Raw genomic sequence first — 576,716 nt, 5'->3', positions numbered from 1 at the left:
AGAATTTTATACCAAGCATATAGCACTGAAACTTCAGAATAGCCACAATATCATATCACATTGGAAAAAGAAGTTTTAAAGAAATGTAAGTTGTGAGCTGAGTCACAGATGATTTCCAAGACTCATAAAAAGCTCAAAGGGGGCTGGAGAGATGGCTTAGCAGTTAAGCGCTTGCCTGTGAAGCCTAAGGACGCCGGTTCGAGGCTCGGTTCCCCAGGTCCCACGTTAGCCAGATGCACAAGGGGGCGCACGCGTCTGGAGTTCGTTTGCAGAGGCTGGAAGCCCTGGTGTGCCCATTCTCTCTCTCTCCCTCTATCTGTCTTTCTCTCTGTGTCTGTAGCTCTCAAATAAATAAATTTTAAAAAAAAAAGCTCAAAGAGGGGAAATATTTTATACTTAGAAAATTTAACAGTGAAAATATTTACCAAAAAATAAAAACCAATGCTGGGGGCCTGAAGAGAGCAGTTAAGTCATCTGGCTACATAGCCTAATGACCTGGGTTTGATTCCCCAGAACCCACGTAAAGCCAGAGGCACAAGTGGCACATGTATCTGGAGTTCATTTGCAGTGGCTAGAGGCCCTGGAGTGCCCATTCTCTCCTCTTCCCCCCCCCCCTCTCCTTGAAAATAAATAAATATTTTTTGAAAAAAGAAAGATGGTTGAATTCTTTTTCATTTTTTTTTCTTCTTTTTTTTTTGAGGTAGGGTTATACTGTAGCCCAGGCTAACTGAGAACTTACTATGGTTGAGGCTGGCCTCAAACTCACAGCGATCCTCCTGCCTCTGCCTCCAGAGTGCTGGGATTAAAGACGTGTATTACCATGCCCAGCAACGGTTAAATTTTGATTTGAAAATTTTCATTCTTACCACAAGGAACATCGTGAAAAAGGCAAGATATATGAAATAAGACTTGCTGAATGGTGAGACTTCTCTGACAGACCCAAACTTTAAAACAGTATGTTCCAAATCTTAGTTTTATAAGCTTACAAACTGTACACAAGGTCACTCGGTGTGTGCCTGCTCAGTCAGGTTCATTCCTTGCCTTACTCCGCAGTGGTCTCGGATTTTCGATGAGGTTGTGACCCTATGACAGGCTCTTTGACAAGCTGAAGAAAAGTAATGAATTTGCCTAGCCTTGTATTTCACTGTTAGAAAGGGAGAGACATTCAAGCTCTTTACATCCCTGAGTAGAAACTCGGATAATATTTGTTAAATTAACATTTTTATGCAAACAATCTCTTCTCAAAGCAGTTGACCACTCATTGTTTTGTATTTTTTTAATTCATTGACAATTTTTAGACATGGATATAATGTATTTTGATCACACTCCCTTCCCCTCACCTTCTCTTGGCCTCTTCCTGACCTTCTTCCACTGAGCTCCTCCCAGCTAGTCCCTCTCCTGCTTTTATGTCTCTTTTCTGCCCTTCTGTATGGGTGTGACTCACTGACTTCAGTTAGGATTATATATCAATTTGTATCACATACTCTCTCATTATATCTGCACTGATGAATTATGAGTTTGTGAAGATTACGGGTTTTAATCAACTAGTGAGAAGAATATGAATTTAAGAGATCCAACCAAAAAAAAAAAAAAACTCAAAAATATTTCAGTGACCTTTGTAAGTCATGGGCAAATTGTACGTGAGCCTTGGTTTCTACTTCAATAAAACGTAGATAGGAATACTGGCTAAAATTTTATCTTGGTGGATGTTACATATAAGGTACCTGGGACAGAAAGACTTTCTGAAGATGTTAGTTTTATTCACTTTCCATTTCCTCTCTGCATTTAACATGAGTATTTCACAAAAAGTAATGGATGTGGAGTATCAGCAAAACTTAATTCAGTTGTGGTTTGAATGAAATGTTCCCCATAGGTTCACATGTTTTGAATACTTAATCACCACCTGGTGGCATCCTGGGAAAGTTGTTAAAGGTTTAGGAGGTGGAGCCTTGCTGGAGGAGGGGAGTCACTGGGGGCTGGCTATGGGGTACTATAGCCCAGTCCCGGCCCAGAACACCGACTGCTTCCTTCCTGCTAACATGGATGTGACTCAGGCTTCCTGTTCCTGCCTGCTGTGCTTTCCCCGTCATCATGAAACCTCCTCTTGAAACCGTAAGCCAATAACAAACCCGCTCCTTCCATAAACTGTTCCCAATCCCATGTTTTATCCCAGCCACAAGGTTAACTGCTGTGATAGCCAACGGAAGTATTCCAGTTGAATCTTATTTTTCTTCTCACAATATGTTTCAAATGAACTTTCAGGGCTCCAAGTTAAATTTAGTATCAATTTATGGAAAACTATAAAGCTCAGATTGGAAAAAAAAATACCTTGACATTTTTCCCCTCAAGAAAAATGTTTCTTGGTCGGGACTGGAGGGATGACTTAGCAGTTAAGGCGTTTGCCTGCAAAGCCAAAGAACCCAGGTTTGATTTCCCAAGACCCATGTTAGCCAGATCCACAAGGGGACGCAAGCATCTGGAGTTTGTTTACAGTGGCTGGAGGCCCTGGCAGACCCATTCTTTCACTTTCTCTCTCTCTCTTTCTCTGTCAAATCAACCAATAAATAAGTAAAAATAAAATATACATGAAAAAATGTTTCTTGGTGATGGACTAATTCCTGAGAAGGCATTTAGGACTTCTTAAAGTCATGAATCCTTGATGTAGACTCAGCAGCTTGGTACTGACTTTGTCACAGGTAACTGTAATTTAGGGCAGTGGCAGAGCCACTTAAGGTGAAAAATATTCCCAGAAATCTCCTCCTTAAATCATTCCTATCTTCGGAAAACTTCTGGAGACATTATTTTTAATTCTGAGACACTGTAACACTGCATGCTTTGGGAGGAAAATAAAACAGTCAAGGCCAACACATAGGAAACAGACCTTATAAACTGAGTCACTACAGAAGGCTACATCCAAAGAGGAGAGGTCCCTATCTCTAGACAGCTAGGGGATTTAATGAGGCACAGTTATCTGTAGGAGAGGGTGCCGAACACAAGCATGCACTGCTGAGTTCCCGGCTGTTATTGTTGGACCCCAAATAACTCATGCACTATGGGAAAGTGCCATGTTTAATGTTACGTTTTCTGAATAACAAAGATAAACCTAAATTCCCTGGTATTGTGTAGAACAGGGGTAAAACCAGTGAAGAACAGGACTTCCAGTTTTGATTTGGGTCAGATTCATGGCTTCTGGAGACCACACAAATCAGTTGATGAGAATGGCTAAGCTCTTGGTTTAGAAGGAGAGCTGTGTAACATTAACTGCTCACTTACTTGAAATGTAATTGTGGACAATGAATGTGACACACTTTTGGAGTTCTGACATCACGTTGTAATCTTTTCTTTTCTCCTGAAAGAACTGGAGAAAGCTCTTCATCCAGGATGAATAAGAGAAGGTGTGCTCAGCTGCTTCACAGAAGTTTACCTTCTTACCTTCGCTGTCCTCAATCTTATTTTCACAGCACATCATTCCCATGGTTTTATTCCATACCAGCCAACACTTAAAACTTTACGTTTCCATCCGTGCACATGAAAAGCCCTCCAGCCTGTGCTCATTCACAGGACTGAGATATAATGAACAATGTTGGTAAGTAGAAGTATAATTTCAACAGACTGAAAAATGCTTGCTTCTGGTTACTGTGGAACACAAGAATATTTTTTCCCAAGTGTCTAGCCCTGTAGCCTTCTCCCTCTCCCTCCCTCTCTCTCTCTTTCTGAATAACATCTCATCTTTCCAAATTCTAGTCAGCTAATATGGAGTTAGTAATAAGCAATATATGCACTATGTCATTTGTTTTGGTCAGAGGAATAACTCTCTGATTAGTTTTAAGTGAAAATAGAGTTGTTGGGCTGGACAGATGGCTTAGCGGTTAAGTGCTTGCCTGTGAAGCCTAAGGACCCCGGTTCAAGGCTCCATTCCCCAGGACCCACGTTAGCCAGATGCACAAGGGGGCGCTCGCGTCTGGAGTTTGTTTGCAGTGGCTGGAAGCCCTGCCATGCCCATTCTCTCTCTCTCATTCTCTTTCTCTCTCTCTCTGCCTCTTTCTCTCTGTCACTCTCAAATAAATAAGTAAAAATAAACAAAAAATCTTAAAAAAGAAAATAGAGTTGTTGTGGGTGTAAAAAACCATTACCCAGATTCCAAAACACTACTGAACACCCTCAATGCACTCCTACACATAATTGGCTCACATCTCATAGCCATAGAGATGGCTGTTTAGAGCAATGATCTTGTCTCCAAAGAGTCTGTGGAAATCTTCACCAGCCCTCAGTCATCCCTGAGCAATTAGGTAAGGCTTCAAAACTTCATAGTTTGAGTAGCATCAGGTTCACAATGGTGAAATGCCAGGAAAAATAGGTATTGATCAAGTGTTCTATAGCAGTGCCTTTCAAGTTATAGGTTTGAGCCAAAACATTGGTGAATTTGAAATTGATGTAATATGTTACAAGTGGGATGGGAGAGAAGAAGAGGAGAAAAGAGAAAAAAAAGTTCATCTAAAGATAGGTGTTATTTAATGAAGCTTTTGACTCGGGTATAAAGAATAGCTAAATGCTTCCTTCTTTTCTTGAATTAGTATATTTTAAATGACTCAATGCACATATTGTATAAATATTGTGAATTCTGCATGTTTTTGTTGTTTCTTTTAATAACTTATTTATTTGAGAGAGAAAGAGGCAGAGAGAGATAGATAGAAAGAGAGAGAGAATGGGCACTCCAGGGCCTCCAGCCACTGCAAACAAACTCCAGACGAATGCGCCACCTTGTACATCTGGCTTATATGGGTCCTGGGGAATCGAACTGAGGTCCTTTCACTTTGCAAGCAATCGCCTTAACTGCTAAGCCATCTCTCCATCCCCTAAATGTTGTGAGTTCTAAGGCTCTGGAAAACTCAGGCTGCACCACATAATTAGATCCAAACCCAAGGTCGAGTTGCCCAAGGCAGTTAAATCTTTTGAAGCATTGGCCTTAGCTCAGGGCTGGAGGTTTACTGAATAAACAAAGAAAACAAAGGCAGAACACAGAGGCTGGGTAGTAAGAGATAACAAGCACTTTATGGCACTGGGAAAATCATTTTTTCCACTTCTGTTTAAAAATATCTTAGCTTCTCCTCTAGACCAGGATGTGGGGGAGACAGGACAAGGAGAGACGAGGAGTCCAGAGAGAGAAAGCAAGAGCACCATGAGGAGGAGGAGGAGGGGAGCTAAAACGGTTGAACAGAAGTGATCTTCGCATATCTCTGTCCCAGAGGAGGGTCAGGGCTGCAAAGCAACTGTTCTTTAAGAAATGTTTGCCGGACAACACTGGAAATCAGCAGAGAAATGATGAGAGCCCTCAAGAAAATGGAGAGCCAGACGGAGACTACAGAAAAGCTCAACGCGGCTTGCAATTCTCGCCCGGCCCCTAGCTAGTGCCGAGGAGCCTGTCAGGATAAAATGTGAAAGTTCCGGCCACAGGCTGCACAGCACAAGACCAGCAATCCCACAGCGAGAGAGTCTGCGGCAGAGAGGGGACTGGTCCACAGTGACTCCTCGCCTCCAAAAACAAAGTATTCACCTTGGACGTCCCTGATCCCTGCAGCCCACACTACCACAGCAGGACTTACCCCAAAACGGCATCCCAGAAGCCCCGAGCCTGTCTGTGCCTCACCAGGCAGAAGACAGCTCACGCACTGCCACCTAGATTCATGACCAGGGCCCGTAGTGGCCACAAGCCTGGATCCAACCTGGCTTGCCCCGTGACACTTGAAGCAGGTCTCCTCAACAACCTACAACTTGACGGTGGCAGATATGATTGTAACAGCCTGGTTGCTTGGTGTCTGTCATTTCAACTCTGAGAAACGTCCCAATGACACCTATAGCTCTAGCAACACTGCTAAGGAAGTCAATGGTATGCTAGGGAACTGGGAGAAACAACATGAAAATGCTTTCAAAAAATATATGAACAAGGGCTGGAGAGATGGCTTAGCAGTTAAGCGCTTGCCTGTGAAGCCTAAGGACCCCGGTTCGAGGCTCGGTTCCCCAGGTCCCACGTTAGCCAGATGCACAAGGGGGCACACGCATCTGGAGTTCGTTTGCAGAGGCTGGAAGCCCTGGCGCGCCCACTCCCTCTCTCTCCTCTATCTGTCTTTCTCTCTGTGTCTGTCGCTCTCAAATAAATAAATTTTAAAAAAAAATTTTAAAAATTAAAAAAATATATATATATATACATATATACATATATGAACAAGTAATTAATCCAAAGACTTAGAAAGCAACGTAATAAAAAAAAAATGGATAAATTAGCAAGGTTAGAATAAGCCAAGCATGGTGGCACACACTGTTAATCCTAGCACTCGGGAGACTGACACAGCAGGATTGCTGTGAGTAAGAGGTCAGCCTAGAGAGCTAAGTATGGAGTAAAACCCTCTCTCTCTCTCTCTCTCTCCATACACACACACACACACACACACACACACACACACACACACACATCCTATATATATAAATGTTCTTGCATGATCTAAAAATTCAACAACTCGCATATACAAAGAATCAACCCAAAATATTAAAACCTATATAGAACAGCCCCTTGGCCAATACCATAATGAATGGAGAAAAGCCAAAATATTTATTCTAAAACTGTAAGTGAGTGCTGGAGGGATTGCTTAGTGGTTAAGGCATTTCCCTGCAAAGCCAAAGGACCCAGCTTTGATTCCTCAGGACCCATGTTAGCCAGATGCACAAAGGGGCACACACATCTGGAATTTGCAGTGGCTGGAGGCCCTGGTGTGTCCATTATCCCTCTCTCTCTCTCTCTCTCTCTCTTTCTTTCTCTGTCAAATAATTAAATAATTATAAATAAAATTTTTTTTTAAGTATCAGTGGGACAAAGATATCCATGTTCACTAATCTTATTTAATACAATACTGGAAGCCTTAAAGCAATTAGACAATAGGAAAAATTAAAATAAACCTAAATTAGAAAACATAAAGTTAAATTAACTGTTTGCAGAAACCATGTTTTATATATAGAAAAAAAATCCAAGTATTCCAGCAAAAACTTGTTGTGAGCTGGGCATGGGGGTATATGCCCGTAGGTCAGCACCTGGGAGAATGAAGCTAAAGAATAGTTACAGGGCCAGCTGAGGTGGCAGGATGGGATCTTTTTGCAAAAAGAAAAGTACATTGGAAGTTTAAAAAGGACCCATCCCCAACATACAAAAGGTAGCATCTTTTATAAATGAATAACGAATTCGCTGAAGAATTAAGAAAGTAATCCCAGTCATAGTAGTTACAAAAATATAGATATAAGACAGTTAAGAATAGATCTAACCAAGTAATTGGAAGACCTCTACAAGAACTATAAAATACTGATAAAATCCATTATAGAGGACATTACAATTCAAAAGTCACCCCACATTCACGTATCAGTAGAGACAACATCACTGAAATGATATGCTACCCAAAATGACCTAGAGATTCAATGCAACCCCTGTCAAAATTCACAGAAACAGGAAGAAAATTCGATCCCCAAATTACACACATACAAATAAAAACAAAGCAAGCCACAACAATTGGAGGGGAAAGTGGGAGGTTGAAAGCAACACCCTATTTAGCTTCAAACAAACTTCACAATTCCACAGCAACTAAAACAACATGGTTTCTGGAACAGAGGACAGAACCTAGAAACCAATCTATATTCATGCAGCCGACTTTCTGACACTGGCACTAAGAATGTACAGCGGGGGAAGAGATGGTCTCTTCAGTAACTGGCAGAGGTAAAATTATAGAGGCGCATGGAGAAGAATGAGGCTGCCTTTCTTCCTCGTTCCCTATGCAAAAATCAACTTCAAATATCATCAAAGCCCTGTTATGTTAAACTTAAAACTGTGAAATTACTATACGAAAGCATAGGACAATACTTTAAGATGTTGACTGTGGGTCAGGATAGAATTGACATTTCCATTGCTTCAGAATTTATTCGGTAGCTAGAACCAGATCGCAAAAACTAAAACACTACCTAAAATGGTGACTCCCTAATTCTCCCCCAACACTGGCATACTGAACCAAGACCTTCATCACAAAAACCAACCAAGAGTGAAGAAACAGGATTTGGAATTCATTCACTGATACCAAAAGTACTCACCAACTAAGGCATCCTATTTCTTTTTTGTCAAAGTGAAATTATGTACTGAAAGTGCGATGGTCGGGCCAAATGCACAGTTTAAGCTCACGTACAAGCTAAGGCGATGGCTAGTGGCAGATGAGCCACAGGAGAGTTTTGATGGCACTCACCTTCTGCCTGGCTCTCAAAATTATTACCAAATCAGGCTCCCTTTTCACCACAGACAGCATGCCAATTACAACAATGAGTTTTGCCAATGAGAGCTCTTTCATGGGTTGGCCAAGCCTGTAGAGATGAGAGAACAAGTCTCAAATGTGCCTTCCCGGGGACAAGGTGAGATGTTTCTAGGCTGAGGCAAGGGGAAAGATGAAGTAGTTTAAGCCTAGAGATTTTATGCACCAGCTAAAAAGCAGGTGAAACCATTTAAATCTCAAGGGTTTATTCATAAGTACGCAATGAACTTTGCACCATGACCAAAACGGTTTACCCAGGGTCACGGGAAACCTTTTCCTCCCAGGTGACGTGAAGATATCTTCTCCCCAGATAGGGCACAGACAACAGACCAAAGGATGATGATACCAAAACCAGCTCGAGTGAACCAATGAGAGTCTTGGGGTTACTAACAACGCAGGATGAGGGTTTGCTTACAGGAGCAGTAGATGACCTAAAGACAACCATGACACCAGAAGTCTCATCCTATCCTGGATGGCACACCATCTCCAGGTAGCTGCTTTGAATCAAAGGCAGCTGCTTCACAGGAAAGTCCACCCCGGCACAGGCGATAAAGCTTCCCACAGGCGGCCCAGCAGCTGGGAGAGTCTCGTGCCCACTACATGCCTTGCAAGGAGCCTCATTGGAAGAGACTCGCCCCTAGTCAGTTGGTTCACCTTCGTATAGCCTTAGGGCAGGGTCTTGTAAGAGTAACCCTTTCCCAGACTTCTTGACTTCCTGAGTCAATAACTTCCTTCCAACCCTCCCTCCAAGGAAGGAATGTTCTAGTTTCTAATTAACATGACCTTGGGCAGTGGTTAGGTAACATGTAAGTTTCAGGTCTCCCAGACTTCCTGAGTCAGAGCTGCCTTCCCTGACTTCAGGAGAGAATATTTTTATTTGGAGAAATCTGCTACAGAGGGGCATATAACATTCCGAAATATACGAAGTTGCCTACTTACCTATTAAGTTAAAGTAGAATAAAATGTTTGCATATATCTATTAATAAAAGTATAATTTTATTGTTTTTGGTTTGTTTGTTTGTTTTTGATTTTTCGAGGTAGGGTCTCACTCTAGCCCAGGCTGACCTAGAAATCACTCTGTAGTCTCAGGGTGGCCTCAAACTCACAGCGATCCTCATACCTCTGCTTCCCAAGTGCTGGGATTAAAGGCATACACCACCATGCCCTGCTAATTTGATTGTTAACTATCATAATTCTTTTTGTCATTTTATTAACAATAAATTGCATTTATTTGGGGAATACATTACGATAATTCAATACATGTGTACATTGTGTGTCTTTAAGATAAGAACAAATAAATAAAGCAACACCAAAATCCAAAGGAAGCAAAATATAAAATAAGCACAAAGGATTTGGAGCTAGGTAGAGTGTGGAAGAGACTGGCATCAGAACATGTCAAGGACAGAATTCATGGCCTCCCAGGGGGTGGGGTGCTGGCTTTCAGGCAAGGATAATTAACACCCATGGGCCCCTGTGAGCTCAGCATCTTCCTGGCTGCCTCACAGACCTCTACACAGAGAGCTGCCTTTTCATCCAGCCAACAAAATCAGGGCAAGGAAGTGTCTACCCAAGAATCGGTGACCCCTGAAAATCTGGTCATGTCACGTCTTTATTTAAAGACTTCAGTGTCTCTTGTATGCTCTGAGGGAAAAATCTGAATTCCTTAGCATGACGTACAGGCTTCACTCACTCTGTGCCTAGAAGTCTTCTGTCTCATACCTTCCACTTCTCTCTAAGCTCTTCTGTCAGCACCAGTGAACTTAGTTGCTAGACATTTTTGTATTATTAGTTACGTCTACAGTGTGTATATAGTCATGATGATACCATTGTTTGCCTCCTCCCTGTCCTCCTCCCTCCTCAGGGACCCTCCTTGTTTGGGAATATGGGTCATACGTTGTGAGGTTAGCCGTCATTTATGGATAAAAGGCAGTGTCTCTGTGTATCATGACCCAAAGTGTGGCTCTGACATTCTTTTCACCCCCTCTTTTTGCGAATTTCTCTGAGCCATATTGGGTTCATTTTATGTCTGCTTCAGTGATGAGGTCTTGGGAGCCTCTGTGTCTCTGGATCTCTGGTTTGGAAGGAGCTGAGTGTTCTCTGCAGTTATCTCCTTCACCCTTGTGCTGGTATCACATTCACCAAAAATGAGCCCACTCTACATTATCAGGCTCCCACAAATTGTGGGATACAAGAGAGACTACAACTATTAAACTCTCTCTGAAATAACAATAGTTATCCCATTTATCTGGAGCTAACTTCACTCTCTGTTGGAGAATTTGCTTCTCTTTTTCAGATGGTCACAGATCCTAAGGAGAGATCCATCCCATTGCACCTCAACAGGGCCCCAGCTGAAACTAAGAGTAATGGAGGAAATAAGCAAGAGTACTGCTTTCTTGGTGAACCATATTTGTACCTAAGAGCTGGAATCAACTCAGATGTCCATCATTAGACGAATGCATAGTCAAGATGTGGTATATCTACACGATGGAATTCTCCACAGCAGTAAGGAAAAATGACACAATTAAATGTGAATAAAAATGGCCAAACCTGGAACAGATCATCCTCAGTGAACTCACCCAATCACAGAAAGACAATTGTGATATGATGTCACTCATCTGCAGCTCCTAACCGGAATCTACCCAAGATGCTGACATACCTAATAAGCATCTTGACACCAAACTTCTTTTAACAGCGGTTCTTTGCATATGGTTCTCACTCTACCCAAGATCCATCTCCCTCCCACTTCAGATGCTTCCCCCTTGCCATCCTTGGGCTCTTCTGGCATTCCTCTGATAAGGCTTCCCCACTATATGCTTTCTCCTGCCTCTGTTGCGTACCCTGTCCTGTGCTCCCGGGTTCCCTGTCTTTATAGCTCATAACTCTTCTGAAACTACACTTGAGTCACCATGCTTTTATTACACCCTCAGCTCATGTCGCCCCACGCATAAACACAACATCAGCGACCATGTCTTTCCAGCTCACGGTGCTTATTTCTTTGTGTTTCTTGTTTATCCTCGGGACCTGCCTCTGTGGTGCACACACATGGAAGTGCTTGGGGATCCCTGTGACCACGGGTACCAAGTTTCCAGTGTGGACTGCTGTTGGGGTCTCTACTGGGGCTTTTCTTCCTTTTCTCCATGGATGAAACCTTTCTTCACTTTCATTTGTTCACCCATGAAATGAAGGCCGTGGTTAGGATTTTATGAAACAACGAACCTCGTTTCCCTTAGTGAGAGATTCCTGGCTCCTAAGCACTCAATGTGTGGCAATTATTTCCTCCCGGTGTCTGTCCCTGCATGCTAGTGAAGGGACAACTGTTATGTAATTGCTACCATTCCCTTATCCATCTCCTACACTGGTCTTTGGAGGACAACTGGGGCCCAGAGAACTACAGACTCTCAACCACAACCCCGCTGGTATCCTCATTAACTGAAGTAAAATTCTGGAAGTCAGCTTTAGCCAGGATGCTTGGGAAAATGCTCAGAAATGTATGAATTTTCTAGATATTATGTATCTCCAGCCTTGTTACTGAGACCCTTCATAGAGCTTCAAATAATTTGACTAGAGTTGTTGTATTTTTATATGAAATCTCACTCCTTGCCAACCTCAGCAATATCAGTCAGTCCTGGCTGATGGAATCCGGAAGAAAGCCAGACCCCAGGCAGTCAGCCTGCCTAGTAGTGCTGGAAAGCACTGCATGCCCTACTCGGGGAAAGTGGGCAGCAGCAGTTTGAGCAACCAGAGGTCTAAGCTACTCAGAAGCAAAGACCCTGACAGGATGTGCAGCCAGTGCAATAATGGCACACAGACTCGGCGGGTAACCAATCGCTTTCTGATTAGCTAAGAGATCCGCTGGTAGTAAAGGAACCCATTTCTGAAATCGGGGACCAGATCAGACTCCTAGGGAGACAAAGATTAAGCTCTCCAGTGTCAAGCTCTCACGGGTCTTTGGCTAAAAGAGGGGTTACACACATCAACTTCTCCCTAAAGCAATAATGCTTATCCCATTTAAACTATGCTGAATTCACTCTCCATTGGAGAATCTGTTCTTTTTCAGAAGGTAGCTAGGCCTGAAGAGATAAACTACCCCTCACACTTCTGCCAAACCACAGCTGAATCCACAGAGGAATTGGGGAGATGAGCAAGAGCGCTGCTTCCATGCTAAACCTGATAATCAGCACCAGGGTGTAGGAGGCAGACCCTGAGGATACTCAACTCCTACCAAAGCAGAGATCCAGAGGCTCCTAAGAGTGGAAGAGGGGGCAGAAAGATTATAAGAGCCACAAGTTGAGACATCAGCCCAGAGGCATTCCCTTCCCCTAAAATAACTGACTGCTGCTCCCACAGTGCATAAATAGCAACCCCATAGGGAATCCATGCGGTCCCACTGTGAGGAGAGTCCCCAAAGGAATGGTGGCAGAGATGAGGGAAAAGAGGGTACCAATACACGATGTATCCATACAAAACTTCCTTTTACTACTACTAATAATGTTTTAAAAGGAGCCCAAATCCCAAATGTGAGTACTATGCAACCTGGTGCACACCTAATAGGAAGGAGGATTGGATCGCTGTGAGGTTGAGGCCACCCTGAGACTACACAGTGAATTCCAGGTCAGTGTCAGCTAGAGCGAGACCCTACCTTGAACAAAACAAACCAAAAAAAAAAAAAAAAAAAAAAAGAGCTATTTGCAAAGATGTGTACAGGACATATGGAAGCCACAGAGGATCACGTAGAACCTCAGGCTTAGTAATAGCAGAAAACTGCATCCACCAGCTAAGTTTCTGCAAGCCCCACAGGCATGCAGAGCAATCACTTACCAGTAACTGTGGTCTTTGCTGTAGAAATCCTACAGCGAGGGACCTGAGGGCATATTCCCCACCCACCATCTCTGGCCCTGTTCCTCAGTAGCCAACTGGCATGGACCCAAAGGACAAAGGAGCTCACTTGTACAACCTGTGCCGGTCAGCCCCAAGGGATCTGGAGGAAAAAACGAGAGGATCTGGAAAGGAAAGCGGAATAAGACTACCGCCCGGGGCTTTTGATTAGACTTAGGTAGACTCTGAGTCCAGAGAGCCTTTTGTACCTGATGGGTTGTGGTGACCCGAAAACAATCACTTCTCTTGTCTAACAGAGCTTTGTTCTTCCCTTGACGTTCTGGTTAAGTGGTGCAAATTATCTACAATCCCTATAAGAAATGTCATTGTTACCTCTAGCTACATTAAATAAGCCACAGGTTAACAAAATACAAAATACAAAAAAAAAAAAAAAGTGTTTCATACTATTAGACTTTTGTAGAAAGTAACTTATGGCCACTTAAAATGTTTAATGTCACCTAATAACCTATGCATCTTATTTTTAAAATTCTTTTTATTGGATGATCTGCAGAGTACCCTTTCGAGAGCAGTCTAAATTATTATTGCCCAATTCTCATGTAGATTTATAATTAATCTAACAACTATGATCTGACCATGAAGATGCCTTTGCCATCTGTTGTCTTTGCCCTGAGTTGGATCATGAATAATGCATAACCTTCTGACAGCTGAGTCCAATCCATAACACAGGCACACAGGATGCAGAGCCATCCATGGCGTGCTCATTTGCATTCCCCATCATTTCCCTCTGGTTCCTACCAGGGCCTTTTCATTCTGTTTCCGCCATCAGGAGAACAATCCACCTACAGATTTGGCCATATGGGATGCAGTGCATATTCTCCAGTGTCCCGGGTCTAATCCTAATTGTCACCGGCAACGCCAAAATGTGTCACTCCAAGCATGGGCAGGAGTGCTCTTGGGCATTCATAAGATGTTTAATGGGACTTTTCAGTATGGTGTTGCTGATGGTGTGTGTTTTAATTAGACTTCTAAGTGTGCATTGATTTTCCCACTAGACCAGCCCTACATGCAAGTAAAGAGACTCACAGGACCCTAGGTGTCTAACAGAGGTGGGTAAAGTAAGGCCACCTTTAAAACAGTGGAGGGTAAGTATTTAAAATTATGTCAAACAGAATGCCTCCCACCTGACTTTGGCTCCATCACCTGGTATTTCTCCACTACTAAACCTGCACGTTCGTGTCCTAGGCGCCAGCGTCCACCTATGGCTTGTTAATCACTCGGGCCCCATCGACTGCAGAAGAAAACTGCCTTCTGCATTCATGTGTCTCATCTGCCTATTTACGTTATAACCGAAATGTTTACAAAACTTTTCTTTTCAAAATTAAAGAAAAAATAAAAACATTTAAGGGTCCATTTGGATGACCAGCCAGTATCCTATACACTTTGTTTAACGTGGTTATTACTGTATTTCTTTCCATCAGTCATGCCCGAAAGTCATTATAACAAGTGTGATAGTTCATAGCCATGACGTGTCTCCCTTAAGTTGGTCCTATTATTTCCAATCACTTGTGTGGGTAAAAATAAAATCTTTTACTATGGGTAAAAAAAAAAAAAAAATGTTAAGGTTAGGGCTGGAGAGATAACTTAGTGCTCAAGATACTGGCTTACAAAAGCGTAAGGACCCAGGTTCGATTCCCCAGAACCCACATAAGCCAGATGCACAAGGTGGCACATGTGCTTGTAGTTCATTTGCAGTGGCTAGAGGTCCTGGGATGCCTGTTCTCTCTCCCTCTCTCTCACTCTCTCTCTCTGTCTCTCTCTCTTTCTCTCTCTCTCTCATAAATAAATAACAAAGATTGGAGGTAATTTAGCATGGGGAAAAGTCAGAGTTAAGTTTTGTAACTGAATCTGAAGAGAGAATAGGCCCGACAACCTTTTATCTTTCAAAATAATGCCCTCTGAACTTAAAAGTGACCACAGCTCATGTGTCTAAACGTGGGGGAAAGAGCTCTGGATTGTTAGCTTATTCCACACTGTGCGCCCAGCAGCACGGCCCCTGACTTCTTCTTCTGGGGGACCTGTGAGGGGCGGTCCCTAAAGCCTGCTTCACCTGGATCTCCTCATTTCAGCCTAGAAAGCAGCACTGTTGAAAAGCTACGACGTCCGTGGCCCAGTTTGTTTTGCATCGCTTCACTTTCACTGTGCGTATGAGCACACCATTCTACCCACGCCTAACTAATGCAGGGACGAGCTAAGTCAGGACTATCAGAGGAGCACCTACAAGTCAGCCAGGGACCATGCGGCAGGTTACCACCAGGCTTTTGCCTATTCTCAAAGGGAGCCCAAGGGCTGAACGGATCAGGTGACAGTCTTGAGCAGACTCAGTGTGAGATGCAGAGTGGCATTGGAGAGGAGAGGAGCTGAGACTCTCGGGGAAGAAAGAAGAGAGAAACCAAGTGAGGATGGAGCTGCGCTGTAAGGAGAGCAACTGCGGCAGAGATGGAGTTAGGTTCACCCCATCAGAGGTAGTTAGACCATAGACGCTGGAGAACCCTGCCTGGTGAGACAACAAAATGGCCAGGATCCTAAGCTACACCGTATCTCAAATGATCTTGCAGCCTCGGGTTCTGGTTAAGACAGTTTGTACCCTCATGTTCAGTTCCTCTCATTAAAGTAAATCTCATCTATGACCAAGGTTGATATGTATATATTCTCCTTACATTTGTTTTGCTCTCAGCATCTGGAATCTGCTCCTGATACCCTCTTCTTATCTGGTTAATGCTGCTAAATCAGAGCTTTTGTAGATTTTGAGAACAGTGCATCTTTGAGTTAACTCAGGTGCATTGCAAAGCATGCAGCGTCCCTACCCCAAAGAACATCTAAAGTGACTCTCCCTCCTCCCCACTTGTGGTGTTTAAGTCTGAGTCTAGTTCTCTCCATTTTCCAACAAATGAAATAATGTCATTCTTAAAACTTCGCAGTATATCTACAACACATTTTCTCTATAGACACGTCTCTTGATGAACATCTAGAATGACTCTATAAGTTGTCTATTCTGGGAAGTGCTACAGTAACGATGGACATAAGTGTACATTTATAACATGTTGGGTATATGTCCAGAAGTGGCACACCAGTATCATAGGGAAGCCCTGTTTTTAGTGTTTTGAAACCTCTATACTGATCTTAGTAGTAGCTGGACCAATACGTCAGATGCAGAAAGAAAAATAGCATACGTTTTCCTCATTTGTGACTTCTAAAATTTTTATAGATTCATAGGTGCATTTATTCATATATATATATATATATATATATATATATATATATATTATACATACACACACACACACATATATATATAAATATATAAACTATGTGGACACAAGCACAACGCAGAGGGGACTGGGAGGGAGGAAGACAATGGGAGGGCCTCTATACCAAGGAGATAGGAGGGAAGAAATATGGTAAAAGTACATGTGACATACTTGAAAGAAGTCTTTGTGAAACCCAGCACTGTCCACACATCTCCACCTGCCTATTTACTATGAGTCTCAGTTATGAGCTATTGATCCAAGCCTCTGCATTCTTCAAGGGACACCTCAAGTCTTCCTCTTTAACTCTTTGATCATTCCAGATTATATTGATTTCTGGGCATTCTTTGCATTCCACCTTCACTTAGATCCAGGGATGCACCACTGGCCTCCTAATTGTCCTCTACTTGCTTTGCATTTGTTCGTGTCCCTTTTCAGCGTGGTCTCAATCCTTCAAGAGTGGCAACGGCGCCCATGAGTGTCTTGCTTCACACTTATAATCTACCACGGTGTGGAGCACTTAACGAGTTCTAAGTGGCTCTTCACAATGTACCTTCTGCTTCACTCTTGAGCAATGCTTCCTACCACGCCACACCTGGCCATTGACCCACCAACAACGAGGAGACACTCTCTAAAGTTCCCCAAATATACCCCACTGGTTCACTATAATGCCTTCACATAGGTCATGCGCAGTAGGACACACCAGTTGACTGTCTTCTGGGTGAAATCTTATCCGTTCTCCAAAGTTCAGCCTCTCTGATGAATAACTCACTTCTCTCTGCTTTGTATGAACTTCTATTGATGTATACTTTCACCATTTACCTGGTTCTTAGACAGGAAGTGTCCCTAGGCCATCACTCCAACTCCTTGTGTGATGTGACGACTGACGTGCAGAAGACACTGGATACATGTTAAATTAGGCTCCATTTTCATATTCATAACCATGAACCACACTTAGTAACATAAGAAAGAAAATCCACCACATAGAGACAGCCGTTGTCTATTACCATTTTTGGCTTAAAAAAAAAATTTGAGAGTTTGAATATACACTTCCCTCTACTGTTCAGAGCTTGAATCCAACTGACATATATTAGACAGTTTCATTAAAGCACCTGAGACAGTCAACTTGATTGTGCCTTTTTTAATTTCTTCCATTTTGTTTGCTCTCCCTCTCACAGTCATGCCAAGGAAATACTCAAGACACTTCATCAACTGTTATCAGTAAGAAATTAACTCAAGCTGCACACTCAAATGAGAGGCAAAAAGGAAAAGGAAAAAAAAAAAACAGGCTACCTTATTTTAGAAGATATTTTCCTCGGTTCCATTTTGCACTGGACTTGGAGAGGATTCCTCAATTAATCCCAACATGGTGGATAACAGTATATTCCATATGAGTATATTAAGAAAATTTATGGGGTGGGAGAGATGGCTTAGCAGGTAAGGCGCCTGCCTATGAAGCCCAAGAACTCATGTTCAATGCTCCAGGTCCCACGTAAGCCAGACTCACGCACAGTGACACAAGCGTGCAATGTCACCCGTGCCCGCAAGAGAGCACACACAGTTGGAGTTCTTTTGTAAGTGGCGGAAGGCCCTGGCGTGCTCATTCTCTCTTTCTCTCTCTCAGATAAATTTTTTAAAAAATCAAGGAGGTAAACATGTATGTTCGTATTATACTATGCATATGTTACATATGTTTACCTCCCTGATATATATGTAATTATACTGTGGTAGTTTGAATGTATGTCCCCGTGGACTCAGGGTTTTTATGAAAATTGAGAGGCAGTTTCAGCCCCCAGCAGGAAGACTCCTACAACAGAGGGGCATGTCACTGGGAGCAGATGTGGCTTCCAGCCCACAGGTGTGCAGAGAGGGTTGAATTGTAGGTGTCCTGCTTGCTGCTAGCCTGTGCTTGCTGCTTTGGGGTTTTGCTGCCTGTTTGGCTATTTCTCTCTGTGTGGACGTATGGGAGCAGCATCTTCCACCATTGATGGAACTACCTCCACACCCGGATTTGTAAGCTTAAAATAAACCCCTTCCTCCCTGCGTCTGGGTTGGATTTTCACAGCAGCACCATGAAGCGGAGGATTATATACATCAATCTTATAAGACTTCTGGCTCAGAGCACCTTTTAGCAATCCACCACTAGTAAAGAGAGCTTGGAGGTCAGCTGTGGCCTCTCTTTAGCTTCTGGTTGGTTTTGAGGACAGCCTCACTGCTGATGTATGTAGTTCTAACTCAATGTGCCTGGGGTCATGCCCAAAGGGTGACGAGACCCAGCTCTGGCATTGCTGAAGTTTGCTCATCCCACCAGGGACCGCTGAACTGGAGGAGGTGAACATCTACACAAACAGAGAACCAAGAAATCATAGCTTCATCATGAAGAGGGACTGAATAAGGAATGCAGGGGGAGAAAACTCTCACAGGATGGGCTGGAGAGATGGCTGCAAAGTCAAAGGACCCAGGTTCAGTCCCCCATGACCTATGTAAGCCGGATGCACAAGGGGGAGCATGCATCTGGAATCTGTTTGCAGTGGCTGGAGGCCCTGATGTGCCCATTCTCTATCTGCCTCTTTCTCTCTCCTTCTCTCTCTCCCTCAAATTAAAATGAAAAAATTTTTTTAAAAAAGAAAATCTCACAGGATGAATTGCACTACACTGATTTCACGTTCCTTGAAACTCTACTTCCACAAACTAAGGCACCAGTAATCAAACTGGTTGTTGAATAGATCCCTGGCTTAATACTGATTTCGTTATATAATACCCAGAAATGGCTACAAATTTCATAGAATGGATTAGTGGTAGAACTCAATTAGAAATGCCTGTCTTTGGTAATACTCTAATATATATGGTGTTTATATTAACATCTCTGTATGAATTGTTTTAGTTTTGACATGCTGAGAAGGACAGGTAAAAGGGTATGCTTGTCTTTTGACAAAAGGAAAACAGTATTGCCCTTTCAGTGTTTTGATATGAGCTAGAAACAGTGGGTGTAATATATCACAGTACCACACAGAGGAAAGGTTAATATTATTAAGTATAACAATGAATAAAGGACAGAGTAACAGGATCTCACCAGATGAACAAAATATTAAGCCAGAGATTTTATGCATACTAAAAGATATTCAAAGGGCTCATATAAGCCATTTGAATTCTTTTTGCCATAGGGAAACCATTAAAATTATAAGCCACCAGGCCATTTTCCCTCAGGCTCTCTTCACTGCAGCTTTTCAGAAATGGAGGGGAGTAACCTACAATTCTGCTCACAATGAATATGTAAAAATGAGATATTGCCGCCCACTCATCCACTCCCAAGCGTTTCTTCCCAGAGCTCCTGCCAGTGAGGGAGGCACTGTGGTATTGTAGTAAGGGCTTGGCCTTTGGTGTCAGATAAGTGAATATTCCAATCCAGTTACTTGTCATGAAATTTTATTAATTTCTTAATTTGATTGAATCTTTCTCCATATCTATAAACAAGGAAAAATAAAATTTACTTTGTAGAATTATAAATATTATGTTGGGTGGAGGTGTACTAATATAAATGACGGTCCATGGTGGGTAAGGAATGAACCAGAAAAAGAAAATCTAGATGAGTAGTCCTAGTATGGTGCAAAAAAAAATGATGAATTCTGTTCAATGACATGTTATAACTATCTCTGTATGTCTATACCAGCATGGGCTAATGGTTATAAATCATTCATTTTGAAGCAGGTACCATTTATTGCCTATGAAATCTTCGGCGGTTTGCTTTGACTCTCTGGGCTTTCTTTTCTAATTGTGTAAAATGAACTGGCAATTGAGGATGATGTAAAAGACCTCTATTGCTTTTGTTGTGTATCTTTTATTCCTCAGGCAAATCGCTACCTTTACACTTGCTGTTTTTTGTTTTGATTTGGACTATTAACACTGAAAGAATTAGTTGTACATGCAACTTTTGAAAATATTTTTAATACATCCCACCCTGATAGCTTCTCAGCTTAACATTTTACACGTGCATAATAAATTTAATCACATCTACCCAATAACATTGATTGAATGCTGGGAACTAATCTCTAGGTTTCCTTCAGTGTGGGAAATGGTCAAGTTTGAGTATCAAGCTGGCTTAGGCTAAGAGCTGCTGAAGCGAAGCACAGGGTCTGAGAATGTCAGAGAGGGTGCATCTAGAAGCGATCAGCATTTCCTTGAGAAGGCTGTAATGCCTACCACCCTCATCAGCGTGAGCAGGTGTCACCCACACTGCTCCAGAAAGGATTCTGACTTCCGGTGGGGCTGCCATCTCTTCTGTCTTTTCTCTAAGCTTTCCGATCTTTGCGCTCACCTTCACTGGGACTGTCTTGCCACACGCCTCAGACCTGGATTTACTCCGTCCACTCCGTGGTTGTCAACTTTTAGTGTCCAGCTGAGTTATACCAACAGCTTTTCACGTTTTCTAGCTTGTAAGACATCGGATTGTTGGGACTTCCCTGGTCCTCAAAATCATATGAAGCAAATTAAAAAATATAGTTCATTTATTTATTTGCAGAGAGATACAGAGAGAGAGAGAGAGAGAGAGAGAGAGAGAGAGAGAGAGAGAGAGAGAGATTTAGTGGATGCACCGGGGCCTCTAGCTAACTGCAAAAGAACTTCAGATGCGTGCACCACTTTGTGTGCCTGGCTTCATGTGGGTAGTGGGAATTGAAACCTGGTTGTTAGGCTTTGCAGGCAAGCACCTAAACAGCTTAGCCATCGCTCCAGTCCCCGTAAGAAGCGATTTTCCTTTTAGGTATATCAATGCATTTACTGTGCGTCTCTAGAAAATTTCCAGTAATGCATTTAGGTATCTCCACTTTCCTCCTCCGCTTTTGTCGCTGTTCTGCCCAGGACGCGTGGTACATTGAGCCATCATGTCTTTTTATTTCAACTCTCTTTCCATCTCTGATAGTTTCTTTTATTTCTTCAACTCTCATAACTTTGACACTTCGGGTTTTGTACACTATCCCTCAGTTGGAGTTGTCTACCGTTTCTCAAGATTTCACTACTGTTGTGTGTTTGGAGGAAGAATATTGCACAAGGGGTATGTACTTTCCAAGATATTACGTCAGGAAATATGATGACATCACGATGAACTTTCCTACTGATGTTGCTACCTTGAACACTTGACTTAGATGGTACGACTTGGATTTCTCCACTAAAAAAAAAATGCTATTATTTTTCTGCGTACATTTTATTCCCTAAAGGCAAGTCAGTAAATCTAGCCCAAAGAAAGGCAAAAAATCCCCACCTCCCAGACAAAATGGTATCAGAGAACCTGTAATCGCCCATGTTAAGCTGTTTGAAGCTTTCAGTTGTCATCCAAATACATTAAAGACCTTTTCACCCACCTAGACAAAATAAATGTTGAGATTGAAATAATACCACCTACAGATAGTCATACTTGACCACATCTCAGGTGTGCCATATGCCACCAGTAAGAGGTTAGGACCAATAATGAGCCCAGACAGAAATAATTAGTTCAAGTATTTTTTTTTGAAACTAAATGATTATATATATAAATCTCAGCATTCTATGATCTTAACTCGGTTGGATCCCCAAAGGCCCCTGTGTGGCAAAGGATTGTGTCAATCTTCTGGCATTACTGAGAAATGGAAGAAGCTTCAGGAGACAGGCCTTCAGGAGAAGTCTTATATCCCTGGGGGCATGCTCTCTGAGGTGACTATGGGCCCCCCCATTCTCTCCCTCTTCACCTCACTTCCTGGCCAAGAGGTGAGCTATTTGCTGGGCCTGGCACTCCCTGGCATGGTGTCTTGCCTAAGTACAGACCTACATACAACAGAGCCAACCAGTGATGGTCTGTCAGCTCCCCAGTCGTGAGCCAAAGGAAAGCTTATCTCTTCATAAAAAGCTCAATTGTCTCAGGTTTTTATTAACATAACAGATTAATACATAGGACCAATGGTGTAGTCTCCAGACCAAAAAAAAGTAAAAAAAAAAAAAAGGAAATAATATACAAAGCTGTGGGGTGGCTTTTTTGTTTACGATATTGCTGATGATATCTGACATGCAGAAAAACAGGTATCTTCCTCCAACCCCACATTCAACATGGGGTTTAATTTTTCCTCCCTGTTTGGCAGATAAAATAAGCTTAAGAGCCCATTTTAGTTGGAAGAAATCATGAATTTCTGAGCTTCCATCTAGAAACTGCCTGGGTTTCACTTGTCTGCTTCTTCTCTTTTCCTTCTGACCAGAATTGGGAGTCACATGGATGCCTCTGAGCTCCTAGGACATGGTTGCATGGGCCACAGCCCCTACAGATCCTTTCTAAGCTAGCAAGTGAATGAATGGAAAAGAAATTGTGAAGGTATTAAGCCACTAATATTGGATGCTTGTCACCAGATTCTTCCTTAGGACAACAGAGAACATCTGCAACGGGCAGAATTGTTCACCTTAAAGTACTTGTGTAAGGTCTAGCTAGCCTACACTGCGGATGGAACAAAAATTCCTTTGTAGATGAAAAAAATAGAATAACTGGCGTGTGGTTCCAGAGAGGCATTTGGCTGGTAAGAACAATTCAGTGATACTCTCACCTGGTGTTCTACAAAGTCACAAAGATTACCTGCAAAGCCACAAAAATATGAGGTGATACAATAACAGAATCCTACTAGAAGCAATAGACTTGAAAATATAAGCCAAGTGAAAGTTCCTCAGAGGTTTCTGGTCCATAATTTTGAGCCAATATAGGAGCAATTAGTTCAAGTATTCTAAACTACGGTACACATTAATAGCACAAAAAAAATCCTTTTACTTCATCTCCAAAATAGAAAAGAAATAAAACATAAACTTAGGGAAAGCGAATAAGAGTACTTGACCAGGTTTCTGCAGCTTTCTGAGAAATTTCCTACCTGGTAATTGTAAAGGAATGAATTCTAACAGGCCCGCCACTTACAGAGAGCTGGTGCCTTTCCACTGCAATATAACCCAGAAAAAGCCCCATTCTGCTGCATTAACACTAGGAGCCTAATTTTTGTGATCAATCTCAATACTTTATATCTTACTAAGTGTATTATTTTTCAGGCTTTCAATATATATGGGAAATTATTTACAGAAAATCTACTTGGGTGAAGTGTCATGTGCAGACAGCAGAGATGATGGCCCCACTTCCCTCTCTTCTTATCTTCTCAGGGTTATCCCAAGGTCACAATTTCCTGGCTTGGCCTTAAGATATAAAGAGCGTTAATTTTGCCAAATAACAATAATGATGATGATGATATAAATAAATAACAATTATAAAAATCTGCGCTAACTACAATTCTCACATCTAGCATATCTCCACATCTTACAAGCACTGAGTGATGAAATTTCAATGGCCTTTCAGGGAACTGTTGCCACGTTCACTAAGGCAAGTCATAGGCAGGAGTTTATGACTTCTTGCTGCCTCTAATCTATCATCTAGGCAATTGGATTGGAAAGGTTCAACTCTGCACATGATGACATGGCTCAATCACATTGAAAGGAGAATTAGGTCTTCAAGAATCCTCAATTTATCCCATTTTAAAAAATACATATTTAATTTAATTTTTAATTTGAGACAGAGAGAAAAAGCAGAGAGAGAACGAGAGAAAACAGGCCTCAAGCTACTGCAAAGGAACTTCAGATGCATGCACCATCTTGTGCACCTGGCTTTACGTGGGTAGAGGGGAATCAAACCTGGGTCCTTTGCCCTTTGGCTTTTCAACCTTAACTACTAAGCCAGCTCTCCAGCCCTCATTTTTTTTTTAATTTTAATTTCAATTTTTTTATTTATTAGAGACAGAGAAGGGGGAGAGAGAGAGAGAATGGGCCTCTACCCACTGCAGATGAACTCCAGATGCATGCACCATCTTGTGCACCTGGATCACATGGGACCTGGAGAATAGAATCTGGGTCCTTAGGTTTCGTAGGCAAGTGCCTCTCTCCAGCCCTATTTTTTTTTTTTTTTTTTTTGAGACAGGTTCTCATACAGTTGAACTTGGCCTTGAATTCTCGATCCTCCTGTCAGCACCTCCAAACTACTGGGATGACAGGTGTGCACCATCATGGCCACCCCACACACTTGTTTTAAGTAGAAGACCACAAATCCCAACATATATTCCATGAAAAACCCAGAGTCCCGATGGAACCTTAGAGAAGCAAACTAATCATCACTTCATGAATTTAGTGGTTGCTATGTATGTATGCATGTATGACCAACCCTACAGGTAGATTCCCTCTGACAGTTAACATACTGGTCTTGGCAAAAATGAATTCAGGGGCTGGGGAGATGGCTTAGTGGTTAAGGTGCATGCCTGCGAAGCCTAAGTACCTGGGTTTGATTCTCCAGGTCCCAGATAAGCCAGATGCACAAAGTGGATGCATCTGGAGTTTGTTTGCAGTGGGTAGAGGCCCCAGCACACTCATGCCCCACCCCCCCATAAATAAACAAACAAATATTTAAAAAATGAACTCAGGGGCTGGAGAGGTGGCTTAGTAGTTAAGGTGCTTGCTTGCAAAGTCTAAGCACTCATGTTCGACTCTCCAGGCTCCACACAAGCCAGATGCACACTGACTCATACACACAAGGTCACATCCGCGCACAGGGAGATCATACGTCTGGAGTTTGATTGCAGTGGCTGAAGCCCTGGTGTGCCAATTCTCTTGCTCCCTCACTCTCTATCTCTTTCTCATTTAAAAAAAAAATGAAAAATTGAACTTGGGTTCACTACAATAAGCTGTGAACAAATTCTAATAAGTTCACTTCATGTCCCCTGATTCCTAATACTTAAGGCTAGGTCCTAACCCCTGGCTGAATATTAGAAGAACCAACAAATGTTAGGAACTCACCTTAGAGTCTCTCTGAGGAAAATCAGTCTTTTATCTTAGCTGTTTCTTTGGCAGAAAAAGCTCAATGAAAATGCCCTCATTGGAGTAGCTTTTTTTTTTTCTTCTAAACCTAGTTATTCTGCCTAGTTTGTGGTTTTCCTGTTTTGTTTTGGTTTTAGCCCAGTGTGGACAGTGTGACTGCCTTACCATTCCTACTAAGGGACAAGTGTCCCTCACTGCCATCCATCTCTCATGGGATACAAGATGATTAGCATAGCACTTCGGGTGGGTTAGTATCACCCAGGGAGTAACCATGTGGCTGTCTATGCAGGGTGACGATGCGCTTTATCTTTCAAATTGGGACACTTTTCAGAGTGTTATTATTGATTATTCCTTGACAGCAGGCGTAAACCAGGACTGTCTGGGACAGGGCGTGTGAGCACACTGTCGGGAATTCAGAGCAGAGCTGCCTGCGCCTGTGTCTCTCGTGTTATAAAGTCTTGCACTTCTTCCAGGGCACTTTCAAAAGAGGCCCACTTGCACTTCAGCAGCTGGAGCCCATGTGGCACATGTAAGCAAAATGGCTCCGGATTTCCAGACCTTCTCGTCAGCTTCGAATGTTGGCTTCCCACTTCCCAGCTATGAACCAAGTCATGATGTGTAATTTTGAGAAATCATTTAACCTGTTGTGTCTCAGTTTCTCCTTCCATAAATAATATTTGAGAATCCTATAAAATAACTGAGATAAGAGTTACAAACAAATGATCACGGGGTCTGGCACGGCATATGCATGCAATTAAATAACAACTGCTCTTTACTTAGTGAGAACAGATCACCAAGACCTCTAAAGTCCAGCCTTGCCTCCTTGTCATTTCTCAGCCATCAGACCTGCCCAAGACACTTTTCTGTCTAAGTACTCTGAATTGATGTGATTAATTATTTGGAGCTCTGGTTACTGTCTTGGCATTTTTATCTGGCCATTATTCTTCATATACTGATTTCTTTTTATTGTCATCATTTTCATATGTTGCCTCCAGCCAAATACATTGAGTACCCTTTCAGTATTCAGGGTCACTTTCATGCAATAACGTGCTAAGGAGCATGCCAAAATGAAGCTGTGGGCTGGAGAGATGGCTTAGCGGTTAAGCGCCTGCCTGTGGAGCCTAAGAACCCTGGTTCAAGGCTCGATTCCCCAGGACCCACATTAGCCAGATGCACAAGGGGGCGCACGAGTCTGGAGTTCGTCTGCAGTGGCTGGAGTCCATGGCCCATTCTCTCTCCCTCTCTCTCTCTGCTTCTTTCTCTCTGACTGTCATTCTCAAATAAAATAAAATAAAATGCTAAAAAATATGAATCTGTGACCTGAGTGACACATTACTCTGTCTCCTTATCTTTTGGAGAGTTGCATGTAAGGCACTAGTTTCTGGACTATTACAGCTTGGAGGTAATAAGGGTATTCATTTTCAGGGTTATCATTAGTGCCTTCTGTTAGAATGGGCATGGCTGTGTGTGATAATATGATAAACTCTCTGTAAAGGCTACCATGGAGCAACCAAGGAGATCGTGGAGAATAGGGCGCTTTCCAGATCTCGTAAGAAACACAACCTTGGGCTGGAGAGATGGCTTAGCCGTTAAGCCCTTGCCTGTGAAGCCTGAGGACCCCAGTTCTAGGCTTGATTCCCCAAGACCCATATTAGCCAGATGCACAAGGGGGCGCACGCATCTGGAATTCGGTTTGCAGTGGCTGGAGGCCCTGGCGCGCCCATTCCCTGTCTCTCTCTATCTGCCTCTTTCTCTCTTTCTCTGTCGCACTCAAATAAGTAAAAATAAACAAAAAAAAAGAAAGAAAGAAACACAACCTTCTGTCTTTCCACAATCGTGTGCTTGAGTATCTCACCCCCTCTAGGAGTACAGAGAATGCCTTCTCTCGTCTCTTAGTTGAGTGAAATTGAAAACTATTTCTTATTGTTCGAATGTGAACTGCCTCCAGTTACTTGTGCTCTTTGGGAAGGTTGTGGAACCTTTAGGAGGCGTCGTGAATGGTGGGCCTTGAGGTATCCTAGACTGGCTTCATAACAGTCCATCCTATGCCTCCTGACTGTGGCTGCGGTGAGGCCACCTGGCTGCATGCTTCTGTTCCCCTGTCTTCCCCTCCATGGTGAAATGTGTCCCCTCAAAACCATAAACAAGAGGGCTGGGAAGATGGTTTAGCAGTTAAGGCACTTGCCTGCAAAGCCTAAGAACCTAGGTTCAATTCCTCAGGACCCATGTAAACCAGACTCACAAGGTGGCACATGCATCTGGAGTTCATAAGCAACGGTTAGAGGTCTTGATGCATTCATTCTCTCTCTGTGCTTCTCTCTATCTAGCTAGCTATCTACCTCTCAAATAAACAAATAAAAATATTTTTTAAAACTATAAACCAGAATACATTACTTCCTTATGCTGCCTCCTGTCTAGTATTTGGTCAGAGTAACAAGTAGAGAAATTAACATGGTATTTTTGTGAACCACTTTCACAGTTGAGGAAAGAAAAACCTATATTGTTCCTATGGATCTGGCTTATTCGCATTACTTTATTAAGATATGTCATCTTAGATTTAATACCTGATTCTTAACTTTGCAGGAATAGAAGGACACACAGAGAAGTGTACTGCAATAAGAAGCCTCATTCTGCCTCCACCTCATGGCCACCATTATCAGCATCTTAAATGCAATTAATATTTACAACTACACAGCAGGCATTTTTACATGCCTAATCTCTTTTTGTTTGTTTGTTGTTGTTTTGAAGTAGGGTTTCACTCTAGCTCAGGCTGACCTGGAATTCACTATGTAGTCTCAGGGTGGCCTCAAACTCACAGAGATCCTCCTGCCTCGGCCTCCCAAGTGCAGGGATTAAAAGAGTGTGCTATCACTCCCAGCTTACCTAATCTTATTTAATGCTCAAAAATGATACAGTGAGGGCTGGGGAGATGACTTAGTGGTTAAGGCATTTGCCTGCAAAGCCAAAGGATGCCTGTTCACTTCTCCAGGACAAAGGGGCTCATGCATCTGGAGTTTATTTGCAGTGGTTGGTGGCCCTGACATGACCATTCTCCCTCTCTCTCTCTCTCTCTCTCTCTCTCTCTCTCTCTCTCTCTCTCTCTCTTGCCCCCTCCCTCTTTCTCTCTCCTAAATAAATAAATTAATTAATTAAATGTTTAAAAACTGATACAATGAAATATGTTCTGTCACTAGCATTACAGTATAGAACACAATATAACGAAAGAGGTATATTCAAGTAGCATGGCCAATCAACAAACTAGAACATAAAACCAGGTCAAGCCACATTAGCTGCATTCACGTTAGCTACCGGGCTTTATCCTGCAGGAAAGTGGGAATTAACTACTTCTGTTCACTGATGGCGAGTCATTATGTACATTTTAAAAATACTTTTTTTTAAATTTGACAGAAAGGGAGAGAGAGAAAAAAGAGGCAGATAGGGAGAATAGGCCTACCAGGGCCTCCAGCCACTGCAAATGAGCTCCCGATGCATGCACCACATTGTGCATCTGATTTACATGGGTCCTGGGGAATCGAACCTGAGTCCTTTGGCTTTGCAAACAAGTGCCTTAACCACTAGGCAGTCTCTCTAGCCTACTAGGTACATGTTTTTTTATGCATGAGGAGCAGCATGCATATAACCAGACGCACACAATGTCATTCCACTGAAGTGAACCATTGAGAACCCTGGCAATTGTCTGTGTGCAAGACAGAGTTCTTGGGATTTCTAAGTAAACCAGCAGGTAGTCATCTTTCTGAAAGCAATCTTGTTCTTCTGTCCAACACAGCACTTGCAAAAGTTCAAGAGCAGGAATGTTCGCGCACACAAGCAGAACTCCACTTCCTCCTGTGGGGAATGACCTCCCCGGCAGAGGGACTTCTCCAAGGGAGCTCCACGAGGCTCGCCGCCCTGTACCTTACACGCTCTAGCACTGCTTGCATTGGTATCGTAACCACTTTGAGGGGATTTTTCTAAGGAGAGAATAGTGTGTTCTATAAGCCTCCACCTAAGATTAAACATAAAAATTTACTCTAGTAAATAACTTTCAAAACACTTATAGGTCCTAAGCATTTCCTGTATAGTAACTTACTTAGTCTTCATAATGACAAGGAAATATTGACACTTTTAATTCCATAATATAATTAAGGGATCCAAGAAGCAGACATCTTAGTGCAGTAGAGACAGATCATCTTGAAAGGAAAACATTACCTATAATCTCAGTGTCCTTGGAACTCAACATGGGGCAGTGTAGTTAGCACCAAGAACATGAATCTAAGCAGAACCACTTATTTATTGAGGATTTTCTATTTCCTAACATTATACTAAGCCCAATAAGATAGCATCTTATTTCACACTCACTTAAACCCTTCATGCGACATAGGTTGCCATTTTAGTCATAAAACTATAAGCCCAAAATTTCCATGGAATTGTTATCACACAATGATATTTAGACCCAGTGATCTTTATTTTGAAGTCTGTGTTTTAGACTTCATGTCAGCACAGACTCTTGTTTAGCCACTTGAATATTGCATATTTTCCTATATTTTCCCTGGATATTTTATTCATTAAGATATATTATCTTGAGCTGGAGAGACAGCTCAGCATTTATGGAGCTTGCCTGCAAAGCCCAACAACCTGGGCTCAATTCCCCAGTACCCACGTAAAGCCAGGGGTGATTTCATGTCCAGGAAATTGGCAGGTCCATTTGTATTAACAAGTAAAGGAGCAAGACTATGTCTTTGCAGTCTTATAATCTTTCCATCAGTTTAGGATATCATGCCTCTACCCAGGGCCAGAGGTGTAAGTAAGATCCCATTCTTTTGGACCAAAATCATGTAACAGAACAGACTAAAAAGAGTCAAAGAAAATATTTTTTCTAATCTTTGACCTCATGACCCACTTAGCAGCAACCTAATCTAATTGATGTAGGATAATTATGTTTTGCCATAAATCAGGAGAAACCCATAATAGTATTAAAAATCACAGGTGGGGGGGCTGGGCATGATGGCACATGCCTTTAATCCCAGCACTCAGAGGGCAGAGGTAGGAGGATCACCATGAGTTCAAGGCCACCCTGAGACTACACAGTGAATTCCTGGTCAGCCTGTGCTAGAGTAAGACCTACCTTCAACAATAAAAAAAAAAAAAAATCACAAGGGGAGGAGGGGTCAGACTGGAGAGATGACTTGACTTAACGGTTATGACTTGCCTACAAAGCCAAAGGACTCAAGTTCGATTCCCCAGGTCCCATGTAAGCCAGAGGCACAATGTGGTGCATGCATCTGGAGTTCATTTGCAGTAGCTGAAGGCCTTAGCATGCCCATTCTCTATCTGTCTATCTGTCTGTCTGTCTGTCTGTCTGTCTACCTATCTGCCTTTTCTTTCAAATATATAAAGAAATATTTTTTAAATCACTGGGACAATATTGTGCAAGTATGGTTCCATTGTTCCCAGCACAAGGATGCCATTTGACTTCATATAACTTTTGTTGGTGTCTTCCACATATATTCATCCCACATGGAAACAATGACCCTGATATCTGTGCTTCATTTCTATGATGGGTTAGTAGAGAAAAGAGAAAGGTTAACATCTCTCTGTGGAGCTGTACCTGTTTCCTCCTTTGAAAAGTTCCTTCCAAGTTCCTTTCGACTCCTAGTTGAGTTAATAAGACATTGGGAAACATTCCTCCCTGTAACCCGGGGCTAGCTCTGGTCTGATTGACGTTCTGTAATAACTGATTCCTGTCATCCACATAAAGTCAAGACCCACAGCAGAAGTACAGAAATACTGTAAGTGGGCAGGATCTTGTCCGCGGGCCAAAGAGTCTCTTGTTTATTGTCTCCAGCATATTTCGGGGACCATAAATGGCCTGAATTTTCAATTGGGGCACAGAAAGGCAGATAGAAAAGGTGGCCATAGCCCGGGACAGACGGAAGACTGGGCTTTGTAACAAGAGGGGAGCTTCTTGGCACAGGTATTTAAACGGGTTGACCTGCCCAGTGGTGCCTGGGTAGAGATCTTTCTTCCTTGGGAAGGTCTCATTGCCAAGGTTTAATTCAGAGTTGAGAAATCTAGCTGGAAATCCTCATTTCCCTGAAATCTGAAGAAGACAGAAGGACCAAAGAAGACTTTTCTTTAAAAAAAAAAAATGTTGTCATACAGAGATATAGGTACTATTTGTTGTGGCATTTCCAATATAATTTATTTTTGTTGATTCCTATCCCAGCCCCAACCCCCACCCCCCTTCCCTCCTCAATTCCACCCCTCCTAGTATCTCCGCCCATCTGTTCTTTTTTTTTAAATATTTTTTAATTCATTTTTATTTATTCGAGAGCAACAGACAGAGAGAGAAAGAGGCAGACAGAGAGAGAGTGGGCACACAAGGCCCTCCAGCCACTGCAAACGAACTCCAGACACGCGTGCCCCTTGTGCATCTGGCTAACGTGGGACCTGGGGAATCGAGCCTCGAACCGGGGTCCTTAGGCTTCACAGGCAAGCACTTAACCGCTAAGCCATCTCTCCAGCCCTGCCCTTCCGTTCTTTATACTCACCTGGTCACAGTTCTACCTTTGCTGGATTTGCCTACATTTGCCTCCACTATGCGTCCGTACTTACAGATACTATAAGCTGAGACCGCATATCAGACAGAGCATGCAGTTTGGTCTCTGTGAGCTTAAGGACTTTTCCAAAGAGCTGACTGCTGGTCCTAGAGGCTCTCCCTGTGCGGTCTAACGAGCACCTGTTCCCCCGCTTGCACAAGAGGCTTTATCTTGCTTCCCCAGTGGGTCAGGCAGTCTCTGTGAGTGATATTCTTTGACAGTCCCTTGGAATTCCTTCAGGACAGCGGCAAATTGGACAAATCGCAAGCTTCACCATTCAGTGACAGACGTGAATATAGAAAAGGGTACCGTGAGGCGCCTCAAAAGAGCTTGAGCTGAGAGCTGTGCCAGCCCTATCTGTGCTCTCGGGGGGGGGGGGGGGCTAGGGTAACAGTGCCCTTCAGGGAAGATGGGTCTCCTGGCACAGCTTTGTGATTGGTCACTTCACCATCTGATTAGCATGGGCTACTTTGCCAGAGGACTGAGGCCTCTGAGGAACAGTTGCATTCACCTTCTAGAGATTCAGTGACACACTGGGTGATCTGAGAAGTAATAGAAGGACCATGATAGCTTTGAAGGGATCTTAGGAGACCAAATCAAGAGACGGTTTTAACAGCCAACACTGAGATGCTACAGGATGATTGGCAGGAAGTTAAGCCTCTCATGGGTGAAGTTATTGATTAGGGGTTTGTCGTGAGCATTCCATACCAGAAGCATAGATAAGCATGTATGTATCTATCCACACTGCCAGAACGTATTAACAATAAGTTCACCAGGTACATTGGTTTAATGGGCTGCATTTTTTTCAAGCAGTCCTGAAGTAGCCCTTGACATCTAGCAAATGCAGGTTCTTTTATTTAAATCCTAATTACTAATATTAACTCTCAGACCACCATCACAGTAATTATCTCCCAGCCTCTCTCTCTCTCTCTCTCTCTCTCTCTCTCTCTCCATATATATATATATATATATATATATATATATATATATGTATATATGTGTAGCAAATATATATATATGCGTGTGTGTATATATATATATACATATATATATATGTTAACATATATATATATATATATATATATATACATATATAAAAGGGTTACTACAAAGAGTTAGCAGAAGAGGCAGCAGCAGAGTCTGGGTTCTATGAGGCCTTACTGGAGGCAAAGGCAGAGAACTAATGCAGATGCAAAGAAAATCTTGGCCGCATTGGATAAAACATTAACAAACCAAGCTGGAGAGCTGATGGAGGCACAAAGTCAAGCCCAGGTTTCTGGGTTGAGCTGTGCACCACAGGGGAGTCAAGCTGTAGTGACGAGGGGAGTACCAAGTCCAGGCAGATAAATGGACGGGGGGATGGGCAGATGCAGGGCATGGTGGCACGTGCCTGTAGTGCCAGCCACTCGGGAGGCTGAGACAGGAGGATGGCTTCAGTCCAGGAGCTCTGGGCTGCAGTGAGCTATGCCAATCGGGTGTCCGCACTAAGTTCAGCATCAATAGGGTGACCTCCAGGGAGTGGGGGGACCACCAGGTTGCCTAAGGAGGGGTCAGAAGTTACCTAATTTGAGTAGTCCTTCTCAGCTATGGAGACTGAGCTGAGCTAAACTCCCAAGGACAGTCAGGGGACCACGTCCTGGTCATTCCTTAACACACATGCTGGATGGAGAGATGATAGGTCAGGGGGTGTCTGTCACCATGAAAGTGATAAGTCTCCTCCCTTTCGTGGGGTCCGAGTGAGGGTGTTGCCCCCTTTGCGATTCTGTTGTCTTTGATAAGTTCTTGGGTTTGGACGTTCTGATATGGTTTTACTATAGCCATGTGCTCCTCTGGTCCAAATCAATCCTTGGTAAGTTTGTAGCTGAAGCCTTTTTACTCTTAGGAATAAGTTATTCATCAATAGGCACTTCATGAGCAATGCTGGCCAGGCGGTGATGTCTATGTGCACATAAAAATACAGAGTTACCGTGCCTGTGCATTTGCACTCAAAATGCTGCTTGGAAAATTGAGTCGGCCAGGTCAAAGCCTAGCCTGAAAGAAACACTGTGTAGTAACTCAGAGGAGGGTCCAGGCTGGCATCAACAGGGCTGAAGACCCACTTGCACTTGAGGCCAAACAAAATAATGTTTATAGCTAGGAGAAGCATGAGAGTCCATAATCTGATTGTAGAAGGTTAGGTATGACTGGCCTACCTGGTGTATCAATAGTCTATACTGAATCGTGGCTTGTAGTTTTCAGGAGAGGTGATCGTGGTAGCTATTACAGGAGTCTGTAAGGTGTTGAAGACATGTGGTTCCCATTTTTATTAATTTTTATTTATTTGTTTGAGAGTGACAGAGAGAAAGAGGCAGAGAGAGAGTGAGAGAGAGAGAATGGGCACACCAGGGCCTTCAGCCACTACAAACAAACTCCAGATGTGTATGCCCTCTTGTGCACCTGGCTTACATGGGCCCTGGGGAATCGAGCCTTGAACTGGGATCCTTAGGCTTCACAGGCAAGTGCTTAACAGCTAAGCCACCTCTCCAGCCCATGGTTCCCATTTTTTGTTAGAAGGTCTCTGCCCAATAAAGGGTAAGAGAAGACATTCAGTCATCACTAGAAAAAAATATTAATAAAGATTAAATTATTCCATACGCAATGTGAAGGTTAAATGAAGAGAAGAAAGTTTCCTTCTGGTAAAACAAGGCCATTTAATACGTTATTTTTAATTGTTTTCTTTCTTTAATTCTTTTTAATATATTCTGTTACTTTTTGTGGGGGGTCTAAAGAATAAGATGAGTCACACCTCTGCCCAGGCATGACATCCTAAACTTCACAAACACCCCAAGTCTAGCATGTAACAAGGCTTTCTGGAAACTAAAAGAAAGACATACTATTTTCTCCATTAATTGTTAATCCACGGCTGGAGTGATTGCTTAATGGCTAAGGCACTTGCCTGCAAAGCCTAAGCACCTTGTTCTGCTCTCCAGGTCCCCCATGAGCCAGGTGCACACAGGTGAGGCAAACACGCAATGTCGCATGTTCCCACTAGGTGGCGGAAGCATCTAGAGTTCAATTACAGGGACTGAGGTCCAATTTTCTCTCACCCTCCTTCCCCACCCGCCGTCTCTGTCACATAAAAAAAAAAAAAACAATAGATTTAACCCAAATGGACCTGTCAATCACCTGGACATGAAAATAGCCCCTGGGAAAGCTCTATATTCCAGAAATATTAAGAAATATTATAAACTCTACTTCACCGTGTGAAGGGTAACTTGAAACTGCTGGGCGTGTTGGCGATAAAGCTTCTAGACTGGGTTAACTACGGTGGGAAAGCTCACTGTAAAGGTGGACAGCCTCGGCGCATGCTGTAAACCGAGTGGAAGGAGACAGAAAGCCAGGCGCCGGCATCGGTGTCTCTGCTTCACGCCTGCACGCGTGATGTGTCCAGCTGCCTCACGCTCCCGCTGCCACGCCTGCTCCGGCATAAAGGGCTGTACCCTCAAACCGTGAGCAAAATAATCTCTTTCTCCCTTTAGCTGCTTTTTGCCAGGCACTTTTGTCGCAGCAATAAGGAAAAGGTAATCCACTCAGGTAGACTGGCGGGACGCTTCAACCGCCGTTGTCCACGTTCACTCTGTGACAGCGCTTATGACTGTCTCTCGAGCCATCACCTCCTTGAAGCCATTAAGAATGGCGCCCTCCACAATGGTACCTTTGACACTGTTCTCCTGCCTTGAGAGGTTTCCTCTGTGATGGGCCACTGCCCACTCCAACCCCTTATGACTCTGTAAGAAGCCTTGCCGTCTTCTATACTGAACCCTGTGCCTCATCTGAACTCACTCCATGGGGAACATAAGAACCAAGAGCCAAGGGGAAGGCCAGAGAGAAGTCGTGCTAACACAGGACTTCAGGAAATAGCAACAAGCAAAGACCGAGCTACTCCTTATAGCAATGGCCTCACCTCTGCACCCTTGAACTCCTAGCTACTGTGCACCTTGGTGCTGGGAACTGCAGTTGTTTGCTTAGCGTTGCTGGGACAAAACACCCAACTAAAGGCAGCAGATGGTAGGAAAGAATTAATTTCGGCTTGCAGTCCTGAAGGGAAGCTTCATGATGGACGGAGGAAGATGGCAGAGCGGAGGCTGGACATTGCTTCCTTGCCACAGCAGGTGGAAAACAGCAATAAGAAAGTAAGCTGAGCTCTGACAAGGGGGAGCCGTAGCATTGCTATGCCTTCCCCCAGCAACGTGTGTCCTCCAGCAAGACTCTACCTCCACAATCGCCACCAGCTAAAGACCAAGCATTAAAACACATGTGTTTACGCGGGACATCTCATTCAAACCACCACAGGATTGAAGAAACATTTGCTGAATGAAACGACATTGAATGTTGCCTTACACCAGTCATATGTCAAAAGCTGACTTTCTTATTCCTGTGAAAAGCACAGCTGGGCACGGTCTAATGGTTTCTAGCCCCGGCTGAACGTGAGAGCCCTCTGGGAAGCTTGTGAGAAGAGCTTGCAATCATAGCTCTATCTCAGAGATTCTGCCCTAAGGTTGGTCATAGATTTTGCTACCCTTTTTCTTTTAAGATCCCAGAGACTGGACTGTGAAGCTAGAGTTAAAAGCATACACCGGGCTTTCTCAAAAGTTTGTCTTCTAAGCATGCAGCGTTTATTTCTGCACCACTCACGAACACGCTCAGAACAGCTCTCCTCTGTCTCACAGGGATGTCGACAAAGGAGGAAGACACGCTCCTGTAACAATTGCCTAATCAATTAGCACATTAAACGTGTCACCCCTCAACACAGACAGGCAGTCAGCTCAGTAGTTTCTGCCTAGCGGCAACCCCTGTTCTAGTTTCCCAAACCCTTCATCACAGCCAGGTCTCCTGGGCGGTGAGTTGGTCCTTAAGCTGGAACTGAGCTATTTGTACAGCAGCTGTTGGCTCTCTCTTCCCACCTTTGCTTGCCAGAAGTTCTTTCAGCAGCATCGTTGCCGTCAGCTTAGAAGATGCTTATGCAAGGGACATTTTTAGAAAAGAAAGCTTCTGGTTGGAGCAAGTGGAAGACAACTGAATTTTCCTGTCATCTGCTCAGATACTCAGATTTGGAGATCTATATAAGTCTCCAGGTCTGCATGCTCCAAAAGACTTCTTACGGGTCATTGACGTAGTCCTGTAGGGTGTGCTATGTGGGTAGTGGATCGAAGGCATGGTCCTTACCCCTCTTGCTTTCATCCCATCTGGACAGTGCTTTCGTGGCATGTTCTGGGAGCTGACGGACACTTTTCCATGAACCTGAAGCAGTGCTGGAAACGTTATTTTTGTTTTCCTCTATGGAATTCAGATATTAATTCAAAGATTGTGCAACCACGTTTTTTGTTCTGAAGCAATTTATTTGGGGCCAAAGTTCTCTGTCTTGGGTTAAGTAGTTTCCTTTGCATCTATTTTGCTAGCAAGAAATCATAAAGGTTTCCAAGAACAAAGCACATCTTTTGGAACACCATGCCTTTACGGTGAACTGACGCAGATGGGATCTTTGGCCTCGTCTCTGAAATGGCCCCTAAGGATTGTTTTAATATTTCCAAGAACAAACAAATCTCTCATGTGCTATTTGTATGTATCACATTGTTGCATTGTGTGATGATAATATTAGTGCACCAGTGAGGGAAACATATTGTAAACTTCTGCATATGTATGAATATGAACCAGCCTCTGTGTGTATTATATGCTGCTGGCACACCGTATGGGTCTTACCGTTAAAATCTGAGGAACCTGCTCACAGTTGGGGTTCTGTCACTTTCATGTGTTTCAACCTCTCACCATTTTATTTCTTCTTCTACAAAAGCAGTGGTGTCGTGATAGCTTCATGAGCCTTCATCATGTTCCGTCCTCAGTACTGTACCTGAGAGTCAAGTTTGTTAAGAAGACGGTGGCAGTGGCTGCGCCAGGTGAGGCTGGCACACACTGTCATGGTATCGTGCGCCACTATGTGCCACGGCATGCCTCCACTTATAATGGATGGTGGTCATAATCTTGACTTCCTACGTATGCTTTGTCTATCCTGCACTGCTAAACACTTATCAATACCCAAGGAAAAAAAAAATCTTGGTAATTAAAGGAGAGAGAAAACCTCTTTGTAGAATTGCTGTGGTATACATCATCCCTCCATGGCCAACTTCAAGCTGTAAATGCAAAGTGACATGACTGTACAGGCTGGAAAGAGATGCCCATGACTCTTTCTCTCTCTCTCTCTCTCTCTCTCTCTCTCTCTCTCTCTCTCTCTCTCTCTCTCTGTCTCTCGGGCATTAACTTCAGCACACTGTTGGGCATACCCAGCAGCTCTTGGTTCCTGTAGGCCAGGATAGCTCATGGAACTGCCAATTCCAATCCATCAGGACAAGCTAAATATTTCACTGGGACTAAAAGTTAACATTATACATGAAATAGCTGAGTAATGTGTTTGATAACTGTGGATAATTTTGGAGGGTACTGGTCATCAAAAGAACTTTAGGATGTTGGAGCAGGAAGAGTTACAGATATGTTCTAGCCCTGGGGACAATCCCTAATTCTGAACACCAAACATTATGAAATTTTGAGGACAAGTCCATGCCCTTTGGTACAGAATTCAACAATAGAAGAACTTGAACATATTGTCCACAGCTCAGCCTTCCATTTATTTGGAAGTAACACAGTGATGTTTTTAAATTTAAATAAATTTAAAATCATGAAGATTACTTTCTCAGAGACCTAGGGATGAGCTAAGTAATAGAGTTCCTCCCTAGTATGCACACAAAGCCCTAAATCCAATACCCAGCATCACAAAAAAAAGGGGGGGTTTCTTTTTTTCCAAAATGCCCACATATATATTTAGTTTTTACACTGGCTGTATTTTCAATTCTTTCTCTCCCATTTTCTATGAAATTCTCTGAGCTTTGGAGGGAGGAAGGAGTGGCTAATTTTTTTTTTTTTTTTTTGAGGGTAAGTTGCCCACTTTACAGTAAATAACCTTCCACCCAGGATCGTGCATGCAACCCAAATTTAAATCGGTATCAAAATTTAAAACAAACAAACAAACAAAAATCTTGAGGGCTAGAGAGACGGCTTAGCAGTTAAGGCACTTGCCTGCAAAGCCTAATGACTCATGTTCAGCTCACCCGGTCCCATGTAAGCCATGTGCAAGAACACAATGTCACCATGCACACAATGGGGCGCAAATGCCTGGAGTCCAATTACAGTGGCCCTGGCATGCCAATTCTATCATCTATCTATCTAGCATCTATCTCTTTCTCATTAAAAAAAAAAAAGGCCAGTCTGTTGGGCTTGCCTCAAAAAAAATGCATGAAGGTACAATGGGGATTGGTGGTGAAGAAGGACGTGAGTTGGAGGGGAAGGTGGTTAAGAGCAGGTGATTGTGAGGGAATAAGTCTGAAATACATGTAGTAAAACGTTAAAAATTATTTTTGTCATTTTTTTTTTAAAAAGAATGACTACACTTTCAATAAGGTAGACTTAATGTGTTTTTGTTGTTGCTGTTGTTGTTGTTTTGGATTTTCGAGGTAGGGTCTCACTCTAGCCCAGGCTGATCTGGAATTCACTATGGAGTCTCAGGGTGGCCTTGATCCTCCTAACCGCTGCCTCCCCCGAGCACTGGGATTAAAGGCGTGCGCCACCACACCCAGCTTAATGAGATTTTTAAATTTCAAATGTCTTATCCATATGTAAAGAATGTCAGCAACATAGCATCGAATGATTTTCCATTTACTTCTCAGCTTTTTGATTCATTCTTTGCCTGCCTTTGTATCATGAAAAAGATCCCAAATACCTAGAAGACCCATCTTTGATCAAGTACTGAGTTCATTTTCAGTTGGGGGGTGAGGGGGATTGCGGAGCACTATGAAGAGAGACTGCGCTGCTCCCACAGAAGACCACTCAGAACCCAGCTAGGGTTTTGATCCCCACATTCATCCTTTTCATAGACACGACTTGGCGTGAAGACAAGAGGACACAGGGTGCTGCAGCCACGACATGATGGGATCAGCCGCCATTCGTGACTAATTAACACATGCAAGGTCAAATAGGTTCTGACCAGCACTGTGTTTAATAAAAGATTTTTAAGTGAACTTAAGATTGCCAAGATGCACTAAATGAAATGGGAGCAAATTTTTGAGGAAAATTGAGTTTTTGTGAGGACTATATATAAAATATATGTGGATACATTGTGAAACTATCCATTTATAAGTATATGGGTATGCACAATGAGTCAAGATGGAAAATGCATTTCTGAGTATGAGTCAGTCAGCAATGTTTGAGAGCAACTGTCTGTCCACTCCAACAACTACTGAATTCCAGCTTCTGAAAAGAAACAGGTTGTGGAAAGGATCTCCTCTTCTTTGGATTTCTCCCTTCATATCCTGATCTGCCCATGAATATCCCACCAGCTGCTAAAAGTCATGTTACTTAAAACAACTACCACCTTCACTTCAACCCAGAGCTCCTCCTCAATATGACCGTACCTCAGATAATTCATGCAGACACAAGCAAACGTTGTAAGTTAGCTGTCAGCACTTTCAGACTCCTCACCCACATCGGTTCCTATTTTGTTCCTTTAAATGCATTTATCCACTTGCACTTATCCCAGTACCACTATCGTACTGTATTAAGACACTGAGGCTGTCTTTGCAAAAGCACTGGCTCTTCACTTAAGCCTAGAGCTGCCAATGGGTAATTCAGCATTGCGGAACTGTCTACAACAGGCGACTAACTCAAAGCAGGGTCAGAGCGTGGCGACTCGGACTCCGTTCTGCACTGTCTTCTTCACGCCAGCAGTCACCTTATTCCTGAAACAACATGGCTGGTGGGTAAGCATCAGTCTTAGGAGTCCAGAATACCCTGGGGAGACAACGTTGCCCAGAGTGACAAATCCTGAGAGGACCACAGTGTGAGCAAGAACAGTGAACAGAGCAGGCTGTACCTGCCCTGTCTTTATAATCTGAGAGCTTGCGTCAGCACCCATGAAGACAAGGCTAACGGTACTGGCCCATCGGTCTTCCCAGAACAGCCGTACGGATTAAAGTTCCCTTCTTGCCTTCGTCATCACTTTTTCTGTTTATTTTTGGGAGGAGGGGGCAAATAGTTGGACTTGTTTGTGTTTTTATGGAGGGGGGACCACAGAGTTGGGCCAGAGGTCTAAAACTGTTAGGAGTGTCCTGGTGGCCAGCCTATGATCTTCTAAACTGTAACCATCATATACCATAGCCACTTATCTCCTCTACGCCACCATATTTATTTGAAATACCCTAATCAAAAGTATTCCTTAATTCCAAAAAAATGTATCAAATAATGCCCAAACATATTCTATAGACTGTTGAATTATTGGTATTAAAACCTTGGAGGCCTTGTATTAGATCTCAGTATCATTCTACCTACCCAACTGTGTGATTAGATATAGCAGGCACATAACAAATGTTTGAGGAATAAATAATGAAAAGAAAACAACATTCTTAAACCATCAGTGTAAAAATTAATGCAGAGAATTCTCTTTATCAGCGAATAATATCCGAATTTTTTATGTGATCCAAAACTTCAAATTTTTAAGAAGGCTATGAAAAGAGCAGTTGACATTATATTCCTAGATGCCTTCAGTTAATGTAATAGGCATAGGAGCAAAGCATTAAAAATAAATGGACAGTCATTTGTATAGACAAATGAAATGGCTTTTGGCCCATACAACATTAGTACTCTATAGATTTTCACTAAATTATTTAACTTAAGTCATGATCTGTTCTAACAAAGGGTGCAAAATCAAGACTTTCATGTAGGCAGGTAAGTTTTTTTAGGCTGACATGGCTGGCTCACGCCACATCCTCTACATATCTCATATGTAGGTCCAAATCATGAGGAAATGATTGACAGGATGGCCCCAAATTACTTCTACTCCCTCTGTGAAAAGCGCATATTAGACAATAATGGGAAAATAATCTCAATGCACCAACTCCACATGAAAACGAGGCCGAAATCAAAACTGACAGTGAATTCAGTCCCCAAATGCACATTCAATGGAAATGGGAAAGAGCGTCAACAGAAAATAATTACCCATTACTCTCACACCTTTTCAGCAAAATTAACATGAAAATGTTTCAGGTTGTTGTTAGAGGACATCTCAACACACAGGTTAATCTTATCTATAATTATAAAAAAGCAGCGCACACGTTTTTAACATGCAAATTCAATTGTGTATTAACGTAGGGGAGGGTTTCCCATCATAGAGAAAATATCTTCCTTTCAGAACAATGGCACCAGGTGCCAACAAATGAATTTCTATTTTTAGTTGTAATTTAATTCTCCTCACAAAGGAATGTGCAAGACAGAAACAAAGATAAGAGAACAGAACATCTGAGCTTTTTAGTTTTTGCATGGAATAACTATATGGTATATATGAATCGTGGTGTCAAAAGAATTCTAATTTTAAAAACATGTTTGAAAAGAATGCTTCTTATTTGTCTAGCATTTGTACAATATGTAGATCATGTTAAAGGTGTCTTGGTCTGGCAACATGGGAACAAGAAGTCTTGTTACATTAAAACAATGCAATATAACGATGAAAGAAAAAAAAATGTTGTAGAAACCTATTTGTGACAGATGCTGAAGTTATATCAATCACAAATGAGTTTAATATGAAAGAGAAGGAATGGCACATTAGCGTTTCAGGGAACTTTCTAATTAACTCTTCCCTACATGTCCTGCCTCACATGGATGGCTGCAAGCCCAGCGTCTGGGTGGCACAGGCATACTGTTGTCCCACGATAGCGGATTCCCGTAGGTACGTGACTTCTCCCCATGCCCCCTGCTCTAGGTAATTAATTCTCAGAAGACAACTCAGTACATAGATCAAGGGTTCTGAGTCAGGACAGGCTGCAGGGGTTGAAACCTCACTCTGTCACTTACTAACAATGTGTCTTTAGGCAAGGGACTTAACCTCTTCCTATAAATGTCAGAAATGGGCCAAGACCATATGCTGCCTTAGAGGATTGTCTGAGGACTTAATAAGATAATGCACATCAAACACGTAGCAGTTGACAAGTCATCTGGGCTGTTTTCCTTCAAAGTTACAGTGTCAAGTCTACTGACAGCACCAGAAGTCATGAAATCATAACAGAGGACCGTGCTTGTGCACAGAAGTACTGGGAATCATTTGTTGTCCCTCTGGTTCACTTTTAAGGACCAGTTGTATTGGATCCAGTTGTATAAATCCAGAATAAATTCCCTGACACCACAACAGTTGATTTTTTTTTTTTAATATCTATAGAGTTACTTCACACTGCCATGTTATAACTTGGGTGAGACAGAGAGAGAAAAGGTTCTGGGGACATGGGGCATCTTTAGTGATTGGGTGAGGGGCTGGGGTAAGGTGAAGAGACATCATCTGCCTTTGTAAACTCTCCTGTAACCAGCAGCTTTCTTTTGTTCTGCATATTCAAAGTGCCCCCCAATTCCACTAACCCCACCCAACGTTCTTCCCCGTCCAGTTACATGTCACATGTGTCCTGTCATCCTTCCTTTGCTCCTCTCCCTCCTCATTCTTTTGCATTCTGTCTTGGTTCCCATTCTACCTTTATAGGGTTTATTCATACCTTCTTCCCCTATAGATACATGTTACAGACACTACATGCTGGGCCCACGTATCAGACAGAGCACGTGGCTGTGGTCCATTTGAGTTTGCGTCACTTCAATTAATATAAGTCTTTCCAGGTCTATCCATTTTCCTATAGATTTCATCATTTCATTTTTCTATACTGCTGAATGCAAATTGCACTGTGTACATGCACGCATTCTCATGATCCGTTCATCTGTCAGTCGCCATGTAGGCTGACTCTAATTCTCCGCTGTTGTAAATGGAGCCACGATAAACGTGGACGCGCCAGTATCTCGTAGAGTGTGGAGACCGTACCGCATATGCCCAGGAGCCGTCCTGGGGAAAGGAACTGGGGAAAACAAGAATCAACTAAAACAAACCGTCTTTGGAAATGCCAGAATGAATGATACCAACATCTCTGCATGCAAACTAACAATATAAAGTTGAATTGAAATTAAAAAAAAAAAAAAGAGGAAGCCTTTCCTCAGTAGCCTTTAGTGGAATGGCCTTTGTGTAGTCTCCTCATGCATGAACTATACTGGCATATTCAAAGAAGTGCCCCCCAATTCCACTAACCCCACCCAACGTTCTTCCCCATCCAGTTACATGTCACATGTGTCCTGTCATCCTTCCTAAGACCTGTTTTGCCACAAACAACCAGGCCCGCTCCTGGGAGGCAGGTCTTTCTAGCCCAGAGAGAAGTTTCGCACAGCAACTTATTTGATGCTTACAATACCCTACTAGGCGAGGAATCCTCTCCTAGCTAATTTAAGTGAGACTTCAAGTAATTTTTCCGATGTTATATAGCCGATTAAGTGTCAGAATTTGTGTTATTGATAAAAACTAAAACAAAGGACAAAAAAAGTAGGATGACAAGTACTGCCAAGAATGCAAGGAACTTTTCACACTGTCGATGGGAATCAAAAATGGTACGGCTAGTAGGCAAAGTGATGCAGACGGACTGAAAAGGGGGGCTTCTGTAAAGTGAAGCGATTTCACTTGGTGTATTCAAGTCAGGTTCCCTGCAATGTAGCTGCACTCCTATGTTCATAGAAGCATGGTTTTTTTTTTTGTTTACTTTCATTTATTTATCTGAGAGCGACAGGCAGAAAGAAAGAAGGAGAGAGAGAGTGAAAAAATGGGCGCTCCAGGGCCTCCAGCCACTGCAGACGAACTCCAGACACGTGTGCCCCCTTGTGCATCTGGCTAACGTGGGTCCTGGGGAATCGAGCCTTGAACCGGGGTCCTTAGGCTTCACAGGCAAGCACTTAACCGCTAAGCCATCTCTCCAGCCCCAAATCAGCACTTTTTTTAATAATAGCTAAGAAACAACTCAAACGTCCTTTAAATACACAAATGAATGGGTAAAGGGCCACATGAATGGGTTCAGAATTTTGCATATATACGCAACAAAGGAGAGACTCCTTGATGAACTTGTAGGACATTATGCTAAGTTGAAATATGCTAATGCTCTAGCTTTAATGCTTTATTTCTTTATGCTTTAATTCTTCTGTCTTTAGGCAGAAGAAGAACACATTTTATTATTCCACATGTTAGGTCCTGCAGGAGGCACCTTATCTAACTCAAACAAAGCAGAGAATGGAATGGCTGTCTCCAGAAGCCAGGGGAAAGGGTACTGTTACTCGATTAGGACTAAATTTCCAGTAAGCAGGCTAGATCCTTCCTAGTCTGCCGCACTGCACAGCGCCTTCTGCTGATGGTCTGCGTCATGCACGGAGCCGTCTCTACCCTGTTGGCGTCACTTTATTGGCGCTGCCCCTGTGGTGGCGGGGGGGGGGGGGGCGTACAGGAGGGCTTATATCACGGAAAGGGAGTCGACAAACCAAAGGGCGTACAAGGAAAGTTTTGGAGATTAAGATGATAGATGTTCGTTTTCAACTCTACTGGACTTAGAATTACTCTGTAGATACATCTTTGGGTGTTGTAGCAGGGTGCTCGGGGTCCAGGAAAGAAAGGCCTTGAACCCCAAAGCTTAAGTTTGTTTCTAATTTTAATCAGAGAATTGAATAAAAGACTGAGAAGGATAATTATTAAGCTATTATATGTATTGAGGGAAGGGCAGAGGCAAGGAAAGGCACCCACGTGGCTAAGATCCCACCTGGAGGACCTGGGAAAACCATGGCAAGGAGTTCGTGCCATGGGGGAGCTGGAGAGGAACAAGAGCCCATGTGGAGAGTAAGGGCTACGGGGCCCTACCCTTGGCTCAACCCAAGCAAACACCCACAGCTGGAAGCTCCCAAGTGGTCGGAGATCCTGCCCTCCCCCTGCCAAGGTATCTATAACCTTACAGGGGTGGCCGCCTTCTGTCTCATGTGAACAGAGGGCCAGCCGGACGGTTAGGACTGAGGGCTCTCTCAGGAGGAGCAAAGCCTGACACCAAATTCCTGGGGCTGAACAACGTTTAAATCCTATGAAAGACCTGCCTCCCAGGAGCGGGCCTGGTTGTTTGTGGCAAAACAGGTCTAGGGATCTAGGCAAGAGATAAGTAGTCAGATCGTCTTTGATTTTTAGCAAGTGCAGACTTTCCTGCATTTGTTACTTTCAGGGGTCAAGTCATCCTAACTGTGCCCCCCAGCTTCCCCCAAGTGTTCCTGGGGAGGTGTTTTCAAAGAGGTTTGACTGAAGAAAAACCCACCCTGAATGGAATAGCCCTCTCACATGCCCTGGAGTCCCGAGATAAATAGATAGGGAAAAGGAGAAAGTTATTTGAATATGAACATTAGCCTCTGCTTTCAGACCACAGATGCAATGTGACAGTCCACCTCACAGTCCCCTATGTTTCCCCTGCTATGAAAGGCTGTATCCCTTCAAACCATGAGCCAAAGTAAATGCATCCTCAGGTGGCTTTGGTCAGGTGTTTGACCACAGCAATGAGAAAGGTAACTAATGCAGACATGGTAAGCACGTCTCTTCCCTTGACTTGTGATGATTCCCTGGGTGTGTGCATAGGCCCAAGCTCATCAAACAGCACATGTTAGCTGGGTGTGGTGGTGCATGCCTTTAATACCAGCACTTGGAAGGGTGAGGTAGGAGGATAGCTGTAAGTTTGAGGCCAGCCTGAGACTAGTGAATTCCAGTTCAACCCAGGATAGACAGAGATCCTACCTCAGAAAAGAAAGAGAAACAAAAAGACCCTGCACAATAGGTGCATCCAGGTTTTGTATCTCAATCATTCCGAAAACAAAGGTATTTTCACAAAATGCCTTAAGCCGGAAGTTTCCTTGTATAGTGGCACCAACAGCCACCCCCCTCTGCTTCCCAAAGGAAAAGCAAAAACAACAGCCACTGGGTCTCCTATAAATAGAGTGGGAATGGAGGATCAAGAACTCCTGGTCTTTTCATTAAACAAAGAGTCATATCATCTATCTTGTCACAGCACCTTACCACCTCCAGTCTTGGAGTTTTCTTAAAATGAACATTATTTTTCTATTCCATTAATAGTAGTTATTTTTAAAATTGTCCAACATATCAACTTGATAGGAAATTATGGAAGCCATTGATATATAAGTATAAGAACTGTTTATCATGTACAATTTAAATGAAAAACAATAGAGCATATGTTCCATGATTGTAACTAAAAATATAAATTTGTGTAGAAATATGTCACATTTTCCTAATTCGAGAAGCAGATTTTGGCATGTCAACAGTTATGAAATTGGGATGCATCTTGTAATAAGTATAACCTCATATTTTTAATTGCAAGCCCAGTTCTCAATGATAGATAAAATCATGATACAGATTAAATAAAATATACTATAAGACAGACTGTGAAAATATGAAACTGTTGTGTTAAAGTTGAGAAATTCTGTTCATTTTGTGACTCTGCTCAAAACGGAACACCTTTCATTAATAACTTTAAAAGGATAATAAGCGAATGTCTTTGATAAGAAACAGAAGATACTAGAGGTCTATGCATCTGTAAAGAATTGTCAAGTTCGGTGATCAAGCCTTCTTTTAATATGAGGTAGAGTGAGGAAGAAATTCTGAAGAAAGAATTTTCAGCCAAAAAGAGGAACAAAGGGCAGAGCTTCCAAAATGTTTTTAATCTTCCTTGTGATTTTTAGAATGCAGTTTTCTTTCATGTCTAAATTGAGAAAAATTAAGAATGCTATACCCTGGAACAAAATCTAAAAACTAATGATTCAGTTAGGTGGAGATTTTTGTGTTGTTGTTGATTTTTTTATCCTCTTTTGTTAAAAGACAGTTCAAGTTAAGGTATAATTAAATTTGGCACAAGAGATTTGAAAGCAAGTATCCTTAATCTTGTACAAAAATCTTGCCAAAAAACAAGAAAACAGTGCTATAGATTGACATGGGATCAGAAAAGCAAAATTCCTTAGTTTTCAAAATACAAGCAAACGGTGAAGACTCTAAATGCAAAAAGGAGGCAGTACTCCAAAAGCAGCTCGTCAGCACTTTAAAGTTTTCATAAGCACTTTGAAAATCCTTAATGTATTGTAGCGTGAACAAAAGTAATTATGCCAGTCATTTCTTTTCATTTTTCTTTAAAACAGAGAAATGAGATATATTTTGATCTGAGGTCAAGAGTAGAAGCAGCAAAGAATGGGCTATAAGTGGGAAAACTATGACAATGGGTTGGAAAACAAAATCCCCTAAACCTGTGATCAACAGAATCTATAAATCCTAGCTAGAATTGTGCACCCCATGTCACTTGCAGAAGGATTGCTCCGAGCCTCACCTCTCCTCCCCTTTCTTCCTCAGTAACACTGCCCCACTGCGGAGTACACGATCACCACGAACCATCTAGATTTCTCAGCGTCCTATGCAGCCTTAGGGCTCAGCTCAAAGCAGTGTGACCTCATTCTCTTTCCTTTCCGCAGGGCTGGGAATTGAATGCAGGGCCTCACACAACCGCACACGTACTAGGTAAGTACCTTACCATTGAGCCACACTCCCACCCAGTGTGAACTAAATCAAAGTGACCCATCTGAATCCTTCTTTATCTTCCTCTTAAAAGGGAGACAGGCTGGGCATGGTGGGGCACACCTTTAATCCCAACACTTGGGAGGCAGAAGTAGGAGGATTGCTGTGACTGAGGCCAGCCTGGAACTACAGGGTGAGTCCTAGGTCAGCCTGGGCTAGAGTGACACCTTACCTCAAAAAGAAAAACAAACAGAAAAGAAAGGGAGACAGACAGATGTGAGCAGTGTTTTGCTGTCCTTTCCCTTTGCTCTGCGGCTACCTGCACTGGAAGTGTGTAATTAGTGTAAACTGGGGGCGATCTCAGTTTGTGGGGCGAGATACTCTCTGGTTGCCAGGATGTCCCTGGAAAAGCAGGATGCATGCGGGCACATGGTGACGCCACGCATCTGTCTATCTTCTCTGCCCGTTGGGATGTTTCACACCTACCTAGATACTCACTGCATGTGAGAATTGACTCCTCTCTCAAGTTAAGCCATGACTAGGTTAATCCGATTCCAGTCATATGTGCATTATTTTGTTTTTATTTGGCCAAGAACGGTTACCATACTCTTCCCTCACTTCCAAAATTTCAGACTCAATCCGCGAATGTCTACTGAGTGGATGTGCCTTCCTCTGCTGGGTTGTTGACGGGCCAAAGGGAAGGGGCCTCGAAACAATGGAGATGGGGGGAGATAGCAGTAGGCAGGGAGAGAGCTGTAAAAACGTAGGATTTTCTCTTTCTTGCCTAGTTTTCACCAAATTCAAAGTGTGTCTTTAGCAAATCTGAAGTCAGAAAATGTTCTCCTCTCCCCTCTCCCAGCGGCCCTTGGGTTTCCCAGGTCTTCTCAAAGAACTGTCCAGTGTATGAACACGTGAGATCATACCTTCAGGATAAGATGCAATAATCTTTCAGAACATGCCCACTTTATCATCTCTGTGGGTCTAGATCTCCTGAAATAAGGAGATTGAAAAAAAAGAAAAAAAAAGAACTTTGATAAAATTTCCCAAACATTGGTCTTGGTCTAGAATGTGCTTTCTAACCATCTCTTTTATTTTATTTTATTTTTCCATCATATAACTTTTTGAGGGGCTGGAGAGATGGCTCAATGAAAGCCATAGTTCAAACGTACCTGTCTACCACACAAATGCCAAGACAGAAGTCTGCCTGCAATACTGTCAAGGGAAGCCCAGGATAAACTGGCTAGCTATCCTAGCTAAATTGGCATGCTCTTGGTCCAAGTTAGAGACTCTGCTTCAGTAACTAAAGTGGAGAGAAACTGAGGCAGATACCTGGCAATATCCCCACACTGCCCATGTGTGTATGACCATGCACATAGGCATGCACATGCATGCATGCATGCATCAATACATTCTAAAGTGTCACTGCGTGGGTACAGTTCTTACAACTGTTTTCCTCCCAGATTGCAATGTAGGTATTTCATGTCAATTCTTTGATTATAAAAAGTTCTCTCCTCTGAATACATGCTTCATGTTTACAAAATATTCATTTATCAAAAAATATTAACTTGGGGTTTTCTTAGCACCACCCATTAAAACTAATATCCACTGCTAACCAACGATATGCTTATCACTTAAGACGTTATATGCTCTGATGGTGGGGGTGAGGCTGATGGACGCAATGAAGATAATGATGGCTCGCTGTAAACCCAAGAGTCAATTAATACTAATGAACCTGTCACTAATAGACTCATAACAATGCAGGCATGAACTTTCTTTCTTTATTTTTTTCTCTATATCCAAAGTCTGCTTTAAGAAGGAGCTGTGTATGAAGGATCTGTTGATAAGCAGTGTTTTTTTTTTTTTCCATTTTCTTAGCATTTTTGGGTTTGAAGCTCAAAACAATCTAATCCCTCAGAAGAGTGTAAATTTGCCTTGAGTGATATCAGCCCTTGAGGTGGAGCTTGTCTAGGCTAACGACTCTGTCACTCATGAGACTCGGTGCTGGAGTCACACAGCTGCGTGTGGCAATGCTGAGAACATCGTTTGCTGCTCATAGGGAAATTTCCATGTGAATAATTTAGCTTCGTTTCCATCTAGTGAAACATTTGTTTCTCACCAAAATGGGTATGATGGCTCTCCCTGGACATCCAAACTATGTTCCAGACCAATTTTTGGTTGTCGTGCTGGCTGCCAGGAACCACAGCTCAAGTCCTTGTTCATATCTAATCACGACAGCGACCCATTCGGCGTGAATGTTGTGGCTTCCATTCCCTTCCCATCTCTCATCTCCAGACGTCACACCTGTCGGACTCACACGTACAGTCCACCCAGTCATAGGGAGCTTTGTCTTCTCTTACTTCCATCACAAGCAACTACCAAACAGAGCTAAGAAGAGAGGAGTAAATTCACAAGTTCAACTTACATGTAGTTCAGGCAAAGAGGGCTGTCTAGAATTGCTCTGAGGCCATGACGCTTGAAGGTATTTTATCCTGTCTGCCAGAGAGTCCTGAAGCCCTGTGTTAAGAAAAATACTCACTGGGGTGTCCTTGAATCTACCGAGTGGGAAACTTGAACTAGGAGAGGAAACCCTTTACTCCCACGGGAGTTGGTAGAGTCCTATACAACGGTAACTCCTGGAGGTCGTTCACCAGCCTGTGGATCTGGTCCACATGTGCTGGTGGAAACATTAATCAGTACACTTTGGTACCTGAGCCTATTGTTATCACCTAAAACATAAATCTCAGATTTTATACATACATACATACATATATATGTGTTTATATATTTTTAATTTTTTGCTTATTTTTATTTTATTTATTTGAGAGAGACAGAGCGACACAGAGAGGAAGAGAGAGAGAGAATAGGCACACCAGGGCCTCCAGCCACTGCAAACAAAGTCCAGATGCATGCGCCACCTTGTGTATCTGGTTTTATGTGGATCCTGGGGAATCAAGCCTCGAACCAGGGTCCTTAGGCTTCACAGGCTTAACAGCTAAGCCATGAGTTTTCAGTTTGGCAAGCGAAGTGAAAAGTTGACAACAGAATTCAGGTCACTTAATAACTGACTGTTATAACAACTCAGGTGATAATAACTTATTACACATTAATTAATCATGATTGATAAGCTTCTGTATGAGAGAGTACATGAATAAGTTGTAAGCCCAAAATCTGAGAGGCTTATAACAGGGAAGGAACACTAAACTAATGGTCAAAAGTCCACAGCTGGCATAGAGAAGTCACTCTTCAAGTGCTATGCAAGAAGTACAGTCTTCTTCCAGAAGGTAAAATTAAGAAGGGCGTCATAGAGACCATGAATTCTGAGCTAATCTTTGTCTTGTCTAGAGTATATTGACAGGTAAGTTGAAGCCATGAAGGATGACAGTCAAGGAAGAAAATGTGCACAATGATGTCAAAGGTGAATCGCTTGGTTTAGCATGCTGTAAAATGGTAGGGAATAGCTTTAGGAAAGAAACCTGGCCTAGAATGATAAAGCTTCATGTTACTTCAATGGCATTAGACTACAGTTTCAAAAGTTTCCAGCAAACAAACAAAAGTGTAGGGAGGGAATCTGATGCCTTGAGAGGTCTTATCTGGAACAGAATTGGAATGAATTGGTTCTGGGAAAAAATAGGGACTGAGGAAATGGATAAGAAGCTGGGTTTGTTTCCTGGGTGTGATGTATTTAATGCCCTACTGTACAGCAAATGTTGATTTCAGCACCAGTTACGTACATCACACACATAATCACATGAAAGTTAATACACATAGCCCTTGGGACACTTTCCTAATAAAACAGCTTCAGTGATGCTCAGCCCAGAGTTTCCAAGTTTTCGGGAACCTGTGATCACATGGTGGTTTGTCCCAATCATCTCAAATTTGAAATAAATAAGAGGCCATTTCCAGCAGTCTCTTTGGAGATACTTTTCTTTTATTCTGGCCATCAAAGCTGCAAGGAGTCTGGTTCTCTGAACATTGCTGGATGGAGATGTTTACATCTGCAAATCATGGCTGTGCCTTCTAAACTACAGGTGTATTTGTTCCCCTATAACTCACTGCTTTTGCTCTGTGATGACACATCTGAACAGCAGGAAAAAAAAATGCAATAAGGAGATTTCTGTCACAATCAAGACAAACCTGAAATTCAAAACTCATGTTGAAAATGTGATTTCTACCCTCCTTTTCAACTTCTCCTAAGACAGCAAAGAACAATTCTACTAAAAATAAATTTGGGAGGACTAGAGAGTTGGCTTGGTTGTTAAAGGTACTGGTTTGAAAAGCCTGATGGCCCAGCTTCAGTTGCCCAGTGAGCCAGATGCACAAAGTGCTACATGCATCTAGAGGTTGTTTGCAGTAGTAAGAGGCCCTGTTGTATCCATTCTCTTTCTCTCTCTCTCTCTCCTCTTCTTATAAATGAACAAATAAAAAATATTTTAAAAATTTAAACTAAATAAATGAATAAGATTTGGCTGGGGAGATGGGTTTATTATTAAGAACACATGCCACTTGAGCATGAGGTCCTCTCTGACCAGAGACCACCACGTTTGACTCCCTAGACCCACCTAGACAGCCGGGCACTGCCCTCCATGTCTGTAACCCACTGTAACAAAATCAAATTGAATGTGATCAATGGGCCTCTTCAACTCAGTGAGTTCTTATTTCTTATTTGAAAGTATCTCTGAGTGGCTTGCTTTAAAATACTTTGCATGGGTTGGGGACATGCCACAGCAGTTAAGAGACCTTGCCATCCATGAGGGTCTGAGAGGGCCCAAGATTTCCCAGGCTTGGTTCCCTGTGTCATTCCTTATGCTGTTCCAACACTAGTCCCCATAAAGCCATGCCCATCCGTGATGTAAAATGCAATGCATTCAGCCCAACTTTCAAAATTCTCATAGTTTTCATCAAACGCGACACTGTTCAAACATCCTCATAATACAAGGTCTCTTAACTGTGACTTATAAAATCAAAATCACATAATTGCACAGGCATCCACACTGCAAACAATGGTGTTACAAAGAAAGATTGGACCAATACAAGATCTAAAGCAGATAGTTAACTATAAAACCCTGTAGCATTGAGTACAATATCTATAAGCAGTGGTGGAGTCTCTGAGATTCCAATTCTGCCCCTCCAGATGGGCTGCTTAAATCCCAGGAAAACTTTCATCCCAAGACAGCATCTCTCTGGGGCAGCCATTCCACAGTCCTGCTATTTCTAAAATACTCTGGGGTCTCCACTACAAAACATGATTCGTCCCCATGATTCCACTGGACCTAGTTGCAATCACCTTCTTGTTGCTGGCAGAAAACACCTGACCAAGAGTAGCTTGTAGGGGCTGGAGCGATGGCTTAGCGGTTAAGTGCTTGCCTGTGAAGCCTAAGGACCCCGGTTTGAGGCTTGATTCTCCAGGACCCACATTAGCCAGATGCACAAGGGGGTGCACAGGAGTTCATTTGCAGTGGCTGGAAGCCCAGGCGAGCCCATTCTCTCTCTCTCTCTATCTGCCTCTTTCTCTCTCTGTCACTCTCAAATAAATAAATAAATAATGAACAAAAAAAGAGTAGCTTGTAGGAAGAAATGTTTTATTTTGGTTTACAGACTTGAGGGGAAGCTCCATGATGGCAGAGAAAAATAATGGCATGAATAGAGGGTGGACATCACCTCCTGGTCAACATTGGGTGGACGACAGCGGCAGAAGACTGTGCTGAACACTGGCAAGAGGAAGTTGGATGGGACACCCATAAGCCTGCCTCCAACAAGACACAGCTTCTAGGAGGCTCTGATTCCCAACTTGCCATCGGTTGGGGACCTAGCATTCAGACATAAATTTATAGGAGACGCCTGAATCAAATCCCTGCATGCAGGGATTCCAGCAACCCTGCCTCACATTATCTAGTGGCCATTTCTAAAAAAACAAACTACATTACAAATCCAATGACCCTGTCCTTCTGGAATTTGTTATACTCCCATAGTACCAGGTGGGCTATAAAAGTTATTAGTCCATAAAAGAAAAAAAAAGTTATTAGTCTAGGGAGCAAGAAAGCCACCTTTGAAGATCAGGGCACTCCTTCAGCATTCAGTCCCCCTAACATTCAAAAGAGGCAGCATTCTTTCTGCTGTCCCAATGCAGAAAGCTGGCCCAATCTCAATGTGGTAATCTCTCAATTGCAAGCTGTTTCCTCCTGCCTAAAGCTTTCATTTCATTTTCTTTTCTTTTCTTTTTTTCTTTTTTCTTTTTTTGCATGCCATACCTTTCTACTCAAACCAGTCAGTATGTTCTAAACTCAATCCTGCCCAAGTTTTCATGATACAGACAAAATGCAGCAAGTATCACACAAACTGCTTGATCCCAGTCAAGACAGAGCTCTTTTTTCCTCTCATAAGTACAAGCCTACACAGTGCACAGTTCTTTCTGCACTTAGGTCTTCCAACTCTGACCCGAACAGTACATTGAACTCTGCTTGTAGTACTGCAAGGCATCTCTTAGGCCAAGGTTTTGAATCTTTACACCTTCCTCCAGCAAACCAGTTCCAAAAGGCCAAAAGCCACATAGTCAGGCTTCAAACATCAACAACTGCAATCCTCTGGTATCAGTTTTCTCCTGTAGTTGCCTTCTTGTCGCTGGGATAAGGCACCCAACAAAAAACATATAATAGGAGGATTTTTTTTTAATATTAGCTTACCGTCTCGAAGGGAAGCTTCATGATAACAGGGAAAGTATGACATGACCAGGGGGTGGACATCATTTCCTTGCCAACACCAGGTGGACAACAAAAGCAGGAGAGTGGGCTGCATTCTGGCAAGGGGGAGCTGGCTATAACATGCCTAAGCCCATCCTCAACAACACACCTCCTCCAGCAAGGCTCCACCTCCCAAACTGCCACACACTAGGAACCAAGCCTTCAGAACATGTGAGTTTATGACCCCCATGCAGCCACATGAGAAGCTCGTCATGGCCACGCATGACTGTGACTCTCGTCCACACGAGAGTGGAGGTTGGACCAGAAAGAGAGCATCTCCAGGTTACTGAGAGACTCCACCTCACCGAAGCAGGTGGATGCACACACCAAAGACACCAGCCGCTCTCCTCTGGACTTCACATGTATGTGCACTGCGCATATCTTCTTCATACATATGTGGATGCCCCACACACAAACCACACATCACACCACACAGACTCTATACATGAAAAGAAATATTTTTGCCAGTTCAAATATTTAAAATGTGTTTCTAAAGGAATCACTTGAGATATTATCACCAGTTGGAGAGATGGCTTAGTGTTTAAGGCGCTTGCCTACAAAGCCTAGGAACCCACGCTTGACTCTGCAGATCTCACGTAACCCAGATGCGCAAGGTGGCGCAAGCACACACGGTTACGCACGTGCACAAGGTGGTGCACGCAGCTGGAGTTCAGTTACAGTGGCTGGGGGATCCGGGATACCAGTTCTCCCTCGCTTGCTCTCACTCCCTTGCATAAAATAAAGGCCAGTCTGTTGGGTTTGCCTCCAACAAAAGTTTTGAAAAGGTATTATTTCCTATTTATAGACTCATGTTATATTCCCTTGCATGTCTTATTCTAAATTTATAGTCATTTGCTATATTTTATGCATGCCTTTTCCCATACCTGTTGAAACTAGCCTTCTGAAACCAGGTTGGTCAGACTGTCCTTTACTGTGTTACATGCAGAATAGTGGATTTACATTACAAATTCCTCCAGTCGACAAGTAATGGCAGTTTACTTTATTACTGATATGTTTGGAAACTAAAATAATTAAACACTATAATCAAAAATCTCCTCCCTCTCACTTTCTCTCTCTTAGTTCCTCCCTCCTTCTCAGAAACAAACTTACAACTGTTATTATTTGACCATCTCATCCATTTTGACACATATATATCCATCAATAGTGCATTGTTATTTTTCTTTTGCTTTTCACATTAAATAACTTGCATATAAATTCATAGTTTTGTTCAATATTTTCACTTAACATCATGTTTTTGAGCTCTACCCATGTTTATGTAGATGGTTGATTTCATTTCTTGTTAACACTGGAAGGTGTTGCATTGTCTGAAGAAACACCATTATATTTATTCTTTGTGGATGTCTCATTATTTTTTTTTTCATGTAGATTGTTTCAAAATTTTTACTGTCACAAACAACACCAAATAAAAAGCACCTTGGTGCTGGTTTGCAGGTTGAGTTTCCCTGGAAATTTATCAAATGAACACAAAATCTGAAGAATTTCTTCATGACATAGAAATATACTATATAGTATATAGAAATGAACTGTATGAGCACTTCGAGGATTTTCTTGGAAGTGGAAAAACGGCCTCTCACGTAGCCACGTCGCTCGTCGTTTCAGTCTTTTCCTTTCCTTGCTCCTCTGGTGGTTGAAAATTAGAGCTGATTGTGTTTCTATGTGCGTCCCCAAGGTTGCTCGTAAGGAAGCCTGAGTGGAGCACTCCCCGTGGTATCCCGAAGAGCCACCTTGGCGACACCGAGAGCTGGCATGCTGCTCAGCTTCCTTGCTTCGGCGGGACTTCGTGGGGTGGTCACCTGCCACCTGCCACCATCTCAGAAGGATGTACAGTAAGACCTCCAGCCTCCCGGCCGGTGCTGCACCGTCACGACGGCGGCCTCCCGGCCTCCCGGGTGCGGGGAGGCTCGCGTGGTTGAGCTGCTGACCGGGAGTCGCGTGCAAAACCAACGGAACGGAACGGACGCTCTCTGTTCAAAGCGGAAGGCCAGACTGATTCATCAGTCGGAGTCTTGTAACGTTTCCCTCTTTTCCTTCCCTCTTGGGGCATCCTGAACTCCCCCTCCGTGGCCCAGCAGTCCGTAGTGAAGGATTACAGCAAGCAGAAGGGAGCCCCGAGATTCGCCCTGCTCAACAGAGGCCTGACGTTCCCTGGGCGAACCAATCTCTGCCGGCTCTCGTGCCATGGAAACAAACACACAAACAAGAGGACATCTGACGCCTCTCAGGCTCGGGGTCTCCTCTGCGTTGTTGCAGCTTGGACCTGAGACGCCCCTCAAAGTCTCATCTGTTGAAGGCTTGTCCCTCCCCCCCCGTGCAGAAGTGGTCAGAGATGGACTTTTTGAGAAGGTGACTGGATCATGACTTCGTTCGTGAGCTATTCAACACACCATCAACAGTGGGTTCATGACTTGATGGCATTATTAGTAGGTGGCAAAAGCTTTAGAAGGTAGGGCCGAGTTGTGGAAAGGAGACACTGAGGGCTTGCCCAGGTAGTATATTATGTTGTACCAGGTCACTTCCTCCCTCTCACCACGCCCTCCACCCTCTCTACCTCCTGCTCACTGACTGACATACCACCCTCCGCCTAAGCATAAAATTTGACTCAGGCTTTGTAGGACCTCAGTGCCTCCCCCCCCCCCACACACACACACATACACACACACACACATACCCACTCATTTATATATAACCATCATCTGGCCCAGGTTGCTTTCTTCATTTCACCAACATATCACATAGGAAGAGGATTTCCACAAAAAGCCACCGAGCCAGGTCTTAGAGTCAACCACTGAGCTTTCTTGTCTCAAACTTGGCCTCTCCTGTCTTTGGAGCCCAGCATCCTGCTCCTCCTTTGGTGTCCGTTTACTCATCTAATTGTTGACCCCCCTACGGGAAGCATGGTGAGAACATTCCATTCCTTCGTCACCTACAGAAGCAGGTAATCCATCTGTATGACGCACACTACAGTGAACTAGCTAGGTCCTTGAGGTAACAAGACCAAAAGGACAAAGAAATACACATGTTCCACTACAGAAGCAACAACAACAACAAAAAAAACTCACAAGTACTTATGTATTTATGTACTTATATATTTTTCTTTATCTATATGTTTATTTATTTGAGAGAGAGAGAGAGGCAGAGAAGAGAATGGGGCACTAGGGCCTTCAGTATTGCAAATGAACTCTGGACACATGCGCCACCTTGTGCATCTGGCTTATGTGGGTCCTGGGGAATCAAACCTGGGTCCTTTGGCTCTGCAGGCAAGTGTCTTTACCATTAAGCCATCTCTCCAGCCCATATACTTATATATTTTTAACTGGTGCAAGTTTCCATGATGAGCTGGTAAGACAGTATGTCTATAGCACCATACATATGCAAAAGCGTGACTTTCCACGGGAAGAAGAGGGTCTATCACTCGGGAAGGAAAGGAGACGCACAGAAGGGGTTGCATATGCTGAGGCATGAGCAGGAGACACGCGACCTATTAGAAAAATGTCATTTGCGCTGCTGAAGAACAGGCTACCAGAAGAAAAACGGCGAGATTGCGCTCCATCAGTGATTCCGTTCAAACAATTCCATTCCAAGTAGGCACAGAGAGGGAGGCACCAGCTAATGAAAGCTTTGCAAAGCAGTCTTCCCTAAGGGGCACGGAAGGTTGTGTGTGAGTCGTGCCTGAGTATTCAGCACCAGAGACAGAGCTGCTTAGACCTACCCAGGACTCCCGAGAGCACTCTACAAAAGGCGTATGAGCTCACATTGAATCTGCCTAGTCAAAAAATTTAGATGCGGAGCAATTAGCTGCAGCCCTTGGTCCCGTTTTCTATAATAGGTGAAGGGTGAATTCATGCCAAACGGAACTCTATCAGTTACTCTTCCCAAGCAGCAGACAGTAAATGATCACCACACAGTAAGTAGGCTGGTATTCAGAAAATCTCTCCAGCTGCCCCTTGTTATGCGCCTCACAATGCTGTTTACTCAACAAGCGGTGGGTATTGATAGGGCGTGGGATCATGCATTGCCTTACCCACTAAAGATAACTGGAAGCCATCATTCCCTCACTAGTTATCCAAGGGAAGTAAATACATACACTCCCACACAAAACCTCTATACAAACGCAAATGCCCCATGATTGAGAATTATCCCAACCTACAAATGCCCCCCCACAGACTGCTTGAGGGTGGTATGCTTATAAAAATTTTGTAGTATTTAACAAGTAATGGGGACAAGATGCTGGCATGGATACAAATTAGACAGTTCATGGAGGTATTGTGCTGAGGAGGAAAGGCAGGGCTTGAATCCCATGATGTGATCCCATAGATGACCTGTGAGAAAAGAACCATCATGCTGCTGCATGCCGTGAGTCTGCCTGGCCCTGGCACCAGGGCAGTACTGCTGCCCCACGGATAGGGAGCGAGCAAGAGGTTGCCTGATTGTCCAGGACTAGGGAGGTGGTCACCCAGTGACATGGTGGTAAGATGTTGCCTAGATAATACTTAAGGAAAAGCCAATGGAGCTAGGGTACCTGTTGCAAGAGAGAGAGAGAGGAGACCCAGGCAATTTGTAGGTTTTTCTGGTGAGAGGCTAAGTGTTCAGCCAGCGTATAAGGCTGTTCATATCGGAGGTAAGCACTGAGGAGCACAAGAAGTCAGGGAGGGAGGCAGGAGATGCTGAACCAGGGGAGTCCCTGACCCACACATCTCCACACACTGTGGGGCTTTCACGCTGCTCTCAGTGGGAACCAGACCATACTTAGAGTGTCTCTGGCATGATGAGTTTGGGTCCTACAGACTTCACATGGGGTGCTCCTTGTTGCATCTGCAAAGTTGTGCCATGAATGGTGCAGCAGAGTGCCAGCTGGGGGCATAGCCTGGTACTCTTCCCTACCATTTGTGTGAGGGCATAACATGTGACTAGAAAAAGAATATGACAAAAGTGATAAGATGTCACTTCTGTGACTGTATCACATTATTCATAACCTTGTCTTGTGGGCCAGTTTGCAGGAGGGTGGTACTTTCCTTGCTGGCTTTGTAAGTCTCACAGCTACAAGAAAGTAAATTAGGGCTGGAGAGATGGCTTAGCGGTTAAGCGCTTGCCTGTGAAGCTTAAGGAGCCCGTTCAAGGCTCAATTCCCCAGGACCCACATCAGCCAGATGCACAAGGGGGCACATGCTTCTGGAGTTCGTTTGCAGTGGCTGGAGGCCCTGGCGCCCATTCCCTTCTTTCTCTCTCTCTCTCTCTCTCTCCCTCTGTCACTCTCAAATGAATAAATAAAAATGATTTAAGTTTTTTTAAAAAAACAGAAAGTAAATTATTCCAGTATCAGGAGTGAACTAAGAAGTGAGATTTTCTCCAGTTAGGCCTCCATATGAGAAGGGCTGACACCTCGGTGCAAGCTTTGTAGCGAACCCTATTAAGCCTTGTGTGGATTTCTGGCCCAGAGAAGCGGTCAGATGATGAGTATGATTCTAAAACTACTAACTGAATACTAATTTGGTACACAGCACAGGAAACCGATGCAGCCCGGTGCCCTCAAATGTGACAACTTCCGGTATGTTTGAATCCCGTGTATGGGAAGAGGAAGGTCTCTACTACACCTATCCTTTAGCCAATATGCCATCATGTGACCTCTGTTTAGGAGACTCAAAGACTGGGCATCTGGGCCCACAGCAGAAAAATCCAGACTGAGCCAATGGTAAAACCACAGGGCTTCTCAGCAGCTACCTTTCCCAGAAGACGAAGTAGACTCGCCTGAGGTTATTTAAAGGATCAAAGCTTGCCTCCATGCCCCACCCTGGGAGCACTCCATCCGCTAGTTCGACTTCCTGGTCCAGTTCGGCTGCAGCTCATTCAAAGTCAGGCTCCAGGGCTAGCGCTCAGGTTGCTTCCTGCAGCCAGGGGGAACTCGCACATGCTGGCCTCTGACACAGTGGCTATTGCCTCTGGTTTGCACACTGGCTAGCTCCTCTTCAGATCCCAACGCAGGCGACTCTGCTCCAGGGAAGTCCGCTGTTACACCTCTGCAGCTAGACCTCCTGCCTAATGACCGGCCTTTAGGGAGCGGTCGATCTCACCTACTCAGTACTCCATCACAGCTTGGCTGGGCTTTGGCCTTTAGTTTGGGGCTCAGCGTGAGCCCCTTGCGGAAGCAGGTGGGCTGAAACTCTCCCATCGTGATTTCCTGCGGACTTGCCACCACTGAGCCATACAGCTGTGCAGTAAAGAGCTGCTTAAAAGATGTACGCCTACAGTAAATGGAGAAAAGATGAACCCTGACCTTAACGCCAGGAGAGCTAGCTATCAGCCAGCTAGCCACTCACTGTGAACAGGACAGAGAGCCACTTAAGCTTTTGAACCTCACATACTTACTTCCCATGCCTTGAGAGTCTTCTTTTAAAGTTTTTTTTTTTTTTTTTTTTTTTTTTTTGCCTGCATGTGCAATGTGTGTATGTGCATGTGTGTGCACAGGTGTCCTTAGGTATGCATGCATTCTGTGCACGTGCATGGGGACGCCGGAGGTGTCTTCCTTGGCCCCTCTACATCCTACTTTTTAAGGCAGTGTGGGACAAACAAGGTACCCAGTGAGCCTTTCTTAAGTTCTAATATAACTATATGTTTGTTTATATATCTATGGGATGTGGTGTCATAATTTGATACACAGATATAATGTATAATGTCCAAATTAGGGTAGTTAGTATTTCTTCCTTATTTTTGAATTTTTTGTTTATATATTTATTTGAGAGTCAGAGGGAGAGAGAAAGAGAGAAGGGGAGCACCAGGGCCTCTAGCCACTGCAAAGAACTCCAGACGCATGCGCCACCTTGTGCATTTGGTTAACGTGGGCCCTGGGGAATCAAACATGGGTCCTTTGGCTTCGCATGCAAATGCCTCAACTGCTAAGCCATCTCTCCAGCCCTCTTGTTTTTTAGTGTGTGTGTCTATGTGTGTGTGCACGCACACACACACACACACACACACTCACCATGGTACACACATGGAAATCAGAGGACAACCTGAGTATCCTCTTTCTGTCTTCTTTTGGGGACAGGGTTTCTCTGCCGCTCAGTCTCCCGTCTTTGCCGCTGATACATGGGCAGCAGTCTAGGTGGCCAAAGAGCTTCCCGATTCTGCCGGCTCCACCCATTGCTGAAGACATGTTGGGATCACAACCACATGGGCTAACTCTGCAGCTAGCACACGGGTGCAAGGCAACGGAATTTGGCCCAGCATGCTTGTAAGCAAGCGCCTTTAACCCCTCAGCTGTCTCCCTGGTTCAGTAGTTAGTGTGCCTGTTCTCTCAGACATTTTTAAACTGTCGATTAGCATGCAATAGCTGCAGTATTACTTATTCTGTGTCACATCCAAGTAATCGATATTTCTCTCTCCTTATCATTTCCTTTTTTGTGGAGCCCTCGGGCTCCTTCCTTCATGTTACTACTAGACATATGAGAGGGGTTGTGCACAGCGGTTACCTCACTATGCTGTAGCCAACGGCCAGCCCTGTGAGCCTCCAACTCAGACAGAACTGCGGGCGTTGAGTTCTTGCTAACGACGCTGCCCATTGTACTTTCTCCACTTGTCCCCTTCAAGGAGGCAGTGCCTTGAAGCTGTTTGAAATTTCACTTCATTTCCTCGGATATCTACAATTTTCAAGTAAAAACTTCTCCAAATGACTATGGACTGTGTGTAAACCACTTTAGAGCTCATCGGGGCCTAAAGCTAAAGGTCATACTGTGCAGAACGGGCCTCATATTCATCTGGGAACAATAACTAAAACATATAAATTACACAACCGTGATGGCCGGCTGCCGTAGCCATGGAAACAGATGTTGGCTTGGCCAAAGTGCTTTCTAATGATGATGATTAATCACCCTTGAAATCACTGTTATTTATTGGTGTGTAACTGATGGAGCCATGTTGGAAGGGCTGCATTGTACACTTTTACAAATTTCAGTTGTTAGAGTTAGTATCCTGGCTATAAAATAGCAAAAATGTTCTTTAAAATCTACTCATTAAACGTCAGTCAAAAAGAGCAGAAAAATATAAAAGCTATAGCTTGAAATAATGGTCAATAAAAACATTGTGCCAACACAAGTCACCATGTTCAAAATGCATTTTCTTTCATGTTCATCTAAACTTAGTGCTTAAAGAAGACGCAAATGCAGGAAACCTTTCTTTGCAAGTTGGTTCAAAATCTTTGATACAAGTCTGCCTTAAGTGTATTTAACCCAGAGCCACAGGCCCGGAGAAAGCCATGGGATCATTTAATGTCGATCCTGCCGTTAGCCAATCCTCCTGTCGCTGACATTTTCCACCCATATGAAATAGCAGGCACTCAGAATTTGGGTCCTTTTGTACCTAGCGACATGAGTGTGATTTATTCTAATTTGATCATATATGCGATTGGAGTGTAGCGGGTTTCATTTCGGGTCTTGTTTTTGGTAACTTCACACATGTCTAAAATGCATCTTGATCATGTCACTCCTCCCTCTCTTGCCCCTTCCCACTCACACTAAACCTCATCTTCTTCCCTTCCCATGTTCATCTTGTTTCTGTGCCTCGCTGAAGTTAAATCTGGGTGGTTTCCCTGACTTGCGTTTTAACGGGTCAAGAGGCCACTTCATGGATTCAGGGCATGCCCTCTTCTTTGTCTCTCGATCCCCGCCCTAACCCTGGAACCCCAGCGTGCATCCAGCGAGGCAAACACGACCTGATTCTTTCTCCCGTGTGCAGTGACGTATGCCCAAAACAGGGCACTGCGAAGACACGCGCTGAGAGGCTGAGAGACGCTGAGCTTGGGTGCGTTCTGCAGGCCCGTCGTCCCAAAACATGCCCACGCTTCTCAAATACTTGTGGCACTGTTTTCTGTGGCAGAGGGCTCGGAGGAAGGGCCAGGGCCCTGGAGGTTGCTGGTACTAGCCTTCCGTAAGTGCATCCATAAAGCTACTGCCATATCGCTCTCGATCTGGTGCCACAAGGAAACAGCGGCCTTTGGGCCCTGGGCTTTTGAGTTATCCTCTTCGAGTAACTCTGGGATTGTTCTCGACAGGACTCTGATTGTCGGTGGGGTGGGGCAGATGGAGGAAGATGGAGTGGGTGCTGATGGCCGGCTACATCAGCCACGCTGGGATGGATATTTTCCAAGTATCATGTACACCAGCTGCTACTGATGTGCAGAGAGGCCTTGAGACATGCATATGGCTACAGTCGCTCCAAACTTCTGACCCTACCATACTCAGTACATCTAAAAATGATGTGGGCCGCTTTATGCCACAAGGATACACACGGGAGCCTGGGAAAAACTGGAAACTAATCAAACCAACACAAATATTTTAACTCTCAGAAACTGTCACCAATAGGCCCTATACAGCACAGCATGGATGTCTCCACGCAGAAGCCGAGGAAATTGCTAAACTTCCTGCACAAGATGCCCTCACATAGCCAAGAATTGCCAAGCCCAAGATGTCAGTGTTTGCCAAGGTTGAAAAACACTGATACAGACAATCAAGGTGACATTTTGACGTAGTTAAGCAGGTACGAAAGCTCCCCCGTTTCGATAACTGAATTGCTCATGAGCAGAGTCTGTGGGTGCAGTGGTGGAGTCCCAGAAGGCTACATGAGCTGCTTGAAAGGATGGAAGAGACCAAGCATGAAGGAAAACTAAACAAGCACTCTTAAAGTAGCTGCCATGCAGGGAGACCCTGTCTTTAAAGAGTTAATATCTGAGAGATGAGAGAGTCAGGCGTTTCAAAGAAGCAACCTTCTCTGCCCTGGGTGGGCAGGGAAAGGTTTCCTTTGGAAGATGGCTTTGAGCTCTCAGCCTACTTTTTGCTCTGTTTTCGTGTAACAAGGCATGGCCTTATTTGACGAGTTCGGGTTAGATAGTAGGAAGCCCTCTTCTAAATATGTTGTGCTCATTATTTCATCCTGTGATTCACATAGCACAGTGGAGAAAGAACTATTATCATCTTATGCCTGAGCCAGGGTTCCAGTGGGAATCACCGATGTGTGCGGTGGGTGTGTATTGTCACCAGCAAGCCTCTACGGAAATGTTCGGAGTGGCTGCCGTGCATGGAGATCACCACTGGATCACTGGGGATAATGGTTTTTTAATCCCCCGAAACCAGAATTCACTAGTTTCACAACAAAGGGAGGATAGCATGCTCACAAGACAGTTGGTCATCTTGGGACAGGCTCCACATTGTGGAAGGCAATTCAAACTGTAGAAATAACACTGATTTTTTTTTTTTTGACCTATTGAGTATAAAAAGCATTTCACGTTATTTAGTCTATACTGTCCATATGGGGCATAACAGGAGACCCCATCATTACATCCTTAAAGTCAAATCAACTGGTCTTGATTGCAGAAATACAGTCCACACCTGAAATTTATTTTATTCATTCATTCAACATACATACACTGGCTCTTTGTTATGATTTGGAATAGCAGTGATCCACTGGCCCTTAACCTCTTTTCCTTGCAAATGGTCAATGAAAATGGAACCTGGTGGTTTAAAGATTTCCAGGTAAAAGAAACAGGCATAATGCTTCTTTATCTCTGAGCTATTTAAATAACTGTAATAAGTATTTCCCCGAATTTCTAGTTCATACCTCATCTTGCAAAGCAACACTGTGTTTCCTTGCATCATTCTGTAAAACAGACACATGATCTCTGGAAGGCAGGAATAAAATTGAAGCGATGTCTTTCTGGAGTGTTTAAACAGCATGCAAAAATATATTAAACACCAAGATTCTGCTAAGCCTTTCTTATCTCAATGACTTTCTTCTTTTTCCTAACAATCATCTAGATCTCCTTCCAACATATAACAAAAGCATTTTCACACATTTATATATAAAATAAAATAGATCAGGCTGAGAGACACTGAAAACAATTACATTTTTGCATGATGCCTCTCTTCCCATAGTGTAGTTTCAAGATCTTAGCTGGGCAGATTTCCTACAACACATCACCTTAACTGTGATGAGGAAGCTTTTTTATCCAATCCCCTGTCAAAATCATTCTCTATGTTTGTGCTGTTCTCTGCATGGAAAAGCCCCATTTTCCCCTCACCAAACCCTGCAGCTCTGTTTGAAATGGTTCGATTCATGTGTACTTGTTTGTTTTTATTCTTTAATCTATTCCTGAAAATATTTGTAGCAGTTTGTAATAAATCACATAGAAAATGACCCAATAACATCAGTTAAAAGTAGAGTAAGGGGGAAAAATAGGACAAGAATGGAGAGGAAACAGGCCCAAGAATGAGTCCAGGAACACAAACCACACTTAGCCATGGAAGTGATGAGTTGGGCCATAAGCCTGGCCCTACACGTCCTGTCAGCCAACAAGAAAAGACAAACCTTATCAGTTAACAATTCACAGTGACCATGAAACCTTAACAATTTAGATTTCCTGGGGAAATCTAATTTCTATTATACTCACACCAGACAGGAACCTTCTCCAGAACCCCCATAAAGAGGTGGTGAAATTAACAACTAAGGCCTCTTTACAACTTGTATAATCTCCATGGGATCTTATGGTAAGCGATCCCACACAGGCACCATGCAGGGAAGGTGCTCCTCAGAATGAGAAAGAGATATCAGGAATGGCCACTAACCGCACCCCCCCACCCCGCAAAAAAAATCAACATTCCAGTCATCAGTGATCAGCTTTTCTCAGACACACCATTTAGAATAGCTGGAGGCAGATAAAATTAAAAGTCCTTTCCCAATATTCCAGCATTGTTCCCTCAGGCTTTCAGTTAACACTGGCGTGACAAGCTTGAGTCCATGCAGGGCATGCAGAAGATCAGCGATGCCCCCCCCCCCCCCCCCCCGCACCTGAGCTCACTTTCAGTGCGCAGGCAGATCCCAGAGCCCAGCTAACAGTCAGGTCATTTTGCAGAAGCGGAGGAGCCTAGAAAAAGCACATGTCTAATGGACAGGGAGTTCATAGTTAACAGTGGAAAGAATACTGGTGAGACATGCCAGGTTTGTTCTGAGAATGATTATTTTGAACACAGATCGTTATGACCCCAAATAGCACTAGCCTCCATTAACGGAGACAAGACACCGCCTGGCTTAGCCGTAATAAAACTAGGAACCTACCAGTGACAGCCTCACCAGGTTTAAGAAGAGTGTTCCTGGTGTGTAACCCAAGATAAAACCCTAGGAACTCTGCCCATCAAGGAAACCGCGGTGGGTTGTATGCAATTGCTGGTTATTTACGAGAGCGCTGGAAGATGAGAGCGTCCATAAACCACAATGACCTGTTTGGAAAACAAAAGAAGAAGGAAAGGCTAAAGGACATACTGGTTGCTTTTCTCTCGGAGAATAATTGGCCAGTGGGGTCAGATGCCTATTCAAGCCCCTTCTTATTTGAAAATAAAAAGAGCTGTGTGCCAGGAAGGAGAATGGACAGATGTCAGCTCACCTCCACCACTAAGAGCCAAGTTTAAAAGTAAGGAAGCGTGCATACAGTCCTTCGTCACCCCGGAGGCCAGGCTCTGCTGTGTCAAGAGACTGTTCCCACGGGCTCTGCTCCACGCAGGCTCAGCGCTATGTGCACCAATTTGCACCCGCAGCTCCCTCTCCTGTGAGCTCCCTCTCTTCAAGCAGCCAGACCTTGTACGTAAGGATCAGCACCGAGGAATTACCCATAAATGCAGCAAAAGAACATGTGCCTCCCCTTACTACAAGAGCCCGGAGGACAGACGTTAAGCTGGGGAAAGAGAAGCTCTGCTCCTCGCGGAAGAGCTGCCCGGTGAAGCTCAACCTGTGACTGACTGTCAGATACCTGATGCATGTTTTCGAGTCATTGTTCGATAAAGGACGGCTGTCACTTGGAACTGGGTGGGTTGATCATTTTACAGAATGAAATCATGGACACTATCTATCTAATCAGAGAAGTTCTGACTGCTGGGTCAGTGACTGTGGGAAAGCTGACGAGGGAGACCTTGAAAAGTTGTGGAGAGGGTAAATAAAAAAATCTCTCGAGCCTAACTACATTGCCTAAAACAGTGGCCTAACTTACACTTGAATACGGATTAAGTTTGGGGAAAGGTTTGGTTTTTTGTCTTTTTTTTTCTTCATGTACGTTTTTGATGAAAATGTTTCCTAGTGGCCACGCAAAGCTTTATTTCACGTGCTACTTCATTAACCACACTGCAGAGGTTTTAAGTTTGTTGGCTCCGTGCCTACATGCGGAAATGAGGTGGCCTCTTAAGAGTTCAATCATCCACTGATAAGAGGCCACTTCAGCCACTTGAAAACCACTTTGAACCTGTTCTGGTTCCCCAGGACTTCCATCAAGAAGCAACTTGATCATCTCTGGAGAGACTATAAATAAAGTCATAATCTGAGGTGCTGAGGCCTGGGACTTTTGCATGGCTCTTTTTTTTTAAATATTTTTTTTGTCATTTTTATTTCTTTATTTGAGAGTGACAGAGAGAGAGGGAGAGAAAGAGACAGATAGAAAGGGAATGGGCACGCCAGGGCTTCCAGCCACTGCAAATGAACTCCAGATGCGTGCGCCCCCTTGTGCATCTGGCTAATGTGGGTCCTGGGGAATCAAGCCTCGAACCGGGGTCCTTAGGCGTCACAGGCAAGCGCTTAACCGCTAAGCCATCTCTCCAGCCCATGCATGCTCTTTTGAAGACTCAGTTCAGCTCAGAACACAGTGGTCACCAGCTCCTCCTGAAGGGCTACGGGAGCTGCGTCAGAGCTGGGCACAGCAATGAAGGGACCCGATCTGTGTGATAGCAAACCATCCTGAACCTAAAGAATGAGGACCCTCTGCCCCCACCACAGGACAGGTCAGCTCTCTCACTCCTTCGGGAGCCAAGATAAATAATGACGCCTCCACTCTTTTATTCTCTGCAGGAAAGAGCCCACCTGGGGTCGTGATGGATGGCACAAAACTTGGATATATGAGGCCTGGCTACAAATTCCAGCACTGCTACCTATGAGCCTGATCACAGCTCAGCAGGAATCCCAGTCCTGCTACCTGTGACCTGAAAGCTACGCAATGAATCTTTCCTCTCTAACCTGCAGTTAACTCATCTGAGAAAGAGAGACAATAACAGAATTGGCTTCAAGTGAGATCACAATAATTATTTATTTATTATTTTTATTTGTTTATTTGAGAGAGAGAAAGAGAGAATGGGGTGCCAGGGCCTCCAGCCACTGAGAACAAGCTCCAGACGCATGAGCCACCTTGTGCACCTGGCTTACGTGGGTCCTGGGGAATTGAACTTAGGTCCTTTGGCTTTGCAGGTAAACGCTTTAACTGCTAAGCCATCTCTCCAGCCCAAGATATCATGAGATTTAAATGCTTACAGATAGGTAAGGAACTTAGACCAGGGCTGGCACATCCTCACACTAAGCTACATATTTTAAATTTTGATATTTTATTTTATCTTACAGAAATAGAGAGAGAGAGAGAATTGGTGCACCAGGGACTCCTCCACTGAATTCACACCTCAGGCACTTTCATCACCTAATGGGCATGTGCAACCTTGCACTTGCCTCTCCTTTGTGCATCTGGCTTACCTGGGATCTGAAGAGTCAAACATGGGTCCTTAGGCTTGGCAGGCAAGCACCTTAACGGCTAAGCCACCTCTCCAGCCCTAACATTTGATATTTTGAATAAAGATTTTGTGTCTAAGAATGAAGTATATGGTGTTCACCCTGTCAACAGGGAGCTGATCATCAGGAAAGGTATAGTTCCACCAGGACACTCCTTAATGATTATTTCATATCTCCTCACTTTGTAACTCTGTAATTCCTTCTTTCTACTACTCTTCTCAGCCTCTCGGCTCCTGTCAGTTCACTCTGGCCACCACCTCCTTCTGCCCTGGGTGAGCAACGCACCAAGATCAGAAGGGAATTTCTTCCTTTGCCTCTAGACAACAAACTCTCTACAGGTTGCCATAAACAAGTTTAACAAGGCAAGCAAGCAAAGCTGGGTATGGTGGTGCATGCCTTTAATCCCAGCACTTGGGCGGCAGAGGTAGGAGGATCACCACGAGGTCAAGGCCACCCTGAGACTACACAGTGAATTCCAGGTCAGCCTGGGCCAGAGTGAGACCCTACCTCGGGGGAAAAAAAAAGTAAGCAAGGCTGGGGAGATGGTTTAGCACTTAAAAGCATTTGCTTGTGAAGCCTTAGGACCCTGATTCGATTCCCCAGGACCCACATAAGCCAGATGCACAAGGTAGAGCACGCATCTGGATTTCCTTTGCAGTAGCTGGAGACCCTGGTGCGCCCATTCTCTCTACCTCTTCCTCTCTCTCAAACAAATAAATAAATGAAATATTTTTCAAAAAGACACAATTAAAAACAATAAAAATATAAGTAACATGTCCCAGCTCTTCCATGTTCTGGAAAGTTTGGAGCAGTGTGTGGTGTGACAGCAGGTGTTGGATAAATCCCAAACAACCGGCACCTAACTAGGAGCTGAATTCTGAGCACGATCCAGATACAGAAGACCTCTGTTGTGAAGATATTTGCATATCTAAGAATCTAGTTTTCTTTTGAACCATTATTGTTCTCAAATATTCAGGAAAACCCAAGCAAGGGCGCAGAATAGGAAACCCAAAGGAACACAGTGGCTGAGAAGGATTGGCTTTGGGCCTCACATTGCTTTATCATGGTTCTGGCCAATAATCAATGGGAAATTCTGTTGCATGGACATAAATCATAATTGAGTTTTCATCAGGCTAGTGCCAAATCTGTGCCTGTATGAAATCCAGGATGTGGGCGCCAAGGTGCCTTCGCAGAGCACATGCAAATACACCTTTTGGTGAAATCAATGAACAGTGGAATTCAGATGAGAATGCAGCCCCATGCCACCAAAGGCAGATAGACATTTAATTCTGCTGTCAGCCAACAGGTGAGGAATGGAAAGCATTCCCACACGATGCTTGTCCAGAAGTGTTCAAGGGAACAGCTTCAACCACACTGTCTTCCTAACAAGCTGTGCACAAGGACCTGTTCCCAAGTCCTTCGAAACGGTGTCTAAACTAGATCAAAATGGCACCAGCTAACTGTAAAGAAAAGCTATATGTGTATAGTATTCTCAAGGAAAAAGGGAAAAAATAAAATTAAAGACTGTCTCCTAGAAACATTAGCAAAAAGGACAAAACTTTTCAGGCACAGAAAACACATCAGAAGTTCCTACTCAATTTCAATTGAACAATTTAATTCTATCCTTACTTAATTGTAAGGTCCATTACTGAGTTAGAGCCATCATTCACTCTAAAGATAGGTTTATAATAATCTATCTTCTTGCCAGGTGTGGTGGCACATATCTTTAATCCCAGTACTGAGGTAGAAGGATCACCGTGAGTTCAAGGCCAGCCTGGGCTAAGGAGTGAGTTCCAGTCCAGCCTAGAGTGAGACCCCGCTTAAAGCTCCGCACTCCCTCAAAACAGTAACAACCAAGACTCTTAAAAATGCCTTTTAATGCTGGAGAGATGGCTTAGTGGTTGAGCGCTTGTCTGTGAAGCCTAAGGACCCTGGTTCGAGGCTCGAATCCCCAGGACCAACGTTAGCCAGATGCACAAGGGGGGGCACGCGTCTGGAGTTCGTTTGCAGTGGCTGGAAGCCCTGGCGCACCTATTCTCTCTCTATCTGTCTCTCTCTCTCCCTCTCTCTGTCACTCTCAAATAAATAAATAAAAATGAACAAAAAATATGTTTAAAAATTGCCTTTTAATAGTTATTTTTAAATATGTTGTCTTTTAAGATACAACTTTAAGACAAGTTTTAGGAGACTGCCTTATATGGAAAAATAATTTTTTATATTTTATTTTTATTTACTTATTTGAGAGAAAGAAAAGGAGGCAGAGAGAGAGAGAGAGAGAGAGGGAGAGAGGATGGGCATGGCAGGACCTCCAGCCACTGCAAACAAAGTCCAGATGCATGCACACCCTTGTGCACCTGGCATATATGGGTCCTGGGGAATAGAAACAGAGTCCTTAGGCTGCACAGGCAAACACCGTAATCACTAACCCATCTCTCTAGCCCAGAAAATTGTATCTAACTAATTTGATCAACAGTCTCCATGTCCTCCACCATGTAGCATACACACAAAGAATAAGCATCGATCTAGTTTGTCACTTGCTGTAGCTGAGATCTTACGTGTCTACCAAAGGCCTATGCATTAGAGGTTTGGTCTACACAGAGGTGCCATTACTCACTGTAGAAACCTTAAGATGCAGGGCCTAATGGGAGGTCTTTAGGTGATTGGGAGTGTGTGTACTGGGAAACTGAATCCATTGCAACGTCTGCTTTTCTTTTCATTTTTTTGTTCATTTTGATTTATTTATTTGAAAACGACAGACAGAGAGAGAGAATGGGTGCACCAGGGCCTCCAGCCACTACAAATGAACTCCAGATGCATGCACGCCCTTGTGCATCTGGCTAACGTGGGACCTGGGGAACCGAGCCTCGAGCCGGCGTCCTTAGGCTTCACAGGCAAGCGCTTAACTGCTAAGCCATCTCTCCAGCCCTCACCATCTTCTTTTGCCTCCTGCCCATTAGGTGACCCATTTCATTTCACCATGCACTCTTGCCCATCTCAAGCCCAAAAGCAACTGGGCCGACACATCAGCCTTTACAGCTAGCTGGTGCTATTTTGATACAGTTTTGAAGGACTTGGGAACAGGTCCTTGTGCACAGCTTGTTAGGAAGACACTGGGCTGAGGCTGTTCCCTTGAACACTTCTGGAGGAACATTATAGGAATACTTCCCTGGGCACTCATTCCTCACCCACTGGCTGATGGCAGAGCTAAATGTCTATCTGGCTTTGGTGGCATGGGGCTGCATTCTCATCTGAATTTTACTGTTCTTTGATTTCACCAGAAGTGTTGAAACCAGGAGCTAAACTAAACCCTACCTTCCTATAAGTTATCCTACACACGTATTGTAGTAGTAGAAAGCTAACAATCCACTCGACCGGTGTGTCTGTTTAAATTCAAATTATCCAAGCCGGGCGTGGTGGCGCATGCCTTTAATCCCAGCACTCAGGAGGCAGAGGTAGGAGGATTGCCAGGAGTTCAAGGCCACCCTGAGATGACAGAGTTAATTCCAGGTCAGCCTGGACCAGAGTGAGACCCTACCTCGAAAAACCAAAAAAAAAAAAAAAAAATTTCAAATTATCCAGACGTAACTAAAAGTTACTAACTCGGTTCCTCCCCATTCTTGCTACACTTCACTGGTTCCGTACAACATGTGGCCACTGGCCACAGTGTCATGCAGCACATTTCTCACGGCATCATTCCTTTCGCTTCCAGAAAGCTCTAGCCTTGTACTATCTCAAGCATGGACCCCTCCTTGCCAGTGCCTTCTCCAAATAATCTCTGCCTCATGATGGCTATTCCTTAGCAAATAGTGTCCACAGAAAGGACTGCGGGTTTCCTCCCCTGAGGCTAAATACTTGAGGAAATAACTAATGGGCTTTGATTAGTCCAGCAATTCTCAAATAGAATGAAGAAGAAACATATACGCTGAGCATGATGGTGGACGCCTTTAATCCCAGCACTCGTGAGGCAGAGGTAGGAGGATCACCTTGAGTTCAAGGCCACCCTGAGACTACAGAGTGAATTCTAGATCAGCCTGAGTTAGAGCAAGACCCTACCTCAAAAAAAAAGGGGGGGCTGGAGAGATGGGTTAGTGGTTAAGGTGCATGCCTGCAAAGTACCCAGGTTCGATTCTCCAAGTCCCACGTAAGCCAGATGCACATGGTGGCACATGTATCTGGAGTTCGTTTGCAGTGTCTAGAGGCTCTGGCATGCCCATTCTCTCTCACTCTCCCCCTCTTTCTCTCTCTATTAATAAATAAATAAAAATTAATCTTTTAAAGAAAGAAACATATAAAATGTTTTCCCATACACAGACACATTTGGGAATTTCTATGTATTATAAGTCATTTAATATTAGAGATTCATTGTACTCATGAAACTTGTGAAAGCAATTTAAAAATTATAAATTGATGATTTATATGTAACAGCAGATCTTTATTGGAATTTAGTTTTCCTTAAATTGTGCCAATGATTTTTTCATGTTTTGTCACAGTAACCTTTGATGTAATTATTATTGTTTTCTTTATTGCACAGAGGAAAGGCACTGCCAAAGCCACACATCGCACACAGTGTCTGCATGGTTCTAAAGCCATGCTCTCGTTTATTCGTCGTCCTTCATGTACAAACCATGGACCACAGTCCATGGACAGCTCAGCTCTTTCTGCAGTCTGCCCATCTTCTAAGACCAGAAATCTTTAGTCTTCCTAAGGGAGAAGTCTAGGTCCATAAATAGTCTAACTGAAACACCTTTATTCCTGCTCATAAACACTTCCTTTCTCTTCTCTATATTGACACACCGACACATCAGACATTTTTCTAGTTGGAACTTCAGATTCTCTGTCCACTGAGACTGGATCTAAAGCATTGGTTCCTGGACCAGTCATAGCATTAGTAATATGTATGAACTCAATGAATATGCTTGTAAAGATCATATGCTCTTGTAACAAATACAACTATAATGAAGCAGAAAATGTTGATGGAACTAGGGTTTGTTTGTTTTTTTTCAAATAAATGGTCCTGTAATGTTGTGGTATATCAATCATACTGTATCTTTAATGATTTCTAGTGGGGTAAATAGTTTTAAAGAATGTAAATTAGATTATTGGAGGATAATGTACATTTTGTAGATGAGTGCCTTAGAGAGTATTTTTTTTAATATTTGAGGTTTTCAAAACTATCTTGTTTGGAGCTGGAGAGATGGCTTAGTAGTTAAGGCTCTTGTGTGCAAAGCTTAAGGACCCAGGTTCTACTCCCCAGTACCCACATAAGCTAGAGGCACAAGGTGGTGCATGTGTCTTGAGTTCGTTTGCAGTGGCTGGAAGCCCTGGCATGCCTATTCTCTCTCTCGCTCCCTCCCTCCCTCCCTCCCTCTTTCTCTCTCACTCTTTCAAATAATTAAAAATTAAAACAAAAATATCTTGTTCAATGACAAAAACTACAATTACATTCCATAGAGTGTATAGTCACAGAGTTTCTGAAATTTCAACCCAGAAATGAAGTTTTCAAGACTAAGAAAATAATTAACCACTGTTTCAAATATTGTATTCTCTAAAAGACAACTTATAAACCATTATATATATGTATGTATATATATATATGCCTATGTGTAGTCTTGTGCCAATAAAATTATATAAAAATTATATATATATATATATATACATACATATATATATATATATATATATATATATATATGAGATAACAGTGAAGCGAGTCCAAAGAGATAAAAATGGAAACAGTGAGCGATGCCTAGTTATTATTACAGAGTACAAAAGACGGTCCTCACTAAATACTATTGACTTGCTTTTGATAAAGGAATTGAAGCAGTACTTGTGAAGCCAAAACCATGTGAAAGCAAAGTGTGTAAAAACAAAGGTTTGTGCCAGCTGCTGGGCGAGCAGAAGAGATGCTGAGAGGTCACACTGTTCTAGTTAACTTCAAGATGTTTGATGACAAGGAACTGCAAACCAAAATGCCTACAGGGATGAGGCAGGTAATTTAATGAGTAGAGAATATTGATAGTACAAAAAATAACAATTCATTTGAAATGATGGGCAAAAAAAAAAAAGATTGTGTAGGAGGGTGTCTTATATAGCTTAGCAAGCTTTTCCAAGCCTACCGAACATCCCACTACTGTGAGATTTTATTGTTTTCAAAATTGGCACAATAAATAACCACCAACACTCCGTTCCAGCTTTTTATCTCCCAGGGCCAATGGCGCTGCCTGGTTTATCTTGAAGTTAGGAACCACAGGGTCTTCGTCTACGACCTGTCTCCTTCCAGTGAAACAATTAGTAAAAATTCTTTCGGTTCTTAAATCTTCTTGAAATAATTCAAAGGCTACACAGCACATGGAGACGCTTGTTTTCAGAAAAATCGACGGTTTCTGCATGAACAGTGAGCCCGTAACATCAGAGCCCCGGCGAGCGTGGTAGAAATCGGCAGATGTGGCGACGGACGCAGGAGTCATTCTCTATCCCTCGCCCGCGTCTAAGGCAACACAATGGCCCCCGGAAGGGGGCAGGACCCCATTTTTGGCAACTTTTACATCTGTATGTAATGTATTCCATTTATCATCCTCTCCCATCACTCTTTCTTATTCCCCTCCCTCCCCCTTTCCACTTAACCCTTTCCTCCCTCCAACGAGTCCCTCTTCAGTGTTGATGCTTTTCTTTAATTTTATTTTGCCTTCTTTCCCCATCCATGACGACTTTTTGATGGGCCTGATCCTGCGCAAAGAACGAACAGCAGCACCGTCTGGAATACAACACTGCAAAGCGCTCCCCAGATCCTCTGGTTCTCATGTTTGTTCTGCCACCTCTTCCTCCTTGTTGCCTGAACTTTTGCAGTGTGTGTGGGGGGGGGGGGGGCAGGGGGGAAGTGTGATAAAGATATCTTATTTTGTGCTAAGCATTGAGGATTTCTCCATCACTTCTCAGCATTTTGATGAGTTTTGAGTCTCCCAATAGTGACGGTTATCTGCAAAAAGAAGCTTCTCTAATTTAAAACAACATGAGAGCAGAACTACTCTATGAGCATAAACGTAGGTGTTTAAAGGACAGTTTAACAAAACCTCCACGTAGCACACAATAGTACTAGCTTCCCCCTTAGCACCTAGGACCTTACAAGCCTTAGAGTTTTGACTAGGTTGTCAATACCAGTCATGAATTCCCCCCTGCGGAGCCTCAGGGCCAATCAGAGAGCAGTTCGTGCCGCTCTTGCACTGGTGGGCTCTCCTGCCTGGCTGGCGGGTTATTTAGTTTGCGGGGTCCATGGCTGGTTTAGACGGTGGATGACTTTTCTCCTCCAGTAGCCTGCACAGCCTTCTCCAAGACCACGGCAGCTAGTCATCAGAGAAGAAGCTTCCAGCTCAGTTCCAGCTTGATTTCTCAGGGGCTAGCAACTGGTGCATGTGACACCAACTTTTTAATATCCTGTGACTCTACGTGGCAAAAGCTCTTGTCCAAGCAAGAGAAGCTAAGCCATCTCTAGCGCTTCCATTCAGTCCCTGGGAGAAGCAACCCTGTCAGAGGCATAATGAAAACAGTAAGTGCCGATCACCTTCACTACATAAGCCCCTTGACAGAGCAAACTTTCCTCACCAAAACCAGACATCACCAAGCCAGTCCAGCGCCCCTTTTGTAAAGTGAGGTATCACCAGACAAGACCAAGCCACATGTTAACATCTCTGTGTCTAAAGCAATGATGCAGACATTTTCCCCACAGAGATAGAAAGTCCTCAAAAAGAAACAACTTTGTACATAACAATACTTGGGACAATATTTGCAACAGAACATGGAGAAATTCAAGACTAAAAACAATGTCAAAAACACTGGAGATTCTAACTGCGAGGGATTAACAGGGGAAGGGTATTTTATAGTAGCAATTAGCTAAATATTGTAGCCAGTAGAACTTGAATAGATTAGATTTAAAAAAAAAAAAAAAAGAGCCTTCATGAAGTCAAAACAAGCCTCAAAACTGTCCACAAAGCGGGGTGTGGTGGTGCACGTCTTTAATCTCAGCACTCGGGTGGCAGAGGTAGGAGGATGGCTGTGAGTTCGAGGCCACCCTGAGTCTACAGAGTGAATTCCAGGGCAGCCTGAGCTAGAGAGAGACTCTACCGCAAAAAGCAAAACAACAACAAAAAAAGTGTACAAAGACCACCCTGTGAAGGACACAAACTCGAATTGCATCTGATGATGGAATAATCCATGATCCAGGTCGTTAGCAAACATAGTACAGCCGGGCTGGAGAGATGACTCAGCATTAAGGCGATTTCCTGCAACAGCCCGAGTAAGATTCCCCAGCACCCACATAAAGCCAGATGCATGGGGTGGCACATGCATCTGGAGTTCACTGGCAGCAGCTAGAAAGCTTATTGTGCCCATTCTCTCTATCTGTCTCCCCCCACTCTCTCTTTCTCTCTCTCTCTCTCTTCTTGCAAATAAATAAATAAAAATATTTTTAGAAAAAAAAAATTTTTTAAGGGCTGAAGAGATGGCTTAACTCTTAAAATGCTAGCCTGCAGAGCCTAATGATCTGAGCTTGATTCCCCAGTACACATGTAAAGCCAGATACACAAAGAGGTGCATGCATTGGAGTTCATTTTCAGTAGCTAAAGGCCCTGGTACAGCCATTCTCTCTGTCTCTCTTCTATCTCTCTCTGCTTTAAAATAAATAACTAAAAATATTTTCTTTAAATACAGCAATGCATTGGGAAACAGTTCAACAAAATAGTTGTATGTGATGGAAATAAACAGAACAAACCGAAACTTAATGGCATGATCATGAAAACAGGCAGAGAAAGAGAGTGTTAAAAGATTTTTTCTTCCCAAACACCAAGACCAGAAGTTATACACTAAGAGTAAACATGGTTGACTAAAATAGTCTAGGAAACTAACAAAGCATATAAACAACAAAATAATTATAATGAAAATAAGTCCTGAGTGAGGAGACAGAATCAGAATGCAGACTCATTACAATATGTTATCTGAAATGTCTAGTTTTCAGGCTGAAGAGATGGCTTGGAGGTTTGATTGCCTGCAAAGCCAAAGGACCCATGTTTGAACCCCAGGACCCACGTAAGCCAGATGCACACAAGGTGGTGCATATATCTGGAATTCATTTACAGCAGTTGGAGACCCTGGCATGCCCATTCTCTCTCTCTCAAATAAAAAATTATTAAAATATCGAGTTTTCAATTTTAAAAAAATGTGTAAGTTTGAGAGGAAAATGAAAATATAAGCCATAAACAAGAAAATAAAGAGGATCACACAAATTGCTTTCTATAAAGTACGAATGTTCAATAAAGCGTACAGCACTTACAAAATGCTATGTCAAATACATGTTCAGAGGATTGTAAAACGTCATACCTAAATAAGCAAAAGAAACAATGATGTTATTTGATTAAAATATTAATGGAGATAAAAAATTCATGTTAACAGAAGAGTCAAATAGATGCCCTGGAGATCCACACCTAGCCAGATAACCTTCTCCAGGAATATGCAGAAATCGTCAACAAGATTCAATGCTCATCAGAGCCAAGGTAAGAGGCTGCTGAGAGCTCAACATTAAAATATACTTATTTTTTAATATTATTTATTTGAGATAAAGAGAGAGAGTCAGATAGAAAGAATGGGTGCACCAGGGCCTCTAGCCGTTGCAAACCAACTCCAGATACATGTGCCACCTTATGCATATATGGACTCAAATCTGGGTCCTTTGGCTTTGCTGGCAAGCCCCTAAACTGATAAGCCATATCTCTAGGCCTAAAATAGACTTCTAGTACACCCTCCAAAAGTTAGGGAACATTGCAAAAGAGACAGCAGAAAGAATGCAAGAGCCACAGGTTGGGAAGGTGTTATCATCCCACCAGGAAGTGACTGGAACAACCATGACCCCACAGTGACCTGTAATGCCCACTGACGATGGCCCTCAGGGGGTGGGAACAGGAGAGAGGGGACACAGCAGAGTAACCAAATGGGAAGATGACCAGCTCACAATATGTTCATTTATTAAAGCTCTCAATAAAATTTAAAGTTAAAAAAAAAGAAAGCCTGAAGAGAAAAAGTATAAAAATCAAACTTAAAATTTTACTAGAAGTTCTCCACAGGAGGCCTTGGATTGAAAATCACCTTTTTTCCAAAGATAAGTCAGTAGAATCAGTCTGCAAAAATAGAGGAAAAGTTTTTTAAAAGCCCATATACTTTCAGAGGAATATAGGACATCGCCAGACCCACTCACTCATGGGTACTGGGGTTGCCGGAGCATAAGGACACAGACAATGGGCCAAGATACTATCTTTTTAAACAATGGCTGATACATTTATGAACTGGATGGAAAACTTTAATCTACATATGTAGAAAACTCCATCAAATATAAGTAGGATGATTTCACAGAGTTGCATAACCAGATACATCATGGTCTCAATTATTAGAGTCAAAGACAAAGAGAAAATACTGAAGGCAGCAAAAGAAAGGAGACTGAATATGTTCAAGGGAATCCCAGGATGTGTAAAAGCTCACTTTCTCTTTAGGTGCCCTATAAAAGTATATGAAATATCTAATGTACAAAACAAAATAAGAATTTGGTCAAGATTCCATGTCTGTGGAAAGCAAAACTATTTCATACCAGAATGATTACAGTAAAAAGGAAGATAATGAGCATTGATGAGGACATGGGAAAATTGCAACCTCACCCATAGCTGGTGGGTTCGAAAATGGTATTATTGCTGCTTTGAGAAACAGCTGGGCAAAACCAGTGTATTAAACATAGATTTATCATGGGATCCAGAAATTCTAATTCTAGAAACACACTCAAGGGGAATGAAAATGTATACCATGCCAACTCAAAAACTTGTACATAAATATCCATAAAGCATTACTCATCATGTTGCAAAACTTCCAGTTTACCAATTGACAAATGGATGAATAAAGCTCAGTACACCCATAAGCTACAACACTATTGTAAAATAAAAAAGTAACGAAGTATGAAAGCTTGCTGCAACATGAACGAACCTCCAGGCTCGGACTGCAAGGACCGGTCAGCTGTCCTTGCTACCTACAGCTCTCAGAACTTCTGAGCCTCCTTAACTGTGTGAGCCAATTTCTTATAATAAGTCTGCTTCTCTGGGAAATACTATTACACATTTATCATTTTGTCTGTTCTCTTAGACCACAATCCTTATAATACCCCTTGGATAACTATTTAATCACATTAATAATGTAATTATGTCATGTTGTATGTGTTAAAAATATTTTGCATTAAAGTAACATTTATAATATCCCATACCTCTTGTAACATTATTTTGGATATTATAAAAGTTTTTATCTCTAGGGGTTTTATGTAATAGTAATGGTTCAATTTCTTTTCTCAAGCTTTGGAGAACTTGGATAGGAAAAATATATATATACTGAACTACAAATCCAAACACTTAGCTTCCCATTAATTTGTATGCATTCGGTTGATCTTTTCCTCTACTGGTGCCCTGAAGTAATCAAATAAATATGTAGATGGTGATTTTCCTTTTTTCTTTACTAACAAGATTATTTTAATGATGATCAAATCAAATGAGACATGTGGAAATGCTTTTAAAGAAAAACTGCATATATATAGGGATATAATTTTACTATGCTTAAGTACTTGTATGCTATAAACATTTTGGTGTTAACAAAAATCTCTTCAGCAACAATACAATATATAATAAAACAATGCTAGCTGAACTAGAATGCATTCAACACATTAGAATAAAATTTGAAAGTTTATAATGCAAAAAAAATCACTAGATCATTTTCTGCATCTTTGCACATTATAGTGTAGTGTGGAATGGGAATTAAACTTATTATGTTCATGGAGCAGAGGAGCTATTAAATTAACTTAATGTAACCAAACCTGATAAAAGGTAGCATCATTTATTGACATGGAAAGCTACTCCACTCCTATATAATAGACTACAGTTCAGATGTTCATGTAATTCCACTAAAGAAAAGCCTGTCTCACAGAGTGCTGGGTGTAAGTGCCTACTTAATATTTGTAGACTGACTGGGAGAAAAGACATGCATGTACAAATAAGAATACTGAATATGGGAACCTAAAGATAATTATTTTGTTCAATATTATAATGCCGTGACTTTTCAAGGCTGCAGCATAAAGGAATGGCAAATTTGGAGAAGTTCCAGAGAAAAGCAATGAAAGTGATTAGAGCTGGAAAATACTGTCTGTAAGTCATGACAAGAGGAACTGGAAGTTACTTAGCATGAAAGTAGAAGCAACGTAGATGCATGAGACTCATATGCCTGAAACTTAGAGATGGTGAAATTTGCCATGACCCATCCGTACAGCCATAAGAGCAAGAAAGAGTCCTGAAGCCACAAATACACTTTCACAAATGGCTGTGGCTTATCTAAATTTATCTTGCTCTCAGAGTGACCGACAGCATCCCTGGGACAAGCAGGGTCTGCGCCAGCTCAACAACACACCGGCGTTCCTTCAAGAGACAGGGAAAGCAGGGAACCTTGCTGGTACCGTGAAGAGAGAAGAACAGAGCACGAGCTCTGGTCTCCGGGATTGCAATGGTTAAGCAACATGGAAGGAGACTCACAGGGTGTGCACTTGTGTACCACACCAAGCCCCTCAGTGACCCCAAGGGTGTCTGACACAGGCCAGTGTACTAGAGAGGCTCGGCTGTTGATCCGGGACCCCACATCACAGTCGTCCTAGTACTGTGAGTGTTCCAGGACAGTACCATTCCACAGATACGAAATAACCAGTGCAGAGACTCCAGGTATGATAGCTTGAGGTTAAGTCTGAGCAGTTGTCACCTGCTGTGGTTTGTCAACCAAACACATTGTTTTTTCCCATTAGACCTGAAGCTATTATCAATAGAAACTCCATGGTAATGATCAATTTGGTTATGTGTGAAGAAGATGAAGTCACTATACTCACACATGCACAAATAATGTTTACTTTGTCCCATCATTTAATAAATAATAAGGAATTTAATAGCCTCCTGTCTCATGCCTCCCCAGCATGAGGATTACAAGCACATGCTAGCACACCAAGCTTTACATGGGTGCTGAAGATCTGAACTCAGGGCCTCATGCTTGCGTCATGAAGATCTGAACTCAGGGCCTCATGCTTGCGTCGTAAAGATCTGAACTCAGGGCCTCATGCTTGCGTCGTAAAGATCTGAACTCAGGGCCTCATGCTTGTGTCGTGAGCACTTTACCCACCGCGTCACCTCCCAAGTCTATATCACGTCTCTTTCATGTGTTTTAAGTGATAGTGCTTCACTGACCTTAAGTTACTTCTGCAATCATTGCTTTTTATTTTTAATTTATTTATTTATTTGAGAGCAACAGACACAGAGAGAAAGACAGATAGAGGGAAAGAGAGAGAATGGACGCGCCAGGGCTTCCAGCCTCTGCAAACGAACTCCAGACGCATGCGCCCCCTTGTGCATCTGGCTAACGTGGGACCTGGGGAACCGAGCCTCGAACCGGGGTCCTTAGGCTTCGCAGGCAAGCGCTTAACCGCTAAGCCATCTCTCCAGCCCCATTGTTTTTAATCTTATATCAACATACACAAAATTTTGGGTGAGAAATAGCTCAGTACAGTTAAGGTAAGTATCAGTATCAAATGGGAGTCAGTGTTGCATGAAGACGGAGAGGTTGATAGATTTCGTTATTTAACTCTATTTTGTTTCTCTATAATCTGAGCCTGCCTAGCAAAATTACTTCTTAATTTGTAGATTTTAACACAGCCCAGGTTTGGTTCCCCAGTGCCCATTTAAAACAAAATGCACAACAAGGCACATATATATGGACTTCATTTGCAATGGCCAGAGGCCCTGGCATGCCCATTCATTTTCTCTCCTCTCTCTCTCCCTCTTTATTCTCTCTCTCCTTTGCAAATAAATAACAAATAAAAATGTTTTTTAAATAATCTAAAATTACTTAACTCTTAATTTTCTGTCTCAATAATAGACTGAAATAGAGAAAAAATGTATTTCTCTCTCTTTTTATTTTTGTTTTGAAGGTGCAGTGAGAAAACATCACAGAAAATCACAATTGGGGGGAAAAAAGATATCTCTTCAAAGCACCTTGCTATATTTTAGGTTTCCAGGCAATCTACTAGTTAAGGAGGTTATTCTAGAAAACTCCAGACCTTTATTACCATCTGGTCACATTTTCCAAATGTCCTTCTTTCCTACCATGTGTGTGCAAATCACCTTCAAATTCAATATCAGAAGATGGATGCTCCTAGTTCAATCCCCCCCCCCATGGGTCCTAATTGTAATTACATCCAATTTGTCAGTAGCCGCGTGAGAACAGAGGCTACCCTTTGATCCTGCCCACTCACCTCCTCTCCTTGCACAGCCCTCGGTAATAAATGAAGAGTGTGCAGTTGTGCCTGGGGGGGGGGGTCCCATCTGCTTGTGATTATCTCTATACACTTGCCCACAGGAAGACACTGGAAAGCCACTAAACAAACAGGGGAATTTCTCAGCCATCAGCTTAGGAGAACTCTGTCTGCCCCAGTATGATTTACAACGAGAGAACCATGACCTCAAAGGTGTTACTCTCACTCCTACGCCCCCACCGGCCCCGCACCCACTTCAGAAACTTCACGGTTATTTTTCAAATATAGAGTAGATGCATCTCAAACCTAATAACTTCAAGACATAGCCTTTAGCATATGTCTGAACGGTTCAATGCAGGGCACGCTAACCTAAGGGGGAAAAAAAATGAGAAATTCAATCTCATCATGCTAGTGAACACTGATCACTTCTGACACCACTGAGGAGAGCCTGTGAGTCCAGAGATGGTGACAGACTGCTGTTGGTCCCGGAAGGGGACTCGCAAGAGCTGGTCTCTGCAAGGCAGGGTCTCTCGCAGAGAAGCCGTCCCCACTCACAGCCCAAGGAAGATGGCTCAAGTCAAGATGAAAGTGATGCATCTGAGCAGGTCGTCTGGGCAAGTGGATCTTGAGATAAGAGACGGGATTCTGGAGGGAAGAACAAGCAATACAACAGGAGCGGCCTTTGGAAAAGAAAATTGCATCACCAGGGTTACATGTACCCTTGGTGATGTCTTACGTGGGAAGACTGGATTTACTTTAAAATAAATTGATGAACGGGACCAACATCATCCCCGGAGAGAGCCTCCCCAAGCAAAGCTGAGTCTGAGTCCATCTGTGCCAAAATACACGCCTAAGGCAGAGGCATGCCCCATGATTGTTCCACACTTGGCACTCTTTCCAGCTAATTCCACATTGCGGTTAATAATGCTGAATATTGGACTTTTCCGGCTTAAATTACTACATCGTTTCTCTTTCCTGATCGGGCCCTGGCTGCTACAATGGGGAAGGTCTCTTCTTGATAAAGATCCTGACAAGACAAACCCATTCTCTTTTACCCACTTAACAATTACATTTCTAAGGAATTCAGTTATTGGAAAATGTGGCATAGACAAAAATCCTGCCATAAACTCAGGAAACCATGCTTTTTACTTCCATGCATTGGTGTCACTTAAAGCTACACGGTTTGTATGGAACATACCTGGGAACGGTATCCCTGCCAACGGTGGATCCGAGCATTGCGACGCCATAGCCAGCCTGAGTATGATCACACACAGCATCTCGACACATCACAAGCTCCCACCAGCGAGGCGCAAGCTCCTTGAGGGCTGCTCTGCCCACCGCAGCATACCCAGCACCTCTGGCCTCCACTCACTCCGGATCACTCTGACAGCCCAGAGTGCACTGTAGCCTCACAGACTGGCTCACTGAGAGCAGTCTAGTCACCTGTGACTTCTCTGATCGCACCGTTATCACTGGTATTGTGAAAATAGACACTTGGGGTGAGATCTTCCTTCCTGGCAAGTTTTGCAAGCGCCATGACGGCATTGTTACTTAAACACAAGGCTGCACAGCAGGTCTCCACACAAGTTCATCTAATCACATGTCTGTCCTGCCTCACCTCGCTCTGGGCCCAGTCGTTGTAATAAGCTCGCTGCTCCTTAAACAGCTGTGCTGTCCTCTTCCTCAGAGGCCGTTACAACCTTTGATTGCAACACACGGAACACTTGTAGCCTTACCACCTCTAAGCCATCCTTTATTTTCTTCAGACCTCTCCTGTTCGCTTGTCACCTTAGGAGAGTCCTTCTCTGGCCATGCATATAAGAACGACTCCTGCACCCACTCCAGGACTCCTTAGCGCTATTATTTTACCTCGGTTTTCTTAAGGTCGTGATCACTCTCTGCAGTTACATGTGCCTTACCTATTTGTTCTCTGGGTCCCCTCAGTAGTATCAGCTACACAAGGAGGGGACTCAAACTGCTCAGTGTGGTACGCTGAGCTCCCAAAACAGTGCCTTTATTACTAAGAACTTAATAATAACCCTCTGTGTAATGAATGGTCACAACTTCACACGTGACACATGCTTACTAACACATCTTTGCCCACTGATCATGTAATTAAATTCAATCACGTCACTTCCCCGATAAGGTGTGAGTTTCCATTAATTTCATTTAAGCAAAACATACAGGTTTAGAAATCAAAAATAGGGATAGAAAGTGGTCTGCCAGGACAGACAGCACTTGACCTACATTCCTGTATTTAATCTGTAACATCATGTTGAGAAATAGAGAAAATTAGAGCTATTTTATTTGAGTAGACAAAAGCTTCAATGATATTAAGTAAATGGAGTGGAATTCAAAACCATGTCTGTCTGACTCCTAAATCTACAGCCCTTTTACCACATTGCTATACTGAAACAATGAAAAACGTTGAACACAAATGTGATTTCCCAGAATTTGGGCATTCTGCTGAGGCTCCCAGTTTCTAGAGAAATAGCCTAATTCATTTCCCAGAATGTTTATCCCATGACAGTCTAAGTAATATCCAGAAACCCTTCAAGAATCAAATCAACTTTCCCTTATCTTTATACAAATTATGCTTGATTTTGGCTTACTTGTGGTAAACTTTGGTCTGAAGTCAGTTTATGAACAAAGAGAATCTACTCTGGCTTAATGAATCACTTTGCTGATATTATTGACAGTTTATAATCTGCCTACTTAATTACCACATCCTAAAACAATCAATCTATTTTGCCTTACCAAGGCTAAGGTAAAAACAATGAGACAGTCTTCTATTTCCCATTATAGCTTGTTAGGATTTGTCTAGAAGAGGGCAGAAAAAAACTGCCTAATGGTGGTCTGGCCCTTAGTCAATCACCAGACTCCAATTGGGCCAATCTCCCTTCTAACAGCCAGTGTTGAGCTGACTTTGGGCCAGTGTTTTCATCTATATGAGGTGAGGAATTGCTTAACCACATCTGCTTGCACCATATTGTTTGTTTCCTATATTACTATTTAATTTTCACAGCATGGGGATTTACTGTCACCATCAATTTGCAAGGACAATGTTGAGAACCTTTACCAAATTCCGACTCAAAGGATCTGGAATCAGCTCAGGTCCATATGACCCCTGGATGTCATGCTTTCAGCCACCACTTTTCAGGTTCAAGACAAGGACCCTGCAAATTGGAGCAGGAAGTAACATCTCAAAACTGCATAGTCAGGCTATAGAAACAAACGCTTAGTAATCGTCTGGGCAGAAAGGCCAGAATCTGTATTCCTCCTGAACATCAAAGTTCAAACAACCATTCCCAGCCCCCAGCTAACAGTGGCAGGGTCCAAGGTCCAATCCAAATTTCGCCAGGAGCTGAATACTAAATCAAGAAACAAAGACTGTGGGCAAAAAAAAAAAAAAAGAAGAAGGTGTGAAAGTGTAATAATGGTCAGAGCAGGATGAAGGAATGAATGTCAGGTACATGCGGGTGGCTCATCCCAGGCACAGAACTCTCAATCTGTGATCCTCAGATGCCTCACTTAATGTGAGGAAGCCCAAGAGTTCCTACGTGGAGCTTCTCACTAGGGCCTCAGTGCAGATGGAAGCTATGGAAGCTATCTCAATCCAACAAAAATTAGCCAGACCAGGCTGGAGAGATGGCTTAGTGGTTAAGGCACTTTCCTGAGAAGCCTAAGGACTCATGTTCAGCTCTCCAGATCCCACGTAAGCCTGATGCACAGTGACACAAGGGCGCAAGGTCGCACATGTGCACAAGTCTGGAATTTGATTGCAATGGCTAGATGCCCTGGTGGGCCAATTCTCTCTCTCTCTCTCTCTCTCTCTCTCTCTCTCTCTCTCTCTCTCTCTCTGTGTGTGTGTGTGTGTGTGTGTGTGTGTCTGTCTCATAAAGAAAAGGTCAGTCTGTTGGACTTGCCTCAAAAAATATTAGCAAGACCTTTAAACATATGCATTACAGAGTCATTCACTCACTAACATTCCTAGTATATAATATGTACATATCTGACACTTTGTCAGGTTTAGACATTTGATAGTCTGGCCAAATTATAATAATTAAGTTATACTTTTTCTTCACCTCTCCAGAGTTCTACCATTTATCCCCTAGTAGTGGAGACTTTGGGCCTGCTAAACAAGTGCTCTACCTCTGAGCTGTACCCTAGCACCAAATTCGTACCTATTACCAGCTACCTACTTTCCTGAAATACAGTTATTGAACCTTGATTGAAAGTAAGAGTTTTTCAATTAAAAAGAGAGGGCAGCACCAGAAATCAGTTATAGCCCACATTGACCTACAGATCAGAGAGACTTACGAGGTCCCCAAAGCAAGACAGACTTCCGTCAAAGCACGTGATTGCCCACCTGAGGAAAAAGTTAAGACCCGATGGCTAAAGACACCGCATGCTGCCAACACGGAACATTGAGAGATCCAGCTGGAATCTGGAAGGAAGCCAGTGCCCAGATGGTCTGCCCGTAGAGGGCTGGGAAACACTCCATGAGCTGCTGGGGGAAAGTGGGCAACAACCTTGTGTGCTTCCGGGGGACTCTGCTATAGGAAAGCAACCAGCCTGACAAAAGATACATCCCTGTTCAGTAGTGGCAACCAGCCTAGGTGGGTAACCAGTGGAACTGTGATTGACTAAGAGATCTGCCTAGTGGAAAGGAACCCACAGCTGGAACTGGGACCTGAGTAAGAATCCTATGGAGACCAGGATCACGGACTCCAACTCAAAGCTCCTACTAGTCTTTGGCCAAAAGAGAGGCTATAAACCCTTCTCTTAATTAACAATGCTTACCCCATTTAACCTACGCTGACCTCATTCTCTGCTGGAGAATCTGTTTTTCTTTTTCAGAAAGCATGCAAGAGCCAAGGAGATAAACCACTCCTTACCCATCAGCCAGGGCCCGGGCAAAACCATAGAGAAGATGGCAGGGTGAGCAAGAGCGCTACTTCCAGGGTGAGCCCAACAACTGTGCCAGGGTGATGGAGGCAGACCCTGAGGGCACTCAAAATGCACCAAAGCGGAAATCCAGAAGCTGCTGAGAGCTCAACACTGAAGTAGACTTAAAACTTAAAACACCCATGGCTCAAGGGATTTTGCGGAAGAGGAGGTCGCAAAGATTCTAAGTGCCTTAGGGTGGAAGGCAACACCCAGAGGTATTTCTCCTCCCATCTACCATGAGTGACTGCTGCCGTCACAGCCCATAACCCACAACTCCATGGTGAGTACCAGCAACCACCCCCCTCAGGGGAGTGGGGCCAGGGAGGAGGGAAATGATGGTACCAACACACGATGTGTCCATACAACGTTTCTACTTTAGAAGAAAAAGGAGGAGGAGGAGAGGAGGGAATTCCAGGCCAGGAAATAAGTGACATGAACAAGTACCATCAAACACAGAGGATCTCTAGCTGCCAGAAGAAAGAAGGGAAGTCTGACCTGGGCGGGGTATAAAGCCGAGGAGCTGATGGGTGAGGGTGACCAAGTTGCCATCTTTATTTTCTTCTTGGGGAAAACGAATGAAGGAGCTGGACTCAGGCGGGATCCGTATTCAGCTTTACATTCCACTCATTCACTTCAGCTTCACGGCCCGTCTCAGTCCCGGAAGGAATGTGCTTTGAAATCCAAACTTGTATTTAGCTCCAAAGAAGGTTTGAGTTCTGGGTGAAAAGACCCGGATCGGTTCCCATCCTTTCCCTAGCCAGACTTTCACTCATGACACACCTTCCTCCTTCCCTTTGATATGAATTTTCAGAATGGTGGTTGCAGCCATTATTCAAACATAAGTGAAATCAAGCCATCCAAAGTCAAGCTCAAGGGTTGTCATAATCTTCCTCAGACTGGGCCATGTCCTAAACTCATCCACTCAGAGAGTGTTCTCTTTCTGGCCATCAGAGCCACCATAGTTTCTGTGGGTTGGCTTGCCCAAAACACTTCTCTAAGGGGACCAATACCAGCCAAATTTCCAAAGCACCTCTGCTCATGTAGCTGTGCATCCCAAACAGAAACCACACTGATTGCAATATCCAGAAACTACTTAGGCTATTACAGGTCTTTGGACCCATCAGGGAAAAAAAAAAAAAAAAAGACTATATGACATAGTACCATCTCATTCACAAATACAGATTTCTCCACAAGAAAAGGAGCAATATCTAACACCATGACAAACTGTGGCTTTTATGAAATCTATGCAGGTGAGTGTGTAGCATTTAGGGAGCAGAACAATGGGCCTTTCTGTATACTACTGTTTTCAGAGAATTGGGAGTTCTTCACATAATTGACTTTCAAAATATTTTAAAAAATGGATCCACATGTCTATCTGCCGTTATTTCACTGTAAATTGGATGCCATGGATATAATCAATGAAAGAGTATTTAAATCCATCGTGACTTTTTAAAAGTTTGGTTGGAGTGTCCTAAATGTTAACCGAAGCAGGTGGAAAGATACTCAACAATTACACAATACTTGATAATTTTCAGGAGGCTCGAAATGTTTCGTAATTTAACTAATGGACAAATATTGAAATTCCCACTAATGGAAAAGGAAGCCTTGGTCCTGGCACTGAGGAGGGCGCTGGCGCTAAGTCACAGGGCTCAGAGCCCGTCTTACTTGCCTCCTTTGCAACCTTGAGCTGCTCAATTTACTGCCTCTCTGACCAAGGATTTCCTCACCTGTAAAATATAAGAATTGGACTTGATGATCTCTCCGATTCTTTATTCTCAAATTTTATGGCCACGTCTCCCTTTCTGACAGCTAAAAAAAGATGGGGCTAATTTTAATGCATATTGTCTGTCTGCATATCTAACCTATAATGGATTGCGGATGCCTAGAAGCTAAAATGAAGGGTCACAGAAGCACCATCTGCTTCAATTATTGATTATACTGGGAAGCTGCCTCCATTTTTTTAAACATTTAGTGAAAAATAGAAGTTGGCAGAAAATGTGTTGTAAACAGAATTACCCACCCCCCCCCCACACACACTCATATTTATTGAATAATTCATAAAGAGTATGTGGTGAAGGCTGTTGAAACAGCCTTTCCCCAAATAAATATCCACATATTCCAACATCAGGTAAAATGATTTGGTAGACATTACTTTGATAATTATAGTGCTTAATCACTGATGTCTCAGATTCAACTTTATTGTATTTTTATCAATTCCTTTGAATTAATTTTCTGGCATTGTATTGGAAAGAAATAGTTATCATCATTGAGTATTCTCAGGATTACTTTTTAAGATATATTTAAAATTTTTGTTAATTCATTTATTTGCAAGCAGAGAGAGAGAATGGGCGTGCCGGGGCCTCAAGCCACTGCAAATGCCAGAGGCATGAGCCATTTTCTGCATCTGGATTTACAGGGTACTGGGGAATTGAACTCGGGCTGTTTTGCTTTGGAGGCACTTGATAAGCCTTCTCTGCAGCCCCTCAGTATTACTTTTTAATATTTTCAGATTTCTTGGTTATCATTAATAAATATAAATTGTATACATTTAAGGTACATGACATGATGTCTGGATGTATATACACATTATGGAAGGATCACTACAATAGATATAAGAATCTAATGTCCCTGTGTTCACATGCTATTACTGTGTGACTGGGGGTTAAGGACCTGGTGTTGTGTGTTCACATGCCATCACTGTGTGACTGGGGGTTAAGGACCTGGTGTCCATGTGGTCACATGCTATTACTGTGTGACTGGGGTTAAGGACCTGATGTCGTGTGTTCACATGTTATTACTGTGTGACTGGGGGTTAAGGACCTGGTGTCCATGTGGTCACATGCTATTACTGTGTGACTGGGGGTTAAGGACCTGGTGTCCATGTGGTCACATGCTATTACTGTGTGACTGGGGGTTAAGGACCTGGTGTCCATGTGTTCACATGCCATCACTGTGTGACTGGGGGTTAAGGACCTGGTGTCCATGTGGTCACATGCTATCACTGTGTGACTGGGGGTTAAGGACCTGGTGTCCATGTGTTCACATGTTATTACTGTGTGACTGGGGGTTAAGGACCTGGTGTCCATGTGGTCACATGCTATCACTGTGTGACTGGGGGTTAAGGACCTGGTGTCCATGTGGTCACATGCTATCACTGTGTGACTGGGGGCTAAGGACCTGGTGTCCATGTGGTCACATGCCATCACTGTGTGACTGGGGGTTAAGGACCTGGTGTCCATGTGGTCACATGCCATCACTGTGTGACTGGGGGTTAAGGACCTGGTGTCCATGTGGTCACATGCTATCACTGTGTGACTGGGGGTTAAGGACCTGGTGTCCATGTGGTCACATGCCATCACTGTGTGACTGGGGGTTAAGGACCTGGTGTCCATGTGGTCACATGCTATTACTGTGTGACTGGGGGTTAAGGACCTGGTGTCCATGTGGTCACATGCTATCACTGTGTGACTGGGGGTTAAGGACCTGGTGTCCATGTGGTCACATGCCATCACTGTGTGACTGGGGGTTAAGGACCTGGTGTCCATGTGGTCACATGCCATCACTGTGTGACGGGGGGTTAAGGACCTGGTGTCCATGTGGTCACATGCCATCACTGTGTGACGGGGGGTTAAGGACCTGGTGTCCATGTGGTCACATGCCATCACTGTGTGACGGGGGGTTAAGGACCTGGTGTCCATGTGGTCACATGCCATCACTGTGTAACTGGGGTTTTGGCACAGTTAGAAGGTGCTTACTGAGCAAATTTCAACTACCCTGTGCCGCTGTTCACTGCAGACCTGCAGAGCGCTCACCCGGGGCAAGTGGAGCCTTACACGCTTCAGTCCACACCTTCCTGCTCCTCCTACCCTCCCCACCCCTTACCGGCCCCCATTGTGTTCTCTGCTCTCATGAATTCTATACTTTTTCTGATTTCATGTGTAAATGAGATCAAGTGTATTTGCCTGCTTTTGAATGACTTTATTTGGCTTGTTCAATAGTATAATACACTGCATTCTTAAAACTTTTATTCATTCAAACAAATATTTATTGAAAGTCTGCTACTGTGAATCGGGTATTGTTCCAAGTATTTTGCAAGTACTTGAAATTGAATATATAATAAAAAATAATAAAACTTGTAGCAATGTCCATGAATTTGAATGTGAGGCTTTTCTATTTTAACTGTGATTACAGTATTCTTTAAATTATTTCTAAAGAGTAGGTAAAAAGAAAAAAAAAAAAAAAAAGGGTGGGGTAGGGAGAGCCAGGCATGCTGGAGCACGGCTTTAATCCCAGGACTAGGGAGGCAGAGGTAGGAGGGTCGCCATGAGTTCGAGGCCACCCTGAGACTGCATAGTGAATTCCAGGTCAGCCTGGGCCAGTGTGAGACCCTACCTCGAAAAACCAAGAAAGAAAGAAAGAAAGAAAGAAAGAAAGAAAGAAAGAAAGAAAGAAAGAAAGAAAGAGGGAGGGAGGGAGGGAGGGAGGGAGGGAGGGAGGGAGGGAGGGAGGGAGGGAGGGAGGGAGGGAGGGAGGGAGGGAGGGAGGAACAAAGGAAGGAAGGAATGAACGAAGGAAGGAAGGAAGGAACAAAGGAAGGAAGGGAGGGAGGGAGGGAGGGAGGGAGGAAGGAAGGAAGGGAGGGAGGAAGGAAGGAAGGAACAAAGGAAGGAAGGAACGAAGGAAGGGAGGAAGAAGGAGTAAGGAAAAGGCTCAGGGGAAAGAGTGTGGGAGACACAGTGTGGGAGTCTGAGAGGGCCTGAGTTCAACCCCTAGGCCCCCATTAAAACGTCAGGCATGGTCATGCCTACCTGTAACCCCAGGCCTAAGGGGGATTCAGCCCTGAGAATTTCTGGGGCTTACTGGTGAGCCAGGCTGACTGAACACAAGAACTCCCAGTTCAGTGAGAGACACCACTTAAGGAAACAAGCGAGAGGAGTGACACGGGGGGGGGGGGGGGGGGGGGGGGGGGGGGCACCCGCGTTGTCTGGCCTGCACATGCACACACATGGGGCCTAGGTATCCGCGCACACGTGTATGCATGTGCCACACCACACCACACACACTACGCATATGCTACACACACACCAAAGCAAATAATCAAATGTAAATAGAGGTCTACATGCCACACCCACAGATAAAGAGACTGGAAGGCTATCTGAGTTTCTCAATGAGTGCCCCACACCACGTACGTGCTCATGCCTTCCGACTCCTCGTCGCCCCTCCTCCGTCTGCCATATTCCTAAGAGTCCCCCCGTTCATTCACACTCCCCATTCTACACTTAATGATCAGACACCTCTCACCAGTGAGCACATGGGTCACCAGAGATGACGAACACACCGTCGATTAATGCCACTATCTGCCTGAGTAGATCACTTCACTAGTTACAGCATCATTTAGGTCCTGTGGAAAGTGGATACTGACATGGATCTTAGGAGTGCAAGAGGTGATGACACTGTGACTGTTGGTAGGAACGGGACAAACAGTAAGTGTGTAAGGCAAGAAGGGAGCAAAGGCAGGTGGGCAGAGTGGGCTACCATGAAGAGCTGGTCGCTTTTGCCAATCCCATGGAGAGCTAAGGAGTTTGCTAGGCAGAAATGGAATGGCCAGGTCCTAGTACCTCTAGGCATGGGCTGGTCATCCTCTAGAAGTATGCCTCTGCTGTAAAACTGAAGAAATGCCCAAACGTTTGCACGAACAGCTGGAGAAAATTAGCTAATTTAGTCGTCCGTAACTGTTCAGTGGCTTCCTTGCAGAGAGAAACCTGAGACTAGGACTCCTAAGGAGAACACAGTGTTTTCGAGAATGAAGCCAAAAAAAAAAAAAAAGAGATAATAAAATGCTCCTAAAATTTAGTATTTAGGGGCTGGAGAAATAGGTTAGCAACTAAGGTGCTGGCCTGAAAAGCTTAAGGACCCATATTCAACTCTCCAGATCCCACGTAAACCAGATACACAAGGAGATGTAAGCATGCAAGCTCTCACGCGTGCACGAGATGGTGCATCATGCATCTGGAGTTCAACTGCAGTGCCTGGAGGCCCTGGTGCACCAATTCTCTCTCTCTTCTGTGTGCGTGTGTGTGTGTGTGTGTGTGTGTGTGTGTGTGTGTGTGTGTGTGTGTTTGTGTGTTGTTCGGCTTCTCCCTCATAAAGATATTAGTACGTAGGTGTGCACTTTGGCAGCACATACACTAAAACTGAAACAATACCGAGAAGATTAACATGGCCCCTGCACAAGGATGACACAAATTCGTGAACCATGCCATACTTTAAGAAAAAAAAAAAAATGGTAGTGTTGAGGACTGAAACGATGTCTCAGTGGTTAAGGTACTTTTCTACAAAGCCTAACAACCTGAGGTTGATTCCCCAGTTCCCACATAAAGCCAGATGCACCAAATGGCACATGTATCTAGAGACCATTTTCAGAAGCTAGAGGCCCTGGTGTGTCCATTCTCTCTGTCAGTCTCTATTCTCTCTCTCTCTCTCTCTCTCTCTCTCTTTCCTTGCAAATAAATAATAAAAAATTTAAAATGATTTAAATGAAGTCATCAAAAGAGCTTTCTAAAAGAAATGCAGGAGGGCAGAGAAGAGTGAGTAAAGGAGGAACCCTGGACATCCTGTGGGTACCCAGGCCATAAAGACTCCCTAAAGACTGGTGAGGCCTGCGGGGGGATAACAAGGCAAGGGAAAAGGCATCAAGTGTTTGGACAATCCAATCTGGCCTGCACGTAACTCCTTACTTCATTCCACATGAAATGTGGAATGTTGGTCATTCTGTAATTCATCTCTCTATATTGCAGCCACCCCACCCTGTGTAATGTACTAAAACAATGCGGTTCTGAAAATTCAAAAATAAGTAAATAAAAATGAAATTCCAACAATATATTTGATCCCAAAATGTACCAGTCAAAATTGTCATTTTTGCAGCTAGGCATGATGGCTCATGCCTTTAATCTCAGCAGTCACGAGGCTGTGGTAGGAAGATTGTCCTGACTTTGAGGCCAACCTGGGCTATGGAGATCCAGGTCATGCTGGGCTGGAGTGAAACCCTGCTTCAAAGCAACTTGTCATTGTTGTTGCTGTTCTAATATTATTAACCTATTTCACTTTTTGCCCCCAAGTCCTCAGGGCAGGGCTGTTGGAAGGGAAACAATCTAGCTAAATGAATGAGGAAGGCCCTAGCTTCAAATGTCAACACTGCCAATTATGTGCCATGAAATCCTGAGTGAGTTGTTGAACACCTCATGCCTTGGTTTTTCTAACCTATAAAAAAGTAGTAACAGTATCTAGTTAAGTGGATTCCGAGGGACAGGTACTATCTTTATTCTGTCAGCCACCATGCAGGCATTCAGTAAACATAGCCCTTCATGCTTACAATTATTCTTCGTTATTACAAAACTAATAGAAACTTATTTTTAAACATCCCAAAGATTTCATAACCTATAACCAGAACAGTGCAAAATGTTGTAGTTATTTGGTACAGAACGATTCGCCACTAACCGGTTTGCCACCAGCATCCAATAAGTGGTCTAAAAGCCAGTCAATGTTCTATGTAGCAGTCCACTAACATCCCTTGTGTGCCTGACCTACTCTCTGAATGATAGGCAGCCACTCTCATCACTTCTCAGTCTTTTGGCTCAAATCAAGTGTAATGAGAATTAATCACTCTTAAATGATGGCCTCATAGATGGCTGTAAAGAGAGAATCTCCATCACCTGCACAAATTCCAAACTCTCCTCTTGTTCTTAAAGAGCAATTTTCATGTTACATATTCAAATGCAAAGCTGATCATACATTCTTTCCTTTTTTTCCATTTTTTTTTAAATCACGCCTCACTATGTAGCCATGGCTTATGACCTCCTGATTCGCCCCACCTCCTCCGTGGTGCCGGGATGGCAAATCTGTACCACCACACCTGGGTCTAGTCTGTGCCCCTAGTCTGGACTTCAGTTACATACGCAGAATGCGGGTCTGATTAGAACAACATCTGATTAGAATCTTCTCCAACAATCTACGTCTTTAGTAATATGTTGGTGTGTGAGTGTTGACAAAAATGGATAACGAATCAGTGTCAATGCTATTTTTTTTTTTCATCCAGATGTATGGATCTCCTGGAGAACCAGCCCAAGTGCTGTTCTTGGAAAGATGTCACAGCAGAAGCATCTCAAAACTCAGAATCTCGTCTAATAAACCTACTCAGCAAGGTGTCCCAAGCACTCAATAGCATAACTCTCCCTGGTTTGTCATTCAGCCCCGTTGTTCATTAAAAGGGGATTCAGAGATTTTACAGGTGCTATGCTCAAGAAGTATATTATCGACATAGCACTAAAATGAATAAATAAATAGCAATAATGCAGTTAGTTAGGTACAGCCTCCAAAAATTAGACACATTTCATGGCCTGAAATGGAAGTGGCAATTTAACCACTTGACTTCATCCTAGGGGTGATAATCTTATTAACATCCTGTTTGTTATCAAAATTAACTTACCCATTAGCAAAATGTTATTAAAGATGATAAAATATTACAGTCCACAGAACTCTATTTAACTTGCAATGGAAAAATCAAAGCCGGGGTAGGGGGATACTAATGATGGTAATGGGAGAGGATTATATATGATTAATATTATATAATATATAGTATATCACAATATAATACAACATTATATAGTATATAGTATGCTTATGTAATCACATCCTCAATGAAAAAAAAAAAAAAAAGAAAAGTATGCCTAGTGTGGTGGTGCACACCGTTAATCCCAGCACTTGTGAGACAGAGGTAGGAGAATCACTGTGAATTGGAGGCCAGCCTGAAAATACATAGTGAATTAACCAAAACAAGAGAGAGAGAAAAAAAAAGAAGAAAAATGACTTTACAAAAAAAAAAACATCTTATGAGATAGGTATTACTGCTATCAGTTTAGGGGGACAAAATGGGAACTAATATTCAGGTGACAAGAATTGCAAAGCCCATAGCTTGCCATTAGTTCCCATTGGTTAAGGGAGCTGTTGGCATCAAAAGATGTCACTGCTTTCTACAATAAAACATCTTTATTCTCTCTTATGGACAAGTAATCAAAAATCAGTGAGATTTTCAATTGTCTCAGATATTACACTTAAGACTCTATTCAGGAGCACATCCCTTTATTGATGTTCACGTGATCTCAACCGGGTAGATTCAACATAACTACTGAGATGTAGGACACTATGAAGGATATAATAGGACCTTCAGCTCAAAACGGCACAAGCTTGTTTCTTACAAAAACCGGGCTTTTGCGAACTGTTGAAAGGACCTGGTGATGATGTGAAAATCCCTCCAGCCCTTGTGGACAGCATCATCCTGAAGAAGTATTGTCTACACATGAAAACAACACCACACACTTTCTCTGTGGGAGAATCTGGAATCATTAAATGACAACCATTTATTTAATGGGAGTACAAAAGGGCAAAAATGTAGAGCTCATACATCTCCAAATTTAAAAAAAGAAAAGGATATATGATCATCAGATCAAATTTCAGGCCCAAGGTGCCCTGATCCAGAGAATAATGAAGTTAACAAAGGACGAGGCGTTGCATCCGAACAAAGGAAGAATCTCAGGGGAGTTGGAAAGGGACTCGAAGATATACGGTGAAAACATGGGCTTCCAGTTAATCCCTTGATCCACACCACAAGGCTCCAAGTTGGCATTAAAGTCAGAGACACCTGGAAAATTAAGGTAAAACTCAAAGCAGGTCTTGTAGGTAAGAGGAAACCGAGCATGTTTTTGGCCAAGGAAGGAAGGACGTTCTGGATGGCTGCCTGACCCGGAAGTCGCTCCCATGGTGTCTGAGGTCAGACTAAGCTTGTCTGCCTCCCGAAGTCCATTAGATCATCATCGTTGGAGCAGCTAGTTGTTCTTCATCTCCAGCCGTCAGCAGGACAGTGTCCTCCACTGGGAAGGACATAGAAGAATCCATGTCTTCAGATGGTGAAGGGACCTCATCCAAATAAGATCTTCCCCTGACAAGAGTAACCAGTGTGGGTAAGATCTTTCCCTGAAAAGAGTAACCAGTGTGGGTAAGATCTTACCCTGACAAGAGTGACCAGTGTGTGTAAATCTTACCCTGACAAGAGTGACCAGTGTGCGTAAGATCTTACCCTGACAAGAGGGACCAGTGTGTGTAAGATCTTACCCTGACAAGAGGAACCAGGAATACGACTCAATAAAATAAGTTAAAAAAAAAATCCATCCATTGCCCAAAATTTGACTTTTTGCTTTGTTTTCTTTTTTGGTTATCACAGTTTTATTTAAGACTGGGTCTCACTCCAGCTCATGTTGGCCTGGAACTGACTGCATAGCCCAGACTAACCTGAAATTCATGCGTGAGCCTTCTGTCTCAGCCTCCCAAGGTTTGGGGTTGCAGGTATAAACCACTGTGCTTTATTTCAAATTTGATTCTTTAGTAAAGAGAAAGATTTTTCCATTAATCCTACAGTAAAAGTACATGTTTCCCTCCCTATCTCCTTTTCTCTCTTTATTATTTTTTCTACGTTTTATAAGAGATCACAAGTTGAAGGAAATTGTGCCCAGCATTATGTCGATATATCCGTAGCCCCACAAATTCAAGCAGTACAAGCTCTGTGAGCAATGAGAAGAAACAACAGAAAGACACCAAAAACTTTCAAGGAGATGCGTATTTTCTAAAACTTCCTGAGGTCTTTAGTATGTGATGCTAAGTGCTACATGGACTGTGACAGGGAGAACTTTCTTACTTGCATATAATAGCAACCCCATTATGTCTATCAAGGGAGTCCACTGGAAGAAGTCTAAAGGAGTGCCCCACACTAAATGAAGGTTTCAGCCTCCCTTCAGAATGCAGCATGTCTTCTCAGGCCATTCCAGCTTTGAACAGCTTGTAGCAATCACAAACTTTTGTTGTTTTGTTTTGTTTTGTTTTGTTTTGTTTTGTTTTGTTTTGTTTTGTTGTTTTGTTTTGTTTTGTTTTGTTTTGTTTTGTTTTGTTTTGTTTTGTTTTGTTTTGTTTTGTTTTGTTTTGTTTTGTTTTGTTTTGAGGTACGGTCTCACTCTAGCTCAGGCTGACCTGTAATTCATTCTGGAGTCTCAGGGTGGCCTTGAATCACAGCGATCCTCCTACCTCTGCCTCCCGAGTGCTGGGATTAAAGGCGTGCGCCACCACACCCCGGCAGCAATCCCAAACCTTTTTAGAATCATCCCCCACTCCCACTTGTCCTTTGCTCTAGTGTGAAGCCCCCTCACCACTCTGACCCTTCACTGAATTTCTCATTCTGCTTCTAAGATCAGAACAGATTGATCCATTACAGAATAAAGCCAGTCTGACATCAAAACTAGGGGTGGGGATATGTATGGTGGGGCAACAAACATAAAAATACCATTTGCTGTCATTTAAAACAACAAAAAAAAAAAAACCTAAAAGACCATAGCAGCATCCCAGAAAGTATCAAACTGCCTTCTTCCATGGTTAGCAGACATTAATACTAGAGAAGCTTTCCTAAAAGTACTGTGCTATATGGAGTTAGGCAGTGTTTTTAAAAGTGAGACCATTCCTTATAAACCACATGTGTGTTTTGACCTCTAGGACATGACATCTAGCTTGTCTAGCCACACAACTGAGTTATTCATTCTTGTCTTCAAAAAAATAAGGGAGTAGTCAGTTAAAAGACACTCCACACAATAATAGGAGAAAAAAGTAATAGGAGAGAAAAATGATGACATCAAAATAGAAGAGAGGCCAGTTGTGAAGAAGGGACTCAGTAAAAGAAGTTTGGGGAGGGAGAAAAGTAAGGATGGTAGGAGGGGATTTTGATTATGGTATATTGTTCATATTTATGCAAGTTCTCATTAAAAAATACATAACCAGGGTCAATCTACCTCAATATTTTTCATATGTAGCTAGAAGATGCCATACAAACTCCTAAGGACCATTGGCCAGTAGGGTTGGTAGATTGGAAAAGTGAGCAATGAGTACCAAATCATAGCTAGAAAGGAGTAAGAAGCTCTTGTTGCTACTAAATAATGGTGTACCTACAGATAATAATAAAGTATTATATATTTTAAAAACATTTATCTTTTTTTTACATGGGAAAAGAAAAGGAACTGAAATTAAAGTAAAATTTCCTACAACCCACTTGAGGTACAAAAATGTTGATACACATTAGACTGATACAGTAAGTATGCATATTCTAAGACATATAGTAATCAATAAAATAACTATACCAAGAGATACACTCAAAGCACAATACATAAAAATGTATTTCTAAAAAATTCTAAAAAATTGCTCATTATTCACAAGAGATTTTAAACGGGTGCGACAAAGAAATACAAATAAAACAAAGAGGACTTGGGAGATGGCTCACTCGGTCAAGTGCCTGCAAGCATGAAGACGGTGAACCCCCAGTGACAAGGTGAAATCCAGGTACAGTGGCATGTCCCTGTGATCTGAGAGCTCAGGAAGAGGAGGCAGAGTATCGCTGAGGCTAGATGTCAGTCAGTGAGAACCTGGCTCACTGTTCAAAAGATAACATAGAGAGCCATTAAGGAAGGCACTTCTGGCCTTCACACACACACACACACACACACACACACACACACGTACACACACCCATGTGAATACATGCACCTGCATGAATTCATGCACCCACACACACATGCATGCACTCACACCACACGCCAGGTGCACATATTCAAACAAACAGAAAGGTAGCCAATATTTAATGGCAGACTTAAGCCCCAATATGCCAATAACTACTTCAAGAGTGGAAGGGAAATTCTCAAAGAAACATAAGGCTAAGTAGAATCAAAAATGAAGATGTCAAAATGTGCAGAATAAAGCTGAAACAGAGCAGGGCCATTTTTTTTTTTTTTCCGAGGTAGGGTCTCCCTCTAGTCCAGGCTGACCTGGAATTCACTATGTAGCCTCAGGGTGGCCTCGAACTCACAATGATCCACCTACCTCTGCCTCCCTAGTGCTGGGATTAAAGGAACCACCACACCCAGCTCAAGGCCAAATTTATAGCAATAAGTATCAGTTTCTTGAAAGAGGAATTTAAAAAAAAGAGGAAAAGTTCTAAATTGATAATCTAGAGTTATATCTCAAGAAAGTTGAAGACCAAAATAATGAAACAGGTGGAAGGAAGTGATAAGGATAAGAGTAGAAATCAGAGGAGTTAGCAACAGGAAAACCATAGAAAAACCAGTAAAACAATTCTTCAAAACCCATTTAGTGGGTGAATCTTTAAGTCTCTTAGAGGTAAGAAGGAAGGCCCAAGCCACCAATATGAGGAGTCATACAGAGCCCTGTGGATCACTTAACTCCTAAAAATTTGAAAATGTGACAGAAACGAGCAAATTCCTTTAAAAACTACAAACCACTGAAGTGTGACTGAGGTGACGTCGATAATCCATATAATCCCACAGCCACTGAAATACTTAATGTAGATAAAGCTCTCTCCAAAGAGGAACTCTCCAGACGCGGATGATTCCAGTGGAAAAATCTACTAAATGAGTAAAGGACCATTTTTACACTTTCTTCCAGAAAAAAAACATATATGACAGAACATTCCCCAACCAATTTTATAGAACCTCACTATTAGCCAATAACATGCTCAAAGGGGATGCAAAGTTGGAACCCAGAATATATTTGCATGACCTTAATCAGAAAAAATCCCCAACAAAACATTACCAAGTCAAATCCACAAATGCAAAATTAATTGTGCCCTACAACCCAAAGGGTTTATTCCAGTTATGTAAAGCATGGTTAACATTCGAAAGTCAACCACTCCATCACGTCAGACTAAAGAAAAACCATGTACCCGTGTCAACGGATACAGTAAAAGCATTTGACAAAATCCAATACCTGCTGACAATTCTCTATATAAAAAAAAAAAATCTCTGAGCACATAAAAATAGAAGAATGCCCACAAGTTGGTAATCATCATGACTTTAAAAACAAAAAAAGCCCTACAGCTAATGTCACACTTGGAAGTAAACAGTTTGGGAGCAAAGCAAAGATATCTTCTCTCACTGCTCTGAGCCAACCCATCACTAAGATTTCGATCTATTGTTTATATTTTTACACTGAGGCAAGAATAAAATAAAACTTTTAAAAGGCAGATACATTGAGAAGGGAAAACACAAGTCTGTTCCTATTTACATATGATGTAATTGCCTGTAATGCAAAGGACCAGCCCATCTGTAACAACCATATTAGATCTAAGTGAGTTTTTAAGTGTCACAGATAACAGAAAATACATGGGAATCTAGCACAGCAAGTAAAGGCACTGCATGCTGCCAATTACAAAACACTCATGGAAGTCATTAAAGCCCAAGTGACAGACAGACATGCTCTTTTTCTGGTTTGGTTTGGTTTTTGTTTTCAAGTTGCAGAGCTGGAGTTAAAAGCCATGGCCTTTCACAGGCCAGGCAAGCTTTCTTCCACTTAGCAAGATTTCCACCTTCATACTGTGTTTGTTGATTGTAAGACCCCCCCCCCCCCACATATTCTAAAGATACCGATTTCCCCAAATGGGCTATAAGTTCAATGTACTTTCTATCACAATATCAGCCAGATTTGTGGGGTAACACACATGCATATTCTGAGTTCTATGTGAAAATTTAAAACCTTAGAAAAGCTCAAATTGATTTTTCAAAGAAGAATAAAGTGGCAGGAATCATTCATATGCTGTTAAGTCTTACAATATAGCTGGGGAGTTCAGAACTAGAATATTGACAGGCTGACAGACAGATCAATTGAACAAGAATAAGGACCTTGCAGAACACACTTAGACAAATATCCCCAACAGATTTCTGACAAAGGTTCCAAAGCAATGCAATAAATGGCACCGGAACCCTTCTAAAATCATTGACAAAAAAAATAATAATAATAAATGAACAGAACCACCTTGACATAAACTTGATATTTTGCTCAAAATTTAACTCAGAATATATCATAGACTTAAAAGTGAAATGTTAAATTATAAGCCTAAAAAATTTGGTAAATATAAACAAAAATAAGAAAAGTTTTGTAGCTGGAGCTAAGAATTCTTAGATCTGACAAAAAAAAAAAAATCAATCCATAAAGGAAAAATTGATAAATTAAACTTCATCAATTTAAAAACTTTGGTTCCGTAAAACTCCTGTTATAAGGATGAACTTACAATCACAGATTGTGAAAGTATGCTCTCCAACCACATATCTAATAAATGGTCTGTACCCAGATTATATAAAGATATCTCATAATTCTAAAGAAAAAAATCAGTTTATTTTACTATGGGCACATGATATGAACAGATGTGCCCCTGAAAAGGATGTGAATGTGACAAATAGTGCGTGAGCTTAGGGGTGTGCCTATCAAAACCACAACAACACGTCGTGACACGCCTCTGAGAATGACGGAAGTAAAATGAAAACGTGAACACCAAGCAACGAGGTAAGGCAGAGAAGTGGACCACTTTATTTTTTTCCTGAGGTTTTGTCTATTTTTTTTTTTTTGGTTCCTTTTTCCTTTCTAAATTAAAAATACTGGGCTGGAGAGATGGCTTAGTGGTTAAGTGCTTGCCTGTGAAGCCTACGGACCCCGGTTTGAGGCTCAGTTCCTCAGGTCCCACGTTAGCCAGATGCACAAGGGGGTGCACGCATCTGGAGTTCGTTTGCAGTGGCTGGAAGCCCTGGTGCACCCATTCTCTCTCTCTCCCTCTATCTGTCTTTCTCTCTGTGTCTGTCGCTCTCAAATAAATAAATTTTAATAAAACTTTAAATTAAAAATACTAAAATATGACTTTAAAAGACCAAAGACTCCACCAAAACATTATTCGAATGACTAAATTCAGCAAAGTTTCAGAATAAATCAATCAACATGGGGGAAATAAATACTATGCCAAGTGAAATAAACCAGACATAAAAGGCAGATCTCTTACATAAAGGATCTAAAAAGGCTGATCTCATAGAAATTGATTAGTGATTACCAGAGACTACAGACAGTATTGGGGAGGGGAGAATGGGGGAAAGTTTGAACAATGGGTAATAAGCCACAGTTAGAAGAGTAAGTTCGGATGTATTATTGCTTGGTAAGGTGACTATATAGTTGATAGAAATAGATAGGTCTAACTTGATTAAAACGTTATAAAATATATACATGTATCAAAACAACATATGGAACCCCATCAATCTCTACAACTGTAATGCTTCATTACTGGTTAAAAGTTAAGTTAAATTTAGAAAAAAGAGCTTAAACTATATCCTTATCTCTAAAACTAAAACTAGATAAATGATTTGATATCATCATACCCTCCTAAGTACACACTAACATATGTGTGTTTGTATGTAAGTATGTATGTATGTATATATATATATTCTCTGTGTTTATCATCTTTATTATTCTGGTTTTGTTGGTTTTTTTTTTTAAGTTGGGTGGCCTTGACCTCACAGTGATCCACCTACCTCTGCCACCAAGTGCTGGGATTAAAGGCACGCACCACCATGCCTATCATCTTTAATTTAGTATAAACAAATAAGGATTCCATTATGCCTTTCCTGCTTATTTTTTCTACTGTTCAGCATTATTTATATATTTACTTTTCCTTTAATTAAAATAAATCTGATATCAGTTCCATTAAACCTATTATTTTCTAATCTCTTGAGATCTTTTCCAATCTTGTATCTTACAAAGAGATCATTACCTAAATTCAGGGTAGTACTTAGAGAGAGTTTTGCCCAAAGGGAAATGAGCTTGCTACGGAAAGCCCTTTTACTCCCTTAAGAAAATTTTAAGCTATATGTAACACTGTTCAAAAATCATGAATCAAATGGTACAATTAGACTAAGGGCATCATCATATCAATTTTTATGTCATACTCTGTTCTGCTATTTCAACTTCTGCGCTCTCTCAAGTGGGTTTTAAGACTTAAAAGCTCATCGTGAAAGATTTCTATCCTAATTTTCCGGACTCTGACGCTGCCCGGAACTTTAAAGTTCCTTCTTTTATTCCTGCTGGGGGAGTATAAGAGTTATACTATTCCTGGTGAGTTTTCATGACATTAGCATTCCATTTCAGTCAATCCTGGTAAAACATCTTTGCACTATATCTGCGCTGAAAACCAGACACTTAATTTTCAGGTCACCATATTTTAATCAGTCATCAGGGGACTCTTACCTGACCAGTCTGGCTGACTCTGAGGCACGTGACATTAACAGAGCATGGGATGACTCTCATCTCAAAAGTAGCTAATTTGCATATTAAAATGACCTTGAGTGTATAACCTGAAAACACACTGCTGAGACACAGGTTTACAGGCTTATAGAAGGAGCCCTTTAGGCTTACTAGAGATAGAAAAAAGTCACCTTTCACATAAAAAAAACCAACAGATAGGTCATCGATATTTGTTATTTAATCACTGATTCTAAGTTTCTACCCTACATCATTGTCAGAACCATCAATGAAATAATAGCACCTAATCCATGTTTCTTAGCTTTATAATGCAGACACCTATCAAGAGCTAAGTCTCCTGTAGAAAAAGAGAGTTCCTGGTACATCCGTAGGATGTTCAGCCAACATGGCAAATCAACTCACAAACTTGACTTGACGCTGAGTTTTTATGCTGTGGGAAAGTGGAAGAAAACCAGTATGTCAATAGATGGTACTAGCTGATGAGAAGAACTACAAATTGCCCCGATAGGAGGCGACAAAAGGGTTACCTTGGGAATGCAAAATAATAAAACGCCCCAGCACAGGCAGATGGACTGTGGATCCAAGGCTGAAGGGCTGGGAAGAGTTCAAGAACTGGAGTGGGGGGAAGAGAATCAGGGAAGGGAGAGGCATCCGTCATTTTTAGCATTTGTTCTTTTTTGATGAAATCCTCCCACTGTGGCCAATTTTAGCCTTCCAATATCGCGTCACTAAACGTGACATAAGGAAACGTTGCTCACAAAACCTTCTCACTCCTCAAGTGAACTGGTCCCAGCACAGACAGGAAGCATCCTGAGGGCCTGTCAGGTTCCAGGCTTTACCTTGACCATAATGAGTGATGCAGGCAAAAGAGGCATCTTAAATTACCTCCATACTCCATCAGAAGACCAACTAAAGCTTCCACTACGTAGAACAAGCTAGAAGAACATCTGCAACCCACTCTATTTTTATCTTCTGGCTGCCTTGTCAGTTAATAGAGCTCTTCTGAATTATCACTCCTTGAGTCTCCCCTTCCAGGTTCATTTCACTTCCGACCACCCCCTCCCCATTTCCCAGCCCCCTGGGGCTTTTCTGACTTCCTTTCCCTCCGCACTCCCATGGGTAGGGTGTACCCAGGTGTCAGCGTAAGATCACTAAAACCTGCAATCAATCTGTCTCTTAACCTTCGTGACTTTTAATCTTGTTTTCTGGGTCACTTTCCCGTTGGGACGAGTCAGATTGATCGCCCCTTTTGATTCTAGACTCTAACCTTCAGTCTCATTCCCCAAGGCTCTTCCTGCTCCTAACCACGGCTTCTTAGAACCTCTAAAGTTCCCTGAGTGCTTCTGGGCTCCACAGGTGAATGTGCTTTTTAATCAGCATCTGGCTGCCTGACTCATAAAAATTCCTTTTAATTAGTCATGTTTGAACCTAACTTTGTGTGACTGCTCCCTGAGGTGTGGAACGGATAGCCTTCTTTTCCATAACCCAGATGAATAAAATGCCACTAACTTGATCTGTGTACACTACTTAGTGACTCGCCCTTGAAAGCAGGCTCCATGAGCCGGGTGTGGCCCTGCATGTCTTTAATCCCAGCACTTGGGAAGTAGAAGGATTGCTGTGAGTTCTAGGCCACTCTGAGACTTCGTAGTGAATCCTATGTCAGCCTGGGCTAGAGTGAGACCCTACCTCAAAAGAAAAAAATTAAAAAACTAAAAAAAAAAAAAAAAAAATCACATAGTGAAATCAGGCTCCAATCAAAGCCACATAGCTTTACATCACTGGGTTACCTCACAGTAAGTACTGTTTTCTGTTGGTTTTGACTCAACCTGTCCCCAAAAACACGAGATGAAAGAATGTTTTACTACACTCTGAAAGCTAAATCCCAAAAGGGGAGAGAGTGTAGCTCACTTTGAGTAAACCTACTGGAACTATTAAAACTGAACTAAAGAAAGTATGTAGTTGTCAAATTGTTCTAACATTTTCACCTGAATTCCTCTGGAATCTCTATGTACTTATTGCCACACTTGTTTTTTTTTTTTTTTTCTTTCTTTCTTTTTTTTTTCTGAGCCTGCTCAATTGCTGCTGCAAAATGGTTGGACCTTGCTCTCCTGAAGCTTAACGAAGCTAGAACAGGGATCACATCCAAACTCCAAGCTGAATCAGGGTTGGTAAAGCATAAAGCATTCAGGTCAAGTCACGGCTCTCCGGGACCTGAGAGGACAGCCTGTGCAGAGCTCTGTGGCTCCGGAACACACGTCTAAGTACAAGCTTATATCAGAAGCACAAAGGTGAAGTCATGGACTACAGGGAAAACCCTAAATTCAGCAGAAGATAAAACTGGAGAATCAAACCAACAAGGGGGATGTCTCAAGGACTTCCCTAACCTGAGTCTGGTATGATTGGCACAAAGAAAGCTCATGCTTTCAACTGCATTAACACCTGTTACTGAAACACCTGTTTTCCAGACAGTCCTTGCACAAACATAATTTTTTTTTGAGGTGTAATATCTTAATATTCTGGAAGTTTAAAACATAGGTCTGTTCTTTGTAGTTCCATGTGTGAATTTACTTTAACATTTACGAATGAATTGATACTATGGGATAAAGGCTGAGATGAAATGCCATGATCAGATGGATTTTACAATTCTCCCTGTGGTGGTTTGATTCAGGTGTCCACCATAAACTTTGGTGTTCTGAATGCTAGGTTCCCAGCTGATAGAGATTTGGGAATTAACGCCTCCTGGAGGCAGTGTATTGTTGGGGGCAGGCTTATGGGCATTCAAGCCAGTTTCCCCTTGCCAGTGTTTGGCACGCACTCCTGTTGCTGTTGTCCACCTTATGTTGGCCAGGGGGTGATGTCCACCCTCTGCTCATGCCATCGTTTTCCCCTGCCATAGTGGAGCTTCCCCTTGAGCCTGTAAGCCAAAATAAATCTTTTTCTCAGAAGCTGCTCTTGGTTGGGTGATTTCTACCAGCAATGCGAACCAGACTGCAACACTCCCTAACAGTGGATCACAGAGATGAGCTCATGGATTAAAGGAGCTGTATTTGACAGTGCTCCCTAACAGTGGATCAGTCGTTCATAAGGCCTGCTTATGAAGTCAGTGTTCTTGGTTGTTTCAGTATACTATTAGTTTATAAGGTTGTAATACTATATTCTTAAGACCCTAATTAGAAAATTGTGAATTTTAGTTTCTGTCTCTCCATAGGCTCACAGTGTCCCTCCCAAAAGGTCGGCATTTTACAGGGAAGCATAGAGCACCAAACAATTAAAAGAGTAAAAGTCACTAGTCTTTGTGATATGAAAACTGGAAAACAAACCTTTACCCTCCTAGAGTGTACTGCAAGCGTGGTATGTCATATCTAACATTTCCCATGGGCCTTAGAACCAGCCTTTTTTATTTTTCATGCAAAGACAGAATCTGCCTGCCTTGACTGTCGTGGGAAGAGCCCTGAATTGTGGTGGTAAGTGGAAAAGCTGGAAAGCTAGTCCTCCAAGCTCAGCCATGGACAATCAGAGAGCCGAACCAAGGGTGATTCGTGATGCCTCTATCTCCTCCCGCGCCCACTCAAACCGTGCAGCAAACGCCTAAGTCCCTAGGACAATAGCAAATCCTATCAGGTAATGGGGGTCCCTTAGGCCACCCTAGACAAACTGAAGGAACACAAAATGAACTAATTACCTGCACTGAAGAGAAGCTATGATATCTCGGACCCTCCCGGGCACTTACGGAGGAGTGTGGCCTGGTACGTAAAGCCGTGGCAGTTGTATGGAGTGGGTTTGCTTCCCGACATGAGCTCTGCTTCTTGCCTGTGGCCCCTTGCTTATCAGCTCTTGTTGACTACGAAGTGCTAAACTAATAACGGTTTAGGGCTACAGCAAGTCTTCCCAAACCCCAGTGGGCATCTATGATAGCTTGACTCCCAGTTCTATTTACTCTCAATCCCAAATCTGGTTAGAAGCATCTGTACTTTTGAAACAGCTCCAGACTGGGCCCATGTTACCACAGAGCACACATGAACTCTGTCTCCAAACCCTCCTGTTTTCAGTTCAACTTCAAAGGAACATCATTTTTAAGCAATTCACATATTTTGGAAAAGATTTCACTTACTGCTTTCTGAAAAGTTAATGAGTTTCCATAGCTTAAAAAGTAGTTGAAGACATTAGGTATTGAAAAAGGGCATAGTTCATTTACTTCAGCCCGGATTTGGTTTGTATCTCACTGGCCCTCCTTTTACCTTGCTACAACAGGGCCATGAACCCAGTTCCCATGAGAGAGCTTCATGGAACCAAAAATTAGGTAGGCATGAAAAGCAGGAAGTTCCTGTCAACTTCATTTAGCAAGACAATTTCCCTAAACCATGCTAAAAATTTGGAGCCCATAGAGATCTAAAGGGACTTGTTGACCTCAAGTCCTTTCTAATCTTGTTGCAGCGTCTCATAAATCAGCTGGTAAACAATGCAGAAATAGAATGATTCATATAATGAAGAAGTTCCTCTGTGCACGCACGCACATTTTACACATCTGGAATGTGAAAGAATTCCAAGGCTATGAGTTCCACCTTCCGTTTCTTCTTCCAAAAACGGCCCTCTGCTTTCACAGTACTGTTTGAACCTTCAAACTTTAAAGGAAAAGACTGTTTCACATTCCCAAGAATTATCAAGTCTTTTCTTTCATACCTTGGGTCAGTTGTCATTTGTCTTCCTGTACAGGGGCCAGGAGATAGAAACGAGAAATAAGGCATTATGAAAGTCAAGTGGGAAGAGCTGTAAAAGTGTCAGAATGTGTTACATGAATGTCCATGTGCAGGAAAAAAAGGCCAACATCAGGAGGTTCGTTTCCCTGCTCAAAAGAAACTATCATAGGAGCCCCTGCCTAAGCCTCACATGGAAAATTGGTCTGTGGAGTTACATGATTGGCTACCCAATTTGATTTTGTGTGTGTGTGTGTGTGGTAGGGTCTCACTCTAGCCAAGGCTGACCTGGAATTCACTCTGCATTCTCAGGGTAGCCTTGAACTCATGGCAATCCTTCTACGTCAGCCTCCCAAGTGCTGGGATTAAAGGCGTGTGCCACCACACCCGGTGGCCCAATTTGATATGGTAAAATAATTCTAAATTAACTTTATTAACCATCCTATGTGAAGTATATCCAGTAAAAATCAGAGTGAATGCCACCTTGTTAAGCAAAAACAAATCAAACAAAATCATTTAATCTGTAAAACTATTCTTTAATTTAACTAAAATGCATGATGCCTATATACATGAACAGAAAAATCACCACCTAAAATTATTACGTAATTAACTAGACCAGGGAACATAATATCCACAAGTGCAATATTTTTTTAATAGAAAAATGTATCCACATAAAATGTTCCTCTTGAGTTGCATAAACCATTACCTGAATTGAGGGGAACCAAGCAAAAGACCCCAAAAGCAGAATTTAGTTAAAGTAATCTATTCAGACTAACTTACCAAGATAACTTTGCACCTATATTGTTAATTTAACAAGTATCCCATGCTAGCTCCATAACTTCATTTAGTAACAGAAAGGATATGGATGAGAGAGTAGAAAAGAAAACAATTAACACACAATAGCAGTTTCCAAAAGCTTAACTCCTTTGTATCCACACAGGATCTCACACCCATCCATTCAGCACACATCACAGGAAATGGGATTGCACATACATCATCAAATCCATTACCTAAAATGTCAATGTATTAGTCAAGGTCATCTACAGGAACAAAAACAATAGAATGGATATGAATTATAAAGTCTGCTTATTGGATTAATTTATAGAATATGGGCTAGGCAGTCCAACAATGTCTGCCAATAGGCTGGTGAGTCAGAGAACCTGGTAGATGCCCAGTCCATGAGTTGGGATGCCCCAGTATTCCCAGTCTGGCACCCAGTCTGTCCTGAAGAGTCTCTGGTCTTCCACTGGAAGGCTAATGAAGCTGGGTCCCTGTGTCTGCAAAGTAACAGTGGCAGTAACAGAAAAGAAGCTTGCTTCAGAGGGTTGCACAGCAGCCAAAAGAATAAAATAGCCCGTGTATTCTCTTGGAAGCTCTTTATATAGGGTTCGTGATAGGAAGGGCCACCCATGTTGACAGAATGTCTTCCTCCCTCCATCACGACTTCCTGGAAACACCCTCACAGACTTGCCCAGCAGACATGTCTCTTACTTGATTCCTAAGCAGATCAAGTTGACAATGGGACTCACCTGTCACCATCAGAAACCACCGGGGTTGGGCACACCCTGCTTAGTTCATCGACACGAAACCTGGCAGCAGTTCGGTGGCACAGGCTTCAAAGTTGTGCCACCTAACCCATAAGGTCACAGAATCATAAGTGCTAACTATTGCTCAAAGTCAGATGCCCAGTAAATGACCAAGTCCGGTCTGGGTACAGGTCTTGCATAGAGTTTGTCGTGTGCTGGAGAACAGAGGAGGCCAGAGTGAAAAGCTATGACTTGTCACCCACTGGACACTGGTCTTCAACTACAAGCTACCAGAGGGCAGGACATGATTCATCCCTCTGTGGTTCCAGGTACCTGCTTATCTGTCAGGTCAAGATGATGCCTCCACTTGGTTAGGAGTCCAATGGAGAAACAGTAATGCAGAAGACAGGATCCTCCGCCTAACTCCGTACTTTGCCTCTGGATTTATAATACAATGTAGGCACTGAGTGAGAGGAAAGAGCTTAGGTTACCACATACACCTCAAAATACACACTGTCAATCAGCAAGGGAAGGGTAGGCAGCCAAAGGGGGCCCTAAGCCCCTGCTGGAGACCTGGCAGTCCCATTTTCACTGGCTGCAGAAGAAGCAGCAGGACTCAATTTCAGGCAGTTCGACTTTCATCCAAACCCTGGCACACATTTTTCCACACCTCCCCGAGCCCCCTTGCCCAGCTCACACTCCACAGCAGCTCAGGTCTGAGATTTTCATGTGCAGGGGTGAAAAAAAGCAAAATGAATGCCAAACAGCTATGGCTGCCATTGCTTTCTCTGCAGTCATTTCACTACTAGCTGTTGGCAGAGCGACCGCGGGGGATGAAGAGATCTGAGGCTGGATGAGGAATGAGATGTCAAGGCAGCGAATGGCGCTGCCTGAGCGAGGCAGCTCTGACGTGCGCTGCACACAGCACCCACCTGCCGGGATGGACACAAGCAAACCCAAAGGCTGTCACAGAGAAGCAGAAAGAGGAGCGAGAGACGACTGGCTTACTCAGCCTGCCAATCAGCACCCTCCTTCTCCAACCCCCACCCACAAACCCAAGTTCCTTAATCGTTACGGTACTGGACATTGGAACAATGGGCGTGGCGCCGGCTGGAGATGGACCATTACTCTGCAAGTGTGAGCCTGCTGTGCAAGCACACCACGCCTCCCTCAGGGTCTCCCAGTAGGACCAGCAGTGTCTTAACCTCAGGAGAGGGGCCGGGCATTGCTGGCCTCCTAGTAAAGCCATCACACATTATTGGGCTGTTCAAAGCAAACACACACACACATCAAAAGAGATAACTAGGTCTGGTGGATGGTTAATTAAAGACACCTGCTACCTAAACCCCAAACTTCACCTAGCCTTCCCCTTCCAGTCCCATTACCATCAAGTTCTGTTGCTGACTTGATCAAAGCAGGTAAGAGACACCCTTCTTGAGCAGGTCCTATGAGAGCATCTCCAGGAAGGGGTGATGGAGGGAGGAAGACCTTCACCCAGACCCTTCCATCATGGACTGTAAAGAGGTCCCAAGAGAACACGGGGCCTTTTTGCCTGGCTTCATGTGCTACTCACAGCTGTGGGGATCTACCCTGTGGCTACCAGCCTTCCCAGAAACGAGAACTGGGCTTCAGGAGCCTTGCCACATGGACTGAAGATCAGTAGCTGTAGAGGAATTCTCGGGGTCTTCCCTGCCGGATTAGGACTGCTGAGCATGCAGCCTCGTGGGCTCAGCAACCACCAGGTTCTCTGACTCTCCAGCCCGCAGACAGCTATCACTGGACTTCCCAGCCATATCCTGTAAGGTACGCTAGTGAATCCCCTCCATAACTACAGGCTCATTCTATTGGTTCTGATCCTCTGATGAACCCTGACTACGATGCCCTCCATGAAGGTGCATTTAATATCATCATTATGTCCTTGATGTCAGCATTACTTCTGTGATCAGAGGACAATGTATCCAGAAGTAGCTTGGCCTGTGTTGAATTCTCAACCTGTTTTTTTTTTGTTTTTTTTTTGTTGTTTTTTTTTTTTGTGAAACCTCTTTTTTTATTTTATTTTATTTATTTTTTTTTTTTTTTTTTTTTTTTTTTGGTCCGTAGGACATCCCTCAGCTCATCTTTGAAGCGATGTGGCCAGTGCCCACACCATTCCAGTCCTCCAGGAACCACTGAAACATCTCACCATCTTCTCTTCAGGAAGTATAAATTAACAATTGTGTTTAGCGCTGGAGAAATGGCTTAGTGGTTAAAGTGCTTGCCTGCAAAGCCAAAGGTTTGATTCCCCAGTACCCACATAAGCCAGATGCACAAGGGGGAGCATACGTCTGGAGTTCATTTGTAGTGGCTAGAGGCCCTGGCATACCTGTTCCCTCCCCCGCCCCAAATAAATAAAAGAAAATTAAAAAAAAAAAAAGAATTGTGTATAAAGGTTGACCACTCTTGACTTTGAAGTACAAAGAAATAAATATTTCACTAAAAGTTGGTCCTCAATCTAATCTATTCAGTCCTTCCCAAACACCTTCAAAGGGTAAAATGGGTAAAAGAAAGAAATAATGTTTTCAAATCTGTAGGCAGAATCGCAAGGAAACAAGTGAGGAATAGCAGCTGAGACTCTAGACTCCAACACCTCAGTCACTGATCTGATTCTGCAGTACCCAGGCCCTGCGTTGGAGCACTAGATCCAGGGAGAACAGGCCACAAGAGGACTGAAAAGAGAACAGATGCGAATAAAACCATGTCAGTGTTCAGAACAGTTCAGAACTCTGGCTAATCAGTAAGAGGTATGTGGACTTCACATGAACAGAAACTTGACACACCTGAGCCACAGGGTGGTTAGAATTTTCCTCCAGCAGACTAGAAAAAGGCTCCATAGTAAGGTACCACTCTGGGATAAGAGATTTGCTGGAATGATCTACAGGAGGTGTCCAAGAGAAATCAGGGCCCTTGTGGGGAAAAATGAAAGTGGCCTTGTGTTGGGATACAGCAAGTGGAGGCCGAGGCTCAGTGCTGTGACCACTGTCGCTGTCGTGATTCTTCCCAGCTTGTAGCCTTAAAAATGCTCCTTCCACTCCATGGTGCCGTTAACATGGAAAAAACACAAGCCATTCCTGAGACACTTGACTTGCAGCTTGAACAAGTTCATGGGCTGCTGACCATGTGGGTCCAAGGATTACACCGTGTGAGCTGTTTGTCTAATGAAACCCCATGTTTCCTTTCTTTCTTTTTCTTTTCTTTTTTGAAATGAGACAATTTTTAAAATATTTATTGACCACAATGAATAAGATTTTAGGGTCAAAAAAAGAATTTTAGGCTAAAATAAATTCCAAATTGATTAAAGATTTAGATGTTTTTCAAACAACAAGAAGTTCTGTCAAGAATGGGGATGAAAGGGAACCCTTATACAATATTGCTAGGAGCGTAAATTTGTCAATTTATGGAAGTCAGGATGAAGGTGTTTCAGAAAGTTAACAGGATCTCTTCTAGATGACCCAGCTACAACTTAACTCCCCCCACCCCCCGGGAATTGACCTAATTTCTCCAAGTGAGCCAATTTCAATCTCAAAAAGACAAATACTGCATTTTCTTTCATTTGTGGTTTCTAGATTTTTATACAGATACACAAAATCACATGAAAACAGAAGAAAAATTGTCTACAGGTACAAAGGCTACTAACAGGATGAGATGAGGCAAGAGAAGGGAGGTTGGGGGAGTGAGGGAGGAATATGCTTAAAACATAAAATATACATGCACAAGCACTTAAACTAAGTCTTTGCAATTAACATTTTTAATTTACATGGCAAACAAATGCAAAGAATCAACACTAAGAGGCTAGAGAGGTGGCTTCATGGGTAAATATAAGAGGGCCTGAGTTCAGATCCCCGACATCCTATAAAAAGTGGCTGTGGGGGAGTGTACCTGCAATCCCAGTGCTGGGGAGGCGGGAGAGGGAGAATCCTACGGCTCACTGGCCAGCTAGTGGCTCAACTGGTGAGCTCTAGGCTCAATATGAGACCCGGCCTCAAAAAAGAAGGTAGACGGCTGGGGAAATGGCTTAGAAGTTAAACGCCTGCATGTGACACCTAAGGGTGATTGCTGGAGAGGGGGAACGGACAGAGAGAGTGGATAAAGTCTAACCCTAAAACTTGTAATTCTCAGTGCCAGAACTGGTGTATGCCCTATAGCGAGATGTTGGTCAGGGAGAACTTTGAACATCCCAAAACAATCCAAATTACTGCCAGAGCACTGGCTTACCTGCCAGAGCTAAATGGTAAGACTCTTACTGAAGACAACCACACAACACAGACACGAGATAGCAAGAGATCACACTGTTGCTGGCGCTGAGAAGGAAGTCAGCTCCCACTGGCTGGGCCCCCTAGTGCTGAAGAGGGCCATGCAAGCTGCTGGGGAATGACGGTCACCAACAGCGTGAACAGGGAACGGATCCTGCAAGCCACGAACCAACCAGCCAGACAAGGTGTGCACACCTGTGCAATAGTGGCACACAGCCTGTGCAGGTCACCCACAATCTCTGACTGGATGAGACCCGTTCAGCGGGAGAGAACTCAAACTGGGCACCAAGTCCTAGGCATACAACGGCCATGGATTTCCAGAGAGAAGCTCTCACTCATCTCTGGCCAAAAAGAGCAGCCACACCCATCAAACTTCCTCTCAATGAACTATGCTTATATCCTTTAATCCATGCTGCTCTTGCCTGCCCTTGGTTGGAGAATCTGGTTTATTTTTGTTTGTTTGTTTGTTTCTTTGTTTGTTTTATCTGTCTTTTTCAGACGGCATCAAAAACCAGGACAAACCAATATACACCAATATGACAAGAAAAGGAAGCCCAGCTGCCTTACATGACATGAGACAACTCTAGCGCGTCTGCCAGGACCTAGGAGACATCACTGAGGAAGTGGTGACTTGAACAGGAGTGCTGCTCTCACTGATAGACTGACAACCTGCTCCACAGAGATGGCGATAGACACTCATAACTTGTCAAAGCACAAATCCAGGTTGCAAAAAGCTCAGCTCTGGTCTAATACACCCACCAGGACTCAGGGAACAATGTGGAAGAGGAGGCAGATTGATGATAAGAGCTACAGCCTAGGAAGGAGTAACCTCAGGCATTTTCCCACCCTTTCCCAGAGACTGACTGATGCATTCACGACCCCACGGTGAGTAACAATAGCCTCACTGAGGAAGGCCCTCAGTGGAATGGAAGTCAGGGAGAGGGGATATAAGAGAATAGCAAGAGGGAAAATGGTACCAGCGGATGATTTGTCTATGCAGTAAAGTTCCTAATAAATATTTTTTTTAAAGCCTCCTGAGTTCTGCAATGAAAAGGAGCAAATAAAACATTACAGTACCAAGGAATGAAGAAGGCAAATGAATAATTTTCTTACAAGAGGTTTGATGATGTGTTCGGTGACATAACACCTGACTCTGTCACAATGCCTTATTAGAGCTTTGGGGGATGAAACACTGTACAGAAATAGAGTTATTTTTCCTGAGAAGAATTTTACTCCAAAATCTTAGCAAATCAGAGAATTCCGTAAGGATAAAAATTTGATGCGGTATTATGCTTTCAATCTGAAATGCCCCTCCAGAATTTATGGGATATCCCACAAGAACTCATGTGTTAGGAGATTGTTTGCTAGTTTATAGACTTTTGGAAAGTGATTGAATATGGAGGCTCTGGCCTGATGAATGAATTATCCCCCTTGGTGGACTTGTAACATGATGGCATCATTGGGAGGTGGGAAATAGGAGGTGGGGCCTCTCTGGAGGAAGTGGGTTACTGAGGGTGTGTCCTGGAAAGGTGGATCGTGTGGCCTTTCCTTTTCTCTCTGCTTACTGACCACTGTGAGGTGAGCAGCTCTGCTGTACTATGTTCCTTCCACCGCAACATTCTACCTCTCCTCTGGCCCCAGGCAACAGAGCCAGTCACTCCTGGCCAGAAACCTCTGAAGCAGAGAGCCAAAGTCAATCCTTCCCTCTTTCCAGTGTTTTTCTCAGGTGTTTGTCACAGCAACATAAAACTGACTAGTAGTACATCCAGAGGTAGTTTGACAAATTCTTAGAAGCTTCTTAGTAATATAACTGCTATGAGCTCTTCTAAATTAAAGGGGCTGAAATGTGCCAAGATAGCGGAGGAAATAACATTTGACAGAAAACATCATGTGAAAGATAATGAAGAAAGGTTGAAGAGCTGATTTTTTTTTTTCATGCCATCCAAATCCCTGTAGTATCATGTAGATGACAGGCAAGGACGTTGGGATGCAACAAATGTTATATTTCATCAGTCTTTTTTCTCTTGACCGAGCTCACATTATCGAGTGGTGACCAAATGGCCTCAGCTGGGAGATGAATGCATTGTTCTTTAGTTATCTTAATCCTGCAAATATTTTCTTTTCCTTTTCTAATAAAAAGTCTGACTCATTCTTTGAAATATTTCCCACAATAGATGTTTGTGTTTCATCACAAGTCATCAAGAATGTCACTCAGAAAAGTCAATAAACTTAATAGCTTATACAAAGCTCAACATTTTTTTTTTTTCATTTGTGCTCAGTCCTGTGTATTTTACTCAAAACACTATATACACAATGCAATAATCTCTGGAAATATATGTATTGATCTGGGCTCTTTCAATACAATTCATGAAACATAAAAGTTGCTAGTACATATTAAACATTTACTGTCCAATTGATTTAATCAGTCCAAAGTAGTAGAGAAGACAGTCCTGAAGGGAAGAAAGACAGGCAGATTACAGGTCCAACAGGGAGACTTCAGCCATAGATCAACACGATTAGTGAGTGATGAAAGCCTCTCTGCCTTCTAAGAGGTGCTTGGCTATAAGTTCTTGGTGGTCAGAGGGGTAGCTGATAACAATGGAATATAAAACACTAGACTAAGCCAGGGAAACCTTACCTTGAGACAGCTTGAACATCGCATCACTGAATGTCTGCTTGAAAGTAAAAGGGGACTTTCAGGGAAGAACGCTATTCTGAATCTACATGACCAACACTCCAGATGGACTTCCTTCCAACAGAAACTGATCCTGGCAGTAAACTTACAATATCCAAAGCAGCAAAAAAAAGATGGAGCACATTTTTGCCTGATGTCAGTATTCAAAGTTTACAATCTGGTTGGGACTCAAAGAACAAGCCCAGAGGAAAAAAATCCATAAAACTAAGTCATGATGGCACAAAAGGTTTTACAATGGCTACTATGGGGATACTCAGTCTTAAATAGGATTGCAGGGGCTGGGGAGATGGCTTAGCTGTTGCGGTGCTGGCCTGCGAAGCCCAAGGACCAGGTTAGACTCCCCACAACCCACGTAAGCCAGACACACAAGGTGGCACATGAGTCTAGAGTTCATTTTCAGTGGCTGCCCATCCCCCCTCTTTCTCTCTGCCTCTTTCTCTCTCTCTCTCATAATTAAATAGATAGATAGATAAGTGAATAAATAGGGTTGCATCCAAGAGCTAGTGGTAAGGAAGGGTCCATTTGTGAGAATAAGGTTTAGTTTCTATATATGGGCTGGCAAACCCTTGGAGATGAGCAATGTCCTATCAAACAAGATGCATTCAGGAGAAAACTCCAAAGAACGAGCTCATTCATCAGTTGGGAACAGAGTGATCTCATCAGGAGCACTTAAGTAATTGAGATATAAAGTCAAGTACAGGAAACACAAGGGTCAGGGTTGCAAGGCATCATAGATGTTTCCAATAATTATTCGCTCGTGCATGAGGCTGTGACTCGGGACCTACTATATTCCAGGCACTGTGGCAGTTGTGGGTAACTCAATGATAAATGGAATATGTAGTCCAAACAGTCAGTCAATGTCCCATAATGTCAGCAAGGAATTCTTCTTAAACAGAATAATTCTCTTTGGGGACTTAGGAGGGTGTAGGTATTGACAATAATTATGAACTCATAATTGTTTTTCTTCTCTATTTCCCTAAAACCTTCCATAATACAAATATGCTTCTGGGATAGAGAGATGGCTTAGTGGTTAAGGCATTTGCCTGCAAAGCCAAAAGATCCTGGTTCGATTCTCCAGGACCCACATAAGCCGGATGCACAAGGGGACGCATGCACCTAGAGTTTGTTTGCAGAGGCTGGAGACCCTGGGGTGCCCATTCTCTCTCTCTCTCTCTCTCTCTCTCTCTCTCTCTCTCTCTCTCTCTGCCTCTTTCTATCTCTCTCAAATAAATAGATAAAATATGTACAAATTTCAAAATATATGCTTCTCCATTTAAAAATCAGAGGACCAGGGCTGGAGAGATGGCTTAGCGGTTAAGCGCTTGCCTGTGAAGCCTAAGGACCCCGGTTCGAGGCTCAGTTCCCCAGGTCCCACATTAGCCAGATGCACAAGGGGGCGCACGCGTCTGGAGTTCGTTTGCAGAGGCTGGAAGCCCTGGCGCACCCATTCTCTCTCTCTCCCTCTATCTGTCTTTCTCTCTGTGTGTCTGTCTCTCTCAAATAAATAAATAAATAAATAATTTCTAAAAAAAAAAAAATCAGAGGACTGGGCTGGAAAGATGGTTTAGCATTTAAGGCTCTTGTTTGTGAAGCCTAAGGACCCAGGTTCAATTCCCCAGTACCCATGTAAGCCAGATGCACAAGGTGGAACTTGCATCTGGAGTTCATTTGCAGTGGTTAGAGGCCCAAACATACCCATTCTCTCTCTCCCTGTCTTTCTCTCTCTCTCTCTCTCTCAAGTAAATAAATAAAAATATAATATTTTAAAAATCAGAGGTCTTTCAAAGAAGGGTACACTGGTTATTTTATACAGTCATACATTAAACCTTTTGAAACAAAGGTTGTCACAAACACAGGAAACCATCTGTATTTATCTCTCATCCATTAGTCCATGACAGCTCTGTTTCTATGGCTCCAAAACAGCAAGTTGATTCTGTCATGTCACTCAGATACAAAGATAGATGATTTTCAAAAGACACAGATTAATATGGTTAAGATCTTTATCTTGCATGAACATAGTTTAAAGCATAATATTTATTCTCTTCATTGGCTATTTGTTTTCGTACTGATACCCAAATCCCTTTTCTCTACTATTTTATGAAATGTACAGCTTGGCTGGAGTTAAATTGCATATGATATCTCAGTACGACATCTTCCAATCACTAGTTTTCATCAGAGAGTGTCAGCAGGGAATTATGTCAGATTACCTGGACCTGATTTCTTCTTATGGACCCATCCTAACCTCCTTAGGCCTTTCCATTCAATCAGATATTTTCCATCTCACTTGAAAGCTTCTCACATTTTTTTTCTTGAAATTAAAGTTAAACTTATCTAAACTATTCCTGCCTTTCTTTTTTTTAAAAAAAAAATGTTTACAGCATTTCTCTTACTTGAAAGGAACTGAAAAAAAAAATGTAGAGAATTGAGGACAAATGTCATTTCTGACTTATAGGCAAAGTGGGATTCCCACCCCCCCCCCATGTTTTCCAACCTCTCCCTGTAGTACTTGCTGAGAGGCACAGAGCAGAATTTGCACCAACTGTTCAGTCCCCATCAGTTCCCAATGCACAAATGCAGAAGGGCAAGGAGCCAAATGAGGCAGGTACTAAGGTGTTTGTGAAAGATAAACAAAGGAGCCCTGGGGAGATGGCTCAGCAGCAGTTAAAGGCGCTCATGGCCTTGGTTTCATTTCCCAGTGCCCACATCACATCCAGGTGCACAAAGTGGTGCATATGTCTGGAGTTCGTTTTCAGTGCAGAAGTGCCTGGCACACCAATATTCATTCTCTCTCTTTCTCTTTCTGTGTGTGTTCTCTCAAATAAATATATAAATAAAACATTTTTTTTTTTAAAGAAAGCAAAGGAATAAAGGAGAGCTCCCTTCCTGGAAGCCAAGAATCCTTCTTTCTATTTTCTCGGTAATTTCATCATCATCATTGTTACTACGAATTCTGCTGCATGGACATATTGCGAGTTGGTCATGTTCCTGTCAAGCTACGTTCTTCGATACCCCCTCCCCCATTCCAGCTCCACTGAGGGGACTCTTCAGTGGGGTTGCTTGTATTCACCGTAGGGTCATGAATCAGTATCTGGAGGAGGGTAATACCTCCAGGTACGACCTTCCATCCTGTGGTTCTTGCAATCTTTCCATGCACTCTTCCACAATGTTCCCTAAATACCAAGAAGCGCTAAGAACAGGGATCCCAAGGAAACAGAATTCTTGACAACTAGCTAGATGTTTGAGACTCTGCTAGCAATGCCCTCCTCCCCCTGGGGGATGGAGGCTTGCTAAGGGATTCTCAATAGAGAGCTTTGGAACCCCAAAGACATGCTGTGTTATTGGTTGTTCATCTGTTTTTGCTTTTAATTTAATTTAATTTAATTTAATTTTTTTTTGTTTGTTTTGGTTTTGGTTTTGGTTTTCCGAGATAGGGTCTCGCTCTAGCTCAGGCTGACCTGGAATTCACTATGTAGTCTCAGGATGGCCTTGAACTCACGGGGATCCTCCTACCTCTGCCTCTCTAGTGCTGGGATTAAAACCATGAGCCACCAAGCCCAGTTTGTTTTATTGTTTTTGAGAGAGAGACACACACACACAGAGAATGGGTGTGCCAGGGCCTTCCAGCGGTTGCCAACAAACTCCAGACGCTAGCGCCCTCTTGTGTGCATGCACAGCATAACAAGTTTGTGTCACTGAGAGTCTGGCTACATGGGACCTGGAGATTCCAACATGAGTTCTTAGGCTTTGCAGGCAAGCACCTTAACCGCTAAGCCTGTTTTAGCATCTGTTTTAACCACTGTAAAGGAGGAGGAGGGGTTTCACAAATGTATGTTTAAGGTAGTCTTGAGACAGGGACTCAAGTCTCCCAGGCCAGCCTCAAACTCTCTACATAACTAAACGTGATGGATTGCTGATCCTCCTGCCTCTGCCAACTGGTTTCTGGGGATGACAGGCCGCAACACCATGTCCAGTGCATGGGGCGCCAGGGACTGAACACTAGCTTTGTATGTGCCAAAAAAACACTGTACCAGCCTAGCTCGATCCCCAGATCCCAAAGTTCATATATGTTTATGAATGTGCACAGTGATGTCTGTTTCTGGCTTAGAAATTTAGGAAGAAAAGTCGGGTGTGGAGGCACACATCTTATTCACGACACTCACACACTTGGGAGGTGAGGTAGGAGGATTGCTGTGAATTTGAGGCCAGACTAGGGCTACAGAGTGAATTCTGGGTCAGCCTGGGCTAGAGCGAGATGCTGCCTTGAGAAAAAAAAAAAAAGAGAAACAAAAATTAAAAAAGAAGGAATTTAGGAAGGACTGAAAGTATTGGAGTAACCTGTGGCAAATAACCTTTGCGGATTCATACCGCATCCTAGCTCCCCACAGACACCATAGCATTAGCAAAGCACATTCCCTCTTCAGAGGATGGGATGCGGAGATAGTCTGATGATGGGCTGTTTGAACCACAGATGGGGTATCTACTCCAAAGAATCGCTGCTGGACAAAGAAAGGAAGATAGGTAGGTTCTGTGAAGGGTTGCCTCCACAGGAAAGAGAACTGGAAGAAAGATAAATGACACCCCAGGAAAATCAAGCACAACTTATGAGTAGACACCTTCATTCCAGTAGACCCTGCCAGACTCAGCCAGGACCATACTGGCATCAAGGAAAACATGGATCTAGGGCAGGAAGGTCACGTAAAAAACTGGCATTCACTTCCATCCTGGCTACAAAACCAGGTGGATTGGTACCTGGGAAAGGATTCAGGTGAGTGGACTGCAAGCTAGACCTCAGTTCTCACCGCCTTTGCATGCCACTGTGGCCATCATAGCTGGAGAGATGCGATCGGTGGAAGAGCAAGCCTTTGAAATAAGGACATTTAAGGCTCCAGTGGAAATACCAATATTCTACAGAATAAAGCAACTTTGGACTGGAGAGATGGCTTAGAGGTTAAAGCGCTTGACTGCAAAGCCTAAGGACACAAGTTCAATTCCCCAATACCCACATAAGCCAGAGCCACAAGGTAGCACATGCATCTGGAGTTCGTTTGCAGTGGCTGGAGGGCCTGGTATGCCTATTCTCTCCCCCACTCTTTCTCTCTCTCTCTCCCTGCCTATCTATTTATCTGCCTCTTTTTCTCTCTGTCTCTCTCAAATAAATGAATAAGTAAAATAAAAATATATTTTCTAAAAATTTCTTGGACTGGAGAGATGGCTTAGTGGTTAAGGCGCTTGCCTGTGGAGCCCAAGAACCCATGTTCAATCTCTCTCCAGATCCCACGTAAGCCACAGGTGCAGAGGTGAGGCAAGTACAAGGTTGCACATGCCCACTCTGCCCACATAAGCCAGAGGCACAAGGCAGCACATGCATCTGGAGTTCAAGTGCAGTGGCTGGGACCCTGGCACGCCAATTCTCTCTCTCTCTTTCTCACTCTTGCTCTTTCTCTAACCAAAAAAAAAATCTTGTAAAGTCATTAAGGAGCTATTACACACATAAATTTCAAAGTTCAAGATTTCAAATGTCTGGTTATTCCTCCACACTTTCACACTTTACTGATTGTCATTTCCCTTCTCATCAAGCTGCTTAGTATCATTTCTCTGTAAATCATTGAATATGGCTTGTTGTAACTCAGAAAGGAACATATGAAATTATTGGGGTTACAAAAATAAAATTTATTTTAGGGGCTGGAGAGATGGCTTAGTGGTTAAGCGCTTGCCTGTGAAGCCTAAGGACCCCAGTTTGAGGCTCGATTCCCCAGGACCCACGTAAGCTAGATGCACAAAGTGGCACATGCATCTGGAGTTCATTTGCAGTGGCTGGAGGCCCTGGCATGCCCATTCTCTCCCTCTCTCTCTCTCTCTCTCTCTCTCTCTCTCTCTCTCTCTCTCTCTCTGTTGCTCTCAAATAAATAAATAAAAATAAACAAAAAAATAAAATTTATTTTAGTCTGTGGGTTTGAATCAAAATATTAAAATGCCTTATTTTCTGTGTTTCAGAAATGTGTGACACAGCATATAACCTTTGAATGCCACATTAATAATGGATATCACATTTAAAACTGAAATGAATTTACTGAAAAAGGAAAATGAAACAAGGAATAAAGAATGTGAAAACACTGCCTTTTGATCACAGCCTCACAGAACTCATTTGTGCTTATTTAGGTTTAACTGAAGAGAGCAGCTGAGACATAACTAGAGAGGGTAGCTAGCTTGGCTGCAAAGTGACCAAGCAGAATCACAAATAAGATGGAGTGTAAGTAAGAACACTATAAACCCCTTAAGTCTTAGGACTGGTGGTATATTTTCAAGAGGTTTCCAGAGACTAGACACAAGGAAGCCCTATAATCTCTCTCCTGGGGCATCTCAATTTCCCTCCAAATTGTTGTTCCATTCTTGGCTCTCTATTGAAGAGAATTCTAATCTTCTATGGTTTACGTTGGCTCACAAGCTCGCTAAACTTTTAGCACACTGGCTCCTTGACTGTCTGACCTCAGGTTCCAGGGCTAACTGGCAATTTTTCTTCATGCTTCTTGGTGCAAATAAACACATGAGATAATCATATTGGTTCATGTTTCTGTTTCAAACCATGTGATAATAATCAAAGAATTGACTGACTGCCCTGGAGTCTTTATCTCATGCCATTTCCTGCTAACTTGGGACATGGAGTACTTGAAGAAATTAATTTCTCTGAGAACCCCAGTCCTGTCTCCACAGTGGAGAATCATATGTCTGCGATAGACTGAACCTTTTATTTATGCTATGCATAGTATAGCATTTCTCAAACTTACTTACAAATAAATTAGTCTCTAATAGTTTCTGTATTTTAGTCGATAGGGTTATTGGGGGTATCAAAGGTCCCCTATCCCATTAGTTCTCACTTGATAGTCCCTGAAATTTCAGTAGGATTTGAAATGTTTTAAATGGAAAGCTAATTATTTATACATAGTTGAATGCAAAATGCCTTTTCAGACCAGGGAGGAAAGAGCTTTTAGACCACCTGAAGAGAGAACGTGGCTGCCACTATGCTCTGGAAACCACTTCCCCATGGCATAGAGAGCTTGTGACCGCAGAAGAAACTTAAACCAGAAGAGAACCCTTTCTGTCATCTATCCTAACCACATCCCTCTTGCTCTGTGCGCAGCAAAGGTGCAAACCATCTTTCCTGAATGAGCCAATAAAAAGACAGTCCTTTCTCAATGGCAGCCGCTGGGTGGGACTACGAAGTTAAAGAGTCCCCGTTTGATAAGTGTTGCTGGATTTGACCCAGAGCCAGAGGTCTTCCCTCGTGAGCTCACGGCACCCTCTCCTTAGCAGGTGCACCAGATCAGCTGCTGGAGTCCTAAGAAGCAAATCCCAATGGCCTTGGCCTTTGGGGTCCAGCACTGTGCTTCATTTACTACCTTTAACCTCTAAGTGTATAAGACAAAGACTCACAAAGCAGAAATTAGTATCTTTAGATACCAAATAATTCTAATTCAACATTCTAACTAAAAATCTAAGAATGTATGCTTTAAAAATATTTGTATGTGTATGGTGTGCGTGTGTATCTATGTTCACGTGTGTCAGAACACACATGCGTATAGGTATATTGCACCTATGTGTTTTTGTTTGTTTGTTTGTTTTTGTTTTTGACGTCTTGAAGCCTTTGACTAATTCTCCTGCTTCTAGAACTTTACTCAATGTAGAAACCTTCTGCTTGTGACAGTTACCTCGGAGCTCTTTACCTGTTCTCCGCTCATCTCCTGTGATGACCTCACATCTCCCGTCAGCGCAGCCTTTCAATCTCATATTAATGAAATGGTTTCTCTAAGTTGGAACAATGCTGCCAACCAGCTCTCTCCACCTCAAAAACTGAGAATAGATTGTTCTTCATGCCAGGTGTTGGCCTGCATTTTATTCAGAAACAATCATAACCTTAAAAACATGGAGTACAGGGCTGGAGAGATGGCTTCGCGGTTAAGGCTCATGCCTGCAAAGCCTAAGGAACCAAGTCCAATTCTCCAGATCCCACGTAAGCCAGATGTACGTGGTGGCGCAAGCGTCTGGAGTTCATTTGCAGTGGCTAGAGGCCCTGGAGTGCCCATTCTCTCTCTCTCTCTCTCTCTCTCTCTCTTTCTCCCTTTCTCTCTCTCTCTCCCTCCCCTTTGTGTCTCTGATAAATAAATATTTTTTTTTAAACATGGAGTTCAGACACAATGTCGCTGTGATTTCAAACACTATATTATAATGCAGGGATAAAGTGTATTCGCACACCGTAGTCCTCTCTAGCTAAAGCACAGCCTACCTCCTGTGTCTCAGGATACTCACCAGAAGCCCTTTATCAGCAATTCCCAGGGCCTCCATCTGGAAAACCAGTGAATCAAGCAAAAAGCAAGGCCCTTAATAGGCAAGCACATAGAAGATTGCTTAGTACATCCACACAGTGATGTACTGAACGAACAGCAGTAACAAAGAAATAATTACAATTTTGGGGCTGGGGAGTGGCTCAGTGGATAAAGTATTCACCACCTAAGTGTGAGGACCAGAGTTCAGATCCCCACAGTTCATGTAGCTGCTGGGTAAGCATGGACGTCTGCCTGTACTCCCCAGCACTTAGGTGGCAAAGGTAGTGGGTCCATGGAACAAGCTAACTAGCTGGACCAATTAGCCCTAGGTTCAAATGAGAGACCCTGCCTCAATAAATGAAGCAGAGGGTGTTAGAGGCACACAGCCAATGTCAACCTCTAGCCTCCACATGCATACCCATTTACACACACACATACACACATGCGCATAAACATGCAGGAAAAAAAAACTATATAGACAGGGTGATCATTTCAAACAAACACTAAATGAAAACATAGCTTTAAAAACTATATGAAATAAGCTTCATTTTAAGTTAAATCATAAAACGGTGTATCTAACTTTTGAAAAATAAAAATGAGAGGGCTGGAGAGATAGTTTAGTGTTGGGGCACTTGCCAGTAAAGCCAAAGGAACCAGTTATAATTCCCCAATGCCCATGTAAAGCCAGATGCACAAGGTGCTGCATGCATCTGGAGTTCATTTGTAGTGGCTGGAAGCCCTGACATACTCATTCTTCCACTCCTTTCTCTGTCTCTTTCTCCCTCTCAGGTAAATAAATAAAATATATTTTTAAAAAATAACATGCACTTACAGTTCTATTCCTCTTAACTTTGGCATTTGGAAATAATTTTCGAAATAATGAGTTGCTTTCTATAAATAAACAACTCATGAAATGATAGGCCAAAGTTCTATATTACTACTAAAAAAGCCAAAGTTTATGACTTAAAATAAGTGGGATGAGTGAAAACTAAGGACTACAAATGACAAAGTAAAGTTTTACATCATATTCATAAATATGATGTAAACACTAAAAATTTCAAATGTTTTATTATTTATTTATTAAAGAGAGAGAGAGAATGAGTGTGCCAGGGTCTCTAACCACTGTAAACAGACTCCAAATACTTGCACCACCTTGTGCATGTGGCTTATGTGGGTACTGGGGACTTGAACCTGTGTGCCTTAACCACTAAGCCATCTCTCCAGCCCCAGTATTTACTTTTTAATAAATATGGACACCCTTCTGAAGAAAATTGTTCCAGATAAACACTGAGTCTGGCTGAAGCAGAAAATATCTGACCAATCTTACTATTAATTTAGACTTATTTAGTCTAATTTGCAAGCAGTAGGAAAACTCACCTCACCATTTGTCCATCAGCTTGTAATCACTGATGGCTCTCTATCAATTAGGTACTCCACCACATAACTTAACAACTATCCAGCTTGGTGATAGGTGATAGTGTTTCCAAATAATAGAAGCCAAGTGACATAGTTTCAGTGATATATATATATATATATATATATATATATATATATATATATACATACATATATGATATATATATATCATACAGGCAAGGAAAGTTCCCAAGACCTTATCTGCCAGAAGGCGCTTCCTTTCTTCTTCTCAGAACTGTTCACCTGTCCACAGGCATGCTAATAGAGCCAGCCCATTAAAGGGGTGTCTTGTCAGAAATGGGAGTCAGAACTCCTGACATTGCCCCTTGAATGCAGGACCAGTATTACAATTTCAGCCGCTCTTTATTACTAAGGCCTCAGTTTTGGAATCTTCCTTGGTTCAAAAGCATCCCTCTGTGCTCACCCTTCAAAGCCACCTCATTCCATGCAGGCCTTTGGTTTCCACGTTTCTGCCACTTCATGGTTCTGCTTCTGTGACTACCTTCAGTCTGGGTCTACCTACCTGTCTATACACAGTGCTACCAAAGGCTTTCAAATGCTCTTTCCAGCCCCTGATCTGCACATGCCCAGCCAAGCCAAGTAGCAGGCTTTCAAGTTACTTTTTGTTAATTGAAAACTAAATGCATCAAAAAGTCAGGGCAAACCAGGAGTGATGGCACACACCTTAATCCCAGCACTAGAGAGGCAGAGGTAGGAGGATTGCCATGAGTTAGAGGCCACCCTGAGACTCCATAGAGAATTCTAGGTCAGCCTGGATCAGAGTAAGACCCTACCCCAAAAAGGCAAAAACGAAAAAAGAAGTCAGGGCAGAGGCTGGAGAGATGGCTCAGCAGTTAAGGTGCATGTCTGAAAAGCCTAAGGACCCAGGTTCGATCCTCCAGGTCCCACATAAGCCAGGGCCTCTAGCCACTACAAATGAACTCCAGATGCATGCAGCATCATGGAGCATGCATCTGGAGTTTGTTTGCAGTGGCTGGAGGCCCTGGCATGCCCATTTTCTCCCTCTCTCTCTCTCTCTCTCTCTCTCTCTCTCTCTCTCTCTCTCAATCTCCCCCTCTCTCTGTCTCTAATAAATAAATTAAAAATAAAGTCTTTTTAAAAAAAAGTCAGCGCAGATGTGACTGTGCCATTATATCTGTTTGAAGTATAAAATGGAGGTAAGGAGCAATCTTTTGTCCTCACTGCTCATAATTAACTCTTTTTCAAAATTTATTTTTAGTTTATAAGCCATGTTTTGGCAGAAAAACAAACACTATATGTTTTGTGGCATTCCATGTGGTATTTTGATATATGTTTGCATCGCCAAATGATTAAAACAAATTAGCATATCCATCACCTTACAAACTTAAAAAATATACTCTCTTCACAATTTTTTAAAAATTAGTTATTTGAAAGAGAAAAAGAAGCAAAGAGAGAGAGAGAGAGACAGAGAGAATGGGCATGCCAGGGCCTCCAGCCACTGCAAGCGAACTCCAGATGCATGTGCCCCTTGTGCATCTGGCTTATGTGGGTCCTGGAGAACCGAATCTGGATCCTTTGGCTTTGCAGGCAAATGCCTTAACCACTAAGCCATCCCTCCAGCCCCCTTTCTTCACAATTTTTAAATAGACAATTCCTTATCATTAACTATAGTCAGCACACTGTGTGGTAGATCTCCAGAGCACATTCATCCCACCTAACTGAAACTTTTTACCCTTTAATAAAACTCTGAAAGTGAGGCCAGTCCAAAAAGGAGGTCATGTTGGACTCAAGTGGCAAGGCTATAGAGGGTGGGTTTCCCAATCTCTTAGGAACTCACGTCCCACCAACCTGGCCCAATACTACCAGACATGGAACTGCAGAACTAGGGGCTGTTTTCCCCCCTATTGAATTTAGATCTTGCTTTCATTCAGTCCTTCCATTCTGTTCTTCATTTTGGGAATGTGAAGTTTTACTCTGTGCCTCTGCATGTTGGGAGTATATAACTTGCTTTTCTTTTTCACCCGATCAACCTTACAGTTAAGAACTGCTTTAACGTCTTAGAAGAAATCCTGGATTTAGGGTTTTGAACAATTCTGAAACCGTTATGACTTTAAGGACTATGCAGACAGACTGAGTATGTTTTGAATTGTGAAGTGAGAATGAGCCTTTGAGGGAAGAGGTGGAATATGCTATGGCTTAAACTTAAAAAAAAAAAAAAAAACGTAGAGATGCATTTAGTACCAAATAGACAAGAGGCGGTCTTGTGATGTTCACCCTGATTATTGACTTGAACATGTGGAGAAATACCTCGACTAGGAAAGCACCCCTCTGGGCGTGTCTGTGAGGACACTTCCAGAAAGAATTAGGTTCCAAGGATGCTGAACAAATGAATGGATTGAGTCAATGATGGATTCAAACTCTGAATACACAGCTGAGAATTGCCATGACTACGGACCTGTTAGAGAAAATAGGTCCGGGGACATATGCTTAGGAGCGTGTCTTCCCTTGCCCTCTTCCTGGCTCTCCTTTGTGCTCATCCTGAGAAATAGCCTTCTCCCTCCATGTGTCCCTAGGGACCTGAGGTCACAGGTGCATGGGACCATGCAACCACAGACTGAACCCCTGTAGCTACGAGCCAAAAGAAATCCTTCCTCTTTGAAGCTGTTTCTTGGACAGTTTGGTGGCAACTGCACGAATGCTGACTGGCTCTTTTTTACGTTAAACTACTTCAGCTTTCCAACACCTGCCTGTAAACAGGGCCTGCGCACAGTCGGCTTCATCTTCTTCCCTTTGTGGTGTTCACTGGGCGTGTATTGGGCGTGTAATTATTCTATTCTGATCCATTAGTCAGGACCAGGTGCCCAGAAGTAGCAGCAGTACGCCCTTCCACCCCAGGCTCTAGGCCTCAGATATTCTGCACCTTCACGCCCACACATCATCATTTACAGCTGCCCGTTCACCTTTTCTGGGGGCTCCTCAGACAGCCCCCCCAAAAGTCTGCTTCCTTCTATGTCTCCAACCAGCTTCCCACTGTCTTACATTCTCAACATTCCTGACTCAAAGTACTTTTGCCTGGAGCTAGAGCCGCTCTCGGGCCAGGACAACCTGAATGAGGGGATGATGCCTGCTTTAAGTGTCTGGGAATATTACCCTGTGGGGACCTTTGATTGTCAATGTCAGACACAGATAGGAGCCTCCCAGACTAGCTTCCCATCACTTCACTACACCCAAATAACCAAAGAAGAGGGAACTTTCCCAGTGCCCATGTGACAGACATGCAGACTCTAGGAGCCGTGGCTGCTTAGACTGCTTTCTACCTGATATTGAGTCCAGGCTCCATTTCGGTTTGTTGAGTCTATGCTCCGTGTCCTTTGTCTCAGCCTTACTCTTCACCTCACTACCTCTAGAGATCTGTACACTGGAGATTTTTGTCTCCCTCCATCCTTCTCTCTACATCCTCTGGGTTTCCTTTGGCTTTCAATTTTTTTAAGTTTTGTTTTTCCTAATTTTTTTTTATGTATTTATAAGAGAGAGAGAGAGAGGAGAGAATGGGTGTTCCAGGGCCTCCAGCCACTGCAAATGAACTCCAGATGCATGTGCCACCTTGTGCATCTGGCTTATGTGGGACCTGGAGAATCGCACCTGGGTCCTTAGGCTACCCAGGCAAGTGCCTTTACTGCGAAGCCATCTCTCCAGGCCTTCTTTGATGTTTATTATGAGCTTCTGTGTGTTCACGACGGCAGCTGCGATGCTTGCTTGCTGAGTCTCTCCAGTATTTCGCTTGAGCCCTGGTCTTGCTACAGCTCTACCATCTGCATGCTAGAGAGGTTCCTCTGTTCCAGTTTCCAAATTCTCTAGGAATTCTCAAGGTTAAGACTCTGCTCACTACTGAAATTTCAATGCCTTCCCTCCCTCAACAAAGCAGCTAATCTGCTGTTCCAACCCTAGCCCCTAGAGGTCCTAGCTATGCTTTTTTGGACTGCCACTTTCCACTATCCCATATTTTTATTTCCTTCCATTATGTATATATACTACCTAGTTTCTTCAGTTCATCCATCCATACAGACATTGATTCCATTTTTTGGCTATTGGTGAATAGAGCTACAACATATATGGGAATGTAGCTATTTCTTGAATATGCTAATCCATTTCCTTTGGACATACACATAGTAGTATTGCTGGATCATATGCCATTTCAATTTTTAGTTTATATTTTGAGAGCCTCCATACTGCTTTCCATAATGGCTAATGTGGCAAGACTGAGCTTTTAGTTTTTGCTTTTATTTTCAGGAAGATTTAAAGGTTCATAGTAGCTCTCACTTAACAACTCACCATTGCACAATTTGTTTGAATTGAAAATTTCAAAATTTCACTGCAACTTAAGCATACTTATACGTTTCATACGTTATAATATGTTGACAAATATATAGCTATGTTAACCAAAAAGACAAGTGGTTAAAATGTGGTGCAAAAAAAAAAAAATTGGAGCATGCTAATTAGACTCTTGCATCCAAAATTTAGGGCTTAAAACTATGGAACAGCTTCTGAAGTGGTAGCAATATTTATAATGAATTTTGCTCTCTTGCAAGAATAATTCTTAAAATATATCAAACAAAAAGAATATATATTATTCAAGAGACTCCTGTGTGGAAGACGCTATCCTAGCTTATGCTTGTTGATTTGAAAGGCTGTTTGAGAGGGAATGGGAAAATGAGCCCAGGAGATCAATATTCTGAACAATTAACCTATAAACAATAAATAACCCAGTATATGGGCTACTTAATGTTGCATCTCCACAGCCCAACAACAAGATTATCAGTGAGGCTGACATGATGGATACATCAGTGACATATTTTGCCTGATTCAGAAGCAAAACCATAAAGGGCTGTCTTTCATTGCCCAGCCTGGTCAGGCATGCCCTCTGCTTTCCCACTCTTTAATCCTCTCACTTTGGTATTTATCAATAATTTAGACATTTATATTTGTCCTCAAGGGGATGGCATATAATAGCTTTTCCAAAGAAAGGCAGAGACAAACTTAACCATCATGCAGCCACAAATTCGAGCATTTTTTCAGGACACCAAGATAAATATCAACTCAAAAGGACACACGGCACGAAGCTATAGCGGGCTTAGTTCCTTAAGGAGAGCGCTGGGGTGCATGTTCATCTACGTCTGCTCAACTTGACTATAATTAATGGATTGCAACGCTGAACATCTGAATCAGCTCAGCGGGGCTTTTCAAGCACTCGGTTCTTGCCCCTTCTTTGCCACGGTCAACTGAAGAGGAATCACTGGAGGCCAGGCTCAAGCACTCGCAGTTACTGAAACTTGTCCAGGTAACTGAGACACAGGAGAAGTGAGCCTCTCTGAGTTAAGAAAGCTCCTCTGGGGCTGGAGAGATGGCTTAGCGGTTAAGTGCTTGCCTGTGAAGCCTAAGGACCTGGTTCGAGGCTCGGTTCCCCAGGACCCACGTTAGCCAGATGCACAAGGGGGCGCACGCGTCTGGAGTTCGTTTGTAGTGGCTGGAAGCCCTGGCGTGCCCATTCTCTCTCTCTATCTGCTTCTTTCTCTATCTGTCTGTTGCTCTCAAATAAATAAAAATAAACAAAAAGAAAATTAAAAAAAAAAAAAAAAAGAAAGCTCCTCTGTTCAGTCATCACGCCAAATCAACAAGCCCACAGCTCTACACGCCACCATGTTAATTTCTCCTGCCTGCTACAGGTCTCAACCAAATTAACAGAGGGATGCTTTGATTCCATCCTGTAAAGCCATGGGCTAGAAAAGTTATCTACTTACGCCAAAAATAAAAAGGGTTAAAGTTAGGGCTGGAGAGATGGCTTAGCAGTTAAGGAGCACGACCACCAAGCCTGAGGACTCGTGGCTGACACTCCGAGTCCCAGGCTCAAGGTGAAGCACATACGCAAGGCTGCACATGCGCACAAGGTGGAGCTCGCACCTGGAGTTTGGTTACAATGGCTAGAGGCCCTGGTGCACCAATTCTCTCTCTCTCCACCTCTTACTCTTGCACTCTCACATGAAAAAAGAAAAGAAAGAAAAAAGTAAAAGACCAGTCTGTTGGGCTTGCCTCCCAAACAAAGTGTTAAAATTAGAATTAAGAAATCCATCCAGGTGTGGTGGTGAACACCTTTAATCCCAGCACTTTGGTTGGTTGGTGGGGGCGGTCAGAGGTAGGAGGACTGTTCTGAGTTTGAGGCTAGCCGGGGACTACATAGCCAGAATTTTCAGACAATATGTGGAGCATCTATTTCCTAGAAATAAATTTCTGTAAATTTTTTTAAATGTACATTTTTTTTAATTTTAGGATGCTTTTTATTTATATTTTAAATTTCATAAAGGCTCTGCATTGTATTAGTGTGGGATTCAGAAATTTATATCAACTTTAAACCCTGACACAAAATTGTCCTAAAGAAAAGGGAAGACGCAGGTTGCTAGAGGGGGAAAGTCATCAATGCTCTTAAACAGCTGTGGACTCTGCAAGCGGCACGGCTAGCCAGCCGCGCAAGATGCGCCCACAAGTGCAATGACTGAGGCCCACTCCACTGGAGGTAATGCATGATTGGTACTGTCAAAAAGACTTGGGCTGGAGAGATGGCTTAGCGGTTAAGGCACTTGCCTGCAAAGGCTAAGGACCCAGGTTCAATTCCCCAGGACCCATATGAAGCCAGATGAACAAGGTGGTTCATGTGTCTAGAGTTCATTTGCAGTGCCTAGAGGCCCTGACATGCCCATTCTCTCTCTGTCTCTCTTTCTCTCTCCCTCTCTCTCATAAATAACTAAATAAATAAATAAAATATTTTTAAATGCTATGGCTAAGAAGTTCATAGTCCCTACATGTAGAAACTACCATGTGTTGTTTGGCTAAGCGGCTATGCTGTGCCTTCTAAATATTTATGTTTTTGCCCATAGATAGTGCTTCTCTCACCTTTGGTCAGAGAATCTTCTTTCCGCACCTGGTGATGACTAATGGGGTGACTCTCGAGGATGTTGAGAATGAGGAACTATTAAGTGCTCGTCACTAGACAAGACATCTCTATTATGCCCTCCAGGGCTCAGGGACTATTTTGGAGGAGGGGTAGAGGGAATATGGAAGCCAGAGGATGGGAAGAAGTGCTTTGAAATGCTGTCTTCTAAATGTCCACATGAAGTGGCCATTGCATTTATGACCCCGTAGTGACTGCTGCTGCCTGCACAGGCCCTGCATAATATTAGGAGCATTAACATTTCATCATGGACTAGTTGGAGGGAAGATGGGATTCAGTGGAAGTGGGAAGGAAGACAGGAGAGGATAGTGGAGGAGAGGTGTGATCAGAATGCCTTGTGTACATGTATAAAGGCTATCCATAGAAAAGTGAAAACCAAAAGTAAATATTTACAAAAAACCACACATACAAAAAGTACCATATGCATGCATGCAGCTCCATGATCCATACTGTATCAGTGATCACATCCAAGGCGCCTCTCTGAGGAGAGGGGCTGGGTCTAGGGATAGGAAGGAAGGAAGGAAGGAAGGAAGGAAGGAAAGAAGGAAGGAAGGAAGGAAGGAAGGAAGGAAGGAAGGAAGGAAGGAAGGAAGGAAGGAAGGAAGGGGGAGGGAGAGAGGGAGGCAGGTTGAAGAGAGAGGAGAAAGAAAGAAAGAAAGAAAGAAAGAAAGAAAGAAAGAAAGAAAGAAAGAAAGAAAGAAAGAAAGAAAGAAAGAAAGACAGGAGACAGAGAGAAAAGAAGGAGAAACACAATGGACAAAATGCTGTTGGTTTCCTCCCTTTTGCTCTTTCTCCACAACTTGTGACGTTTTCCTTTCCTATATGCATGATATGAGAATTCACAGAATAATTCTTTAAAGCAGGGTGGCACTGCTTTCTAAACAACTGAGACAAGATTAATTATTCACGTGAAATGCAGCTGTTCCCTCTTCACAAGAAAGCAGAGCTATAGCCTAGTCTTATTAGTAGCTCGTTTGCTGAGGTAAAATAAAGGTGAGAGCTCTGACAGCATTTATGTGAGCAGAATGGAATGACATAGACAATGTCAGCTGCCAAGGAGATTAGATCCACGGAACAAAAAACTATCATGAAGAAGGCCCGGGGAAGTAAGGCATTAAAAATTAAAAGCCAGACAATGACCGCAAAAGAGAATTTTACATCTGAAAGGATTTCTGAACTATTATATAACAATGAAAGACGTGTCTGGGGAAAGTAAAAGAGTAAGAAAGAAAACAGTCAAATAAAAGTTGCTTCATTCAGTTTTATCAACTTCATGAAGATAAGCCAGAGAGTAAGTTCACAGAGATTTATTTCTTCTCAATCCTTCTGCAGGTTCCTGAGTCAACAAACATTTGCGCAGAGAAAAAAAAAAAACAATCTTTAAAGCAGGAAATGGAAATGGGCAGCATAGCTTTGCGCGTGTGTTACTGTCAGCATATTTAACCTTTGCTCTCTGATATTTCATAATATTTGCCTCTGGCATCATGCGTCCCAGGCTGTATTTTGACTCAGTAGTTAATAGGCCAAATTTTTGTTGGGTCTTATCTTCAATTTCTTCAGTTCCACCTGGCAAGGAGAACTTTCACAGTCAGGCTGCCTCATGGGGGAGGAAGGTCAAAGAACAGCAGGGTGCAGCTTTGCAGCGGGCCTCGGGGTGGGTGGAGGGAGTGTGGCTGAGGAGGGACAAGGGGAGGCTGAGGGACCACAGCGTGTGCGAAGCAACACCGCAGGACAGTGCTCCCCTCGAAAGAAATGAAATTGCCTCTGCTCAGGGAAGGGGTATTCTCCTTCGTCCTCTCAATCCCCAATTTTTTCTAAACATAGAAGCGCACTGAGGGATTTTTGTTAGATCGGTTGGTTTTGTTTTGTTAATGATTCATGTGATTTTTTTTTTTTCCTTTTTGAGGGTGTGTGGCTGGTGGCCTTGTAGAAACCTAGTGTCGTTTGTGTAACTAAGTCATCTGTACAACTGTTTGTTCATATCTCCTCGGGACACTCTAGATCACCACCCCTGAGAACTAATGAAATAGGTTTTAACCGCTGGCATCAAGAACACTAATACACATACAGTCTAAGAGATGCTATTACATATACATCCAACTCAAGGCAAAGATAAAACTGATAACTATGTGAAGTGTTTCTGAAATGTCTTTTCAAAGGACATTTACTACTAAGAATGTATTTCTCCTAGTCTTAAAAGAAAAGAAAGCATGAACTTAAAACTCACTTTGAGGGCTGGAGGGATGGCTTAGCACTTAAGGCCTTTTTGCCTGCAATGCCAAAGGGCCCAGGTTCGATTCCCCAGGACCCACGTTAGCCAGATGCACAAGGGAGTGCACACATCTGGAGGCCCTGGCACACCCATTCTCTCTCTCCCCCGATCTTTTTCTGTCAAATAAATAAATAATATTTAAAAAACTGACTTTGACCTCGGCTAGTGATTGATCAATAATGAATAAGAAGAAGAAAATTTCCTATATAGGTATTCCAGGTTTTACATTAGTGATCAATAACTTTTTAAATGGAGGCTGAGGGTGGGGTAACTCTCTATATGCCTGAGGAAGACTGTGAACTCCGCCCAATCCTGCTCCCTCGACTGCCCCAGTACTGGGATCCCTGGATGTATCCCAAAGCCAAGCCAGCCTTTGAAATGTTAGCCTCCCAGAAAATAGCTGTGACTACCAGAGGAATAAAATGTGGTGGCGCACGCCTTTAATTCCAGCACTCGGGAGGCAGAGGTAGGAGGATTGCCATGAGTTCAAGGCCACCCTGAGACTCCATAGTGAATTCCAGGTCAGCCTGGGCTAGAGTGAGACCCTACCTCAAACCCCCCCCAAAAAAAAAGTCGCTTACAAGTATAAACGCTGTGAGGTTTATGCAATCAAAACAGAAACATTGAAGGTAAGCATCGAGAGCAGATCTCATGTCCAATCCCCTACTGACCCTCATCCGACCCTTATCTTCCATTATAATCAGGTGATACATGTTTTCTTTCCTGAGTTTCATGACTAGCCAGAGGGCCTGGGGGCAGCCACCCGCTCCATCCTGTCCGCTGTGGAATGTGCCAGAAACTGCATATGGACAAAGTATCAGAAACTGTTCATGGGCAACCTAATCAGCGACAAAAGATAGCCTGAGAAAAGTGTATTTGTGCTAAAGATGTGCAGAACTGAAAAACAACTTGTGGCTATGTGATTAGGATCTCATGTGTGTCATCCGGCCACAGGCCTTCACCTGTGAGAAGGTATCCCCAACAGTATGAGGTCACCCACCTCCAGCATAAGCTGTCTCTAAATCAGCCTCTTGGCAAGAATGCCTTTACTGGGAAATGATCCTCTACCATCCAATCAGCTAGCATATAGCCATTTTCTCCCCACTGCCTTGCCTCTTGACGAACTGGCTTCTATTCTACAACATGGAGACGGAACCTGCGCCAAGTAACCCTACGGATTAAAGCTCCTTGTATGTGCCGTCAGCCCCTATTTATTCCGCATCTACTATGCGCTGGGTACATTTCCCCTTTAGAGAAATTAACATGCAAGTGAATTTTATCCGCTTCCAATAAACTGGTATAGCATTAAAGAAATTAAAAGGTTAAATCATAGTCATATCAGTGGTCCTCAAAGAGTGACCCCAGATCAGCAACCTTGCAGTACCTGGGACCCAATGAAACATGCAGGTTCTTGCCCCTGATCCCAGTTCCTCTCAATCAGTCATCTGAGGGTACGACCCACCAATCTGCAATTTAGCTAGTACTTCGGATGACTAAGGGATGCAAAATTTGAGAAGTGCCTGAGGCAGCTACCATAGCATGGGTAGCTGGTGGTGAGCTTTGAACTGCTCTCTGGAAGCTTGCTCAAAAAATGCATGTCTAGGGCTGGAGAGATGGCTTAGTGGTTAAGCACATGCCTGTGAAGCCTAAGGACCCCGGTTCGAGGCTCAATTCCCCAGGACGCACGTTAGCCAGGTGCACAAGGGGGCGCATGCATCTGTAGTTCGTTTGCAGTGGCTGGAAGCCCTGGCGCACCCATGGGGGGGGGGGTCACATACTGAAAGCAATATTCAACCCAAACTGAGGTCAATGCTGAATATCTCATAACTGATTCTGATTCTGGAATTTCATAATTAATCTTAAATTTAACACAAAAGAAATTATTTCATTTTATCCATCAGTAGTAGTTTGAGTAATTTTGTTTTGTTTTGTTTTGTTTTTCAAATAGGGTCCCACTCTAGCTCAGGCTAACCTGGAATTCACTATGCAATCTCAGGGTGGCCTCCAACTCACGGCAATCCTCCTACCTCTACCTACCCAGTGCTGGGATTAAAGGTGTGCGTCACCACACCTGGCTTGAGTCAAATTTTAAATGCTTGACATGGTATATGATCAATCACTTCTTAGTCTTGTCAAATGTTGAAATGCTCCCAGGGTGGCTGAAATGTGATTTTGTGATCCGAGTAGACACTTATTTCAATTGAGGTAGTGAACATGGTAGTTAATCTCATTGTTAACTTGACTGCACTTGGAGTCATATAGGAGCCATATTTCTCTGTGTGTGTGTGTGTGTGTGTGTGTGTGTATGTGTGTGTGTGTGTATGTGTGCATGCATGCATGTCTTTGAGGAGGTTTCCAGAGACACTTAACAAAGGAGAGAAGACTCACCTTGAATGTGGGAGGCACTACCCCATGAGCTGGGCTCCCAGACAGAATAACAAATGGAAAAGGAGGTGAGCCAAGCACCAGCTTCCTCTCTCTCTGTTACCTGTCTGCAGGTGCACTTGAGGCTCCTGTTACCATGTCTTCCCTGCCACGATACAGCCACTAAAACTATAAACCAAAATGAGCTCTTCATTCCGTAAGTTGCTTTTCTCAGGAATTTTGCCACACCAACAAGGAAAGTAACCAATACAGTGGGAGCTTAGATACCACTTAGGTTTCCCTTTCTTTTCTCCAGAATCTCCTTCTTTTTTTCCTCCTACATTCTTTACTATTATGTACCAAGGGTAATTTTATTATAGAAAATGTTACAGATGATTTTCAGGACTTTTATTGTTTGTTTGTTTTGAGGTAGAGTCTCACTCTAGCCCAGGCTGACCTAGAAATCACTATGTAGTCTCAGGGTGGCTTTGAACTCACAGCGATCCCCCTACCTCTGCCTTCCATGTGCTGGGATTAAAGACATGTGCCACCACCCCTGGCTGATTTTTAAGACTTTTGTTTTGTTTTGTCTTGTTTTGTTTTGTTTTTTTGAGGTAGGATCCCTGGCCCAGGCTGACCTGGAATTCACTATGTAGTTTCAGGGTGACCTTGAACTCACTACCTCTGCCTCCCAAGTGCTGGGATTAAAGGCATGCACCACCATGCCTGGCTTCAAAACTTTTTATACCAAAATATTGATATTTAAAAAACAGGTGTTTTGCTTTAATTCAATCAATTTCAGATGAAGAACAATCACATAGAGTATTTTCTTGAAAGACTTGAAACCGATGTTTGTGGCTAAATTTACAAGCACAAAGAATCATGTTCTAGACATCAATGTTTCCAGATGCAGAGAAAAGTGTTAGTCTACACCAGGTCTCAGTGAGTGCCAAATTAATAAATTTATTTAAATGACTACAAACTATGAACAGCTTTAAGTTCATTTTAATATAATAAGTACAAGTATGCCAAATGAACCTAAAAGTAGTCCAATCTTTTTTCAATGTGTTATTTATTTATTTATTTGAGAGAGAGAAAGAGGCAGAGAGAGAGAATGGTCGTGCCAGGGCCTCCAGCCATTGCAAACGAACTCCAGACACATGCGCCCCCTTGTTCATCTGGCTTATGTGAGTCCTGGGGAATCGAGCTGTGATCCTTAGCCTTCACAGGCAAATGCCTTAACCGCTAAGCCATTACCCTAGCCCACTATTCCAGTCTTGATGAAGTGAACTTCTTAATAAATGGTTTGGAACCCTCTGGGATGCCATATAGAAAAAGATCAAATTGTTTCCACACTAAACACAGGGAAAACCCAAATAAATCAAAAATGTACTAGAAGAAAATAAATACAATCCACTTATGATCTTGGAACTGATCTTCTGAAGTTGACCTAAAGCGAACCCAACATGGCTCAGGGAAATTCACTGAAGAAGGGGCAGAAAGATTGTTAGAGCCACATGTTGGGACATTATGCACAGAGACATTGCCTCTTACCCATAACTGATGGCTACCCCCACAATGCATGACCCACATTCCCCAACGAGGAGGGTCCCTGTGGTGGGGGGACAGGGAGGAGGCTAACAATGGTACCAACATGACTGTATACACACTGTGTACATAACTAATAGAGGAAAAAAGATAAAGTGTGAAAAATAAAAGTGCAAATAAAACAAATAATAGAATGAACTGACAAAAAAAAAAAAATCTATGAGGGGCTGGAGAGATGGCTTAGCAGTTAAGACACTTGCCTGTTAAGCCAAAAGACCCAGGTTCGATTCCTCAGAACCTGTGTAAACTAGCTACACAATGCAGTACATGCATCTAGAGTTCATTAGCAGTGGCTAGAGGCCCTGCTACACCCATTCTATCTCTCTACCTGCCTCTCTCTCTCTCTCTCTCTCTCTCTCTCTCTCTCTCTCTCCCTCTCCCTCTCAAATAAATAATTAAAATATGTTTTAAAAATCTATGAGCTGGCTGGGCATGGTGGTGCACACCTTTAATCCTAGCACTCGGGAGGCAGAGGTAAGAGAATCACCTTGAGTTCGAGGCCACCCTGAGACTACATAGTGAATTCCAGGTCAGCCTGGGCTAGAATGAAACTCTACCTCAAACAAACAAACAAAAGTCTACGAGCTGGCTGGATATGATGTTACACACTCGAAATCCCAGCACTTAGGAAGTGGAGGCATGAGAACCAAAAGCTAGCGGTAAAAAGCCTGAGTTACGTGATTCTGGGTCAATCTCAGATACATAGAAAGATCCCATCCCCCCCCCAAAAAAAATGACAAGATAAAAAATATAAATGCAAATGCATAATTATATTAGCAACCAAAATTGCATGTGGCCCAAACATTAAAAAGCCTAAACTAAAAGGTAAATGACAAAAAACTACATACTTACAACTCATATCAGAGACAAGAATCCAAGCTCTAGACTCAACCTCTGTTCTGATCTCCAGATTTAGGCTTCCAGCTGCCTACGTTGAGTGTTCTTCAGGCTATCTCCCAGTTGTCTCAAGGAATCCCAAACAGCATCTCACTTTTCTTCCCAGTCTGCTCCATCAAGTTTTCCTCATTTTAGTTGATGGAGTTACTGTGTTTTTTATTCCTTGTTTTCTAATTCTACCTTTTCCCTCTGAGGAAGTGCAGCCTGCTCCATGCTTGGCCCGGTGTCCTTGCCACCTTCACTGGGATTCTCATTTCAGTCACCACCATCTCTCTGATCTGCAATTTCCTGAGTAGATTTCTTCCCACAACATCGTCCCAACACAGCCTCCCCTGAACATACAAATTAGTTTTTAACCTTTCCCCTGCTCAAAATCTCCAGTGGTAGAGCCTACGTTGCCTGGAAGGCCACAGCAATGGGGAAGAACTATGTAAATGGGAAGACTTTCCTTGAGAAAAGATATAATGAAGATTTGGAGCTAGAAGATGCCATCCGTACAGCCATCTTAACCCGGAAGGAAAGCTTTGAAGGGCAAATGACAGAAGATAACATAGAAGTTGGGATCTGCAATGAAGCTGGCTTTAGGAGGCTTACTCCAACTGAAGTTAAGGATTACTTGGCAGCCATAGCATAATAAGGAAGTGACTAGATACTCCAAATTTCAAGTCATCTGTCTACTTACACATGCTTAAATTATGTTATTTTTGCGAACTTTTTGCATACTTATTTCTACATGGTTTAAGGGACTGATGTTTTCTAAAATGACACAAATCTTAATAAACTGTTAAATCTACAAAACAAAAATCTCCAGCGGTGCCCTAGCTCATGCAGGAGCCAAAATCCTTAGAATGTTCTAGGAGGTCCAGAGGACCTGGCTTTCCCTTACTCACCTGGCTTTGACGCCTCTGACTTTCCCCTGTTCTTTAGCCCAGGGCTCTAGCTACCTGTTCAAGTTAGTCACTCTCGCCTTTAACTCTGAAAATCAAATCTACCCTAAGGATCCTAGTTAAAATTACAGATCCAGACAAGATGGTACAGTAATCCCACTACTTGGGAAACTGAAACAGAAATATCACAAGGCCCAGGACAATTTAGGCTACACAAAGAAACGCTATCTTAAAAAAAAAAAAAGCAATGTGCTGCTAACCTCCAGAATTCCAAACACTTTATCTCATTCATTTATTTTCAAACTGCTTATTATCTTCGATAATTTCCATAGTTTTGTGTGTTTGTTGTTGATTTTGCTGTATGTTTTTCCACATAATGTAAGATCCAAGAAGGAAAGGTTTCTCTGCACCTTACCTACTATATATTAAATGCTCAAAGCCATACTTGTTGAGTGGATATATGAGTTTGTGTTAAAAATAGAGCATAAAGTATGATATCTGGGAAAAAATATTCAATGACACAGTATAAAAAAGTATAAGTTATTTGACTATTTGAATTAATACATGAAATAATATTAAAGGGAGAAAATGAAGGAAATATTTAAAATGAGTTTGAAAAAGATTTTTAAAAAAGCATAGGTAACAATTTTAAGTAGACTTCTATTGGCATTTAGTTTAACATTTCTTTACCCATCTTTATTCATACGTCTTTTTACTCTACATGCCAGAATGAATTACTACTGGTAGATTCAGTGGGTCATAAAAGATAAATGCATTTTAAATTACCTCCTAAGTATGCATCATTTATACTCATTCCACCCAAGTATATATGGGCCTGCATATTAGGAATTTTCTATGTTATCATTTTTATAATAATAAAAGAATGCATTCATGTAAAAAAATCTTGTCATTCTAATTTCTAGTGGTTCTATAAAACATTTCCATGAGGTATAAATACAGTAATAGTCAAGTGACAAGTGATGACTAATTGACTCAATGCATCAATGAAGGGATGGATGGATAATCATATAGAGGAACAGTGAGTCAGTAGATGTTTGAATAAAGATGAAAATTGCAAGAGGAACAAATGGGAAAAGAGGTCACTACAGAGTGACATATAAATGTCACAAAAATAATTCAGCTTTGATTTTAAAAAATAAAAAGCAAAAATCTAATTGAGGGGAACAAGTAAAAAATCCTGATTTGTTTCTTTTCTAATTAATTCCAAGAGAATAAAATGAGGCATCAATAAAAATTTCCCATCCTGTAAAATAAGGCTTTCATGCCTGCTTGCATAAACAGGTGTTTGTGTTGGGTTCCTTGGGAACAAGAGTTTAAGTGTCTGAACTTAAATTGTAAATACGATCTAATCTCTCAACTCCTAGCATAGCTGTGACTTCAGAAAGGTAGTGACTCAGAAGCTTTGGAAAATGGAAAGCAATATTGACCTTTGACTTAACGAATTCCCCTTAAGGACAAGGCGTTTTCATAGACACGGGGGTGTTTCAAAGCCATGATTGTGCCCAGGAGAGCCCCCTTATACTGCCCGGTTACCCCCACAAGCACGTTGAAGATTCCTTTTCCTTCACAGGAAATTGGCCCAGGTCCCACTGAATACTACTTTCCCAAGGATGCAAGGTAAATAAAATCCTCTTGGTCTCTATGCCCTCTGTTTGAGCCCCAAGTTTTATTTTTCCTAATCAATAGTACCTACATTTACTAGCACCTACTTCCGAAAGTCCCTTCAACAACACACCTCTTCAGAGAATCGTGAATCGTGAGAGAACATATTTTATGTTTCCACTGTGAGATGTGCAAAGAACTGTGCCTGGCCAAAAGAGCACATGGGCAGAGACAAACATGTTCAGAAGTCGGTCCGAGGGCTGCGGTGGTAGCCCCAGAGTTTTCAAGATGCTCATTTCAAAGCCAGCCAGGGCTGGATCTGAATCTTGACTGCTGCTTCTAGCTGCGTGAATGGGTCTTTCGAGTTCCTGGTTCTTAAAGAACTTGTCCTTTTGGGTATGTTCTAAATTAGTTTATTGACACACCAACAAATAACTGCTTTCCCTTTTTGGAATAACTGTTCTCAAGATAAAACACAAAGACGAAAACAGATATACCTTTGTCATCTACCATTATATGCTAGTTACCTGCAAAGTTAAACAAGTGGAATTTATTCTAAGAAAACGCCATGGTCAAGAAAGCAAGGCATTGTATTGATATCCGTCATTGTATATGCATAGAACGCTGAGGTGCTCTTCCACTGATGAGGTTCGGGACATCTTCTAAATTCATGAAACACCTGTGAAAGCAGCCTGCTTCTTCGTTAAATAAAAATAAAAATGTTTTCATTGCCATTGCTGATAAATGGGAACAGGTGACAGTCCCAGAAGTGATTATGATTGTAAATGAACCCACTGAAATTCATCTGTATTTTATAAATGAGTGAAATCAAAAAAAAAAAGTATAAAAGTGAAAATTAAGAAGTCATGGAGCCACTAAAAACATACTGGGACCGCTTGGGGATGGCTCACCGATATGCCCTTCTCAACTTGGATTCCACATTCTAAAATTAAAATATACTGGGGACCACTGGGGAATGGCTCATATATGCCCCTCTCAACTTGGATTCCATATCCTAAAGGCAGAGGAACAAAATTGATGTCCATTCTGGGTAACCTTCTAAATTTACCAAAAAAAAAAAAAAAGACTCAAATTCCAATCATACTATGTCTAGAAAAAAAGGCAACATTCTACGAGAATCATGTCAAACTATCTTTCTTTCCTAACTGAGGACCAAGCAATAAATTGTTTCCTCCTCACACATCAGATGTGATTCTAATCATTTGACAAGCAAGAAGACAGGGATTAATTGATTTGCAAATACAGAATTTAACTCCCCCCCCCCTAAATCTATACTGTTCTGATTGTATTTAGCCAGAAACCCAAGATTCAACTGTCAGGTTCCATTAAACATTGTCAGTGTCTTTTTCTTAGAAAAATGATTAGAAACCCAACCAAGTTACCTGAACTTGGCAATGGGAGAGCTGGGAGATGGTTTCCTGTGTTTCTCCTTATTCCTCACCTTACCCAAAGCACACCACTTTCTGGGAACAGATTCCCACCATAATCATAGAGGCAGAACATCCTAAAGACCAGGGGGGAAAACAAGGTTAAGAAAACACTCTCTTTGTGAGCCTGACTCAGTGCAGCTGCTTTTAGAATTTCGGAATGAGACATGCTCAACTGCGTAAGTTGCTATGATGGTGCATGATTAAATGGTGATTTAACACAGACCTGAAAAAGTAAAAATGACAGTAATCATGGGTGGAGAATAAAATGCCAAAGAAAGCAGTGAAATGACAGAGGTGCCTGGCATTTTTTGTGACGTGTATCTGTTAGCAATTTGTCAAACTGTTAACAATAGAGGTAATTTCACAAATAACAGGAGTTCATCAATTCACAATAGCACTCACTGGTATTTAAGATTGAAGAAAAGGAATTATATTTGGCTTACTAACTCAAAAAAAAATGGTTGTAAAACTTGGGCTTAGCCTACATGCTTGCAAAGTGAAATAGAGAACAGATGGTTAATCAGGAAAAGTTGAAGCTGTCCAAATCTGTCTTTCAAGGCACACAATTGGTTGGGGAAATTTTCGGAAAATCAGAAGAGGTTAATGACAGTTTTTCATGGGTAGATGACAGTTTTTCATGGGTAGAGCATAAAGAAGGATTTCTGTTGCCTTTGGGATCATTTCCTGGCTGCTGGATTTCTCCCCAGGTTCGCCTGCACGTCTGGGAGGCATGTGGAGGTCTAACCATGCCACAGCTCTGCCCTGCAACAAGCTTAGCATTTTCGTTCCTATACGCATGCTTCCTCCTAATAGACTATTCTTGATTGTTTAATAATTTATTTATTTATTTGAGGGAGGAAGAGGGAAAGAGAGAATGGGCTTGCCATGGCCACTAGCCACTGCATACCATCTCTCAAGCCCAATTCTATCCTTTCTCTTCATTCACTTTAATTTCATTTCACACAGATAGCCGCTCCTCTCCCAATGTTATGTTCCAGGGACACTTCTCGACTCTTGCCTTCATATGCCCCCAACTGCCTGTATATTGCACTCATGTCATAAATCACTCAATATTGTAGTAATCGGTTTGTACTGCTTTCTGTCCTACTGACTGGAAGTCCTATGGCAGCATTTCCCCATGCTTCCCCCATCATTGAAAAGCTTTATATATATATTTGAATTAAAATATTAACAGTGAAAATCTGTGTTGAATCTCTCCCTCTCCTCTCACCATTATCATTCTCTTCTTGGTATATCTAGAAGACACCTAATCGGTGTAAGGTTCGCCAGTGACCAAAGTCCACACAGGACCACCCTGAGGCAGGGCAAAAGCTGTTTATTGGGGCCCGAGCTGCCAGGCTGTCTCACGGGAAGAGAGAGAGAGAGAACAGCCAGCGTGACTCTGGATAGTTTGGGTTTTTATAGAGTTTTTCCTTTTGGGAGGGAGACACAGAGACAAAGTATGGGGGATGCAGGGACCAGAGAAGCTAGGTAGTCAGAGGGACAGAGATCAAATGGCGAAGGAGATGTCAGCAGGAAAGGAGCCCGGATGTCTCTGAGATAAGATCAGCAGAAAGCTATGAGTGAGGGCATCGTGAAGTCAGGGGAGTGGGGGCTAGGCAATATAAACACCTAAAGGTACAGCAATCAGGCTGCTGTTCTCTTCCTTCATTTCCACTCCATCTTGGGATTCTGGTCCTACCTAAGATTCCAGCATTAACTAGATAAAGGAGTGTGGTCTCTCTCATTGCTGCTTCCTGCCATGAGGGGGTGTGGTCAGGCATTTCAAGGCATGCTGCTTTAGGCAGCTGCTGCTAAGTCCCCTCTGAGCAGGTGGCAGGGAGCAGAGTCTGAGAATAAAGGTATAGAGTGGAAGAGAGATAGGTTAATAAGAGCTGGTTGAACAAGTGATATGTGAAATTTTGTGGCTGGTTTTGGATGTATTTCTAAAGACAGGGGCTGGTAAGAGTCAAAGCATAGACTCTGTCAGCCAGCATTTGGAGTTTTTTGTATCTAATTTTACTTTACCTAGTTGGTTCATATGATGACAACGTTTCTTGTTTACAAAGAAACAGTTTCCTCTCTTCTCAGCTGTGATGAGGTTGACGCCCATCTAGTGCTGGAAGACGCTACGTGAGCTACCAGGGGAAAGTGGCCAACATCTGCCCAAGCAACTCAAAGTCCAAGTGACTCCGAAGCAAACAGCCTGATGTGATGTTCACACACAGCCATGTTGGGTAACCAACTGCTCTTGGCTTGGCTAACAGATCCGCTCAGTGGAAAGGAAACCATATCTGGAACTGGGAAACAAGTCAGAATCATATCCAGATAATGATTCTGCTTCCCATTGTCAATCTCCCACTAATCTTAGACTATAAGAGTGTCTAAACCCTTTTAATTCTCTCTAAATTAATGACAGTTATCCCATTTAAGTGGCACTGACTTCACTCTCCATTGGAAAATATGCTTCTCTTTTTCAGATGGGAACTGGACCTAAAGAGATAGATGACCCAGTGCACTCCACTGTGGCCCAAAGCTGAAATGGCAGAGGAATTGGGGAAATGAGCAAGAATGCTGCTTTGTTAATTAAGCTGATATCAGCACAAGGGTGAAGGAGAAAGATACTGAGGACACTCAACACCTACCAAACCAGAGATCCAGATGCTCCTAAGTGCCCATTGCTGAAGTAGACTTAAAATGCTCCCAGCATGGCTCAGAGAATTTTGCAGAAGAGGGTGCAGATCGTTAGAGCCACAAGTTGGGACGTATTTCACAGAGACATTGCCTCTCCCCCATTAGTGACTGCTGCCCCCATAATGCATGACCCACAATTCCCATGGGGTTGACCTGCATCCCCAATGAGGAAGGCCTCTTCAGAAAAGACACAAGGAGGAGGGAAGGGATAGTATTACATACATAATATGTCCATATCTAATAATAAAAATTAATTAATTAAAACATTTTAGAGCCAGGAGTGGTGGCACACGCCTTTAATCCCAGCACTTGGGAGACAGAGGTAGGAGGATCGCTGTGAGCTCGAGGCCACCCTGAGACTACATAGTGAATTCCAGGTCAGCCTGGACTAGAGTGAAACCCTACCTTAAAAAACAAAACAAAAAAAATAATTAGAAGCTTTTCTTTTTCCTTACTGGTAATATTCAAAGAACGTTTATGTTTAGAAAGAGATGCCACTTTATTACTGGTAACTGGAATATTTTAAATTAACTAAAATCAGATTATACATCTTTTTATATCTCACAGACAAACAAGTTCTTGGCCATAAATTAACTTTGAGATTGTTAATCTGCACGATAGACTTGTTAACATCAGCACTTTTTGTCTTTGAGGGAATGCAGAAGACTGGATACTAAACATTTGGAAGGAGGTGGATTTGGTTGATTTTATTCTGATAAGTTTTATCTCTAGCTCCAAGCACACAAGGACTGAGTGAAAGGACTGGGATGGGACTTGGATACCTACCTTGCTTTCCAAGAATCAGACACCCCTATATTAAAATTGCTACTTTACTTCCAGTTACTAAAGTGTCACACATTTGCCTTTGATTTAATAAGCAGGCATTTAACGAGTTCAACCCATATTCATTATATTGTGATCCTAAGGTATATTCAAAGATATCTGAGATCAAACCTATGCCTCGGTATTTATCAGGTAAATAAATAATATTTATGCACAAGAACATGTTAGCAATCCTGGAGATAATTTTTATTAATGAAAATATAAATATTAACTCTGAATTTTATTTTTGGTGAGAGTCAATTTTGTTTTTACATTGGAGGATCTGAACTTGAATATGAGATAAAAATCTATTAACAAACTCAAGCAATCTGTCAGAAATTAAGTTAAATTTTGACCTTTTAATTGAGGTTGTCAGTCTAAAATCAGAGTTGAATTTTTTATTTTTATTTATTTTTTGTACCTAAAATCCTCTGGCTATTGTTGTGTCGATATCAACAAGAACTCTGGTTGAAAACCTAGAAGTCTGCCTTTAGTAACTTAGAGCCACCTTTACATATATCTATGTACAGATGTATAGTTTAGGGGCTTCAATCTTTTTGTCTAAACAGGATTAGAGATCAATTTAGATGATGAGAAATCTATAACAATGAATCTGATGTACCTTGTTGAGAGTTAACTTGATTGACATAAACCAATCTTATGTCTCATTATTTTTGTTGCCCATGACTATCAAATAAAGCTTTGATCAGATATTTGATGGTTTGTTTAAGTTACAGTTTGTAAATGACAGATTTTAGCATTACAACTCATTTTGGCCCAAGAATCATGAATGAAGCTCCTCAAAAGTTGAGAAATCACATAGTTTATATAGTTATCAGAATATGGGGAGACTTCCTTATCTCCCTAAGAACAAAAGTTACAATGAATGAAGTTCAATTATATTATTCAGAAAATTTGAGTTATAAACACAATGACTATTTAATAGAATTAGTTTAATAAAAGAAAAATCAGTAACTAATAAATAAATATTAGTCTTGTTAAGACAGATTTTGTAGTTAAAACTTTAACATAGAAGTATTATTAACATAATTAAACATTTCAAGGCAATTTTTATAACTGTCACCATGAGCAAAATAGTATCAGTGAATCAAATTTTAGACTTTAATTGAGACTTTTTTATCCTATGAAGCACATTTTTATTCATTTATTTTTTATTTTGTTGTTTTGGTTTTTCAGAGTAAGGTCTCACTCTAGCCCAGGCTGACCTGGAATTCACTATGTAGTCTCAGGGTGGCCTCAAACTCATGGTGATCTTCCTACCTCTGCCTCCAAAGTGCTGGGATTAAAGGTGTGCGCCACCACATCCAGCCCTATTAAATGTAGGTAAATCTTGATCATTTGCCCTGTAGATAATATAACACACTTGGAAACTGATAAACAAATGACAAATCTGAACTACAGGTATGACATAACAAATTAAGATTATTTGTTTACAGTGATGGTACACAAGAGAGAAACTGAAAGAGAATCAATTTATATACTGCTTGTCATTTTCCCTTTCCTGTCCAGAGGCAATAGGCCAATTTTCCTAAGGACAAGGTGTGGATAACACATGGTTTTAAATGTGCTTGGGTCCTGAGTTAGGGGAGGCCAACCCATTTCTCAGAATCCAGCTCACCATGAATTTAAATAGCATATCACAATTAATGTAAGTTACATTACAGTGAAGTAGAAACAATCATCAACAAAGATCACTAAACATCGAGCAAACATACCAGTTCCTATATGTCTGGCTTTTAGCCTTTACTGACAGACTTGAGGATCTAATTTGCTTTTGGAGTCTGTGTGTCTGGCTGTGGCATGGGGTCTGTCACCATCCTGTTGTTGGCCATCTAGTGTGGGTCACAGCCTTGTTACGATTGTGCATCCCATACACAGCGTGCCCCCACGTGCACAGTCGCATTCCTGTGACTGTGTGTGTTGTTTGAATCTACGTCTCAACGCACTGCTGCAGACACAAACCAGCCTCTTCCACAGAGTAGCACTGGTCATTAGTATCTGAAATTTAGGTCAATGCTTAATCTCACATTCATGTACAATCATTTAAAGTTTAAAATAGTTGCTTTTTGGTTTCTTTTACTCATTTTTGTTATTTTTATCTAAATGTTGGTTATTCTCACCAGCATGGACAGCAAAAGATGTTTGCATGTGGGGAATCTGGGACACATTGCCAGGGCTGGGGCAAGTTCATTTAAATCAGTAAGAATCTGGAAATCAAAAGATATGGATCTATTGTCTAACGTATATTGAGCCCAGTCCATGTTGTAATAAAAGATTAAACGGCGAGGTCTGATATCATCTTGGAGCCTTAATTTCTTTAAGTTTTGAAGTAGACGAGAGGGTGGGGGTGGCCCAGGGACAGTTTTGGACATTTTGTTTCCCAGCTAAGATGAGAGGGTTAACGAAAGAGTACAGAAGGAGATTCTTGTAAGGAAGAGAGGAGGAAAGTGAGGTGTGCTTTTGAAGGAGCGATTATTACTCTTGACGAATGGGATCTCACGAGGAGGGGGAGAGAGGGGGAGGGAGGGAGAGTGCGGGCGGGCGGCAGGGGGGTGCACAGATCGGGGGTTCAACCCGGCAGGCGCAAGTGTACCACAGTGGCTCAGTGCTTCGTGCCTGAGGCAGCCCGGGGTGCAGTGGCAGCGGACAAGGAAGCTAGGAACGTTGCCCGAGCGCCGGGAGTGGTGAGGGAAGCCAGCGGAGAGGAGGACAGAAAGGTAAGAAAGCACAGGGGGAGGAGGTCCCTCCTTACCTGTCCGCATTAGGAAGTTATAAATTGTAAAGCCGTCCCTCTTTGAGCTTGACGGATCAAGTTCAGCAGTGGGAAGAGCAGAAGTTGTCTTCGGGGGGGGGGGGGGGAGGGAAAGGGCTGGAGGGATGGCTTAGAGGCTAAGGCGTTTGCCTGCAAAGCCAAAGGATCCAGGTTCGATTCCCCAGGACCCACGTAAGCCAGATGCACGAGGGGGTGCATGTGTCTGGGGTTTGTTTGCAGTGTTGGAGGCCCTGGTGTGCCCATTCTCCCTCTGTGTGTGTGTGCGTGTGTGTGTGTGTGTGTGTCTGTCTGTCTATCTCCCTCTCTCCTCTAGGGAGGGTTGAGTTGGTCCCTCTTTGTGCTTGGTCGATGGAGTTTCCATGGGAGTGAGGGAGGGAGTATGCCTCCGAGAGCATGAGAGCAGGCCAGACAGTCCCAGGGGGGAAAAGCTGAGAGAAGGTTTAGAGGAGAGAATGGGGGAGGGGAGAGTACTTGTGAGAGCAAGCCAATTTGTAGAAGACACTTACTGAGGGTAGAAAACAAGGAAAGAGGACTGAAGCCGAATCATGGTGGGTGGGCGGGCCTGCATCTGGCAGATGATCCAGGGCCATCAGAGGGCCAGCGGCAGCTCAGTGGTCCGGTGTGAGAGGGGAGGTCTGTATGCCCAAGCAGGCAACTGAGAGCCTCCTTATCTGAGTCATGGCATCAGATGTAAGGTTCCCCAACGACCAATGACCACACAGGACCACTCTGAGGCAGGGGAAAAAGCTGTTTATTGCATATGTATCTCCTTGGTTCTAAAAATTGCTTCTAACTCAGAAGAGACTTCCAAAAACTTCAGTAGGATATTGGCTTGTATCCCTTCAAATAAAGTAAGTGAAAACTGGAGTAATAGATACACAGCACACGTGTCTTATGACCTGCGACATGGTGTGGGCTATACCATGATAAAATGATAGAAGCACATTAATCCTCACTCGTGGCTTTTCCTTTGTTCTCTGGTTGTTACAACAATATATCATGCACAGGTATAGTTAGGAGCTTTTATATTTTAGAAACCATCCAAATGTTTCTCAGATCTCAAATATGAGCCTTCTGTGGCTCTGTTTTTCTAAACCGTAAGATATTTTTCTCTCTTTAATTTCAATATCCCTCTATGTGAAATCAGCACCTTGATTTTCCCAGAGAAAACATAATGTGGCAGAAAGATGAGCGAAGGGTATAATTAAACCTCCAAGTACATGATGTTACAAGGAACTCTCTATGCCTTCTAAAATGGCATAAAACGTCGTGTGCACTCAAAGAAAAGAGGGTATTTTATGTATGGTGCTATAAGAGGAAGTAATACAATTTATAACTTTCTAATATGTACATGTAAAGAGAAAGAAACAATCCTATCCTGATACAAAATAATTATGCAAATGGAAAAGCTTTCAAACTTAGTGCCTATAATCTTCCAACACAGAATAATTGGCTTTTCCCCTTTGTCCAAGTCAAAACAATTGTGTTTTAATTTTTTCCTTCTTAGTCACAAGCAATTTACTTTTCCACTTCCCCTCATAGGAATCACCACAATCTTTCTACTCATTTAACCCCAGTGGTAAGATTAACCAAGTGAATCTGTTCTAAATCAAAGAAATCATTTAACATTTCCAGAAATAAAATGAATGATGCTAGAGGATGTCATAGGAAGGCTGCAGAATACTGGGATAAGAGGCTAATGTATCAGAGGATTCTCATGAAACCCAATTGGAAATATTGAAACTTCATATTTTGATAGAACAGACTGATCATTTCTTGCAAGATAACAGTGTGGCAAGGTAATGTCATTTTTCTACATTTACTACAACCAACTGTTGAGGAGGGTGCCAATTTTGTTCATTGGAGCATTGCTGAAGGAAATGCGTAACACAGTAAAGTAAATGTCCCTGTGCCTTAACTCAGGAAAGTACAATTCATTCCAGACTTCAGCTCCCCACAAAGTGAATGTTTTATAGAAAGTACCATGGATGCTTGTGTTACACCTAAAACCAGATCAGGCGAGCATCCCTGAACCATCTTTGGCCTAGGGAAAGTAACTTGCTTTTTATTTTGTCTTGTTTTGTTTAGTTTTCCAACACGGATATTGTGAATACTGAGTGTGGAATATGCCCACAGTCCCCTAATTCTACTGATTGGGTCAATGCAAATCTCCCATGGGGGTAGGTGAGTTCTTGCACGGTCTCATCCACCTCACTGCTACTGATTTTTCCACAGAGAGCTACCTGAGCAGGTTGGAACAACGAATTCATTTCCTGGATGTTGGGACTTGAAACCAGGAAGTGAGCCAAGGTACTCTCCTAGGGAGATAAAGACTGCCAGCACCCTATCTTTAGAGATGTGGCTCACAGATTTTTGCCTAAGGGAAGACCAGGAAGCAAAACATAGCTGCTAACCTCTCTCTAAAGGAACTGACTTCATCGGCAACAGAATATGGAAAAGTTGGAGCCCGAGGGCACCCTCTGAAGTTGTGGTAAAAGGCCACTGGGACCAGATTAGAAAACTCACTGGATCCACGGGCTATAATATGGGCTCGATGGTTTGCCCAAGGGAGCCAAGAAGAGAGACAGCTGGAAGGAAGCCATGCAGTTGAAAAATAATAATAACAACATAAAGCAATCTCACACACTGATCAGGAACTATTCCTGCAAAGGTGACCAAATGTGCTTAGTAAATCTGAGGAAGAATCTACACCCTGGAGCATTGCAAGAGTCACCAGCCTCCAGAAATATTGTCATCTCAGGGTGGCTGTGGATACCCTCAATCTTGTGCCCCTAAGAGCAACGTAATCTTCAGGCTGTGGGATGAATAAATTTTACTGTGCTAATATAGTTAGTCATTAAATAGTCATCTAATAAAATAACCACAAGCTCCATTAGAAGGTGGGCAGGGTTGAACAGCAAATCATTCGAAACTCCAGGCCCCAAGAAAGTGATATGAGACATGCAAAGAACTAGGGAAAATGATAAATATGTTGAGTGTGGTAAAAAGCAGTTAACATAAATCATTTTTGAGAGTAACTAGGTAAAACAGATGAAGCTCTAAAATGAGCCATTATGAACATCTTCAAAGAACTAAAGGAAAATCACGTATAATAAGCAAAGTTCTTTTTTTTTTTTTTTCTGGCTTTTTGAGGTAGGGTCTCACTCTAGCTGAGGCTGACCTGGAATTCACTCTGTAGTCTCAGGGTGGCGTCAAACTCACGGCGCTCCCCTACCTCTGCCTCCCGAGTGCTGGGAATAAAGGCTTGTGCCACCATGACCAGCTAAGCAAAGTTCTTTATAATGAAATATTATGCAAAAAAACAGTGAAAAGATTAAAACTACCTAGAAAAAGAAAGAAGCTTGAGAATCTGAAGTTGAAAAGTGTAAGTGAAAAATTCATGGAAGTGCTCAACAGTTGACTTAAATTGGAGAAAGAATTAGAAAATTTGAAGATAGGCTGATAAAAATTAAGCAATCCAAAAAATGATGAAAAAACTATAAAGAAAGGTAAACAGGCATGCAAAGAAATATGAACACCCTAAGCACACCAACACAGACATAATGGTAATAGCTCACTTGGATTTCACTATGTAGTCTCAGGATGGCCTCAAACTCACGGTGATCCAAGCGTGGTGGCCCATGCCTTTAATGCCAGCCTGGAAATGTGATGCAGAATTTTTTTTTGAGCTGATAAAATTTGCTAAAATTAAGTAGTCATAATATTTGCACAACTCTATGAATGCTCTGCAACTGTTGAATCATATGTTCAGAAGGATGAATTTTATAACAAATGAATTTTATCCTAATATAACTAAATTAAAAGACATGCATTGTGGCTGGACAGATAACTTAATAGTTAAAGCACTTTCTGGAAAAGCCAAAGGACCCAGGTTCAATTCCACAGGACCCATGTAAAGCCAGATGCATAAGGTGACACATGCACCTGGAGTTTGTTTGCAGTGACTAAAAGTCCTGAGCCACTGGTGTTCTCTCTCTCTCTCTCTCTCTCTCTCTCTCTCTCTCTCTCTCTCTCAAATAAATAAATAAATAAATAAATAAATATTTTTAAAACATACATATATTTATGGGACTATAGTGAAATATAAAAAACAACAGTTAAAATAGAAATATAAAAATAAAATACAATAATTTTGAGTCATTGAAGGTTTTTGCCATGAAAGATTTGAATTCAACTGCCTATTCTAGTGTTCATGTTGGAAGAAGGATTAACAGGTATTTATGGTAGTAAGGGGCTGGAATTGCAGCTCAGAAGCACTTAACTATTAGGCACAAGGTTCTGGGTTTGATCTCCAAGATGGCAAATATTAAAAATAAAATACATGGGATGGAGAATGACAATATATAAGAAAAGAGCCATGTGTGAAATATTGATAAATCTTTCCAGTGAGCTAAGAATTAGAATGAATTGTGTGCACTTAGCAATAAAAAATGTTAAACATATTATATTATATATTGACTTTTCTATCAAAATAGCGATGTAGATATCCCAATCAACTCTCTCAATAGAAATGATTTTTTAAAAAGTGGATAAAATGTCAAAGTTACTCATTGTAAATTACTCTTAAGTTGGCAAGAAAATAAAATTCCTTTGAGTCCTTTTAAGAAGTAGGAGAGACCAGAAACCTAAAAAGGTGAGTAAAATATTAAATGCTGAAATCAAATGGTGCTAAAGGGCATTTTTTGGCTCTAAGGGCAGTCAGGCCTTGCTTATTCCAAAATTTCCCAGAGCTAAGAGGAGAGAAATGCACCAAAAGAAGAAAGATGCTCTAAGTGGAGACCCGAAAGATGAATATGAGCAAAACACAATGACACACAAGCACAAAAATATTGTAATGAAATCCATTATTTATCACAGTAACTTTAAAAGTTAGTAATACAGATATTAACTCATTGGATTCTGAAAACTATCCTTGGAGTTCATGATTATAATTTAAATCATGTGCTAATAGTAAGTTGGATATAATTATCAGATACTTTTATATTCATAATCAGCAGTTAGAAGGCTATCCTTCTAGACAGAACAAAATTTAAGTGGAATGCATACATCTCTCTGACCATTTAAACCATTAAATCCTAAGCCACATCACGATCATTACATTACCAGGCAGGACAGTGTGCATGTTTACACTTTGCCTATACATTTGTTTTATTTTACTCAGGCTCCAAACAGCATCTGGGAAATAAAACCAATACTGTTAGTATGCCACATAAATAGATCAAGACCAATAGAAGAGAATTCAATGGTAGTAAATGATCTAGTCTCTGGAGAGAAGGGGAAACCTCCAGGCTCCTCAGAAGGGCTCCTTGGTGCAGGGCCACGGCGGGCTGTCAGCGGGCACACGAGAGGAGTCAATGGGGGCTCACAATACGAAACCTCATCCTGGTTGTGTGTGCCGGAGTGACTTCGGAGTTTGCTTGTTAGAGTTTTCATCTAGAGAATTTTCTGAATCTCGCTGATGCAACTTCTCAGCTGTTCCTCATTGGTTGCTGGTAGCTAGATGCACCATTTTAAGCTCCATCCTGATTGTATCAATTGTACTTTTGTGAGAGTGATTTTTTTTTTATGGAACCAATTATGATGCTATCATTTCTCTGATTTAATACTCTTCTCAAAATATGTTTTTTTTCCTACATTTTAGTACATTTTCCCACTGTTTATTATCACGGGGAAAATGAATGTGAAGGACATTTTTTCACAAAACTATCTGGTTTCTGGAACTCAATACATTTTATAGTGCTTGAAACATTTCATTTCATTGTCTGTGCTGGTCATTTTGCTTTCCTCAAAAATAAACTTGTATTGATTCATGATGTGCCATACTCCTTTTCCATTACTACTGCTGGGCATACTTTCTGACTCCTTTTTCCAAAGTTTACTCTTTACAAAAGCATTAAATATCACATGAGGTAGTTTCTTTGTGTGTGACTTCATAAAAAAAAAAAAAAGATAGCAATTTCAAACTAAGGATGTAGTTTCAGTGTTTATTATAGTACACTTTCTGACAATGATATTTGTGGATTTGTATCTGTAGGTATTTTTTAAGAAGGATGTTTCAATCATGTTGACAACTTTATAAAGTGCAAAAAACAAGTTTCTGGAGAAAGTAAATATGTATGTACCTTAAGCCATCCTTAGATAGACATGATGGTGGAACTATGCACATGTTAGTGAATAAAAATTTAAGCCTGAAGCTACAGAGCAAGGTGAGAAAAGAAAGAAACAGTATTTCCTGGGAAACAGAATACCTGGACTCTGGGTCAGCCTTTTGGAATGCAGTCAGGAAAACCAAAATAAGAAATGAGATGCCAGTGGCAGAAAGTCAGAAAAGCCGGGGGGGGGGGGGGGGGAAATGGCTCGGCGACTCCAGATTAAGAAGAGGATGAGGGAACACATTGCCCTTTATTATGTGGTGAGAAAAGCAATAATAGTGGATGCCAAAAAATGTCACTGGTTTACAATTGTTTTGTTGAAGATATTTTTTTTTCCCCAAGCTGAGTCATAGTCTTGTAGGTGAGATGAAAGAATTAGGAAAATAACCAGACACTGAAGAAACTATTCAAAATGATAGTGATATTGTAACTTCCTACTGGGCTCAGTGTCATGACCAAGTTATTATCTAACTGTCTTATATGCACACTCATACATACAATCTTATACTAGTATATTCTAATTAGATGGCGAATGACGTGAACTGGAGAAACCATTTTCTATGCATTTTACATATATCACCTTTCACCTCAGAAGTACATAGGAGATAGTTTAAGAAATTTGTTCAGCTGAATTACTGCAACATCATGAGAAACTTATCAAAAGTAACTTTTGGGAGATGAGTCTTTCAGAAAAGTAAGGTACTATATACTCTAGCAGCTTGAATTTAGTCTTGATTATTCAGACGTTATCTTATAGGTGCAGTTTTATAAGTTTCAGTTTCTAATTCTTAGTTGTCAATGTGAGAGAAAAATGCAGAAATATTTTAGCAAGAGAAATACTTGTAATTGTAAAATTGAAGACTACCAATTTTGAGAGTATGCATTTTTTAGTATAGAGGGGTTTTTTTTTTATTTTATTTATTTGCAAGGAGAGAGAGAGAGATGGTGAAGAGACAGAGGGAGAATGGGTGAACCAGGGCCACTGCAAACGAACTCTGGACTCATGCGCCCCTTTGTGCATCTGGCTTACGTGGGTCCTGGGGAATCATATCTGGGTCCTTTGACTTCACAGACAAGCGCCTTAACAGCTAACCCATCTCTCCAGCCCTAAGAGTCTCCATTTTTTAAAATTAGCATTCACTGTGGAGCCCACACAGCTAGTGAGCAGAAAATAACAATTAAAAAAAAAAAAAGCCAGGCATGGTGGCACATGCCTTTAATCCTAGCACTAGGTAAAAGGATCACCGTTGAGTTCGAGGCCAGCCTGAAACTATATAATGAATTCCAGTCAGCCTGAGACAGAGTGAGACCCTACCTTGAAAACAAACAAACAAACAAACAAAAAATCTAGAGACCTCCAGACACGGATTTTAACTGCATTTACCAAGAAAGTATAATGACAACTACTTTTTCAGCTCTGACCCAACTTAGCCATCCTGGCCAGACCCTTAGGCAGCAGAACACTGGCAGGAAGCTCCTGAAAGATCCTCAGCCTGAGTCCCCACACCTAAGTGGCTGGCAGGTTTCACATATCTGGAGGCCAGCAGAATACAGGAGGACAGCATGGGAGGCAAGCTCTGTCCCCAGGTTTATGAGCAGTGTGTGGATAAGGGGGGATTTCAAGACACTGGAAACAAAGCAGGGTCCCGCTGCACAGAAGGGCGTGTCCCCACGAAAGACGGTACAGACCATGATGGCCCTGAGACACCTGGAACACAATCCCAGGCCAGGGTCAGGTAAACAGGCCCGCACTGGATAGGAGACAAAAACACTCTCACAATGATGTCACCGTTCGCGGAGGGCGAGCGGCCTGCAGAGGCTTTGCACAGAGACCCCAGTGTGAGCCGAGCTCAGCTGTTGATCCAGGGAGCTGGAAACCAATGGCGGTGTAGGGTGGCCCGGCAGCAAAGCTCGAGGCCTCTGCTCTGGGCAACAGGTTGCAAAAGACCTGGGCAGCTCCTGCTTTCCTCACGTGGCTCTGGCTGCGCTGTCGAGTGTTTCCCTGGAGACAGGCAGTGTGAGGCTGCTTGTCCCCGCACCCCGCAGGGTCTCTCAGATGATGATTAGGGTCATCAATCCGGTTGGGAATGCTCCTCTGGTCAAAATGAGTTTGGAGATGGCCTACTTAGCAAGCCAGTGTGGGTCAAGGGTGCTAGAGAGGATTGTGGCAAAGGTCTCATCGCTGCTTTCAGCCTTTGTCTCAATAATTCTAAGGATTCAGGAAGGGGGTGGTAATGGCTTGAAGGGAGATTGCAAAAGGACGCCTCTTACTATCACTTTTAGATCCAAGAACAGGGGACAGGAGGGTGGCGGAAATGCTCCTTGGAGAGGGTTCAATATAAAATAGGTCACAATACTTGCCCTCTTAATACCAATGCAGAAATGACACAGATCAAATTAGACGCAACATGAGATTTTTTTTTTCTTTTAGACAAAATTAACTAAAGCAAAATTCCAGACATTATTGAGAAAACTACACTATGAATTTACAACAAAACGTGTAAGATTAGAAAGTATTTTTTAGGTGTTGGTAATTAAACCTGGGGCCCTCTGCCTGCAGGGTAGAGAAGCTTGCTTCCAGCGAGCTAGTTTTGACCTTCTCAAGGCTCTCACTGGAAACCATCTCGTACCGTCGTAAATGAAGTTTCATAAACCCTGCAATGCATCCTGATCTTGCGCTAAGACCAGAATCAGTTCGTGGTCACCGCCACTGAGCATGTGCTATTCACTTCTTCAGTGGCCTGCTGTGTTGCTGTGTTGTTTGAGACAAGATTTCATCATATTGTCCACATCGCCCCCAACTCCTGTTCTTAAGCAATCCCCCTGCCTCAGCTTCCTCACTGGAGCCACCACACCAGGTATGCATTACTCACTTTATGACAGAAGGGAAACCAGAGCATCTGGAGCAGCGATGGCGAACATCAGTGGGAACCACTTGGGAACCCGTGTCTGTCTCCACCTGCTTCCACCCACTGTCTTCTTCCAGGAAGGAGCAACGATGCTTCGGAGACTCACTTGGGCTCAGGGTGGCACAGCCCTGATGTCCTGGAAGACGTTTTGGGCCGGCATGTCCAGCAAGAGCAAGCTAGGGGCTGCAGAGTCGGCTCGGTGGGTAAAGCCCTTCCACACAAATGTGAAGACCTGGTTTTTGACCTCCGGCCCTCACGTAAGTGTTGAGTGAGCATGAAAGGCCACCTGCACATCCCCGCACCCGGGAGGCAGAGCCAGGGGGTCCCTGGGGCAAGCTGCCTAGGTAGATTAGCCGAACAGGCAAGCTCTGGGGCCAAGGGAACTGCCCATCTCAATAAATAACATGGAAAGCAATGAAGGAAGACACCTGGCATCAACCCCTGGTCTCCACGTGCACATACAAACATAGGCACACGCACACATATGTGCCCACACGCACGCAAACATGCATGCAGGCACACGACACACATGCACACAAAAAGTAAAATAAAACAAGACAAGACAAAAATAACAATATATGGTGCTAGAACACCATATGTTGGGATATGTGTGTGTGAGTCACAATATATGGCGCTAGGATGCAGCTATCCTAGGGAAGAATTCTCTGTGCATGTGTGGGTTTACTGGTGATTTCACCATTCTATATTATTTTTTTGCTTCTTCTGTATTACCATCAGGTTCTTCTCCTTTTTTTCCCCTTTTCCACTGCCCCCATTCCACTGAGGACCCTCCTCAGTAGGAGTATCAGTAGAGCGAACAAACAGTGCATCCTACATGTTACAAAATCAACCAGACAAGAAAGATGTGCCCACCACAGCAACAACACATAAGTTACGGGTGTGATCACCTGTTCTCTGACCACGTGTGAGGCTCACTTGGTGGGAAGAAATTCATGCCTGGAACTGAGAATCAAGTCAAAAGCCTGTGGTATAGAAGGTCTTGGGGAAGGCTTCTACTATTCTTTGGATAAATGGAAATGTGATTCCCATCAAAGAACCTTCTAGATGCATGTTCATCCCTTTTGATCAATGCTATTCTCATGCTTGGTTAGAGAACTTGCTATTTACAGATGTCAGCAAATACTTGGGAAACCCAAGACCCATCACATGATGAAGAGAGGGCCAAGCACCTAGCACTGTTCTCTCTTTACATGCTGTTGGGTTATAGTCTCACAAGTATTCTGGGCTCAAATATGCTTACCCATAAAAGCATGTTCGCAGGAGAGCGAGGGACGTGGTCCCATGGCAGAGCCCATAATTAGCATGCTCGGGGCCTGGGTTCCACCCTCGAAACAACCAGCATGCACATATATGTATCCCGATTTAATTTGTGTTAACTTTTAATAAGCTCTTCTCAAAATGATCACCTTTTCTGACCAGTTAGTTATATTTTTAGACACACAACACAAGACCAACTTTATGCTCCTAAAAATGGAGATGGTGTCATTGGTGATTTGTTGAAATATATAAATTTACCAAAAAAAAAAAAAAAAACAAGCATGATTTTTACTATGTCTGTTGTGATTTTGCAAAAAATAAAATAAAGTAAAATTTTAACACGTGGCTTCAGAATTTCTTAAATTTACCAAAGACTCCATAAAGTAACGGTACCTTAAGAACAAAATTTGGTATATATGGAAACAAATAACTGAAATAGCTTATTTCCACTGATTTTTGCAGGGGTTAGAACTAGAAAGTGTTTTACCTGATAACTGTTCGTTTGAGAAAGTTTGAAAACTTGGGTGAAATGACTGACAGATTGTGACCTTCAAAGTAAGTGATGTTACAAGTAGCTCAGTGTCTCTCCCATGGAAGGCCTTTCGGTAAACGGCTGCTGGTGGGTGTGTGCTGAGGTGCGGACTGTTAGGGGCCCAGATCCCCTCTCTTTGCGTCATCATGCTGCACTTACACATGAAGCGTCGGGGTTCTACAAATGTCACTCAGGCTCAGTCAGCCAGTCACCTGCTACTCACCTATTCATTCAAGGCATGGCTCACGCCCAGCACTAGTCTTAGCTTTGGAGATTCAACAGTGGACCCAACAGACAGTTTCCATTTCCACCTCGGTCCTCTGCTGGCCAGTGGAAGGCAGAGAAAGAAGACACCAAGACAAGAATCAAACGAATATGTTCTTAAAACTACTCAAGTGGTACTAAGTGCATAAAAGGGGATCAGGTAAGGTTTGACTAGAAGGGAAAGAGGACCTGAGATTTCGTTCAGAAGGAAAGTCTCTGAGAGCCTGCTGCTGAAACCCATTCATATTCCTGCAGAAGTTCTGGGTACAAAGGCAGGAGAGATTTGAGCTCTGTCGAGGAACAGAAGACCAGTAGAACATTGTGGAAGACGGGGCTGGAGAACGGTAAGAGCCACAGCGTGAGTAGCCACACCCTGAGGAACAGTCCCCCTCTGCCTAAGACAAACACTGTCTAAAGAAGTTGAGCTCAGGGCTGAGAGATGGCTCTGCAGGTAAAGGCACTTGCTTGCAAAGCCTAGTGGTCTGCCACGTAGATCCAGATGCACAAAGTCGCCCATGTGTCTGGCAGGAGATCTGGTGAACCTATACTTCCTCCCTCCCACCTCCACTCTCTGTCTTTCCTTTCTCCCCCTCTCTCTCTCAGCTTGCAAGTAAATAAATAAAAATAATTTAAAAAAAAAAGAAAGAAGCTGAGCTCAAATAAACAGAGGAGAATAGCAGTGACTAGAGTTGGGGTGGAGGACATGAAGGCATTATCAAATATATAGATTTCTCTATAATTATTCTTCAGTAAAACATCAAGAGACTATATACAGTTTAGAACTCGGGAAAAAGATCAAGCCTAGAAAAAAAAAATCTAAAGTCTCAATATCTAGATAGTATTTAAAACTATGGGATTAGATGAGTTCATCAAGACAGTAGATCAACATAAAGGCTCTGCAAGTGCTAAAGAAAGGTAAGGGAACTTATTGAGAAGACACCCAGTAGAAAACAAAAAAGAAAAGATAATAATAAGCCAAAATGAAGAGACATTTCCAAAAGAAGAGAATGGCCCACTATGCCAAACAAACGGGATAAAAATCTCATTAATGACTTGTCAAGCTGGAAATTGTCAATTACCTTGATAAGTACTTCAAGAGCTCTGTACGAAACACTGAAAAATGCCTGGATAAACAATGCAGACATGATAAACACAACAGCAGTTGCCAAGGATGAGAAGAAGAGAAGGCCAGTAAGGGGAGTGCACAGGATTTTAGGACTTGCCACCCCTCAAAAACACTATAATGTCATTTTATCCTTGGCTAAATCCATGTAACACTGACTGAACTCTAATATAAACAGATGTTGGAGGATACAGATGCATCCACAGAGGTTCAAGGAAAGCAATTAATGGTGACAGAGGGGTTTACAAAAGATGTCTATACCTTCCTCTCAATTTTGCATCTATCTCTACTCCAAAAATGCTTTAATTAAAAGAAAAAAGTTCTTGGAACATTACAGTGAATAAAGCAGACAGGGTTAATACTCATCCTGTTGAGAGCTTAACACGTATGTCTTGCATTTGCTTCTTTAATGGCAGACAAATATTGGGAACTGAACATGTAGCCATTCAACAACAGAGTTTAGGACTTCAACGAAAATTGGAATTGACATTTCCCCCCAGTAAAATTTTAATACAATTACATTAAAGAAAAAAAAATAAGTGCTATTCTAATGCTAACCCTGGTAGAAGATTGGTGAGTGACCATTTCCCTATCTTATACTTAAAGAGAGATGTTAACTTTATTAATAATTGAGAATATACTTGGAGACACAACCAACTAGCTGAGAATAATTTGTATTTTTATGGTTTTTCATTAGTTTCCTAAATTCTTTTCCACTATTTCCACAATAAAACGGTTATCTTTTAAGGGTGAGTAGCTTTCTGTTGTATTTGCTTGGGAATGGGCTTTCTTTAAATATCAGTTGGCCGCTTTTATACATTTCAAAAGAAATGCAATTGTTAGCATTAAAAGGCTAACAAACCCAAAGCCAAGATTCTCTACAGAGTAAAACCAGTAGGGTATGTATTGTTAAAAGGTTGATTATAGGAAACCGTCCCCATGATGCAGAGGCCAGAGAGCACTCAGATCCGCACATGGGTCAACAAACTGGAGGCCCAAGGGAACCAACAGTGCAGTTCCAGTCTGACTCTAAAAGCCTGAGAACTAAGAAAGCCCGTGCTACGGTTCTCAAGAACAAGAGGCTTAAGACCCAAGAAGCACCGAGGCTTCAATTTGAGTTTGAAGGTAGGAGAGACATTGACATCTTGCTCTGGAGTAAACAGGTGAAGAACCATCTTTTACATATGGGCAGTTTGGTCCTTTTGTTCAATTCAGACCTTCATGCCCATCCAGTACAGGGAGGACAACACATTTTGCCGGGTCCAGCAATTTAAATGGGGATCTTACCAAAACACTCCATAGAAACACCAAAATAACGCTTGCGCAAGAATATGCACATCTCGTGCCTGAATTGACCCATTAACCATCACTTCACACAATTTTAAGTTTTATGTGCTCAGCGCCAATTTTTTTCAATTAAAAATGGATTGGGGGCTAGAGGGATGGCTTAGTGGTTAAGACATTTGTCTGCAAAGCCAAAGGACCCAGGTTCGATTCCCCAGGACCCACATTAGCCAGATGAATAAGGGAGTGCATACATTTAGAGTTCATTTGCAGTGGCTGGAGGCCCAGCATGCCCATTCTCTCTCTTTCTCCCCTCTCCCTCTCCCTTTTTCTCTGTCAAATGAATAAATAAATATTTTTTAAAAAAATGGGTTGACTCTCTCTGTCTCATAAATAAAATAAAATAAAATTTTTTAAAAGATTAAGGGCTGGCGAGATAGCTTAGCAGTTAAGGCATTTACCTACAAAGCCAAAGGACCCAGGTTTGATTCCCCAGAGCCCATGTAAATCAGATGCACAAGGTGGCGCATGCATCTGGAGTTAGTTTACAGTGGCTGAAGGTCCTGGCATACCTACATTCTCTCTCGCTGTCTCTCTCTCTCTCTCTCTTTCTGTGTCTCTCTCTCTCTCTCTTCCCCTCTTTCTCTCTTTCTAAAATAAATAAAATAAAATATTAAAAGTGCGTTTGGTTAGTTGTGTGTTTCTGCATTACATTACTGTTACTACTTATTTTACTGATTCTTCTGAACATTTACATTCATGGAACACATACCAATAGTCACAAAGCATCAGCTATGGACTCCACAAAGTGTGTCATACGTCACATTTAATCCAAACTGCAAAGGCCCGTTCTCCCAGGTCATTTCAGCAAGAAAAATGCCAAATGAGCATAAGAGGCCAAACAGGCAAAACTCTGTGTCATACTAATTTATCTTCCACCAAAAACACAGAAATTTTAATTCTCATACCTGTCTGTATTAGCCAGCGTTCTCTAGAGGAACAGAACTGCTAGAATGAATTATTTGAAGAGGGGAATGTACTGGATGAGCTTACGGGAGTCCAGTAGCAGCTGCAGGCCCGAGAATCCGGGAAGCGGCGGCCGCGCGGTCCACGTGGCCAGAGGCCTGCGGTCCGACCCGGCGCTGCACGTGGCGCCGGAGGCCTGGAAGCTTCCTGAGGAGCCGGTGCCAGCCGCGGGCGCAGTGGACGCCGTCTCCAGTCCGCGCTGGAAGGCCGGGGCAGCTCCGGGCCCAGTGGGAGGCGGGAAGGGGCTCTCCTCGCCCCCAGCCTCCTCTATCAAGTCCCCTGGGAGAGGGGCGCGCTGGGGGCGGGACTTCCTCCTGCAGTGAAGCCTGCCTGGAGCCATGCGCAAGGGGATTCTGCGCATTACTAAACAGATCGAGTTGGCAGCGCCTGAGCTATCACAAGTCCACTGCTGGTCAACTTGACACCAAATCGCATCTCCTTACATCATGCTTAATTTTCAAATGAAAACAGTAACAAGCTCATAATTCCACCTAACATGGCATAACTATCCCACGTACAACCAGAACCACAAAATCTGCCCCCCAACACAAAGCAAGGCTCCTTGAGGAATGCGTAGCCTCTAACATAATAGGTCTAAAATAAAGTCAACAGTTAGCTAGTGATAGAATCTAAATATTGGTGTAGATAGGTGCAAACACTCTGCGTCAAGGTAGGACAGAAACATTCCAGTTACTGTCCTCGTTTCTGTAACTGGTCACGTGGCCTTAGCTGGTATTTGTAACTGCCTTCTTCTGCTGCCCGTGCTGTATTTCCTCCACCTCCACAAGCACCTCAGCAGGTCTTGGTTCTTTACCTGGAGGGGTAACCCATACCTTCTTCATTCCTTAAGGATCTGGGCCATTTTTCACACTACTTCTATTGGGTTGTTGCAGTCGTCCATTGACTTTGACAACAGGGCATGGTAACACCAAGAGATGCCCTAAAGGATCTCCTGCACTCCAGACATACTCTTCCTTACCTCCGTTGGGAGGAGCAGTCTGAGTTCCCCCTGGTAGTCTGGATCAATCACCCCTGCTATCACTGTAACTCCTTTCTCAGCCTGTTCATTCAAGGGCAGGAGGAGCCCAAAGTGGCCAGGGGGAAGTCTTTACGGTTGCAGTTAGGTTCACATTGCTGGTAGAAATTACCCAACCAAGAGCAGCTTGTGGGGGAAAAAAAGAGGTTTATTTTGGCTTATAGGCTCCAAGGGGAAGCTCCACAATGGCAAGGGAAATAATGGCATAAGCAGAAGTTGGACATCAGTCCTTCGCCAACGTCAGATAGACAGCAGCAACAGGAGAGTGTGCCAAATACTGGCAAGGAGACGCTGGCTATAATACCCATAAGCCCGCCCCCAACAATACACTGCTTCCTGGAGGTGTCAATTCCCAGCTCTCCATCAGCTGGGAACCTTGCATTCAGAGCTCCTAAGTTTATAGAGGACACCTAACTCAAACCACCACACTGTCCTACCGAGGGCAAAGGAGCCAAAACAGGGATGTGTGGAGTATATTATAAATTTAACTGATAATTTTCAAAAGCATGAATCCATTATTATATTATCCATTATTATAACTCTTATAGTAAAGTACACTGGAAACCCCATTAGCCAGCTATAGTTTAATTGTTAATTGCCTAGCAAGCAAATTTTCACTCTAAGTGACATCTTTAAACAACTTAGGGACTTCTTATAATCACATGGCTGATAAACTAGAGAAAGCTCATTGCAAAAATTTATAAACTTATATCTATAAATTCCATGATTCTTTACAGCAGCATGAAGGAAAACAAGAGAAACAATGTGTGAGCCAAAGCAAAAAAAATGGGAAAAAATACATTCTTTACAAAATATTAGTTCAAAAGGGTCATATACAGCTTAAAGTGTAAACTGAGAGCTGTAAAACTCCTAGAAAGGAACAGGAGCACAAACTTGTACAAAGGATCTAGTGATGACTTTTTAGATGCAACAGCAGCTTCATTTAAATCAGAAATGTGGGCTGGAAAGATGTCATAGCAGTTAAGACACTTGCCTGTAAAGCCTAAGGACCCAGGTTTGATTTCCCCAGAACCCAAGTTACCCAGATACACATGGTGGCACATGCATCTGGAGTTTGCTTGCAGTGGCTGGAGGATCTAGTGCATCAATTCATTCTCTGTCTCTCTCTCTCATAAAACAAAATAATAAATCAGAAATGTCTGCTCTGTAGTAAATAATGGAATCAAGGGAAGAAGTCACCATTAACTGGGCATGTTTGGATGGGAAATAAGCATATGAAAAGACGGTCCAAAGCAGGTGACATCAGGAACATGCAATGAAAGGAAGATGCTAACGAACACCAAGTAAAATAACCAAAATCCAAGACAATGATAACACAAAATGAGATCTATGATGTGTAGCTGTGAGAAATCGCACTCACTTCTTGTGAATATGGAAACAAGACCGCCATGCCAGTGTGGTTTCCCCAAATCTTAGAAGAAAGTAAGATTTCACCAGAAGCAAAATGGAGAGATAAATTACCACATGTAGAAAATGAAGCATTAATTGGTGCTAAAAAGAAATAGGCAACAGGCTGGAAAAATAGCTCAGTCAGTAACGTGCCTGCCTTGCAAGGGTGAAGAGCTGAGTTTGCTCGCCAGTATGCACTGACTACAGAGTATGGTGATGCTCAACTGCAAATGAAGCCCTGAGGAGGCAGAGACAGGGAGATCCCTAGGACTCTCTAGCTAGCCAACCTGGCAGAGTTGGTGAGATCCAGGTTAATGAAAGAACCTGTCTGTTTAAAAGGTCTTGTTTTTAATAAATAGAATGTCTGTATGGACACAACATATGTTGCTATCATCATTTCCATCCTCCCTGCCCCCATTCCACTGAGGGTCCTCCTCAGTGAGCTACTGGTATTCACCATGGGGTTATGAGTTATGAAAGCACCAGTCATTGTTGGGGGGGGGGTGCCCCTGGATATTCCCTCCTACTCTATGGCCCTTACAATCTTTCCACACCCTCTTCTGCAAAGTTCCCTGAGCCATGGTGGGTGTGTTTTAAGTCTACCTTAGTACTGAGCTATTAACAGCTTCTAGATTTCTGCTTCAGTACATTTCAAGTAATCTCAGTGTCTGTCTCCATCACCCTGGGCAGGTTATCAGGCTCACCATGGAAGAAGCACTCTTTTTTGTTGTTGTTGTTGTTTATTTTTACTTATTTGAGAATGACCGAGAGAGAGAGAAAGAGGCAGATAGAGAGAATGGGCGCACCAGGGCTTCCAGCCACTGCAAATGAACTCCAGACGCATGTGCCCCCTTGTGCATCTGGCTAACGTGGGTCCTGGAGAATCGAGCCTCGAACCGGGGTCCTCAGGCTTCACAGGCAAGTGCTTAACCACTAAGCCCTGAAGCAGCACTCTTGATCATCTTGCCAGTTCCTCTGTGGTTTCACCTAGGCAACTGTGCAAGGGGTGGCTCATCTCATTCTAGGGAGTCAGCTATCTTTTTTGTCTTGTTGGTAGAATTTGGTTGTCCTCTGTTCTCCCTGCTTTCTGAAAAAAAGAAACAGATTCTCCAATGAAGAGTAAGATAAGCATAGATTGAAGGGGGAAAGCATTGTTAATTCAGAAAAATTCCTATGGGTATAGCCTCACTTTGGGCCAAAAACTCGTGGGAGCTTCTCATTGTAGTAGATAAACTTGGTCTCCATAGGATTCTGACTAGATTCCTACTTCCAGCCATGGACTCCTTTCCACAGAGTGGATCTCTTAGCCAATCAGAAAGATACTGATTACTCACCTAGTCTGGGTGTCACCTTTGCACAGGTGTGAGTGTCTTCTCGGGATGGTGGCTTTCATATAGCAGTGTCCTCTGCTTGCTCACAACATTGTTGGCCATTTTCCTCCAGCAACTCATATAGTGCTTTCCAGCATTATATCTGCTAACCCTCTGGGAACTGGCTTCCTTCCAGATTCCAGCCAAATCTGTCCATATTCTGTGTCAGCAACGTGCGGTGTATTCAGCAATTCAGTCTTACATTTTACATCAAATGGATAATAAAGAGCTTTGACAGCCAGACATCATGGCACATGCCTTTAATCTCAGCACTTGGGAGGCAGAGGTAGGAGGATCCCCATGGGTTTGAGGTCATGCTGAGATTGCATACTGAATTCCAGGTCAATATGGGCTATAGCAAGACCCTACTTAAAAAAAAAAAAAAAGGAAGAAAGAAAGAAAGAAAAGAAAAGAAAGAGAGGAGAAAAGAAAGAAATGAAAAGAAAAAAAAGAGAAAAGAGCTTTGACAGAAGCCTATGTGGTTTTGGGAACTTCATAGATCTCTGTGAACTCATTTTGGATTTATTTGTGTACATCTCCCCCTGACCTCCTATTTCCTTCCCCTAAACCCTGCCATCCTCAATATCTGTCATTCGACTTGCCTGTAAGTCATGCCTGCAACTCAAGCTATTCCAGGTTAGGAACATGTGATGCTTGTCTTTCTGTGTTCATGTGAGTTTTCTTTGTATAATCTGTTCGAAGCCTGTTCGTTTTCTTATAAATTTCATTCAGAACACATGAGTTTACAGGGGATGCCTAATTCGAACCACTATATTCCACCCCTGACCCCCACATCCTGATAGCCATACATTATATAAGATGCAATGCACTCAATCCAACTTTAAAAGTCCCCATAGTTTTTCTTAATCCCAATACCATTAAAACATCCCCATAGTCCAAGGCCTCTTAACTTTTAGCTGTAAAACCAAAAATTAATAATAATATTAATGGCACAGAATAAACATACGCACTGCAATAGATAGCACTGGGCATAGCAAAGAAAGATTGAACCAACATAACATCTAAAGCATACAGAGCCAAACATCAAGTCCCATAGCTCCAAGTCCAGCATCTGTAACCAGTGACAAGGTCTGGATTTCCAATTCTGCCCCTCCAGCTCAGCTCAGCTGCTTACAGACTGGCAACAATCATCCCAAGCCTGCAGCTCTCCTTTGTGGCCATTCCATAGTCCTGATATTTCAAAAACCCAAGGGTCTCCATTGTAGCCCACAGTTCATCCTCATGGCTCTGTTGGGGCTCCACACAGGTAATCCAGCAAATCTGCTTCACATTGCCTGTGATCATTTCCAAAACACATAACCAAGTTGCAAATTGAAAAACTCTCCTTTTCTTGAATTTGTTATGTTCCATAGTACCAGGTGAGCTACCAACTTGTTAATCCATGGGGGAATAAACCTGACTTTGAAGAATAGGACACTCCTTCAGCATTCGGGCCCCCTAGGTTAAAAAGATTCTAAGTTCTTACTGCTACCCCAGTGTGGAACAGCTGGCCCACTCTCAATGGTTGTAGTCTCTCAATTAATTGCTGGTGAAGTGAGCTGTTGCCATTAGTCCAAAGCTTTCATTTCTTTCTATACCATATCCTTCTGCTCATACCAGTCCATTTCTATGCAATGCAACTCTGCACAAGGCAGACAGAACACAGCAAGCCTCTCACACAAACTGCTTCAAGACCAGTCTCTACAAAGTAATTTTTTCCCATCATAAGCCAAGTTTCACAGTTCATAGTTCTTACTGAGTCATTTCTTTCAACTCTGACCAGAATGGCCCATGAAACTCTGCTTTTAACATTGCAAGGCATCTCTTAGACCAAGGTTTCATATCCTTCCACATTCCTCCCACAAATCAGTTCCAAGAGGTCAAAAGCTACACAGATTTTTAGCAGCAACAACCCCATCCAACTGTTACCAATTTTACTTTTGTATTTACCTTCTCATTGCAGGCACAAAGTACCCAACCAAATACAACTTGAGAGAGGAAAAGGGATTTTTGGCTTTGTGACTTGAGGGGAAGCTCCATGATGGCAGGGGAAACTGTGGAATGAACAGAAGCCATACATCACCTTCAGGCCAACATCAGGTAGACAACAGTAGCAGGGGAGTATGCCAAATGCTGGCAAAGGGAATCTGGCTATAATATTCACAAACCTTCCCCCAACCACACACCTCCATGAGACTCCAGTTCCAAAATTGCCACAAGCTGGAGACCAAGCATTTGAAACCAACAAACTCCAGATGCATGTGCCACTTTGTGCATCTGACTTTATGTGGATACTGGTGAATCATACCATCAGGCCTTGCAAGCAAGTGCCTCTAACCCCTGAGCCATCATCAGCCCCTCTTACTGCCATTTCTCTGCTTGTTCTGCTAGCTATGTGGGAAGTCTGCTTGCCACCACCTCCAGGGCACAGCCTGGTGGGGTACAGAGCTGTGTGGTTAAAGAGCCAGTCTGCAGACCCAAAGTCCAGGGCATTCTCCGGCAAGCTAATGAATCCCTTTAAGCTGTGATTTTCTTCTGTGGAAACTAAGAAAGAGGATGAAGGTACAAAAAAACAGCAGCTGCCTTACATTGTTTCTGCGAGAGTTTGTACATACGATGGCAGAAGCCTGCAACTTGGCTAGCAACTCATAGAGGTTGACTCTTTTTTTTTTTTTTTAATTTTTTATTTATTTATTTGAGAGCGACAGACACAGAGAGAAAGACAGATAGAGGAGAGAGAGAGAATGGGCGTGCCAGGGCTTCAAGCCTCTGCAAACGAACTCCAGACGCGTGCGCCCCCTTGTGCATCTGGCTTACATGGGACCTGGGGAACCGAGCCTCGAACCGGGGTCCTTAGGCTTCACAGACAAGCGCTTAACCACTACGCCATCTCTCCAGCCCGAGGTTGACTCTTGCTAGTAACTATTCCTGCCCTATAACTTTTCCTGGTCTCTTCAATGGAAATAACTTCTTCATCCTGTGAGATAATACAGTGGTTTTGTTCTATGGTTTATTTATCCCTTCTATCATGGGCTATATATTTACATTTGTATTTATATTTATAGGCAGGTCTATAGTCTCTAAAGAATATAAGCTTCAATTAATGATTGCATAACCCTACTCCACAAAGTTGATATATTGGGCATTACAATGAATGAATGAATGAATTTTTGGTTGTCACGTTAAATTCAACAGACATAAGAAGCACAGGCTTCCGCCTATTCTGGTTGTTAGAGGTTGTCCTCCTTGTCACATCCTGGAGAAATGTCAGCAAAATCAGAAAGCATTTGCTTGCCCCATCCCTGCTTGGATCCTTTTACATTGATTCTTACTTATCGCCGAAAGATAAGCTGTTTGCACCAAAAGCAGTGATAGTGAGCCATTAAAACATATTCATCAACAAACAAGCCAAAGATCGATTAAGACACATGGGGGAGATGCTGCTGTCATCAGCTTTTTCTGTTTTGTAAATTCCTATCATTAGTTGTATCTCAATAATGGTGTTTTCATTCTGTCTCATACTGTAGACATCTGTGTCCAGGTTTTATGCCTACTCCTTTGCCATTAAGATAGAAGTTCCCAGGATTGTTAGCAACAGTTAGTTATCTTTTGTTTTGTTTTAGGTTTTTTTTTTTTCGTTACTTTTCTTTATTTATTTGAGAGTGACAGATAGATAGAAAGAGGCAGAAGAGAGAGAGAGAATGGGAGCGCCAGGGCCTCCAGCCACTGCAAACAAACTCCAGATGCGTGCGCACCTTGTGCATCTGGCTAATGTGGGTCCTGGGGAATCGAGCCTCCAACCGGGATCCTTAGGCTTCACGGGCAAATGCTTAACCAGTAAGCCATCTCTCCAGCCCAACAGTTAGTTATCTTTATATATGCCTTGCACTGTACTGAAAACATTTGGAACATAGAGAACCTTGAGCTGTACAGAGGCTAAACAACGTTAAAGTTGAATGAGATTATAGATAATGCAATATTATGCAGGAAAAGTAAGTAATACAAACCAAGTGTTGGGGGCTGGAGAGATTGCTTAACGGTTAAGGCACTTGCCTGCAAAACCTAAGGACCCAAGTTCGATTCCCCACGACCCATGTAAGCCAGATGCATACAGTGGTGCATGTGTCTGGAGTTCGTTTGCAGTGGCTGGAGACTCTGGTGTGCCCATTCTCTCTCTCTCTCTCTCTGTCTCTCTCTGTCTCTCCCTCTCTCTCTCCCTCTCCCTCTCTCTCTCTCTCTCTACCTCTTTTTCTCTCTCAAGTAAACAAATTATTAATAAAGTGTTGGGTTAGTTACAGAAACTTTTAAATATTGATGTAATGTAGCACTCAAAGGCTAAGTTCTCATTCGCCCTAACCTAATGAGGAACATGGACTTTGAGCTGAACTTCATTAGTTTTGAATATCTACCATTTGCTAGATGTGTAAGTGTTAACACAGTAGCATGTGTCTGTGTTGTGTGCATGGGTTCACATGTGTATGGGCACAGCTGCATGGATAGGTGTACACACAGGTGTGTGGGCATGGGTACTGAGGAGTGTGAACATGGAGAGGCCACAATCACTTCCAGTGTCATCCTCAGAAATACCATCCATCTCTTTTTAAGAGAGGTCCTTTCACCACTTAAGTGATGTTGAGCTACCCAGCAATCCCAGGGATTTATCCATCTTGCCCTCCCAGTACAGAGATTCCAGGACCATGCCACCATCCCTACCATTTTATGTGGATCCTGGGGCTGGAGCTCCGGTCTTCAGGCTTGCAAGGCAAGCACCTTACGAAGGGAGTGATCTTCCCAGCCATTGCACGTAGGGTTGAACCTTTCCAAGTTTCAGCTTCTCTTAATGTTAGCAAAAGGAATGCTTAAATCAGTGGCAAGAGACTTAAGTGAGGAAACTCACAGAATGAATCGGCCTTGGTGCAATAGGAGCAATATATATAGTATGTGTTTGTTAATAACAGATCTGTTTAACATGACTCGATAATGCCGGTACACGAAGAAAGTAAGCAGCGAGCCCCACATGCCTTTGCAGTATTAACCAAAAGAAACGACACTGGCAGGGCTGGATAGATGGCTTAGCGGTTAAGCGCTTGCCTGTGAAGCCTAAGGACCCTGGTTCAAGGCTCGATTCCCCAGGACCCACGTTAGCCAGACACACAAGAGGGCGCACGCGTCTGGAGATAGTTTGCAGTGGTTGGAGGCCCTGGCGCCCCCATTCTCTGTCCTTCTCTCTCTCTATCTGCCTCTTTCTCTCTCTCTCTCTCTCTCTCTCTCTCTCTCTATCTCTCTCTCTATCTCTATCTGCCTCCTTCTCCCTCTCTTTCTATCTCTCTATCTCTCTCTCTGTCACTCACAAATAAATAAAAATGAACAAAAAATTTAAAAAAAGGAAGTGACACTGGCAATCAATTAATCAAAGGAAACAAGAAGTGCCAATACAAGACATAATATAAACGTAACCTTGGTGGGGACATCTCAGCCCTGTGTGTTGTGTGTAGAACAATGTTTTCAGCCTGAGTCAGTGTATAACAGGGAGTTAACAGTAACATTCAATATTATTGCTAAGTTCCATTAGGTAGCCAATACACTCTCTACTTTTGTGCAATAATTACACTGTTACAAGAGACTTTTCAAGGCATAGCCAAGGACAGGGTCGAAGTTTTGTCTGATTCTGTTCAGTTTCTAGCTGATACGTACCAAGTGTTGAGGATGTAAAGCGCTTGGTGTGTAATATCTCATCTAAGGCTGGAACCATTCCTCTGGGATTGGCAATACAATTCCCCCCAGTGACAAAAGCTGGGACACCGGAGTAGCTTTCCAAGCCAAGAGCTGAATAAAGGCAGATTGCAGAGTCCCATTCCCCACTCCCCTGTGTGCTCCAGTGCATGGTGTCAGGAAAGATGGGCTGCCCACAGGTAAGGAGAGCTCAGTGAAATCATGTGTTTCGCCTAAAACAGATTGTCGTCTTTATATTAAAACATTAAATGAGTTGTGAGCTACTCAGATATATTTGTGAAACTCAGACTGTCTCACTTATTAATAACTTAATGGCTTGCAAATAAAGCACAATCTGTTAAGCCAAACAAATAAACAAAACAATTAGCTTATTGGTTTGGAGTGACAAGAAGAAACTAATTACAGAGCTACTGTGTTTCCCTGCTGCTATATTTGGTCTTTAGCAACCACATCGAGGATAAAGGGAAGATCAGCTCTCCGCAAAAGAAAACATCCAAAATCCTTCCGCTTTGACTATTATCGAAATCCTCCAAATCTCAGCTTGCCCCATCTGTGGCGAGGTGATGTGGCCGCACATGTTGCCTGATACAGAAAGCACAGCACTGGTGGCATTGAGAAAAATGGCTTGCTCCGCCTCGGCAGTGGGAGTCTGGCCCCTTGCCTTGACCACAGAAAACGCCAGAAAGTCCTGGCTATCCCCTTTACAGATGCCTGCTATTGATTACCAGTATGGTCAGGCAAGCGCCTACCACTGACTTTGCCCAGATTCGGTTGGCTCTAGTGGAAAGCGCTCACAATGCATGCCCCTTCAAATGGCGGAAGGTTTAGGAATAACATTTTCACACATAAACAACAGGCTCATTTATTATTCAACTTTCCGCTCATTGCTAAATTCTTACGGGAAGCCACTACAGAGGGCCCTAACGTGTGAAAATAAATATTTATTCTCTGCTACAGTCATTTCTTCTCAGTTTCAAATGCATCCTCTTCTAACATCTGTTTCTCAAAGAAGGGCATATTTTAGAATAATAATACAAATATTTAACAGGATTCCATTCTTCAAAGGAAAACAAAAATGAAGCCTGGGGGTTCCAATTAGCTCTGTTAGGGTTCCTGGAAATAAGACTATATTTGAAAGGAAAGAACTGTGTTGTGCTAAATACTCACTCCATAGTCTGTGGAGGCTTGAGAGGCCCAGGCTTTGCATCCGCATGGTGACGTTGGTTTGCATGTTCTAAAAGAGCACTCAGTTTGGAAATGTCCAGAAAGAGAAGACAAACAAACCCTTAGAGGTGGAACTCTCGCTAAACTTAAGGCTCATAAGATTGTTCGCTAGTTGGACTAGAGAGATGGCTTTACAGTTTAGTGCTTGCCTGTGAAGCCTAAGGACCCTGGTTCGAGGCTCAGTTCCCCAGGACCCATGTTAGCCAGATGCACAAGAGGGTGCACCCATCTGGAGTTCCTTTGTAGTGTCTGGAGGCCCTGGTGAACCCATCCTCCCTCTTTCTCTATCTGCCTCTTTCTTTCTCTGTCTGTCACTCTCAAATAAATAAATAAATAAATAGCTTTTTTTAAAAAAAAAATAAAAGATGGTTCGTGGGCTGGAGAGATGGCTTCACAGTTAAGCGCTTGCCTATGAAGCCTAAGGACCCCGGTTCGAGGCTCGGTTCCCCAGGACCCACATTAGCCAGATGCACAAGGGGGCACAAGCATCTGGAGTTCTTTTGCAGTGGCTGGAGGCCCTGAAGTGCCCATTCTCTTTCTCTCTCTCTCCCTCTTTCTCTCTCTATGCTCTTAAATAAATAAAAATAAGGAACAAAAATATTTTTTAAAAAAAGATGGTTCTCTAGTTGATCATTTCATTGTTATCTATAGTTATTTATAGTCAGTGTCTAAAAAAGCTGATACTGTTGTTAAGAAAAGTACTTTTAGCAGGAAAAAAATGAAATCTGGGCCTAAGGAAAAGGAGGAGGAGGAGTAAGAGAGGAAAAAGACAGAGAGGGAGAGAGAGAAAGGGGAAGGAGAGAAGAGAAAGAAGGAAGAACAAGAGGAGAAAAAGAAGGGAGACCATGGAAAATGAGCCTGGGAGATTCCAAGCGGGAAATCCTTCCATTTCCCTTCAGAAGCGCAGATGTAGCTCTTCCCAGCCCGCAGCTCCCTCTCCTGTCCAGAGGGAGGGTCAGCTCTTCTAACAGTGGGGTAGGGGTTGGGAAAGGGGGCCATGACCGGTGCCTCAGTCTAGCCACAATCCATTTGAAGCAACCTGATGAGAGAATGCTGAAGAGTGTATGTGAAATGCATCCACGTCTCTCCTTTTCTCACCCCTCTCTTCCCAGCAGGCTGACGTGCATCAAGCCCTGCTCCCTCCTCCCACTAGGTAGAGCCATCCTGAGTGCAAGGGCAGAGTTTGTTCACTCCTCTGCTCTTTGCTTGGGTAGGAGAATGCCCTGTTGCTCCCTGGTTAAGGGCACGGGCTCCTAGGCTTGCGTTTTCTCTCTATCAAATGTAGATATAACAATATGGTGATAGTTTCGAGTATTGCTGTGAGAATTAAAGAATGAGTGCATTTAAAGATTAAAACAAAGGGGCTGGAGAGATGGCTTAGTGGTTAGCTTGCCTGCAAAGCCTAAGGACCCATGCTCAACTCTCCAGGTCCCACACAAGCATGTAAGGTCACACATGCACACGAGATGACACACAGGTCTGCATTTGATTGCAGTGGCTGAGGCCCTAGTGCGCCAAGTCTCTCTCTCTCTTATTAAAAAAAAGAAGGGGCTGGAGAGATGGCTTAGCGGTTAAGCACTTGCCTGTGAAGCCTAAGGACCCCGGTTCGAGGCTCGGTTCCCCAGGTCCCACGTTAGCCAGATGCACAAGGGGGCGCAAGCGTCTGGAGTTAGTTTGCAGAAGCTGGAAGCCCTGGTGGGCCCATTCTCTCTCTCCCTCTATCTGTCTTTCTCTCTGTGTCTGTCGCTCTCAGATAAATAAATAAATAAATAATTTTTTTTTTAAAAAAAGAAGAAGAATACCAGTATGTTGGGCTTGACTCAAAAAGCAAAGAAAAAAGAAAAGGGCTGGAGGGATGCTTAGCAGCTAAGTCACTTGCTTGCAAAGCCAAAAGACCCAGGATTGACTCCCCAGGATCCACATAAGCCAGATGCACAAGGGGGCGCACACATCTGGAGTTCATTTGCAGTGGCTGGAAGCCCTGGCATGCCCATTCTCTCTCTCTCTCTCACTACCTGCCTATTTCTGTATCTCTCTCTCAAATAAATAAATATATTAAAAACTTAAAAAAAAAAAAGATTAAAATAGGGCTGGGAAAGAAGTCATTGGTAGAGTGCTTGCCTGATGTAGTGAAGCCCTGGATTCTATATACAGCACTGCAAAAAGAAAAATAAATGTTGGGGCTGGAGAGATGGCTTAGCAGTTAAGGCACTTGCCTACAAAGCCAAAGGAACAAGATTTGGTTCCTCAGATAAGCCAGATGGACAAGGTGACACATGCATCTGGAGTTTGTTTGCAGTGGCTGGAGGTCTTGGCATGCTCATTGTCTCTCTCTCTCTCCCTCTTTCTCTCACTCTCAGTGTCTCTCTCCCAGATACATAAATTAAAAAACAAAATTTTAAAAAAGAAATGTTTACACCAATACCTGGCTCAGTAATTGTTATTACGTTATTATATTATGTTACCGTTATTGTGGCTGATTATTTATTATCACTGTTAGTTGTTCCTTAGACTAAGTGTTTGGATTGGAAGGAAGAAAAGAATGACCTGTCATTATAGAAATAAAACACTAGTTCTCTGGGCTATATTTGCCCAGTTATGCTTTCTAAGAATCAGCTTGGAAACTTATGATGTGGAGAGATTCTGGGTCTCCACTCCACAGGTCTGACTGGGCAGGCATGGTGTGAAGCCTTGGAACCTGTATCTGTGACAAGCCCTCCAGCAGCAGCGTTTGACCAACCATGTCTGAGGCTTAGAAACAGCTGTCCTGAAAGAGAGCGCTCCTTTCAAGCCACAGGTGATTGCTGTTTCCCCAAGTGACTCGTTCTTCCATCCCATCAGTTCCCTCCTTCCGCTTCAAATAACTGTGAAAAGTTGATTGACGTAAAGTGTGGAGTGATCTTAGGAGACTCGCAGCTCCAGTGATGTCCGGAGAGGCCGCTTTACCATAGCGATACATGGGTAATAACAATAGCTATGTGAACCGTGCCTACCAGGCAGTTTCGCTTTCTAGGGAAATGGGATTATTTTCCTTTTACAGATGAGGAAACTGGAACACCAAGAAGTTAATAGTTTTGCCCAAGATCACGCTGTTAGGAAATGACAGGGCCAGGATTCTATTCTGATTCTATTTGTCAAGTACAGGAGCTCTGAAAATAGCAAAGGGGATGGGGTGACCTGGAAAGCCTTCTAAAACCCCAGTGCCTCACCCCCAAACAGATTCTGGTTCAAGAGGCTTCCCTGGAGACCATAAAACTTCACTGTTGGCCGGCAGCCCATGCAAGTCTGATGCAGGTGGTCTGAGCCCACGTTGGGAAGGGACACCGAACACGGTTTGTCGCACTTTCTTTTTAAACCTCTTCAACCCCGGTGACTATCAAGAGGTTTAAATAATTCCTGAGTATGCCCCACAATGATGGCTTCGTGTTGATTTTTCAAGGGTTCAGAGAGTTGTGTGATCAGCACTTGCTCTGAGGAAATCTTGCCTGGTTATCACCACAAATGACAGCTAGAGAACAGGCCAGGTTCTTCCAGGGTTATATCTGCAACAGAGATAGCAGAAGATGATTAATGGGGTTAAGAGGGTGGTGGTTGGTGCTTTTTGTTTTCTAGCTGTGGCGCGCGAATGAAATATATATTTTTTACGTTATCTTGAAAGTGAAAATGATATTCAGGTTCGTGAGGGGAAGACACAGACTTTCCCATTTTTCTTTATTTTTCCAAAAGAGCTACGAAACTGGGTTCTAAACATCTGCAGTGCAGATGGACAGAAGATTACCAACATTTTCAGCACGTGCATATGATGAGATCAGTGAAGAGCCCTCTGTGTGGAACCAGAGCCATGACTTTATGTAACCCGCAAAATCCAGATCTGACCTGGATGTGTGTCTGCACGTGGGCCATGAGCAGTAGCTGGTCTCACAGTTCCAGGATGGCAGAGGAGGGCCCCCCCCAGCAACCGCCCCCCCATCACACATCAACTGAGTGATGAAAGAACTCAGAAGGGTCCTGTTCTGAGTTAAATGCCAAGAGACGGCCTCATCCTGCACCTTGCCCTCTAACATGCCGAAACTGGCAGGCAGGCAATACAAGTGAAGAAAAGCCGGGATGAGTGAAATCTCTGAATCTTTCCAAGACTCAGTTTCCTCATCTGTCAGTCTGGTTCCTAATATTGGCTTGTCAGGAGATGAGGGTCTTACCACAGTGCCTGGGCAAAGCCTCAGAAAACATTGCCACCCCCAACAACGACTAGAAGTGATGCCAACGCTGAGGAAGCAGGTAGTGAAAAGGAAAGGGGTGCTGTGAAGGAGTGCTCTCCATTCACAGTCTTTGAACTCTCTCACATCAGCAAAGTGTCTGCATGGAAAACCAACGGCTGCACAATATAAAACCAGTAGTCATTTACAGAGGAGCCAGCCTGGGAAGCAAGCCTTTCAGTAATGTCTCAGGCAACAAATTTTTCCCATCTATAAATGAGCTCACACCAGGCTGCTCCAAAATGTCAACGCTCCCTGCTACAGGAAATCCGTTTATGTCCCTAACAAACACCGGCCAGTCGAAGGTAAGAGACTCGCTGAGGCCCTACTTCCCAGGTACAAAGCAGTATTTCCCCGATTAATGATCCGGGACTCTGCAAAGCCAACCCTGTGTCGTCCTGACGGAGTTGGCCCCCTTTGCCCAGGCGCTGAGCCGATGCGCCCATCCTGGGGGTGTTCAGTCATTAGCAGGGTCAGCAGGTGTTGGAATTTGCTGCCTTCCCGGTGGTTACACATCTGTGTCAGGTCCCTGTTGGGGGGAGAAAGAGGGTGAAACAAATGACTCTCCCAAACTTCAGCACAGTCAGATCCTTCCAGAAAGAAAGGGCCGATTGCATCAAGCACTGACTTGATCGGCCTCTTCAAGTCCTCCGGGGATTCTGAACTTGGCTCGGTCGCTCCTTCCTGCTCAGTTTAGCACTGTCTTCTCGTAATGACTCTTTCTGAAGGCTTCCTTGAAATTCGCTGCGCGCCAAGCCTTTCTGGCCCGACTTTTCTGCAGCCGCAATCCCTCCGTCTAGACTCACCACATTCTCTCAGCCCCTACCCTGGCTTCCAAGGCAATGAGTGATCAGCCAGGCTGATAAAACCACGCTGCCCAGGTGTAATGAGTGCCCACATATCACTGGAAAGAGGGGGCATCCCACATTAACGCTCTTCTCACAGAACATGTTCCAGGCTCTGCCGCTACACTGGCCTTACTGGGTCTTACTGTCAGCCCCCAGGGTCTAGATTCTTCTCTCACAGCCAATATCAAACCTCTGGTGTAGCAGGTAGGAAGAGATGCACAGGACTGGCTGGGAACGAGTGAGTTCCAAAGACCCTCAGTACTCCAAGACTCATACGGGCTTCCTGATGACCATATCATTGCTCCTAGCTAGTGAGAGCATGTTTAATAGGGTTTTGTTTTGTTTTTTTTTTTTTTTTGTCTAAGAAACATTTTAAAGCCAACAGCTTTCATATAATGCTTAAGATGACATTCAGAATTTCTCTAAGACAGACAAATGAACCTGCATCCTAATTCTTCTCCCTCCAGGGAACCCTTTAAAAAACACTAACATGGGGGCTGGAGGGGATGGCTTAGTGGTTAAGATACCTGCCTGCCAAGTCCAAGGACCTGGATTTGACTCCCCAGAACCCACATAAGCCAGATGCACATGGTGACCCATGAATCTAAAGTTTGTTTGCAGTGGCTAGAGGCCCTAGCATGCCCATTCTTTCTCTCTCTCTCTCTCTATCTATCTATCTCTCTCATAAAGAAACAAAAGTGTAAAAAGAAAAAACACTAAATTACTTAAAATGTATAAATCTACAGCCAGAAACAAGGGTGTGAAAGCCATCAGAGGACGGTAGAGGCTAGCATATTTCTGTGATTCAGAGAGGAGGTGGATAAGCAGTGTTAGGGGCCACAAGCAGATATAGCTGGCCCAGGGGGTGGAAACCCAACCCAGCCTACCCAGCACGTTCCTCCAAAGGCTCCTTCATACTCTAGAAAGAAAATGGTATGACTTGCCTGGGCGTGGTGGCGCACGCCTTTAATCCCAGCACTTGGGAGGCAGAGGTAGGAGGATCGTTGTGAGTTCAAGGCTACCCTGAGACTCCATAGTGAATTCCAGGTCAGCCCAGACTAGAGAGAGAGAAACACTACCTCAAAAAAAAAAAAAAAGTGATGATTGTGGGAAGGATCTGAAAGCTATAAACAATGGAGAGAAAGTCGAATGGCTCATGCTTGGTCCTGGCAAACAATGGGGTAGAGAAAAGACGCAATTCTAGTGAAATTTGGGTTAAGTGACCCTTAAAGACCCTGCGATTCCAATCAAATGCCTCAGAGATCCTCCCCTAGGGATTCTGCATCATCCACTGGGCATCAGGTTTCCTTGGTACACCGAGATGGATTTGGGTCCATCAGTGAGCAGCTGAGCTGCTGTGAGGTGTGAGCGAGACCAGTCCAACGTGGTATGAGCACAGCTTATGTACCAAAGGAAAGGATGCTGGGAGACGACCAAGACCTTAGAAGGCTGCCGAGTCTTTCGTCATAGATATGCAGACTTTAGGTGGCAGAAGATTCTGCTCTCGGGGGTAGAAGGCCCTGAAGAACTTGGCCACTTATCAAATATGTTCATCTGAAAGTTCACGTAAGTGGCTTGTGCATCCATTAAGCAAATACAGGCGCACCTCGCAAGTACCAGTTCTTGGCTACATGTTGGGGGAATAAAGTGGTGCAACCTGTGACGCTTGATGGCTCCAGTGTGCTTTAGTCAACCAGAGATGACAAAACTCTCTTTCCATGCAACTGGGAGGCTGCAAGGGAACACGATGTTTTGCCAGAAAAGGGGTATCCTTAGCATGACAATTCATAAGATTTCAATTCATAAGATTTCCAGTGGGGGCAGGCATTGGGTGCTATGGTTACCAGATAGAACTCAGGACACCCAGTTAATTTTCATTTCAAATCAACCATAAATACTTCCTTTCATATATATTTTTATTTGTTTATTTGAGAGAGAAGGAGGCAGACAGAGAGAGAGAGAATGGGTGCGCCAGGGCCTCCAACCACTACAAACAAACTCCAGACACATGTGCCACCTTGTGCATTGGGCTTATGTGGGTCCAGGTGAATCGAACCTGTGTCCTTTGGCCTTCCAGGCAAGCATCTTAACTGCTAAGCCATCCCTGTGGCCCCCATCAGCACTTCTTTTAGCGTAAGCCTGGGTCTGATAACCACAGGACCTTCATTTTGTGGGACAGGTAGGGGATGAACTAACCTGGAGCTCAGAACCAAAGCGTTCCAGGCAAAATGGGAAATATACTGTTAGTCTATTTTTTGAACTGAGATATAGTATTTTTCTCTGTAGCATTTCTTACCACATGGCATGGTGTGCTTATTTATTATCATTCCCCTTCTAAAATATTATACAGCATGACAAGTTGTCTATTTTTATGCACTGCTATATTCTTATGCCTCCAACAATGCATAGCATAAAGCATGTCCTGGTAAATATTTATTGACTGGATGAATGACAAACGATGGAGTAAATGACTAAGGAAAATGGCAGAGGTAGGTTTTACTTTCTTCTTTCGTGACTGACACTTGGTAGCTGCTTAGTCAGTAGCTGCTGAAATGTAAAAGCAGGGACAATCCCAGAGCAGACAGTGTTCAAACTAAACGGGGACAGAAAAGCACAGTCACAAAAGAAACATATGGTCACAAGTTCATTCCAGCCTAACAGAGACTCACAAGCAGCGTAAGCAAAGCCCATTTCATGTCTGCAAAGCCACTGGCCGCAGAGGGGTTATCACACTCAAGCACAGGGGGAACACAACAGGACAAGAGTGATATTGCAGGCAAGGAAGGAAGAACAGCCTTCTGGGCCTCCAGAATGTTCTAATTCTTGGCCCACCGGACTGATGCCTCTTCTAGCCACATCTCCACAGAAGGCAAATCTCACCGCCTGGCCTTCTACGGCTAGCTCCTTCCAAAGTGATTGTCCAGCCTGCAGACATAAGGCAGAAGTAATAAAGGAATCAAGAAGAAATAGAAAGAGAGAGAGAGAGAGAGAGAGAGAGAGCACTGATGGACGAGGACAAAAATTAGGGGCTAGAGAGATGGATCAGCAGTTCACGCACTTACCTGAACACCCTAAAGACCTGGCTTCGATTCCCCAGTACCCACGTAAATCCGTATGCACAAAGGGGCTCGTGTATCTGGAATTTATCTGCAGCAGGTAGAGGCGTGCCTATTTTCTCTCCCTCTCTCTCCCTCTCTCTCTCTCTCTCTCCTTGCAAATAAGTAAAAATATTCTTAAAAATTAGGAAAATATTTTTTGCATACTACCTGAAAAAGTCAGGGACTGCCGTGGGGGCTGGTCTCACAGTCAGTAGATGCTGGACATTGTAGCGCCGCCCCCTTCCCCACCTCAGGAGATGTCTGCCCAGAAGCCATGCTCCGACAAAGAAAGCTGATCCTGTCAACCTGTCTCCGGCATAACGTGTTTGCTGTCAAGACAGATGCATGTGTCGGTAGATGTTCATGGAAAGACAGATTTAAGGTTGGAGAAGCTCAGCAAGGAAGACTCTGAAGGGCCTTCCACTAAACTACTGTGTCACAGCTTGACCACTCCGCTAATCTAGTAAGCGCATCCTTAATGCCCGCTGAATGGAAAGGTCACACCAGCAGCTACCAAAAGAACAAAGCCACTGACAAGGTGAAAAAGACAAAGATGTCTGTCCTGGTGCTTCTGTGGCTATTACTTCTTGCTTTTCTACTTCCTAGTGACGTTTCATGACTCTTTCTGCTACTACATTTAGTTACATCTTGATCTACTTGTGACACTTAGATAGACTAACTACTGGAAAGGAAAAGAAGGAAGGAAGGAAGGGATAAGGGGGAAAAAGGAAAGAAGGAGACAAGGTAGGAAAGAAAGAAGGAAGACAAGGAAAGGAAAAGGGAAGGAGGAAGAAAGAGAAGAGGAAGGCAAAATAGGCAGGGCAAAAACAATACGTAAGCTGTAATTCCATCAAAATCAGCTGAGAACGAGGAACAGAAAGATGGGAAATGATTTATTGTAATCCAGAAACCTTGCCATGGGAGACTTGTAAAGTTCGTCATTCACGTTTCATTTCCCTTTTTCCTGAGAAAATAATTTTATTTGAATGTTCACTTTACATGTACTCTGACCTATGATGGTCATGAAGTCAAATAAAACATAATTCAACAAATATTTCTTGCATATTTCCTCTGTACCTCACTTGTGTATCCACCTAAAATACAGACATGAGTAAGCCACAGCCCCTGACCTCCTGGAGCACCCCAGATTCATATGAGCTCAGCGCTGTGGATTTTCCTTTCAGGGCTCACACACACACACACACACACACACACACACACACACACACACGCTAAATTCACAATGTTTCTGCAATAATTTGCAGTACCTCTTGTCCAAAATGTCTTTCTACCTAGAAGTTTGGAAGACAATTAGGTACGGTTAAAATGTTGCTTGGCTTTATTGACTGAAGGTTGCTAACAAATGACCTAGCAAGGTATTTAAAAAGAAGAAGAGGGCTGGAGGGATGGCTTAGCAGTTAAGGTGTTTGCCTGCAAAGCCAAAGGACCCAGGTTCAATTCTCCAGGACCCACGTTAGCCAGATGCACAAGGGGGTGCATGCATCTGGAGTTCATTTGCAGTGGCTGGAGGCCCTGGCATGCCCATTCTCTCTCTCTCTCTACCTCTTTCTCTGTCGTATAAATAAATAAAATATTTAAAAACAAACAAATAAATAAAATAATAATAAGAAGAAGAAGCAGCTGACCGCAGCACTCAGGAGGCTGAAGTTGGAGGATCACTGTGAGTTTGAGGCCAGCTTGAGACTTGTCAATGAATTCCAGGTCAGTCTGAGCTAGACTGAGACCCTACCTCAACAATCCCCCCCCCCAAAAAAAAGTATAAAAACAAATCTTCCTGATAGCAGTGTAGCCGATTTTTTTTTTTTTTTTTTTTTTTGAGGTAGAGTCTCACCCTAGCCCAAGCTGACCTGGAATTCACTATGTAGTCTCAGGGTGGCCTCGAACTCATAGTGATCCTCCACTTCTGCCTCCCAAGTGCTAAGATTAAAGGCATGTACCACCACGCCCAGCTAGCCGATGTATTTTTATGAAGGTGTAGGTTCAGATACTGTCACTGACTCAGAAAGAACGCCCAGTTGATTGACTTTTCATCCTGCCTACTTGGCAAAACAATGTGCCTTGGAATAGACCATTCGTCCTTAAGGGACTCTGGCCACATTTTTCTCTTATTTCTGCCTCTTGATAGCTATCCTGTGACCAATACAGCTCTTCTCTTGAGAACATTCATGTCTGTGACATACTTACCCTCCTAAAGATGCCAGCCCCTACGGTGATTAAAAAAAAACAACAACAACAAAAAAAAAAAGAAAACCTCTGAGAGCAATGAAGTGACTTTCACTTATGTCATACACTATGCATGTCCCATATCTCACCCAGCCCTCATGGAAGCGAGTTTCTCAGTTCCTGCACACGGCTAAATGAGTCTGAACTCGAAGGCTCCAGAGCAAAGTGGAATGCTTGACGGCAGGCTGAATTTGGGGCTTCTGTCCAAGAGCAAATAACTGTTAAATTAACCTATTTATTCTTCAAAAAAAAATTAAAGTACCTCGTAAATATTGGATTCTGTAAATATATTGATAATTCTTAAGAGGCATAGTCCCCCTGCTTACAAGCAAATATATAGTCACTAATTAAGACAAAACGCCTAGTGTGTGGTGGCACCTGTTTAAAATCCTGGCACTCCTGAGGCTGAGGAAGGGAGATGGCAAGTTCCAGACAGTAAGACCCTGACTGAAAAGGAGAAGCGCTATGAAAGAGATGAGACCTCCATAGACAAAGCAAACAGAGCCTCACGGGCAGCAGGGAGAGCGCAGCTTCGAAGTCCTGACGCCTCTTTCTGGGTTCGCTAATGCGAAGGTGTTGAGTGGGAACAAAACATCACTCAGGTGGTTCCTACGACTCAACAAGTTCGGCAGAAGGTAACGTCCTGTGCTTTCTCGTTTTAATGATAAGCCACAGACTGTTAGGTCATTAAAGAGGATTTGGAACTGCTCTCAGCTTCTTAGCTCGAAAGATTACGCAGTGCTCCTTGTGTGTGAGCCATGAGGTGTTAAGTCCTTCCATCTTGGTGCGGTCTGCAAACCTGATAATGCCCATAATTGCATTATCCAGGTCAGAGATAAAAAAAAAAAAAAAAATACAAATCCAGCATTATCCACTGAGAGCGTTAGCCCAGGTGGATAGAGGATTAAGTCAATAGCACTATAAAGACCTCTTATTATTGATGTGAGTACCATGTGAATGAAGTAAAATGCACTAAAATCAAAATACTTTGTCTGTATTGTTTTCCCCTTTGGCACACTGCCCAAAGAACTTTATAATCAATTGATACGATCAGCTCTTCTCAGAAGACCCGGATGACCATGAAGTAGCCTCAGATCTTCCCTGTATTTGCCAACTATGGTTTTTGTTCCTTTGTGATTCCATATCAGAAGAATCAAGTTTCCCTAGTGACTTTTTCCTGTCAAACTCAGGGTAAACTGAATTACTAAAGGCTGTTAACATTTCAACATAACTGGGGCTTTGGTTTTGTGGCCATTACTGAGATTTTTAAAAGTTATTTAATTATTTATTTATTTATTTAACAGAGACAGAGTGAGAGAATGAGTGTGCCAGGACCTCCCACCATGAACTCCAGACACGTGTGCCCCTTTGTGCATCTGGCTAACACGGGTTGTGGGGAATCCAACCTGGGTCCTTTGACTTTGCAGGCAAATGCCTTAACCACTAAGCCATCCCTCCAGCCCTTACTGAGATTTTTTTTTTATGTAAATAAATTTCAACAGCAATGACCCGTGAGCTGGATTGGTCGAGTCCTTCCCTGGCACGCACAAAGCTCTAGGTTTAATCCCTAGCATCCAAAAGAATCACATCAAACCAAATCAAAATTCAAAGAATGTCTCATGAGAGCCTGAGTGAACTCCCCAGCGCCACTTCTTGTCTGAGAGGTGATCCTGGAAGAGACGCTCAGCTCATGCGGCAGACTAGTAGTGAGAATGTCACTCATGTTATATGTTTGCGTCGCCTACCTAACATAATACTTACTAATGAAATACTTATTGGGGTAAGAAAATAATAAATGTAGCCACAAATATAATGGCTGCTTTATCAAATTAGGTTGTCACAATGGGAACTGTCCCCCCTATTCAAATAGCAAGAGGACAAAGTAATCAAAGTACAAGTCTAAACACATAGGCAGGCACACATCTGCTTCTAGATGAGCGAGACAGGAGTTCAAAGCAGGAAGGTGTACGGCAGCATAGTTAGAACTATTCGCCTCCCAGAGCTACTCAACCTCCTCCTCCAGCCCACGTGTATTCAAAACAAAACAAAACAAAACAAAAAATAACATGGGTTCATGCAATGGAGAAGCAATTAGCTCCAAAAATTCCAAACCTGTAGGAACAAAGGAATGAAGCATTGACTCTGATCATGCTAAATCCATGTCTACCTAATGAATTCTTACTTGTCCTTAATGCCTCAGCCCAGTCATGACCGCCTTTCCTGATGCTTTTAGTGTTGCTTTATTTTCACACACACACACACAAACACACGCACGTGTGCATGCACACACACACGTCACAGAGCAAAATGGGCATGTCAGGTCAGGGCTGGAGAGATGGCTTAGCAGTTAAGTACTTGCCTGTGAAGCCTAAGGACCCTGGTTCAAGGCTAAGTTCTCCAGGACCCATGTTAGACAGATGCCCAAGGGGACGCACACGTCTGGAGTTTGTTTCCAGTAGTTGGAGGCCCTGGCACGCCCATTCTCTCTCTCTCTCTCTCTCTCTCTCTCTCTCTCTCTCTCTCTCTCTCTCTCTCTTTCTCTCTCTGTCAATCTCAAATAAATAAATAAAAATGAACAAAAAATTTTTAAATGGGCATGTCATACACATTTTAGTTGAGCTCTTATTTCACCCTACATATCTCACATCTTCCTTAATACCTGAATTCTGGGATTGTTGATAAGCGTGTCTCCCTCTGGTTCTTGAGTTTATTTCGGGGTATCAACTGTATCCACCGCTTATCAACGTGTCCAATGCCAAGCACAATAACTGGCATGGAACAGGCAAGGATTCAATAAGTATCTGTAAAATTTGTTAAATAATTAAATCAAATTAAATTAAAATTGATGATAGCCTCGTTTCTCATCTGTTACAGAGAAATTGGATGGAATTGATCTTATACTTTCACACCTGACTTCATCACGTCAGTCTATAGACTTCCATTTCATACTTCTCAATTTACTTTTGGACACTTGACATCACTTTGACCTAACCGTGTATATTTTTAAGGAAGTGATTACCTCTCATTTGTATGGATGAGTGGAGTGCAATGAAGAAAGGAGGAGCCCGTCGTTAGAGAGCAGGAAGTGTGCAAACCGTAGCCCAGGAGCCTCATCCAGACCCTGACACTTGAATATTCATAAGCAGGCCCTTTATGCTCCCTGAACTTCAGCTTTCTGGTTTGCAAATGGAGGATGAAATGCTTTCCTCTGGGTAGGATTGTGGGGATCAGCTTTTATACACAAAGCCTCAGCAGGACATGTATGCCCAGTAGGTGCCGCCTAAATCACAGCACCAGCCTGTTACTTCTGAGTGAAAGTACTCGGTAAGCTTCATGGCACCACGTTAATGTTAGCGATAGCATTACCCTCCCCCCCCCCGGGGCAGCCCTTCCTTTCTAGACTTATAATAGTAACCTGGAGGAAAACGCCAAGGAAGAAGCTATCATAAACCTGACACAGTAACTGCAGAAAGAAATACAGGGAAGGACTACAAAGTATATCTGATCGCTTTTGCTTAGACGTATAATCTTTGAGAATGAATACAAGTTTCGTCTTCATTAGCACCTTATGGAGGAGTCCTGTCATGATTTAAGGCACTCTGTACTTACAGATGACTCAAGTAATTGCCCTTTTTTTTTTTCCTTTTTGCACCATGACTGTCACTTTCAAGGCTGTGACATCAATTGCGACCTCCACAAGTCTCCTAGGGGCCTACTTACTCTCTTCACGCTTCAGACCTCCTATGCCCTGGTCTGCTAAAATTTCTAGAACAAAATTCCCATACACTGAATAGCTTATAACTAACAAAATATAATGAATCATCCTAGAGGCTAGGAAATCAAAGATCAATGCCCAGCAGATTTGGAGTCGGGTGAGAACCCGCTATCCTGTGTCCTGACTCTAATTCTCTCGCTAGAATCTCTTTCTTAAGGAAAACAGCCCTGTTCATTAGGCCTAGTCGCCTCTCAGCCTCTTAACCTATCACAGAGAGAATTAGGTTTCAATGAGCCAACGTGACAGAGGACAAAAGCCTTCTGACCATAGCATCCTCCAAGACTCAGATGCAATGAAAGCTTCACTTAGGAAACTTCAGGATGCCAATTGCTAAACCAAACTCCAGCTGGTTTGTCAGGAGAATGTTAGGCCCCAGAGAGAAGTGAACCCACCAACTGGAGCTACATGCACCGTCCACAAGGGATGCTCTCTGTATCTGTCATCTTTACATCTCTCTGCTTGCCTGATTCACTCATCCTTCATTGCCAACTATCTGTTTTTGCCATTTCTCAATTTGCAATCTCCACCTTCAACCCCCTCATCTCCCCCATTCCCATCCATGCTCGGTTTTCACACTCCTCACTTCTAACCACCTGTAGAAATGAACTGAATTGATTCCGCACCGTTTTCAGCAGCACTGGATGAGGATGAGAGTGTCCTGTGGCGTACAGGTCGGAGCCCGGCTGGCTGCCGCGGGGGAATGGGCAGTTCTCATGAGCCGTGGTGAACACAGGGCTAATTCTGCACACAGTACAAGTTTGCACGAGAAAATGTGTTTGAGGGTCTGAATCCCTCTGTCTGCTGTTAGGCTGCCTTGCTGGATCCACTTGTAACCATCACAGGAAGACTGTTTCGCAGGATGAGCAGACTTATGCTTGACTTTTGATTCCATAACCCTGGGCGAGTCTTTCTATTCCTCAAAGCTTCCAGGTCCACAGGAGGGGATGATCACGTCTGCTCCTCCTGATCACAGCCCTACTGGGATCACGTCGGCAAATAGATGTCACGCACGCTCTGAAAATTATAACACATCTTACAAGTCGTGATAATTACTGTGGTCAAGAGCTCTGACTCTAAGGTCTGTCTGATCTGAACTTAAGCCTTTCCCTGTCATTTACTAGTGTGTCATTCTGAGCAAGTTACTTAATCCATTTGTACCTCACAGTCTTTTATCTGTTTGTGCGTGTATGTACGCTGTGTAAGTGTAGAGTGTGCCCGTGCCGCAGCAGGTTCGTGGAGGTGAGAAGGCAATCTTGGGGTGCTCCTCCTCTCCTTCCACCTTGTTTGAGAGAGATCCCTCTTTTTGTTTGTCACTGGAAAGGCCAGAGTTCAGGGTCTCTCTGAGTCTGCCTCCCCTTGCTGCACATTGGGGTCACAGACACATGCCCCACTTTGCATCCAGCTTTACATGGGTGCTGGTAAAACAACCAGCTTTAATCACTGAGCCATCTCTCCAGCCCCACCTTCAAATCCTTTACGCATAAAAATCACATAATAATACTACCTGATGGGTTATTATGAAAACTCAGCACAATAAAGTACACATTTACATAGCATTTGGATTCAAAAGTTTTTAATATGGAGCATATGAATATCTGTTGGGATGATAGATTAATCTTTTGGTTTCTATCTAAAAGTAACTTAACTTTTTAAAGATTTTATTTATTTATTTATTTATTTATTTACTAGAGACAGAGAGAGAGAGAGTGAGAGAGTGAGAATGGGCACACCAGGGCCTCTAGCCATTGCAAACAAACCCAGATGTATGTGCCACCTTGTGCATCTGGAGTTGTGATGCCTGGCGAATTGAACCTGGATGCTTAGGCTTCACAGCCATGTGTCTTAACCCCTAAGCCATCTCTCCAGCCCCGTAACTTAAAATTTTAATCCCCTCTTTTACTGGAAAATTAATATGGCCTTCGACCCTTAGAGTAGCCTCTTCTCCTGTTTCCGCTGTCTTCTGTATGGTTGGATACACTCATTTTCCTTTCCGCACTCGACGCATATCTCTACTTTTGCTGTCTGTCCTTCCTGGTCTGGGGTGGGAGGGATGTAGCTCTGATTATGAGTATTTCGTTCTAGGTCACTTATTTCAAAATAGTAATGTGGGCTCTCGTGGATACGTGAGTAGCTCTCTCCTGTGAGTAGCTTTATTACTCCATATATCTCATCTTTCAGTTATTCACCTGTTCATTCAACAGCTAGAGCTGAGGTCCTACTACGTGTCAGTCACTGGGCACCCTCTCTGAGTTAGGCTCACATCTGACGCTGATGACACAGCACCATGTGAAAACAGATCATCTTTTGCGTTGGGACAAAGCATGTTACTGAGTGATTCTTTGGCATAACAGCTAATGCGATTGTTACTCACCATGTCCTTTTCCTCTGTGACCTTCCTTCATTTGGGCAGTTAGATATAGACATTAACTACCTTGGGGAAGTACTTTCACAACAGAACTGAAGATCAGAATAATCGCGTTATTACTCCTATTTAAAAAGCGGAGATAGCCAGGCATGGTGGCTCATGCCTTTAATCCCAGCACTTGGGAGGCAAAGGTAGGAGGATCGCCATGAGTTCAAGGCCACCCTGAGACTACATAGTGAATTCCAGGTCAGCCTGGGCTAGAATGAGACTCTACCTCAAAAGTAAAAAAAAAAAGAGATAATAGTGCAAGATTTTTTATGTAATTAAATATATTTTCTAACATTTATTCCCCTGTCAACTAATCCCCACAAGCTGAAGCTAAGAGACTGGGAAGAAATATGAAAGGGAAGGAGGGAATGGGAAAGGGATCATGAGGAAGGAAACGTGAGAGTCTGGAGCTGGAGAAGAGCAAGTGGGAGCTCATAGACAAGAGAAGACAGAAGACCTCAATTCTACCTGCCTTCCGGGCTAGTGAAGTACCATCTACACCCAGAACCAGGCGTCTGAGTGGAACATGAGTCCTTTCTCTGTGCCAAAAGCACAGACTTATCACCATCTAAAGACAAACTTCAGTCTGCTTCCAGCCATCCAGTGAGCAGATGAGTCAACACGTGCCTATCAGACGCAAAGTGAGATCCTCAAGATGTAGAAAGTGTGGAAGGGAAGATTCGTCCATGGCCAAGCTTAATGAGATGCTCCCTCAAGTCAGAGCAGTGACTAAACATACCCCTATTGGGCTGGAGAGACAGCTTAGCTGTAAGGCACTTGCCTGCGAAGCCTAAGGACCCAGGTTCAATTCCTCAGTGCCCATGTAAGCCAGATGCACAAGGTGACACATGCATCTGGGCTTCATCTGCAGTGGCTGGAAGACCTGGCTTGTCTATTCTCTATATATCTGCCTTTCTCTCTGTAATACTGTAATAAATAAACGTCCCCCCATTATATTGATAACCACTTAATAATCATGCTAATGGACAATTAAAAAGTGAGGGAAGGGCTCTGAAATGAGGAAACAAGTGAACGGCCCTAAGAAAAGACCCAGACCTAGAGGGAAGAGGCAGGGATAATTCCCTGGGGAAGTGAGTTTTCCAGTGATAAATAAAGTTAAGTAGAAGAGAAAGCAAAAGCAAATGGCAGTGGGAATGTGGGGGGTGGGGGGGGAATGATGTGGTCCGAGAGCTGAACAAGGGTGACAGTGGCTACAGAGGCAAGGAAAGGGGTGCAGGGGAGGCCAGCAGCAGTAATACGCAGGTCATGTAGGAGCTGGGGAATATGTAAACAATGCTGCCACTGGCTCAAGAAAAGCAGGAGGTCATGAAGGGAATCGAAGGAAAGATGCGAAAGGACCCCGTGTTGTACGTGTTGTACCGGGAAGGGCAGATAAAGAGAGCCAGAAGAATGCAAGGCGGCTATGTCGGGACCCAGTCAAGAGACACCAGGCAGAGAGTAATGGATTCCTTCTAGTTTCTCTACCTTGTTTTGACCCTACATGTGGCGTTAGGTGGAGGGAAGCCTCAATGCTATGGATGACCTTATTCGTACTCTCCAAAGTCCTGTCTTTGCTTCCATGTGTTCTATGAACTGGGCATTTTAATTCTGTCCCATAGTACTTTCCCTTTAAAATATCATCTCATTTTATCTGAACACTTGTAATGACCACATTGGACCTTAAATTCTACACTAGAAGTATTTAAACCTCTATACTGAAACGCTCACCTATATCCTGACATTGCTTTCTATCTGTTTCTATGTTATGTTACGTTGATGCCATGACGTGCCGTGCCGTGCCGTGTTGTGTTGTGTTATGTTTTTCCCTGTTTTATTCTGGGAGATTCCTCCTTAGTTTCTTTTTTGGGGTGCTATCCTTGGTTCAGAATACTGCTATACATTGAGGTTCATTAGAAGATGAGGTACCCAGAAGAAAATAACCAAGATGATGAGATCAACGTCAACCCCAGGTGACAGCGAAAACTGCAAATGTTGGAGGACCCTTTGAGGTTAAAATGGCAGATGCCTTCCAAACGCTATCACTTTGGAAATAAGTAATAATCCGTTTCCTCCTGTCATCCAAGAGGTCAGAAGTAGGAGTAATAGGAAGGTACCAAGTAGGTGCAGATTTCTGCTTACATTGCATCTCTCTATTGCCTGAAAAGTAGAAGAGACTACTTTAAGGATGTAGCGATCTTTGAATCTGTAGAGACACTGGGACAGCCACATGACAGGAGGCTGGAACTGACCGGTCTTGAGGGTCCACGTTCAATGTGCCCTGCTAGTTCCCCTAATGTTCCATTAGCAATGATAATGGAGGGGAGGGTAGAGTTGGGCCTTATATTCAGGTCCCTGATAATTTACAGGAGACCACATCCTTGAGAGATACAATATGCAGTAACCAACATAAGTTGGTTGTAGGGGGACAGGAGGCTAAGGAAGCACATTTCCAAAAGGAGGGGGTTGCTTTTGTTTGGTTTTTCTTGCTTAGCCATTGGTTCTAGTTATCTAAATCTTGGTCCTTCCATTAGAAAAGATTATCATTTCACGATGCATACGCCTCGTTGCTGATTTGTTTTAGACAGCTACATTTAAATCTGCCATCAAGAGATTTGTGAAGATATAATGATATTTTAAATGCAGTTTTTCAACAATTTTTTTTTCTGGAAAACCCACATAGACCTTCATTTTTCATTTAATAGCTCAGATTTTAAGTGATTTAGATGGACAGATTTGGTGTCGCTATTTAAACTTGGCACACCTAAGCAATTAAAACAATATTTGATGATGAAGAGATTTTGGTTACAAGTTTCTTTCCCAACACCTGGGCAATTTAGCTTTAAAGGAAAACAGCAAAGGAGGAATTGGTCATGCTGACATGACCCTAGTGCTTAACTCAGCCATTATAGCCTCCCTTTCAGCTCATCTCCGAGACACACAAGAACAGAGCTAATGATCGCTCTTCAGATGCATCTCCCCATGCGTGGGGTCAGTGTGAGCCACCTGACAGAAGAGATGCCGCACAGTGCCCTGCCCCACACTCAGTCCACACACTCCCCACACCCTCCTGTGCACGTCGCTGAGACTTCCATACCAATGTACCTATGAACACATTTAATTACATGTGTGTATATTGAACACATCGGAGATAAGAAAACAGGAACATTTTACAATGATAAAATCCTTACCATGAATTGAAAAGTGTGACTCAGTTATGTTTAGTTGAGGTTCAATAACTTTCTAAACTATATCCTTTTAAAAAAATTTTTTGGTTTGTTTATTTATTTATTTATTTGAGAGAGAGAGAGAGAGAGAGAGAGAGAGAGAGAGAGGCAGGTAGATAGAGAAAGAATGGGCATGCCAGGGCTTTCAGCCACTGCAAACGAACTCCAAACGCATGCATCCCCCTTGGGCATCTGGCTAATGTGGGCCCTGGGGAATTGAGCCTCGAACCGGAGTCCTTAGACTTCAAAGGCAAGCGCTTAACCGCTAAGCCATCTCTCCAGCCCCTAAACTATATTCTTATGTAATGAAACAAAAATAGTGCATGCACACCACATTTTAAAACTCATGAGCATATAAAGTAATCACTTCTTATATAGACAGGGAAGGTTGTTTAATTTTTTATTGCTGGGTAACAAATTACAGCAGTCTTAGGGACTTAAAACTACATGCATTTGGGGCTGGAAGGGTGGCTTAGTGGTTAAGGCGTTTGCCTGCAAAGCCAAAGGACCCAGGTTCAACTCCCCCAGTACCCATGTAAGCCAGATGCACAAGGGGGCACACACGTCTGGAGTTCGTTTGCAGTGGCTGGAGGCCCTGGCTTGCACATTCTTTCTCTCTTTCCCTCTCTCTCTCTCTCTCTCCCTCTTTCTCTGTCAGATAAATTATAAATAAATAAATATTTTTTTAAAAAACAACATGCACTTATGTTCTAACAGTTTCTGTGTCTCAAGAGCCCAAGCTTGGTACAGCTCAGTCCTGTGTTTAGGTCTCCCTGGGTAGCAGTCAGTATGTCAGCCCAGTACACTGTCATCCACTGAGGAACGAAAAGGAACACTTCCAAGCTCATTCAGGATCCCTGAGGGATTCACTTCCTGTGATCATATGACCAAAAACCAAGCTGGTGCTGGAGACCAACTCAGGTTCGCGAAATCACTTGAATTTCCAGAATCTGCTTCTGGTGCCATACTGCATGGATCACTTCAACATGGCCACTCACTCTGTCAGACCTGCCAAGTTCCAGCAGAGTTTTATATAACACAACTAATCAAATCTAAGGAAGGTGACATCTATTGATTGGACACAAGTCCCAGTGATTTTCATGGAGATGAGAATATCAGCATATGGAGATCATAAATGACTACCTCAGGACCTGATAGGCAATGTTCGAGACAATGATAGTGCATAAATAAACAAAAGAGAAAGGGAAAAGCGTTTAAGAAATGAAAGTATGGGTGCATACATACAGAAGATCGGAAAGCTTAAGCAAGAGTTTTGACTCTGAGTGACATGATTAAGACCCTATCTCAAAATGAAACAATGAATATACATATATATATGATCATATATATTCTAATGATATATTATATGCAATCTTTCCATAGCCTATCCTGGATAATTGTCCTTTCAAGTACCTATACAATTAACTATGCATATAATACTTATAATAGCTTCATAAAATATTGAACTGTTTTTCTCTTCATGGACCCAAGTTTCTTCCAGTTTTGTCACCTGACGGTGCTATGTAACAAACAAGATTATCCGGTATTGATCATGCATGTGTCATTGAATTCCTGTTGGGCTTATGCAGATGGCTTATCACCTTCAAGTCACATAAAGGTGAGACTGTCTTCACCGGGCTCTGCTTCTTTTCAGTTATCATGAAAACGGTCAAGTTGGTCAAGCCTGATTTCATTCCAAATGAAAATGGAAGCAAGTGGGGGTTCGAAACTGCACAAAATTAGTGACTGGAGTGTGGTAAGAAACATTCTTCACATGTCAGTCTTCCCATGTTGGCCCATTTCTGAGCTACTTCACAGGGTGCTTTCCAAATAGTTGTCATCTGGATTTCCCAAATCAGACAAGAAGAAAAAGGTTGCCTGTGAAAGGTGATGGATAACTCTGAGCAGTGAGAAGTCAAAATGTGGCTCTTTGTCCCCTGATGACCTAGGCCTTTTGACATCTCCTATGGCCTAATCCTGCCCAATTTTATTCCCTTTCTTTGGTATAGCTATGTAGTTCGGGCTGGTCCCAAGCCCATCAGTGCTTTGCCACTGGCCTCAGAGAGGTAGTATGTGCTACCATGACTGGCTCAATTTGATTTTCTTCATCAACACCTGTCTTTCCTCCTTTTTTTTTTTAATTAACTAAAACATATACCCTTGGGCTGGAGAGATGGCTTACTGGTTAAGGCACTTGCCTGAAAAACCAGAGGACCCAGGTTCAATTCCTCAGTACCCACTTAAGCCAGCTGCATAACAAGGTTCATAATCTGGAGTTTGTTTGCAGTGGCTAGAAGCCCTGGCACGCCCATTCTCTCTCTCTTTCTTTCTCTCTCTCTCCCTCTTTGCCCCTTTCTCTCAAATAAATAATAATAATAGCTAAATATATATATATATATATATATATATATATATATATATATATATACTCTTAAAGCCATACTATCTTTGAAAGAGACATACAGATAATATAACTTTAACTTGATATACTTATGTAACTCAAATTCATGCTATTATGCTACCAAGGAGCACCATGCAACATATACCTCTAAGGAAACAGCGTGCTTTCTTACATAACTGAACTTGCAGCAAGATTTCACTGTAAAACCTTCACCCCTGGTGGGAAGGAGGAATGCTCGAAGTCATAGCTTCAAATCATACCATAGAAGCCGTGCCCTAGCTGTCTTACAGATGGCTCTACCAAGAGGGGTTCAGGAATCTGAGAAGATGCTAGGCTTGATAGGGTGTGACTCCCAGGGAGAGACCCCCACCCCACCCCGCCCAGCCCACCAAAATTCAAAAAGTATCTTTCCTCATCAAGAAACAGCTTTTCCTTGGTTGTGAAATCTAGAGAAAGGAAGATGAACAGGAGAGGTTGAAGCCCAAGAGATGTTTTTTTAAGTAAGATTCAAAGAAAAGATAAAGACCCTCTCTGGTGAAGAGAGGACCCTCGCTGAACAGGGCATCTTTTCCTGGCCTCTCTCAGCAGAGAGCAGCTCTGCCAAGGGACCTAGGAGCAGAGGGCTCTGCGCACAGCGACACCTCGTGGTCTCCAGAGCTCCTTCAGTAGCAGCAGGAATTAATGCGCACGTTCTTGGAACATTTTTATTTAAAGGAGCCTTTTTTACTTCCAGCACACTCCTAATCTATGGACTAGCCAAATCGTTAATTGATCTGTATTCCGATGCCACATTATTCTGAACTCAAATTCACTCACCATAGAGGAAATTAATATTTGATATTTGAGCAGCCTAGGGAAGCCACTGAATGGAAAGGATTAATGACTATGTGTCCAAGAATCTAGCATGTCATAGTGTACTGGAGGTGGGGGAAGAGGATATGAGAGCATAACGTGAAGGGAATAAGACCAGTACCCAATAGGGTCACGCAATAACATTTATAACCAATTAAAATAATAGAGGGATTGGTTGCCAGGAGGAAAGAGGCAGAGGGATGGGGATTGGCAGGCAAAAGATAGAGGGAGTCCAGGTGGCTATGATCAAAATACTTTCTGCACATACATAAAAATTGTCAAAATTAGCCGGGCATGGTGGCGCACGCCTTTAATCCCAGCACTTGGGAGAACGTGGTAGGAGGATCGCCATGAGTTCGAGGCCACCCTGAGACTACATAGTGAATTCCAGGTCAGCCTGGACTAGAGTGAGACCCTACTTGGAAAAAAAAAATGTCAAAAATAGGAGGGGGTGCTGGAGAGATGTCTTAGTGGTTAAGCGCTTGCCTGTGAAGTCTAAGGACCCTGGTTTGAGGCTCAACTCCCCAGAACCCATGTTAGCCAGATGCACAAGGGGATGCACACGTCTGGGGTTCATTTGCAGTGGCTGGAGGCCCTGGTGCGTCCATTCTCTCTCTCTTTCTCTCTCTCCCTCCCTCTCCCTCTCTCTCTCTCTCTCTCTCTCTCTCTCTCAATATATATATGCCTCTTTGTCACTTTCAAATAAATAAATAAAAATAAAAAACAAAAAATATTTTTAAAAAAAGAAAATAAAAATAAAATCTTAAAAAAATAGGAAGGGGAGGCTGGAGAAATTGCTTAGTGGTTGTGACACATGCCTGTGAAGCCTAAGGACCCAGGTTCGTTTCTCCAGGTGCCACATAAGCCAGATGCACATGGTGGTACATGTGTCTGGAGTTCATTTGCAGTGGCTGGAGGCCCTGGTTCACCCATTCTCTCTTTCTCTCTATCTCTCTCTCTCCCCCTCTCTCTGTCTCTAATAAATAAAAATAAATCTTAAAAAAAAAAAAGAAGGAGAGAGGCTACTGGAAATAAGGGACTCAGTAGAGGGGACATAGGAGGAGGGAAGGGAGGTTGGTCTCTGAGAGAGAACTATGATCATGAAATATTGTATAGATGTATGGATGTTGCCAACAGAAAGTTTTGAATAAAAGTAAAAACAGAATCTAGAATGTCCAAAAAACTAAATTCTGACCAATGTAACATTAAACAAAAATGTGACCAAATGAGTTGGGTCTCCTTTGGGAAAGGGGCAGCGATGAGGGAAAGGATGATACCGACATATGCTGTTAACATACTAAGTATGTCCATAACTAATAAAAATAATAATAAGCCAGGCATGGTGGTAGACGCCTTTAATTCCAGCACTTGGGAGGCAGAGGTAGGAGGATCACTGTGAGTTCGAGGCCATCCTGAGTCTACATAATGAATTCCAGGTCAGCCTGAGCTAAAGTGAGACCCTACCTTGAAAATATACAATATAAAGAAGTGCGACTTCTAGCTTAATAATGTTCAAAGAACCAGTAGTTCTTATAGATGGATGCTTCTGGTTTCTTGATAAGAATTCAAGCCCAAGAACTGGTCCTCTGCCTTTAACACCGAGGCAGACCTTCCCAGTTGCTCATCTCTATTCCAAGACACTTAGAATTCACTGAGGAAATGTTGGCTTATTCTTCTCACTTATTTCTACCCAGGAACCATTTGAAAGTTCTCTGTAACCTAGCACGGTGGTGCATGCCTTCAGTCCCAACACTTGAAAGGCTGAGGTAGGAGGATCAATCTAAGTTTGAGGCCAGCCTGGGGCTACAGGTCAGCCTGAGCTAGAGTGAGACCCTGCATAAAAAAAAAAAAAAAAAAAAAACTAACAAAACTCCTCTCTGGTGCCGTAGAGAGATGCATGTATATCCTGCCATGAGTATATCATGTTCTGGCACGGGCTCAGAAAATTGTGCAGTTCGCTTCTTAAGGTCTGAGTGGACTTCTTAGAAAATATGAAAAATAAAAAAGGGGCTAAGCCAGCCTTCTGGGATGCATCAAATTTAAATCTTCCTATAAATTCCAGAATTGAGTTTGGCCACAAAAACATAATGAGCATGGGTCCTGGAAAATAGTGACCAGATAAAAAAGTTGGAGGAAGAATTTGAACTATTCCATAGTCTAGTACAAATCTATTAGAATTGGTTTTCCTGTCCTTATAAGCTAACCATTAACCACTGAGTTTCACAAGTCTCAGCCCTATTTAATGAGTGACCTGATTAAAAAAAAGTTTAGTGTATTCTATATATTTGTGGAGTTTTTTTATTTTTTATTTTTTATTTTTTGTAGTGCTAGGGAATTGGACCCAGGGTCTCATTTCTGCTAGGAAAATTCCCTCCCTCCCTCTCTCTCTCCCCCTCTCTCATTTTACTCTTATCCTCAAAGTCTAGGCTTTTAAAATTGAACCTAAATGGGGCCCAGAGAATATTTCCCATCACAAACTTTAATAGTAAACACTGATTATTCTCCAATGTGTTTGTCCTTGACATCTCTGCAGGCATGAATCCCTGTGATTTCATTTAGAATATACATCTCCTAACCCATTAGTTTATCAGTTGTTGAACCCCAAAGATTGTGGTCTATGGAGGCCACAACCCTGTTCAACCCAAAGAGAAAACAAAATTTAGGCATACATCTTTCTTCTCTGCTCTCTATAGTCTTATAGTTTTTTTTATTTGTTTGCTTGTTTGTTTTTTGGTTTGGTTCTTTTGAGGTAGGGTCTCCTCCAGCCCAGGCTGACCTGGAACTCACTATGCAGTCTCAGTGTGGCCTCAAGCTCATGGTGATCCTCCTACTTCTGCCTCTCGGGTGATGGGATTAAAGGTGTGTGTTCCCCATGCCCAGCTTATTCTTATGGTTTTTGTCATCACCTTAAAGCAAAATCTGTTATCATTATGGCATATAACTTTGCTCTTTATGGAAGTTTTGACTTTTTGACAAGCCAGTCATGACCTACATTGCATTAGCTCATCCCATTTTTAAAATGAATACCAAACGTGCATTTTGCCATGTAGTTAGGAATATAGGTGTCAACAGGATGTCTAAGATACTATTTTAAGGACCTTTTTTTTTAATTGTTTCAAATGGGGTAAATAGGGACATGTCTACAATTCATGTTTTTGTCTCATGCAGCCCAGGCTGACCTCAACTTGGCTACGTAGCTGAGGATGATACAGAACTTCTGATCTTGATTTCACCTTCCAAGTACTGAGATTACAGGCACGTGCCACAACTCATGTTTTATGCCATGCTGGGGACTGAACCTAAAGCTTTGTGTAGGCTTAGGCAAGCATTCTACCTCACTGAGCGCCATTCTCGGCACCTGAAATTCTTTTAAATCAATATTTTTCTAATAAGGGTTGGTTTGCGCTCAGCAGTTTTTTTTCTTTTAGTGAACTGGGTTAAAAAAAAAAAAAAAAACTTTAGGGCTGGAGAGATGGCTTAGCAGTTAAGCACTTGCCTGTGCAGCCTAAGGACCTTTTTCTAGGCTGAATTCCCCAGGACCCACGTTAGCCAGATGAACAAGGGGGCGCATGCATTTGGAGTTCATTTGCAGTGGCTGGAGGCCCTGGTGAACCCATTTTCTCTCTCTCTCTCTGCCTTTCTCTCTGTGTCTGTCGTTCTTAAATAAATAAATAAATAATGAACAAAAAATTTTTTTTTAAACTTTAATTCCTCTTAACATCATTTCTGCAAGACATCCCAGCACAAGCGCCCACTCTCTATGAGTTAATGGGAGATGATCATGGTAGAAGGACATGATATGCTTGAATGAAAGAATCTAAGGAAACCTAACTTGGCACAAAGAATATGAAAGAAAAACCTTTATCAAGGTAATCCATTCAAGTACTTAGGAGAGGTAAGTCTTACATTGCCCAAGGTAATAAACACATTCTATTGGTGTTGATCACATCATTTTATATACCACATGGGCATTTGGCCATAACTCTTACAAAATATTTCTGGCATCACAATACTATGGCCACAAGTAGCCACCAAGGTTTGGGGATCTTGACTATCATTGTGGAGTGCACTGAATGAATCCAAACACCATGTCATGAGGAACGCTTGGCTCAGCCCATGGCTACCATCTCTCTTCAACATCTTAGGTAGAGTCCCAGGGAGGTGGTCACTTATCTGGTATGTGTCCTTCTCCCGTTCCTCAGCTTCCATCAAGGATAAACCCTATCCTCAGCTCTGCTAAGTACTCGCCTCCCTTCTCTAAAAATATGTGCAAAGGGGCCTGGAGGGATAGCATAGTCAGCAAGAAACTTGCCTCACAAGCACGCAGACTGGATCTCAATCCGAGCACCGGGCAGGTGGAGACGGGCTCACTGGCCAGCCAGCCCAGCCTGAGTTTCAAGCCAGTGAGAAATCTTGTCTCACAAAAGAAAAAAGTCCAAGCTGTCTGAGGAGGAATAGCATCCAACATGGTCCTTTGGCCTCCGCATACATGTACACACATGTACACCCACACAGCATACGTATGGGTGCTCCCCACACCATCATGAACACAAACATGCACACACATAAACAAACACACTCTGTGACATAAGGTATCTATTCAAAGGCTTTTTTTTTTTTTTTACCCATGCTTTTCACTTCAGAGGTGAGTGTTTTGAACTCAAAGTCACTCAATGTTTACCAGAAGATGAATTGAGGATGGAAACACAGAAAATCTTCCCTAAACCTGATCACTTCTTTTTTTCGAGAAAGAAAATTGGTCTGGAGATGTGGCTCAGTGAGTTGAATGCCCACTTAGCATGCGCAAAGCCCTGAGTTTGATGCCCAGCACCACAAAGAATGGGCGTGGTGGCGCGTGTTTGTGATCCCACCACTCAAGAGCAGGGGTTGCAGGCAGGAGGATCACATATTCAAGGCCATCCTCAGCTATATAGAAAGTTTCAGACCAGGGCTGGAGAGATGGCTTAGCAGTTAAGGCACTTGCCTGCAAAGCCTAAAGACCCAGGTTCGATTCTCCAGGTCCCACGTATGCCAGACGCACATGGTGGCGAATGCATCTTGGGGTTCGTTTGCAGTGGCTGGAGGCCCTGGCATGCCCATTCTCACTCACTCTCTGTCTCTCTCTCCCTCTCTGTGTCTGTAATAAAAAATTAAACAAAAATAAATATTTTTTTAATCTTAAAAAAAGAAAATTTCAGACCAGACTAAGCTACATGAGACACTGTCTCCAACAAAAGGAGGAGGAAAAGTTAAGAAAAATAAAATACTAATTTAGGAGACTCATCTTCCCAAGAGAAAGTGGCAAATCAATTTAAGGAAATCTTTAGATATCCCTGGAATTGTTTTTAACCAGAAATGTTTAGAATATATCTCCGTTCTACTGAATAAAATATCTATATTACTGGGCATCAATGAGTATATGAATCTAAGACAATCTGTGTAATATGTGTGCATATAACTCAGGTGTGACTGCAAAGTGTCAGATCCTAGAAGATAACTTCTCTTCTTTCCATTGACATCCATTGGCTTCTTTACGTATTTATGTTCAAGGTCTCAAAATAACAAGTTCAAACAGCTTCTATATTTTGAGACCACTGAGGTAATACTTTCTTCCCTTACCATGGAGGCCACAATGCAATTTTCCATGTAACAGAAAGAGAATATAATTGCCTTCCACTCCACCCACCTTCCCGATCCTCTGCTCCAACCTGTCTAAGTCAAACAGAAAATTACTTTGTGCTAAGCTGTCAGCTTGTTGAACCATTGCCTACTTGTCTCCTGAATGTTTCTTGGGGAAACACAGGAAGCAGAACAGGCTGCTTAAAAGAGCCTGAGGATGGTTATGGGAGTGCACACACGCGCACACGCACACACACACACACACACAATCCCTTTAAGTACCTGCCTGGGAGAACTCACGTTACCCAGGGATGCACTCCTTGAAGAATTCCCAACTCAAACTGGACACGGTTTGGATATGGTGAATGCCTATCACCCAGCACGTGGGAGGCTGAGGCCAGAGGATCACCAGTTCAAGGGCATCCCATCCACCTACTGAGACTCTCTATATGAATGAATGACTGGATGAATGGATGATAAATAAATAAATAAATATCTCAAATCATGGAGTCCAAATATATATGGAACCAAAACTAACTGAATTGAATGGAAAATAGACCATCCTGGCTGGAGAGATGGCTTAGTGGTTGAGGCGCTTGCCTGCGAAGCCTAAGGACTCATGTCCGACTCTCCAGAGCCCACGTAAGCCAGACGCACAAAGTGACACAAGCGTGCAAGCTCACCCACATGCATAGGGGGCGCACGCATCTGGAGCTCGTTTGCAGCAGCTGGAGGCCCTGGCACACCCATCCTCTCTCTCTCTCTCTTCCTATTTCTCACTCTCAAATAAATAAAGAAAAATAAAATACTTTTTTTTAAAAAAAGTAGACCATTCAATAAGACTATCTGGAAACTTCAACCTCACTGCCAACAGCGGAGAGAACACAACAGAAGATCATCAAGGGACCATAAGGCTTTAAAACAACACTATAAACCAATAAAACCTAACTGACATCCACAGAACGCTCCAGCCAACAATAGCGAAACCTACTTTCTTTCAAGTGCATGAGAGCATTCGCCAAGTAGACCACATGCAAAGACATGCAATAAGCCTTAATAAATTTAAATGAAAGCAATAATGCAAAGTATATGCCCCCCAACTACAATGAAGTAAAATTAGAAATCCACATCAGTAACAGTGGACCTTTGAGACGTGCACATACATGGGAAAGAAAGAGCTTTGCCACCATTCTTACAGAATAACAAGAGGTTATAAGCTACAAGGGGATTTTTAAAAATTATATGCCAACAAAGCAGATGATCTAGATGATAAAATGGACAAATATCAAGACAGGCACGTGTCATCAAAATTGGATCAAGAAATAAAGTGTCTGACTAGACTTATAGCAAGTAAAAACATGAAATCAATAACTGAATTTTTTTAATCTTCCTAGGATAAGAGAGTTTCACTGGTGAATTCTACAAAATGTGTTAAGAAGAATGAATATTTTCCTAAAATTTATAAGAGAGAATATTTCCCAAATTAATCTGTGAGGCCAGTATTACCTGATTCTAAAATAGAAAAGTCTTTACTAGAAAGGAAAGCCATAGACTAATATCCTTGATGAATATGTATGAAAATTTTCTCAATGAAATATTAGCAAAATAAATCCAGCAACATACAATGGTAAGAATGTGAAATGCATCCTCGGCTGGTGATACTGCCTGGGAAGGTTCTGGAAGTTTTAGGAGGTGGATTTTTGCTGGAAGAGACTAACCACTGAGGGTGGGCTTTGAGGTTTTACAGACCAGCCCCACTTCCCACATCCAGTTCACCCTCTGCTTCCTGCCTGACAATGTGACCAGCTCTGTTCCCACTTCTGCCATCACCTTCTCCCCTCCATGGCACCACCCCTCCAATCCACAGGCTGAATTAAACCCTTTCCTTGTAAATTGCTTATGGTAAGGTTTTTTTTTTTTTTTTCCAAACCATGAGAAAGTAACTAATACACCCAGTGAGATTTATCCCAGAAATGTAAGATAGACTCAGTACGTTAAAATCAGCCACACTAGACTAGGGAGATTGCTTTGTGGTTAAGGCACTTGCCTGCAAAGCCAAAGGACCCAGGTTCAACTCCCCAGTACCCATTTAAGCCAGATGCACAAGGGAATGCACACATCAGGAGTTCGTTATTATTGGCTGGAGGCCCTGGCACACCCATTCTGTCTTTCTCAATCTTTCTCTCTCTTCCTGCCTATTTCTCTCTCTATCAAATAAATAAAGTAAAACAAAATATTAAATATATATGTATGTGCTTGTGGCTGGCTTCTGTGGCCCAAGTGCACCTGTTCTATTGCTAAAAGGAAGCTGGAAACAGGAGAATTTCTCAGAAAGCTCCAATAGAATGACGCACAACAAGGGACCCTGCCTGTCAATATAGTGGAAGATGAGATTGTCTTTGAGCTCCACACACATGCTGTGGCTCATGCACACCTGCACTTATGTGTGCCTTAAATACATACATAAATCAATATCAAATAAATAATTCAGACAGTAAACGTAAAATTGCTATGTGACTCAGAGGTATCATTTTAGGATATATACTACAGAGATATTCATGCCTATGGTTGTATACTTAAAACAACTGAGTTATGGAAGCATCCTGGGTGTCCATCAATAGATGAATAGATACAGGAAATATAGATGAAATGCAGTTTTAGTCATCCATAAAGAATGAAATTTGCTGGGCTGGAGAGATGGCTTAGCGGTTAAGCGCTTGCCTGTGAAGCCTAAGGACCTCGGTTCGAGGCTCGGTTCCCCAGGTCCCACGTTAGCCAGATGCACAAGGGGGCGCATGCGTCTGGAGTTCGTTTGCAGAGGCTGGAAGCCCTGGCGTGCCCATTCTCTCTCTCTCTCCCTCTGTCTTTCTCTCTGTGTCTGTCGCTCTCAAATAAATAAATAAAAATTTTAAAAAAAAAATGAAATTTGCAAGAAAAATAAATGGAACTAAAGATCATCATGTTAAGTGTAATAAGCCAGGATAATCCAGCATCACAAAGACAAGTATCACATGTTTAGTCTCATATATGGAATCCTTCCATGGGAAGGGGCATGAAAGTAAAAGGAGGACTTATTGGGGATGAAAGGAATGAGAAAGAGGATAAAAGAGAGTCGTGGGGGAGGGAAAAATCTGGTCAAAATACATTATATACATGCATGGAAATGTCATGATGCACACTACTTGATACAATTAACATATGATAATAAATTTGTTTTCTTGTATAATTATCTCTATTCTCCCTGTGTAGGTTATATGAAGATGATGAGCATGAATTACACATCATTCACCTTTATATGCATCAAAATTTTTGTGCCTGGGAGGAGATCAATAAAACCATGTTGAATAAATGGGTCCTCCCAACACTTCAAGCTTTCCAACACATGTATGCTTCCTTCGGAGTCTTCAAGATGGCTTGAGTAGACTCCAAAACCACAGATCCCACCTCGCCCACTCAGCTTCTTTGAGATTCACAGATTTGCTTGCCAAATAACTAGAACCAAGAGCTTGTTTGTGCCGAATCTGACTTTATTCCACTCATGTCTGGCAAGGTACTTTGCCGGAGTGGTCCCCCTCAGCTCATCTGTTCAGCTCTGCGCGGTGCTCCTGTTTCTTTCCTTTCTTTTCTTTTTCTTTTCTTTTTTGTTTTGTTTTGTTTTGGTGTTTTGAGATAGGGTCTTGCTCTAGCCCAAACTGACCTGGAATTCACTATGGAGTCTCAGGGTGGCCTTGAACTCAAGGCGATCCTTCCACCTCCACCTCCCGAGTGCTGGGATTAAAAGCGTGCGCCACCGCGCCCGGCCCATCTCCTGTCTTCTCAATTTCCAGCTCTGTTCAAGCAGTGAACAGCATGTTGTTATCCTCATGTGGTGCTCATGATTACATCTACCTGCTACGTTCGTTGGCTTGCTTCTCTCTTTGTTTCTCTGCTTTTCTTTCTTCCTTTCCTTTCAATAAATGCACATTAAGTACCTGCACAGGCCCTATACTCTAAAGGTGTTCCTTTGCCCTGACTGCTTTCCATGTTTACTTGTTGATGCGGAAATGGAGCATTTGTTTGCTTATGTAACTAAAGGAATGCACATTGCTGAGGTAATCATGTTAGAGGTCTTTGATGTTTGCAAGTGTTAAAACCTAGTGGTAACCTAGCAGACTCACTGATTAATAGTTTCCATATTTGAAGGGTCTCAAAATGAATCTACTCCTTTTATCTGCTATAACCCTCGGTATTTTAATCAATTCCAATTTCAAATCCATCTTGCCATTTAAGCAAGCTGCCATCTGTTGCCTGGGTTGTGCTGGTTAAGGCCTCCGTGCAACTGTTACCTTCACAGCTTACATCAAAAAAAGAAGAAGAAGAAGAAAGAAAGAAAGAGAGAGAGAGAGAGAGAGAGAGAGAGAGAGAGAGAGAGAGAAAGAAAGAAAGAAAGAGAGAGAGAGAGAGAGAGAGAAAGAAAGAAGAAAAATTGTTGAACATTAACATCATGCTTGTGTATGCATTTATTCTCTATGATTACTGGCAGCTCTCCAGAAAATGTGGCCTAGTTTCTGGCAGCCTCTTCAGTCTGTCATATTAAAAAAAAAAAAGACATGATAACTTAATCAGTTCACAAATTTGATTACCTGCACCTATATGTTTTTTTTCTTTTATTTTCTTTTTTTCTTTTTGCTAGCTAACAATGCAACAAAATCTTTCAGTCTCATTTTAAGAGGACCCGGAAAAATGGTTTGGCACAGCTACCTGAGCAGTGAAAGACAGACAGGTTTTCAGAAGACAGTTCCTAAACAACATGTTTACTTGGGCTTGCCCCTCTCTCTCCACATCTCCTCCAATGCCATTAGTTCCATTTCGAAGCCATTGTTTGTGGAAAATAGGAACTGAAAAAAAAAAAAAGCAAAAAAAAACTTATGTCATATGTCCATTGATTTTTTATGGACAGTTACCTATGTTTTACAAAGTATTTATTTACTTAACAGAGAAAGAGGCAGCTAGAGAGAGATAGTGGGCACACCAGGGCCTCTAGCCACTGCAAACTAACTCCAGATACATGTGCCACCATGTGCAGTTGCCTTACGTGGGGCCTGGGGAATCAAAGCTGGGTCCTTAGGCTTCACAGGTCCTACATTTGTTTTTTTTTTTTTTGCCTGCTTGCATGTGCGTAGGCATGTGATGTGTGTGCATGCATGTGCGCAGGCATAGGAAGGCCAGAGGACAACCTCGGGTGTCATCCTGAGGAATGTGACCCACTTCTCTGAGGCGGCATCTCTCTTTGGCCAGGCTGACCAGCAAGCTCCAGGGCCCTGCTTTAGCTCACTTCCCAAGTGCTAGGAACAAGCCTCTCCACCCAGCATCGTAGTGGGTACTGGGGATTGCCTTCAGGTCCTCAGGCTTGCAGAGCAAGCATTTTACTGCCTGAGTTCCCTCCCCAGACCACAGCCATCTACTTTTGTGGGCTGCCTCTTAAGCTGTGGATTCTGTCAAGAACTGACCTGCTTCATCTCTCTTAGACAAGCCTGTTAGCGGACTATCCACATGAGAAATTTCAAAAGAGTTTTAATCAAGTAACCCAATTCAGGTTATTCTAAGGCCGTGGTGTGCTTAAAACCTGATGACTCTAAAGTCAGTCTGGGGACAGACCAGCATTCCTGGAACACAGTGGGAAAGCAACTGAGAGTCCCTTCCCCTGACCTGGTGGAATATTAGAATCTTGGGGATTGTGTATTGAAAAGCTCTCCACCCAATTGTGATGCTAAATAAAGCAGGAGATGCCTAACATGTTTACTTGCTGGGGTCATTCTTTTGTGTGTGTGTATACTGGAGAGATGGCTTAGCGGTTGAAGCACTTGCCTGTAAAGCCATGGGACCCAAGTTTGATTCCCCAGGACCCATGTAAGCCAGATGTACAAAAAGGCACCCACATCTGTAGTTCATTTACAGTGGCTGGAGGCCCTGGAATGCTCATTCTCTCTCTCTCTCTCTCTCTCTCTCTCTCTCTCTCTCTCTTTCTCTCTCTCTCTCAAATAAACAAGTAAAAAAAGAACTATCAATGGCTTAAAGAACATATCATGTTTTGATTATAATTCTCTCCCTCTTTTCTTTCTTTTCCTTTCTTTTGTCTTCCTACCCATCCTGCTTTTGCTGAACCCCTCTTTCCAACTAATCCTTCTTCTATTTTGTTATTTTTTTTTATTTTGCCCTCTATCATCCTTGTCAAAATATTGATGACCTTAACATTGTGCAAGTCTCCTGCAGGTAAAGACAGTCCTTGTGAGGTCATACATGCAATGGCCACTTCACGTTCAGAAGGCAGCATTCAAAGCAGTCTGTCCTCAGGCTCTTAGACTTTTATTTTTAGGCTCTTAGATTTTTTTCCACACTCTTCCACTGTGGTCCGTGAGCCTTGGAGGACATGGTAGAGGGTCTCAGTTCACACTGAGCACTCAACAGTCACTTATTCTCAAGGATGCTTAGTCTGACAACTATCCAGAGCTTGGTCATCTCTTTCCCACATCCTATGGCCTGGATTTCCAGTCCATTGTTTCTCATGCCTGTTGCCTCGTTTCTCCTCAGTTAGGTTCTTGGTTCCAGCCTCTACTGGCCACTGCAGACCTGATCTCCTGTCTGCAGACTCATGCTGCCACCTTACTTGCTGATCTAGGCTCAGTCCCCACCCTGGCTACTTGCGATGGCCGCCTCTCATGCTTCATTTCCAACCCACCTTCCTGCCTCTGACCTGCTCAACACATAAAACTCACCAGGGGACAGTACCCATTAACCCAGATCTCCAACCTGTTCCCTCTTGCCATTGATTTTTCCCTCTGACGTCCAGCTTGCAAGCAGCTGTCAGTAATTTCCCCAAGGAACAAAATTAATGTTATTTTTGGCCTAAGATATATAGATTTCTAGTTTTCTGCAAGATCAAGTCCAAATGGCCTCTACAAAGTCTTCCACAGCCTGAGACCAGTCTATATCCTGAGCTTCATTCCCGTTGCTCCTCTCACTCCCAGAACTCCATTCTACCCCACAGATTCTCCGGTCAGCCTCACGTAGCTGACAAGACACTTGTCAAGCCTCAGCGCCTTTGCTCCCGTCATTCCTTCTGCCTGGATTCCTTTTCTCCTGACTCTGCCAGCAGACAAGTGTCCACAAGATGTTTAAGACTCAATTAAACTTCCCTCCTTTTGGCAAAGCCCTGGCCACCTCCTCTGAGATGAATTTCATGAACTGCCCTCTGGGGCTCTTTGGTCATACCTCCTAGTTTGAATTGTTGATTGATAACATTTACACAAACTGGAAGCTGTTTATGGACAGAGGGTCTTGTCATTTTTATTTTTGCAATAGTTCTGATTTATTTTGTAACTTTTTTATTGACAATGTTCACGCACATATATTTTTCAGTACCAAGCAAGAATTGTTTCTCATGGAGAGGGCCTCAAATCCACTCAGAGAGCAAATGATTACCCACTATAGCAGGGCCCTTTCCACTGCTGGAACAAAACACGCAACAAAGAATGGACTGTGGGAGGAAAGGGTTTATTTCAAGGCGGTGAAGGTGTGGCAGGAGCAGCCAGCCTGGCGTCACATGCCCACATCACCAAGGACAGTGGAAGCCAAGTGCAGCAGACAGGCATGGACTACAGCATGCCAAGGCCTGCCCTCCCACGACCCACCTCCTCCAGCAAGGCTCCACCAGCCGGGGGTGAAGTATGAAGCTTAATCACGAGCACGTGAGGCCATGAGGAACATTTTACGTTCAAGCCACCTTCCCATAACAGTCACATCACTGCTGCACCCCAGGGCACATCTTGCGTAAATGGATTGTTATGGAGTTCCCCCGGGATCTGCCACTGGGTAAAACTCTCGATGACTTTTCTCCCCCAGTAGCCTGCTCAGCCTGTTTCTTCTTCTTTTTTTAATATTTCATTTATTTATTTGACAGAGAGAGAAAGACAGAGTGAAGAAAGAGAGAACAGGTCACTGCAACCAACCTCCAGACACATGTGCCTCCTTGTGCATCTGGCTTATAAGGGTCCTGGGGAATCGAACCTGGGTACTTTCGCTTCTCAGGCACGCGCCTTAACTGCTAAACCATCTCTCCAGCCCTCAGCCTGTTTCCTGACTACGGCAGCTATCCAGTGGAGAAGAAACTTCCAACTCATGCTCCGCTTAATTTCTAAGTGCCTTACCACGGAAGCATGTGGTTTCTTCAGCATTGCGGTCTTGCCATGATGGGCAGCCAAGAGCTATGTCAATTGCCTGTATTGTTTGGAGGATCCCAGAGCTACCTTGACCAACAGCTCATGGGAGGTATCCCACCCTGGCCTGGGTTAATTCACAGTGTAGAATTTACCACACCCATCTATTTTCCTACAAATTTCACAATTTCATTTTCTTTACAGCTGAATAAAATGCCACATATTCATAATGCATTCACCAGTCATCCACATCTAGGCTGATCCTACGTCCTAGCTATTAGGAATAGAGCTCCAGTCTCTGAAGTTGAGTGTGGAATAACCCCGGGGGTTATATGCTCAGGAGTGAGATAGCTGGGTCATAACATAGTTATTAGCTTTATCTGTTGTTAGCTTTATTTATTTATTCGAGAGAGAGAATGAGGCAGGGAGAGAGAGAGAATGGGCGTACTAGGGCCTCCAGCCACTGCAAACAAACTCCAGACATGTGCACCTTCACGTGCATCTGGCTTACATGGGTCCTGGAGAGTCAAACCAGGATCCTTTGGCTTTGCAGGCAAGTGCCCTAACCACTAAGCAATCTCTCCAGCCCCCTGTTTTTAGCATTTTGAGAGGCTTCCATATCAATATTCACAACGGCCACACCAATTTACACTCACACCGACATTGGGTGAAGGTTCCTCTTCACCCTCCTCAGTATTCATGATCATTTGTATGACTGTTGCTCGCCATTCAGAGCAGAGGTGGACTCTCAAGGTAATTTCAGTTTGCCTTCTCCTGGTAGCTAAGTATGTTGAACCTTGTCAGATATCTTTATTTGTTATTTGTATTTCTTTTGGGGGGAGCAGGTTTCAAGATAGGGTCTCACCCAGAACTCATTATGTCATCTCAGGATGGCTCTGAACTCACAGTGATTCTCCCATCTCTGCCTCCATGCCCAGCTCATCATTTATATTTTTCGTTTTGAGACTTCTCATAGGCCATTTTTATTGGGTTGTTTAATTTCTTATTTTTTAGCTTTTTTGAGTTGTTTTTATGTTCTAGATTTTAATCCTCTGTCAGATGTATAGGTAGCAGATATTTTTCCCATTGTATAGGCTGCCTTTTCACTCAACTAATAGTCTTATCATAATTGAAATACTCAAAAGCCAACATATAGTGGAGAGTACATTATAAAATTTCAGTATTTTCAAGTGAATATTGAGTGTGTCCCAAGGAACATATTGTAGATTGAGTCACTCTATCACTAAAGTAGATAATCCAGATCTTCATTCATTTTTAAACAATTATTTCTCTAATGTAAAATAACTGATACTAATATCTCTATATAATATTTTCATATCAATGATTATTGCAAAATAACAGCAAGCCTATTATTTCTTCAACAGAATCTGCTATTGCAAATCATTTTTCTCATTCAGGAAGTTTCTTGTTTAAGCTGAATGCCTAAAGTTTGTTTTATTCCAACTCTAATAAAATAAGTTTTGCTATTGCTGAGGAGATGGCTCAGCAGTTAAAGGTGCTTGCTTGCAAAGCCTGCCATGCCAGGTCCGATTCCCCAGTAATCACGTTAGCCAGGTGCTCAGCATGGCAGGTGCATGTGGAGTTCATTTGCAGCCACAAGAGGCCCTGTAGCACCTATGCTCATTCCCCCTCTCTCTTTGTCTCTCTCATAAATAAATAAAATAAGTTTTCATGGAAAATTAAAAGGGATAATATATGAGTTGTGAAATGTGGGGATATGTGATTTTTAGTGTTATAAAATGTAATTTAATATATAATATGAATATTGCAAGCTTCTGTAAAATGATACATGCCAAAAAAGTTTAAATCAAAGTTGTTTAAAGAAAAATTCCATGTTATCTACAGCAAGAATATATTGTCTTTTTAATTCTTTTCACCTTTTTAGGGTGTCTCTAGATAACCCAGGCTAGCTTTAAATTTTATATCTTCCTGCCTCAGTCTCCCAAGTACTGGAATTACATGTGTACATTGCCACACTTAGCTTGGATATGATATTTTCAAATGTAATTTCCTGTCACGCAGCAAATAACCTTATGGTTTCTTTGATAGAGAATTTCCCATGGCCGCTGTGATAAGATCTTTTAAGGCTCTGTAGTGCACAACCATTCTGGAGGGTCTGAATATAAAGTTAAGGGTCTGTCCTTCATCACACAGTTAAGGATCTCCTGACTCTTGGATGGGCTTTCCCTATACCCACGACTTAAATTAGGCTTTATATCCAACCAGTTAAAATAGACTCTCTGGGGGTAACCCACATTTCAGTGTTTCAAAATTCATGGAGAAGCTTTTGTGGCTCCAGTGACAATAAGAAAGTGGGGTGCCCATCATGGACAGGGCTCAGAGAGGATGCGCTTCCCACAGCAGATGAGGAATTGCCTTAAGCAAACAACGGGCTTATGCTTTGCATCACCATTTAATATCACGTTGGAGTTTTCCATGTACCTAAAAAGAACAGTTTACATTATTTCAACCTAAAACCTAATTCTGTTCTACTTGGAAACACACAGTATTATTGCAGTTTTACTATCTACTGGATTCCTCAGGAATGCAACTATCAAGTACATAGAACATTGTTCTTTTGAAAGCTCAGAACGTTCCCGAGTTCCTAGTTAACTGACTCCCATTTTAGAAAAACAAAATGTATTATATGTAACCTCATTCAAAGCAATGCTATTCCTGTAACGTGAGCCACCAAGAAAACATAACCTGTACCAGCCTGAATGTATAGCTGTTAAGCTCACAGGAGGTGCCATGCATTGGTGTAAGCATATGTTTTCTTTCCTGTGATGTCTAAGATCATTGTGTCTAGGCTATTACATAGGAAAATACATAGCTCTTCATTCTATATAATTTTCTAAGCTTCAGCTTAATTCCTGTAATCCTAGCTCTTGAAATGTGGAAGCAAGAGGATCAGGAGGAGTTCAAAGCCAGCATCAGCTATATAAATGAGAACAAGGTTGGCCTAGGCTATGTGAAACCATGTCTCAAAAAAAAAAACTTTCGGGCTGGAGAGATGGCTTAGCGGTTAAGCGCTCGCCTGTGAAGCCTAAGGACCCCGGTTTGAGGCTCAGTTCCCCAGGTCCCACGTTAGCCAGATGCACAAGGGGGCGTACGCATCTGGAGTTCGTCTGCAGTGGCTGGAAGCCCTGGAGCGCCCATTCTCTCTCTCTCCCTCTGTCTCTCTCTCTCCCTCTATCTGTCGCTCTCAAATAAATAAATAAATAATGAACAAAAAATATTAAAAAAAAACAACTTTCATTTCTCCTATTGTTAGAGAACTATGTCAATTTTTAAATTATGTAGATAATGTATGTCTGCAATAAATCATATCTAAATAAACCATAAAGAACTTTACAAATTATTTGTTTTGCAAAGGGGCCTTGGGCTGGGTGTGGTGGCGTTCACCTGTAAGTTCAGTGTTGAGGAGTAGGTGACAGGTTGCTGAGAAGACCCTGTCTCAAGGAGGTGGACAGTGCTCCTGAGGACATCTGAGGTTGTCCTGTGGCCTCTACTTACACACACACCTGTACCTACACCTGTGCACACACAGGCAGCAGCCCATACACTTACATGCCACACACCTACTTTAAAAAACACAGGAGGAGCCCTGGGATCTGAAATGACTGGGACTGACTGCCGCCAAGTTATACTTCCTCTCAACAAATTGTCACTTACTGGAAAAAATTATAATTATGCCTTAACTAATTCCAACTCAGATCCTTTCCCCCCTAATTTTTGAACTGAACATAAATCAAAAACCTCATTCTGAATGCTTTTGTTTTTGTTTTCCAATGCTAGGGATCCAACTCAGAGCCTACACCACTTGCCTTTATTCTCGATTCTTATTTGAGTCGAAACTACACATGTCCTGCAGACAGTATGTGCAGATTTAAAGGAGAACTTGTCTGCAATCTGGCAGGATAGTAAATGCCATTGTGCCATTTAAAAATATCGCTTAGAAATTTTCAATTGACTCTAATCAAGGGGTTTTTTTTTTTTTTGCTTATTTTTCATAATTATTTTCTTAATGAATTTTGGCCAGTCAATACCACTGTAACAAAACCTTTTTGCATCAAATGGTCTATTCTTCCATTCCACTTCCCCCGCTCACTGTCATGTGCATAGACTTGACCTTGTCACTACCAATAACTGCAGCTCCTCCGAGCGCTCACTTTCCTGCATTCTGTTCTCACTCATGCCTTTGTATTCTTACAGCTCACCTACTCTGGAATTTCCTTTGCAGCAGCATTTCATTGAAACTTCCACCCCATTAACTTTGCCCCTTCCACGCTATTCTGCGTGCCCCATATTCCTCCCCGGGTTTCTGCCGGGTCGTCCCATCTCTAAGCTTGTTCCCAGCCTGCGACCAGGCACCGGCTGCTCCCGGTATCAGGAATATCCTTCCATGTCACACTGAATGAATCACTTCTACTCATTCACATTTCGCCTTAAATCTGTGTTGAAACTAGGCTTAGTGGAACATACCTCTAACCCCAGACCTCAGTAGGCTGAAGCAGGAGGATTATAAGACCCAAACCAGCAAGATGACATAGCAAGTGCAAGGTCATCCTGGGCTACCTAGTGAGACCCTGTCTAAAATGATAATCATCATCATCATCATCATCTAATCAAACAAACCAGCAAACCCCTCTAACCTCATACTGCTACATCTAGCAACCACAATCATCTATCTGGGGTGACCACCCACTTTCATTCTATGTAAAGCATTTCTTTTCAATAAGTATTTTTTTCCCTTTACTAATTCACATACCAATCATTTCAGTATAATCTCTCTAGAAACTGAGATATTGCTTCACAATGAAGTAGTTATTCAATGAATAACTGAGAAGGCGGATGAGGAAATTGTGTCCGACAACAAAGTAATTAGTAAATGTCTGCCAAAGCAGGAAGGGAGGGAAGGAGGCAAAAAGAGATGGATGGAAGGAAGGAGAGATGAGGCTTGAGTTCGATCCCTAGCACCCACATAAAAAGATGGGTGTGGCTAGGCACAACTGTGAACTAAGGGAGGCAGAGAGAGGGAGATGGGGTACGGGGGCTTGCTGGCTAGCTAGTGTACCCAGAAATGCCGTGAGTGCCACGTTCTAGGAGAAACCCTTTGTCACGAAAATAATGTGGGGCTGGAGAGATGACTTAGTGGTTAAGCACTTGCCTGTGAAGCCTAAGGACCCCGGTTCAAGGCTCCATTCCCCAGGACCCACGTTAGCCAGATGCACAAGGGGGTGCACATGTCTGGAGTTCGTTTGCAGTGGCTGGAAGCCCTGGAGCACCCATTCTCTCCCTCCCTCTCTCTCTCTCTCTATCTATCTATCTATCTATCTTTCTCTCTCTGTCACTCTCAAATAAATTAATTAATTAATTAAATAAACCAAAAAAAATTTAAAAAAGAAAATAATGTGGAAGAGTATTGAGGAGGACAATCAACATTCTCCTCAAGCCTTACATATGCTTACATGCATCCGGCTTACGTGGGTCCTGGAGAGTCGAACCTGGATCCTTTGGTTTTGCACACAAATGCCTTAACCGCTCAGCCATCTGTCCAGCCCAGTGAAAATATTTTTTAAAATTTCTTTCTCCTTCCTTTTCTTCTCACCTCCCTCCCCTTCTCTTTCTTCCTCTTCCATCCCTCCTCTTAACTGCTTCTCTATGACAGAAATGTATCAAGAGTATTATCTTCCTTGAACATTGTGAATGTTTTATATTATTATTTTATTTTAAAACTTAATTTTTATTTATTTATTTGAGAGAGAGAGAGAGAAAGAGGGAGAGAGAGAGAAAAAAAGAAGGAGAGAGAGAATGGATACACTACAAATGAACTCCAGATGCATGCGCCCCCTTTTACATCTGGCTAACATGGGTCCTGGGGAATCGAACCTGGGTCCTTTGGCTTTGCAGGCAAAGGCCTTAACTGTTAAGCAATTTCTCCAGCCACCCCTTTTTTATGTGAATGGTTTTTATTATAGAGTATATCGTCTTCCTTTGAAATCATTTGTAGGAACGGTGGTGTGCCTAGTTCATAATAACCATTCTGTTAAGATGTTGGTAGCTCTCGGGACCAGAGACCAGCTTCCCTCCAGGGTCACTAAGACTGGAACATTCTGTGCTAGCTCCTTTGGAAAGAGGCTGACCCGTTCAGCTTTAGAGAAGTGTGTAAGTATCTGGGTGATGTCAGAGATTTCTGGAGAGCAGATACAGTACTCAAAGACAACTCCTTTTTCTTTTCTTTTTCTTTTCCTTTTTCCTTTTTTTTTTTTTTTTTTTCTCTTTTGGCCTCACCAGCTTTAGTCATGATAAATATTAGCCCCTTGTCATTTTCTCAAAGTTTCTCATTACTCACATTGAGGGGAACAAGTTCACTAAGCAAATAAAATAAGGTGGGCGCCATGCAAGAGTCCCAAGAGCATTTAAGGGAAGAGCTCTTCTTACTTGGATAGAGCTGGGAAAACCAGCCAAATGTGGAATATTCGATATTAATTCCTCATTCCTGTTTACATTTATGTGATTACACACCCCACTGAACAGTGAACTGGTAGAGGAGGTTTCATTCTTGCAGATGGATGGTTTCTGGTTCTTCCATGAATAGGTTCTCTCTATATTTAAAAGCAAAACAGATACAAAATATTGATCTTAGAATAAAACCCTGCCTTAATTTTTTTAAGTAGCGGTTATTGCTAAATTGTGCTTATATGGTTGTTGGGGGGGGGGGTCTTAACAGAGTCATAAAATTACCCAACTCTGAATCACCTCCACAGGGGTGTGTGTATGTGTGAATACATGCTTGTTTGCCCATGGTCCAGACTGCTGCATTCTTAGCTTTTATTCCAGCCCCCTCCCCCAATCACCACTGATCACTTCAGGCCAATTTGTATCATTTCCCCCGGCGCCCTCAGCATTTGTGACATTTCCAATCCCATCTGCAGATTTAATTAAGGTGCTGCTTAGCCAGTCTTCCGCAGCCCTGATGGCTGGAGACGAGGCGAAGAGCCGGCCGCCACGCCGCCGACCCAGCACCTCCGCACCTCGGCTCTGCTTCCCCAGCGCTCAAGCCAGGCTGATCGAAACGGATTCTGCAAGTAAAATTCACTCAGACATTGCACCCAGTGATTTATGAAGTCCACACAGCCCGTGTGCTGTCCCATTAATCACAGACACTACAATAATCTATTTGTGTGCAGTGGTCCTCATAAATCGGAATAAAACACATTCCACAAGAGCATCTTCTGCAATGGGGAGCATTGTATTATTTGGGGCACCATCCACATAATGCCATGTTTAGCAGGCTTGCAGATTCCTGAGCTTGGTCAAGCACATCAAAAATATGCGTTCATTTGCCAAGACATGCCAAAGCTAGAGAAATCACTCCCTGTTCATCCACAGGGTGAGAGAATTTCTTTAGGGCTCGGCTCTCAATTTTTTGATGAAAGCTGACGTAAATAATCAACAATTGAGGTACAACAATTGAACAGCAAAGATGGTTTTGTTGACAAACCATCCTAAATTACACTTTCACGTAAAATATTGAGCACTTAAAAGCATTCACCATGTGGAGACTCTTAGTTCCAACTATGTAAACTCTTCTGCAGCCTCGCCTGTGTTTCTCGCCACAAAGATATGGCCCTGCATTTAATTTGTGAATATATTTTATTTCTTAAAATCAGTCTAAAGTAATAATAGTAATAATGTGTCCAGTAAAGGCTGTGGGGAAAGAAAAAAATCCTTACTATCTAGGTAGATGAGTTTTCTTCCAAAATGTAAACAGAATTACGGTTTTGTCCCACTAATAAAGGGAAGACTATTATAAAGTCTTAACAATCTAAAAAATACACAGGAAACAATATAAATTTATGAGCTCAATGCAGAAAAATAATAACTTTGCATATTGGTGAATTTCTAGAACTTTATATGTGTGTTTTCACTTGGAGAGACATACAAAGACAAATAAAGTGAGATAAAGTAAAATTCTACTATGATTATCACGTTTGTCATGCTTTTTAAAATTCAACAATGTCTTGCAGATATCCTTCCAAATACAGTAAATATGGATACTCATAATTTTAATAGCTATCATTTTTCATCCAGGGGACTTATTTGATCAACAATCTGTGACTGGGTATTTAGTGTGTTTTCAATTTTTCCACTATGCTGAACGCAGCCTGCTGGCTGGTATCTGGGCACGTGTCCTCATTCCTTTCTTAGAAAAACTGTTCTTAGAAGAAATTAAGATAATTTAATAATAATTTAAGATAGAATAGATTTTTCTAGAATACATTCTTTACATTTGTGATATCTGGCTCAGGAATGTGTCCAGCTGATATTTGGCTGAATACATATTTGGCATATATTGCCAAACTAGTTTGCAGGGAAAAAAATGTACTGGAGTAGTACATGAAATTAGTTCTTGCCAATCTCGGATCTAGCCAGCCTTTGAAAATTTTTATCAACCTGATAGATAAAAAAAGGTTTTCTTGTTATTTTAATTTGCACGTCTTGACTGTATTTGGTTAAATATTTTCTTCACAAGATGATGGTGCTTTTTCATCAAAATAAAGCTAAGAAATCACCAAGTCCACTTTTCTTGTACATTTGGTCAAAAGTCAATTCCAAATGTATACCAATATTGCCAATATTATTAGAAATAGATGCGTTTTTCCAATATAATAATATTGTTGATTGAAAAAGCAATATGCTTCTACCTGGTTCTTGAAGGCTTGTTTAAATAAAGCATGAGAAGGTTTTAGGTTAGATCAAGAGCTGTACACTTGACTCAGGTAGGCCCTCTTCAGATCCTGACTTTGCCATGTATAATCTATAATCTGACTGAAGACTTGTAAATGTTCGTGGCTCATTTCCTCATCTGTATGACAAAGACAGTAGTTGCCCCGTCATACAGAGCTGGTGGAGTGTTAAATGAGAGGATTCACATAAAGCAATGAGAACAGAATCAGAAACAATACAAAACAAAACTATTAACTGCAATGTTATTTGGATTTATGACCTGCTCAAACCCACATCACCAGGTTTACTTTTAGGCCTTTTAAGTGTTTGTTTTCTGCTCTGCTTACATACAAGCTGCCCTAATAATATGTTTAAACTTGGCAAGTTCTATCTTAAGAACTTAATTTTTTAATTAGCATACAAATAGGTTTTGTTGTGGCATTTTCATACATCTATGTCAAAATATGTTGCTCATTTTGTCCAGCTTCCCCTTCCACACCCCTCTCATTGCTAGACCTCTTTCTTTGTTAATAAAACAAGAAAAAGAAAAGAATTTTTTATTTAGATTCAGAAAGGGAACTCTCCCTTCATTCCTCTGATGCCTTTGAGAACACAGCAACCAGAGAATGAAGATGCTCACACATGTCTGGGCAGGGAAACATGCAGTTTCCTCCATTCCTAAATAGGAATTAGCAAAGGAGCAAGAGGGCATCTGACCGGATGAACAGGAGAGACTTGGGAGTCCTGTGAGTCAGGATGATTTGGGCAAACTTGTGGTTCTGACTAGGTAAATGGCCATTTTCTTCATTAGCAAGTGGCGACAGAGCAGCCCTTCACAGCCTTGCAGAGTAGTTCGGATGAAGAATAAAATAAGCAAGGCAGACTTGATGTCCACTGAGCTGATCGGGGATAGAAAGCAGCTCAGTGTCATTCTGAGGTCACCAAGACTTGGTCTGGATCCTGACAGACACATAGCGTATGTCCTCTGGGATATGCATGTGATTCCTATGAGCTCAGTTCCTCTTCTGTGAAAACATGGCTGGTCATGACTTGTGATGAGATTACAAGGAGGCTTACAAGAGATCAGATACTCAAAATATTTAGTTTATGCTTAGCTTTATGTATGAAGTTAATGTTTGCCATGGTGCAGAGGAGACATTAAAATGTATAATAACTAAACTGCACAGGTAATAGTCAGTCAGTACAAATGCCTGACCAACAGGTTCAATTAGAAGGAAACCCAATGAATAGAAAAGTTGGCCCAACCAATGAGAAGGGTTGCAACCCCAAACAGCATACTGGTTCATATGGTTTCTTAGAGAAAAGAGAGAAGTTTTCATGTTGTTAAAGGCCCAGAGTTTGGACTTAGAAAAAGGAATAAATTTTCACAGAGATCTACCCTAAGGTGCTACATATAGATGAAGGTAACAAAATGAAAATGCAGACCTCAGTTGTATGGAAACTGCTTCTCTGGTGCCAGGTGAGGTGGCTTGGGGTGACACAGTAGTATCTGATGTCCAGAAAAACAAAATCATACCTCAGAACTCTGTACACCAAGGACCCAGGTGACAGATCCCAGTGCTGGACATCATTGTCTAATCAGCAGGGTTAGGGTTTAGGTAAGCAAGTATCTGGGGGGATAGAATAAGGTTCCTGGACTTACTCAGAAAAAGAAGGTGGGTGAGAGCTGGGAACAAAGTAGCTGAACTTGTGGCAAGGACGACAGAAGACCCTTCTGCGCTGTCTTCTGAGGACCGGAGCTGGAGACCTAGGTGACCTTTCTGCAAAGAAACAGGCAAGCTGCTGTTACAGGAGAGCGCAGGTGAGGTTCCTGGAGGGTGAAACCCGTGGGGTATGAGGCTGTCAGAATCAGCACATTGAAAGTGACCTGTAAAATTAAGGTGTTGGACCTATGGGTGTTTTTTGTTTTGTTTGGTTTGGTTTTGAGACAGGGTCTCATGTTGCCCACACTGGCCTGTCTCAAACTTATTATCTAGCCAAGGATGACCTAGAACTTTCTATCCTTCTGCCCCCTCCTCCCTAGGACTAGAACTATAGGGGTGCACAATACGTCTAGTTTATATAGTGCTGGGGATCAAACCTGGGGTTTCATGCATGCTGGGTGAGCATTCTACCCACTTAGCTGCATCTCAAACCCTTACATTTTCTAAATTTTTTATAAGAATCCTCAAAGAGCAGACAGCTTGGGTAGAGTGTTATCCCTTAGGAACCATCCAACTTGGTTAAGATAAGGTTCCTCCCTCCCTCTCTCTCTCTCTCTCTCTCTCTCTCTCTCTCTCTCTCTCTCTCTCCCCATATATATATATATATATATATACACATATATATATATGTTTATTTTTATTTATTTGAGAGCCACAGACAGAGAAAGAGGCAGAGAGAGAGAGAGAGAGAGAGAATGGGCGCACCAGGGCCTCCAGCCACTGCAAACGAACTCCAGACACGTGTGGCCCCTTGTGCATCTGGCTAATGTGGGTCCTGGGGAATCGAGCCTCGAACTGGGGTCCTTAGGCTTCACAGGCAAGCACTTAACGGCTAAGCCATCTCTCTAGCCCAAGATAAGGTTTTTCATTGGCCGGGAGTTTCCCAATAGTCTAGACTGGCTGGCCAGTGAGCCCTAGGGATTGGCTTGTCTCCACCTCCCCAGCTCTGGGATTACAGACATCCACCACTCCCCTGAGTACTTTTTCTTTTTGGAACGTAGGTGTCTGAGGATTGACCTCAGATCCTCTTCCTTATACAACCACCACTTTGCATCTGAGCTCTCTCCTCATCCCCTATAATCTTGGTATAAACTACAAAAGGCTTCTACGTCCCTCACAAAATTGTGATGTTTAATAGACACTAATAATACTTAAGGCAGTTGTCTGAGGAAATATCATTGTGGTGAAAGTCAACAGCTTTGCTTTTATTTTTTCTTCAGGTTTTCACTGTACAGCAACTAAAGCAAACAACAAAGTGGAACACCAAAAGCCAGCTTTAACCCACTGAACTCAGAACTCCTGACATGTTTTGGATTTTCCAACTGAGCTCTAGCACATTTGATTCTGCGCCACAGCTCGTTACCCCACGGTCTGGTTATTTGATGAGTCTCCCAAAGGGCTTCTTTGCTTCGTTTCATTGTCCCTCTGCTACCCACCTGCCAGAATTTCAATTTTTCACGAGGTCGAAAGGGCCATCATTTGTAAACAAAAACACATTAGTTTACATACCACTGAGAAGGAAAACAAACAACTGTCAGTTCCGTGATGACATGTTAACAATTGTAAGGTGCATCTCACGTTCAGAGTTATTAAAATACTTTAAAATGGTGTCTAGAGGTCTGGAGAGATGGCTTAGCGGTTAAGCACTTGCCTGTGAAGCTTAAGGACCCCAGGTAAAGGCTCGATTCCCCAGGACCCACGTTAGCCAGATGCACAAGGGGCTGCACGCATCTGGAGTTCGTTTGCAGTGGCTGGAGTTCGTTTGCAGTGGGGCCCATTCTCTCTCTCTATCTGCCTCTTTCTTTCTATGCCTGTCACTCTCAAATAAATAAACAAAAATGAAATAAAATAAATATATACAAATAAAATGGTGTCTAGAATCTTCATCATGTGGTTGTTTGGCTCTAAAACTGACAAATATTGAGCTGGAGAGATGGCTTAGCGGTTAAGCGCTCGCCTGTGAAGCCTAAGGACGCCAGTTCGAGGCTCGGTTCCTCAGGTCCCACGTTAGCCAGATGCACAAGGGGGCGCACGTGTCTGGAGTTCGTTTGCAGAGGCTGGAAGCCCTGGCGTGACCATTCTCTCTCTCTCTCCCTCTACCTGTCTTTCTCCCTGTGTCTGTCGCTCTCAAATAAATAAATAAATAAATTTTAAAAAAAGTTTAAAAAAAACTGACAAATATTTTCATATGTGATAATGCCTAAGTTGTTATTATAGATGTTGGGGCTTGGCCATCCAGTCCAGCCTTACTAGCCTCATGTCCTAACGTGTACCATTGAGTACCCATGTGCCACAAAGTTACTTTTCCTTCTGTTGCTAAACTACATGATCTATTCCTTCCTTGAACAGCATTTACTGAGTACTCACTATTTGCCTGTCCCTGTCCTAGGCACCACACCCTCTGCTTTATAAAAGAAATCTTTCCCAGGGACTGGAGAGATGTTTAAGTGGTTAAGGCACTTGCCTGCAAAGCCTAATGACTCAGGTTCAGATGCACAAAGTGGCACATACATCTGGAATCCATTTGCAGTGGCTGGCAGCCCCTGAATACCCATTCTCATCCTCTCTCTCCCCACCTCTCTCTCTACAGATAAATATTTTTTAAAAAAATCTTTCCCCTTCCTCCATTTTATCAACCACTGTAATTTTTGTTTTCCTTCAGGATTCAATCCACTATTTTTGTGTATGTGAAAAAATGTTTGTAAAAAATTCTCCATTTTTCTCATGTTATCTTAACTTGATAAACATTATACTATGTTGAAACTGATATCAGTTGCCCATATTCAGCAGTGGGCCCTTCAAGCTCAAGGAAAGTAACATTTAATTTTGCAGTGAGAGCACTGGTTAGGAAAGTAGAATCAAAAGTCCTTTTCCTTCCTCATAGGACATCATACACCCTGACTGGAGCATAGGGTAAGGGACATGAGAAGTGACATTATAAAGGGAAATGTTGACAGCAGAGAGCACGGGAACTGTAAGATGAAGTTCTTGAGTTTAATTCTCACATAGACCGGAAGTACTCTGAAATGTTAAAGCTGCAGGCTGGACTCCATCTCCCAGGCTTCTCAAGTAGCAAACCTCCAGCCTGACCCTATTTTACTTTCAACATCCACCGTGGAAACCCCATCATTAAAGGCGGCTTACTGAACATCCAGTGAGTTCATTTCCCGAGTGACAATAGAAAAATAAAACCCAGATGAAACAACTTATGCTAACACACAGTGATGAACGGTCAGGATTTGATGCTGACAAACTGTTCTTTCCATGAAGGCATTGTGTGGCACAGAGCCTCACTTTCCTTGAGGACAGTCCTGACTGAATCAATGATTTGTCGAGGAAAACATGAATCCATCCTCTTCTTCAAACACCTATGTTAGCATTGCTGACTACTTCTCCCGGGCAAAATCTAAATAGGAACCATGGGAATATGATCTTTGCCAAAAAAGCAGCTCATGGTAGAAACACTTGCGGAATCTATTCCCTGTACTTCCTTCCAAATGCTCTCGTGCTTATAAGCTCGCTCTTCCCTTTTTTCTCTTCTCGACACTCTCAGGGAAATATTTATTTGTATGGACATGGTCCCCTGGTAACTACCTTTTGGTTAATTATCTTGATTTGATTATCAACTCCAACTTAAGGTTGGAAAATCTGGTGAAGTACGGCAGATACAGGCTGTAAGGTGACTAAGACGCATTAAGCTGTAAAGATAATTAATGATAAAGAATATAGTTAGGATGCTCTAAAAACTCAACATCAGAATATTAAAACATTTCTTGTTTTCAAATGATAAATGGAAGGAGATGTTGACTTCCAGTTCACAATCACTCTGTCCATCCTGATGAGATGAGAAGTAATTCCAGTGGTCAAGGTGTTGACAAGGATCTCACATGAAAGAATTTTCAAAGGAGGCCTGGAGAAGAAGGGAGAATCTCTGAAGGACTTGGATAATGGAGGAAAAGGAGGGTTTGAAGAGTTTCGCTGTCCTCTGAACACACAGGACTTAGTTACTCACAGTGAAGCCATGGGCACAGGTGGACTGTGGGAGGCTCAGGAAGAGCAAACTTCCCGAGTAGCATCGTAGAAATGGACATCCTCTCCCTTAAGTGGAAAGTTTTGATATTACAGATTTTAATTGCAACTTGTCAGTATCAACAAACTGCTAAGGTCTTCTTGAAATATTATAATCTTGAAAATGCAACAAATGGAAATATTGGTGATCTAAGTATTACTGTGTCACATAGCCAACAAACAAAATGCAAGTTACCTGTAAGTGCATGTCCAATTACGCTTTGTCTGAGAACATACAACAAGAGTTACAGCATGAATCAATACTCATTTCTGCTTAAGCAAAAAATGTTAGGATAGGATATCTACTATTAAAAAAAAAGCTTAAAATTTCAGGGACTTATCATAGTAGAAATTTATTTCTCACTCAAACTGGAATCTACTGAGAGTAATGAGGTGTGTGTATGTGAATGCATGTATAAACATGGCAGGTCTGCCTCATGCAGCCATGCAAGGATTGGGAATTCATCACCCATTTAGTGCATCAAGAACCTTCTACTGTCTCAGAGTCCCCCTGTGGAAAGTTCTGCAGCTGGCCACCAGACAAGGACTTAAATAATACACAGGACGGTGGACAGGTTGTTAAGTGCCAGGCATGCAGAAGGTCCCAAACCATTTCCACTCATATTTCTCGTGAGGAAGCTGGTAAGTGTTGGGCAGCTGTATATCCAAAATGAAGAGAAGGAACAGAGAGATATAGGTGAGCATTACACAACCAAAAGAAAAAAAAAACCCAGGTAATTAATTTTCATTTCAGTGAGCAAGTTGTCAGGTGATATAAATAAGATGAATTTTTAAAAATCCACCAGTATTCTAAAGAACCAAAATTTACAGTCAAGTGAGTAAGATTTTCCAGTTATCAGTCACTTGGGGAAGCTATGCATTTGTTAGGTGGATTCTACCAGTGTGCCCACCATTGTGGAATTTCAACTCTTTTTTTTTTTTATTAACATTTTCCATGATTATAAAATATATCCCATGGTAATTCCCTCCCTCCCCACCCCCACACTTTCCCATTTGAAATTCCATTCTCCATCATATTACCTCCCCGTTACAATCATTGTAATTACATATATACAATATCAACCTATTAAGTATCCTCCTCCCTTCCTTTCTCCACCCTTAATTTCAACTCTTTTGCTTTTGAGATTTTTCTCTAGAACAACTTCTGAGTCTTTCCAGTACCGCTAACAGCAACATGTCTTCTTCTGGAAGTGAACTCGGCAGAGATGATAAAAAAGCAAGTTAGAAGCCGGGTGTGGTGGCACACGCCTTTAATCCCAGCACTCGGGAGGCAGAGGTAGGAGGATCACCATGAGTTCAAGGCCACCCTGGGACTACAGAGTGAATTCCAGGTCAGCCTGGAGCAGAGTGAAACCCTACCTCGAAAAACAAAACAAAACAAAAAAAAGCAAGTTAGAGCCATGTCTGGGGGAAGAATTCTGTCTGCTTGAGCTGAACCATGCTGGGTTTCATACTTCAGACAATGAGGCCTCATCTTCTCAAGGGACCATACAAGACTCTTCCCAAGTAAGCACTGGGGGAGTGTTTAGGCAAGGACATAATTGTTGACACAAAATGGACTGTATCTCTTAACAAAGGTAGCATATAGATTTAGGGACGAAAGGCTGCAATTTACATGTACGGGTTTTCAGGTTATTGGAACTAGGCATTAGAGAAAGAGATGGATGAGGGAGACCTAGGGGTGTGTAACACTGCAGAAGGCACAAATTCTCTTTCCTCACCTGATTATTTTTTAAATGTTTTGTTGACAGTTTTCATACAGGCACACAATGTATTTTGATCATAATCCTCTCCCATGACTTCTTTTGCGCTCCATCGTTCCCCTTCATCTGAGCCCTTTCTGCCTGCACCTAGTCCCTCTTCTACATCGCTGTTTTTCTCCTCCTCCACCATCCCTGACAGAATGTGGGCAGGCCCAATATTGTGCAGATCTTGTGCAGGTGACAACAGCCACTGTGGAGTCACGAACGTGATTATCACTTTATGTTCAGAAGATAGTCTTCCAAAGAACTCCTCCCCGTCCTCTGGACCCGATAATTCTTTCCAAACCCTCTTCCACAGTGTGCCCTCAGGTCTGGAATGGAGTCTCACTGAGCACCGAGCACTAAGCAGTCACTTCTCCTCAGGACTTTGATGAATATTGAGTCAACATGGCCTGTAGAAAGAAGCATCTCTGATCAAAGGTGAGAGCAGCGCTAGTCTCTGGCCATACTAAGCGTTGAGAGAGCAATTTGAAGGGCACAGTATCCATTCAACCAAATAGTAGCTTCCTTCCTGGGGTCTATGGCCTTGCCAGCTATAAGCTTCTGATTGGGTTTTTATACCAGGCATGAATTTCCTCCATGCAGCAGGCCTACATGCAATCAGAGCCGTTGATTACTTCCATAATAGACATGCCAGCATTGTGCCAATGGGTACATCTTGCCTGGCTGGTCAATTGTGTAGCTCTCAGGCTCGATGGCTGGGTAAGACCATTGAGGAGTTTCCTCTCTCAGCAACCCTCACAGCGCTGTCCAGCTGCGACAGCGAGCGGCGGGGAGAACACGTGTGCTTTAGCTGCATTTCTCAGCGCCGTGACTAACTGTACCGTACGGGGCCTTCAGCACTACGATCTGACCATCTAATTCTGCTGGGTATCAAAGAGCAGTGGCAAGGGCTGGAGAGGTGGCTCAGCCGTTAAGCGCTTGCCTGTGAAGCCTAAGGACCCCAGTTTGAGGCTCGATTCCCCAGGACCCACGTTAGCCAGATGCACAAGGGGGCGCACGCATCTGGAGTTCATTTGCAGTGGCTGGAGGCCCTGGCGCGCCCATTCTCTCCCTCCCTCTCTTGCGCGCTCTCTCTCTTTCTGTCAGTCTTAAATAAATAGATAAAAATTAACAAAGAAAAAACTTAAAAAAAAAAAAAAGCAGTGGCAAGCCGGGTGTGATGGTGCACGCCTTAAATCCCAGCACTTGGGAAGCAGAAGTAGGAGGATCAGCATGAGTTGGAGGCCACCCTGAGAATACAGAGTGAATTCCAGGTCAGCCTGGGCTGGAGTGAGACCCTATCTCCAAATAACAAAACAAAAAAACAAACAAACCATGCAAGAGCCTGTATTGTTTTGGGGGTCTCACGGGCCTCCCTGCAAGCAACTCACCGGGAGGTATCCCACCCCTAGCACGGGGACTTTCCTGTAGTAGCCTGTGGCTCCTGAGAGCAGCATTACCCACCCCAGATACTTCTGCCCAAACTATTTTTTTTTTTTTTAATTTGACAGCGGCAGACATAGAGAGAAAGACAGATAGAGGGAGAGAGAGAGAATGGGCGCGCCAGGGCTTCCAGCCTCTGCATGCAAACGAACTCCAGACGCGTGCGCCCCCTTGTGCATCTGGCTAACGTGGGACCTGGGGAACCGAGCCTGGAACCGGGGTCCTTAGGCTTCACAGGAAAGCGCTTAAACGCTAAGCCATCTCTCCAGCCCTGCCCAAACTATTTTTTAAACCTATGTTTTAAAGCAACTAACAAAAGGAAGTAGCTTTCCATTCGGCTTTTTCCTGTCTTTTGTTTTGATGACCCTTCCCCTCTCCCTCTTCTTTGGCCTTGCTCCCTATTTCTCACCTTACTATGGTATTGAGAACTTGCCTCTAGTTTTTTTTTAAATTTTTTTTAAAGTATGATTTATTTATTTATTGCAAGCACAGTGAAATAGAGCAAAGAGAGACAGAGAGATAGAGAGACTGGGCGCTGCACCAGGGGCCTCCAGCCACTGCAAATGAACTTCAGATGCATGCGCCAAGGTGCATTGTACTTTCCATGGGTACTTGGGGAATTGAACTAGGGTCATTAGGCTTTGTAAGGCAAATACTTTAGCCACTGAGCCATGTCTAGTTTTTGTCCTGCCCCCCATCTCCCCCCTCCACGCTTTTTTCCTTTTGAGAAAGATTCTTACCCTTGTAGCCCCAGCTGCCCTTGAACTCACCATTTAGCCCAGCCATGCTTCTACCTCATGATTGCGCTGCCTCTGATTTCCAAGTGCTAGCTAGCACTGCAGGTGTGGGCGACCAGGCCTGGCTCCTGCATGTTCTTTCCCTACCCACCCAGAAGGATGGCTGTGAGCCCATATCACCTCAACTAACCTTGCCATATTTTCTTTCTCTTTTTATGGTGGGGTGGCTGGGAGGGAATCTCAATAATGTATCCAATTTAGTTCGGTTTTAAAAAGCATTCCTTCCTGGGAGCAAAATTTAATTGAGTACATAATAGTTTCCTTGAAAAACCACACGACATACAATTTGCCAGGTCACTTTATTTGGTAATTGTTAAAGTTGAAACATTTGGTGATCTCTTAATATTGAAAAAAAATTTTATTGACAACTTTTATACATGTACATAATGTATGCTGATTACAATCCCTTCTCATTACCTTCTTTTGACCTTCCTCTCTCTTTCCTTCTCCTTTAAAGGATATAATTGGATAATGAATGTGAAAACAAGTTCTTAACATTAAAAACAAAGACAATGCGTGATACTTTGAGAGCAATAGGTAAAGGTCTTCAATGTGCAGCAGCCCACACCGGGAAATAAATCTTTACTGTTTGAGTGAAGCCCTGTGGATAAAGTCTTCCGGAGACTGATCTAGCAATGTGTGTCAAGGTGGGCATAAATTTTGACTCACCCATAATTCTACCTAAGGAATTTACCAATGAAAAGTATTTGCAGATTTGATGGAGGCACATCACAGCTTTGTTTATTCCCATGGAAATGTAAAACAAACAAGCCCCTCTAGGTAAGCTGCCGTGGCATGGCGTCAGCTTGGTATGTGTTACCCCTTCAATGTAGTAATAGTGGTGAAAGGAAAGCGTTATGCCATATCCACGGGAATGAGCAATTATGAACTGAGATATGTATCTCGTTTTATATTTCACACCTTAAGGGGAAAAGGAAGCCTTCACCGAAGTACAGCAAATGTTGTCAGTGGTTATGTTTCAATGGTGGGATAAATGGTGTTTCCATTCCTTTCCTTCCTTCCTCTATCACTCTTCTTCCCTCCCTCTCTCGTTCTTTCCTTTTACCCCTTCATTTAACTTCCTCTTTATCAAGTTTCTCCCAACGAGCAGACAGAGGTCTGGGCAAAGAATGTATACCCGTAGTATTGCAAAGCAGGGATTCTGGAGCCAACCTGCCTAAGTCTGAATTTTCAATCTTTGCCTTGTGAAAATCTGTGACATCGCATGTGCCACTTAACATGTTTTTGTGAAAGCTTCCCTCACATTTGAATGCAGGTAATTATAGTTCCTAACTCCACCATCAGCTTACATGAGGGATTAAATGGTAGTGGGGGGGGTAATGTACTAAGGTAACTAGTATGTATTTGCACAAGGCAAATGTTACTAAATATTTACAATTCAACAATTGGGAACATGATAGAGCTGTTTCCATTTTGTGGAAAACATTCATCATTTTAACTTTTACATGCAAATTCGCAAGAAGAGATGGTATTGTCATAGATTAATCCAGTTTTAAATTAGGTCCCCCAGAAACAATAAAACTGGAAAAAAACACAACTTACCATTGCCCCATTTACTGCAGGAAGCAGTTAAATAGACAGGCTTTTAATGCAGAACAGATCTGCAGCCCCAACGTGACACCCATAAACACAACCTTCTATGCCCACGATTCCTCAACTGTAAAATGAAGACATCATAAGACACTGGAGATAATGTCAGGCATTGGACGCACAGGAGGATTCCGTAGACCAGTGAAAATAAGCCATATGAAATGCTTAGCATGCTGACTTCTGCAAGTTACTTATCACCATCGTTATTAACGACGACCCCTTAAAGTAAACCTGAGGCTGCAAGGTGACTGAAAAACTATCTTAGAGGCTAAAGTTCCAAGATTAGATGCAGACATCCAAAAAAAGCTCCAAGATTAAATGCAGACGTCCAAAGCAGGTCAATGGGAAGACCCTTAAAAAAGGAGGAAAAAAAAAAGTTATCAGGCATATGTTAAATAGTAATGGATACTAAAATATCAGACTACAGGGATTCCATCTCAAACATAAAACTTGAAGAGACACACTGGAAATAAGAATAAAATAGGGGCTGGACAGATGGCTCAGCGGTTAATCACTTGCCTGTGAAGCCTGAGGACCCCGGTTCGAGGCTCGAATTCCCAGGACCCACGTTAGCCAGATGCACGGGGGAGGGGGGCACATGCGTCTGGAGTTTGTTTGTAGTGGCTGGAGGCCCTGGCAAGCCCATTATCTCTGTCTCTCTCTCTCTCTCTCTCTCTGCCTCTTTCTTTCTTTCTCTGTCTGTCACTTACAAATAAAAAAATAAAAATAAACAAAAATTTTTTTTTTAAAAAAAGAATAGAATAGGAGGGGCTGGAGAGATGGCTCAGTAGTTAAGGCGTTTGCCTGCAAAGCCCAGTGACCTGGGTTTGATTCCCCAGAACCCACATAAAGCCAGATGCACAAAAACTGGGACGTGTGTCTGGAGTTCATTTGCAGTGGCAGGAGGCCCTGGCATACCCATTCTCTCTATCTTACAAATAAATAAAAATATTTTTTAAAATAGAATAGGAAAATAAAGCATTTTCTCCACACAATGCCCTGTGAAGTTGATTTTCTTGTCTCCGCATGACAGAGGCGAGAGCGGATTCATAACGCCCAAGCATCTGTTTAAACTTGAGCTGGGAGAGGAAGAGTGCAGATCCTAGACTGAATCTCAAAGAGACGCTATGTTCTGAGCAAAGGTCCTGCTACCCATGGAACGAATCCATTTGTAGGTAATAGTCTCCAGGGAGCAGGGAGATCGAGGGGAGAGGCTGAAAGACACCTAACCTGTTGTCATGGCTTCTTGTACTGCGCATTCAACATTTTAACAAAATACTAAAACCCTTTCTCTTGTGCAGCAATATTCTAATAACGCATGCGTCGTACTCAAAAAGCAATGTCTGTAATTTCATTTCAGGAAGATACAAGTAGCATGCGTTTCCCAGGGATGGTGACTCAGTGGGGAAGCTGGGCTACACACTGTACCAAGCAGAAAGGCTCTACTGTTGTTATTCTGTCTCCAGTGCTCCCCATTTCCACTTTTTCTGCTAGGCCCCCAACTGGGCACTTTGATTTTTCACAATCTGTCAGTCCCCTCCCATGCAACCTGCCCAGTGGCCAATAGAGGGCAGACTGTCTCTGCCCTCCACTCCCTGCAGACCATCAGCAACACACCCTTGCAGACTTTTCCCCCATCCTTTGGAAGAATCTTTGCAGCCTTAACTACCCCTCTCGGTACTTATTTTAGAGGTGTTACTAAAACCAAGACAGAAAAAGGTCAAACAAAATATTTAAGTCTCTTTTGGCTTGCGATTCTCATGTTTTCCACTTACACATGCATGCTGTTAGAAGTTCTTCCTACTCTCTACCATGGGCTCACAGTCTAATTGGGTTCAGAGCTACTTAATAAACATTTTATAACATGATAAATCCCGTGATCTGTGGTACTTATACCGTTCAAGGCTTCCTAGAGAAAGCGGCATTAACTCATATTCCATGTAAGCTCTGATTCTTATGTGTGTACATGTCTTCCAGGTTCATGCAGTTGTTCCCAGGCTTAATCTAACTGTCATGGTAGGCTCACCCTCCCTCTTTCTGGATCCTTAGCGTGGTCTCTAAAGATGTTGGGATCTTTTTTGTTTGACCTTCAATGTCATCACCTCAGCTTCTGGCCACCTTCTAGTCTTGCTTGATCCCAGAGAAGAACTGAGAGGTGTAACTGAGCTCAAACACTGGCTTCAGATAAACTGCCAGTTCCTTTGAGATTTCTCACTTGCCACCAGTAACTGGCTTCGGGAAATCCTGTTTACATCTATGAGTATTAATTCTAAGGCAAAGAACCACATGTAACTTGAGTCTTCGCAGCTGACAGAACTATCTACCATACTCTGAGCCTTCTAGTCCTTTCTGACCCCAATTTGAATTCCTGAAACAAGTCAGTCTTTTTTTTGGGGGGGGGGTTTCGAGGTAGGGTCTCAGTCTAGCCCAGGCTGACCTAGAATTCACTATGTAGTTTCAGGGTGGCCTCGAACTCACGGTGATCCTCCTACCTTTGCCTCCTGAGTGCTGGAATTAAAGGCGTGCACCACCATGCCCTGCTCAGGTCAGCCTTTCTTGCTTGGTATCTATCTACCCACCTTCCAGGCGTCTCTACCTTTGAGTTCTCTAGACTGATGCATACCATCTATATTTTCCTTTGTCTGAGCCCAAATCTGTGGTGTTTCCCAATCATTAACATGTTGCCATTAAAAAGGAAAGAAAATTATAAACAAAAAAGGTGGGGGGGGCAACACTCCGGACGATTACCACTTCTTTTCCCAACTATAGTGGCTTTTTAAATTTCTGTTTTCTTTTTCTCTCCCATTACTTGACCTTGGCTCCCCCCCCCCCAGTCCTACAATGTTATCTGCTACATTTTAATAATGTCTTTATTCTTTCATTTGAATAGAAATACAGATAACCTCCTTCAGTGGGAGTGGAAGAGGCTGGAAGGGGCGTTTTAGCACAGTTCAATGATGACAGCTTGTTGGCAAATCCCACTGTGAAGCACTGTGTCCCGTGGAGTAACAAGAAGTAACCATATTTAAGAGTGATGCGGTTTCTTCTGTTGTTTTGCTAATAGAAACCTAGCACGTTTTAAATGATTTTTTTTTTTAACCACCGTTTACTTATTACAGAGGACTCCAGGGTGTGAAGACCTCCAAAACTGTGGTAGGGACGGTTTCCACATCTCCCTGGAAGACCCTTTTAAGAGGGGTGCTCACTCTCTTTTGCAATGGGAACAACTTCCCCAGCTCCCCCCTCAGTGATCATCAAGAAGTGTTTTCAGGACAAAGAACTTGTGACTGGAGAAATGTTTGTCGTTTCCTGATGCCAGTGATAGGGGAATATTCCACTGGTAACTTTGGCTTTTTTGGTTGAGGCTAATTAGCATGGCTCAACCAAAATATTCATCAGAAGTACAAATTTGTTCCACAAACAAGATTTCAAAGGCATCTTTGTTTCCTGTCTCTTTACACTGCTGCTATTAACGTTTGGTCCATTAGTCATGATGGCCCTGATCCAAGTGGCCGCCACACCTTTCCGCAGCAAGACCATCTTGGACAGCCAAGCCCACTGCCCACTTCACACCTGCCCCAGGACCAGGCTTGTTTTTCATAACGACCCAAGTTACTTTAGCCAATCATCCATTTTATTTATGCTCCAGTGAGTGGCGGGCCGTTATTGATACAATGAAATGACCATGGGTTCTCTCTTGATTAATCATCAAAAGGCATCATTGGGACAACCTTTGCTGAAAGCCCCCAGAAGAGAAACAATCTCCACAAGACGCACTCTGCATCCCTTCGGTAGCTTCCTGGTTCATCACAAAGCATAGTTCACCATACAGCTTTTATTTTTTATTAGCACATTCACGATAAAAAAGAAAAGAAAAGAGAAGAAAAAGGGCGCGCGGGGGTGGGTGGTATGAAAGCCCACATCCTTTTGCCCGTGAGCTTGAAACACAAAATGGCAATGTCACATGGCATTAAGGATTCATGAGCACTACCGGTGCGGCATCATGTCAAGACTTGTAGTAAGCCAACATTCAGCCTTACTCCAGAGAGAAGGGTTCAGCTCCGTGACTTTCCAGTCACTCCCTCCTATAATACGGCACCTCGGCACAGACAGGGCCACAAAACGTACAGAACGTGGACAGTTACTATTCAACTCAAGCTACAATCGTCCCCAACAGTATACAACAGAATATTGTACCCAGCACCATTTAAAGCAGTTTCGCTGGAGATCTCCCAAGAGCTCCCGAGACTCCATTACATAATATCTTTATTTATTTTTATTTTATTTTATTTATTTTTTTTCCACAAAGTCTTATTCCCCAGCTCGAGTGGACGGTGGATTCTCGTCCAGTTTGCGGAGGTTCGACGCATTTGCTTCCCCTTCGCTGGGGCCCAGCTGAGGTCGCAGCCATCTCCCCAACCCAGGATCTTCCGGGGGCGACTGGGGAGGGCGCGATGTCCCTCGACCTTCTCCAAACTCAATCCTCCCCCTCCTCTGCCCGGGGAGGTGCATCGGCCTGGGCCCTCGGCGCTTTCCAGGTTGGCCGCTCGGTGCAGACGTGCGCTCGGGACTCCGCTGCCCTCTCGCTGGTGCGTCCGGAGCCGGAGCCGCAGCGCGTCCGTGGAGCCCGGGAGCGGAGGAGCTGCGCGGCCGCCGTGGCTGGCTCGGTGAGCCCAGGGCTGCTGGAGGAAGGAGAGGGGGAGGAGGGGGAGGGGGAGGAGGAGGAGGAGGAGGAGGAGGAGGCGTGGAGGGAGGAAGGGCCAGGCCGCCGGGAGGCGAGGCGAGGCGAGGGGGAGGGATGGGGTGCTCAGCCAATGGGCTGCGCGCGGCGCGGAAGGGGGTGGGCGAGGGCTGGAGCAGGAGGAGGAGGAGGAGGAGGGGGGGGGGATGAGGTAGGATGGGGGAGGGCGCTACCCGAGCGGCGGAGGCTCGAGCCATAAACTAGCGCCCCGAGGATCGGCGCAGGAGTGGGGCGAGCCGGGCGCACAGAGCGGACGCCTTGGAGCTCGTCGCTGCGCCACCGCGCCCACTCGGCGGCTGGGGAGGCGGGCACCGGCCCCCGAGGCTGCGCCGCTCGGTCTCCACCGGCCGATCGGAGCAGGCGGCGGCGGCGGAGGAGGAGGAGAAGGAGGAGAGAGGACCAGGACCCGGAGGCGCCGCCAGTTCGGGCGGGAGACCAGCGCAGCCGCCACCACCGCCAGAAGTTTTGGGTTGAACCGGAGCTGCCGGGAGGAAACTTTTTTTTTTCTTTTCTTTCTTTCTTTCTTTTTTTTTTTTTTTTTTAAATTCCCCTCCCTCCCGGGAGGAGGAGGAGGAGGAGGAGGGGGAGCCACCGCTGCCGCTGGCGCCAGCGCTCGTGAGCTCCGGGTGCGCGCGGCCCGCAGGGGCGGCGGCGGCGGGGACGGCGGGGGGCCTGGCCCCGCGAGGGGAAGCGCACCCCCGGGGAGGCCCCCGAGGAGGGGCGGCGGCCGGGACCTCGCTCGGGGCTGCGGGGTGCGCGGCGACGGCGGCGGCGCGTGTGCCCCGCGCAGGGGAGGGCGCCCGCCGCGCTCCCGGCCCGGCTGCTTAAAGGCGGCGGCGGCCCAGGAGGATGTACTTGGTGACGGGGGGTAGGGGGCTGGCCGGCTGCGGGCACCTCCTGGTCTCGCTGCTGGCACTGTTGCTGCTGCTGGCGCGCTCGGGGACCCGGGCGCTGGTCTGCCTGCCCTGCGACGAGTCCAAGTGCGAGGAACCCCGCAGCTGCCCGGGGAGCATCGTGCAGGGAGTGTGCGGTTGCTGCTACATGTGTGCCCGCCAGAGGAACGAGAGCTGCGGCGGAGCCTACGGGCTCCACGGGGCTTGCGACCGGGGGCTTCGCTGTGTCATCCGCCCCCCGCTCAATGGCGACTCCATCACCGAGTACGAAGTGGGCGTCTGCGAAGGTACGGTGTGCCCGCCCCCACGCGTGCCGCCCCCGTCCCCCTGGGAGCGGGCTGGCTCCAACAAAGTTTCACGGAGACTCTCACCCTCCCTCCCTATCCCCCGGGGCTGAGGGAGACGGGGCACCCCGGGAAGAGACGGGACCACGGCTCCCCACCCCTCCGGGGAGGATGCCTTCCCTGGCGCCCATGCCGAAGCCGCGGTGCGCGCAATTGCACGTCGCGGGTGTGTGTGTGGGGGGGGGGGCTGCGGGGTGCCGGATCGCCCCCTGCCACACACTCGGTTCCGCAGACACACGCACACGTGTGGCGGTCCCGGCTTGGGCTGGGTGGCCGTCCCGAGCTGGGGGTCCCCCGCGCGCGGCTCTGGGGAGGGGGAGGTTGGGCACTGCGGAGGCCGGCGCGCTGGAGCCCCCGGGGCGGGCGGTCAGGGTAGGAGCCCGCCCAGCCCGCATCATAGCGCAGTGTGGCTCGGGGATTCTGCACGCAGCAGTCCGCTTCCCGGGGTGGAGACCATTCTCCACTCCAGCTCACACACACCCCAACCTCCCCGGGGGGGGGGGAACTCTAGGGATTTTTTTTTTCTTTGCGCTCTTCCTCTGCCTCCTTCCTCCCTCCTCCTCCGCGTAATAAATCAATTTCAGCTCCGGAATATGTCAGCCCAGGCAAAGTTACGCACGGTGGTGGTTACTCATTTATTTCCCTATTGAAAACGGTCAAAGGCTTTCTGTCCAGAAGAGGGGGGGAGGGTTGGGGGCGTGGGGTGGGGGGGAGGTTGCACCTGGGGATGAAAAGTTGCTGCTCTCCACCCGAGGAGATCCGACACCCGTTTGTTCCCAAGTGGTGTCGCCAGTGTCTTCGTTTTTGTTTTGTTTGACAGCGTGGTGGTGGCGGCGGCGGAGGAGGAGGTAGTCTGGCATCTCCATGCCCCCCCTCTTCTCCCCCCAGTGGAGCGTGACGGAGGGAGAGGTTTGGTAGCGGAACCTCCGTCCTTGGGGAAGCTCCATCCGTGGGGTGCGTGTGGGCTTCCGTCTGTGTGTCAGGCCAGAGGGGTGGGGGTGCTGGGTCTGGTGGCTCTTTTTTATTTAGGAGCTGATAGGCAGGACTCAAGTGAGCGCCAGTTAAAAGTGAGATTCCCTACTCGGGCTGCTGCTGGGGCCCCACGGTGCTCCCGGGGCGTCCTGTGCGCGCGTGCACATCTCCTACAGCCGTATTTCTGGAGGCGTGGTGGGATAAGAGACTGACGGGGCACATGCCCTTTGCTAGGGGCCTGCTGGGGAGCTGGGAAGGGTTTGTAACTGAAGCACCCTTGTGTGGGTGTGCGCGCGCGTGCGTGCGCCTTAAGGATAAAAATGGGCCTATTAAAACGCTATGCTTTGAAAACACGTATTTATTTTTACCCGTTTTTTTTTTAAAGGGTTATTACAGTTGTGGAAAATCGGGGAGGCCTTCCAGGTGTGGAAGCTAGTGGGCAGTAATGAGTGAAGGGAACTCTTGGGGTGGAGGGAGGTGGTGCTCCTCTGCACCTGTAGGATATTGCTTGCTTGCAAGATCTCATTTGCCCAAAATACCGGAGGGAGTGAGGGAGGAAGGGGGGGGGGCACGCTCTTGGTTCCCCTTTATCATATGGCTTGTTTCCTACCTCTGGGAGAAAATAATAATAATAAAAAAACCTGGCCATCAGATGGACTGATACAGTTTCAATGTTTGATTTTTTTTTTTTTTTTTTTTTTTTTGGAGGGGTGTTGGTGGTGGTTCTGAATGACTTAGGTTGAAAGATGCGTCTTTGAACCCTGCTGCTTGGAATGCAAAACTTGACCCAGCCTGTCTTGCAGAGAACGCACAGCTTGGTGGAGTGTGGCGGGACTGGGAAGGACTGTGGGAGGCTCTGAGGATGCTGCTAACCATAGCTCTTGCTTCATGCGTTTCTGGTGAAGGCAGCGCTCGCCCAGCACCTCCAGTAATCAGGGGCTTGGGCCGCGGTGGTGAGCCTTTCAGTCCTTGGTGGTGCGTCCCTCTTGCCCCTCCTTTCTTCTGGTGACACCCCATGCACTTCGTGGTTGCCTTCAAAATGCCTCGACGTGTTTCTTGACAGGATTGTGTTTCACTTAGGGTTCTCTAGAAACACATTTCACTTAGCAGGTCTGTTTTCAGCTACCAAAATCGTGTGCTCAGGGAGGGCTCTTCCAACGCCTCCCCCCCCCCAAAAAAAAGCAGCAGTCAAGTTGCATTCTCAATTCATGAAGCCAAGGTAAAAAATGACAAGTGTCTTCCGACATGATGTCGTGGTTGGATTTAGGCAGATATTTTAAACTGCATGCCTAAGTAATTCCAGACATTTTCACAAACTATAAGATGCATAGAAAGCATAGGTTAACTGAGAAATCTTTTCTTTCTTTAAGAATTAGAGGCATCTTTACCTGTCACTAATTATCTAGAAGGTGCCACCGTTTTGTTTTCTGCTACGTTGTACGAAATTTCTCAATGGCCAGTGTTTCCATTTTTATTCAGAGGCCCACGTGTGTGATTATCATAACTCACATGAATAGCAATCGATCCATTTTATTCATGTTGTCTCTAGTGCTGCAATTTTTGCACTAAAATGACCCCTACTGGTTGTATCTGTTAATGAAACAGTCTTTTGAAAGCTTACTTAGTTGGAGACTGAGAAAAAGTATTTCTTGGTATGGAAATTTTACTGTGACGAATGTACCTGCTTTTGATGGTATGATTTATATACATACTATGTTGTTATTTGCAATAATTTTTGTCATTCCTGCATTAGCCTTGCAAGAAAAAAAGAAAACATGCTTTTAACTGCAGTTCACAAGTGAGTTAGATAGGCCATGGGCCAAGGTGGACACCTTTGAACTTCTTGCTCTCCGCCTTAGGTTTTTAAGGCACCCTGACTCCCTAGTGAGCTCTTAGGATTGTTTGGGGACTTTTTATTATCTGTAGGAAGAACCATGAAGAAAAAACTTCTCTGCAAGACTAGATAATGTGATAAGTTGTGTCCTGTGAATCACATGAGAGTTACACTTGAATTTCTTCTCAGCAGAGTTGAAATTGTTATTACATAAACCCTGATCTAATCTTCTTCCTTTTGACTAAGTGCATTTAAAAACTTGAGCATGGAGCCAGCTACCCAAAGCTTTCTGTGTTGTATCCTCTCCGTTTTGAAACAGTGTCTTGTGGCCCTTGGGAGGGGGCCATTCCCTTTCCTGTCTCATTCAACTGGTGAGCTTCCTGTTGCCCATTGCAGAATCCTAGCTGGGTTGTTTTCTTGGCTGGGCTGCTGTCTCCAGGGAAATCACCTACAAGCCAAAGAAGCAACTTTGCCTTCTAACCCCCTCCCCCTTGGGAAAGAAGTCTGGATGGGAGATCTCTTTGGAGGATCAGAGCTTTGAAAACTAATGAAGTGAGATGGTGTAGAAAGAATGTTTTGATTGGACAGTGAGAACAGTATTTTGAACCAAGGGAATGAGGGCCATTTTTTTTTTTCTTCTGGGAGGATGAATACATTATTCTAAGGGTGGGACAAGGGGAAGCAGCCGAGTGCCCATTTGTCTGGGAGATAATCAAGGAAGAGGATAGCTTGAATTTGACATTGGGCAGACAGAGTGGTGAGGACCCAAGTGGACATTCCTGAGAGGCTGTGCTTTGAGGACCCTGTTGTGATAGACGCAGGTACCTGCCTGCAGGGAAGCACACGTTCTTTTTCTGAAGTGAATAGTTATTTACTCACTGGTCTCAGTCTTGATGGAACTTAATTTTCCATTTTTTTTTTAAACCACCTTCATTTAAGAGCTGCTTCATTCAGGACGCAATTCTCCCAGCTGTCCTAGCTCTTCCTCCACCAGCCCCGTGTCCGCCCCCCCCAAGTTCGGTGTGTCCCCCCCCCCCCCAGTGAAGATAACTTGGTGTGTATAATGGCCACATACAGCAAAAACAGGATTGTGTTCCTGGACTGTTTCCATGGAGTTTCTTTACTTGTCACCTGGAGACAATCGGACAGTGGTGGTGATGGACACTTTTGGAAGGAAGTGAGTGGGGAGCTAAGGTGAGTCCCCAGATACCAGCTGGACCAGCCAACCTACCACAGCTGGTGGCTAGGCACCGGCCCTGTGTGCAGGCCGCTCACCCTTGCGCTCTGTGACTTGTAAGTTAAGAGCCCGTGGATTTTAATTTCAACCAGTTAAATAAAGGACAAGGAGGGGCGAAGTTAATACTTTATACTGAAGTTAGAAAAAGGTAATGGGTTTCATTTTTTTGCATCTCAGAAAGTCCGCAAGGCCCGGTCAGCTCTTTGATGCCCGAGGCCAGCAGAAGGGTATAGAAAGTCCTGCTCACAGGGGATGGGAAGAGGAACCTGTCCAAGTAAACAAGGAAGTAATTAGTTCCTTCCCAAAGTAAATATTGACAAAACTTGCAGGCCCGACTATTCCCTGCACATACACAAATGACAGGACTCAGTGACCTTCACTTTGACTGTTGGGCTTACGGAATTGTCACTGTTACTGAGGAGTCTTGCTCTTCATTCCTGCTTCGCAGTGACCAGGAAGATCTGTAAGCGACAATATGTGTGTAGGTCAGTTGTGAGTAGACAGGATAATTGATGAAGAAGAGTGTGTGATCCTAAACCTGCGGGCATTGCATCCGTTTTCAGGTACTGTGTGGAGATCTGCAGCATGTCTCTCTGTCTTCCGTGGCTTGGTTCGTAGCCAGGGCTCTGGATGAAATGCTGGGGGATGCAGGGAACAGGCATTATGAAGTGGGGCGGGGGTAGTTAAGACCGTGACCTTAGAAAGATGTTAGGTGGAAGGACTAAAGAGTGACAGATGAAGAGGAGGACAAAAAATACTGAATCCATCTTAAGCACAACTCAACTATATTGTCCTTTGAAGAATAATCCAAAACACATTCCAGAGATTAATTGTGAAATTCCTGAAAAATGTGGGTGTGTTTAACATCTCTCTGGAAATGGTGCCAGCAAGAGAGATGACAGGGCAGTCTTAGCATGTAAATGCCCAAAGTGCGAGGTGGTGAAATGGAGTGGAAGGGAGATATATGGCCCAGCAGGCCTTAATACCCTGTGATCTGGGTGGCACGCTAGTTTTGGGATTTCGGAGACACCCAGTATAGCTCATTTAATTATTTGTGGAAAAAAAAAAAAGGTAGACTAGCCAAGTAGCTATGAATAACACATCAAAAGCCCGCCATCCGAGGCCTAACTCTCCAAAGCTGCATTTTCAAAGCTTGACTTACTTTCGCATAGAAATCAATCACTCCTTCATTGATTTTTTTTTTTTTTTCTACTGTGCGCAAGGCCTTCTGCTGGGGCAGAGGGCAGATGGGAAGCCTGGGGACCACTCAGTGGTATTTTCTATTCTGTACACTCTTTCAATCAAGATAAACAATAAGATAGCAAGACCAAGGAAAGAAAAAATGTGGACATTCTCATGAAAGTCCAAGCTGAGCAAAAGGGATTTGTGAATCGGTATATGATTACTTGGTAAAGTTTCTCCTAAGAATAAACGGGCTTGAGGGGAACACTTCGGGCCCTAGCGGCTAGGTAAAAAAAAAGGTGAATCCGAGTTTGGAGGAGCTCCCTTTTCTGGGCGTGAGGGAAAAGGAACCTAACTTTTCTTTACGTAGAGCCTGTGTAGTCTGGTGCCTATCAGCACGTGTTGCCCAGCATCTAAGAAGGAGCCTGCATTCTTCCCGTTTTACTAGCTGTGATTCACAGTGGCAGGCTTCCTTTCCAGAGTGCTTTTCTCTTTGTTCTGGCATGTTCCAGTAGGCACAGAAATGTGGGCAGTGAGCTGGGAGGTGTCTTTGATGAACAGCTCTCCCTTGCCCGCCCGCTCTGCTGCGGCTTCCACTGGCCTGTTGGTTTGGTCAGGTCACGGAGGCCTCGGTGCTTGCCACAGGACCCCCTCCACTGGATGGAGAGACAGGGTGCTTGGCCACACCGACATTTAAGAAGGCGCTCAGGTAAAAAAAAAAAAACAAAAAAAAAAAAAAACAAAAACTCTTTGTAAGTTTTGGGGTCCAAGTGGAAAAGTTTTGTTTTGTCCTCCTCCCCACCTCCCCCCAAAAGATCCTATTTTCTTTTCTTAGTTGCAAAGGCCCTTGTGACTTCTCCAGCCACAATGGATTACCTTTGTTTTGGTGGAAGAGTGGAACAGCCCAAGGTTAAGTCACACTGTCCGCCTAACCCTCATGGTCCTGAGTCAGGGCTGCTTAGGAGTAAGGAGTTTGTACTCTTAGAAAAGGAGACGGTTGTTGCCACGTTCAAGTCCCTTGTCCGCCTACAGTCTTCCAACTGCACAAATACAGTGAATTAAGCTAATGGCCTCTGAAGCTGTTTGCTGTCTCTCTTCCTAATGCCTGCTTGTTATATCTCGTCCAAATCATTACTACAGCATTTGCATAGTTGGGGTAAATTTGGGGGGATCTAACATTCTTTGTGTTGCATCATGGGGAACTGTAAACTTTGCCATTTTTCTGTGGGCTGCTATTTCATCTTAGGCATGGAGGGGGACCTAAACTGACCCTAATTAGTAATGTGCTCCCCCCCCCCATGTTACGTTGGGAAAGATTTCACTGGTAGCTCTTGGAGAGGTCACACTGATGGTCAGCACAGGTTTAGGTCTTGTCTTGAGCCAAGGGAATAAGCTGTTTGCACAGCACCCCGCCCCCTTTGGAACCCCAAGCCCACCTGCTGCTGAACTGCATTCAGGCTAGGCAAAACCAGAGGGTTAACCCATCCATTCCCTTCTAGTTGAGCCGTTTAATCTCTTTATAAGTCACCCCATTTCTCCGTTAAGTTAGGACTATCCCTCCTGCCCACAAATATTTATTGGGCATGTGCTGTGGGTCTGGTCTGTGTGCTATAAAGTGGTGACACCCGTTTGTAAAACTGGGCTTCTGAAATTTTAACGCGCACACGGTCACCTGGGGAGCTTATTAAAAGTGCAGGTTCTTGGGCTGGGGGGGGGGGGGCACCAGTTAGTGGGGAAGCACATGCCTGGCATGTGCGGAGCTCTGATCCCCACACCTAAGCCAGCAGAACGCAGGCTCTGACTCAGCAGGCCAGGGAGGGGCTCGGGGGGAGCCTGAGGTTCCGCAAGTCTAACAGACTCTCCAGACTCTCCGGTGATGCCAGCCGCGGAGGCCCCAGGACCACACTCTCCGTAGCAAAGTTGCCGGCCCCTGGGTACCGCTCTTGTAGGGCCAGGGTATTTATAACACAAGACCCGAAAACTGTTACTTGCTTTTAGAATGATTATTTTCCAGCCCAAATAGGATGAGATAGGAAGCCTGTTTTCACAGGTGGATGGGCAAAGCCGGGATCATTTACCGCAGTCTGTAGTAGGGGCTGAGCAGGTTGGAGGAAGGGGAGGGCGGCCCAATGGCACTCTGACCACTGGGGAGAAATACAGAGGATGGTGTCGCATTCATATCTAGCGTCTCTCCTTTCTTCTTTTTTTTAAATTTTTTTTTTTTTTGTTCATTCTTATTTATTTGAGAGTGACAGAGAGAGAGGGAGAGAGAACGGGCGCGCCAGGGCTTCCAGCCACCACTGCAAACAAACTCCAGATGCGCGTCCCATTGTGCATCTGGCTAATGTGGGTCCTGGGGAACTGAGCCTTGAACTGGGGTCCTTAGGCCTCACAGGCAAGCACTTAGCCACTAAGCCATCTCTCCAGCCCTCTCCTCTTTTCTTCTTTTTTTTTTTTAAATATTTTTTGTTTATTTATTTGAGAGTGACAGAGAGAGAAAGAGGCAGAGAGAGGGAGAGAGAATGGGCACGCCAGGGTTTCCAGCCACTGTAAGCAAACTCCAGACGAATGCGCCCCCTTGTGCATCTGGCTAACATGGGTCCTGGGGAATCAAGCCTTGAACCAGGGTCCTTTGGCTTTGCAGGCAAGTGCTTAACCACTAAGCCATCTCTCCAGCCCATCCTCTCTTCTTTATGCCAATCCTCTAATTATTATTTTAAGGAAAAGAAAATAGACTTTGAGGCTAGACAAATAGACAAACCAGTGTTCACATCTTAACTCAGGTTTTTAAAAGAAAATTACACACACACACACACACACACACACACACACACACACACACACACACAGAGAGAATGAGAGAGAGAGAAAGAAGGGGGGGGGGAATGGGGCCTCTAGCCACTGCTGCAAATGAGCTCCAGACGCATGCACCACCTTGTGCATCTGGCTTTACGGATACTGGGGAATCGAACTTGGGTCCTTTGGCTTTTGCCAGCAAGCACCTTAACTGCTAAGCCATCTCTCCAGCCCTTAGCTCAAGCTTTTAACTGTGAGATAACCTTGCTTGGGGTTCAGTTTTCTCAGCTGTGAAGATGGAATCAGTAGCTTACTTTCAAGTGACATTGTAGTGAGTATTAAAGGCAATGAATTTATATTACATGTGATTACAGAGATCTTTCTACATATATGTGAGGTTATAGGTGTATACTTACCTTTGAGCTAATGCTCTCCTTGGTATCAACTATTTTTTTTTCTAAAATAACTAATATTAATTCGAGTTTGCATCCTTTCTCATTATCTTTCACTTTCTCTGTATATAAATTCAGAAGTCTGCCTTGAGGACTTCTCCTTTACAAAGGAGGGACAGGTTTCTGGTCTTAGATGTTTGTCCCAGAGAAAAGGACCTTAGGGTACACACTAAGTGCAGCTGTCTTATGAGGTGCACCCCAACATCCCAGCCCCTTCGGAGCTTCTCCAGATGTAACATTTGCATGATTTCATGATTTGAGTTCTTATTTTCAAAAGCTATTTCAAATTCATATTTTTAACATTTTTGCACATGCCCATGTGAGGGGTGTGTGTGTGTGTGTTGTATACGTGTGCATGGGCACACACGTATGTAGGTGCACGAAAACACACGTACCACGTATGTTTGGAAGCCAGAGGTTGACATCGGATGTCATCCTCCATTGCTCTCCACCCTATTTTCTGAGTCAGGCTCTCTCCCTTGAACCCAGGGCGTGTGGGTCCAGCCAGTCTTGGCTACCCAGCTGGCACCTGGGATCCCCTTGTCTCTGCCCTCCTTAGTGCTGGGATTACAAGCAGGCCACCCACAGCCGACCAGCATTTATGGGTATGGGGGGCCAAAGCCAGATCCTTACATTTGCACAGCAAGCCCTGAGCCATCTCCCCAGACCCTCAAGTTCATAATTTTAAAAAGAGACATGTGATTTCCTGACACCAAGGGCCAAGGCCTCCCCCGACTACACGTCACCATCCCTGGCATCCTGCCTTTCCCCTGCGTGTGTGTGTGTCACAGGGTTGCCATGGGCTGGCATCTTGGGGACCCCGAGTCTGCTGCAGGGATAGGAAGAACACCTCCATCCTCCTTAGTTCCTAGTGTGGGTGTGGACCCACAACCCCACTTGTTCTTCACCCTGACTCTTTCATGCCTGGAAGTGAGCATCCTTTTTATTCAGTAGTTACTGGCTAAGAATTCTCAAGAATGGGTACTTCGTGGAAAAAGGAGAAAGCTCTTGATGGGAGAAAAGAAAAAAATCCTTGGAATCTAAGCTATAACTCATCTTTCTTCTTGACAGCCAAGCCTTATTATAACTGGAAATTTTTTTTTTAGTCACTCTTAGAACCTATCATTATTGGACTGTCTGCTGTCTTTTATCCAAGGTGTTGTATTCAAAAATGTAACGTGTAGGCAAAAGGAGAAAAACTGCGACTCGACTTTCAAGTCCACATTAGTCACATCCAACCATAACATCCCCATCCGATACACGCTGAGAATATTTGTCTTAAGAATAGTTAAGAAAGAAAATTTTAACTGGTAATTATATTTTAGGATGTTGTCATTTTACACGTCCTAAGTTTAAGTTCCTGGGAATTTGAAGCATCTTAAAACTGGCAGTTTTAGCAACCTTTAGTAACCAACCATTTTGGCCATCCCAAAGTTAAGTAATAATAATAATAACAACAACAACAGAAATAAAAAAATTGTAAGCAGTAACTGAAACCATGCCCATCTTATTTAGCATGTCAAAACAAAAAGCATAAACAAATATCTCGGATTCAAAACAGAAAGGAATTTCTGGCCGGGCAGGATGAAACCTGATCCCGCAGAGCCAGTCTTTCCGAGGTAAGTTACTTGCCTCTTACAAAGGCCACAGCAAAACGGTTCACAGCTGTGATCAAACAGGGGGTATTGAAGCCTTGGAGGATTATAACACCTCTTTTTTGAGATTGCAAAAGACCTGACAGAAAGAGGCGAGAGGAGTCTGCCTTGAGGGCGTTCCGTCTGAACTAGTTAGTAAGAATTATTTGGACCCCCTTCAGACCTCATCAAGAGTGAAGAATCTTACATGTGAGCAGTGCCTTCTCCCCTTAGAGTGGGTGTTTATCTATCATTCTGCAGAGACAGATCTTTAAAAAAAAATCTCACTTATTCTAGTTGGAGTGTGACATTTTATTATTTTGTTTGTTTGTTTTTTGTTTTTCGAGGTTGGGTCTCACTCTAGCCCAGGCTTACCTGGAATTCACTATGGAGTCTCAGGGTGGCCTCAAACTCACAGCGATCCTCCTACCTCTGCTTCCCGAGTACTGAGATTAAAGGCGTGCACCACCACACCTGGCTTATTGTAATATTTTTTAAAGGTATGAGTGAGGTAAGGTTTTAGACAGTTCTTAATCTCTGGAAATCAAAGTAGAAGGATCTCTAAATGGATTGAAAAAGTGGGAATAATAATATGTTTTCCAAAATCACCACTACCTGTGACATAAAAATGAAAGAGCAAATAAATTTTCATGTGTTTTTAAACATGTTTTTTATTTATTTTTTTTTGAGGGAAGCCCAACAGACTGCCATTTAAAAATATATTTTTATTTATTTGAGAGAGAGAGAATGGGTGCGCCAGGGCCTTAGCCACTGCAAAGGAACTCCAATGTGCCACCTTGTGCATCTGGTTTACATGGGTCCTGGGGGATTGAACCTGGATCCTTCGGCTTTGCAGGCCTTAACTGCTAAGCCATCCAGCCAGCCTCAGACTGCCCTTTTTCATGCGTGTGTGAGGTGGGGAGAGAATGGGTGCACCAGGGCCTCTAGCCACTGAAATTGAACTCCAGCTGTCTGCGTCTGGCTTATGTGGAATATGGAGAGTCGAACCTGGGACCTTAGGCTTTGCAGGCAAGTGCCTTAACCAGTAAGCCATCTCTACAGCCCAGATTTCCATATCTTAATGAAAGGAGTGCGAATATATTTGTTTATGTCCTGGCTTGTCTCAGAAAGGACTTGAGGTTGCTCAGAAAGGTCAACACCAGCAGATTCTTACCTGTGAGGGAGGCATAGTAAGGAGGAGAAAAACATGGGGATTTCTGGATCTTAGTCACTTAAATCACCACAACTACCCTTTTGCTTCATTTCACCTTAATATGTCAAAAGGGAGTTAGAGTCATGTACCTGAGGGAACAGGAACTGAAACGGATAGGCTCTTCAGGCCATTCTTTGGTCATGAGGTCCGCTTTTATGACCCCGAAGTGCTGGTCAGAGATCAAATACTACCTTGTGCTTGCTGAGCCAGGGAAGGAAAGGTAGTGTCTTACCTGGTGCTCTGCCAGGTGCTGTAGGCCGAAGGGCTGAGCTGGAAAAGCCCAAGAAGTCTGCCCTGGTTGTGTTCCTTGGGACGCATTAGAGACGCCCAAGACATCATCATTGGAATGTCAGTGGCATCTATGAAATATCCGCAATCTTAACTGTGACCTGGCCTGCGCCCAAGGTAGACCCAACCTCTGAGGCGGCCTGCGTGCCTTCCTGATTCCTTCCCCCTTTCTCATTTGCTTCAGTGATTCTTACAGCAGCCTCCCGCGGGTCTGAGGTGGGTGAGTGGGTGGGTGGGTGACACAGCGCGAAGAGAGAAGCAGCCCGAGCCCAGGCAGGACCGAACTCGCCCGGATCCACTCGCTGCCGTCTGCCTGTGACGCGGGAGGCTGAGTAATTGCTGCCCTTCCTAATGCTGCCGGCCGCAGCCGCATTCTCCGCATTCTTCTACCTTTGCTGCTGTTTTCACTTGCCAGGGAGTTTCCTTAAGGAGAAGGCCGAGTTTAAAGAAACACAGCCAACCGTGCACGCAGACAGTCACCGGCCACATGGGACCCGTGGGTGCCCAAGTTGGGAGGATGAAAGGATTCGTCCTTGCAGAGGCCGAGCTGCACGCCGCACACGCTCCTGAATGTCCGCATGTCACCCACCGAGGAGCCTTTTGACTGTTGGTGACAAAACATGAGCTACCCTCTTGGGGGGTCTGGAAGCTGCTTCTTTGCGCTGAAGTTCACGGGCAGGGCTTGGAGTGAGGCTCCTTGGCATGAGCCTGCAGCCCTGGAACTAAATACCTGTTATTCTAAAGAATGGGGAGGGCTTCCCACAGCCTGCAGCAGCTCCCACCCATCAGCTTGCTCTGCCTGCGCAGCCTTCCAGAATGAGGCACTGGCTGATTAATTCCAATCAGGACTTCTTCATTAATAAAACGAGGCGAATGTCACGTGGTCCTCAGTGTAGGACCTGAGAAATCGCAACAATTAATTACCACGTAGCTGACTTCCCTCACTCTCGTTGACAGTTCCGTTTCCTCAGCACCAATCCCTACAAAGTTATTTGATTCTTACTTTTCTGTAATGCCTTGCTTGGTGTCCCCAAATAAATATTTTTTTTCCCCCTCCAGTCTATAAAACTCTTAAGTTTACTAATGACTGCGGGCTGGGGAGATGGCTTGGCTGCTTCTGGTGCTTGTCTGTGAACCCTTAAGACCCAGGGTTCCATTCCCTTCCCCAGTACCCGTGCAAGGCAGATGCACGAGGTGGCACATGCATCTGGAGTTTTATTTTCAGTGGCTGGAGGCCCGTGAGTGCCTATTCTCTCTCTCCTCCTTCAAAATACGTAAATATATGTTTTTAAAACGTTTGCTAATGACTGGGTGAGCATTTTATGTTGCACTGTGGCTGGCACTGGCTTTCCGTTTGTTTTCTCCTTTAAAAGATGGTATCAGAGGTTAAATCCTGTTCCCGGCTCTTACAGGGTCTCATCCGGTCTAGATTTCTAGATAGCTAATGGGTAGTGCCCATTTGAAACAGCATTGAAGGGGTGGATATGGTATTCCTCTCCGAACCCGAGCTCTTGCCTAGGGTAGGTTTTCCGGCATTCTTCCCCAGGTGTATGAATAGGTCTTTATTTCGCCTGCCTTCCTGCTTGCTGGGGGATTCTTACGGGAGCACTTTGATGAGATTCTAGAGACAGCCAGGGAGTGGAGTAGTGTGGATGCAGGTGCCCGGTGAGTTTGTGCCAAGAGGTCTGTTGGTACCTTGCCGTGCCTGCTTCTCTGTGCTGTGGGTTGGCCTTCCTTCTCCAGCAGCTTCTTGCCAGGAACCTAGTTCGAGCTGGATCTTGAGAGCCCGTGGAAAAAATGTTCACCCTGCAATCTTTCCATTTGCCTCCACATTCTTCCCAGCACGCTGCACGCAGCTCTCCAGCTATGGGCGGGCAGGCTGGGCACAGAAGTTGATGCCAAGAGTCCTGTCCTCTGTGAGGATCCCTTCCAGTCCCCGTATCTGCACTCAGGGCCAAAGCATTCTGTGGAAATTTTGGCAGGGGGAACATAAGCCAGGGCACATCAGCTTTATTTGACACTGGGGGATATGGTAACATGAGCCCTAGAGGGATAAAACGTTGCACACGTAAAGCAAAGTTCTTTTTTTTTATATTCTTTGTTCATTTATTTATTTGAGAGTGACAGAGAGAGAGGGAGAGAAATAGGCAGATACAGAGGGAATGGGCGCGCCAGGGTCCCCAGCCACTGCAAAGGAACTCCAGATGCATGCGCCCCTTTGTGCATCTGGCTAACGTAGGTCCTGGGGAGTCGAGCTCAGGCTTCACAGGCAAGCACTTAACCGCTAAGCCATCTCTCCACCCCAACAGCAAAATTCTTTACAAGGTTAGGGTAGCCATGCTGGCCTAAAATGAAGTGCCCAGGACAGGAAAATCTTTCCTCAAACCTGTGCGTGTCCAGTTACTGAAGCCCCCCCCCCCCCAGAGGCAGGATGCTAGAACGATGTTCTTGCACTTTTTAGTTCACTTTGTGCCTGTGTGTGTGTGTGTATGCCTGTGTGTGTCTGTTTCGTCTCTGAGGTCACAGCACATCACAACGTGGAGAGAACACCCCACGCTGTTCTACCAGTGTATGCAACTCCTAGGTCCTCAGCAAGCTAAGCGTCGTCTCCACTCTGTAGAAATCAGCAAAGCGAAAGTGCTCTTCTTGGGCTGGAGTGATGGCTTGGTGGTTAAGGTGCTTGCCTGCAAAGCCTAAGGACCCAGGTTTGATTCCCCAGTGCCCATATTAGCCAGATGTACAGGGTGGGGCATGTGTTTATAGTTCATTTGCAGTGGTTAGAGAATCTGGTGTTCCCGTTCTCGCCCTCTCTCTCAAATTAAAAAAAAAAAATTTTTTTTTGGAAAAGAAAATGTACTTCTTAATAAAGATTACAGCACCTTGTTTTATTATTTATATTTGAAAAGAAGCATAGTTCTAATTAAAATGGTGTTGTCTTTAAAACTGCCTACTTTATTAGAATATCTATAAGTAGACAAGTGGAGCTCAGAACTGTTACTGACATTTATTTCTTGGTGATTGAGACAAGTTTTATTACCCTTTATAGCAGTGTAGGGTGATTGATAGCAGGCCATCATTCACCATCATATTTTGACCTCATTTAGGAAATTTAGATGTGAGAGCCAAAAGAAAAAAGCAGAAATGTAAGGTGAAAATTAGAAGATCCCTGCAGGGAAATAAGCAAACTCAATGAAGACAAAGTTTTTTTGTTTTTGTTTAGTTTTGTTTTTAAACTGGAATGAGATTAAGTTCTTTCAAAGGCCATGCTGGGAAAAGGTGAGTCTTCTGCAGCCAAGTTTATTGACTATCTGTTCAGGAAATTAGATGCTTTAGAAAGAGAAAGGAAAAAGAGAAGGCTACCAGCAGAGAGCTGGAAAACTTGAGGTAGATACAGTATTTACGTGTTTTAATAACATAAACCATGCCCAGGAGAAATCTATAATTGCAGCTGCATTTGGCACTGAGAATAGCCCATGTATTATATTTTTCAAATTGTGTGTAACTATGTAACCATATGACCTTGAGTCAGAAATGCCTGGGTGATAATGTTTCTTGAGAGAACGGACAAGTAGAAAGAATAAGGAAGTAGAAGAGAACAGGCATAAAGGAAGAACAGTGAACTCCTTTATTTCTGGATGTGCATTTTATATCCATAATTATTCCAACCACTGCTAATATTAGTGTAACAAGCATGTAACTTCCCATAGGGCCATAGTAATTTGCACATTCATACTAAAAGCCTATAAGTAAGGGAAAATTAGATTCCTAAATGCAAGATCTGACTATCTTGTTCCCCAAATTTTAGGTCTTCCAGCCTTAATTTGCATTTGTCTTGGACAAAGACCCTTGGAGAATTCAGAAAACTCAGGCTAGCAACTGGGAAACGGGAGTGGCGCTGGCTTTCATAGTCTCCACAACCTTTCAATCGTGCTCCTACCCTTTGGGCTGCTGCTTTGTAACCCTCCCAGGAAAAAGTAATGCCATCCTTGCCCTGGTTGCCCGTAAATAGCACTTTCCCCTTCCCTTGTTCTAGGCTTTTCCTAGTGTGTCAGAGTTCACATTTCTGGCTCCCTCTCTTGTTGTGACCCCCGAGGGCCAGGATTGTGTGTTATTCTAGTGCTTGGCACACAGAAAGAACTCAATGAGCATTTGTTGACTAAATCTAGACTCAAGGTCATCCAAGATATTATACAAAAACGTTTCCATCGGAACTGTTGCGTTTGCATTATGGAAACCAAAACAAGTGGCCCTTACCTGTTCCGAGAATCCCAGTGTGAAGTCCTGTGACTGCAGAGCGAAGGCCAGGCTGGTGTTAACTGTATCAGCCCCAGTCAGTCTTGGCGATTTCTGTAATGTTTCCATCATGGGTTCCTCTCGGCTGCGTTTGTTGTGGGTGAGGTTTAGAGGTGACGTTCACTGCTGAGGACTTTTCCTCCCTCCAGGTTGTCATCAAGATGTCACCTTTTATTTAATACAAATTTTATTTTTTAATTTTATTGATTTAATGTGAGAGAAGCAGAGAGGCGGGGGAGGGGGGTGCACATCCGGGCCTCCAGCTACTGCAAAAGAACTCCAGACATGTGCGCCCCCTTGTGCATCTGACTAACGTGGGTCCTGGGGAATCGAACCTGGGTCCTTTGGCTGTGCAGGCAAACGCCTTAACCGCTAAGCCATCTGTCCAGCCCCAAGGTGTCATCTTTTATTCACAGCCCCTCAATTTGCCTGTAAGAACGTTCCGCGTGTGTGGTCGCTGTTAACCGTCTCCTGGTTGCCAGGGCTCTGTGCCCTGAGCAGGTGTGGTCATTGGTTGCTGGTAAACAGTTGCTAAATGGTTATGAATTGCTTTGTAAACACACGTCAGATGGCCACAGGAATAGTGAAACAGACTTCGGGATTCTTGGCAAACCCAGAGTGGTGTCTTAAACATGTATGTTCACTAAGCAGGGGGACTTTAGTGCAACAAAGATGTGTTGAATGTTTAGTCCGTGTTGAGAGCAGTGAGTAAAACCGCCTATTTACCACTTCAGGTGATCTCCAACTGTCCTGAGGAATTAGACTGGCTCCTCAGAGGAAGGAAGTATTAGGCAACAACAGGAGGATGCAAGTGTGTGACTTCGAATAATGAAAATGCCTCACAATGGCTTGAGCAGGAAGTCCACAGGAATGCAGCATAAGGAATTTAGGTGCGCACATCCCACTCGGATTTACTGCAATCCCTGTGCTTTCAGGGACTGGGGAATTTTTGATGAGTGGCTGGAGCCTCGTTCTTTATTTGGTAGTGAGGCGTTTGTTTTCCCGTCGCCGTCAGTCCTGAACTTTTTGTTTGTTTGTTTTTCTGAAAGTCTTTAAGGTGATTGACAAATTAAGACAGACCATGACCAAAAGCACTTCAAGGTATCGGGGTAAATTGGACCTTTGGGTCACACATCAACATGAAGCTTTTCAGTTGCTAAGGAAGAAAGATACAAACAGGATTAAGACGGACACACACCCAGGGCCCCACTTACCCTGGTACAAGCTGCAGTACCTGTGCAAGTTTCGTTTGTTTGTTTTGCTTTGTTCTTTGCCTGGTGCAAAGGGACCAAGCACAGGACCACCACTGAGCTGAACGTACCCCGCCCAACCCCCTGGGCAGCCCTTCATCCTGTGGTGAATGTGCCCCAGAGCCCAGCTTTCCCCTCCCACCCCATGGCTGGAATTCTGACTTCTCTGCAGTGCCGTTTTCCTCGCCCTCCCCGCATTTAAGATGTACATCTCACCCTTGATGGAAACGAATGTGAGTGTCACGGTCTGTGGCTTTCCCAGGTACCCACTTTAGGTCCTTCTGCTGACCATCTCTAGTTGTTGTAAAGATTTGCAGAAGGGGGCTGGAGAGATGGCTTAGCGGCTAAGCGCTTGCCTGTGAAGCCTAAGGACCCCAGTTCGAGGCTCGATTTCCCCAGGACCCACGATAGCCAGATGCACAAGGGGTCGCACGCGTCTGGAGTTCGTTTGCAGTGGCTGGAAGCCCTGGTGTGCCCATTCTCTCTCTCTCTCTGTCCCTCTCTCTCTGTTTCTTTCTCTCTCTGTTGCTCTAATATACATAAATAAAACATATTTGGAGAAGGGAAGGGCAGCTTTGTTGGACCAGAAGGCTTACAGCCATAAACCTGTAGGTAATGTAGGGAATGTGTAGTTGACAATGAAATGTGAAGATTTCTAAGCAAAGTCATTTTTTTTGTTGTTCCACTGGTCAGTTTCTTCTGTGTAGAAGTGATTTTTTTAAAACTTTTGTTTTTGTGCGTGTGTGTCTGTGGCTTCATTATCACTGCAAGTTTAAAAATCGTGTCCTGGGCCTTGGTCAGGTCTATCCTGAGTGTTGCCTTTTCTAAGACTTTTTCAGCAGAAGGAACGTTTGACCCGATGGGGGAAATTCTGCCTGAACAGGGAGGGGTGTGTTTCTCAAACCCATGGTTCCGTGGCTGACTTGGGGGCTAGGGGGATGGACCCCCAGGCTGTTCTTGCATGGTCTGAGCACACTTAACCCTCAGACTTCAGCCAAAGAAATGAATGGAGGCAGAGAGCTGGGAACAGAGGTGAAGGAGGGAGTGTCCGCCAGTCTGCAAGCCAAGGTAAACAGTGCTTGTAACTGAGCAGTGGACTTCCTGGAAGAAGAGAGCTGGAGAGAAGTGGGTGGGAAGTCCGCCCAGCAAGTACCATTCTTAGCACTGGATAGCTGGGCCGCCCTGAGTCCTGAAGGGAACCTCTTGAAGCCGTTGGTGGGATGTCCTTGCGCGAACTGGCCTTTGACGGTCTGCCTACCGTGCCTTCAGTTGGACTCTTGAGGAGGGAAAAACAGAAGTCCTGTGTGGGATGGAGAAAGCAAACAGACAGGCCTTTCTGAGGAGGGAGACGTGAAGTCACTTGTGACACAGGGATGGAGCCTTGCAGAAGAAACAGGATGGTGGAGGGACGGCGTCCCCGAGTCTGCGTGTGTGGGAACAGACTTTCTCTGTCAGTCTTCCCTTACCGGGGGAGAAAGGTGTCATGATTAGTGGACAGCTGTACCTGTGTTACCGACTATGTGATGTGGGCATATTCTAATTAGAGCAAATGTACGCTTGCAGAAGAGACCGCCCGCTGTGCCCTGTGCTTATCCTGGCACCGGCTTCCTGTCCAGACTGTGCGTAGCAGTTTTGTAAGTTTCTGCTAAGCCCCAGAGCAGAAGAAGGAAAACCATCTGAGATGTGGACAGGAAACTCACTGAGCAAAGAGCTTGCCACACCAGCATGACGGCCCGAGTTCAGATCCGAGCTCCCACACAGGACGCCGGGTGTGATAGCACACACCTGTCATCCCAGAACTGGGGAGCCGGACACAAGGAGATCCCTAAATCTAGCTAATCTAGCCAAATCGGAGAGCTGTGGGTTCAGTTCAGGAAGAGATCCTGTCTCAGGGAGGAAGGTGGGAAGGAGTTCAGGCAGACACCCCGTGTCACCCTCTGGCCTTCACACACGCCCGCGTGCCTACACATGGGCAAGCTCGCATAGACCCACGCGTGCGTACCGGGCACTTGCAGAAGATCTGCCTGCGTCTGACCATCATTAATGAGTGCGTTGAGATGCATCCCACGCTCAAGGAGTCTTGGAGCGTATAGTTGCAGATAAAGAGCTTTTCCTTAGATAGAGAGGCACAAGGGCTGGAGAGATGGCTTAGCGGTTAAGCACTTGCCTGTGAAGCCTAAGGACCCCAGTTCGAGGCTCGACTCCCCAGGACCCACGTTAGCCAGATGCACAAGGGGGTGCAAGCATCTGGAGTTCGTTTGCAGTGGCTGGAAGCCCTGGCGCGCCCATTCTCTCTGTCTACCTACCTATTTCTGTATCTCTCTCTCTCTCTCAAATAAATAATTAAAATAATTAAAAAAAAAAGATAGAGAGGCACAAGCCCTTTGAAAGGCTCCTTAGAAAGGTGTTATCTGAATTCCCTTTGACTTAAATTTTTGATTATTTGTTTGCCATCACTAGCTATGTTTGACATCAGGTGTACTGCCATCTTCTATCTGGTTTTTGTTTTTTTTTGAGGCAAGCCCAAAAGACTCGCCTTTTTTGAAAGAGAGAGAATTGGTATGAGAGAGGCAGAAAGAAAGAGAGAATTAGGTGTGCCAGAGCCTCCAGCCACTGTAATAAAACTTGGAATGCATGTGCCACCTTGTGTCCATGTGCGACCTTGCGCGTGGGTCACCTTGTGTGTCAGGCTTACGTGGGATCTGGTGAGTTGAACGAGGGACCTTAGGCAAGTGCCTTAACTGCTAAGCCATATCTCCATCCCTTGCTGCCATCTTTTAAATGAAAACTATTATCAAGGTAATAGCACTTGACAATTTGGAAACTAAGAGAAGAAGTTATCCCAAACCACTCTTGTTCTCAACACAAAACTACAAAAATCCGTATTCCCGTTTAATCTTCAAAAGCGCGTCTCATACCCTGATTTCTTCAGGTCAACATCGGATGTGTTTTCCCGGGCTGCTGCATGATCTCCCTAACTGTACTTTAAGCTGAATCATTGAGATGTGTGTGTCAGCTTCAGGGTTCCATTTCTTCACCCTCCTTTCCTTTTTGAGATACATAAAAGAGATATGAAGGGAAAAAATAGTCATTCCAGGTGAACTTCATAGAACGTTGTGTGCAGTCTTAATAGAGTTTGGTTTTTTTCTCAATGTCTAGGCTCTGCAAGCAGATCACTGGGGTTGTCATTCCAGCTAGGACATGCTCCTGTGTATCTTGGCCTAGGGCAGGACTGTCACTCTTGTTTTGTTATGTACTTTCCTGCCACCAGGACTGCATAGGTGGTATAAACACTGACAAGCTAACTGTGAAGTTAGCTAGTGATTTGCACGCTTTGTGCAAATAGCCTATTGGTTAGAGGCATTTTAATTCCGTTGTTTTTTTCTTTTTAAAAAATGCATCATTTGTTTCAGACAGAGAAGGAGGGAAAGAGAGAGAGAATATGAATGGGCGCACCAGGGCCTCCAGCCACTGCAAATGAACTGCAGATGCATGCGTCCCCTTGTGCATCTGGCTTACCTGGGTCCTGGAGAGTTGCAGACAAACGCCTTACTGCCAAGCCATCTCTCCAGCCCTTGCTTGTTTTTTTTCTAATAGCATATTTAAGATTAGACATGTTTGTTTAGTATGAAAAATGAATATAAGATATTCACTTTACAAGATGCTCACTTCATGATGAATGTAACAAACTTTATGCTTTGCAATTCACTCTGTGTTCTTGTTACCAAGGAGTTTGAGGATTCAAAACAGTTTATTTCTATCATTTTATACATTAAAACCCTGAGGCCTAGAAATTGACCAGCAGGGATATAGTGTGGACAAATTCAGCTCATTGTCAGGATTAAGTTTGTTGAGATCCTGTCAGGCACACTATCTTTTATCACTGACTTTACCGTAGTTTTTGTAGCTCAGACACTAGTTTTATATTCAATAAATACATGACATTTGTTGTTGTATTTCTGATTCATTTCTGCACTATATAAAAATACCAGTTCTCAAAAAGATAAAAATTTAAAAAAAAAAATCTTACTCAAAACCATTTGCACAAACAGCATGAAGTTCCGTGTTACAAATCTGAGAACGTAACTTGTGGCTGATAAATGTCAGTTAACACAATCAGTTCATAAGACACGAGCCTTCCCAGGCTGCTTGTTATTTGGAAAATACCTAATGAGGCTCTTTAAGCCATAGCATGCCACCAGGGTAAGCATAGGCGCAGTTAGAATTGAGCAGATGCTTTTTTAAACAACATACTTAGTACTAAAAAAACTAATCCAGAGGTAAAATAGCATCCACTTTCAGGTTTGTTACAGTTATCTTCTGTTGCCAGGAGAAACACCCAGCCAACAGCAACTTACGGAGGAAAAGGGTTTATGTCGGCTTACAGGCCTGTGAGGAAGTTTCATCACAGCAAGGCAGAGCGGAGGCTGGTTATCCCATCTTGCCACAGCAGCTGGCAGAAAGAGAGAGCTGGCTCTGGCAAGGGGTCAAGGGGCCCTTAACACCCCAAACGACACACCTCCTCCAGCAAGACTCTCACCTCCCAAATTTCCATCAGCTGGGGATTGAGTATGAAGCTTAATTCCAGACATGTGAGGCTACAGGGGACATTTCTTATTCAAGCAACCCCACATTTCAATCTTGGGAATTTATGGGATTTTAATTACATTATGAGTTAATATTAAAGTTAGTATACAACATTCACAATTTGAAGTGTAAAGTTTAATACCTTCTACAACAACAAATGTTTGCCATTCACCCTCCCCCTGCCAAAATGTACACGCTGAAATTGTGTCTCCAAGGTGAATAAAGGGAGAAAGTTAGTGACAATTTCAGAGTTTGAAAAAGCAGAGGGAACCTGAGATTTTCCTAAGTTTTAGTCTAAGGTGGGGCTTGTAGTGCCATTGAAATCAATTTAGGTGAAAACATGTAAAGATGAGACTTGAGAGATTGTCTCCAGTACTGTAGTGGGATCTTTAATCGGTTAACTTTTTGTTATTAACCAAAACATAAGTTCAGAATCTTCTTCTATTGTTTTGATTTTTTCAGGTAGGGTCTCACTCTAGCCCAGGCTGACCTGGAATTCACTATGGAGTCTCAGGGTGGCCTCGAACTCACGGCAGTCCTCCTACCTCTGCCTCCTGAGTGCTGGGATTAAAGGCGTGCGCCACCACGCCAGGCAGAATCGTCTTAATAATATGCTTATAAATGTTTGAGTCAGTTTGTAGAGGTCGATAGGCCTCATCCTTGTATGGCAGGTCGGTAGCACGATTTGGTAGCAGTGTGCGCTGAAGGACAGGTTTAGCTGCAGCTGAGTGTATTTTCTCACAGAGCCCTGCAGCTTAGCCAGCTTAGGTGAGGGGCCGGCAGGAGCTGGGTTTTGAGATCCCTGGGTTTATTTCTGGCCGTTGGGATGTATGACTGTTAGAGAGGGCGTAAATATAGTTTGAGGTTCTGGATAAGACTAGATTCTGGATGGATTTTGTTTATAGCTGTTTCTCGCTTCTATTGGAAGTGGTGCGTACAAGGGGACACCTCAGTGTCCCAATCTCCTATGGTGGACACTGCTCTCCTGCAGAGCGCTAGCCCCGGCCGCCAGCCGTGTCCCTTTTTATATTCCGTGACTCAGCTTCCCTGCCTGCTTGTGAGAGCTGGGTTTTCTTTTAAATAATGAAGACCAAGTTTCTTGGGGAAAGACAGTTACACAGTACTGCAAGATAGAGCCGCACACAGCTCTGTGGGGCCCTGTGTCCTTTTGCCTCCTGTCCGGTGCAGAGCTAAGCGGTTTCTTTCCCTCTCAGGATTAGTCACTGAGTGGCCCTGCGCAGGGTGTTAATTCCTGTCCCTTGCCTCCACGCCTGGGGTTCAAGGAGGCCCACATCCTGCAACTGTCCTTCCCTTAGTCATGCTCGGGGGCGGGTGGGTTTGTTCTGGTTAAGAACTTAAGAACCAGTCAGTTCTCTCTGCCTTCCATGATGGCACTGGTGTGACACCCAATGCTGTCCTTTTAGTCTCCAGTGAATCAGTTTTCTCTTGGGACACGTTTCCCACCTGTACAATTAGCACCGGGAGTGTTAGGGTTTCAGTTTCAAGAAAACCTAGCTAGAGCCAGTGACTTCCTGGGGGAACAGGCTAGATGACACATTTCCTTAGGGAGGAACCATGTTTTATTAATGAGAGGCAAAACAGTGTGGAGGTAGAAGGATGGGTCAGAAAGTCACTTCGCAGCCCAGCCGGTGGGACTTGACACGCCCCTGTTCATGCGTCCCACCTGGAAGTGGGAATATTCATTCATGGTGTCTTCTCACTTGGGTGATAATGGGAATTGGTTAAGTTAATCAATTCGTGCAGAGCATGTAGACTAGAACCTTGTACGTGGTGAACACACAGTGGATGTTAGTTGTCAGTGTATGGCCGTGGCTCAGCATAGAACAGCATGGCTTTTGCATGCTAGAGCTTGCTGAATGTCTTGTTAGGCAATATTCAGAAGGTACAGTGTGATTCCTCTCCTCTCTCACTGTAAAATAAAAGCGTCATTTGTCTGCACTGAGGCACCGTAGGCCCGCAGTTAGTGCCTAGGATGTGCTCAGCAGATCGAACGAATAGAGTCTGTTAGAAGCTGTGTTGCTCTCTACCGGCTCCCGAGGTCATTTGGAAAAGTTGAAAGAGCTTAATCAAGCGACTCACTTCTACTAAACAGTAGTATTGGGACATTGCAAACTTCCAAAGTAGGCAGTGGGGATATTAAGAAAGCCTCGCGCTTTCATTATAGGCCTTTTGTTATCTGAAGTCATGTTAGCTTTTCGGGTGGTGGGGGGTCTGCTGGGTTGAGGCTCTGTGATTGAATGACCCCCCCCCCCCAGCTTCTTTGTGACCTCCCCCAGTGCTTGGTATGGCGTCATGTAAGTAGTAGTTGTTCAGTGATTTTTTTTTGTACCTTAATGAATAGTTGATGGGCTATTTTAATTCACATCAATGGCAGAAGGTGCTCGGGAGGAAGTTCTGTTGATATTTTGTTCTCTGAGGGAAGCACCTCCAGACGTCACCGTTGGGGGTATCAGATCTGAAGGTGGCTCTCGGCACTCCTGCCATGTCAGAGCTCCAAACTGTCTCCAGTGGTCCAGAGGAGGTGGTGAGGGTGGTGGGGTGCCACCAGGTATCCGACAGGTCTAGACCAAGCTCCTGATGAAGATTACAGCTCTCACAAAAGGAAGGTGAGTTTTTTTTTTTTTTTTTTAAAGTACGAAAATCTAACTTAAAAGTTTTTGCTGACAGCATTTCATGTAGTGAGGGCTAAAGGCACACATCCTGTGTTCTCTTAGAAGAAGCTGTGATCTTGAGCACAAGGATTTTTGATCCAGGATGTGATGGTTTGTGAAAGATGACTTAGAAAAAAGTCATCATATTTATAAAGATGAGAAGAATGTGAACCCAAAGTCCTGTGTCAGTGTTTTGTAAGTGCTTTAAGCCGAAAACATTTTAAAACTACGTAGATTAAAAAGAAAAAAAAAAAAGACTTATGTAACAGGATTGCAACAATTCCTTTTTCTTTGTGGAGAAATATGCAGTTTTAAACAAAATAAGTACACGTGTATTCATCCAAACAAAAATAGCCACTCTGTTGTTTTAAGTTTTAATAACTTTTTGTTTTTTTGCCAGTTAGGGTCTCACTCTAGCTCAGGCTGACCTAGAATTCACTAGGTAGTCGCAGGGTGGCCTCGAACTCTCAGGGATCCTCCTACCTCTGCTTCCCAAGTGCTGGGATTGAAGGCGTGTGTCACCATGCCCAGCTCTTTTCTTTTTAGATCTCACTGTATTCCAGAATTTTTTTTTTTTTTTTGAGCCTTTAAATTCTCCTCTGGTACTCAACTCTTTGAAATAATAAATACATTTTGATGCAAATGGCTGCAGTGTGATCCTTGTGTGTGGCAGGATTGTTTTGCCTCACAGGAGGTTTGAAAGACTCGTAATGAAAGGGACGGGAGCGTGTGCAGTTGCTTTCTCTGTTGCTCAGGAGTCTCACCCACACCGGAGCTGTCCATTTAAAGTGGGATCTTTGTAAAAGGAAGGCCTGTCACTGGCTTGCTTTATTGGCCATCTAATTGCTTCTGCTATAGTTCCGCTCTGCTTGTGTGCAAAACTCAGGCACCTTTATTTCAGTGCTGACAAAAGTACAGTCTTCCGACAGTCCTGGGGGAACAGCTCCTGGTGGTAATGTGCAGATTTTTTTCTGAACAGAACACTGAGCCATTTTCTTATGACGTAAAAATATGGGAGTTCTAGTCGATTCCTGACAACTTCTGTAGAGAAAGCGTATTCTTATACAGGGGTTTGGGTCTTTTTTTTTATATATATTTATTTCTGAAGACAACACACAAGTTAATAAAACTTAAAACCTTTCAATGCCATTTTAACTGTTTTTCCAAGATCTAAATTATACTAATTCAATAGTCACAATGTGGCTAAGAAATAGAATACCATTAAGTGCACCCTAGTCACCTAGTATGTCAATCTTACAATTCCCTTTTTAATCATGGGTGCCATTCTAAGTTTCTCAACCTCAGTATTAGTTTTGGGATCTGGGTTTTTTTCTTCCCCTGAATGACAGCTGCCACTGGTACAGTATCAGGGTAAGGATGTACTCAAGGGACTTCTCTCAGCACCAGCTACCAAATCCTGCCCCCACTGCCTAAGGGAGGACCTGTGAAAGTGCTTTTGAGTCTTAATTAATAGGTGATTCTGTGTGGAATCCTTGCTTGATAGGAAAGAAAGTGATAATTGGTTGAAAGTTTTTTTTTTTTTTGAACAAAAGCAGTTGCTTATGGTATTATGGCTCTTATCAGGATGTCTTAGGCTGGAGAGATGGCTCAGTGGTTAAGGGCACTTCCTTGGAAAGCCTGATGACCCAGGTTCAATTTCCCAGTATCCACGTAAAGCCATTTCCACAGAGTGGCGTATGCATGTGGAAGTTCATTTGCAGTAGTGGGAGTCTCTGGCATGCCCATTCTTTCTCCCTCTTCCCCACCTCTTTCTGTCTGTCTCTTAAATAAATAAATAAGATATTTCTAAAAAAAATGAAAAGGATATCTTTTTACTGGGTCATATTAATTCTTAACACACTTAATCTTTGCTTTTAAGCTTTCCCCATAAGGATTCATTTAAAACAACGATTGGCTTTGAAAAGAGGAAAGAAGACATTTAGCTGCAATGTGGTTGGAAGAATTTGACCACTTGGGGACTTTTAGCATTCTACCTTGAGGCAGAATTCAGCAGTTTCTTTTCTTTTTTTTCTTTTTGTGTTTTTTTCTGAGGTAGGCTCTTGCTCTGGCCCAGGTGCTGACCTGGAATTCACTGTGCAGTCCATTGGCTGGCCTTGAATTCACAGCGATCCTCTCACCTTTACCTCCCAAGTGCTGGGATTAAAGGCGTGCGCCACCACACCTGGCAGCAGCGGTTTTGGTGGCTTTGATTCACACATGTGTGGCAGTGCCATGTGGCTGGCTCCTCTTCACTTACTCCATCTCCGTCAGAGTCCATTTGAATGAGTCCAGCCACGACGTTCTGCTCACCTCCCCCCTCCTCCACCAGAGGTCCTGACTGTCTGGGGAGGGAGTCGATGTGAGCCCAGACTGCAGTCTGCACATCCCGCTCTCGTTATTCTTTTGGTCTCAGACTCTTCACTGCTCTGTAGCTTTCCCCTTTCCCAGTGACGTGGGAGGAACAACCATGAGGGATTCAGCCCTGGGCACCCTGGGGTGGTGTTTCATCTGCTCCCCGGGGTGCAGCTGGGGGTCAGGGGTGTCAGTTCTCGTCCTGCTGTGACCCTCTGTCCAAGAGGGAGACCATGATAGTCTGTGCGTTCTGGAAACAAATTTCACAGGTCTCGGAGCCTGCAGAAGTACAAGGTCCTTGTGGCTGGCGCCTGGGCATTTAAGCCTGGACCTCAGAGGGCCAGATCGATAGCCTTTTGGCGAGGCTGGGTCTGAGAGGCAGAGAAATTCATGATTGTAAGAATAAGCAGTTTTGCGAGGAACTTGTGAAGAAGTTTGGACGTTGTTTCTGAGTGGAAGTGGAATCTGCTAGTCGAAACTACATCAGTCTTTCAAAATAATGGAGGCCAGGGAACTGATCCTTTTCCAAGTCAGAATCATGGGGTTGGATGGTACCTCAGAAAAGCCTCTCTAGGTCAGCACCCTCACTTTACAGAGGAGGGAACTGAGACCTTGGAACATTTTCTCAGATGCTGTTACTTTTTGTTCTTAATTTTTTTGTTTTAGTCTTATTTATTTTTTAATATTTTATTTATTTAACAGAGAAAGAGGGAGAGAATGGGCGTGTCAGGGTCTCCAACCACTGCAAACGAACTCCAAATGCATGCGCCACCTTGTGTATCTGGCGTATGTGGGTCCTGGGGAATCGAACTTGGGTCCTTTGGCTTTGTAGGCAAATGCCTTAATCACTAAGCCATCCCTTCAGTCCTATTTATTTGAGAGTGACAGACAGAGAGAGAAAGAGGCAGATAGAGAGAATGGGTGCGTCAGGGCCTACAGCCTCTGCAAACGAACTCTATACGCTTGCGCCCCTTTGTGTATCTGGTTAACGCGGGTCCTGGGGAATCAAGCCTTGAACCGGGGTCCTTAGGCTTCACAGGCAAGCGCTTAACCGCTAAGCCATTTCTCCAGCCTTTTTTTTTTTTTAACCTCACCCACAGAGGTTAAGGAGCTTCTCCCACTCTGGGTGGAGATTCGCGGGGCTACTGTTGCCCTCCCTGTCCCCAGAACATGGAGCACAGTGGGCAGAATTGGCCCCTGGTGAACTTGCCTCCAGGCTCCGCCCCACTCCCCAGGCAAGAATCTGAATTCCTGCCCTGTGGTGGTGTGAAGCCACTGGAATGTGGCACTCTGACCCTTGGCAGTTGAGTGTCCTGGATGGACCTGGCCTGGGAAACAGGAAGGACTTGGGAGGGGGAAGGCATGGCCCATGGCCTTGAGGTGGAATGTAGGGAAAGGAAATGCTGGACACTGTGTTTCCAGCCCCACCCCCCAGCCCAGCTTGTCCTAGGGGCTTCCACACGGTGGGTGCTGGACTGGTAGATACTGACAGTAAGTAGGTTTCTTCAGGCCAGGTTGGAAGTGGGTTACCTCCGCAGAGCTGGGCTCACGCAGGTGAGCTGCTGGAGAAGTCAGGTGAGGTTGAAGGGATGTGAGGGGAGAGGGAGGCAGAGACAATACAGAGGCGGAAAGGGATGATGGATGAAGAAATACCCAGTGACTAGGAACTAGGCACATTTCTCACTTTAGAAACCAACTATATCAGAAGACAGGAAAGACCCTCCTCAAAACTGCACCGTTTTCACTTTAGAGGAGACGTCTTTGGGCGAGTATGGAGTTAGTGAAGTGGATGGATACACTCTGAAATGCGAGACTGTGATTACCCCTTTCTGTTTTCTGTCCCTGGCGGACAACACTGGGATCAGTTTAACTCCCTCAAAGGGGTGTTCAGGACCAGCCTCGGGATTCATGGTACTTCCCATCTGTATAGATAACTGCCTTCCAACTGACGAGGCTTCATGCAGATTCGACAAGAGCCACAGGCAGGCAGATCACACGGCTTCTAAACAGCAGTGCGATTTGCTAGGGTGGCAAGCCAGCTTCTTGTTAGAGCTCCTGAAAACAGGATCCTGCACCCTGGGGAAAGCGGTAGATGGAAGGCAGAGTCTGTTTCTGAAACACCTGTTTCAGAGGAGAGCCAACCCATCTGCCCCAAAGTTGAGCCGGCTTGTGTTTCCTTTGCCGCTGGGGTCTCTTTGCTTTGGAAATTAACTCTCCCCTAATCAGGGTCGACCTGAGTGTGACGGATGCTCATAAGTGATGCCAGATCTATCGGAAGCAAGGGTGCTGATCTCATTTGCCCTCTTCTGTAGGATCTTGTGTAAAGTGCTCAGGCCAGTGACCCCGAAACATTGCTACCTAGACAGGCCTTGGTTGCCGCACTCCCTTGTTGCATGTACAAGCTAGCTGGGTGGCACCTCTTCCTCAAGTGTACACCAAAAACCTACCCAGCGGAATCTAGCTGGGAGTGCCACAGCTAAGCAAGCCAGGCTCCCCGTGTAAGGTGGGCATTTTCCCACCTGCCCTGAGAACTTAGCAGCACCCTTCCCATAAATTTGGAAGTTCAGAACAACTGAATTACTAAAGAGCACTTCAAATGCGAATGCATAAGTTTAAAGCCGCATATTCCTTTCTGTGTGAATCCTTTGAAAACCAGTGGTCCTTACAGGTAGATAACTAAATAGGTTTGATTATAATATAGGGAATGTTTGTTGGGATTTAATATTTCTTTTTATATCCTAAAAACAATTCTTGAAATATGTAATAAGATAATATTTGATTATAATATAGGGAATTTTTGTTGGGATTTAACATTTCTTTTTATATCCTACCAACAATTCTTGAAATATGTAATAAGATAATATTAATATAGTAATAATAAATAAAATACTTGGTGATTTTCAGCCTTCAGGCGGAAGCTGGGCTAGAAGAGATGTACTTCCACTGCACGGGCAGGGGAGAACCTGTGTGGGCGTTGGGTCTGGTTTGGGATCCCCATACTGAGGAACCCCCTATTTGGAGCTGGGTATCTGTGAGGTTTATGATTCCACCAGTCTCCCTGTGATTTCTTCTGCACTCTGAAGAGCAGCTTTAAATAGAGGATCATCACAAGTCACTTTGCAGCACCTGCCTACCTAAGCGCGTACGGGAATACTATGTTATCGCAGGCGTATGTGGAAAACATCAGGGTGGTTCACTTACTTTATATACATCAGTGTTTTTGTAACAGACTAGTTATTCTTCACATGTTTATGCACGCATGTGCTCTCAATTTGAAATACAGAACTATGTGAGCCTTTCTCTTTGACACCGCTGTGTTTTAAAGTACCCCAAAAGTTAGCCAGCTTGTCCCCAGAAGGCCTGAGAATCATGAAGGCAGAGCGCAGCCTGACCTGCAGAGCCCGGTCTCTGAGCGGCTGCTTTTCTTTCGGTGTGGCGGCACCTGCAGAGAATGTTCCATCCTGAGAGACGCCTGCTCGGGTGTAGCGTTCTCTTACTGCAGCCAGCACGTGGGTGTGGGTTCTGCAGGGTGCAGGGAGAGAACTGAGCCGAGCAGCGCTGGCTATGAGAAGCCCAGAGTCCAGCTGTAAACCAGCAGCTGTAATGGGGGGTATGAGGGAATGGTTGTAGGTGGGAGTGCTGGTAGGAAAGGGAAGTAAAATCAAACCTCTTTTGTTTATTTTTATTTATTTACTTGAAAGTGGCAGAGAAAGAGGCAGAGAGACAGAGAGAGAGGGAATGGGCGCGCCAGGGCCTCCAGCCCCTGCAAATGAACTCCAGATGTGTGCGCCCCCTTGTGCATCTGGCTAACGAACGTGGGTCCTGGGGAATCGAACCTCGAACCGGGGTCCTTAGGCTTCACAGGCAAGCGCTTAACCGCTAAGCCATCTCTCCAGCCCAGGAAAATCAAACTTTGGAGAAAACGTTTCCAGGCTGTGTAGGATCACTGCAGCCTTCCCCGGTGGTCAGGAGGAGAAAGCCTTCCTTGGCCGAGGGGAAGGGATCCGCAGAGGCCTGTTCCAAGTAAGATGTTCTTGCACTCAGGGAATTGCCTGATTCAGTGAACATTTCTAGAGGACCTACTATGTGCTGGGCCCTATTGATGGTAGAGAAGATGAAGGAATGAAGTCAGCCCCCTGCAAAAAAAAAAAAAAAAAGAAAAGAAAAAAAAATATCCCTCCCAACCTGGAGCTTTCTGAGGGAGGCAGGCAAAGCAAACCAAATAGACCTCCTAGCATGTCAGCCGAGGTAAGGTTTAGAGAGAAAAATAGAAGTGGCGGGTGGGGGGCAGAGGTGGAGATGAACACGGTCTCTTCAGTGTTCAGTAGGATGAACGGGAAAAGCTGCGCCGCAGAGTTGAAGCTGGCCACAGACCCGAGGGAGTGTGGCGTGAGCTGAGGGTGCACCTGGAGGCTGGGCTCCGAGTCGCTGGCGCAAGTGCCCGGGCCCTGGCATGCTCCGAAAGAAGAGGTACAGGCTGCACCGTAGACACAGGGCACAGGCTTCATTTGTCAACCTGCGTGGGCTTTGGGTCTGGTTTGGGATCCCCATACTGAGTACCCCCGATTTGGAGCTGGGTCTCTCTTAGGTTTAGAGTTAGGACGCTACACAAAGGAAACTGTGTGTTCTTGAGAAATGTGAAAATAAAGTCTTTCAAACTGTACTTTAGAATTTTTTTTTTAACTTTGTTTTTTAACTTTATTTGAGAGCGACAGACACAGAGAGAAAGACAGGTAGAGGGAGAGAGAGAGAATGGGCGCGCCAGGGCTTCCAGCCTCTGCAAACGAACTCCAGACGCATGCACCCCCTTGTGCATCTGGCTAACGTGGGACCTGGGGAACCGAGCCTCGAACCAGGGTCCTTAGGCTTCACAGGCAAGCGCTTAACCACTAAGCCATCTCTCCAGCCCTAGAATTTTTTAACCTTGCTGCGTTGCTGTATTTGGGTGGTAATTCCACTTGCATCTGGGGGAGAGGGTGAATGTAACGTTGTGTAAATTGCAGTCTTCCTGAGGTGATAATAGGCATTTCTTGATAGACCCTCAGAGTCCTTGCATTTCTCCATTTCTTTTTTTTAAAGAGATTCTTTCAGGGCAAATTCTGGGGATTTGATGCCTTTAAAATCAGTGTATCAGAGTCATCCCTTGTTGAGTTTTCTTAGCTATTTTCATTGCTCTGGTTTTTGTTGTGAATTCATAGCACCACTGCCCACATGAAAATATGGTAGCCAGAGTGGATCTTTATCATATTTTAAAAATAAAGATATATATCACATTTTTCACTTACGGCGAAATTGGTTATAAGAGTAGGGAATTGTATATAGTACACAAAAAATTGTGTTCGTTGAATATCACCGGCAATCTGTGCTTTGTTGCCGGGGCCAGAGAGCAAGAGATTCCTCTGGTATGTAGACATCCTTGAGACCAAACACCACCCATTGCCACTGCCTCCCCCCACAAACACAGAGAAGTTGAATCATTCATTCTTTTTTTGCAATGAAGAGAGTTGAGCCCTGGGCCTTACACACCCACACGACAACCCCCCAAATTTGGGTTTTAAAGCAAGCTACTTAGTGATGATATATGCTCAGGGTAAGAGTTAGTCAGAAATACCCTCACTGGAACCTCACTCTTTGTTATCATCTTCCACCTGGTGTATCATGAAGAACGCAGATAAATTTTGAAGGGAACAGTTGCAGCAGGCTTAAGCTGACTTGTGAAAACATTTCCTTACAAAATAGTTGCTAACTGATTTCACATGGTTATTATCCTGAGAGGATTCCTTAATGCTACTTACACATCATTAGACCTTTAAAAAAAAATCATTATTTGCCCTTGAGGAGCCTTGCTCTATAGGAAGGCATTGTTTGCCCTCACAAAGAAACCCTTGTTTCCTGGAGGGGAGGATAGTTGACATCATGTGTGTACGTTTGGGTTTTGGCTCCAAAGGTGTGCCTGCAGCTCCTTTGTCCTGGGTGTAAGGTCCATCTACCTGTCTCCCAGCTAAGGGACCCTCAGCTGCGGCCTCAAAGCCATGTGTTCTGAAGCTGGGTGTCACCAGAACGAAAGGTCAGGGCGCCTCTTCCCTTCCTTATCCTTAGATAGGCCTTCTGCGTTAACCAGCCTGACTTCTTGCCCAGCCTTTGCCCAACTCGCTCCCCTGTGCCTTTCGGTACCCCCCGGACCTCCCCTTGTCCTCCACGGTGATGGTTTTCATCCGCTGCTCAGTGCTCAGCCACGTGAGCGAACTTGGGAGGCACACTTAGCCCAACCTCTGGCATGCAGAAGGCGCTTGCTGGGTATTGGCTGATGTTGGGAAACTTGGGAGGGAAATATGCTAATCCCTGCTAACTGTTCGGCTACTATGATGAAAACAACGTCCTCCAGAGGGCTCATTTTCAGAGTGTCTGGTTCATTTTGTTGTTTGAAGGTCTGGCTGCACTTTTCACTGTAGTGGTTCACACTTTGGGATGAGTGCCATTTCCATTCCTACTTTTTCGGTTTTGCTCTTGGTTATTTGACTAACAGATTTTAGGTTAGAGCACGTATTAATATTTATAAAGCAGCACCATGCATTATTCATGGTCATAAGTACCTTGCTGGCAAAAACATGAACTTGTGTCACATTATCTAATGTCACGGTATGCAGAAGTGGCAAACAGTAGAGATAAAAGAGTTTATTTTTTTGTTATTATTTACCTAACATGGTCGAGGCATATTACATTAATTCACTCATTCGACATGTCATAAATATTGATATATGGAAGTGTTGATAAGTACAGTGTTGAGTAAAAGAAAACTCAACTTTATATTAATATTTTAAAAGTAAGACTACTGAGATCCAAAGATGTTTCTCACTTATTTCCAAATGACTTTATTCTCCTGGTACCAGACTCACTTTCTAAAAAAAAAAGTTTGGCTCTTACGTATTTACATGACTTTGCTTACTTTCAAGCTCTCTAGTCTCCTCTCCTCCTGCCCCTGTCCATTCGGCAGATAATGACTCTGGAAAGCTGCTTTTTCTGAGTCCTAAGATAGCTCAATGATGAAGAGTAAAATTTAGTGTCACAAATTTAGTGCCACTTTTCAGTACAGGAAGTGAGATGAGTAATTTCATTTAGCTGCCATAAGTGAAATAATTCTAATAGATGTTATTCAGTAGACGTCCTCCAAAGGAAATCAATGATTCAGTACTTACAGGGTGACCGAAACCCAGAGACATACAAAGACCTGAAGAGGCATTGCCAGGGCAGACAAAAAAAAAAGAGCAGCTCTTTAGGCAGAGAGCGCAGCTGCACAGAGCCATGGAGTCATGACCCAACCTGGCTCGTTTAAGGAGCACACGGCGCTGACTATTGCTGGAGGAGGCTGATGTATGCTCGGATTAGATCTAAGTGGGGTCTGTGTTCCACCTGCATCGTTTCTTTTCTCACTGTGGTGATGAAATACCTGAGAGTTTACATCAAGTAAACAGTCCCTAACAGCGGGGAAGCCATGGTGACAGGAATGGGAGAGAAAGCTGGTCCTGTTGCATCCAGGGTCAGGAAGCAGAGAGGGAACAGGAAGTAGGGCTAGGCTGTAATTAATACTCCAGGCCCACTCACAGTGACTGCTTCCTCCAGCTGGTGTCGGCGTCCTAAAGCTCCACAGCCTTCTCCAAGCTGGGGACCAGGTGTTCAAACACGCGAACTTGTGGGGGGCTTTTCATGTTCAAACCACCACGATATGCCAAAAACTTGAATGTTGCTATTTAATTTCATAGACCTCACTGCTTTGTAAGCCATGACCTCCAGCATGCGACTGTTCTCCTAAGACTTTTCACCTCTGTAGGAGGATCAAACACTGGGAATCACACACAGATGCCAGAGATAGCTGGGGGCCAGGGGGACTCTTAGAGACAAGACAGAAAACATTGGATGTTTCCCCATAATTAGTTTTTGTTTAACCAAGATTTACTGAGTTTAAGTGGCTGCACATTTAATGATTGATAACCTCTGAGACTGGATAAACACAGTTACATATTTTTTGTTGTTGTTGTTTTTTTTTGTTTGTTTTTGTTTTTCAAGGTAGGATCTCACTGTGGCTCAGGCTGACCTGGAATTCACTCTGTAGTCTCAGGGTGGCCTCAAACTCACTGTGATCCTCTTACCTCTGCCTTCTAAGTGCTGGGATTAAAGGCGTGCGCCACCGCGCCTGGCTCAGTTACATGTTTTAATGGACGATCAAGTTCACAGAAGGCTGCACTGCTTGACATTGGTCTGTGGATGGAGAGAAGGCCAGTCCAGCCCTCGCAGACAGGGGCAAGAGGTCTTGCTTTAACAATGCTGGAACCACTGTCAAGACAGAGGAAATAAGACTCAATTTTAGCGCCACAGAGTACAGTAAAACACACTGTAGCTGGGAAAAATACTTAAATGAGCATTCAAATGCCTGTCTTGGTATCTTGTTTTGTTTTTTTTTTTTTGTTAAGTTCAGATATGTAACCATTTAATTTCTCACTTTCAGTAACTTCCTGGTAAAGCCACTATGGAGATACTGATTGAAAAACTATTTGCAAAATAATTTGGATGGGGGTTAGAGAGATGGCTTAGCAGTTAAGCACTTGCCTGTGAAGCCTAAGGACCCCGGTTCGAGGCTCTATTCCCCAAGACCCATGTTAGCCAGATGCACAAGGGGTCGCATGGGTCTGGAGTTCGTTTGCAGTGGCCGGAGGCCCTGGCGTGCCCATTCTCTCTCTCTCTCTCTCTCTCTCTCTCTCTCTCTCTCTCTCTCTTCCTCTCTCTGTCTGTCGCTCTGAAATAAATAAATAAATAAATAAATAAATAAATAAATAAATAAATAAATAAAATAATAATTTGGATGGGTTAACAGTCCTGACGGATTGTCAGTCATTAGCCATTTGTGACATCTCAATCTTTTTTCAAGGATCGGCTTTTAAAAGTTTGTGAACCAACTCTTTCTCTCCTCATTTCTTCAGACTTGCTGTGCTGTTCGCTTCACAGTTTTTTCGTGGAATACGTAGCTCGTTGACTTCCTCGCTGTAGGTCCTGTGACATTTCTCTTTAAACATTGGATTGCCTTGGTTGGGTCCTCTCGAAGTTGACATGTGATAATTCCATTATGTTTCCATTTTAAGTATTTGATGCATTTTCCTGCCATTTAAAATATTTTATTATAATAACTTCCAGATACGCACACAGCAGCAGCAATGATGGTTGGGTGGCAGAATGCTTCCATAGTTGTCAGCTCTTGGCCAATCCTGTCTCATTAAATCAGAAGAATTTTTTTTTTTTTAATTTTTGGAGGCTTCATCTCATGACTTTTCTAGGAATTAACATGCCAGAAAGGTCCTGGAAAGTAAGGAATGTTTATTGCATTAAAACATCCATGGATGCTTTACTTATGCAAGTGACTCAGTTTTCAAGCCACAAACTTGTCTGATAATAGGAAACTTTTAAATTTAAACTGTGACTATCATAGTGCATACTTCTGGCATTATCCTCAATAAATTATATTACACAGTTTCAGCAGTGTTGCCAGAACGAATGTGAGGGTAAGGTCTAAAGGGACCTCATGGGCTGTCCATCCCACTTCCATTTAGTGATTAAAATGTTGGAGCTCAAAGGACTAAACGCCGAAAGGTCCTGGTAGAAACCAGCGTCAGAGCCAAGGTTGTGGTCTCCGGGACTGGGTCCTTCTCTGTGACATCATCCCATTCTTGGATTCATCCTTGTCCATGTGCAGTTTAAGACAATCCCTAATTTAGGCAGAGTTGTGAAGTGGAAGCATATGTTTTGTGGCCTCAAGCTTTCCTCTCTTTGGGTCTTAAGAAATCCTTGCTTCTAGAAGCAAAGCTTATCATCTCTTCTTTCCTATTCCCAGCTAGGATCCTTGGTCCAAAAGGAAGTTGGCAGCTGCCTTTAATCCCAGAACTCAGGAGGCAGAGGTAGGAGGACTGCCGTGTGTTCAGGCCACCCTGAAGCTACCACATAGTGAATTCCAGGTCAGCCTGAGCTAGTGAGACCCTACTTGAAAAAAACAAAAACAAAAAAAAAAAAGAAGAAGAAGAAAAAGGAAATTGGCTGTCCCATAGCCATTCCCAGGAGTGTTGCATTCATGGGTACGAGGTTGTTAAGGCATTAGCACCTTGCTCAGATTGTGTCACAGAAAGATAACCCGTTTCTGTTTCAAGAATGTATGAAAGAAAGAAAGTGAGGAGAGAAAGGAGGAGGAAGGAAGGAGGGAAGGAGACTTAACGAGGGCTGTAGAGATTGCTCGATGGTTAAAGGCGCTTGGTTGCAAAGTCCGATGGCCCGTGTTCAGTTCCCCACTACCCACATGAAAGCAGATGCACAGAGTGTTGCATGTGTCTGGATTTCGTTTGCAGTGGCAGATCTTGCTGGGCCCATACTCTCTGCCTGCCTTTCTCTCTCTTTCTCAAATAAATACTAATTTTAAAATAATGAACGGATGAATTTACATTATATATTTCGTGTCTGGTCCTCCTCTAATAGTAACACTGCTGAAAGTGTCTGATGAAAAGTGGAGAGATGGAACATACACTTGTGAATCATTGTTTCGTTGTAAATTGGATTAATTTCAGTGAATTCCTCACGGGAGCATAGTCTGTGTGTGTCACTGTTCTTTTTAATCCGTTACATATTTAGAAGCTTGCATTCCTTTAAGTCTTGAACAGATATGTGGATGCATTTTAGATACCGTGGTGTTGGGCTGGAGGGATGGTTTAGCGGTTAAGGCATTTGCCTACAAAGCCAAAGGACCCAGGATTGATTCCCCAGGACCCACTCAAGCCAGATGCACAAGGGGGCACATGTGTCTAGAGTTCGTTTGCAGTGGCTGGAGGCCCTGGTGTGCCCATTCTCTCTCCCCCCACCTTTCTCTGTCAAATAAATAAATAAATAACATTTTTTGAAGATCTCATTAGATACCATGGTGGGTCACGGTGTACAGTCAACTCCTGTACACACTGACATACACCTCACGTGGTTTTAATTCATGAAAATGCCTGCAGAGCAAAGCTCTGTAACATAACCCACTTCAGCCGATGACCGTAAACTTGCCCGTCCTGCTTTGCACTGATTATAGAGCACGTGGAGGAGAGGGAGCTAGAAGTACCAGTTTTTGAAACGTAGGCCCGAGACCCAAAGCACAGCGAGGGGAAGCTCACTGCCTTAGATTCCTCCCGGAGCAGAACCGAACCGAACGCCTGATAACAGCCAGCTGGGAGCCCCGGGGAGCACAGAGCCGCGATTTTATATTACGCCGGAGTTTCTAGGCTGGTATGGAAAGCGATACAGCATTAGCTGTTTGCGTTTTACTGTAGCCACAGGGATATGTGAACAGCTGAAGGAATTAATTTGATATATATTCCCAGAAGCCTCTCTTCTGCCAACAGAATTCCATTACAGTGAGCCTTTGAGTGTGCATGTGAATTTGTTTCTTGCTTTTTAACATCTGCTCGAACGTATTTCTGGTAAGTGGATTGCTACGTAATGGGATGCAGCCATCTCCTTGGTTTGGAGTCGGCGCCATTCACCTGAGCAGGTACAAGGTAGAAGAGGCGAGGCTGTGATTGTACAGGTGCCTACCACCTTAGGGAGGTGGAAATTTCAGAACCATGCAGACATCTGTACAGTCATGTGTGAAATGTTCCCTTTTGTGGCTGATCATAGTTCACATACCAGCAGATAGATGGAAGGATGCTTGCGTGGATGGAGAGGCTGAATCCTGGACCAGTCATGGTGGCAAGTCCTTGGGCATGGCGTGGAGAGGAGACTCACTTGCTCTACAGCTGCCGTGGATGGGTGTCCTGAACATCTGGTACAGGTTCTCTTCCTTCACATCCTTTTGCTCCGTGATCCCTCTCTGAGCGTCAGGATAGAAGTTTCTTTGTCACTTGCCTTTGCACTTCACATCTTGCGTAGCCAGTGTAGAGAGGGAGGAATTTCTAGGCGTCGAGAATGGCTGGAGCACTTCAGTGGCGCAGAAAGGTGGTTCAGCACAGGTGAATGCCGTGCAGTGTGTTTGCTGCGTTGTGTGTGTTGTTATGTGAGGAAAGCGTTCACATTGTGTCTCGTTGCTCACTACGCTAAACACTCCAGAGCTGTTGAGAAAACAGGGTTAGAGGAGGTCAGTTAAAATGTGTGGAACCATGTATATACGGCATAAATATGAACCATAAGAACCTAAATCATAATAGTGACACTGGTAAGCTACTTACGGTTCTTACCCCTGAGCCCATAGCAGCCCATCCTTTCTTTGCAACTGCCAAGCTCGTGTTTTCTTCCTTTAGCACCTGGCGCCTGACAACCATGATGGAGACCAGTTTTGTCAGAATTAAATGCAAGATCCAAGAGGCATTTCTTCTTTCTGTCCCCCGACCCCATGAATACATGGGGAAAAAAAAAAAGATCCCTACCTTTTGTATTTGTGCCTGGGACCTCCCTACATTGCTTAATGTAGTAGAAATTTAGTGAAAAAAGATGCTTCTCTTTTTTGTCCTAAGTGATGGGATTTAAACAAGATGATGTGTCTCGGGTCTTCATCTATTGCTATGACTCTTTCCTATAATTTAAAAAAGAACTTGCTTCTGAGTTTTTATTTTCGAGGTAGTGTCTCGCTCTAGTCCAGGCTGAACTGGAATTCACTATGTAGTCTCAGGGGGGCCTTGAACTCAAGGCCATCCTCCTACCTCTGCCTCCCAAGTGCTGGGATTAAAGGCGTGCACCACCACGCCCGGCTTTCAGTTTTTCATAATAGCAGTTTTGTAGGGGGGAAAAAAAATCTCATGAGCCAATATTTTTGTTTTACGTATGGCCCCTCCTGACTCCTGTGCTATTTATTACATGTTAGCTAAATCACATTAAAGAAACGGGGTTTCTCATGTGTATATGACATGCATGCCACACATAGGCACACATTTGTGTGTGCTCCTGGGGTCCGGAGAGTAACGTCAGTGTCTTCCTGGGTTGCCCTCTTATTCTGCTGAGCTGGGTCTCTCACTTGAGCCCAGGGCTCCCCAGTTCAGCTAGTCAGCTTACCCCTCGGTTCCCCATCCCCACCTCCCATGCTTTGGGGGGGGCTGCCACATCCACTCAGGATTTATGTGGGTTCTGGGGATCAGAACGCTGCTCCTTGCACTTGTTGTGGCAAGCGCTCTACTTACTGAGGCATCTCCCTTGCCCCGGAAACATGCATTTTTAGGGTGTCTGTGAGACGAGGTAGCCTGTAACCTTTGCTGTCAGGCAGACCTGGAGCTTGTACCTCTGTGCCTCCGGGACCTGCTGGACCGGCTCTTGCTGTCCAGAACATCAGTTGCCAAAGTGTGGGCTGCAGCTAGGTTTCTGAGAACACCTTCTCAGGTGGTATGTGTGGTAATAACGATTTCCATGATAGTCCGGTTGTCGTTGCCCCTTTTCTCCGTGTCCATTGGACACCCATGTTACAACAATGGCAATCGGAACTGGTGACGTCTTAGTCCACGTAGTGACTGTGACACACCATATTGTGTTAGTGAGCCCTCGCTTGCATTCCTACACTGGATTACGATATGAGAAATGAGCAGCCTTGATGGTTAAGTCAGCTTTCCTTAAGGACGCCCTTGATTGAAAGCAGTGTATGTTACTAACTTTATTAAGTTTCAGCCTTATTAACTTACACACTACACATCTTAGTGTTCTGGAATAGCATAAGACGTGCTTGTGCAAAAGAATCACACACTGTAGTGGGTATCTGCAGGAGAAGTTTTGTGTTTCAGGTGCAGATGCCAGGCTAGCAGTTGGGATGTATTCCTGCACTTGGACATATTCACACATTGGTATTATTAGACATCTCTAATCCCAGCACTCAAGGGGCAGAAGTAGGAGGATCGCTGTGAGTTCAAGGCCAGCCTAGGACTGTAGAGTAAGTGTCAGGTCAGCCTGGACTAGAATAAAATCTTACCCGCCAAAGCAAACAAACAAAAAGATTTCTCTCATTCTACATATAAAGAAAATCCTTTCCTTTTAGCCGGGCGTGGTGGTGTACACGTTTAATCCCAGCACTTGGGAGGCAGAGGTAGGAGGATCACCATGAGTTCGAGGCCATCCTGAGACTACATAGTGAGTTCCAGGTCAGCCTGGACTAGAGTGAGACCCTACCTCAAACTCCCCCCCCCCAAAAAAAAAGAAAGAAAAAAGAAAATCAACTGTTTAACATCTTGATGGATATAGTCTTGTAGACGTTATAAACTTTTGTACACATTTGCAGAGCTACATCAGTTGTCTTGACCTTTCTGATTAGGAGACTGTATCTTCTCACATGTGGAGTACCAGGAAGAAAATATCACTTTCTGTAAATAAGGGATATTACACAGGGGTACTCAACTTTTATTTTTTTTTCAATTCCTGACCAGATCAAGGAAAAGCCATGAACTATGTTAGAAACGTAGGCCCTTGATGCTTTGCATATAGACGTTTGGATATGTTGTGTATAGCAAGGCAGGTCCACCGTCCCACTTACGTGTTCTGATGTGTAAAGTTTTCTGAGCACTGATGTAACACAATACCGAGTCAGATGTTTCATAATAGCAAAAGTTCTGAAATTTGAAATCTTTTTTGGTCCCCAGCATTAGGGTAAGAGATAGTCGAATTGTATTTGATTCAAATTTGCTCACATCTGAACTGCTTACCACCCGTGAGTTAATCAGATTTCATTCAATTTTTGCTTTCTATCCCTGTAGGTTGTTAAATTACTTTAAAGTGTAATGTTCTATAAGAGAAATCTATAAAAGCATTCGTGAAACATGTTGCTCTTGGTCCTATAAAACAGCTGTTTGCTAAATAGGCGTGACTAACCAAGAAGAAAAACCAAAGTAATGGTGTGAACAGTACAGAGAATTGAAAGGTCTCCTTTCAACTTTGAAGCGACATGCTTCCTAGACATGGTTGACTTCAGACAGATGCCTGCTGGCTGGGCGTCAGGGTACCTGTGACGTCCAGAGGGAATGTCACTCCTACCTGTGCATCTGGGGCGTGACCCTTGCTGCAGCCAAGAAACAAACGCCTATGGGGAAAGAAGCAGAGAAACCCTGAGCCAGCGAGCTCACGAGGGCCGTAGCCGTGATTCCAGATTCCTCATTTGGAGGGGATGGTCTTCCTGTGGGTGGACAGGGAGAAGCATCTGGCGCTGAGAATGGCTTGGCTATGAAGATGGGCTTCTTGGAAGGACTGTTGTTGCCTCCCAGGTGACGAGAGGTAGTGGTCTTCGAGCTGAACCAGGGAAGAAATTGATGATGGGATGATGCCTACAGAAAATGCATGGGTGACCGGGTGTGGTGGCGTGCGCCTTTAATCCTAGCACTTGGGAAGCAGAGGTAGGAAGATTGCTGAGAGTTCGAGGCCACCCTGAGACTCCATAGTTAATTCCAGGTCATCCTGGACCAGTGTGAGACCCTACCTTGAAAAACCAAAAAAACCCACAAAAAACAAAAAAAACTCACAAAAAACAAAATGCATGGGTGCAGCCATGCACTTCAAAATGTGTGCTTACGTGGTGCTTTTCATGGCAAACCTTTAAAATACTTGCTTGAACATGTTCATTATGTTATCTTAAAATGCATGATTCCTTATGAATTTTTTGCATGTATACACACACACACATATACATGTATATGTACACATTTACATACATACAAACATGTATTCTACTTTATGGACTGGGGCTGAGGCAGCGGCTCAGTGAGTTAAAAGTGCTTGCTGTGCAAACGTCAGCACCCGAGTTCAGATTCCCAGCACCCATGTAACAGCTAGGTGCAGTGGCCCATGACGGTAATCCCAGCACTCGGCAGGTAAAGACAGAAAGGCCTCCAGGACTTGCTGGCTGACAAGTCCAGCTGAGCCGGCAAGCTCTAGGTTCAGTGAGAGACCCTCAAAAATTAAGGTGGGCGTCCCCAGTACAGTCATCGAAAGTGTGCCATCATGCCCGACCTTTGTACATGAATTCTGGGGAATGAACTCAGGTCCTCATGCTTACTGACTGAGCTGTCTTCCACATGTATGTATGTATGTATATACGTACAAACGTACGTACGCGTGTACAGTGTTAGCCCAGGTTGACGGACCTCAAACTCACTATGTAGCCAAGGATGACTTTGAACTTTAGTCAACTCTGCTCTGCATCTGGAGTTCGGGGATTCATGGGCTACACCACATGCTTATGTTTACGTGGGGATGGAATCTAGGTCCTTATGCATGCTAGGCGAGCACTCTACCAACTGAATGATACCCCTAGTTCTCAGTGCATAGTTGTTGAGTCTATCAGCTAATTTTATGGTTGCTGTGACCAAATACCTGACCAAAGTTGCTTAAGGAAGGAAGGGTTTATTTTGGCTTATTGTTTGAGAAGGGGTCCAGCCCCTCTTGGGAAGAAGTTGTGGCTGCAGGAGGCTGCCCATGCCTGTGTCTTCCCAGTACAGAAGTTCACCTTGAGACTCTCATCGCGCCTCCAGCCTGGCGAGGTTGGACAATTCTCTGGTAGTCACGTTTACTCCCTGGTCTCTTTGACCTTCCAGAAGATAGCCACAGCCCGGCATTCCTATTGAAAGCAGTAGCAGTCAGCGGCATTACTACTCTGGCCTCAGAGGCTAAGCACAGAAGATAGTGTGGATTCATTAAAGCCACAAAAGCAGTAGGTGCCAGCTCATGGTCCTCTGCCCCTGCTCCTCACATCCATAAAGGTGGATAAAAGAAAAAAAGAATTAAGGTGGAAGGTGACCGAGGAAAACATCCAGCATTAACCACTGGTTTGCGCGCGCACACACACACACACACACACACACACACACACACACACATACACGCACGCACGCACGCACGCACGCCCCCTGGCCCAGGTTCAGTTTCCCAGAACCCAGCTAGAGCCAGATGTACAATATGGTGCATGCATCTGGAGTGAGTTTGTAGCTGCAAGAGACTCTGGTGTGCCCATACCCTCTCTCTTTCTCTGTCTCTCTCAAATAAATGAGTAAAAATATTTTTTAAAATGCCAGGCGTGGTGGTGCACGCCTTTAATCCCAGCACTTGGGAGGCAGAGGTAGGTGGATCACCATGAGTTTGATCTGAAATTCACTATGTAGTCTCAGGGTGGCCCCAAACTCAGCCTGGACTAGAGTGAGACCATATCTGGGGGAAGTGTTCTTAGGTTAAGCTCTCTTTGAATTGCAGATTTACATATGCAGTCACCAAAAGCCCTTCAGGGCAAATTTCACTAAACTGATAGACCACTTTGTTATAACTAAAGACAGCTAATGTCTTTTTTTTTTTCTTTTTTGCCTTAAGTCTCTCAGTATATTTTGTTTTAGCTTTCTCTAGTACTAGAATTTTCTAGCATTTTCACTGTTACCTTGAAGATAAGAGTGTGTCTTTGTATCTGTGGATATATTATGTGTATGTTATGTATGAGGACCTTGTATGAGCTGACCAGGAAACATTTTAAACACATTGCTTGGGTCTCCGCGTAAACTTCCAAACTAAGATAATCCTTTCACTGAGAGCCGAGAACAGGTGTTTATCCCCTCATTTCTCAGAGTCGCCCCAAAGCTCTTTATATTGTAAGTGGCATCCTTCCCAAGATTGCTTCGTGAGAAAGTTATTCCAGTAAGAGAGAGCAGTTTTGTCTAGTTTGTACATTGAGTGATGATACCAGAAAGTAAGTGTGAGTGTTATAAAGACCATGATAGCGCGTTTACATGTTCTGTGAAATCGTTTTGTTTTTCCCGTGTTCTGCGTTCAGCTCAGGGCCTCACGCACGCTGGGCACACGCCGAGCCAGGTGGCAGTTACTTGCCGCCTTAGCGCAAGCCACAAGGCTAAGGTTTCTTGAACTTAAGAACTTTAAAGAATTTTCTCTAGATACGGTTGTCAGAAACGCATAGACTAGTTACAGTCAGTTTCAGTTCGGGTGCACTAAAGTATCTTTTCAAGATGATGCCAAGTGGGAGATGGGGAGAGCCCACGTCGTGTTCTGGGACCCAGAGTTGTTCTGTGAAGTTCCCAATAAGCGATGTTTGAATTATGAGTAATATTGACATGAATGAAGCCGGCCTGGGGTTTCTCGTGTTTGTTGTATTTTATTTTATTTTATTTTTTTCTGAGCTGGGTCCCAGGAAGACTGATTTTAAAGCCTACTTGTTAGTTTGTAAACATCTACTCCATCCCATGACAAGTCCCTGAATTGATCTTAGCTTCTGAACGCCTACACCTCCGCCTCTCGCTGTGGTCATTGCTGTGGTCTCGCTGTGGTCATTGCTAGCTGTTATAGGTGGTGTGCCTGGGGCTGGAGGCTAGCAGTCTGTCCCAAAATGTGGTTGAGGTGATCTCCTCCCCTGGATCTCATTCCTTTTTTTTTTTTTCACATTTTAAAAAATTTAATTAATTTTTTTATTTTTTTATTGACAACTTCCATGACTGTAAACAATATCCCATGGTAATGCCCTCCTCTCCCACTTTCCCCTTTGAAACTCCACACTCCATCATATCCTCTCCCCCTCAATCAGTCTCTTTTATTTATTTTTAAAATATTTTATTTTTTTGAGAGAGGAAGAGAGAGGCAGATAGAGAGAAGGAGAATGGGCATGCCAAGACGTCTAGCTGCTGCAAACAAACTCCAGACGCATGCGTCCCCTTGTCCATCTGGCTTACGTAGGGCTTACGTAGGTCCTACGTAGATCCAGGGGAATTGAACTGGGGTCCTGAGGGTTCACAGGCAAATGCCTTAACTGCTACGCCATTTCTCCAGCCTTCTTTTATTTTGATGTCATCATCTTTTCCTCTTGCTATGACGGTCTTGTGTAGGTAGTGTCAGGCACTGTGAGTTATGGATATCCAGGCCATTTTGAGTCTGGAGGATCACACTGTAAGGAGTCCTGCCCTTCTTTTGGCTCTTACATTCTTTCTGCCACCTCTTCCACAATGGACCCTGAGCCTTGGAAGGTGTGATAGAGATACTGCAGTGTTGAGCACTCCTCTGTCACTTCTTCTCAGCACCATGGTGCCTTCTGAGTCATCCCAAGGTCACTGCCATCTGACCAAAAGTGAGAGTAGCATTAATATATGGGTATGAACATTAAAAGAAGTGCTTACCGGGCAGTCTGATGAGCATAGTATATACATTTAGCCAGACAGCAGCAGACGTTATACCCCTAGGGCTCATGACTACCCCTGTTGTAGGTTTTCAGTATCAGGGATGTATTCCCTCCCATGGAGCAGGACTGAATCTCAGTCTTGATTCTCCAGTGGTGTCTGATGTTTAGTAGCCGCTTTGGTGCATTAAGTTAGAGCTGTTTTAAATCTGACAGATGTATAATCCTTGTAATTTTACTGATCATGGAAAAAGTTGAGGAAACTGCTTAAAAATTGAAGTCTTTTTAAGGAATCTCAGTTTCTGTTTTAACCCGTGGGAGTCACAGAATTCTCACAGGATGTTTGTATATACAGCTACGTGATGTCCACATGGCTGCTGTCATCCATTGCTCTCGGTTTCTAGGAGGTGTCTGGGTTTCATTCCCGTGTACAATTACAGCCAAATTGCCCTTCACAAATTAAGGTGTCAAATCAGATGCTCACTTGGGCATCCCTGGGTGTGTTTGATCTCCAGCAGCCCTTTGAATGCAGTGGCAAGCAAACCTGCTTTCGTGATTGTTTTGCAGATGAGAACTGGGATGATGACCAGCTGCTAGGCTTTGAACCCTGCAACGAAAACCTTATCTCGGGCTGCAATATAATCAACGGCAAATGTGAATGCGACACCATTCGAACCTGCAACAATCCCTTTGAGTTCCCAAGGAAGGATATGTGCCTGTCAGCTTTAAAGAGGATTGAAGGTAAGAGCTCTTGTTTTTGTTTTTGTTTTTCTTTTCCACTGTTAATTTGCAAGCCTTATTAGCATCCTGTAAGTCTGAGCATTGATAGTACTTGAGTGTGGAAAGCCAGGCGTACTCACAGAGTTTTGGTGAAGTGTTATCTTGTGCTGATGTGACGTAGGCTGTTGTGCATTGGTTGGCCAGAAGCTTGGGATGGCAGGCGGTGGTGGTCAGCAGGGTCGTTTGTGCCAGCTGCTCTGGGTGGCCTCTGCATCATGGATGATTTCGTGAGTGGTGTGCTTGGGATCAGCATGTGTTGTCACCGGATCCCTTCTGCTTGACTGACTCTTAAGATGGTGTTCTGTGGGAGGTGTGTTAATGAGAGAGGTGACTTGTCTGGCAGAAGAGATGCTCTCTGGAAGAGATGGACGTGTATCTGTACGTGGAAGGCTTGGCTCGACTCAGCAAGAATCATACAGGTGTGGATGGATTGTGAGGTGCTTTGCCACTGCAGAGAAGTCAGAAATTACATTATTGTATGAATATGGCCCGTAACGTTTTTCCATTCATTCATACAAGCTAAGATGAAAGAGTGAGAACTTGCAAATATAATTTGTAAACTGGGCTTGATGATGCATGCCTTTAATCCCAGCACTCAGGAGGCAGAGGTAGGAGGCTCACTGTGAGTTTGAGGCCACCCTGAAACTACATAGTGAATTCCAGGTCAGCCTGAGCTAGAGTGAGATCCTACCTTGGGAAAAAAAAAAAAAAAGAAAATATAATTTGTAACTATAGAAAGAAGTGCCAAGTATTTGGTGTTTAGCTCTCTTAACCAGAATGAACAAGGGAGCGACCTGATTTGGGTCCGGGCCTCAGCCTCTCCTGCACTCTGCTGGTCCCTAACCCCAGTTTCTTCTTGAGGGGAACAAATGAGAGAAAAAGAGTTCTGACCAAAGACATCCTGAAATATAAGTTTTTCCTTTAAGGTGATGGTATTCTGAGATGGAAAGGTTGGTAGTCCAGTCTGGGATGTCAAGGATTGGTAAGGTCCAAAAATCAAGTATTTAGGTCAGTAGAACAGGCCTTATATCACTGGAATATATTAAGTTTACAGGTTATATTAAACTGTAATAAAGAATAAGATGTTCATGAAAGTCTACAAAACAGCATTGACCTTTGAATTTACCAGTGCTGCTGAATCATAAAAATAAGATATAGTAGGAAATAATGTAAGTAAAGTTGTATTTATTATTTTTTTAAATTTAATTTTGAGGTGCTGGGAACTGAACCCCAGGCCTCAGGCACGCTGGGCAGGTACTCTGCCACTGAGCTCCACCCCCAGCCTGACGTACAGTTTTAGAACTGCAGACTTTTAGGACACATTTATTCTGGTCCTTGAGTTTGAACATTGGAACTTTGAGCTTCCACTCCAGGTTGAGTCTCAGGCCCAGCACTCGGCAGGTCAGGTATTCTGCCTGTCACATTTGAGTCTAAAGTTGATCAGTTGTTAGAGTCAGATTCCCAATTCATTTCTGTCACCCAGGTGCCCTTTGCTCTCCTGTGTCCCTCTCTGCTAAAGAGTATTTTGCAACCTAACGCATCACTCACAACCCCATGGGGAATACCTGCAACCCCACTGAGGAAGGTCCCCAGCACAGTGGGGGCAGGGACAAAGGAAAAGAGAGTATGATGTATTGGTACAAAATATGTTTCTAATATGATATTAATAATAAAGTAAAAAGAAAAAAATCTTAAGCTTATAGATGATGTGGTCACATAACTAGTTATTTTTACTTAAGATCACATTATATAAAACTATATAGAGGGCTGTAGAGATGGCTTACCGGCTAAGGCTCTTGCCTGTGAAGCCTAAGGATCCGGGTTCAATTCTCCAGGTCCCACATAAGCCACATGTACATAGTGGCACGTCTTGAGTTCATTTGCAGTGGCTAGAGGCCCTGGCGCATCCCTTCTCACTCTCTCTCTTGCCCTCTGTCTCTTAATAAATAAGTAAAAATAAATCTTAAAAAAAAACAACGATATAGCAATTTAGCTTCACTACTTAACTGCTATTCTTGTATTTCACAAAGTCGTTTCATTCAAACATTTTCAGTATGGCTGTCATTGCCTGGATTCAATCCGCTTGCCAGTCATCTTGGCATCCCGTTCCCGAGCCCGCCCCCTGCACAGCCTTCCAAGGTGTTCTAATACCAGCGAGGGTTCAGGGTCAAGCAAGTGTGCTCTGAGAGTGTATCATACATAAGGTGTTCTGGAGACAGAGTCTGGAGAACGGTGGGTTTTAGGACTGGGAACACTTGGAACGAAAAGACGAAACGTGGGAATGAGAATTTGCATGACTTAGGTGTAAGACACTTGCAAAACTGGCCTAAAAGGACAGGGTTTTTTTTTTTTATGTTGGCCGGTCATGGGAAATTAAAGATGGAGAGGCGGGATGGAGCTAGGTTGTGAAATGTCTTAAACATCCTGCAAGCGGCTGAACGCCTGTAATACGAGCTATCAGAAAGCATTATAAGGTTACGGGGAGAGAAGCAGGGTGGTGAAGTCGGGGTTGGGCCTCTGGGGGGGTGCAGAATGTATTAGCAGAGGGAGATACCCCACCAGGAAGACTGCCGGAGAGCCGTTTCTGCTACGTACACGTGGTGCCCTGAACATGTGGGCCAGACCTGACAGAAGCTGCTGGCAGTGGGCAGAGAGGGATGAGCGGGCACACAGATGTGAGGAGGCAGGATTTCTAGCCTGAAGGAGTCGAATGATTGGCAGTGGAGTGGAAGAAATAGGAAAACCCTTTGCGGATGTTAATATGATAGAATGGGTAGCTGCTCTGCGGACTGTAAGGTGAAGAGTGGCTTAAAATTATATGGGCAAGGGCTGGAGACATGGCTTAGTGGTTAAGGCACTTACCTGTGAAGCCTAAGAACCCAGGTTCGCGTCCCCAGGACCCACGTAAGCCAGGTGCATGGGTGGCATAGGCATCTGGAGTTCCTTTGCAGTGGTTAGAGGCCCTGACACGCCTATTCTCTCTCTCTCTCAAACATATAAACTTAAAAAAATACACAGGCAGCATTACAGCATGTAAATGATGGTGACAATATTCCAATAAAGGGGAAGACATCAGTGAGGTAAGAAAGACAGTAGTTGTAGTAGAAATGCCCTTGGGCACCATGATGAGCAAAATGCTCACTGAGCCGGGCGTGGTGGCGCACGCCTTTAATCCCAGCCCCCGGGAGGCAGAGGTAGCAGGATCGCTGTGAGTTCGAGGCCACCCTGAGACTACATAGTGAATTCCAGGTCCACCTGGGCTAGAGTGAGACCTTCAAAAAAAAAGCTTTCTGCTTCCCAGCGAAGTAGAAAAGAAGGGAGAAAGGGTGTGGAGCATTGAAGAAGAAGGTAGAAACTGGTAAAGTTAACATCTCCGAAGAAGGGGTGAATGAGGTAATTAGGGAGATGTGAAAGGGCCACCTACAATGAGGCCAGTTTACTGGAGGTCAGCAGTCATTTTGAAGAGAGACCAGCCAGCATGCGTGCGTGCGTGTCTTTGGCCAGCTCTGCTACAGGAGTAACATAGGTACAGATTGGTAATCAGGGTTGATTTTTTTTTTTTTTTTCAGTATAGCTGAAATAAAGAAAGGGACCTCAGAGAATTGAGGCGTATGCCCGAGAATATCTGTGGCGATTGACTATTCAGTCTGCCCTTGGAAAGAAAGAACAACCGCGCTAAGGGGTCCCGGAGAGGTTGAGGATTTCTGGAGGCTGAGAGCTGAGAGATGTGCAGAATTTGTATAGTGCGCACTTGATGTCCGGATTATCACCGGCTGTTACTGTGGCCTAAGTGACCGTGGGTGGCCTACTTAGCTGAGGGAGGGGCAAAGAACAAGATCCCTCGTGGGGGGTGGGAGATCACCCTGGCACTGGCTGGGCTGTCCCCTGCAGATGATGGCGATGTGATGTCAAGTGGTTGGGAAGAGATCGTAAGCAGAGGCGCGTGCAGTGACTCCGGCGGAGCAGTTCTGACCGCACGCGCGTCAAGGGCACCGGCTCCTGTGTTAGTCACACGCTGGACATCTCCCTGTCGTGTGTAGACCGGACAGAGAAGAGCTGTTTGCCACCAATACGTCAGCCGGTTTTGTGGTGGAAGCGGGGATTGAGGAACTCTGAGAAACTTGTTGGGAGGTTCCACAGAAGCAGAGTGAGAGTGCATAAACAGCCTTGGGATGATGGGCAGGGGACGCTGAGCGGAGAAAATGACCCTGGAGCAGACGTGGAGCTCCGTTGCCCCAGGCTGGGGAAGAAAAAAAGAGGAAGACTCTCGATTGAGGGGGCTGGATTGTCGGAGTGACTGGTTGGTGGCTGCCAGTCAGGACAGGCTTTGGGGGTGCGGGGGGAGCAGCTGCTGGTCAGGTTGTCAGAAAGAAGGGTCATGTTCTAAGTGTGGAACACAAGGAGAGCGTCTTCGTGGGAGGTGTACCCCCTGGGTTTGTTTGGCTGTGTTTGAGGTATCTATGGAGAACCGAGGCAAGTTGACAGTGATGGGCCTGGAATCCGGAGAGATGGGAGCTGGAGATAAGGGCTGGAGTCTCCTCCAGGGAGAACGAGTGCCCGGCCCTAATGACTTCTCACTTACATCAGTGATGCCTGGAGTCGGAGGAGCATTTTTTTTTAGGAAGACTAATGTGATAGGAATGTGCATAACGGAGGGAGAGAAAAAGTGACTGGCGATGTCAGCACAGCAAAAGCGACTTACAAAGAAAGGCCTGCGCCATGAGCCCTCAGCCAGCGGAGTTAGAGCTGAAAGGGGGGATGCCCTTGGCCTCAGGCACGGTGAGACTCCCTTGATACCAGAAGTATAAATTAGAATATACATTTTATTTTATTTTATTTATTTGACAGAGAAAGAGGGGGAGAGAGAGAGAGAAGGGGGGGGAGAGAATGGGTGCGCCAGGGCCTCCAGCCACCGCAAACAAACTCCAGACACGTGCGCCACCTTGTGCATCTGGCTTATGTGGGTCCTGGAGAATCGAACCTGGGTCCTTTGGCTTTGCAGGCAAACGCCTTAACTGCTAAGCCATCCCTTCAGCCCAGAATATACATTTATAACTGATTGCTAATGAATGGATTGATTGGCTTGTCTGTGCTTTCTTCTTCACAAAAGCCTTGACTCGTGTTTGAGTCTGTTATAACTGATAAGCCCCGGCCATCCCTGGGTTGGCAGCTGGCTCAGGCAGGCCACTAAAATTCCTGACTGACTGGCAGACTGACTGAAGACAGGATGCTAGCCAAGAGTCTCTGGGTCCAGAAGACCCTGCCCCCAGGATTGATCCATTCATGCCTTTCTTCATCTGAGGACAGGCCACGTCCTCAAACCCAAACACCTCTTGACTCTCCAGGTCGAGTTTGGTTTACCTGTAACGGAAGGACCCTTTTACGAATGGCTTTTTGTGGGTGCTCCTAATCCATCCCACTGAGGAAGCCCGACCTTAATTCTTTCAGAAATGTCTTAGTATTTGAAAACATCTATTCTAAAAGTTTGGATTGCATAAAACATACATCCCTGGTCAGAAAGCAAAGATTAGGTATAAGAAAGACTACGTTTAAATGTAGTTTTATATCTGTATTTCTGTGGCCGCTGCTTAAAAGAAGTACAAGTTTGATTCTGTGTGGAGTGGCGGTATTCTGTGGAGCTAAACAGACTCGGACCTAGATACAAATGCCTTCTGTCCTATAGACCTTTTTCTTTTAGATTTTAAGAACCCCAGGGCTTTGAACTTTAATTATCCTGCTCTGTAAATTTATTATTTCTGCTCTACCTAAGAAAGCTTATTTCATACTTAGAGTTTGCATTTACTTATTTTATGTATTTTGGAGCTTTCAAGGTAGGGCTTCACTCTAGCCCAGGCTGACCTGGAATTCACTATGGAGTCTCAGGGTGGCCTTGAACTCACGGTGACCCTCCTACCTCTGCCTCTCAAGTGCTGAGATGAATGGCGTGCACCACCACGCCCCGCTGGTTTTTCTTTTCATGCAAATAGCTTGTGAAGACTGAAGTTTTCTCTTGATTGTTATCTTTTACTTGGTCTATAGGCTGAGCACATCCTGTGGTCTGTGGCCTCCTGGGGGCCTCTAACCCTTGATGGCGTCTCTAAGGTGCGTCAGTAAACCAAAGCCTGGCTAAAAAGGAGTACTATACTATAAGCTTTCATAGAACTTTTTCCTCAAAAGACTTTTTGTTTGTTTGTTTTTCAAGGTAGGGTCTTACTCTAGCACAGACTGACCTGGAATTAGTCACAGGCTGGCCACGAGCTCAGAGATCTTCCTAACTCAGCCTCCTGAGTACTGGGATTTAAAGGTGTGTGCCACCACGCCTGGCCCTCAAAAGAATTTTATTTATTTATTTGAGAGAGAGCGAGAGGAAGAGGCAGATATATAGAGAGAATGGGCACACCAGGGTATCCAGCCACTGCAAATGAACTCCAGATGCATGCGACCTTGTGCATCTGGCTAACATGGGTCCTGGGGAATTGAACCAGGTTCCGTTGGCTTTGCAGGCAAGCACCTAAAACTCCTAAGCCATTTCCCCAACCCAAGAAGTTTTTTTTAATGTGTGTATGAGATAGAAGTAGGGGTTACTCAAAGAAAACATCCCAAGAAAAAGTAGTAATCTGAGACTGGGCACAGTATTAACTTCAGACCCGCCACGGAGGCAGCGCGCAGAATTTCCTCCTAACACTCTTACTGGAGAAATGGCTTAGTGGTTAAGTGCTTGCCTGTGAAGCCTAAAGACCCCGTTTTGAGGCTCGATTCCCCAGGACCCACGTTAGCCAGATGCACAAGGGGGCACATGCATCTGGAGTTCGTTTGCAGTGGCTGGAGGCCCTGGTGTGCCCATTTTCTCTCTCTCTGTCTGCCACTTTCTCTCTGCCTCTTTCTGTCTCTGTCACTCTCACATAAATAAATAAAAATAAAAAAAATTCAAAAGTCATTTAAGTGCAGTGGAGGCATTTAATTTTTATCTTGTAAGTGCATGAGCACACTCTTAAGGGACAAAACACACACTGACCCTTGGACGCTGGAGACATAATTTGTTTATATAAGAGATGACCTTTTAATATAAACTGACCTGTTAGATCGTCATTAAACTTTAAAGATAGATCTAAAACACGTGTCTATAGACTATTTTGTGATTATGTTAATCTCCTCTGTGGTATTAAATGTCATTATCCTCAAGCCTTTTCTAACAGCATTGAGTGTAGTAGAATTATGTAACGATATTGTTACTTCACAGGATCAGAGATACTGAGAATTAGTGTTTGCTATTGAATTTTGATTTGGCTTTTATACTTTATCATGAGTAATGATTCCATAGCAGTGAGGAGACACTGGGGTGGTTACCAAACATCTAATGAGGTTACTGAAGTTTAAGGGAAGCTCTTGGCCTTTTCAGACTGTTGCTAATGTAATCATTGATCGTAGAATATATGTGCTTAATTACCCCCCTTTCCCTGAAAAAAAAAAAAAAAAAGAATAGTTAGCTGTGCTGTGAAAGTATTTATTACTTGAGCTCACAGAAATTGTTTAAAATATGTTAAAGGTATAGGTAATACTGCTTAGCAGGTTTGGGAGCTCTAGCCCTTCCAGTGACCAAATGAAACAAAATATCAACCTTACCTTCCAGATGGCGCAAGGACCTTATCACCTTCAGCGTCCAGGTGATTTCTCCTTTGGCTCCCCAAGTGCCATTTAAAAATGCCTGTTATGCTTATTGAACTGAGGCAGCCAGGCCATTGTGTGGCTTTAAGCCTGTGCTGTTTTCCCACTCATCAATTGATAACAAAGTATGCCTTTCTGGGAGAAAATAAATGTTTATATATGTATATATAAAACACACATATGTATGTGATACATATATATGTATGTGTGTGTCTTTAATGTGACTCAGAAATGTACATATTTCATTTTATGAGACTGATGTACTGCCTATTTTTTAAAAAAATTTTAAATATTTTATTTACTTACTTGAGAAAGGGAAAGAGAGAGAGAGAAAGAGAGAGGGGAGACATGGGTCTTGGGGAATCGAACTGAGGTCCTTTGTCTTTGCAGGCAAGTGCCTTAACCATTAAGCCACATCACCAGACCCCGTATTTCATTTTAAATCCAAGTAGTATTATGGAGAAACAAAGTTAGAAAGACACAGTTGTTTTTATACATGGTAGACTTTTAGCTTGGTTAATGGTTAAAGCAATATTTAAAATGTTACATTATAGTTACAGACTTTCAGGAAAATTGTTATTGAAAAACATGTTTTAAAATCGTTGCTGTTTCAATGTCCTGATAACTGGTACAAGAAAAATAAAAAGGGCTACCAAAAGGCGGAAACCGGTGTCAAATATCTGGGAAATAAAAACAGGAAACTCAAGGAACTTGGCCTAAGACCAGTTGGAGAGGAGCAGTTGACTGAATGCCTACATTTTAGCTGTGGGAAGTCACTGGGTGACCTCCTGGTGGTTGTACCCATCCAGAGAGAAGAAAAATGTCATAATCGGTCTTACATCTATTGTCAAGAGAACTGTGAGAGGGTAGATAGAGAAGAAAATTGTGTTTAGTCTCATCAGCACTACCAAGAAGGGTTGGTGTAGAAAACAAGATTTCAAGTGGACATTTAGAGCACTGCTTTCTATATACTCTCTCCAGGCAAAACACTGTGTGGTTGTTCTCTATCATTCATTGACTCCCCCACTTCTCTGCTTTAGGGGTTTTAAAAAAATTTTATTTTGGTTTTTTAGGTAAGGTCTCACTGTGGCCCAGGTTGACCTGGAATTCACTATGCAGTCTCAGGGTGGCCTAGAACTCATGGCAATCCTCCTACCTCTGCCTCCCAAGTGCTGGGATTAGAGGCGTGCGCCACCACGCCCGGCTTTAGCCTGTGTTTATTTTTTCAGCTCTTCACTCTTACACGTTCAGGCCATCTCTCTTGTCCCAGGCTGAGCACAGGCCAAACCCCCGGATGTCCATCCTCCGTGCCTTCTCCGAGTGAGAGGAGTCTCTGGCGATGTAGACTTGTAGTGTTGTCATGCGTCACGTGTTTTATCTTTAGATGTTCTCAATATGCATTTAAAAAAAAAAAAACAACACATTTTTGGGCTGGGGGGATGGCTCAGCGGTTAAGGCGTTTTTCTGCGAAGCCTAAGGAACCAGGTTCGATTCTCCAGGACCCATGTAAGCCAGATAGATGTACAAGGTGGTGCACGCATCTGGAGTTTGTTTGCAGTGTGGCTGGAGGCCCTGGCGCCCCCATTCTCTCTCTCCTCCTCTTTTTCAAATAAATAAATAATATTTTTTTTAAAAAAAAAACACATTTTTTGTTATGGCTCAAAGGACAACAAGAAACCCCAATCCCTCCGCCCCCAAAATGGCATGCTTCCACAGCCATTCGTAGAACTTTGTTTCCACCTACGGGGCTGCTGAGCAGATGTTGGGGTGCAGCTGACTTTAGCAGGTGGAGGCTGGCTGCCGGTTAGCCCTGGCCCCGGGGCCGCGGCTCCCTCGTGTGTTTGCGGGTTGTGACTCCTCTGTTCCCCGCGGGGCGCAGTCTGTGCTCCATCACGCAGAGCTGCTGGCCGCCTGGGCCAGCTGTGTCCGGCTGAGCCCTGGCCCCACAAAGGATTTTCCTGATGGGAGCAAAGGGTGTGGAATTCCAGACCTCTGAGCTCCAGCTCTGAATGGGGAACTGGGTGGTGAGGGGAGACCACTCCCCCGGGGCTGGGCCGCGTGCCTCCCGGGGTGTGTGTGTGTGGGTGGCGTGGGAGCGGTCCTTGGGGTGTCTGGGGGCTCTCCTCCACTTCCTGTGCAGCAGGCCAGCTGCCCCAAGCCAGGTCTCCAGCAGCCAGTGGGTATGCACCACCTGGAGTTTCCTGAGCTGGTTTTTCATGTGGGCCTCTCAGGCCATCCAAACTCATTAATTAGTATTCCCCAGCCATTATCTGGGGTTGTGGACAATTCATCCAAGCTAGACAGTTTATGTTTGTTCTTACAGAAAAGGTAAAAAAAAAAAAAAAAAGAAAAACGGAAAGTCTGTGAAGGGAAGTTCGAAGAGAACACAGCGACTTCAGCAGGCACTTAATTTCATCAGAAATTAACCACTGAAGATACCCTTACAATAAATTAAGCCTCCTTGGTAGTTACGATGTTTATCTGCATCTTGGTCTTGCTAGTATTGTGTTTAAAGAATACTTTGACTAAGAAATCATCTGAAGTAAAAGGTCTTTGAATAAATACAGATTGGTTTCTTTTTCATTGTAGAAGAGATAAAACGGGAAAAATCTTTATTCATGAAAGGAGACAGGGCTGAGAATATACAATTACTCATACACATGCCTCGAGGCAAAGCTAGTCTCTTGCACCTTTCAGTTAAGGTCAACTGGACTAGCCTTACGTGAAAGTGTTAAGACTGCCACATTTGTTGCCCCTCACCCCTGCATATAGTCACCCCATTCTGTTCCTTTAGGGTTTTTTTTTTCACCTCAAAAGCCCAGCCCCATTTAGCTTTCTTTACAATCTTTCCTACACTCTCAGAAAATAGTCAAATTGCTTACTTTTACTGATTGATTACACCCTAGAACGTTCCTTAAGCCAGCTTTTACATTTCTTAATCTTTTCTGTGAAATCCGTAATGATGACATTGATGGCTCTTTAGGACGCAGCAAGTGTCCTCATGAGTGGTCCTGTCCGTTCCTGACTCTGTCCTGCTCCCTGGGGGAGGGCGGCCCTGGTGCTGGCCCTCAGCACGGGGGTGTGAGAGGGGACTATGGGGCATTTGCCCCCTCCTCGCTGGAGGGGCACAGGATAGAAGAACTGTGTACTCCTGGGTTAGTGTGGTGCGTGCTGTAGGCAGGCTGGAAGAGCCGCATAAATAAAGATAAATAAATAAATTGAAGCTGATCTGAATGAGTTTAAAAGGTCTTCTGTGATTCATAAACATGCCATATTTCCTTTTAGACTGCACACCACTTCTTCGTGAAATGTCTAACTTTCTCAAGAAAGGGCTTTAAAAGCAGCATTAAAATTCAATATTTGGTCTCTGAAAAGCATTCAGACATGTTCTAATAATAAAATTTGACTCATTCCCTAGTGCATATTGACCTCCACTAAGTATACTGGCCCAAGGCACTTGAATAAGTATCCCGAAGCCGCCGGCTAGGCCAAGCTTTGCATAGTGTATAATCTCAGATAAGAACAGTAGGCTCGCGTTGGTTGTTGACGCATCCTAAGTCCTGGATGTTCTCTTGAACTGGGTGCCTTCCTGCTTTTGATTCGTGGTCTCTGTTGCTAAATGTTTTTTGCATCAGGAGGAAGTGACAGCAGTAAATGGTGCCTGTAAAGTTGGAAGAGGGAAGGGATTAACACAAGATGAATTGATGTTTGTGCGGGCTTTAAGGGACTGGAATGTTCCTCCAAATGGAGCATGTATTCTTTGTTTCTGCTTGACAACTTCCTACTTTTCCAAGTGTAGGGAAACTTTTTATTCTTTTCTCTGTCACTGGAAGTTTGCTTTTTTTTTTTTTTTTTTTTAATTTCCTGCAAAGCAAGTACAGTGCTTTCTCCTTATCAGTGGCCTTTCTTTTCCTGTTCCAATAACAAGAGAACAATACAGGAATTTAGTAATGCTAAAAAATTGATATGTCTTTTGCTTAATGTGTCCATATATTTATATGCAGATAACATTCAAGTTTTATGACCATGGAAGAAAAAAAACTATTGGTAAAACGAGCTAATAATACAAGATCCCATACTTGGCAGGGATTTTACCCCCTTCCCAGTTTAGAGCATGAAATAAAACTTTCATTTTTCTCTTAAAATGTGTTCCCCTGTTATGTTGTTTAAAGTTTGGAAAACTAGAAAGATTAGAAGAACCCGGGCTTGACCCTGCCAGCACATTTTAAAGGTGTCGGAAAGACAAGGCAGTCTTGTTTGTGTATTTATATTGTGAAGTCGTGTTTACTGTTCACCTGCTTTGGCAAAAGAAAAAGCAAGTTTAGTCTGCCTCACAGTGCTTTTATAAACACCAGAAGTGTGTTTTTGCAACCGTGGACCTGAAGGGAGACGGATTCGGTGTGTTGATGCAGTTTGTGTTTATGTGGGGCGGGGAGGGAGACTTGAAAGTGGCTCCTGCAAGTGTCCTTGGAACCATAGCAAAGAGAACTGGTGACCTGTCTCATGGTGGTCATGCTGTGACCTCAAACCACCTAGCTTAATCACTTTCCTAAGGCATGAGAGACAGTCTCACATTCTCAGTTGGTTGTGTGATCGGATCAGGTAACTAGTCAGGTTTTTAAACTGCCTGAATGCCTTGCATGTAACATTCAAAGTAGTGCTTATCTCAGTGTTAGTGAAGAGAAAAATCCAATATTCCATTTACGTGCCCCTGTTGCCCGTTGGTGTTCTGATTACTAATCATGGTGGAATCCCCTGAATGCTTTCCAAGTGAGAGCCAGCTTGCTCCTGCCCCGTCAGGAATTTTTCAGATGAAATTAGGCTGTGGTGGTGTTACACCTTAGTGCAACAGGGGACTCTGAAAAATGCTATCTATGTGTCCTTTCGTGCCTCAGGCTGCCTCCACGGCTGCTGGAGTACGAGGCAGAGAATGTTATCTCTGGGAGTCCTTTGAATATGTCTAGGACTAAACATGCATGCAAGCACTTATGTATATATTCCCAGTGACTAGTAGGGAGTTCTTGTAAATAGATGTGACCATCTGATTGTTCCTGTCCCCACATGTCAGTGTCTGCTTATAAGCTGACAATGGTGTAGCATTCTTGTCTGGTGAAGAGTTTTTGGACAAGTCTGTTCTTCTTTGAGGGTGAAAATTAGTCCTAGACTCTGTCCCCTGGCCATATATATATATATATACACATTCTAGCAATTCTTTGTAAGACTTAGTGTGATGTTTAGTGTGCTTTGTAAACAGCCTATAGAAAGAGAACAAGTCATGACTCTTCAAATAAATATTATTCAAACCCCTTCCACGTTCATATCCCTTATCACCAGGACAACCACACCCAAGTTTGCTATTCAGCTGGGTTGTCTATCTGCTTCCCCCACACCAGGGAGGCTGAGCCTGTTGAGCAGAAGGAAATCTGAGAGATAACGCTGAGCTGAGCGCCGCAGCAGCTCGCGGGGAAGCCCTCCTCTCCCAGGTAGACGGGAGCTGCGGCTCGTGGTTAGACGGTATGCCCGTTAGGACCACGATGACTCCCCACAGAATTATTTCAAACATTCCAGCGAATAACCCAGAACTCCCGGTAAATAATAGGAGAGTGGCTGTTCACTCGCCAGCTGCTGCATTTTCCATATATGGAGGGGAAGCCCTGGGACAGAGGTAAAGTGGTGCAGAATGTAGGTCTCCAGGTTTCTCAGTTGAAGCCTTTCCTGAGTACAGTCTTGCCTTGGAGAAGCTTCCATAGCTGGCCATCTTAGCCCTGTGATGGGACATCTTCCCTGCATTTTACTACATCCTGGGCTCATCACTGTTTTCAGTTTAGAGGGATTTTAACAAATTTGCATACTAATTGTTATGCTTTATGCATTCATGCTGTCTATTAACCTTTTCAGTAAGAATATTACTATTATTATTTTTTTTTTGCCATAGCTTAAAACTTCTTTCGGTTTCAAATATGTTTGTTTTCCCAGCAAGGTTCTTGCTACCTCTTAAAAGTTCTTTTTGTTCCAAATATGTTTTTGAAAACTTCAATACAAGTCATAGCACCAAATTTGCTTGATGTTGGTTATACTTCCTACAGACCGAGATCCTGTTTTCCATGATCAGACATTTTTGTACATCTTATGTGAAGCACCTCCTGTGAAGAGAAATATAGTCACTGTATCTCATGTTACTCATTATTTGTAGCATCAAAATTAAATAAATGAGGATGGCTTAGTGGTTAAGGCACTTAACTGCGAAGCCTAAAGACCCTGGTTCGATCCTCCAGTACCCATATAAGCCAGATGCACAAGATGGTACATGCGTCTGGAGTTTGTTTGTAGTGGTTAGGAGCCCTGGCGTGCCAGTTCTCTCTCTCTCTCTCTCTCTCTCTCTCTCTCTCTCTTTCTCTCTCTTTATTTGCCTCTCTCTCTCCTATAAATAAATAAAATAAATAAATAAATGTTCCCGGGGGGAGACACATTATAAATCACAGCACATAAATTCACTGAGGGATTAGGTGGTAGTGAGTGAGACGTGGACTTAAGAATAACTTCATTCAGGCTGGAGAGATGGCTCAACCATTAAGGCACTTGTCTGCAAAGCCTAATGACCTGAGTTTGATTCCCCAGTACCCATGTAAAGCCAGATGCACAAAGTGGCACATGCATCTAAAGTTTGTTTGTAGTGGCTGGAGGCTCTGGCTCCCCTGTTCTGTCTGTCTGAATCTCTTCTATCTCTCTCTTTTTGCAAATAATAATTAAAAAAGGAATGATATCACCTACTCACTGGCTTGATGAGAGGACTCAGGCTTTCAGGAAGATGGAGCTATCTTCATCAATAAAAAAAGCACTAGGGGTCTGGGCGTGGTGGTGCTTGCCTTTAATCCCAGCAGAGGGAGGAGGATCATGGTGAGTTCAAGGCCACCCTGAGACTACATAGTGAATTCCAGGTCAGCCTGGGCTAGAATGAAACCCTACTTTGAAAAAGTAAAAATAAAAAAATAAAAATAAAGCACTAGGGGGCTAGAGAGATGGCTCAGCAGTGAAAGCTCGTGTCTGCAGAGCCCAGTGACCCTGGTTCAATTCCTCAAGACCCATGTGAAGCCACTTGGACAAAGTGGCATATTTAGAGTGGTTAAAGGCCCTGGCTATTCATTCTCTATGCCTTCCTCTCCCTCCTTACAAATAAATAAGTAATTTTTTTTTAACATAAAGCACCAGATATTTAAATTTAAATAAATCGTATTTAAAAAACGATAAAGAGTATTCCTTAAATACCACTGAATAAATTCTGCTGTGTTAAATGCCAGTTCCATGTGTATTAATGACAGGCCCGATAAACTGATAGGGTGACAAAAATATCCACTCATGGCTTTAAAAATCTTTAAGCCCTTTAATGTTCTTTTGACCTTCAGTTAAAGGACATAGTCACAGAGAGAGGAAATGCCTCAAATTCTAGCTTGTGGGTTTGTTTCTTTATACTTTTCTGGCATGGTTACAACAGTAGGGCTTTTCTTTCCTTTTTTTAAATTTTTTTTCACAGTACAGTCAACACAGACTCTTAACACAAGCAGGAAAAGTACACTGTGGGGCCAAAAGCAATGTGCTTCTGCTGAGCCTGTGTGTTAGAGCCTTGTTGAATGGCTTGTTGTTTTGGAGTAAGCCTAGAACCAAAAGGCAAACAAACAGAAGCCCACAGAAATACAAATTCGGTATGAAATTAAATGCCTGCGTGTGTGCACATGCATGTGTTTATGTGCTTCTCAGAGTGGACGCTCTGTCACACGGAACCGGTGGGATTGTGGTCAGCTGTGGCCCGCTTGTTTCATCCGCGTGTGGGTTTTGGATCCGCATCTGAATTTCCAGCTATTTGAAGATGTTTCTCTAAGAGTTGAGAAAATAACCTTGTTTAATGGAAGCACTTGTAAAAAAAAAAAAAAATGTGTGTAACCTGACAGGACTGCTTTATTCATCGCAGTATTTCAGTCAGATTTCTCATTTATCCTTAGTGAAAGGTCACTGAAAACTTTAGAGAATGAAGCAGTGAGATCTGGTCCTCCCCCCCGCCCACCCCTTTAATAAAAAATACTCAAAACAGAAAGCTGGAGACACCATCCTATCTTCGTGTTTCCCCAACTTTGTATCCAGTGGGTTTGGTGTGTTGAACTCTTTATCCCATGAATGACATGATTCAGCACCTTCAAGCTCCTTGGCCCTCTGTTTGGTAGCATGTGTGTCTCTCTTCCCAAGATCCTCATGATCCTGGGGTCCCTGCTATCTTAGTTACTAAACAGTCCTGTTGTGCACGTAGACTGAAGATTAAAAGCAATTCTTTTTTTTTTATTTTCACAATTTTTATTAACATTTTCCATAATTATAAAAAATATCCCATGGTAATACCTCCCCCCCCCCCGACACTTTCCCCTTTGAAATTCCATTCTTCATTATATTACCTCACCATCTCAATCATTGTACTTAAATATATACAATACCAACCTATTAAGTACCCTCCTCCTTTCCTTTCTCTTCCCTTTATATCTCCTAAAAGCAATTCTTTTTTTTTAAAGCATCCTTTCTTTTTTTTTTATTTTAAATTTATTTATTTATTTGAGAGCGACAGACACAAAGAGAAAGACAGATAGAGGGAGAGAGAGAATGGGCGCGCCAGGGCTTCCAGCCTCTGCAAACGAACTCCAGACGCGTGCGCCCCCTTGTGCATCCGGCTAACGTGGGACCTGGGGAACCGAGCCTCGAACCGGGGTCCTTAGGCTTCACAGGCAAGCGCTTAACCGCTAAGCCATCTCTCCAGCCCCTAAAAGCAATTCTTAACATTAGCCTTAAAATTTATTTTCCAAATCTTAACTGTCTGACTGACTCACCAAAGTTTGTTATATCTGATGTGTGTGTGAGAATTCTGTTTGGTGACATTCAGAAGGATAAGGTTCTGCTCTTAGCAGCTGCCTCATATACAGTTAGATATCGTCGTCCACAGTTTGTTCGTTCATTCCCGCACACTTTCTTTCTTTCACTCGCTAGTGATGTAGCTCACTGGTAGAGCCCATGCCTAGCATTCATTCACCATATATTCATGGAGCGTCAAGGATTCAAGGTGAGGAAGACAGACAACGTTCTGGCCTTCCCAAACCTGGGGCTTGTTAAATAAGAGTCGTGTCGCTGCTGTTCACTCACAGACTTGCTAAGACTAAGGGCCGGTTGAAGCGGGCCTCTCCCTGCAGAGGTGCTGTTTCGGTTGGACTGAAAGGCAGACAGAAGCTAGCTTTGCCAAGAGCCCAGAGAAGTACATTCTAGGCAGGGGAAACCAGATGCTTGTCAGTGTGGGCCATGCGGGATGCTAGGGGTGGTGTGGCTGTCGTGTATTGAAAGGCGAGGAGAGGCAAGGTAAGCAGTGAAGAACTGATACAGGAACACAGGCTGTAAGTTAGCAAGCTTGGATATGACCCACAATATACCGGGGATCGGTCACAGGTGGTTAAGCTTCAGGTAGAGGGCACAGGATGCACTTTTTAAGAGACCAGCTCTGGGCTGGAGAGATGGCTTAGCGGTTAAGCGCTTGCCTGTGAAGCCTAAGGACCCTGGTTCAAGGCTCGATTCCCCAGGACCCATGTTAGCCAGATGCACAAGGGCGCACACGTGTCTCTGGAGTTCGTTTGCAGTGGCTAGAGGCCCTGGCACGCCATTCTCTCTCTCTCTCTCTCTCTCTCTCCCTCCCTCCCTCCCTCCCCCTCATTCTCTGTCTGTCACTTTCAAATAAACAAATAAGAATAAACACAAAAATTTAGAAAAAAGAGATCAGCTCTGACTACTCTGTGGAGAATGGACTTAGCTAAAGTCTGCAATGCGGGTAGGGGGATTCCTTGGGATACCACAGGAGGGCCGGGAGAATGCCAGGTGAGCAACGTACATTTATGAGCAAAGTGTTTCCTCAATAGTGAATAATCCATAGAGGCGATATAAGCACATTGCCAGAAGAAAACTAAAATATAAAACCCATTCAGAATTTTGAAATATCCCCAAGATGATGGTCATGAATATTAACTACCACAAGCCAATATGGAGAAATGCATGTGGTTATTGGAGATTTCCCATTAGTAGCAAATAGGTCACTTTCCTACTGGAATACTCGATCCTCAGAAAAGCAGAGACATAACAAGTTTAATATTTTTTTTGACCCGTATTTTGGTTTTAGCTGTGCCTCATTTTATTTAAGCTTACCATTTTGGCCCTGGTCATACTTCTTTTCTTATTATTGCTGCCAATTTTTTTTTTTAGATACAAAAGGAAAATCATATTTGCTGTATTCAGTTGGAAGAAACCCTGGCACAGATTCCTCCAGAAACCTAAGAGAGAAATTATTAGCCATATCCAGACCAGTAGCTGACTGGCTCACATTCCTCCTCCCATGAGCCGGCCTGATTAATGGGGGAATCGGCTCTGGAGTTGAAAAGCCTCTTTCCTGAGCCCAGGCTGTCCTGGCTGCAGACCGTGGCCAGCTGCGGCTGCAGCCAGTGCCAGGGCCCCCAGAGCGGTCCAGGACCAAGCCCGCTCCCACCAGAGCCCCTTTGTCCAGAGCCTCAGTGCTCAGAAACCCGGGCCCCTGCCCGGTGGAGAAGTGACTCTTCGCTCCTTCCTCCTAGCATTTTATCCAGGCCACTCAGCTCCTAGGTCTGCGGAGTAGTCTGTTCCACAGCTTTTCCTGGCACCCTTCTCTCACCTCCTTTCTCCTATCTTCCAGCACTTCTGCTTGCCTTTTGTCAAGTCTCTACCACCGTGTTCTCCACTACCCTGCTTGTTACACTGAAAGAGTTTCATCTGTTGGTTTGTTTCCAGCAGTAATAGCCAACCTTAGTTTTATTCACTTACTTACTTATTTGTCTATTTATTTCTTTATTTTTGGTTTTTTGAGGTAGGGTCTTGATCTGGCCCAGGCTGACCTGGAAATCCTCCTACTTCTGCCTCCCACGTGCCAGATTAAAGGCATGCGCCACCATGCCTGGCTGTCCACCTTGGTTTTTCACCACCCTAAAGACTTCCCACTTTCACCGTGCTCTTGGAGCTTAGGTCACAATGGTGACCTAAAATTATAAAACAGTATCATAGCAGATCACAGATAGATGCATAATTTTTGATCCCTTTTTCCTGTACCTTTTTCAATCTATTTTTATTTCAAAGGCCTCTTACATAAGTGGTTGCTGTCCTCTAGGTTCTCAAAGTGAGGGAACGATCTCTACTACATCTGTGAGATCTTCCAAACAGGACTGCAAAGATCTGGAGTAAATTGCTGACAGTTAAACCCTACCCAAAGAAATTTGACTGTGGTGAAAATTCAAGGGTATAGTAGTAAGATGCCCCTATAAGAAGTGTCTATGTTTCTTGGGAAGACAACCATAAAAATCATTCTTTGGAGTAAAAAGTAGAATGAAATAAGTACTTTCTAAATTCAAAGACCACAGGAGCACTGAAAAAGGAGTCTTATTCTGACTGGGAAACATGGAGACTGGACTTTCCTTCTAGAGAAGGGGACATTTTATTTAACCTTTGAAGGTGAACAGGATGTCAACTGATGGTGAACAAGTGATGGACAGACCGGAGGGAGCAATGGTGACCTCAGTGTGGGGAGGAAGGGAGGTCTTGCCCTGGGAGTGGACCTGACCTCCAGGATTGCAGAGCAGCAGAGAGTGAGGTGAACATGGCCTGTGCTGTGAAGACGGTTGTAGTGGATGGGTCAGGTGTCAGAGCAAACTGTAGCCCACAGGCAAAGTGAGAGGCCTTGTACTCCCTCGTGTTAGGACCCTCAGCTTGCTTTCGGCAGGGAGGGGTCTGCGAGGGAGGAGGGTGAGGCTGCAGACTTCCTTCAGTCCTTGTTGCTCAGCCCTTCGGATTCCAGCTCGGGCTTCTTCATGTCCCGGGGCCTCCTTCCCTGAGCGGCGCAAAGGTGAGGTCAAGCCGCTAAAACCAGGCTCTGACCCAGAGCTGAGATGAGGTGAAGATGCCCTCGGTCCGTAGCACATCGCTGCTGCCAGTCTCTACCTTTTGGGCTTTGCGCAGGAGTCAGATGGCTGCTGGATTCAGTTGTGATTTCCTGGGGTCTCAGTTCTGAGATCTGCCTGGATTGGCGGTGGGCTTATTGCTTAACCTCCAGGAGCCCTCCCCTGTCTTGATGATGAAAATGAGCAGGTGATTTGGCTGTAGGACCCTCGCTATATAAAGTTGCTTAAAGTCTAAGCTCCATTCCTCCCATTTCTGACCCTGTCCTCCCCTCACGGCCCTCCTCATTTTTCTTCTGCGGTACGTATTTGGCTTCATTTGGCCCCACTGTACATGTGATAAGTGTACGTGGATGTTGCTAATTTAACAGAAGCATGTTTAAAGAAGTTTTCTGAGTAAAGAAGCTGAGTGGTATGCAAACTCCATGTCCTAGAAACAAAAGTGTCCTAAAGTCATAAGAAAGGCTTGTTGCTATTGGGATAGCAGAGAAGTTTTATTGAGGGAGGACTTCACCCTTGTTGGTATTAAAATGTACATGGGGCTAGAGAGATGGCTTAGTGGTTAAGGTGTTTGCCTGTGAAGCCTAAGGACGCAGGTTCAGTCCCCCAGTACCCATGTAAGCCAGATGCACTAGGGGCCGCATGTGTCAGGAGTTCATTTGTAGTGGCTAGAGGCCCTGGCGTGCCCATTCTCTATCTGCCCCCCATACATAAAATAAAATAAAGTAAAATGAAATAAAATAAAATGTACATGCACTTTAACCAGTTTTGTTGACAATGTTGGACAGTTGTGGTGAATGTGAAGATGAGAGTCTGGGTCATGAGAAACTGTGGCTGCTTCATGAAAGCATTTATGTTTCCATCATGATCTCCTCTTTGTATTTTTAAAAATATTCTACTTTTATTTATTTATTTGAGAGAGAAAATGAGGCAGAGCGAGAGAGAGAGTGAGAGCGAGAGCGAGAGCGAGCGAGAGCAAGAGAGAGAGAGAGAGAGAGAATGAGAATATGGGCAGGCCAGGGCCTACAGCCACTGCAAACGAACTCCAGACACATGTGCCCCTTGTGCATCTGGCTTACGTGGGTCCTGGGGAATCGAACCTGGGTCCTTTGGCTTTGGAGGCAAGAGCCTTAACCTCTAAGCCATCTCTGTAGCCCCTGTTTGCATTTTTAATAAGAGTACAACACTTTGACATTTGAAAAGGATCCACTGACATCACAGAATAGACACTTTTTGAGTGTCAGCTTGTTAAGGCTCTGCCCAGACTGTTCATATGTTGCCATGTTTAATAGAGGCATGTTCTTGATCCACATACCTTATTTGCCATATTGAGTAGACTGAACGCAGTCATGTTAATGAAGGTCTCATGCCTGGAGAGCTAGCCTTTTAATATTGTTTTTCTTATTCAGAAATTTATGCTAAGCATAAAGCTTCATGTTATTTAAAAAAAAGAAATGCATTAATAAATAAATAATGAGGAGTTTTTGAAACATTCTGACACAATTGTCGTGTCTAGCATGTCTAAAATACCTGGGCTATAGTTGTATGCCTTCAGTGCTGGGATTAAGAAACAAGAGCAGTTCATAATTTAATATTAATGCAAACTCGTGACATGAGTGTTTTCTTTGTTCTACTGACCTTGTAAATTGCAAAGGCCATTCCATGTTGTGCTCCTTTTAAACATGGTATCACTTCTCATTCTTTTGTTTCCTATCTTTGAGCCCCTGATTTACACACACGCACACACACTCACACACTCTCTCTAACTTCTTTCTTCATTTCATATTTTCCCATTCAGGGCTTTCTCTGTAGGCTTAAAATGTTCTCTTGTCTCCTAGCCATATTACTTGGACTCATTTGTTTAAAAACCCATCTTCCAGGCTGGAGAGATGGCTTAGCAGTTAAGGCTCTTGCCTGTGAAGACTAAGGACCCACTTTCGACTCCCTAGAACCCACATAAGCCAGATGCACAAGGTGGCACATGAGTCTGGAGGCTGTTTGCAGTGGCTAGAAGCTCTGGTGTGCCCATTCTCTCTCTCTCTTTCTCTCTGTCTAAAATAAAAAGAAATGAATAAAAATTTTAAGCCGGGCATGGTGGCACATGCCTTTAATCCCAGCACCCGGGAGGCAGAGGTAGGAGGATCTCTGTGAGTTCGAAGCCACCCTGAGAATACATAGAATTCCTGGTCAGCCTGAGCTAGAGTGCGACCCTGCCTCAAAAATCCCATCTTCCACTGGGAGTGTAGCTCAGTGGCAGATCATTGGCTTAACATTCATGAGGCTCTTGGTTCGAGCCCAGCACTGCAGACAAACAAAAATAAATAAAACTTTCAAAAACTCGCATATTTCTGAGAACATGGTGTGATGATATTTACAATATGCTTGTCACCTACCAAACGTCACCAGGTACTCAAAGCAGATTATTTTGTCTAGTACTCACAAGAAACTTGGGGGACAAGCTAAAGGAATGGAGGCCCTTGCCCCAGCATGGGGTCACAGCCAGGTGGAAGCAGGGTCATGATTGGAGCTGGGACATGCGCCCTTGTTCCGCACCTCCTCACGCCATGACCAGCAGCTTTAGCGTTTCGTGTGCTCAGCTCATCGTACCTTAGTGCGCACCAGCGATGTCCTAAGCGTGGTGCAGACATACAGCCACTAGAACTGTACCCAAGGGGCCGAGGAGCCCATTGAGAAATGCGATTTGACAGATACCCCCACAGTGCCTGTGGCCGAGACTCGCTGCAGAAGCCAAGCACGTCTTCTCTGTAACGACAGCATCCTGTTTCCCTCCTGCCCGAGTCACCCCATCCCGTGGAGGTCAGCTGGCGGTTTAGAAGCCCGTGGAGTCTGGTGTCAGGAGCTGAGAGCAGTAACTGATCACCTAAGGGGATACTTCGTTGCCATAGCATTGTAAAAACTGGCATTCCCATACAGTCTTTTGATCCTTGGAACTACATGACTACTATTAAATTAAATCCAAAATCATAAACAGACCTTTAATTTCAGTACTTATATATTCTGACCTCATAAAATTAATACAGAGCTATTTTCCAAAGAGGTTTTTACTTAAAGTATAAATTGTATGACTTTTTATGCAATCATGGTTTGTTTTTTTCCTGATTAAATTCCTTCTGGAGAAATTAAGCATTTAAGTGGTACTATGAAGAGGCATTTGGACATTGTTGAAAGCCTATAATTAGTGCTGTTTAATGCTTATTTACTTTTGCTAAGAACTGTTGAAATTAACCTTCATAGAGAAAACAACATGTTTCTTGATGAATTTTCTTTCAAAGCTGTTTTCACTAGTTGGTTTTCTGGTCTTAACAAGATAGCTTAATTTCAGTTTTAAGCCTATTCATTCTTTCCTACTTTGAGTCCAAAAAAATAAAAAGTGCTAACATTTTGATGAAATTGGAAGGATAATGCTCTAGCATACTTAGAGAGGGAATTACCAACTGGCAAAAATAATACATCATAGGGAACGTGTTACATTGAGATTCTTAGGCACAAATATGTTAGTTACTTACCACTGTAACAAATGACCCAAACAGCTTACAAAAAGGAAAGATGTATTCTGACCCACAGCGTGGGAGTTTCCACTGTGTGGTGGTTGGTTCTGTGTCAACATAGCATGCCTTGGTAGAGGAAAATAGCTCACCTCATGATTAGAGCAGAGTCTGCCTTGGTAGAGGAGAATAGCTCACCTCCTGATTAAAGCAGAGTCCCACCTTCCCAGCTGGGCCTGGTGGCGCACACCTTTAATCCCAGCACGTGGGAGGCAGAGGTAGGAGGATCATTGGGGTTTCGAGGCCACCCTGACCTGAGAATACATAGTGAATTCCAGGTCAGCCTAGGCTAGAGCAAGACCTTACCTCAAGAAACCAAAAACCAACCGAACAAAAAACCCCAGAGTCCTAAAATCCCTATCAGGGCCACATCTCCTAAGAACTTCCCACAGACCCCCACCTTTGAAAGACTCCATTGCCTAGTACCACTTTGAGGCCCATCTTTTACACATCATTCTTTGAGGAACATTTAAGATCCTGGCTATAACTGGTAGACTTGTGACGATTTGTAAAAATGTCAATGCAGAGGAGATTCTCCTTGTGGTGGGAGTGCCCTTGTGAATAAGATAAAAGGTTCTCCTGCTTCCTCCTTTCTTTGTTTTCCCCTTTTACTTGTCTGCATTGTTGGTAGCACTTGCTTTTTGAATATCTTTTGAAGTTGGGTTTTCATGTTGGGAAGTAGCCAAAAGGCAAATGGAGTCATACCTGATTAATGACATAGGTAAGCACTTTGGAGAATTCTATTTTTGCTAAAACATAACCTCAAACTATTAGGCACCAAGAGTGATTTTATTGTACATCTCACGAACTGCTATAAAGGAAAATGTCAAAAGGAACATTACAGAAAAGTGTTGAGAAATGGTGGAATTGGAATAACTATGTAACTTCCCAAGGTGACTTTGAAGAACATTGTGATTTGAATGTACACATTCTCTTTATAGTTTTTGCTTCTTAAAAGCTTTAATTATTTAGTTTATTATTATCTCTTATACTTTAAATACACTTAATAGTCACTAAATCAAGAATGACTTTAGAATACTTTAATAGCTCTCAGCCTTTAATTTGAATATTAGTGGGTTACTGTGTATGTTGGAATGTCGCAGTGCTAGATAGCTTAAATTCCCATGAACAGATGATGGCAGACTAAACCTTTGCCCCCAGTGAAACTGAATAGTTTTAAATGCTAATCTAAGAGTTATTTCACTATTGCTTGGATTCAACATTAGTTCAGTTAGTAAATGTACCATTGCAAAAATGTATATTAGAGGGAGCCAGGATTATCGTGGAAGAGTGTTATGATGCTAAGGTTTTGTTTTGTAAGTGATGTGTTTTAGTTGAGATTTAAAAAAATAATGTGGCAGCGAGCTGGAGAGGTGGCTTAGCGGTTAAGGCATACCCACATAAAGTCAGACGCACAAAGTGGCGCATGTGTCTGGAGTTCATAGGTAGTGGCTGGAGGCCCTGGTGTGCCCATTTTCTCTCTGTCTTTCTGTGCTTGTAAATAAATAAGTTTTAAGAAGAATGTGGCAGGGCTGGAGAGATGGCTTAGCGGTTACGTGCTTGCCTGTGAAGCCTAAGGACCCCAGTTCAAGGCTCGGTTCCCCAGGTCCCACGTTAGCCAGATGCACAAGGGGGCGCACGCGTCTGGAGTTCGTTTGCAGAGGCTGGAAGCCCTGGCACGCCCATTCTCTCTCTCTCTCCCTCTATCTGCCTTTCTCTCTGTGTCTGTCGCTCTCAAATAAATGAATAAAAATTAAAAAAAAAAAAAGAAGAATGTGGCAGAAATCAGCATCATGAATTAAGTGAACCAAGCTTAATGATGCCCATCTTATTCCTGTTTACTGAGTTCTTCATGGAATACTCTGGAAATAGTTGTTCACCTTAGGACCTGTTTCTGCTGAGGCAGAATTGGTTCCAGAGTTGTATTGTTACATTGACTCTAGTCCGTTGTCTTTTGCCATCTTCTTCCTCAGTCTCTTTTCATTAAACCAGACTACAGACTGCAGAAACACACTGCGGTGCATTATCCAACCTAAGATGATTTACTTTCTTTCCCACAAGCTTCTAGGCATAAAAAGGTCTATCCGAGTTCCCATTCTGAGTGCCCACGTGGCTGCTGGGCAGGCATGGCAGTCGTCCTATAATCCCAGCATTTGGGAGGTGGTGACGGGATCCCCAAGGTAAGCTGTGGGCATAAACTAGCCACAGTGACAAAGGCTGAGTTTAAGTGAGACCCTGTCTTAATTATTAAGGTGGAGAGCCATCTAGTAAGACACCCAACATCAACCTGTAGCCTCCCACACACATGCACACTGGAGAAGGAGAGAGACACAGACAGAGAGAATGGATAGATATGTGGGACGTATGGGAAAGAAAAGAATGGTTTCCATTGTAGTCTTTTTAATTTCGTGGGATTCCTTTAATCGTCAGATTTGTAGATACTTTAGAATTAATTTTCATGCATCATGTAGGCGTTTTTACTTTTTACTCTATTTTTATTTTTTATTTTAGAGAGAGAGAGAGAGAGAGAGAGAGAGAGAGAGAGAGAGAGAGAAGTGATACACCAGGGCCTCAGCCACTGTAATCGAACTCCAGATGCTTGCGCCACCTAGTGGCCACGTGTGACCTTGCGCTTGTCTCACCTTTGTGCATCTGGCTTACGTGGGATCCGGAGAGTCAAACATGGGTCCTTAGGCTTCACAGGCAAACACCTTAACTGCTAAGCCTTCTCTCCAGCCCCATATAGTGCTTTTCAATGTGACAAATAAACTTAGTTAACTATTTCCAAATCTGATCATCTCACTGTACCTGAGGTAGATAGGGCCATGCTGGAGGTTCTGAGCCAATCACCAAGTCTCCTTGAGCCACGTGACCACTTTAGACTTTCAGTGGAGCATGCTTTTAGCTCTTGAAAATTATTACAGCGCTGGACCTGGAAACCCGGGACAAGTCCATAAAGTTAATTACACCCCCAGTCACATCCTCTCCTCAGTTGGTGAAGCCCTATGTCAATTTTCCACTGTCCCTTTGTTAACAAAACCAGTGTAGTTTCAGGGCAGTGCTAGACTAAGGTATAGTTCATAGTGCACAGACATTTCTAGAGGGAGAGAGTGAGAGTGGGCACGCAGCCGCTGAAGAGCCCGGGTCTTTTGCCGTTGTTATATAGCCAGCCAGGCTAGTGGGCTTTGTGAACTTGGCATTGTTTCCATGTTTTGGCTCCATGGCTATTGAGCTAAATCATTTGAGTCCTTTCCCCACCCAGCATTTGAGTTTCAGAGTTTGCATTGTTGGTGGGGTTCCATGACACAAAAGGGTCCCTGTTTTGTTTTTTTTTTTCTGGTTAAGTATTGAAAAATAAATAACTGTAGCTAACAGTAGTTATTTGTGTGCTAGGTAAGAAACCTTCCAACAAACTAATAAATTGCAGATGATTTTGATTCTCTCTCCACGTGAGAAAACTGAGGCTAGGAAATGCCACTCCTAGGCCACCGTGCTCAACACAGTGCCCGACACGTCTCAAGCACTCGATCTTGCGTTGAAAGGGGGGATGGATTTATGGACGGTAGAAAAGGATATAGCACCTGATTAGCTACCTGTTGAGACGTAGGCGTTTTGTTACGCTCTGGAGAAGCAAACATGTAAGAGACTGTGGTCTGGGCCTTGTGGGAAAAGATCACTTTAACACAGGTTGCCATGGTATAAGTATAAACAGTGACACAGTATGCATTTTAAGATAGGAGCGTTGCAGTCTGTGAAATCGGGCTTGTGGGATGCAGAAAGGTAGACAAGAGATGCAGGGGCATGTCACACCAGAAATGGCTTCTGCTTGAAGATGACCCGTGATCCCTTCAAGGGCAAGGGCCATCCACGTATGTGTCATGTTGCATCTTCAGATTCCTCCCCGGGTAGCCAGAGTGCTTTCAGGGTTCAGGGGGTATTGGATCATTTGAGAGTTACAGTCTGGGTACGGTGCATGTGGGTGGGTAGGGGCCACACCTCAGGCACTGAGGCCACTGCTCTCTGAGTGTGTCTAATCAAACGACATAGAGGAGTGTGTGGCCAGTTAACTGTATCACAAACTATTCCTTTCATTCATACCATCTCTTCCAGCACATTCTCCATAGTTGCTTTAAATATTATGCATATTTCAAGGGACTGATAACAACTTCTCCTCTTCGGGAGGGCTCAGTGGTTAAAGGTGGCTGGCTTGGGGTTCCAGTTCCCAGGCCGTTCACTTAAGCTGGACGCCGAAAGTGGCTCAAGGGCCTGGGGTTCATCTGCAGAGGCAAGAGGCACTAGTATCCTCCAGCCCCAAAACAAACACAAACACACACAAATCTGTATGCCTGAATTCCCTTCTCCCTCCAGGCCTTCTCTCGGCCTCTGAGCTCACACGTCTGCCAAGGACAGACTGCTCTGATTCACTTCTTTGGTGACTTTTGGCTTGCCACCTCGTCCTGTTCTTGGGTGCTTCATGGAGTATGCAGAGCCTTAGGATCCAGTTGCTAACCATGCCAGCCAAGAGACAGGAAGAAGCCAGAGAGGCAGAATAAACCCTATGAAGCACAGGAGCAGTTAATGGCCAGGCTCAGGAGGGAGGCCCTGGCCTGAGATCAGCCCGTGCTGGCTCAGAGCCCTCCTGGTTTCTTGATCTCACCGGAGGGTGTACAGGTGAGAGAGGCTGTATGCTATACTCGCTGTGGGTCAGGTAGCTGCTGAGAAACATTTTGAAAACGGAAGACCAACCACCACTTGGGTGCTCAGAGTCATACAAGACAGTGTGGCTCCCAGGCTCAAAAGATGCCATCTCAGGGATGAAACATGGAGAGTGAGTTCGCCATTGCTAGAGGTATTTGCTCAGAAATATCACAAGAGTTTTTCCTGTCAACCATGTGTTGGGAATTCGAGAAAGGCAGTTGTTCGGTTCACCTGTTTCCTCTCGACTTGACCAGCTGAACGTATTCCTGGCGGGTTAAACTTGGACTTCTTGTTTGAAATAAGTCGTGGTTAGAAGTGAATCTGTTATTTTTCCAATATAAAAATCATTTTCTTAATTATTTTGTTTCACTGTGCCATACTTTAGGATGGAAAATAGAACAGAATCCACAGTGCCCATGGAATTGCTGATTGACTAGTGATGGTGTTATGGCATGGGCTGCATTCTCTTTATTTATTTATTTAGTTTTAAATTTTATTTATTTATTTATTTGCAAACAAAGAGAGAGAGAGAGACAAAGAGAGAGAATGGGCTTGCTAGGGCCTCTAGCCACTGCAAATGAACTCCAGATACATGTGCTACCTTGTGCAACTGGCTTTGTATCTGGGTACTGGGGAATAGAACCTGGGTCCTTAGGCTTCGTGGGCAAGAGCCTTAACCGCTAAGCTGTCTCTCCAGCCCCCCCCCCCCAGGTTGCATTCTTAAGTAGGTAGTGGGTATGGTGGTTAGTGGTGGGTTATTGCAGAGTATGAACAGCCATGATTTACTCACTCATCATTACACAGAAAACAGCAGTGTGGACCCTTGCTACTCATTGATTTAGCACTTACTAACTCAGTTACTCATGACACAGTGACCCAAGAGGTCATGGCATGCAGTAATTATCAATTAAATCTAACTTGCTCTGAAGCCTAAGGAAGTCATGAACTGCTCAAAACAGTTGTGTCTGTGAAAGGAAGCTGGGTCCTTAGGTCTGCTGATGGGAGTGAAGAGGAAGAACACGGTCCTAGGAAATGATTCCTACCCCCACCTCAAAAACTCAAATTTGGAACAAAGTAAAAAACTGTTACAGTTGGATTTGGCAGTCGGTTTTGTCACTAAGATACATACATATATGCAGCAAATCAAGAGAAATGATTTCTGGAAATACCTCAATGAACACTGGGGCCGGTATGAAATGGAACTTTCTGGGGCAGTTGTAATCTGTGGCATGGCACACCAATTAGAGCATTTGCAAAGACCTTGAGATTTCTGGATCTTTGGAAATCTCAGTCCACCGTAATGCTATCATTTTTATACGTAGCCCAGTAATGATGTGAATCTTTTTGAGTACACTAACCAGGACAATTGACAAATCTCAAATCTCTTGTCTGAGGCTTTTGAAGGTCAGGTAAAATTCCTAGTATATATTTAGTCGCTTATATCAAAAGGGGTGGGTGTTTTCTCAAATGAGTGTCTGTGTGATGGGATACTCTGTTCCTAGAAGGAAGCATCTTGATGAGGGAAGTCTGAAAACCTGCTCTCTCCAAGCAGAACTCGGAGACAGAGCATTAGTCAGTGTAAATCCTATAGCTCTTGACACTGGGCACTGAGTCAAGGAGGAAGGTAGCTTCTTAATCTGTTGTGGGGGGGGGGGAAGCAAAAACAGCGTACTTAGCTCCCAGTGCCACTGGAGAAATGCGCTGGGATTACCTCCTCCTTGTCTGGGTCCACGGGCTTTAAGGATGCTATTTATCTTCCTCCTCCTTCTGTATCTGTCTGTCTGCCTCTCCCCTCCCTCCCCTCTCCTCCAAGGCAAATTCTTCTGATCATGGTCACAACAGAGACAAAACATTCATATCAAACCTCAGTTTCAAAATGCTGTCCTCCTAAAGGCGAGAGTAGCTGTGGCCCGAGGACAGGATAATAGTAGGGAAAAGGGACAGTAAATGAAGGAATAGAGATGCAAGGTTGGCTTTAAAGTCCTGGTTTGCCAGGTCGGAAATCTATACCGCCCCACAGGAATGGCCGTGCAGAAGCGTACACCCAGAGTCTTGATAGCCTTGTAGCCCTCCCCCGACGTTCCCAGGAGCAGAACAAGGAGAAAGCAGCTCTGCTCATTGGCTGTGAGAAAGCCACAGGAGATGAATGAGCTCTGCATGTGGAAGTGCTTTCAGAAGGGGAAGCCAGGCCTGGAGAGATGGCTGAGCGGTTAAGGCCTTTGCCTGCAAAGCCAAAGAATGCAGGTTCGATTCCCCGGGACTCATGTTAGCCAGACACACAAGGTGGCAGACGCATCTGGAGTTTGTTTGCAGCAGCTGGAGGCCCTGGTGCACCCATTCTCTGTCTGTCTCTCTCTCTAGCTCTTTCACTGTCAAATAAGTAATTTTTTTTTTTTTTTCCCAGAAACAAAAGAATTAGGAGCCATACTAGGCCTGGGAAGCAGAGACCCAACTTCCCTACTGACCATTATGCGGAGGGACCCTTTCTAATCTAATCAGCTTCTCTGGTCCCAGAATTTCCACTCGCCTCTGCCCAGGCTTCTTGTTCTAGAGGAAAACTGGGAAAGCTGCCACAGAGTCCAGGGTACCTGGGAATTTGATGGTTGTGGAGACCCAGTGGTGAGGAGTGGAGGAGTCGGTTCTTCTCCAGAGCTGTCTCCTCTGGGCCCGAGTCCCAGAGCCTGTGGTGTGGAGGCAGACTGCCCTGGGGTTCCATCTCGGCAGCCCTGCCTTCACTCCCAGTCCTAGCCTGTGTGGTCACGGGTCTCACCAGATGGGGCTTGGCAAGCCTGGGTGGGCAGCCCGTCAGCACCTGACTGGTGGACAGCACCACAGCCGGCCACGACTGGAGGTCGCTCTCTTGACCTTCCTCAGCCTTGCCACGTATATGTAAATTATTAGTTTGTTTTGGTCCAGTGTGTATATTAGCTGACTTCATGATAAAGGGGCTTTGTTATCAGGTCATGTTTAAGCTAGGTTCTAAGTGGTTAAATATTAAATAAGAGACTTGAATATCAGGGAACGATGCCGGCTAAGGCTGGGCTATGGTACAACCAGTGCAGGATTCCCCAGGAGACCTGGCTTCGGGCCGTCAGTTGAGTGACCTTTGGGTAGGTCATCGGCTTGTCTAAATCACAGTTCTCTTCAAAATTATCTAAGAATTTCTGACCGTCAGTGGTTTTCTTCTCTTTCAACAATTAAGTCCCGTAGATAAAATCATCCCCACAGTTTCATCCATAAACATGTAATTTAGCTACACTCAAATCTTCAAACTTCTAGTTCATCCTTTTTTATATATATACCTTAACTGTAGGATTCGATTGATGTGTTAAAAATTCTGATTCATAGACTATTTTAAAGAAACTGAGACTTTCTGTGTTGTGTATGGAAAAGTCCAGGCTTACTGATAATAAGGATTCCCTGTTTGACATCATTTTTATTGGAATGTTCAACTTCACCGTGGTGTCTCTTACATAGTAGTTGATGATTCAGTACTGGCAAAGTGAGTGAGAGGGAGAGAATCTTCCACATTAAGACATGGTGATCTGATAAGCTCGTGTACTGCCCGAGTGACTTCTCAGGAGGCGTTGATGTACTTGCGCTCTTAAAACGACCAGACACCTCCACTGTCCAGACGATTAATTTCTGAAGGTTGCTGAGGAACCTCATTGTCCTTTCGCCTGTGTATCCATTCTCTGTCAAGCGTAGATGCCAAGTTTTAGCCAGAGGTTCAGCCACCCAGATTAGTCCTAGTCTGTGAGTGAACAGAAGTCACAGGTAGCTTTTCCTACCCTGCTGCGTAGCGTGATGCCTCCCCTTCTACCTGTCCACCTGGTTGGAATATAATACGGCCCAGAGCTACCAGTAGGGGTTGAGAATCCCCAAAATAAAAGGAACTTGGGTCCCCTAACACCTCTGTGCAGCCCAGTTCCCATAACTGTGTGAAATTAGATTTCAGCGACACCGCTAAGAAAACGAATACAAATTCCCAGTTACTGAGTTATGAATTTATAAGAGTTATTCCGTTATAAATTATTTTGTTCCCTTTGAGTCCCTGCTGGCTACACTTTGGATCACTATGTCTTGTGACTCATTTGACAGCAGAAGTGAAGGTGCAGTTTACTAATCGTGGCGGGGAAGGTATGGTGGAGGAGCAGGAGGTGATGCCTGGCTAACTTGTGCCCACACTCAGGAAGCAGAGAACAGTGGGTGCCCCTTCTATTTAGTCTGGGACCCCTGGCCCATGGAATGGTGCTGCCCACGCGTAAGGTGAGTCTTCTACCCTTGGTTAGCCTCATCTAACCCACTTGTTTCTAAATCTCATCAGATTGATAGCCAAGGGGAACATTAGGCCTGGGAAGCCAGAACCTTTGCCTTCTCTTTATTTGTTTTAAGTTTTATTTATTTGAAAGTGACAGAGAGAGAGAGAGAGAGAATGGGCTCGCCAGGGCCTCTGGCCACTGCAAACGAACTCCAGACGCGTGCGCCCCCTTGTGCATCTGGCTAACGTGGGTCTTGGGGAATCGAGCCTCGAACTGGGGTCCTTAGGCTTCACAGGCAAGCGCTTAACCGCTAAGCCATCTCTCCAGCCCACGTCTGCCTTCTCTCGACGCCGTTGTTCTCCTCAGAGTTCTATCTCAGGGAGAGCGTGGTGATGTGGTGCGCTCCACGTGGGCTGCTGTTCTGTTTGGAGGAGGAAGAAATCGGTTGGAACCTCTGTTCAGGTTCATCAAGCACATCAACATCTTTCTGTGCCCAGAGCCAGCTCTGCTCTTTAGCTGTAGGAAAGACGGGCACACAGGCAGGAGGAGGAGGGAGGGAGGAGGGTAGCGCTTACAGGAGGGCTGAAGTTCTCTGGCAGGTCTGGTATAAAGTCCCAGTTTTCAAAACATGATGTGTGGACAGCAGCTCTGTGGCCTGCTCAGGCCTCCCTGCAGGCCACCCACACGAGCACCTGGGACAGAAGTCAGCAGCCTGTGCATCAGAAAGCTTCCTGGATATGAAGGTTTGAGAAGCAGGGTTGGGGCTGGAGAGATGGCTTAGTGGTTAAGCACTTGCCTGTGAAGCCTAAGGACCCCGGTTCGAGGCTCGGTTCCCCAGGTCCCACGTTAGCCAGATGCACAAGGGGGAGCACGCGTCTGGAGTTCGTTTGCAGAGGCTGGAAGCCCTGGCGTGCCCATTCTCTCTCTCTCTCCCTCTACCTGTCTTTCTCTCTGTGTCTGTCGCTCTCAAATAAATAAATAAAAAATTAAAAAAAATAAAAGAGAAGCAGGGGTGAGAGAAAGCCAGACAGTTGGGGTGTTGGTGTGGACGTGTCCTGATGAGAAGTCTGGGTCCAGAACTGTGGCCATAGCTAACACACCAGGTGAGGAAACAGAGGGGTTACAAAATAGTCAGGGGTTCTTGGGCTGTGCCTAACAGGAGCGCAGACAATTGGTACTGGGGTGTGTCTGGCATCCGATTCCCTCCAGGCAGGTCTCATTAGCCAGATGTGTAAAAGTCCCTTCTTGCAACCCATGTACAAATTGTAATTTTTGAATTTAAAATTTTTTAATTGTGGTAAGTTTCCAGAGGGAAAGGGGGTCATAAAGCCGTGCTTCCAACAATGAACAGGGCTCCTATTTCCCCCACCTCACTCCACAGTACAGCATTGAGTCGGAAGCCAAACCTTATAATGGCCATGAAGGGGAAAAAAAAATGTGTAATTTCCATCTAAGGGTTACCAGGAGTATAAGTACCTATTTAATAAATTATTTTTGAAGGGCCTTTTCCATTTTGGTAGTTGAAGTTTGGGGAAAAAAAAAATGTTTGGAGTACTATAATTATCATTTCTGGGGAAAAATACACATTGCAGTATTTTTTGTTTTCGCTACAGGCCAAGTTGTAGTTCAGGATGGAAAGTCAACACGTCGCTTTGCTCAGCTGCAGCTCGCATATTTGTAGTCTCCGGTGTCCTCTGGTGGACCAGCGTAGGTTTTACGCACTGGGTACACAAAAGACACAAAGACGCCATAGAAACGTGGGGCCCGCGCAGGGGCTTGCCCAGAGCAAGTCTGATTAGGAAGTTTGCGCTAGAGCTGAAGGAACTGTCCAGAAGGGTTAGAGAGGCCTTCAGAGAAAGAGGCGAAAATGAGGCTACACTCAGGCCCTGGCCACCTCCTCACACGCCGGGGCTCTGGCGGGGCACGTGTACACCTTGAGCAGCCTTGGTTCTTCGAGTGACTCTGCCCTTCCATACCATCTTGTCAGTGGGAAATATTTGTCAAGGGGCTGGAGAGATGGCTTAGTGGTTAAGGCACTTGCCTGCAAAGCCCAAGGACCTTGGTTCGATTCCCCAGGACCCATGTGGCTGGAGTGCAGTAGCTGGAGGTACTGGCGTGCCCATTCTTTCTCTCTCTCTCCTTTATTTTTTTTCATTTTTTGGTTTATTTTTATTCTTTATTTGAGAGCGTGAGAGAGAGAGGGAGAGAGAGAGAGAGAGAGAGAGAGAGAGAGAGAGAGAGAGAGAGAGAGAGAGAGAGAATGGGCATGCCAGGGCCTCCAGCCACTGCAAATGAACTCCAGATGCGTGCACCCCCTCGTGCATCTGGCTAACATGGGTCCTGGGGAATCGAGCCTCGAACTGGGGTCCTTAGGCTTCACAGGCAAGCGCTTATCCTCTAAGCCATCTCTCCAGCCCTTTTTTTCTCTCTCTGCCTCTTTCCTTTTCTTAAATAAATAAATTTAGAAAAAGAAATATTTGTCAAGTGAGCCCACCAACACACCTAGAATATAGAAATAACTGGTGAGGTCTCAAGGGGAAACTACCTGTTTAAGCAATCCCTCTCTCTAGATGGAGTAGAGACTGGCCCTTCAGATAACTTATTTTCTCAAAAGGAACTACTAAAGTCATGGGAGTTGACGCAAGTGAAGTCTTTGGCTTGCTGAGACAACGGTGTGGAACGTGCTGTGTAGGTCTTTAGCAATGTCAATAATAGCAAATTTCAGTGGTAGCAGCTGCATTTTGGGATATCCCATGAGGCATTGGGGTTAAGACAACTAGGAAAGAGACAGTGTGGCAGCTTAAGAATGCTCTCTGTATATGTGTCTGTGTGTGGGCACGTGCTCACACACATGCGTACATACAACATGTACATGTAAAATGATTTTAAATGAACATATAAGTAGATATGTCATGTATCTGTGTAATGTAAAATAATCTACTTTTACCTTTCAGAACAATTATTTTGCAGGCTAGGTGTTTCTAGGTTCTAACACATCAGTGGTTTGAGGGCCTATAAAGTTAGGCACCGTACAGACTAAAAGGTATCTTTTGGCCCAACCGCCCCGTAGAGTCATTCTCGTAGCTGCTGGTGGTAACAAAGATGGCATTGTTCAGAGTTCTTCACTGTTGAGCACTTTTGCTGTGTCACATATTTTGCCTTCCTGATAACAGCCCTGAAGTCACTCCAACTCAGAAAGGTCAAAAAATTTGCCCAAGTGCAAACAACTCGTTGTAGGAAAGCCAAGATCTGAGCCTAGTTCCTCTTACTTACCTTTGTGGTAAACCGGTGACTGCATTGACTCTTATATGAAAGAGATAACAAGTAGGTTTTTTTTTAAAGGCTCTATTAGCTGTTAAATAAATGGTTTGAACATGTAGATTATCTTGAGTGAGGCTGAAATTTAAAAGAGAGAGAGGGAGAAGAAGGCCAAAAACAAACATCTAAATGACCAAAATATTTTTCCAAACATGTAAGTATAATTTTAGCCACATGGTTGTTTTTAGCATGGGCAAACCCGCGTGAGAACTGCCCGTTAACCAGCCTGCTGTTTATTCTCCACTGCTGTCGTCAGCAAGGGTGGAATAGCGAGGACATGGTCTGCTCCCTCCCTCCTGTCCTGTCCCTGCTCCTCTGAAGATCTCAGATCAGCATAAAATGGCTCTTAATGAACTTCCGAAGACTTGTGAAATCCACATATCACCTCCTGGGACTTGCAAACTTGTTGAAAATATTAGTGATAATACCTTCATTTTGATGTCCGGTTAGTGCCATTTTGATCATGAAAGATCACACTTTTCTCCCATATGATGTATGCTGGAGTACTGACCCATCCTGGCGCGTTGAAGGAACAGGGCCGGCCTCTCCTTTACCTCAGCAAGCATTTACTGGTCCCTCTGGAGTGAGCCCGGGCCAGGTGCCCTTGGGACCTGAGTGAGGAGGAAGTGCTCTTGGAAACTGGGCGCATCGTGCGCATTGGGGGTATCGGCAGCGCCAGCCCTCCGTTTTAGAGTCGAGGAACACCAAACAGACCCCCTTCCTAACATATTTAAAAACTCTGACGTTCCATTGTGTTCCTTTCAAAATCAGTGTCACCATCACAGGGGAGAACTGAGTTCCAACATCTGTCCACCTTGAAGGAAAAGCAGCACTCAGAAGGTGCTCTGCCCAAAGTCACAGGCTTGCCTCTCTTGGAGCTCAGTGTGGATGTAGCCTTGAACATCTTAAATGCTACTGAGCAGACTGCTTAGGTTCAGTTCATTTAGGATTTCTTCACTCATCATTTGTCCTGTTTCTTAGTAATTATGATTCCTTTTTATCCCCGTGGGTTAATATTGATAGCAAACAGGCATGAGGTATTCAGGGAAGATTACAGCATTAGATAAAATAAGTCCTTTTGAAATCAATCCTCAGTTCTTTTGAGGTTCTTTATCTCAATTATACTTACACCTTATTTTATGGCCAAAACTTTTTTTAAAAAAGTGAATAGATTTTGAAATTTGTTACACAAATTAATATATAACTATAGTTATCTGAGGACTCCATATCCCTGGGAGTAAACTGAATGTGTTTTCTTGGTGTGAATTAACCAACAATGAATTAACATGTCCCTGCACTCAAAATTCTACTACCCAGTTGAAAACTATTTAGTACTCCACAGGTTGCATACAAGCCACATTTGGGATTTTGGGTCCTTTAAAAAAAATTATTATTATTGTCATTATTATTAACAAGATGTTTTGTATGGCTATATCATGTGTTGGTACCCCCTTTTCCCTCGTTCCTGCCCCCATTCCATTGGGGACTCTCCTAGTGGGGTTACATGTATTCCCTATGGGGTTGTGGGTTATGCATTGTGGGATCAGCAGTCAGTTAATTTTGGGTGGAGGCAATGTCTCTGGGCATGATGTCTCAACCTGTGGCTCTTACAATCTTTCCACATCCCTCTCCCACAAAATTCCCTGAGCTGTGGTGGGTGAGTTTTAAGTCTACTTCAGTGATGAGCTCTTAGGAGCCTCTGCATCTCTGCTTTGGTAGATGTTGAGTACCCAGGGTCTGTCTCCTTCACCCTGGCGCTGACTGTCAGGTTCAGCATGGAAGCAGCGCTCTTGCTCATCTCCCCAATTCCTTGGTTTCACCTGGGCCTTGGCTGAAGCGTGAGGATGCTGGTGCTGCCTCTCCCGAGATCACTGAGGCCCACTTTTGTAGAATAGCCTGTCTGGAACTCTACAAGTGCTGAAAACATGCAGATTCGCTCTGTAGACCTGCTTCGGCTCTAAACTTATGCCTTTCCAGCCAGCTCCGCGGAGGGGCTGTGGCTGCCGGTCCAGGGGCCACGGCTCAGTCACAGAGCTCTGCTGTAAAGCAGCATTATCCATCCAGTTTTAGTAATATCCCGATGTAGAAGAGATGCGTGGTTCGGGACATCCTAGGTGTTTCTCGGGGCTCAGGGTACAGCTTGGCGCTCTCGGCAGACAGAGATCTGGAGGGCACAGTGGTGGTCTTTGGCCTTGGCCACCCATGGTTTGCCAGGGTGTTTGAAGGTACCTTTGGTCAAGTTCCGTACCCATCGTGAACTTCCTTGTAAGGAATTTGTTTACTGGAAGGAATAAGGCAGCGGTGGTCAGTCTGAACAACACAATGAGATCACCAGGGAACTGTTGAAATAGATACTAATGCCCAGGCCCTTCCCCAGCATTTGGATTTAATTGGTTTGAGGTGGGATACAGACAAAATGTGTTTTTAAATGCTTTGTAAGTGTTTTTCATGTGCAGCCAGGGTTAAGAACCAATAATTAAAGTATTACATGTTGCAGTCATACAGATCCTATGATGTTTCCTTCCTTGATTTTTTTGGCGAAGTTGTGTTCTGCTGTGATGCAGATGAACTTTATTAGGTAATTGAAAGCACTTTAATATGGCATCTTTAATAAACCGTCAAGAAAAGGCTCTATGTAGATTCTGTGGCCGTTAAAACCATACTTCAGAGTAAAAGAAAGTGCTGGGAAAGTGCAATGGGTGTTTCTGAAGGAGCTGAAATATGAAATATTTCTGGGACTGTATCAACAAGCCTCATTTTCTCCCCTTGGGGTTATGATTGCGTGGAACAAGTCTTCACAGTGAAGCTTGCCAAAAAAGGTTATGATAAAATCATGGAATGTGAATGAAAAGAATTCACAGTGCAACTTTTAAAGGAGTCAGTCCCTAAATTCAAAAATGTAAGGATGACATATGTACTGCCTTTGTACTGGAAGTTTCCAGAACACAATGATGCTGTATTCGAGAAAGCTCCTTTTACCCCAGATTTCTGTGTCTAAGGCAAAGGAGCAAATGAAACAGGACAGCCAACAGGAAGGCCTCCAGGAGTTCCCAGAGACCATAAAGCTCTTCATCGTTGCAAATTAATTTATATTGTGTACTTGAGCAAAAAAAATAGCCATTGACTAACCATCCAGTACTAGACAGCGGCTGACTAGGAAAGTTGGAACTGCTTTTGGCATTGCAGACTTGGGGGAAAATTGTGGACTTTGACAGTTCTGCCACTTACTTTGGGGCCAACTGCCTTGTCTCTCTGGGTCTGTCTTGTCTGTCAAGTGGAGATGAAAATGTCTTCGCTTCTGCCTCCAGGAGCAGAAAAGTGGGTTCGGACAAGTGCAGATGTCCATCAGGAGAAGGTTTTCTTTCATTTCTCTAGGGTGACTGTGGAAAGTGAAGCCTTAGTCAGAAACACTTATCCAGCAAAATGTTACCTTTGTAAGTTTTTATTGGTATTTCCTACCTACCAGTTACAACTAAGTCTAGATTTCTTCCTTGTAATTGTGAAGTGGGTATTTCTACTTAGAGGCTTTGTCTCCTTGGGTAGAGAGAGGGTGGTGGTGGTGGGGTTTCTTGCCTTAAGACCCTTCTTTTTCCCTTACTGGTTCCCTGACTATAAGCATTCTCGCTCATCACTGTGTGCTTTTGTTTTGTCTTTGCATGTGTGTACCATAGGGTGTGTGTGTGGTATGTGTGGTGTGTACATGTGTGTGTTTGTGCTGATGCAACACCCTGTGGATGTACCTGGGGAGGCCAGAGGGGGGCACCATGCGCCCCTCTCCGTCATTCATCTGTCTGCTTTTCTGTGAGACAGAATCTCTTCTTGATTTTCCGGACTTGTCCATTTTTCTGTGAGCCCCGACGATTCTCTGCTCTCCATGGGGCTGGGGTTAGAGATGTCCATCGCTAAGCCCAGCTGTCCACGTGGGTATTGGGAGATTCAGATTCGGGGAGTTGCAGGTCCCCATGCTTGCACAGGACGTGGACTTAACTCTCTGCTATTACGTCAACCCCTCCCCTTAATTTTGAGACCATGTCTCACTGTGTAGCCCCGGGCTGCTCTCCCACACTCACCTTTTAGCCTGGGCTGGCCTCAGATTTACAGGCATCCTTCTTCTGCGTGTGCCTCCTAAGTGCTGCAATTGCAGACACGCACCACCACGCCTGCCTTCCTCTTTCTTTTATTCAAGGCTCTGACCAGAACCTGCAGGAGAACTTGTTTCTTGGCCAGCGCTGAGCCCTGACATCGCTGAGCATGCGTCAGATCCTGAATTGCTACCTGGCCTGTGCTGAGCAGCTCTCTCTGTTGGCTGTCTTCCCCAGAGCTGTAAACTTGGGAGAGCAAGGACTTTGATTTATTCCCACTGCTTCTCAGTCCTACACCCCAAACCTTTGTCATGTGGAAGTCATTCAGTTAATGTTTGCCAACTGAATGAATGAAAGAAGGACACAGAGACCTTCCCAGTCTGCTCTGATTCCACAGGGCGATGTTGTGCCATATCCTACCAAGTGGCCAAGGTCCCCTGGAATTCCCTAGACTGATGCCACAGCTGTCTCTGGTCTTTAGAATCCAACGTCCACCTCAGCGAGGCTGGGGACAGCAAGGTTCACAAGAGCCCCCCTCTTGACTTTGTATGTATGTTTTCCTTTCCAAGTCCTGTGACACCAAATCTAATGCATATTAGGATCCTTGGAGTCACCCCAGAAGTAGTTGTGACACCCAAGAAAATGGCTCGAGAGTGCAGTGTACCTGCACATGAGGCAGGCAGGAGTAATGGATTCTGGCTGGTTTTGGAAAGGGACCCAGTAGCATCAGCTTTGTAGTTCGCTTGAAATATTACTGGTCCGCTTTATGCTGCCTGTTTTCCACTGACTGGGGCGTAGCATCTGTGCTGTTACTGTGAGAGACCATCGCAAGATATTTTGAAATAGAAAGAAGGCGTCAATGGCAGATGTGTGGGACTCAACAAAATTTAAGTAGAAATAACAAGAATTTGGCAGTGTAATTCTGAGCACTCTTTAAAAAAATTTTATTTATTTATTTATTTATTTATTTATTTATTTATTAGAGACACACACAGAGAGAGAATGGGCACGCCAGGGCCTCCAGCCACTATAAATGAACTCCAGACATGTGCACCCCCTTGTGCATCTGGCTTACATGGGACCTGGAGAACCGAACCGGGGTCCTTAGGCTTTTCAGGCAAATGCCTTAGTGCCTTAAATGCTAAGCCATCTCTCCAGCCCTTAGCTCTTTCTTTTTAAGACCCTGTGTTTCCTCCTTCCATCTAGTAGTTTTTCATTTGCCTTTTACTTTTACATCTAGACCTAAGCAGAAAACTCTTGAGTGCATTGGCTCTTGATTAACCTTTGTTGAAATATGGATTGGAGAAGGTCTAGAAACAACCACAATCTAGTCCCATGGGTTAAAGTGACCAGGTTAGATTGATAACTTGCTTCATTATTATAAAATCAAAATGGCATACTACATGACCCTATTAATATTTTTAAAGGCTGACCCCTCAAAGGTTAATAAATATGGTAAAATTTTCTCATAATCACTTCTGTTGTAAATTTTCTTGACATGTTAAGTTTCTCTGTGTACAGGAAAAAAAAAATTATAAGATGCCATTTGCAATGTTGTCAGGGCAACTAGACATAGAAGTTTATTGATTCACATAAGTATTATGTATAGATTTGTTATATACCATAGAAAATATGGATAGACTCTTTTTTTTCCAAATAATGTTTTTCTCATTGATGGAAAACTCATAATATGGCCATAGTTTCCTTTTTATTTTTCTCCATGGAAGAAAGAGGAAGTAGGGACATACACAGATGGATGAATAAAACTTTTTTTAAAAAATATTTTATTTATTTATTTGAGAGTGACAGACACAGGGAGAAAGACAGATAGAGGGAGAGAGAGAGAATGGGCGCACCAGGGCCTCCAGCCTCTGCAAACGAACTCCAGACACATGCGCCCCCTTGTGCATCTGGCTAACGTGGGACCTGGGGAACCGAGCCTCGAACCGGGGTCCTTAGGCTTCACAGGCAAGCACTTAACCGCTAAGCCATCTCTCCAGCCCCAAACTTTTCAGGAGATGTCCGTGTTGACAGCTGGCTGAGAAAGAAGACATCAGGGCGACAGTTCCTAATGCCACGGCAACATGTTGAGTTTCCGCGAGGGGCTAGTAATAGTAACTGAGGGCACAGTGAGCGGAAGCCTCAAGGTAATAAAGTAAAGAGGGCTACTAGTAAGAAAACAGCAAAAGAAAAAGAAAAAAGAGAGAGAGAGAGCTGTATATTTTAGAACTCTAAGTTCTTTAAAAGTGTACTATCGCAATTTGCCAAGTCAGTGTATAACTAGGAGACTTACAGCTTCTGTCTGCCGGTCATGAAGTTGACGGCACAGGTTTGAAAAGTCACAGCAGAAAATGTTAGAGATATGAGATGTTACTGGCTCATGGGAGGTTTTTATGGACCCTTTTTGGAAATCAGATCAAAAGTGTAAGGTACAAGTGATCCACATATCAAATTAAGAAGCTTGAGTTCGTGATTATGCATTTGTATCCAGTAAATACAGAAGACATGTTCTTTAAAAAAAAAAACAAAAAACTCACGTATTCAAAACTTGGCTGTAAGACCACCTGTACACATACATGTGCCGAAAACCAGAACCATAAAAAGCTCAAGAAATTAATGAGAGTAAAAGTCTGCATAGCCTGGACTCACTAGCAACTCACCAACAAAATTAAAATAGGAAGGTAAGCCTCCAAAATTTACCTATGCAGAAATTGAATAGAATTCTTCTATAAAGACTTCAGATAGGAAATCAGAGTTTAATTACAGATTTAAAAATAAATCATAGCTGGCAATGGTGGCTCACACCTAAAGTTCCAGTATTTGAGGAGGCTCAGATAGGAGAATCACTGTAAGTTCAAGGCCAGCCTGAACTACAGAGTAAATTCTAGGTCATTCTGGGGAAAAGAGACCTTGCCTCAAAAAAAATAAATAAAAGTCACATTGGGTACAATTCAACTATAATTTGAATGTAGCAGTTAAGAGTATAACAAAATCAATATTTGACTGACATATTAAATTCATATTTTTTGTGTTTTAAAGAAAGTAAAAGAAATTCAACTGAATTTAAGGTCTATTTTAAGCTAAAAAAAAATAATAATAATCTGGAAGACAAGGAAGAGTTTTAATAAAACTTAACTGAATTTACTATGCAAAAACCAAAGGTTGGTTCATAAAGTCTGAAATGAAGTTCTGGATAATTTACATGCCTTCTACTAAATCATAAGTTAATAAAAATGTTTTGAAATGAGTTAGAGCATTTGAATAATAACCAAAGAAGGAATCTGTCCCATTCCTCTTTAAGCCCTGTAATGACTTCAGATCTTTTTATAGAAGGTTTGTATATAAACATTGAATAGATTTGGAAGAGGTAGAGGGCTAAACATCTCATTGAAAGAGCTCATGTAACTGAAACTTAAGACTGAATAAGTCCACACATACCATTGTACCAGAGAGCAACAGACAGAGAGGTGAAGAGAAAACATGAGTGGTGAATATTATTGAAGTTTATAAGTTTAAAAATCTTGAGATATTAGGAAGCCAAAGCCAGCAGGATCTTTAAAAATGAGTTTAGTTCTAAGACTACAAGGCTACTTTAACATCTACAAATTGAGTACATTAAGAGAAAGCTAGTGTGATCCTCTTGAAAACATTCATTAAGATTAAGCCTTTATTTTTAACATTCGTTTGTTCTAAAGTTCTCATTCACTTACGGATTAAACTGCCTAGGATAGCCTGCCTTTTCTACATGTGTGTGTAGCTAAAGCAATTCTTGAAAAAAGGAATTTCTCCAGGCTTGAACTGCAAAACACAGTTGGAGAATTTGGCACTGTTAAAGGTACTTAAAAGGGAGGGGGCAAGAACATGAAAATCAAAGCTAATAGGTTGGGTTTTAGTAGGAAATGTTGAAGCATAGATTTGAAAAGATATTTGTAGAATAAAAATATAATGTGGGGCAGGCGATGTAGCTCAGTTGGTAGAATGTTTAACTAACATGCATAGGCCCTGGGTTCAGTCTCCAGCACCCCATAAAACAGGTACAGATCTATAATCCCAGCAGTTGGGAATTAGAGCTGGGAGGTTCAGAAGTTCAAGGTCATCCTTGACTACGTAGAAAATTTGACTCTAGCCTGAGCTATATATGACCCTGCCTCATACAATAATAAAATTAATAATGATGATGATGATGATAAGATGATGACAGAATGTGGTGCAGGATAAATTAAGGTGTTTTTAATTAATTGAACAATAATAAATTAAGATGTTTTAATTGAATAATAAGAATAAGGTGTTCGTAATTGAAGTTCGAGCTTTTCTATAAGTAAGTATGTTTGCATTTGCCGTACAAGCCATCTACTAAAGGTATAAACTGTTTAGGTTACTCCCCACAGTCAAGGCTCACCATCTCCCTCAGCTCTTTGAGGATTCCCACATGATGGGGAGAACAGTAGAATTCCTCATTGCTTTTCCATGACCTCTTCTCAAGGAAGTTCCTCAGCACTGTGATAGGAAAGTGGATGTCTGAATCCGCAATTAACTTGACCCGTGTGAACCTTTATCCCATAATCTGTAAAATGGGGGCATATACTTTAGACGATCGTGCGTGTGTGTGTGTGTGTGTGCGTGTGTGTGTGTGTGTGTGTGTGTGAGTGATCAAAGTCTGCTCTTGGGACAGGGGCCGTTTGACTTTCCACTTTTGCTATAAGCTACTTATTCAATCTTGGCTTAATACTGTGACTGGAAAGGGCAGAGGCCCGCCATAGTGCATTTCCTTGACTGGAGCATAGGTGTACTGAGGTAGCATTCTGTCCAACAAGAAGGGCAGCGGAAAGTCATAACTTAGGTGGCAGAAAGCAGTCACATGAGCCTGAGCAGTCCAGCCACCTTATCTGAGCTCCACTCCCAGTGGTGGTCAGCCCGGGCCCGGGTCTGACTCTTCCTTGCTGTCCTCAGATGATGTCTCCACCTCCACCCACAGCTGCTCCCTCCCCAGACTTTCTCTGAAGATGCCTGCAATCCTATAGCCCTGCTCTTCCAAGAAAGAACCAATCCCCTGAAGCATGTCATTTTCTCCTACATCACCATCACAGCTCTAACTTGCCGTAGAAAGCTACAGACTTTCCTGGTTGTGTCCACGACACAGGCACGGGCTAGCTCTTCGCTCCGTGGGTCTCCGTGGCATGCGCCTCTCTCCACATCCATCCTGCTTCTCCGTCCCGCCCATTCTGACCAAATTGTAGCCACGCCCTCTTCTCCTTACTCTGTTCTAGATAAGTGATCTAAAGTAATTAACCACTCTTACCAACGTTTCCACGCTGCCCTGTAGACTGCTTTTCTCTCTGTTGATATATCCTGGGCTGCGGGGGTTAGCTAAGGCTTGATACATGTCTCTAATGAATTTCCTCGATGTTAGTAGTGTGAGTGATCTCCTCCTCTCTGCTTTAACTAGGCAGGAAATAGCTAATCAAGATGGATGGCCAGTGAAGTGAGAGATAGGCCATGGAGTTAGAAAATAACCAAAGGGAGAGCCAAGCCTGATGGCACATGCCTATAATCACAGCATTTAGAAGGCGAAAGCCGGAGGATCAGGAGTTCAAGGCCAGCCTGTGCTACATGAACCTCTGTTGACAAAGAAAGGGAGGGAGGGAGGGAGGAAGAGAGGAAAGGAAGGAAGGGAGGGAGGAGAGAGGTTGAGGGAGAAAAAGAAGAAAAAAAGGAGAGGAAAAGAACCAGGAACATGAGTGTCCAAAGCTGAAAGACATGAAAGTGTGGTTCCTGAATTCTTATCGTCACATGACCACCGGGCTTCAGCAGGTCGCTTGAGTCTTGTGCCTCGCGTTCTGTCTCTGCGAAATTAGGAGGCTAGGTGCCCTCTTGACTCCAACCCAGCTCTCTGGGTCTGTCTCTGGATTTTACCGTTAGAGTTTCTGGGAATGCTCTCTGCAGTACGGCGTGGTATGTCTCGCCAGCGTCTTCTGAGCGCCCCAGCACCCCGCTCCATGGTGTGCAATAACGCAGCTCTAGCTAGCTTCCTCTTTTCCTCGAGGACCTCGTGTTAGAATAGGTCTCTTCAAAGCTTAAGCCAAGGAAATGTCCGGAGGGAGTGGGTTTGTTAGCTAGCGCTTGGCTACCCAGTCTGAGATTGCGTGCACTTCCCACCGTCCCACCTTTGCCATCTCCAAAGCTGAGGTGCCTCCGAAGGTCAGCGGAGAGTCCCAAAGGACAACGAGCCCCCCCGCGCAGTGACTCTGCCAGAGACAGAAACGTACTGCGCGTCACGTAGGGAGTTACGTGGAACCCCCCCCCCCCAGCCGTTATCTGCCTTGTCAAGCTGCCTCCTTGCAGAATTGCACGGTCTTAATGAGCCCCACCTCCTCAAAGCCCTGTTTGAAGGTAGAGTTCTTCCATGCACATTGTCCCCTGACTTGGAAGAAGCCAGGCCTTACTTGTGTTTCTGGTGTGGGGTTTTTAGTATATTGTCAAAGAACAATTGGACTGGAGAGGTGGTTTAGCGGTTAAGCGCTTGCCTGTGAAGCCTAAGGACCCCGGTTCGAGGCTCGGTTCCCCAGGTCCCATGTTAGCCAGATGCACAAGGGGGCGCACGCGTCCGGAGTTCGTTTGCAGAGGCTGGAGGCCCTGGTGCGCCCATTCTCTCTCTCTCCCTCTATCTATCTTTCTCTCTGTGTCTGTCGCTCTCAAATAAATAAATAAATTTTTTTTAAAAAAAGAACAATCCTTAAGACTCTTGTATTCAGACACAGTTCAGTCCAAAGTCTGTACCACGCAAGATCTTCTCTTCACCTTCCTTCACGTCGGGCCTTGCATTGGACACTGATAGCTCACTCTGAATGAACAAAATGATGGGGAAAGAGGAAACTCCAATTCAGGATCTTGGAAGAGACCTTCATGGTTAGCTACACTAAGTTTGAGGGTTTCCACCCAGTTTCTTTTGCTGTCCTCCTCTTTGGGTGAGAGAGATGGCTTAGCGGTTAAGCACTTGCCTGTGAAGCCTAAGGACCCCGGTTCGAGGCTTGATTTCCCCAGGACCCATATTAGCCAGATGTACAAAGGGGCGCACGCCTGGAGTTAGTTCGCAGTGGCTGGAGGCCCTGGTGCGCCCATTCTCTCTCTCTCTCTCTCACTCTCTCTCTCTCTCTCTCTCTATCTGCCTCTTTTTTCTCTGTCTGTTGCTCTCAAATCAATAAATAATTTTTTTTAAATAAAAAGCCTTTCAGGACCCTCCCTCTGTCCTTTTCTGACAAAGGTGCCCCCCCCCCGCACTGCCCTGGGCATGCGCTAAATTCTTTCTCTCCCATTTAGAAGAGAAGCCCGATTGCTCCAAGGCCCGCTGTGAAGTCCAGTTCTCTCCACGCTGCCCTGAAGATTCCGTTCTGATTGAGGGCTACGCTCCTCCCGGGGAGTGCTGCCCCTTACCCAGCCGCTGCGTGTGCGACCCTGCGGGCTGCCTGCGCAAAGTCTGCCAGCCGGGATACCTGAACATAGTGGTGTCCAAAGCCTCAGGGAAGCCGGGAGAGTGCTGTGACCTCTATGAGTGCAAACCAGGTACGCCCGAGCCGCCTCGCCTCCGCAGCCTCGCCTCCGCAGCTCCTCAGCTCCCGCCGGGATGAGCATTCTCGCCTCTGCAGAGAGCGCCTGTCGCCGTGCGTTCGTGGCCGTCTGGCTTGGGGACTTCTGTTCAGAGAACCAGAGGGATATATAGCTCGCTGGTGCTAGGTACCTTCAGGGAGCAGTTTATTTTTCTCTCTCTTTTCGTTTTAAATTTTATTTCCCCTTCTCATGGATGCTTTGTGGGGATAGTAGGAGCAGAGTGTGTGGTACGACAGCTGCCCACCTCATGCCCTCAGAGAGGGCCAGAGCCCTCGTTGGTAGGTGGATATGCCGCTTGGGAGTGTCACACTTGAAAACGCTCTTACCTAAAGCAGGTACTCTTAGGTAAACACATGCATCCAAACGCCAGCTTCTAAGGGAATCGTCAGCCTTGATCTGACTTGGCGGCTCTTCACCGTCCATCCGCTTGGGTTTGCAGCATGTGCGCAGTCCCCTGACCGGTGACTCACCTTCCTCGCCAGCGCTGTGCGTCTTGTCCTGTCTCGGCTGACCCTTGCTTTTGTATCACTTCTAACTTCCTTGCTCTTGTGACAGCGCTTCTAATGTAGTCTGCGATAGGTCTAGGCTGTAATCATGGCCTCTCTGCAAGTCGCCAATGACCGCTGAGGGTTTTTTTTTTTTCTTTTAATTATTCCTTTTTTTCCTCTTTTATTTTTACTGAGAGGTAAATGCTTCCGGTAAAGCAGTCCCACGCCCGTCTCTCGAACGGCTCTCTCTGAACCTGCCCCGGCGGATCCTCGCCACCCACGTGGCTCCCGAGGGTCCCGTGCTGCTCTCATCTCAACTCTGAGACATCTTCTCCTCACCTCTTACACAGTGCACCGGGCACATTCTGTGGCATTGACAGAGAGGGAAATGCCAGCGGGGGTCCTGGGTGGCAAGGACACTCTGGACATTTATCTAGAAGCCCGTGTTTCATTTTGGGGACTCAAAATGCAAGTAAATGTCGCAGTAAACGGTGCCTTCTCTGTTTGCCCCCTTTCAGTTTTCAGCGTGGACTGCAGCACCGTCGAGTGCCCCCCTGTCCAGCAGGCCGTGTGCCCCCTGGACAGCCATGAAACTCAAGTACGGCTCACGGCGGACGGCTGCTGTACCCTCCCAGCAAGGTTGGTTTGTCATCCATCCGCTCCTCGAGTCTCTCCTCTCTCTTATAAGTTAGCACCACCTAAGGTACAGTGTCAAGCGTGCAGCCGGTTTTCCCTCGGGAAACCTAACACCTTCCTGGTTCTCTGGTGAAACCACTCAGCCGTTACAAGTACGCGGTGTTTACATATGTCTCTCCTCAGATCAAAGCCAGGTGTCATCAGGTTAAGTCATGAATCCTTATAGAGTCTTCCCGCAAGGATGCTTATGTGCTTCGTGGGGCTGGGAACCAGGCAAGCAAGTCTTCCCCTCCGGATGCAGGTAGGGAAGCAGGCAGTGAGGGAGTGCTCAGGACTATGATTCGAGCCTGGAACGGGAGTCTTCTAGGGGCCTAAGCTGTGGGCCCAGTGCTTCCCAGAGCTATGCTCTCCAGGGAGTCTGGCATTCGGAGTCATACATCCGCCCAGACCCACCTCTTACTGAGGCCAAGGGGTGTCTGGATTCTTGCCAGTAATCCTGGAGGGACACATGCATTTCTCTGTGGACGGGTAGGAGAAAAGCCCCTGTCATTTTAGTTCTAGCAGCAGCACACGTACTCAGTCCTGCAGAATGAGGCTTCTCAGAACACAAGGGTCCCCGAATCTGTCCTTGATAGCCTACGAATTGCCACCATGAGGCTTGCCCCGTAGTACTTTGCTTTGAGGGAAACTAGGCCTGGAAACATGGGGTTTATTTACATCTGCTTTCCCTCCCCCTCATTGCCACGACTCCCTGCCCCGCTCTGCGATAGTCATTTCATTTCTTTCCACTCCGGTTCTGCACGTGGCATTAAGAGGCCGAGCTGTGTCTTGTTCATTTCCATTTCTTCTCACCCCTTGTTCATCCGGTTCCAGTGCCAGGCACTTAGCAAGCAGGTCCATGACGTGAGTAGATGCGGTTATAGAAATGGTATGGTAAATTAGGAATACACGTGGTGGTTCATAGTTAATGTAAAGCGCTTGTCTGGCTTTTGATACTGTGTCAAAATACTTGAGCAAAGCTACTTAAGGGAGTAAAGATTTCTTTTGGTTCACGGACTCAGGTTTCAGCCCATCCTGGTGTGATGTGGTAGACAGCAACCTGCGTCGTGGCTCCCAGGAGGCAAACAGAAAGAGGATGCCTCTCTTAGCTGACTGTCTCACTTCACCCTTCTATATCCCTTTGTCCAGCCTATGGGCTTGTGCCATCCACCTTCAGAGCAGTTTCCTGCACCTAGTTAACCCTCCCTGTGAATATCCTCACAGACTCTCCCAGAGGCACGCCTTACTAATCTGTATATACTTGACTGTGCAGTCAAGTTGACAACCAGAATTAACCACAACTGTGTCAAAGTTATTTTGTCTGTGATTGGAGTAGACACCCCACATTTATTCTGATGATTACTTCTTCTTCCTTTCCTCTTTTTTTTTATAATTTTTATTTATTTATTTATTTGAGAGCGACAGACACAGAGAGAAAGACAGATAGAGGGAGAGAGAGAGAATGGGTGCGCCAGGGCTTCCAGCCTCTGCAAACGAACTCCAGATGCGTGCGCCCCCTTGTGCATCTGGCTAACATGGGACCTGGGGAACCGAGCCTCGAACCGGGGTCCTTAGGCTTCACAGGCAAGCGCTTAACTGCTAAGCCATCTCTCCAGCCCCCTTTCCTCTTTTCAAAAGCAGACCTTTAGTGTTCTTGCCCTGGTCCTGTCCGAAACCTAGGATTCTGTCAGCATGTCCGCTATCCTGAGTCATAAAACAGACACAGAGGTTTTTGCGAAGATCGCACGTCAAAGTAGCATGGCGGCCTGCTTGGGATGTTAGATGATGTCATATGATGCTTGGTGTGAGGATGCTTGCAGAGGGCTGAAATGCTGACATACATGCACACGAGTTGCTGCTCCTAATTGCTGGGTGAGAAGAGCGGAGCATTACCAATAGCGACAGATGTCTGTCTGCGAAGAAGAAGGTGGTACATTGTATTGGAGAACCTTACCAGTCAAAGCTAACTAACGCCCACTGTGAACTAAGAAGTTCTTGCATGACGGAAAGGGACAGCTCTGAGCTCACTTTCATAAATGTGATTTAGTACGCTGTGCACATAGGAGGAACAGTGGACCATTTTTGGAGGTGGAAATTGGTAGGAGTTATCGGAAGGCACTCTGGATGGCAGGTTCAGGAGCCTTGTCACAACTAGCGATGCTCACTAGGGAGTGGGGCCACGTCCGGAAGCTTACCGAAGTTTCTTCCTGTCTGGGTGGCCACCTGTCTTCTGTTTCATCCCCCAAGATTCTGTGAATCCAGCAAAGCGGAAACCTTGGGGTGTTCGTTATTATATTTAACTAACTTTGACTTTGGCATTCAACTGAAGAGTAGTCAAAGGTAAATGTGCCCCCTAATGATGGAACTGAAAACACGGGGAAGGAAGTCATTCGAAGCCCCACTGTCAATCATTTGCAAAGAAGGGCTCCGTTCTCACAGCTCTTGTTTTCCTGTGTGTGAGATAGGCGGTGACCCATCCTGGTCCTCTGCCCTGCTCACATGCATCCTTGCTTCCTGCCTGACCTGGAGCCTTCCCCAGCTTTCTCATGCTCCACGCCTCACATCCTCCCCCTTCCCAGGTAGCTTCCCCTTAACGTGGGTGGCATCTGCCCTCTTTGGGGACTGCATTTTCTTCTCTTTGAAGTATGTTCGGTCTTCAGCCCCTAAAGAAGTCTTAGGTATCCCTTTCTGCTCCTTGGTAATTTCCCATTTATCTAATATATTGAAGGCATTGATTTTTTTTTTTGGGGGGTCTCTATATGAATCTCAAGGAGATGAAATGTTTGTACACCTGGTACCTAAGCCGTAACACGATCAGCCTGTGTATATTGATGAATGAGTGAACAGTCAGGGCCGTTCTCATTCAAGAGGGTATGTTGAGAGAAAGAAAGAATATTTGCAGTTTCTTGGTCTTCCTTCCACTAGTGGTAATACTCCTCCTCACTTTAAACCCCACGTGCGTCCCCCAGCCCCCTTCTTTCTGGTTTAATACTGCTGAAATCCTCCGTTCCCAGCACAGCACTCCCTTCCTGCAGCTGGAGTCACCTCTCTCTCTCTCCATTTCACCTGTTCTCTTACCACTCATCCTGTAGGGGTCCAGTTAAGTTCTCCTGTGTCCACCAAGTCATCGGGCTTCATTTAATGTGTCCCCCAGCCCCCTGGGAACTCCCAGTGTATCCTTTTGCATGCTGTCAATTAATCGCTCACCTCCTTGCACTGTTATTTAATTGCCGCATAAAGTTTTCCCCTCTCCAGCTAAAGGATATTTCTAGAGGTCAGCAAGTACCTCTTCATTTCCTTTGTGTTTCCATCAATCTTGACTCCGTTGGTAAATGTATGCTATATATGTTTGGGCTACAGCTCAACTTTACTCAAGGCTATTTTAGCATATTAAGTGGGTTCTCATTTATTAAGGAAGTTGCTAGACAAATCATAATTTTGACGAGAGAACAAAAGTCCAAATAAGCATATAAATATAGAAAGAAAAAGGAACATATCTAACTTACTATAATAGCAGTACGATTTTTAGTATCTTTTTTTCTGTTGAGTGAGAATAACTCTTTTTAAATTTACTTTTATTAGCATACAAAGAATTAGATTTCCTTATAATATTTTTAAATGATTTTTTTGTTTCTGTTCTCCTCCTTTCCCCCACATCCCCCACTTTTGCTGGTGTGCCTTCCCTCTCAATTTATCCCTCTTTCTTCTTTCATACTGCATGTTCCTTTTTGTCATTCCCACCTCTCATTGCCTCTAGCTCCCCTCTCATGGTCTGTTCCAGGCAGCTCATCACACCTTTCAGCCTCATATCCCCTTATTTACATGCACACATACAAACAAATACTTGGATTCACATACAAGTGTTAACATGATATAATTGTCTTTTGGAGCATGGGTTATATTACTCAGTACAAGTTTTTCCAATTTCATCTTCCTGCAATCATATTTTTTAAAAAAACTATATAACTTCATTCTTCAAGTGAAATCCATGTGTGATGTTTTCTCTTCAAGAATGTGATTTTTAGCATAAAGAAAAACAGAATTTGTAAAATCCTACTGTGATTATTTGGCATTCAGTTCCATATTTATAACAATCATTGCTAGGAACTTTTCATCCATTTGAGAGCAAAGGTGAATTTTACATAATTTTAGGAGGAGAATCCTGTTTAGGACAGAAGAGAAGCTTTAGCTAAAAACTTACCTTTGGTGAGAGCAATAGTCTGTTACGTATGGAATTGCCATGATTTCTCCTAGAAAAATGATCTTGGAAATGTTCTCTCTGTTGTCATAAAGAACCAGTTCCTCCCATTCCCAGGGAGGCTCTGACCGCTGCAGGCCCCCAACTGCCTTTCTGTGTGAGCTCTTGCTCAGCTTCTGGCTTTTCCCTTGCATTTTTACACCGCTGGTCACGTCTTCTAAGATCTTCCTTCGCTCAACGTGAATGGAGTCCTGGCAGGTGCAGACCATGCTCGGGATGTTCTTGTCATGCCCGGGTATCGTTGGCTTTGCTTCCGCCCCTGGCAAGGCCTGGCGGCTCCTCTTCCCTCTGGCCTTGCGCACAGTAGGGTCCACTCTCTTGGCAGCACCGCCCCTTTTTCTTCATGGCCCATCTTTTATTCTTTTGTCTCCTTTGTGTTTGTTCCACTGAAGCTGATGGTATGTAGACATAATTATGTGTGACATAATTAATGTTTAACTATTATGTTAATTCTTTTTCTCTTTGTCCTTTTCTGTTGGCACCAGTATGGGAGAGGTCAGTTCCAGGCAGCTCATCACACCTTTCAAAAGGGGGTGGCAGGGCTGGAGAGATGGCTTACTGGTTAAGGCGCTCGCCTGCAAAGCCTAAGGACCCATGTTTGACTCTCCAGATCCCATGTAAGCCAGCCACACAAAGGTGAGGCAAGCGCAAGGTCGCACACGCCCGCTAGGTGGCCCAAGCATCTGGAGTTCAATTTCAGTGGCTGAGATCCTGGCACACCAATTCTCTCTCTCTCTCTGTGTCTCTAAAAGAAGTTTCGGGGGAGAGGAGTGGGCAAAGAATAAGAATTAGGAGCTCCATGCCTTCTTCTTGGGTTAAACATCACTACACAGTAACAGAAAGGAACCCCTGTGTATTTATAGTGTCTCTCTGTGTATACAAGTGCCACGAGACGTGAAAGAATATGCAACAGAGAAACTTACAGGTCATGTGTGTGGATGTACATGGTGTCTTTGCAGGGACAGCGAACGTCTTTAAACACTGTATGGAGGTAACAATAAGCAGGCGGTTTTTAACGGCAACATACCTTGCTAATTAAAGCATTTTCACTTTTGTTTTTCTTCTTTTATCATCACTCTCAACTCTAAGAAGAATTTATGGATATGTAATTTGGGAGAATAAGTTATTTGTGCAAAATCACAGATATTCCTTGGTATAAAAGAACGTGAATACCAGAAATCCCACTAAGTGGGGCCCTCAGTGAAGTGGGGGCACAGAGGAGGGCAGTGATGGTGCAACCACACGATATAGTCATACAGAGTTTCAACTTAATAATAAAAAGAGAGAGAGAGAGAAAGACAGAGCAGGTGTTTTGAATCCAGCTTTTTTTTTTTTTAATTTTTATTTATTTATTCGAGAGCGACAGACACAGAGAGAAAGACAGATAGAGGGAGAGAGAGAGAATGGGCGCGCCAGGGCTTCCAGCCTCTGCAAACAAACTCCAGACGCGTGCGCCCCCTTGTGCATCTGGCTAACGTGGGACCTGGGGAACCGAGCCTCGAACCGGGGTCCTTAGGCTTCACAGGCAAGCGCTTAACCGCTAAGCCATCTCTCCAGCCCCAGCTTTTTTTTTTAATCCCTGTGCTCTTTCCAGTGTAATATTTTATCCTGTTTTGTTCTAAATGGGTGAATACGCCTTTACATCTCACCTACATATTTATTTATATCATCACGGCGCAGTTTAGCAGAGTGTGGGTGTTTCCATTATTTGTCAGTGTAAGTAGCCCTCCCCTGATACTAGTACTAGAAAGCAGATTTTTTTTTAATTTCTCACAGTTTTGTGTGCTGGCTAGGCAGTCCTTTTGTGGTGAGCTGGCTGGTCAGGCAAGGGCTGGGCACCATACGTGTGTCTGGGAACTCTGCAGGGGTGGCTGGCGGGGTTTCTCCCCCCACGTGGCCTTGCATCCGGGCTCCTGCGCATGGTGACAAAAGTATGAAGTAGCAGCAAGGCCTCTGCAAGGGACCAAGGCATGCACGTCTCATGCCCCTTCATTCTCTGGGTGGCAGAGAGTTACAGGATGAGCCACTCTCCAGGTGGTAAAGCAGTAGATTCTGGGCCTGGAGAGATGGCTTACTGGCCAAGTCGCTTTGTCTGTGAAGCCTAAGGACTCACGTTCAACTCTCCAGGTCCCACGTAAGCCAGGCGCACAGTGATGTGAGCACCCAAGGGGGTGCATGGGCCTGGACTTCGATTGCAGTGGCTGGAGACCCTGGCGTGCCAACTCTGTCTTTCTCTCTGTCTCGCTCACTCACTTTTTAAATTTGTTTCTTTTTACTTATTTGAGAGCAAACAGAGAGAGAAAGAGGCAGAGAGAGAGAGAGAGAATGAGCGCGCCAGGGCCTTCAGCCACTGCAAACGAACTCCAGACGCATGCACCCCCTTGTGCATCTGGCTAATGTGGGTCCTGGGGGAATCGAGCCTCGAACCGGGGTCCTCAGGCTTCACAGGCAAGCATTTCACCTCTAAGCTATCTCTCAGCCCGCTCCCACATTTAAAAAGCAAGCAAACATCAAAACAACAACAAAAATACAGAGCAGTCTGTTGGGCTTGTCTAAAAAAAGAAAAAAGATTCTGCTTCTTTACAGGAGAAGTTACCAAGAACTGAACATTTTTAATCCACTACAGTGCACATTTAACTCACATAGGTTCCCCTTGTTTAGGCTTTATTTTCTGGATGCAGAAAGGTATTGGAGCACTATAGACAAGTGAATGTGGGCCAAAAACGATTGTTTGCCTCGTGGATTCAGGCAGGCTTACGTGGCTTGAGCCCACAGGGACCTGAACACCTCCTCTCTGCCTTTCTCTCCCCACTTGGCAGTTCATCCTGGAGTAGACCTTCGAGGTAAGGGCCGCTGAGCAGCGCTTCAGCTGTAAGCAGCATTTACCCCTTCATTATTTTTACCTGCACTCCTTTACACATACTGTGAGCACCTAGTTAAACTGGCCTTTCTCCTCACACAACAGGAAATGTGGATTTTTTTTGAGGAAGCCAGAAGATTTGCCTTAATGAAACTAGGTCATATTTGAGAAAAAAAACCTGAAACTTTGAAGGATGTGACCCAGAAATTCTCTTTGTCAGGCTTCGGCTTGTCAGGGAGAAGTGGACCCAGCAGATTCAGGCGGAGAGAGGGACATGCAGGCTGTGGTTTGAGCCCATGTGTCTGTCCCCCGTCTCTAGGCCAAACCGTAGCCCAGCCACGCTGTTTTCAAGACAGCACCCAGGTCCCATGTTTTCACTCCGATGACACTTTTGCCATCTGCAGTGTATGAGCCTCATCTTACAGTCTTCCCTTGGTCATTTGTCACCAGTCTTTCAGAGACAGGCTTACAGGTCAGACATTAAATAGTTTAAAACAACTGGACAGTGATACTTCTCCGTTGCTGCAAATCAGATGAATTGTTAAAAACACTCAGTGCCTTTTGATTTCTTTAAAAATGTTTTTATTAAGATGGATGAACTTAGCGTATTAAAGTCATTCATTCTAAATTTAATGAGATTTTTCCTAAGCTTTTTGTTTCTAACACGTTCTGTCAGTTTCTGCCTATAAACAATGATTTTTTTTCTAAATGTTATAAAGAAAAAATATCTAAGCTGATTTATTTTGAGATAGAAATAAATTAAGTCATTGTTTATGATATTCCAAAGCTTAAAAATAGCTATCTTTTCCCCCTGATTCTGTGTGCTCCAGAAAGCCAGGTTCCCAAGCTCATTCTTGGCTCCTGCTTCTCTCATGACCAAGGGACCTGATCCTAATCCAGACCCTTGAACCAAAATGGTTATATATCTTGCTTTATAAGATACTGTAGCAAAAATCCTTTTTTAGGGCTTGAGAGATGGCTTAGCAGTTAAGGCGTTTGCCTGCAAAGCCAAAGGATCTCAGTTCGATTCTCCAGGTCCCATGTAAGCCAGATGCACAAGAGGGCACATGCGTCTGGAGTTCCTCTACAGTGGCTGGAGGCCCTGGCAACAACCCATTCTCTCTGTCTCTCACATAAATAAATAAAATATGTATTAAATTTCAAAAATATCCTTTTTTACTTTTAAATCAAAATTCATAAGTTTTTTAAAATTTCCACAACTCTAAGACAATTAAAATTTGTAGGTTATCTCTTCACTAAAACATGTGACTTCTGTTTTCACCCAACAGTATAGTAGACTAATGAGGATCTGCAGTTTCCATGGAAATGTTGAGGCTGAGCTATGGTGCTCAAGCAGGGAGGCAGGTTCTCCCCCTCCCTTTCATAGTTCAAGGCCGTCGAGCCCCTCGGGTGAGCATAGACCGATAGGCTACACTGTTCCTTCCGCCCTGCCTCCTCTGGTGAGGCCACTCACGAGACCTGGCATTACGTGTTCTACCCTTCCTTTGATGGTGCTGTAAGTAAACTGTACCTGTGTGCCACCTATTCTGTTGGGTACCCGAAGGACACTTTACCCACAAACTGAATGTTCAGAGCGCTGGAATCTAGGCCTACGTCTGCGTCAGTTTTAAACAAGCCCCTCAGCTTATCTGAGTGCAGGCTGTGATACCAGGGAACACAAAAAAAGGTGGCAAGGAGAGATGGCATGATCTTAAAATAACTTCCACCTCTGAATTCCTTCACTTTCCCAAACCTTCTGGGGGGGGCAGTTGGGGGGGGTGAGAGGGGAGGGAAGAGAACCTAAAATGCTGGCATTAGGAGATTCTTGGGAAATAAAATGGAATTCTTGGTAAAAATAGAATACATAATCTGCTAATAATATGATTTGAGCCATGCCTCTGGGAACTGGTTGGATTATGAAGGCTGAGTGGCAGACCAGTGAAGTGGATTGTGTGTTTGGAGGATGGCTGCTTGACTGTTGCTAGTACTTTTTAAAAAAAACTATCAATAGGGCTGGGGAGATGGCTTAGCGGTTAAGCGCTTGCCTGTGAAGCCTAAGGACCCCGGTTCGAGGCTCCATTCCCCAGGACCCACTTTAGCCAGATGCCCAAGGAGGCACATGCATCTGGAGTTCGTTTGCAGTGACTGGAGGCCCTGGTGCGCCCATTTTCTCCCTCCCTCCCTCTCTCTCTCTCTCTCTCTCTCTCTCTCCTATCTGCCTCTTTCTCTCTCTCTCAAATAAATAAGTTAATTAATTAAAAAAGAGTTGTTCTTACTTAAAAAATATTATTATTATTAACATATTTTGTATGGATGTACTGTGTGTTGGTCCTCTCTCTTCCTCTCTCTCTCTCTCTCTCTCTCTTAAACATTACTGAGGAAATAGTTCCTATGGAGAAGGAGCAGACACTGGCCAGAATCTGGACCCACAAGGTGGAGTTTTACCCTGTTAAATGGCTCTCTAATAGGATGTGGATATTTCTGCCTGTCGCCTGCCCTGGGATGTGAGCTTTGGGAAGATCGTGGGCATGAGCACCCGTGCCCTTCGTGAGCCACGCCCACCCCACGTGTCTGTGCTGGGCCGCTCGTTGCTTCCTCGACTCACGATCACATTTGCCTACCACTGATCGTCACATCATTTTCCCTAAATGCTTGTGTCTTCCCTGTCGCGATCTTCCCTGTCTCCATCTGGCTGTATCTTCTCCTACTTAATTGTGCAGGCACACGTTCTATATGGAGCTTCTGCTTCTCTGTTTCTAACTTTGTGGTTAGACCATTTCATCACTTAAACTGAAAAAAACAAGGTTACTTTCTATTCCTTTTTTGAGTCTCGGTCTTACTTCGCTCCTATAAGACATTGGCCTCTTAAAAGACAACTTCCCAGTCATATCCTATCATGTTACAACAGTTCCAAACACTGTAACTCCAAGCAGGGAGGTTAGATGAAAAGAAAGCTTGAGACTCCGCTGTGACTGGATGATGGGTCACATATATGGCTGTGACCAGAGTGACGGTCCCGGTCCTGAAATGCCTTTACTCACACCAGATCTCATAGTCACCCTCTGCCGCTGCGGTTCACTAATCCAAGGCACTTAGTCCCGCTCCTCAGTGCTGAGTTCTTTGCCCTTGGAAGAAAACTTATCTTGCCAGTGCTCCGTTCTGTTATGAAAATGGAATCCTAGCAGATTGGAGGCACACCGTGTGTGTGTGTGTGTGTGTGTGTGTGTGTGTGTGTAAATGTGGAAAATTTTTTTCTAGAGTTTCAGAATTCATAGCCTGAAATGGTCTCATCCCAGATGGGACCAACAGAGTCTTGTCCATCCACTTCTAAAGATTTATTTTATTTTATTTTATTTTATTTTATTTTATTTTATTTTATTTTATTTGAGAGCAACAGAAAAAGAGGCAGAGAGAGAGAGAGAGAGAATGGGCATGCCAGGGCCTCCAGCCACTGCAAACGAACTCCAGATGTATGTGCCCCCTTGTGCATCTGGCTTATGTGGGTATTGGGGCATTGAGCCTCGAACCAGGGTCATTAGGCTTCACAGGCAAGCACTTACCCACTGAGCCATCTCTCCAGTCCATGTCTGTCCACTTCTGAACAGTGGGTGGTCAGTAAGCGTAACGTTATTGGCTCAAGTACTTGCACACGAGTGGTCATGTGTTCTGGAGCCCCTTGGGAAACTCTTCCATTCCGAGTCCCAGCCTCTCACTTGGTGTTTGAAGTCTTTGGGAGTCGTGGGTCAGGGACTGTCAACACAGGGCCCTTTTCCTTGACTAGGTAAGTGCGTCAGAGCCAGACCCTCATCAGCGTGGTTCGGAGCCATTACCCGTGACGTTCGTGCTCAGAGCTTGGAGGTCGCTCCTCTGCTGTCTCTGTGAGTGTTTAGGTCTTTAGATCACCAGGTCGTATTTGTTGCAGACCTCATGGCTTTTAGCACTGGATAATTGAGCTACATGCTGTATCATGTCTACTCAAGCTACCCGGTCAAGATTACCCCTGCATCTGAAGTTTCAAAAGGACTTGATCAGATTAGGAGCCTTGTAGTTAATTGTCATGTCCATCTTTCCAACGTTCCTCTCTCAGCAAAGATGGCACGATATTAACAGAGTGGTTTTAAAAGTGGTCTGTTCAACAAATTTCTTTTAAATCAGTTCCTTTTTTGTGGGGGGGGGGTTGTTGTTCCCTTTAATTTGAATAACTTACCAGCTTTTTTTTGGGAGGATAAATAAAATTAAAATTTACAATATGTGAAATATGCTCTAGTACAGCACAGATTTAAAACATTCCTGACTCTTGATGTGCTATCACGGTGGCATTCTCTTTGTTTTTAAACACCGGCAGAAAAAAAAGAAAATTGGAAATATTTTTGAAGTTCTTCTTTCTCAACTAAGAAAAGAACATGTATTCTGCTGCCCTCTGTCATAGTCATTTTTGGCCCAAAAGAGCAAATCAACTCATGACTAAAAAAGCCAGAGTCTATATTAAACTCTTATGTTTCTGAATCAAAATAATTGCAGGAATTCCATGTTATTATTGGACCCATCCCCAGAATGAAGAAAACATGTTTTCCTAGAAGTAAAACTCTCACCCACTAGAAGTGAACTGTCTCCCCAGTTGAGCGCTTGGTGTGCCCGCAATGGGCTTCAGGTGCAGGAGTCCTGTGCTTCCCTGTGCCAGTGCCCGTGCCAACGTGGCTCCCCCCACCGCGCCCCACCCGCAGTGAACTGGGCCGGTGTCTGGTCTCCTTTAATATTGCCATGACTTTCGGACACAAGCAACAGTGTGACTCAGTGGCTTCCGGTTTGGTCTGAGTGGTTGTGGGCATCAGGCGACACCGTACAATGCCCTGCAACTCAGACTGAGAGACCGAGTCCTGTGCAGCCTTGACTCCACAGCACAGAGCACACCGAAGCGGGGGGCCTTCTCCCCTCACCCTCTTTTATCATCAACCATGTGCAGGGAAAAAAAATAAAACAACAGAACTGCTTTGGACAAGACTGCAAGAAGAACGTGGTGAAGTTGTTTAGAGAGCTGAAGAGCGCATCAAAAATGCTGAGAAAAAAAATAAAACCCTACAGTTGTAGGGAATGTGTTTTCCTTTTAGTTGCACCCCTTACTTAGGATCTAGGTGACAGATTGCGGAGGTTCGGGAATTTAACAGCTTTACTGGAACCCGAGCGTCGAAGATGCCTGGCTTCTCTTGTCTGTCTGTCTGTGAACAGAGCGCATAGACAAAGCCGTTTAAAGTTAAACCCTAGCATTGAAGATGCCTGGCTTCTCTTGTCTGTCTGTCTGTGAACAGAGCGCATAGACAAAGCCGTTTAAAGTTAAACCCTAGCATTGAAGATGCCTGGCTTCTCTTGTCTGTCTGTCTGTGAACAGAGCGCATAGACAAAGCCGTTTAAAGTTAAGCCCTAGCGTCGAAGATGCCTGGCTTCTCTTGTCTGTCTGTCTGTGAACAGAGCGCATAGACAAAACCGTTTAAAGTTAAACCCTAGCATTGAAGATGCCTGGCTTCTCTTGTCTGTCTGTCTGTCTGTGAACAGAGCGCATAGACAAAACCATTTAAAGTTATCTTTTCTTGGCTCAGTGTTAAAAAGGTAAGACTTGCTTGTTGTAGCCCCGTCATGGATTCTTCGTAAGCAGTCTTACGATGATCCTATAACATTAATTACACTTATCCCGTCGTACCCTTGCTAGGAATGTTCTAGAGCCTTCATAGATGCCTAAAACCACACATACTAAGCCCAGTACATACTGTGGTTGTTCCTATGTGTACAGATCTATGATAACGGTGCAGGAAGAGATTGATAATAAAATACAGCAATTGTAATAACGTACTGTGATCAAAGTTATTTGTGCTGGGCATGTTAGATTACACTTGCAATCTCAGCACTTGGGAAGCTGAGGCAGGAGGATCACCACAAGTTCAAGACCAACCTGGGCCATAGGATAAGACCCTGTCTGAAACCTTTCCTCCCACACAAAGAAGGTTGTTACTTATGATTGTTTATTGCTGGAATTTTCGGGCAGTGGGCATCTTCCACTGCAGATGGAGCAGGAGAGACTAATGTAAAGGGTGTGCGCTTTCGGTTTTTTGAGGTAGGATCTCACTCTAGCTCAGGCTGACCTGGAATTCACTATGGAGTCTCAGGGTGGCCTCGAACTCACGGTGATCCTCCTACCTCTGCCTCCCGAGTGCTGGGATTCAAGGTGTGCACCACCGTTCCCGGCAAGGGTGTAGTCTTTGAGCACAGACTCCCCTTCCGTGTTTGTCTCTCATAAGTGTGTAGTATGGGCAGATAGCTAGTTTAGCTGTATTTTACGCAATCTGTGTTCTGCCCCAGCATCAGAAAACCTTACATCTTTGATCCAGGAAGCACATACGAGTGTCGTGTACCAGGTTTTGGGCTATCTAGCAGGAATGAAATGTACTCATGGTGTGCGGGCGACTTTGGTGTAAGGATTGTAAGTGTGGATATGCTTGTAGATTGAGTGTTAATGTATTTTGGAAGTCAGAGTGTGCAAAATAACAAAAAAACATTCGCGGAGCAGAGAGATACCAAGTCCTACTTGGAAAAGTGTCAGATTTGACGCGTGCACTGAGTCTTTCGTCGTGAGTCAGAGTTCACCAGATGGGGAAAGACGAAAGGGCTTTCTAGGCCATTGTAGTGATCAGCTTTTCAACTTTTAACGTGTCTCAGAGCTTGAAATATTAGCACTAATCCCATTTATCTTTATGATGCAAGAAAAATGGAATGTCTTTCCCCCCCCCCCCCCAAATACCCATCCCATTACAAGACTACATCACTTGTGTAAGATGTTTTATTACCTTCAAGGAAAGACGCTTTGTGGGTGGCAGGCCGCGCCTCTTGTTACTCAGCTATGACATGGGATAGCCTTCCCCTGGGCGCGCTCCCCGCTGAACACACATAGGCTCTTCCTCCTTGGTGAGTTTTGCAGGTTCTCCCTATCTTAGAAGGGTACCCCTGCGTCTGCTCCCTTAACACCTGGTAGTCCGTGTGCCCACAGCTTGCCCACTCCTGCCTCTGCCCAGCAGCCACTTACTACAGTGTCTTCAGCGTCGTGGTAGAAGTGGCCCTTGGGGGACGAATGGACCTCTTTTAGGCATGCTGGGGCATTTTAGTTTGAAGGTGGAATGGCTCCTGCCAGGAGTACACTCTTCTCAGAAGCCTTCAGCACAGAGGAAAAGGTAGTGCAAATTTGTCCTAGGCATCCTTGATTTACCACAAGATATGCCCCTTCCTTCCTTCCCTCCTTCCTTCCTTCCTTCCTTCTTTACCTCCCTCCCTTCCTCCCTCCCTCCCTCCCTCCCTCCTTTCTTTCTTCTTTCCTCCTTCCCTTTTTAATTTTTTTTTTTTAAGTTTTTCAAGGCAGGTTCTCACTCTAGCCCAGGCTGACCTGGAATTCACTATACAATCTCAGGGTAGCCTTGAACTCACGGCGATCCTCGTACCTCGGCCTCCTGAGTGCTGAGAATAAAGGGGTGCGCCACCCTGCCCAGCTTTTATTTTTATTAAGTTTTTTATTTATTTGAGAGAGAGAGAGAGAATGGGCACCCAGGGACTCCACTATAATCGAACTCCAGATGCATGCACCACCTTGTGCATCTGGCTTATGTGGGTCTGGGGATATCGAACCAGGGTCCTTTGGCTTTGCAGGCAAATGCCTTAACCACTAACCCATCCCTCCAGTCCTTTCCCTTTTTTTTCTAAGACAACTTCTGCTCTCCCTACTGCTGAACTTGATTGGCCAAGCTCAAAGAGGGACCAACTCGCTCCTCTATGCTTTTTTTTTTTTTTTTACAAATTCTTTAAACCTGGTGCTTTGAAATAAAACCGCCTTTACTGAACAACTTGAAGGCAGGGCTGTTTGAATTTAAGTTTTCTATATGGAACAAGTAATGGTACCCCTCAGGCGTCAGACCCTCCTGAGTTGTCTGTAAGTCATTCCCTTCTGTTCTTTTTTGGGTTTCCACTGGATTTCTGCAAATTGACAGCGCAGACTTGAGATACCAGACACGAGGGGAGGGCAAAGCAGCAGTCCACTCAAGGATAGTAGAGAGGGGGTGAGTTCAGGTGGAACACTGCAGATTTGGAGCTCTGTTCTTGAGGAAGCAGCACCATCGTGCAGCTTGGGGAAGGGAGAGAGGGAAGAAGTCTGGGAGGAGAGAACCGCACGGTCTTGGAGAGTCAGTGTGCAGGGGTCCTGGGTAGGACCAGAAGGCTGGACCACTGTGATCGGCAGGCAGGACATGGGACTTTAAAGATTTGTCTCCAGGGTTCACTTTAAGTAGAACGGGGTTGTCAGCTAGGGACCCTGGATTCGGAAAGGTTAAGTGAGGCCAGAACGCTGGAAATGCTTTGTTCACCTCATGTGAAAATGTAAACCAAGTGCTTCCATGTCTCAGCCGCCATTCCACTGTGAGGTGTTTCTCACGCAGCAGGTCATTTAATCCACACAGCCGTCATATGACAGGCGGATACCTTAACCACCCCTAGTCATTTGAGACTTGGATTATATAACGTGGCCAAACTCCCACCGTCACGTAGCTCCTAAGTGGCCAGAACTCAAACCTGAGACTTTTCTTGTGTCACTGGACATTCGGTCCCCCGAGCCTCTGCTCCTTGGGTAGAAAAGCAGAAAGCTGTAACATGGGGACTGTTAGCCTCCCTCCCATCCATCAAGAGGAAAGAGCAGCTGTGAGTCTGGAGGGCTCCCATGCTCACTAGAAATGAGACAAGCGCTTTAGGGTGGGCGAGGTAGGAGATAGAAGATGCGTGGTTTGTTCTGCACTGATACATGGGATGGCTTTGGCACAGAGGTGGCATTGGAGGGGAGGTGGGTGTAGGAGGCCAGTCCTTGGGAACAGAGCGATGCTTTGGGCACACGCGTACCCTGGAGGACCAGAGACCCAACAGTACTGCATTTCAAGCTGACGACAAGGATGACAGGCTGGGAAGTGACTCTCCAAGTGGCTCTGCGTCACCTGCTTCATTGACAGCTCAGGCCACCCACCAAAGGCTCTGCAAGCCCGAGGACTGTGCGTAGGGCCCAGGCAGTGGCAGCCGAGCTTAGGGTTGCAAACAGCAGACTTGGTTGGTGTCTTCCATGTTTGTTCTTCAGTGGTCTGGGGAGGGGGCTGAGCAGCGTGCATGCCCTAACAGTGTCATAGCCGTGCCTTCCTACACTGAAGCGTGGACGTGACTTTCCTAAGCCTCAAGTATGCTGGTGCCTGATGCATCCATATTCTCCACAAGTCATTACGAAACAGCTCCGTGTTTGTAAACAAGCTGACTCCGTGTTCCGTAGCATCCACTGCTGATGCAGCGGGCGATTTCCAGGCTGTGGAAGGGAAATAGTTTATGTTGCTGTATTAAATAAAGCGTAATCTCTGGGCTGGAGAGATGGCTTAGCGGTTAAGCGCTTGCCTGTAAAGCCTAAGGACCCCAGTTCGAGGCTCAGTTCCCTAGGACCCACGTTAGCCAGATGCACAAGGGGGCGCACGCGTCTGGAGTTCGTTTGCAGTGGTTGGAAGCCCTGGCGCGCACGTTTTCTCTCTCTCTCTCTGTCTGTCACGTAAAAAAAAAAAAAAAAGCTTATTCTCATGCCCAAGCCCAGACTTCCACCTTCCCAGAATGTGATGTGATATGCCAGTCTCTCTGCTTCCTTGTCCTAACTAGTCCTTTGAGCATCCCTTCCTCACGTGCTGCCAGCCATGGAAACAAACGCCAGAGCCTCCTCCCAAACCCGAGGACACAGGCCGAGAACCTCTCTTCCCGGAACCTTCCCGGAACCAGTCAGCTCTTCATGTCCGTGCCACACTGGGGTGCCTAGGGGTGCCTGTGAGGGGTCCCTTCCTAACAACATTTTCACCAGGACAACCAGGGATTCTCTGCAGCTGTTTCCAGGCCTCTGCTTAGCCTCAGAAGTTCAGCCGCTTCAAGGCTGCCCACGTTCTTTTCCTAGCCAGTCCCATCCACAGCAAGCACTAACTGCAGTATCCTCTCACACCGAGTGTCTGTGGGGCACAGCTCGAGAAGATGCCTACAGAAACCATGCAGACTTAAAATTTGCGCTTTCCTAACATTTTCTTTCAGCCAAGCACGCTAGGCTTCCTGAGCAAGTTTGGGAGGGAGAAACCATCATGACTGCAATGGCCTTCCTTATTATTTAACTAGGCATGAGGAATGCGGGCAAATGGTAACTGATTGTCCTTGGTTTGTACTTTCCCTGCGCAGTAGCAATTGTCTAAAGCCCCCTCCTGGAAAAAAAAAGGAAGGAAGTAAGGAAGGAAGGAAGGGAAAAAGCACCCAACACAACACTGAGTGAGTGACTTCACTCTCTGCAGGCAGGCAAAGTGGTAAAGAACATGGGACCGAACGCGTTGCTCTCTGTACCAGGGGAGGTTGCAGTGTGTGGTCCTCCTGGAGTGGCTGTGGCTGTGGCTCTGGGGGCGAAGACGCAAAGGTGAAGGAGGGCCAGTAGTCCTCCGTGGAAAGTTAAATCTAGGGAGATACCAGAGGGAAATTGGAGGGGAAGAGCTTCCATTGGAAGCTGTGCTGTTTTTCCAAGCGGTCGCTGTACCCTTCTTCAATGGGAAACCTATTCTTTGGGATATTTTATTTGTGGTCCTTAAAAACAAAACAAACAACTTACACCTTGCTGGAAAGAGGTAAGGCAACTGAGTCAGTAGAAAGATCGAATTAAAGTTGACGCTACTTTTTATAAACCAGGGTTCTGTTTATGTCATCATTTTCATTCCTGACAAGGTATTTTATTAATATCCTTGGGGATCCTATATTACAAGCGCTTTAAAGTTTCATTTCTCTTTGTTTCCCGTCTCAAGGGAAAACTTTCTCACCTGTAAAGAGGAGGTTTTTGTTTTCACAGTGATGGCTCGCCTTCTGAAGTCTTGGGCGCTTCATTCAGATGCAGGATAAAGCTAGGGTTAGCAGAGATCTCTTCCCCAGGGGCTGGCTCACTTGGACTTGCTGTCCCTTCAGGACAGGGGTAGAGGTGGGCATCTGTTGAGGAGTGAATAGTTTGCAGCCCGAAAAGTTCCTCCTCTGAAAAGAGACATGACTCCAGGGGCCTGGCTCCTGCCCCAGGGCACATGTGTGGGCACCCGTGGGCTTTGTGGGAAGGGCTGTGGGGTTGGCTCCTCTGGCAGCCCTCCTGGTTTAGAAGGCTTTAAAGTCTCTCTCCTTGCTGTGGTAAAAGAAATCATTGACTCTTTAGTTTTGAAGGGTCTCAGACTTGCCTCATGATGCAGGGGCCTCTCCATCTAAGATGCTGTTTCTTCTCATGCATTGTCTGGAATATTTTTTTTCCATTGGGAAGAAGTTGCAAGCATGCAATTGTTACATTCCCCCAAAGACAAGAATTTCAGTGAATGGAGAGCATATTGAGCCAGGAGGCCAGAGGTTAAAGTGCTTGGGGTGGTGGTGGGTGGGCCAATGGGGAAGAGGAGCAGTGGGTCAGAAGTGACAGGCTTCAAGGCCTGCTTACCTGTGGATGCTCCGCAGAAGAGGAGAGCCTGGGTCGGATGGTGGCATTGGCAGGGGTGGCGGAGTGGCAGTGAGCTCGTGGGATTTTCTCATTGGGACCGTCTTTATCATGATCCCCTTGTATATCCCCCATGGAGGAGAAAACCAATCCTCTGAGAATTGATGAGGATGCCCGGTGGCCCGCAGTTTGCTGGTGAGTGACGGGATGGCATAAATAAGTAACTTGGTCTTTCCTTCCCTTCTCGGAAAGCGTATTCAGATCATAAGGGGTCTTTGTAACTGGCCCAGAGTGCGTACCGACAAGCATCAGTCCCGTGGCAATGTGAGGAATGGGCAGGACTTGGTTTTCTCAAGGGGAAAGCACACAGTTCAAACTGTGGCGATCCTAACCCTGTCCATGCAGGCACAAGGGTCTTGGAAAAGGGGTCCCTGGAGAGCTCATGGCACACATTCTGTAGGTTCTCCCCAGATTAGTACTCAGGGGTGTACCCCACAATCAGCATTGTAAATTGTGTTGTCTTTTCTTCCACATACTGACTTTGTAAAAACACTGTACCTATAAGCTCTGAGCTCCAGTGTATAAAATTGAAAAGTAAAAATCAATAACACACCCTCATCCCTAATAGCCATGAAAACTTAATAGCCATGTGGGGGGGGGGGGGAACAGTGTTGGTTTCAGATTTTGGTGGAGGGGGGGGTTGAGGTAGGGTTTCACTCTAGCCCAGGCTGACCTGGAATTCACTATGTAGTCTCAGGTGGCTTCAAGCTCACGGCAATCCTCCTACCTCTGCCTCCCGAGTGCTGGGATTAAAGGCGTGCGCCACCATGCCCGGCTTGGTTTCAGATTTTTGTTTGGATGTCTATTGTTCATTCTCTTCATTTATAGGACAGAAGAGATAAGACTTCAGCACTCAGAGCTCACAGGAGAACTCTGGGATTTCATTTTAGCTAATGGGCAGGTGCTCTGTAATTGACATAGGGGGCCCTGAATGTTGTTAAATATCAGAAAAGGGAACATTAATCCCGCATACTTTCTGACCAGAGTAAACTTCATGGGGGTGTGATCTGAAGGTCTGGGGCATTCACCAGAGACAAGGCAAAGGCAAGAGATTTGAGGCCCAATGGGCATCTGAGCTATGGCTTGTGCTGACAGCACTGGGGGCCTTTGGATCCAGTGAAGGTCAGATTGCCCTGGGTGCTAGAGTGGGTGGGGAACGTACGGAGCACCAAGCAAAGGTAGAAACTTACAGATATGCAGGTCACACCCTGCTAAACTGTGGCCAGGAGCTTCTGGCCAGCCTGGGACCATGTGTCTCTCAGGAAGCAAAGTCTGTGAAGGGACAAAAGTGTGCATTGGCTGCCTTGCAGGCAGCAGACCCCGCAGTTTGAGCCTCCTAGGGGTTTCCACAGTTGCCAAGAGCTGTGCATTGCACTCCCAAGATGCCCACTGCGCCAACTCCATTACCTCCCAGGCTGGGGGGGGGGGGCATGCGGGGAGACTGCTTAACCCAGTCCCACCCGGGTGCCGCTGTGATTATGCAAAAATTTATTCATGTGGTGCTTTGATTGACCATTGCCTTAATACTGAGGGTAACATTAAGAGACTTGATTTTTTTTTTTTCTGGAAAATTGCAGATACAGGTTGCTTCTTGTTTGAAGTTTTAAGAAGCTCTTAGGCCCCCTATTTTATGATTCCATTAATAGGCATTGTCCAGAACAGGCAAGCCCAAAGGCAGAGTGCACATTAGCAGCTGCCAGGGGCTGGAGGCAAGAGAAGGGGGAAGGGGCTATGAGGGGGAGAGGGGTGCAAAGTTGATTGAGGTGGCGGAAATGTTCTGAAATCCGGTACCAGAAGTGCTTGCGCAACCCTGAGAATGTAAAACCACTGAGTCACACATTTTAAAGTGGGTAGGTGTCATGTACCGGAGTTATATCTCAATAGAGCACTTTGGCTCAAGGTGTCTTTACCCAGCTCTGTCTCTAGAGGTCAAGGTGAGGTCCCCGCCTTGCAGAATCTCCACCTCTGCTTCTCTTTTTCATTTTTTTTTTTTTACAAATACTATTTTATTTTCCTTATTTGAGAGGGAGAAAGAGGAAGAGACAGAGAGGGAAAGAATGGGCGTGCCAGGGTCTCTAGCCACTGCAAATGAACTCTAAACACCTGCGCCACCTTGTGCATTTGGCTTATGTGGGTCCTGGGGAATCGAACCTGGGTCCTTTGGCTTTGCAGGCAAGTGCCTTAACTGCTAAGCCATCCCTCTAGCCGTACTTTTCTCTTGTATCTCGGTTGATATTATTTCTCCTTCTTTCCTTCCCAGCTCTATCCCACTTAAGAAATGTTTGTACAGCAACTGCCAAAAGAACGGGTGGCCAGTAAGTGAAGGGCTTGTAGGCAGGTATGGTGTGTTTGGGCATTCGGAGAGGAGCTGTCGGACGGCTGACTCGGGGCTGGACTGGTCGAGAAATGCTCAAGAGGCAGGTCAGACACGCAGCGTGATGCACTAAAGTTAGCGCCCGTCTGGAGGCAGATGGTGACTAGATGGGAAATTGAAGGGAATTACTGGCAGAGAGGATTGGAAAGGAAAGGTATGTGTATTTCAGGGTGTTGAGTGCTAGGCTGAGCCCCTGATAAATGGAAGAGGAAAAAGATAGCTGAGTGTGGGAGGGCGTACAGGAGTGGAGCCTTGCCTGGGCGTGGTAGGGATTGAGTGAGGAAAACCGCAGGAAACTGGGGAGAGGTAAGTGATGACATCAAGAGCGTCTGTCTCGTGTTAGCTTCTTTTGCTCCTAATCCATCTGGTTTCTCTTGTGCTCTGCTTGCTCCGTATCCAGGGATTGGCAGAAAGGGGGTGGGGGAGAGTGAGTGAAAACGAGGAGGAACGAAGGTGGTGAGGTCAGAGTACAGCTTATATGCTTCGGTTGTTCTGTAATTAGCATTTCCTCTTCATGACTCAGAGGAAAACACAGAGAACAAGAAACCAAATTCAATGTTGCCTCTGTCTCACTCTTCCCATCCACGAAGGGAAAAATACCTACCACCAGTGTGGATAAACCAGGGGGTCTAAAATAATTGCTGTCTGGCAGAGTGAACCTAGATCTATCCCGTCAGCAGCTAATTCATGCGAATTGTGTCAAATTATGTGACACTGCTTTTTGACCTTTTTCAACCTGCAGAAATGGCATCTTAAGATCTCATCCTTGCAGATAGCCAACCAAGAGAGATCTGGCCTGAACAGAATTTTTTTCATCTTTCATGGTTCTTTCTTTATTTCCTTCATTAAAGCGCAAAGTTTGGGTTCAGAAGAAGCCGTCAGAAGTTAAAATATGGCAATAGTTAGGAAAGGTTTGTGGGGGGCCGGGAAAGTAGACCAAAGGCCAGGAGCACCAACTAGCAGAAATCATGGCTCTTGGCCAGTCACTCGTTCTAGGTCTAGAAGTAAAAATCAGTTGAACAAGGGTTTTCCTTCTCTTAAGTGGGTCAGTAGGAATTTGCAAGTAATCTAGATCACCTGCAAGGATTTGGTATGGGTCTCGAAGGAAAACAATCGGGGTGTTTCAATGTTGGGCAATAGGTCAGACAGAGGGCAGACTTAGTCATGGTTTTCAGTGCCACGTGAATTTCAGCGGCCCAGCAGTGCACATGGGCGTTCAGGGAAGAACGCTCAGGGGTCTCCACCTCTGAAGGGGGGTTTTCTTGTTCAAATGTAAACTCTTTGATGTTTAAATCATGATGATTTCTTGCAATACTTCAGCAGGCAAATTGTGAATCTAGAAGATGTGTAAGGAAGGTTAGTCAGCTATTCGCGTAGGATGCTGTCAGTTGTAACCACGTGGATTCTAGAAGCAGGGTGCGGCCTCTCAGGACTCTCCAGTTGTGGGTAAATGCTAAGAGCTGAAAGTCGCACATTGTCAAGTGTAGTAGCGTGAGCATACTGTGCTCTTAACGCGATACGACCGGGTGCTTGGAGCCGCAGTGGCTGGGCTCTTCACTATGAAGAAGTATGAGATCATCTTACCAGATGCTAAAAAGCCAGCTCCTGGGATTCAGGATGAAGGGGCTTGTCCTGTAGGAAGACACACTTAGGTTTTGAGAGCTCCTAGCCCAGCTCACACGACACACAGAGACATTCATCTTAAACTATAGGCAGAAATTCGATTACAGCCGAAGCTTAACAAGCTAGCGCCCTCTCTTCTGGGGTCTACAATGTAGCCATCTCCTCACTTGTAGGAACTGAAAGGGGGTAGAGGTGGGTGGTGATTCACACCTTCCCAGTGGTGTTTAATGCTCTTTGGTGCAAACTCTAACTGCCTTTGCTTTCTAGTTCCACAATTCATTCATTAAATTTCTGACCCTGATTATTGACATACTTGAAGACTATAAGCAAACTTTAATTTATTGAGGATTATAAATTTAATATTTTATTTTTACTAATAATATACTAATTGAATTTGTTAAAAAGATTCAAAGAATAATAGGAGAATAAATAAATCACTTTGATAAGATAGTAAACACAGAATGGATGCATGCATAGTGGTAATGAAGATTCCCCAGATCTCGGTCCCTTCTATACAGGATTGCCCACACACTTCCCGCCAGCATGTGTCTTTGGGGTGCCTTCCTTTCACTCCTGCTACCCTGGGATCTCCCTTATCATCCTCTCTACCCTCTGACCCCTGCGTCCCCGGGGAATCCCAGAACACGTGTCCCAGCTCCTTCCTTGTTTCTGCATTTGTTCACTGACACCGCACCACCCTGAGCATCGCATTTCCAAACTCCTTTTCCATTTGGCAGATGAACCATTTTTAGTTTGTATTTGCCTATAGTCACCAGGTTCCTGTGTCAAGGCAGATTTTACCGCAGAATTAAAAGTTAAGGGTGACTGGGGCTTACAGCCTCTGAATCATTTCGTCCATACATTTAGTAGCTTGGCAAGTCCAAAAAACATTGGGAAAGATGGGTGTGCTCCTGGAAGAAAAGACTGAAGGAACGACAGAAGCTAATGCCTAATCACTGAAAATAAAAAGATTAATAAAACATCTATCACTATTAGTGTCAAAACTAATTAGTGTCCGATTATTATCATTATTATTAGTGTCAGGAAAGTGGCCTGGGGCCATTTACTGGAGGGAGTGCTCATTCCCAGTGAGTATCACTGACTGACAGATTGACAGACTACTCAGGGCCAACTGAGAAGCGCTCGGTCCAGTGTGGCCCTGGTTAAGTAGGAAATGAGGTAATGCATTTTAGAAATCCATCTTCCCAAATGGGCAAAGTTAGAATCGGGGTCTCCATGAAGTGCATGAGCCATGGTTATCTGGAAAACAGCTTAGGCTAGAATCCTTCCCTTTTCCCTGTGGTCACAGATCAACTAGGCTGTGTCGTACAGACCAGGTACTGTGTTTGGGGGGTCCCCCCCCGACTTCTGTGTTGTTGTTTATTCATGGGGTTTTCCTTCCCTTTTCTTTGGTTTCAGATGCGAGTGTCTCTCTGGCTTATGTGGTTTCCCCATGTGTGAGGCGGGATCCACTCCCCGCGTAGTCTCTCGTGGAGATGGGACACCCGGAAAGTGCTGTGATGTCTTTGAATGTGTTAATGGTACGTGGGGTTTCTCTTCTTCTCCGAGAGTGTACATTTGTGCAGCAGCAGCAGCAGCAGCATCATTAGGAGGAGGAGGAGGAGGAGGAGGGAGGGTCAGCCTAGCTGCTTCTCCCCTGTGCAGAGCAGGGGACAGGCCTCAAAGTCCTACCAGACCTGAGTGTCACTCTCAAAAGGAGGTTTGTTTAAGATCCCACGGTGAAGTGAAAAGGAAAAACAAGAAAAAGTGAGGTGGGGAGGCATGTGTTGTTGAAAGGAGCCTCAAATGTGCAGTAGCAGATTTCCTGAACCGCTGGGTTTTACACTTTTAAGAAGTTTGAGGGTTTAGGGGGGGAAAAAGGATCGTGGGACTTGTTACGTATATTCTTCTTAGGTCACTCGGTGACTTGTCTCCGTTGCCATCAGGAGACGCTCTAACTACAATCATGTGGGAGCAGACACGGCTTAGAACCGAGAAGACCTTGTTTAGCCTCCCTGCCATTGTCTTCCTGCTTACAGACCAGCATTGACCAGTGTTCGGTATTGGTATTGGCCAACCTCAGTCTTGACCCTCGGGGCCCAGAGAAAGGATTCCCCCGCCTCCCATTCCTGCAATAGAACCTGCCTCTCTCTTTCACCCTCCACAAGAGAGCTTGGTGCCTCGGTGTGTGTTAAACTCGGGAAGGAGGAAAGCCTGAAGTGTGGCTCTCCAGCACAATTTTCAGGAGCCAAATAAAGCAAAATTCCAGCAAGTTACATGTTAGTGATTGAATGGACCATAGTCGATGTCCATTTGTGGAGGAAAACAGGTGGATTTAAGTAATTACAACAAAAACGATATGTAGAAAACATTAACTGTTGGCCGTAAGGTTTCAGCGTTTAGAAGGTCTCCCTGCTGCTTCTGGGGACCCCTGTCCCTTAAATGAGAAGTTAAAAGTGAGTCGCATCCTTGGACTTTTCGTCCTGCGATCAGAAGTGTTGCTTCGGTGTGTGTTTAGGAAGTACTGGCGGCGTGGCTAGTATAAACTACAGGGACGGCAGTAATGGCTCGGGGATTAAAAAGGTACCTGCTTCCACAGACAACCCACACAAAGCTAGATGTGCAAAGTGGTGCATGTGTCTGGAGTTCATCTGCAGTGGCAAGAGTCCCTGGCATGTTTATTAATTTCTCTCTCTCTCTCTCTCTCTCTCTCTCTCTCTCTCTCTTCCTCTTCTAAATAAATTATAATTTTCTGAACATATAAAACACACACTAGATGACCTCAGTTGCAACTTGATCCAACTCCTTTCTAGCTGTGTTTAACTGTGGAAGGATCTTGGTCGCTCTGGGTCTCAGTCCTGTAAAAATGACATTACAGGGGCAACTGTTAAAAAAAAAAAAAAAGAAAAGAAAAAAGTGACTAATAGTAAATGAGATGAGATATTCTAGGTGAAGTCCTGTAACTGCGTCAGGCGCAAGTTACCTTTATTATTCCCTGTGCCCACGTTCTGTTTGCACTACAGTGCTGGGCATTAGTGGGAGGGGATGGGCACAGCAGTAAGGCTGAGCTTCTCTTGGTACGCAGATGTTATGGCCTGAAGCATTCAGGAAGGTGGGGGGGGGGTGCAGGAAAAGCGTGGTATGTGTGAGTCTCTGTTGACTGCTTCCATCCCTCCTCTTACCTCCCAGCCAGTGGACAAGTAGACCTTCCTGTCTGGCCTTGCTGTAATACGCCTCATTGTAGGTGATGCTTGGTGAACGCTTAACTTTCACCATTTCCTGTGATGACTTACCTTGGGCCATCGCTCTTATACCACCTGAGAGAGAAATGATCACTCCTGACCCTGGGCTTGCAGCATCTCAGATGTGCTTCTTGGCAGCGCTTTTGCTCAAAGTATTGTCCTCTCTCTCTCTCTCTCTCTCTGTCTCTCTGCAATGTGAGCTACGAGACAAGGGAAGTCTATCGTACCCACCCATGTCTGTAGATATTAGCATACATACCGTGTGCCTCACAGGGGGCTTTAGATTTTCTTGTGTGAGCAAATGAATGATGCAATTCCTGTTTATTTCCTCTCAGAGGTGGCTGTAAGGTATCAGCTCACCAGAGTGTTTTCATTGGATCGTTCCACATTTCACTGTTCCTCACTGTAATCCTAAGTCACTTGTCTCCTAGAAAAATCACCCACAGTAAGAAATTTTGCTCTTGTTTCCTCTGGGTGAGGAAGAAGAAGGCCCAGCTATTTTCATTGCTTCTTGATTCTAGAAATGCAATTATCACGCCTCTCCATAGAGACGTTAGCATCGTATCACTCTCCATTTGGCATGTCTCGCTCAGTAACTGCACCCCACTCTCAGTGACCTTAGAATCTTCAGGGCTAACGCTTGCTTGAATCCACTTTTCACAGAACCTTGGCTTCGGGACTGGGACTAGGACCTGCTATTTGTCATAAGAAAATGTTGGGACAAGATAATTCCTGTGTTTCTTTTGGTTGCTTCTTTCTTTCTTTTTTTTTAATTTTTTTTAAATTTTTTTTTATTTATTTATTTGAGAGCGACAGACACAGAGAGAAAGACAGATAGAAGGAGAGAGAGAGAATGGGCGCGCCAGGGCTTCCAGCCTCTGCAAACGAACTCCAGACGCGTGCGCCCCCTTGTGCATCTGGCTAACGTGGGACCTGGGGAACCGAGCCTCGAACCGGGGTCCTTAGGCTTCAGAGGCAAGCACTTAACCGCTAAGCCATCTCTCCAGCCCTTCTTTCTTTCTTGACTGCATAAGCCAAGTGATCTTCGCTTTATTTCTTGTGCTGTTGTCTTTTACAGTATTTATCATTCTATTGTAGAAAACTAGGTAGAGACTATGGTAATTTTGTGGGGTTTTGTAACCATATAGAATTTTTTTTTTTTTTTTTTTTTTTTTTTGGTTTTTCGAGGTAGACTGACCTGGAATCCACTCTGTAGTCTCAGGGTGGTCACGAACTCAGTGTGATCCTTCTACCTTGGCCTCCTGAGTGCTGGGATTAAAGGCGTGTGCTACCACGCCCAGCCCATGTAGACTGTTTTTAAGGAGAATCTGTTTCAGTCTATGTCCGTGAAACATATACATGTACACATACATATGCATACATGTCACCCACATGTGTTTATATGTGAGAGTATGTGCATTTATCACCCAGATCCCGGGAAAAATCTCATTTCTGTCACAAGGTCACCATTAAATGATACGAAAATCAAAGGTTCGTTATGATCACTTAGAAGCGTATGTCTATTGCATGGGGGAAGACTTGCTTATCCACATTGATTTGAGGCAACTAGACAGTGAGAACAGATTCAGAAACTGTGGTTAAATGTGGATTAGAGAAGAGCAGCCCAGTCATAGGGTTGTCAGCAGAAGTTGAAAGTGAAACTTAAGCAGGGCACCCGGATATGCCGGCTCTCAAGCGTCTACGTAATGGTCGTAGTTAGACATCAGGTTTGTCCCCTCACCTTCCTGCTGTCAAAATGGCAAAAGGGATAAGGTCAGAGATACAGGTCTTATTTCCAGAGGCAAAAAGCCTGCTAGAGGGCTGGAGAGATGGCTTAGCGGTTAGGCGCTTGCCTGTGAAGCCTAAGGACCCTGGTTCGAGGCTTGGTTCCCCAGGTTCACGTTAGCCAGATGCACAAGGGGGCGCACGCGTCTGGAGTTCATCTGCAGAGGCTGGAAGCCCTGGCGCGCCCATTCTCTCTCTCTCCCTCTATCTGTCTTTCTCTCTTTGTCTGTCGCTCTCAAATAAATAAATAAATAAATAAAATTTTTTTTAAAAAAGCCTGCTAGACAGCATGGCACTCTCTAGCAGAGATTCTCACATGGAAATTTAAGAAGAGGATCCGCTGAGTAATGAAGGAGATCGCGTGTTCAATTGCTTCACTACCACAAGTGTAGAACTGATGCCCTGCGGTGGCCGACTTAATAAAAAGAAAAGTCGGGCTGGAGAGATGGCTTAGCGGTTAAGCGCTTGCCTGTGAAGCCTGAGGACCCCGGTTTGAGGCTCGGTTCCCCAGGACCTACGTTAGCAGATGAACAAGGGGGCGCACGCGTCTGGAGTTCGTTTGCAGTGGCTGGAGGCCCTGGCGCGCCCATTCTCTTTTAATTTGTTGTTGTCATCTTTTTCTCCTGTTATGAGGGTCTTGTGTGGGTATTGCTAGGCACTGAAAGGTCTTGGATGTCCAGGCCAAATTCTGTCTGGACAGTTGTATGTAATGAGTGGTACCCTTCCTTTGGCTCTTCCATTCTTTCTGCCACCTCTGAGCCTTGGAGGTATGAGATGTTTCAGTGCTGGACGCTCCTATGTCCCTTCTTCTCAGCACTATGTTGCCTTTTGGTCATCCCAGTGGTCATCACCATCTGAAAAGAGAAGCTTCTCTAACCAGAAGTGAGAGTAGCATTAATATATGAGTATGAACATTAAGTGTAGTGCTTTCAGGGCAATTTGGTGAGAGTAATATATGCGTTGATCCAGACAAGAGCAGGATACTCCTAAGGCTCATGACCTCCCCTACCATAGGCTTTTGATTAGGTTTTCAGTATGAGGGCAAACAAATTTTTAAAAATTTAAAATAAAAAGAATCCCAACAAAATTCAGGAACTCCTTCCTGAGTGTTACAAACGGCAGCCTGGATGAAGAGGTGGGAGATCAGGCTGGAGAGATGGCTTAGTGGGTAAGGCATTTGCCTGCAAAGCCAAAGGACCCAGGTTCAATTCCCCGGGACCCATGCAAGCCAGTTGCACAAGGTGGCACATGTGTCTGGAGTTTGTTTGTAGTGGATAGAGGCTCTGGCACACCCATTCTCTCTCTATCTGTGTTTCTTCTCTCTATCTCTTTGCTTGCAAATAAATAAATTTAAAAAATATTAAAGGTAGGAGGCCAACTTCTGCAAATACTACTTCTCTTTGCACTTGGCTTGGTTTTGTGTTGGTGGAGGGAGGGGAGAGTTTGTACCAGGCTTCTCTGATGAATGCAGGGAGTAGATCTTGAGGTGGTATGGAAAGAGAGCTGTGTGCTTTAGAAACCACACAAGCAAGCCATAAAATTGCAGGGACCAATCCAACAGCTCCTTCAGGAAACAGTTCTGTCTCCGCTCTGGCTGACTGATGTAGTTGTCAGTAGTCACCTGGAACTGCATGACCCCACTTGTGGCTAAAGAGGCTTGTCTGCTCCGTTGTGTCCTAACCCTTCTTATGCGTGTCCTGCCTCTGCTCTGGAGGCACTGGGAGTGAAAATCCCAGGTGTGGAATGTGTGACATCATTAGATGGTGACTCCTCCAATATGATTTAGTAATAAAATGCTCCCCAGTTGAGCCAGGGATTAAGCTGTGATACCATGGTATTAAATGTAAGCCAGTTGAAACTGCTAGAAATAAGTTTTAGCCTTAAATCTTGTTTCGTCTTGCTTTCTGAAGCAGGGTCTTACTCTTATCCTAGGTTGACCTAGAACCCACTCTGTAGTCCAGGATGGCCTTGAAGTCATGGCGATCCTCCTACCTCATCCTCCCGAGTGCTGGGATTATAGGCATGAGCCACCATGAGCAGGAGGTTCACATGAACCTGTCCTGGACGTGAAAAAGGAGAAAGACCATTCTTTTTCCCAGGGATGCTTCATGGGGCTCACGATGAGCCAAGGACAAGAGACTGCTGGGTACAATTCAGGTGACGTGAGCTGAGGAGGGTTCAGAACGTGGTGTAGCTTGTGGCTGCAGCCTGATCTCGTACCATCCAAAGTCTATCTGTCCTTACAGCACCGGTTCTTAAAGCAGTGTTAAAACACAGCTTAAATGAACAAGAATGATAAGTAAGGTCATGATGGGTCCTGCTTTATTAAGACATCTGTAAAAATAAAAGGTCTATAAAAATCAGACATGATCTGTGATGGCCCTGACAGAAATTTCTCTCTGACATCAAACATGTAAAATCAAAAAAAAAGAGCCACACTTGGGCTAGAGAGATGGATGGGTTAGCCGTTAAGGTGTTCGCCTGTAAAGCCAAAGGACCCCAGTTCGATTCCCCAGGATCCACGAAAGCCAGATGCACAAGGGGGCGCATGCGTCTGGAGTTCGTTTGCAGTGGCTGGAGGCCCTGGCGCGCCCATTCTCTCTCTGTCTGTCTCTCTGTCTCTCTTCTCTCTCCCTTTCTCTGCTTGCAAATAAATAAAATTTTTAAAAAAGAGCCATACCCAGTACAGCCTCTTCATCATGGAAAAATTTGGCCTACATACCCCAGACTGAAGAAAACTAACACTAAAGATACCTATTAAGACCCCCTTGACAGAGCTACCCGTGGAGGCGCACACCTTTAATTCCAGCACTGAGGAAGCTGAGGTAGGAGAATCACTGTGAGTTAGAGTCCAGCCTGACCTACAGAGTGAGACTGTGCTCATTAAGGAAAAAAACAAACAAACAAACAAAATCCCCTATGCATGGCAGTTATGCTCAGTAAGGTCTTCCTGTGGCACATAGTTTCTCACAGGTACAGAAAGAGAAAGAAACAGGTGCTCTGAAAGGAACACGCACCCCAAATGCTCCCAGGGTGTCACTGAGCTAATGCCTCAGAGAAGCCATTTTGCAACTGTGTCTAAATTTTGCTCTCTTTCCTTTACTCTGCAATAGGATATGCTTGGCATGCACGCTCTGGCATAGACGTATGCCCCCCGGTAGAAAATTTTGTTTCCCTTTTAGATACTTGGAAGCCCTAGAATTGCCTTTGTAATTACATCAGTTCACTGTTGACTTAGGGAGAAATCGTCAGACGGGTCCATCCGTCATAGTACCGTCAGTCCTTCAGCCCTTGGCTCTGTCCGTTGCTTTTACTGTCCAGCTCACCCACTGTGAGAGGCCAGCGTCAGAGTCCGAGCTCTCCCTGCTGTGAGGTTGAACAGGAGCCACCCAGGCGTATCTTTTGGGAGTCTTGTCTCCGTTTTCACATTGGATGTGAAGTTCTATGTCATAATCTTTTTCCCTCGCTAAAGTGATACACCTATCACCATCTGCCAGGCAGTAGAGATTGGCAGCCACTGGAGTTTACCAACAGTCTACCTAATTCTCTTCTTCAGAGACTGTGGAGTATGTCAGAGGGAAGCGAGGTTTGCAGAAACTCAAAAACACAAAACACATTGAGAAGTCATTGAGAAGACACTTCTCTGCATGTCTGCACTGAGGTGTGCAGAATTATGCTGTACATTATTTCTTCATACTTCTTCTTCTATCGCACATCCACTTAAATCTTTAGTCCCTTTATAGACAGCCGTGGCTGTCACTGCACTGAGACTCACATCCATCTTCCACAGATGAAATAATTGGCCGCGGGTCCTCAAAGACCACTGTTTGCTTTTTTTATCGTACGCTTTTTTTTTTTTTTTGAAGAGCTCTTACATAATTTTTTCAACGTCAAACAGACTTCATAGTGTTCTGATTGTCATTTTAATTCTGCAGGATGGTCTTGAAGCTTTTGCTGCGTTTTCTGGACTGCATTTTTGGGCTTGCGCAGCTGTCTAGACTTCCCTCCCTTGCCCCTGGACTTCAGCTGGGGACTCCTCGGTGCCCTGGCCTCTGCCAGTCCAGTCTCTTCCCCTGTCACCAAAAAGACAGCTAGAATTTCTGTACCTTTCCTCCTTCAAATCTAGCACCAGGACTCATGTCGTTACAGGATGGCAGATGTTAATTAACTCTGCTAAGTAATTCATATTTATTGGCTTATATCTTTTTTTTTCAGTTTGAACAAGTGTTCAGTACTTTGTTGGACTGTGGCATTTTGCCTTACCTTGTAACATTCAAATTGGATTTGTTTAAAAGCACTCCATTTTCAACACTTTTGGAATTCGTAGTCTACTTGTATAGGTCCTTTCAGTCCCAATTCAGATTAGTTTATTGGCTAAAGTATATATAGAATTCTGATGTTTCTTTTTTTAATATTTTCTTTTTATTTATTTATTTATTTGACAGACAAAGAGGGAGAGAGAGAATGGGCGCACCAAGGCTTCCAGCCACTGCAAACAAACTGCAGGCGCCCCCTTGTGCATCTGGCTAACGTGGGTCCTGGGGAATCGAACTGGGGTCTTTTGGCTTTGCAGGCAAATGCCTTAACTGCTAAGACATCCCTCCAGCCCCGATCTGTTTCTTTTTAATGTAGTAGTGTGGGGTGCGGAGCATTACGTGGAGATAGCCTGAAGGCAAGGGATTTAAGTGTACACGTTATTACATACACCACTTGCCTTACACTTCTCAGGGATTTCAAGTTACCTAATCTGTTTAAGTTTAGTTTTTCTCACCTAAAAAAAAGTAGATGTAGCCGGGCATGGTGGTGTATGCCTTTAATCCCAGCACTCGGGAGGCAGAGGTAGGAGGATCTCCGTGAGTTCGAGGCCACCTTGAAAACTACATAGTGAGTTCCAGGTCAGCCTGAGCCAGAGTGAGACCCTACCTCGGAAAACCAAAAAAAAAAAAAAAAAAAAAAGGTGGATGTTAGAAATTCTTTTATCTTCCCAACAGGGTTGTTACAAAATCAAATGAAAATGTCATTGCCCTTGAGGGCAATGAAAATACACGATCCAGTTACAGTGGTGTGAAGGCTCAGATAGAGGAGCCCAGGCAAGATGTGACTGTCACAGTCCACTTTGCCCACTTGGCTGAGCAGCGACCACCAGCTCAGAACTTGCTCCCGCCTGGAGGTAAACGTTTTACGATAGCTTCGCCGAGACGCAGCCGCCACATGGCCCGCTCCGCGCCGGTGCGCTTCTGCCTGTTCGCAGAGCTGTGTCGTCTGCACCACGGTCAGGTTCTGAAAAGCTCCATCAGCTTCTGCACCAAATTCCTGAAGCCAGTTAGCATTTGCCGAAGCGGTCACCACCAGGCAGCCACTAACCTGATTTCCATTGCTACGGGTGTGCCTGTTTTTTTAGGTCTTTTATATAAATTGACTCATAGGATGGTCTTCTGTCGCTGACTTTTTTCACTTAGCATAATGCTTCCGAGATCCAATCATATTTTTAGTATGTACCAGAGCTTCATTACTGTTTATGGCCGAGAAATAGTTCAGTAAATATTGGTATACCACTTTAAGCATGAGTTAATGACCTTTGGCGTTTTTTTTTTTTTTTTTTTTTTAATGTGAGAGAGAGAGAGAATTGGCATGCCAGGGTCTCCAGCCACTGTAGTCCCAACACCAGATGCGTGTGCCACCTTGTGCACTTACGTCGCCTTGTATGTCTGGCTTACGTGGGAGCTGGAGAGTCAAACATGAGACCTAAGGTTTTGCAGGCGAACGCCTTAACCACTAAGCCATCTGTCTGGCCCCGACATTTGGCCTTTATTGAATAATTCTTTGGAGATGTGTCTAAAATTTTGTACGTACTATGTTTTCAGTTCTGGTGGATTTATACTTAGGTGTGCAATGGTTTGATCATGTAGTGACTGGTTAGAGTTTTGGGGAACTTCCATAGTGCTCACTGAAGCAGTAACTTTTTAAGATCCCCACTGACAGTCTGAATTCCACTGTCTGTCCCACCTTACCTACACTTGATACTGCCTGTTTATTGTGGCCACCCTTGCAGGTGTGAAATTCTGAGTTTGGTTTGCATCCCTGTAATAATTGATGGTGTTGTGCATCTTCATGTGTTGATTGGCCAGTTCTCTATCCTATATGGAAAGACATCTGTTCAAATGTTCACCCGCTTTCCAATTGAGGGGTTTTGTTTTGTTTTACTTACTCGGTTATGAGTTCCAGATGCAAATTCTTTGTCAGATATTTCGTTTGGAAAAACACTTCCTCCAAAGCTATAGATTGTCTTTTCACCTCTTGCTGGTTTCCATGGAAGCACGAAAGCAGACTGAGGTTCTGGTCATGCTCTGGGTGTCATATCCAAGGGTCTGTCCTCCGTAGGACCACAGTGATCTGTGTCCGTCTCTTCTTCCGCGAGCTGTGTTGGTAGCCGCTGCGTTTAGATCACAGCTCACTGACTTCACTTGGGTAGATCTTGTGTGTGTCAGTAATGGCAGTTTCAACCTTGCTGTTCAATATGTGACTGGCTGTCCAGTTGCCTCTGCACCATTGGTTGCAAAGGTAGTTTTGAAATCATCATCTCTCTTTGCACTCCTGACAAAGAACAATGAACGTAGTGGTGTGTTTCAGATCTCTGGATTCCGGTGAACTGCTGTATCTGATTTTATGCTACACCACGCTGTCCTAGTTCCTGTAATGTTGTGCTGTGTTTGGAAATCAGGAACTAAGAGTGAGTTCTCTAACTTTGTTCTTTTCTAGAGGTTTTATTTTTTTGTGTTTTTTTTTTTTTTTTTTACAATTCTTGGTCATTACATTTTCATGAGTTTTAGAATCAGCTTGTCAGTTTATGTAAAGAAATAGCTAAGATTTTGATAGGCAGTAGATTGAAAATTAGATGTTTGAGGAATATTTTCAGCTTAACAGCATAGTTTTTCGATTCTCGCCTATTTATCAGGTATTTTTAAATTTCTTTAACCAATGTGTGCTGTTTTCAGAGGACAAAGTTTGCACTTACGAATTTCTTCATAGATATTCTGGTGGTAATGGAGTTGGTAAAGTTAATTTTAAAACTTTACTAACTCCTCTGTGTTTGTATGTATGCATGTGTGGAGGTCAGAGCTGCTGCCTGTGTGATGTCTTCTTTTGACACAGGGCCTCCTGTTGCTGCAAACGAGCCTGGCCTGACTCATGAGTGGCTTTACATGGGTGCTGGAGAATTAAACCCATGGTATATGTACTCAGTCATCAGGCTTTGCAAGCAAGCGCCTTTAACCACTGAGCCATCTTCTCAGTCCCTGGGAATAGAACTTTTTAAAACCTCATTTTCTGAGTATTCATTGGTAGTTTAAAAAAAAAAAAACCCACATAGTTTTCATAGGTCACTTGTGAAACCTTGTTAAACATGTTTATAAGTTTATAACTTTTTAATATAATCTTTAGAACTTTTTATGTATAAGTTCATGCCATGTGCAATTAGAGGTAGGTTTACTTCTTTTCAAATGTTTGAAGGATGCAGCTCTATTTCTTTTTTTTTTCAGAGAGTGGGGAGGGAGAGAGAGAATTAAGCCAGGGCCTCAGCCACTGAAATCAAACTCCAGATGCTTCCACCACCTAGTGGGACGTGAGCGACCTTGAGCTTGCCTCGCTTTTGTGTGTATGGCTTACGTGGGATCTGGAGAGTCGAACATGGGTCCTTAGGTTTCACAGGCAAGCTAAGCAATTTCTCCAACCCCAGTTTTTAAAATTTTCCGAGTCTGGCCCAGGCTGACCTGGAACTCATTACGTAGTCTTGGGCTGGCCTCGAACACACAGTGATCCTCCTGCCTGTGTCTCCTGAGTGCCGGGACTGAAGGTGTGCAACCCTGCATGTAGCTGGACATCTTGTACCTATTCCTGCACTCATTGTCCCTGCTGGAGCTTCCGTGGTAACGCTGAAGTGACTGGAGCAGGCATCCTGTCTTGATCTTGATCTTGCGGGGGGAAACTTTAATCTTTCAACATTGTTCAGTGTGATATGAGCTGAGATGTTTTGTGGGGGCTCGTGTAAGCCTTTTATCACTGGGGGAAAATCACCTGAGATAAACAGCATCAAGGAGACAGGGTTTATTGTGGCTCTTGGCTTCAGTCCATCGCCAGCTGGCTCCATCGCTCTTAGGCTTATGGTGAGGCAGGAAGGGCATGGATGAAAGAAAGCTGCTCACTTCGTGGTGGTCAGGAAGCAGAGAGAGACAGAGGAAAGATTGCAGGGGCAAGGTATACCCTTCAAAGCCATGGCCGGCTTCCTCCAGCCAGGCGCCACCTCCACATAGTCCCTTCAGCTGTGAACTTAACAGTGGGTTGTCTCTTGGTACAATCCAGTTACATCTCAGTGTGATCACAGACTGGAGACCATGTCTTCAGTACGTGAGCCTTGGGTGAGAGGAGGTGACACTTTGTGCCTGAACCATTTCGGTGCTATTTTGCATGTTCACAGACTTCCCTCTTGGTCCTTACTGTTGAGTACTGTAATAACAAAAGAGAATCAGATGTTTGAGAGGACAGTATGTTCCATTGACGTGTCTTATTAAATTAATCGATCTTTGGATGTCAAGCCAGCTTCACATTCTTGGATGAATTCCACTTAGCCATGATGTTACCCCTTTTATGTGTTACTTCGTGAGGTCTGCTAGTAGTTTCTCTGAGAATCTTTGTGTGTATACGCAGAAGAGATACTCATCTGTAGCTTGGTTTCCTGGTGATGTCTTGTCTGGTTGGAGTTAGTTTTAAGCAACTAAAAGTAGAGATAGATGAATGAATGTACGGGCTTGTTACAGGGCAGAGAAACACGTAGACATCGTTGGTATCATACTAAGGGCTTTAAATCATAAGCCCCAGCAGAACATAACCATGGGACAAAACACAAAGACTACACGCTCCTCGTTGAAAAGCTACTCTTTGTGTCTTCTAGCACTTGCTGAAATGTATGACTTTAAGCAAATTACCTAAAATTTCCTCACTTTCAAACTCAGGACAGCCATCCTCACTCCTCCTTTGCTGTTAAGATTAAATGAGGTGCCGGGCATGGTGGCGCGCGCCTTTAATCCCAGCACTTGGGAGACAGAGGTAGGAGGATCGCCGTGAGTTCAAGGCCACCCTGAGACTACAGAGTTAATTCCAGGTCAGCCTGGACCAGAGTGAGACCCTATCTCGAAAAACCAAAAAAAAGAAAAAAAAAAAAAAAGATTAAATGAGGTAATGATTGTTGATGGCCAAGAGCTATTAAAATTATAGATTATTATACCAGAGAGAGAAAAGGATTCAAGAAAGAACACTGGCCTAACAGACATTGCCACCTCCACAAAGGCCTGACTAAACTTTTTGAAGCAGAACAAAACTCAATGTGGAGACAGGATCATTGTTTTGAGGTAGAGAATGATTTAACAAAATGAATATGATCTCTTCAAAGCACCCACAAGATGTGCGTTTCATGGTCTTAGTTACCTGTACTTGAGGTGGGACAAAGCCAGCGTAGATTTTGCTAAGAAGAATTTCAATTCCCTCATGTACATATGACAGCAAGATATTTTATTTCACTGCGCTTTATTCCTTCTGTGACACAGTGAAACTGAGTTAGTAAATGTCCTCCAAATTAGAACTTTTGGGCCTGGAGAGGTGACTCAATGGTTAAGGCGTTTGCCTGCAAAGCCTAATGACCCCTGGTACCCACGTAAATCTAGCTACACAAAGAGAAACAGGCATCTGGAGTTCGTTTGCAGCAGCTGGAAGCCCTGGCATGCCCATTCATTCGTTCATTCATCCTCTCTCTCTCTCTCTGCTTGCAAATTAGTAAATGAATATAATTTTAAAAATTAAAAGTTTCTGCCAACAGAATTTTCTGTGGGCTGTTCAAAGGCTCCCAGCAATACCACGCAAAGATGATTTCATGTATCGCCTCTTCTGTTTTAACCCTTCACAGAAACCAAGCCAGCCTGCGTCTTCAACAACGTGGAGTACTCTGACGGAGACATGTTCCGCATGGACAACTGTCGGTTTTGCCGCTGCCAGGGGGGCGTGTCCATCTGCTTCACGGCCCAGTGCGGGGAGCTCCACTGTGACAGATATTATGTCCCCGAAGGGGAGTGCTGCCCCGTGTGTGAAGGTAGGGACCCTCAGAGCTCTCCTTTCCAGGTGGGCCTAATTCAGCCTCAAACACCAGGAGAGCGAGTGGAAGACCTTGCCATGGAAAGAGCATCATTGCTTTGTTTTTTACCATGTTGGTAATGCCAAGTGGAGTGCGTGGGCATACTTCCCTGAGGGAAGGCCCACCTTGGGTCCCTGCACAAGCTGACATGCGATTTCCTGTCTGCAGTTGTGGCTGTCCCTTAGCAAGTCTTAGGGTGACAGTTCTTCACCCTCATGTTGGACCTGACCGTCTGTTCTGTTCTCACATTGCTCAGCGAGGCAGGGTGGCCATCGGTCACAACCGGTCAGCTCAGGGGAACCGGCCTGCTCTTTCTCCTTGGACACTGGCATGGGGTTGTGTATGGTGGTGTGGCCGTGGCACAACCTCCGGACTGGGCACATGACAAGCGTGGCGCTCGGTGGCCTGTTTCATGTAGATTCCCCTCTCCTCCCCCTGTTCCTCCAGCAGCTCTCCTCTCATCTCCAGGGCTCCTAAGTTACACATGTTTCAGAGCAGTACTCGGAGCCTTACGCACTGCACCCATCCATCTCTCACCGGTCAGGAAACCGAAGGTAGAGGAATGGTCACTCAATCCGAGTTTGCAAGGAAAGCAAGAACGATGTTCCGAGGCCTGGCGGGGCCTGTGGTTGCCCGTGACCACACAGCACTTGTTCTCCAGAGGGCAGGGAAGTGTAAACCTTGTTGTCCTGACAACGCCATGGGGCTCTAATCCAAAGTGACAAATGTCCATCTTCCGCCTGACCTCTTCACACAAAGCCCAGTGTCCTATTTGCTTCTATATTTTTCCCAAAAGTCATTCCCTTGAAATGTTTGCGCTATATTTACCACACAGTATGGAAGACCCGAGGGACCTCCAGTAGCAAAGCTCCCATTTCCAACACTGAGTGGTTGTTTCATAGGAACGAGAACTTTCCCTCCTGAGAAATTATTTTAGAAAGCAGGACCAAGGTGTTCCCCCATTATGTGACATTTGAGATTTTTAAAAAGTACATATATCACCTCAAATTTTTAACCTTCCCCACTGATTGTTCTCTCCTGACCCTAGTTTGTCATACATAGCGGCTGAAACTGCAGTGCTTGGTGGTGTCCAAACAAAGATAGGAAGCTCCCTGGGATGGAGAGATGGCTTAACGGTTAAGTGCTTGCCTGTGAAGCCTAAGGACCCCAGTTTGAGGCTCAATTCCCCAGGACCCATGTTAGCCAGATGCACAAGGGGGCACACGCATCTGGAGTTCATTTACAGAGGCTGGAAGCCCTGGCACGCCCATTCTCTCTCTCTCTCTCTCACTGCCTCTTTCTCTCTCTGTCACTCTCAAATAAATAAAAAATTTTTTAAAAAAAGATAGGAAGTTCCATGCAGAGGCCTCGTGGATTGTTTGGGCACCAATTGCATCACATGTCACTTCCTAGAATTCAGATCCCTGCTCAAAGGAGAAATGAAATGGCGCTATAGTAATATTTTTTTCCTGTAACGGAATTTAGAAAGTCTTAAGTAGTTGAGATTTTGTAGCCACTTCCATCCAACAGACTGCTTTTCTAAAACTTTGACTACATTATTTAAAATTCTGACCTCTGACTTTCTTTTTTTTAATTCATTTTTTTAAAGATCTATTTTTATTTATTTGTTAGATAGTGAGAGAGAGAGAGAGAATGGGCATGCCAGGGACTTTAAGCCACTGCAAGTGAACTCCAGACACGTGCTCTGCCATGTGCATCTGGCTTACGTGGGACATAGAGAATTGAACCTGGCTCCTTAGGCTTCACAGGCATGTGCCTTAATCGCTAAGCCATCTCCCCAGCCCCCTCCTAACTTTCCTATATACTCCCTGCCTCCGTGGAATAAAGCTCAGCCTATAAACTATCCAGGGTCTCCTCTCTGCGAGAGTCTTCCTTGCGGAAGCCCATTGCGATGCATTTCTGTGAAAGGAAGTAAGAGCCACTCTCCTCCTTGCTCTCGTGACAGGGGCACATGGCCAGTTTGCCTCATTCTTTATGTGCTTGCCAATCGTTTTAGAAAATTCCTCGGTACATAAGCTGGGCGTGGTGGCGCACGCCTTTAATCCCAGCACTCGGGAGGCAGAGGTAGGAGGATCACCGTGAGTTCAAGGCCACCCTGAGACTACAGAGTTAATTCCAGGTCAGCCTGGACCAGAGTGAGACCCTACCTCGAAAAAGCAAAAAAAAAAAAAAAATTCCTCGTTACAGTCATCTTGGCTCATTCCGTGCCCCAGTCTTGGCTGCTGCTTAGCTGCCTAATTTATGGTGGGGAAAATGGCACAAGATTGCCGTCTTCCTACAAGACCACAGTGACTCGGGGGCGGTCTGAGCCTGCCTAGCACGCACAAGGCCGCAGCCAGTGCAGCTCTGCCCCTCCCTCCTGCCCATGTGAACCTGTGGGCGCCGGTGGGGCCAGTTCAGGTCTTCCCAAGGAGTCACCCTTGAGTTTGATGGGGCACACGGGTAGCGAAATGGAGGCGCAGGGAACAGTTCGTTGAGCAGCTCAGAAGGCATTGCTGGAGCCTCGAGTGGTCCTGGGTTTTCTTTCACCAGCCCACAGCTCCATCCCCAGACCTTTCCAGTGCCAGGGAGCCTTTGAGGCCACACGTGCACTGGGGTTCAGTCGCAGCTCCTCGTCCCTGTCCAGGATTGGTCGAGTGTGGCAGCTGCCCGTGTACGTAGTCCCCGGGGGCAGTTGGAATGGACAGACGCATCGATGACTAGAACCCGGGGGGCAGGGGCAGTGTGTGCAGGTGAGGCAGAGGCAAGCTTTGGAAGGTGCGCACCCCGAGTCTGACCTGATGTTTTGCTTTAGATCCAATATACCCTTTCAACAATCCCGCCGGCTGCTACGCCAACGGCCAGATCCGTGCCCATGGGGACCGGTGGCGGGAAGATGACTGCACGTTCTGTCAGTGCATCAATGGAGAGCCCCACTGCGTGGCCACGGCCTGCGGGCAGAGCTGCATGCGCCCCGTGAAGGTCCCCGGGGAGTGCTGCCCGGTGTGCGAAGGTAAGCCTTGCCGTTCGGAGGGGCCGCTGGCAGACGGTCTCCTGCTGGAGGAGCCAGCGTGGTCTTGTTTCTTTATCCCCTCGGGCATAATGTCTGCTTCATGCTGTTACGAGTTGCAGACAAATTTATTACACCACCCAAAAAGTCATCATTAGGGGGAAATGCTGCAAATTTAAATAGAGTGGTGTGGTCTTCATCGCCCGTGTGCTTGTCTGAATGCATTGCGGCATAAAGAGGCGGACACGTTAGTTCTGCTCATTGCAAGCCTAGTTCGCGCCCAAGGGTCAGTACAAGGAAATAAAAGTGGGAAGTAAGATCAACGTTTCAAGCACAGCCTGTTCGACTTGAGATGCTTCCAGAAGTCCCAAGATATGCTGACCACCAGAAGAAAAACCCCCGAGTCACCCCGGGCAGCTTATTCTGGCGGGCGCCTCACTCTGGACGTCGTTTCTGCTTCTGATAACACGACGGTCACAGCTTTGCAGCTCCCCTAATACCTCCTGGATCCCTACGTTTGCTGGGTCTTTTTCTGCTAAGTGGAGAGAGGAATGAAGCATCCTGGGCTGCTGCTATCTCAGCTGCTGTTCCACTTTGCATATTTAGTCATGTCAGCATCAATCTTCTGCCCATATCTGTCAGTGTAAACAAGAGAATGAATATTCAGACTCAGACCCACTAGGATATTTATGATTAAGACACGGTTTTGCATAGTAAAAATGATCTAATGTGGGTTAGAAATAATTAAGAAGGGCTGGAGAGATGGCTTAGCAGGTAAGCACTTGCCTATGAAGCCCAAGGAAGGACCCTAGTTGAAGGCTCAACTTCCCAGGACCCACGTTAGCCAGATGCGGAACGGGGCGCACACGTCTGGAGTTCGTCTGCAGCGGCTGGAGGCCCTGCCGCGCCCATTCTCTCTCTATCTCTATCTGCCTCTTTCTCTCTGTCAGTCAGTCTCAAAAATAAATAAATTAAAAAAAATTAAGAAATGGACAGTTGTTTCCAGAAAGTTAGCTAAGTAGACTAAAACTTCTAGTTATCAAGAAGCCTTGCTAGCACCTAAATTGTAGTGAATTAAGACTTCAGTTTGCTGAGTAGTTTCATTAACCCCTGAAGGGTTAGGCTTATGTAAGGCCTTAAAAGAAATCATAAGAAAATTTTAAGCTCGAGGACTCTCATGCTATTGACATCACCAATTCCCGCTCCATCACCCTGTTCAAGGTGCAGCTCCACCCTCCAAGACTTGATAGCTTCCAGACGACCGATTTTTGTGGACATCACCACCTCAGGCACACATGCTCTTCCCACTCGGTAAAAGCAGCATTTCACTGCTGTGAAAAAGGGCCCGTAGAAATAAGTGTAATGTCTGCGCAGAAAACATTGTAGGAAAGAGTGCCTTACCAATGCAGAGAAAGGTGGCAATGGCTATTCCTGACAAATGGGTCTGTTGTCAACTAGAATATTTAAGGACCAACATGTCTGTGAAATCGTAAGCAAAACCAGAAACAAATACGTAATCCAGCAAACACCAGCCCTTTAGCCTCAAGTGTCTTGCTTCATAATTTCAAAACAGAACTTCAAAATCTTATTACAGGAAAAGAAAGGAAAAAAAAAAAAAGAAGAAGAAGAAGTAAGGCCCTACCTACAAAAATGAGGAGAAATACCGAAATCTATATGAAGGTGACTTAGCCTTCCGGCATAGAGGTGTCTGGTTAGGGAGTGTTAATTTGGACTGTGCAACATCACATAAGGGTGTGAACTTTACTTTTTCCACTTGAGACAGAATTGCAATTCGGGTTAGCCATTAATTCCAAAAAAATATTAATGGAGGTCCTAAAGCCAAGGTAAATAAGAGATCACTTAACTTCAAAAAAATGTATCTGGTCTGAGTTTTAAGTTAAAACAGGGAAAAAAAAGAGGGGGATTGGCCACTGTTGCAGACAGGTTCACATTGCTGGTAGAAACCACCCAAGAGAGCTTGTGGGAAAAAAGGTTTATTTTGGCTTACAGACTCAAGGGGAAGCTCCATCATGGCAGGGGAAAATGATGACATGAGCAGAGGGTGGACATCACCCCCTGGCCAACATCAGGTGGACAATAGCAACAGTCGAGTGTGCCCAACACTGGCAAGGAGACACTGGCTATAACACCCATAAGCCCACCCCCAACAATGCACTGCCTCCAGGAGGCGTTAATCCCACACCTCCATCAGCTGGGAACCTAGCATTCACAACACCTGAGTTTATGGGGGACCCCTGAATCAAATCCCCACAGCCACATTTAGTTACTGTGGCATAAGTGCCTCACATGCCTGTTTTGTATATAACCTTTATAACATACCAATGAAAGCCTTATGGCCCCATTTTTCAGGTGAGGAAATTAAGGCTTTGCGAAACTTAATTTAGGTCATTTCCCCTAAGTTGCCATTGTGAAGCATCACTGGGATAAGCTGAAGTCTGTCGGGCTCGGTGGCATTTTTACTTGCGTCCCCCCCTGCTTGCTCACACTCTGTGTGTCTCCTTGCCTTCTTAATCTCTGCTCACTGCTGGCTCTTGGCCATGTGTCCAAGGACCGCAGTGGAGTGGCAGGGTAGAAAATCATTTCCAGCTTGGAAACTGCTTACGGGCGTTTGGGATGTGGTCACCTACTGACCCGCTTGTACACGTTGCAGTTCCCGGGGGCAGAGCTCTCGAGACACCCCCGTTTCCCTTCTCCAGCTCCTTTCCTGGCAAGCCTGTCCATCTGTAGGAAACCTTGCCTTGTCACCGCCACCTATGAACGCCTGCGGGTCCTCTCGACACTGGACCTTTCAGAAGTTTGTTTTCTGCTCTGAGAACTTGTTTAGCTTGTGGCCTTTTGTTTTTGTTTTTACCCTGGTTGAATAATGAGTTTGGACTAAGATGGCTCTCCAGGGACTCTAACTTAGACATAATAAAGACTGAAAGATTCTTCGCTGTGGGATAAAAAAGCAGTTTATAACTTAAGATAATGTTAGTACGAGGCCACTTAATAAATATTACCACAGATCACCAAATAATAGTACAAAATAATACCGGGTTCGGTGGGGGGGGGGGGTCTCGATTTATAGAGTCCCAGAAAGTCTGCGTTACCACTTGAAAGCTTGTTTCTCAAGTGCTATCCAATGGCATACTTGCGTATAATTTCATGTGATTTAAGAAGGGCAAGCAGATTTATGAAATAAGACAAAGAAAGAACCAAGGTGTTAATGTGTAATAAACGAGCCATCAGCCAAAATCATTTACAGACAAACCGAAATGCTGGTGTTTATGCAACTCAGTCAGTTCCTCTGCACACACTTGCGTAACGGGTGTGGCCCGGACCCTGCTCACTTGGTCTCAAGCTACAGTAGTCAGAGTGGGAAGGTCAGACCCCCCACACGGGGCTTGTGACTTCAGATGCTTCCTGAACAACTCACAGATCACCAAACATGGCATGTTAGGACCTGCAAGGGAAAAAGAGCCTTGTTATGGCTGTCATGGTTACCAAAGATACATATGTACATACCTTCCGAGTTGACAACGTAATGTGATTGGTGACTCCCAGAAGACCAGGGACATGACCTGGAGGCTCTTGAAGACAAGGCCGTCACTTGACAACTAACTTGACTCACAAGGACCTAAGTGCTTTTTTAAGTTGGCACTTAAGGACTCTCATGGGGAAGTCTTAGCAAGTTATCGTCAACACCAATTCAGGTACACAGATAAGCCCTGGCCGCTGCATGGTTTGTGTTCTTGTACTTTCCTTCGCTGGCTCTTCCTACATGGGCTCCTGTTCATCGGTTTTATTATTTTACTTTATTTTTTATTTATTTATTATAGGGAGAGAGAGAGAGAGAGGCTGGGCGTGCCAGGGCCTCTTGCCACTGCAGATGAACTCCAGATGCATGTGTCACATTTCTTGTACACTTACTGTGCGCCGTGCCTGAGTACATTAAGAGTAACCTCTGACCCCTGACCCCAAGACATACCTCTTAGCATGGGTCAGAACTGGGATCCCAGTTCATCCCTGCAGAGCCCACACCTCAGAGGTCATGTGACTTGCTCTTGGTCAAGCAGTGTACAAATGGCAGTGCATTGAGTCCCCAGAGCCCAGGGTCTCTCCTCATGCATGCTGCGTCTGAGACAGGCGGTGCACGGCATCTCTCAGAAAGAGGCCACATCCCTTGGGAGCAAGGCATTTTCCATGTTCCTTTGAATTCCTGCCTGGTGACTACGTGTCATAGATACTCAGAAACCTTTCCATGAATAAATATGATTTGGGGTAGGAGAGAAGAGAAACGATGAGCCCTAACCCTTCCCGAAGGCCCAGCCTTTGTGAGAAAAGCCCTGATGATAGTTACCTTAACCAGAGTTCACAAAGAAAGCTGATAGCCACCTACCTGCTAGCTCCCTGCACATTTGGAGAAAGAGTGGCATTAGGATTCTTGTATCTGAAAGCGTATTTTGAGATCAGAAAGCCGAGTATCGTGTGTGTGACGTGCAGTGGGCCCGTGTCTCCAGGTGACTTGGACTGATCAGTTTCACTTTGCAGCTCACACTTCTGATGAACATTGTCCCTTTAGGCTCCATCTCGGTGACAACCTTGCGTGCTGTCCGAGACGGCTGGTGTGTGCGTGACCTGCACTCGGTTCTTTCCCAGCTCAGCCCGTCAAGTCTGTGTGTAATCTCAAAGTTTATTGTAGTGTCCCCAGGGTCTGCTGTCACTTGTAATGCTTATTACCGCTTTCTGGCACAACCTGTGCATCTGTAGATGTAACTGCATTCTTGTTTATCAAAGTTAGGTACTTGGAATAATTCGTTGTAGCTGCAAAAGTGGCTCAGCAAATAAGAACACTTGATTTACACACATGTAGACTTGAGTTCGATCCCCAGTACCCGCATAAAAAGCCAGATCACATGTCTCTAACCCCACCACTGAAGGGGGCGGAGGCAGAAGGATCGCTTGAGCTCCCTGGCCAGCCAGTCTGAGCAAAACCAGAGAGCCCCCACTGAGAGATTGTGTCTCAGGGAAATCAGCGTGCAGAGCGGCAGACGGTACCTGACATCTTCCACAGGCCTCCACGTGAGCACACAGAGGGCGTGTGCACATGCCCACGCGCATCACATACACAAAAGAAAAACGTGAGAGACAAATAAAAGGAGAACAATTTTTAATTTCCCTCCTAATGCTTTCAAGTATGTAAACTGCCCAAGTGGATTGCTTATGTCGTATAGACCCTAGGGGCAGACTGTCATTCCCACTAAAATTCCGATTGTTTGACACTGGAAGGTGAGATAAGATGTTGGGAAAGGAAGTTTGACTGCAAGATTCATGTGTTGTACTCATGATTACTAAATGAAAACAAAACAAGAAAAAGGTGAAAGACATGGACAGGTGTGAGGGTCAATATAGTTGTGGCACCAGATGTAAAAGATACACAGCACACTGCAAACTAGAAGGCATAATGTCAGACCGGATCTCCTGTTCGGGCTGTGGCTGGACCCACCCAGAAGGAAGCGTTCAAAATTGTTCTCCATGTACCAGTAACTTATTTCTACACTTGTACTTGGGCAAATAGGTTTCTCTGAAATCAAAGCCAAAAAAAAAAAAAAAAAAATCTGTCTCAGGCCAAGAGTTTAAAGTTATTTATAGACTCTCAGGGTTGACTGCTGGTATATGAGGGGCCATCGTATCATTTTAATTCAGTAATTTCAAACTTCTCCCACAGTAAGTTAAAACACTGTTTGCAGAGCTGTTATCAGCTACTGAGCTGAATTTCAGGCTGCCCTCATAATTCTTTTCACCTGGACTTAATCAAGTCTTAAAGTGGAGGGCTGTACATGGTACTCTTTCTAATTCTCTAGGTTTAAGATGGAATGTGACTCAGCCAGAAAGTCAACTATCTTTCCCCTCACCACCTGGCGTTCGTGGATCTCTTTCTTATGGGGGAATCCTGCTTCTATCTTCATGGGATGGTATTGAAGCTCAGACGTTAGGCATGGCATGCCCTGACTTGTGTGGATTTAGAAAACACGTCAGTTCAACATTAGAAATAGTAGGCTACACTCCTCCAATGGGCTGGACTTCTGGGAACTGTCAAATGTCCTGACTTCCTTCTCATTAATCATAATTTTCTTTAGGTGCTATATATATATATATATATAAATATATATACACACACACACAAAATAGCTCATGAATGTTGATGGTATAGTGTGCACCAAACTGCCTTTCAAATGAGCTTTCTACTAAGCCGCCAGAAAATTCTGTACCAGGTACATATCTGGGTGGGAATTCCTTGAAGCAAGAAAAAAAAAATATTTCCAGCCCTGCCCTTGTCCATAACGCTGCCTCACTGAGCAGTTTCTCAGATGATTAAACTGCCGCTTCAGCGGCGAGGAGTCAAGCATAGTTTGGCTGACCCCAGAGGGGCAGTGAAGTCAAAGATGCCATGGGGTCACTTGTTACTGACATTCTGCTACATTACAGGGATCAAAACTCAGTTTATGGGTGGTAATGCTCCAGGGCTGTACAACACTATGCTATTATTAGTAAGCCAAGAATAATAAAATATTCGTAATATCCTCAAGACTGCTAGGCATGCCGTTTCATCTTTTAACTCTAGATGTTCTGGAAGCTGGTTCCATAAATGGAAATTAAAATATAACACAGGCTGTTTTCTGCTTGTCCAAATAAGGTCATATGTTGGGTACCAGATTGAGTGGCCAAATGACCGTATGTTACCCCATGTCTTTAACCTAAGCATCAGAAAATTTTTCAGTCATGGTTTGTTTGTTTTTTTTGTGGGGGGGGATACTTTTGTTTCTTTCTCTGATCATTTAAAATATCTTTAGGTATCTAAAATATCATTGAAGTGTGGGTGACATGGGTGCAAAAGAATGTCCCTCATGCTCTGACCTGCATAGTTTCACGTACAAGGTGTTAAGGCATTCGTAGCTGTGCCTTTCTGTGGGTTTTGGCCCACCACGTACAGTAGCAGCTATAAGCAGGTGTGAAAATAAGCCCGGGAAAGGAGTTTGTTCTTGGTTACAGCCAGAAGCCACACTTGCGCTCCTTCCCCTCGCCTGCATGTCCTTGCCTGTGACAAGAATGCCTTCTGCTTGGGACCGGATTTCCAGTGAAACTGCTAAGCTAACCGAAATTTCACGAATAAGAAATGATAGCTAACCTTAATCACATCAATTTACCACATGGTCAAACGGCTCAATGCCTTTATGTGTCGGATCTGTTCCGTGCTGACATCGGAGGGCGTGTAAGTCCTCTGGCCCTGGGCGTCCAGCTTGAGCAATCCTGGGTCTAGAATATATCTATCCCCTGCCGAGGCTGTGCGCAGGAAACAGGCTCCTCTTCGTTTCCCTGCTGCCCTCCTCCCGGGCTTTCAAGGGCAGCTTTCCTGAGAGCCTCGTGATTCTCTTACGAAGATAATAATTACATCTAATACATCAGACTTGGAGCCTGCTAATTTTCATCTAATCAACAGAGGAGGAAAACATAGGCTGGAATGCTGACTGTGTGAATGAAAATATTTAGTCATTCTTGAAATGATAGGAATGTTTTTCCAGCAAGCTTAAATAAACACAATCTCTTTTGAGACTGTGTTAAACTTCTTTTGGATAAGAGACAACTCTTAGGCAACCAAACAGAAGTTAATGAAGGTTATTAAGAGGCATGCCCTTCAGAAAAGGCTGGTAGACATTGGAAGAAAGATTCCATCTTCCTTATGGTACAGCTATTAAGTAGTACAATTGGTTTTCTTTTAACTTTTGTCACCAAAATAGGGTTGAACATTTTAACTAGTAATCATGTCTTCCAACTTTGAAGACATCCTACCTTTTTAATGATGGCAAGATCACACTTTGAAATCCTCACCTGTGTCTTACACCACTATTTGCCTCGTTTCTAAGGCAAGGATTGGTCTTGGCTGTGTTAAAAGTGCCTGATGGCCCTAGTGTGTGGTAGCATGTGTATTTATTCCCAGCAATAGTGCAAGGTCTGACTCTACATTGAAATTACTTTTTTTGTAAATTATTTATTTTTTATTATCTATTTATTTGAGAAAGAGAGAGAGAATGGGTGCCAGGGCTTCCAGCCACTGCAAGCCCACTCCAGATGCATGCACCCCCTTGTGCATCTGGCTTTCGTGGGTCATGGAGAATCGAACCGAGTTCCTTTGGCTTTGCAGGCAAACGTTTGCCTTAATCATTAAGCCATCTCTCCAACCCTGAAATTACTTTTAAACATACCAGCACTTCCAGAGTCAAGTAAAGTGTTTCTCCTTCCAAAATAGTTACATGGGGAAATTGTACGCCTATTCCAGGAAGAGCCATCTAGAATATTTTGGGAACTTCTCTTTTGAAACTCACTTTGGAGCATTGAGCATCCTGTGAAATACCCTCAGCTCTATAGACCCTTGACTTTGAAGGCTTATTAGACACTTGGAAATAACTAGAGTCATTTATGTCAGAGTCTGGTGAAAAGGAAAGGTGGTCAAGTTTGGTAAAACTGTTCAGACAAAGCAAACGCTGACGGTAAAATAAAGGCACTTTGTTTTCTGTGACATAGTAATTTGCTCTAAAACTAATTCTGAAGACAAGTTTTAAATAGAATTTTATCACGGCCAGTATGTTGGCATATATCCTCTGAAAATGAGTACTTTTTTTTACCAATAATACTTACTTGTAAGTATAACTCCTGCTGTGTTTATTTTTTTTTTAAAGTACAATTCATCTAGCATGTAGTGCTTTTGTAACTCTGAAGATGTAGAACCCTATACTGAGATGGCTGCATTGTAACATTTTGGTGAAGCTAGGGATGTTGTTTCCCACCCACTGCTTTTATAAGTGAACTAGACTTTAAAATAATTTGCCTATAGAAATTACTTTTGAAGCAGACAGTAGTTCAGTGTAGTTCATTGTAGTTCCCTTATTCCACTCAGGATCATGCCATCTTAAGCCATTTCTAGCCGTAGTCTCCGGTGTCCCCCTAAGCGTGAACTTACGCCACCCTGTATAGTGCATGAACGGGCTGCTGTGGGGGCCAGTGAGCAGCAGTTGGGAGTCATCGTTGGAGAGGTTTATCACGTCTGTGTTCTGTGCGGCGTCCGATTGCTAAGAATGAGATAGGCGAGATTCAGACTTGTAAGGCAGACCGCGGCGGGCAAGGTGTCTCGCCTCTCTGGATTTCCCTGGGCACTGCTGGCCGCCCGGCTGGTGGGCACAGCATTGGGCCCCTGTGTTGGCCTCTCGGCCTCACGCTTTTCATGAGCCTCTTGCATTAGTCTGGGATACACAAGGGACACGTGCTCCAGGGGACTCTTTGACACCAGACCTTGGTCCAGGAGTTGGCACAGCAGCAGTCCTGATGAGGATGAGCCACACCGAGATCAGCACGGTGTTTTTTTTTTTAAATATTTTATTTTTTTATTTGAGAGCGACAGAGACAGAGAGAAAGACAGATAGAGGGAGAGAGAGAGAATGGGCGCGCCAGGGCTTCCAGCCTCTGCAAACGAACTCCAGACGCGTGCGCCCCCTTGTGCATCTGGCTAACGTGGGACCTGGGGAATCGAGGCTCGAACCGGGGTCCTTAGGCTTCACAGGCGAGCGCTTAACCGCTAAGCCATCTCTCCAGCCCTCAGCACGCTTTTGAAACTCATTCGCAACATGAGGTGACAGAAGTGCCCGTGCTAGCAGATTGGCCAAATTGGGGTGCACCGTTCCTATTTGTAGCGTACCTGTGAATGGTACTTCTGCTTCTCAGAGACTGGTTGAGTTGATCACGTTTGTTTGAAACAGCCCAGCTTAGGTCTCCGGGACTGTTTAAACCCCAGAATGGCAGGCCGACAGCTGGGCGGAAGTTCGAGCCAGGAAAGGGCTCGGGCTCCAGCTCCTGTTTTGCACCACATTAACTTAAGTCTGCGCAGAAGTAAATGAATAAATCCCCAGGCCAGCAACTCTGTGGTCCTGGCAGGCCCTGGGAGTCGTGGAGCATTCTGGAGTGGCTATTGCACCTCGCCTGCCGGAGCATACCTGGGGCTGAGTTTCTATGCCACCCCCAGGCCAGTGCAGAACTTCACAGAGGTGCCCTGGGTACTGGCCTCATCCCTGCCTGCGGCTTATTCCTCTCTACTTAAAATGTCTCTTGGTACTTTAAAAAAAAAAAAAAAGTTCATTCGTGATGTAACTGGAGTCTGCCTTGGTTCCATCCTGGAGTCACGTGGGCTCTGCTGGTGTTTCTCTGTGTCAGCGACCCGCCGCCACCGTGTGGGCTTCTGGGCACAGAGATGGGACTGACCTCCTTGTGGTCCTCAGTGGGCAGGCTGGAGATCTATGTTCTTTTTTACCCTCTTTGGGCAGCTATTGTTTGGCTTATCAGCTCAGTTTGAAAACAATTAAGGAAGACAGTTGTTAGTGAAGCTAAAATATGTTCAGAGATAATAAACTGTCAGCTTGAGGTGGCCTCAGGCCTTGGATATCCAGTGGGATCAGTGAGCTCAGATCTTTTCAGAACCATGAAGCTGCCATATTTCCTGGGAACCAAGTTCTTAAAAAGATTACATGGAAATCTAATTGTGGCGAGCACTCCCTAGTCATAGATGATGGGAACACGATTCTCTGAGTGAGATGCCCCCCCCCAAAAAAAACCATCGTTCTGAAAGTACCAGTTGAACTTTCTCCTGTCGTTAACACTAGTTGGGCTTATTGAAACTAAGATTTGCTGGTGGAAGATAGTTGGAGATGTGGATCTTTGTACTATCTGTCTTTTAACTTGACAGTTGCAGAACCGTTGGCAAAGATCCCAAAATAGAGTATACAAATGCCCCTGCGATGAGTTCGCCCTTGCCCCTAAATACCTAGTAAGGGCCCATCGTGAGAAGGAAAACAAGGTCAGCCAGGCAGGCAGAGGCATTGTTTTAGCTCACAACTGGATAAGCTGATGACGAAGAGATTTCTCTTCTCTTGGAGACACCATAGACCCAGTCACAGTGTCAGACAATGGTCTCAGGCTGTCACTCAGCAAAGGTGAAAGGCGCCAGTGGCCGGTCACTAACGTGGTCCAAAGCTTACCAGACCATATGAGAAAACAGCACCGGCCCAGCCACATCCCAGATGATTTTCCTGTTATCAGTAGAGATGGAAAGTGATGCTTAGGCTACAATGGGCAGGATTCAGAATGCGGAACCTCTGGTCATACCGCTTATCAGCTGAACATTTCAGGCCTGAAAGGGCTCATACTTCATTAGTGAGCCATTATCTGTGACCAGTTCTAGCTCTGAGCAAACAGGATGATCATTATTATAATCACAGCATCGCACCAACATGCTTATCTCTTCTTTACAATCTTAACAGGAGTATCGCAAGGTAGAGATAACGACATCCCGTTTTAAAGAAGCCCAAAAGTGTTCCTCATAATGAGAGATTATGAAAATACAAAAGCTAAGTTTTCTGACTACGCGACTTCGGTGTTGGCTTTTCTGTAGCCTCACATCGTGGGAAGAGAGATGAGGAAATGAAATGGTGAACGTGAAAAGGCTTGTTCAGCGTGGCTAAGAAGCAGACACCATTCATGTTCCTGGCTCCGTTCTCATGGTTGAGCCTCAGCTACTGTTGCTGCAACCTCTGGGGCTTACCTTTTGATCCCCCATTCTTTGCCTGCCTCTGCCTTAGAACCCCAGCCTTGTTGAGCTTGCCGGCGGGCTCTTTCCTCTCCCGCCTCGGGACATCTCTGCCTGGGAGCTCTGTCCTGCTCCCCCACCCCCCACTCTCTGTCTTGCCATCTGCCTGGCTTTTTCCTCATCCAGAAAATCTGCAGGCTCTGGGACATCATCACCAATACTTCACATTCTGGTCTGGACTCTTCTCTTTTCTCTCTCTCATCTCTGCCAGTTATTTCCTTCATCATATCATACATTTGCTGAGCCGTTTCCTGTACCTTGAGTCCCTCAGTTCCCCAGTTGGTGAGTGTCCAGCTACGTCAGGATGATTCTACTAGCATGTTTTCCATTGGAGGCCCTCTAGAAATTGAGTACTCCCAAGTGGGAACTCTTCAACAAATGAAGTTTGCAGCGTCCAGCTTTGTGTTAAGAATATGCATGGGGCTGGAGAGATGGCTTAGCGGTTAAACGCTTGCCTGTGAAGCCTAAGGACCCCGGTTCGAGGCTCGATTCCCCAGGACCCACGTTAGCCAGATGCACAAGGGGGCGCATGTGTCTGGAGTTCGTTTGCAGTGGCTGTAGCCCTGGCGCACCCATTCTCTCTCTCTCCCTCTATCTGTCTTTCTCTCTGTGTCTGTCGCTCTCAAATAAATAAATAAAAGTGAACAACAACAACAAAAGAATATGCATGGGCCAGGTGGGCATGGTGGCGCACACCTTTAATCCCAGCACTCAGGAGGCAGAGGTAGGAGGATCATCATGAGTTCAAGGCCACCCTGAGACTACATAGCGAATTCCAGGTCATCCTGAGCTAGAGTGAGACCCTACCTCAAAAACAAAGGAAAAAAAAAAAAGAATATGCATGGGCCAGGCGTGATGGCACACACCTGTCATCCCAGCACTTGGGAGGCAGAGGTAGGAGGATTGCTATGAGTTCAAAGCCAGCCTGAGACTACATAGCGAAGTCCAGGTCAGCCTGGGCCAGAATGAGACCCTACCTTGGAAAACCAAATATAAATAAATAAATATATATATATATATGCATACGTACACACACATACATACATACATACACACACACATGGTTTTGAGGATGCACACACATGGGGTATGCTTATTGAAAGCTCAGTCACTTACGCACCAGTTAATTTGAACATCAGGGATCACTTGCCAACATTATGTTAGATACAAAGAAAGTTAACATTCACTTGTTCAAAAGTAAGAGAATAATAACAACTATGCGTCAAAACAATCAACAAGACAGGAAAAAATGAACCTCAAAACAAGTGGAAAACCTGAAGATTTAGTGTTTCCCCTTGTGGTCCACATACATTTTCCCCCTCCCGATTAAGCGTAGGAATTGAACTGTAAAGTCTAGATGGAGAGCCATGGTCCTATGGCTGCCTGTGGAGATGCTCTGCCCGCTGGAGGTTGGAGTAATGCCTGTGGGTAACATCTTTTGTCGATGTAACAATTATCATTTTAGGTGAGGAACTTGCCCTGTGGTCCGAATCTGTGAACTCTTTTGGTAGGATGGGGCAAGGAGTTTCCTCAGATTTCAAATTTGTAATGTAGGAATTAAAAAAAAAAAAAAAAGTCTTACAATTCTTAGAAGGAAAAAAAGAAAAAGAATATGCATGTGGGACTGGGGAAATTCGCTAAGTTGCTGAAGTGCTGAGCTTTATTCCCAGAATGCAAATGTCATAGTTGAGCATGATGGTACACTTGTAATCCGTCATGATGGTACACTTGGAAGCCTTGGCAGAGACAGGTGAATCCCTGGGGCTGACTAGCTAGTTAACCCAGCCTAACTGGCAGGTTCCAGTTCCTGTAACAGACCATGTCTCCAAAAATAAAGTGGGTGGCATCTGATGGGGCGCTGAGGGTTGTTCTCTGCCCACCTCCCTGCACCCCACACCCCCCATACACACGGAGAATACGGAACATGGGTTGAGGACTTCGGCAGCGTTCTGGCGACTTCCATGCAATCTGCAGCCACTTGGAGCTCCTTGCTGTCGGGTGCTGATAGGAACGCAAGCCCTATCACTGAGTACCTCATCTTTAGCCGCTTGGATTGGGGGAGTTCTCTGCAGCTTGAACAGGTGGCTTTCAGCTCCACCTCAGTTGGTCAGTGCAGTTGACGTCTTGAGGGCCCCACCATGTGCGTAAGATTGCCCCAGGGGCGCAAATCCTAGACGTCTTTCTGCCCCATGCTGCGGTTCTGACCTGTCAGGACAACATGGAGCGAGGGCCCTACGTTGTCAACTAGTGTATCTCACTCATCTTCAGGGGTTTGGACGCCTTTTTCCCTGTCAGCTGAATACTGAACAAGATGCTGAAGTTGGGGACAATGAGTGAGGCATTACTCCTGACGTGGCCCGTCCTCCCTGGGTCTCATTTCCCAGAGCACTGACTGATCATTTCTCCTGGGTATCTGCGTGAAACAGAGCCAACATGTCGTGCCAACGTATACCATGTGCAGATGTGGCATATTTTCAACTAAAGTTTGCCCAGATAGATTCCCTTTGAAGATGAGCAACAGAAAGACTATAAGGCAAACCTAAGAGGTCTGGGTTATTCTTGGAATCCAGCAGTAGGTTTCTGAGTTGTTTCAAGCTACATTCATGGAAAAAGATAATACACTCTCTGTAACAATTTCCTCTTAATTTCTCTTTTGTGGTCATTTAATAGTCTCATAATCACACTACTGTCTTTTCCTATTAAATATGAGATTGGAAAAGGAAGAAAAATATGTCCAATGGCCAAGATTCCTTGGAAAAAGCACACAAAGTTAATATAGGTCTAAAATAAATATGCGGTTGTTTCTCTATCTGACCACAAAATAATACAAATCTTGGGAACATTTTCACACCCTACATTTTAAAATAAAACAAAGACAGTGCTTTGAGATAAGTACCACAGAAATTGTAAGGGTGTGGGTGTTGTTATGAGAAACATATACAAAGGGAAAATGGATAACCAAATGTGTAGTGGTTGAAAGAATTTGAAAACTCCCAACTGTCGATTTTTTTTTTTCCATGACTTAATGAGACTTTTCTTAAGTACACATTCATCTCCCATGGAAATTCCCACTTCCAGATTAGGGAATTTTTGAGGTCTTGGTGTTTTTTCTACTTGTTGCCTACATTAATAGCGTTTCCCTCTCGCTTCATTTAGGAAAGTTCGCTCTCTGCTTCTCTTCTCAGCCTACAGTTATGCTGACAGCTTCCTGGTCTGTGCGCGTGGGGTTCTCACTAGTTAGGGGTCACTTTGCTAAACAACTGTGGTAACAGAATGACGTATGAAGATACAGTAAGAAAGATAAGCTATCTCTTTGGTTCTGTCTTGGCTAACCTTATCTTTAGTTTTATGGCCCTGGACAGGCTACCATTAACTAGTGGGGCTGTAGGATGCCTGATATATTTAGCCATGGAACTGCTATATAAAGTGAGTGAATTTTTGGAATTTTCCCACTCATTGGGTCTACACGTGACTTAACCAATTCCAGCCAAACACACACACACACACAATTTAAGATGTCAAAATTAAGTCTGAAAAGAGAACATAATTGTTCATTTTTGTATCTGGCAATCAAATAAGCAGGCTTGGGAATGTACAGAAAGAGCTATGTAAAATATGCAAAGCATGATTTAAAAGGAAAGGAGAAATAATAGGAAAAAAGAGAAGATAGGGTTTAGTTTCATTTATCTTACTGCTCCCGTGTGAATTGTTTTCACTAATAAAAGACATGTAAAACAGTATTTACCCTTAAAAAGTACTTTTTCTAGCAAATTTCTTACTGTGAGGTTTTCCAAAAGGCTTTTTCTGTGTGTGTGTGTGTGTGTGTGTGTGTGTGTGTGTGTGTGTGAGAATAGGGAAGTAGAGGACCTGTGAGACAGCCGCTGCCACAGCCAGGTCTCTGCCCCAGCTGCCCCCCAGAGCCCAGCGCCCAGCCCCAGGAGGTGGTGCTTTGGAAACCCCCGAAATCTGGAACCAGTTGACCACCCTGCAGAGGCGATGCTGCAGCTGACCCCAGGAGGGCTGGTCCTGCCACCCACGGCTGTATCTTTGCGGAATCACCTACCCACACTTCAGCTGCTGCTTGATGCCGGCCTTTCCGTGGTTGCCCATCAGCCAGAGTGCTTCTCTCGGTGAGGATAATTAGCGTCATTCATGAGCAATAACCTAGTAGTCACAGAAATGAGATGCCCCTTGTGCAGATCCACACTCAAAAACAGAAGTTCAGTAGCATAATTCAGATGAGGCTGTGGCTGAAAACCGTCTGCTGACATTTTTGCTGAAGGTAATATTGCTGAAAAGTAAACTCCAATAGTCACAGCAGTTGTTGCAAGAATGAATAATTAGCACGCATCTTAATATAAACCAAATCAAAACGGGAGCTTTTTGGTTCCATTGTTGCCAAAGTCATGGAGCTGCATACTGTGACGTGGCTGTTAGTTAACTTTCAGTGAGCATCTTCCAAGGTTGAATTGGAGTTTCAACCCCGTTGTGCCCTTGTTACTCCTTGGAGAATTCTCCATAAAATCAAATAATAAGCAAGAAAGTAGAGAGATTGGCTGTGTTTAATGCAAGATATAATACCTAAATGGTCAACTGTTCTATTCTGCTGCTATGGGCTTGGGGTTAGAACCATTTCATTTTTGCTTCATATTCTTGATTGCAGCATCTTAATTTCTCAATTGACTAGAGAAAATCCCTCCTAGGAAATACTAAAACATCATATAAAGTCTCGGTGGTGTTTTTCAGAAATAAGGTGTCTGAGACTAATCCTTAAAAAAAATATGAATATGGGGCTGGAGATAAGGCTTAGTGGTTAAGCACTTGCCTGTGAAGCCTAAGAACCCCAGTACGAGGCTCGATTCCCCAGGACCCACGTTAGCCAGATGCACAAGGGGGCGCACGTGTCTGGAGTTCCGTTTGCCCTGGCTGAAGGTCTTGGCATGCTCGTTCTCTCTCTTCTCTCTGTCTCTCTTTTTCCCTCCCTCCCTCTTTCTCTGTCAGTTGCTCTCAAATAAATAAATAAAAATAAACAAAAAATTTAAAAAATATGAATTTAAGCTGTGGTGCACCTATTCATATACTCTCTTTCTCTTTGTGCAAATAAATAAATATTAGAAAAAGAAAATTGGCAATATGTTCCTGAAAATAGTTTACTAATAGTTTGTCAGGATTTATAGGCTATTAAAGAAATACTCCTAAAGTTTAAGAAAACATAAAAAGGACCATATTATAATAAGTTTCTTTCCATACTTTAGTCCTCTTGAGACTTGGGACAAATACTAGTTGTTGAGGATCTACGCTCCTAGCGCCATCCCAAAGGCTCTTGTAGAAACAGCTCTTGTGGAGCGTGTGTGGTGCCTGAAGGGTCTTGAAAAAGTCACTTTGGGGAGCAGCCGGACTAGGGGAGCAGTGGCCCCCACTCAGATGCAGAGTAGGAAAGAGAAGCTGGACCTAGCTGACAAACACCCATTTTTGTTCCTTATGGCTTCTAGGCTCAGAAACTATTTCTAGAATATTCTTCTCCACAAGGAAGCTATTCCAGGGTTCCTTTTAGAAATAGTTGTAGCCAAAGATAATGAAATCCTGAAGTCCTCAGCCAATTCAGTACGAGATGAAGTGGAATTTCAGGAGGATCCTGTGAGCACTGCCTCACTGAATTCCCCCACCTTGGGCAGGCATTCCTCACTCGCCCAGATGAGGATATCCTTAATCATTTCTCTCTTTCCAAAGAGGTCTAGTAACAAGCACATCTTTACCCAACCAATTTAAAGGCGACCATTTTCTTTCCTCCAAGCAACAGTTAGTTATCACAGTAAGACCTCCAGACATCTTGACTGGGCCTCTGCTCATCAAATTCGCCAAGGGCAGAGAATCATCGTTATCCTTCTAGAAAAGCGTATATCCTCTGTTGCAATATTTCAGTGTCATAGCCCTAGCCCATGTCACATGGGAAAACTGAGTCTAGGATGTAAACAAGAATTTTCTGGAGTTCAGTCTATGTATGACCCAGGAGATATTTTCTACATGGGAAACACTGTTGTATAGATTAGAGAAACAAGTATGAAAAATCCATTCCTGGTTAAAAAAAAAATTTCCCAAGATGACACTCTGACACTGGGAAAGCATCCGTCTCACGTAGTTCACTAACACTTCTTCCCCGCACACGTGTGGTGCGATGCTGTGCTTCTAGGTTCTGCAAAGCTTCATCTTTGCCGCTGCTGTGAACTTCCTGGGATTAAAAGACTGTGTGGAAAACCTCACCAACTTTGGTCATTATTCTTCAAGAATTGTAAATGCAATGTTGATTTAAAATACTGTAATTCGAGAAGGAGTCCGATATGTCTCACTTGGAAGTTCATTACTCAGAAAAGGAACTGAATTTTATTTCTGTCATAACACTTCTTTTTTGGGAGGGAGGGAGGTCAGATTCTTAGACGCGCTTGATGAAAGCAGATCTTTCACAGCCCAGGTATATGTACTTGGGTGGTTTTGTTGTAATGCAGTTATCACAAAAATCGAATTCCTGTAGGCACAGCCTCACACACAGGAAACTGAGCACTATTATGTTGAGAAAGTGACAAAAGACAATAGAGTGTAATATGTAACTTCAAGTAAAATCTCAGGAACAATGGATGTCTACAGCTGTATTATAAATCAATCCTCCAGCAGTGGCTCCAGGCATAGAGAATTGCAGCATTAAGTCCCAAGACTTGTGTTACCACCCCAAAAGGCCTTTTAACTTTGCTTCACTCTGCATCTGATTAGGAGAAGGATACTTATTTGTTAATTGTGATAAAGTGAAGTGACAGATATTAAGATGGCTTATACAAATTAGACTACTGACTTTAGTTACTATATCACAATGAAATTTTTTGGGTTCCATCCACCCTCTTGAGGGGAAATTGAGCAGCCAGAGTAAGTTGACACTTTTCAGAAATAAACGATGTGTTAAGCTTCTATATGTTACAATATTAAATATTGAGGGCTCGAAACTTTTCTGTGTATATACTTGCCAATCTCTGCAGGTCACAAGTGAGTGTGAGGCATTAATTTTGGAGGCATGAAATAATGTTTTGCCTCTTGCACCATCGGAGGATTGAAAGGACTAAAAATTCAGAAGGCCTCATTTGATCTAACATGTACATTTTGGAGCCAGTGCACACTCAACAGCCTTTCTAAACGTTTGATTTTCATTTGCTCCACTGAACTGGTTTGTTGTGCTGAAAGTTACAGAGGCGCCCAATCAACATGCTAGCTGTCGTGGAGAAATAAATGTTAGATGTACATCTCCACTACACACCTAGCTGGTTGGGCCGTTAGGAGAAGACATCCAGCTCCTAAAGCCAGTACCATGTTCTAATCCTTAAGACACTACACTACACACACACACACACATTTTTGATGTAGCTGAGGTAGGGTCTCACTCTGGCCCAGGTTGACCTGGAATTCACTCTGTAGTCTCAGAGTGGCCTCGAACTCACGGTGATCTACCTCTGCCTCCCGAGTGCTGGGATTAAAGGCGTGCGCCACCACGCCCGGCTTCCACACGTCACTGCCGAGGGAAGGTAGGGTTGAGAGGCGGAAGAGCATCTTTGCGAAAGTGGCCGGCACAGCACCTTCGCCAAACCCATCCCTCCCGGCAACTCGGTGAAAGCAAATGTCATACCTCCCTCTGATTACCACTCCTTTCTCGGTGTCCGTTTCCTCGACCCAAATATATTTTTCCATAAGTTCTGAAAGAAAAAGCTTTCTTAATATAAAGTTCACATTTTAAAAGTCAGTGAAGAGTACAAGCTTGCGGTCAGTGTAAGTGTGCACAAGGCGTTTCTTTCCACGTAAGCTGTCCACTACACCAGCGCGCGTAGAGCTCAGAATCCACCTGTAACCCTTGGTGTGAACGTCCTCTAGGACCGAGCGCTCCTGCTTGACAGGAATAACGTGGGGTGCTGGACAAGTTTGCTCCTGTGTCTTACCCTCGTGGTTAGAATAATTGTGACATAATATTGGCAGGCTGGGACAGTACCATTATCTTGGGTGGCTAGCGAGTGGCGATAAAAGAAAATCAGTTTGGGAAATAAACATACTGCTTTAACAGAGTGCAGGAAAGGCGAAACACACTTCAATCTAATCCGTTCTGTCTTAAAATTGGCTTTAACTACCTTCTGATGGGATAGTTAGCGACAGAAAAATGTCTGTCGTCAAAGGGAAAAGGGGACTGTGCTAGCAGTGGGAAATGGGTATCAGGGTCTCATGAAGATGTTCTTTTTTTTAAAAAATTATTTATTTATTTATTTGAGAGCGACAGACACAGAGAGAAAGATAGATAGAGGGAGAGAGAGGGAATGGGCGCGCCAGGGCTTCCAGCCTCTGCAAACAAACTCCAGACGCGGGCGCCCCCTTGTGCATCTGGCTAACGTGGGACCTGGGGAACCGAGCCTCGAACCGGGGTCCTTAGGCTTCGAAGGCAAGCGCTTAACCGCTAAGCCATCTCTCCAGCCCTCATGAAGATGTTGTTTAAGCCACATGCCGTGCTTGCCTGGTCAGACGTCGACTTGCGGGGTGAGTGCTGCTCAAAACATCTTTCTGAGAAGTCACTGTCCTGCCTCCTACCTGCCAGGAGTTAAAGTCATCCCTGTGTTAACTTTAGTGCATGGGTAAAAATGTAGGACTCTTGCAGCAACTAAAACGCTTGTTTTGGTCTGTCTTGCATAGTAACAAGAGATGAAACGTGAGAAGACAGTGTGGACTAATGGATAGAGTGTTGGACAGGAGGTCAGGAACTTCTGTTCTTTTCTATTCCCAGCCTGCTACTGGGTTGCTATGTAAACTCAGATCAGCCAGCTACCCTCTCCGCCCCTTATGTTTTCCATCTGTAAAAAACGTAGGTAGAGACGTTTTGTACTTGGCTGCCTCACAGAGATACAGCGAGAATCAGCCTCCTTTGAAGAAGTGCATTGCATCTTTTGATTGAAAAGACGCTACGTAAATTTGCCAGGATCCCTGTTTCCTTTGGCAACACTCTTCCCTCTGCCTGGCATTATGTAACCTTCCCTTATCGATGTGCCACAGGGCAGGTACCGTTGAGCAAGCTTCGTAGTCCACAGAAAGGAACACTCTGGAAGTCTGCGTTTGAATCTTGGGTCCACCACTCACTCCTGCAATCACCTTGGGCGAGTGAATGACCTTGATTTCCTCATGTGCTCCGTGGGGATAATAGTGACACACTGCCCCCCGCCCCCATGGAGTGGGATAAAACTTCAAGGCATCTCCAAATAACACCGTAACATGATGCATACGAACAGAACGCTTCATGCCCTGTTCCTGCCCAGAGCGCGCGTGTCCATCATCAGCACGTGGGGAGAGAAGATCTACCCTTTGTTCTTGAATTCTTCCCGCGTGGCAGTCTACCCTTTCTCCGGAATGCCTGTGTCTCCCTCTGTCACTCCCACATGTCCCAGGATTGACTCTTACTCGCTGTTATCCATCATATCACCTGTCGTAAGTGAGGGAGGATCACGTAAAAGATAAAAAAGAGTCCCAGATGTTTTCAACTGCTCTCAGAAGCACCTCACTCATGTGCTTTTGACAACGATGACCTTCAGGTAAGTATTGCAGGAGGGCAGCAAAAGAGACACAACAGCTGAACTACAAAGTGTCTGGGATGGGCTGGAGAGATGGCTTAGCGGTTAAGCGCTTGCCTGTGAAGCCTAAGGACCCCGGTTCGAGGCTCGGTTCCCCAGGTCCCACGTTAGCCAGATGCACAAGGGGGCGCACGCGTCTGGAGTTCGTTTGCAGAGGCTGGAAGCCCTGGCGCGCCCATTCTCTCTCCCTCTCTCTATCTGCGTCTTTCTGTCCCTCTCTGTCTCTCTCTCAAATAAATAAAAAAAAAAAAAAAAGTAATAACAAAGTGTCTGGGGTATGGCTCAGTGGTAGAGCACCAAGCCAAGTGCATGTGAGGCCTGGCTGCAGCCAGACACACAGAAGTGGAGCGGACTTGTCTTCAAAAATAGGAATAAAATATTTCTTGGGTTAATGACATTACAAGACTATAAAAGTTTAGGATTTGATGAAAAGTATTGATTCGATGTTTGTAACTTACTATAGTGTGGGATCTCAAAGATTGAATAGCATCTAAAAGGAAATCATATGTTTCATTGATTTTTTTCTTCTTCTTCTTCTCCTTCTCATTTTATTATTAGAACCAACCTACATCACCATTGATCCGCCTGCGTGTGGGGAGCTATCAAACTGCACTCTTGCAGAGAAGGACTGCATTTATGGCTTCAAACTTGATCACAATGGTTGCCGAACTTGTCAGTGCAAAAACCGTGAGTTTCAGAAGACCATTTCTTTCTTTCTTTCTTTCTTTTTTTCCTCTTGAAGCCTAATATGATCTTGTCAAAGTACATTATATGATTGAATATCTTTTCTACTCCTATTCAGACATTCCCATGACAACCTGGAAGGGGAGAACATATTAAATTTCAACACAAACAAATAGGCAGTCACCTAAAGAAAGAAAAAGAAAAAGCTGCCCCTTTTCTTCTGGTTTCCTTCCTTGTTTCGTTGTCTTCACAGAGGCCTTGATAGCCAGTTGTGGGGGAGGGGTGCAGCCCTGAGTGCCTTTGGAGGGCACCCTCCTAACCCCACAGGAGTACCAGGGTTACCCAGTGATAAGGAAATCACCACTCATCCGCTGTCCCAATCCACATATCCAGTCCGCATAGGGCAGCCATAGTCCTTTAAAAAAAAGGCTTCACTCTATTGAGCCTAGCTCTGAGTCTATGCAGTTCCAACCACGTTTCCAGGCCGTGACCTCTGAGACCACATGGGGCGCATTACATTTCTCTTACAGGGGGAAAAAAATAGGTCCTGCATGTTTGAAACTTTTCAAAAAATTTTTTGAATTCTCCTAATTCCTCTACCCCAAGAAGCAGTCAAAGCCCAATCTGCAGTCCCCAAGTTTCATGGCCTCTAGAGTGAGCTGTCTAGCATCTTCTGACACACAACGTCCATATTTACAGTGCGGCCCCGAAGCAAACAGAAGACTCCAGAATGCAGTCTGAGCCGGGCCTGGCTGCTGGGCTCCTGAGTCAGCATTAGCTCTGTCGCCCGCCCACCCACCGCAGACTAAGACTGACGTCATAGGCAGCCAGCATCACTAAAAGCTTTCACGGTAGCTTCTGTTACGTGATTCCCATCCAGTCTATTTGAACATTGCAGTTTTTTTGATCATATGCATGTAGGGGCCGATTTAAGAAGAAATTATTCTAATACTATAAGCCATTTTCCACCTAGTTGGAGGATTTTTGTTCATCTTGATAATGTGATCTTATTCTTTATGCCTCCCAGTTTATAACAAATAAGTACAGCTTGTGAACTCACTGAGCTAAAACACATTGAGTTGGACAGAAACAAGGATAGATCCCCGTTGCACTAGAGACCTTCCTGTAGTGACACTGTGTGCATACACGTCACTCCTCAGGTAGTGATGCCCGCCCCATTCCCCAAGGAGGTCCCAGTGCCTGAGCCCTGCTTTCTTGTCTGAACTCAGAATGCGTTGTGTTATGTTGCAGTGATCTGTTGCTGGGACCCTGTTTTCAAAATAAACCAAAGCTTATTCCTCCTGAACTTAATTTTTGTTTTGTAGTTTTTAGAATCTTCTGTCCCTTTTTACTCTCCTTTATTTTTTTTTTAAATTTTTTAATTACTTATGTGCAAGAAGAGAGAAAGTGAAAATGGGCATGCCAGGACCTCTAGCCACTGCAAATGAACTCCATATGGATGCTCCACTTTGTGCATCTGGCTTAGGTGGTAACTGGGGAATTGAACCCTGGTCCACTAGGCTTTGCAGGCAAGTGCCTTAATGGCTTAGCCATCTTTCCAGCCCCTCTGTCCCTTCTGAATTGGCATTTAAACTATCTGGAATCTCTTCTTATCATCACTGATCTCCCCCAAACATTGACAGTGATTATCGTATTAGCAAATTCTCTATGGGCCTCTTAGGTAATTATCCTGAACTCAGAGGCTTGGATTGACTTAATGTACATAGATGTACATTTCCTGATTTATTTATTTATTTATTTTGGTTTTTCAAGTCAGGGTCTCACTCTAGTCCAGGCTGACCTGGAATTCACTCGGTAGTCTCAGGGTGGCCTCGAGCTCATGGCGATCCTCCTACCTCTGCCTCCCTAGTGCTGGGATTAAAGGCGTGCACCACCACGCCCGGCTTCCTGATTTGTATATCGGTTATCTTAGGCTCAACACTTTTCTTAGCTATAATCATTCAACATTTTCTCTTGTAAGAATATTTTTAATGAAAAGAAAATACAAAGTAGGAGCTGAGGGAAGGTATGTGTGTGCAGTTCCTTGTTTGCCTTACCTGACATACAGTGCATAGCACTGGAGTTTATAAAAGTGTCATGCTTGTGGCTATTGCCATCTCTGAATCTCAGGTGAGCCTCTTCCTGTGGGAGGCTGTCTGCCTCCTGTGCAGGGAAGAAGCGTCTCTGTTCTGCCCCCTCCTGCCTTGTAGACCTCCATCTAGAAAGCCACACTCGCAGAATGACCTTGGCAGCCACAGTTGTTTACATGCAGTGCCAGCCTTATCTTTTTAACACCAAGCTAGTTGGTAGTTGTGTTCTGAAGTGTTCACATTTTGGTCCTCCTGATGCCTCTCATGATCTACACATTCTTCCTTCATACGAGATCTTACCTAAATTCTTTTCTGAACTTCTAAAAAGCCCAAAAATAGATTTCCCAATCACCTTACTTACCTTCACTCAGGCTTTGCTATAATAAAATTTAAAGCACCCGGCCATCATGTGAGGCGCCTGTCACTTCACGAAGTACTTTCTTCCTTAAATCTGGAGAAGCCATTGCCCTCATGTGACATGGAATCAAGTATAAGGGGACCACCTGTCTTTTGCACGCTGAGGCTCTTCAGGAGTACCTCCCACTACATGCTGCCTTGACTTTTTAAAAACATGGTTATTTTTTAATATTTTTATTATTTATTTATTTATTTGAGAGAGAGGGAAGGAGTGAATAGGTGCACCAGGGCCTCCAGCCACTGTAAACAAATTAAACGCATGCACCACCTTGTGGGTACTAGGCTTATGTGGGGACTGGGGAATTGAACCTGGGCCCTTAGGCTTCACAGGCAAGCACCTTAACCACTAAGCCATCTCCCCAGCCCTGCCTTCACTTTTGAGTTAGCGTTGCATTTTGTTATCATCCTAACAGCGATAGTTTTCTGTTCCCCATTTTGCCAGTTATTTTATTTATTTATTTATTTATTTATTTATTTGCAGAATAAAATTCAAGCATTGCCTTCCTCACAATCCCAACTTCCTACTTCAAATTTCATACTGTTCACAATTCCATGTTAACTCAAGTAGGTCTATACTTGCTTCATTATGTCGTGGTGCATGCTTATCTTACCTTGACATTTTCATAACTTTTTATTGACAACATCTGTGCCTACACACAATGTACCCTGGTCCTAATCCACTCCCGCCACCTCCCGTCCCCATCCTGGGTCTCCTCCCATGGGACCCTGTCTTCGTTCCAGCCGTTCGATTTTTATCTCCTCCACCGAATTACGCAGGTCTTGTGCGGGTCGTATCAGGAGCCGTGAGGTTATGAATGCCACGGCCACTTCGTGTCTGGAAGGCAGCTTTCTAAAATACTCCTCCTCATCCTTCGGCTCTTGCATTTCTTCCCTGAGCCTTGGAGGGTGTGGTGGAGATGTCTTTCAGTCTTGAGCATTCCGCCGTCACTTCTTGCCAGCACTTTGATAAGTTTTTTGTTGTTGGTGTTGTTTTTTCAAGGTAGGGTCTCACTCTAGCTCAGGCTGACCTGGAATTCACTATGTCGTCTCAGGGTGGCCTCGAACTCACAGTGATCCTCCTACCTCTGCCTCTTGAGTGCTGGGATTAAAGGCGTGCGCCACCACACCCAGCTTCACTTTGAGAAGTTTTAAGTCTCCGCAGAGATCACTGCCATTTGAAAAGGGAAGCTTCTCTAACTGAAAGTGGAGACAGTACTAATTAACATACGGACTTAAGCATAAATATCTGGAGGGCAGTTTGATGACCATAATCTACCCACTGAACCAAACAACAATATTAGCTCCCTGCACCCAGAGTTTACAACCTCACTAGTCATAGGTTTTCAGTCCCAAGCAGGAATTCCCTCCCATGGAGAAGGCATCAGATCCAATCACACAGAGCAGTTAGTTGGTTTTCCAGACAGGCCAGAACCGCACACACAGTTGGCACATCTGGCCTGACTGGCCAGCCCTGTAGCTTGCAAGGTCCACTCTTGGTGACTTTGTTCCCCACTAAGACGCTTACTCAACAGGGAGGAGCGCCCAGCCACCTTGACATTTTTATTCCCTGTATTTTCTTTTATACTCCATATTATTACCTCTTAAAATATTGTAGAAGGCTTCTCTATTAAATCAATATCTTCAGTAGTTTTCTCTTGACAATATTTCTGTTCTTTTTTTCAAGCTCAAAAATAATGTAATAACTGACTTAACAGAGGACAGTTAAACATCACTCCAGTTTCGGCTTGCTGGAGATGGCTTAAATATTTCAAAATAGTGGTTATACATTAATATGAATATTTCTCAAGCACATACATTTTTCTAGTCAGTTAACTAAGTTCATCCAAATACCTGAATATTTCTCAACATGGAGGAAAAGTATCTAAATGAGACACCACGTAGCTTTCTGTCATGTTGTGACATGTCTACTTTTTAAAAGAAGGTGTAAAAAAATCCCTCATGGTGCATACAACACGTGGTAATGTGATGCCATCAAACACCCATGAGTTAATATGTTAACTTTTAAACACGTGCATTATCTGTGGTGACATGCAATAGAAATAAAATCTATAATGAAATTGGAATTGTTTTATTTATGTATCTATTATCATTTATTTTATAAATTGTCACCAGTGGTTTGAGGTGACAGTTAAAACATACTCATTAAACAACTGTCATATAGTAACTCAGTCATTAGTTATTAGTAGTCACATGCCTGTTCTGCCCCAGGTCTACCAGACTCAACTGGATTGCAGAATTCCACGGCAGTATCGGACTCTCTTTTGAGTGTTGCTGTCAAAATATAGACGCATGTCATGATAGCCGTGAAATAACACAATCTCCACTTGTTGACCATGACCAAGGCCGCAGCCGAGCTGAGAACTTCAGGGAAGGATGGAGGCGGTCCTGCACCCGGGTCTGTTCGTCTGTGGGAGAAACCCATGCGCGTGTGTGTGTGTCTTCACAGGGGAAGAGCTGTGCTCAGGCCGTAAACGAGGCTGCGCCCTGGACTGCCCCTTTGGCTTCCTCACCGATGCCCACAACTGTGAGATCTGCCAGTGCCGCCCGCGGCCCAAGAAGTGCAGGCCCGTCATCTGTGACAAGCATTGTCCACTTGGGTACCTGTACGTGTCTTTTGGTACTTGTTAAATTCGGAGCACATGTGGTTAAATATGCAACTCACTGAAGTGGCCAGAACCACCTCATTTGCTGATCTGTGTACGTGTTTGAGTGAAATCTGGGCATACGCTGTGGTCAGAGGTTTAGAAAGACAGGGAAGGGCTTGTGTGTCCGGAAACCACACTTGGCGTTCATTCTTACTCTTTCATGGAGACAGTAAGAGTATGCTGTCACTTTGTCCTTGGAGATGAAGCCCATCACTTACGTTTCTACATGGTTATTTTTTTAAAGGCAAATCCTTTTTAAAAAAATTTTTTTTGTTCATTTTTAATTTATTTATTTGAGAGTGACAGAGACAGAAAGAGGCAGAGAGAGAGAGAGAGAGAGAATGGGCGCGCCAGGGCTTCCAGCCACTACAAACGAACTCCAGATGTGTGCACCCCCTTGTGCATCTGGCTAACGTGGGTCCTGGAGAATAGAGCCTCGAACCGGGGACCTTAGGCTTCACAGGCAAGCGCTTAACCGCTAAGCCATCTCTCCAGCCCTCTAAGTAGTTTTTTATTGAGTCAAATCCCATGAAAAAGTAGATTATTCCAAGGGGGAAATAAACTCTTCACATTTGTTTCTTTGATCTGGAGTAGCACTTATTTCTACATTTGTAACTAGTTGGTCCCTTTTTCAAAAACACTTTTCAGAATCTTATGTCATCATTTTTTCCTTTGTTCTCTTCCTTTTACTCTGTCTTTCTGCCTTCCCCATTTGGCATGTCTGGATCACATTATAAGGGCCCTAAAACTAGCATCTTTTGTCCATTTTCTTTCAGTCATCTTGTTTATTGTTTCTCTTAAAAAATTGTATGTTAGGGCTCGATCTTAATTCCTATTTTAATTTGCTAACTAAGTTGGGAGTATCAGTGTTAAAATTTTCCTAAACAGGGCCGGGGAGATGACTTAGTGGGTGAAGGGCTTGCTGCTCAAGCCGGCGAGTCCCACGGTGCATGTACAAAAGTCAGGCGTGGTATTGTCCACCTGGAATCTCAGCACTGGGGAGGTGAAAGCAAGAGGAACCCTGAGACTTGATGGGTGACTAGTCTAGACATATCACTGAGTCTCTGGGTCATGGAGATACCCTGTCCAAAAAAAAAAAAAAAGTAAGATGTGAGAGTGATTTACTAAGACATCCAACATCAACCACTGGCTTTCCATAAGTTCATATACGTATATGTAAGTACACCCATGCACACACGTGAGCACTTACATACACATGCTCACCATCCACATGTATCCATGAAAAACATGCCCCAAATAAACATTAATCATCACAGTTCTTTTTAAAGCATTTTTATTGATTTATTTGTGAGAGAGAGAGAGAGGGAGTGAGACAGAGAATGAGGCAGATGGAATGAGAATGGATGGGTGCACCAGGGCCTCTAGCCACTGCAAACAAACTCCAGATGCATGTGCCACCATGTGCATCTGGCTTACGTGGATCCTGGGGAACCAAACCTGGGTTCTTTGGCTTTGCAGGCAAATGCCGTAACCACTAAGCCATCTCTCCAGCCCTAATCATAATAATTCTTAATCCTAAAATATGAATGTGATACCAATCAGACTATAATCATTTTGTCACTTGACTACTAAGGTCAAATAAAGTAATGGCAATGCTTTTAATTTATCCTACATGCCTAGTTAATACCTCATAGATGGAGGATTTTAAAACCAATATTCTTTTCCACCTAGACCTAATAAGGTAGATAGTTTACTGGACACACAGCCTTTAGGACTTCTTAAGGCTTTTATTCTTTTCTAAAAAATATATGCATTTTATTTTTATCTATATATGAGTAAGGGGGGGAGGAGAATGAGTGAGCCCAGGCCTCTAGCCACTGCAAACAAAGTCCAAACGCATGTGCTACCATGTTTATCTGGGTTGCATGGGTCCTGGAGAATTGAACCTGGGTCCTTAAGCTTTGCAGGCAATTGCTTGAACCACTAAGGCATCTCTCCAGCCTAAGTCTTTTATTCTTCACCCACATTTATGTATCCTTCTCAGATCTACAAGTCCTTAAATTCTCCCAGTCTTCTACAAATTTCAGTAGATACATTAAACTTTTATTACCATCAGAATTTCTCAGAGATGTTGGCTGTGTGAGGAAGTCCACAGCCCTAGCAACAACAACAAAAGAGACCTTTGCCCCTCATGCCAATCTCCCAACCTGAACCAGTGACATATATCATTTACCTTATTCGTGAGGCTAAACACTCATCTTGTATATGGTTGTATCACTGTGCCAGTTAAAGCCACAATTTGTCACTGGGGTTCTTAGGGCCGTCTCCCAGAAATACATAAGTGCTAAGGCAATTGTAAACCTTGGTCGTGGGTAGTGGTGGTCTTGGCCACAGGGAACTGATGAAATACCACCCAGGGGTTTTGAGAGCAGAAGTTTAAATAATTCAGTTAACAGTGACATCCCATCATTGACCCATGGACATCATTTGAGACTGTGATTTCCTGACCTCTGGCAAAATTTTAATTACCCAGGAAGAATAAGCACGGCTGTGACATCTGTCGCTGTAAGAAATGTCCAGAACTACCCTGCAGTAAGATCTGCCCCCTGGGCTTCCGTCAGGACACTCAGGGATGTATGATCTGCAAGTGTAGAGGTGAGTGTGAGCCCCTCCTCAGAGCAGCATGGAAAGAAAGCAGGGTGCCCTATAAGTGTGAGCCCCTCCTCAGAGCTCCCTGGAAACAGTAGGATGCCCTATAAGTGTGAGTCCCCCCTCAGAGCGGCATGGACACAGAGCAGGACGTCCTGTGAGTGTGAGTCCCTCCTCAGAGCAGCATGGACACAGAATAGGACGTCCTATAAATGAAATGGCTTAAAGTGATTGCTCCCTCCTCGAAAAGAAAACAAGTGTCACTCTCTTGGGACCCTCCCGCAGCAGCATTTCCTTCGTCTGTCTCTTAAGTGCAGTAAATAAGTTCAGAGCAGATTTTACAGCCAGCAGGCTGATGGATAAGCGTTTGGCCAAATCGTCATCTCCTAGCTCGTCACTTGGAGGTGTCCCGGGAACGTTCAGCCTAAAGCTAGTTTCCCTCTGTGTCCATCAGGAAGAGGCTTCTGTGTTCAGCAGTGGGCCTGGACAGCTGGTACTGGCCATGAGGCCCCCTTTCACCGCTGGCCGCTGGCCGTGGGGTTTATGTGCTGTACTTGAATATCCTTGAGCCTGGGCAATGCACAAGTGTTTTTAAAAGAAACATGGTTTACTCGTACAAAACTGATCAGTTTTGAGAGGTCGTTAATGCCCTGGAAGTGTTTTTGTGGGTGTGAAACAAATGCTGAGGATTGGAATTGGTCCCTCTTACTGTAGTATTACTATTAAGTCTACTTAGCCAGGCGTGGTTGCACCCGCCTTTAAACTGCCTTTAATGGCAGGAGGATTGCCATGAGTTGGAGGCCACCCCTGAGACTACCTAGTGGAATCCAAGTCAACCTGAGCTAGAGTGAGACCCTCCCTCGAAAAACCAGGAAAAAAAATTTATAATAATTAAGTCCACTTAATGTATCATGTCATGTTCATGCCCTAATTTTATATACTTGTATCTATCAATAAACATTGTGAGACTTGAAAAAAAATACTTTTAAAGGTGTGCCCAGCTGAAAGTCTTCTCAGAAGTCCAGTATTTCCTGACAACAGGTTTCCATGAAAGTGTAGACTTAGGTGGGAAGCACGTGTCTGAGCAGAGCTGTGTATGTAGGCACAGGTCCTGGGCGTGCCCCCCTGTCTGAGACTCTGCTAGCTCTGCTAGCATTCCTAGAGGTACTGAGTGGGCATCCAGAATGCCACTTCAGGCCGAACCTCAGCCCCAAGCCCCAGCTGCCCATCCCAGTTCATTGTAGTGGTCAACATGATATACCCATTAAACAGCACACAATCCTCAGTGTGTCGTCAGAGTTCTTTCACGGTTAGACAGTCACTGCTCTTGTGTTTCCAAGGGTGCTTGGCAAACAGAAATATAGTCAGTCCCTTCAGTTACATCGTCAATCAAAACCTGGTGGGTACAAGGGCCCCATCTCCATATTGGATGAAGCTTCTCGAATGATGAGTTACCCATATATAGACCAAGATGTAACATCCATCATAAAAGCAATGCCTAAAAGCCGGCCTTGGTGGCGCACGCCTTTAATCCCAGCGCTCGGGAGGCAGAGGTAGGAGGATCGCCGTGAGTTCGAGGCCACCTTGAGACTCCATAGTGAATTCCAGGTCAGCCTGGACTAGAGTGAAACCCTACCTCGAAAAAAGAAAGAAAAAAAAAAAAAAACATTGCCTGTGTGTCATGTACAGTACACAAAGTGAAATGAAAAGAGTTGTCAGCAATACCCCGTCCGTGGGAGATAGACGCATTTGTAAGCTCTTTACATTTTTCCCTTTTTGTTTTTTCCTTCATTTTCAACATTGAGGGGCCTGTTGATTTAAATGTCCTTCCCCGGTGTTCCCCACGTCTCTGACCATGACCATAGTCCTTTGTAGACATAGTTTTTGGTGGCCGGGCCCCGTGCCGCGTAAGAACCTACATGCTCTCTCCACGGTCCTCTGTAGCTGCTTTACCAGGTTGCCTTCTGTCTGTACAGAGATCCCTGCCTCCGCCGGGCCGCCTGTCCTGTCAGGCACATGTCTGTCCATGGATGGCCGTCATCACAAAAATGAGGAGAGCTGGCATGACGGGTGCCGGGAGTGCTATTGTCACAGTGGACGGGAAATGTGTGCCCTGATCACCTGCCCGGTGCCTGCCTGCGGCAACCCCACCATTCGTCCTGGACACTGCTGCCCGTCCTGTGCAGGTAAAAGCTGGCTGCCCTACTGTGTGCTCCAAGTGCGACCATCTCTGGCCCGGCGAGGCCTTGAACAGACCTGCAGCTCCAGCGGGGGTGTGTGTGGGGGGGAGGAATGCAAGGTTGATGTCTGGGGCGCTCGTTGGCTGTGTAGCATCTGTCGTCACCAGTCACGGACAGGATGGGTCAGAGGGTGTAAGCGATTAGCCGAAGACCATGGGAAGTTCCTACGCCGTGGAAACTTGGCTTCTCCATACTTCTGAATGGTTTAGCCGGTTATGTTGATCTTTGTGTGACTTTGGTAGAGGTTTGTGGGCTCGTGTGTAAAATCCCAGCTCCCCCGCTCTGAGCCGGTAGCGAAGATGGTCACTTCAGTTAATTTGAGAGAATTGATACTAGCTTTATTACACAGAAGCTTAACATTGATCAAGCAGTAGTTGAAAGGGAGAGAGAGTCACTGAGGTCAGTGGCTGTTGCTGTTTTTTTTTTTATGATTTTGTTTGCTGTTACTGTTTTTTTGTTTTGTTTTTTTAATTAACGAACATGTGCACTCTTGCCAAGTGGAGGAATTTAGAGTGGCCAAAAATCCAAAACATTTAAAAGTCACAACCATAATTGAGATGCTACTAGACCAGTAACAGTCACTATTGCCATAATACCTCTGATGAGCTCCGCAGGTCTCTGTGCAGACCACTTCTTTTCGTTTGGAAAACAGGCACGGGATGCCCTTACCCATGGTAAATATCCACTGGGAGAAGTGAAGCCTCGTGACCCGCATGTCTTGAAATGCATTGTCATCTTTGGGGCCGTGGTTACTTTTCCTCCGGCCCATCTAGGCCCCATAGATATACAAATGACACCCCTTCTGTACAAAGGCGTCAGAAACTGGGACCCTGGCTCCTTCTGCAGTAACACAGGCCCTGCCTGGCAGGGGACAGGGAACAGAGGCAGGACTGCTCCTTGTCCTCTGAGCCCGTACGCCTCGGTAACTGTCACAGTGGCCAGCAGCTCCCATACTCCCTTAGGTGACACATTATAGCACGCATTAAATGACTTGTTTGTTTTTCCTCCATAGCTCAGTTGGATGTTCTCTGTATCAAAACTCGTTCCTTTAAAGAAAAATAAAGCACCATATTTTGCTAATTAACATGCCTCCTTCATCACCAGCAGTTAGATGAGCTGGAACTCTGCGTGTAGAGAGGGAAAAGTCATCGGTTCCCAGGAGGCCCGTTACTGATGACAGCTGGTGTGTGTGATAGAGTAGGGACCTGCATTTGGCCAGAAATGCAGACACGGCTCAGAACAGAACTCAGCGGGGCCAGGGGTGTCTCTTTCTCTACTACAGAGATGTGGAAAGTTCTTAAACGCATAGTTCTTGTGAGAGCAGAAGACGCTCGTAGACCTGTGGTTATGGTTTCTCAAAAGCTTCCGTGGATCATCCCATTTGGGCTCTGTTGGCTAGAGACCCTGGGGCCCTTCTCAGAGAATTCTTTTTCACCTTGCCTGTGCAGGGGCCAACTGTTGTGCTCCTAGGGGGAGGCTCCTGCCTTTCATTCCCCTCCATCTCGCCAGCCTCTGTGTTTTGCCTTGGACTACATACATAGCGTGCTAAAGATATTAAAGAGGTATGACCCTGTAGGCACCAGGGCTTTCTTTTTTTGTTTGTTTATTTTTATTTATCTGTTTGAGAGCAACAGACAGAGAGAGAAAGAGGCAGGTAGAAAGAGAGAATGGGCGCACCAGGGCCTCCAGCCACTGCAAAGGAACTCCAGACGCATGCGCCCCCTTGTGCATCTGGCTAACGTGGGTCCTGGGGAATTGAGCCTCGAACCCGGATTCTTAGGCTTCACAGGCAAGCATTTAACCACTAAGCCATCTGTCCAGCCCAGGCACAGGGCTTTCTTGACTATCCCACAGTTGTCAGCATCTCAAAGGGTGACATCTGTCATTGCCCTCGGAGCCCGTTTTGAATGCCTTACAGGAGCCTTTTTCCAATCTCTTTGGGACCAATTGTTTTTTGTTTTTTCTCTATGCACCATAGCAAATGTGGTTTGATTTGGTCCCATCTTAGCTCTCATTCTCATCGCCTTCCTCTTGGTCATCCTTAGACTGGGAAGCTTGGTGCAGTTCAGTTTTCTAGATCATGTCTTGCTTGGTCATTCCTGCTCACCCCGAGATAGTCACCCTGCAAGTTAGTTCCTGGCCTGGCAGTCAGCCCACACTGCTTGATCCCATCACCACTGCCAACCCTCACGCTGCCTACTGCTGAGTAACAGCCCCTGGGTTCGGTGATTTTAGCTCTGAGCATCTCTCTACAAACAGGGTGGGTCTCCCAGGCCTTGGCATCTGCTGAGCTCCAGGCCTGATCCAGCCACACTGTCTCCAGACCCTCTCGGCAGGATTCACTACTGTCAACACCTCCTTGAAGCTCATCGCGGCTGGACTACGGGAATAGAGTTAATGACTTCCTACTCCTCATTTCCCTAGCGCCACTTCAGAAAAAACCCCAGTGCCTCTCCAGGCATCTCAACAGTAAATTCTCCGTCATTAGCACGTCACCAAAGGACCCAAGCCTCCCTCATTCTTGGAGAAAAAAATCAGATGTGCCACCCTCTCAACGTGTCCCTCTTTAATGGTCTCAGCTTAAGGTTTTCAGACTGCCGATTCTGTCGGGACGTTCCTGCTCTGTGGACTGACGTTGATGAGGTGTGGCCTGTTAACAGGAGGCCATATTTCTAAGCGTAAAAGTGCTTGGAATCCCAAGATAATGAAGTGGATAGGGCATCCATCATCTGGAAGTTTTGTTTAATCTAGAAGCATATCCTCTTTCCAAACAGCCATTGACTTTGGTTCAACCCCTTAACTGTGCTTCATGCTCCGAGCTTGTGTGTGAAATAGGGCGATCGTGCCTCCTCGCGATGTTGATGTGGGGAAGAGATGAAATGAAATGAATTTAGTGGGACGTGTTGAGCTTGGAAGTATCAGGCCATAGCTGAGAGCCCTTTCTTCCAGACAACTCCTGCACGTTCTGTCGGGGAATGCTCCAGCTGTTCCAGTAATTGAATTCTCGTGTGAAATCCTCTCCGGATTATTGACAGACTCGAGCCACTTGAACCTCACTTTGGCTGTGGTCTTGTCTTGTGAGGCCCAGACCGTACCCTCCTTTTCCTCTCCGTCCTCTCGCTAAGAACGGGGCAAGATGCTCTGCGGACGGTGCGGCTCGTGTCGCCCTTAAAGCAAACAACAGCGGCCTCCTCACGAGTTGGAAGAACCTCAGGGGGTGAATAATGCTCGTGTGTTTAACGTGTCACCTCCCCCCCCCCCCCGCAGATGACTTCGTGGTACAGAAGCCAGAGCTTAGCACGCCTACCATCTGCCACGCGCCCGGGGGAGAGTACTTTGTGGAGGGAGAGACCTGGGGCATGGACTCCTGCACCCAGTGCACCTGTCACAGCGGCCGCGTGCTGTGCGAGACGGAGGTGTGCCCACCGCTGCTGTGCCAGAGCCCCTCGCGCACCCAGGACTCCTGCTGCCCGCAATGTACAGGTAACTTACCCGGTGCCACACACAGCGTGTGCTCGGTCGACGGGATACAGCCCTGGGCATTGTCGGGGTGAGCCCTGGCCCAGTCCCGGGATCCCACACGGGAACTGCCGGCTGCCTGCTTCCTAAATTCATCCCCTTCTCTTGACTGCCTGTTGATGGAGTCGGTATGCATAACCCGTGAGGTGACTTTGAAGAAAAACAAAAAATAAAAGGTTCTTTTTCTTCTGCCGCTTTCCCCTTATCCCTGTATATTTGATCCCAACAATATAGGTCAATAGAGGCAGCCCCTCACGACTGAATTACTCCACATGACTTTGCTCATGTGGAAAGTTATCTTTGTCTCTGAGACATGTTAAAAAAAGTTATTAGTGGTGCTATGAATGAAATTCTTTGAAAAATGCAAAGATAAATGCATATTGATGCATAGTTTTCCTCCAAACCTATAGATGATTAAGAAGTTGAAGCTAAGCATATTAAGTGACTGGTACTGCAAAAATACAAAGGACACGACTGTTTCCCTCTTTTTAGCTCTCAGACCTAAGCAGGCAAATTCACTGTCAGGAAAGAGAATTTTATAATGAAAATTTTCTAGTATTTTAAACATGAACCGCTTGTTTTATAACTAAAATAGCAATTCTGCTTAACACTAGACTAATTCGCTTTCTCAGAAGATAATTTAACTTGATATTTCACATTACCTCGTTACCACAAGAAAATGATTGTATTCTGGTGGTGTTAAGGCTTCCCAGTTTTTCCAGTTGGTAGCCATGTATCTTGTGAACATACTCTTAAAGCATCTTTGCTCATCAAAACGTAAGCCTTCCTGTCTTACTGTTTTCTCTCAGCTGTCCAGATCTCATTCTGCCATTCCCCTCAGTGTGCTCCATGACTTAACGTCCCTCATGCTGGTGGTAGTTTTTGAGTTGTACCCCATGAACACGTAGGGCTAGCCACGTTGTCGGGATTGCCATTATAGCTTTCAGCCAACGCAGCATCATCTTAGGACAGAAGTTTGGTATAAATAATGCCCACATTAATCCGACAGACCTAATTAGTTCAAAAATCTTCTCGAGTACAAGCAGAGTTGTCTTACTGTATGAAATGCGCAGAAAACGCACGCCATCTTCCCCTTATATCCTTACCACGATCACCACTTTACACAAATGCAAACCCTGCTGGTGGTTCTTCGTTAACAAAGAGCCGTGACTATTCACGTCCTCACGGTGGTGAGTTCAGCGGTGGCAGGGAGCTTGTATCTATAGCTGATCATCCTACAGATGTTGCGGAATGACTGGATTGAGCCCTGGAGATCCTGAGGTTAATGAAATCAGAAAGAACTTCTGTCCTGGGGAGCAGTAGCCTAAAAATGAAGAGCCGAACACTTCGGTGTTCCACATTAGGAAACTAACGAAGCAGTGGGAGGAACTCTGAGAGGGAGCGTGTGTGGCCTGGGGAGCTTTGTGTTGAGTGTCGTTCAGCTAGGATCCGAGTGAGCCCAGGAATGGTTGTGGGCAAGACTTCGTTCCAGGACCACAAGCCCAGATGCACTGATGGGATGCTTAACGGGACTCAGGTTCAGCGCGAGGTGAGGAAAACTCGATGAGGACGGGTCCCTTGAGAACGGCAAGGTGTGGATTTAGACGGGGTGCCTCACAGTGAGAGTGCACAGATGCAGAATCCCACAGTGCCTGTCTTGTGGGGCGAGGTGCAGCTTTCCACTTCACTAGCTGAGGATCTGGACAAACACCCTGTGGTGCTCGGCCTTAACTTATCCTTTATAGACTTAGGCCAGGTGGCCATGTTTTTTCTCTCCATTTATCTCAAAATATATTTCAGTGTTATGCCTCATCTTAAACATTAGGACTTTTTTGCTTTATATATCAGTATTCCAAAGGTTACTTTTAAATGTGTGAATCAGAACATAGCTAGAATTGTCTAGATGTTAAAACGAGCTACCCACCCCATAGCGGATCTTTCTGGGTTTTTCCATCCATAGTGATGCTGCAGCAATAAAAATATTGTTTTTCTTATTATTAAACGTCAAGATAATCAGGGTTTTGTTTTTCTTTTAACATCACAGTAAATTTCAAGAGCAGCATTGAGCCAGGCATGGTGGCGCATGCCTTTAATCCCAGCAACTCAGGAGGCAGAGGTAGGGGGATCACCATGAATTTGAGGCCACCCCGAGACTACATAGTCCAGGTCAGCCTGGGCTAGAGTGAAACCCTCGGTTGAAAAACAAATAAATAAGAGTAACAGTGATATGTGGTGCGCTATACATCTAGAAAAATACCATCTTTGATCTTAGGCTGCGTGTGGAAGTGATGATAGATAGATACACAGACACATAGATAGAAGATTCCATCTATTATACACCTGCTGTTCCCTCTGCCCTTCCTGTGGCTGGCATAGAGCATGGGATTCCACAGAAGAAAGAATAGGCACATGCCAGTGTGTTAAGTCTCCAAAGCAAAAATGAGAGAGCTGGGTATGGTGGCTCACACGTGTCATCTCAGGACTTGGGCGGCCAAGGCAGGAAAACTAAGATGAGTTTGAGGCGGCCTAGGCTGTCTGACGGAGCAAAAAGGGAAGGAGAGAAAGTGTGAAGAAAGAATAGAATTATATTTGTGTCTTTTCTCTTCCTTCACATACGTCTCTCATATCTTATTGCCTGGGACTGAGCTCCACTATCTAGAGGCCTCGTGAAGACGCCGGGATGTCTAGATAGCAGAACTCACGGCTTGGGTACTGCTGCCCTCCCCGCTTCACCTGCTCATTGTCTAGACACAAAGGTGGGCATTGCTTGCAAGAGCTAAGCTCACGTAGCCCTCCGGAGCCTTGGGATTTTCCAGGCCTCAGATGGATCAGTGCGAGTGACGCTTCCAGCCAGAGCGAAAGTTAGCCGTGGCCGGTCTCTTAAAGAAGAAATTCTTAAGCAGAGATAACGGGCCTCCCAAAGCCTGCCAAGGAAATCATGCCGTCTTCCCACCTTTGATCTCCTGAATATGATGAGATGGAAGGAACTACCCACAGAACTGCACCCACAGTGAACTGGAAATAGTCAAGTCCCCCGCTGCGCCCGCTCCGTCCTCTGCCCTGAGGAGGGGGTCCGTGCCAGAGAGGCTGTGCCCTCCCATCCAGTGTGTTGGCTGCAGTGTGCGCTCATGAGGCACACGGAAGTTAGACGTGACATTTAGCAGTCCTCCGTTACGTGATAACTGCATGTCTGTCTCCGTTATTTCTGTCCCGTGGCTGAGAATAGCAGAGTTCATGAAGCTAATTCAGAGAGGAACTCGGGCTAACTCTCCTTGACCATGCAGCCAGCCATTGAGAAAAATTTAAAAAAAAAAAAAAAAAGAAGAAGAAGGGTCATCCTAGGAAAATACTTAGCACAAGTGCCGTGGTTGTTTTTTAGACTCTTTGAGTGCTGAGGGTGGTTGAAAGTGAAGTGTTTTCTCTCATTAGAGACAGTGACATTCCTTCTAACCTCACTGACTTGTGTTTCCTTCCTCAAAACTCAGATTTCCACCTGAGATTATAGTTCTCATTGATTTCTGTAGGTACTGACTCCCAGCAAAATAACTGAGGTTTGTTTTTTTGTTTTTTTTTTTTTTTTTTTTTTTTTTTTTTTTTTGGTGACATAGAAAGTTTTGAGTTGGGAGCTAGAGAAATGTCTTAGCGGTTAAGGCATTTGCCTGCAAAACCAAAGGACCTCGATTCGACTCCCCAGGACCCACGTAAGCCAGATGCATAGGGGGCGCATGCGTCTGGAGTTCGTTTGCAGTGGCTGGAGGCTCTGGCGCACCCATTCTCTCCCCCTCTCTCTCTCTCTCTCTCTCTCTCTCTCTCTCTCTCTCTCTCTCTCTCATCTGCCTTTCTCTCTTATCTGTTGCTCTCAAATAAATAAATAAATAAATAAACTAAAAAATTCAAGATCCTGGCAGAATCAGACGTCCTGATTTATGACTGGACCTTTTTTTCAATTTTATGATGATGATGATGATTATTAACAACATATTTTGTATGGATACGTCATGTGTTGGTACCCTCTTTTCCCTCATCCCTGCCCCCATTCCATTGGGGGGCGCTCCTCAGTGGGGTTTCAGGTATTCCCTGTGGGGTTCTGGTTTAGGCATTGTGGGAGCAGCAGGCAGTTATTTTTTGGCGGGGGAGATGGACTTTATTTTTTAAGGTGACACCCAGAGCCTTAGAGACTAGGAGTGCCTTTGTTAGCCTGAGGGATGTTTAACTGTGTGGCATGGCCGATGGCCTGCGACATCATCTTCGCTGACCTGTGTGTTCACTTTTCCAGATGAACCGCTTCAGCCCTCTGCATCCCATAATGACAGCGTGCCTAGTTACTGCAAAAATGATGAAGGGGATATATTCCTGGCAGCTGAGTCCTGGAAGCCTGACGTCTGCACCAGCTGCGTGTGCATGGACAGCGTAATTAGCTGTTACTCCGAGTCTTGCCCTTCCGTGGCCTGCGAGAGACCTGTTTTGAGAAAAGGCCAGTGCTGTCCCTACTGCCTAGGTAAGATCAATAAAACAAAAAATCCTTTCATCTCTACTGGCGGCCACGAAACTGGCATTGACAGCCATTTGCCTGGGTCCGTTATTATTTTTAAAATTGGTTTTTCTGGTTGCTGTGCTTCCCAGGCCCAGTGTAGGAACACGAGGTAGGGAAAGATTGGGAAGATGGGCTTCTAGGAAGGAACACGTGGAGAATTCATCAATGTGTCCGGCATGTGGGCATTGCAACACTGGGATCTCACCGAAGCTCTCTGCACTGGATTCTTTTCAATCGTGATTTTTTTTCCCCTGCCATTCCCCATCTTAGAGTACGTTCAGTATATAAAACTTGTTCTCCCTTGGGATCAGCTAAGTATGTAATGCTCATTTAATCTCCTTGCTTGTTCCTGTCTTGTGACAACTAATTGGTCTTATTTAAGCCACTTGGTTGCCCATGGGGAGAGCCTAAACACAGAGTGGGACCTCGGTGAGTGATAGAGCCCTCTCCTTCTGGTGTCCCATGCCGACACGTCTTCTGAGCAGAGGACGTACAAATATTATTCTCTCATATCCATACCAAACTGGCCCTGTGGACGTGGGCCAGATGCTGCTCTGGGGACCAGAAGGAGAGGCTGGGACAGCTGGCAGCCCTAATCAAGGACAGTTCTGCTCCCAAGACTCTCACTGTCTTTATTGCTTTTGCATCCTGAAGTCAAATGAGAAACGTGACAGATCTCTGTCCCATCCTGAACCCATAATCCGAGTAGCGGATGTTACTAGTTGCTGGTGCTGCGTGACACGAATCATTGCAAATGTTCTAAGCAGTACCTGGAGAGGAGGCGAGAACTTGCGGCCACAGAACAGTAGCTGTTCTTAGGAATTTTACAGAGCTGGATTTTCTCGTGTAAAGACTATCAAGATAAAAAAAATTGCAAAAGTTGGATGCTGTCCTGTAGAGTGACCCTCTATATAATTTCTCCTTTGAGCTATGATGCCTTTGAGACTAAAATCGCAGCTATGCACTGTGACAACCGAGTGTCTACAGCAAACAGGACCTGTGGGAAATCGGAGACTGGGGTGTGGGGGTTCCTAAATGGAACTAAAAATACATCAAGACATCCGTCCCCGCGCTGCTTTCTTCATGGCGCTGTCTTTGGTAAAAAGGTGGCGGGGGGCGGGGGTGGGGGGGAGGAATAGACAGCAGTGCCCCATTTTCCTATCAGGACTTCACTAGTACAAGAGGAAGAACTCAGGTTCTGGCTCAGTGGGTAAAATGCTAGCTGCGCAAGTATGAGGCCTTGAGTTCAGATAAAAGCAGGGCCTGGCAGAGACAAGAAGATCTATAGGGCTTACTGGCTATCTGACCTAGCTGATCAGCGAGTTCCAGGTCCAGCCAGGGATCCTGTCTCAAAGACCAAGGCACCGAGTGCGTGACGAAGGCATGTGGTATTGGCCTCCGCGTGCCCTGCACACACTGATGTGCACACACATACACAAAAGGGGAGAACTGGTGCACGGATCACCCTGGAATGCCTATCCAGGGCCCAGGAGGCCTACGAATTCCACGTTGCCTTCGTAGGGAAGATCTAGCCACAAAACTCTCTCTTGTGTTAAAAAAAATTCTCAGATGAGCTGGGCGTGGTGGCGGCGGCGCACGCCTTTAATCCCAGCTCTCGGGAGGCAGAGGTAGGTGGATCGCTGTGAGTTCGAGGTCAGCCTGAGCTAGAGCAAGACCCTATCTCAGCAAAAAAAAAAACAAATAAATAAATAAATAAAATTCTCAGATGACTTTGCTCAGCCAAAAGTTCCTGGTGTGTTTTGTGGCTTAAAACGGTAAATTTTGTAATTAGGCAGCTACTCCAGTTAAAAGTCATTCCCATGTGGTGATGGTAAATCACTTTTCTTTTTCACAAATAAAACTTTCCAGAAGTATGCAAAGAAAACTTAAAAGCTATGTCCATCTGCCTTTTTCTTGCCTCATAATTCAGATCCCTTGATCACTTCTACCGTGTGTTGCTTGTTAGTGTGGGGAGGAAAGACCAGTTTGACCGAAATTTCTAATTTTAGGTTAGAGTACAAGACTTTCACTAAGTTGTGGTTCATTGAAGTTCATGTTTTGGCCCTTGGCCCTCAGCAGCGACCCTCCACTCGCTGCCCGCGGCTGTGTGAGCTCCGGGTCCTGTTAGCCTGCTCCGGGACGCCTGGGGGATTTAACCGTTAGGGAATGGCAGCCCATGCTCTGTCCATCTTAAACTCCCTACCTGTCGGTATGTCATTGAGATTAGCACTGAGGCCCTGGTGTGAGTCATCTTCTCCTCGTTGCTGGGATAAAATGCCCGACCAAAAAAAAAAATCATCTTAAGGGAGGAGGGTTAATTTCATCATACAGTCCATTGTAACGGGATGGCTAAAGGATCTACAGGCAGGCAGCTAGCCGCCTTCAGTCTGCAGTGAGAAAGCCCAGTGGTGAGCGATGGGCTCACCCAGCTCTCTCCCCTCTATACAGTCCTGAGCACCTGCCCGTGGAGGGATGCCAGTCATAGTTACGGCGGGTCACCCCTCCGCAACTGACCTTGTCAAGATAGTCCATCCTAGGCCTGTGCACAGACTCGCCTTGATAATCCCCACAGGGGGCTCTTAGTAAATGGACGGTGTAAACCAGCTCGCCCTTCCTATCTATCTGTAGCCTGCTTGTTTCTAAGTAGTGTTTAGCTTACTCCCCTTCTCCTTTTAATTTAAAAATATTTTTTTTATTGACAGCTTCCATACTTACAGGCAATAAACCATGAGATTTCCCTCCCCTCCCCCACTTTCCCCTTCACAAATCCACACTCCATAATATCCCCTCCCTCTCTCCATGAGTCTGTCTTTGATTTTGATGTCACCATCTTTTCCTCCTATTCTGACTGTCTTTATGAGGCAGTGAAAGGTCATGGATTTAAAGGCCAGTGTATGTCTGGATGGTTGCATTGTAAGGAGTCCTACCTTTCCTTTGGCTCTTACATTCTTTCCACCACCTCTTCTGCAATGAACCCTGAGCCTTGGAAGGTGTGATAGAGATGTTTCAGTGCTGAATATTCCTCCATAACGTCTTCTCAGCACTATGTTGCCTTTTGGATCATCCCAGTGGTCACCATGACTGGTGAAGCTTCTCTAACCAGAACTGACAGTAGCATTAATATATGGGCAAGAACATTAAGTAAAGCGCTTACAGGACAGTTGGGTGGGCATAATATATGCATTTAGCCAGAAAAGAGCAGGCATTACACTCCTAATACTCATGACCTCCCCCACCATAGGCTTTTGATTAGGTTCTCAGTAGCAGGCATGTATTCCTTCCCATAGAGTGGCTCTCCAATCCAATTAGAGCAAACTTGGTTTCCCCCATAACAGACATGCCACTATTGCACCCACTGGCTCACTGGGCTGTCTGGCCTAACTTGAGGCTTGCAGTGTCCACTGTTTTCACAACTGATGGCTTCTGTCTCCCATGAGGCTGCACGCAGCACAGATTTTTCCAGCTTTCTGTCAGCTAGTCTACAGAGAGGAGGTTTTTTTTTTTCAGCTCAGCTCCAGTTTGATTTCTTGGTGAGCTGGCAGCCCAGGCAAACTTAACTTCCTTTCTGACATAGCTCTGCTCCACTGAAGTATTGAAGGCTCAGTTGATGACATAACTTAGGGATTTCCTATCAGGTAAGAAGTGATTGCCTTACTAAGAAGTGCTAATTTCCCATTAGCCTGACCCCTCTGCAAAGGTGCCTAGTAACCCCCAAAGGCACTACACGACTGTGCCTCTGTGGCAGACGCTCATCACCGTGCAGGGGTCACCTACCCCCAGGAAATGCGCCGCTGTGTTGTAGAGACGCGACGGCTTTCCCGGAGGGCACCGGGGACCAGTGTTCGCCCTGTGGCCTGTCGGGGGCTCTCTGTGTTCACCCCAGATGGTTCTCCACATGGCCTGCATCCCACCATAGAAGGAACAGGCATCTCGCGCTGGCCTGTGGTGCTGACCTTGTCAAGGCTGCATTTCTCCTGCTAGATAAATGTTCTCTCTAATGACACGGAGAACCTCGCACCTGCCATGAAACTGACCGTTCTTCTTTCCTCTAGGGATCGGAAGCAAATCGTCCATTTGCTTTCACCTTGTGAAGTAGTATCCTTTTTTTTCCCCCTCCCTTAAGAATAATGAGAAGTGATGATTCCACTAAAAGTAGTTTTCTAATTACAAGTATTTGTGTTCCTTTCAGCCAAATTATCAAATCACTAATGTGCGGTGATAATGTTTCTCCTTTGATGTGTGAAGGCCTCATATTATGTGTGCTAATTTAATAGGATGTGTAATACAGACATAATTAATAGGATTGGTGATTAATTTTGAAAAGTGAACAGCTTTGTCTAATTGCTTATAATACCCGTCATTAGGGAATCCATCCCCTACTAGAAAGAAACTTAAGTAGTCATTACCCAATCATTTTAATGGAGCTCCTTAATTGATTGTCTTAATTTTTTTTTTTTTTTTTGTATCGTGGCTTCCTACACAAATACACAGAACCTTAGATGTTCATAGGCTTTTTGACTCTCGGTCTCCTTCAGCATCAACAAGATCTTTATTCCATAATGCCACAGAGAACAGCGAAGAAGTAAGTCAGCCGCCTGCCCACCTGCCTGTAACACGACTGGGCTGGACTTCACCCCCAGCCCACAGCTTGGGCGAGGGGTGAGGATGAGGGTCCCTCTCTGTGTCCGTTTCAGCAGGTATCCCATAGGAAGAGCACTCCTTCCACCATTGACACTTTTTTTTTTTAATTTTTATTAACATTTTCCATGATTATAAAATATATCCCATGGTAATTCCCTCCCTCTCCACCCCATCATCAACACTTTTCTTTGTCTAATGTAACGCAGGCCCATGCCAGGGCTGCGGCTGTCCCATTGGCTTCTGAAAGCAACACGCTCAGGTGCGCCCCCATCAGGCTGTTCTAGAGACGGGACCAGTCTTGAATATACAACTTTGTGCTGGCCGAGTCCGAAGCATTAGTCACTACATAGTGTTGTCTTGAAAATTACAGCTTGCGTTCATTTATTTGTAGTTGCCTGCTACTTTAAAGGGTATATTTGGGCTGGGTGCGGTGGCGCATCCCTTTAATCCCAGAACTTAGGAGGCGGAGGTAGGAGGATCGCCGTGAGTTCGAGGCCACCCTGAGACTGCATAGTGAATTCCAGGTCAGCCTGGACTAGAGTGAGCCTCTACCTCGAAAAACCAAACAACAAAAAAGCTATTTTTTTTTTGCAAGATATTTAGAGTCACACTTTTTGGATAGAAATCCCAAAGTCTTTCTCACTGAAGTTTTTGCCAGAGATTAATTATTTTTGGATAACCAGTGCTTTTGCCCACATACATAAAACATAAACAAGGCTGGAGAGATGCCCAGCAGTTGAAGGCACTTGCTTACAAAACCTATCGGCCCAGGTTTGATTCCACAGGACCCACATAAGCCAGATGCACAAAGTGGTACATGCATCTGGAATGTATTTGCAGTGGCTGGAGATCCTGTGCGACCGTTCTCCCTCCCTCTGTTCTTTCTCTCTCAGTCTGTCGCTCTTAAATAAATAGATATAAGTAAGTTTTTAAAAATTTTAAAAAGAAATTGAATTGCTTTAAAAATACTGTTAGATAAACAGATGATAGATGCAGTCAAATATAATAAATATTTACTTCAGCATCACTAAAAGACCGTGCTGAGAGAGTGTAATATTTTGCACCTTTGAATCATGTTCTGCACACAATGGGAGGAATTTACCGTGGAACCACAGGGATCGGGCCCACAGCTCCGATGCACACTGGCTTTGTGTCCTGGTGATAGCATGTAGCCTAGCTCAGTGGCTGGATGTACACAATATCCCGTGCTTCTCAGAAGTCCTATGAAAGTAAAGCGGCATCGCGTGCGAACATCAGGAGCGGGGGGAACAGGACCCTTGCCGGTGTGGGTGGACCAGCCTGGCTCCGGAGCGCCCGCAGCGCAGACCGGCGCATCCCCTCTCTCTGGCTCATGTAAGGCCCCCACCCAGTGACACCTGCTGCAGCCTGGGGATGCCTGGGGTCGCGCTTTGGTGCTCTCCCTCATCCTGCCTCCTCTCGTCTAGGCAGGCCTGTGGCTACTCTGGTCACCTTCTTGTGACCCTGGCAAAAATGACCGTGCCTTCTGCACCACGGACACATGGCACCTTACCCACCAGCCTCGCCGTCCTTTGGACGTTGTCAGAATTTCGGTGGGAGGAGTTTGTCTGGTTTGAAGAGTCTGTGCAGCACTGTGGCCCCCGGAGACTGGTGGGGACACCCCATCCTAAGGAAGTACCGTGACTCCCTGCTGTTCCTTAGCTGCCAGTCACAGTGGTCCTCACGCCGAATCGGTGGTTCTCACAGTCAGTGCCAAAGACGTGGTAAAGAAAAGAAAGCAGGGCGATGCGGGAGGAAGGCGAGGGAGACGGCAGGCTTGTCTGAGGGTTGTTTAGAGGGTGAACGAGTGAAAACACTCCGGTTGTCATACGCTGCACTAACTTGGGAACTGGTCTAAAGTTACCACGTCAGAAATAACCAGTGTTCGGTTTCAGCTTGCATTGCTCTTGCCCTGCCTCCGAGGAAGGAGACATCTCATTCTGCATGTCCCGTGGCAGCTCCATCCGTCCGCTCGGCATCCAGATTTTAAGGAAGGCCTCCTGCCGTGTAGACAGAGACTCACGCTGCTGCCTTTAACTCTCTGAGGACCTCTGGGCCGCAGCGTCGCTGTCTGAGCTCCTGCTCACATGCTCGCGTGAAAGAGTCCCATGCCCGCAGGCAGTCCGGGGCTAGATGCTGGCACTGGTGTCTCAGAGCCCACCGGCGTCTGTCCAGGAGGCCACACCTGGTTTTTTTGTTTTTTTGTTTTTTTAATCTGCCAGTGGTCAGGGGTGGGGCACCTCGCATTGATCCTGCCTCCTTTATTTCCTAATGATTTTTTAATATATTTTTTTAATTTATTTATTTGAGAGTGACAGACACAGAGAGAAAGACAGATAGAGGGAGAGAGAGAGAATGGGCGCGCCAGGGCTTCCAGCCTCTGCAAACGAACTCCAGACGCGTGCGCCCCCTTGTGCATCTGGCTAACGTGGGACCTGGGGAACCGAGCCTCGAACCGGGGTCCTTCGGCTTCACAGGCAAGCGCTTAACCGCTAAGCCATCTCTCCAGCCCTCCTAATGATTTTTGTTGTATAATCTCCATGTACCTATAGATGCAGCTTGGGTTATGGAGCTCACTATGAAACGAGATACATTTTAAGTGGAAAATGAAATATTTCCTTGAACTTGATCCTTGAGGAGCTTAATCACCCCACAGTGGCTACGTACCCCAAGGTCCTTCCAGCCTCTTCACTGCTCTTGCCGGTGCTTTCAGCCAGAAGTCACCGTGCTTTCCCTTACAAGTTAAGTGAAATTTCTGTTCATGGGACTCAGGAAAATTTCTAGTTCTTCTCTGGATTGTAAAGCCATATCATCTTAAATACCTTCCTCAAGGCAGCAACAGTACTTGACTAAAGCAATTTAAGGAAGGAAGGATTTATTTTAGCTCACAGGTCAAGGGGTTCCCATCAATGCATCATGGTGGGGAAGGGCATAGCTGGCATCAGGACCATGAAACAACAGATCACGCCAGGCGTGGTGGCGCACACCTTTAACCCCAGCACTGGGGAGGCAGCGGTATGAGGATTGCTATAAATTCAAGGCCATCCTGAGACTACATAGTGGATTCCAGGTCAGCAAAGACCCTACCACAAAAAACAGTAAGGGCTGGAGAGATGGCTCAGCAGTTAAGCGCTTGCCTGTGAAGCCTAAGGACCCCGGTTCGAGGCTCGGTTCCCCAGGTCCCACGTTAGCCAGATGCACAAGGGGCACACACATCTGGAGTTCCTTCACAGTGGCTGGAAGCCCTGGCGTGCCCATTCTGTCTCTCTGTATATCTGCCTCTTTCTCTCTCTGTCACTCTCAAATAAATAAAAATAAGCAAACAGCAACAACAACACAACAGCAGATCATATTCAGGGTACAGTCAGGAAGCATAAAGTAATGAATGCTGCCGCTAAACTGTCTACCTCTTTTCATTTAGTCCCAGAGCCCATCCCATAGAATGTGGCCACCCACTGTTGTAGTCGGCTTTACATTGCTGCCAGAAAACACCAGATCAAGAGCAGCTTGCGGGAGAAAAGGGTTTATTTTGGCTTACAGGCTTGAGGGAAAGCTCCAGGATGACAGGGGAAATGATGGCATGAGCAGAGGATGGATGTCAACCCCTGGCCGACATCAGGTGGACAAGAGCAACAGGAGAGTGTGCCAAACACTGGCTATAACACCCATAAGTCCACCCCCAACAATGCACTGGCTCTCCTAGACTCCAGCTCTCAAATTGCCACCAGCTGAGGACCTAGCATTCAAAGCACGTAAGTTTATGGGGACGCCTCAATCAGACCACCACACCCACAGTTAGGGTAGGTCTTCTACCTCAATTTACCTAATCTAGAAAGTCCCTCACACATATGTCCTGGGATTTGTGTCCTAGATGATTTTAGATCCTGTTGACAATCAAGACTATCTGTCAAAAGGATATTGAGGAAGCTTGCAAACCTCTTTTGGTCTTTGCAGAGTTAGACTTCCCATCCCAAGAAAGAGATAAAATGAAGCAGAAGTGGCCCTTTAAGAAAGCACTTGTATGACCAAGTTGGCTTACATAGTGGTTAAGGCACTCTTTTTAAAATATTTCATTTTTTAAAACATTTTATATTTATTTATTTACTTGCTTATTTGACAAAGAAAGAGGGAGGGAGAGAGAGAGAATGGGCACACCAGGGCCCCCAGCCACTGAAAACAAACTCCAGACGCATGTGCCCCTTGTACATCTGGCTTACATGGGTCCTGGAGAATCGAACCTGGGTCCTTTGGCTTCACAGGCAAACACCTTAACCGCTAAGCCATTTCCCCAGCCCAAAGTATTTATTCTTCTATTAAGACACGCTTTATAGGTAGGAGTCAGCCTATCTGATAACATTCCTGTCTTGTTTTATATAAAGATGCATCAAGATAGGATGTTTTCTTGCTTAGAAGCTATAAGTTGTAAAATAAAAAAAATACTCATTTATTTTATTAAATGACTAAATGTGTTTTGCCCCAAACTTTCATTTGCAAGCAGAATTATCATGTACTTAGATCTCTGCCTAAAATACCTATGCCTTGAGCCCATGCCAGGCTCCCATTGAACTCTCTTTTCACCCCTTGTAATCTGCAATGTCTCTGAGCTAGCATGATCAAAGTCAGTTATCATTGCCTGTAAGTCTGTACACATATCTTAGAGGCCCGCCTCTTGCAATTTCCACTTAAGTCTCTTGTGTCTAAGAAGAACAAAACTAGGTTCTCAAATATGGGGTGCCCACGTGTCATGCATTCTCCCAGAATGGAGCTTGTGCCCAGTGGATGCTCAGTTTACATTTGAAGAGTGTCTTGTCAGCAGAGAAATTAAAATATAAGATAATAAAGTGTATCTTAGGTGCCTCAATGCAGTAGGCAGGGCATCTGTCTCATAATTAAGTGTATCTCATTCCTTTGTGGTGCAGAGAGAAAAAAAGTGATGATTCATTTGCACGTAGACACTTAGATGTTAAGGACCTGCCCTCTACTTCCACAAACCACACTCCCTTTGCTAAATCTTATGCTACCCACAGTGAACAAGGTACCTTTGTACACCTGCCTAAATGATTTCACTAACATTTCCTTAGTAGGAAGTTATGGACAAGGCCTTTGGCACATCCATTGGGCATGAGACCGTGCATCCGCAAAGGAATGCCTTGTTCATATCTCTGTCCCCTGGGGTTTAGAACAGCGTTGTCAATGGGGCCTGCATCTCAACATATATAGCACTGTGCTGGATTGAGTTGGTGGAGGGTCAGAGGGGTTACTTATTCTGAGAACATGAGCTGCATTTAGCCTCTTGGCCACCAGGATTTCAGAGTGAATTACTTTTCCGGGCTCTGAATAGTATACAGGAGATCTGAAAGAACTGGTGGAATTTCTAAAGCTGCCTAAACTTCCTCCCAGGAAGTTGCTCCCACGTCATGACCACTAGAACCTGAAGTGTCTGAGGAGGCTCTTTCAGTCGTAAACTGAAGGCCCAACTATTACGCACATTACAGTAGGTTTGCCATTCTGCCCCCTCTCTTGGAGGGAAGGGGGACCAGTCTGGACGGGCTTTCGTTATGGGGGAGCACCCTGGTCAGAGCAGGCAAGGAGAGTGTCCACATGAGATGGACTGTCACATTGGCTGGATCTTTGACAGAGGAAGAAAACGGTCCTAGCTCTTCCCAGCCGTGAGCGAGTTTTGTCTTACAATTAAAATAACTCAAGAATAAGAACGGAGTCTAACCTCCACAACTTGTTAAGGCTTCAAATACATGGGATTGTGTGGTTGAAACAGTTGAAAAGTTCAGCCTAGAACGAATGAATATTCAAGGCCTTGGCAATTCTCTTGATTCTTGTTAACCAGAATCCAGGACAAGTGCAAGGGAAACTGCGTTGAATTCTTCAGTGCTGCCTGCCACCAAAAGGCACTGCATATTTTTTAAGACTTTATTTATTTTTATTTTTAGAGAGACAGGGGAGAGAAACAGCACACCAGGGCCTCAGCCCCTGCAGTCGGACTCCAGATGCTTGCGCCACCTAGTGGGCATGTGCAGCCTTGCACTTGCCCCACCTTTGTGCATCTGGCTTACATGGGATCTGGAGAGTCGAACATGGGTCCCTTAGGCTTTGCAGGCAAGTGCCTTAACCACTAAGCCATCTCTCCAGCTCGCATTTCACATTTTCATTGAAGTCTCTCAGGTGACACTAGACAGTGTTGCTCATCTTTAAATCCAGTATGGAGAGGATGGGACTGAGCCATTCCATGAGCCATTGTGGCAAACAGGCAGGCAGCCCCAGGCTCCTGACCCACAGTTTCAACTGTGGTTGCAGAAGGAAAACGTTATCTTGGAAGGGCAGAAGCCATGCCAGGCTGAATCAGACAGAGGCCAGACCTAAGGAAAGGAAACATCATAGCTGATCTAAGCCAAGGTGTGACCACGAGAGAGTGACTGTCTCCCTTGAATATTTCAGGAATTAGCCTCAGATAGTGTTGCAAAAGGAAAAATTCCCAAAGCTGTCAGAAGCAGTGACCATGTCATTGGAATGTGTTTATAGCCTGCTACAAGGAATGTTTAGAAGGGGATCACATTTGTTTGGATATGTAACTCCTAATGTATTTATTTTAAAAGTACACTATATTCGTGTCCTCCCTCTCACATTTTCCTCTCAACATTTTCTTCCAATCATTTTTCTTCAAGAGAAAGGGAGAGGGAAAAAGCAAGAAAGGAAGCTTGAGTTGAGAGAGAGAGGTTCAATGGCGACCTTTTCAAGGAAGCCCTTAAGTTCATCTCTCTACTCCTTGACAGGACCGTGCTGGTCAGCAGGTAGGCCCTCATTTCCTAGTCACTGAGCAGTAATGACATTGGTTTGTGTGGAATTGATACTTGTCCAAAAAACAGCCATTCCCCCCTCAGTCATCCTACCCTGGTCATGGCAGGCAGTAGGTGCAGGAGAGTTGTGAGCCAGACCCACGCTGGTCCCCACTCCACCTTGACACTTTCTGGTTTCACATCTTGGGCAAGTGACTTAACTTCAGGTACCTCGGTTTTCTGTGGAGCTGAAGCAATAACCCTGCCTATTGAACTGTGAAGATCGAATGGAACTGACTCACGTACAATGCTTAGGTCGTTACACACATAGCAAGCTTCATTAACCAAAATCTATCTTAATCCAATTTGGGCCAGAATGCAGCTGTGTTGGTAAAAAGTTAGCTAGGGTTGGTTTGTTGTTGCTTAAAGAGTCCTGTATTTTCTTACAATAAAAAGTCAGTGATGGAGCTGGAGAGATGGCTTAGTAGTTAAGGCATTTCCCTACAAAGCCACAGGACCCAGGGCCCACGTAAGTCACCTGACACAAGGTCGCACGTGTCTGGACTTTGTTTGCAACAGCTCGTTCTCTCTCTCTCTCTGTGTGTGTGTGTCTCTCTTTCTCATTCCCTGCCTCTTTCTCTCAAATAAATACTTTTCAAAAACATTTTAAAAAAATTCAGTGATGCATTGATCAACCTGTCTTACCGACATATGTGCCTTGTTTTTTTTTTAAATTTTTTGTTCATTTGTATTTATTTGAGAGCGACAGAGAGAGAAAGAGGCAGAGAGAGAGAGAGAGAGAAAATGCGCGCTCCAGGGCTTCTAGCCTCTGCAAACGAACTCCAGACGCATGCGCCCCCTTGTGCATCTGGTTAATGTGGGTCCTGGGGAATCGAGCCCCAAACCGGGGTCCTTAGGCTTCACAGGCAAGTGCTTACCCGCCAAGCCATCTCTCCAGCCCTCAAATAAATACTTTCAAAAATCATTTTTAAAAAATTGAGTTATGCATCGATCAGCCCGTCTTACCGACATATGTGCCTTGGTTTTATGTTTTAAAAAACCAAAATTTATTATTATGAAAGGTATTGTAACTTTGATTCAAATGGATGGATTCACTGTGAAGATGTCTCAGAAAATATCCCCCTGCCCCCCCAAGCAGTACCAAGTAGTGTGGCTCTGTTGTCATTTCTGAACTGGGATCTCCACTGCCCTTATGAGATATACCCCCTGTCTGCTGTGGTTCATCTTGAAGCATATAGTGGAGCCAGCCCGGCCTTTGCTGGATTCTGAGAGCTGTGGGTAGCCCGGAACCTTCTAGAGATCCCTGTACCCATTAGAGCCAACATGGGGGTCCTGCCACCCACTAGTTGTGGGCTGACATTGATATCTGCCCTGCACATCCATCCAGCACAGCCAGTTTGGGAAAGCCATGAACAGCCAGGCATAGTGGGACAGGCCTGTGGTCCCAGCACGTGGAAGGTGGGGGCAGGAGAATCGGGAGTTCGAGGTTACCCTCCGCTCCATGGTGACTTGAAGATGACCCCAGCTACATAAGACACATCTCGGGGGGAGAAAACATACGTGCGGGATAAGTAAATAAGCAAGCCCAGTAGTACGACTTCCTGATCACAAATGTGAGTTCACCCATTTGCAGATGACCTGGAGCTGAAGGTGAGACGCCCCCACGCTCGTCAGGGATGCGTTGCACTTGAATACAACAGAGGTACATTGCAGACAAAGCCCAGAAAGTGGGAGGTGGGAGAAACTGCTCCCACTTAGGGGGTCAGCCTGGGTCTCTGGACTCCCCCTCTGAACAACATGGCCACTCTATTCCAGGATCTCTTTACATGCTTTCAGCTCACTGGGCTCCCCCACAGTTGAGGGCATTTTGACATTTTGAATTTTAATCCTCATAGAATTTAGAAAAGGAAGTCTTTGTCCAACAGAACACAAAACCTTCATCTCATCTGCTACGTGGTCTGATGCTGTGGGCACGGCCCATTGCCCCTGAGAGTGTGCAGAGATGTGTCCTTTGCCTTGTATCATATTTTTTTTGTTTATTTTTATTTATTTGAGAATGACAGAGAGAGAAAGAGGCAGACAGAGAGAGAGAGAGAATGGGCACGCCAGGGCCTCCAGCCACTGCAAACGAACTCCAGACACGTGAGCCCCCTTGTGCATCTGGCTAACGTGGGTCCTGGAGAATCGAGCCTTGAACCGGGGTCCTTAGGCCTCACAGGCAAGCGCGCAACCGCTAAGCCATCTCTCCAGCCCGCCTTGTGTCATTTTATAAAGACCCTTCAGATGCCGTCATGACCTCGTCCGTTACTGAGGAGATCCACACGGAGAGCGTCTTACGCCAGAGCTCCGTGTCGGGTTCTTGGCACTGCTTCTATAGTTTAGCCGTCTAGAGTCTGTGTGAGTGGGCCAGTATCTTTCAGAAACCACCACATGTTCCTGGTTTCTCAGAACCAAGCTCAATCCAAACATCCTTTCATTGTATGTGTGGCTGAGGTCGGGAGTGTGTATGTTCGGGTTTCCATTTGTATGTTTTTGATATGTTACCACTAGTAACTCATTATTTTTTTAACAATATTTTATTTAATTATTTATTTTTTATTGGAGAGAGAGAGAATAGAATGGCGTGCCAGGGCTTCCAGCCACTGCAAACAAACTCCAGATGCAGCCAGGCATGGTGGCTCATGCCTTTAATCCCACCACTCGGGAGCCTCACCATGAGTTCAAGGCCACCCTGAGACTACAGAGTGAATTCCAGGTCACCAGGTCAGCCTAGGCTACAGCAGAACCCTACTAGAAAGGCAAACAAACAAACAAAAAAAACCACTCCAGGTGAATGCACTACCTTTTGTATCTGTCTTATGTGAGTGGTAGGGAATCGAACCTGGGCCCTTAGGCTTCCCAGGCTTCTTAACCACTAAGCCATTTCACCAGCCCGAACTCATTATTTTTATCTTTAGACAAAAGACAGACTTCACCCTGTCCAACAACCACATTTTCCTTTCCTCATAGGCAGTTTTTTTTTTTTAGATTTTTATTTATTTATTTGATTATTTGAGAGTGACAGAGAGAGAAAGAGGCAGATAGAGAGTGAGAGAGAGAATGGGCGTGCCAGGGCTTCCGGCCACTGCAAACGAACTCCAGACGCGAGCGCCCCCTTGTGCATCTGGCTAACGTGGGACCTGGGGAACTGAGCCTTGAACCGGGGTCCATGGGCTTCACAGGCAAGCGCTTAACCACTATGCTATCTCTCCAGCCCCCTCATAGGCAGTTTTTAATTATCTTATTTACATAGTTACAATTAAGACTGTGTATAGTATATTTTAATAGCCTCGTGGTATTGTATATGATTTGATCATGAATCTTTACAACCTCCTTAGTGTTGGATGTAAACTTTCTTGCTGTTTTTTTTTTTTTTTGGTTTTTCGAGGTAGGGTCTCACTCTGGCTCAGGCTGACCTGGAATTCGCCAGGGAGTCTCAGAGTGGCCTCGAACTCTCGGTGATCCTCCTACCTCTGCCTCCCGAGTTCTTGCTGTTTTAAATACTATTGTGATGATAAACAGCTTTCTAGACCTTTTCTGATTATCTCCTTGGACCAGATTGTGAGAAGTAGAATGAATTGTTGGATCAAGGGGGTAGGATGAAAACATTTTAAAGCTATGTGAAGGGTATAACATCCTCGTTTTGCCTGTTACCCCACTTTGTCTTCATGGTATCTTCCTACCTATTGCTTCCAGAGACTGGCTGAAGTCTGCCCTGTTTTGCCGTTTACCTGTTCTTCCTTCGTGGCAGCTTCCAGGTCAGGTTCACATAGAGAAGGTGACTTTTCAGGTCACTCCTGTTGTGGCTCTGGTTGGTCCCGTGGACTATGAGGAAACATAAGGCCTAGCCCGGCCTTTCACAAGGACACTAACTGTGTACTTCGGTGGAATAGGAAAGTGACTCACATGTTGGAATTACCTCCCCCTACCTTCCCATACAAGGGTCATCTCCCAGGCTTCCTCTTCCCCATTCAGAACAGCCCTCAAGCCTCACCCGCCTTCCTACCTCCGCCACCTCTGCCTGACCGCAGGTCCATGTCGCTTGCCCACGGCCAGTGTGCTCAGCCTCCATATCCCACTGGGACTGCCAATGTTGGTGCACTTCCATTTCCTCTGAACAGCCAACCTAACTAACTCCCCACACTATAGGAAGGTTCTCAATCTCTCGGTTTTGACTCAAGACCCTGAGCCCTCGAGACCTCACACTGGACACTGTGATCCTTTCCACGGTCCTTCCAATAGGCCAAGCCATCTGCTGCGTCTCCTTCTGCTGGAATTCCTTCCCAGCGTCCCCCCACCCCAGCCTCTTCATGTTATTTTGTTTACTCGTCAAGGAAGAAAACTGCAAGCCTTCCCAGTTTCCCAGCAGAACTCATTCTTGTGCCCTCTGTGTTGGCCAGCCGTGTTTAGCTCACATCATCTGTGGTAACTGCAAAGGCTTCGATTAGGAGCCCCAAGGCTGTACCAGCCATGGCTGTGTGGCCCTCAATAGTCAGGCCCACGCCTGCCTTAGTGCTAAACGTCAAATGAGCAAACACTCCTGTGACAGTCAGATTCGCATTACTGGCAGAAATCACCTGGCCAAGCGCAGCTTTGGGGGGAAAAGAAAAGGTTTATTTTGGCTTACAGACTCAAGGGGAAGCTCCATGATGACAGGGGAAAACGATGGCATAAGCAGAGGGTGGACATCACCCCCTGGCCAACATCAGGTGGACAACAGGAACAGGAGAGTGTGCCAAACACTGGCATAAGGAAACTGGCTGTAACACTGATAAGCCCGCCCCCAGTAATACACCGCCTCCGGGAGGTGTTAATTCCCAAATCTCCATCACTGGGAACCTGGTGTTCAGAACACCTGAGTTCATGGGGGACACCTGCATCAAACCAGCACAACCCCTAAAAATACTGAACACGTGGTTATCATTTTATCACCTTAACGTCATATTGAAAGCTAGTTTTGACATTTTCAGCATTAGTAGCACTGATCGTGAAACATCTTTAAGACGTAGTACGTTCCTTTGTCAAGGTCACTGGACAATACAGCTCAGTCCCAGGCCTTCCGTCAAACATCTCTGTAGAGAGTCTTCAACGGATGCCTCCTCCCTTCTTCCAGAAGAACACTGGCAGAGAGCCCCAAAAGAAAGACGCTGACTGATGGCCTAGATGGGAAAGGAGCACAAACTTTTTTCCAGTTTCCTCACATAGTAATGTGGTTACTCTGACTGTGGTCATGAATGTTGCTCAGTCGTGTGCGCGGTTCCAGGGCACATGTAAAACGTGGCCAGTAATACTGTTTTACAAAGGACCACTTCCTTCCGTAACGAGTTCTGCATAATGGACTCTAGATTTGACGGCCAAAACTAATGTCCTTGGTGAAATACTGGCTGAAGGTCGGAATGCTACCTGAATTGGGCGCACTGCATGGCTGTGTTTGGCCAGTTGCCCGTGAACATTTTGGGTATCTTAACAAAGTCACCTCCTTTAAGGATTCCGTATTAACAGACATTTGGGGTACAGGTTTGGTTTTAAAAACCTCTAAAATGAGTTTTCAATCTAACATTCACTTAAGTGGAACACTTTCTGTAGAAAATTGACAAATATCATCAAATGACTTAAAAAATATTTTTTTTTTCTCACTCTAGCCCAGGCTGACCCGGAATTCACTATGTAGTTTCAGGTTGGCCTCGAACTCACAGTGATCCTCCTACCTGTGCCTCCCAAGTGCTGGAATTAAAGGCGTGTGCCACCACTCCCAGCCAATCTTTTTTTTGTGTGTGTGTGAGGAGAACAAGAGGATGGTATAAGGGAAGGGGCATGCCAGGACCTTTTGCCACTGCAGACACACTCCAGATGAATGTACCACTTTGTGCATCTGGCTTTATTAGGGTACTGGGGAATCAAACCTGGGCCAGCAGGTTTTGCAAGAACATAGCTTTTAACTGCTGAGCCATCCCTCCAGCCCTAAGTAACTTTTTAAACAGACACTGAAAAATAGATTTCCACTACTAACATTTCCCATCATAACTCAGCAGTAACAAGAGAACCTATAGGGAAAATGTTGGGAGAAACGGGGATTATGCGTGTCCGTACTTGATAGAAGTTTCTTTCTCTGTTGAGACACTCTGGGTTCTGTGCTTTGTGCTGTTCAGCGAACATCATCCTCACCCCCACACACACACCGGCCCCAGAGCCTCCCAGGGGCTTCCAGGAAGGATGCCTAGCTAGGCACTACTGGTTGGCTTTCCTAAGGAGCTTTCCTTACAGACATAGTTGCACATTTACTACCAGTGGCTGGTGATGTACGGAGGCACCTTTACAATTCAAGAGTCAAATTGCCCCCGGATCAGTAGGCATCGCCCATACTGCCAGTGCCTCCCTTCTTCTGGCAGATAGTGCCTCATTCTTGTCCTTGACCTTGGTGCTAGCTGGAACTTCTGCTCACTCTGGGCCTCAAGGCTTGAGCTCCAGAGGGACACGGCTGGCTGAAATGTGCTCACCCTTAATTAAGTTAATAAAGAAACTTTGAAAGGTTGGCAAAGGGAGGAAACAAAGATGGCAGGACATGATATCAATACCCATCCATACCGCACATAAACATAACTATAAAGGGCTGGGGAGATCGCTTAGCAGTTAAAGCGCTTGCCTGCAGAGCCCGAGGGACCCACGTTCGATCTCTCTCCAGGACCCACGTAAGCCAGACGCGCGAACGCGAAGCAGGCGCAAGGTCACATGCGTCCACTAGGTGGCGCAAGCGTCCGGAGTTCGACTGCAGTGGCTGCCATTCTCTGTCTCTCCCTCGTGCACTCTTAAGATAAAATAAGTTGTTTCTAAAGTAGAAATTTCCTTCCCTGGTCAGTGAGAGAAGTCCACGCTGCCTCAGCTTGCCTGTGCAGCGATGGCGAGAGCTGTTCTTGGGCACTGATGCCATGGGGGGGGGGCAGAGGGTCTCTGCCAGTTTTAAGTCATGCCACCCTTGTTGTATTCATCATTCCCCAGTGTCGTCCACAGAGCAAACGTGAGTGGGGATTGCTTGAGCAGTCTTGTCGCCAGACCCTTTGTCTCTTCTGTATCTCGTTCTAGACAAGACAGTCTTGCCCAAGTGGGCGGCATTCAGGCTGTTAGGGTCGACGCCCTGTGTTAGACTGATGGACCATCACGGGGCTCTGGCCGCAAGATGAGGGTTCACGAGATGAGGGTGTTGGGGCTCCGACGGGGAGTGACCCGCTCGCTGCGTTTCGGAGAGCCTGACGCGCTCTCTCCCCGGGGGTGAGATGCCCTGCGTCATCCCCTTAGTCAGACGCCCTGTGTGCTGTTCTTCTCACTAGAAGACACGATTCCAAAGAAGGCTGTGTGTCGCTTCAGCGGGAAGGCCTACGCGGACGAGGAGCGCTGGGACATCGACAGCTGCACGCACTGCTACTGCCTGCAGGGCCAGACCCTCTGCTCGACCGTCAGCTGCCCCCCGCTGCCCTGCGTGGAGCCCATCAATGTGGAAGGAAGTTGCTGCCCGATGTGCCCAGGTACCGAAGCCATTGCCCGCCCGCAGCCAACACATAGTGCTGCTTCAAGATGACGCTCGGGCGGACCAGCCCCTCCTCACCCTGACCATAATTATAGACAATAAGCCATGATAACTCCCTCCCCCTCTCCCCCAATTTCCCCTTCACAGCTCCACGCTCCATCATGTCCCCTCCCCCTCTCAATCAGCCTCTCTTTTATTTTGATGCCGTCATCTTTTCCTCCTGTTATGATGGTCTTGTGGAGGTTGTGCCAGCAGCTGCAAGGTCATGGATATCCAGGTTCTTGCGTCTGGAAGAGTGCATTGTAAGGAGTCCTACCTTTCCTTTGGTTCTTACTTTCTTCCCGCCACCTCTTCCTCAGTGGACCCTGAGCCTTGGAAGGTTTGATAGAGATGTTTCAGTGCTGAGCACTCCTCTGTCACTTCTTCTCAGCACTAGGGTGACTTTTGGGTCATCCCAGAGGTCACTGCCATCTGAAAAGAGAAGCTTCTCTAACCAAAAGTGAGAGTAGCATTAATCAATGGGTATGAAGATTCAGAGAGGTGCTTACTGGGCAGTTTGGTGAGCATAATATATGCATTTAGTCAGATACCAGCAGGCATTAAACCCCTAGGGCTCATGTCTTCCCCATCATAGGTTTTCAGTATCAGTCATGTGTTCCCTCCTGTGAATCAGGCCTCTAGTCCAATTAGAAAGCATTTTGTTTCCCCCATAACAGACATGCCACTATTGCACCCATGGGCTTATTTGGCCTGGCTAAAAGCTGGCAGCGTCCACTGTTGTTTATCTCCACTGGTGATTCCTCTCTCCCCCATGGAGCTGCATGCAGCATAGCTTTTTCCAGCTTTCTGTCAGCTGGTCTACATGGAGGTTTTCAGCTCAGCTCCAGTGAGATTTCTCAGTGACCTTGCAGCCCAAGCATGTGGACTCTTGAGCCAATAGGGCCTTACCATCTATGTCTTGTGGAAAACCAAGAGCCCCAACAATGACCTGTAATGTTTTAGGGGCATCAGGGACCTCCCTGGCCAACAGCTCACTGGAAGGTATCCTATCCCTGTCACTGAAAAATTTCTACTCAGAATCTCTGGCTTCTGGTTACACTATTGTCCAAAACAGTAAGTCTCCATATGACTTATTCATACCCTCTTAGATTTTGTTATTTTTAATTTTGTTTTTATTTGAGAGTGACAGAGAGAGAAAGAGGCAGAGAGAGAGAAAAACAATGTGCGCGCCAGGGCTTCCAGCCACTGCAAACGAACTCCAGATGCGTGCACCCCCTGTGCATCTGGCTAACATGGGTCCTGGGGAATCGAGCTTCGAATTGGGGTCCTTAGGCTTCACAGGCAAGCGCTTAACCGCTAAGGCATCTCTCCAGCCCCCTTCTTAGATTTTGATTAACCCTTCCCTCCACCGCCTTTCTTCCTTTACTCACACAGACTCCAGCGTGGCTTGAAAAGCTGCATCCAAGTGAGGGCGGGCTTGTGTTCCACTCCAGAATCACTATGCTGCTGATAATCTGTGTCCTCCACCCTTGCAGGGAGGTACAACCGCATTGCATAGTGAAAACCTGTTATTAAAGGCACCTGTCATGTCAGTGACCTTTCCATCTCCACGTGGAATGGGACCACTGAGCGTACCCCATCTGGTAGTTGGGGTACCAAAACCCGCCTGGATCCCCTCATCCCACGCTTTCACGTCAGTTGCATCACCCGGCTTTTCATTTTCACAAGATCTGCGGCCCCACAGCTGCCCAGATCCTCCCACAGACCTTCTAGTTCCTATGCCTGTACCTCCTGCCAGAACGGCTTCTTTACGCCTGCCCTGATCCCAGAAACGTAGGACCTTAACCTTCCCTGGGACAGCCTCTGGGCAGGGTTCCCAACCAGTTCCCCTGCACACCAGAGGCTCCCCACACAGCCTGGACCACACAGACCGAGGTATGGGCTCCTTCCAAAATCCCCAGCGGGGCCCTGGGTGAGTCAGGAACCTTTTCATCTTTACCTCAGTTCTCCCGTGGCAGCATTATGTTGAGAACCTTAGTCTATTCAGTAATCTGGGATCCGTGCCAATTTAGAAGTCTGTCTATACCATGCAGTTATTATGTGGGGCACTTAGACAGTTAAGCTCCAGGAGTTTAATTGGGCTGTGTTGGCCTTCTTTAGGTTTCATGCACACTGGCCCTGTTTAAGCATTTCTGAACGTGCCCACTGATCCCCAGAAAGTAACAGTGTCAAAGGCACACCTAGCTGTCATACCACCGGGCTGACGGGGGCGTTTGGCTTAGCCGTTTGCTTCTGCCTGCCCGGACACCGCTTCTGCCCTTGGTCCCCTCCTTTGTTCCCAACGCCCCTTCTCTGTTGGCCTGGCTGCGCCCTCCTTAGCTGATCACCCGCCAAAAGCTGGAACAAAAGTTGGGTTTGGTCATTAGAGCAAAAGCAGTTTCAGAGAGTATTTCAGAGAGAACAGAGGTGCGTTCGAGGCAGTGGCTGTACACACCGTAATACAGGCCGTGACTGCTAAGTTCATCTTTGAGGCTCACGGTGGGTGCAGCAGGGAGAGGAAGAATTCGAGCTAGACTCTGAAGGGCAGGTGGTCTCTCTTCAGTGGAGTGAAGAGGTCACTCTGACCAGGGACCCTCGATGGGAATGATGGGCCGGTGCCCTTGGAGGAGGAAAAGATAAATGGTGACCAAGATTTTTTTAAAAATTTTTTATTTATTTATTTATTTATTTGAGAGCGACAGACACAGAGAGAAAGACAGATAGAGGGAGAGAGAGAGAATGGGCGCGCCAGGGCTTCCAGCCTCTGCAGACGAACTCCAGACGCGTGCGCTCCCTTGTGCATCTGGCTAACGTGGGACCTGGGGAACCGAGCCTCGAACCGGGGTCCTTGGGCCTCACAGGCAAGCGCTTAACCGCTAAGCCATCTCTCTAGCCCGTGACCAAGATTTTTAAGGCCTCACTTATTGGCCACATCTGAACAGATGTATCACATCCGTGTCAAAGGTCATGTCAGCTGCAGGGGACTGATAGGGTGGTGTGCAAAAGGGACTAAAACATAACAAGGCCAGAGGCCAAAATGGCTATGACACATACCACCGATGCCCCAGAGAGCCCACATCCCCGTGGTACTATAGAACTCCAGGTGGCCTTGCCTTTGGTCTCTGGCTGTTGTCAGTAAGTGAGGAGGTGTTTCTAGGGTCCTCCTTTTCCCCTGAGGGTCTTAACTCTCTCCGGGACAGGATAGTTCAGTCCTGCCCCAAGACCTGTGGGAATCAGAACAGCTTATAATGTCATTCTGATGCAGTTTCATAAAAACTAGAACCACATGTTTTTATTCAGTCCCTTGCTTCTGAAATGATCTTTTCAGTAAATTCGTGTTTTAATTCTGGAGTTTACAAGGAGCCACCTACTTTGGAAACTATGATGACTCGTAAGTTAAAAACACAGATGAGGGCTTGCCTATGAAGCTTAAGGACCCTGGTTTGAGACTGCATTCCCCAGGACCCACGTTAGCCAGATGCACAGGGGGTGCACGCGTCTGGAGTTCGTTTGCAGTGGCTGGAGGCCCTGGAGCGCCCATTCTCTCTCAGTCTTTCTCTCTCTCTCTCTGCCTCCTTCTCTCTGTCGCTCTCAAATAAATAAAAATAAACAAAATTAAAAAAAAAAAAAACCACAGATGACTGGTGTTAACCTGACTTCACTCTTAAAGACGGCAGGAGTACTTGGGCTTTGGAATCATAAGCTATGTTGGATAGCCAGGGCTGCCCATTTATTCAGTGTCTACTCTTGAGCATACTCCCTGGCTGAGTGTTGAGTTGGCACCAGAGGAAACAGCAAGTTCTCTTTCCTGTCACTGTGTCCACCCCGAAACCCATCCTAAGTCTTCTGGAAAGCCTGCTGACTGTGGGAGAGAAAGCTGATGCTCTGAGCAGAGAAGATTGTGTTCCATGTACTTTGTTTTGGTCTTTAGGATGTAAATGTTAAGGATCCCCTTTAAAGGAAAAGAAAATCAGGGCTGGAGAGATGGCTTAGCGATTAAGGCACTTGCCAGCAAAGCTCAAGGACCCCGGTTCGATTCCCCAGGACCCTAGGAAGCCAGATGCACAAGGTGGCACACGCATCTGGAGTTCTTTTACAGTGGCTAGAGGCCCTGCCGTGCCCATTCTCTCCCCCACCCCCCGTATGTCTGTCTGCCTTTCTCTCAAATAAATAAAAGATTTTAAAAAAAAAGAAGAAGAAAGAAAGAGAAAATCAGTTAGGTAAGATGTCAGGGTCTGGCCAAGCGGAGGAGCTAGAGGTCTTTAAGAATGATTTGACATGTTGGGCTACCTGTGGTCAGTCAGGCAAACTACAGATAATAAAACAAAATCCTTGTAGTTACTGAGAAAAGCTCAGAACTTTTGCTCCAGTCCCTTTTAGAACTTGCCTCCCCCACCCCGTTTGAAGAGAGTCTGTGTCTCTGTTAATCAGAGCACCCATATATGATCAGACCAGATTCCCAGCGTGCACTTCCCACAGGCCAGTGTCCGCTCACGCAGGTCTGCCTGCGGCTCTTCCCGGACTAGAGCGGAAGGGGAAGGGCCAAAAAATGCGTACGAGATACATGATGCTTTGGGTTCTGCAAGGTCGGCTGGTGTTTTGTGTGAGTCAGCAGTCATGAAGAGCAACAATGCAAGGTAAAAAAAAAAAAAAAAAAAGCCAGGTGTGGTGTCACCCACCTTGAATCCCAGCACTCGGGAAGCAGAGATAGGAGGATTGCCGTGAGTTCAATGCCACCCTGAGAATACAGAGTTAATTCCAGGTCAGCCTAGGCTACAGTGAGAACCTACCTCAAAAAACAAGAAACCAAAACAAAATCAGAACAAAAAAAAAAAATCCCTTAGTTCATATTAGTTTACCCAAGACAATGAAGCCATCATTTGACATTTAAAAAAAAAAATCTGAGGCTGGAGAGGTGGCTTAGCGGTTAAGCACTTGCCTGTGAAGCCTAAGGACCCCGGTTTGAGGCTCGATTCTCCAGGACCCATGTTAGCCAGATGCACAAGGGGGCGCAGGCATTTGGAGTTCGTTTGCAGTGGTTGGAAGCCCTGGTGCGCCCATTCTCTCTCTCTCTCTCTCTCTCTCTCTCTCTCTCTCTCTCCCTTTTTCTGTCTCTGTTACTCTCAACTAAATAAATCAAAATGAACAAAAAAAACTTTTTTTTAATCTGGCAGAATAGAGAAACTCTGTTCTTTCAAAATTTTGTAAGAAATATTTCCCACCACTACAAAGCTAGTAACTGGCACTAATGACGTCAGTACAGAGAATGGGTCTTTCGTGTCCCAGGAAATACGGTATTTAACTGAAAGCTTCATTTTGGACCAACATTATAAACACCAATGAGATGGCTTCCTCATTGTCTCTTACTCAAAATATTTTCTTCTTCTAGAAATGTATGTCCCAGAACCAACCAACGTTCCTATTGAGAAGAAAAATCATCGTGGTGAGACTGACCTAGAGGTGCCCATGTGGCCCACCCCAAGCGAAAATGACATCCTTCATCTCCCTAGAGGTAAGAGTCAAGTCACCTGACACCTGTCTCATCCTCTCTATGGTCTTTGCTGTTGTTTTCTTGATTTTTTAAAATTTCCTAATTTTTTTTTAAACTTCCTGTAAGTTCAAATTACTACTCCAGGGAAGACCTGTTTGGCCAGGACATCTTAACCACCATTGTTAAGAGTCTGCAGGTCACTGGATAGATGCCTCCTTCCTGACCCTACAGACTCAAAGACATGGTCATGAGGGGAGGAAGGGACTAGTGTGTGACCCTAAGAGCCAGGCTCCATCTCTTCACGTCATGCAGACTACTAATAAAGGCCTCACTGTCCCAGGGATCCGTGAGCACCCTGCGTTGGCTTCCCCCTCCTAAGGGCTCACCCCACGAAAGTGTTCTGTGAGTTGGTTTCCCCGGTCACCAGCTTGATGCCATGCCTTTTCCCTACCTTTCAGTTGCGGATAATAAACAGTTTCCATCACCTCCCACTGGCGGCAGGGTAAACAAGTACGGCTGTCCTCCACCATGACCACGTCCTCCAACAGAGGAGGCTAGTTTCTACTTATTCTGAGCCCTGGCTCTCTCCTGCCTTCTGTGGATTCTAAGCGCATTTTCACACTTATTGGTGTGCATATTTCTTTTGGAAGAAGCGGTGTTCATTGCTTGAGAGGCGAATGATCTGTTACTTTAGCTATTCTAAATGTTATACTTGGACCCAGCCAGACTGACCAGAGAAGGTCAGGGTGCGTGTTAGCGGGATGGCTGCATCTAGTTGGCCGGTGTGCCTGCTTAGTACCCAGCGCTGTTGGAGATGCTGGGCTCCAGTCATGTGGACAGCTTACTGAATGTAGTAGTGAGGTCCTTTGCACCACACAGCATCCCTGTTAGAAGTCTCAGAGGAGTTTCCGTAGGAGCTAGCCAGAAAATGTAAGCTCCTAGACAACTGATTGGTTTTTAGCTGAAAGACATTGGGATTCTTGTTTGGGGGTGGGGTTTTAGTCCCCCTCTTTTGGATGCAAGGCAGCTCAAAGCTGACTTAGGGTGTACTTTTCATATAAGAAAGGAACTTTCTTATTGTGAGACCCTGTCTTAAAACATAAATATCATAGGCTGGAGCCATGGCTCAGCTGTTACGGCACTTGAACATGAAACCCAACAGCCCAAGTGAGATTCCCAAATACCCACATAAAACCAGTCGCATAGAGTGAGTGATGCACGCGTCTGGAGTTTGTTGGCAGAAGCTGGAGGCCCTGGTGCACCCGTTCTCTCTGTGCCGGGCATGGTGGCACACGCCCTTAATCCCAGCACTCAGGAGACTGAAGTACGAGAATTGCTGTGAGTTTGAGGTCAGTGTGGGACCCTACCTCCAAAATAGTTAATTAATTTTATAAATAGGCCTCAATTGGAGCTTCATTTTCATAGCACCAAGAATTTCCTTAATTTACTTTTCAGTCTCCATGTAGAACACATATTCCTAACGTTGATATTTCGACATCATTTGGACTATGGAAAGGTAAAGGCATCCCTTTAATTTTTGTGTAGTTAAAGCCTGAATTCATCGACAGTGCTTTTGTCTTTGACGGTTTTAGGGTGCTGATAAGGATGGTCCTTTCTTCCTTCCCCGTATAGCATTACCATCTGTCCTGGCTAGAATGCGTGGGTGGCGACATTCTCTTCCAGTCCCCTCTCCCCCATGACGCAGCACACACAGAAGCACATGGGCCACAAACTGTTACTGTGAGCTGAGTTTCCAGAGCAGCGCCTTTTTATTTTATGTCCTATCACTGCACTGGCCTTTGATGCATGTACAAAACCCGACTAGAATGCTTTATTTGAAACAAAAATAAAAGTTTCAGAAATCGGGACCCTTTAATCTCTGCAATACATTTTTTTCTTTGCCAGGCTAGAGATCAAACCACAGCCTTGAACCTGTTCAGCAAGCTCACTGCCGAGCTGCACCCCAGGCCCTGTGACCCTCATCTTGAGAATAGTTCAGGAGCTGGGAAATGACTTACCGAGTGCAGCGCTTGCCGCACACGCACAAGGACTGAGTTTTGATCTCCAGCACTCACAGAAATGCTGGCCGCAGAGGCTTCTTCCTGTCATCCAGCACTGGGGCTGTCTAGCTAGGCTAGTTAAATTCATGAGCTCTAGATTCAGTGTGAGATCCTGTCTTAAAAAAAATAAGGTGGAGTGATGGAAAGATGGCTTCGCACTTAAGGCACTTGTCTATGAAGCCTAAGGACCTATGTTTGGTGCAAGGTCACTCATGTGCACAAGATGGCACATGCATCTCGATTTTGATTACAGTGGCTGTAGCCCTGGCATGCCAATTCTCTCTCTCTCATTTAAAAAAAAAAAAAAAGTGGAAAAAAAGAAAAGGTAGAGATGGAAAGTAACTGTAGTAGATACCATAGTACAACCTCTGGCCTCCACAAGTACCCACACATGTACAAACACATGTACACATGGCACATATGCATATACATGCCAAGAAAGATGAGTCTTTTAGACAGGAAGATATTCATCCATAAGAGTAAACCTTAGCTGTTCAACAAACCTATGAAAAGCAAGGCATTTTTGCCTCGAACTCAGCAAACCAGAATATCCACCAAAAGACTTCGCTCCAGAAGGCTTAGCTTTAATCAGTCGTAAATTAGCCCAGTAAGAAGACACTTCAGCCTTCTCGCAGCCAATACATATGGAACTAGCCATTTCTGCTTCAGAGTCCTGGGCCGTTATTTAATTGTAATTGAAATATCAGTCACAGTATTTTTTTAAATATTTATTTATTTACAAGGTGGGGAGAGAGAGAATGGACACACAAGGGCATCTTGCTATTGCTGAAAACTACAGATGCTTCGTACATCTGGCTTTCCGTGGATACCGGTTCGTTAGGTTTTGTAAGCAAGCGCCTTAACCTCTGAGCCACCTCTCCAGCCGCCAGTCACCATATTTTTAAATCAGTATAATTTGATCACTTTTTACAATCTAGCCAGCATTTTTATATGTTCCTGAGTAGCTGGCTAGCGCCAGCGTCGCCTTTCCTGTGTGTCATACTCACCCAATTGTCTTGTGTGTATTTTCTCTTAACCTTTGTTTAAGTATTTCACTCTGGGGCTAGAGAGATGGCTTAGCGGTTAAGCACTTGCCTGTGAAGCCTAAGGACCCCGGTTCGAGGCTTGGTTCCCCAGGTCCCACGTTAGCCAGATGCACAAGGGGGCGCACGCGTCTGGAGTTCGTTTGCAGAGGCTGGAAGCCCTGGCACGCCCATTCTCTCTCTCTCCCTCTATCTGTCTTTCTCTCTGTGTCTGTTGCTCTCAAATAAATAAATAAATTTTTTAAAAAATTTTAGAAAAAGTATTTCACTCTGCAGGAACTCTTTAGATCAGCATTCGTTTTTAATCATACTTTTAGTCCAAAGTAGTGGAAAACAATAGAACCAAGCCGCTGATCTCTGTTCCCAGTATAATTGATCCTGTAGAATTCATGTTCAAGGGCTGGAGAGATGGCTTAGTGATTAAGGCACTGGCCTGCAAAGCCAAAGGACCTCAGTTCGATTTCCCAGCACCCACGTAAGACAGGTGGCGCAGATGCCTGGAGTTCAATTGCAGTGGCTGGAGGCCCTGGCGTGCCCATTCTATCTGCCCCTCTCTCTCTCTCTGTGGCCCTCAAATAAATAAAAATAAACAAAAAAGTGCTGGAGAGATGGCTTAGCGTTTAAGTGCTTGCCTGTGAAGCCTAAGGACCCCGGTTCGAGGCTCGGTTCCCCAGATCCCACGTTAGCCAGATGCACAAAGGGGGCGCACGCGTCTGGAGTTCGTTTGCAGAGGCTGGAAGCCCTGGCGCGCCCATTCTCTCTCTCTCCCTCTATCTGTCTTTCTCTCTGTGTCTGTCGCTCTCAAATAAATAAATAAGAAATTTTAAAAAATAAATAAATAAAAAATAAAAAAAATAAAGAATTCATGTAGAAGTATTAAATGCTCGTACGTATATATTTTTTCTCCTAGATATGGGTCACCTTCAGGTAGACTACAGAGATAACAGGCGGCACCCAGGCGAAGACGCCTCCCTGGATTCCATTGTTGCAGTTGTGGTTCCCATAATCATATGCCTCTCCATTATCATTGCATTCCTCTTCATCAACCAGAAGAAACAGTGGGTACCGCTGCTTTGCTGGTATCGAACACCAACCAAGGTACTGTCCTCATGGGACTGGGCGGGCTGTCACTCTTGTGTGCCCTTAAAGTCTCTTAACCTTTCGTATTGCCCAGTATAGTTCATATTCTGCTATCCGTAACCTTAAATATATATTAAGCAAAGATACAATATTTGCTCGGGGCTGGACTGATCGCTGGGTAAATTACCCATCATCCATCCATAGGTGGATAAATTTTGACTTCTCAGGGTCCCAGTCTCCCAGAAGTACTTGAAATTTGCAAACGAGCAAGTGCCTCTGAATTGAACCTTAAGGCACTGCTTATGCTAGGAAGTAAAACCATCATCTGGCGCTTCTCAGCCCTCTGTCAAGGACTTTGAACGGGGAGAGAGCACTGAGGAGATGGCAAGGGAGCCCTGAGGATAAGGGAGTCCCAGGCGGTCATGTGGGCGGGTCACGGGGGAGGAGCGTGGGGAACCAAGACAGTAGACATGGTCCAGAGAAAACGGACCATGTTGAAGGGCTGGAGAGATGGCTTAGTGGTTAAGGCACTGGCCTGCAAAGCCAAAGGACCTCAGTTCGATTCCCCAGCACCCACGTAAGACATCAAAGGACCTCTGAGTTTGCCTATCTTAAAAGAAAGAAAAACGGGCTGGAGAGAGGGCTAGATGATTAAGGCGCTTGCCTGGCAAACCTAAGAACTCAGGTTGGAATCTCCAGTCCTGTGTAGCCAAAAGCGCAGAGACACAGGCTGACCACCCACAAAGTGTCTCCCTGAATTAGGTCCTGAGTTTCTGCTCATTTGGGGTCAGGGTTAAATAAGACAGCTAATTCTGTGCGTGTGCGTGTGTCTGCCTCCTTTTCTCACTAAACAGCCTTCGTCCTTGAATAACCAGCTGGTATCTGTGGACTGCAAGGGCACCCGAGTCCCGGTGGATGGCTCCCAGAGAATGCTAAGAATTGCTGAACCTGATGCGCGATTCAGTGGTTTCTACAGCATGCAGAAGCAGAGCCATCTACAGGCAGACAACTTCTACCAGACAGTGTGAATGCAGGCAGCAGCACAGAAAACAGCGAGATCGGCTCTTTAAAAAAAAAAAAGAAAAAAAAAAAAGTAAACTAGAATGTGTGCACTTGCTTAGTGGATTGTGTTGGACGGTGACTTGATTGATATACGGCACTAAGAACTGACTGGGATGGGCTCTGTCTCCGGCAGTGTGCAGAACAAGCGTATTCCCACTTCTCCTCAAGATAACTGACCAAGTGGTTTTCTGAGAACCAAAGTTTTTAAAGTTGCTAAGGTATACTTGCTTGTAAGATAGCCGTAGAGGTATGTGGGGGAGGGTACGGTGAGTTTGGTTGGGGAAGTGGGTGGGAGGGTGGTGTTGGGAAGAAAACACGGTCAGCTTGGCTCAGGGCAGACAGGCAGTAAGTAGATTGCAAGCAGTTCATGGCCCAGAGGCCGTTTCCTTCTGTTGCTTTGAAGACTGTGCTACCAGCTGCCAAGCTTGGGCCCGAATGCGCGGGCGACACACCAGGCCTTGCCATCCAGCTGCCGTGACCACCGTAGACCCACCAGCCGAGCACGTCAGAACCTTCGATAGCCATCCAGGTCTAAAGCCACGAGTTTCTTTTCTATACAGTCACAGCCAGCCAGAGGTGAATAGCGGCGTTTCTCAAAAGCGGGTCGTTAAGGACACGCGCAGTGACAGTTCTTGCTGCTTCGGTTTTCTTCCAAGCCAATCAGCCGGTTCCTAGCAGAGACCGCACAAGAACCAGGACCGCCGTTTCTTGACGTGAGCGCTGGAGCCCCTCAAACGACGCGGCAGGAAGGAGGGGAGAGAAGGACGCCAGGCATTTCCAGGGGCCACACTTCATTGCTTGTTGTCGCTTTGTTCTGTTCTGTCGTTGGTTGTTCATAGTTTTGTTGACGCTCTAGCTTAATTAGAAACTTTTTAAGAAAGAAAAAAAAAACTTTGGGATTTTTTTTTTCCTTACTATAATACTGATTCTACAAAATAGAAACTACTTCATTTTAATTGTGTATTATTCAAGCACCTTTGTTGAAGCTCAAAAAAAAAAAATTATGCCTCTTTAAACTTTAGCAATTATAGGAATATTTATGTAACTATCTTATGCTTCAGAAACAAAAGTATTTGTGTGCATGTGTATATAATATATATACATATATATTTATACACATACAATTTATGTTTTCCTGTTGAATGTATTTTTATGAGATTTTAACCAGAACAAAGGCAGATAAACAGGCATTCCATATCAATGCTTTTGATCACTTACAGATTTTTTTTTTTTTGAATATCACAAAATCTCATTTACCTGCAGTTTAATCAGAAAGGTGTGTGTGTGCGTGTGTGTGTGTGTGTGTGTGTGTGCACTGAGCAGCCAGGAGCACACCTGCTATCGAGAGGATGTCCCTTACCGAAATCTTCTTCGTCTGGATTTGCTTTCAGTTGGTTTTCAATTTGCTCCCTGGCCAGAGACACTGACGGCAGGTTTGACCTGTGCATCAATAATCAGCTCCTGGATTTTTTTTTTTTAATTTTTTCAAACAATGGTTTGAAACAACTACTGGAATATTGTCCACCATAAGCTGGAAGTTTGTTGTAGTTTGCCTCAAATATAACTGACTGTAGACTATAGTGTTAACTTTCCAAACAGCTCTTAGCACTTTTATACTAATGACCCATTTGTGCATTGATTTTTTTTTTCTTTTTAAAAATGCTTGTTGTGAAAGACACAGATACCCAGTATGCTTAATGTGAAAAGAAAACGTGTTCTGTTTTGTAAAGGAACTTTCAAGTATTGTTGTAAATACTTGGACAGAGGTTGCTGAACTTTAAAAAAAATTAATTTATTATTATAATGACCTAATTTATTAATCTGAAGATTAACCAGTTTTTGTCTTAGAATATCAAAAAGGAAAAAAGAAAAAGGTGTTCTAGCTGTTTGCATCAAAGGAAAAAGAAAGATTTATTTCCAAGGGGCAATATCTTTATCTATTTCCAAAATAAATTTGTGAATATGATGTTACCAAAACAGATTTACATCAGCCTGATTAGTATGAAATTTTGTTGACAATTAATCCATTCCTGGCATCAAAAATAATATCAAAAAAAAATTGTAAATGCTTGCTTGTTTTTCAATCATGGCCATATGAAAATTACTAACAGGACATATAGGACAAGGTGTAAAAATTTTATTATTTTAAAGATATGATTTATCCTGAGTGCTGTACCTATTACTCTTTTACTTTGGTTCCTGTTGTGCTCTTGTAAAAGAAAAACAAATATAATTTCCTGAAGAATAAAACAGATATATGGCACTTGGGGTGCACCGTCGTAGTTCGAGTTTGTTCCTTGTTTTCTTCCGAAAGCAAACCGGTCAGGGGCTGCTCGGCAGCAAAGCAGCAGGATGCCAGCATCACTCACTCCGCAGAGACTCCCCTGGAATCGGAGACAAACCGCCCTTGCGGGTGTGCCCCGGTTCTCCCAGCAGAGCAGGCCACCTGTCCAGAGGAGCCCCGGCCCCTGGAGGACGCTGCACTATTCTTGAGTGACCTACTCACCGTCAGTCACGAGTCAGAACTGGCACCTCGTTTCCACAGTGCTTGGCTGGGACCCACGTGTATGTGTGAGATTCATTCGTGTTCTGTGCACGTTGCCGCCCTACCTGAACCGACGCAGTTCCCTCATGTGAGGCTGGGCGTGGGGTTTTGCAGTTAAGGGTGGTCTGGTCGCTACTCAAGAGCTTTTGGATGAGGTTTTCAGATTAGGCATGCCCGGATGTGTCATAGCTCACACACCGCAAAGTTTGAGGTGCAGAGTCCCGGGCAGGTCACTACTAAAGAACAAAATCAGGGAAAACCTTATTAAAAGGAGCTGGAGAGATGGCTTGGCAGTTACGACGCTTGCTGCAAAGCCAAAGCACCCAGGTTCGATTCCCAAGGACCCATGTAATGCCAGATGCACAAGGTGGCACATGCATCTGGAGTTCAATTGCAGAGGCTAGAGGCCCTGGTGTGCCCATTCTCTCTGCCCCTCTCTCAGATGAATGAATAAAATATTTTTAAAGGGGGGACTTTGACTTGATAGGAGAGAGTAGATGTAACTTCCACACACCACACAGCAGCATCAGCTCTGAAACCACCATGAGTAGACAGTGCATCCTTTCAGTCTGACTTTCTCCAAAGGTGACTTTTACAGATTTGATTCAAGTTAATTGATTAAGTAATATCCCCATCAATGCAAGGGGCAAGTGACAAATAAGCCCACATGCTTTGCTATCATATAAGACATTACTTAGGAAACTCGAGTTAGGCCTAGCCATGGCTCCTCCAGTCACCACTCCCCAGTTCCTAAGTGAAGGAGTGCAGAGACGCTATGCTTACTCGAGTGGAAACTGAAAAGCCCCCTGATGGCAGAACCCACAGATTCTCTGTCAGGGAGGGAGTCCCTGTCACCACGTCAGCCTTCCTGGGGCTAATCAGAGCATCACCCGCCCACCAAGGGGAAAACGAAACAGAAAACACAAAGCTCAAGTTCCTTGAGTGTACATTTTTTGTGTTTATTCAGTGCCGTGGACGTGACCGGAGCTGGCAAGGCGATCGTGATTAGTGTGGAATCCGTGAGTAGCTGTATGTGCAATGAGCACTCTAGGAAACACGGGTGAGTAACATGAAGGCCAGCTGTGGGAACAGGCAGAGGCAATAGTTCATAAAGCACCTTAGAGGATACAAACCCCTTTCAGAGTTCGCTTCTGCACATGGAACACACCTTCCAAGTGCTGAGAGGTTCTGAAGGTGGTGTCCTAATGGTTAAAGCGTGAACGATGGTCAAACAAGCAGCACACTACAAAACCCGTTCTCTCCTTCAGCATTCCAAGTTCACAGCCCAAGGTCAAGCTGAGCGTGGGGCTCCACTTCACGACTCCCCACACGTGTGCATCTCACGCTGTCCGAGCAATACTGGTAGGTGACAGAAGCCCCTGCAAGAGTTGGGGCAGGGTCTTGCCAGCACCGAAGACCACTGACAGCAGGAATCGCCCAGTGATAGCTCTTCAGTGCAATCTGGACGAAGCAAACCCTAAGAAACTCAAACGGGCATACCACTGATTAAAACTGCACACACGCACATACACCATTCTTCGCCTTGACTCAGCCACTTTAGGAAACAGCTCATAATGGTTACATTTACCAAAAATCATCTCCAAAATTCAAGTGGCCAAGCAGTTCTTTCGATTCTACAATATGACAAGATTAGTGACATCATGATGCATTAATACTGAATCGCAAACCCAAGTTCAAGTGTGCTGCTGCGTTTCCAGTAGCAGGAAGGCTGTAACTGCCAACGTTCAGCCAAATGCCAGAGGACGGGAAGCTCAGGTCCACAGACGGTGAGGCTCACCGCTCTTAATCCTGCTCTATGTAGGACACAAAACTACAAGAAAGAAGAGAAACATTTTACATCAAAATTGATCACCTATCTCTACTTATGACAGACAGTGGGATTTTATATACGTTGTGCACTTATAAAAAAGACCGCTGTGTAATGACTGAATAGTAACATTTTAAGAGGCTGGACCCAACAGTGAGAAGACACTAATCAGAATTTCCCAGAAATGAGATGCCAAAAGTCCATGTCCCAGTGAACCACAGACGCTGGCCCTGTACCGAGGCCCCTGGAGAAGTCAAGACATGAGACAGCACCCTCATCCACATCTACCCTCAGCACAGTGGCAGCCACCAGGCATCCCTGGCCTTCACTCACCCCAAAGAGTGATAGCCGACAGAGGGTAACTTTCCAGGATAGGTGGAAAAGAGCATTTTTATTTCCCATCCCTGAACACCTAGAGGTTACATTTCCTCCACGGTGGAGCTTGACTTCTGGATTCCATGCCACCTTGAAACAGCAGAAGCACAGCACATGGGAACATGCACCCACGGGAAGCAGGCACGGAGGACAGAGCCGGGCTTGCACAAGCCAGTGGCCTGAGCAGCAGGGACCAAATGGGGGGGGGGCACCTCCTGAGCTGCAGGGCAGGTTCAGTTACAGCGCTCATTGTCAGGGTACGGAAGTGAAGCTCGTCTTCCCTATAGAACCAAATCCTACTCTCTCACAGCGTCCTAGGCACCAACTGTAACATGTCCCGCTCTCACGACGGCGCCCTGGGGACCTGCTGTAATTCACCATCCTATTCATGACAGTGTCCAAAGTTCCCACTGTATTTAAAAATCCAGACATGTTCTTTATGTTCATCTCATTCCTGTTTTTAGAACAAACCTCAGAACAATTCAGCTTTCAGACCAAAGGTAGCATAACACAGAAGCAAAACAGAGATGTCAGGTATAAAAAGAAAAAAATCAGAATTTAATAGAGAGAAAAAGCCACACATCAGAAAAGCTTTATGTTTCCCATCACAGCAAGTGTCTCTCAGTTGCAACTTCCGCATTCTTCACGTTGCGTCTTTCCTTATTATGCAGTTAAGTGAAGCAAGGCCTATCGGAGGCATAAGTCTCAGGAATCCCAACATAGCCCAAGCTCAGCTAACTGATGGAGGAACCAGGGAACCCCAAGAGGGAGGATGTGGCTGGGAGAAGCTTGCTCTCCAAATTGGATCAACTACAAGATACATTTTGTAATGCTTTCACAATCTGCTCTAGGAATAAATGCTGCCTTTTAGAACTAAGTTGAAAAGTATTAGTTTTACATGAATGTGAGCTCTTTGGTGCCCTAGACCATTCACACTTGTTCTTTTCTAAGCAGTGACCCTCGTCCCTGCCTGCCCCCCACTTCACTTCTTACTCTTCTATGGCCACACGAATTCTATCCTTTGTGATCATGACCTTCATTCTGTAATATTTATGGCATTTTTCCTTTTCCTAAGCTGATGGAAGTCTGTCTGTCTTTCCCTTCCCATCTCTGTGTGACACACCCACCCCTTTGGAGTTCCCCTCAGCACTGGTGATGTGATGCTGTTCTCCTCCATCTGCCCTCACAGGCCTTCATTTGAAACCACCTTCCTTTCTCAAGCCTCCCAAGACCCATATGGCCACACTGATATGCAGAGAAGTGTGGTGATAAGCATGGTACCCTCCACCATCAGTGTTTACCTTCCAGCTGTGGGGATTCTTTCCAGTTCAAGATCTCAAAATAAAAGTCAAAGCTGAGGCTGGAGAGACGGCTTAGTGGTTGAGGCACTTGTCTATGAAGCCCGAGGATTCATGTTCTACTCTCCTGAACCCACGTTAGCCAGATGCACAAAGATAAGGCAAGCGCAGGGTTCCACATGCCCACTAGGTGGTGCGTCTGGAATTCAATTGCAGTGGCTGAGGCCCTGGCATAATTCTCTCTCTCTCTCCTCTCTCTCTCTCTTAAAAAAAGGTAAAAGCTGCAGAGCCACAAAATGCTGGTAGCATTCATGGCCATATTTCTATCCCCACTCCACACATTAATACAACCATGCACGAGGAAGTTCCTTTTTAATCTAAGAGCAAGAAGATGCATTCACTGACCAATCGAAGCTCCCGAGCCATTGCTTATCTACTGTTATGAAACTCACCTTTCAGAATATAGTCAGTCAATAAACTTGGAACCTTCTCACTGTCCTCCTTCATGGCACGAAGAACTGAGAGATGAAGAAAAAGATGACAGCAACAATTTAAATTTCAGTTAAGACAGTATTGTGTAGCCTTAGGAATTAATGATATAACTGATTTGTGTGAATTGACAGTTATTTTCTGGATAAGGGAACACACTGAAGACTCAACAGCTTAAGCTAAGTACTTCTTGCAGATTAGTTCCCGGACTTGACACTTCCAAACATCAGAGGAGGAAAAAGGAACTGGACAGTCACAGGGCATCTGCTTGTCCTCATAGGTAGTGGGAGGTGAGGGCGGCAATGTGCACTTCTGTGAGCGGGGTTCAGGAGCCCTCTGGGCTGTGTACCTTGCCAACAGGGGAACCCCTGGAGAACCAGAGTTCGCTGCTCTCTCTAAGAAACACTAACGCCAGACTTCTTGGAAAGAGTGAGTGAAGACAGGACTTCTGGCAAGAAGCACCCAGCATCTGCCAGGCTCTCTGTCTTCTGCTAAAGACCCCGAGGAACCAGCTCCCTTCCTAAATGGAAGCTTTGCATGTGTGCGGGGGGTTGTGGGGGGCTGTTAGTGGGGGCCAAACATCAAATCCAGTGCTTTTCGCACACTAGGCCAAATGTCTAACCCTGAGCTACACCTTCCCGCCAGCCTGACGATTTTATATCCCCAGTAAAAACTAAATGATAAACAACAGCCACTCAGTTCAATGTCTCAGATTTGGGTTTTTAATCTACATCCTAGATCATGCAGGTAGATAGAAACGCACAAATAAATAGTGTTTTACCAGTGATTTTTCCCTGTAGAAACGTGCTACCAGTTTCCCCTGGGAGTACGAGAATACAATACAGTGCAATTGTCACCCCAGTCTTCTGGGATTTGGGTCCTGGCTTCACCACTTCCCAAAGTCTGGGACTTTGAAAGGTACTTTACCACTCTGTGCACAAACCTTCTCACTCGTAAAGTTACATAAGGTCCACAAAGTGTATCATTCATTGACAAGTAGATATGTTCTTACATAAGAGGTGATGGAGATGCTAACAAGTTACAATTTTTCCCAAAAAACACTTAGCTCTTAATGATTTTAAAATATAAGGAAATTAGAAAAATCAAAAACTACAAGAGTTGGGGCCGCGCTTGACGTCGTAACTATTTTTAGTTTCGCTGTCATAAGAGTAAAATACCCACCATTTACACTGACAAAACAAACAATAACCAAATGAGGAAAGGAAAAACTGGGAGCTTAGGAATCAGCGAGAGTAAGTCAGACAAGGGTTTCACTCCATCTTTGCTCACTTTTGGTTAGTATCTGGAGATCTTCAACAGAGGGTGGTCCATTTTTCTTCTCATAAGGGATGACTGTTGTCAAATACTGTCAAGTTAAAAAGCAAAAAAGCATCATTAGGTCTGAGTTAAGTTACTTGCAAAAACTGCAATGCATTTCCTGCCGGGTCCGCGCTAGACCCTCAGCAGCGCTGGCCTGTGGCGGGCGCAGGCGGGCACGCAGCAACGGCAGCGGCTCCGCTGCAGCTCGTTTTCCTGCCCACCTCGCCCTGTTCCATCCAAGCCTCGTCAGCACCAATAACCCCTTCCTTGCATTTCACAAGGCAATTTACATATTTATTTTTGTGCGTGAAGTGTACACCACCACGCCCAGCTCCACGTGTTCATTCTTAAAGTGGAGTCTACTCTAGCACTCTCCCTACGAGTTTTTCAACACATTTACAAAACAGCAAGTAAACAACAAAGTTTCAACAGCTCTGTACAACGAAATCACAATTTTCAGCATCCAAATCCTTCCCTTCCAGACTATTTTTTTTTTAATTCGGGTTAAAAACAGTAAACATGACACACATGACAATCGTAGACACGTCACAGCTTCTCTAAAAGCTGACAGACATGCCTGCCAGCAATTACCAAGCATGTGATTATTATCTTAGATTACGGTGTAAGTAGTTATAAATGGTTTTAGGTAGTAAAGGAGGTAAGAAAAGTGAAAGACTGGACTACCAACGTGAAGGGGAAATAAGCATTTCGGAATGTGGGACAGAGTGCCTCTGTCACTCCCCGTGAATGCTCCCAAGCGTCAACGCTGCGTCCTGACACTGCAGTCCGGGAAAGCGCCATCCAGAAAGGGTGGTCCAGACTCCTCTCTGACAATACTACCAACAGGCTGGAGTGACAAGCCGCTCCGCTTGCTCAGAAAGCTGGTGGTCTGTCCTGAGAACCTCCTCAGCCCTGCCCATTACTCCAGTCTAGTGCTAATGGGCAGTCAGTGATAAAAAGCTGCTTAGCAATAACTAGACCTGCAGGTCCCATGCAGTAGTAAGAATGAGCTGTCAGCCTCTTTAAAAAAAAAAGCTGTGTTTCTCTTTCCTAAGTGAGATTTCTCCTGGTGAGACTCAACTGGATAACAAATGCTTTTTGTGTTAAAAATGCCCAAGAAAGCTGGAAATAACGCTGCCTGGCTCTTCCCTCATAGCACCTGTGCCAGGTGATGTGGAGAAGCATCAGGAATCTGCACCTTGGCTGCAGACTGGTGGGTTAGGGCCTCCCAGCCACACTCCCATAGGTCAGGTTGGTTTGGAAGTTATTTTTCCAACTTGTGGGTTAAGCGCAGTGAGTGGTACAGGATGAAAATTAAAATTCAGCCATCATTCATAGAGCCTCATTCTGAGCTGCACATTTTAGTGTGACCCGGCCTTTAGTATCCATTATCTCTCTTCCTGGGAATATTTGGTTAAAAAAAAAAAAAAAAGTCTAGGCACATGATTCTTCTGACAAACTGCCTACAAGGAATATTCTACACTTCTTTCCTAATCGCATAAGACCTGACCTAAGTTTTCCTTCTAAAGGTGGAAAGTCACATGGTGAAGGGTAATTTCAGGCATATTTGCCAATGTGTGTGTTTCCCATGTCTGTGATGTCCCTGAGATTATGTGAAACTGCCCAGAGCACGTTTGTGTATACTGCTCACACGGCACGTACCTTCACACGCATGATGCTTTCTGCCTCAGTCGGCAGACACCTGAGCTGGATGAGTACATGTCCTTAAGACACACAGATTTCGGTTAAAAGAAGCAAAATATACTCTCAACATAGTTTGGACCTAAAACTCTACTCTTAACAATACCCACATACGGCTGCTTTCTCCTTAAAATGAGGACTTGTCTGTTCAGTTATTTTCAGAGTCAGAGTGCTCTACACATGCAATTCTCTAGGTCAGTGTACGAATGGCTATTCGCTCAAAGGCAGCATGGGAAACGGAGATCTGAAACATGTTGAAGAATGCAGTTAGTCTAGTGTCCAATTTGAAAAATGCTTTTCCCCACAGGCACATTCTGTTCATTGTCACGACTATAAATATAATAATGAACTTTCACTTTTCTCTTTTAAGGAATGGTCTTAGTAAATTAGTAAAAGGGCCAGTTCTTGGGGTCTTCGCTTATACACGCACGCACGCACACACACACAACACACAAAAACACGAAAAAGCAGAGAATGAGGAAAATAAGGGTAACCGAGCACCTGTTTCTCTCCACCTGAGTTTCCAAAGGTGTGGCGGAGGCCGTGCTGAATGACATGCGAGATGCCTTCCATGCTGAAGCGCTAGAGGCAGCGACACAGGCCAGGAGAAGAGGAGAGGGAAGGAAGTTCAGAGACGTTAGTAAGAGCGCACGGGGACTGACGGGCCCGCCGCACAAGCAGTTAGAAGACGCCGCGACGCCTCATTCTCGAGAAGCTGACGGCGCCGGCTCTTTTACCGTGCCCGCGCTCCTTCCGGTGCACGCGCACGCAGAAGCATCCGGCGCTCTTCACGACAGCTTTTCCTGACACAAGCGACTTGCTCCAACACACACAGTCAGTTATACACATATCACACAAAATGTGGCACATAATTTTAAGACAGCTTTTATATTATTTACCTACATTTTATCCAGTCTGAAAATTTAATTCTTAGCAGCATGCACATTTTCAGCTTAAGTTTAGATATTTCTACATCCGTTCAGACAGAGCCTGTGAACCTGACATTCAAAACCCTGTTACTTGGGAGACCTGACTGGCGCTTCCCACTGCTCTGCAGGCACCTGCCTCTGCCTTCCTGCAGGCAATGCAACATGGGAGATGGCATATGCCGCCTGGGGAAGAGAGCGGATCCCGTTTGCCAGCTGAGCCCCAAAAACCTTCTGCACAGACTATCTGCTGTTTCCAGCAAACAATGCCAGCTTAGTTCTCTCCGTGATCTCCAGGAGTTCCTAGAATTCATTGTTCTGAAATAGGATTCGGGGTTTTTGTTCTTTCTTTCTTTCTTTCTTCCCCTCACCGACCTCTCTGGGTCTGTAACACCAGACCACAGTGCTGTGGCGCGGTGAAGAACGCACAGTGGCATCCAGCTGGCAGCTGAGTCAGGGCAGGACAGGGATTCCTACGGCGTGACTAATTAAGGCAAAAGGCTCCTGAGAAGGAAGCTATCGTCTGATTCACCGGACGGCGCCTTTCCCTGGAATTTTAGGGGAAAGTTGAACCAGTAAACACATTGTCAAAGTCCACATAAAGAGTATTTTTCCAGGCCCTGAGGAGAAGAGGAGAGGACCCCACTGCAGAGGCCCTGGCTGGAGAAAGGGGTACTTCAGACCAGAGCGTGCCAAGGTGGGGCCCGGGGACACCAGGAGCCCTGAAATCTGGTGCATGAGCTCAAAGTTACTTTCTTAATATTGCTGAGACGTGGCTTCCTTTGGTTGTCACTGCACAGCGCTGGCCTGCACACTGCCCACGTCTTTGAAGTGTACCTGCACCTTGACCATGGTCACCCTTTCCATTCACTCCCTGGCATGACTCAAGGAGTGGTCCCTCTACACTCAAGGAATGCGGAGTGGTTGAGAAGCTGTCAGTCAAGTTAGACAGCAACAAAACTGACAAAAATATATACCAATGACAGTTTTTCACCACAACCTTTAAAGTTCTTTCCCACAAAAATAATGTTCTTTATAGCAGAATTTACTATTTTGGGGATTTTTAGTGACTTAATATTTTCATTTCTCAGGTTCAATTTCTGATCCAGTAAATATTTGGAGCCCTCAATAAGTAAGGCGGAGACATGCCCCAAGTCCCGTAGTCGAGGGTGTGACCCTGCCTCACTCACATGACCCACTGGCACTGCTGGAAATCTGAGCACCACACTTGTCTTGTGGGGACACGGACCACCACACTCTGCTCCTGGTGCACTTTTCCTACATCTCTCCCACATCTGGCTCTGCGCGCCCATCTGATCAAGATACTTAAGACAGCTCCTCACTTTGCTAAGAATGTAATCATTACCTTTGATGGAAATGGCCAGTTTTACAAGAAATTGGGTTCTCTGCACATCATTACATGATTTGTTCAAGCTTTATAAAATAGATTAGATCAACAAGATGGTATCCTGGGATCCAGAGTTACCAATAAAAAGTCTAGGAAATCATTTTGAAACAAGAAGTTCAGTTCATTTTTAAACAGTTTACCAAATACAGCTCCTCTAAAATGCAATTAAGATGAAAGTACTGATTTTCAGTTTAGATTACCTGGCTCCATTATCTAGGTAGGGGTCTGCTACAGCCAGACACAAATCCAGAAAGTCTCAAGTGGGGTGAGGAGCTACAATTCACATGTCAGGAGACGAGAGAATTGTTGGGGCAGCTCTGTGTTGAAGGAGAGACTCCATCTCAAGGAATATAAGGGTACACAATAGAGGAGGGTACCCGACATATGCACACACCTGCACACGCATGTGCATATACCACAGACACATCATACAGCACACCACACCACACAGCCTCTATCCACACACATGTGCACCCAATAAAATTACCTAACTAGAAAAGAAAAAAAAAAAAAAAAACAGAACCTGGGCTGGAGAGATGGCTCAGCAGTTAAGATGCTTGCCCATAAGGCCAAATGTCCCGAGTTCAATTCCCCAGTACCCACATAAAGCCAGATGTATCTGAAGTTCATTTACAGTGGCTAGAATCCCTGGTGTGCTCATTCTCTCCCCTACCCCAATTTCTCTCCTTGAAAATAAGGAAACAAATAAATAAAATAATTTTAAAAGAAAACCAGAACACTTTATTGAGGAAGGGAGAAACACAGCAATAAAGAAACCAACTGTGGCTAAGAAAATTCCTCCACCCACGGCTCTAGAGCCATGAACTCCCACCTCCCAGGAACATGTGACAAAAATTGTCCCCCTTCACTTCATTCTCAAGTTCTCCTTCTCTGCTGGCCCTTCTCCAGTGGCCAGTTTAAATTCTCAAACCCTCACACTTCTGCCCTGAGTTTCCCGAAGCAGCTCTTTCCAGTGTCTTTTCTCTGACACTCCAGAGCTCTGGGAGACATCCACGCTCCCCGTCCACCCCCAGCGCTGTCCTGCTCCGCGTTCCCTGTGCCTGGTTTCTCCCAATCCCATTCGTCAGACACTTTCCACCTCAATCAACTTGGAGCTCCACTTCCCTATGACCAGGGAGGCTCTCCTGTTGGTTCACGTACTGTTTCTGAAGAAAGGTCTGGCTATACTATCAAGACCAGCCCAACCCAACTCCTCGGCCCCGAGAGCCTCCCCTCAGCCTCGTGAGTAGCTAGGACAGCAGACACATACCAACAGTCACCGCGCCCAGCCGGTCAGAATTATTTCTAATATGAGCTACAGAGCGCAAGATCCAAAGAGAAAGAGAGAAACTGAAAGACAGAAGCTGATTCGGTCAATCTTGCGTAAATTCAACTCCATTCTTAAACCTCTTAAGTTCAGAAACGAGGTCAGAGCAGACACTTCTTTTGTCCTTCGAAAACTTGTCCTCGGTATGCTGGAGGCTTTGATGACACAAGCCACAGAGCCTCTTGTAACTGCCACTCGCACTGGTACGGTATTTGCAGGTTTTGTGAAAACGTGTAAGCCAAAAGTATCTGGAATCAGAAAATTAATTTTTAAAGTCGTCTTGGGCAGAAAAATACCAAACTAGAAATCAGACGTGTGGGGTCTGTGTGCGGCTATGTGGCGTGAGCAGTACCAGGCTTGCTGAGGCCCATCATCGCCGTGAGGAGGTGGCCAAGTGGCACCTCTTAAATTCCAAACACACGACTGACTTCGGGCAAAGAGCTACCGTTTGGGGGAGGGAGGGCCGGAGAGATGGCTTGGAGTTAAGGTGTTTGCCTCAAAGCCAAAGGACCCCAGTTCAATTCTCCAGGACCCACAGAAGCCAGATGCACAAAATGGCACAGGCATCTGGAGTTCCTTTGCAGTGGCTGGAGGCCCTGGCGCACCCATTCATATCCTCTCTTTCTCTCCCTCTTTCTCTCCCCCAAATGAATAAACAAATAAAATATATTTAAAAAAATTTTTAGGGCTGGAGAGATGGCTTAGCGATTAAGCGCTTGCCTGTGAAGCCTAAGGACCCCGGTTCGAGGCTCGGTTCCCCAGGACCCACGTTAGCCAGATGCACAAGGGGGCGCACGCGTCTGCAGTTCATTTGCAGTGGCTGGAGGCCCTGGCACGCGCATTCTCTCTATCTCTCTCTCTATGTGCCTCTTTCACACACTCTCTCTCTGTGTGTCACTCTCAAATAAATAAATAAAAATGAACAAAAATATTTAAAAAAAAATTTTAAAGCTACACTTTTTAAAGAAGGCAAATCAAACCTCACACAAACAAACATACACATACAACAGAAGCCCAAAAGGTCACAGGAGGCTGTAAGTGCCCAGAATGACAGATGTGCAGGGCCAGATGACACACTGGGCGTCCAGCTCTCTATCGGCTTCATTTCCCCGTGAAGTGATAAGTGCCGTGTGGAGAGGGAGACAAGGTCTCGTGCCCCCGCCCACCACAGCGACTTGCAGTCACAGGAAGCACTGTAAACACCTGTGACCTTACCACGATGCCTCTGGATGGCATGCAAGAGAAGGAAAACTTGAGCCAAAAGAGGACAACAGTCTGAGAATGAGCAGAGAACGACAGCATGACAGGACATAAACTTAGTGGCCAAAGGAACAAGCAATGGATTCTGAAATTTTCCACTGAGGAGCACAGGAAGCCAAACCAAGATTAATAGAGCAAAGCAGAACAAGCTTGACGACATGGTTAGGGAAACAATGGAGCAACAGCGAACTGAAGCCTTCGGCAGCACAGGACAAGCAGAGGAGCGAAGATGAGAAGAAGGAAGGAAGGCCAAGCGGAAGCCAGTGAGGAGAGGAGGAGGTCCACAGTCCAGTCAACAGATTCGGCTCTACAAATGCTCTGTAATTTTCTTTAACTAAAACCTTTTAAAAAGTAAAATAAGTTTCAGAAGATAAAACCTCAGGGACCGATTAAGTTTACTCTTTGGTAAGCATCCTCTCATTTAGAAATGCTACGTTTACAACAGTGAAAGCAGATGCAGTATTATCAGGTGCTTATGGTGCTTAGCTGGGCCTGAGGGAAGAGCTTTGCTATATCTCTCTTATGAGTAGGAGGAAAAAGAGAGAAGGGATTGGGCTTGGGGACCATGTCTTTCTTGAGCATTTCGCAAAGTGAAGTATCACAGACATGTCAAGGCACTGACCACCAAGTCTCAGAGTTAGGGCTGCTGAATAAAGGGCACTGAAGACATTTTACTCTTTAGTTTAAATGAATCATTAGGATTAATAATAAAAAAAAATAGGGCTGGAAAGACATCAGGTAAGACACTTGCCTGTAAGACCTAGTGACCCATGTTCAACTCTCCAGGTTCCATGTAAGCCAGATGCACAAGGTGACACACGCACAAGGTCACACATGTGCACAACGTGGCACAGACGTCTGCAGTTCCATTACAGTGGCTGGAGGCCCTGGTTCATCAGTTCTTTCCCTCCCCCCACCCTTTGTTGCTCTCTCACAGAAAAAAAAAGACAAGTCTGTTGGGCTTGCCTCAAAAAATAAAAGATTACTAAAAACATGATGCATGCCAGGAGGCAATCCTTCCCATTTAACCTACCACTTCCATTTATGAAACAGAGAATGCAAAGGGTCAAACTCTACAGTGAAAAGCTGGCAAAGGCTGTCATTCTAAAGGCATTCCTTAACCTGACCACCCACCCCACTTCCCACAGTGTCTTTAGAGAGGAGAGCATAATTCCACATCCTGGCCTTCTCAGAATGGGCTTCTGATAGGAGAGTGTCTCTAAGCAGGAAAGTGATTAAGCATGACAGCATTTACTTTATTGTTGCCCTCCCTACAGACAGAATAACAAACTAATGTGACAGGGTCAGAAGGAAGGGGTTACTCAACATTGCCCTTGAAAACATTATTTATAATCAGAATATTCACAATTGCCTCATGATCATTTCCTTCCCAGGAAAATGCCTTAAATGTCTCAGAATCACTCCTTCTCTAGAAACAGTTCTTAGACAAAACCAGGAGTAAGTGTAAACAAGACATAAAAATATTGAGAAAAATCTGAAAGACAAAGAAATAGGGCAAATATACAACATGCCTGCTGACTGCAAACAGGGAAATGCAAGCCATGGCCACAGTACCTGCGCCTCCTCTAGATGACAAGGACCCTGCGCCTCCTCTAGATGACGGCAACCCTGCGCCTCCTCTACATAATGATGACCCTGCACTTCCTCTAGATGATGACCCTGCACTTCCTCTAGATAAATGTACTTCCTCTCTAGATGAGAACTCCATACTTCCTCTACGTAACTAACTATACTTCATTCTACTATGTTCTGCTTCTCTGCGCTAAGGCTCTGTGGAACTGGCATTTGGTTAGACCTAAAATGGCAATATTAATAGCATCTACAATGTAGTATTGCCATGAGGGTAAATTGAAATAACCCATGGGCAGCATTCAGCCAAGTGTTCAGAAAATATCAATATTCAAGAAATCGGGACTATATTCTTCCCTAGGAGGGACCAAAAGAACTTTTTTGCCTTCACTCCTGAAATTACCTCAGCCTTCTATACTTTTGGAACAGGCAAAACAGTATATCAAATTCTCCAAATACAAATAAAATTGCAACTAAGAAATATTAAGTTCCTGATTATAAATGCTGGTTTAAAGGATTGGATACAACAAAAAGAAAAGACTGTCCTATCTATGGGTGAAAACAAGTAACAGTTTCAGATGACTGAAGGTCTTTCTGAACAATGAAAAGATTGTGGAAACCTTCTGCAAACTTGGAAGCAGCAGCGATCGGGTGCAGTGGTGTCGGGTGTTCATTCTGTTCTGAATCCTCAGTACCAACCCTCTCTAAACAAGGTGCAATAATCTGCTCAACTAATGTGACAAAAAGCAAGATCTAAGACAGGGAAAAGCCAAACTATGAGGCAGCCAGGAAAATGCAGACTAGCCAGTGTAGTTTTGGAAAATCTCATGGTCAAAGCTCAAGGTCAGAAAGGTCAGGAAGAGACTGAAGGGATGCTTTTCATCTATTCTCATTGAGTCTCATCTGACTCTTCATTAATATCCTCTATCCTGAGCAAGTCCAGAAGTAAAATAACAATAGAATACTGTTCTTTATAAATCACATGTTGAATAGTTCGATAATTCTAAAGTATTAATTCACTGAGCAGTCATTTTGACTTTTAGTAAATTAAAATTCTTAAAATAATAAAAACACAAAGCATTAGGAAAAGTAAAGAATAAAAGCTAAGTCAAGTATCAAAAATTTACAAAGCAGGGAAGGAGAGATGATTAGTGGTTAAGGCACTTGCATGCAAAGACAAAGGATCCATGTTCTACTCTCCAGATCCCACATTAGCCAGACACACAAAGGTGAGGCAAGCACAAGGTCATACATGCCCACTAGGTGGCACAAGCATCTGCAGTTCAATCGGAGTGGCTGAGGCCCTGGCATGCCAATTCTCATTCTCTCTCGCTCTCACTCTCAATCTCTCTAAAAAAAATCAAATATTTTTTTTTAATTACAAAGCAAAAGTATTCAGTTAGCAACCACTACTTAAGGTGGAAAAGTTAGACTTGATCAAGATTGATTGAAAAGCTATTACTGGGGGTAGCTTTGTACATACAAAGAAAACGAAACAGACTTCTCATGAATCATAACGAGAGGTACCTCAGCAGAAAGGACAAAGTCGTGTTGCTGTGACAGGAAACCAATACAAGGAAGCGTCCGTCTTCCAAGCCCAGCTCTCCCCAGTTTGTAAGCAATCCTCTCCCCAGACACCAAAAGTAACTAACTAATGAAGATAACAGGATTCTTGTTACAACAGTTTCCTGTTTCTCTAGTACCCATTTGTCACTGACTACTGATGGCCTAAAGCTTTCAGGGTAGGTCGACCTTCTAAGGTTTGACTGAGGCAGTATTACATTCTGGTGGTGGACAGAGTGAGACTAAGCTCTCTCTAGAAAGGTCGATGGGAGACCTTCCTGTGGCTGGACCCGGCTGAGCTGACTGCAGCACCCTAGGGATTTGGCCGGATGCGGCACCCCTCTGCACCCCTCACCCGAGACGTCATCCTGTCACACTGGTGACAGGCTGGACTGAGCTACAACCGCTGCTCCCACACCTGTGACACACCATGCAAGACGCACTGACAATGGCTGGAGTGAGCTGCGTCCACTGTTCCCACACCTGTGACACACCATGCAAGACGCACTGACAATGGCTGGACTGAGCTGCGTCCACTGCTCCCACACCTGTGACACACCATGCAAGACGCACTGACAATGGCTGGACTGAGCTGCATCCACTGTTCCCACACCTGCGACACACCATGCAAGACGCACTGACAATGGCTGGACTGCGCTGCATCCGCTGTTCCCACACCTGTGACACACCATGCAAGACGCACTGACAATGGCTGGACTGAGCTGCATCCGCTGTTCCCACACCTGTGACACACCATGCAAGACGCACTGACAATGGCTGGACTGAGCTGCATCCACTGTTCCCACACCTGCGACACACCATGCAAGACGCACTGACAATGGCTGGACTGAGCTGCATCCGCTGTTCCCACACCTGTCACACACCATGCAAGACGCACTGACAATGGCTGGACTGAGCTGCATCCGCTGTTCCCTCACCTGTGACACACCATGCAAGACGCACTGACAATGGCTGGACTGAGCTGCATCCGCTGTTCCCACACCTGTGACACACCATGCAAGACGCACTGACAATGGCTGGACTGAGCTGCATCCGCTGTTCCCACACCTGTGACACACCATGCAAGACGCACTGACAATGGCTGCACTGAGCTGCGTCCACTGTTCCCACACCTGTCACACACCATGCAAGACGCACTGACAATGGCTGGACTGAGCTGCATCCGCTGTTCCCTCACCTGTGACACACCATGCAAGACGCACTGACAATGGCTGCACTGAGCTGCGTCCACTGTTCCCACACCTGTCACACACCATGCAAGACGCACTGACAATGGCTGGACTGAGCTGCATCCGCTGTTCCCACACCTGTGACACACCATGCAAGACGCACTGACAATGGCTGCACTGAGCTGCGTCCACTGTTCCCACACCTGTCACACACCATGCAAGACGCACTGACAATGGCTGGACTGAGCTGCATCTGCTGCTCCACACCTGTGACACACCATGCAAGACGCACTGACAATGGCTGGACTGAGCTGCATCCGCTGTTCCACACCTGTGACACACCATGCAAGACGCACTGACAATGGCTGGACTGAGCTGCATCCGCTGCTCCCACACCTGTGACACACCATGCAAGACGCACTGACAATGGCTGGACTGAGCTGCATCCGCTGTTCCCACACCTGTGACACACCATGCAAGACGCACTGACAATGGCTGCACTGAGCTGCATCCACTGCTCCCACACCTGTCACACACCATGCAAGACGCACTGACAATGGCTGGAATAAGCTGCGTCCACTGTTCCCACACCTGTGACACACCATGCAAGACGCACTGACAATGGCTGGACTGAGCTGCATCCGCTGTTCCCACACCTGTCACACACCGTGCAAGACGCACTGACAATGGCTGGACTGAGCTGCATCCGCTGCTCCCACACCTGTGACACACCATGCAAGACGCACTGACAATGGCTGGACTGAGCTGCATCCGCTGTTCCCACACCTGTCACACACCGTGCAAGACGCACTGACAATGGCTGGACTGAGCTGCATCCGCTGCTCCCACACCTGTGACACACCATGCAAGACGCACTGACAATGGCTGGACTGAGCTGCATCCGCTGCTCCCACACCTGTGACACACCGTGCAAGACGCACTGACAATGGCTGGACTGAGCTGCGTCCGCTGCTCCCACACCTGTGACACAGTCATGCAAGACGCACTGACAATGGCTGGACTGAGCTACAACCGCTGTTCCCACACCTGTGACACACCATGCAAGACGCACTGACAATGGCTGGACTGAGCTGCGTCCGCTGTTCCCACACCTGTGACACACCATGCAAGACGCACTGACAATGGCTGGACTGAGCTGCATCCGCTGTTCCCACACCTGTGACACACCATGCAAGACGCACTGACAATGGCTGGACTAGCTGCATCCGCTGTTCCCACACCTGTGACACACCATGCAAGACGCACTGACAATGGCTGGACTGAGCTGCATCCACTGTTCCCACACCTGCGACACCATGCAAGACGCACTGACAATGGCTGGACTAGCTGCATCCGCTGTACCCACACCTGTGACACACCATGCAAGACGCACTGACAATGGCTGGACTGAGCTGCATCCGCTGTTCCCTCACCTGTGACACACCGTGCAAGACGCACTGACAATGGCTGGACTGAGCTGCATCCGCTGCTCCCACACCTGTGACACACCGTGCAAGACGCACTGACAATGGCTGGACTAGCTGCATCCGCTGTACCCACACCTGTGACACACCGTGCAAGACGCACTGACAATGGCTGGACTGAGCTGCATCCGCTGTTCCCTCACCTGTGACACACCATGCAAGACGCACTGACAATGGCTGGACTGAGCTGCGTCCACTGCTCCCACACCTGTGACACACCATGCAAGACGCACTGACAATGGCTGGACTAGCTGCATCCGCTGTACCCACACCTGTGACACACCGTGCAAGACGCACTGACAATGGCTGGACTGAGCTGCATCCGCTGTTCCCTCACCTGTGACACACCATGCAAGACGCACTGACAATGGCTGGACTGAGCTGCGTCCACTGTTCCCACACCTGCGACACACCATGCAAGACGCACTGACAATGGCTGGACTGAGCTGCATCCGCTGTTCCCACACCTGTGACACAGCATGCAAGACGCACTGACAATGGCTGGACTGAGCTGCGTCCACTGTTCCCACACCTGCGACACACCATGCAAGACGCACTGACAATGGCTGGACTGAGCTGCATCCGCTGTTCCCACACCTGTGACACACCATGCAAGACGCACTGACAATGGCTGGACTGAGCTGCATCCGCTGTTCCCACACCTGTCACACAGCCATGCAAGACGCACTGACAATGGCTGGACTGAGCTGCATCCGCTGTTCCCTCACCTGTGACACACCATGCAAGACGCACTGACAATGGCTGGACTGAGCTGCATCCGCTGTTCCCACACCTGTGACACAGCATGCAAGACGCACTGACAATGGCTGGACTGAGCTGCGTCCACTGTTCCCACACCTGCGACACCATGCAAGACGCACTGACAATGGCTGGACTGAGCTGCATCCGCTGTTCCCTCACCTGTGACACACCATGCAAGACGCACTGACAATGGCTGGACTGAGCTGCATCCGCTGTTCCCACACCTGTCACACACCATGCAAGACGCACTGACAATGGCTGGACTGAGCTGCGTCCGCTGCTCCCACACCTGTGACACAGTCATGCAAGACGCACTGACAATGGCTGGACTGAGCTGCATCCGCTGTTCCCACACCTGTCACACAGCCATGCAAGACGCACTGACAACGGGGGCAAACGCTGAGAAGACAGCTGGGGGCAGCATGAAAATCGTGAAAGGGAAAAAGGAAAAATCAACCCTGGCTAAAGCTGGAAGTGCTGCAGTCAGAGGTGGAGGTGCGTGAGAGCCCGCTGTGTGTGGAGTCACTTCATTCCACAGAAGAAACACCTGTCTTCAGCTGAAGTTGGTAGTAAATTGGCATGGCTCACTCAAAAAGGGAAGGAAGGAGGGAGCAGGGAACGGAGGGAGGGAAGAAAGGATGGAAGAAGGGTTAGTTCAAGAAAGGATACTATAGATTCCTAACTTTGCAAGACAGAATAAGCCCCCTCAGATGTGACTTGCACATCAAAGGCATCACTGGATTTTTAGAGCGTAACTGGGCTGTGGACAGTCCAGTGAGTAAGTGTGCTTGCTGGGCACTGAGTTCAGATTCCCAGTACCCGCATAATGCCAGGAGGAATCCCAGCACTTGAGGCACAGACAGAGGATCCAGTAGTCAGCTAGCTAGCTAAACTACCCCAATCAGCAAGCTCTGGGCTCAAATAATAAACCTTGCCTCAAAAAGTAAGATCAGGGGAAAGAGAGAGACGCAGGGACACTCAACACCTTCCAAGGCAGAGATCCAGAGGCTTAAAACCCATCTACTACAGCTCAGAGAATTTTGCAGAAGAGGGGGGCGGAAAGACTGTAAGAGGTTGAGCCATCATGCCCAGAAACATTGCCTCCCCCCAAAAAATAACTGACTGCTGCTCCCACAAGTGACTGCAAACCCCACGGAGGATGGTCCCCAGTGGAATGGGGCAGGGATGAGGGAAAAGAGGGTACCAACCCATGATGTAACCATACGAAATACGTCATTAATAATAATAATATGAAATTTTAATGCCCGCCCCTGAAAAAAGGTGGAGAGCATACCTGATGTCAACCTCTGGCCTTCACACAAGCACTCACAAATATGCGTGTGTACACACACACACACACACACACACGTATGTCCTTTTTCATCCACATCAGTGTACTCGAGTATGACACCTTTCACAGTTGAGATCACCCTAGACGGACAGCAGCTACCAGGTTACACCATGCCTGGCACATTACAACTCATACTCAAGAGAATCACCTCAAAAATTTAATGACCTGTGAAAATGTTTGATGTAAACAGAAGCTTTCCCCTCAAAAAGTCCCACTAGAGTGATAATAATTCAAATCCAAATGCCCGAGGTCTGGGGTCAGTCTCCATGTGCTAGCAAGGAGGCACTGGGAAGCACTGCACACACGCCTTCATGGAGCCTGCGCTGTTGGGAGACACGTGAGGCACGGATTCTAATACAGCTAACACTACAAGACCGCGTGTATCTCACAAGTGGATGGGAGACCATCTCAAGCATGACAACATGCGCAGCATGTCAGAGAATACAAGCAGCTGGTGGGCCAAACCACTGCCCACCTTCAGATCAGGGTGCATTCAGGGGCTGAGAATGTGCATTACTGCTCTGAGGCATGACTAACTTCTCCGAGGCTGCGGAGATGATGGTTCAGTGGGTAGAAGTGAACCGAGAGCGTGAAAGGGCCCGAGCACCATCGTTTGCCAAACGCGTCATGGGGCAAAGGAGTGACCAAGGCAGCTCGCCAGCAGTGAGTCAACCACCTCACCCAGCATTTTGTCTACCGCCTGACCTCACAACGTCCATTCATTCTTTTCCTTGAGTAGTACCCATCTCCCTCAGTAGAAGTGACGCTCCACGCTGGCACGCAGCTGGCCTGTTCTACTCCCCACTGCGCTCTGAGCAGCGTCTGGCACGAGACAGGTCTTCCACACACACTGGCTGAGTGCGCGCATGCTGTACGCCACCCCATCTGCAATGCTGTTATTCTGAAAGTTAACCCCCGAAAAGTCCCCCCACCTTTTTTTTTTTTTTTTTTGGCTTTTCAAGGTAGGGTTTCACTCTAGCTCAGGTTGACCTGGAATCCACTCTTTAGTCTCAGGGTGGCCTCAAACTCATGGCAATTCTTCTACCTCTGCCTCCCAAATGCTGGGATTAAAGGCGTGCGCCACCACGCCCGGCCAAAATCCCTTATTTTCTTCAGCAAATATTTGAAACAAAACATGCCCCTAAGACTAACACCTACAGGGTTTAGCTCTTCTGCTTTCTACCCACCCAGATGTTTCGTAAGAGTTCCTGGACCAGAAAACAAGCTGGAAATTGTGGGAGCAGTATCTTGCCCATTACAAGACATACTGCCTCAATGAAACATGCTTGAAAAATGGAAGTTCTTCCAGGACTGAGGAAAAGTTGCAAGTTCTGCTATCTCACAAACACTGGTGGCAAGAAGATAAAAAGCAACATTATTGGAGGGGGGGGGGAACAGGTCACACAAGACATCTACAAGGAGGTAATTAATATCACTGATGCTCAAGAACAGGCCACGGCTGCGTGTTACGTAAGATGTCTGGGAAGGCAACACCTCCAGCTTTCTGTTTACCCAACCGGCCATTTCACTTAACAGTTCTTTTGAGCCACCAACCACTATCATCAAAATCACAGGTTTCGAGCTGTCTGGATCACAAAGAGGATGGTTCTCTGGAATTTTAGCTTTAAAAAAAAAAAAAAAGACAAGACATAAGAAATAAGGGCCAGGAGTTGAGCCATGCCTTTACTGTCCTAACTGAAATTTTAGTCACAAGTAGTAGCTCAGGACCAATGAGCAACTTCACAAGTTCGAATACTGTGAAGAAAAAAAAAATGACTGTTCCGTGAATCTATTTCAGGACTAATGAAGTTCAAAGATGACTCTCATGCTGCTGTCTTGCCAAATCTGCTTCTCAGTATAAGCGCCATGTAAAATCACACAATGGTTCCATGCTAACCCTGTTTACATGGGAATTACAAAAAGAAGCCTTTAAACCCCTCTAGGGATAAATCTGTTTTTCTCAGCCAAGTGTTAGCACCAATAAATAGAGGATTTACATGTAATCCCTAAAAGGAGTTAGGCAGAAATTAACATCCATGCTAGGACTTTTTCACTAAGAATTTTTACTCAATTCTGCTAGGATAATAGGGCAATTTAAAGAATGCAATATTTCAAATTACATGCAAATGTAAAATACTGCTGATATCTGCAGCACAATTTCCAGGGCTATGTGTTTAAAACAAATATACAGTGTGGTTCTCTATTCAGTATAGTCCCTAGAAATGACTAAATAAATGCCCTTTCAATCAATACTGCCATTTATCAAAAATAAAGTACTTTTCCAAGTCAGTTTATAATATTGTACAAATGCATATTACTCTAAGAAAATGTGAACTTACTCATAGTTATTAATACCACTATAAATGGACTATGTGGTAAGACTCTTTGTATGAACTCACTAGTGATCCCAACAACAGAATTCTCTTCCCAGGATTTTTGAGCGTCTGCCAAAGAAATCCTTGGAGATTATATACATATATCTAGCTTTTTCTCAAGGTAGGGTCTCACTCTAGCCCAGGCTGATTTGGAATTCACTACGTAGTCTCAGGGTGGCCTTAATAAACTCCTCCTACCTCTGCTTCCCAGGTGCTGGGATTAAAGGCATGCATCACCACGCCCATTACATTACTTTTGATCATAAGGGCCAGTTTGTGATATGTCACCAACACTGAATTTAAAAAAGTCTCCTTTAAAAACCTGACCCAACCACTATACTCTAAAAATACTCCCAACATTTTCTCACAAATAAAGTCAAGATGGGAACATACAAGGCTTCAACTATCACAGAGAAAGAGAAGGGCTCAAGATCAACTAAAGAAATATACCTCATAATTGACATATAATGTTTACAATGAAATTTAATCCAGTGAACTCAAAAGACCTACATACGAAAAAGCATTAAACAGAAAACAAAATATTTCATATGAAAGGTCAAAATTTCAAATATTCTAATTTGGTTTCACTGTCAGCAATATCTTGATCTCTAAATATGTGACAAAACGGCTGATGTCACAGAGCTGCCCCTGATGTCTGACAAATCAAGAGGAGCCTGCTTAAAACGTGCATTCACTCTGGGTGCAGTGCTACCAGCCCTAAGCTGACCCCCCCACTCTCTCAGCTCACAACTCAGAAGTGGGCCAACGTTGGGAAATGAAGCCATTCATGGGCCTGAGCCCAGTGCAAACACCCGCTGGCAACACCCGCGGCAGGAGGGCATGATCGCTTTCTTGGCGGGAAGACATTTTCCCTTTGTCGCGTCTTCTCTCCACGAACCCCACCACACCTCAGGGGTGAATTCTCCAGAGGACACCAAAGGCACCCCTTTCTGGAGAAGCTGAGCACGCTCAGTCTAGAAAGGCACCCCTTTCTGGAGAAGCTGAGCACGCTCAGTCTAGGAAAGAGGGCGTGGGGCTGTGGTCGCGGCCACGCTCTGGCCCGAGTGGGAGGGGACACGGGCAGCGGCTGTGAGACGCGGAGACCCGGGCTCCGTCCTGCCTCCAGGCCGCACTTACTGTGCCCGGCACGTGGCTTCTCTCGCTCTTCCCGTTCTGAGAGCTGCTGCTCCTCGGCCTCCTCTTCTTGGCGGTTTCCTTGTGCTCCTTCTGTTTGTTCTGCACCTCGATGAGGACGGAAATGAAGCTGTTTTTCACTTCCTTCTCGAACTCCAGCTCGTCTCGCAGCGCCAACTGCTGCACCAGCTCCTCCGAGTACCCCTTCGTGGCCGCCTCAATGCCCTCCAGCAGCTCGTTCAGCTCGGACACCGACAGCCTCTTCACTCCTACGGCCAGACAGAAAGCACGGCACACGCTGAGCCGGCAGCGCGCCACGCAGGCCGGAATCGGCGTCGAGCGACGAGGCCAAGCCTTCAGAGCGCTCGGGGAAGGCTTTTCTCAGCGGGGAGCAGAGCACGATTGCTGGTGTGCGTAAACCAAGCACCCATGACGGTGCCACAGTCGAGACCCCGCAGTGTGAGGTTCAGAAAGTGCCACATGACAAGGGGCAGCCTCTCAGCGAGGCTCTAGCACACTTCTAGAGGAGGAAGAGCCCGGGTGAGGGGATCTAAAGTGGCTTCAATCCCATATGCCTGTGTGGTGAATGAACTCTGCTAGCCACCAGGAGGAAGAAAGTGGACAGTATCCCCTGAACCCCCACTGACTGTTCCTCAGCACGGGACCGCCGGGACACTGCTGGAGCCCGGCCGCCTTGGCCTCACAATGAGACTGACTGCGAGGCTTTGGGAAAAGTCTTTGAAGAAGCCGTCAAGGGAAACGAGCTTGTGAGGATGGGCCCAAGCCCAATGTTGAGTGCTGTCCTTACAACAGGAGGACAACTGGACAGAGGACACAGAGGTCACATGAGGACCCAGGGACACAATCCCACCTGACAGCGAAGAAAAACTGGCCAACAAATTAATCTCGGACTCCCAGCTGAAAGAGCTACAGGAAGGCAAACCCCCTGTCGATCCACCAGTGTGAGGCAGGTAGGGTAACTCTAGCGCACTAACATGCAATTCTTGTACCATCAGATATCGAGATCTGGAGCCAGGACTCCAGCAGTGCTAAGCACGTACCTTACAGGGCCAGGGCCAAACAGCCCACCAGCCAGAAGAACGCTGCCCATCGGGCCTTCCAAACGTTTACCGGAAGCCTCACAGTACATGGGGAGTCAGGCAAGCAAACCTCAGACCTCTGGTCATGCCACAGCTAGAAACCCAGGTCACAACAGAGTTCACAACAGGAGGGATCTTGTCAGTGTGCATTCAAGGATGAAAGCAGTCATGTGACAACTGCACATCCACAGGCCAGTTATAGGGAAACTCTTCATAACCAACCACGCAGTTTTTACAGTTCACTGGTGTTATGGACAAACACAGATCCAACTCAAATATAATTTTGATTTCTAAAATTCTTCCTTACTCCATCACAATCACTACTTATCAATAGAGGAATTATTTTCAGTAAATACTTACTATCTTGATTGTACCCATGCATTTATAAAAGTAATTACAGGGTTGGGAAATGGCTCAGTGGTTAAAGCACTTACTTGTAAAGCCTGATGGGTTTGATTTCCTAGTGCCCATGTAAAGCTAGATGCACAAAGTGGCACATGCATCTGGAATTTGTTTGCAGTGGCAAGAGGTCCTGGTGCACCCATTCTCTCTCTGTCTGTCTTTCTCTCCATCTTTCTCTGCCCTCAAATAAATAAATAAAAACATTTTTAATTATGTAAAAAGGAGGTAGAGCTGGGCGTGGTGGGGCACGTCTTTAATCCCAGCACGCAGGAGGGTGAGGTAGGGGGATCACTGAGAGCTCACGGCCAGCCTGGGACTACAGAGCGAGCTGCAGGCCAGCCTGGGCTAGAGTGAGACTCCACCTCAAGAGAAAAAAGAAGGAAAAAGAAAAGAACAAGAAAGATGAAAGAGAAGAAGGGAAAGAAGGAAAAGAGAAAGGAAAGGAAAGGAAAGGAAGGGGAGGGGAGGGGAGGGGAGGGGAGGGGAGGGGAGGGAAGGGAAGGGAAGGGAAGGGAAGGGAAGGGAAGGGAAGGGAAGGGAAGGGAAGGGAAGGGAAGGGAAGGGAAGGGAAGGAAAGGAAAAGAGGGAGGGAAGGAAGGAGGGGGGGAAGGAGGGGAGGTGTAAGAATGGGCCTAATCCAATATGACCTGTGTCTTGTAAGAAGCAGCAGTGTGGGCACAGTCATGTGTAGAAGGGCAGACTGCCATGTGAGGAAGACACAGGACACAAATGTCCACCTTCAGCCAGGGCAGAGATCTCAGAAGAAACCAAATCTGTAGATCCCCCAATCTCAGACCTCTAGCAGACATAACAGTCAGAAAAGAAATTTGGGGGCTGGAGAGATGGGTTAGTGGTGAGGCTTGCCTGCAAAGCCAAAGGACCTAGATTTGGTTCCCCGGGACCCACATAAGCCAGATGCACAAGGGGCACATGCGTCTGGAGTTTGTTCACAGCGGCTGGAGGCCCTGGCACGTCCATTCTCTTTATGTCCCCCATCCCCGCTTCTCTCTCTCTCTCTCTCTCTCAAATAAATAAATATTAAAAATAAGTAAATAAGTTTGGGGGCAATTAAACCACCCAGACTGCAGTACTTTCTTCTGGCTCAGGGTTTGAAGGGGAAACAGCCTCTGAACAACGATCAGTGTGTTCAGAGAACTGTCCAGCCGGAGCGCAGGGGTCAGGCCAGCCTGAGAGGACAGAAGCTCCAGGCGGCCGCGGAGGTGCTGGGGACGGACGGACAGACGGAAGCAGCGAGCGCCAGTGTCAGGAGGGGCTCTTACTCTCTTCGTGGCTGCTCGTGCTCGACCTCTTCAGGGTTTGGACCTCCTGCGACAGCATGGAAAGACGGCCTGACTGCCTGGGGGTTTCGTCCTCTTCGGGGTCCGGTGATTCCTGCATCATTTCTTCAATTTCTTCAATAACCTTCCGAAATACACACGCCACTGTTAATCAAACACACAGGGGAGAAGAGCCGTCTGCAAGGCGGCGCTCGCTTACCGAAGGCCAACCCGGGAGGGAGCACCGAGTCCTCGAGAACTGGCCAGGGGTGGCGGGCGGAGCGGGGAGAGCCGCCGGGAGGGAGGGAGCGGCCCGACCACTGTGCAGTTGCAGGTCAGTCCAAGGTACAAGGAGCCTCTACCCCCAAAACAGGAAAGAAAACCAAGCCCTCGTTAACCAACAGCGGATAGGAGGGAATGCTCTGACTATCCCAACTTTAGATGGTAAGAATAAGCAAGCTCAACAAAAATACACGAGGGCTGGAGAAATGGCTTAGTGGTTAAGGCGCTTGCCTGCAAAGCCTAGGGACCTAGATTCGACACCCAGAAACCATGTACGCCAGATGCGCATGATGGCACATGCATCTGGATTTCATTTACTGTGGCAGAAGGCCCTGGCATGCCCATTCTCTCATTTTCTGACTAAATAAAAATAAAATATTTTTTTAAAAATAAAATATATGACAAAAACAAAATTAAAGAGAATATGATTCAATGTTCATCATAATTCAGTAGGTCCTTCCAGGTGTTGAAATGCCTAAAAAACAGTGCTACAAACACTGATATAATTAACTTTAGACATGTGTGAAACAGATCATGAGGTTTGATATAAATAACACAAGTAAGAGACTACTATATATCACATGTAAGTGTTCCATCTATATCTCACCTATATTTAGTAAAAAAAAAAAAAATACAAAATATAATACTGCAAAAAGTTTGTGCAGAAAGTAAGAAATTATCTCTGTGGAAGCACATTATTCTTTTAACAGCAGGAAAAGAATGTCATTTATTAATTCAGTGAAGAACAAAGAGATATTTAAAATTACTAAAAATCTAGAAACATGAGGAATAAAGCTACAGGAAGCAGAGGACTTCAGAAACCTATCTGCCTTTCCTCTCGACAGTGACCACTGCGCGACACGCTGTGGTTCAAACCGTACAGGTGTATGTGGTCCTGTTCCAGATTCTAAAAATACAGAAGGAAATGGAACTCAACCAAACTATAAAGGAAAGCCAAAAGTTACTCAGTACTCCAAAAAATGATTTAAGGATTAAAAATGTATATGTTTTTAAAACTGTAACTCGGTGAAGAGTAAAATATCACGAGCACATGTAAAACGTTTCATAAATCAACAGACTTAGAGGCGGCTGTTTTGCCGAGGAAACGCGGAAGGCGGCGCGAACGGGACTGAGAGAGGCGGGGAGGAAGTAGCCAGGGGGATTCCTAGGGGACAGTGACTGCTCAGGGCCACATGTTCCTCTGCGATGTCATGTTCCACCTCAGAACAGCTCTCCAATACAGGATTAACTTGCTCTTCAAGCACCATGGTCTTCCCCAGCCTGGACCACTCCAACCACCAACGTGACCAGGGAGCAACAGGAGGCCGGTTTCTCCTCCCCCCAGACTAGAAAGACCCCGTGACGGGGCTCACAGTCCACACAGCGGGGGACACTCTACTTCAGGAAGTGGCTCTGGTGTCGCATTTTGACAACACAACAGAGGGAGGAGCGTTCACAAAAATGAGATTGCCGACTCGACTGGTTTCAAACTAACCCGGGGTTGACGTTATCAGAATATTCCACAGGCATGATGCTCACTTCTCTCTAAGGGACATAATAGGTGTTTCTAATATACACCACTGATTTCTTCTTCGGAATTCTATAAAAACAGACACAGTACAGTTTACCCGTTTGAGTAAATGTGAAAAAAAAAAGAAAAAGGAAAATTCACAATATTTTGTTTTGACTTAAGCAATAACCCTCCCCTTAGTAACTCATATTCACCAATAATGCCTAGTCTGGAAATCTTTCCAAATGACAAGATCACATCATCCTTGGGCAACACACACTTGTCTGTTACTTTAGGGAAGAGGAACTTTTAGGCCTGTATGATCAAAGAACCAGTAAACACTGGCAGACCTGGGCGACAGTCACAGTGGGGTGTGCGTGTTTGCTCCTGTGACTGTCACAGTGGGGTGTGGGTGTGGACTCCAGTGATTGTCACAGTGGGGTGTGGATTCCAGTGACTGTCACAGTGGGGTGTGGGTGTGGAGTCAGTGTCACAGTGAGGTGTGGGTGTGGAGTCAGTGACTCTCACAGTGGGGTGTGGGTGTGGAGTCCAGTGTCACAATGGGGCACAGTGACTGTCACAGTGGGGCGGGGCTGCAGGCTCCAGGCTCTGCTCTCCCTGTAGAGAAGAAACCCCCTCCACACCTGGTCTGCAGTGAGCAGCGGCTCCTCGTGCACGCAGGAGACAATGATGGAATGCATGTCCAACTGCTCTCTCAGCTCCTCTTCATCTGAGGCATCAAAGAGCAAGCCATCACTCACCTAAAAGCAAAAAGACCCGCATTAAAAGCAGGATCTTCTGACCAGAGCAAGTCGACAACTCTGGGCTGAAGAAGCAACAGGTGGGTGTTGCGGGGAATGCTCACCAAAGGGGTGTCTCTTGAAAGGGAGAAGTCGCTACGTCACTCTGGACCAGAAAGCTCGCCATTCTACACACTCACAGGGGAAGCAGTGAGCACCGTGTGGTACAAACGTAAAACTGATAAGAAGCTTTATACATCTCTATTGCCTGATAAAAGCGCACATCTACCTATTTCTTTCTAGAAAATAGCTAGTGACAACTATATGACACTATAAAAACTGATACTAGAACAGAAAGAAATGTAATATTCATTAGCAAGTGGAAAGGAATTAAAGTGAGTACAAGGGAGAATAAGGCAGCTTTAACAACAAATGTGGCTTAGTTAACAAACTGATGCATGATAAAGGCCTCCAGAAAACAAAATATAAGCCACAAGAAAGTTTCTGATGGTCAGAGTAAATAGGACCTATCCATAAGGGTCCCATTTAGCCTTCCCAGCTGAGCATCTCTCCTCTCCCTAAAACTGCTCACACTGAACTAGGTTGGAGTTTCCCATGACATCACGCCACTTGCTACCATGCTCTGCGCTGAGGGAACTGGCCATCTGCTCCAGATCAAAGGCTGCCCTTGGCTTCTGGCTTCCAGTTGGGTGCCACCTCACTGGCAGGCAGACGCTAGGAGACCGCAAGGTGAGGAGGAGAGGGCTGGGCACTTAGGCTGCTGTCTTCCTCCCTGCCAGAATGCCACTGGTTAGTCTGGCCATTTACCAAAGGCCACAGCTCTTCAGATAGCCCCCTCCCCAAACTATTCTTTTCAGGTTACATAAACTTCTCTCTCTTTACCTTTTCTTTTTTTTCTTGTTTTCCAACGTAGGGTCTAGCTGTAGCTCAGGCTGACCTGGAATTCACTATGGAGTCTCAGGGTGGCCTTGAACTCATGCCAGTCCTCCTACCTCTGCCTCCCGAGTGCTGGGACTAAAGGCATGTGCCACCACACTGGCTTTTCTCTTTACCTTTCAATGCCAGGCTGTTAAGAGGCCACTGTTATCGCCTTCCTTAGGATACCAAACCTAGTCAGTTCCTCATAACTTTGCCCAAACCAATATAAATAGTCCCCTTAATAATGCTGAAAGTCTCATACCAATACTAATTGTAAAAGCTACTTGAAAGAACTCTACAACTTCAAGCAGTGATCGCCTCTCTAGCTAACTGACTAGCTATGAGCCATCATCTATTGTGACTTTACTATTTTGGTGATAACCCGAGTTAAAATTAGAATTTGTTCTTCAAGAAGAATCAGCACACATTGGGTAATTAAAAAAAAATTAATGGCTACAAAGACACTGTAAGAAGAAACCATGTCATTATATTACACAGTATATAACTAAAGAGATATATATTAATCATATAGTATATTACATTAAAGGCTGTGACCAAAATCTTTTAAGTTTTTTAAAACATATTATATTTATTTATCTATTTATTTGAGAGAGAGAGAATGAGTATGCCAGGGCCTACAGCCACTGTAAACGAAATCCAGATACAGGCACCCCCTTATGCATCTGGCTTACGTAGGTCCTGGAGAATCAAACTGGGATCCTTTGGCTTTGCAGGCAAATGTCTTAACCGCTAAGCCATTTATCCAGGCCAATCTTGAAGTTTTTAATCCAAAAAAAAAAAAAAACTGCAAACTTTGCATGTACAATAAACACTACAATTCACACCACACAACAGTCTTGAGTGTGAGTAAGGGGCTGCAGCACATTCCCTGGAGCAGCATGTGTGCAAAACGTGTGTTGTGTTTCAGAGCGAAGGCGGCAGTGCAGCCATGCCACACAAACTGATTAGTGCTGCCAGGATCACCGCCAACTCACAACCCATTTGATCATGAGCTTTGGATCATTATGTGTTCAGAAACCTTTCATTGTTGCCATCCCCACATTCAGTTGTCAACCTCCTATGAGGTCACAACCCACAGTTTAAGAAGCTAGAGTGTAGCTGATATATTCCATTACTAGATAAATTTTATGGCCCTTCTGGGGCTAATTTGGTGAGCTACCTAAAGAAACCGTACACCAAAAAGCCAACTACTACTACCCTAAGAAAAAAATAAAACTTGAGCCAGGCAAGGGGGAAACACGCCTCTAATCCAAGCATTCAGGGCAGTGAAAACAAGACAGTCATGAGTTCAAGGACTGCTACACAGCAAAACCTATCTCAGAAAGGGAAGGAGGGAAGGAGAAAGGGTGGGAGAAACCTAATATACAAAATGGGTCAGTGGTGCAGATTTCAGCTGTCAGTATCAGTGATGCAGAGGGACTTAAGGGTTCTGACAGGACTGCATTAAGATGGGGGGCAGGTAGCCTGGGTAAAGGTTGGGGGGAAGGTAGAGGACTTGAAAAGAGCTCACTTCATCCTCTGGGTAGAAGGTCAATTCACTGGAAGGTCACTTCACAAGGTCTAACAGTGAAAAATACAATCAAACAACAGGTCACCTGCCGAAAGCAGACGAGCAGCCCAGCATGAGGGAAGCAGGGCAAGGGTCGCCGTTTCACCTGGGGCCACAGCTCGGGCGCGCCCCGGCTGGTGACAGCCTCTCCTTCAAGAACGTAACTTCACCAGGCAGGGGAAAGGTTAAGAGACTATCTTCCTCTTGAGTGATGTCTCATTTCAAGATCATAGTACAAAGTTGAAAAAAGGCCACCAGGTGATTACGAAATATTATATGGGTGATCAGAGTTTATAGTCACCAACACACTGCTGGGACGAAGCACCCAACCAAAGGCAGTTGACGGCAGGAAAGGTTTTCTTTGTTGTGTTTGTTTGTTTGTTTTTGGCTTACGGTCTCAAGGGGAAGCCTCATGAATGGCAGGGAAAGCGTGGCCTGAACGTAGGCTGACACCAGCTCTGCCACAGCAGGTGGAAAACAGCAGCAGAGGAGTGAGCCAACTAACACGCCAAGCTAGGGGCGAATACACCCCAGGTCTACACAAGCACCACACCTCCTCCAGTAAGCCCCATCATCGGCTCGGGAACAAGCATTCAAAACACATAAATTTGGGCTGGAGAGATGGCATAGCGGTTAAGTGCTTGCCTGTGAAGCCTAAGGACCCCGGTTCGAGGCTCGGTTCCCCAGGTCCCACGTTAGCCAGATGCACAAGGGGGCGCACGCGTCTGGAGTTCATTTGCAGAGGCTGGAAGCCCTGGCGCGCCCATTCTCTCTCTCTCCCTCTATCTGTCTTTCTCTCTGTGTCTGTCGCTCTCAAATAAAAAAAAAAATTAATTAATTTAAAAAAATAAAACACATAAGTTTATAGGGACACCTAACTCGAACCACCACATTCCACCCCTGCCCTCCTCACAACATCCATGATATGAAATGCAATGTGTTCACTTCAACTTTAAAAGCTCCCATAGTTTTTAGCTGAAGAGATGGCTTAGTGGTTAAGGTACTTGCCTTCAAAGCCAAAGGACCCACGTTCAATTCCCCAAGACCCACATAAGCCAGATACACAAGGTGGCGCATGCATCGGGAGTCCATTTTCAGGGCTAGAGGCCCTGGTGTGCTCGTCCTCTCACTATCTGCTTCTTTCTCTTTCTCAAATAAATAAACTAAATTAAATTAAATATTTTTAATTTCCATAGGCTTTATCAATCCTAACAATGTTCAAACATCCCCATAGTGTAAGAAGGTCTCTTATCTGTGAGCTGTAAAATCAAGAAGACATAATACCACTAAGTAAACTTTCACATTGCAAAAAAGTAAATAAATAAAAATGGCACTGGAAGAAAACACGGAACCAATGCAAGGTCTAAAATAAAGAGGGCAAACATCAAATCATGTAGCAAGTCCATGATCTCTAACCTGTGACAAAGTCTCAGGAGTTCTAAATCCACCCCTCCGGCTGGACTGCTCACAGCCTGGGGAAAAATCCATCCTGAGCTGGCAGCTCTCCTTGGCAACTGTCTCACAGCCCTGGCACTTTCCAAGTGTCCGAGGATCTCCACTGCAACCCTCATGGCTCCGTCGGGTCTCCACACAGGAACTCTAACAAGTCTGTCTCACACTGCCCTGTGGCCATTTCCAAAACACAAAAATCACATTTCAAATCCAATGGCCCTCTCTTTCCTGCATTTGTCATATTTCCATAGTACCAGGTGGGCTACCAAATTTGCTAATGGGCGGGGGGGGGAGAGATAAAAGTGACTCTGAAGAGTGGAACATTCCGTCAGCAGAATCAGCATTCTTTCTGCTCTCACCGTGCAGAACTGCTGGCCCAATCTCAATGGTGGTGATTTCTGAAATGACTGCAGCAGAATTCGTGCTATCTTCACCCTGAAACTTCCATTTCTTTCTGTGCCATATCCTTCTGCTCACACCAGTGCATTTCTATGCAATACCACCCTGCACAAGTTCTCGGGATACAGAAAGAATGCAATAAGCCTCTTTCTAGCCCAGTCCTGACCAAGTTCATTTTTCCCCTCCAAAGCCAAGCCTACACAATCCACACTTCTTCCTGCATTTAAGTCTTTCAACTCTGACCAGAATGATGCATCAAACTGTTTGCAGTGCTGCAAAACACCTCTTGGGCCAAGGTTTCAAATCCTTCCACATTCCCCCATCAAATCAGTTACAAAAAAAATCAGTTACAACAGGCCAAAATCCACGTCGTCATGTTTCCACCAGTAACAACCCCACTCTGCTGGTACCGATTTTCTGTTGCACTTACCTTGGCATTGGTGGGACAAAGCACGCAACCAGAAGCAGCTAATGGGAGGAAAGGGTTTTTTTTGTTTTGTTTTGTTTTTTAATGTTTTTCTCTTTTTTTGGCTTATAGTCTCGAAGGGAAGCTTCATGATGGTAAGACAAAGGCATAGGATGAGCAGAGGCTGGACATCACCTCTGCCACAGAAGGTAGAAAGCAGTAGCAGGAGAGTGTGCCAACCAACGCTGGCGAGCTAGGGCCAGTAAACTCAAGGTCCACAGCAAGCACCACGCCTCCTCCAGCAAGGCTCGGCATGCCAAGTTGCCACCAGCTGGGAAACAAGCTCTCAAAACACATGTGTTCATGGGGGACGTGTGATTACAACCACCGCATCCGGCATGGACCTAAGTGTGACTATGGCTGACCTCCACGCTTCAGATTCTGCTGGCCCACCCCCTTCTATGTGGCAGCCGCAGCACCACGGCTTTGGTTTACTGTTCTCCTCTGACTTACAGATGAGTAAAATTTTAATTTTAAAATTATCTTCCCCTGTTTATTGTTAAAGTATAAAAATGAGCCAGGCGTGGTGGCGCATGCCTTTAATCCCAGCACTTGGGAGGCAGAGGTAGGAGGATTGCTGTGAGTTCGAGGCCACTCTGAGACTACATAGTGAATTCCAGGTCAGCCTGAGCTAGAGTGAGACCCTACCACAAAAAAGGGGGAAAAAAAATCTAAAAAGCTGAGGAAACGGCTCGGTAGGTAGCTAAGTGTGCTTGCCATTCAAGCACAAGGGCCTGTTTGTTCCCCAGCACACAAGCAAAAGCCTGGGTGTGGCCGTGACCATGTGCAGCGCCGAGCCTGATGGCAACAGACGCAGGAGAATCACTGAGGCTCACTGACCAGCCAGTGTGACTGAAAATGGCAACTCTAGGTTCAGTGAAAAAGACCATCTCACAAAAACAAATAAATTACATGTAATAAGGAAATAAATAAATAAAGCGGAGGACAGCAAAAGTCCTCCTCTGGCCTCTGCGCACATGCACACACGGTGTACTGTGCACCTCTGCATACACACTGTACACACACCAACCAGGCCTGGTAGTGCACACTTATTATCCCAGCACGGGGGAAGTGGAGGAGGAGAAACAAGAGTTCAAGGTCATCTTCGGCTGCATAAGCTTGAAGCCAACCCAGGCTACAAAAGATCCTGTCTCAAAAAAAGGGTGTTGGGAGAGGGCTGGAGAGAGAGCTTAGCGGTTAGAAGCTTGCCTGGGAAGCCCTAAGGACTCAGGATCAATGCCCCAGAATCCACGTAAGCCAGATGCATAAGGTGGCACTTGCATTTGGCGTTCATGTGCAGTGGCTAGAGGCCCTGGCATACCCATTCTCTTTCTCTCTCTAATATATGAATAAAAATAAAAAGTTTCAATTTTAAAAAAGAGGAAGAAGAAGAGAAGAAAGAAGAGCCCCTCTCTTGGTAAAAATGTACATGGAAGATGATTCAGAAGAGACTTTCTGAGCCACAATGACCCAGAAACATTCCATCTCACAGCACACTCAAGAAGAGCAAATGTAATACAGTAAACTATTAGAAGAAATTTCCATGACAACAGAAAGACTGACCCCAGATCATCTTTCCAGAAAGGGAGCCAAGCCCACTCCCCACAGAGAGGGCATATGCCAGGCTGGACTGCTTTCAGCCTTTGAACACTAACCTTGGCTGTCATAGGTCATTACTCACTCTCCCGCTCAGCATAAATGTGCCTCCTTGGGGCCAAGCATTCCCATCATTCCCTCCCATGTGTGGGTTAGACTCAGCTGGTGGCATTGTGTCCTTGGGTTATATTGTAGATACAGTGAATGGAAAAAAAATGTGCCCATATACGAATCTGGAATATATACAATTGCCTGTATTCTAGAAAAGGCAAATCAAACTTAGAAATAAGGATCACAACCTTCAATGAAAGCAAAAAGTGAAATCTAGCAAACTGTTGTTTTCCTGAATATTTTTCTCATCTTAAACCATACGTACGTACATACTATTGTCAAGAAAAACCCTTCCTTGTAAACTCTATTTTACAAGTAGGGTAATTTACAGGGAAAGAATACAATACCTAACTGGCAGTGGTAATACCACTACAGAGCATCTGCAAGAGAGACATGGCTGCTCTTCTGTAATGCCATTTGTTCCACATAACCAATGGACTTGTATCTTACCCATGTGTTCTCCAGGAACTCAGAGCATGCTGCAATTCTTCCTGAGGAGTAGGTTCTAATTTCACTTCTAATCATTACAAGAACAGTCATGACATGACTGATTGATTATCACTTGTCTACTTTAATCTGAATTTTTCTAGATAAAGCTTTTATGATCATTGCTATTATTACATTTCAAATCTTTATTAATCACTAGCTTGGCTACCTCATTACCCTGACATTAAAAAACAGTATCTGGGCTGGAGAGATGGCTTAGCGGTTGAGCGCTTGCCCGTGAAGCCTAAGGACCCCGGTTCGAGGCTCGGTTCCCCAGCTCCCACGTTAGCCAGATGCACAAGGGGTGCGCACGCGTCTGGAGTTCATTTGCAGAGACTGGAAGCCCTGGCGCACCCATTCTCTCTCTATCCCTCTATCTGTCTTTCTCTCTGTGTCTGTCACTCTCAAATAAATAAATAAATAAATAATTTTTAAAAATAAAAATTAAAAAAAAAAAACAGTATCTGGGGCTGGAGAGATGGATCAGCAGTTAAGGTCCTTGCCTATAAAGCCCAAGGACCAGGGTTCACTTCCCCAGTACCCACATAGAGTCAGATGCAAATGTTCATTTGCAGTGGCTGGAGGCCCTGGTACGTACATCCATTCATTCATTCTTTCTTTCTCTCTCTCTCTCTCCCCCCCCTCTCTCTTCCTCTTCCTCCCTCCCTTCTTTTATCTCTCTGTCTCTGTTTTTGCTCTCAAATAAGTAAGTAAATAAGTATACAAAATTCAAATTTTTTAAAATATTTTTTAAACCAGCATCTGGAGCTGGGGGGATGGCTCAGTAGTTGAAGGCACTTGCTCCACAAGCCTGCCAAACACAGTTCAGACCCAAAGCATCCCTGTAATGCTGGAAGCAAGAGTGACCTATGCACCTGTAATCCCAGCACACCATGGGAGGCAGGCCAGGACAGTTGTGAAGCTCACGGGCCACGTAGCCTGGCGCTCCTGTGGCAAACACCAAGAGGACCCTGTCTCAGATAAGACGGGAGGAAGGGAAGGAAGGAAAGGACCAATGCCCTGAGGGAGTCCTCTGACTTCCACACATGTGCCATGGCATGGCTGCACGCGCACACACACACCACGCGTGGGTGCGTCCACACATACACACACACACATGACATGGCTGTGCACATACACACACACACACCATGGCATGGGTGTGCGCACACACACACACACACACACACACACATGCTTGTACAAACACAATTCAAAAAGACAACAAAAAGGAGTAAAGTTGCAATCTAAGATCTAGCTTTTTATTCAAGAAAATTGGATTACAGTACCAAATTCATCATTGTGTTAATGTGCTGCTCTTTAAAACTATGAAATGAATTCTTATATGATACTTTAAAATTTTTTTAATATCTTTATTCTTATTTTTATTTTTGATTTATTTGAAAAAGAGGGAGAGAGAAGATGGGTGCATCACGGCCTTCAGCCACTGCAAATGAATTCCAAATACATGCGCCACCTTGTGCATCTGGCTTATATGGGACCTGGAAGAACAAAGCTGGGTCCTTTGGCTTTGCAGGCAAGAACCTTAACCACTGAGCAATCTCTCCAGCCTGATACTTTTTTAAAATAGGTCAAAAAAGTACTTATAAGTAGACTATTATTCAGTAGATTCAGTACAATTTTCAATACAAAAAAAAAATTAACAAAAACAAGCCAGGAGGCAGAGGTAGGAGGATAACCATGAGTTCAAGGCCAGCCTGAGAGTGCAGAGTAAATTCCAAGTCAGCTTGGGCTACAGTGAGACCCTACCTCAAAAAAAAAAAAAAAATTAACACAAAAAAAACCAAATTCTCACCATGATCTCTGACTTTGCAATCTCACTTCCAAAACTCATATCCTACTACTGACCACGTGCTAGGCACCGTGGTAGTTACTACAAAGACCAACACAAAAATACTTGCCAGGAAGTCACACTCTAATGACAGACACATAAACACACGGTGAATAGGTAAACACAGTTAATATGCTGGGGAGACAGCGTGGTGGCTAAAGTGCTTGCTTGCAAAGCCTGTCTGCTTGGTTCCCCAGGACACACATAAAACCAGATGCACAAAGTGGTGCATGCTCTGGACTTCCTTTGCAGCAGCTAGAGGTCCTGGGGCACCCATTCATTCATGTTCATCCTCCCTCCCTCCCTCCCTCCCTCCCTCCCTCCCTCCCTCCCTCCCCCCCCTCTCCTTGCAAATAAATAAATATATGAAATAAAATAAAATAGAGCACAGCACAGTAATGATTTGACAGATATGGACAAAGTAGGGGCTAGCACCCATGAGGCAACCAGTGCTGATCCTGTGGGATGGGTAACAAATCCTCTGAAAGTTCACATCCCCAAGAGGATCATCAATTTCCATGCAGAGGAGTGCTGTCTTTCCACACAAGGATTTAGGTTATGGCAAAATGACCATCTGTCAAGAGATGCTGTAGGTGGGGACTCGCCCAAGTGAGAGGCTGGATTAAGTGTCCTTTAAAGTTCCTCCCAACTCTAAAATGGTATAATTCCATGAGATCAGCAAAGGCTAAAATGGTACCAGGGAGCTTCAGAGAAAGAAGGGAACTTGGATGAAGCCCAAAAATGACAGCTAGGCCCTAAACAAACAAAATAAATGTGTCCCGCTTCATCCCACAAGGCTGCAAGGGTTAATGGTTGGAACAAACACCAAGGCTCTGTCCTGGACTTCCGGGATGCGGTGTCAGAATTCTCCATCCACTAGAAAAGGAGGGCGGCAGGCTTTTCCAAGTCACACATTTAAGAAAGTCATTTCACCAAACACTAACATTACTATTTAAAATACCGACAGACCTAGTGCATTATACCCTCAATAATCACATAATTATACTTAGTGAAATAGAGTGTGCCAGAAACCTGACATGAGCTTACATTGTTCTCTGCTGAGGAACTTGAACAGTCTGGCTTTGAAACTGACATAATTTGGCTGTGTTCCTCAACAGCTTTAAACACTACTTGAAGTCAGTCTCTTCCCTCTCTTGCGCCCCAAGGCACCCTATCGTGCACACGTTTGCTCCTCAAGGTATCTTCACTTGCAATGCCAAGATGGACACAGAAGCATTCAGCTGGTTAAGCTAGCAAAGAATACCTGAAAAAGTCAACAATTAAAATGCCTTTTAGGGGCCAGAAAAATTGCTCAGTGGTTGAGGTGCTTGCCTGTGAAGCCTATGGGCCCAGGTTCGATTCCCCAGTATCCATATAAAGCCTGATGCATAAGGTAGCACATGTGTCTAGAACCCGTTTGCAGTGGCTGGAAGCTCTGGCTTACCCATTATCTATCTATCTATCTACCTACCTACCTACCTCTCTCTCTCTCTCTCTCTCTCTCTCTCTCTCTCTCTCTATTTGTCTCATTCTCAAATACATATTTTTAAATGCCTTTTAATGGTTCTCTGATGTGCACAGCCATATTATGTCATGCCCCACATTGTTAAATTACCTGACGTTCCACTACCCTCGATACAGTAATGCAAGGTTAGGATTCTCAGTGCTCTCAGGACATCATGTCTGTCATGACATGAATGTCATGCCCAGAATTACTGAATTACCTGGCGTTCTTCTGAGTACTCTCAGCACATCCAAATCACATCACAGAAGCAGAAACACTGCTCATTAGTAGTGAAATTGGCTAACCATGTGAAAGTAAACACATGAACTGGAGAACTGTGCCAGCCAGTGGAGGTGAGATGGCACGGGAAGGACAGTGCCGACGCTATGATCCTGACAACAAGAGGCAGTGCCATGAGCTCGTCCTGAACACAAATGCTGCTGGGATTTTTTTTCCATTCCCAGCAACAATACTGCAGGCACTGTCGGATCAGCTACTGACTTACCTCTTTCTCTGAGAGGTTCAGAGTTAGCAAGTGCAAGGCCCTCGTGTGGGATGACTTCCAGTCTACAGGCATTACATTTCCATAATTATCTGTCAGGGCATTCCAAATCCTTATAAAAGAAAGAAACTACGGTCAATGAGAGGCAATATTCAAACACGTCTTCCGTTAAATTTCCAGTACTATAGTGGAAGGACACTGAGTATTAAAGCAAAAGAAAGCTCACTGATTCTTGGAAAAAACGCCAATAAAGGTTGAGTGGCCTAAATAAGACTGAGTAGGAACCTTGTAACTAGACTACCAAGATGTCCTGAGGGAACGTGAAATGGTTCCGAAAGCTCCCAAAGTCACTATCTAACACTTCCACTGGCCATCCGCAGGGCACTGTTCTAAGAAGTTTAAAATTTACCTGAAAACACATGCACACAGTAAAGACCCTGTGCATTACAGTCGGTCTCCAGGGAGGGTGGGAGAAAAAGAGCACCACAGACAGACAGACAGACAGAGACCACACACACAAAGCACACTGTGCATTATAATCTTCTGTGCCTTTAAACACGAAGACTTTCATAATGTAAATAAAAGTCTAACCAGAGGCATGTTGTCTTTTCGGGAGAAAGGCGTCAAGTTTGATTTGAAAGCAGGGTTTAGTATCTACTTTATAAGATAGCATGATAAAGAGCAAGACTGATGAAATCAATGGGGGAAAGCAGGGGATCCACAGGTCAGACAGCCACTGCTTTACCTCACCTTAAATCAAACAGCATTTTGGGAAGGTGATGGGGTAAATGAAAGGACATTTGACCTGGTTTTAGGAGCCAGGCTCTACATTTTTCCTAAAGCATTGATCAAGTCTTTGGCCTATGTGGGTGTGGTAGTTTGAATGGATGGCCCCCAATATATTCAGTGTTTTATTAGTTTGCAGTTTGCATCTGCAGCCACCTGGCTGGAGGCGGTGTCACTGGGTGATCTTAAGGTGTGGTGGTGGGTTTCAGATTCTAATGTAAAGATACACAAAATGTGCCTAGCTGGAGTTCCTGAAGTGTGCTGTGTTGTGTGGCTTTTGGCCTGTGCTTCTCTCTCTGCTTGGATCTGTGAAAGCAGGCCAGCTTCTTCTGCCATTATGGAACTTCCCCTGGATCTGTAAGCTTCAATACAATCCTTCCTTAGCTGTGCCTGGTCTGGAAGCTCATCTCAGTGAACCTGAAGCTGTCTGCTACAGTGGGCCACACTACCCTGGCATCAAAGGAAGCATGGATAAGAAGCAGGCATTCCTTCCAGCTCCATCACTTGAGGCACTAATTTAAATGATCTGTATTGAGAAAAATCCCAAACCATGCCAACCAACGACAGCAAACTCCAAGTTCATGGTCAAAAGTCAGGTTTTGGTACCAACATAATAATCAACATAGTAAAACATGACATTTTATGGAAAAAACAAGCATTCAGAAGTATCAATACGATGAAGCTTAATTAGTGTAAGTGACATTAGATACTAATGTCAGTAAGCTAGGGTTAGAGACAATATGCTTGAAGAGCTGCTTGCTGAGTATGACCAGCCTGGGTCAAAAACTTTCCAAATACTGAAAACTTTCTGCACAGCAAGCCCTGGTCAGGGCAGTGCTGAAGGAGTGGTTCTGACTGTGGCTCAGCTGCTTCTGACGTGACGCTGTAAGAGGCCAACAGAGTGGAATATTCTCCTGGAAGAAGTGACGGTGTTGAGATGGAGTTTCCAAGAAAACCGAGGACAATCAACAGCCCTCCCTTCTCCACCAAGGCCAGAACCACTGTAGCTGCAAGGACATATGGCCAACCTTAGTGAACAAATTCCAGAATGCGGTGGCCAAGACAACCGAGGTGCCTTCATCTTTATCATCAAGCATTATTAGCAGTCATAAACCGACGGCAGGCAGGGCGGCTCTTTTTCAAGGTCAAAGTCCTACCCAGGTTGCATCCCGCAGGTTACCCTTCTGAAGTAAGTCTTCTTCAGTAGATAAATACAATCCATGTTGACCAAAACGAAAACTGAAAAAGCCCTAAGATAAAGCAGTATGTGTGGACACAGTCCCCGTGACTGCCTTCTGCAGGAAAAGTCCTCACCCATGGACCACCAAGGCAGAGAGCCCAAGCCACCGTGAATCAGCAGGGCTCAGCACCATTCTAGGATGATCAAGTGTTAAATCTCGAGGGTCCTCCTTTTCAGGACCTGCTGTGCTGTAAGGAATTCTGTAGCTACTAAAGAGGGATAACCGCGCCTCCCTTGAGCAGCTGTATGCCGCAAAGGGAGTCAAGGCTGGTGGCGAGCAGCCCATCCCACAAACAATTCTTGTGCGTTCACAAATCAAGACTTGCACTGCCACCAATATACCAGCTACTAAAAACCATTATCAAGAATAACAAGAGGGCTGGAGAGATGGCGTGGCCGTTAAGGCACTTGCCTATGAAGACTAAGGACCCACGTTCGATTCCCCAGTACCCACATAAAGCCAGATGCACAAGGTAGTGCATACCTCTGGAGTTCGTTTGCAGCGGCTGGAGGCCCTGGAGTATCCACACTCTCGCTCTATCTACTTCCTTCTCTCTGTCTCTCTCTCTCTGTGTCTCAAATAAATAAAATGTTTTTAAAAAGAATAACAAGAGGGTTGGAGAGAGGTCTCAGTGGTTAAGACACTTGCCTCCAAAGCTTAATGACCAGGGTTCAATTCCCCAGTACACACATAAAGCCAGATGCACAAGGTGGCACATACATCTAGAGATTCTTTGGCAGTGGCTAGAGGCCTTGGGGTGCTCATTCATTCATTCTCATTCTCTCCCCCTCTCTCTCTCATTGCAAATAAATTAATTAAATTTAAAAGAGAGAGAGAGAGAGACTGGGTGGTGTTTGGCCAGCATGTACAAAGCCCTGGGTTCTATCTATCCTGAGCACAGGGAAAAAAAAAAATCACCTGGGTGGCATATGCTTAATCCAAGCTCTAGGGAGGAGGCAAAAGGATAAGAAGTGAAGGTCATCCTCAGTGACTTAGCAAGCTCCAGGCAAGCCTGGGCTACAGGATACCCAGTCTCAAAACAAAAAAGAGCAAAATTAATAAAGCCGAGTATGGTGGTGCTTTGGGGACACAGGTAGGAAAATGAGAAGTTCAAGGTCATCATTTTTTGTTGTTGTTGGTTTTGAGTTTTTGAGGTAGGGTCTCACTCTAGCTCAGGCTGACCTGGAATTCACTATGGAGCCTCAGGGTGGCCTCGAACTCACGGCAATCCTCCTACCTCTGCCTCCCGAGTGCTGGGATTAAAGGCGTGCGCCACCACACCAGGTTGCAAGGTCATCTTTAACTACAACTTGGAGCCCAACCTGGGCTATTATGAGACCCTGTATCAAAAAGGCAAAGGCAACAAATGCGAGGCTAAAAACAAGCACTTCTAGAATGTCCAGCCGAAGCAAAACCAAGAATTTTTGTGCAGTGACACTCACCTGTTTTAAGCTACTCTTGTAATTTTAAAATCCACGCCGTGCCCTTCGTCTAAGTGACTCTTAACCATATGTGAAACTAAGGGGCTGTCAGTGCTGCGGGACACTATCTTCCTCGGGAAATGACTTTCCTTGTGCTATTGACTGAATGCTTTTACGTGTGCGTTTAAGATCCAGTCATGAACTTTCCCCTCCACTCCTGGGTAGGACAATGGACAGAGGAACCAATAAAAAGAGGTGGCCTCTTACAGACGTCCACCCCAACCTCCATCCTTTTCTCGTGATAAATCTCCCAACTCACAGGGGACAGGAAGCCCCTTTCCTTATTGTTTGTTTGTTTGTTCTTCTCAAAGTAGGGTTTCACTCTAGCACAGGCTGACCTGGAATTCACTATGTAGTCTCAGGGTGGCCTCGATCTCACGACCATACTCCTACCTCCACCTCCCGAAAGCAGGGATCAAAGGCCTTGGCCACCACTCCCGGCCAGCCCCTTTCTACCTCGGTGGATCTTTTCATGCCCCAAGAAGAATTCCTTCCCCCTAGCTTCTTGTCTCTCCATGCCTCTGCAAATCTCTAGCACACTCATCACCCTCGGTCAGTAAGTGCTCCTTTCACCTCTAGCTGCTACAGGGGCTCCCCCCCCCCGACCCCCGCACACACACACACCCTGACAAAAACAAAAAGGCTCAAGGTTACAGGCTCTCACCATCCCTTTCATCACGTTTTGGGGCAAAACTGTGGTACACAATTAGAAACTGTATTTAACCAAGTTATAATCGAGTGCTCTCGGAGACTCTGCCCCTTCCTCCTCCTCCTGCTCTGCTCAATCCCTGTGAATTGCCCGTCGTTGAAACTGACCACCAGGGAGCTCCTGTCATCTGGACCTGGGTGTGCACTGGCCCCCACAGCGCACAGGGGACGACAGGAGCCCTGCGTCCGTCCCTGCGCCATGGCTGGCTGGCTCCGAGGTCCGGGGTGAGGAGGGGAAGGCGAACAGATTCCCGGGGCACCTTCTCCGCACAAATCCCACCCTTGCGCCGCGGCCCTGCTCGGAAGGGGGGCGGCGGTCAGGGTCCTTTCAGTAAGCCGCACACCCTGCAAAGCACTGGGCAGGCGCTGTGAAGAAGGCTGGGAGAGCGATGGACGGGTGTGCACAGGGTCTGAGACAGACAGACAGACAGGCAGACAGACAGACAGGCAGGGAGAGAGGGGACCCCGGGCAGCGGGGATTTAAATTCCCGCCAGGCCGCCCGCCGCCGCGGGGCGGAGCTCGGCGTGCAGGGAGGCGGAAGGAGGCCGGGGCGGGGGCAGGGCGGCGGGGCAGCGGGACGCGAGGACGACAGGGCGACAGGACAGCGGGACAGAAAGACAGCAGGACAGAAGAAAAGCAGGGCATCGGGACAACGGGGCGGCGGGACCACAGGGCAGCAGAATTTTGCAGGACAGCCGGGCATCAGGACGCAGGACAGCGGCAGGCCCGGCAGCTGCCCCGCCCGCCCGCGGCCCGCACTCACTCGTCGCCGCGCAGGAGGCCGCGCTCGGTGAGGGGCCGCACGGTCCTCGGCGGGGGCTCGGCGACCGGGCCCGACGGCCGGAAGCACTCGCTCAGCTTCTCCTGCAGGCTGCACGCCAGCGCCGGGAAGCCGCCGGCCGCGCCCGCGCCGGCCTCGGGGCTCGCGGTGCGGCTCTCCCGCTCCTGCGCGCCGCGGGCCGGCTCCCGGAACTCGTAGAAGTCCTGCCAGTCCCCGTCGGCCCCCGCCGCAGCCGCCGCCGCCATCGCGCCCCGAGCCGCCGGCCCCGCCCCGCCGCCAGGCCCCGCCCCCCTGGACTCGCCACGCCCCGTCGCCAGGCCACGCCCCGTGCCGCCATCGCGCCCCGCCACCAGGCCACGCCCCCTGGAGTCGCCACGCCCATCACCAGGCCACGCCCCATGCCGCCATCGCGCCCCGACACCAGGCCCCGCCCTCTTGGACTCGCCACGCCCCGTCACCAGGCCACGCCCCACGCCGCCATCGCGCCCTACCATCAGGCCACGCCCCCTGGAGTCGCCCCGCCCCTCCCGGGCCCTTGCAGAGCGGGGTCTTCCCAGCTCCCTGAGTCTTCTTGGAAGTGACCTAGGGTACCCAGCCAGAGGAGATCCTAACTGCTTGGAATTACTTCCCTGATAGGGAATTACTTCCCTGTTATCAACAGTGCCGCGCCTAAATGTGACTACAATGAAGGGCTATTCTAAACTTGAGACCTACCTAATGTCAGATTTTTTTATTTAATTAATTTTATTTGCTTGAGAGAGAGAGAGGCAGATCGAGAGGGAGAATAGGCGTGCAAACAAACTTCAGACACATACATGCACCACCTTGTGCATTCTGGCCTTACGCGGGTCCTGGGGAATTGAACCTGAATCCTTTGGCTTTGCAAGCAAGTGCCTTACCGGCTAAGCTATCTCTCCAGCCTATAATGTCTGATTTTAACCCAAAGGCATTTCCCCCGCCCCATGGTTAACTCCTGTTTTAATTTTCTTTTTAGAGAGAGGGAGAGAAACAGACAAAGAATGGGCATGCAGGGGCCTCTAACCACTGCAAACGAACTCCACATGCATGTGCCACCATGTGCATCAGGCTTATGTGGGACCTGGAGAATCAAACCTGGGTCCTCTGGCTTCGCAGGCAAGTGCCTTAACCGCTAAACCATCTCTGCAGCCTGGTAATTGCTTTTATAACTTTCCCAACTAGAATGACAGGAGATGCTAGGGAAACTTGAGGCTGTACAGAGTTCATTCCACAAATATTTCATGTCTCTTCCCACCTGCAAAGCACATGCTAGATGAATGAGAGCTAACATTTGCAAAGTACTTAGATGCCCCGACAGGGAGAACCCTATGTGCACATCACATGACAAACTAATACATGAGCCTTCCCTTCAAGCGGCTTAATGACTGAGAAGACGAAGAAGAAATGAACTTTCGTAAAACGTATGATGGAGGAATGGGAAGTTATTCTTTCTTGGATAGTTCTTGGCTTTGCAAGATGGAAAGATTTTTGGAGGTAAATGTTGGCGATGGTTTACACTATATAAATGCTTAATGCCATTAAACTGCACACTTAACATAGCTAAGATATGAATATGTGTATTATTTACCATAATAAAAATAGGGAGCTCTGGGGAGATGGCATAGTGGTTAAGGCGCTTGCCTGCAAAACTAAAGAACCCTGGTTCAACTCCCCAGGACCCACGTAAGCCAGAGGCACAAAGTGGCGCATACGTCTGGAGTTCGTTTGCAGTGGCTGAAGGCCCTGGCACACCCATTCTCTCTCTCCCTCACTCAAATAAATAATTTTTTTTTTTTAAATGGGAGAAGGGGCCTGGGGAGATGGCTCAGCTTTTAAGAGTGCTTGCTGCTTAAGCATAGGGTCAGGAGACCATGGAGTTTGACTCCTCAGCCTCCATGTAAAAATGCTCTTGTTCCCACTCACATATGTAACTCCAAAGGGGGGGGGGAGGCGGGCAGAGACCAGAGAATTGCTGGGGCTTGCTGGTGGACAGCGGCTCCTGGCTGAGCGGGGGGAGGTCCCATCTCAAGGAAATACGGACATGAGTGACAAGAGGACATGCCGCATTGTCCTCCAGCCTCCACCCTCACCCTCTTGGAGCTCATGAATCCTCACACGTGTACATACACCACATACACATGAGAAAAATGGGAGGAAAGGTGAGAGAAACAATAAATGGTCAAAGTTGAAAGCATCACTCTGCCTATTCGTCATTCAGAATGACACAGTTTGGTGAGGGGCTCTGATCTTGAAAGACAATCAGAAATTAAGCATAAAAGCTTTCCGGTAAGCTTTTATTCCTTAATGCTGTGGGAAACCCATCTTCAAGAATACATGTTACTGGGCTGGAGATATGGCTTAGCAGTTCAAGTGCCTGCCTGTGAAGCCTAGGGACCTAGGTTTGATTCCCCCAGTGCCCACATAAGCCAGACGCACAAGGTGGTGCATGGGCCTGGAGTTCCTTTGCAGAGCCTAGAGGCCCTGGCACACCCATTCTCTCTCTGCTTCCCTCTCTCTTTCTCAAATAAATAAATAAAATATTTTTTTAAGAAAATACATATTAAAGGGCTGAGAGGATGAAGTGTTTGCCTAAGGATCCCCAGAACTCATGTGCACCTAAGGACAAAAGGTAAGTGAGACAGACCGACTTCCTGGAAGCTCGGGAGCCAGCTAGCCTGACAAATGCAGAGGTGAATGAGAGACTCTGCCTTAACCAAGCTGGAAGGCAAGAACCTCCACTTCAAATTGACCTCTGACCTCCATGCATTCACCCACACACCTGTACACACACACACACACCCCAAAAATACATATCAATACAAAAAATGTCTTCATTTACTATTCCTATGAATGGTGTCTTCCATTTCAGTGATTTATCCCAAATTAAGCCATAACATCAAAGATTGACCCTAAGAAACTGTTAAGTCTTTTAAAGGCAGAATGGCTTCCTCTTTTATTTGAGAGCATAAACAGAACAGAAGTTAAGTTGTACCTGGCCAAGGGCAAAATTAATTGCCCCTAGTCAATAGATGTTACACTGATTAGAAAGCATTCCCTCGGCTAACACGCTCAGATCTGACCATTATTCCAATGTGATGCTCTCAAAGCACAAAAGAGCTGTTTCTCTACATACCTGACTGTACATACGAAGTTATAAGGAAACTATTGTGTTGTCTCAAACTCTCCAAATTCTATATATGCCTGAGGCAAAGTTGCTTTCTTTTCCTTAACTCATGTCTCCATTTACCTGAATGGTGAGTATGCATATATGAGTGAGCATAAAAATAACTTACTCTTGCCAGGCGTGGTGGCGCACGCCTTTAATCTCAGCACTAGGGAGGCAGAGGGAGGAGGATCGCCATGAGTTTGAGGCCACTGTGAGACTCCATAGTGAATCCCAGGTCAGCCTGGGCTAGAGCGAGATCCTACCTCAAAAAACCAAAATATGAAAAATAAAAATAAATAACTTACTCTTGGAACCCAAAATGTACAAGTGCTGTCAAACTTTTCATATGATTTTAAATAACTTGTTATTGGGTTATCTCTAGTGACCTCAGAATTTCATTTGAGTCACACTTTCCACGCAGGGTGCTTTCTACTTCTAATTAAATGCGAATTAATTGGGATCAATCTACACATGGAATGCTCCACTTTTCAAAAGAAGATTTTCTTAGTCAATTTATGTTTGCACACCCACAGTAACTCTAGCATTCAACACAGTCTACAAAGTTCTCACAGGGAATGTTTCTATTAGAAAGCTATTTATTTACGATTTGTCAGTTTATGGGAAGAAAGGAGCCCATATCTGGAACTGGGAACCAAGCTAGATCCTGTGAACACCAAGATCATGGACTCCAAGGAGAGGCTCCCACTAGATTTTGGCCAAAAGAGAGGCTACACCCATCAAAATCTCTATATATTAACAATGCTTGTCCCCTTTAACCTATGCTGATCTCCCTCTCCATTAGAAATCTATTTTTTTCTTTTTCAGAAGGCAGCTAGAACCAAGAACAACCAAAACCTATCAGTAAGATAAGAAAAGATAGCTGACTCCCGGTCAGGAGAGGAACCAGCCCTCACACAGCAGCCAGGGCCCGGGTGAGACCGCAGAGGAACTGGTGACCTGAGCAACAAACAGCGCTGCTTCCACCGCGAGCCTGACAGCCTGCCCCAGGGTGACGGAGACAGACACCAAGCAGAAATCCAGAAGCATGCTCCCCGCAACACACACACACAAACATTGACCTCTGCTCTCACGACTCATAACCCCATGGGGAACACCAGCAATCCCACTCAGGAGGACCCCCAATGGCATGGGGAAATGTTCAAGAAGCCCTGAGGTAGGGGATCTAGTTCCACTGCCTGCTGTGGCCGCGTCCCTTCTCTGCCCACCCTTTCCTTTTGCTTTGCACAGACTCCAGCTCCGGGGTACTTTTCCTCTCACCCTTCCACCCTTTAGTACTTCCTGACAGTAGCCTCCGTCCATCTCCTCCCTAGCTATTCTCGCCATCCGCCAAGTGCCAGCTGCTGACCCTCTTCCATCTGAAACAGGCTCAGGCGCTCACCATCCTCAACCAGGGGCCACCAGCACTAAGGTTCCTGAGGAAGGACAGTCTCACCTGTGTCTGACACCGCCCGACTGTGTATTAATGGTTCACCCAAGCCTTTTGTTTCCTGCCAGCTCCCAGAGGGCATGTGAACGTGTATTTTTCATTTGTTAGATTAAGAAAAAAGGGCCAAGAAAAGTAACTTCTAACACTTGATTCAAGGTGAGAAGGAGAAGACAGAATAATTATTAAAAAGAGCTTTGGAGTACTCAAATAGTATGTATACCCGAATCACTGGAGACGGAAATTTATAGCTCTGTCTTGAAAATGCATTTAAGTTTTGCGCATAAACATGCATCCCGGTGGAAACTTAAATTAAAAATGCAAGTCAGTTATTCAATATATAGATCACTTAATGGGATAATTAATCTGAAAATGTAAAACTACAAAAGAAAGAAATTACTGAACATAAAAGACTATAAACTATCTGGATGTCAAAGTATCACTTCTAACAAAGGCCTAGGGCATAGAAAGCAACAGATCAGACAAAAGAATATATATGAAAATTTCTGGAGAAAAAAATTCAGATAATGGTCAAGTTTATCGAGTCAGTACAAAACAGAACTGAGGAAATAAAAGTAAAAAGAATTTAGAAATCTTTACTGACTTGAGAATTTAAGGAAAGCTGGCTTGCTTTTTATAATAGACGAGTGGCTTCTTTCCATTTGTTTCCTTATTTAAAAGCCTGAGTAATCAAAGACCACGCACAAAGAGAGCCAAATATTTCAGGAGATGGAAATGCTAATTGCCCTGGTTGGATCATCACCCATTGTATATATGTATCAAGTTATTGCATTTGATCTCATACTTACAAAGATAATGTGTCAATTAAAAATAAATAAATAAAAAGACCACACACAGTCCAGCATTTACTAATAAATAATATTTTATTCCAATTTTTCAAGTTTGAAAGGAAAGCTACAACTTCTGTTTTAACAATTAAGTTGGGGTCTTTATTAGTCAAGCCCACCCTGAGCAGAATCAGGGTCTGGCTACCAACAGACAAAGCCAAGGTAACTGGCCATGGCTGCATGCTTTCAAGGTCACAGAGCAGCTAGTCACAGAGGCCACTTCTCACAGACGTCCAGGAGCACCCTGTGTAATGAAAGACTGGTCTCTGACAATAAATGGAAATAAAGTTAGCTATAGTTATTTATCTAGCATTAAAATGAGTTGATGATAGTATCTCTAAAGTAATTCGATATTTTATACTACCATTATGCAAACTAACTTCATTAAAAAGTAGTACAACATTCACCAAGTAGAATAATGTCTTTGGAGAATCTGAGTTTCCATACAATCAGAGAAGAATTCAGTGAAGGAATTTTCTCTAGCCCACCCAGAAAGAAAAAGAAAATATTTAAAAGGCATGAACCTTCAAGAAACAAGAGTAAGGCCTGAAGAGATGGCTTAGTGATTAAGGCGGGCTGGCCTGTGAAGCCTAAGGACCTAGGTTTCATTTCCCAGAACCCACCTAAGCCAGATGCACAGGTGGTGCATGCATCTGGAGTTCATTTGCAATGGCTAAAGGCCGTGGCACACCCATATTTTCCCTCTCTGTCTCTCTCTCTCTCACACACACATAAATACATACATACATATATATAAGTATGTATACTTAAGAAACAGAGTAAGTTGACTTCCTATTAATTGGGGGGTAAAATGCATTGCTATTTTTTTTCAATTGTATTGACTATAGTGGCAAACTGAGAATAGGTGACATTTTAATAAAGGGGAAATCTGGAAACTAGATGGCATCAAAAGAGGCACAAACAGACTTAGTAGCTTTTGAGAGAAACTGACATGGGCAGTTCAGTCAATTGCAGCTGAAGAGAAGCCAGGGGCCCGGAGCTGGGAGTGAACCTGGATGAGGTCAACTGCTTCAAGGGATCACTGTATTGGTGTCTGATCTCATTGCACGTTTAGTGTTAGCCATATACACAGCATTATGTTCTTTGCTTATTTATTATGGAGGTGTTCCCAGTTTTTCACACCCTCAAGAGTATCAGGATCAAGAAATCATACCATCCGGCAACATCCCACGAATATCAGCCACAGAGAACCTCCCCCAAGTTTATACTGATGAAGGTGATAAGAATTAAAATCACTGTGTTAAATTAATAGCATTATAACTAAATATTCTATTTCTTTGGAATTTTATTTGTTTGGGTCTTTGTTTCATCTCTCCTAAGTTTTTTTTAATGTTTTTTAAATTTTATTCAATTTTTATTTATTCATTTGAGAGAGACACAGAGAGAAAGAGGCAGAGAGAAAGAGAGAGAGAGAGAGAGAGAGAGAGAGAGAGAGAATGGGCGCACCAGGGCTTCCAGCCACTGCAGACGAACTCCAGATGCGTGCGCCCCCTTGTGCATTTGGCTAACGTGGGTCCTGGGAATCGAGCCCTGAACCGGGGTCCTTAGGCTTCACAGGCAAGCGCTTAACCACTAAGCCATCTCTCCAGCCCGTCTCCTAAGTTTTTTAAAAAATATTTTATTTATTTATTAGGAAGAGAGAAAGGCAAAGAGAGAGAGAGAGAGAGAGAGAGAGAGAGAGAGAGAGAGAGAGAGAGAGAGAGAATGGTCACCAGGGCCTTTAGCCACTGCAAACAAACTTCCAGACACATGCGTGCACCACGTTGTGTATCCGGCTTTACGTGGGTACTAGGGAATTGAACCTGGGTCCTTTAGCTTTGCCAGCAAGTGCCTTAACCACTAAGTGATCTCTCCATATCCCCCCTAAGTTTCAATATCCAAAATGTTTAAAATGTCTTTTGCAATCTTTAAAGAAGGAAAACTGCTTTTAAGTAGGGTATAGTTGAGGTGAGCTGAGAATGCAGATGTCTTTGCTACATAAAATTTTTCAGGCTGAAAGGTTTTTTTGTTGTTCTTTTCTTAAATATGTATATTTCTTGTTGTTGTTGTTTTGTTTTGTTTTTCGAGGTAGGGTCTCCCTCTAGCCCAGGCTGACCAAGAATTCACTATGTATTCTCAGGGTGGTCTCAAACTCACAGTGATCCTTGCAACTCCGCCTCCCTCATGCTGGGATTAAAGGCGTGTCCACCACGCCCAGTTTAGGCTAAAATTTTAATAGGGGATTTGCTCTTTGCCCTTTGTCTTTATAAGTATGTCTAAAGTGTCTTGATACCAAAATTTTAAAAAGGAAGAAAGAAAAGCTCTACCAATATTGTTGCATCATGACATCATGATGGTCTATTCAAAATGTATGAATCTAGGCCAGGCATGGTGGTTCACGCCTTTAATCCCAGCACTCAGGAGGCAGAGGTAGGAGTATTGCTGAGAGTTCGAGGCCACCCTGAGATTACATAGTGAATTTCAGGGCAGCCTGGACCAGAGTGAGACCCTACCTCAAAAGAACAACAAAAAAATGTATGAATCTAAATAAATATACCACTTAAGTAAGACAGGGACGGGATCCACAGAAGCACAGCAAAGTGGACTGTTAAGATAATTGTTTACATAATTTACGCAAACACAGTAATGGCTCAATTTTCTGCTCAATTTGACACAGAAGTAGATAATTGTTTCTAATTTGATGTTACAGGGTTAGAACTAGGCAACTTGTACATTCCTTGCCCTGTTGTCCAAAGGAAGAAATGTTAGCTTTACTCATGCTATAGAAAGTAACGAGTAACCCCAGGGACTGATTTGCTCTTTGGAAAGGTGGGTGAGTATATGATCCTGAAACTCACCGGAGACATTTGGGGACCTAAAGGAGAACCAGGCCCTGAATTTCACTAGCTTACTCTCCTCCAATCACATAACTGTAGGGTTCCAGGGATCTCTGCCACTTGAGTTGCGTTTTTGTACGCCTACAGCAGAGGGTGAGAGGATGCCAGAGAGAGAGCAGTCAATCTGCAGACTGCACCTCCCCAGAGATGCCATGAACCTTAGCCTCGGCCTTCTCCTCTTGTTAGGACTAAACCCTGTCCCTAAAAATTCATATGTGGAAACTCTAGGCCCCAGTACCTCAGAACGTGGCTGTATTTGTAGATAACTTTTCTTAAAGAAGGTGATTAAGCTAGAAGGAGGCCTTTAGGGTGAGCCCTAATTCAATCTATCTATCAGAAGAAGATATCTGAGCACAAAAGAAGGAAGACCATGAGAGAACACAGTGAAAAGGTGGGCATATGCCAGCCAGGGAGAATGACCTCACCAGCCTTCGTCTTGGTTTTGGACTTTGAGCCTGCTAGAACTAGGAGCAAATACAGTTCTGTGGTGTCCACATGCTAACCTTGTGTCTTGGCAGCCCAGCAGAGGACTGCTGCTCCAACTTGCGTGGCCATCACAGAGTTTCCAGAAATTTCTGCAAGGTGCCTCACAAGCTCAGGACCGAGACAATTCCATTCCTCCTCCTGGCTTCTAGGAACTGTACCTACGCTGAATATTCTACGAAGGCTGATTGACTGATTACATCAGTGATTGTCTGGAGTCGGAATGTTGCAGGTCCAGAGACAAATTACCCTGGGCTGTCTTGACCCCCTGGATTTATTGCTCGCTGCTGTGTGTGACCTAACATCCTGTGACTATCAGATAAGTCCCTTGGAATGTATGGACAGACCCCTAGCTCTCCCAAACCCAAAAGCTGAGAACGTCATCAGATACCACCTGAGGTCTACAACAGAACTCTCCCCAGTCTGCTCTAACTCACCTGAATGATATTTCCACCAGTGTATTTGAAATGGATTTTGATTCGTGACTTTCTTTGTCCTGTTACTATAAAAAAAAAAAAAAAAAAACTCCACGAAACCATTACCATATTGGAACATGCAATTCGGAGTAAACCTAAATTTTTGTTCTCAGGCCATGGTCACTCATATTTGGCTCCAGAATAAACTCTTATTTCCTTTGAGGTGAGAACTGTGATTTTGTGTGTGTGTGTGTTAATATTTCCTTGGCAACCCTGAAAAAAAAAAAAAAACCAGCAATGAGTGGCGACGGAGGGGTCGAGAGCAGAACTGCTATGGGAAAAGCACACTAAAAGCTGTCGAGTTTGAGAGCCACAGAACTGCTGGGCAGAATGGGGCCCCGTGAGAGGGCTCACCAAGGACCAGAAAGTAAGCCAAGTGAACTGCTTGATGCCTTTCTCTCTAGCTGGGTAGTGCTCTGACGAAGGACTTGAATACCAGTGTCCCCATGAGCCCAGAGCTGGGCAATGCGCAGGCTCCTGAGACAGCCTTGGATCTGGTCCCTGGAGTCTGGAATTGTAACCTGGGAAAGAATGCTGAAGGCCAAAGGCAGGAGCAGTTGCCCAGGATGGTGAGAAAGAGAGAGACAGACAGACAGACAGCTGTGGGAGCAATCCACATTTTCACCATCTGTTGGACAAGGATGTTTGATGGTTTGTTTTCCTCTGAGTGCCAAGTGGATGCTCCCAAAGGTAGTTAGACTGGAATCATCGTGAAATGGGAACACCAGAAAAAGAAGAGTGTTGAGGGAATTACCACAGCCTAGGAGGGTTGGAGGGGATGAAATGGGGGGAATAAAGCAAGAGAGGGGCTGGAGAGATGGCTTAGGGGTTAAGCGCTTGCCTATGAAGCCTAAGGACCCTGGTTCGAGGCTTGGTTCCCCAGGTCCCACGTTAGCCAGATGCACAAGGGGGCGCACGCGTCTGGAGTTCATTTGCAGAGGCTGGAAGCCCTGGTGCGCCCATTCACTCTCTCTCTCCCTCTATCTGTCTTTCTCTCTGTGTCTGTCACTCTCAAATAAATAAATGAATAAATAAATAAATAAATAAATTTTAAAAAGCAAGAGAGCAGACCAAATCGTCCCCACTGCAGGCTCCAAGGTCAGGTCTAAGCAGGGCACATATGTAAGATGGAAGCTACTATATGTGTCGAGTCAGACTTGTCAATGCCTACGAACAAAACTGAACTTTCTCTTTGCTAGGGTCGGCAAATTCAGCTCTTTCAATATGTCACTTGGGTTGCATGTGACGACCTTTAGTCCTCATCACCTTGGTTGGACTCCATCCCCGACCCTCTGTCCTCATTTTTGTTAGATTGTACCCACCAACTGCTCTGCCCATATCAAAAGGCCTCCTGTTTTCTTTCAAAAACAATAATGTGCTGATAAATATCAAAAACATAAGCGCATAGGGGCTTAAGGAGTTTGTCATCCCAATACCATCAAATTCAACCCTGAATTGGGTCACCTGGCAACATTTAGTAGGCCATTAACAGGTCCAAACATTAATGAATTTAGTAAGTACCAAGAAACGGGAACTAGAGCAAAGGAATACAGAGGCAGACCATATGTATGAAAAGTTCTCCAACCAACTCCTGGCTGGGATAGGGATGTGAGACAGCTGCTTCAATGGGGCAGACATCAAGGGAAACAAACATCCACCAGCAAGAGCAACAGGTACAGGGCATTCAGCCCTGGAAATCGCAGGGAACCAAGCACACCAGCTCTGGGATGAAAGCGGCTTCAGAGAAAGTACAGGTCAGAAAGTGAAGGTGCCAATGACGCCTCCTGCCTCACCTTCAGAAAGCGCAGGTGACAAGGTCACCTTTGACGTGAGGTACTTTGATTTCAGCCACCACATGTGTGCATCACACCCACCTCAACGCTTAGCTTTGCTGTTTGACGAGTCAGAGCCCTTCTCTTGACTGATCACCACTTTTTATCTATCGAACATGTTGAAAATGTATTAAGTTACTCTCCTTTGTTATTCAAGTTCGCTTTGTTCCAAACTTCAAGTTGGTAGCCCTCTGGAAGGAATGGCCATGTCACACAGCCGTGGAATCAGTTGATATCAGGGGGAAAATACTGGGTTAGATGACTCTAAAGTCTCTCCACTCAGATATTGGATTTCAGCCTTTTGCTGGATAATCTCCTAATGGGATAGAAACAGACAAAACTTAGAAACATCACAGGTCATTTCTTCTATCATTAGCACCTGAGAAATGGCACACGTACCAAAAACATCTTTCCAGTCCTCCCAGTGAAATGCAGAGGAAGCAGCACATGGCTAGGCTGGTGTATTGGAATGGAAGAGCGATTATTCTAAGCCTCTGTTATTATGGTCAGTGTCCCACCTCTGAATGAATGATTCATAAAGTGCAACTTGTTTATTTCCATGAGTTGTTTTGAAGACCAATTTGTTGCTAAGCTCATCTTCTATCTCAAAGTGATATTAAAATGTTCTCCCATAGGCAAAAGGTGACACAAGCCAAAAACTTGAGTTTTTTAATACTCTGTGAAGCAAGCACTGATTTTTATGTGCATTTATTTTTAAATAAATGTTAAGTAAATCCGAAATCAGAGACTCACCCCTGCTACCTAATAAAATAAATGATATTTGGTTCTTTGAAATTACATGATGTAATTGAAGATCTGCTATAAGGAAATCAACATTTACATCTTCCCAAAATATCAGAAGAACAAAGAATGATTACCTAATCATTGAGTTCTGAACATTTTATTTGCAAATGACTGTGGTTATTTACGCATCAATTTTTTTAAATTTTTTTTTCTGTTTTATTTATTTATTTGAGATGGACAGATAGGGAATGAGGCCGAGAGAGAGAGAGAAAGAGAAAGAGAGAGAGAGAGAGAGAGAGAATGGGTGTGCCAGGGCCTCCAGCCACTGCAAACGAACTCCAGACATGTGCGTCCCCTTGTGCATCTGGCTAACATGGGTCCTGGGGAATGGAGCCTGCAACTGGGGTCCTTAGGCTTCACAGGCAAGCGCTTAACTGCTAAGCCATCTCTCCAGCCCGCATCAAATTTTTTTTAAAAATCAAATTTCCTTCTTATTGGTTTCATAAAATAATGGTATTTTCACTTATAATATTGCAATTTTAGTTAGCCTGTGAGTTTACAGTCACAGGAAGTTCTTTTTCATGCTTGATAATTGCATTACCATAGTAGTTCTTGTGGCAATTTGAAAATCCCTACTTTAAAAAAAATGTGGGTAGGGCTGGAGAGATGGTTTAGCGGTTAAGCGCTTGCCTGTGAAGCCTAAGGACCCCGGTTCGAGGCTCGGTTCCCCAGGTCCCACGTTAGCCAGATGCACAAGGGGGTGCACGCGTCTGGAGTTCGTTTGCAGAGACTGGAGGCCCTGGCGCACCCATTCTCTCTCTCTCCCTCTATCTGTCTTTCTCTCTGTGTCTGTCACTCTCAAATAAATAAATAAAAAATTAAAAAAAAAATTAAAAAAAAATGTGGGCAAGATATACCACTCAATGCTGCTATATTATTTTTAATTTAAGTTATTTTATTTTTTTTTATTTAAGAGAGAGGAATAGGCAGATTGAGAGAGAGAATGGACACATCAGGGCCTCCAGCTGCTGCAAACGAACTCTAGACCCATGCACCCCTTGTGCATCTGGCTTATGTGGTTCCTGGGGAATCAAACCTAGGTCCTTTAGCTTTGCAGGCAAGTGCCTTAACTGCTAAGCCATCTCTCCAGCCCTGGTGTATGATTTTTAAATGCATGTGTTCACTCATTTGACACAAAGATAGTCTTCAAATAGCATTCCTTTCTCAAACTCCCCATAAACATACATTATTTTATCCACTGTCTTTCAAATTTTCTGATTTAATTAGTCTCTCCCCATCTAGAAGTATTTAAATTACTTGCTCTTCTTTCATCTATTTCTCTATTCTTTCACTCTCCTTGTGTATCATTCATTTCCCCTTTGCTAAGACAAAATACCTGACCAGAAGCAACTTAAGGAAGGGAAGGGTTTGTTTCAGCTTACAGTCTCAAGAGGAAGGTTCTTCATGACGGAGAAAGCTTGTTGGCTGCAGGCAGCTGGTGTCACATCATCACATCAACAGAATAGAGGTAGAGAGAGTGTGCTGAAGGCTGGCACTCAGCTAGCTATACAGTCCTGGACCCCCTCGTCCATGGGATGGCACTTCCCACAGTGAAGAGTGGTCTTCCCACCTCCCTTAATCTAATCTGGAAGTCCCTAACAGAAATGCCAAGAGATTTGTTACCATGGTGATTTTAAATCCTGTCAAGATGACAACTGGAGATTAACCACCATACCTTACTTGCTGTGCCCTACCATGTCTTCTTCATGAGACTTCTGCTGTTGTCATCATGTGCATGGGACAGCCTTCTCCCAGTCACTCTAATATTTACATTGTCCCTCACAAAAGCACTTGAAACTCTTTCATTCCGGGACTCTTCTAGCCAACCCAGGCCACATCTTAAGGGATAAGTAAGATATCTAGTGTTCCTCCAATGCACCTCCCTTTTCCCTGCAGTTGTATTCAGAGATCAAGATGGTCCAGCCTGGCCAACCAATTCTGTCAGGGTATCTGTCTGCCCATGGAGTGAGGATAGCTGTGGGAGATGAGGAGAGGCCCTGCTGCACCGGCCGAGGCTACGTCCAAGTCACGATAGCTAAATCAAACGTTCAGGTTCAGGAACTAGCAATGCTCCCCGCCAGAGTACTCTGCCAGGCTCCCAAAGGTCTGTGCCTTCACGGATGAGTGAAGCACCGTGATGAGAGATCCAGCAGCAGGTAGAAAAGGAGCCAGGTTTGGAGTGGTATTCTGGCAAACAGCTGAGTCTCTGCAGGCCTTGACTGCTTCTGAGTTGGCTCAGGGGAGGTTCACCTTGAAACTGAGGAAGTCTAAGCTGCAGAGACTCTCTCAAAGACCTTGGCAGAGGGTTGGAGAAATGTCTGAGCAGTTAAGGTCCTTACCTGCAAAGCCCAAGGACCCAGGTTCAATTCCCCAGGACCCACATAAGCCAGATGCACAAGGTGGCACATGCATCTGTAGCTCATTTAAAGTGGCTGGAGGCCCTGGCACACCCATTTTCTCTCTCTCTCTCTCTCTCTCTCTCTCTCTCTCTCTCTCTCTCTGTTAAATAAATAAATATAAAAAACACCCTTGGAGAGAGAGCATGATCCATAATAAGTCTTAGCAATGCATCAGAGGTTAGACATTACAGAACACATTTGCATTGCCCTAAAATCTTAGAACACATGGAAGGAACTCAAGAGCAGTATCTACAAATTTGATGATGGTCTTACACCTTCACGTAATATATTAATGCCTAGAAGTTGTGAATTTGAATTTTTCTAAACTATTAGTCGTAACAAAAAATATTTTGGCAAGCTATTTCAGAAGAAAGGCTGGATCTTCCTTCTGCTGGAAAATAAGGTTGCACATCAAGAAAAATAGCCAAAAATAGAGTGAAAATATTGAAGGGATTATTAAGAAATTTAAGTATTTTGAGATATTATCTTGAAATGTTATTTAAGGGCTGGGCATGGAGGCACACACCTTTAATCCCAGCATGCTGGAGACAGAGGTAAGAGGATCACCATGAGTTCAAGGCCACCCTAAGACTACATAATGAATTCTAGCTCAGCCTGGACTAGAGCAAGACATTACCTCAAAAAAAATTTTTTTTAATTATTTAATGTATTTTATAATACATGTTATATGTGCCATGTTTAAATGTATTTATATATAATTTATTATAAATTTTTGTTCATCCTACACGAATATTTAGTTTAATAGCTAATTTTGGGTTCTCTTTCTTACACAAGTCCCACCAAATCATTCAGGCTTCAAGCTGTACAAAAAGTGGCCTATGCTAAGGAAATAGATGAAACTAGCCAGGCAAAGTTTGACATTGCCCATGCTTTGCAAGCACTTAATGCAACTTAATGCATGAATCCACAGTTTATAAAGCTTTAGTCAAAACTTGAAAGGCCTAAACTATTCAGAACAGGCAACACGTGGGGTTTATTTGTTTATTTATTTGCAATCAGAGACAGACAGACACACAGAGAGAGAGAGAGAGAATGGGCACACCAGGATGCCTAGCCACTGCAAAAGAACTCCAGATGCATGAGCCACTTTGTGCATCTGGCTTTACATGGGTACTGGGGAATTTAACTCAGCTCATCTGACTTTGCAGACAAGTGCCTTAACCTCTAAGCCATCTCTCCAGCTCCACATTGGGTTTTGTTTGTTTGTTTGTTTTGAGGTAGACTCTCACTCTAGCCCAGGCTGACCTGGAATTAATTCTGTTTTCCCAGGCTGGCCTCAAACTCACAGTAATCCTTCTACCACTGCCTCCTGAGTGCTGGGATTAAAGGCGTCCACCATCACTCCCGGCCCCGCATTGCGTATTGGTTGGTATTTTTGGTGTTGTTCCAGTACTTGGGATTGAACCTAGGGCCTCATGCATGCTAGGCAAGTGCTGTACCACTGAGCTATATCCCAGCCCTCTCTCCCAGCCCTAATACATATTTTCTGAGGAGAGTTTGTGAAGTCAATAGGAAGGATGCCTGTGGCTAGAACTGCAAGATTCCTAGTCTATCTCTGAATCAAAGCCTTCATGGCCACACAGCTGGACTTAATTTTGCAGGCTTGCTTGCAATTTGGTGTGGTCATGTGGGTGAGGTCTAGCCAATGGAATGTGGGCAGAGCAGTGTACCCCCCTTCTGGACGAGGGCCACGTAGCTTCCCATGGGTGAGCCTCCCTTTCTTCCTGTCCATGACCTTAGCACACACAAGCACACGACCCTGAAAACCGCTATCAAACGCAGCACATCCATGAAGTGGAAGAAAGCTGAGTCCCCAACCCATTCCTTGGAAGAAGACCAAATGAAAATACTCACTTTGGACTTCCAGCTAGTATAAAATAAACTTTTCATGGTAAAAGTCTTGGATTCTGAGGATTGCTATTACAACAGTTTCAAATATCTTAGCCAATATTGTTCCTAATACTAGAACAATAGCCATCCTCTTAAATGATGTTATGCATAAGTTTAGTGGAATTTTTTGGCTTATGTATAAACATATATGTGTATAATGATATATTTGCATTGTTTAAATATAAGTCTGTGTAAGTTCACATTTTCCTCTTCGGTGAGTCCCTTGTTAGTAATGTTTCAGTATAGACTCAGCATTTGTGAGGTTGGGATACCTTCTACAAGACACAAAATTTCTGAAGAAAGATGCTTATCTACCAATGCAATAGACCTTAAGGACTGTGAATTTCCTCCTATGACCATCTTAAGGCTGGAAGGTCTTCCCAAAAAGCCAGAGAGAAGAATCCTGCATTTGGGATGGAGGGTGGCCTGGAGGACTTTGCTAACTGATTCTTTTTAGGTTCCACATTCTAAGTGTAAAGGAAGGTTCCATGGGACTCCCTGGCTTAGATCATATTAATAATACATGCTTTGATATCCTTGTCCTTTGTGGCTCAGGTAGGCCCTAGGTCCATCCCATGGCTGCCCTCACCTTGACCATGGTGAATGCATATGCTTTGGGCTTCCCCTGCGGCCCCACAATGCCTACATAGCATGTGTCACCAAGGCATCGCTGAGCTGGTGCCCATCCTGATACCTCTGCCAAGCCCTTGCCACTTCCACCAAGAACCATGACCTTCCTCTCCATACAGCCGCTGATGCCTGCAAGTTCACAAGCTTCTAGAAAGCAGAGTGGTTGCGGCGGGGGCGGGGGGAGAGCAGGAAATGTCTCTTGAAGTCTTCTTCTGGGATCTACTGTCTTGGAAAATTTATAATCGACAAGTTCTTTGAGCTTTCATAGCTCTTATACATTTATACCTATAGCCAGTTGGGAATTAAACTAATGAAACTGGCTCAAGAGTCCTTTGAGCTATAGATAATTTATTGCACTCAGAAACATGTGCCACTTCTCACTCTGCAAGTGACTAATGGCAATTTATCCCAGGTCTGTCCAGCCACTGGGCTGAGCCTGTGGAATCATCTCAGTCTCATACAGGTGGCTTGTTGGTGGGCAGACGGTCAGGTGAACTGGAATCCCAGCTCAAGCATGAGTGCGGTAAGTTTGAACTTAAGTTCCAGTTGATAAATCTGCTTGGAAAGCTCCTGACTAAGAGAATAGAACTGTTAGCATTTGCTGTGCTTTTTCTTCTTTTTAAATTTTTATTTATTTATTTGAGAGAAATGAAGAGAAAAAGAGAGAGAGAGAATGGGCGCATCAGGGCCTCCAGCCACTGCAAATGAACTCCAGACGCATGCGCCCCCTTGTGCATCTGGCTTACATGGAATTGAGCCTCAAACCAGGGGTCCTTAGGCTTCACAGACGAGCGCTTAACCGCTAAGCCATCTGTCCGGCCCCTGCTGTGCTTCCTTTTATTTCTCTGATGACTTGTGCAATGATTAATCTCAAAAGACACTCGGAGATCAGGAAGGCACACCTCGGGGTGTGTTTGTGAGGCCATGTGATGATGAGCTCGTGAGGACTCTGACCTAATCCACTGATGGAGTCAAAAATTTAACATGCTCGGGCTGGAGAGATGGCTTAGCGGTTAAGCGCTTGCCTGTGAAGCCTAAGGACCCCGGTTCGAGGCTCGCTTCCCCAGGTCCCACGTTAGCCAGATGCACAAGGGGGCGCACGCGTCTGGAGTTCGTTTGCAGAGGCTGGAAGCCCTGGCGCGCCCATTCTCTCTCTCTCCCTCTATCTGTCTTTCGCTCTGTGTCTGTCGCTCTCAAATAAAAAAAAAAAATTAACATGCTCTTTGGAGGCAATAGAAGTACGGAAGTTGGAGGGAGTGGGTGGCTGGGGATGGGCCTTTGAAGGGTGCAGCTCAGCCCTGGCACCTTCCTGTGAGTTCTTCCTACGCTTCCAAACAGTTCCTCCAACCTGCCCTCCCTCCCCTGTTTCTGCCCCACCACTGGCCTGACAGTCACAAAGCCAGCCCATTGGGAACTGAAACCTCCAAAACTAAGTCTTTCCTTGTTTCAGTTGCTTTTCTCGGGCATCTGTCATGCTGATGAGAAACCTGGCTAGCACAGCATGCCCTGGGAGAGAAAAAAACCCTAGCCAGTGTACGTGAGCAAGAGTTCAAAGCATCAAGCTATAAAGAGATACTGGCGTCTGCCCAGTACCTTTTAATACCAGTCGTCTAAACTGAGAATGAAGTTAAGATTTATTTTATTCTATGGCTACTGTGGGCCAGTTCTCAACATTGAACAAAAGTGGGGGGAGGGTAGAGGGCTGAAGAGATGGTTAAGTGGTTAAGGTGCTTGCCTATGAAGCCTAAGGACCCATGTTCAACTCCTCAGATCCCACATAAGCCAGACACACAAGGTGAACCCTGAATAAGGTCATGCATGTGCACAAGGGGGCACACATGTCTGGAGTTCTATTGCAGTGGCTAAAGGCCCTGGCATGCCAATTCCCTCTTTCTCTCTCTCTCTCACACATACACATACACATTTTCTCTCTCTCTCTCTCTCATAAAAGTTATGCCACCACACCCAGCAAAAAAATAAATTAATTTTTAAAAAAATGGGTGGGGGAGGAAAGGAGAGAAGAAGAGAAGGGGGAGGGGGAAGGGGGGAGAAGGTGAGAAGAGGCATATCGAGTATATTCACTGATTTATTTTTTGAAACCCTTGAGGGACTTTAAAGGATTGTTAGGATCAGGTTGGTTGCTTAAAAAACAAACAAACAAACAAACAAAAAAACTCCATCTCTGTGACTGAACTAGTTAGTTTATGATGTATAATAGAATATTTCAGACTGGTCATTTATAAAGAACAGAGAGTTGTTGCTTGGAAGGCTAGAAGTCCAAGGTCGAGGGGCCAACAATTTGTTTACACAGGGCAGCGAAAGGGGGCAACATGGTCTGAGAACTGAAATATAAAACTCCAGCGTTTGCACCAATGACTTAAAAGTTGATGCTATTATATTATAACAATTTTTTTAATAAACATAAAGGAAAATGAGAGATTTATGTACGAGGACATTTCTAGTGGTGTTACCTGGGTAACAGTTGCCATCTCTAGTTCTCCTCTTCCTCATCCCCTAGCGGTTGGGTGGGGGCTTGCAACCAGATCTGACCAATGCATTAAAAGGGGAGTGACACTTTAGGATGTATTTAATTGCCAATGTGACTCTTTGGAGCTATCTTTTCCCTCTGGCACAGTGTCCAGAGACATTTGAGATGGCAGCTGTTCCGTTAGACTCCATTCCAATGGGACTGTGATGTGGAGCGGTCTCTTGCTAACCCCATACGTAAGTGAAAAATAAGTCTGTTATTTTAAACCACGGAGATCTGGGAGTTGTTTGTTTTAACAACATAGACAAGCCAAATCTGACTTACATTAACTTATGAGAGTAAACAGTTAGAAATAACCAACGTGTTCTTTAACATGGGAAAGTGAAATAAATTATTATACATACATGGTATAGATTATGCTGTTGGCAGTGAAATAAGCACTTCAAGAGTACTGAATGGGGGCTGGCGAGATGACTTAGTGGCTAAGGTGCTTGCCTGCAAAGCCAAAGGACCCAGGTTTGATTCCCCAGGACCCATGTAACACAAATGCACAAGGTGGCACATGCAGCTGGAGTTCTTTTGTAGTGGCTGGAGGTCCTGGCATGCCCATTCTCTATCTCTCTTTCTCTCATTCTCATATATATATATATATATATATATATATATATATATATATATATATATAGAAACAAAAATGAAAAGAATACTGAATGGGATAGGAAACACTTCACCATAAAAAAAATTGTATGAGAGATAGCCAAGGCATGATGGCACATATCTTTAATCCCAGCACTCGGGAGGCAGAGGTAGGAGGATCACCATGAGTTCAAGGCCACCCTGAGACTCCATAGTGAATTCCAGGTCAGCCTGAGCCAGAGTGAGACCCTACCTCAAAAAACCAAAAAAAAAAAAAAAAAATTTATATGAGAGGAGACTATAAAACAAAACATATAGAGCTGGGCGTGGTTGGCACACGCCTCTAATCCCACCACTCGGGAGGCAGAGGTAGGAGGATCGCTGTGAGTTCAAGGCCACCCTGAGACTACAGAGTGAATTCCAGGTCAGCCTGAGCTAGGGTGAGACCCTACCCTGAAAAAACAAAAAAAGAAAAAAAAATTAAATAATAGTCATACGTTACATTACATAAAATGTGTTTTGTGCTTTTTATAAATGGTCAGTGGCATTGCTTATTATTATGTAGCCGCAAAGAGGTAATGCTAAGTCACTTGGCTCTCACGTGCATTGCCTTCTAGCTGAGGCGGCCCTAAGCCCTGGCTTGGAGCTGTGCATCACACCGTGCTGTGATCTCTCCTGGCACCACTGGGCATGACCAGCCACCATCTGACTTGAGCTTCTCTTTTGATTCTGGTGAGTGAGAGGTCGTGGGTTTCGACCTGAATGATGCCATAGTGCCCGCCAAATGCGATGTTGAATGGGTCTTTGAGATCTCAAGTTGCAGGCAGGGGCGTAGGAGGGCCCACCGACTCACACCTACTCGCTGCTTTGTCCTGCGGACGGCAGCTCATGCTGCAGATGCCCCAGCTGCCGTCTTGGGTCCATCCTCCCCAAACAGCTGATGCGGGGAGCAGAGGATGTCACCTGGGAGTGTGGAGGAGGACAGCCATGTGGAGGCCAGGGGCTAACTGTGCTCCTTTAGCACTCGGGAAGTGAGACGTCTGAAGATGGCCCGCAAGACCCAGTGATCAACTGCACTTGTCACCAGCGATGGCTAGCTTTCTGGCTCACAATATGTGTGTGTGTGTAATTTATTTATTTATTTGAGAGAGAGAAAGAAGCGGAGAGAGAGAGAGACAGAGAATGGGCATGCTAGGGCCTCCAGCCACTGCAAACTAACTTCAGATGCATGTTGCATGCGCCCCCTTGTGCATCTGGCTTACGTGGGCCCTGCAGAGCTGAACCTGGATCCTTTGGCTTTGCAGGCAACACCTTACCGGCTAAGCCATCTCTCCAGCCCTCTTATTCACTTTTTAATATAGATGTACTGTTCTCTTTTCCCTCCCTCCTTCTTTGAGTGGATTGTATGCCCCAATAAGACCCGCGAAGGAATAACTTGGGGCGCTGTCTTCTAGGGAATGGTTCCAAGTACAAGCAACACTTCTAAAGTAGTTCTCATGTTTATCTCCCCATCATTATTACTGCCTCTATTAATGTCTCCTTCCAACATCACCCCAAACTCTTCTGGGAAAAAGCAGGGGTGAGGCTGTGGCCCAGTCCCAACACAACAACCCAGATCCACTACATGATTGCTTAACTCTTTGCAAAGCTGGCAGAAGTTCTCTTGGAGCCTTCTTAGATGTTTGAGAAATCCAGTGGCAAAGGGGGTTCAGTGGAGAGCACCTACGATCCCAGCTCTCAGGAGGCGGTGGACAGGAGGATGAGGGGTCCAGATTCATTCTCAGCTACGTGATGCATTCAAGGACAGCCCGGGCTATATGAGACCCCGTCCCAAAAGGAAAGAAGCTAAAAAAACAGGAATAGAGCATCACGGCCCTTCCCAGGAGCTGAGGGGCTAGTGACGCATGGCAGCTTATTCTAATTCTCGTGACCTGACTTCAACTGCCTGCCCGACCTTCTTCACCTGCCCGTACCTGGAGCGCCAAGACACACCCTTCCGCCATTGGCTTCTGACCCAAGGGAGCCTTTAAAAGCCTCACCACAGCTCTCAGCCAAGTCTCCCTGGCACAGGGACATGCTTCCGTCCCTACAGGGCCCCAGCTGGTGACCTTGCACTTCAGACCTTTAGATGGAGCCTGGCCCAGCCTGCTTGGGAGCAGAGCCCTCTGTGGGGTGGGGGCCAGGCTCCTGTCCTGTGGGTGTCCTGTGACCTGGGAGCCACCACCTGCTTGTTGACTCCTGGCCTGCCCTCGCTTCCGGACATCTGAGCTTGGGTGCTCACCCACCCTTGGGGACTGACCCTTGGCCTATGGCCGAGCTCTCCGGCCTCCACTTCCTGCCGTGGCTGCTAGCTGCTCATACCTTAGGGCACAAAAATGCCCTCCCTTGTTTTTAAAGACTCCAGAACTTTCTCTTGGTCACACTAAGTAGTAACAAGCATCTGAAAAGTTGGAGTGTCATTTTTGAACCATCGTGGACTTGATAAAAGAAGAGGCCCAAAGGAAGGATTCAACATGTGATCTTGAAGCCTGCGGAAGAACTCTGACATAAGAAGAAATTCTCTCTATAAGAAGCCTCAGTAATCATTTGCTGAGGACCTGCCAGGCTCTAGAGTGGGATTTTTGCAGCGTATTGAATCATTTGGACAGCCTTAGGAGTCTCCTCTTGGCCCCGTTATATGAGAAGATGAGGGGGCATTTCTTGCACTGCATGACCCCTGCGTTGTGGTTTGCACATAAAATGCCCCGTGTGTTTGAACACCTGGAGGCGCTCTTTTGAGAGGTTGCAGAACTTTTAAGTGGTGAGGCCTGGGTGGAGGCGGTGGGTCACTAGAGGAGCAGCCTTGAGGATTATAACCCAGCAAGCAGCCTCAAACTCCCACAGCCACGTCTTTCCAGCCACCATGGACTGTATACTCTCAAACAATGAGCAGAAACCAATTCCTCTCTCCACTTAAGTTTCTTCTTGTCAGATGTCTGGTCACAACAATGAGAAAAGTAACTAATACACCTGCATGTTGCTTAATAGCCCATTAATACCTTTGATTCCCTTATCAGTCCTGTTAGTTCTTTCAGAAGGAATATGACTATAGAGACTGATTTTTTAATTTCATTTATTTTTTTGAGACAAGGCCAACAGACTGCTTTTTTTTTTTTTTTTTTTTTTTTTTGGTTTTTCGAGGTAGGGTCTCACTCTGGTCCAGGCTGACCTGGAATTCACTATGGAGTCTCAGGGTGGCCTCAAACTCACAGCCGTCCTCCTAACTCTCCCTCCCAAGTGCTGGGATTAAAGGTGTGTGCCACCACACCTGGCCAGACTGCCTTTTTTTTTTTTTAATTTTTTATTTATTTATTTGAGAGCGACAGACACAGAGAGAAAGACAGATAGAAGGAGAGAGAGAGAATGGGCGCGCCAGGGCTTCCAGCCTCTGCAAACGAACTCCAGATGCGTGCGCCCCCTTGTGCATCTGGCTAACGTGGGACCTGGGGAACCGAGCCTCGAACCGGGGTCCTTAGGCTTCACAGGCAAGCGCTTAACCGCTAAGCCATCTCCCCAGCCCCAGACTGCCTTTTTAATGCAAGAATGAGAGAGAGAGAGCGGATGCCACTGCAGTCAACCTCCAGGCGTGTGCACCCCTTGTGCACACGTTTGACCCTGCATGCTTGCAGGTCACTGTGCTGTTGGCTTACACGGGACCCGGAGAGTCGAACATGAATCCTTAGGCTTCTCAGGCAAGTGCCTTAACTCTCCAGCTTGATTTTTAAAAATTATTTGTGTGTGTGTGTGTGTGTGTGTGTGCGTGTATCTGTGTGTATGTTCACGTGTGTATGGATGCACAGGTACATGCAGAGGCCAGAGGAAAACCTTCAGTGTTCCTCAATACTGCACTTGCCTTCTTGAAATGGGCTCTCTCCTTAGTCTGGAACTCCCCAGCCAGGCCAGACTGGCTGGTCAGAGCCCCAGGGATCTGCTTGTCTCTGCCTCCCCAGCACTGAAGTTACAAGCATATGTCACCGTGCCTGACTTCTTCTGTACTTGAGTCCTGGAGATTGAACCCAGGTCTTCAAGCTTGTGCGGCAAGTGTTTCACTGATTAAGTTATCTCCCCAGGCCAGCCCTAAAGTTCATCAACAACCCATGAGTTCAACTTAGCATTACGTATGAAAATTGAAAATGGCCAGGACTTTTCATCTCAAAATTTACTGCAACATAAATATGTATAACAAATTCTCATATTAGATAAAGACTTGCACAAGGTTATTACACTGCATTTCATAGTATCAAGATCTTGAGAAGCAGAATATCCATCTAGCAGCAGAATATTTAGTAACTCCACGGAGGTACAGTCATGCTGTGGCCACTGTGTCCTGTAAGGCCAAGTACAAGGTGACGGTGGATCTCCATGGGAACCAACATGGAAACATGCTCAGGATATGATGTTGAAGGAAAATGATAACTGCATATTCCATCCTTTAAAGAAAAGGTATATTTATAAAGTACATAATTTATAATATATAAATAACATTTATGGAATGTTTGAAATGCAGAGTCACTAATGTTGGTGACTTCTCCGTGGCCTGTGTTCAGTAATGGGGTTAGTAGCAAGAGTAATAGAGCATTTTCACTTTCTATTTCATATTCAACTGAGTCTTTTTCTGTAATTTAGAAGCATGCATGACTTTTATAAAAAGACTTTAATTGCCAGTTGGGCTGGAGAGATGGCTTAGTGGTCAAGTGCTTGCCTGTGAAGCCTAAGGACCCCAGTTCGAAGCTCAATTCCCCAGGACCCATGTTAGCCAGATGCACAAGAGGGCACGTGTGTCTGGAGTTTGTTTGCAGTAGCTGGAGGCCCTGGCGGGCCCATTCTCTCTCTCTTCCTCTTTCTCTCTCTGTTGCTCTCAAATAAATAAATAAAAATAAAAAATATTTTTTTTAAAAAAGACTTAATTGCCAGGAGTGGTGGTGCACACCTTTAATACCAGCACTCGGGAAGCAGAGGTAGGAGAATTGCCATGAGTTTGAGCTCACCGTGAGAATACACACTGAATTCCAGGTAAGCCTGGGCTAGTGTGAGAGCCTTACCTTGAAAAAAAAAAAAAGACTTAATTATTTATCAATTTCCATTTTTAAAGTTAAAGTTCTATGGAAGTTAAAAACTGGCATTTGGTCATCTGCCAACCCCATAAACAGAGAATACTTGTCCGCACAAGGACCCTAGATCTGACCTGTCCTCGGGGCAAATGTGCAGAGAATCCTTGACCTTGTTCTTCTGTCATTAGGTACAATGTGATGCTGCGTCAGTTCAGTCCCTCAGACACAAGTAACTGTATTGTCACCTTCAATAATATTTAAGGATTTTAAAGAACTCTTTATTTGTATTTTTATTTGTTTGAGAGATAGACAGGAGAAAGAGGCAGACAGAGAAAGAGAGAGTGAGTATGGACACGGTCCAGGACTTCTTGCCATTGCAAATGAGCTGCAGACACACGTACCACTTTGTGCATCTCGCTTTATGTGGGTACTGGAGAATCAAACATAGGCTGAGAGGCTTTGCAAGCAAGTGCCATTAACTGCTAAGCCATCTCCAGCCCATGTTTAAAGATTTTGACATAAGTTATACAATATTTTTGTCTTTTTTTATTTCTGTTTATTTGTTTTGTTTTGTTTGTGTAGGGTCTTACTTTAGCCCAGTTTGACCTGGAACTCACTATGTCGTCCAAACTGGCTTTGAGCTCACAGTGATAGTCCTACCGCAGCCCCCCAAGAGTTGGGATTATAGGTGTGTGCCACAGTGCCCTGCTCTATTTTATTTCATTTTTTGATTTATCTGTAGAGTTAGGAATTGAGCCAGGTCTTCATACACTCTACCATTGAGCTATAGCCTCAGCCTCCCCACCCGCCCTTTTTAAAAAAAAAAACAAAAACTGAAACAGGGTGTAATGGAATTATTCAGGCTGTCCTTAAATTCATTATGCAGCACAGGCATGCCCTGAAGTTACATTCCTCTGGCCTCATCCTCTCCAGTAGCTGGAATTCCAGACCACACGACCAGGCCTGAAAATTTTCATCATTTTATTTTGATATTGGGTAACATGTGCTTTGAAATCGTATTGTGATCTCTTGTGTTAACCCAGACACTGGTATGTGTGTTTACTTACTTCTTGTGAGAGAGATTTTAAAATCTTTCATGTACTTTGAGATCATAGGTCCTACATGGACTTGCTAGATCAGGAAGGATCAAATGCTGAAAGACTTAATTGGAAACAAAATGCATACCACAGGAACTCAGTTCTGTGAACCAACTTGTAATTGTTCAAAGGTTTCCCAAGTAACCAGGACTTAATCTGTATTTGAATCCCACATTTACATAAGAAACTATGTTACCTAAACTTTAGGATATCAAATTGATAAATTGTTCCTAATTTTTCTAACATTTGAATTCTATCTTTGTTTTAGGAAAAACCCTTCAGTCATCTTAAACATAATTGTCTCATCATAAGAATAGTGAATATTATTATTACATATCTTTGCAAAGTGCCTTAAACTATTATGTGCTTCTGCAACACAGCCAAATTCAAAGCTTGCAGAAATCCAGTTTTATTAAAAAGCCTCCAAGAATCGGGATCAGAGGAATCTGTGATGCAGTCCTCTGCAAGACCCTGAGGACAACACGAGGGTGAAAAGATTACATGTGCTCCTGCAGGAAAGATTCTAGAACAAATAGGTTTCACTGCCAATGCCTGCATGATCACAGTCTCTGGGAAAGTAATTAACAGTGTTGGGATTAAAGGTGAGTGCCACCATGCCCAGCTAGCTTTCAGCTTTCTATGTGGGGTCTGAAGATTAAGTTCAACTGAGCCTTGAATGGTGAGCACCTGACCCATTAAGCCATCAGCCCAGCCCACTGTAAACAAATTTTGATCTCAGCTATTATGTGCATTCTAATATGTTTAATGGTAAATGTACTAAAGCCAGCACCAGGGCCTCAGCCACTGAAATCAAACTCCAGACGCTTGCGCCACCTAGTGGGCATGTGCGACCTTGTGCTTGCCTCACCTTTTCACATCTGCCTTACATGGGATCTGGAGAGACCGACATGGGTCCTTAGCTTCGCAGGCAAGCGCCTTAACCGCCAAGCCATCTCTCCAGCCCAGCAATTTACTTTTTTATGTATCCCAGTGAGGCGAGTGAGTATGTGGGTGAAATACCAGGTAGAAGGATCAATGGATACACGTTGACAAGGCAAGGTTAGTAACGTGGTAAGGGCTGCATCTAGAGGGGGCTGTATACTTGCTGATAGGCTTGGAAATTTCATACTAACGTGTTGGTGAGAAGGAGGAAGAGAATGGGCTAAGAGGAGAAGGACCACAGACTATATCATGAGCACGTGGAGGAGTCGAGGCACCATTGAATGAGTTGTCTGAAGCACAAAGACAAACCCTAGGAAAGACAATACGACTGACTAAAATTGGAAGGTGGAAATGAGAGAAGAACGAGGATGCAAGATAATTTAATTTTGCTTAAAGTAGAAAGCCGCTAGACATCTCCCAACGGGAGAGGGGATTGCTAGTATTTTTATACATGTAAGAATGAAAGAAGTGAGATCATATAACAGAGGTTATATCATTACATTTAGATGAGGTGAGGTAACTGTTGAAGATAAAAACAGAACTCCATTCTATGCTCGCTGTAGAAGAGACATGACAGTAAAGCAAAATGAAACCAACAATGACACGACTTACAAAAGTGACTTTTAAAGGCTGAAAATAAACTTTAGACAAAACTGCTCCCCACTGGCAGAGTCTGGCTCACTCCCCTGCTGCTGTTGTCCACCTGCTGGGGCAGAGGTGATGCCCAGCCTCTGCTCATGCCACGCTGCTCCTGCCATCGTGAAGCTTCCACTCAAGACTGGAAGCCAAAATAGAAACTGTCTCATCAGCTGCTTTCGGATGGGTGCTTTGTCCCAGCCATGAGAAGGTAAGTACAACAGGTTCCAGTTAACAGTGAAACTCTGATGATCACAAGCATTTGTATGAAAAAAAGCATCTTTTAAAAAATTTATTTATTTATTTATTTGAGAGAGAGAGAGAGAGAGAAAGAGGGAGAGAGAGAATGGGTGCCTCTAAAGTACTGAGATAACATGCATGTTCCCCCACACGGCCACCTTGCTATAGACCATGACAGAAGGAACCAAGGCTGGAGCAGGAGATGCTGAAAGTGACTCCACAGCATAGATGAAGACCCTTGGGAGGCTTCTGCTGCCTGCGGGTGGTCCATGTGGCTTTCGCTAGCTAGCTGGTAGATTTCCAGATCTTAATGAGCCGATTTTGGCTGTAGTTGAGGATGATAATGTGGTAATGTTGCTCTTACTGGTGAGAAACGAAAACGCAGTGACCTCCCTGAGGGACCTCTGTTATCAAAAGTGTTTTTGCCAATGTGTGGGGAGTCTTGTAAACTTGACCATCTCTCTCTGTGGTCCATGGCCGAAGTCACATTCAGCCTGCCTTTCCAATGGTTCCCAAGATGGTCTGAAATCGTAGAAGGAGTCTGGGAGGGCAAATGTATCATCTGGGATTTGACAGTATCAGTTAAGTAAATATGAACCCTCGGGCTCTCCGGGGAATTCTTTAAGGTCCTATAGACAATGTCTTAGAGCCAGGGGATGGTGACTCCATTAGACAGGCTTGGTGGAGGGGTTCCTGTCCACTCCTCAAGGGTTATGTACTGGGAGTCCCATTCTCCAGAGTCTATAGTTCTTTTGCTTAAAGAAACAACGCAAAAGCCCAAAGACCCTTTGTGGCAATGGTCTGTATGTTCTGGTGATGTCTGCTTCCAGTGCACATCAAGAACAACATCAAGCTAAAAGAGGACGCATATACCCAGTTTGGAGTGTGAGTTAACCTTGGTAATGGTGGCCAGATGAGCCCCGTGGAAGGAGGTCATGTTTGGACTACTGTACTTAAGCATATGTGTGTTTGGTTCGATGCCTTCCAGAGAGGCTAGCTGACTGATTTCAGTGGTGAGCCATGATCAGGGTCCTCACAATACACAGGATTGCAGGACTTCCCAATTGCATGTCTACAATATGGTGAGTCCGATCTTGTAGGGGAGACCCCAACTTGCTCTCTCTCCTCTCACTCTTTTTTGTCTTATTTCATTTATTTGAGAGAGAGAGAGAGAGAGAGAGAGAGAGGCAGAGAGAGAGAAAGAGAGAATGGGCATGCCAGGGCCTTCAGCCACTGCAAACGAACTCCAGACACATGAGCCACCTTGTACATCTGGCTTACGTGGGTCCTGGAGAATTGAACCTGGGTCCTTTGGCTTTGCAGGCAAGCGCCTTAACAGCTAAGCCATCTCTCCAGCCCTCCTGTCACTCGAGTGGGTGGAGCAAGCCATGTGCTCCATAGCAGGTTGTGTCCAAGAATCGGAGGTGTGATCCAAGGGTGGGGGCAGCTTTGACCAGAGTTTGCAAAGCTTGCAACTGACCGACAGTAGAGTCTCCAGAATCAAAACCAAGATCCAAACAGCATCCAAAATTCACCTGCCAATCCCAATGTTTGGCTGGAGACACCTGTTGGCCCCTTTTTTGTTAGTTTGCTTAAGAAATACTCATCCAGGGTCTGGAGAGATGGCTGAGGTTAAAGGTGTTTCCTCGCAAAGCCTGACAGCCTGGGTTCAATTCCCCAGTATCGATGTGAGACCAAATGCATGAAGTGGTACATGCATCTGGAGTTCATTTGTAGGGCCAAGAGGCCCTGGGGTGCCATTCTCCCTCCCTCCCCCGCCTCTCTGCTTGCAAATAAATCAATGAATAATTAAACAACAAAAAAAAATAAAGTTAAAGCCATGAGTGGTGGCGCACGCCTTTAATCCCAGCACTCGGGAGGCAGAGGTAGGAGGATCGCTGTGAGTTCGAGGCCAGCCCGAGACTACAGAGTTAATTCCAGGTCAGCCTGGTCTAGAGTGAGACGCTACCTCAAAAAAACCAAAAAAAAAAAAAAAAAAATAAGTCTAAAGAATAGTCACATATCTACTGGTGACTATTCAAGAAGGAAAAGAAATAAACACATTGTGAGTTTTATGTTTGGTAAGAAGGACACAGTGACCAAGAAATGAAGATGTGGGCAATGGAAGCTGAAGGTTGGCGGAATGGCTCAGCGGGTAAGGCGGGGGCTGCACACGCAGGAGGATGTGAGTTGGGCCCCAGAATGCTCACAAAGCTGTGTGCTATGGCGTGAGCATGTGTAATGCCAGCACGCCTATGGCAAGAAAGCAGGCAGACATGAGAGAAGCTCCTGGAAGCTTGCCGGCCAGCCAGCCTGGTGAATACAGCCGTGAGTAAGAGACCCTGCCTCCAACAAGACGGACCGTGTGGCCAACCCTCGAAGGGAATCCTCCAGCCTCCACGTGTGGCCAGCATGTCCACGTGCCTGCATTCCCGCACAGGAGCGAGCCCAAATCTGTCCCCGAAGCCTGCAGGCCCCCCCCCCCCCCACAACAGGCTATGTTCCCATTTACACCAGGCACAAGGGATGAATAAACCAGTTCGCCTAGATCCTGTCATTGTTTGGATTTTTCCATTTGTAAAATGGGAATAATGATATCTGTTTTCAGATGCTTGGGATTCCAGGTGTGGACAAATGACCTGTGGTGTGAACGCAAAGTCGCTTTCAGTCGAGCAGGAAAGGACTCCGGGCTTTCTGATAGTGTCACATTTCCAAAGCTGCATGCTCAAGTACATCGACCCCTGGGCTCCACTTAGGAGACCCGAGGTCTTGTTCATGCCTTGCCACCAGACGGGAACCAACAGGCAGCTTGCTAAGTCACTTGGAGCTCCACTTTCTTCACCTGTACAATGATTCACTTGGACCAAGTGATCATTAAGCTCAATATATTTTTTCTTATCTTCCACACAATTCAAAGAAATGTCATTTCTTAAATCAGTCTTACCAATAGGAATGCAATATTAAGTTTATGATTACAAAAGTTTTCTTTTATTTTTAGAAAATAGTCTTAGGATCTCTCTCAACAGTTTTGTCATTATCTGTAGCAATTGCTCCTGGGAACTTTTGTTCTTTAATCCCTGTCAATGTTCTTGATGTTGTATAATTTGGAAGGTCCCAACATTATAGTAATGTGTGATAATAGTTAACATCTAACAAGTCCTTACTGAAAGCCAGGCACAAAATATCTCGTGTGATCATGACAGCAGCTTGAAAGGACCTAATATTATCCTTTTTATCTTCTATGACGATAAACAGATGCAGTGAGTGTTAAAAGATTTCCCTGACTTCTATGCTTGGTGAAAGCCGAGGGCATTGCTTGTCTAAAAGCCCAGGCTCATGACTGCTCTTCCAGCTGGCTCAGTGGACGCACAGAGAGAAGCAGCAACGGGGAGGAGAAGGAAAGAAGGAAGGGACAAAGAAGCAGAGACAGGAAAAGAACAGAAAAATTTTAATCCAGAGAATGTTATTTCCACTCTAAAAAAAATGGTATTCAGTCCCATGGGAAACATAGAGTATTACAATTTAGATCTATTGAAAACCACAGTGCTAATAAAAAAAATAATGCTTCTTATTTTAGCCATGACAATGTTATGATCTGGCTGTATTTAGGAAGGGGCAGAATGGGGAAGCTTTCCAATCTTTTATTCTGGAATTAGATACTAGGCCCTATGTCAAGGGTAGGGCAGGGAGCATGTGGCTCAAGGTCAAAGCTTGACTAAGACTGACCAAACACTTAGGCACCAATAGAGGTTTAAAAAAAAAAAAAAACTCATTGGCAAATTCCATAGCCATAAGCCCTGGCTCTGGGTATCCAAACAACCTATTCTATTTTCAAGTCAAGTCAAGTTAGGGAGCTGAATTTAGGACAAGTAAGAGTCAGTGATATTCTTGGCTGGACAGCCTGCCATTCATCAGTGGATCACATGCCTAGTCAATGCTCTGGCTCACCTCAGTTCATGACCATTATGGGGAAGGTATGATGTCTCGCTAAGGCCTGGCTTCTGCTCATAAAGTGACGATGCCCTCACCAGGAATGGCAGGCACTTGCTCCTCTGTGGAGGTACCACGGGCTGTTCAGGGGCAGACTGCAATGCCACCACAGCATCGTCAGCAGCTTTTAGACTCGGTCACACCTCCTGACAATTCTGCAAGCTGCTGGCTCATGGACGGGATACTTCCCCAAGGTTTTTTAAAATTCGTTTATTTGAGAGTGACAGACAGAGAGAGGAAGAGGCAGAGAGAGACAGAGAAAGGAAGAGGCAGAGAGAGACAGAGGGAGAGAATGGGCACTCCAGAGCCTCCAGCCACTGCAAATGAACTCCAGACATGTACGCCCCCTTGTGCATCTGGCTAATGTGGATCCTGGGGAATAGAGCCTCGAGCCAGGGTCCTTAGGCTTTACAGGCAAGTGCTTAACCACTAAGCCATCTCTCCAGCCCTTCCCCAAGGTTTTTTGAGTCATTACAACTTGAGGGTTCTTGTTTTGTTCATGCAAAGATCAGAACAAATTAAGCTTTGCTCACTCAGAAAGAGCTAGAAAAGCTATGCAGCTAGACCTTCTTTTTGCAATGACGATTTCCAGCACTTTAAGTTATGTACGTTTATTGACCTTCAAGGATCTTATTCACCCCCTGTTGCAGTCAGGTTCACATTGCTGGCATAAAATCACCTGAACAAGAGCAGCTTGTGGGGAAAAAATAAAAGGTTTATTTTGGCTTACAGAGTCAAGGGGATGCTCCATGATGACAGGGGGAAATGATGGCATGAGCAGAGGGTGGACATCACCTCCTGGCCAAAAACAGATAGACCACAGCAACAGGAGAGTGTGCCCAACACTGGCAAGGGGGCACTGACTAGAATACCCCTAAGCCTGCCCACAACAATACACCGCCTCCAGGAGGCGCTATTTCCCAAATCTCCATCAGCTGGAAACCTAGCATTCAGAACACCTGAGTTTATGGGGGACACCTGCATCAAACCACTGCACCGCCTCAAACCACGCTTTTGGAGTAACATACCTATGTTCCACACAAGCTTCTCAAACACAAGCTCAGTAGATGGCAGGCTGCAGCTCATTTCTTTGAATAATAATAAGAGAGAACTATTGTTTCAATCGAAGCTACGGGACATTGTCTTTCCTGTTTAAAAAACTAACATCTCAAAAGCCAGGCGTGGTGGCGCACACCTTTAATCCCAGCACTCGGGAGGCAGAGGTAGGGGGATCACGGAGAGTTCAAGGCCACCCTGAGACTACACAGTGAATTCCAGGTCAGACTGAGCTAGAGTGAGACCCTACCTTGAAAAACCAAAAAAAGGGCTGGAGATATGGCTTAACGGTTAAGCGCTTGCCTGTGAAGCCTAAGGGCCCCAGTTCAAGGCTCAATTCCCCGGGACCCAAGTTAGCCAGATGCACAAGGGGGTGCACGCATCTGGAGTTCATTTGCAGTGGCTGGAGGCCCTGGTGCGCCCATTCTCTCTCTCTATCTGCCTCTTTCTCTCTCTGTCACTTTCAAATAAGTAAATAAAAATGAACAAAAATTAAAAAAAAAAAGAAAAACCAAAAAACTAACATCTATCTCCTTGTCTGTTTTACACCATCTTAATCACCTTTAAACATATTGCATAGTATACAAGGTTGGGCAGACTATCTCCACAAGTTTTTCACCTTGCACACCTAAAAGTCTATGCCATGAAACAAATACTTTCTTTTTCTCCTTCCCCAGCACAGTAACAACCATTCCACTTTCTAAGTTAGAAACCTTATATAAGTGGAACCACCCAGTATAGGTGACTGCTTTATTCCATTTAGCATAGTTCCCTCCAAGTTCATTCATGTTGGAGCACATGGTAGGATTGTTTTTTCTTTAAGGCTGAATACTATTGCAGGCATGTAAGTGCCACATTTTATTCGCTCATTTATTTGTTGGTGGACATTAAAGCAGTTTCCACCTCTTGTCTCTTGAGGAGCCTGCAGTGAATCAGGGTGTGCAGAACTCCTGGATTTCCTTCCCTTGTCAAAGGTTCTGGGTAAATACTGAGGAGTGGGGTTGCTGGATCGCATGGTAATCCCATCTTTTAAGTATCTGAGGAAACTCCATCCCATCTTATAGCTGCGGCACTGTTTTATGTTTCCACCAATAGTCCCAATTTCTTTGCATCTTTGCAAATATCTGTGACTTTCTTATTTGCTTGCTTTTCTTTTTTTTTTTTAAAAAAAAACATTTTATTATTTATTTACTTGAAAGAGAGAGAGAGAAAGACACACAGACAGAGAGAGACAGAATGGGCACGCCAGGGCCTCCAGCCACCGCAAACTCAGACGCATGTGCCACCTTGGGCATCTGGCTTATGTGGGTCCTGGGAAATTGAACTGAGGTCTTTGACTTTGCAGGCAAATGCCTTAACCACTAAGCCATTTCTGCAGCCCCCATGTGTTTGCTCTTCTTGGTGTGACCATCCTACCATGTGTGAGATGATACTTCCTTTTGAGTCCCCAGGGCTTTTAATGAAGAGCAAAATAGCAGACTAGAGAAATGGCTTAGTGGTTAAGGCACTTGCCTGTGAAGCCTGAGGATCCAGGTTCCGTTCCCCAGGGCCCATGTAAACCAGATAGATGCACATGATGGTTCATGCATCTGGAATTCATTTGCAGTGGCTATAGGCCCTGGTATGCCCATCCCTCCCCATGAACAAATAAATAAATAATAAAAACAAATAAATAAAAATAAAATATTTTTTAAAAGAGCAAAATAGCCAAATAATCTCAACTAATTCAGTTAAACATTCTTTCAAATCAGTTAGCAGCTGCTGTGGCCTTTTTGGTGTGAATTTATTCCCTGTCCAATAATGGAAAGCACTCTTGTTTGATGCCAAAGGCAGATATATATACCCTCTAGTTCAGCAACTCAACCTGTACTTACAGTTTTAATGTAAGTAAATACTTACGTACATCAAACATGTGTGTAAAAAAGTTCACAATAGCTTTATTTGTAGCTGGAAGCTAGAGAGTCCAAAGTCCTGTAGTGTATTTACATAATGTTTAGTGTTAGCTAAACAGGAATGCAAAAATGAATTCTGTTACATGTGAAAACATGGATGAATTTCACACACATGATGTTGAATGAAAGACCAGATACAGAAAAATGTATATGATGTGATTTCACTTATATAAGTTTCAAAGGCTGGCAAACTATAGAAGGAAGGGCCAATATGTTTCCCAATAGGGGGCAGAAATATAAAGAATATGCCATTTCTTTATCTGGTCAGAAGGAGCTTTAGTGCATATGTATGTAAAAATCAATTGAATTGCAAAGTATATTTCATCTGTGCATTTTTGGTGTAACTATCAAAAAATGAAATATTACCCTTAGCGAAAGGATCTATTTGCTTTGATCAAAGCTTCCCTTTGTGTTTATTTAGGAAAAGCTGATACCAAAAATCAATGTATACATGAGTTTCAGAAATGTTAGAGAGGAAAAACAAAACAAAAAAATTCAAATTCAGTATTAAAATGAGTCTCAAGAAATGACAGAGACAAAACAATAAGCTTCCTACAGTCTGTAGCTAAGCTGCTTTATAGCAGTAAATACAAAAAGTGTAGCTGGGCTGGACAGTTTAGCGGTTAAGCGCTTGCCTGTGAAGCCTAAGGACCCGGGTTCGAGGTTTGTTTACCCAGGACCCACGTTAGCCAGATGCATAAGGAGGTGCACGCATCTGGAGTTCATTTGTAGTGGCTGGAGGCCCTGGTGCACCCATTCTCTCTCTCTCTCTCTCTCTGTCTGTCCCTCTCAAATAAATAAATAAAATTTTTTTTAAAAACAAGGTAATTTGGAGGCTATTCATAGACATCTAACATGCTGTTGTGTTAATTCCTCAAGGCAAAACTCCATCACTCAGTTGTCATTCTCAACAGTTAATTGAGATCCAACCGGGGGCTTAGTATTGCTTATGTGCGGTTGGCTGTTGCCTTGCATTGCTGAATGTAGACTTACATGTGTTTATGCTACGCCTACTGCAACAAAGCCGTCCGGGGAGGTTAGTAGAGCCCTGGAAACCAAGCCATCACTGAAAGATGAGCGTTCCCCACAAGTCAGCTTTAAATAGAGTCCTAGCAGCCCTTCAATATTAAAGGAAGTGCTGCCTCATGAAGTCATCCTAATTTACAGCCAGGACTCTTTATTAGTGATCATAACACAGCTCTGTCTAGATATTGAGTTGTCAGAGTAAACCATGCAATAAACCCTACCTTAATTAGCCCGAGTTTTCCATTGCAAGGGGCCTTAGCTAATAGCACCTATTCTGGAATAGACAATGAGGCGGTACTGGATCCCTGCAGGATTAGAAAATATAGACAATTGCAAGCAGACTTACTCTCTGCTTGCCGAGGAAGGTAAACACAGTGGCGTTTCCTTCCACCACCAGTTCCTGTCGTCTCTCATCTTCGCAATTGTGACTGTCCCAATCAGCCTCCTGGCCCCTACTCTGCTCTCTGCCGGACAGTTAGGACCCTTAAACCCTGACACCTCTGCTCAAAGCCTCCCAGAGGCTTCCCGTCTCCTCCCAGTCGTCACAATGGCTGATGAGCCCTCGCTCCCGCCGACTGCATGAGCCTGTCCCCGTGCAGCCGGCGAGGCCTTCCTGATGCCGCGCACTGCTCGCCGAGGACGGCCGTGCTGCTCCCTAGATCACGGAGCTGGCTGCCTCACCGTCTTTCTGACTCTGTCCAACTGTCACCTCACTTTGGAGCTCTCCCCACTCTTGAGACAACCCCTTCAAACAATGTCTAGGGTTTTTATTTTGTTTTATTTTTGGTTTTTCGAGGTAGGGTCTCACTCTAGCCCAGGCTGACCTGGAATTCACTCTGTAGTCTCAGGGTGGCCTCGAACTCACGGCGATCCTCCTACCTCTGCCTCCCGAGTGCTGGGATTAAAGGCGTGCGCCACCACGCCCAGCCTCTTTACTTTTTTAAAAAATCTTTCTTCATAGCACTTGTCAGCACCCTACATTTTTTAAGTACACAAGCCTTGGGCTGGAGAGATGGCTTAGCTGTTAAGGCACTTGCCTGCAAAGCCAAAGGACCCAGGGTCGGCTCCCCAGGACCCACGTAAGCCAGATGCATAAGGGGGTGCACCCATCTGGAGCTCGTTTGCAGTGGCTGGAGGCCCTGGAGCACCCATTCTCTCTCTCTCTCAAATAAATAAATATAGTTTTTAAAAAAGAAAAAAATTAAAAAGTATACAAGCTTTTCTTAATTGTCTCTTTCCCCTAGGCTGGGAGCTCCCTCTACTGGAGAAGAGGAAGTGTGTATTCCCATAGTCTAGTACAGCGCCTGGTACGGTAGATGTGGAAGGTGTACAATTCACACTTACTGATACTAATATAGTAAATGGTTTAAGGAACGTTCATATGTAATACAATCTGTAGATATTTCTAACTTAAGGATGGAAGTCATTTCTAAGTACATGTTGTCTTATATATCATATCAGTATTTTTCAAACAAAGGCAAGCATAAGTGGTCTGATTTTGACAACATTTAAAAATGCACAGGCACATATGTGTGTGTGTGTGTGTGTTCATAAATTTCAATGTACTGACAATACCATAATGTTTGCCCAGCAGACTGGGTGTGCAGCAGCAAGCATATTTACACCAGGGTCACAGAGCTGTAGGGATAGCCCGGTGTAGCAAGATGGTTCCTCAAGTTCTCTAACAGCCACCATCTGTTGCAGGAATATTGTAACTTCTAGTCCCCTGCTGTTCAAGGAGAATACACAAACTGGCATTAACACCTCCCGGTCTGCAAGAGGAGGCTGAGGCCAGGCAGAGCCACCAAAGCCATGCCCACAGCGACAGACATAGAGAGAAAGACAGACAGAGGGAGAGAGAATGGGCACGCCAGGGCTTCCAGCCACTGCAGATGAACTCCAGACGCGTGCGCCCCCTTGTGCATCTGGCTAACGTGGGACCTGGGGAACCGAGCCTCAAACCGGGGTCCTTAGGCTTCACAGGCAAGCGCTTAACCGCTAAGCCATCTCTCCAGCCCCCGCAGCCTGTTTTGTACGGGGGGGGGGGGGGGGGGGGGCAAATGAACATTTGCATTTGAAAGAAAGCCTGAGGAAATAAAAGAATGTACAAAGTAGGTGACGCCTGGCCTTTCAGGACTCAAGTGCTCACTATCTGGCTTTATAAAGAAAAGTCTGCTGGCCCTTGCTCTACAGAAGCAGGCTGGAGGATGTGACTGTGGGAGAGGAAACATATTCTGGCCATGAGTCATGGACCCAGATCGTACTAAAGCACACTTGGCTTCCTGAATCAGCCCAAGTTGCAGGGGCCTTGGATTTCCTCACACGGAAGAGAGTGAATAAATGTTACAATTTGACTGAGCAACATGATGCTGGTAAGAGAAGTATAAACCTCCCCTTGAACTTGAGTCTTGAATTTTCAAAAGGAAAATTTCATATAGAGCTAATTTCTAGAATTAATAAAAGACACCCCCAGGAGAGAACAAGAGAAAACCCAGTGTTGAGGTATTAAAGCTAAATGACTGCTTGGGATGGGAGCTCCAAACGGCCCATCAGTATTTAGTCTCCTCACTTTTTTTTTTTTTTTTGTATTTTGAGGTAGGGTCTCTAGCCCAGCCTGACCTGGAATTCAATTTGAAGTCTCAGGGTGACCTCAAACTCACGACAATCCTCCTACCTCTGCCTCCCGAGTGCTGGGACTAAAGGCGTGTGCCACCACGCCCGGCTCATTTTTTTTTTAAATTAACAGAATTTCCAAAGTTCTAAAGACTACATTCCCCAGACCATTTTGCAGCAAGGCATTTCAATATTTCACCAAGCAGGACGGGAGCATGGAAGACCCGTATTGCCCTGTGAACTGAAGTTTCCACCCAAGCAAGGCCCACGTGTCTAAAGGATTCTATGGGGCTGACTGGCTAGAATCCAGTGGCCGTGGAGAGTTGGAATGTCACAAGGCCACAGCCAAATTTGTACTGGGCTAAAATAGTTCCCTTAAGGGCCACCCATCGCCCACCTCTGAGTCTGACCTGGCACCCTTAATGCAGCAGATCATGAGCTTCCACCAACCAATGTCATCGGGGAGCAACTGAAACCGCTGTGCACGACCCTCCTGCTTGTGATTTTCAGCATTGTATTTGAAAAAAGAAAACCTTGATTTATGACTTTCTTTTGCTCTGTAGCTATAAAAACTTCATGTACCTGTTTCTACAGTTGGACATGTTATTTGCGGCATGTCCTCGGGCCATGGTCTCTCATCTTTTGGCTCCAAAATACACTTTTATTCTTTTTTTTTTTTTTTTAGTTTTTTTAAAAATTTATTTACTTGAGAGAGCAATAGAGAAAGAGGCAGAGAGAGAGAGAGAGAGAGGAGAGAATGGGCACGCCAGGGTCTCCAGCCACTGCAAGCAAATGCCAGACACGTGAGCCACCTTGTGCAAACCACTAAGCCGTCTCTCCAGCCGGACTCTGTTATTCTTTTGAAGTGAGAGGTGTGTTTTTGTTTCTGTTTTTGTCTATAGTGTCCATGAGATTAGTTTCCATGTTGGTCACAGGATGGAATCACCTGTTTCCCTCTGCCCTGCCTCTGCTCATTGGTTGGGAGATGGAAGCTGCGTGCTAAGGTTACATTATCACCTCATTAACCTTGAGCTGATTGGATTTATTTATTTATTTATTGTAAGAGCAAACTATATTTCTACTTGTTGAAGTCAATGTCTTTGAACAGTGTCTGAAAGATGATTGACAACGACATTGCTTGTGTTACTGGGTCTCTCAGTGTAACAACCCATTCTGCAACACATGGCATGTGCTTAACTTTTATCACACATGAAAAGAAATCTTAGTTACAACCAAGATTGTATACAATCATACTCCTATACCAACTCACCATATATATAACAATATTGACTTCTGTTTCCTTTACAAAGTGTTGCAGTAATTTTCCCAATGAGATATCATCTCACATTTGTTAGGATGGCCATTATTCAAAAGATAAGAAATTACAGCTCATGCCTTTAATCCCAGCACTTGGGAGACAGAGGTAGGAGATTCACTGAGAGTTTGAGGCCACCCTCAGACTACATAGTGAATTCCAGGTCAGCCTGGGCTAGAGCAAAACATTACCTCGAAAAAAAAAAAATTACAAACATTGATGAGATGCTGAGAACCCTTGACATTGTTAGTGGCAATGTAATTGATGCAGCCATTACAGAGGGTCCTCAAAAATTAAATCTAGAACTACCATATGATCCTATTTTCCTTCCGCATTTATATCCAAAGTAAGTGAAATCAATACCACAATATGATCCAAAGTACATGAAAGTAATATCATTACAGCTTTATTCACAATTGCCCAGAAAAGAACAACTTTTTAAAAATTTTTTAAAAAGGTAATTGATGAGAGAGACATAAGTGCACAAAGTGCTTGCCTTTTTGGAAGCATGTGCACATGAGAAAAATGCCAGGCATGGTGGCATGTGATTGTAATTCCAGCACTGAAGAGGTATAGTCAGACACATTTTCTAGAGCTTACTACCCAGCTCTTCTAGCCTAATTGGGCAACTCCAGACCTTTGAGAGACACTGTTTGACAAAGAGGTGTCCAGCATGCTTGAGGATGATACCCAAGGTCATCTTCTGGCCTCTACACACAATGCACCTGCATACATTCACATCTTTCACACCACACACATACTCACACGCTCTCTCTCTCTCTCTCTCTCTCTCACACACACACACACACACACACACACAAAATAAGCATTTTTAAAAGATCATTGATAGGGACTGGAGAGATTGCTTAGTGGTTAAGGCACTTGCCTACAAAGCCAAAGGACCCAGGTTCAACTCCCCATGACTCACGTAAGCCAGATGCAGAAGGTGGTGCATGAGACTGGAGTTTGTTTGCATCAGCTGGGGGCCCTAGCATGCCCATTCTCTCTCTCTTTATCTCTCCAACTCTCTCTCTCTCTCTCTATCTACCTGTCTCTCTATGAAGTAAACAAATAAAAATAAAATATTTTAAGAAAGATCATTGATAGAGCCAGGCGTGGTGGTGCACGCCTTTAATCCCAGCACTTGGGAGGCAGAGGTAGGAGGATCACCATGAGTTCGAGGCCATCCTAAGACTACATAGTGAATTCCAGGTCAGCCTGGACTACAGTGAGACCCTACCTCAAAAACAAAAACAAAAACAAACAAACAAAAAAAGATCATTGATAGATGAGTACATATTTTTAAAATGTGATGCATATGTGAATATTATTCAGCAACTTAAAGAAGAAATTCCTGTCATTTGCAGCATTAATGAACCAAGAGGACATTATTTTAAGTAAGCTAAGGCAAACACAGACCATCAAATATTTTATGTCCTTGCTCATATGTGGGCTGTAAAGAAGTAAAAACTCCTAGAGGCAGAGACTAGAACGGCAATTGCCAAGAGCTGAGAGCTAAAGAAAATGGGAGATATTGGTCAGAGAGTACAAACTCCCAACTACCTAACGCACAGAATGACAATTATAGCTTATAATATAGTATTGTTCGTTTGAAATTTGCTAAGAGTAAAACCTAAGTGTATACATACACACACACACACAGACAGACACACACACACGTATTAGCAACTGAGTGGCAGTGGATGCCACCATTAATGTGAATATTTTTTTAAACTATTTTTTGTTTATTTTTATTTATTTATTTGAGAGTGACAGACAGACACACACACACACAGAGAAAGAGAGAGAGAGAGAGACAGAGAGAGAGAATGGATGTACCAGGGCCTCCAGCCACTGCAAACAAACTCCAGACGCGTGCGCCCCCTTGTGCATCTGGCTAACGTGGGACCTGGGGAACCGAGCCTCGAACCGGGGTCCTTAGGCTTCACAGGCAAGCGCTTAACTGCTAAGCCACCTCTCCAGCCCTAATGCGAATATTAATAATGTTAATTACTGACGATGGTAAGTCATCATGTAGTGCATACATGTATCAGATTACAACACTGTATACTTTGAATATGCACAGTTTTCCAACGATACCTCAAAAAGGCTGGAGATGGAAAGACAATGTTACGGTTTAAAATTTTAAGTTAAAACTGGCCAACCTTAAATTTACTTTCAGGTAAGGGAAGAAGGAATTAGTGCTGTCTTGACTCTCCAAAACCCACTTGCTTACTCTAGCATCCCTTCATTAGTTCTCACTGCTCCCCGCTGGTCTGACAAGCCACTTTGATCGCCCATTTACTAGTGACACGCACAGTCCTCCTTTCTCTCTGTAAATGCGGATGGGAAGCCTGCCGAGTCAGGCTCTGCACTGGATGCTGGTGACATGGTGATGAGCAAAAAAAAAAAAAAAAAAAAAAGATGGTTCCTGCTACGGTGGACCAGAGATCACGGCCGAGACAATGTGAGCAGGTAGATAAATAATTATGTCCTACAATGCCACCTACAAAGCAGACGAGCTGAGAGGATGGAGGAGTGAAGTTGGGGTGGCTATTTAAACTGCAGTTAGAGCTCAGAGAGGCTGTTGAGATGGGATTAGCATGAGTGGTGAGTCTGGAAATTCAGGGTAGAAATAAGCCTTTAATTCCAAGTCTATTAAAAAAAAAATACCTTGAAAACTTTTAAGCCAAAACTTTACATAACCCTATTAGATTGTCGAGTAATGGCTCTAAATGTTTGGGGAGAAGAAAGTTAGAAGGGGGTTAATAAGGAAAAACAGGACCATTTTAAAAATTAGAAAATGTAGCAGGGCGTGGTGGCGCACGCCTTTAATCCCAGCACTCGGGAGGCAGAGGTAGGAGAATCTCCGTGAGTTCAAGGCCACCCTGAGACTACAGAGTGAATTCCCGGTCAGCCTGGGCTAGAGGGAGACCCTATCTCAAAACAACAACAACAACAAACTATAAAATGAACTGCAATCAGTCTGGAGAAATAAAGTAGTCATATGCCTTACAGTCTATTTCAGGTCTCTGTACTCTCTCATTGGTTCATTTTTCTTATTGTTTTTCACTCCCATACTGGTCATATTTAGATAACAATGTAGCATACTTTGATTTGTGAAGGAGCACATTTTCTTATAGCCATCCCCCAAATCCAAATTTCCTAAACATTTCTGCATATTTCCTCTTCAGTTTGATCTTCAGAATCATTCTGACAAATTCCACAAGTGATCCTGATGGGATTTTTGTTGGGAGGCATTGCATGACGTTACAAATAATTTAGGGAGAATTAGCATCTTTGTTATAGTAAGTCCTCTTATCACTTCCAAAATGTGGTACATCTCCACATTCATTCCTGTTTTTCTTTGCTGCCCCTTTATAGAGTTATTTTTATAGGTGTTTGTTTGTTTTGTTTTGTTTTCAAGATAGGGTCTCTCTCTAGCTCAGGCTCACCTAGAATTCACTATGTAGTCTCAGGGTGGTCTCAAACTCTTGACAATCCTCCTGCTTCTGCCTCAAGAGTGCTGAGATTAAAGGCATGTGCTGGCATACTTGGTGAAGTTATTTATTTATTTATTTTTAGAGAGAGAGAGAATTGGCATGCCAGGGCCTCAGCCACTGCAACTGAACTAGAGACACTTGCGCCACCTAGTGGATATGTGTGACCTTGCTCTTGCCTGACGTTTTTGTGCATCTGGCTTATATGGGATCTGGAGAGCTGAGCATGGGTCTTTAGGCTTGGCAGGCAAGCACCTTAACCGCCAAGCCATCTCTCTAGCCCTATACTAATTTTCTATAGATTAGTCCTATATCATTTTTTGAAGTTTATTATTGGATGCTTTTTTTATTGTTGCTGTTCTCATTGGGATCTTTCTTTTTTTAAATTTATTTATTTTTTATTTATTTATTTGAGAGCGACAGACACAGAGAGAAAGACAGATAGAGGGAGAGAGAGAGAATGGACGTGCCAGGGCTTCCAGCCTCTGCTAACGAACTCCAGACGCGTGCGCCCCCTTGTGCATCTAGCTAACATGGGACCTGGGGAACCGAGCCTCGAACCGGGGTCCTTAGGCTTCACAGGCAAGCGCTTAACCGCTAAGCCATCTCTCCAGCCCTCATTGGGATCTTTCTTTGGTTATATTCCCTGACATGACTTCTGTCATATTTCCTCAGTTAAAGGACAATAGGAGAAAGATAGTGTTGGGTTTTGTTTTTTTTTTAATAGGCAATCAGCCAAGGACAGAGGCCCAAGGAAATGCCACCTCGCCTGCCCTGGCAGGGCTAGAACCTACATCCAATCTAGCCTCATGTGTAATGGCTGCAAGCAACAATTCAACAGCACTTCCTGCTTCCTCAGGTTTTCCTGGGTGTAGCTGGCCACTTCTGAGTGAGCCTCTTAAGTGTACCGACCGATCAGGTCTCTCCCTTACCCACCTGATTCTGATTGAGAGAGGGTACAGTTAGGGTGACTGGACCCCCCGGAAGTAAGAAAATGTCAGGAAAGCCTGCCCTTGCCAGAAATCAAAGATGACCCGACTTCCTATCTCTGGTATCGTTTCCTAGGCCTGGTTTTCCACAAACAACCAGCACCCCTCCTGGGAGGGAGGTCTTTCAGAGGATTTAAACATTGTGGTTGATCAAGTTTAGTCCTGGAACTTGGGGTTAGGGCGAGCCTCTCCCCGAGACAGCCCCTAGCCCTAACCAACCAGCTGCCCCTCTGGTTCACCTGAGCCGGAACACAGCCCATCACTGCAAGGCTATAAATACCTTCACCAGGGGAGGATGGACCCTCCGACCACTTGGGAACTTCTAGCTGTGGGTGAGTTTTTCCCTTGGCTGGGCCTGGACTGGCTCAGCTCAAGCCCTACCAGGAGAGCCCCCTAGTCCTTACTCTGTACATGGGTTCTTCATTCCCTCCATCTCCCCATATGGCAGGAGCTCCTTGAACTTGCTTTTCTTTCCACTGTTTTCCCAGGCCCTCCATGTGGGATCGCTAGGCTCCATGGGTCTCTTTCCTTGGCTCTGTATTTCCCTCAACAAATATAGTAATTCAATAATTGTCCTTCTCGGTCTTTTTTGATTCAATTCTTTGATTGAATTTATAAATGCACCTGGGGTTTGGGGTTCAGGGACTTTCCTGGACTCCAAGCACCCGGTTACATGATGATGAGGCTCATTCTAATTGCATGTCTAATCCGTACAGAGAAGCCCAGGCGTGGTGTGTAAACCTCTTGGTTCCTCTTCTTCCTCTGGATCCATCTGGACACACGGGTTTAGGTCTCTGTTTCCTCCCTTCACCTTCCCAGCCTGGGCTTCTTTTTGTCTGTGCATTTTGTCTCTGCCTTGTTTCGGGGTGCTGCTCTGTACACGTATGGTCCCTCTTTCAGCTCTGACTCCTCTACTGCCTCTGCATCTTCCTGGACCCCCGGTGTGAGGAGCATCTCTAGCCTCATGTCAGGCTCGCCTTCCACATGTGTGTGCCTCTTCTCCCAGGGACTTCTTCCCTGGAGATGCCTCCAAGGGCAGGTTTTCTCTCTCTCCTCCCCCTTTTCAGCCAGGCTGGGCCTTTCTGCTAGCCTTCTCTCTCGATCCTAACTCTCCCCAAAACAACCCTTATAAGCCTCAAAATTCATATTTGATCCCTCTCAGAGTCTGTGTTTTGAACTCTTTGCCAACTGGACAAAGGACCCAAAAGTTGGTCCCTGGTCCTGGGACCTCTTGCACCTTTGTGGAATTTAATCCCTCTTTGGACCCTGAACCAGTGTGGTGGAATGAAGCAAAGGTATTGGGGAGAATTGGATCGATGGCCACTTGATGTTCTTTGACCCCTCGGGCTTCCACCTGCATGATTGTTTTGGAATTGAGTCGACTTTGCAGCCTGAATCATCTGACCTTACTACAGCCTCCCTTGGAGCAAAGGAGCTCTCCTGTCTCCTACCTTGGGATCTTTTCTCCTTCTCTTCTATTCGCTCTTAATTCTACTGTCTCAAAATAAACGTCTCATAATTTGCCTTTCTTTGTTTTTTGGTTTTTCGAGGTAGGGTCTCACTCTATCCCAGGCTGACCTGGAATTCACTATGGAGTCTCAGGGTGGCCTTGAACTCACGGTGATCCTCCTACCTCTGCCTCCCAAGTGCTGGGATTAAAGGCGTGCACCACCACGCCCGGCTCTTCTTGTCTACATTTATGAGTGAGAAGTTATTTGCTAATCAAAATACAGGAACTTAGAGCCACTCACTGGCTTGGGGCATTTTAACCTGATCCAGAGCCCAGAAGGGCTTCATTGGTCACAACCTCAAAGCAGTCCCACTATGTTAGACACACAATATACATGTTTATGTGACGGCAGAATGCTGATTGGGACTTTATGCTGCCTCATATTTCATGACCTCCAAGGGCAAAGGTCCACTTACTCATGGAGTGATACAGGTATATTTGTAGGACACACACACACACCTCAAAATGTGAAATGGAGTCCTCTGAGGGAAATACATTTTGTTTCTAATAGTCCTCTATTTTTTCCAAATATTTGTCAATGAATCAATTCTATGATCAGAAAAAAAATGCATTAAAGAGCAAACCTAAGTGAACTTCAAATGAATCAGAGAAAGGGGGGAAATTCCATACCTCGATACTCTCAAGGAGCACGTGGCTTCAGAGCAATGCAGGCATCTAAAAACTGAAATCTTATCCCCTGCAAGATCGCTGATAATTACAAAAAAATCGAAGGACAAAAATGAGGGAAAGAGAGAGAAGGAGATGAGAGGGAAGAACAAGCACATAAAGAACTCACTGTGACCCACTCCGAGCTCTTTGATGCCTGGGAGAGGCCAGGACTGTTTGGTGGCTCCTTGTTTTTCAGTAAGTGGAATCTTTTCAGAACGGAAAACACAGCTCTCAACAGTGAGGAGGAGGAGACATACCAAAGGCGTTGATCTTGGGGCTCAGATGACCAGAGTGCAGAAGAAACCTGTCAATGTCATATCAAGGCCACCTCAGGTAAGAGCTCCAAGATCACAGCCATGGGAGGAATGTCTCAGGCTGCAGACAGACTTGCAGCCCGAGCTTCAAAGGGGACAGTGTCACATGGTGTGTGCACAACAGACAGATGAGCTCGATCGTCATTCCAGGAAAAAAAAGAAGAAGAAATTAGTTTGGATTATTAAAAAGTGGCCTTAATTCTTTCACAGTGCTGATGGCTCCGCTTTTAAGTCCCTGAAAGAAAGGACGCTGGTCCTCTTTTTACCCAACAAACGAGCACTGGCTGGTAAAGGCACAGGATTTTCTTGAGGGAACAAGAAAATTTTTGTGGGCTCTGGTGTACTCAGGACAATAAGCTGTAGAACCGTGGGGAGCAGCTGGGACCCCAAGCCAATCCAGCCTCCAGAAGTACAAATACAGCAACCTCTGTGTCTTCATGGGCTGCTGTATGGTCTGCGGGGCCCTAGGCTGGGAATAATGATGACTCATAACAACTGTACCAACGACTGTCTCATCTACCAGCACATTCCCGAAGGGAGACAGGTCACCCACACTGTGGTAGCTATGACGGCGTTTAGGTGGCTGCAATGACACATTTGGCATATTACCTTTCAAGACCATTAGGGAAAGACTGTACAGAGCTTGTCATCCACTGGGAAAGGTTGTCTTCGACGACAATGCATTATCCTTTCCCTAGGTGTGGGTATCAGATGCCCAATGTCCTCTTGGGGGTATTTAGATTCTTTTGAGGGCCAAGCAGGATTGAGTGTCTCTGGATCCTCTAGTACCTTTAAATATCATATTTCTGTAAGGTCCGTCAAAACTGGGAGACTCTAAGGCAGGGGACATGGCCAAGTCAGTAAAGTGCTTGCCGAGCAAGTGAGGAGACTTGAGCTCAATCCCCAGGAGCCCCACCACCACCACACACACACCCACAAAAAACAAGATACCTGGGAGAACCCAAAGAGGCTTAATCTTGGACCCAAAATGAGGCTAGGGTTTCAACAAGCACATACAAAATACAACGCATGTTACTGAATTTCTTCTCACCACAAGTATCCTGGCAGGGAGGTCAGAGGGGAAGATAGATGCATGAGAGGTGTCTCACTGCAAAAGCTTTACCAGCAAACTGCTAAACATACTCTGGACGCATTGCAAACTTGTCATATTCCCATGGGGTCATCCTCTTAAGTTCCCTCATCCCCATTCCACTGAGGGGCATCTTTGTTGGGCTTTGGGGTGGCCACTGTGGTGTCATGAATGCACCAGTCAGCCTCTGGGGGTGGGGGTCCACATTCCCACCTGTGGCTATTATATTCCTCCTGTGCTCTTTCTTCTTCAACGTTCCCTGAGCCTTGGAGGGCATGTTAGAAGTCTCCTTTAGTGTTGAGCTCTCAGAAGCCTCTGACTTTTTACTCTGATGAATTTTGAAACCTTTAAAATTCTGATGCTTGAAAAACCAAGATGTGTATGAATTCTCATAACAGCACTAATAAATGGCGCAACGTCAGGGAAAGGACACGCAAGAGTCAACAGATCGCGTCATATCAGATGGCCCCATGCTGGGTTATCAAATGCTGGTGTGCTGGTTAAGATTACAGATTATGAAATGAGATGAAATAAGTTTGGACCCAATTCACCCATATGATGTAGGCAAGGGCTGTGCAAATTTCACGAGGCTGTAAGATGAAAAGGGGGGACACCCTATGGTGGGGGGGGGGTAAGGATTCTACTAGACATTGTGTATAAGAAGGCCTCAGTATGGTGTTTGGTTAACATTAACTATTACGCTCCTTGTAGTAGAAGTTTTTTTTTTTTAATTTTATTTATTTATTTGAGAGCAACAGACACAGAGAGAAAGACAGGTAGAGGGAGAGAGAGAGAATGGGCTCGCCAGGGCTTCCAGCCTCTGCAAACGAACTCCAGATGCGTGCGCCCCCTTGTGCATCTGGCTAACGTGGGACCTGGGGAACCAAGCCTCGAACTGGGGTCCTTAGGCTTCACAGGCAAGTGCTTAACCGCTACGCCATCTCTCCAGCCCATAGTAGAAGTTTTTGCATGGCAATGTTTTCCCCTCTAGACGGAGCAGGATGCCGTCTCGGAGCAGAGGATACTTTGGCTCTGTGGCAAGGGCAGCTTGGGAGCAGAACAAGACAGAGACAGTCATGTCTGTGGCCATGGCCATGGAGCTTTTGACACTCCCTAGTCGAAGGGGGAGGGAAAAGTCCCAAGACCCTCACCTGGAATTCCATCCATTGGGCACTCCTGCCCTCCCTCTAGCTGCAAGTGATCTTGGGACATGCCGGATCCCACAGGAAATGGAAGGTTAAAAAGAAGAGAGACTCCCTGATGCAGCTTCCATGACGTCACCGTCCAGGATGGGCCAGGGCTTTGTGGCGACGCTGCGGCCTTGAGTCACCCATGCTCCCGTCAGCACCCTCACCCACTCGGTGGGGAGCCCCAGTCAACTCACTGGTTCACTGAAATCGGGCGTTGTTGTAATTGTGCTTGCCTCTCTCGTCTGCAGCCTATCCGGGGTGAGCAGACGTCTGTGCACACCTCCACAGAGAAAAGGCTTCACGCAACAGAAGGGTGACAATCCCCCAAATCTTAGCAAAGGATATTTTTCATCAGCTTTGAACAACTTAATTCCCTAACGGTACTTTTCCTCATCTTGTTTTGCTTAGTTTTCCCTTTACCCGCAGAAACAGTACAGGATTCTTTTTTGGTCATATGCGTAGTTGCTTATTATCTTCTAGATACCCTTTGCATATTTTGGGAGCTCTTACGTGGTAGTGGGGTCCTTCCCGAGGTGAAAGTCAGAAATGAATTCCCCAGCTAGACTTGGAGCTTGGACACAAACACACGGGCTGCACCAATTTCATACACTCACGCAATCTGTTAGCTCATGAGTCATTGACTTTGTCAGCTTGGAGCAAAGAAGATGGAGAGGTCTTGGGCTCTTTGGAGCAAGAAGTGGCATAATTTCTGGGCTCCGGGCCTGAGTGTCACCAATTTGAGCCACGAACACCACGGAGACCCTGCTGTGGGAGCAGGCCTGGCAGTGAGGAGCTGGTCAGAACAGTAGTGAAGGGACTTGCTCTTGACCCTGTCTCTCTTAGTGCTTCTCTGAACTTCCCCATCTTCTCTAATCAACACATGTCATGCTAGACAGAATGGGTTCTGTTATTTCTTTTAAAAAAAAATTCTTCATTTGCAAGGAGAGAGAGAGAGAATGGGTGTGCCAGGGTCTCTAGCCACTGCAAATGAATTCCAGATGCATGCAACACTTTGTGCATCTGGCTCTACATGGGTCCTGGGGAATTGAACCATGGTCTTTAGGCACTGCGGGTGAGTGCCTTAACCGCTGAGCCATCTCTCCAGCCTAGGTTCTGTTATTTGTACTTGTCAGACTTGCATTAACTCGCCGAAGATCATATTGATCAGAATGGATCCCACCTTGCCTTCCTGCTCCTTTGGCCTACTATGTAACATGGGAGATACGGACTAGGACTTATTGGTTCTAATTCTATGTCTCACAGATATGGGACTTGTGAAATGTTTATACCTTCATTCAAGATGGTGAATTTTTATTTGTTCTCTTCTTTAGCCAAATATGCTATGTATTTCTCAACATATCCATCACTAGCTGTTGATTTTGCTAACAAGCAAAAATAGAGTAAGATAGACAGATCCCTTCTGTGAGCAATGAAGATATGCTATGACATAACACATCATGTTTCTCCTTTCTTTTCAAAATTCTCCTTTTATGGAGCAGTTATTTAATCCAAAAAGAAGCAAAAGTATAAGTAAGAAAAAGACACACGTAAATAAAGTCATTGATAATGGCAAAAGAGTAGCTTTAAAATAAAACCAGTAAGTTATTTGTTCTACGGACACCCTAACAAATAACCTGGATGTTATCTCTATGCAATTAAATAAACTCACTGTTACTATGACATCATCTCAAGCTAGTCTCTGGGAGCATCATATTTGAAAACACTAAACATCGATGAAACTTTTGAAACTTTGGGGTTACCCAAAAGTAATCTAGTGACTCAAATAATTCATTCCATATTCACAATATTCACAATTGCAAAACTCAGAAGAAAATTTCTAATACTTCGTGCCACATATTTCAATTTTTTTTTCTCAATGCTTATTTATATCATGAAAGCATTCAGGCCCAGTTAACACCATTAGGTAGGTTAACGTGGCACTCTGAAAGTAAGTGTATTCAAATATATATACTCAACTCTTTCATGAGGACTTGCTACCTTTCCTTAAAGAAACATAACGCATTTCATAATCCACTCATGAGAAACCAAAGCACCACCTTTTGGTGATCATCTGTATGTATTAAGGTTCCCTTTCTGCCCATGAAAAGGGCAACTTGTGAAACTCAATAGTGCCCCATTGTGGAACAATGGAACAGTTGACAGCTAGCTATTCAGGGCTCCACTATTTCAACTTCCATTTTGCACTTAATAGCTCCTTAAAGAGCAACTTCGTGTAGTTGAGAACAATAGCTAAGCTTTTAGGAGCTGACAGAACTAAGGAGCTGGTCATATACATGATTATATTAATAATATATTATAGACTAATTTATATAAATGAGGAAAATTTGTATTTCAGCTACTATACAGAACATAAACGCTACTTGTCCAAAGCGCTGCCTGATATTTTCCACACATGATGCCTCAAACGTAAAGATATTTAAATCATAAAAAACAAATATTAGACACAGAACACAAAAATCTCTTTTCCTAAGAGCAAGGGACAAAACTGGGCATAAAAGATAATGGTGCTATATTTCCAAACTTCATCTCCTGATTAAATCTATTAAAAGTTAAGAGAACTATGTGTATAGTAACACTTATTTTTCTTCCTATTACTGAATATGTGTTCTGCAGGCCTAAATAGGAGCAAAACCTGGGCTCTGTATTTGAAAGCTATGTCACACCCTCTGAAAAAAAAGTAGAGCACCATTTTTTTGTTGTTGTTGTTGTTCTATCTGGTTGTCATGTGGCTTTAATTGACATTGTCTTGTGTATGTTAAAGCCAGAAATCTTTCCTTCCTTATTCCGCATGCCCCTCATGGTATGGTTCACCTATAAGACGATGCCAAAAGCTCATGTGCTGAAGGCTGGGTCTCCAGCTGCTTTGCTAACTAGAGGTGACTGGTTCATGAAGGCACTGGCTGCACCCGCTGTCGGGATTATACGCGATGGGCTATTAGTTGGAAGAGCCCCATGTCGCTGGCAGTGTGTCTGTGAAGAGCATGTCTTGCTTCTGATCCTGCCTCCCTGCCTCCTGGCCGCCCTGATGTGAGGGGCCTTGTTGTACGGGGCCTTCTGCCACACTGTACCTGCAACAGCGCCTGCCAACCATGGGTGGGAACCGTGAGCCTCAACAAAACCTCCCTACTTTCAAGTTCCTCACGTCAGCTATCTGATGACAACAATTCAAGGTCACTCATATACCTGGTATTCCAGTACTTGAGGACAGCCCTTGTGACTTTCCTGGGTCTCTCATTTTCAGGTGAGGTGGCCCCAGGATGTTAAACTCTTTTCCACAAGACATATTGTGGAGGAGACCACCTCTAAGGTAAAACTGAACCTTAAAAGCAAAATCGCAATGAAGAACAGCAACAAGGGGCTCCGTGGGTCACGTACTGCCACACAAATGTGAGGAACTGAGTTTGGATTCCTCAGAACCCACATAAAAAAAAAAAAAAAAAAAAGCCTGGCTTGCCGGGTGTGGTGGCACACACCTTTAACCCCAGCACTCGGGAGGCAGAGGTAGGAAGATTGCCGTGAGTTCGAGGCCACCCTGAGACAACAGAGTGAATTCCAGGTCAGCCTGGACCAGAGTGAGACCCTACCTCGAAAAACAAAAACCTGTGCTTCATCTAGTGCTGGAAGGCGCTACATGAGCTACTGGGGGAAAGTGGCCAACATCTGTCCGAGCAACTCAAGGTTTAAGTGACTCAGAAGCAAACAACCTAATGTGTTGCCCACACAAGTGCAGTAATGGCACACAGCCATGGTGGGTAAATGGCAAACAGATCCACTCAGTAGAAAGGAAATCATATCTGGAACTGGGAAACAAGTCAGAATCATATCCAGATAATGATTCTGCTTTCCATTGTCAAGCTCCCACTAACCTTAGACTAGGAGAGGGTCTACACCCTTTAAATTCTCTCGAAATTAATAATGGCTATCCCATTTAACCGGTGCTGACTTCATTCTCTGTTGGAGAATCTGGTTTACTGTTTCAGAAGGGAGCTGGATCTGAGGAGATAAACGACCCAGTGTACTGCACCCCGGCCCCAGCTGAAACCAAAGAGGAACTGTGGGAATGAGCAAGAGCTGCTTTCTTAGTGAATCTGATAGGAGAGAGACAGTGAGGACACTCAACACCTACCAAACCAGAGACCCAGAGGCTCCTAAGTGCCCACCACTGAAGGAGACTTAAAATGCACCCAACATGCAAAAGAGGACGCAGAAAGATTGTTAGAGCCGCAAGATGGGACATTTTGCACAGAGGCATTACCTCTACCCCAAAACTGACTGTTGGCCCCCTAATGCATGACCCACAATCCCCATGGAGTTGACCTGCATCCCCAATGAGGAAGGCCTCTTCAGAAAAGGGGCAGGGAAGAGGGAAAGGTTGGTACAGACATGTGTTGTTTACATACTAATATGTCCATATCTAATAAAAATAATTTTTTTAAAAAGCTGGGCTTCATGTTTTGTAGTGGTGCAGGCCCTGGTAGGCTGCCCATTCTCTAGTAAATAACTTCCTGCTCATGGTCATACAAGCAGCCCTAATTTACTCAGTGGGTCAAAAGAGAAAAAAAAAAACAAACATTGTAAAGGGCTGGAGAGGTGGCTTAGCAGTTAAGGTATTTGCCTGCAAAGCCAAAGGACCCAGATTCGATTCCCCAGGACCCACGTCAGCCAGATGCACAAGGTGGAGCATGCGTCTGGAGTTCGTTTGCAGTGGCTGGAGGCCCTGGCGCGCCCATTCTCTCTCTCTCTCTCTCTTTCTCTCTCCCTCTTTCTCTGTCAAATAAGTAAATAAGTAAAAATAAAATATAAAAAAAGGCTAAATAAAGAAATAAATTTTTAAAAATAAGGTAGAGAGTGACCGAGGAAGACAGGCGACACTGGACTCTGGCCTCCACCTGTGCATGTGTCCACGTGCATATGAACAAGTAAACACTCATGCAACGCCACAAACCACACACACAAAGGAAAATTAAAGACAAAACCACTCAGCCAGCTAAGTTCTTAAAGCAGTGTATCAACCTTCAAAATCCTGTTTCCTTTAAAATATATTATACCATTGTTGAAGAAATGTAAGTCAGCAGAAGTCTCGAGGAGCAAATTTCTATGGTGGTAATCTCATCTCAACAACAACAGTAATAATGCTTTCTTACAAGATGAATGAAATGGAACAAACTCCTTCCCAGCAATAAATAATAACTGTTAGAGCGGGCTGGGCAGGGCCGACTTAAGAATGCGCAACATTCATACACGCTAAAGACAGATGGACAGCTAGATGAGGCCGGAAAGGAGTTGAGTGGATGCTGCAAAGAATTACTGATACGTTAGTGACATTACAGAGCCCGGCTGCTATGACATTAATCAAAAGATGACGTTGGTTAAAGAGTAAGATTAAAAATACAAGAGCCTGTAACTAAAGTAATAGAACTACTCAATCAATTCCAAAATGCCAACAGCGGAGAAAACATGGCAGGGCAAAATTAAAAAGCGAGACAAAACCATTTCCTGATTTGAAGATTAATTCAAACCTGTGATTATTTAGAATACTAAAAGAACCCACCCAGTCACACTCAGAAATAATCTTCACTGGAATGAAAACACTTGTCACAATTTCACATTTTACCCCAGGCCGCCAGAAAGGAATAATAAAGTACATTTAAAGATGGGAATGAGGGCTGCCGAGGTGGCTTGGTGGTTAAGTGCTTGCCTGTCAAGCCTAAGGACCCTGGTTTGAGGCTTGATTCCCCAGCAACCCACGTTAGCCAGATGCACAAGGGGGTGCATGCATCTGGAGTTCATTTGCAGTGGCTGGAGGCCCTGGTGCTCCCATTCTCTCTTTCTCTATCTGCCTCTTTTTGTCTCTGTTTGTCGCTCTCAAATAAATAAATAAAAATAAAACAAAGATGAGAATGATAACAACAAACTCAAATCTTCTGTGTCAGACTTTTGAAAGTGGTGGATCTTGAAGGATGGGAACCCCTGTGATCTTGATAGGTGGAGGGGGCTCCATCTTGAGGGAACCCTATGAATCAGTGATTTGTGCTATCTGTATCTGGCTGCTCCCCAGGACAGACCTCTTTCTTTCTGCCAAGTGTCCTGGACTCACTGGCTGGGACACTATTTTCTCGTTAATTCCCTACCTTGAGATTTCTCGAACGGAGATAGTATAATTTGGGCCTCAAACTTCCATGCCTTGCAAGTCCTTTGATTACAAACTCTCAAAATAGACTTCTTATTTCCACCCAGAGACTAAACCAAGACAGAGATGTGTGTCACCTCTGCCGCGAGTGGAATTCTTCCTCATCCATCTCCCCTCAGAGGTCACGGCAGAGCACACAGTCTGGCTGGGTGCTGGGACCCAGCTGCCCTCAGTAGATCTTAGCTCTCACTCTGTCCCCGTGGGTCTCAACCCCAGACTACGGAAACACACAGCCTGACTCTATCTTGGTAGATCACTGATTTTTAAAATATTTTATTATTTATTTATTTATTTGATAGAGATAAAGAGGGAAGGAGGGGGAGAGAGAGAGAAAGAGAATGAGAGTGAGTACTCCAAGGCCTCCAGCCGCTGCAAACGAACTCCACATGCATGCGCCACCTCGTGCAACTGGCTAACCTGGGTCCTGGGGAATCAAACCTGGTTCCTTTGGCTTTGCAGGCAAACACCTTAACCGCTAAGCCATCCCTCCAGCCCTATAGTTAGTAATTTCAATGGTTAAGAATCTGCACCAGTAAACTTGTCTTTGAGTTTGAATTTGTTTGTTTTTCTAAATCCTACAGTGTTCCATACTTTCTCCATATTAAATGATGAACACATTTTCACGCCATTCTAAATAAATGGACAATTATTATCCAGATACATCATTTATTTGCCTGTCAAGCAGCAGCTTGACTTTTTGTTTTGAAACAGCCTCAGATATCCTCAAACACTGCTGGCTATGTAGCCAGCACCAGCTCTGAATTTCTCTTCTTTATTCCTCTGCCTCCAAAGTGCTTGGACTGCAAAGGTGGGCCGTCTCACCAGCTTGCTTAATTCTTTCTAAGTAATTAGAAACCACACCTTGGTAAACATCCCTAAACACAAACTCTGTGGAAAAGTGTGATTATTTCCTTTGAATAGATTTTAGTGGTAGATTGCCAGGTCAACATGTTTGCATAGGATCAAGGCTTTCACTTCTGCTACAGCACACTTTGTTACCTCCCTGAGGATGTTCAGTTATTTCTTCTTTTTTAATGCTTATTGATAGCCTTGGCTTGTATACTAGATTTTAAGTGTGATATTTAGTACAGCCATTATATTCCAGAAATCACAGTAAAACATTTAATAAAGGTCTCTTGGCTTGAATTAAAACAGTTAGTAATTTTTAATATATATATATTATTTATTTTATTTATGAAAGATAAAGAGCAAGAGAGAGAGAGAGAGACAGCAAGAGAGAGAATTGGCATGCCAGGGCCTCTAGCCACCGCAATTAAGCTCCAGACACGTGTACCATCTTGTGCACATGTGTTACCTTGTATGTCTGGCTTACGTGGGTTCTGGGGAGCAGAACCTGGGTCCTTAGGCTTCACAGTCAAGTCCCTTAACCACTGCGCCATCTCTTCCACCCTACAGTTAGTAATTTTAATGGTCAAGGATCTGCATCAATGAGCTTGTCTTTAAGTTTTATTTAAGCAGAAAATGGCCCCTCACTGCATGCCCTACCTATTCAGGTGTGTGTTGGATTTACACAGAGAGACCGAATGGGAGACTAGAAAATAAGGAATCAATGCATGGAAGCAAGACAGACAGAAAAATAAAGGGTTTAGAAGAACACAAGAGCAAGTATGGTGGTGTGCACCTATGATCCCAGCACTCAGGAGGGAGAGGCAAAGGGAACACTGAGTTAGACGCTAGCCTAGGATGTATAACAAGAGACAATGTGCATGAAGCGTGTGAATTTCATGTTTACACCTGGATCCCCAGCCCTAGCAAATGGTATTATGTGTATAAAAGTGGCCCGAACAGAGCCTCGCCTTCAAAACACTTCTGGTCTCAGGCATTTCGGCTGAGGGACCCCAACACCGCGCCGATCACCACCCCCGGCGGGTTGCGTTTCAAGTTATAAGGGTCGACAGAAGAGTCTTTCACCCTCTGTTTCTAGGGGAGCCCTTGACCCTCCTGGAACTGGACGCGGAGCAGCAGCTCTGGGCAGCCATCTGGGGCCGCGGGAAAAGTCAGGCCGAGGAAAAAGCTAACATGAGAAAGAGGGAGGCCGGCCTGGAGCGTCCCAGAGAAACTGGGTTGGAGGCCAGGTCCAGCCGGAGTCCGGGCTCACCTTGGATTATCTCTTCACAAAAACACATTTTTCGTGTCAGTTAGCTTGTAGCTGACAGGTTTTGTCAAGCCATTACCTAATTCATAGCGCCCTGTCAGTCGGTTAGTAGAATTTTACTAGGGAGGACGCTAATAATATCTGTTGTGTCAGAGGTTTCATGGCCTAACTTGTGACAGTTAGGGCTTGCAAAATACAAACTCTGAATGGCAAATCTTAACTAGTATGCTCAGTTTCTCAAAAACAAGGTATGCTGTTCAAGAAATATCTGTAGTATGATCTTACTATTGCGAATGCACTATGCCAGACACATAGACCGATATGTTTGCGTTGTTCCCTAATGTCAGAATTTATTGAATAACAGTTCCCAATCTATGTCTATTTCACTGGCTGCAATTTGCCAATAGTAGCTGGCCATTGTCACAAAACGGGTTCTCTTATGCCAATCTTAACCACTCATATTTATTTTCAGATTACATGTTACACATCATAGTCATTATATCTATCATCTCTCTATCTATCATGTATCATCTATCGATCTACCTTTCTATCTCCATACATATAGATGCAGGTTCCAGAATGCCTATGAAAGAGTTTAAGAGGCCACAGCAAAGCTGAAGGAGTTCAGAGAGACCTCAATTACAGAGACAGAAGGTTGTTAGAGACACAGTGAAATTCTGGGAGGGGTGGTTAGATAAAGAACCCTGTTCATGGCAGCCACGGCAGGGCCAAGGTGCAGGGCCAGAGTTGGAGCTGAGCCTCAGGGTTGAGTCAAACTGCAGAGGCAAAAGACGGAATTGAGTTGGCACAAGACGAAAGGTCTGACTGGGGGGTGGCGAGGATGGGGGGACAGTCAGGTACCCACAGTCTTGTTTGTCCCTTGATGCACACCTCGGGGGTCCAGATGACAGGTCAGTGGAGGCTGCTGCCATCACAGTGTTGGATGACCTCCTCTCTGTGGGGTCCAGGTGAGGCTGTTGCATTCTTTCTTGGTCTGATGGGTTCAGTAGGTTCTTGAGCCTGGTTTTACATACCTCTGAGCTTATATGGTCCCAGCCTACTTCGGTAAGTTTTTAAGGTGATGGCATTTTATTTTGAGGAAGAAGATGTCTATCAACCTGTGCTCCATGTGTGGCTCTAGACAGGTGATGGTGCTCTGCGCAGTGAGATGCAGAGTCATGCTGTTCCCCACACTTGCACTCAAAGTGAGGTCAAGGGCTACTAGTAAAATGGAGTCACCCAGGACAGAGTAACAAAGTAGAAATAAAAAATAAAACAATGAGCCAGGTGTGGTGGCACACGCCTTTAACACCAGCACTTGGGAGGCAGAGGTAGGAGGATCACTGAGACTACAGAGTGGATTCCAGGTCAGCCTGGGCTAAAACAAGACCCTACCTTAAAAAAACTAATAATAGCAATAATAAAATAATAAATTTAAAAAACAAGGGCTGGAGGGAAGGCTTAGAGGTTAATGCATTTGCCTGCAAAGCCGAAAGACCTAGGTTTGATTCACTGGGACCCATGTAAGCCAGATGCACAAGAGGGTGCATGCGTCTGGAGTTCACGTGCAGTGGTTGGAGGCCCTAGCGCACCCATTCTCTCTCTCCTCCCTCTCTTTCTCTCTGTCAAATAAATACATAAAAATATAAATATAAAAAACAAAAACAAAATGCTGTTTTACATAATATGAAGTAACTTAAAGCAGGGCCTACGTGGTCTCAACACTTACTTAAGAAATATCCTCTCACTTCACCTTCTCAGCCCACAGCTGCTAAGGAGAAACAGGCATACTATGGTACCAGGGAAGGAATGCAAGGCTCCTGCATGCCAGGCAATACCTCCGAGCTGTGTCCCCAACCAAATGCAGAACTTTAAAAAAAATAAACAAAAACACATCAGATTCTCCCTTTTTCCCAACAGTAATGCTCACAGCACTTTGTTACCTATGTCCCCTTCCTGAAATGCCTAGCAATCTCGGGGTGATCTGTAATGAGAGTTGCTCTCAAATGCACTTGTACTTTCCATGCATGAGCTTCTGTAGCAATTCCTCAAATAACCAAGCATGTGGGCAGGCTGGGGGTGGAGGAGGGCAGGGAGAAATGACTGTCCTTTGGCTTTGGCAAGTAACCTCAAGGGAGGGCAATAATAATTGTACTGTGGTGAATTTTACTTAAAAAAAAACAAACAAACAAGTCAGTGGGATGGAGAGATGGCTTAACAGTTAAGGTGCTTGCCTGTGAAGCCTAAGGATCCATGTTCAAATCTCCAGATCCCATGTAATCCAAATGCACAGTGACACAACATGCAATGCCACACATGTGCACAAGGGGGCGCACGTGTCTGGGGTTTGTTTGCATCGGCTGAAGGCCCTGGCACACCCATTCTCTCTCTCTCTCTCTCTCTGTCTTTCTCTCTCTCTCTTTCTCTCTCTCTCTTTCTCTCTCTCTCTTTCTCTGCCTTGTTCTCTGTCCCTCAAAATAAATAAATAAATAAAAATATTTAAAACAAAACAAGCTGTCTTCCCTAGGTGGGAGGGCTGTGCTAGGGGCTGATCAATTGTGCAAAGAGATAGGAGCTGCACTCCAGAACTTCATAGAGAAAGCCTGGGATGGTGTTTTCTTATTCTTGCTGACCTAATCTTTCTCTCTCTCTCTCTCTTTCTTTCTTCCTTCTTTCTTTCTCCTTCCTTCCTTCCTTCCAGAGAGAAAGAGAGAGAGAGAAGATGGGCACTCCAACCAGTGCAAATGAATTCCAGACACACGTGCCCCCTTGTGCATCTGGTTTACGTGGGTCCTGGGGAATTGAACCTAGGTTCTTTGGCTTTGCAGGCAAGCGCCTTAACCGCTAAGCCATCTCTCTAGCCCCGACCTAGTCTTAAGAAGCAAAATCGATCCGTTCATTCTTTTCCTTGCTCCAGTCTCAGGCAGCACTCTGTTCTGTTCTTATGGCTTTATACCCATGATTGGGAATTTTCTATTTAGTCTGCCCATTTTCTCTCCAGAGCTCACACTGAACCACCAACGACAATGACTTAAGATGTACACTTCTCCAAGATAGCAAAGATGCAGCTTGTATTTTTGCTTTACTTTGCCCAAGGGGGAGCTGTTTTTCCTTTTAAGGTGTTTCCCAGGGCAGAATTAGGGGAAGGCTACACACGAAGACCTTGCACTCTGGTTCGCTTGCGTTCACTCTTTAAATTTAGAGCCAGGAAGTAAAACAAGCAGCAAGGCCTTTGGCTGTGTGCTTGGAAGTGACCTTGCCTGTGCTGGAAACATCAATTAATTTACCATAAGAAATCTTTTTTTCTTTTTTTTTTTAATGGCAAAGAATAGTCTGCAGATAATGTTTTATTTATTTTTTTTTTAACCGAGTTCCCAAAGTAATGTCTCCAAATAAACCCCAATTTGTTAAGCTGACAGGATATCCACAGAGGTGGAGGGAAAGGGCTCCTGGGAGGAGATGCGGAGATGGGAAGCCCACTGTGGAGTTAAAGATCCTCCTGTGCAGAAAAGAGGGTCCTGGCCAACAGGTGAGGGAAAACCCACCCGAGTCAATGACGCGACTGAGATAGAGAAGGAAAGGGCCCAGAAAATGAGCTATTAGGGCACCATCACGGGCCCCAAAAGGGAAGGAAAGGCCAGCAAAGCAGATGGAAAGGGGGAGTCTCCAGGAAGGTGGAAGATAAACAGAGAGGGAGCCGGGAGCAGACAGTCTTGGCAAGACTTGGGTAGACACGTCAAATGAACCGAGAGGCCAAGGGAAAGAAGATAGCAGAGCCTCCCTTAACTCAAGCCCAGCCCTGCAGGGCCCCGAGCATGCTGGACAGGAGCATGGCTGAGAGGACTGGCACCCCAAGAGATGTGGTGCGAGGAGAAAACATGGGGGGACTATGTGCCTATGAGCTTCACAAAGTTGGGTGTTTCTTGCTTTTACCCCCAGCAAAAGAGAACCAAATTGTGTCTGGATGGAAATGTGGGCTTATGAGAGAAAAATAGGTATGGGAGGCATCTGTTTGTCAAGGGGGGGGATTCTAGAATGTGTCAGTCTAGTATTACACTGCTTCAGGAAAAAGAAAACAGGATCATTCCGATGAACAAGGGGCAAATGCTGAGAGTGGAATATCTAAGTCAGCGAGCTGAGGGCAGGAGAGGAGAACATATGACTTCTGAAATAGAAAAGAAGGGTGACACTCTAAATGCTGTGATTTTTGTGTTTTTTTTTTGTGGAAAGATAAAAATATTCCTCTGGGATTGCCAGCCCCTTCCCCACTATGCAAAGTGAAATCAAGAGCTGAGGGCTGGAGAGATGGCTTAGCGGCTAAGCACTTGGCTGTGAAGCCTGAGGACCCCGGTTCGAGGCTCGGTTCCCCAGGACCCACGTTAGCCAGATGCACAAGGGGGCGCACATGTATAGTTATTTTTTAGTTAAACAGTTATTAAATAACTTGAGGAGAAGCCATATTTTATCTTTAATCACATCTTTGTTATTTCTTCTGTTTCTTGTACCTTCCTAAAGATGCAGATACCTATCCTAGTCTCTCGTAGCTAAAAATAAGAAGTTCGCTTGAAGCCTTCCATCTCTGCGGGTGGCACGCTTTCCTAGTTATTTCTCAGATTTTAAAAAATTTTTGCTATAATTTTAAAGTGATATTTTCATTGCACTTAAATTATTTCCTCATTTTATGTGTCATCCTGCTGTTTCTTAGTTTCCAGCATTTCAAATAGCAAATCAAGAATAATTTTATCATCATTTCCTGGAAATAATGAATCCTCTTTTCTTCAGGATAAACTTTAAGCACTTTGATGTCCCTAAATGTTTTTCCTTTAGATCTATTCTACTTGGGGTTTCTGAATCTGTGCTTGAGAAATTTTGTTTTCCTGTTTATTCAGTAAACACTGGAATATTTTGGCTAAATGGTTTTTCTCTCTTTTATTTTTTTTGGCATGTGGATGTGGTGTGTGTGTGTGTTCACATGCGTGTGGGTGCACATGTGTGGCTACGTGTGCACGTGCATGTGTGTGAAGGTGATTGTGGAAGTGAGAAGTTTGATATCCTCTGTCTCCCTAGATTGTATTTCGTCTTATTTGTTGAAATAAGGTTGGGATCCCACTGGAACCCACAGCTCGCTGATTTGGTTAATCTAGTTAGCCACCCTGCCCTGGGCAACCCCTTGCCTCTGCCTCCAAGTGCTGGGTTTACAGGTAAGCACCACACCCACTCAGCATCCATGTGGGTGCTGGGGGTCCATACCCAAGCTCTCCTGCTTTTTTTTTTTAATTTTTATTTATTTATTTGAGAGTGACAGACAGAGAGAGAGAGAGAAAAGAGAGAATGGGCGGGCCAGGGCCTCCAGCCACTGCAAACAAACTCCAGATGTGCGTGTCCCCTTGTGCAACTGGCTAACGTGGGTCCTGGGGAATCGAGCCTCGAACCGGGGTCCTTAGGCTTCACAGGCAAGCGCTTAACCACTAAGCCATCTCTCCAGCCCAAGCGCTCCTGATTGTACAGTAAGTGCTGTACTCACTGAGCGATCTCCAGCGCCTTTCCTCTGCCTTTGAGACGATGCATATATGTATGCTGCACGGTTGAATGCTGTCCCAGAGGCCACTAGAACCCTGTTCAATTTTTTTTTTCCCAGTCTGCTCTTTCTGCTTTAGGCTCAGTATTTTTTTAAATATCCTTTTTATTTTTATTTATTTATCTTTACCAGGGCCTCCAGCCTCCACAAATGAACTCAATACATGACATGCGCCACCTTGTACATCTGGGCTTATGTGGGTCCTAGAGAATCGAACCTGGGTCCTTTGGCTTTGCAGGTAAGCTCCTTAACCACTAAGCCATCTCTCCAGCCCCAGCCTCAGTTATTTCTACGGCTGTGCCTTTCAGCTTTATTCACGTAGGTCATCCCATTCAGTGAATTTGTTACTTCACATGCATACTTTCTTTCATGCCGTGTTCTAGGACTTTAATCTGGCTCTTTCTTTTCAATTTCGTAGTTGCACCTGGTCTGTCATCACACCTACATGCCTCTGTAGATGCGTTAGCATGTTCTTTGGTTATTTTATAGTCCTTGTTGGCTAATTCTGAAATCTGCTTGTCTCTCAGTCTGTTGCCCTTGGCTGTTTCCCCCGCTCCTCGTCTGTGGATTGGATTTTCCTGTGGCCTTCGTTCATGCAGCATCTTTTCAAAATGACACACTGTGGCTGGGGAGCTGGCTTAGCGGTTAAGGTGCTTGCTTGCGAAGCCTAAGACCTCATACTGGAATCTCCAGGTCTCATGTAAGCCAGACTCACAGTGAAGCAAGCATGCAATATCGCACGTGCCCACAAGGGGGCACACTCATCTGGAGGGTTCCCAGCAGCTGAAGGCCAGATGTACCCATTCTCTCTCCATCTTGCTCGCTCTGCCTTGCTCTCTCTCTCTCAAAAAAAAAAAAAAAAAAAAAAAAAAAAAAAGCACATTGGATGCTATGGGTGATGCATTTTCCAACTCTGGTTTCTGTTTCTTTTCCTCTGAAGAGCCCTGCATTTTGTTCAAGCAAAAGTCACATAGTTCTTGAAGGTTGGTTTCGGCTTGGAAGGGGTCATCTTATGTAGGCTGTTCTATTACTCTTATGGAGGATTTTTTTTTTAAATCCTGGCATGTGGTCTTTGCTCCTAAGTCATGGCCCTTCTGTGGGTTCAACAGAGGCCTGAGATACTTACTAGGCACATCAAACTTTGCATGACATGAGCTCCAAGTTCTTTTCCAATTTCCAGCAGTAAGCAGCTACAGAGAGCCCTCCTTAGCTGGCCTGGTCTTTCCACTAGTGTGTGGCATGTTCCCTGGGACTTTTGGGGGTCTTGACACATTTCAATGTCTGCCAGAAATTTAAAGGTTTTTTTTTATTATTAATGTATTTATTTGAGAGTGACAGAGAGAGAAAGAGGCAGAGAGAGGGAAAGGATGGGAACGCCAGGGCCTCCATCCACTGCAAATGAACTCCAGACGCGTGTGCATCTGGCTAACGTCGGTTCTGGGGAACTGAGCCTTGAGCCGGGGTCCTTAGGCTTCACAAGCAAGTGCTTAACCGCTGAGCCATCTCTCCAGCCCAATTGTAGATTATTTTTATCCCTCCTTCTGAGGATTTCTTACTCAAGCGCACTTTTATACAATGAGCACTAATTTCTGTATGGCATCAGAGAAATTCTTTCCTTGAAAGCTCTTGTGATGGAGTCCAGGAAATTCAGTTTTCAAAGTTGAGTGTCATCGCAACAGTGGCAGAGTTCAGAGCTTTGCAATGGCTTCGTGGTGCGCTGTCAGGCAGACATCATCTCCACGCAGAGCGAGTCTCAAGCCTGCCCCTGGTTAGGACTGGGAACCCAAAACTCTTTATAGAAATACAGAATAGCCTAAGTGCGCATGAGCCTTCCAGCCCCCCAGCTTCAAGCACTTTGCATGTTGGAGACCCAGGAGTTGCCTCTATAAACCTCCTTCGCAATTTTGGCAAATGTTCAAATGTGAGAGAATGGGGTGAGATTCCACGAAGCCCCAGAGGAAAACATCGAGCATCAGCAAGAAGGCCAAACGGGTTAAACAGAGCCTGTGGTAGCCGTCTGCTGCTGGGGAGACAAGAGTCCGGAGCTCATGGCCTGCCCGGTTAGATGGGCTTGGCAAGCACCTCAGGTCTCCCCTGAACCCACACGAGTTAGGAGAGCAGGCAGTGTCCCACCATGTGATCTCGGCAACATGGGAATGTACAGTGCTTTCTTAACCAGAACTTGAACAATTCCTAGATCCCATGAGCTGGTTCAAGGACTTTTCCAGGAAGAGAAGAAAGAAAAGTAGCCACAGGGTGTGGTGGTGCACACGTGTGACCCTGGCACTCAGGTGGCTGAGGCAGGAGCGCCACGGGTCTGGACCACCCCGGCTGCAGAGTGGGCTCTTGTCTCGCAAAAGGGGGAGGCATGGTGTGCTTAAAAAAAGAAAGGTGGAGGAGGCATGTAGAAGGGCATGAGAGGGCTGGAGAGATGGCTTAGTGGTTAAGCGCTTGCCTGTGAAGCCTAAGGACCCCGGTTCGAAGCTCGATTCCCCAGGTCCCACGTTAGCCAGATGCACAAGGGGGCGCACGCGTCTGGAGTTCGTTTGCAGTGGCTGGAAGCCCTGGCGTGCCCATTCTCTCTCTCTCTCTCTCTCTCTCTCTCGCTGTCAAATAAATAAATAAAAATGAACAAAAAAATTTTTTTTAAAAAAAAGAAAGGCATGAGAGGAAAGAGGAACAAGTATTTTGGGTAGATGGCTTGATTATCTCTAAATCTCGACATTTGGAACTGCCACTTTACTTGGGCTTCCTCTGCATATAGGGCTGGGACCAGCTTTTGAACATCACGTGTCTTTGAGCCCGTGGGTCAAGCTGTTAACTTTCACAATCCCATCATCCATTCAGAATTTCAGGAGTCATTCTACCAGTGATGATGTGAATTAGAGAGAGTGTGAACCCTGCTGAACTGACATTTCGTTTTAAATCCTCAAATGACATTAAACACAAGCCCTGGCATTAGCTTTGGTATCAGTACAGAGTGTGGACACTGATCAACAGAATGAGGCTCACTTCCTAAGGACAAATTTTATTTTGCCTTTTTAGATTTACTATGTGTCAACAGATCCCTGTGGTTACAAGTATGACATGACCGGAATTCATGGAGAAGGCTGGAAGGTGACTCACTTGATACACTGCTTGCCTTGCGAGCTTGAGAACCTGAGTTCAATCCCCAGAACCCATGGTAAAAAAAAAAAGAAAGAAAGAAAAGAAAAGAAAATAGAGCCGGGTGTGGTGGCGCACACCTTTAATCCCAGCACTCAGGAGGCAAAGGTAGGAGGATCGCACTGAGTTAGAGGCCACCCTGAGACTACATAGTGAATTCCAGGTCAGCCTGGGACCCTACCTCGAAACAAAACAAAATAGACAGAGCATCGCATGCCGGTTTATAATCCCAGCACAGAGGAGGCAGGAGCAGGAGGGTCCCTGATCATCAATCCTGTCCTAATTAGTGAATTCTGAGCCAATGAGAAACTGCCTCAAAAAGAGGTGTATGGTATTCCTGAGAAATGATATCAGAGAATGACCATGCACATACATGCACACACATAGGTACATACATACATGTGTGCCTGTACACACACGACACACAGTATTCATCGAGTATGGGTGAAAGGCATTTTGTGTAGTGAAATTCAAAACCAAGTTCTCTTTTAAAATGTCTTTTATTAGCGGGCCATGGTGGTGCACGCCTTTAATCCTAGCACTTGAGAGGCAGAGGCAGAAGGATCACCGTGAGTTCGAGACCCCCCTGAGAGTACATAGTGAATTCCAGGTCAACCTGGGCTAGACTGAGACTCTACTTTGAAAAACCAAAAAAATAAATAAATAAAAAATAAAAGTCATTTGTTGAACTGTTAGTGTCAAAGTGAGATAGTATGATCATCAATTTATCTAGTGACTTTCTGATGAATAAATTAAGCCATTCCCAGACATTGAACTATCTATTTTAATGGTAATTTTTTTGTTTATCCCAGAAAAGCCTGATATTTAGAAACCCTGATTTTCACATATGTGCTCAGCTAAAAAAAAGTCTTCAAATTATTGATTATTTTGAAGCTACCAGGCACATCTGAAATACTATGCCAATTCTACTGCTCGCCATTTACTTGGTCAGCATTGATCAGTTCTGGTGTATTCTGGGGTCCATGACAGGTTCTGAAGTGGCACTGTGTTAAAACCTAGTTCTGGGACTCAAGGAGTTTGTGAAGACTCATTGTTATAACAAGTGGCCTGTGTTCTAATGGACTGTCTGTTAAAAATATTCATTTATTTATTTGAGAGAGAGAGAGAGAGAGAGAAAGAGAGAAGCAGATAGAGGAAGAGAGAATGGGTGCACCAGGGCCTCCAGCCACTGCAAATGAACTCCAGATGCATGCACCAGCTTGTGCATCTGGCTTATGTGGGTCCTGGGGAATTGAACCTGGGTCCTTAGGATTTGCAGACAAATGTCTTAACCTCTAAACCGTCCCTAGCCCTAAACTGTCTTTAAGACCCTATGGGAACAAAAAGAGATGATGTGAGGTTAGAAAAGGCTGAGTCTGGGAAGAAGGACATTCCTATGGGAGGAGCCGCACCTAGAAGATTGGAGGGGTTTTCCCACAGCCAGAGCAGAGCAGACAGTCCCCGGATTGCTAACGGCATAGGCAGGTCAGCTAAGGTGATTAAGACTGGCATGCCATGCTGAGGAGTTTGGACCTCCTTCAATAAACAGTGGGGAGCCACTAGAACAATCAGACTTATGCGTACAGATTCTTCTGGAAACAGTGTGGGGGATGAACTGGAGGAGATATGACAGGAAGCAAAGGAAAAAGTCAGGAATGTACACAATTTCTCAGAAAGAAAATGACAATGAAATTATTATTTAGTCCTGGAAAAATATAAAGTACTGATCCACGCTAAATGAATGAACCTTAAAAACATCATGTTATTAGGAGCTGGTTTCTAAATATCAGTGGCTCAGTGGATAAAATGCTTGTCACGCAGCTCCGAGAACCAGAGCTGAGATCCCCAGACCCCACATTAAAAAAAAAAAGCAAAAACGGGGGCTGGAGAGACGTCTCAGTGGTTAAGGCGCTTGCCTTCAAAGCCTAAGGACCCGGATTCAATTTCCCAGTACCCACGTAGAGCCGCATACATAAATGGCTCATACATCTGGTGTGCCCATTCATATTCTCTCTCTCTCTCTCTCTTTTAAAAAAGACAAAAAAGGAGGTGAAGACAGGAGAATTTCCTGGAAGCTCATAAATGGAGAACGGCGGCAAAGAGAGGCCCTGCCTCAAAGTGAGGTGGAAGGCAAGAACCAACCCAGAGTTTTCCTGTGACCTATACACATATGCACACACTTTTTTTTTTGTTGTTTGGTTTTTGGTTTTTCGAGGTAGGGTCTCACTCTAGCCCAGGCTGACCTGGAATTCACTATGTAGTCTCAGGATGGCCTCAAACTCACGGCGATCCTCCTACCTCTGCCTCCTGAGTGCTGGGATTAAAGGCGTGCGCCACCACACCCGGCTCCACACTATATTCTTTTAAAATTAATTTATAATATTCACCTCCATTATCATCTCTTGTCTCTCTTCTACTACTGTTGACTCCCTTCTTCTTCCCAACTAGTCTTTTTCCTATTTTCACATATTTTTTGCATGTATAGTGTATGTGCATGTTTTTATGTGTTTGGTCACACATGTATGTGCAGGTGTGTGTGCATGTGAAGGCTGGAGATTGACACTGGCTGTCTTCCTAACCACTCTGCACTTTATTTCTCGAGACAGAGTCTCTCCCCGAAGCTGGAGCTCACCCATGTGGGTAGACGAGCCGGCCAGCCAGCCCACAGGACTCCTGTCTGCGCCTCCACAGCGCTAGGACTGGAGATGCTTGTCACAATGCCTGGCTTTTACTTGGGTGCTGGGGATCTGAGCTCAAGTCTTCATGCATGGACAGCAAGCATTTTACCCACTGAGCTGCCTCCCAGTCTCCTCTGTTTTGGGGACCCACAGAGTCTAATTAGAGTTGCTTGCATGAGCATGCAAAACAAGAAATGAAGAAGCCAGAGCAAGAGAAGAGCGGATGCTCTCATTTTCACCTGCTAACCTGTATGGCTGGGCACATCAGATCCAGAAAGAGAAAATGAAGATTACGGCTGGAGAGATGGCTTAGCGGTTAAGGCGTGTTTGCCTGCAAAGCCAAAGGACCTCGGGTTGATTCCCCAGGACCCACATAAGCCAGATGCACAAGGTGGAGCATGCATCTGGAGTTCATATGCAATGGCTAGAGGCCCTGGCATGCCCATTCTTTCTTGCTCTCTCTCTCTCTCTCTGCCTTATTCTCTCCATCTCAAATAAATAAATAAATAAAATTTTTTAAAGTTAACTTAAAAAACAAGATTAATTAAGGCGATAGGCTGCTTTCTGAACCTTGGGGCTGAGGCACCTGTACTGTAGAGCTGTATTAGTAAGTTGAGGTGCTGTAATAACTCCATCTACCGATGGCTTAAGTAGCAGGAATTTATCTCTTAGGGTTCTGGAGGCTGGAAAGTCCAAGGTCAGGGTGCCCACAGAGCTGGCACCTGTTCCTGGCTCCTCCCAGTGCTTCCACTTAGGAGCAGGCAGGGAGGGAAGAAGGGCGAGAGGGAAGGAGAGTGTGGGGGTTGGAATGCACGGCTCCATACACTCAGGCACTTTATGAAGACTGAGCTTGCAACCTGTGCCTACAGCGAGCAGACCAGCGCTGGGGAGTGGCATGTCCCTGAGGGCGGCTGGAGCCTGGGCTGTTTTGTGGTACTGGCTACTGGTGGTGCCTCTAGGCTTCCATCGATGGGAGCAAGCCACTTTCCTCCAACACCGATGGTGTGCCCCTAGAATTTGTAAGCCCAAAATAAACCCTTTCCTCCCACAAGCTGCTTCTGGTCACATGTTTCTGTCTCAGCAACAAGAAGGAACTTCAACAGAGGGAGAGGAGGAGGAGGAGGGCAGGGAAAGAGAGATACTCTTCTTGTTCTTATAAGGATAATTCCTTAATGGAGGTCTCATCCTCATGATCTCACCTAAGCCAAATTCCTTCCCCAACACCCATTCTCAATATTGTAGCTGCCTTTTACCTTGCTGGAAGAGAACACCTGGCAAAAATCTGATGGCTGCCAGGCGTGGTGGTGCACTCCTTTAATCACAGCACTCGGGAGGCAGAGGTAGGAGGATCGCTGTGGGTTCCAGGCCATCCTGAGACTCCATAGTGAACTCCAGGTCAGCCTGGGCTAATGTGAAACCCTACCTCAAAACAAAAAAATCTGACGGCTATGCAGGAAACCACAGCTGCCGAGTTCATGTGTGTAGTGATCATGCCCTGCCCAGAAGAGTGTTCCACGGCACTCCTCCCCATCCTTTGGCTCCCCATCTTCCAAGATGGTCCCTGAGTCTTGGATAGGGTGACAGTATATACAATAGTCACTCGTTCTCATCTTTTGGCCAGCTGTGTGTGTCTGCATTAATCTTGACGTGCTGCCAAAAAGAACCATATATAATAGAGGCTGAGAAGAGCACTAATCCATGGGTATAAATATAACATCCAGAAGGCAGCTTGACAACCTGTCCACTTAGCATAACAATAGTAGACGATTTCCCCCTAGGGCCGATGATCTGCCTACCCATGGTCTTCTGGCCAGGTTTAGGGTTCTAGACATGATTTCCCTCCTGTGGAGCAGATCTCAAATCTAAATCAGAAAGTGATCGGCTATTCCCACAACAGCCATGCCACTATTACACCTACAGGCACATCTTGCCCGGCAGGTTGGTTGTGGAACACACACAGTTCACCACTCAGCAAGGTTGTTCATAACTTTTTCTTCCCCTTGCAGTCTGCATCGCTCCTTTCTGCAGTATGAAAGCTAGACAAGCAGGTAGGGAGAGCCCATTCAGGTACAGCTTGGTTTCTCTATGTCCTACAGCCAAAGCAAGTGATATCTTCAGCAGCAGAGACTGACTGCCTTGTTTTGGTGGGTAAACAAGAGGAATGGCAGTAAGCTATTTTGTTTTAGAGTGCGTTGGGAGTTTAATATCCCAAATGCAGCAATGTCAAGAGATGGGACCTTTAAACAGACTGATGTTGATATAAAAGGGCTTGAGCTGGGAACGGTGGCATGTACCTGTAGTCCCAGCTTCTCAGGATGTGGAAGTAGGAGGAACTCTTGAACCCAGGAGTTCGAGGCCAACCTGTGCAACATAGTGAGACTCTGTCTCAACAAAACAAAACAAAAATGACTTGAAGCTACCAGTTTGATCTCTTGCATTCTCTCAACCTCTCGCCTTCTGTTACAGGATGACCCTGTACAAGGGCCCTGGCCAGAGCTCACCACCTTGACACTTCGATTTCTAGCCTCTGGACCTCTGAGAAATAAATTCCTTTTTATTGTAGATTGTACAGACTGCGGTATTCTGTTGCAGTGACACAAAATACACTAAGATTCCTAGAAGGAGAATTACTGGGTCAAAGATTACAAGCTTCTGTTTGGTTGCATGGTCAGCTTGCCAAATTGCTTTCTGAAAAGGTTGCAATAATTTCACATCTTGCTATGAGGATGCTGGTCTTTACCCTGATGATATTGAATATTTTCCTTAAAAAGCATCAGTGTCAAATAGGCAAGCTGAAAATGCAGTTTCAGTATTATTTTTAATTTGCATTTTGATAATGTCCACGTAGGCCAAATGTTTTTTCCCACAGTCTATTGCACACGCACGTGCATGTGTGTGTGTGTATGTGTGTGTGTTTTCATACCATGCATATGCCATTCAACTTTTTCTATTGAAATTTTTTTGAGATTTTTGTAATTGTTTTTAAGCATTTGTATTTTAAGTATATTCAACATTTATTATATTTATTATAAATATGTTTTCCATTTAAGTCATTTGCCTTTTAATTTCCTCATAGTATGCATATAGATTTCTTGTTTTAAGCATATCAGAATCTTAATGCTAATGGTGTTAATCCTATTGCATGTTTCTTTTGTGACTGTATTCCATGCTTATATATAATTTCAGTCACGTCCTCTCTCAGACTTTGCTTTTCCAAATAGAATCCTATTCATTGCATGGCTAATGGGAACTCTAGGGCCAGCCTTCCACAATGTCTCTGCCACTATTTTGGCCACCTCCATCCAGACACAGATGTCACCTATGCAAACTTCTTTCAAACGACAATGTGCTTTAAAAAAAAAAAAAAAAAAAAAAAAGACTAAAAAAAAAAAAAAAACTGCTGACCAATATATTGGTGTGTGTGACTCCGGCTTTGTGCAGGCTTTCTTTGAATCCTTTCTCTAAAGAGATGTGGCCCTCTTTTGTGTCGTTTAAAAGACACCCCGACCTTTCATTTATGCATGCGCGGGGAATTCCTTTACCTCCAAATACATTCTGTTCCCTTGCTCCCACCAAGGCCCGGCTGCCATTTGCTTCTCACCCACATAGATGTAAAAGCCAAAGCCACTGAGTGCCAGCGGGACCCTAAGAATGTTCTATGAACTCCTCCTCCACAATGGTAGCAAATATTAAGAAAGAGATCTAATGCTTGAGCACTCTGATCCTATCCAGAAAAAAGCACATAAAATTATAATCAACAGCCATCAGTTGCACAGCATTGGCAGATTATAGACTGTTTTATTTTGCAACCTTATCACATTTGATACTAAAATTATTACAAGTGAAAAAACTGAGTATTCACAAGGCACAAGTCATGAATATAGACCTCCTAAAACAAGCTTGATGTTATTTCTACTTGGTTATTTTCTATTTCTAATCTAATTTTCCATTTATGACAGCATCTTTTTAATGTCTGTTTTATATAAAAATGATTTCAGATTTTAAAAATGTTACGGAGAGGGCTGGAGAGATGGCTTAGTGGTTAAGCACTTGCCTGTGAAGCCTAAGGACCCCGGTTCGAGGCTCGGTTCCCCGGGTCCCACGTTAGCCAGATGCACAGGGGCGCACATGTCTGGAGTTCGTTTGCAGTGACTGGAGGCCCTGGCGCGCCCATTCTCTCTCTCTCCCTCTATCTGTCTTTCTCCCTGTGTCTGTCACTCTCAAATAAATAAATAAAAAATGAACAAAAATATTTTTTAAAAAATGTTACGGAGAGTACAAAGAATTCTTACATATTCTCCTAGTTTCCCAAAATATTAATACTTCCTTTATCTATGATATTACCAAATTAAAAAATTGCATTGTTGTACCAACATTATCAAGCTATGTTTATCTTCACCAGTTTTTGCTACTCCAAGATCTAATTTAACATCACATGCTGTGTTTAACCATCCTATCTCCTCAGTTTTCTTAAGTATGTGACACTTCCTTAGTCTTTCATGAATTCGACAGTTTTGAGATGTGCTGGTCAGCTAGTTTGTAGACTGCACCTTTGTTTGGATTTGTTGGATATCTTGTCAGAATCAAAGTCATTTAAACAACTGTGGCAAGGACACCCCAAAAGGGCTGTGGTGCTCTTCACAGTTCTGTGGGGAAGGAGCTGAGGCAACCAGCTTGTCCAGTTACATGATTAACTGTGGTCACATGGTTAAATGCCTCTTCCAGCCTTCTCCACTATAAAGATACCATTTTCCCTACTTAATTAACAAGTATGTCCTGAGGACATACGTTGATCTTGCATAAACATCCTGTTTCTCATCATCTTTTCACCCACTACCATGATGTTTGCTAAACAGCAAGTTTTATATTTTCATCATTCTTCCTTTATATGCTAACTGGAATTCCCTTCTTCCCCATTAATTAATTACTTATTTACATCAGAATGTATCCATAATTTATTATTAAATGCAGTATGTTTTATTCATTAATATCACATTTATTTCGTCATTCAGTTTGTCCAAGTTTTGGCTGTTAGTGTCCCTTCAAGTTGGCCTCCGTATTCTCTGACACATTATCATTATCTTGGAGCATTTTCTTACGTTCAGCTCCAATATGTTCCAAGTACATCTTATACTTCCCTATCTCCATTCCTAGAATAAGAGATGGTGAGGAAACACAGAAAATTTCATTAATCTAACAGAAGACAGAAAAAAATTAATGAAGATCGATAGTAAATAAAAGGTATGGGGATGGAGGAGAGGAGTGGTGGGGTGAAGGTTAATCAAAAATTCAGATATAGATTGGAGAGATGGCTTAGTGGTTAAGGCATTTGCCTGCAAAGCCAAAGGACCACGGTTCAATTCCCCAGCACCCATGTAAAACAGATGTCCAAGGTGGCACACACATCTGGAGTTCATTTGCAGTGGCTGGAGGCCCTGGAGTGCCCATTCTCTCCCTCTCTCTCTCTCTCTCTCTCTCTCTCTCTCTCTCTCTCTCTCTCTCTCTCTGTGTGTGTGTGTGTGTGTGTGTGTCTACCTCTTTCCTTCTCACTTCCTCAAATAGATAAATAAAAATTTTAAAAATCAGATGTCATGAACAAGCCATATGGAAACCTACCTCTTTACTAGTTCATAATATGTATGCTTGAAATGGAGAGAGACTTTGGGTAGACATCTCCTGTAGAGGTGGATAATATTGTGCCTAGAGCCATAGATTGTTATTAGAAAAATTTCAGTGCCAGGGGCAGGGTACCTTCCAGCAAGTTGTTGGCCAGGGAAGCTCCTGATGCCTCTCAAACATTACAGGTATTGCCAAGGCTCTCGGTTGCCCACCACAACTGAATGGTAAGACCGTATTGCTGAAGACTCCTCCTGCTTGGGCTGCAATCAACTTGAACTGAGCTGGAAGCCTCCTTCCTATTGACTGGCTGAGTGGATACCAGAAAGAACTATGCAGCCTTCTGGGGGAGAAAAGTCATTCGCAGTCTTAACCAGCAGTGGAACCTGCCAGCTTTATAACGGGTACAATAGTGGCATGTCTATTTGGGGGAAAAGCAACTGCTCTCTGATTGGATTTGAGGCCCACTCCATAGGAAGAAATTCATGCCTGGTACTGAAAACCTAGTCAAAAGCCTATGGCTAAGGAGGTCACAAGCCCTGGGGGACAGTACCACTGCTGTCTGGTAAATGCATCTGTTATCCCCGCCAAGTTATCCTCTGCATGGCTGTGCTCATACGTTAACGCTGTTCTCATCTGTGGTTACAGAAGCTTCTCTTTCCACATCGTGTTGACCACTGTAGCGACTCAAAACTCACCCAAGTGCTGAGAAGAAGTGACAGTGGAGTGCTTGGCACTAGGCGAGACATCTCTATCACACCCGCCAAGGCTCAGGGGCCACTGGGGAAGAAGTGGTGGAAAGAACGTAAGAGCCAGAGGAAGGGGAGGAGAGCGTACACTCCTGACTTCCAGACAGAGTGGCCTTGGCATTCATGCCCTCACAGTGCCTGGCACTTCCTACACCAGACCTGCATGATGGGGGGTGAAGGGAAACAATGGCATCAAAATAGAGGAGAGACTAGTTGGAATGAAGAGGGTGTTCTGTGGAGGGGTGTCTAGCAGGGGAGAAACGGGAATGGTGGGAAGGGATCATGATCATGATAAATTATCTGTATTGATGGAAGTTCTCAGGAAAAAGTTTAAAAAGGTACAAATCAGGTTCACAGGTAAAACCAAGTCAGTAGCCATAATAAATATACAGAGGGGCTGGAGAGATGGCTTAGCTGTGAAACGCTTGCCTGTGAAGCCTAAGTGCCCCAGTTTGAGGCTCGTTTCCCCAGGACCCACATTAGCCAGATGCACAAGGGGCACACACATCTGGAGTTCATTTGCAGTGGCTGGTGGCCCTGGCATGCCCATTCTCTCTCTCTCTCTCTCTCTCTCTCTCTCTCTTTCTCTCTGTTGCTCTCAAATAAATAAATAAAAATAAAAAAAATTTTAAATAAATATAGAGAGATTTTTTAAAATTTTTATTAGCATTTTCCATGACTATAAAAAAAATTCCCCATGGTAATTCCCTCCCTAGAGAGATTATTTTTAACATGACATTTTAAAAAGTCAAGTTGAATGTCATTTACAAGAGGCATACTCATAAAGACCAGAAAGGTTGGATGTGAATGAATGATGTGCTCGTGGAGACTTTGCACATCCTAGACGCACTGACGTGGAGCCTCAGCCCCGGCCCTTGCCCATGGGCAGGCGAGTCCCAGCCTGTCCACCTTGGACATGGTCATGGAACTTTCTTTAGCCGAAAAGAATGGTCCGGAAACGACACTGTGCCATTTCTAAGAGCCCTCGCCCTTCATCCCGTTGTCCTCTTACGACTTGGCTGTTACCAGGAGAAGATTTTCTCTGGGGCGCCGCTGCCCCTGTACCACAGACAGCAAAACAAACACGAGCAGAGATTCCCATCCACCCCACAGGGACCCAGGGAGCAGCAGAAGCTCAGCAAGGTCAGCAAGCCCCGGCTGACCAGCGCTCCGTGAAGCCACCTTTTATTTTGAATTCCATGTGCTTCCTGAACATAATGGGGAGCTATATTCCCTATAATCTCCTGCTCACCGTTCTGAGCCCTGGTTTTGTACAAGGTCCTTTTGTTTCTGCTAATCTGCCCAGTCAGCGCTGCTCGGTAATGCTGGGGTCTGGGCACAGCCTCCAATTCCCTGTATTATCCGTTAGGTCTTTTCACTTCCTTTATTCTGCTGCAATCACAGCGACGCTATCTGCATTTATGTTTTTATGTCTTTGTTCTGTTTGGGTCTTTTTTTTTTTTTGGAAGCAGGATTTCACCCTGGCTCAGGCTGACCTGAAACTCAGTCCTCCACAATCAGGCTGGCCTCAAACTCACAGCGATCCTCCTACCTCAGTCTCCCAAGTGCTGGGATTAAAGGCATACGCCACCTAGCCAAGGCATTTCTGAATTCATGCTTTGCGTCTGTTGATCCTAGGGCATTGTGAATGTTGTCTACTGCTTGACGCAGTGGTTCCGGCCTCATTTGCTTCCAGACATCATTTGGGGGTAGTAATCTTTTCTACAATCATTTCTGTGGTGGTGGTGGTGGTGGTGGTTAATGACCTAAGGAAGAAGATGAATTCCATTGGCCCACCACGTCCTTTCCCTCCACTAGGTTTGCCCTTTGCTCATGATTAATGGCTCTTGTTTAGTACTGAATCAACTTTTCCCTCGGCTATATTCTTTTTTTTTTTCTCAATTTTTATTAACATTTTCCATGATTATAAAAAGTATCCCATGGTAGTACCCTCCCTCCCCCTACTTTCCCCTTTGAGATTCCATTCTCCATCATATCCCCTCCCCATCTCAATCAGTCTCTCTTTTATTTTGATGTCATGATCTTTTCCTCCTCTTATGATGGTCTTGTGTAGGTAGTGTCAGGCACGGTGAGGTCATGGATATCCAGGCCATTTTATGTCTGGAGGGAGCACGTTGTCAGGAGTCCAACCCTTCCTTTGGCTCTTACATTCTTTCTGCCACCTCTTCTGCAATGGACCCTGAGCCTTGGAAGGTGTGATCGAGATGTTACTCAGTACTCCAGTCACTTCTTTCCAGCACTATGATACCTTCTGAGTCGTCCCAAAGTCACTGCCATCTGAAAAGTCTGCTATATTCTTAACCTCTCCCTTGTAGCTTCAGATTGCTTGGCCAAATCGCCTCTGCTCACATGGTGTCTGCCGATCTGTGAGGTGCCCATGCTCCCCACCTGGCTCCTTGTATGCTTGGAAAGGTATATTTTCTTGTAATAGCCTCTCTGCTCCTGGCACATAAGGAAGATGTAGATTTAACACAGACTAATTGCATTGGCAATTTTTCATTTACGCAGATGCTGCACAGAACGTATTCATGTAGCAATATCCCACAGTGTCCAGGAAACTGAACTAACCCCTGAGCATTGTAGTAAGTTTCCACCAAAAAGGGGTTAAAAAAAGACTCTCCAAACTATTATAGAGAAGTCCAAGACAAATCATATTTCTATGAAAATTAATGTAGCATCAAACATGACGTAGCCTGAAATGTTTCAGTGAGCTCATGTTATGAAGGTGTAATTTTGGGGTTTTATATGGGCACACAGTAAAAGTACCAGAGATGTCTGAAAGGGCAGCCTCATTACATAGGCCCTTAAATTGTTAGGCTGTATTTTTAAAAGTCACATAAAAGAACAGATAATGTGATATGAGGAATGCATTGATTTCCTCACATTCTGAGGAGTGAAAACAAAAAAAAAATGAGGCAGTATTTTAAAGAACCATCAAATTCAGTGTTTATGACACCTATAAAAAGTTTTAATAGGGAATGTTCTAAAAGAGGTTTGGGTTTTCATGCTGGATACAATGTAAGGTGACTGAGCTGATGTTACAACAAAGTATCATTTGGTTGCTATCAAGCAATTGGTGATCGATAAATAAGGCAGAACCTCAAGTAGCAAGAAAAGCTGAACATCATAATTTTTTTTTTTTTTGAGACAGGGTTTCGTGTAGCACAGGCTGACTTTAAGCTTGTTTGTGGCCAAGGATGGATATGACCTTGAACTTCTGATCTTCCTGCCTCCACTTCCCAAATGTAAGGATCAGAGCTATGTGCCACGACACACAGTTTATGCAATGGCGGGAATTCAAATTCAGGGCTTCCTGCTACACAAACTCTCCGCCAATTGAGCGACGTCCTCGGACCTACCGGTTTTTCTCTCAATTAGAAATCATCTATTTCTGTTCATGTTAAGTAGCAAGCTCAAGGATATTCATCACCAAATGGTGACATTGATTTTTTTCTTTAAAAAAAAAAAAAAAAAAAAGATAAAAGATTTCCTTGAAAGCCCCGGTTTCATTGATTCTGTAGTAGGTGCCGTTGCCATTGCTGTCTGTCTGGGAAGAATCCAATTCCAGCACCCCAGGCTGCAAGACTTTGATTTGAATGCATTTTTTCTGTTAATTTTTTTTAGGCAAGCTCAATGGGCTGGCCTTTTTTTTAATGAGAGAGAGTGAGAGTGAAATAGAGAGAATTGGAGTGGACCTCCAGTCACTGTAATCAAACTCCAGAGGCGTGGGCCGCCTTGGGCGCATGCACAGCCTTGCACATATGTCCCCTTGTGCGTTTGGCTTACGTGGGATCTGAGGAGTCTAACATGATTCCTTAGGCTTCACAGACAAGTGCCTTAACCACTAAACCACCTCTCTAGCCCCCATTTTTTTAAAAATTTTTTATTAATTAGTTTTGCATTCAGCAAACACAGTCAGTTTGGTACCATCATTAGGCTCATCTAAGACCAACCCCCTCCCCTTGGCCCCTCCTTGTTGAGGTATATGGGTCGTGCATTGTGGGGTTAGCCCACAGTTACGGCGTAAGATAAATGTCTCTGCAGATCATGACCCAACATGTGGCTCTGACATTCTTTCCGCCCCTCTCCCACAAAATTTCCCTGAGCCATGTTGGGTTCATTTTTGGTCTGCTTCAGTGCTGAGGTGTTGGGGGCCTCTGGGTCTCTGGCTCTGTGATTTGGTAGGAGTTGATTTTTTTCTCTGTGTTGATCTCCTTTCCCCCCACTTTTGTTTTTCATACAAGGTCTCTCACTGGCCTGGAGCTTGCCAAATAGACTAAAGTGGCTGACTAGCAAGCCCCGGGGATGTTCCTGTCTGCTCCCCAGCTAAGATTACAAGTGTCTCCCCATGCTCAGCTTTATAAAACAAAATCATGGGCTGTATAGATGGAACTCCGGCCCTCCATACTTGCACAGCAAACACCGCCCTCTGAGGCAGCTCCCAGCTCCCCTTTTGATTCTCTTTCTTGGGCATCCCTTAGTAATGTTAATATAGGCTGAAGCATGCAGAGGGTTTGTCCACACATGCATTCCTAGCTCCCAGATATAATACATACGAAGTGTATATTAAGTAGCAACAAAATGCATGATGGGAAATACACTAGAGTGGTTGCCTGCAGGAACATGGGCTGAAAGTGCAGAACTGGGATCAATGGAATAAAAAACATTCAATCCAGGCTGGAGAGATGCCCTAGAGGTTGTTAAGACACTTGCCTGTGAAGCCTAAAGACCCATGTTCAATGCTCCAGGTTCCACATAAGCCAGACACACAGGTGATGCAAGTGTACCAGGCCACACACGCATGCAAGGTGGCCCCCACATCTGGAGCTTGATTACAGTGGCTGGAGGACCTGGCATGCCACTTCTCTCTCTCTCTCTCTCTCTTTCACTCTCACTCTCTCACATAAAAAAAAAAGCCAGTCCATTGGTCTTGTCTAAAAAATTAATTAAAGAATTATCTCTCTCTCTTGCTCTCTCTCACACACACACATTAAAAAATAAACAGGGCTGGAGGCATGGGTCTGTGGTTAAGCTGTTTTCCTGGAAAGTCAAAGGACCTAGGTTCAATTTCCTAGGACCCATATTAGCCAGATGCAATAGGGGGCTCATGCATCTGGTATTCGTTTGCAGTGGCTGGAGCCCTGGCGCACAGGTTCTCCCCCTCTCTCTCTCTCTTTCTCTCTCTCTCTCTCTCTCTCTCTCTCTCCCTCCCTGTTTCTATGTCAAATAAATAAATAATAATTTTTAAAAACTTAAAAAAATAAACAGGGCTGGAGAGATGGCTTAGTCGTTAAGGTACTTTCCTGTGAAGCCTAAAGACCCATGTTTGATTCTCCAGATCCCACTTTAGCCAAACACACAAAGGTGAGGCAAGCCCAAGGGGGTGCACATGTCCACTAGGTGGAGTTCAATTGCAGTGGCTGAGGCCATGGCATGCCAATTCTCTCTCTTTCTCTCTCTCTTGCTTTCTCTAAAAAAATAAAATAAAATAACCAGCTGGGCATGGTGGCGCATGCCTTTAATTCCAGAACTTGGGAGGCAGAGGTAGGAGGAATCACCATGGTTCGAGGCCACCCTGAGACTACAGAGTGAATTCCAGGTCAGCCTGGGCTAGAGTGAGACCCTGCCTTGTAAAACCAAACAAAGAAACAAAAAAAAAGTTTTCTTTATTTATCTATTGGGGGGGGGGGGATGAGGGAGAGAATGGGCGTGCTAGGGCCTCCAACCATTGCAAACAAACTCCACACACACGTGCCCCCTTGAGCACCTAATTTATGTGAGTCCTTGGGAATTGAACCTGGGTCCTTTGGTTTTGCAGGCAAGTGCCTTAACCACTAAGCCATCTCTCCAGCCCACCACTGCCCTTTCTACCAATGAACCTAGGGTCAGAATTTGTTGAAAGAAGAAAAGTGATTGAAAAATAACTTCAAGCCAAAAAGGAGAAGAAAAATAAGGATAAATAGCATGGAAACAGTAATGTTAAATAAGGAACGATCCCAACACCAGTAAATGAGGGAGGTGCAGGATGCACTGTAATGAGAGAAAGTTCTCACCAGCTGTGTGGAGTTCACACTCCCCAGCAGGAGGAGGAATGGTTCTCTGCCACCTTCTGCTGTGTTGGAAAAGGGTGTTTGCTGCACTGAGCAGCATTGCAGGCTCAAGGACTGCCAGGTGCCAGATGGACTCCTCTATTTTTTTTTTTTTTAGTCTGACTTCTTTAAACTCCAAGATATGTTTATGCACACGTTGAGTCCAAATCTCTTTGGCTTAGTTGATGTCACTAATATATAAATAAGGATCACCGGCAGCTTTTACTGATGATGCGATAC

At 44.6% G+C, this 576,716-nt stretch overlaps 2 protein-coding genes and 2 non-coding genes across 4 annotated transcripts; 2 read left to right on the top strand and 2 right to left on the bottom strand.

Annotated features, from left to right (window-relative positions):
* Positions 1-95,258: 95,258 nt before the first annotated feature.
* LOC123455850 lies at positions 95,259-95,361 on the top strand. Its single transcript, XR_006634165.1, has one exon. It is a non-coding gene; the product is annotated as a U6 spliceosomal RNA (small nuclear RNA).
* A 146,272-nt stretch (positions 95,362-241,633) lies between these two features.
* On the top strand, positions 241,634-450,172 carry Crim1 (cysteine rich transmembrane BMP regulator 1). Its single transcript, XM_004660099.3, has 17 exons — positions 241,634-241,979; positions 288,501-288,674; positions 335,615-335,857; positions 336,909-337,029; positions 361,193-361,314; positions 374,756-374,938; positions 377,796-377,993; positions 399,882-400,010; positions 404,982-405,138; positions 407,675-407,796; positions 409,767-409,976; positions 413,298-413,513; positions 417,826-418,047; positions 436,919-437,113; positions 442,544-442,666; positions 446,659-446,846; positions 447,683-450,172. The coding sequence occupies exons 1-17, from the start codon at positions 241,649-241,651 to the stop codon at positions 447,854-447,856; spliced, it is 3,108 nt and encodes a 1,035-aa protein (XP_004660156.2). The 5' UTR covers positions 241,634-241,648; the 3' UTR covers positions 447,857-450,172.
* On the bottom strand, positions 267,775-267,903 carry LOC123455893. The gene has a single exon (XR_006634196.1). It is a non-coding gene; the product is annotated as a small nucleolar RNA SNORA30/SNORA37 family (small nucleolar RNA).
* A 1,201-nt stretch (positions 450,173-451,373) lies between the features above and the next one.
* Fez2 (fasciculation and elongation protein zeta 2) lies at positions 451,374-495,496 on the bottom strand. Its single transcript, XM_045137284.1, has 9 exons — positions 494,985-495,496; positions 490,008-490,116; positions 479,032-479,148; positions 476,599-476,740; positions 473,820-474,085; positions 457,948-458,028; positions 455,716-455,791; positions 454,389-454,454; positions 451,374-452,266 (listed from the first exon to the last, which is right to left on the bottom strand). The coding sequence occupies exons 1-9, from the start codon at positions 495,494-495,496 to the stop codon at positions 452,250-452,252; spliced, it is 1,386 nt and encodes a 461-aa protein (XP_044993219.1). The 3' UTR covers positions 451,374-452,249.
* Positions 495,497-576,716: the final 81,220 nt, after the last annotated feature.

Source organism: Jaculus jaculus, chromosome 18 (assembly GCF_020740685.1).
Source record: "Jaculus jaculus isolate mJacJac1 chromosome 18, mJacJac1.mat.Y.cur, whole genome shotgun sequence".
Classification (NCBI taxonomy): Eukaryota; Metazoa; Chordata; class Mammalia; order Rodentia; family Dipodidae; genus Jaculus; species Jaculus jaculus.
This window is presented reverse-complemented; position numbering and strand designations above follow the sequence as displayed.

What these genes read in the sequence shown, in the direction of transcription:
- Crim1 (XM_004660099.3), top strand. Translation starts at nt 241,649, where the DNA reads ATGTACTTGGTGACGGGGGGTAGGGGGCTGGCCGGCTGCGGGCACCTC. An exon ending in CCTCTATGAGTGCAAACCAG is followed by an intron (nt 335,858 to 336,908) that starts GTACGCCCGAGC and finishes GCCCCCTTTCAG; the next exon opens with TTTTCAGCGTGGACTGCAGC. An exon ending in CTGCTGCCCGCAATGTACAG is followed by an intron (nt 413,514 to 417,825) that starts GTAACTTACCCG and finishes TCACTTTTCCAG; the next exon opens with ATGAACCGCTTCAGCCCTCT.
- Fez2 (XM_045137284.1), bottom strand. Translation starts at nt 495,496, where the DNA reads ATGGTAGGGCGCGATGGCGGCGTGGGGCGTGGCCTGGTGACGGGGCGT. An exon ending in TGAACCTCTCAGAGAAAGAG is followed by an intron (nt 479,149 to 490,007) that starts GTAAGTCAGTAG and finishes TTTTGCTTTTAG; the next exon opens with GTGAGTGATGGCTTGCTCTT. An exon ending in CGCTGCTCACTGCAGACCAG is followed by an intron (nt 476,741 to 479,031) that starts GTGTGGAGGGGG and finishes GTATTTCGGAAG; the next exon opens with GTTATTGAAGAAATTGAAGA.